Source organism: Puntigrus tetrazona, chromosome 12 (assembly GCF_018831695.1).
Source record: "Puntigrus tetrazona isolate hp1 chromosome 12, ASM1883169v1, whole genome shotgun sequence".
Classification (NCBI taxonomy): Eukaryota; Metazoa; Chordata; class Actinopteri; order Cypriniformes; family Cyprinidae; genus Puntigrus; species Puntigrus tetrazona.
In genome coordinates, this window is record NC_056710.1 from 8,577,730 (window position 1) to 9,153,499 (window position 575,770).

The following is a 575,770-nucleotide window of genomic DNA, read 5'->3' on the forward strand; positions in this document are numbered from 1 at the left end:
GATTTTATGTCATGGTTATGACTTTTATAGCATAATACAGCATTGTAATTATGTCATATGTGTTCATGAAAAACATAAACAATGGTAAAATATCCATTAGTCTCAGACATAAGTTTGACACACTAGACAAAAGCGAATGCTGTCCCAAAAAAACAGATCTGGTCATATCTTGCCATTTAAACAGCTGATCTAAAAAATTATTTTAGAACTTTTCATTCAAAAATTTCTGAACGAAATTATCTGACACTTGACCAATTCGTAGACTTCTGAAAATATAAATACGAAATGGATTGCTCTTCAGTAAGGTTTAACTGACTTGCACTCTCAGGAAAAAAAGGTACAAACGCTGTCACTGTGGTAGAAATGCTTTCAAGAGGTACATCTTTGTATCTTATGTAGGTGCGTATTAGTACCTTTAAGGTACACACATAACGTAGTTTATGAAAGGATACAAAAGCAGTGACAACTTTTTTAAAGTGTGTAAAGTATAGAAAATATTAGATTTGTCCTTGAAAGACTTGAATTGGACACTACCTTAGAGAATTATAAACATGCCTGTCATTGCCTAACATCATAGAGCCGTGAAAGAGCATGACTACTTTGTGGGACTGAAGGAATTGTATTTCACACCCAGACACAAGCAGTCTAACTAAATAGGTCACTACACTCTAGATTTTCTGTTTTTCTAACTTTACTATGTGGATTAAATAGTTTAAGCATTTTTTTTTTTTAAATGAAATGCTGACAGAGTCTAAATCCTTGGCAGGCTTTGTAACCTATGTGAAAGTAATTTCCTGAGGAGACATCCTTTTTCACCGGGAAAAAATTATCCTGTTTTACTGGCCCCCTTTCTCCAGCCTCAATCTCCTTTCCTCTACCCCCACTACTTTAAAGTGCTCTTGATCCTTATCCCTTACACTGCATTATCCACCTGTTTCTTGAAACCTGAAACATCTGCTTTCTAGTGATAGCACCGTCTGTCTTGTCTTTCAAAAGCATATTTACATGTAGGATTTAGCCAAAGCCCTGTCACACTGATCCAGCACGATAACATTATTGGCCTAATGGTATTTTGCCGTAAGCAAGAAACACAGTCCCAGTCACACTGACAAAACACTGGGCAAGATGATCCATCCGTGTGAGAACAGAAATGTGTCTATCTAAAGGAATAGTTCACTCAAAATGTACTCACCCTCAGGTCATCAAAGATGTAGATAAGGTTGTTTCTTCATCAGAACAGATAGCGTTACATCATTTGCTCACCAGCGGTTCCTCTCCAGTGAATGGGTGCCGTCAGAATGCGAATCCTAAGAGCTGATTAAAACATTACAATGATCCACAGCATGACTCAACATGAACTTTTTCACTGCAGGAAGCATTAATGTGGATTAATTATGGACGCATAATTTGTTTCTTAAATGCACACATTTAATTTCACAAAACAGTAAGTGATTGACTGGTGTCGTGTTGTGGATTATTATTCTGAGTTTAGCAGCTCCTTGGACTCTCGTTTTGACGGCACCCATTCACTGCAGAGGAGTAACTGATGGTAATTTTCTTAATCAGCACTAAGGCGTTTATGGAAACCACGCCTCCTTTCTTTGCCGAACCATTTGGATGGCTTGACGCAAATATTTACACATCGTGACGCAGACACGTGGGGGCGTGTTTTTCATTAAACACTTTTAGCCCGGTCTGGATCAGAATTCTCTTTTTCACAGAATAATATAAGAGACATAGGAGACTTTGTAACTCTGCAGATCCTATACATGCACAAACAGCTACATACCACACAAGAAAAGAAAAGCAAGAAATCACATCATATGACCCCTTTAAAGACATGCCCTGCAGCATCTCTGTGGATTGGGGTAATTAGTCTCTCATCAGGCTCTCATCATGGAAAATACAGGATGATCAGTATCTCTACGCAGAGATGATGGCCCCTAGACTAAACAAAGAAGAGTCATATTGTTAAAAGAGCGGATGCAAGAAGGCACACTTTTAAAACAGTGGAACTCAAGAACAGGATGGGACTGAAGTGAGTTTTGAGTACAAACATGTCTGAAGTCATAAACTAAAAAAGGCCAAAGCAGAAAATTATTTTACATATAGGAGGGCGGAAACTCTGTTAACATTAGACTTATAACAATGCACTGTATTTAAGGTGAAAAACTGGCAGATGTGGTTGCGGGAATTCTAAAGTAAAAATACAGTAACAAGATTTCTGGTTTTACAGTTTTAAGTTAAATTTACAGTTAAATACCGTAATTTTATATACCAGCCTATTAACGTGCTGAAATCTATTTTGTACTTTTGAAATACACTTATAACCACCAAAAGAGGGTGGTGATGAGAAAGTCACACGATGAACCAAAGCCCAGAGCAAGCAGCTTTTAAATTTGAACACATATATAAAACAAGCACTAAACACCATCATGGTAAAACTCATTAAAATGAAATATGCAATAAACATGAATTCAACAACATTAGATGTAACAACCCTAATAAACATAACTGATATGAAACACTAAATAGAATAAACATCAAATTCAAACGAAATGCAATGCAGGGAATTCTGGGAACATCAATTTATGCTTTTCCCTATACATTTTACGGGAATTCACCATTAAACATTCATCAGGTTTTTACTTCACAATTTTTCTGTTAAAATCACTGTCGTTTTTGCAGTGTGTGTACACTAGACTCAATTACAAGCTTATCTTACATTTCTTAATAATCACCTCACTATCAAGATTAAGCATCAAGTGTGGGAAAGAAAGAATCACGTTGTTTTCTCAAAGGCATTTGTCATCATCAGATCATGTGTGAGCGCATGTTTAAATGCTTTTGTGGACTGTTTGAAGCTTTTGAAGCGAAACATGATATAACAAACTTCAACGCTCGCTGTTTGTTAACCCAGAGTTCATTACGAGGTAGCGTACATAGAGGAAAGCCAGCCCCAGGACATCGCTCAAATCTGAGCTCCGTAAACATTGCCACGATAAGCTAAGAATTCTCCACTGGATCCGTTCCCTTTTTGGCACTGATCTCAAGAAAGGAATCACAGTTAACGGGTTTCTACACAATCATGGGAGACTGCAGAAAGAATGCAGGAAGACAAAACACATGGATATGGCAGACACATAGTATAACTACTCATAGCTACGTTTTTCATTTGATTTTATTTTTTAAGGGTACAGATTTATAAGCCAGTACAGACAAAAAGTTTAAAGACATCGGACAGGATCGATGCAATGAGGAATGCTTTATGCACTTTACAATTAGTTAATACATTAACAATGAGCAAAACATTTTTACTGTATTCATTTTTGTTAAAAAAATACAACCACTTATTGTTAAAGTAAGCTTATATTTACAGCATTTTATTTTTAATTATGTGTTAACTTAATAAGTGTTAAAATATATACTTTTTGAGTATTTAAATGTTATTTAGCAAATGTATTTTTATTTAGTATTTTTATATATATATATATATATATATATATATATATATATATATATATATATATATATATATATATATAATAATAATAATAAAAGTTGAGAAACCTTCAGAGTTTAAGGAAACCAGCTTTAGGATTATTTTTTTTCTTAACTTTTGTATAAACTGAATTTGAGTTTTTGAGTTTGAGATTTGAACGTGAATTAAAAAATCTCCAAGAGCTGGTTGCCTTTAACAGGGATTTAAATTAAGTTGCCAATGCACTTTCTTATTTATTTAATGTCTTATTATTAATTACTTTAGATAAAGGAACACTAATACTGTAATGTTTATATTATATAAAATGCTTTAATAGTTTTTGGTATCTTGAAATATTATATTAAATATTTTGTGTGTTTTGCTTTATTATTGCTTTTGTATTATACAAAATAATAAGAAGAAAGTGTATTGACTTTTGCGAAAGGAAGAGGAGGAACTGGGGGAAACAGATTGAGAGAGAGACTTGGGTAGACAAAGGAAAAAAAGGAAAAGAAGTCAGAAAGGAGAGAGAAAAACCTAAAATTATATCCCTGCCTCCCTTTTGGGACCAGCATCTGAAAAGTATCCAAAAGCTACATGTTATTCACAGCAAATAGCTGGCATGCTTGAGGAGAGGGGATTGTTTACTCTAGGAAGAGCGAGATAGAGCAGCTGATGGGACAATGAAGGAGCAGAGAGAAAAACAGAGAATAAAGATGAAAAGATAGAACAGATCAGACAATTACACAGACAAAAACACACCATCAAACTTCTAAGCTGTTGATATTAAATGCAATTGGAGTTATATCTCTGAAAGGCTTTACAATTCATGATGAATTTAGAAAACTGGCCTTTTTTCACAGTCCATCTTTCATTTCTAACAGCAGCAACAGTGTTTTTGAATGGATCAGTGTGTTTTTCCAGGCTATTTTTCCCCTGCAATAGAGGGACTGTTCTGAATCACAATCAATTTCCAACTGATGTTCATGCATAGCTCTTGGATACAAACAGCAGGCCTTTCATTGATCTACTGATCTGCTTACATCAACAACATTGCTCTGGGTTATGAATTATTTTGACCCAATGGTGACACCAACACTAAAGCCATCCCGACTTTGATCACAGGCCTTTTTGTAGTTTATGCAATCCCTGCTGAAAGCAGACATCCTCAAACAGGGATGCATATTAACATTTGAAAACTGAAGACTTTATAATTGCAATTCCTGAGCACAGCACATGCTTTGATTAAAAAAAAAAAAAGAATGATGAGACTTTAAAAAATCTTGTAATCTTGTTGTCATCAACGCAGCAAACTAAATTAATCAGAAGAAGGCCAGATCAGATAGCACCTGGAAATACATCCATTATCAAAAATGTTTGGGGTGAAAAGATGACATAAACATCAATGTCATTCTGTACTAAGCAAATGCTAGCATGTTTGGTTAGTTCGACCTGCTTGAGCCCTGTTGCATAACTTTCATGGATTCAAATGCTGTATAATTATGCAATTACCACGTTTTTGGGGTGTAATAGAAAAGTAATGTGACTTGTAGTGCAACTATACTGTTGGATGGGAGTGTAATAATATTACTTTTGAAAGAAGCACCTTGTATGAGTAATATATTACATGTTTTGAGTAACTAGTCCAAACACTGATTATGACTATTATAAATTTAAAAACAGAGCTGGTCATGTGATTTCAACATGGCTGCACCCATGAGGGGTTAACCTGCTTAATAAAAAGCTTTTTCTGCAAGATATGTTCTAAGTTTTATTCAAGTGCACGGCATTGTAATCCATATAGTGAAAAATACTTTAAATATCTTGCATTTAAAGACTTCACATATTTAAAGACTTCTCAGTTCTCATCAATAGTGATATTTAACACACACACACACACACACACACACACACACACACACATTTTAGGCTTAATATTAAGAAATGTGCATTGTGCACAAGTAGCCTACTCCAAAGTTTAATTTGCCTATAAATAAGTCAAGTGATATGTCAGGCAACATGTTATAATAGATTTTAACTTTACTTAGTATGAACTAAATGTAGCTTAAACATATTATTCTTGCATGTCTGCCAATTGCTATTCAGAAAATACAAATAGGCCTTAGCAAACACAGCTTTAAACGTCAGACATGCAACATTTCAGCACTTAACAAGCGGTAAGCGAAGTTTAAATGTCGGAAAAGTGAAAACTACTGGAGAGAGATAGGCTACACAGACTCGTGGCACTGAACACACTGGGAACATGGAACTTGTCCAGAAGAGTTGGAAATGCCCGCCCCCGATTCTCCCCAGACCAGACCAAACGCGTTTCACTGACACGGAGCTTCACACTGACCGCTGCCTCTCAAACGGGAGACCGTACAAAAGAGAAAAGTTTGATGGTGGACTGCGGGATCCTAACATACGTGGAGATAAATCCCATTCATCGCTTTCTGGGGCGTGATACGCTTCTATTCATCAACCCACGAGGTGAGTCGTGCTTGGTTTACTCAGTTGTAAAATTAACGGCAGATTATTTTTGTCTCAACATTTTGAATGGTCTGTGTCGACTTATTTAAGAGCACGTGAAGTATACTAAATTCGCGTTTTGTTTAGTGCGTACTGTTAACGGCGTAACTGCTGTTCATTTAGTCAGCGAGACGGACTAGTCGTGTGTTATTGTGTGCGTGACGGAGGAAACCTAATCTGTGCTGCTGTAAAATTAGTACGCGCGCTCCACTGCAGCCCGTGCCCGTTATGAGCGTCGATTTTGATTCAATTTATTCTTTATGATACAACAACTCAATTACATGTTGAAATTTAAGGTTTACATACTAGTTAACAAGCTCTATCAAAATTTGGCTTTGGTAACTGATTAGGAAAACATGCGCTTTCTTGCAAATCTATCTTTTGTATGTTAGACTGTACCTTTAAAAAGTGACACTACAAAACTAGGATGACAGTTCAATGAAGCAATGAAATCCAAAGTTCACAAATGACTAGATCAATGGACCGTAGTGAAACATTCGGATCAGCAGCATTGATCTATCCTTGTCCTATATATTTAGTTACTCTGATATGTCGGTGTATTTTGCTTTAACCGAAAATAAAATGTACTTTGCATTACGGGGTGTTGGAGGCTCGTAATCTAGTCTTCATCGGGCCACTGTGCTTTTTTCATTTAGGTTAGGTAGTTGTTTGGTTGAAAGCAATTAGATTGCTAATCAAACCTATAAAAGTGTATATAAGATGATAAAGGGAGTAAAGGCAAGAGTAAAGCAGAAAGAGCCAGCCGCTGTATATTTTCACACAAAACCACTGAGATTGTGTTTGCATTGGTGGTATTTTCCATAAAGGACTCACTCTGCCAGACGGTCATGCTGAGTGCTTTGAGTAAAAATAGGCTATGTTCAGATGATGAAATGAGTATATTTGTAATCATGATTTACGCCTTGGCAGCCCCTTTTTTTCTTTAGACCGCATAAGATGAGAGAAAAAAGTGGAGGTCATTGGGTGAAAAGGAAAAATGAGGCCTTATCTTGAATGTTTGTTCACCTACTTAGTTAAGTTATACAGTAGTTTCGTCTAGCCGATCAAAATGTAGTTTCAGGGGAATGAGAGAAATATTTTAAGAAACACCTTTGGAACCATTTTTTAGTTTAAAAGAGCAAATGTTCAAATCACTTATTTTAATGACATTGTTAATGAATCTGCCTTGGATGGCTGCAAAGACCAAGCGCTATTAAGATCAGACAGATCAACTTTTCTGCCCACATGAAGGAAAGCCGACAGTCCCACAGAGGGAAAGAAGAGAAAAACCCCAAACATGTTTCCAATCTGGGATGTGGGTACAGAACTGGATGTCTGTAATAGACAGAGATGTCTCCCCCAGGAATGCATTCACACATACGGGATCTATTAGACTGCGGTTTATGAGGTGACGTGCGCATCTACTCTCAAACAATGCGCAGACATAATTGCATTGTTTGCATCAACTAAAAACAGCTGCAAGAATTATGAGACAGTGCGTTTGGTTTATTGCTGTTTGTCATGTCAAGAGGCGGCAGCAGCCCTGCTAAATGTCAGCATATTAGTTGGTTATGTTGTGTTTAGCACATTACACAACATATGCCACCAACCATTCCTATTTCTCAGAAGATGTTGGAAAAGATGGTGATGAATGAGGACAGTGTTCCCAAAATAGATTTTGGGCCATAGATCTTGATATGGACACATGTGATTCTATTTTAGACCAATGCTTATTAAATATACCAAATATGAACTTTCAAAAAATTATTAATATTATTTTAGATTTAAAACAATGTTATGTAATACTTTGCACCACCAGTCAAAGGATTGAAATAATTAGGGTGTATTATGTTTTGGAGTTATTTTATGCTTACCGAAGCTGAATTTATTTGACTTAAAATATTATACAAATATAATATAGTATTTTTTTTATCAAATAAAAGCAGCCTTGGTAAGCATAAGATAGTTCTTTCAATAACATAAACCCTAATTGAATAATAAATTAATAAATCTTAATTATCCCAATATGTTAATATTGTATATTACATAAAGCAAAGGCAAAGAATCTTAAATAGGAAAACGATCATAAATATAAGATTCTATACAATATTTTTAGGTCACTAAAAACCGTCACGTGAACTTCTTCACTCCCACCTGTTTCCCTCTTATACAGGACCTTTGTTGATTTTACAAGAACCCTTTCAATCTGGGACGCCTGAGTGGAATAAACCAGCAGAGGGGGATTCCGGGTGAAGAAGGAGAAGAGGGATTAGGGGCTTATCCTGGACATGAACAATCCTTAAGGAGCCTCCGTCTAGCTGTACTATTGCCCAGATTATTACATTTAAGTTATTGCCTTTTAAAGACCCTTTATCTTTCCCGGGGGATTCCTGGCGAGCGGGCCGCTGGATTTGAGTATCTTTAAAATCAGAGGATCAGGAGCAGAAGCCGGTGGGAGTGGAGGAGCATGAGAAGATACAAGCAGGGATAAAGCAACAAGCCTCCCTGTCACCTTACACTTCAGCAGGGTGCAGGTCAAGGGTCACTGAATGAACTTGGATTGGGAAAGAATGCGATCACATTGATTACACAAATTTGATTAAGGTATGTGGCTTCTATACATTTTCAACAGTATAATATTAAATGCTATAGTGTTTTTTTCTAGGCGCAAACAGCACAATGTATTTGATTTATGAGCTGAGAAGTATTCAAGTAAAGGGTTTGGCTAAATAAATTATGCTTATCACACATGGTAAGTCTTAACTTGGTAATTTTGCATGAAGTGTGTTGTGGCAAAGTGCGTTGTGGTTTGAAGAAACGAGACATGAGACTTCACTCCTTTTAAAGTGATTCTCATTACTGTAACTACAGTCAAGCACAAATTAAAAGTCCCAAGATGAAATAAACTACTAATAAAGTCAGACTATGTGTTGTTATGCACATTTTTTGTTAGCTTAAATGTTAGTTACTAATAGTTTACCACATTTTTTTTCTTTTAATCAAATGATTTTGATATGTAAAATATAAAAAATATGTAAAAAGTATTAAGAAAAGTTGCTTTAATAAAAAATATAGCTACGTTTTTCAAATTTGCTGTCATTGTAGTCTAAAATGTAGTCTTAGTGCTTTACATTTACAGTCTGACAGTGGAAACATTCTCTGGTAAACGCACATAACAGGATTTGGTAACAGGATACCCTTAAAGTGAACGACCAAAATACTGTTAGTGCAAGTGAATGTCTGAGGAGTCAGAGCTGAATTTGGGCATTTAAAGGGAACGACACTCAAAAATACAACAATACATTAAAATTTATAAATCTTTACATTCATTTTTACAGCAAAAGTTAGTCCATGTCATCATTTTCTTTTGCCAGCTGAATTGTTTACAGATATTTTGTTAATATTTGCATCTTCCAGAGCATGTAGCAGCAGACTCTCTGGACCTTACTAAAGAAGGAGCACATGGTTTCAGTCCTAAACCACAAAGATATCTGCAGCCCGAGCTGAATTTATTTCTGAGCTGATTTTTTTTCAGAAGCACAAACCCAGAACAACTGTGAAGCCCAGAATCTTTGACCGCATATGCAGCAGAGGTTTTCAGGAATTGGAGTCATGCATATTTTCAGCTCGCATTTATCTTCACAGAATCTTTCTGGATATGAACAAAGACCTATGGCCAAAATGGGACATAGCTGAATGCTTCTGCCTTTTGAGAAACTTCTTAGCAAAAGAAACTTTCCACTCAACTGCAGTTGTCATTTTGCCGGGATATTTTAAAGCTGGAAGGTTGATACGTGTATAGTTAGCTTTTTTACAGTCTTCTCACAATTTTTTAAAACAATTTTTGTGGATATTTTCTTACTGACTCTGGAAATTTGCAGTCCGTACCCAGAGAAGCCATGAACTTGGGCAAGCTCGCTGGCCTGAAGGGCCTGGTTTCCCACTCCTCAGGAAAGCGCAAATTTAAAGGTGACCTCACCCCAGACATGATCAGCCCTCCATTGGGTGACTTCCGCCACACCATGCATGTGGGCCGTGGAGGGGACGTGTTTGGGGACACCTCGTTCCTCAGCAACCATGGTGGAGCAGGAAATAACGCAGATGGAGACTCCTCCTCCACTTCAGAGAAGAATGAGGGATTCTTCTCCCGCACGCTTCGCCATGTCCGCAAGACCCCCGACAGGCCCCGTGGCGGTTCCAAGGATCTTTCGCCTCCACCTCCACCCATTTCTCCAATCATTAAGAATGCCATTTCCCTCCCCCGGCTGGACGTGGACTCACCCAACGGCTGTCCTGTGAAAGTGCTTTTCCCTAGTCCACCCAAAACACCAGACAACTCCACTTACCTCTATGGTAAGTCCGGGATTGTTCATTTTTGCCAGATTTACATTCAGTTGTGGAAACTGAAGTTATGGGCTGTCTGTGTGTGTAGAGAAGTCACTCCAGAAGATACCTAGATGAGATATCTAGAGTTTGAAATCATGAAAATTAATGAAATCCTTATAGAGATTTCTCGTGAGATATTCTGTTCACAAAAATATCCTGAAAAAAGTATTAATAACAGTTTTTACAAAAGAAAATCAGTATACCATTATTATTAATCACTAAGTGTTTTAATAAAATTTTACTTCAGCATGAAATTAGCATATTCGACAGATTTCACAAACAAGAGTGGAGTAATGCTGCTGAAAAGTCAGTTTTGTCGTCACAAAATAAAGAATATTTTATGAAAGAAAAATATTTTTGAAATGTATTTAAATATTGTTCTAATATTATTGTATTATTGGTCAAACTTGATAAGCATAAAAAAAAATTAACAGTAGTTTAAGTAGCGACTCTTTGTTACGCATGTTTTGTCTGGATTAAATATGTTTGTTTGATAGTTTCTGTCATTCGGGGAATCATGAGGAAGATCAAACATAAATTGTTTGATAATCCATCTAAACACCTGTGGCAATCCCAGACTCCTTAGAGCCAGACATTACAGTTCAGCAATCAGCGTCTGCCTCACCCATTCAAATACCTCAAACATGCCTCAATGGCTGCTCTACAGAAGAGCCTGCTCAAATTACCCCCCAAACATACCAAATGCAAAGCCAAACAGTCCGATTAGGTTAATTATCAATGTACGGAAAGTTTTAGTAAGCGAATCTCAGTGTTTAATTCAGCTGACTGAATGACTCACTGAAGTCTGAAGGCTATAATGCTGTTCTGACCGGGAGCTATGAATGAGATGTTTTAGTGTTGAGCACACATCCCGTTTTAAGAGCCCTGTTTTCAATCATGTGAAGAGTTTCTGTATCCACAATTTTCCTGTAATTTGTAATCTCTGCCAAGTGCACACTGTTACAGAGCTCTTTGTGCTCAGAAACACAAATCTTAAAAGGACAGTTCACCTAAAATGAAAATTCTGTTTTTCCAAACCTATATGACATTCTTTCTTCAGTGTAACACAAAAGAAGATATTCTGAAGATATTTTCATCTGTATTCATCCATTTAAAGGGGTCCAAAATCGGACCCCATGACTTTTATTATATGGACACATACACTGAGACATGTGAGTAAATGATGACAAAATCTTATTTTTGGGGCGAACTATCCCTCTAAGGCAGAAATGATTTGTTGTTTATGCTGTAGTCCAGGAAGTGTTAAATGCAATGTACTGGTTCTCACTGCCCTCTGTTGGTCAAACTTACAAGCAATAACAATTTGTTCTTTGTTTTGCAGGTTTGGAGTCTGGCTTTGTAACCTTGCCGAGACTGTCCCGCACTGAGCGTCCAGCCCAGGGCAGTTCTTCCTCAGCCTGCCCGCCTGAAATCCACAGAGGCTCTCTCACAGACACTGGTATCCCGTCCTTCCCCTGCTCAGACTCCATCAGTCCCTCTGACTCCATGAACTCCTTCACACTTGATCTGGGCCCTTCCCTCATGTCTGAAGTCTTTGCCATGATTGACAGCCCTGTGTGTGAAAAGGCCGATCCCATCAGTGAAAAAACACAGTCCACCGATGATAACTCCGAAGTGGACTCGGACGCAACCACGTCCTTGGTGGACTCTCTCCTGAGAGAAGACGACGACGGTAGGACACGCTTGTATGGAGGAGAGTGGAAGCATTCAGACTTTGTAAATGGTGAGTCACCCAAAAAACCCATGCTGGGGGACCGGATGCGCTCCTTCTCCATTGAGGATCACGGCATGGAGCCGGAACGTTTCCAGAGGGCTGCTGATGTGCTGGCACGTCACTACGGGAGTGGAGGACTCAGGAATACAAACACCAACAACTCTCATAGGAGAGGACCATACAGCTATCCTGATGAAGAAGAAGAAATCAAAGTCTAACACTATGAGATGCCTCAGGTCTAAATCGCAGAGCACATTTAAATGGATAGTTCAGCCAAAAACGTCTTAATTTCTTCAGCCTCATGTTGTTCCAAACCTGATTCTTTCCTTTGTGATATAATTAAAAGTAGTTTCAAAGAATGCCACTTTTTCATTTTAATGTAATTGAATGAGGACTGGGCCTATTAAGCTCCATAACTTTAAAAACACCAAGAAAGTATCATAGATGCAGTTCAGAGTTTTCTGAAAGCATTTTAGAGTACAGTGAGGATCAAACCAAAATTCCAAGAAGTTATTATTGAAGTGATTATGTTCTTTTCTTCTGGGCTGTGAACTGAATTACCGAGTCATTCGAGCAGCAAATCAGTTCTGGTTCAATTTCGAACGAATCATCCAGACTGGTTTTCTGTATTGGATAAGCATAATGATAATAAAGATAATGGTGACAATTTTTTCAGAAATATGACATTATAACTACTAGAACAGATGTCAATGAAAAACAAAAATAAATAATAATGTAAATGGATGTTCCATCTAAAAATAAAAAACAATTGTAAATTCACCCGCATGTCAATCCAAAAACTGACTTTCGTTCTTCTGTAGAACACTAGAAGATCATTTCATGTAAAAAGTACAACATACAGTAAAAGTCAGTGGAGTTCAAATTGTTGTTTGGTTTCTAATGTTCATCAAAATCCCTTAGTCCTGCAGAAGACAGAAATGCTTGGAGAGTTGAGAATGACATGATGGGTAGAGTGTCCCTTGAAAAGCAATTAAATAATAAATTAGAAATGTAACGTCATAATGAAATCTGCTCTGTTTCTCACAGAAAGCTATTGCATGATTCCAGAGGACTACCTACAACCCTCAAGTCAATTGGATCGCTTTTATAAAACTTTTGGTGCTTTTTTTTATTAAAGTTTTTGAAATGGCAGCCCAGGTTCTTATTAAAATTAATTTCATGAAAAAAGCACCAACATTAAACGTCTAAAATGTTTGTTACACAAAGGAGGCTCATAATGACATGAGAGTGATGACTGAATTATAATTTTTGGATGAACTATTCCTTTAAAACTATTTCTAAATTTTGCAATGGGGAAAATGAAGGTGAATTAACTATTATTTACGCCTATGCCGATGGTGTTTTATAGAAAGTATTACAAACAAAAAGAATTACCTGCCATATGAGTGAATCTACATTTTGCAAATATTAAGCAAGAACATTCTCTAGTATTGGCATCTTGAATTTTCTCCTATGTTTGATCCTACCATCTCATCCTTACCCAAACATTAGCTTTTATCCAGGGAAATAAAACCTGCCACGGTTGCTCTGTAATGCACAGTAAACACAGCTAGCTATACAATGGTAACAATATGCCATTAAAATATGCAATATTTTAGTTTACAATATTTAGATTTCAAGTAAACCTATGCAATGTACAGTGGTGATACCATGTAAAATACAGACATATACCTGCTAGCAATCTTGTATCTACTACTCAAAACACTTTACATTTTGCATTCATGTAGTTTTAATAGCTCATTGTTGCAGTAGAATTATTTTCTGAGAAACCGGCGAACAAGAAATATTGGTCACTGCGATGCACGAAACTGTGATGTGCTTTATGTTTTCACATCAGTACAAAACAACAGCAGCCATACTGTCATTTATCTTTTCTTTATTACATGATAAATACCTTAAGATCAACACAGTATACAGTAATATTATATGATGTCCACCAGCTTTTATCAATGTATTATGGAATTATGATTAAATATTAATATGAATTTTATTTGAATTTGTTTCTGACAGAGGAGTTGACCTCTCCGTTCCCTTAATCACAATATAATATGTACATACTGTACGTATGTGCGGCTTTGCACAAGAAAGTTGCAAAATAGCAATGTATGTTACCTGCAATGTTTTCATTAAAATAAGCTATGAACAACATCAGCCTTAAAATGCTTTAACAAGAGTGAGCATGGCGTTTCAAATGTCATGCTTTAGAATAAGCTTATATATAAATAGCTAATGTGAAGCGTGTCAGTACGCCCAAACTAAAACCAAAGGAAGTCAGATTATATTGTGTTTAGCAGTTCTCAAACCCGTATTCTCTAGAGCAGACATACACTTTCGTTCAGAGGTTTGGACAATTTTTAAAGAAATGAATCCTTCATATTCAGGATGCATTAATCTGATCAAAAGTAAAGTAAAACAAATAAAAACAAATGCTGTTTTTCTGATCTATGTATCACCAAAAAAATATTAAACAGCACAAAATTCATAATAAAAATGTTTCTTGAGCACCAAATCAGATATTAAAACTATTTCTGTGGTATCATTTGACACTGAAGACCGAAATAATGCCTGCTGAGAAGTCATTCCAGGAATAAATTACATTTTGAGACATATTAAAAATGTAAAAGTCATTTTAAATTGTAATACTATTTATAACATTACTGTTTTTACTGTATTTTGTTCGAATTAATGTAGTCTTGGTAAGCATAAGACACTTAATATTTGTAAAAATCTTACAGACCTCAAACTTTTGAACACTAGTGTATTAAAACACTGCTTAAAAGCTTAACCAAAAGATACTGCACTCGAGGAAGTGATATAAACTATTAGATGTCAAAACAAACCAGTGCTTTTTCCCAGTCAACTCACTGAGCTGGAGTGGAGAGCTGCTTGTTCAGTGCTTGGGGTGGTTGTGGAGGAGGAACTTTAGGTCTTCTGCCTTGGGGCTTCTTTTGTCCCCCTTCAGGCAATGTGGGCAATGGCGCTTGGGTGGTTTCGGGCTTGGGTAGAGGTGGTGGTTTCATTTCAGAGCCTCTCGGCAGAGGAACAGGGAATGCTCTCGTCTGGGCTGCTGGGAAAGAGCCTGCCTGGCTCAGAAGAGGGCCTTTGGGAAGGTTTGGCGCCTTGTGCTGGATGAAAGACCTCCTTGCTGCAGAAAACAAGTGGAAATGCAGTTTCTACCACAGTAAGACAGTACAAAAAGCATCTGTGATCACCAACATACGTTTGTAAGGAGCAGTGATCTTCAGCGTTGGCTCCTGGGAGGGCGGGTCCTGAGTTGGCTCTGATTGGATGGAGCATGGCGTCTTAGCCTGTGATTGGCTGTGAGCTTGTACAGGAGTGTAACGAGGAAGTGACGAAGGCATTTGATTCTGTGTAGGCGGTTGAGCAGATGGATTAGAATCAATGTTGTCCCACACAACAGCATCGCGGTTCACCTGAGATTTCACAATGACTGTCACCCCAAGGTCCTCAGATGATGCTGAGCTGAAATAAGAGGGAAAAAAAATGACTTAATTAGTCTCATTAGTAGAAAGACTCAAGCATAAAAATCACAAAGGCGGTGAACTACCTGTCAGTTTTTGATAGGGATGGTCGACCAGAAGAGAAAGGGGGAGAGAGTGAGATGCTGTCAGAAAGAGGTCTCTGGGATGTTTTTGGGACTGGGCTTTCGAGAGGTTCTGGCACCTCAAAATCAGCATCTAAGAAATTAAGGACGTTTGTGTTTAAATATTTTTATTAGAAATTTCACAAAATAAAATTCTTTGCACTTTTCACTTTCAATTGTAAACATGCAAACCTGTCATTAAAATATCTAAACAGGAGGTACTTCAAGCAAGTATTTTCTGTCTAAGAGGTTTGGCTGACAAAAGAAGTTTGAGAATCTCAGCATTAAAGAATGAGCAGAAATGAAATCCTGTATGTAATAAGGTCATTTATTGTTTTTTTTTTACCTCATTAAAAACAACAGTGAACCATTAATTACGGTTACCTTCGGGGAAGAGGCTCTTGGAATGCTGTATAAGCGGCTCTATGACTGTCACAACTTGCACCGAAGAGGCAGATGCCATGTCCAGCAATGACGTCTCTCTGAAAAAAACGGAAAGTTAAATTCTAAGAGATTACGTTTTAAATGCATAATTTAGTCTGGATTAGTGTTTGTGTGTGCTATACTGACTCCTCACAGCGAGGCCACAGTAGATTAGGCCCGAGCACTATGGCAATATTACTAGGGGTCATCTTGTTCACAGCTTGCTGCTCTGACAGATGTGACAGGAACTGGACAAGGTATCTGATGGAGAGAGAGGTAAGTCAAAGATAGACAGAGACTGAATGTGAGACGTGAAAATGTTTGAGGTGGATATAAATCATTCAATGTTGAAACAACATACCTGAGGTTGTTATAATTTTCTGTAGGAAGTTTTTGCAACGCTGTCCGCAACTGCTTTAATTTTTCATCTGTTTCCTTTTCTCTAACAAATATATTAAAGGCAATTTAAATGATTTTCACACCATCCATACAGAAATAAACAAACTACATGTACAGACTTACGCTGCAGCTTTGAACCAGTCATTATATAACTCAAACGTCATGAGCGGTTCAGGCAACTCTCTCAAATAACACTTAAGAGCCCCTGCGAAGACAGTACAAACAAAACAGCGTTGATGCTTAAGCATGCTTAAGCTGCATTTAATAATTTTTAGACAATCCCCATTTATTATTAGTGTAGAAAAAGAACAGCTTGGACAATCTGCGGAAGTTCTTTTTTCGTTTTCTATGCAAGTTTGAAACAACGTGAAAATATGATGGCTGAAATGTTCCTGTAATAGACAACGAGGTCATAGCAACACATCTAGGGTTTTTTAGACACTGCAGTTTGTGACCTTAACCACATATCGCAAACTTATTCAGGGTGACACAAAGCATTTATCCCATAATTGTCAACTAACACTAAACTCATACAAACAAAATTACTGTCGCATAAAACACACAAATAAGTTACTATGGCTCACCTGCCACAGCATGTGGGTCATAGCTGAACTCATTTTGGTCAACAGTACCAGAATCCAGGCAGCTTTTCAGTTTCTTTACAACAGATGCAGCAGCTGCTAGCCTGAACAAACCCTGATGTAAAGATAGATAGTGAGAGATTGTTAAGATGAGAGTGGAGAAGTGAAACACTATAATGATGATACTGGGTATGCAGTTATGTGGGTGTGCAATTATATGTGTGTAAGTGCAGATGTGGCTTTTAAAAAAGCACATTTGAGTTCTCACCTCTTCCTTGAGTCCTGTACGTATCAGCATGCTCACACACTCCTCAATAGGGACAGCGATTTTTCTTCCACAGCTCTCGAGGTGAGACAGCAGAGGCTCTCCAAAAACCTTTTTCTCTAATGAACTCACTTGGGGCTCTTCAAACAGACAAATATACATTTCAAAGATGCGATAATGCTGCTGTCTGATTAGACATTTTAATCACTGTTCATCACCCTTTTCACCTCTGCTCACCTGTGTGGCTGTGACTCTCTTTGAGCTCTGTTATGTTTCTCTCCAGGAATTCATATGAAGCCTTGTGATATTCAGCTTGTAGCTCTAGAAGCTGTCAGAACGGCAAAAAAACTTAAAGCTTAAACATATTTTTTCCCTCCTTGACTGGCTGAAAACTATCCAAGGAGTCATCCCATGTCAACTGAATGGGAAAATTTTTACACATAGATATAATAGAAAAAACATTAAATGTCATATATATAAAAAGTAAAAAGTCCATACACACTTAGTTTTTATATGCATTGTTTATTAGTTTTTTTTATCCTCCTTTCCTATCAAAATGCTTGCTATGGATGTGAAAGTGCAGAAAATTTAACCACATCCAAATTTTTCACAGTGTGTGAACATGATTAACACAACGTAAAGTGGTATTTATTTTTTATTATTTGTTTTTTGCTGATGGGCCTTTGGGGCCGCAAATGGTTGGGAAACACTGAGTAAGGACATAGGTACTCACACGGATGAAGTAGCTGGCGTACTCATCTTCTTTAGTGGCAAAATGATAGAGGTCTGCAGAGTACTGATCCTGAGAAAAGAAAAATGCATTGTTTTATTGATTTCCATGTATTCCTCGAATGCACCTAGATCTCTTCTGAGGAAATCACACGTTTCATGTTGACTCAGCAACCCAAACATGTTTACTGACTTTTTCCACAATACATAGTAACACGTATTTAAGCATCCCATGTTAGAACAATCTAAAAGACATCGTCTTTGGTTTTGGTTTGAGATCAGCTAGCAGGAAGCATTAGGTTATAAAATGAGAATGACAAAATCTAGTCCAACTATGAGAGCTCTCAGAATAGTTTTAGCACATTATATAAATATGTATTTGCTAAAGTATTGTTCAAGTATGGGCTTGCTACAGCCAGTAGATACACAAACATGCTACTGTGAACATGTAAGAAATGCTGCTACTGTGGCTGCATGCATAGGCATACATAAATCTCGCAGCAGATCTAGACAGGTGGAGCTGGGGGAGGTGGAGGGTTCATAGGAAACACTGAACCAGATTATTTAAATGCTGAACTGAACTAATTAGGTGCACAAACAGGCAAGTCTACTTGTACCATGTAGTAAATCATGTTATTGGGACATCTAGAGTTTCATGACTGAACTAGATATTAAATCGGCCACAATGGTAAACATTTGTGTCTAATGAATAAGCAAACTTTATCTAAGCATAACCTTTATAGACTCCAGTCTTCTCCAGGCCTCTTCTACATCCTCTCTTAGTCCGTCTTGCTTGGCCTGTGGGCCTGTGCTGGCCTGAGATCTGAAATCATGACACAGATTGCAGAAATGTTCATAACACAATCTTCATAAAAGAGGATCATAAAGATATGAAGGTGTGACGTTTGACGTTTAAACATATTGTGGTCACCTGACTCGAGCATTACTCCAGTCTGTTGTAAGTTTAGCAAACTGTTTCTTGTTTTTTAAGATCTCTGGCAAGTCCTCCTGCATGGATAACATAGGTCATTAATACTGCCTGTTACAGTTCATATAGTTTGGAAGTAAGAAAAAAACTACCTCACTAAGCTTATTCAGAGGCACAAGAACTTCTTTTTCCAACTTCATCTCAAAGTCAGCCAGAGTCCGTGCCAGGAAATTTTGCATAAAGCAGCACATTTCCAGAACTTTTCTGCGGGAAAGATCAGGTGTGTAAAGGGTGTATATCCAAGGCAACTGTGCTATATTGTGCTATATTCACACAATGTTATATTAAAATATTCACCTTATGGAGGAATCACCATCAAAATCCTTAAAGCTCTCAGCCATACTGACAGACAGCATCATGAGGGGTAACTTTTTCTAAAAGTATGAATGAATAATGTAAGTGAGTAAATATTGAGGAAGTATTGCTGACTTAATTTTTGATAGTTCTGCTTTAGAACTATTGATTTACATTAGTTTGTAAATTAGTTTTGGGTTTCACAATACAAGGAAGAAAAAATGGCAAAACTGAGCAGCCTGGGTAGGTTTTTCACACAGAATCTTGTTTTTCAAAGAAAAAAAAAAAGGAATAATGTTCTCGAGGGGAAAAATGAAGGCTTGTATTTAGCACTTATGAACAGCTGCCACACATTCAAAGCATATCCAATGCTTTTTTGTCCAGACATAATCCTCCACATATACAGACAAAACGAAAACCTCTGAAGACCGATTCAGGGACTCTCCATCAGCAATTTGGGATTAGGTTTCTTAACAAAATGGTTGGCCAAGACTATTGGAAGAAATCCCACCTCCATCCAGTGTGATGGTGGTCCATGTAGATGAACTTCACAGCCACAGCATTTGATCATATGACCATTACATTTGTCTTTTTGAACGTTACTTACTTTTCATATACAGCAACAGCTTAATCGGCTTCAAAATCTCGTTCCAACACATTTAAAAACCACATGATTAAATAGGAGGTCAGCTTACCATCCTTCTCTCTGAGTCCAGTCCCTGCTGACTCTGCAGGCAGCCTACCAGCTTCTTGTAGATGATCTGGGCAGCTTTCTTTGCTGGCTCCACACGCTGTTCAACCTTAAAGCAACCAGATGGAGCATTCATTAACGGGGCCCTGTATTCTTATTTTGTTAGCACAGCTCGTGTGTATGTAGGCATCTCAAAAACTGTGCCAAGTGCAGATTTATTAGCTAAGGTTTAATACTGGTGCAAATGCCTCACCAAAACAAGATCCTCTGTGAGAAGATCAGTTGCATCCTGCGACCTGCAGTAAATCAAGAATTACCTTAGACATTACATACATAAGACAGAGGGCAAGCTCCATGATGCTGCAGCTGTGTCGATATTTTGACCAACAGCACAACTGTAATTGTAATATGTAATGATTTAATGACTGACTCGTTTGAAAAAATTACTGATTCATATGCATACTAATATTTAATAAGTGAAAAATATTATTTCAGGATAGAATGTCCAAATTTTCAGAGTTCATAAAATAGTAGACAAGAACTACATAGACAACCAGCAACTTCCAGCAAAATGCATCTACTTTACTATTCCCTAAGGCCCTGGGAGAGTAGTGAATGGCAGTGGCGCTGACGTTGTGGTTATATGATGATAACAACATGACTATGTGCTGTATTGAGATTTAATTCCTGCTACACACATTCACATACAGACTTCATTTTATTTATCTTTTTTAATGAAAGCATTTTGCGATTTTTGATGCAGCTAGTGTTTCTGAACAAATCAGCGTGTATAACCAAATGCATAATCATTTGATGACTAATTCACAAAGATAGACACTTTTAGACTGATGCAAATAGTGTATCCTCTTGAAATGCTACTTAGCGATCACATTAAAGGTCGTTTAAATGCATTTGACTCATAAAGAGAATGCTTAAGTAATCAAATAAAAAATTACAAAAGAGGGTCAGCGGAAGTATCAGTAGCTATTTTAAAACTAGCTAGCTTGTATCAAAACAGCAAAAAAAAAAAATATAATATATATATATATATATATATATATATATATATATATAAAAAATCTTGATTAAGGACTGCATCCTTCACTTTTCCTTACTTCCTCCTTATTCTACCTTGTACTTTTCTGAACGATGTCAGAAACATTGTATTGCTAGCACTTCTTGTGTGTATTGCAATGCTAAATAAATCAATTTTAATAATAAACGTAATTTTTCTAGCAAAAGCCGTGACTGAAAGCAGCTTAAACTAAACTTGGAGAGCCAAGGCTGTTGTAGAAAACAGGCCAAAGTGGGTAGAGGGGAAGTGGACTGAAGGCCATTTTACTCTCTCGCTTTTAACCACAACCTGCATGTATAATATAGCGCTAGATTCACAGATACTAGATACTAGATACACAGATCATAATTTCTAGCCTGAAATGGTAACACTTCACAATAAGGTACATAGTTAACAACATTAGTTAACATGCACTAAAAACGAACAATACGTCTACAGCATTTATTAATCTTAGTCAATGCTAATTTCAGCATTTACTAATGCATTATTAAAATCACACGTTGTGTTCGTTAACATCCGTTACCACGCTGTGAGCAAACATAAACTATGAAATATTATTAACTAACATTACCATTAAGATTAATAATAATAAATATATTGTTCATTGTTTGTTTTTGCTAGTTAACCCATTAACAAATTTTAACAACTGACACCTTATTGTAAGTGTTACCCCTGAAATATCATCGCAGAGGCAGATGAACAAGAGATGTCATTTGCTACATTTGCAAGACGTCCAAAAAAAAAAAACCCACTGAGAAGCAATTTTGAAGCAGTGACCAGGTTACACTACGATTGCATCAGATTTTCTTATTATTTCTGTATTTTAACGTCTTATTAGTCTGTGAAAAGGATATGACGTTAATCGTTACAGCTTAGAAATCTTGTGTAACATTATAAATTTGCCACCACAAAAGTATTATTCCTTCAAAATAATAACATCACTTTACTGGCACCCAACTTTTGAACTCTATAGTGTACATTTTATACATAAATTGCAAAATACTTGCCGTTTGATCGCTGGCTTTATTTTATTGTGGATTGTATAGGCTGTTCAATAGGACCAAAACAAGCGCATGCAGTACGTGGTATACATTTTCAACTTCAAAGGTCACAAAAACAATTTTATCAGCGTGGTATTGTCTCTGCTTTGAGTCTAGGGTTAAGAAGTTTATTAATATCCTGTTAACGTCACGTCATAGCGCAGGCTGCAAGACTAGCATCTTGTTTGCAACCTGCACCTCCACCCTCACAAACTGACACCTTTTACCGTGACCTCTTTCGAGACAATCACCTAATCACTGACATGTTAACTAGACTCTACACAATAATAAATATATGGGGAGCATGTGTCAAATTATATATTAAGCTAGGCGCAGAGAGCGGAAATATAAATGAAATCTAAAATCTAATATTGGTACACGTTGTTTAAAGGAGATTTTATTTTTAGGCCTAAACGAAGGTCGAACAGAAAATACATTTCCTGGTTAATGCAGAAAAGAAGTTCTACAGTTATATACATATCGGTTAATTAACAATTATACTGCTATCGAATTAATGTTTTCACCACAACAGAAATATGAAACTAATCACCTTCTTCATTTCAGACTAAGTGACACCACAAAAGCTTATCAATAATAATATTTTGTTTTGTTACAAAAGATGCATAAAAACAGTCACTTGGTCACATGTAGTGTCATTCCAGTAACACAGTCACATAAAACGCCACAAACATAGTCTGAAAGCAACAAATGAAAGTACTTACTTCCCCCCATTTCCAAATTGTTTTAAGATGTTAAACTGCTTTAGCATGATTGTGAAGAATCTGTCGCCTTTAAGTCCTTGTTTCGTACATGCAAGGTCAAGAGTATATTAGTTTCATTTGATAAAAAATGTTGCTCTCTGAAGTCAGTAAACAAGCATGTCATTCGGACTTGTGTCAGCAAGAGTCTCGGCTTGACTGTTTCACATTTTGTGCACACACCTCACCGACTCAGAGAAAGAGGAAGTTACCAAATGCATAAGAGGAAAGACATTTTCATATCATGCTGTGAAAGTCATGCAGTCCAATCTGGCCATAGAAAACGCTGAAGTAGATTTGCACGACACAGAGCTCTCATTTGCTATGTACTATATATATATAACTGCCAGGAGTGTGGTGGATGGAATTAAAGTTAATTTACAAAAAAAAAAATTACATTTTTATATACATCTGTGTTAATCATAAACCGGTTATAGTTGTTCACCATAGTTAACTTTGTGGCATTTATAAACATTAACTTCATTACCTTACCTTTGGTAATCAAGTAGCCATAAGTTTGTATGAGCAAACAGCAGAATGTGAAAGATAGGTTAAAAGGGGAAGGTTTATATATATATATATATATATATATATATATATATATATATATATATATATATATATATATATAAAATTTATGGTGGACTGTCATCACAAATGATCAGCTTGGGAAACACTGTGGTTAAGACAAAGAACTGAAACCAGTGGAATGTCCCAAGCAAAAATGCTATAGGTGAAATGGAGACTCCTACAGGAGGCCGCTGCAACAGAAAAGAAAAATACCGTTTCTAATACTGGCTCGTTCAAACTATGGTTATTGATCTAAGGTTTTGATTCACCACTCAACAGACCACATATTATATATATATATATATATATATATATATATATATATATATATATATATATATATATATATATATAAGCCCTGACTTATATTTACAAAAAAAAAAAGCTATCGATTCATTTTAGAACAATAAAGCTCAAATATTACACACAATATTGAAACCTGGAAAGCACCTATTCGTGTACCCACACGCGCCAATAATCGGTCTTGTCATAAGACGTTGAAGTTGAAAACACAACGGGAGCACGTGACTTTCGATGTTCTTTTTCCTCTCGCTGTTCGTCTTCAGGATATGAGGTAACCGGGGCAGCGCACACTTTTTTTTTTTTACTATTATACGATGTCTAAGAACATGTAAATAATAAATTTTAAAAACGCGCGGTTGTAACCCTCTAAACAATTTTTACAGCTTCTGTATTCGTATAGATGTATCACAACGTAAAAAAAACATGCTACCTAAAATTCAGTGAATGCAAAAGGAAAGCAAAATATTACTAATGAATTAATATTCGATTTTTTTATTTTTTGGGGGTATTTTAAATCTCAACTCTCTCTACATCAGTAATGTGAATTCAGTAGCCCTGTGCTGAAACGTACCTATTGACTGACCAAAAAAAAAACCAAAACACTTTAATTCGTTTATCTATTTATTTATTTGTATACAAGTTTGAAATAAGGAATTCCACTGATTTTATATCAATACCCCACGTAAATACTTACTTCAGTACTGGTGAATGCTTTACAAATGTTAAAATACTTTGTAAATAATTGTGTTTAAGAACTGGAAAAAATGTTGCACCATAAGCATCATCTATGTAATATTGCTTTCCTTAAATGGTCAAGGCAAGTCAGGTACCAGTAACGGGCTAAAGCATAAAAACTCTTCAAAATACTATGAAGACACACACCAGTGAGTCTGGTAGTGACAGAAACAATGGTCCCACCTCAAGAGAAATGGAAAACCCCTGAGCAGAGGGGCATTATAGAAGATGATGTGGTGACAGCAGACATGCAACAGCTCCACCAGCTACTTTAATACAGTCCTGATGATAGTGATGCCTTTTTCTGTGAAATTGCATTATATTGTGTTTAAGTACTTAAAAACAATAACATTTTAAATGATGTAACCTGCAGCATTAGGTTCCAGCATGCCCTGATTTCAAGAGGTAACAACCAAAATAACCTTCTATTAACCTTTGACTACAGATGCATTTTGCACTTAAACAGAATGAGGCCACAAAGATTGACAGAACAGTACAGTAGAAGGGCTGATGTTGTTCTTTACATAAAAAGACGAAACGTCTAGTTAGTGTTTTCCACTCTACAACCTGCTTCATTCTTCCCCGTCAGCTCATGTGAGCACACCTGCAACCCTACCTCACTCTTCCATAACATCCCAGTCTAATGTAATGGTGATAACATAGAAATGTAGAAATTGAGAGTAAACTCCAGCAGCTTTAGAGTCTGAGCACAGTGAATGTGTCAGGAGAGGGATAAGGTGAGTGAAGTTTGGTGGTATTAAAAATAAAAACCCAACAAACTCCAACACCATAAACCACCTCCCATTTGACTTCCTATAAATGTCCAAATCCTCCAACCTTGGCTGGCTGGAAGAATGACATGTATAGATTCCCCTGAGCTGTCTCCTCTAAATAACTAGTCCCCTTCCCTCCCTCCCCAGAAAAGCCCCGTCCTGTGTACTGATGCTTGGACTAGCGTTTCGACTTCGCCTCTTCTGCTTCTTTATCTGAAAAAAAAAAAAAAAAAAAAAAAAAAAAGAGGAGACAAGATTATTACAAGTTATTAAAGAAAAAGGCGATGAATAAATAGCATAAATGCATTTTATCTAATTTTATTACATTAAATAAAAATAAATATTGAACACTGAATGTAAATACTAAAATAAGCATACTTTTTTTTTTTTTAAATTGCTAAATTTAACACTTAACTGTGTCAGATACATTTTTAACCAATAAGAAAGCATGCACATGAACTACAATAGAAACATTTAAATACATTTTTTGATGCACACGACAAAGTAATGTTACCACGAGACAGCATAACTGATCCAATCACCATCTCACTGGATTAAAACAACTTCAGATGGAAACATAGCTTTTTGTTGATCTATCATTGGAAAACAATGCTATCAGCCCACCTTTCCTCAGCTCTTCTCTCTTTCTTGCTGCCTCCTCCCTCTGCTTTTTTATAATGGCCAGCCTGGCAAGGTCTGCCCTGGCCTGCTCCGTCTTCCCCTCTAGATGCAGCTTCATGTATCGCTCTTTAGCTTTCTGCTTTTCGATCTCCTCCCTTCACAGGGAAACATAAATAATAAATGTAAAAAAATGTATTTGACTGTGAGGTTCTAAAATGTTGTCCCACATACCTTTCCCGGCGTGAGAGCTCTTTAGGTTCATTGACATCTATTTCTACAACCTTCTTACTCTTTTGGGAGACCCTGTTGGGATTCTCAATTTCAATCAGTCCTTCCACACCTTTCCTTTTTGGCTGTTTAGAGAGAGGAAAAGAAATCATTAAGAAAAAAAACAGCCTCTGCAACGCTATAACCAGCTTTCCCTAATAACAGTAATCATAATATTGTAGGGTTACTTTACTCAATTACTGATCCTCATGCCATATTCTTACTTGGAACACACATTAACATTTTTAATACTTGATAGATTTTTTCATATTTGATGTGCTGTATGTATCAGGGTTGATCAATGTTTATAGGTGAATAAAAAAAATGTTATCTGTTCATTTTAAAGCTACTGTGACTCTACTTGAATTAAAACTTGTTTATGAAATCCCTTTATTTATGTATTGCTTTTGACTAAAGAGTTTAGATACTTTTCCAATCGTGTATTAAGTTTCGACAGAAAATTAAGTTGTTTTCTAGGCCGATACGCTAGGAACTATATTCTCATTCTGCCATAAGGATCAAGGAGCTTTGCTGCCATACCATGGGTGCAGCAGGCAGAACATGCAGTGTAATATCATTGTGCCTGCTGCACCTATGGTATGGCAGCAAAGTTTCTTGATGGGGGACAATTTTCAGGCCCTGCATAATTTTCTATTAATAGCTCAGAGCCATATTGACCTGGAAATTCAAAATTTCCCATGTTCCGTCGTTCCGAGTACCCAATGTAGCTATACAAGAGTCAAGTTTTAAAATGGGAAAAATATCTGAACTGGCAATTTTTCTGTGAGATGCTATTGATCTAATCAGTTTCAATGATCAATGCTAAGCTATGCTAAAAGTGCCACATCCACACACAGAGATGGGCTGAATAAATTTGAAAACGGTAAAACTCAACCGTTTAACTCTAGGGGAGTTGGAAAATCAGCATATTTCCAATAATAGCGGAGTGTTCCTTTAACAATACAGACTGTGTCAAAGCACCTTTACGGCATTAAACAGGAAAATAATGTGTCTAATGCAAAACGACAATAGTACCCACTCAATTTTCAGTATATGATATATATATATATATATATATATATATATATATATATATGTGTGTGTGTGTGTGTGTGTGCGTAGAAATTTAGTGGAGGAACAGAAATCTCCCAAGTTCATTTAAAAATAGTCTGGCTTTGTGTTTTTAAAGATTAGCCAAAATCTTATGAGTCTGAAACAATGAATGGTAAATAAAAAAAAGACATTCCTTTCAGGTTGAGCAATTTATGTGAATGTAACTAAAATCTCATACTTCATCATCACTGCTGCTCTCCTCTTCAGATTCTGATGAACTTCCACGTTCAGCCCCCTCATTTGCTTCCTAGGTCCAAATGAATCAGAGTTTCCATTACACAAATTAATGCTCAGCAAACACTCTTTCACTTTCAGAAGCCTGTGCATGACAGAAGATGAGCATTAGTACACTCACCATTTCCCTCTGAGCTCTCATCTGCCGATCAATCTCCTCGGGGTTGCTGAACTGCTTCCCACGGCCCTTATGGCCCTTTTTGCCTAAGGTGGTGGGCAAGGTAAAAATAAAAAAATAAACATTTAAAATATTTTAAAAAAGAGAATATAACAATACAGGTAGCTCTGTACTACTATAACTTAGGCTAAGCATGAAAAAGAATCGTCGAAGCTGTAAAACTTCTCCATCCATGTGGCTGTACTGGTCCAGCATGGCCTGGGGTTTGTTGTACTAGGGAACATACACCGTGATTTACCCGTTATAGAAAAGCTCCAACCATTAGGAGTATCTTCTTGGGCCGTACATTTATCTTCACTTCCAATTCCCCATCATATGTTTTTTAAACTACAATACCGACTCTGGATAATCGAAAACGTTAGAAAACCATGAAGCAAGCACGCGACACTCACCTCCTCTCGGCATTGTTGAAACACTCTTTGACGATGAAAACCCTCAGGGGGGAAAAAAATTATGTTTGGTCCTTAATTTAAATATACCCGGAAGCACTGAATATCTTTATTGTGTTCTGTGAGCCTTAAAATTAGCTCTTTGAAAGTTAAATATGACGCGACCTCGCCGACTCAACGCTGAAAGCACTATTTTGCCGCTTCCTGAGAGTGACGTCAAGCGGCCGTGCTGTCGATGATTGACTGCTGGGCTGACCAATCAAAATTACACACAGTTACTACGACAGAGGAAGTTAGCCAATGCAATGGCATACTCTATTCGTATATTGTATTACATTTTCGTTATAAGTAGTGTTGTTTTAATATTTTATAGATAATTCTATAATTAAAAAGCATTATTTAATTATATAATGATATAGTATATATTATAAAATATTATAGTATACATATAAAATCTTATAGGATATCTTATATCATATTTGCATTTATCTTTTTTAAGTTTCAGTTTTACTAGATTAAGTAGATTTAAACTTATTTCATTATGTTGTCAATACCACCCCCCACCACTACCAAACAAAAGTAGTTTCAGTTCACAACACTGGTGCTTTGTAGATTCAATTAAAATGTAAACATCTGTGTACATATAGGCCTACAGCACATAAAACCAGCATGAATATAAAATAACATTTCTATCACTCAAAATCATTTTTATTGTCTCAGACGTGTTTAGTCCTTATTCACCCACATTATGATTGTGGAATTCTTTATGTTATTTATATGAAATTAGAAACATTTAAACAGACACACCATATACACAATATAAGACACTAATATCAATAATGTACATGTATACAAAATTAATTGAACTTAAATGTCCCACATTTCAACTTTCTCCACTGTTTATTTTTTTAGGATTGATTGCCACATCACCATGATGTTTCTGCTGTGTGTCTTTGTGTTTCTTTCGGCCAATAATGAAGAATGATGCAAGGGCAAGAAATATTCCTGCAGCGATTAACTCTCCTCCAGCCATGTAAAAAATCAGTTCATAGTTTTTGTACTTATCCACCAAATAACCTGTGGAAAAAAAAAACACATAAAAGAAAACATTATTTATTAAATTTACTAATTTAGCATAAAAATTACTATTTTATAATGGATGATTCAATCTAATACATGTTTTCATCATAACTCACCAGCAGAGGGAGGTCCGATCAGCACAGCCACTGCCTCGATAAGGAGCACTAGGCCAAGTGCACTGGAAAAACCGCTTTTTCCCACAATACCCATCAGCACTTCAAACTGCAGAGCACCCACCATGCCATAAGAGAGACCGAAGAACACACAGAAGATAACTAGCCCTTTGTAGTCTGTGTTTGTAGCTGAACATACATCTGTTAGGCCATTGAAGAGCAAAGCCAAGCTAAAGAAATAAGACATTTTGGGTCGGATCCATTTTAAACCGGCCACTATGCCACAAGTGGGACGTGCGAAGATGTCAATAAATCCTATAATAGACAACAAAAAAGCAGCATCCTGGTCAAGCACTCCCTGGTCCTTAGCGTAGTTGACTAGTAGAATAGTTGGAACAAATAGGCCAAGGACAACTATAAATTTTGCAATAATATAGATAATAAGCCCTTTGTCAGCAAGTACACTGAAGTCCAAAAGTTTCTTTTTACTGGGCTTTTTATCATTATTGTTTTCGTAAACGATATTCTCTTGTCCAGCCTCAGGAGGCAGCATTTCCTTGAGCTCTTGGGAATAGGCTGTCGCTTTTCTTTCTTTGCATTTCAAGGGTCTCATGATTGCTCCACAGGTGCAACAGTTGAGCAGAAGACCAGCAGTTATGAGAAAGCCTCCTCTCCATCCATAGTGGTCGAGCAGCAGTTGTCCTAATGGAGAAAGAGCTGACAGAAATACAGGGCTTCCAGCTGCTGCCAATCCATTGGCAAGTGGTCTGCGTTTGTCAAAATAAGACCCCAGCATAATCAGTGATGGTTGGAAGTTCAAAGCCAGTCCAAGACCTTTAAAGAGACAAAGGTACTATTCATTAAAAAAAAAGGAATTTAGTTCTGCGTTGTTTATCGCAATATCAATACCCTCAGAGTTTGAATATCCCTTTGAAAAATGTAAATTATGTCATTTTGTTATCACGTTGTTATGCCAGTATGTGGTTACTTTCTTGACATGTGGTTCCAAGTTCTTTTTTTCTTACATAGAACATAAAATAAGTTATTATGAGGAACATCTCTGAAACCTAAACTTTCTGATTAAGAGAATTCACAATTAAATACACTATAGTACTTACTATAAATTACTATAGTATTTTTTCATGTGGGTAGTTCCTGAATGAATCTCCGTTTGAACGAATTGGATGAACTAATATTCAATGACTCGCTCATAAAGATGTAAAAATGTACCATGCTGTCACTAAAAACTCTCCACATTTTATAGCAAGACTGAAACTAGTCTTTCAGGAATGCACAAATGAAGATAGTAATATAAGCAATGTAAACAGTGAAAAGTCAGTTTGAGCAAAGAAAATAACCGCTTACAGATCATACGTTTTTGTTATCAAATATTTTTTTTAGTTACCTGTAATTACACCTGCAGTGAGATAAAGGTGGATTATGTTAGTAGCGAAAGATGCAATTATCATCCCTCCTGAGGCCAGTAATCCTCCAACCAGCATCACTGGCCGGCATCCAAATCTATTGACCATGATGCTGGAGATCGGACCTGGATTAAACGAACATATGTATATTGAGCATTAAGAAGGAGAATAAAAAAGATTTTTCTACAAACATGAAAAGGTTCTATAATTACATTTATAGTATCTTACCTGAACCATATAGCATTGCTAGTATTATAGATGAAATCCAGGCGGTTTCACTGTATCCACAGTTAAATTCCTTCATCAGTTCTTTGAAATACACGCTTATAGCTTTCGGGAAGGCATATGAGAAGCCGGTGATGACAAAACATCCAAGCAGAACGATCCAGCCCCAGCCACCATCTGGAGCACCTACCATCTCTCGATCCTCGACAATAATTCCCATAGCTGATCAGGCCTCCAAAAAAGAAGACATAAAAGGCTTTTATGTGATATACTTATATGCAGAATCAAAAAAATCTGTTCAGATATAACAATTTCTGTTCCGTTGACGCTGTACTGAACATGTGCTGCTGCTCAAGAACCTGCATCACATTCGTAAAGGAAGTTGAGTTGAGCACAAGGCACATGTTTTTTTATTCAGTTTCAGGAAGTATAGGCCAACCTACTCAATACTTAAGTGATACTTTTTTTTTTTATCTAGTGAAGTCCCTGGGTAAAAACCACACGTTTGACAGTAAACTTCAGATATTCTCATAACTATTCTCATAACGTCAACTACACGTCGACTAATTTTCAGAACTGTTTTAGGGTTTAGGATTGGTACAATAAGATATATACAATAAATATAATAGAGTAAAAGTAATAGAAACTAGTAATAGAAGAAAGTTTCTCACAGTCAGTATATTGTATGTTGTGTACACTTCAAAATAAAATAAATATTTAGCAGAATACTGTCTGCTATTTGACATGTAGTTGGAAAGTTACTTACTGTTAATAGAATGTCTAAAGTGGACTTTCCTTGCATGGATGTTGCATCATAAATTGCATGCAAATGGTATTAATTTCACAGCATGCATAATTTGTACTAAGATTATGGAATGCATTCAAGGTTGGATACTTTTACTCTACTTTTGTGCATTACTGTAATATAATCTGATTTAAAATGTCTGGCTTTTGAAGTAACCAGACATCTGACAGATTATAACCGGGACCTTTTTAGTTTTAAATAACCTTAAAATTTTACAATACTGCAATTCATCAATATCCTGTTTCGATTAGTATCTAGACATAAACCTAATATAATAGTTTCACTCCACTTCTTTGTATCGAGCAAATAATATCACATTTAAAATCCTTTCTATTCATTTTCTATTAGTGTCCATAACACTACATTGTTTTACAGAGGCTATAGAATTAGTTTGGAAATTTTTAGTTTTGCATAACCATATAGACTCTAAATATGCCATATGTATATCACAATTAACAAAGCCGACTGGATACGAACAATGAAATCCAGATGCTTTTTTACCTGGAAGATTTAAAATCGTCACAGATAAACATAAATATTATCTTGAGAACGATTATTTGATTGTTTTTAAGATACTTGAAACACAAGTAATTGTCTTACCTGGCTTTTGAAACAGCAGAAAATGTCTTCAAGTAGCTGTATGATCTACCTGGCCTTCTTAATAGACATAATGTATATTATCTAGACACATAAGGCACTAAGTCTTGTCATCAGCCAAGCCCCATTGCACTGTACACACAAATTATTTTAAAGCATAATCTGCTAAATAAACCTCCTGGTGCACCTCCTTCCTTGCCTTGTACTCCCTGCTAATAATCTGTAATTAATCTGCTCACAAAGTCTCTTATTTATAGGTAATGAGGTGAAATTCCCGGACAGTACAAGTGTATTACGAAATTATTGTTTGGTTGTTTACTTGTTTTGTCAGTATGACAACTTGCACAATGCACTTTCATTCTAAAAACAACACAGAGCCATCACACTGATGTAATTAGTTTGGTTCTGTATTGAAAACCATTATTTGTTCTTTTATTGTTTTGGAGATTAAATGAAATGGTTTGACAGGTCCACTTGTGAAAAGTCAAATTACATAGTAGAAACACTTTGCCATAAAACTGGTACAATTATTATAATTAAAAATTTATTTGGTTTATTTTATTATTATTATTATTATTATTATAAAAACAAAAAAAGAGTAACAATAATAATAATAATAATAAGAACAAGAACAAGAAAAATGCCAGATCAGAGTTTTCTACCTTAGGCGTGTAATACGTGACTCACACTCCATATGAAAATCCTCTTAAATCAGCATGTACATGTTTTACAGCTCTTGGCTAATCTTACTGTTGAACCAAAGAAAGAGGGTAATTGTTTTCTGTTATTTGAATGCACATTCAGATCACACACATGCAAAAAGATTTTGGGGCTGTCATGTAAGAGCACTTACTGAGGCCAAAGGAATGTGGATTTGGTATAACTGGCCATAAGACAAGTTATTGTATTGTAAACACAGCTGATTTTACGTAATCGGAAAATTTTGTTGAATTCAGCAATTTTTTTTATAGGTGGTGAACGTATTTCAAATGCAAAACGAACAGAAAATGCAAAAATGATATTAACTTAAATTATTAATTGAAACTGGGGGGGAAAAAATCTACCTATTTTTCACATAAATGGCAAAATGGAAAAAAAAAAAACCTGTAAAAAGATAAAAAAAGAAGAAAATTTCCTTTTATCATTTCTTTCTTCGAGAATTACTCCTCACATCTTCAAGTTCCTTCTGTATGAGATGTGTTTCTGCTGTTGACTCTGAAAGCTTTAAGCAAAAAACGTTCAATCACTTTGCAATTTGCGCAGTGTAATTTATAATTGTATATACATTTAGCCTGCATATTTTCCATGCTATCGTGGCTTTGAACATTATATAAATTCAACACTCACCATATCAAGAAGAACCTCAATCTTTAGCCTGAGGAGATTATTCTCCTCTTCTAACTGTAGATTCCTTTTCTTCAGTCGATGTACCTCTTTTCCTGATACATTACCTCCCGACTCTGTGATTGAGAAAGACATTCATTACATTCCTTAAACAAGTGAACTATACTCAAATTGAACTGGTCTTTTTTTAATAGTAGGAGGTCACACCTGAAATCCACTGGCCATCTTCAAATTTCAAGCTCTGACCGCCAATATTCATCACCGGAGATCCATATTCCAGACCTAATTCAATCTCCCGTGTTGACCGATCCAGCTGAAAAACAAAACAAAACAACAACTGATGACTTGGCATCTAAACACATATTTTTGGCTTTAAAATGCATCTTACTAACAGAACATTGTACTTACTGTATGTAGATTGGAAAGAGATGCAGATTTCCGAGGTGGTGTTTTTTTGGGACTGAAAATGTTGCCAAACAAGGGCATTTTTGAGGTAAACAGTCAGACCTCCCAACCTGCATCAACATAACATGTATTTCAATACATGGTATTTTTGGTAGTAATCGCTGTAGCCGACATATAATGACAGACAACATCCACAACAGACGAATTAGTTGTACAACTCAGGAAACCAAGAGGCAACTAATCTTAATTTCAAAAAGGCAATTAAATAAGGTGATGCAAAAGACAAAACAAGATAACATAATAATAAGGTGACTACCGTTATCTGCGAGAGACTAGTTACTGTAAGCAAATAAGGCAAAGCAGCTAGTTATAAGTAAGTTACATCTTCTTCAAAACATCGATCGAGCACAACAGAATTTGCATGTATATGTAAATGCATGTATAACGTAAAAAAACTTACGCTGCTTTAGTTTTTCCTAACGACCGCTTCAACGATGTTCCTAAAAGCCAAAGAAATGTGTAAACAAACGGCTAATTCCGGGGGAGCCTAGCAACGCCGGAAGTTCAATTTTATAGATTAAAGGTTCCTTTCCAAGTAATAGACAACATTTAAGTATGAGGCATTTCTTAGTCTAATTTAATTTGGTGGTGAATTTTCGAGAGAAAATGCACAGATTGCACCACTGTTTAAGTATATTATGCTTTGTCTTGCTTGATAAGCCTTCCAAGTTAACCATAAAGCATCAGAATTAAATTTCAAATTCATTTAGCAGTTATTTGGGCTTTTTTATTTAGAATCTATACCGTTTTTAAAGACTGTATAGATTCTAAATAAAATAAAATCTTGACATGTTCATATTATGACAGCTCTCTGACACTTTAACTCTCTAATATTGCAAGTAATAATAATAATAATAATAATAATAATAATAATAATAATAATAAGAAGAAGAAGAAGAAGAAGAAGAAGAAGAAGAAGAAGAAGAAAGAATCTTGTGGCATCCCTCGGACATCTCAGCGCCTCTTGCATTTTTACTTCAGAAGACAAATCATTTTGGAGATCGAATCATTTTTATTTACTAAACAAATACTTGTAAATACTTGATGTGATTTAGCCTCTGTAACTGTTAATTCTAATTTTACATTTTTTTTAAATCAAAAACAATATTTAATTAATGTATGCTTTGCTATAAATTAAAAGCTAAACATGATATAAATATAATTTTGCTACAATATCTATACATACAGTCGACCTATAAACCAGAGACTGCCATTTGTACCTGGATTTAAGGACCAGGCAGATATTTTTTTATTTTTTTATAATGCGAGATTTTTGGCCATTGCTTTATGAAAGACTTGCCAAGCTTTTCTAAAGAAAATCACCCATGCCCCTAGCGGCTGAATGCCCCACTTTGAACAAAAAAGGATCCATCTCTCTGCCTTTAGGACCTCACAGCCTGGACGGTTTAGTTAAACTTGGGCGCAACTTGGGGAAACGACTCAAGACGCACATGTTCTGTCCGTTGATTTTGGGCAGGCGAATGAATTAAAAGTATGCTTTTGAAGGAATGAAACACCCAAACCTTTTGCCTGATAGTTAAAGGGATTTATTGCGTTATCAAACAGTTCCTGGTGGAAGAGAAGATCCAAAGTCTTAGGTGGGTCGAATGTCCTACTAATAGGGTTCTGTTTTAGCTTGCTACATAGCTGATTTTTGCAATGTAGACGAATTTGCATATAACATTTTAATAATCAACCCGCTCTGGTGTTTTCTTTATCCTCTGGTGTTTATGGCAGTTATTATTACGGTGCAAAAAATCTTTAAACGCGTCCTCGCTGCGGTAGTTCGCGAAATGTAGCTTGCTAATTGGCTACCAGGACAATTTTATAGAGATTTTATACGATGCTGTGTATCAAAGGACAGTCAAAATGTAATTATAAAATATTAGAGTCTAAGAAAATATTTTGGTTGTTTGTTGGAACTATTTTGCGTCGGCATATAAAAGTCATCATTGATATTAATTGGTGTAAACAAACCTGAAGTTGACAGCATTAGCGGGCTAGCCGAGCTCCAGCTAGCATAGAAGCTAATGCTAACCCGAAGCCCGTGCAAGTTAACTTTCTCATTAGTGTCCACTGACACTGCCTTTTGACGTTAAGTCGGCAAAATATGTTATATATTCTAAATTATGTTGAAGGGCGTTTCAAGTACGACTACAGAATTGCCGTTTTTTGTTTGTGATTTCTGAAGTCCGGCGAGAGTTACCTTAGTGGGTGTTTTTCCTAGGCAAGTCCGAGGATGTGCTCCGAGTTGCTCACCATGAATTTTAGGCCTTAGAGATTATATATCTGTAAAATCTATTTGTGCATATAATTGTGTGTTAAATTACTAAATTTGGCTCAGTTATGTCTAGACAAGCTTGAATCATCAATATTTTCCTGATTAATTAATTAAACTACAATTTTGCGCCGGCGTGTCAGTTTTGATGTTTGCAAGAATATAAAAAACGCATAACTGTAATGTTTTAAGAAACATTTTGTGCTTTTACCACTTGCAGTAATTGTATGTATGTGTCAATACAAGGTGTATTTTTGGTTTATTTTTTGCACCATACCTAAGGGTTTGTAAAAAATGTTTGCTTATTGGTTGTGATATGTTACAGCTATGGATCTAGAACGACAGAAGCGTAAAGAAGAAATTCAGAAAGCCTTGGGATTCATTCAGTAAGTAGCATTATCTCCATAATGCAGTTATACCATTACCTGTTTCCCCTCTACTGCTTGATAAGATTTTGCTAAATGTATTTTTCTTTTTGCCAGGTCATCTTTGCCTTTCCCTGAACCTGAAGGTTATGAGGTATGATTTATATGTAAAATCGAAAAAAAGAAAAGTGGCCCCACCTAATCTGTAGTTATTGTGTTTCAGAACTTATTTCAAATAGAAGCTCTCTTGCTTTCTTTTCTCAGGCATTCCTGACTCAGCTAGTATGTAATTTGCTGGATGAAGGTAACGCAGTCTATCGCGATGGAGAGTGGAGACAGGCAGCAGTCCATTACAGCGAGGGTGTGAATGTAGCTCGCTATGCTCAGTCTGAAGCACTGGTCATTCCCCCTGAGCTGTTAGAGAGCCTTTATGTGAACCGGGCAGCTGCACATTATAGTCTGGTAAGTTAGATTTTTATTGGACAATTAGTTGACATTTAAATCCGTCAGCTGTGGATTTAATGGAATTTAATATGTGCAAATGACGTAGTAATTCAATAGTGTTGCAAAGACAATTTCTGCAAGTCCGCCTTCTCTTGGATTTTCTGTTTAGGGGGAGTACGAACGGGGCGTGCAGGACTGCGATAGCGCACTGTGTGTGTCGGAGGGCAGTCGCAGGGCACTCTACAGGAAAGCACTTTGTCTGAGGGAGCTGGGCAGACTCAGAGAGGCTTATGAGTGTGGCACCGGATGCCTGTTAACTGCCCCTCACGTATGTTTGTATATGTAGAATAAATAGTATATTCATTCAGAATGTTGTTTTATTGCTTTTATTGAGCAAATTATATCTTATGTAAAAATATTATTGCCTATATTGTCAGTTTGATTAATTTAATGCATAAAGTAAACAAGTGACAGTATAGGCATATACATAATTTCATTTCATCAAATAAATACCTTTATGTATATCTTTCTATTCAGAGAATGCTTAAGAAATGTTTTGAAAAAAATAGTTTTTTCATCAACATAAAATTATTTCTGAAGGATAAAAAAAAAAGTGGGGTAATGGCTGCTGGAAATTCAGCTTTATCATCACAGGAATAAATAGCATTTTAAAAACTTGATTTTTTTTTAATACAATATTTCTGTATTTTTTTTTTTTTTATCAGTTAAATATAGCTTTACTGAGCATAAGAGACCTCTCATAAACAAAACAAAATAGTAACAAGCCCAGTCTTTTAGTATGATCACATATTATTATATTCATTTAGAGATTAGTTTGACTTGTCTTGCCACTTAATTTAATGCTTAACTAATAAAACATTATTTGCTTGCTTTATTTTACCCAGGACCGACAAGTCAGTGAGCTTGCTCAGGATCTAGCTAACAAACTTGGTTTGAAAATCCGCAAAGCATACGTCAGTCCTCAGGTTTGTTTTTTTTTTTTTGTTTTTTTTATTTATTTATTTTTTTGCTAGGTTAAAATATTGATCACTTGCAACTAATAATTTTACTCATTCCAACATGTCTCACCTTTTTATTCCAGCTTGATTCTTCAACATCTGCGACCGACGGCAGTGGAGAAACTAATTCTCCTACAGGGGAGGCAAGTTGTACAAAAAAAAAAAGTTCTGTTAAAAGCTGTTATGTAAATTGAGAATTGCATAGTTTTGATTACTTTAACAAACCTCCTTGTTTTTTTGTTTTTTTTTCCCCAGACCTCCTCAAATGGTCTTGAGTCTTTGACTGATATTGGATCAGGTATGTTATATAAATATTCGCACATCAGTATAAATCTAATTGAATTATGAGTATGCATCCTCATTTAAGCAAAAATGCATTAGACGGTTCGGCATTCTCTTTATCCCACAGATTTAACAAGTGCCCAGTGCATCCCTGCTCCTCTGGCTACACCAATTCCAGTAAGTGATGACCCACAGATGCCCTCACTGAGCCCAGTTGTGCCCCAAGATATGCCAGAAAGCCCAAGCCAGGAGCCACCAGGGCGAGTGCCGTACTCTGTGCCTGTATCTGAACACATGGATGAATGTGTGATGAATGAGGACACCTCATGTCTGGACACCTTGCTGGAAAGTATTCCCAAAGGAGCTGAAGTCAGCGTGGTGAGTCAAATAGAGCTGCAGAGAGGGACAGTGGGACATAGTTGCTTAATACTGGATAGATCAGTAATGATTTTATTTTATCTGTCCATTAGAACCCAGTTCAAGGCGCCATTCCCACTAACCTACCAAACACTGCAGTGGGTTTGAGACCTCCTTACTCTCCAGGTCTCCCAGCATCCTCCGCTCAGCTCACGACTCAGTATTTCAATTCTGCCGTCAGTCCGCTGCCCCCACTGGAGTCCTCCTCAGTTCTAGGTCAAAGCGAAGCCTCTTCCCAGACGATGGACTCCCTTGGCTCCTTTAGCTCAGGAGCTGGAGATGCTGCTGGGAAGGGGGGGTCTGGATCGCTAATCTCAGGAGGACTGGATTCCCTTTCTGAGTACACACTTCCTGGTCAGTGTTTTAACTTGAAATCTGATACATTAACATTTAAACATTTGGAGTTTGGGAAAGAAATTGGTTTGAGTTTATATGTAAATAAATAAATGTTTCCGTTTCCACAAAAATATTAAACACCACATCTGTATTCAACATTGATAAGGATTCATTTTTATAGGACGCTTTCTGAAGGGTCATGTGACACTGAAGAATAGTGGAGTAAAATATACAAAAAATAATTAGAGGAAATTAAATTATTCAAATTGAAAATGTTGATATTTTTCAGTATTACTGTGTTTTGATCAAATAAATGTAGAGACTGCTTTGAAAAACAATACAATCTTACTGACTATATATCTGTAATTAAATTATATAATAATAATAATTAAACTTTATACCTGATAGTAGTAAAGTAGATGATAAATTAAGTATTTTTATGCCATTCTTCATTCCTGTTTAACTTTCTTTATTAATCTTAGGTGGACGAATCTCTCACAGTTTCATCCCCAGTTTGCGGAATCATAATGCCTCCAATGCAGTGAGTTTAAACTGTTCTGTATTTGTAAAACGCTAAGTTTTTGCTCCTAGTCTTACTCTGTATCTCTTCTTGGCATTCAACTTTAAATGCGTGTAAAAAAAAAATGGTTTGCTATCAATCACCTACTCAGAATTGTTCTTGCTTCCAACAGAACGGACCGGTTGGTACTAATCTTTCTCTGCTGTCACGAAACCCTCTGGCTGCCACACATGAGTTCAGACAGGCCTGCAATGCTTGCTACAGTCGCATAGGTATTGTACCTCTCAAATGTGTGATGTGAAATATAAGACGAAAATCAGAGCTATTCTTAAACGCGCAAATCTTTTCTGAATTAGGACCACGGGTCATGGATTACCATTATCAACCTGATGCAGCGCATCGCTGTAAGAGAGATGTGCTGCTCTGTCGTCTCAAGTCCTCAGATGACCCCACCTGGAAGAGGGTGCGACCCCGTCCTGCTCGTAATAACTTCCTTGGGGCCTTTGTTCTCTGCAAAGGTATAGATCAGTGTTTATTGAGGAACTGTGGAAATTATGTACTGAATAGATGTTTGTAATGGGTTTAAGTCGCCTAGTGATATGATTGAAAGCATTTATGATGAATCCTGTTGATGCATATGCTTTTATCTTGAAACATGAATTTTTGAATTTTGCATTGTTACACCAAATCGGTGTAACCACAGTTGCATTGAATTTTGCATTGTCAATAACGTTTATTTTTAGAGCACATTTAAACACAATGGAGGTTTACCACAGTGCTTTGCAAAGAATACAACGCAAATAAAATAAGAGGGAATCAACAGACAAATAAGATCAACAGTGCATTTAAAAAAAAAAAAAAACATGAAATGTACTAAGCAGTGTTCTATGGCAGGTTGAAAAAAAAACCCCATAATGGATTGTGCTCACTTTTCGTTGCATCTGTAACTCTCATTGACTCATTTTCTGAGCACTTTTTGTGTGATGTTTCCTCAGGCCTTGTTACTTGCAGTCACATGTGCAAATAACGTCTCTCTGACAATAGTGATGTGTTCTTGAGTCAAATGTTCACAACCCATTGATAAAAGCTACCCGTTCGCTGCATGGTCACTGTTTCTAAAATAGAAAATGGTTTTATATTATAAAAGTCTTATTGCTGTCTTCTGTAAGATAAAATACTGTTGTTTTACTGGTATGATTGATTACATGGGAGAGAAGAAGACACTGAGGAGTCTTAGGATATAGAGAGAACCTGGAAAATAGCTTGGGATTTCTGGCATATCTTGGAATTTAAAAATGGTCACATTCGGTCCAAAAACTCATGGACAGGACGGAAAATATTTAAGGAAATATGTTTTTCCTAGGTCTGTTCAGCTTTAAAATACACATTGTTTGCGTAATATGCTTTTGCGTAAACTTATGAATGCACAAAAAAAAGTCAAATCTATAGTAGAATTTAATTAATTGTAAAATCCATAGAATTGAATTATTACTATTAATAAGTTTGTAAAATCAAAATTTTGCTTGTTAAAAATGTGTGAATTGTGGATTGAATCAATTTGCTGTTTGCCCAATGCTTAACACTTCTAAAATGTATTAATGCTGGAAACGGATATCAAGTTCTTTTGTGTTTATTTATAATATCATAATGAAATATAATAATTAAGCTCATTGATCCTTCTCTCTTTTCAGAGGTTCAAGAGCGTCAGGAGTGCCAGTATGGTGAAAACTGCACTTTTGCCTATTGCCAAGAGGAGATAGATGTTTGGACACAAGAAAGGAAGGGAGCTCTAAGTCGTGAGCTTCTTTTTGACCCTCTGGGCACCAACGAACGACGGGCCCTCAGTGTCACCCGTCTACTTCAGCTCCATATGGGCATGTTTATGTTCCTCTGTGAGGTAATGTGTACTTTCAAATGTAATGCCTGTCTCACTGCTAGATGTTTTACATTCTTGCATGAAATGTCGTCTTAGTGATTATTCTGACTTTTGCTTTCTGTAGGAATGTTTTGACAGTAAGCCTCGTATCATTAGCAAAAGAAGCAAGGAGAATCTCGCAGTGTGTTCCAACCTCACTGCACGACATCCATTTGATGATAACAAGTGAGTTTTTTTTATTTTATTTTTTTTATCCTTTAATGCATTGAGTTCACTAATATGATTTTGCAGCACTTAAACAGCCATTGCATCATATACCCTCTCATATGTTTGTCTTATGATGCTGCCTAACAGGTGCCTGGTGCACGTTGTTCGCTCAGCAAACGTGCGCTACAGTAAAGTACGCCCTCTTCACCCGCTCTGCCAATTTGACGTGTGCCGCCACGAGGTGCGATATGGCTGCCAGCGGGAGGACAGTTGCTCCTTTGCACATTCAGTCATAGAACTCAAGTGTTGGGTGCTTCAGCAGGACACAGGTACATAAAAGCTATGTTTGTATGCATGCAGAGTTGAATCAGCTGTTTTGATTTGTAACCCATAAGCTTTTGACAACCTAAGATTTTTTTCTTGTCCATACAATGGGAAAGTCATTGATTGCCAAAATAGCTTAGTTACCCGCCGTCTTCAAAATACCTTAATACTGAACGGTATTCACAATTGACTAAATTAATTAAAAAAGTTGTCGTTGTTATTAGTTTTTGCTATTAGTTTAGTAGTTTTTATTATTAATTAAAAGGTTAAATTATACTCTAAATATGCCGGAAGGTAGTGGTAAATGTCTTTTTAGAACTCATTCATTCAAACGATTCATTCAGTAAAAAGGCTAATTTTATGAATGACTCTTTGAATCATCATGTCATTCTTTTTCGTTCAAACAGAATATTGTAAATGACTCTTTATGAATCACATTTGAATCATTGATTCATTGTAAATGCTAATTCATTTAGAAACTAAACAACACTGCACAGTTTTGCAATGTCTTTAATATGTTGTCTGCAAAATTGAGCAAAAAAATGATATTGTATTGAAAATAACTATTACTGAACTGTTGTATGAAATAAAATTTGCACTAATGATATTCAGGACAAACAGCACTCGTCTGATATTGCTCTCCCTGCTCATGTGATATGGCTTATTGTATCATGAGAACAATTTAACAAACACATATAGGGGCATTTTATGAAGTGGTTGCTATGATTCATATTTGTCAATAGTCAACTGTATCAAATTTAAGATGACGTACAGGTCTAGGGGTGAGGCCAGTGCATTAACTGCGTTAAAATACATTTATCACATTTTTTACATAAGTACAAAGGTTAACATGTTAAACTGACAGCCTTAGTTAGAATGTTACTATTTTACTGTATTTTTGAGCAAATAAATTCAGATTTTATGAACAGAAGACACCGGTTTGATGTTAAAATAACATGCTCTGGTTCATTACTGTGTTTGGCAGAGTACTATTGAAAGCAACTGATGGTTTTTGTTTGTGCCTATGTGTTTGGTCAGGTATTACCCATGAGGAGATGGTGCAAGAGTCTAAGAGACACTGGCACAGATTGGAACAGAATGCACAGAGACAGAAGGTGGGCCTTCTTTTTTTTTTTTTTTTTTTTTTTTTTTTTTTTTTTTGATTTCTTCTGCAGCAGATTTGATTATATGTAAATTGTTGATTCAAGTCTCATCTTTCTTTCTTTTTTTTTCCCCTGCCATCTTTAGCCCATGCTCGGGCCCCACCAGCCCAGCGGGAGCAGCAGTAACAGCAGCGCCGTCAGCGGTAGTGCTGTGGTCTCCGGGGGTGTTGTCAGCGGAGGAGGAGACGGCATCGGGGGCGGAAGCACAGGAGGAGGTGGAGGAGGACTTGTAGGATGCGGTCGAGGGCGCGGCTTGAATCTGAAGATGAAGTTTGTTTGTGGACAGTGTTGGAGGGAGGGCCAGGTCAATGAGCCAGACAAGTCCCTGAAGTACTGCACTGCCAAAGCCAGGCACAGGTTGGTTTCCCTTATTCAAGCAGGTATCGTCTTACCACCAGGATTCACATTATGTGCTCATTAAAAATGTATGTACCTTTTAATGTTTACTGGAACAGATGTAATATGACTGCTTTTATTGGACACAGTAGGCAGCAGCTTTGCCTCAGGTCAATGCCAATGGTATTTGATGTAATATCTGGTGTAATTATGATATAACGCTTCTTTCTGCTTTGTCTATTCTTTTTTCCAGCTGGACAAAAGAGCGCAGGGTGTTGCTAGTGAAATCATTTGAGAAGAAAAAGTGGGTGGTAGTGCGACCGTTGCCTTTTTCCCGTACCTACCCCCAACAATATGATGTAAGTCAGTCCTTTGTTGATTTAATTGTGACGGCAAACAGAAACGCTTCTTCAGACAAACAGGCTTTGGCGTTGACACTGAACTGCGGCGCTGTTTCCATGATCTGTTAAGCCTCATACAATGTAAACATTTTTGGTATTGGAAGGTAATTATTGAGTAATGGTTAGTTGTTATTAAGTTAGGTTTCTTTCAACAGGAATTCCTTATCAGTCTTTTCAGATAAATGACAGGTTGAATACATAGTAAATATCTTAATACTATTGTAATTATTAGGCTTTGGTATTTGCATCTACTGTGTTTCTACTATTTGAGCACATCATGCAGTCACCTGCACAAACGTAATAATTATTACTTATTGAGTAACTGAATTACTTTACAAAGTAATTTTAATACAATATTGATGAAGCAGTTAGTGATTGTAATTTCTTTTTTGAAAGTAACTTGTAACTGTCAAAAACTAAACAAGTAATGTCTACTGTTTGTTTTTATTCATGCTTGAATAGGAAATAGCGAAAAACTAAAATCTTCCTTTGTTATATTGGCTATATCTGTTTTGTTAAATCATGGCATTTTCAACTCAGCCCTCTGAATTAACATTATATATTATCTTGAGTCTATCAAGAACCACCAAAAGGCCACATTAAGTGTTGTGGAAATATATACATTTTAGTCCCCCCACACAGCCCTTTTTGTTAATTTTTAGCTGGATTTCAATGAAGCACAGATCGTAAACAGATCTTTGATGGATTTGAACCAGAAAGAGTTGGCAAAAAAAAACATAGCTCAAACTAAACTTGTAAAAAAAAAAAAAAGTATGACTTTATAATGTGTGTGTGTGTGTGTGTATATATAGGATGGTTTTCCATTGAATATGTCTTTCACATAAATTGGAAATTGACTATTGATACATAATCTCTGAATTTTTGGCTCATAAGTTTTTGTCTATCCGTTTGTGTTTGCAGATGTGTGTTCATGTCATGAAACAGAAGAAGTGCCACTATATTGGGAACTGTTCTTTTGCACACAGTTTGGAGGAGCGGGATGTGTGGACCTATATGAAAAACAACAGCTGTGAGAATCCATTTCTTTTAACTAAATGATTTATAGCTTTTTTTTTTTTGCTTCAGTTATCCATTAATGCAATTTAATACAAGCTGTCTATGTTCTCTTAAGTGAGAGACATGCAGCAGATGTACGAGATGTGGCTTTCACTGACCAATCAGAACCGACGTGCAGATGGCAACTTAATGACTCCACCCCCAGAGGAAAAACAGATCGCCATGCCAACTGACTATTCTGAGTCAATGGTGGGTGGTTGCAGAAGAAAGTGGTTTGTTTGCGTCAAAGTGGTCAACTCTTAGTTTCTAAAACTGCGTTATCAAATCGGTGCTCTTTTTTGACAGGTTGGGCGCCGGATGTCTGGTGGTGGAGGGGATCTGTGACCTGGGCCCGGAAGTGTGTGGTTCCAGGCAGTCTGGATGAGTCTTCCTGTTCAGATGTCAGCTTCTAAGGCCCTTTCCCACTCTTTCAGTGCCACTCTGGGAAGTACCAGGCTCTGATGCCCCCAGGGCAGAGAGCCTGATTATAGGACTGAAAAAACACAGTGATTGTTGCTACACACACACACACACACACACACACACCTGACATGCTTTTTCACCCATTATCAAACACATTTGCCCATTCACTGACATGACACTTGACAAGCTCGTAGGGTGTCATGTGAGTGCACACTGGTACTTTCACAGCTAACTCAAATAAGGGCAGTTTGTTTTTATGTTCCCTAAACACATTTCTGAGCATTTAAAGATCTATTCCCACAGTGCTTTTTAAACTCAAAACCAAAACAGACTGGTTCTCCCTGTATTAAATCAAAGCACCTGGCATGAAGGCCACTCATATTTCAGTCAAGTATTTGGCATCAGATTGAAGTTATGAAGTGGTGCTTAACTCTGTGTTCCTGCCATATTGGTAGAAGAGTTTGAATGTACAGCCATAAGTGGCCATTTAAAAGAAATTTGAGATTTGTTTGGATGTCGAATGTATTTGATAAACCAAGGCAATTAATAATGGACTAAGTAAAAACCATCCCAAACTTGCAAAATGCCAGTCACAGATCTTGCACTGACATGCACACATTTCCTCATTCTTTCCATTTGCACTGAGGGACAGTTTGGCAGTGCTTGATAAAGAAGATGAAAGAGTGCACACAAGGGCTGTTTGTAGTCTTGAGTGATCTGACTAATTTAGATTGAAAATACACTTTTGTATTTTTTTTTCTTTGAGTGATTGGAGGTTGGAAGATGCTTCTGTGTTTGTTCATTCAAGCTATTAGATGGGTTTTTGAAGTGCGTAATCTGTAACACCCATAAACATGCTACTAGGAGACTCATAGTTCAGCGCGGGCCAGTAGCTCATTAGTTCTCCATATTTACGATCTATTGGTTTCATATTAAGAGCATGAACGGAGACGCATTACAAGAATATAGGCAAAAGAGCTGTACTTGCCCTGCCTATGTGTAGTTAATTCATAATATACTGTCAAGACATGCAGTGCTACCCTTAGTATGCCTTGTCCTTACTTTGAGTGGACATAACTATATATATAACTATATATATATATATATATATAAATATATACAAAAACACACACATGCACACACAAATATATCTACTATATTGGCATACTACTAATGATTATTGATAACTTAGCAGTTAAGCTTAATTAAGTATAACCTTACCTTGTATTGATTACATAGAACTTCTTGTTATTGAGCTATGCTATATGACATGTATTGCTGATTAGATGGTTAGTGATTTTTTTTTTTTTTTAATTTTATTTTTTCTTATGAGTCATTCCAGAAGTGTCCGGTTTGTGAGATCTATGAGAATTTGCTGCCTCAAACTGCCTATAAAGGCTATAGAATGGTAATCGAAGCACCCTGAGATTGGTTTGTTATAGAAAATAGAATTGAGTTTGTACTTTGCATTGAATTCCAGGGTTTTAATGACATGTGAAGGAGCAGGTTTTGGCCTGGTAACAGATTGCAGTGTGGAGATTGAGAGGGACGTTCTGGAGTGACCTAGTACGCTTTACCGAGGGATCATATTATTACTACTGCTATTATTATGATGATGACAGTGATGATAATGATTGCCATTATGACTACTTCTATCTTCCTATATGCTATTGATATATGTATATGTTAATTGCTATGTATAACACTTTAAATATATGTATCCATGTATGAATATAATACTTAACAGTGAATTATGCCTATGTATGCTTAGTGAGCTGTCCAGAATAGAGGAATTGAGATCCTAGGGTAGTTATCTGTCTTGTTTCCTTTCAATTTAATCAATGAAAAGCAAGTGACGCTGTTAACATTTAGGGTGTCATGCTTTTGTGATGTGTTTTAGTTCCCGTCATTCTTCTGAAACCCAGGATCTCTTTTAAGAGGGTTTATAGAGTGGTTGTAGTGAAAAGACATCAGCAATTTTATTGCCTTAGCAACTTTCATCTGCACCACGTTCTTGATTGATTTGATTCGATCCTCACAGCGCTATACTGGGACGGGACACAAAGCATACATGGATATTTATGTTTGTCTGCATAGCGCCTTATACGATACATTTATATACGATTATAAATACCTTAACAAATAATCCTACTCTTTCAGTATAATGATATATACACACCGTTAGACAACTTGTTTAAAGAAATAGGGGAGGGAAGTGTATCGTTAATGTTCTCTAGATTTGCAACAGAGACTGGTTTTGCACATGACTCTAATCTGAATTTTCTGAGGCACGTGATCATGCTGAGATGGTAGATCTGAAGTAGTGTGCAGAGCCGGCGAGAGAAAAAAACAACCTCAGTTAACAGTCTCTGTTGTTCAAACATGGGATGGAATTTGCAATCATTCATATTCATATCAAAGGGTTAGTACTGCTGGCCATTGACTGCCTGGAGGCTGCAGTAATGGTCATTAACTCATCCTCATTCTCCATTTGAGTTTATTTTATCACAGAACTGGAATGTTCTGGGCTCTCTAGACCTCAAAACTAAGGAAGGTTGTTCATTTTTAAAATGATCTTTGTGTTGCGCACTTTCTAGAAGTGTAAAGCAGAAATATGTTCATAATAATTCATGTTCTGCCTGAAAAGACAATGTGGGGTTTAGCAAATGTTGGATTATATCGGTTGAGATGTTTCGGTTGGCTTTATTTTTCACCTGCTTAAATAACCAGTAAAAATCAGGGTTTTGAAAAAAAAAAAAATGAAAAGGAAAAACAACAATGCCTCTTTTTGTACTGTATTTTTACATTTGTTTGTTTTGTTTCTCCTTTTTTCTCCCTGGTTGGAAGTGAAATATTGATCACAGTGGACCAAAATCTCATGAAAGTGTTTAACAATAAATAGACTGTTTTAGACAATGTGTGTGGTTTTTTTTGGAACCGTGGATTTGTTAAAGTTAGCACTGAGGTCATATACATATTTCCCAAAAAATAACAAAATGCATTTTAAGGAATGCAGAAATTTAGTGTGTGTGTCTTATGCACACTTCCTTTGACTTTATCCAGTCAAATATAACCTTCCCCAAAACCTGACTAGCATGTAGACTTCTAAAAATATGCAAAAAGCAGCATTCTAATAATCTGTTATCTTAGGCTGTATTCGTGATAAAACAGTGGGTAAATAATGCATGGATAGCCTTTTAACCACATTTTTTGCCCCTTTAGTAAGTCGTAGGTCAAAGAATAGAAATAGTCGATGAAGTACGCTTGTAAACATACTGATAACACATACCTGCGTACATGAAGACTGCAGTTTATTATTAGTCAGTTAATACCTGAATACATTTAAAACCCAGTTTTTGTTTAATATTTTATCTCATTGCGCTACTGCAGAGATGGAAAATTATCACATTTTACCAAATACGACATAAAGCTCTGAAAGCGAATGACACTGATAACGCCGCTGAACTGAATTTTTGCCCTCACTTTCATAACACTGACACGCAGATGTTTTAGACTTAGATAACTTGTCTTAATTCTTATTGGCTCACTGGTGAATACATACAACTAGAAGGACCAATAAACGACCGTGCCTTATTAACTATTAAACAACAGACGCCTTGAAACGATGTTCATTGGTCAAAATCCTCATCCCTATTGAAATAAGGCGATTTGAGGCGGGACTAGTTAAGTAACTTTGTGGGTACGACAGACCTTGTGAGCGCAATAAAAAAGTTTGAGAATTTTTAGTGGCAAGCGGGTCAAACTACTCTTTATGTGAGAGAGAGTTGGAGTAAGTCGAAGCGTCTCCTGCATTCAAGCTTTTCCCAGGTGTTGAGAAACTGATACCGGTTTGAGATGTCTTCAGAAATTCCGGAAATATTTAAATCCCTGCTCGAGTATCCCTTCTCTGTCCCTTCGATTGATGACAACGGTAAGAATTTTCACTATTGGCTCAATAAAGGGAAATTGGAACACGTCGATTTGCCCGAATTCCCACTATAAAGTGTGCGACTGAAAGAGCCGTTATACTGCAGTATTGTACTTGTGACACTAGAAACTACGTCATTCATTAAGTAGGTACATACGCAGTGCTACATAAATAGGATGTAAATTAACTATACTTCTAGATTCATAGCACTAATAAGCAATGCATTGTTTTAGACGAACGTGAACGTTTTTTCATGATCAATAAGTATACGCAGCAAATATTGTGTATTGAGAAATAATTTTCTTAACGCAAGGTTCTGGATACATTACCGACGGTGGCAAAATAGACTGTATTTGCAATTAAACTATTAATATTATAAAAAAAAATACGTCATACGTTGTTTATGTTGTAATTTATGCATTTATTAGATAACATTATCCGATATAATTATTTTATGCATTGAATATTGCCAGCATGCGCACAGTCTTGCAGAGACATGCAAACTGGGACTGATATTTTAAATGTGTTTTTTTTTTTTTATGTTATAACTATACAACCGTAAATTAAATTTAAATAATACTGTGGGGTACATCCTCCAATTGCTAATTGTTTATTTGTAATGCATCGTATGCAATATATAACAGAAAGAGGAAAACATTAAATAATGCAAGAAAGCATATCACCAGTACTAAACGCAAGGGCAAGACGTTTGCGATCTCATTTTACGCGTGAAACGTGCGATATATTTTTACTATACATTTGCTGCTTCGTGATTGGTCCCTAAGCACACTGCGTGTCATGGCTGCACGTGCGAGGCCATGTGCCAAAAACCCGCCGTAGACTGGAGAAGATGTGGGTAAACACAGTTCTCCCGCGAGACACGAGCTAATTAGGTGCGATGACGAAGCATATTATTGTTTTAAACACTGACACCAATGTGTTAATAAATGCTGAATAAGTTTAACGTCTTAATAAAAAGTGGTCAGTCGTACTACGGAATGGAGTTTATTTGGAAGTGGTAAAACATGTATATGGTATGGTATGCCCACATTTACATCCAACTGTGTCAGTGTATCTATACTGGTCTCGTGATACATTTTTTGAACACATTAGTAAAAATGCATGTAGCCTAGCCGTTTTGACTGACCAATGAGGAGTAGCTTTTGATGTCAACGACCCTTCACTTTACGAGCTGACACACCTCGCATTTAATTATTTATTAATGAGGTGAATGCGTAACCAGCCTATCCACATCCAGAAAACAGCATCGGGGGCGTGGTTTATATGCATATTAAAACACTTTTCTGTAAGCAGACTGGAAATTCGGGTCAAACGCACCAGTAGAGTCTGAATGGAAACGTGTTAACCCGCGAGCTGATTTCAGATTTGATTTTTAATACTCAAGGCACTGAGTATATTAATATAATTTGCCTGATTAAACTAACTTAGGAGTTTCAAGTTACGTTAAAGTTAGGCTATTCTTACGCGCGGCACGTTAGCGTCTGTCAATATGGACGTGGACCCTGTTTCCGTTAGGATGGACGCAGGCTCTGATACTCCTTCTCCTGCCTTTCCAGTAGTTTTAAAGAAAATCATGGAGATTCCGCCGCCGAATCTTCTCGAAGGCGACGACGGTAAGTGGCTCTGCACCAGTCGGCGCTTGTGGCTGCGCAGAGGCTTGTGATCTGCGTTCCCTCTATCGCCCAATTATTGCCGGATGCATCGTTTATGTCAATATGCAAAAAGCCCAGGACACTTTTCTCGTAATGTCAATGCAAAACGTGCTTGTATTTGTCATCAACTACATGGTTCGCAGGACTTGCATTCTCGAAAAACTGGATCGAACTAGCGAGGTCCGCTTTGTGAACGAATCATTCTTTAGCTTAGCGATTGACAACAACGATTCGTTATTTTAGCAGTGTTTAATGAACATGCATATTATATGTTGGTAACACGTTGGTGGCTATATATATATATATATATATATATATATATATATATATATATATATATATATATATATATATATATATATTTGTTTATAAAATCTAAACATTGCCTGTCACATACCGAACTGGGAAATATGAAACAACAACATGCGCGTTTAATAATACCTTTTGCCGGGTTATTTGAAGTAAACATTTTGCAAGGAGCGATCACTTCAGTGACAAACTGAAATACAACTGATAAAGTTTGTTTATCTGTTAATAAAACGTATCAGTCGTCATGCATTGCTAACTTAATTTTCTCAGGTAAATTTATTTTGTTGACCCCACTAGATGCAGTTTTTTAGTTGCATCCCTCTGTGTCTGTGCCAGTCTGTGCGATGTAAATTACATATAGATTAATGTGTGCGTTTTTGTATCGCAGAAAGTGATAAAGAGAAAGTCTTCGAGGATGTGGACACTGGAGGGGTCAGCGGAATGGGACCGTCGGCTGCCTTAACGCCTGCCATCTGGGAAAAGACCATTCCCTATGATGGCGAGACCTTCCATCTGGAATACATGGATCTGGAGGAGTTTCTGATGGAGAATGGGATTCCTGTCGCAGAGGATGAGGGTCAGCAAAAAAATGTTGAGAAGGAAACCTTGCAGCTGCCAAATGAAAAACCATCCACAACTTCTACAAGCAAGACGGCCCCAGCGATCTCTCTTATGCCAGTCATGGAACTGGATCAGTGCGAGGAGGAAGTGGTCACAATCATGGCATCCAGCTCTAGCTCAACAGACACCAAATCAGGTCAGGCCGAAAAAACAGAACATGGTGTACTTTCTGTCACCACACACTTAAATCCATTACACAGTCAGGCTGTTTATCATAAAGATCTTTAAGCATATTCAATCGAAATGGGGAAAAATGTAATGAAACCGCAGTATACGTTAAATCACTTTTTATATATATATGACGTATCCCATCAGTCCAGATGATATCGAGGTAGAGATCCCCTATGAACCGGACCCCACAGTATATCGTTAAATTTTTCTCAGAGGAGGAGCTGAAGCCTCAGCCTATGATCAAGAAAGCAAAGAAAGTGTTTGTGCCTGAGGAACAGAAGGTAAACTTACAGTCGCACCCTCATCAGGTTATCATACTTACTTTTTGAATTTTATTTTTTTTTTTTACACAGATGAGGAAAAAATGACAAAACACAATCAAATGCGTGTGTTGTGGGTTGACGTTTCTTCATTTAGAGTTTGTTTCATTCAGTCTCATTCAGCCATTTGTTTATACTGAGTCATCCCATCAGTCTTTTGCCCTACATGTTAGGATGATATCGTGCCGCAAAATATAGAACTGAGGTAGAGATCCCCTATAGTGCGTGTGTATACACAAGTTATTTATGAACCATGGACCCCACAGACCTCGTGCTGTCCAGCATACCCGGAGGTGAACTGTTTTGGACAACCCAGATAGCGCTCCAGATCACCGCGAGGTCTGGGGTTCCTCTGGCTGCGTTGGAGAGGAGGGCTGCAGGAGGCCTCCAGCCTCGTATCACAGTTCAAAAAGAAAGAAAGTGTTTGTGCTGCTCAGGAGGAACAGGCCAGTTTTTTCTGTAAACTTACAGTCGCACAGGCCTCATCAGGTTATCATATTTGTGTGTGTGTGTGTGGCTACAAATAAAATCACTAAACTTTTTCAAAAAATTTGTCATAGTGTTATTTTTACACAAAAATCACATTACAGTATACATTTATGTGTGTGTTGATTAAAACTCAATGTAACTAAACCTGAGTCATTTTCCCTTTCTGGGGGTAACTGAATCCAATTTGATATAGTGGTGGGAATATATTTGATTATAGTATTACTGTTTAATTCAAAAAGTTAATCTATTTCAATCTCTTTCAATGGAATTAAATTCTGTTTATTTTCTTCTACTTCAAGTCTAATTCTAAAAATATATAATCAAACTAAAATATATATATATATATATATATATATATATATATATATATATATATATATATATATATATATATATATATTTTATACACCATCTCTATAAGTTTATATATATATGCTGCTCCTTACTAAGCCATTATAAAAGGAGGTAAAACATATATATATATATATACTAAATATGTAATAAAATATATATAATACAAAAAAAGTTTTGTATATATATATATATATATATATATATATATATATATATATATATATATATATATATACACACACACACCTACAGTTTATATTTGGAAATATTTACATATACATTTATATTCTTATATTTTATATATAAATATGCTTTATATATTAACATAACATGTTAACTATATACATGCTTGTTCTTTTTCTTTACATATTTATAATGTGTGAGAAGAAAAACGCACAATTAATAATTCGACAGCACTAATAAAAACTATATTAGTATCTCATAAAATACCACTAAAATATTAAAATACCATTGCCTGAAATATATCCTTAATATGGTGTAACATTAAGCATTTGTGCCTGAGGCCAGAACTTAATGATACAGTAACACCCCAAAAGTCACAGTGAGATGTATTTGTTGACAGTGATCTCAGAACCTATGTTACGTAAAAATAACACGGTGTCGTTATCAAAATGGAGAAGAAAAAAAAATCTCATTCCTTAACCTTTTTTTTTTTTTGTGCGCTACAGGACGAAAAATACTGGCAGCGGAGGAAGAAGAATAATATTGCGGCCAAACGTTCACGAGATGCCAGGCGTCTAAAAGAGAACCAGATCACAGTACGAGCAGCCTTTCTGGAGCGGGAGAACTCTGCACTGAGGCAGGAAGTGGCAGAGTTACGCAAGGACTTTGGGCGCTGCAAGAACGTTGTTGCACGCTATGAAGCCAAATACGGCCCGCTGTAAGAGACAAACGTGCACACACAAAGTTTCCATACAAACCCGTAACAACAGCCCCCGCTCATTTAAAATACAGCAAGTAGAACTGTTACTAACGTGGTGATTAACAACCTTTTCTCTTCTTTTTCAAGTGCACCGGCTGAAGACCTTTAAACAGTTATTGATTTATTTGCATTTTTAAAAGGCAATAAATTAATAATGGTGTGGAATGAAGAGGAGAAAACGGGAGATAAGTGAATGAATGGTTCAAACTGTAGAGCTTAAGTAATATTCATACTCTTGAAAAATCAACCACTCTTATCAACATACCCCCTTCAGTGCAAAAGCACACACATGTATATCCAATAGTGCTTTTTTTTTGTACTCCGCCAGGGTAAAAGAGATCTTCCCTCACTTGTTGTTGTTTCATGACAGGTTTTATAATATGTAGATAGTTTTTAGGAAATAGCGTACATTGAAAGTCACTGGTTTTTATTTGTTTATGAATGACTGCCGTTGACTTCATTATACTTTCTTATGTATCTTCAGTATCTTTGACTTCTCGCAGAAATTTTATTAAAAAATATATATATATATATTTCCTTTTGGCAAACTTGGTACGATGTGCCACTAAGTGGTGCAATTCGTCTTCAAAGTAGAAATAAAACGCTTATTATTATTATTATTATTATTATTGAAATACGGGGAGTATGTATCGCATATTTTATGTGTCATTACAGATAACTAAAAAACTGGAGGAGAAAAAACTGTAAACGCAGAAATTGTGAATTTGTTTTTGTGCTTCAAGAAATGTAAATGTTTTGGAATTCAGCTGAAAATGTACTGAAAATATGTGCTCTGTATAGCTGCAAAACTTATTTACATAGTGTCTCTGTTAATAACTCAGTAGATCTTCTATTATCGTATCTTGTTTACTTCACCATGGTAGTTTGCCCTTTCTGGGAGCCATGGAGGTCAGTTTAAGTACAGAAATATCACTGTATGTGTGACAGGTCTTATATCTGCTTAGGACTTTTTTCATATGTATCATATGATATATATTTTTTCAGACAATTAAATACTTTAAAAAAAGGCTTTGCCGTGTGAACCACACCCTTCAAAGCTCAGAGTCGATATGAATCCGTAAGTGTCTTCAGAGCGCCCCTTTATAAAAGTGCGCTAGTTACATATCAGAAACTCCAAACTTCTCGTGAGGGCTTCAGCCCCCTGCTTGCCGCTTTCTTGCTGCATTTCAGTCTCATATTTTGTGCCGTTTGTCATTTTGAAACCTATATCACCAGGAAAGAAAACACATAAAGGGTCAATTTACAAGGTTTACAAACAGTCAGTACTCTCCATTCATAGTGTGAAGTGGAATTAAGATGTTTTAATTTTGCGAAATTCACACGTGAACATATTTGTCGTTTTTCAGGTGTTTTGTTGAAAGGGAATCTGATATGTAATGCAATCTTGACCAAAGCGAACTCTGAAAAACATATTTTCTTTAGCTAGTACGGAAAGACTCCACTTAAATCAGGTGTTTAAACTTTGAATATTTGTGTTATGTCTGCACTTTTTTTTTTTATAAGTGCACCTACGGTCTGTCATTTCTCCTTGAGCTTCCTTTCTGATAAGTGTGAAATGTGAGACGAGGGACAAGACAATGGAATAGAGTTGGATGGCTGTTCTAGTTGCGAAGCATTTCTTCTGTTGAACTAAAAGAAAACTCTCTTGCATGTATGAGATGGCAACCTTGTTGGGAGTAACAAATCTTAGTTTTTGTCAGATTTGAATGTTTTTATAATTATTGTTTCTCTTTGTAAGTCTTGTAAACTTTTTTCGACTTGTAAATGTTGTCTCAGCGTCTTGTCGTCAGATGTTTCGTGTTGTACATATTATTAAAGAATTCAAAAATGTGCCCTGCCTGCATGTCGCTTATAACACGCAACTGGATTTGATAAAAAAAAAAATGATTTGATGCCTCGGAGAATTATGACTACATAGATCTCGAATTTCAGATGTGGAGCGTTGTGTAACAGACTGATGCAAAAAAAAAAAAAAAAAAAAAAGTTGCATAACACAAAGTGGGCGGGGCTAAAGGCAGCAGTGTGATATGCAGATATACTAAGCTGAACGAAACAAAATCCTGTCTGAGGAAGAATGCTGCCATTCATGGCGGTTTTCATACTGTAGGTTTTCTTTACCCGCGATCACATTTCAATCAAGATTGCCTAACACTGAATTCCAAATCCCTCAAGGTTCTGACCAGCATATGCCTAGCGAGCCTATACAATCTCAAATAACAAATCAGATTCCTTTACCTAAATGGGCCAGAGAACACATTTTAAAGCGAATCAGGGAAAATGCAGGGTAAAGAATTTAATGAGATTATTCAAAGGTGGTTATACTATTAAGCTCTATATATCGGCATTTCCTTCATGAGATGTTGCTCCCTGAGAGAAGCCACAAGAGTTGCGTCAAATTTAATATTGGACACATAATAGCCAAAACACCAACAACACCTAGAAAGATGTGATACATTAAAGCTGTTTTTTAATTACAAATAAGTCCGAAATACATCATTTTGAAACCTCTATACTTCCAGCTGCTAAAGTACAAAAGTTGATAGAGAAAATTAGAGCCATCTGATAATGAAAAATATAAGTGTTGTCAACAGCTAGGTTAATACTAGAAGGCTGCAGATTATGAAGTATGAAATCAATCGAAATAATCATCACAACATTAAAACAATTTTATTGTAACATGTCCGATAACAAAATGGTAAAAATGACTGTGACAAAGAAAATCCCTCCGCTTCTTCACCTCTTCTTGAAGCCGTATTTTTTTCTCTCATAGAAAAGGTCGGTCTTCGAGCTGCCGAGGTTCACGATCTTGGGGCAGCCATCCCTCTGTGTAACGAAGAAACATTGATATTTTATTCAATTTGAGATTAAACAGCAACCCAAGTGCTTGAAAAAATTGTTTAAATATAGTAACATCACTGATACTGGGCAATATCAGTCAAACAGTATTCAGAAGAGCAGAGCAGATGTACTCACGTCCTTCTCCTGGATGGTGCACTCTTTGCAGTAGTAGGCATCAGATACTCCAGGACCTCCACAAATGACACAGCGTCCTTGGTAAGACCCATAGTTGCATTCATCACAAATACGAACCAGTGTACAAGGCCTGACGTAAGAGTCACATATAACGCATTTGCCATCACCTTAAAAAGAAAAGAAACAGCCATTTGAGTTAAAGAGAGCAACAATGAAGAATCACAAAGAACTGTGGCATATACAGTATATTGCTAACACCCCTTCCAATAAACAGGTTTGACTATTTTAATAATATCCATGAGTACAAATCTTAATGTTAAAGCATATAATGATATTCTAGGGATTTGTGTGCTTCTAATTTTATGTCAACAGTTTGGCAATGCATCTGTATAAGGCAAGATTAATAAGAAATTATTGTTTGACTTGACTGGTCTGCATAAAGCCAACTTCTAATCCCAGCTAAACACCTCTGGTGTGACTTTAATGCAGCCCTTAAGCCAAAAACAATATAAAGATTTGTATATTTCTATAGTCAAACCTTCTCATTAGAAGGGGGTGACCCAATACTTTTGGCAATATAATGTATATATGATACTTGAAGCTCATGACAAACAATTACTCATGATTAATCGCATCCAACATAAGTTGTTGTTTTTGTTTGGTTTTTTTTACATAATGTGTGTGTGTGTGTGTGTGTGTGTGTGTGCATGTATATATTTATTTTCATATTCTCTCACACACACAGTATATATTTTGAACCTTCAAGTTACTATTTCTATTCATATATTTTATACTATATATAAATGTTGAATCCATAAACGTTTTTTTGAAATACATGCATAGGTGTATTTACATATACACAATAAATATGCAATACACATTATGTAAAACTACTGTTAATGCATTTTTATATGGAAAAATATAAATGGAATTATTGTTGGACAAGATTAAAACAACAGAATGATTAATTTTCCTTCAATATACATATAAATAAAACTCAGACATGAGATGTCTTAGTAATAATAATAATAATAAAAATTATCACGCTTCAAATCAATAATCAAAAACTTACATTTTTCACATAGTCTTCCAATGGCTGCAAAGAAAGTAAAGATCAAATTAGATTCAACGTGACTCGTACATGAAGAAACTGAAAATGCAAATTAATAAACACCTAAAGGTTAAAAAAAAAACTATGACAATACTGCCCTCCAACTACTGAGGCGCTGTAAACAAACGACACAGGCACGTTTCCATCGGTTTCCACAATACCAACTTTATCTTCAAAATAAATGCGGTTAAACAGTTCTCTGTTACCTAAAGCAATAAATTAACCTCCAATTTTATTTAATTCCTTCACTATTCATCAATCACCTTTTAGCGCTAGCAAACATTCTCACTGCTTTGTTAGCTTTTAAATGTGTTCGTTAAACAAATATATTAAATAGTCATTAAACACGGGTATTCAACTCTAAATATAGATCTAATAAACAATAACCTTACCAACGCCAGCCTGTTTCCTGCAAAAAATCAAATCTGGATGATGTTTGGCCATTGTAAAAGAACAACCGCAGACTGCTAGCCACACACTAGCGGCGATGCAGCGATGACCTCCGAACTTTCTTCTTCCGATGTTTTGAATTGAAGGCTCTGCAGCGTCTTACTGCCGCCTACTGGACTCAATAATACATGAACATAAGCGTTTTGTTTTGTTTTTTATAGTCGACGAAAAATCAAAGGAAAGTGTATATTAGACCCATTCCTATCACGAATAGGAAATACTTCTGTTTACATTTACGGTAATCATTAACGTGAACTAATATCACAATGATGAGCAATGCATTTGTCACAGTTTTTTCAGTTACTTTTGTACTTAGAACTAATTTCATTATTAACAGATGGAACCCTACTGTAGAGTGTTATTTAATATATCATGAATGTTTGATTGGGGTTATATATTTTTAACCTTTTTAATAATTGTTTTTATATACCATTAAATGTTTGTATATTGTATTAAAATGTGTAACCTACTGCCATCAACTATTGTACAGCTTTTATGATTATTTTAAGTAACTATATAAGTAATATAACTATATAAATATATCCAACAAGCTGGCACATACATATATCACAGGTTTAGAAAATATCGTTAGAAATGTTTATACTTTTTAAGGTCCTAAAAATAGGAAACAAAGACCAGTGTGCATCTTTTATTGTATCAAGTCTGATAACAAAGTAAAAAACCCTCTAAAATGGTGATCCCTCCGCTTCTTCATCTCTTCTTGAAGCCGTATTTTTTTCTCTCATAGAAAAGGTCGGTCTTCGAGCTGCCGAGGTTCACGATCTTGGGGCAGCCATCCCTCTGTGTAACGAAGAAACAGAAAGTTCTTCATGTAAAAAGTCATAATTACCGAAACGTTAAATCCAAGGATTTAGGAAAATTCCCTTATACTGGGAAAAAGACTGAGCATCAGTCAATTAAACATGATTCAGAAGAGTTAAATGCAGAGCAGATGTACTCACGTCCTTCTCCTGGATGGTGCACTCTTTGCAGTAGTAGGCATCAGATATTCCAGGACCTCCACAGGTCACACAGCGTCCTTGGTAAGACCCATAGTTGCATTCATCACAAATACGAACCAGTGTACAAGGCCTGACGTAAGAGTCACATATAACACATCGGCCATCACCTTAAAAAGAAAAGAGACATTTGAAAGATTTAACATGTAGTAATTGTCACTAGTTTAAGCTTTCCAGTTGAAGATTTAGTTTAAACATTGTATGTTTTGAGGCAAAGCACATGCATCTTTTGCAAGTCACTGTGGATAAGTATCTGCTAAACGCATGTAAAGGAGTTATAGAGCACAAAATTGTAGCAATAACATTTTGATCACACAGAATTTTGACATATATTAATTACTTAACAGCCTAGGAGTTTTGTTACCTCTAAAAATGTATTTTCTCTCTCTCTCTATATATATATAAAAAATAAAAATTTAATTTCTTTCTGTATTTATCATGCACATGAAAGAGTGATTAACTTTTCCTTTAATTGAACATCTGTGAACAAAATTGTCAAGATCTGTGCAAATTTATTAAACAAAAAAAATAAATTGTTGAAAATAAATATTTTTTTATTTCAAAATGATTGTTTTAACTGTATTACTGGTAAAGCATCAAAATAACACACAAAAAATCCAAAGCTTACATTTTTCACACTGTCTTCCAACGGCTGCAAAAAAAAAGAAAGATAAACACAACAACACAATTCAACACAATTTACATTGATCAAACTGAACCAGTGATACATTATATTTTACTTTAATACATGGCCCGGTTTCATAGACAGGGTTTAGCCGAGACATTTGCGTAATTTTTTATAAATAATTAAAAAAAAATGCTAATTACTGCATTATGGTGTGCATTTTAAGACACAACAAAGGCACTGAAATGTTTTAAGACTAGTCAGGTTTTTTTTCAGTTGAAACAGCTCGGATTTACATTTAATCTCAACTCAAACCATGTCTGTGAAACTGTGAGAGAAAGTCTTACCAACTCCAGCCTGTTTCCTGCAAAAAATCAGATCTGGATGATGCTTTGCCATTATGAATGAACGAATGCAGCCAGTTAGTGAAACACTGGACAAATTCCAAACAAACACAGTCATAAAGAAGTCATGCATGTCATAAAGAAGATGTTTATAACATAATGGGTAACTAGAGTAGTCAAAGACAACGCATGGCAAGTCATTTTAACATTTAATCTATAAACCACTAGTATCTGTTTTCATGCTACCAGTACTTATTTTGTAGATACTAGTATCTTTTCCATTAAATAATAGTTCTTATTAATTTAGACGGTGGCCGGGAGGGGTCGTTTTCTGTTCACTTAGTTTTGTCATGACCACGACATATTAAATCGTGTGAACATGATAATGTGACGTGGCCACGAGATATTTATTTGTAGGAATGTGATATTATGCTGTGATCGTTGGGTGGAGCGACACTTGTTGACACTACGCCCCAATTACAGAGAATCAGATGGTGATGTTTTATTGGTTAAAATGATGCTAACATCATAGAAATATGTGTTTGATTTAGTTGGGCTCTTGGCCCTGACTTTTGTGTTAGATAGATAGAGAGAGAGAGAGAGATAGAGAGAGAGAGAGAGAGAGAGAGAGAGAGAGAGAGAGAGAGAGAGAGAGAGAGAGAGAGAGAGAGAATATAAGCAGATCTGCTACTTAAAAGTTTGGTTTAGCAACACACAAATGCTTGCTGTGAAATAACATTGTAATAGCCTAAAAACATATTATTTTAAATTAGTAAAAGGGTCAAGATCCCAACTAAAGCAAATGCTTATCTCCATATCTAATTTTCTTTAACTCTTTAAAAGTCCTCGACACAGGACTCGGATGCTGGACTTGGATACAGCATGCATATATATATATATATATATATATATATATATATATATATATATATATATATATATATATATATATATATATATATATATATATATATGTGTGTGTGTGTGTGTGTGTGTGTGTGTGTTGATGTTATTTGATGTTATTTATGTATATAAATGGTGCTTTGCATATAATATCACCTCTTTGTATGTAAAGGTTTTTTGTTTTGTTTTATTTAGTTTAGTTTTTTTTTATACTTTGACCTTGGCATAAATACTAAAATAAAAAAAGAACCAAACCGGTTCGTGAAAATTAATCGGACTTTAACATGTATGGGCAGTTTGTATTTTACTGATAATCGTATTATTTCACATTTTTGACCAAAGCTTTAGCGATGACCTCCGAACTTTCTTCTTCTGGTGTTTTGGATTGAATGCGCTGCATTTTACTGCCACCTACTGGGCACAATACAACATTACCTTAAGAGATAAGGATACCTTGAATTAATGTTTTGGATGCACGATAAAAAAAATAATTTACAAGGCTAGTATATTTTAGACCAACTCTGTTCATTATGATGAATTAATGCTTTAGAAGTGCATGTTAATTACCTTAGTTATTCTATCAAATGTTAACAAATTGACCCTTACTGTAGTGTCAGTTAACTTAACATGTTGTGAAATTATGTTAAACGTTATTTGTAATAATTACATAAATGTATATTGTGTAAAGACGATGTTGCCTGTTATTATATTGCTTCTATGGTTTGCTAAATAAACAAACAAGTTGGAACAAAATATTAATATAAATTTAGAAATGTTCGTGTAATTTTAAACAAGGTCCTAAAAGCAAGAGATGAACACCTGGACAATATATTACTAGAATTTACCACTGATGTTATTCTCCTCGTTCGTCGACATATTTTCTGTTAAAAAATCCTGAAGGAAAAAAATAAAAATTTTAAATAGCTGGTCTTTTAAAACGAGACAAAATTGAATCTAAATATTTCAACATCCTTCCAAGACAATGAGTTCTTATACCCGCACGTCATCTTCTAGCGTCACATCTTTGTCAGTGAACAAAATGGCAACCTACTGCATAACCGTCGCCCGGCTTCAGGTACATAAAAACTGACATTTTAAATTGCAAACACGCATTGTTTGCATGTGCTAATTCGTTAATTAATGTATTTCATAACCGTGCTTGACAGATTGAGGCGCACAGATTGAGTAAACTGATTGTTTTCGTGCTGAATCTGTACGCGAAGTGTTCTCAGGTCATTGGTGGCCAAGGATGTTATAGCAGCCGCTGCGCCTCGCGGATGGCGTATAAACGTTATTTCCAGATGCTTAATACAGGACAGCCAAAGCACGAAACCAGAAATACTTAGAGCAGTTTTATCGATTGAGCAATTGTGGATTTTTCGTTTCTAGCTGGTTGGTTTTAGTCGCAAGGTGAACACAAGGTTAAAACAGTGCAGAGAGGATAAAGGCGCTGGCGATGTAGATTAACAACAACTCTGCTTAGACGACAACGCAGTGTATAAAACACATGTTTATTTTTTACCTATATCGCATTATTATTTGTGTTTCCGACTTACAGCTTCACACCTAAGGTTTAATCCTATTGAGCGAAGTGAGCAGCTGTGATTTCACATTATGTATGACACTTGTAATCCATATTTGATGCCATTTTTATATGTTACGTATGAAGGCAGTACGAACAGTTCTGTATATAACAACTGATATTAAGAAAATGTTTAAAATAGCCTTTTTATCTGTCATGGTTTATATCTTGGCCAGGATTGACTACATGTGTGTATAAATATCTTTGTATATAAACTCAAATGTATTTAAAGAATTCTCATAATATACAGTGCTCTCACTGTCACATGGAAATTCCTAAAATATTAGGAATATATATATATATATATATATATATATATATATATATATATATATATATATATATATATATTAGGGAAGAAACTCACCAGAAGTCATAAACTGCTTTCCAGAAAATACTGATTATTATAATCATGCTTTAATCCAATGTAGTTTAAAAAACACACAAAATAAACCAATGAATGGAAATTGGGTTAAAGATATTGGAACCCTGCTTATAGTAGTTGTTCACTGTTTGATTTCCCACTTTGCGTTCCAGTTATTTATGTAATGATTCCCTGTTTGTTTGTTTCAGCTCGCTCTGGGTCAGGGTGCTCGACGTTTTCATGTGGCGGCAGCTCTCAACGCAAAGGCCAAGGTGGCCATGAGCCGCTTTGAGCCAAACTCTTACGTCAACTATGACAAGCTTCGCTCAAATATTGACATTGTGCGCAAAAGGTCAGGGAGCATCACAGTATTTTACACTCAATATTATTTGCTTCTGCCCTTCTCATCTTTTGTAGGGGTCTCAGTTGATATTTGTTTTATTCTTAAAGAGAAAATATACTCATAACTTTTTTTCCCCCCACTCGGTTAGTTAAAAAAAAAAAAAAAAAGTCTTGTGAGTTTTTCCTAAGTCTTTACATGTGAAATCGCATCCTCCAGACTCAACCGGCCACTCACTCTGTCAGAAAAGATTGTCTATGGCCATCTGGATGACCCGGCTGGACAGGAAATTGTTCGAGGGCGCACATACTTGCGTCTGCGACCCGATCGCGTTGCCATGCAGGATGCAACAGCACAGATGGCCATGCTGCAGTTCATCAGCAGCGGACTCCCAAGAGTGGCAGTGCCGTCCACCATCCACTGTGACCATCTTATCGAGGCCCAGATCGGAGGAGCCCAGGATCTACAGAAGGCAAAGGTGAATAGTGTTAAATAGTCATGTAGAAAGGGACATGAAATGCACATGTGATTGTTCTGGATATGTGTCACTGGGCTCAAATGTAACTTGAGCAAAAGACACTTATTTTTCACTGATGCATTATTGAATGTCTTGCCCCTGCTGTGAACCAGGAAGTGAATCAAGAGGTTTACAACTTCTTGGCTAGTGCTGGTGCTAAATATGGTGTCGGCTTTTGGAAACCTGGCTCTGGGATCATCCATCAGGTACTGAACATCAGTTGTCAACCAATATGGTTTTTGTTTCGAATGCTTGGTCCGTTTTATAATGTATTATATTGTATTGCACTATTACATTGTATTATAATACAGGGATGTTATTGCAGTGGTAATATTTGTTTTATATAATTTATATATAACACAGTAAGGACAGTCATATTACATTGTGGAAAATAGATTTTCTCGTTTTTTGTTCTTAGCTGACCACAATATGCCGTCTGTATTTGTTACAGGCTATATGATTTATTTATCTTTTTTTCAGATTATCTTGGAGAACTATGCGTACCCTGGAGTCATGTTGATCGGTACAGACTCTCACACCCCTAATGGTGGTGGTCTGGGCTGCATCTGCATTGGAGTTGGTGGAGCTGATGCTGTTGATGTCATGGCAGGAATCCCCTGGGAGCTGAAGTGTCCAAACGTGAGTTGCCACTTCATTTTTTTATGAATATGTTTTTTTTTGTTTTTTTTTTAATTCCCAAATAAATCACACATTTTTCTGAAATTAAAGTTTCTAAATACAGGTAAACACTTACAGCTATATAAAAGTTATTGATTTCCTCTTTTTCTTTTATTCATGATGAACAGACATGAACTCGGATTTGACTCGTATCATATTTTCTCTTTATTTTATTTTTTCTTAAGCTCTTTTCAGTCTGTACTAATGAACTGTTGAGTTGAATCATTTGTGTTAGATGTGGGCGACGGTGCTGGGATGCTCCAGGACACCATTTCAGAGGCAGTCTTAATGTAACTCATGTATAACGTATTACATGCACGCACAGTTTTAAGGCAGCTTTGATCACCTTTTTGGTAACTTCATGCCGCAGCTAACCACAACATTGTATGTGTGTACTTTCTTTTGCAATTTGATATGAAATGATATAGGATACAGTGTGTCTGCGTTAACGCTCTAATTTTGACAGCACTATTATTTATTTTTTTAAACACAAAAATCTTCATGTTATATCCTCTATTCCAGGTCATCGGTGTGAAATTGACAGGCACGTTATCTGGCTGGAGCTCACCAAAGGATGTCATCCTTAAAGTGGCTGGTATTTTGACTGTGAAGGGTGGTACTGGTGCCATTGTGGAGTACCATGGCCCTGGTGTGGACTCTATCTCCTGCACAGGTGAAAACTTGACTGGTTTAATTTTCTACAGTCATCATATAATTTAACACATCATTATTCATATCAGCATTGTGAAACCCACTGATGTAAACAAATTGTGATGTGATTTTTTTTTTTTTTTTTTTTTTTTTTTTTTTTGAAGTTACTTAAGGATTACACCTGTAGCTGCTACTGCGATGCCTGTTTTGAGCTATTTTGGAATTGAAATTTCCTTCTTTATTTTGGTCAATGGTAGCAGTACAGAACTACCAACTGTGACTTTAAATTTAAAAGTCTACATCCATAATGAAAGGTCTAAGTACATAATTACAGTGCACCAGGGCGTGCAATGATAAATTTAGCTTTAGCTATGGTATTCAGAGAAGGTCATAATGAATGAGTTTTCCAACATTATTGCCTAGATAGGGTTGTAGTTAGCTGACAGTACACAATTTGCCTCATTTTTAGTGAGGTAATTCAGCCATGTAGAAAATAGATGGGATTAATCTGTGAAACACACGTGCAAAGTCTAGTTGAATAGTTAAAGTGTGACTATATAGAGCTGTTCTTTTAACGCTGCACTGTTGTTATGGACGTCAGTTTCAGTCAAAATACATTTCACCTAACATGACTTGAAATGAAGAAGTTTAGACATTTAATCTGCTTAATATCTTTTGGCATTGCCACTTCTCTCTGATCATTTGTCTTAGATAATGCAAACATAGCATTACCTCTCATGAACATCATTATCTCGTGGAGGGTATGGAGGGTCCCTTTTTATGCAGTCAAGACATGGGTGTGTTATGTCAAAACTGAAAGTTCCTTTGATTTTTCTAATCAGGAATGGCCACCATCTGTAATATGGGTGCTGAAATTGGAGCCACCACTTCTGTATTCCCTTTCAACCACCGTATGAAGACATACTTGGAGAAGACGGGTCGTGGAGGTAAGAGGCAGTGATAGGCTCCCGTCATTTGATAATTTTTTAGCTCATGCTAAAAATGGTCAGCCTTATTTAATTTATCCCTCACAGAAATCGCTGCTTCAGCAAATGAGAACCAAGATCTGCTGGTACCTGACTCAGGATGTCATTATGACCAGATAATTGAGATTAATCTAAGTGAGGTGAGAGCAGGTCAATTAGGGTTAATGTATCTTACAGTTACTATAAAGTGTTAATAATTTAAAAAACTCTCTTGCAGCTGAAGCCTCACATCAATGGCCCATTTACTCCTGATCTGGCTCACCCCGTTTCAGACATCGGCTCTGTTGCGGAGAAGAATGGCTGGCCCCTGGACGTTAAAGTTGGTCAGTGATTTAGCATCTACTTCATTTTAATGGTCACATAATAGATATTAAAATTACCCCCTTTTTATGAACACACTTGATCTACCTGAACATTACAGGGCTAATTGGAAGCTGCACCAACTCCAGTTATGAGGACATGGGCAGAGCTGCCTCCTTGGCCAAACAAGCACTTGACAAAGGACTCAAATGCAAAGCCCAGTTCACAGTCACCCCTGGGTCTGAGCAGATTCGTGCCACAATTGAGCGAGATGGTTATGTGAGTCTAAGATACATAGCCCTGTAATTTTATTATTCAAGATTCAGTGTTAAGGTCCAAATGTTTTGTGTGTTCTGCATTGAATCATTGAATGTGTTTCTTTACCTGCAGGCTAAAGTGTTGAGGGATGTTGGTGGGGTTGTCCTGGCTAATGCCTGTGGACCCTGCATCGGTCAATGGGACAGGTAAAGTATTTATCATTGTGTAGGGTTTTAATTTAACATTACAGATTTTCTTTCAAATATTTTATGCACACCAAGACTGCAACTGTTTTGTCAAAATGCAATAAAAGCAGTTAAATTGTAAAGCATTATTGCTACTTAAAATAACCTTTTGTACGTGGTGGCAAATCAGGTCTTTTTTTTCTAGCATCATTACTCTAGTCTTCAGTGTCATCTGATCCTTTAGAAATCATTGTAATATGCTGATATGTTGCTTGATAAACATTTCTTATTATGATCATCGATAGATGGTGTGTTGGTTATATTTCTGTAAGAACCGTAATGCTTTAATTTCTTTAAATATTGAAAATTCAAAAGAACAGCAATTCTTTAAAATTCAATTTAACATCTGTACTGTCTCTCTTATACATCAAGAATGTTGAATTTCTTAATTATGAATTTTTACAAATTTACTGACTCATGTTTTTGTAATGTGTAAGGAAATATACAGTCTAAAATATACAGCTGACATTTAAGCCGATAAAGGGTTAATTGGGTTAAAAATGTTTTTTTTTCCAAGAGCAAGAGGGTGCCGAGTCATACAAGAGATATGAAACTAGCTAAATCAGAGGACTGGGACAACGGTAGTATAGTTATATGCAAAAGTATTTGACCTCAATTACAGGATTGACCAATCAGAAGCAAACAACTATGTAATAAAGCTATGCAATAAAGCCGTATCATAAACTAATAAAATCTTTCTTGCAGGCGTGATGTTAAAAAGGGAGAAAAGAACACCATTGTTACATCATTCAACAGAAACTTTACAGCCAGAAATGATGCTAACCCTGCCACTCATGCTTTTGTTACTTCTCCAGAGGTACTTTGAACTGTTTTTTAAATGCACTGCACTCTGAATGTTTTTTTTTCTTTTTTTTTTTCTCTAAAGACCTTTCCTTTTTACCGTCTTGATTTCCTTTTTACCAAATTGATTCTATGACTTTTTGATACAACTTTTACCTTGTAGATCGTCACAGCCCTTGCCATCGCAGGCACCCTGAAGTTCAACCCTGAGACTGACTTCCTCACAGCCCCCAACGGAGAGAAGTTTAAACTGGTGCCGCCCACAGGAGATGAGCTTCCTTCCCGGGACTTTGACCCAGGTCAGGACACTTACCAGCACCCACCAGCTGATGGGACTGGCCTGAAAGTAGATGTCAACCCTCAGAGCAACCGACTACAGCTGCTTGAGCCCTTCGACAAATGGAGTGGAAATGACCTTGAAGACCTCCAAGTGCTCATCAAGGTAGGTTTTAGTCATAGTCATAGATGTTTAAAAATTTGAGATGTCAACATAACTCTGAATAATACAACTTTATTTGTCAGGTGAAAGGAAAGTGCACCACTGACCACATCAGCGCTGCCGGACCTTGGCTTAAGTTCCGTGGCCACCTTGATAACATTTCCAATAACCTGCTCATTGGTGCCGTTAACATTGAAAACGATGCCGTCAATAAAATTCGCAACCTCCTGACTGGAGAGTTTGGTGGTGTTCCTGATGTTGCTCGCCATTACAAAGTAAGCTGTTTTAGCACTCCTTCTATTCTTTGTTTGTGCACTGTATCATAGAGCTGCATAATAAATCACAATGAAATCAAATTACGATTACGCTAAATCCCTATAGCAGCAGCTGACTGAACAGGAGATTTGACTGCTTTCATTGATTAAGACAAGACTAGGACAATAAGTTTATTTATCTGCTTTCTTATTATAATTATTATAATTAGAATTTTCATTATAAAGTATAAAATAACGCTATGCTAATCGAAATGGCCTAAATGCTTAGAATACTATTAAATATGTGACCTTGGACCACAAAACCATAAAAGTAAATTGAGATTTATACATAATCTGAAAGCTGAATGAGTAAGTTTTCCATTAATGTATATATGATTTATCATGATAGGACAATATTTGGCCAAGATACAACCATTTAAATACCTAGAATCTGAGGGTGCAAAAAAATCTAAATACTGAGAAAATCACCTTGTATAGTTATTTAAATTAAGTTCTTACCAATGCATGTTACTGATACAAAATTAGGTTTTAATATATTTATGGTAAGACCGTTAGAAAATCTCTTTTTTTCTTAAACAATTAAATTTTTGCTATAAAAGCAAAATCAATCATTTTGACCCATACAATGTATTTTTGTCTAGTCCAGGTTCACATATGTTTTATAGATGCACATGATAATCGCATGCAGCTCTGGCATATCATGATTTGTTCTGCCTACTGTAAGCATTTATTCTCAATGTCCCGTACTATCCCACTTGCAGAAGCACAGTGTTTCGTGGGTAGTTGTGGGAGATGAGAACTACGGTGAAGGTTCCAGCAGAGAGCATGCTGCTCTGGAGCCCAGACATTTAGGAGGAAGGGCCATTATTGTGAAGAGCTTTGCTAGAATCCACGGTAAGTGTGTAACATTCCTCCGCCTTGAAAGCTAATTATTATTTAGCAATTTATTTTAATTCTTCTGTCTGGTCTGTCAACAGAAACTAATTTGAAGAAACAGGGCCTGTTGCCCCTCACCTTCTCCAACCCTGCTGATTACGACAAAATCCGCCCAGATGATAAAATCAATATTGTAGGGCTTAAGAGTTTTGCCCCTGGAAAGGTAAGAATAATTCTGTTAATTGATGATTCTAGTTGGTATACCTTTTGCTGGTTTGTGTTAGTCAGGGATTTCTTTTTTGAGCAAAAAATATTATGCAGAAAAAAAATGGTAATAGTAATAAATAGTAATAGTTTATTTAATCTTATACAAAAGACTGCCCAACCTGAAAAAATATGCAGTTTAGTACAGTTGCTGATATTTATATAAAAAAATAAGTAAAACACAATGCAGTGAAACACAATTGAAGACTGAGATATGTGCAAATAAATGCTAAAAGAAAATTTATCTATGTGTCTCCTTGAAGTTTTAATTTTTATTTTATTGTTCCATTAGTCCCTACAGGCCGTCATCAAGCACAGTGATGGGAGCTCAGAAACCATTGAGTTAAACCACACCTTCAACGAAACCCAGATCGAATGGTTCCAGGCTGGCTCCGCCCTCAACAGAATGAAGGAGCTGCAGAAATGAGCTTGTTAGGGTATAAATATACATATTTGGGAGGGGAAAGGGTTATGCATCAAACAGGAGGATATGGTATGTGTATGAAAGGTTTAAATACTCATGTAATTGTAAACTGAATTATACACAATGCATAAAATACATTTTAAAACTGTGTTGCATAGACAAGTCATGTCAATACTGTTCAAAGCTATATAACACATTGCAGAGCAGATAAAAGATAAGTTGAGCAACAGTATGCTTATAAATTACAAGCTGGGTCAGTGTGTATTACAAAATGATTAATTAATTAATTTAAAAAAAAAAAAAGTTAGCCTACAAAAATGGTAGGCGCATGCTTGTTAGTGGGAGAAACCAGAGTTTAATTCATAAAATCATCCAAATGTATGTTGTCAGGCAACTGTTGATTATTAATTTCTGCTGTTTGTAATATTACACTGAACTGTAATGAGAGCTGCTTGTGAATTATCTGTCCTGTAATCCGCTTTATTAATGGATTATCTTTTACTTCACACGATTCTATCAGCAGAGGTGATCAACCATTCATAATTGTTTATATTCATGCAAGCTTGAAACTTGACCGGTTATTCTTTATGTATTCTTACTGTGAGTCAGAGTGACTTGTCTATGCCTACTCTTCAAATCCCTGGCAGATCTCGTCATCACACCACCATTATGAAATGTGTCTGGTACTGAGTGCACCACAGGTCAAGTTCATAAACGTTTTAAACTGAATGCTTATTTATAAACGTGCAAAGAATCTCCAATGTGCATTATCTTAAGTGTTTTGGATGAGTTATTGAGTAATGGATCAGTAAGCGGACCTCCAATCTCTTGAGCACTTTTCCTGTATATTTGAGTGCCCTTTTTTGTAGGGTTGTATTTTGTTTCTCTTTCAAACAGAGCCATACCCATGTCAAAGCAGTGACGTCAGTCACTCTGATCAGCAGAATATAGCGGCTGCTTTTAAGATACCAAGCAGTAAATCACTAGCTTCGCCTGACTCAACACGTTCATCCTCCACAGAGAAACTGTTGCTGTTGAAAGAATTCTAGCTAGTGCAGTAAAGGTAAAGAATACTGTCTTGGATGTATTTTCAGCTCTGTGAAAGGAATAATGGGTTTTGTGCTGCTTGCAACACCCCACAAACACATCCTATTGATTATAACTCCATTATTTTCTTTTTTTTTCGTTCTTGGGGAAAGGAATGCTGATTGGTCACAGTGGATTATAAAATAAAAGTCATTTAAAATAATTATGTCATTTTTTTTTTGCGTTTGTCTAAATATTAAATGCATAATGTGAAACTGGGGGAGGGAGAGAAAAAAATATATATATATGTGTAAAAGATTATTTGGAAAATATTTAGTTTGTGTTGCGTTACACTGTTTTCTATTAACCTATAGTACTGAACTGTTTGAATTATTTAAATAATTTTAATTTCATTATATTATTTATTTTCATTTGTGAATGCTTGGTGGTCCCTTGACACCTCAGTTCGAAAAAGCTCTGAGGTACACTACGTTTTATTTATGTGTGTATAATGCAGTATTTTAAAAAGGTCGCGTCGCGTTAAAACCTTGAACTCGCCTGTATTACATTAGGGGCGCTCTGATTGGTCAACTGTAGACTGACGTCAGGATCCTGTCGCTTGCAGTGTAGTGTCGTTGATTATAATTGGAGCGTTTTTGTTTTCTTGCGTCGCGTCGCGTCTCTCGCGTTCAATTTTGATGGGGCGTCCCTCCCTCTCCACCCGTAACCTCATTTATTGTGCGTTACGTAGGGGTCCCTCGAACTGAATATGTGGACCACGAATGGTAGTACTCAGGCTTTTAATACCGGATTCTAATGTAGCTATGTAGAAAAATTTGTATCCGCAGCGCAAGAGATATCAACCGACAGATTGGTATCCACTATATCGTACAGTACGGTAAGAATTCCATCGTTGTCCTATGATATTTTCTTGTCCGTATATATTACCGTTGATTGAATACGCCTTTACTGTTATGGTGTCGCATACTGTGGACTACGTTTGTCAACAACCTTCATTGTTGAGCGCAGGTTGATAATACGATAATAAAACACACTACGTCGTAGTCAATGTCGATAAGGCTTTCTTAGGCTACAGGGAAGAAACCCTCGGCGCACTGGAAAACAATGAAAGGGAAACAATATGAAGGAGGAAAACAGTCGCCCCTAGTAAGACGATCCGATGTGGTCCTGATGCGGCTGCTGCATCCACATTTGAGTGCAGAGATACAACAACATAAAAAAAACGTCTCTTCAGTAAAAGTAGATAAAGTCAGGCAGGATAGATATTTCAAAGCAACTGTTTAATGTTTTTTTATCGAATGCAATTCAGGTGTTTTTGTTTGTGTTTTTCAAAACCATTTTTCCAAACCACAGAGGCCTCATCTCATCTCCAGGGAACTTCACACCAATGGCTGATTCAGACGGCACGTCTACATCTGACCGCAAGCCGCGCTGCCCACATACACCTGTCTCACTTTCATTGCCTTTCCTGAGAGAGGGCAGTAATGTTTTGGAGAGGAAACCGCCCCAAACAGGGGAACCACCTAGTCCACTGCCAACCAAACGCACACGCACGTATTCAGCGTGAGTACAAGCAGTACATGTGCAGTGCTTTGTGTAAACGTAATACAAGAATTTGGACTTGTTTATTATAGCTGATATTTATATTGATACAGTATTGGAGATACCTATAAGTGCCAAAGAGAGTTAAAAAAAATAAATAATGGAAAAACAGAAGAAAATTGACATTGAATAATTTGTGTCCGAGAAAGTAATTGCAGACAAATTTATGACATGATTATTTTTATACATATTATATAATATTGTGCACGTTATATTATCAACATTTGAAGTGGATTAAAACCACTTTGAATGAAGTTGTTCTAAAGCCTAAAACTAAAATGCTTTCTTGTCTTAGCGCAACTTTGATGAACTTTTTAAATCACTTCAGATGTTGAATACTATATAAATATGCATAATGTTTGCATATTTTGAAACGATGAACCACAAATTGTTGTGTTAATTGCAATGAAACATAAAGAGAGGTTTTTGCACTTCGTATTACCAAAAATAAGTGTTATAAATTGATCTGGAGCCCTTTTATCATGGTGTTTTGTCAGATCCGTAAGAGCCAAATCTGGACCCGTCTTCAAGGGCATTTGCAAGAACTTTTCAAGGTCACAAGGTCATGGATTCATTCGCCCCTCCCATGGAGGAGAAGACATATTTGTTCACATCTCAGAGTAAGTGTAGAAAATAAAGAAATAGTTTCTAAAATGTTATCAAATATAATCTATAGATCATTTTTATTATGTTTTAAGTTATTATATTATATTGCTTTTAGTATTGAGGGTGAATACGTGCCAATGGAGGGGGATGAGGTGACCTACAAAGTGTGTCCTGTTCCTCCCAAGAACATAAAGTTCCAAGCCGTTGAGGTGGTCATCACCAACCTGTCTTCCGGGAGGAAGCATGAGACCTGGTCTGGGCAAGTTATCAGCTCCTAGCTCACACATTCAGAGCTCAACAGAAGAATAAAGGCAGAGAGGGAGAGATAAAGGCAGGATTTTAACTTGAGGTGCTCATGTTGGCGTAAAATGGTGTTGTGTGTAAGTAGGATAGGGATGGAATAGCAATTAGGGTTATGCAACTGTTGTTTTCTCCGGTCTGGCAAATAAGCAACAGGAAGTTGGTGAGGAGTCTGTTCGGAAAATGTTTTGAGATGCAAGTCAGCTGAGCTTTAATATAGCACTGGCAGAACATAACATAACTGTGAAACAAAAAGCAGCAGTGTTTCCCTTGTTTGAAATTTTGTCATTTATATGTAATTAATTATGTATTTATTTTCACTTTATGTACAGAGGCATTTGAGTTCATTGTGGTGTGTATGTTCCACTCATTTATGTAAAACCGATTTCCTAAAATAAATTAATGCACATCAATGGGAACTTCCATTTTCTTTACTTGTGATTGATAGGACTGATATTAGTTTTCTGGAAGAAAGCTACAAATCTCAAAATCACAGTAGCTCATTTTGTCAAGAACAATGCTTCTTATGAAAGTTCTAATAAAAGTGAAACAACACCGTGCCATGTTTTTTTTCTTGCTTATCTCTTATCCGTTAAAACAAAAATTTAAGTGGCTCTATCCTACTTTCAGGTTTTTAAAAATCTTTGCTTTTTTTACTTTATATAGGTTATGTAAAGAAGTTCTCATAAAGATGAGGAAATATGGAGACTGCTAAAGTAAAAGCGTAATCAGGAATTAAAGTAAACATTAAAGTATGATGTATTGAATATATATATATATTATGCAGAATTAAGCAAAAACTAATGTCAAAGCATAGGTTGAGATGTTGGAAGCGAGCAGTTTAGTGACCCTTAGAGGGAGCAGTACATCAAAAAAAAAACTAGACATAGAAAGCAATACAAAAACACTTCAAAGGGATAATACATTTTTTTTATGTACACTTTTTACCGTTTTATAATATATTTTATATTGCACAAAACATTGAGTTTGGCACATTCAAGTACATTTAACAATACAAAGATTATAATAAAGTGTGCTTTTATCTTTAGCCATTTATTTACTTTTATAAAGCTCATAAACCAGCAACTAGTTATTGGGCAATTCTACAATGAAACAGCTACTTTTCTTTATCAGCTTATAAAATCACACATTTATTTATGTCCCTGTTAGGTAGACGAGAACAGCCGGTTATTATTATATATAGATAGATAGATATATAGGCTATGACTTATTATGTCTGCTGACGTCTTATGGCCCAGATTACAATAAGATTTACTTTACAGATCTTTCTCAGAAGTCATAAATGAAACAGATCATAAATATCTGAACTGTCAAGATTATTGTTTGATGTGATAAATCATTATTGAGGGAAAGCACCAGGTACATGAACTTGCATAAAAGTTTAAGAGTGTGGCACATTCAAGTACATTCAAATAAAAAAATGATAAAGTATGCAAAAAGTGCTTTTATTTTTATGCATTTATTTACTTTTTTAAAAATTGTTTTAGTAGAAAAGCAACAGATTTTAGTATATTTTATACAACCAACAAATATATTAAAATATATATAATAATATATAAAATATAGACATGCAAATAATAACAAATCATAACATACGTCAGAGAAATTTATGTATTTCCTGCTCTCAGCTGGGAACACAAACACGACAGGTGCTTCGTGATTGCTTTTATGATGCATCCGTTTATCACAGGACGAGGGTTTTATGACTCAACCTTTGTCCTTCACTCCTTCTCACCATCCTCTGTTCAATAGACCCTGATAGCTTCAGTTGCTTTAACATAAATGTGAGTATTAACATATAGATTTATATACGCATATAACAGCTTCTCTACGAGACTATTAATGAGTCCTAAACTTTCACTCTTACTGACAGTGTCTATATAGCTATACAGACAGCTATATAGACAGCACAAAAAAACTACAAAAAAACAAGAAGCATTCTGGCTGGAAATGTGCCATAAATGCTGTCTATGTAGGCAGCACATTAGGATTTGAGACACGACTACTGACTGTGTTGTTCATTAACACGCTCAGGTGAGAGCAGAGTGAAAGCGTGTCTGTGTAGGACAAAAGACTAGCTTGGATAAAAGTATTTCTGTTTTTCCTCTGCATTTCCATAGAAGAAGTCTTCTGGATTTATCTCAGAAAAATGCTGGACAACTACCAACACGTTGCGATAAAAATTAATTTGAAGTAAACATTTTTATGACCTCAAAGGCCTAAAGACTTTTTTATTTTTTGTCTTTTTGTCATTTGAATATGGATTACCGTATCTGGTTGTTTGCATGTCTATCATGGATACTCCTAAAGCCAAGTCACTTGATGAAACAGTCTTGCTTCAATGGAACACTTCTGATGAATGTTATTTTACTGGATGACGATGTGTCGCCCTGGAGTATCAATTTTGTGAAGCCTGCAGTGCTGAGCGCTGCTGGAAATGATTCTGAGATCTCTGAAGACGGTAAGCCACGATCCCAAGAAGAAAGACTTTAAATTACTATGACAGTCATTTTAGCTTAATAATATTCCCAGTGTTACTGGTTGTAATTGCATTTTTACTAGTAACAATTCAATTACATTGCTCTCTAAATCACTTTTTACTAGTTACGATTAAAAATTATGAATTAAAGGGCTCTGCAGTTGCATTCTTACTAGTAAGAACTGAATTAGAGAGCTCTACAATTCAGCTCTTACTAGTAAAAATGATCATTAGAGAGCTTGCTATAGTAACAGCTGAATTCTGGAATTCCCAAATTGAACGAGAAAGCTCTGCGATTGCATTCTTGTTAGTAACAATTCGGTTAGAGAGCTCTCTAATTTAAATTTTATTAGTGAGAATTACAGTTAGAGAGCACTTTAATCCAATTTCTACCAGTAACAACTGAATGAACCAAATTAGAGAGCTTTGAAATAGCATTCTTACTAGTAACAATATTCTTACTAGTAAGAACTCAATCACAGAGCTCCGCAATTAGATATATTTCTACTGTATTTTACTAGTAAAAATTTAATTACAGGGCTCTGTAATTCCATTTTTATTAGTAAGAAAAGCTCTCTTTTCAGAATTGTTACTTGTAAAAAGTTTATTAAAGACATAGATTTAGAGAGCTTTCTAATTGGATTAGTTACTAGTAAGAATTAAACTGTAATTGATAGTACTAAAAATTAACTTGTAGATCAATTAAAAATGAATGAAAGTCAATGGAGATGTATGGCAAGCCGTTTTAGCTTAAAATACTCCCAGCGTTACTCGTCATAATTGCCTTTGTACTTGCAACAATTCAGTTAGAAAGCTCTACTGTTAAATTCTCACTAATAACAATGCCAATTCCAGAGCTAGTAACATTTCTAGTAATAAATTCTAGTAACAATTATAATTAGGCTCTTTAATTATTACCAGTGAAAAGTCCAATTGCAGAGCTCCCTAATTCAATTCTAACAATGCCAATTAAAGAGCTCTACAAATTAATTTGTCTCCATTGTCTTCCATTCATTTGTAATCGCAGAGCTCTACAACAGAATTTTTACTAGTAAGAATTACAATTAGACGGCTCTTTAAGTAATTATTTACTAGTAAGAATTCTGTTTAGAGAGATTTCTATTTCAATTGTTAATAGTAACATGTTTTATAATAGTAAGCGCTTTATTGTTTTTAATTTTTTTACTGAGCTCTGTATTTGCATTTTTACTAGTAAAAATTAAGTTAGAGACGTCTATAATTGGAATTGTTATTAGTAAGAATTTAATTATAGAGCTCTTTTATTAAATTGTTACTAGTAAAATTTATTATGTTACATTAAATTAAACTTTATATTGACAGTCAATTGTTATGTTAAACAAAAGAAATTTTATGACAACTACCACTATTTAAATATGAAATGTAGTTCTGAAATAACCATGCAAATTTTAAGTTGATATTATAGTTTTAATAATTTGTTTTTGTTTTTTCTAGAGGTGAATCCTCAATTAGATGTCAAATTCAGAGGGTTTAATACCATTTACTACTTGCAAAAAGGCTGTACCAGTAGTGCCTGTGAAGGGATTGAAATTTTAAAAGATCTTGCGGTCAGTTCTGGTCTTTTTAATTCCTTTGACATACTTCATTGAAACTGCACGATATACAAAATATCTTCCGACTTTTGGATTGTTGTGATTTCTTTCTAGAATGCAGGGGAGGAGGGATGTGCTCTGCTGGGACCAACCTGTACTTATGCCACTTTCCAAATGGCTGAGTATGTAAAATTGAACTTTTACTGATCTTTGTCTGTATTTCTATGTTTTCTTGCTTTAGATCATGCTCTAGATCCTCTGAAGATCCTCAGGTCTACCTAGCCTTAGATCTTTAGAAATCCATTTCAAATCAATTATTAATACTGAAAAAGAGCATCTAATTGTATTAAATTTGCATTTGTTAGTATTTTGAATCTTAAAAAAATAAATTGATTCAAAGACCTATTTTGATATCTTGATTAACATACAATAAGATCATAATATTAACTGTGTTTTATTGAATATCACATAAGTTATTAACTCAAATCTTTTGAAGTAGTGGATACGGTGTATGTTTGTTTACTTTTGACCAGATACTTTTGACCAACTAAATCAAAAAATAAAATATATGCTGAAAATATGCTAAATTTAATGGCTGAAAGTTGGGAAAGTTAGTGTAAGATTAGAAAAATAGTCATAAAGCAATCTTTGTGCCATCTGAAACTGAATTTACTGCTGATAGAACGTGATATGTGAGTGAAAACTTTTGTAGCCTGGAGATCGGTCTGAACCTCAACATGCCCATCATCTCAGCCGGAAGCTTTGGACTGTCTTGCGACTACAAGAGAGATCTGACTCGACTTCTGCCTCCAGCAAGAAAAATCTCCAGCTTCTTTATTAACTTTTGGACTTTCAATGATGATATTAAGTCTGAATGGAAAACAGCATATTTATACAAGAAACAGAATAACACAGAGGACTGTTTCTGGTGAGTATTTTAGTTTTCAACAACTGAAGAGATATTCTCATACGGTATGGTACCTTTGTATGATTTTGGGTCTTGTCTGTAGGTACATAAATGCTCTTGAGGTGGCTCCAGGCAACTTTTCCTCTAATTTAGAGAAAATTGTGGTTCTGCGAAAAGAGGATGAACTCAGTGAAGCTCTGGGAAGCCAAAGCCGGGAGAGTAACTGTGAGTCCTTATTTTATTCGAGTACTAAAGAAAAACAACTTTTAGTTTGTAAATGCATACATTTTGCTTATGCAAATGTATGGCTTTAATGTGCGCCTCTGCTCTAAAATCTTTCAAAGTCTGATAAGTTTCAGTGCAATATTGTTATTTATTTATTTATTGTTGACTTGATTTCTGTTTTACAGTGGTCATTTTATGTGGAACACCCGATGACATCATTGATCTGAAGAACGGCACTATGGACTCTGATCATGAAATCGCTTTTCTTCTGATTGACCTTTACAAGTCAGTCACCTCTTGCTTCCTTTAATCTATATAGCTAGTAATGTGTTTCATATGTATTTTCATAAATACGCATTAATCACTGTGCTGATCTCAAAAAGCCTGATTTAAAAAGTCTAAAACCCTGAAACAATACCAACTTTTTCTCACAGCGACAGATATTATTATGAGACATCTAATGATGCTATGAAAAATGTCCTGGTGCTAACAATGTCCAACACGAGACAATACACCATTGACACTTCTGGTAACAACACGGTGGGTAAAGTTTTTATTTATCTCCTATTTCCATAATCGCCATAATGGTCACAATCTCGGCATTCATTCTGTCCCAGAAGTCACATTATATTTCTACACTACATACACTATATGAACAAAAGTGTTAGTCTGTTCATTATACTCACATTGCATTCTTAATACAGATAATATGGAGTTGGCCTCCTTTTTTGGCGCTAACATCTTCTACTTTTCTGGGAAAGCTTTCCACAAGATTTTGAGCCAACAAATGAAGATAGAATAAAATATTTTTTTGGGTTTAAAAGCAGAGGCTTGGTTCTTGACTTTTATATATAATATGTTCATGCATACATAGCAGAAAGCCGTCAAATGAATGTCAAAATCATCAAAAATGCAAACTTTTAAAAGACGTTGGCGGGGAAAGAGTTAAAGTACTGAAATCTGCTTTGTACCTTGGAAATACACTGATAACCACCAAATGCAGGTGATGAAAAAGTCACATGATGAACCAAAGCCCATCACAAACAGCTTTTAAATATGAACACATATATAGAAGGTGCTCAGTGTCATTCACACATCACGGTGAGTTACACTGAAACATGCAATAAAAATTAATTTAACAACCTTGCATGTATAGCATACAACCCTAATAAACAACTGTGATAAGAGAAAACTAAGGAGAAACATAATTATTTCAAAGAAAAAACGATCAAATTCAAACTAAATTTGAAATGGAATGCAGGACATTCTGGGAATGTCAGTTTATGGGTTTTACAGGAATTTACTGTTAACCATTTAACATCTTTTTACTGTAACATTTTCACTGTTTCTTTAAAATAAGTCATGTTTTACAGTGTAAAATGGACCCTTCAGGTACAAACCTATACCTTTTAAAATATGTACCGCCTCCAGTGACAGCTTTTGTACCTGTATATCTGAGAGTGCATTTACAGTTGGCTAGTGAATATCTAGCAGAAATTACATTTCATGAACTGTCTTTTTTTTTTTTTTTTTACAATTGTTTGGAAATGCAGACTGCATGGCTCTGTGCTTAATTTTATGTGCTTGTAGCAATGAGTCTGATTTTCTGCTGTTTTTAATTAATACCTTTAAGCAAGGATCTATTACATGTGTGTATGAATGTGATAATAAAGACATTTACAAGGTTAAAAAGATTTTTATTTAAAATAAATGTACCACTGCTGTTTTAAAGCATTCTCCATTGAATAAATAGAGTACACAATTTTACGATGATTAAAAACCTCGCAAACTTAAATTTACAATAATTTTGTATTTTCACACTTACTACTTTTCACATGCATAATTTTGTCATTTTTCACACAATAAATATAGACTCCTCTTTGTTTAGGTAGTCATGGTTTTCAAATGAAATAATTTTTATGATAGACTTTATAATGTTATGTAATATAAAAACATCTATAAATAGGGCAGATTTAAACGCTGTGTTCTCGCGTGTTAGTTTGGTCATTTTCTAGAGCGCAACTGCACATTTTGCACATTCGCATAATTGACGTTCCCCTGTTACGGATCTAGAATGACTAATTCTCATCTTCTCGCTGTTTTGTGCGCAGATGAATGATTATATTGCAGCATATCATGATGCGGTGCTGCTGTTCAAACAGGTGATGAGGGCCGTCTGGAAGAAGCCGTCCTCAGAATTTCAGGATATGGACTCAGTCAGCATGAACTACTTCAGAAATGTGTCTTTCAAAGGTAAAAAGCTTCAGTCGTTTCTTATAATATTGGACAGGATAATACAAACCTGAAAAACCCATCCCACAGGTATAGCAGGAGATTATCAGCTGGATGAATACGGGGACAGGGATCTCATATTTTCCTTGATCTACACTAACAACAACAATAAGGTACGTCACAGATTTGCGACGTATTACTTTATCTGTGGAGCTGTTGAGTGATTATTCATTAAAACCGACTTCTTTTGTACTTTAGTACAAGATTCTTTATGAGTTCAACACATCCACCAATGACACACATCTCAGGGACAGCAATCCTTCCTTCATTTGGCCTAATCTCCATCTGCCTGAAGACCAACCAGATCCCAAAAGTATAGAAGATTCCATCAAGTTAAATCATCAAGCTTTATTGTACGATACGAAATAAATGCGCTATTGTTTATTTAAAAACATTCATTTTTGCAGACTTTCAAGGCGACATCATTGTCATAGTATTGTGTACTGCTGTTGTGGTGATCATGGGTACACTTGCCTTCATCTTTTACTGGTAATACATATATATTTTTTTATTATAATTTTTTGTTCTATTAAATGTAGCAAGATATTTACTATTCTTTGTATATATTTTACAGGCAAAACAGGCATTACCGTCACATGCAAAAAAGATGGTCTCACATTTCCTGCGAGCTCATTATGCCTTTAGAGTCGTATGAGTGGAATATGATCAGTCTGAAGGTGATGCGCTGACATCAGTGTTTGTTATTTACTTTTATACTAAAATGTAGCATTTTTTAAGTATTTCTTGTGATTTAGATCGAAGAAGACTCTACACAAAATAGTAGCTACTACCTACGCCGTGCACGTTATGATAAAAAGGTACTGTAAAAATTCAAATTTTACTATCTTACAAATGATTTAATTACTCTTGGTTTTTGTGATAAGGTTTTTTGTTTATAGATAGTCATCCTTAAGGAATTAGGGCTTTCAGATGAAAACCTCACTGAAAGACAGAGGATAGAGCTCAATGCGGTACTGAGACTTCATTCTGATATCGAATCGTTTTAATCACTGGCATTGAATCATTTTATTGCACTGAACCGATTGTTCACAACCGATATCATAACGCCACTTCCATTTCAGCTATTGAACATTGATTATTACAACCTGACCAAATTTTATGGGACAGTCAAATTCGATAACGAGTATTTTGGCGTGTTTGAATATGGAGAGAGGGGATCCCTTAGAGTGAGTATTAAAATAAACTTCATATAATGAATTAAAGGTATCTTCAATTAGTGCAAACACTATAATAAGTTTTCATTCATTCTTTTAGCATGCGCTCAATGATAAGATTTCCTACCCAGAAGAGACCTTCATGGACTGGCAGTTTAAGATCTCGGTCATGTATGACATTGCAAAGGTAATGGAATGATACAGGTGTTTATAACCTCATTTAGAATGATTTATTGGGTGATTTATTGCATATAGCTGTGCATAGAGAAACCGAGCAATAGTTCACCAAAAAATTAAATTGTCCAAGATTTATACATGTTCGTTTCTTTATCAGACATGAGAATAGGTGCCTTCAGAATTAGAGCTTAAACAACTGATAAAAACATCACAATAATCCACAAGTACTCTATCTATAATATCTCTCCAGTGAAAAATCATCTATCGGACCTTTTCACTGTAGAAAGCGTTGTTATGGATTATAAATGGTTTAAAGGTAATGATTATTTCAATGGTTTTTTTTTCCTTTTTGCTTCATGAAACATTAACTGATGGGCTTGAGTCATGCTGACTGTGTATCATTTTCAGAAAATGTAAATTTTTCGGTGAACTATTTCATTCCATTTAAAGTGTATTTACATATGTGCCTGTATGGTTTAAGATATGTTATACATTTATAGTTATGTATACTGTACTAATCTAGTTTGTCACATGAACTCTTTGCCCTCCTGCAGGGCATGTCTTATCTCCACGCAAGCAACATTGCAGTCCACGGACGTCTTAAATCGACTAACTGCGTGGTTGACAATCGTATGGTAGTGAAGATTGCAGACTTTGGCTTCAATACAATTCTCCCTCCCAGTAAAGGTGAAAGGGTGGTTTATTTTTGTCACAGAAAAGAATCTCAGATATTTCTACACCGTTGTATTAAGCAGTAGTTATTTGGTAAACCATTTCCTTAATTTCCCCACGTTTGTGTTTCCTCTTGTCTCAGATCTGTGGACAGCCCCTGAACACCTGAGGAAGCAGGGAATCTCTCAGAAAGGAGACGTGTATAGTTTTGCTATTATTTCCCAGGAGATCATGATGAGAAATTGCACGTTCTATACAAGCGCCTGCTCTGATCGTACTGGTGAGACAAAGATTTATGTAAAGCTGCATAAAAATACACATTCACCACTGACACCTACTGGTGATTTCCCATCATGCATAACCTCAAAAGGATAGTTAAGCCAAAAATAAAAATTCTAAACTCAATCATTTCTTCACCCAAAAATCAAATATTATTAGCAAATATCAATGCTAAAGTGTTTTGTAATACAATATAAACACAATAAGTACATAGTGCTTGTTTTTGATGTAAACACAAGTTAAGGCCACCTAATATAAAGTGTTGACCATGCTCTGCTAATAATGCAACAGATGGATCTGAGATCCAAATATGATATAGGAAATATCAATACCAATAATCTCTATTTTTCTCTTGAAATGCACCGCATTATGTTACATACTTAATAATATATTACTGACACAGTGTATTGTAGAATTCCTATTACCAGCAGCGATTACATCAAAGAATTGTTTATTTGACTCTGCTCTTTTCAATGAAGCGCTTGACTTGGTTCATATAACCTTTCTGACTCATGAAACCGAGAATCATTTTCTGAGCCTGAGAGCTAATAGGATACTGAATGACGCAATCGGAACTTTAGCTACATGTCGTACGCATGGTGTTTTGTTTAATAATTAAGTTGATTTTGTCATTAATTTACCTTTTGACTAATAGTGCATGTTTAATAGGACAGATTTGGAAAATGTGTTTTCGGTTTAGGCGAACAATTCCTTTAATTAATTGCACTTTTTTATTTATTTCTTCTTTTTTTTTTTTCACCAGAGAAACTGGCCAGAGTGCAATTCCCAAGTATGACCTCCTCTTTCTTCAGACCTGACCTAAACTTTGAGAACACTAGCGAAAGAGAACAAGAGGTATGTATGCGTGTATCTAAGCGTAGGCCTATTTGTTTGACTCATACACAAATTGTTATTTGTAGTAATGGCACGCAGCCAAATAATCATTCAAAGCAAGAAAAACATACACTAGACTGCAGTTGGAAATGTGCTAAAAGCATTCAGTTTTTATGATCTTGCATTATATGAATATGTATTTGTGCATTCGGAATTTATTATAGTTTTAACTATTGGTCCCATATTACTTTTACTTGTTTCTCCAGGTGTGCATGCTGATCAGAAATTGTTGGGATGAAGACCCAGACAGAAGACCAGACTTCAAAAAGATAGAAAATACTCTATGGAAGATTGTCAGGTCACCTTTACATGCTTTTGTCCAACCAGTGAAAAATCCTACAGAGATTGTAACCACGCAGAACATTCAATGAACACATTAGACCATTAGAATATATTAGGACCATCCAAAACTCACAATAGATAATGATTCCTGGTTTGATTTTGAATAGTCTGGACAACCAGGAACACCAGAGCTACATGGAGAACCTGATCCACCGGCTGCAGATGTATTCCGTAACCTGGAGCGGCTGGTTGAGGAACGAACAGCTCTGTACAAGGCTGAGAGAGACAGAGCGGACTGCCTGAACTTCATGCTTCTGCCAGGGTCTGAACACAACATACAGAAAAACAATGCAGAAACTTAGTAGATTCTTATTATGCACAATATATCAGTAACATATTGGTTATTGGCCAGTATATTTTAAAATTTTTACATTTTAGTTTACCATTGCTATCACCTAAAGCTTAATTTTCTTGATCTCATAAAAAATACGTACCTCTGTGGCCTTTTTGTGCAACGCCATTTTATGTACCTTACTGCACGAACACCAGAAATACATGGAGAACCAGGTTCAATACATGACTGCACATATTTTTATTATGTGGTATTGCTGTGTTTTTATTACATTGCTTTAGTTAAATATTACAAGGTTCAGAATTCCAAATATCCGGGGACTGTCTGAAAAGTTAAGGCTCTATCATTTGCCAATATGCCTGAATCCAACCCTACACCTGCCTGATAGTGTTTACAAATGCAAAACTCATATAAAAACACAATTGTTGAAGCAACCGTTGCCATTTCAACTGTCTTTTCACGAAGATTTGAACAGTTTTGTGGAAGAGGTTTCAACCGAGCTCCTCATCTCTTTAGTATTTCTGTACTTCGTGAGCTACACAGGATGCGTGATGCTAACGTTCAAAGGCAACACATTTTCAAAATTCCCAGCTTTTTAATATCGTTATGAAGTCATAACATGATATTCTTCGTGTAATTGTGCGAAAATTACGATTTAATAATCACAGCTCTGTCACCTTTTATTCCTTTTCACACTAATGCACAGTTTTGCTGTCTCTAGTGTTCATTTCTTTTGCAAACTGTCCGATGTACCTATCGATTCGTATTTCGCTGCTCGCTAAAAATGCACTGTCTTCAATTAATGCCACGTAGAACACAGGTAGCTCAGTTTAGTTCAATTTAGTCTAGTTTAACAACTGCATTCAAATTCTGTATCCCAGATGCATTTTTAAAAAAATTGCTTTATTGTTATTTAGACAAAATTGTATTGAATTAATGAAACCATCACCGCCCAATGTTTTAGGCCAGTTGTGCGCTCTCTAAAGGAAACAGGAAAAGTGGAACCTGAGCTCTTTGACGAGGTTACCATTTACTTCAGTGACATTGTGGGTTTTACCACACTCTGCCACTTCAGCACACCCATGGAAGTGGTGGACATGCTCAATGACATCTACAAAAACTTCGACAGCATCCTTGACAATCATGATGTCTATAAGGTATTTCAGACACAGTGGGTTTGGTTCATTTTAGTACTAGTAATCCAGTAATTCCAAAGCCACATGTCTGTGTATCTCTTTCAGGTGGAGACGATTGGTGATGCATACATGGTGGTGTCTGGTCTTCCTCGACGCAATGGGAACAGGCACGCGAAGGATATCAGTTGCATGGCACTGGATATCCTGTCCTTCATGGGCACATTTCAGTTACAGCATCTTCCCGGGATACCCATGTGGATCCGCATCGGAGTGCATTCAGGTAATGGCCAGCCATTCATTGTACCTCCTCTCAATAGTGAGTTCTTATAAACTAACAGTTTACCAAGCTTTACAGTATTGCAGAGGGCATTTCTTAAAGACACAGAAGTAAAAAAAATGTTTAATTAAAAGGGGTTAGTGTACGAAAAAATATGATGTTTAAGATCCACAACAAAAACAAAAATGTTATTCTAAAACTTTTTTGTGTTGAAAACAAAAGAGGATATTTTGAAGAATGTTGCTGATAGCCACTGATTTCTACAGCGGGCATAATACATATTCAGCATTAAATTAACACATAAAATTGACATTACATTTTCACCAGATGTCAGTAACAACACAAGTAAAGAAAACAGAACAAATAAGTTCAGAAATTAGGTTTTGTGTAATGAAATGGAGTGACACATGCTTGCAGAAATGTATCTAATACTTCATACAAAAGCCTGTGTTGGTAATGACAGCTTCAAGTGCTATACAATGATGTTTTAGGGTGATGTGGAGTGCTATTTGACCTCCAAACATGGTGTATTATTGCAAGTTTTGTCTTATCTGACCAGATTATATTCTCCTAGTACTTCACAGGCTTGTCTAAATGTTGTGTAGCAAACTTTAAATGAGCTTTCTTCAGCAACAGAGCCTTGCGTGGTGAGCGTGCGTATAAGCTATACGGCCGTTTAGTACTCAATCTTGAGTGCAGTAATATTAATATTTTCTTTGAAACAATTGTATATGCTAATTCCAGGTCTGTGTCATTCCACTTTAGTACACAGAGCTTGAATTCTAAACTAGTTTGTTTTGCTTTCTTTGTACATATGAATTACTTGGATTGTTTCTGACATCTGGTGAAAATTTTATGTAAACAGGACCTTTAGAAATATATTTACAGAGAAAAATGTCAATCTGTTCAATACTTATTTCACTCCCCGTATATTATTTTTTAAGTTTTAGGCTACCAGCAAGTGTTCGGTTATCCAACATTCTTCAACTATATTTGTTCTCCACAAGAAAGACACTCATACGCGCTGTGGCAGAGTAAATGAGGACCAAATTTTATTTTACAGAATGAGCTTATTCTAACACCCGCTTCGGAGTGGAGTCAGGGCTGTGTTTAGTTTCTTTCACCAGAGAGAGAGAGAGAGTGGAAAATAGTTCTGAAAAGTTAATTAATTCTTTTGGTGGAAGATCTCCAGAAAATTATAAAAAAACACGGTTTGTCATATGTCTGTCAAATACGCACAGGGCCCTGTGCTGCTGGTGTAGTGGGAATTAAAATGCCCAGATACTGCCTGTTTGGAGACACAGTGAACACAGCATCTCGTATGGAGTCCACAGGTCTACGTGAGTAGTGCTGCAGTTATTTTGACCTTTCTATATTTATCAAAGAAGCCTGATTTCCACAAATAGGTTAAGCAGCACGACTGTTTTAGCACTGATAATTGGGATAAACTCTTTAACGAATTAGAAAAATTCATGAAGGACTGGAGTAATGGCCGTTGAAAATCCAGCTTTGCCGTCACAATATTGCACTTTTAAAATATATTGAAATAGAAAATCTTACTTCGAATTGCATTACAGTTTTTCTCAATTGCTTTGGTTTATTTTGTGAAACAGTCCTAAGAGTCTCTAAACTGCACGTGCTATTGTTAAACTGTTCGCTGAAACATCAGAACCCTGTTGCATGTCTGCAGAAATTAAAAACTCACCTAAAACATTTAATTCATGCTACAGTGTCAGTCACTTTGCACCAAAATAAAAAAGGTTTTTCGTCAAGCTGTCAGCCAAACTGGTAAAAAAAAAATTATTTTAGATATTTTTTTTTTTACATTTCTAGGGGTACCATCATGTAACCTATATATATATATATATATATATATATATATATATATATATATATATATATATATATATATATATATTGACCTGCGACTGAGACCAAGCTTTCGACACTGTGTTACATTTCTCTCTAGAATTCCTTGATAGTCTTGAGATTTCAGTGTACCTGCAGATTCAAGACACCTGTACCAGGCATGCAAAGCAGCTCTGTGAGAAATCCCTGCTATTCAGTATTTTATTCTACATTGATCTTTTTACCCCAGCACTCCGAATTCATGTGAGTCAGTCAACTATCAACATTCTCCAGCGCACAGATTGCAAGTTTCAGTATGAAAAGAGGGGAGAAACTTACTTAAAGGTGTGTTTACTGCCTCTCACTTTTGTAAAACTGGGTCCAACTTTATATTACAGCAGGTGGAGTTAACTACTGTGTACTTACATTTAAAATAATCATTTGGTACAATGCACTTTTTTTGTACATGCTTGTTTTTACATTGCACTTATATTGTCTAAAAAAACCTTGTAATTTCATCTGTAATTAATGTCTGTAATTGCATTTCTAATTACCCTGTAACCCTTAAACCCACCCTTAAACCTACCCATACCACTAAACCTGTCCCCAACCTTAATAATCGCACCTTAGAAGTGTTTTTTAGTACAATATTAAGACAATAAGTACTTATTTTTTACATAGTAGTTAAGGCCCTCTACTATAAAGTAGGCACAATGATTGTTTCCATCCATGTGATATTTATTGTGACACATAATATCACATATTGTGACATTTATTAATAGCTTGAATTAGGTTTTTATATTTTCAGTTTAAATAAAAAATTTTACATTTTAAATGAAATAGTTTTTTCAATAACACCACTGGTCCTCATATACACTACAGGGTAAAGGAAAAGAAACAACATACTGGTTGACGGGAGTTAAAGGTCAAAATTACAATCTGCCAGTACCTCCAACAGCGTGAGTTTAACATTTTGCGATCTGTATCGATCCTCGTAACTTGACTGTAAATTCATACTTAGATTTCTCCCCCTGGCAGGGAAAACTTCCAGAATCTGCAGCAGGACCTTTCTCAAATGATCAAGATGTGTCTAGAGAAGCGGCCCTCCAGCTTGTGGAAGAGAAAGACCCTTTCAGCACGTCACAGGAAGCTCAGTGTGGAAGTGGAAATGGATTGCACAGAGCAGCCAGAGTATCTCCACCTGGCCACCGGGGACAGTTGCAGCACATACCTGTAAATACACTACTGAACATTAAACACGCTGCCACGTCTGGAGCAGAGCTGGATTTTAGTGTAAATCTCTACAAAATGTAAATACTGTACATTTGGATTTATTATTACAGAGTTATAAAAGTCGTTAACTAGTGCTTTTAAAAAACGATCTGAAACAGCAGTAAGCTAAACGTAATGTAAACGTCATAAATACGTTTAACCATGCAGTGATATTAAACATTCTGCAACAAAGCGCAGCATGTCTAATGTTATTCACCGACTGTTCATAGAGCACGTGAGTGTAACAGTGTGTTTTATACAGGAGATATTTCATTTTCATGTAAATATTATAATAAACACTTCAGACACAGCAGAGTATTTTTTTTAAAAAGAAACTCTAAACTTTATTGAAATCATTTTGATAACTATATACACAACGACGCTGCTTGGACATCTAATTAACGACTGTTTTCCGTGCTAAAAGATATTCTCTCAGCTGAACAGACATTATTCTAATTTTCTTTGGCATACATACACTACTAAGAGACTGTGCCCCGTTGCAACAAAACCCTTTTAATAATTATTACTACATTTTTTTATTAACTTGAGGGGTTTGTTTCAACAGGCAGATGTGCTTTCAGTGCTAATCAAAAATGAAGAATTATGCAGTATGAATTAATGTACAGAATTCTACATCTAAAGGACGTTTATAAAAGGAAAAAAGTCACTTTTAACACAAAAAAAATAAAATAAAAATAAGCCAATACACATCCCATATTTCATAAATAAATATAATGCGAGAGCAGTGAAAAAATGGTATAAACAATGCACATAAATATAACATTTGTCAAAAATAAAGGGGGGTCATTTTGATGACAATGACAATGTTTTTGACTAGAAAACATAACATACATGTAACAAAGGCATAAAAAAAATAAAATTAACATTGTGTGTCTGCAGAATAAAATTCAATATAAACCATAATATTACCTGTGCCTTGACAGGTAACATAACCTGACATTTATTAGACTAAAATAAATAGATAAATGGCACAGTATGATTATAAAAAAGGCCATATAAAAAGGTTGCTATTAACACAAACAAGATAAACATTAAAACTAAAACATACCTTTATAATGAAATTTAATGCAGTGATAAAATTTGTTCAACACACCAGTACAAACTGAAAGATTTTACTATAGTGTACAGCACTAACACACTAATAAGATATGTGTTGTATCAAAACTTTTCCTTCTTCTATACATCAGTCTACACAGTTAAGAGTTTGATATCTCTTTCTGTGATATCTATTCTGTGTCTAGAAACAATTATGCTCACAGTTCTGGAACATAGTGGTAGCTAATGAGGACAGAATAAGAATTGATTGACCCAGTAACACAGAGCTATAAAATAGTGTTTGCAAACGCCTCTTTCCTCTGTAAAAATGCAGTTATAATAATAGGTCAGATGTTTACAAAAAGACAATGATAATGTTGTCATCAAAGATGATGACACAAAATCCTTTTACCCATCCAAATATAGGTTCTAAACACTTATGTCACATTTCAAAAATTGAATTTGACTGCATTCAGTGGGAAATACAAACCAAGTGGCATCTGCAAACAAATAAAACATGAGCTTTTCTCAGAACAAAGCATTTTTTTTTATTTTTATGTATGTACTGTATATACAGGCCTCCAGGTTGCAACCAAAAATATGAATTTGTGAGTGAAATTCTTACTGAGATTGCCACTAAATTTACATGCTATGATTTAAAGGGGTCATATGACATTGCTAAAAAAACTGTATTTTGTGTATTAAGTGTGACAAAATACTTTTAGTTTTAGCTTAAAAAAAAATATCAAATTGTTTTCCACATACCATACATTATAGTTGTTCTTATCTGCCCCGCCTTTTTGAAATGCATTGTTTTTCACAGATTATTAGCAATATTATTACCGATTATAATCAGTACTACTACTTCTCAAAATCTTTAGTCTACATGCTGTGTTCTGTAGATGGGTGAACTTCATAATATTCGTAGTGCACTTGCTGTCCAATAATCGCAATAAGCTTTGTGCTCTGTTACATTTTAGTAAGTATCAGCTTTAAAATTCTGCTTAATTCTTAACGACATTCAAAAAACAATATTTGGCGCTCTTTAATGCAGCATAAGTGACTGATTTAGTGCCTCGGTTCAACCAGCACATGAACCCATTATATCTTTCTCTTTGCTACTACAGTCCAAAATTAAAAAGGTAGGCTATTTTATAAGATAGCTTATAAAACAAATAGTTTCGGCCCTTGGTTCTGATTGGTTGAGCCACATTCATTGTAAATTGCTCTACATATGCCTCTGCGTGTTGCTCAGCAGCCTCAACCGTTTCTGAGGAACTATATTACGTGGCTGATGAATATTTGTATTAATATTGTATTTTATTTGTTTTGTGACATCTTGTTAGGTATATGGAATAACCGTTTTATAAAAGCAGTAATCCCTGTAAAGCTGTGGTATACAGTAAATTTATAACAGCTAAGAAGATTTTAGGCACTAATATGCCCCTTGGCTGTTATAAATTCACTGTAAACCATGGCTCCTTAGGGTTTATTGCTTTATTACAGTACAACGTCAATGGCTCCTTTAAAATTGGTGTCCTGTTAAAGTAGCTATAAAATCCTAATAAACATCCTTTGAAGAACCGTTTTGCTTCAAAAGTGTGCTTGTGCTATCAGCCACTTGGTTTGTAACATAACGCAATCACATTCATCCATGTTTAACTACGGCTCAAGTGTCCAAACATGTTTTGGGGGCACTGTATCTTCGCGAATGTGCAAAATTGTTAAGCATATTTAATAATAAACAAGCTTAGGCATGCAAACCAGCCCACAGCACATAAATATCCCAAAGAATGCTAATTTGCACAGCTGTAGGCTAAAGGGAGCAAAAAGTACTTGATCATTTGTTGAATCGAGGCATGTTGATTTGAAAGATTTCGACTGCCAGGCTTTGTTCCTTTGAAAGAAATCTAGCCTTCACACAAAACACATTAGCAAGTGACACGGTATCATATTCCAGCACATTATCTGAACTTCACTTTAAGTAAACTGAGCCTAAAACCTATTAGAAATCCATATACGGTATACGAACATAACCAGAACTACAGTATCCCAGTGACCTCTAATGACACCCTGACCTTCTAGCTGGCGCCAACGACTATCAAAATGAACTGCCAGAGACTGTAAATGGGGCTAAAGTGCACTGCTGGTGGTCTGCCAGGGTGACACTGCTGGCACTTTACCCACAGCCAATGCTAAATGGAACAGGACGTGACCTGTTCATGTAGCAGAGCTGCCCTTCTTCTGCAATAGTAAATGTGTAAAACCTAAACTCTAACCTAAACACTAAATAACGGATTACGGCCTCAAATCCACACAGTCTTTCCATCCTTGATGACAATGTATTTCCTGACTAAACCAGACTAACTTTTTTAAATGCATTTTTATGTTCTTGAGTAGTGTCCCATAACTAGGTTGCACTCTTTGGTAGCTGGTCATGTACTAAGACTGAAACTGTGTTCTTCTTTAATACCTTAGGTGACTTTTGTTTTCAGGAACATTTCAATTTAAAACAATGACATTTTTTGCTGCTGGATGTGAAGTTCTTGCCTCCCGCTAATACCCGTTGTTCAAGTCAACAAATCTAAAAAAGTATGGCTATAAAAACAGCATCATGAGCACATGATAAAATGGATGTCTAGAAAAATAAAACTCTTTGTATCCTACATCCGGGACCCATGGATCTGGAAAAGCTGCAAGAGAATTGAAAAAAGGCATTATAGACAAAAGAAATGCAGTACCGTTCAAGTGTGTGTGGTATTCAAGTCATCTTCTGGCTACTGCTGAAAACTTTAGTATTTTCCATACGTTGAAATTGATGTTGAAGTCCTCTATTTTAACTCACAGTTAAGCGTTTTAAGCCACAAAAGATGAGTCACAATCAAGATGATTTGTATGAGCTGTTACTAGTTTTACCGGTTGTTATCTCAGAATAACAAACCTTGTGGCTACTGACCAATCAAAATTGAGTATTCCACAAAGCAGTGTAATAACTTGTATTTCGTGAAATAACTCTTTTTGCTGTATTTTTATCAAATAAATGCAGCCTTGGATGAGCATAAGAGAATTCAAAAACACAACACTAAAATATTAGACCCCAATCTTTTGAACAGCAGTGTATGTCTATAGAAATATATAATTACTAATAACTTCTGTTTGGAAAAGTGTGAAATACGTCTCCTTGTATATTTCATGTAATACAAAAATAATTTAGCTGAAGATGTGGATATGGGTGGAGATGGCAGTGACTCAATGGCAATTTATGGAACAAACGCTGTGCTAAAATTAAAGAGTCATTCAGTTGAGTCATTCGGTCATCGTTTCTGGTCTGATGACCTGTGCTAAAAACCCCATTTTAAAGCTATATTTATTCAAGGTGCACAATAGTTTATCTGTGCACTTATGAATTACTTTAAAGGGAAAATCATGCTTCGGAGTTGCTAGGAGGTGAAGGGCATTTCATTTCAGTGCACTGTTTTATAAAAGACAAGTAATACGTGCATAAGAAGGCTTCTATTTTTAGTTTTATTGTTGTTTAATTGTGATCTTTTAATTTGGTGCACTGAAATGCAATTCACCGAAACCCTCCGACTACTAAAAATCTGTACATCTACTACTAATACAACCAACATGACAGGATTTCCTCACCAATTCCTTTGATACAAGTTTCTGCTAATCTCTAATCCACTCATTGGGGGTGGCATTTCTCTCTCCCACTTCCTCCTCCTCATCCTCCTCCTCCTCTTCCTCCCTCGCTCCATCTTCCTCCTGTGTGTCCGAGGTCTAGTTGTGTTATGAGTGGACAACAGGGTGAACAGAAACCGGAGGGGTCGCGGCACAACAGATGATGGCATAGCAAAAAAAAAAAAATGAAAAAGATTTATGAATATGTGAAGAGTAGAAGTGTGAATGGATATCAAGGCTATTGATGTTAAATGAGATGAAGAGATGTAGATTTTGTGGGTTGTACGCATGTTTTTGAGGAATGAGTCACTGTGCTTTACAGTGTTCGTGAGATGGCACAGAGAGCATAAAATTAGATTATTTGTCTGTAGATGCTCCAACCTTAGTCTTGTGGCTCTGCTCTGTCCCCAAACCTCCACCCGATGTATGCAGCTCTTTCGACACCACACAGAGAAATTCAGCCTGGTCCTCTGTTCCATAGCTGTAAGATGAGCCAATGTTCACCATCTTGAAAAGCAAGGAACAGCCAAAAAGAGAGAGAGAGAGAGAGAGAGAGAGAGAGAGAGAAGTCTTTCATTATGACACATACTTAAGATTAGAGGAAAGGGGTAAGGAAATAAAGGAAAACATCAAGATGGATCCAATGCCTGGTCAGCTGTACCAAAAACATCTTTATTCTTTCACTAGAGGTCTATTGATGAGGTTTACCTAATTGAGTGTGATTTATCTCCAAAGTTTTTTTATGGCTGTTCTTTAAAGTATTAGTAATTAGTAGACAACTTCTCAGAGGAGTATAGTGTGTTAATAGCGCTGATAGCATGGTCACTCACGAAATTCAGATGTTTGTTATACCATGATATCAACTGTTTAAAGCTAACACAGGCTCATCCAGGTAACTGCAGTCAGCACCATTCACTTTGTGGTGGAGCTTTGCGTTTGGTTAACTAATAAAATACTGAAACCCAATTCAATATTATGCTTATAATTCTTATTACGTAATTAAGGCCTGGTATTAAGGACTCGGTCTCTCATTTCATACAAACAAGGTTGCTGCCATTTTGCGACGACTTTTGTATATGGAAATAAATGAAAAGATAACTAACAAGGTGGTAAAATTTTAAACCACTATAGTCTTAAATCAATATCTTTTATCACCTTATTTATGTCGTGAAACGTTGTGCAATAAGTGGTATGATAGCACTGTATCCTTGACACTTGCTAGCAACTGCTTTCTTCACAGAAGCTTTGCACTTGATTATTTCAACTTAAATTAACATTTCGGGTCTAATTATTTACTTATGTGGGAAGTAACTGTATAATAAGCAGGATAATGTACATCAAAGCCGGCTATTCGTGCAAAATACTGCCAACTGGATGTAAATTATCACTTACTTATCATTGATGTTTAAAAGTTAAACATATCACATAAGTGAAATGCATACTGGATTGGAACGACATGTCACAGAATAAGAAACGCATCAGATTGGAACATGGTGGATGATAAATCAGCCTTATTACTTCAAACTTATCTTCACAATATCAGTGGGGCTATGCCCAACTACATAGTGATAAGCTAGAATATTATATAATTTGTCATTTCACCAAAAAAGAAGGTTTGGTGCAACTGACCATGTAAAATCCTGTTGAATGCTAATGTCAAATAGTTTAGTTTCACACTTTAGCTACATTACTGGACTCTGAATCTGAGGGGAGAATTGGACACTGGGAGCATTAGGATCAGGGGAAGGGAAATCGACTCAGTGTCAGTCCAACCCACAGTCCAGAGCAGTCCGGGGCGGGGTTTTCGGCAGGCGCGCACGCTGACCTGCTCAAACTTCCAGCCGTCCGACATGGTGGACACCATCTGGGTCAGCTCCTCTTCCTGACACTGCAACACTCGGTACACGTGTTTTGGTGGTACCTGCTGTATAAGAGACAGAGAGAGAGGGTGAAGACTGGTGTAGTGTAAAAAAAGGAATGTGGTGGGAAGTAGAGGATGATGCCAAAAGGCAAGTACGGAAAGAAAAGCAAGAGTGGGCGGGAAACTGACAGCTGTTGCATAAGCACACAAATACCGTCATTAATGTACAGTAGAAACTGAAATGGACAGAAATACAGTACAGAGAAAATGAAGAAGCTGCAAAAATCAAAACATGCTATTTCTTTTAGAAAATGAAGCTACATGGAGACATGAAAAAGGCCCTGGTCATTTACCTGTGTGGCCTTGGAGTCTCGCTCAAGAATCCTCTCTTTGATTAATTTAATCAGCGGTGTGATGTTGTAGAATTCTGCCTCCTCCAAGACACCTTAAGGCACAGACACACTTTGCTTTTAAAAACTGAACTTGAATTTAGTTACAGTTATATGTTGTTTTGACTAGATATACAAATAAAACACTAAAAACTAAAATAATATGCTGTAAAGTGAATTTAGGCATCACTATATTATAATGTACAGTATGAAAACTTTGATATTTGCTAAATATTAGATTCAGCTGTGTTTTTTAAATTATTAGTGTTTTTAGAGTGAGCATTAGATGAAGGCAAAGGAAATCTAAACGTAAAAAGTAACGTACAATGAAATCTAATAGTGCGGTTCGCTAAAAGTACTAAAACATTTTCTTGCTTGAAATAAAACAAATAAAATTAAACATCACTAATGGATGATAACCCTTCAACAAAAATGTGAAATTAAACTAACTGAAAGTACTAAGATGACAAAAACAAAAATATATAAAAATAAAAGCTAATTTAAAATAGTAATACATACTATAACAGTATATAAATGCTAATAAAGTAACAGTATATAAATAGAAAAAAAAAAAAATAATATATATATATATATATATATATATATATATATATATATATATATATATATATATATATATATATATATATACACACCAGGAGTGGCGCTAGGGTGGACTAAGAGGGCTAAAGCCCAGAATGTTTTTATTATCTTTTTATTATCATGAGCAAAAAAATCTTGTTACTAGGAATGGACTGAAATTTCTGCCACTGATAATGATCGTCCGAAAATGGCATTTTTTGTTTTCGGCAGAAAAAGAAAAATTATCTAAAAATACAAGCCGAAAATTTGTTAAATGTTAGTTAATGTGTTAACTAACATGAACGAACAATGAACAAGACATTATAGTACAAATCTGTCTTAATTTTAGTTAATGATAATATAGTTACTGTTAGTTCATGTTCATTCAGAATTAACTGCTAACAAGCACAACTGTTGATTTTAATAATGCATTAGTAAATGTTGCAAAGGAAGAGCCCTTGAAGTGTGTTCTTTTAGGTATTGTAGGGCATTTCTGTCTCATATAAGCGTCAGGAACTGCCTTGATGAAGGGTGTGACGGACCAAACGTTACCATGACAACGCTGCGCGTGCACGTAGCATTCAGCTCTCCAACAGTTGTTGCAGATAAATATTACTTCTCATTATTATAATTTTATTAGCCGATGTGACTTTTAAATCTATTTTATTTCAAGTGTATTCTGACAGGTTTGGATGTCTCTGGGCTAAGCCCCTGATATCCACTCACCCTAGAACCGCCCCTGCTGACAACGGTTAAGAAAATAAATTAACAGACCTTCTTCTGCCAACTCCTTGTTATAAACCAGCTTCCCATGTCGCAGATAGTTGAGTATGGGACCAAAATAGGTAGGGTCTCGGTCAATCACGTAAGCACCAGTTTCATCCTACACAAACAGATCACAGCTGATGATTAGACATTTTATTATGTGCCATATAAATATGCAAATCAAATATGTAAGCCTAATATTATTGTTTAATCCTAATGTGCTTTTTACGAAAAAGGTCAAATTAATATTTAATAATGTGGTGGCTGTTAGGAAAATCCCTATGTAAATGTAGCACTGACTCAGAGCTGTTTAACAGTGGTACAGGATGCTCTGAACAGTACATAACCCCAGGGGATCAAAATGTGACTTGGCACAAGAGAGGAAAGAACATTAAAGGACGGGGCATGCGGAAAGTGGCAGTGAGCGCAGGACAGGTCACATTAGCATGGCTGCAGTATTTGTCCCAGAATGGCTGAGGGTCTCCTCTCTGCAATGAATTAACCTTAAGAGCTCGGCACAGCTCTAGCAAGAGAAGGACATCATGTAGGCTACAACATGCCCTACAGAGAACATTACACAACTGAGCCCAGGGCATGAGCACTCAAATCCCACAAAGAGCAGCGAGAGAAAAAGGGAGTGCAGAGAAGCACACGAGGGTGATAAAGGTAAAAAGAAAGACAAAGATGTTGGCAAGACTGAAGACAGGCACTGCAATGTTATAAAACCACTATAATAGACAAAGAAGAAAGCATAAATGAGATAACTCACTGCATATTCACAACATGAACAATATACCTACACCAAAATACACTAAAACCAATAATATTTTAATGACATTATTTTTAAATAATAGCATTTTTAATGCATTTATAAGTCAATATATTAACATTATGGTTAAGCTGAATTAAGATAAGTCACGTGATCCTTCAGAAATCATTGTGATATACTGATTAGTGCTTCAGAAATAATTCTTGTTATTATCAACAACTGAAAACAGTGCAGTAAGTAGATATTTAATATTTCTTTAATAAATAGAAAGTTTAAAAGAACAGAAGTATTTGAAATAGATTTTTTTTTTAATTATAAATGTCTTTTTGATTATCGCAATATTTTCTGGGATTTTATAAATAATGATAATTAGACGATATTTTGCTGAGTGTGTTATTGTGCTGGTACCTTAAGGACCGCTATGGACAGATAACTCCTAAAGTTTTTGGTATTCTTCTACATTCTGTGTGGTCAGTTCACACTAATCCAAATTAGTATTTTTCAATAAATTTAAAATTGATTTTATGGACATTTTTACCTTTATAAATCCTTTTTGTTTTCTCAGAGTGTCCATTATCCTTTGAGTCAGACTTATACATTTAATCAGTGTATTATATTACTATATTAATATGAACTAAATCCATATTTGCAATGCAGAGGAAACATGTCTGGGCTTCATTGATTTAAATAATAAAAAGATATTTTAAATGTGAAACACCTTCATGTTGGTCAGAGACGCAAAAGCAGGAAATATGGTGTCTAAATCATCATAAGTCTCTTAATTCAATTCTTGCTTATTAAACTGTTGTAAAAATGTTTTTTATTGTGACCTTCCTAATAGGGGTGTCTTCAGACTTCACTCAAAGGGTTAGTTCACCCCAAAAAGATAATTCTTTCATTAATTACCCGTAAGACCTTCATTCATCTTCAGAACACAAATTAGATACAAAATAAATATATTTTTGATGAAAATGGAGAGCTATCTGACAGCAATAGACAGCCACACAACTAAAATGTTTCCATGTCCATAAACATAATAAATACTTCAGTAAAACAGTCCAGTCCAGTAGCTCTCCTTTAATGTATATGCGTGCACTTTGTTGGGGTGTTTTGAATGTTTTTTGCTACATTATCAATACTGTCAAATCGCACATTGTTAAAACAATTAGCCTACAATATTATTATTGACCAGTATTGTATAGTTTAAAATAAAACATGTAAAACATAGTATTATGGCCCATATGAAATATTTCTGTCTGGTAAAAATTTTCTTATCTTACCTTCCATTAATTTTGGACCCTGCATGTGACTCACTCTAGTTCACCACATGGACACAAACAGCATACATAGCATACACCGAACAAATTATCGGATGCACAGTTCGAAAGAAGCATCAAAATGCTTCCATTAGCTCCATAAAATCTCACAGAGGAAAAAAAAGCAGCATTTGCACATGCACACACGCACACAAAATCCCATTTTCGAAACAGCAAGTGCAGCAGACAGCCTCACATTAGACATGACTAGACTTGATAGCAGGCATGACAACACCTGCGCATGACTCCTGCAATGAGTCAGAAGAGACAAGCTGTCCCCCCGCTCGGGATTTCACAAGAACAAGAGAACGCACAAGGGATTTTACACATAATACTACTGTTTATGCCTTAAATGCTCAGAATTCAGCCTTCTAATTTCACATTCATCTGTCCGTGCTTATATTGTGTTAACATTTAACTCTGCAGTTGCACAAGGAAGTATAAGAACCAAGTCCCGATGGGGAACTAGCTGCATCCCATGGGAAATACCTGGTAGGCAAACAAAGAGCTTATTAATTTCAAAACAGAACTGCATAATAACCCGTGCCGCGTAAATCCCTTACAGCATCTGAACTTCATCTATTCTAGCTTAAGTTAAAAACACATTTTCATTTAACAAGTAATGAAAGCACCTAATAAAACTCACAATAGTCCATACCTCCTCATGACAAAAAAGTAAGACATGTCTCAAAGGGGTTGTCCACACAGAAATGAAAAATCTGTCATCATTTATTCACCCTTTCACCAAGTCAAAAGGTCAATTTCTCAAAATTAAGATTTATGCATGACCTGAAAACTGAATAAATCAGCTTTCCATTGACATATGGTTTGTTAGGATAGGACAATATTTGGCTACAACTATTTGAAGGTCTGGATTCTGAGGGTGCAAAAACATTCAAATATTGACAAATTGCCTTTAAAGTCGTCCAAATAATGTTCTTAGCAATGCATATTGTTTTGTTTTTATATTTTTAGTAGGAAATTTACTAAATATCTTCGTGGAGCATGATCTTTACTTAATATCCTACCAATCTTGGCATAAAAGAATCATAATTTTGCCCCATGCACTGTATTTTTGGCTACTGCTATAAATATACCTCAGCGACTTAACACTGGCTTTGTGGTCTAGGTTCACATTTCATTCCAAAATCATGAGATTCTTTCTTTTGTGGAACATAAAAAGATATTTTGAAGAATGTATTAACCAAACAGTTTCTTTCTTTATATTAACTTCAACTCTTTAAATGCACGTGAACTACCAATGAAGAACAGACCAGGCCAGAAATAGAACAGAGAAGCCTCCATAGATATTTTTGTGCAGAGGGCTGGGAGTCTTCAAGGTGCCGTGACTCTAATCTTATTAGAAGAGTGACATGAGCAGTGAGAGAGCACAAAACACCACAGAGGCCAGTAATAACGGAGCTGTGATGGGAGATTGTCTGTGCCTCGTCACTTACTGTGGGGATGGAGGCACTTTGAATGTGGAAGAAGAGGAAATATAAGAGGATAGCTTGGGAGGGGGTGGATACCGTGAAGGCAGAGTACCATCTGTTAAGAAAAAAATACTTTTTGTGTGCTTTACGATTAAGAGTAATTGGAAGCTAAAAAAAAAAAAAAAATACTGTGCATGCATAAAGCTCACGTTTCACCCCACAATCAAACAATGTAAAACATATATAGGTAGCTTATTTCACATTATAGGTGTTGGAAAGATAAGAATTAAAATTAGAATTACATCCAGGGTTAGATTTGTGCCTTCCAAGCAGACACATGAAGCCATCTGCCAACATGAAATTATGTAATATATTAACTTTTGCTGCTAGAAGAAAACATTTTATTGCAGTGGATGAGTGATAAGACCCCCTTCACACAAGGGTTGGCGTATAGCGATATTTTTTTGGTCCCACTGGAACTCCTGGCATGTGCTCTACATTCTGACAGATCAGTTCTATAAGATAGGGAAGCTTTATTTGGATTATCATAGGCCTCATTTCACTTTGGTCGTTTAACAAGTATCCTAACATTAAAAAGATACTCCAACCGAAAATACAGTTCTTTCATTATTTACATACCCTCACGTCTTTCCAAACCTGTATGAGTTACTTTTTCTTCCGTGGAACATTAAAAAGAAGATATTCGAGGATGGACATCAAAGGGCTGGCTCCAGAGTTCTTTAAAATAATCTTCTTTTGTGCTCCAGAGAAGAAAGAAATGCATACAGGTTTGAAATGACGCGAGGGTGAGTAAATAATGGCAGATTGTTAATTTAAAAGTATATGGGTAGTTGACGAATAGAAATTGGGCTGTGTCTTATGGTGTGACAGCAAAAAAAAAAAACAAGTAACATGAGAAAGAGTTTTTTTTTCTGTTACATCAAAGGACACATTAAAGCGTCAACTACCTATATATAGAATTTTATTTCAATTTTTATTCCTTATTTACATTTAACTGACTGTTTTGTTGTGATCATTTTTTAAATTATCTGATTAATAATGCATTCATAAAATGTAAATGTTAAACATTACATCGTCATTATTATTGAATCTTAAACAGATTATTATTAAATATTAAACTAAATATTAAAAATATATAGATAATAATAATTATATCATTATTTTATAATGTTTTATAATGTGTAATTTATATCATTTTATTATTTTTATAATATCATTATTTTTTTAAATACGCTATTCGTGACATTCAGACCGGCGATGATGTGCTGATAATCTAGGAACTTCGCTCGGTTCAAAATCAGCTTCAGGCGGGCCACGTTGTCTGAACGATTCATCGTGGAGTAAAATATGTACATTTCTGTCAAATAACTGCGACGCAGCTCAGCTGCACAAGCACTGGGGGTCCGCATTATTAAGCGGCGCAGCACGTGTGCATCCATCTGACTGAAGACCCCCGCTGCATCATTAATACACAGTCATACACTAACACCACTCACTGCTGTCTTACCGTGTCAGAATGCAAGTCCTGCTGCTGACACAGTCGGTACAGAAATGAAGTCTGCTCCTTTAGCAGCGTTTGTCGTGTCGTTAGAAACACCGTCCCGCCGACGTTGAGACGGACCCATTTGCCGTTATTACCTCCGGCAGTATTAACCGCTGAACCGTTTCCTATGATATTTTCTGCCCCTCCGGATTCAACAGCAGTAGATGTGCCTGTTGTGGCTCCTTCGCTTCCCTCGTTGTCTTTGTTATTATTATTGTTGTTGTTATTATTGTTCAGGTTGCTGTTCGTTCTTGAGAGGGATCCCGTTTCCGGTAAAGCCTGAGGCGCCGCCGTTTTTCCTTTGTCCTCCGTTGCCATTAGGGAACTACACTGAGGCTGGCGGGCGGTATATAAGCGGGCTGTCGGTGCGGCTCGGATGCTGTTCTGATGCCGTTCTGTGTCCCGCGGTGAAGCGGCGTGCTACCGGTTTCGTCCGTATCATAGAAGTAGAATAAGCGCGGCGGTTGATTGGCTCGTATTCTGCGATGTGTAAGCCCCGCCCACTTGCCCGTTGATGCACTTTTGACGCAGAAACCTGCGCAGAGTCTGGGATGCTGGATGTATTTATGTATTAGCAACAGCAATTGATGTTTAAGATTCTCCACTAGGTCTAGGGCATTAATCGACTTGCTTTTTGGTACATTCTCAAATTATTCTGATAAAAGGATTGTCAGGTTTGACACAAACCTAAGTAGGCTTGTGGATGCGGATCGAGTGCTGCTGTTAAAGCAAAAGTGGAACAAGTCAAGTAAATATTCAAGATTGAGGAAAAGGTAAATGCTGTTAAAGTGACCTTGCGTACCAATGCCATCAACCACTAGTCTGAATATCAAGATGGATTAGAATATTAACTTTAATCAGTTTTAGCCTTTTTACTAACGGTTTCATACGTTTGACCCCTTAATATGAACAACACAATGAAATTAAACATCAATTTATGGTGTAAATTCAGTAAATGTTTATTCAGTCTGTAGTTACAAATTATTAAGCTTGCAAAAAGAGAAAACAGATTTCTAAAATAACATAAAATATAATATAAAATAAAATATTTTAACATATGCCTAATTTATCTCTGTGCTTTTAATAAACTAATCTATCTGTCTCTTAGGACATTTTTACATTAACAGACCCTGTTGCTTTCTCCAGTGGAAAAGTAAGAACACCGCAGAGTCTCACATCGTTCAGATCAGCTTATCTTAATCTTAAATGTCAACATTGATTTTATTGATAATTTGTAAATATCCACGAGCGTGAACTTTGTCATTAACACAAGTTAGGGCAAATATTTTTTACTTCATTGCATATACATGCCCAGCACTAATTGGAAGTATTATGGATTCAGTTGCACACACACAAAAAAAAATAAATAATTATGGGGCAAAAATGTACCCAGTGACTTTACGAAGCTGCTTGTAAATATCTGATGCTAAGTCGATTAAATCCGTTCCAAGTCTTTCATCTGTATCCTTTAGACTGCTGTTCATATGCTGTACTAGGCCTATCAGTCCTGGCTTGGTCTCTGGAACCAAAGAGCAAAGGCTGCATGCTGATGAAAGTAAAGTTGTACATCTGTGGGAGCCCATGATGAGCTGTCCGATTAAAACGACTCCAAGAGAAGAGTGGAAGACCATTCTGAGTAGTGGGTCCGTTCACAGCTTCAGCTGAAAACATCTGGGCCATGTGATAATCTGTAACCTAAATCAATCAATCAATCAATCAATCAATCATTTTTATTTATATAGCGTAAATGCATGCAGCCTCCATTAGAATCGCACTATATCCTTACTAGTTTTTATGTAATAATAAAACATAGACCAAAATGACCCATTTCTGTACCTTAGTATCATAACAACCCCCTGGATGAGGTCGTCGGAGCCTCAGGTCATTTCGGCAGCAGATGGATTTACAAGGATGCTTCTTTGAATATGGGTCCTTTCTGTAATCTAATATGACAAAGAGCTGCTGTTCATCAAAAAGTGAGATTAACAAGATGCTAGATCTCTTTGATCAAAACAGTTTAAGTCATTTCCAAGAAGAAAACCTAAACTCACCATTGTACCTCATAATATATTTCAAAGTGTCCAGATTAGTGACTTTTCCCTGGTCCCTGCGGAAAATTTTAGCACGTGGACAGAGGTCATATGAGAAGTCTTCTCCGTACTTTTTCCACATCACGCCATAACCACTCATTCGGTAAATGTCTGAGTGGAAAGGTATGTTGTAGGATCCCCAGTAACCTATTGAAATGACGTTTTCCCTTTAGTGCAATTTTACTCTCCAATTAATTTCCAATGGACTGATCATACTACTTTTCTTGTTCTGAAAATACTCCTCACCGTGACGCAGAGCTTGTGACTGATCAGAATACAACACCAAACCAGGAATCTGCTCCGTAACAGTCAGACTCCAATCCTCAATCTGCTTTCCAAGTGAAACTCTTTTCAGATCCACCACCATATACTGGTTATTGTAGGTCCCTGAAAAAACCCATTCAGAAAATAATTGAAAATAAAAAGGCCATATATACAGTACATATAAGAGGTGCATCTTAAAAATGACAATATTGTGAAAAAGTTTGAATTTTTTTTTCAAGATGTGAAATGTTCCTATATTCTAGATTCATTGCATGTAAAGATTTCAAAAGTTTTTTTGTGTGTGTGGTTTGTTTTAATTTTGATGATTAGAGCTTACATTTGAAAATATGAGAAAATGCTTCTTAAAAGACCATTCCTACAGTTTAAATTCCAGATATCTCTTGTGTTTTAATACCACAATAATAGTGAAGACTTGGCAGTGGTCAAGAAGACAGTCATTGACACACTCCACAAAGTGGGTAAGTCACAGAAGGTCATTACTGAAAGGGGTGGCTGTTCTCAAGAGTGCTGTATTGCGGCATAATAAATGTTGAGTTTACTAGAAGGTAGAAATTGGGTAGGAAAATGATCACAAGCTTGAGAATACTATCAAACAAAGCCTATTCAAACACTTGGGAGAATGTCACAAGGAGTAGACTGATGCTGGAATCAGTGCATCAATAGTTTTCTTTACATGCTATATGTATGTGTGCTATTAATACACACATATGAAAATACACATAAATGTTTTCAAAACATATGCATGCATGCATGTGTGTGACTTTATACACAAAAGAGGATATTTTAAAAAATGTCCTCGTGTTGGACCCAGTTGACCTCAATTATGAAGAAACATCCAACCAAGTATCTTATTTTGTGTTCAGCTGAAAAATATAACGCATGCTTTTTTTTTTAAAGCATAAGAGTGGGACTAAGGGTGAGAAATTTAATGCTACAGCATGCAGTCACATTCTAGAGAACTGCATGCTTTCAGCTTAGTAGTAATGAAAGGCGACACCGCACTGCAAATACAGAACACATTTTTTGCATATTATCATCTACATTTGCCTTGTGCATCTCTGTCTCACCCGAATTGTGTTTGGAAAATATTTGGGCCCATTGCTTCCCCGTGCAGGCCAGAGCATTTGCTACGCGCACCCTTTGCCAGGCAAGCAAAGCCTCTGGGGTCACCAGAGAGAACAGGGAGGAGTTGAACAGGTTAATGGTGGTTTGAGTTACAAACAATCCTGTTCCCAGCAAATAAAAGTCATCCAGAGATGACAAGATCCCTGGAAATGATACAAGAAACCGTTTTATTGTTCTAAAATATTGTTAGTTTGAATACAGAAGACAATATTCCTCTACATACCAGGGTAGCTGCTAAAGGACAGTCTGCTTGTTCCATTATGTTTATTTTTCAAATCCCAATGTTTGTAGATCCTCATGCTTGCAGCATAGGTGTACCAGCTGGAGTGACCAAGCAACAGATTCTCATATCCAGGTAACATCTGCAGATAAAATGTGCAAAAAAACAAATGACTAAAGCACACCGAAACAAAGCCATTTCCAAAACAGACAGCCCCGTAAATTCAGATTAGTGCTATTGAAAACCTCTGTCATGGGGTCCGAAATCAGAATGCGTGATTATAGTCATGAGGTGAAGGCATCATTTTACCTCTAACCTTGATGAGAGCAGAGCAGTGACTCATGCCGGGCATTCTGAAGGAGTCAGAAGAAGAGTTGGAACGCCTTTTAAGAACAGGGATTAAATCTAGCAAATCCCCAATACCATTGAGGAACTGAACCGCAAACATGGAAAGAGGCTGGGAATCAAATTGCAAGAGTGGAGTTTTCCTCATTAACACAACATTATAAACATTTAGGCATCACTGTCAATGAACGAATACACATTTTTAAAAAGTTGACCTGAAGTGTTTATTTCAGAACGAGATGTCCGGCACATCTAAACGGATGTGTGCACATTTCAGGTTTCCTGACCTTTTCCTGTCTGCTTTTGGCCCAGTACTCTGCTCCAGCATGCAGTCCGTCCATCTGAGCCACTAGAAGACCCACATGATGCCACAAAGGATCAGTCTTCGCATGTAATTTCACTTGTGTTCTTGTCCATGAGTCCTGCTCACTATTTTAAAGAATGGAAGTAAACACACATAATCTTATATTAGTAATACAGGTGTTTATGCAATACAAAATTCTAAGATTTTGAAAGTCTTTGAAACCTCTAGATGTAAATACACTGCAAGTGTCTTTGATCATACCTGACATCATTTTAAATGTGGAATAGTGCAATCAATTAAAAAATAAAAAATAAATAACTTACCTTATAAAGAGTTTCAGGCGTTTCAAAACACTATTATCCTTTATCATCTGAGGATACATATTATGGTAATGGTTTATCATCTGTCTGTGAATAAAAAGTTATTGAGATAATAATAATATGAAATGTTGTATACTTTGGTTATTATTGCTGTAGTTAACACCCATGACAAAATATTTTAGTATACTAAAAAACTTAGACCTACTTTCTAGCTGAAAAAGTGTGTTTAATTATATTAAATGTGCACTTAAAAAATGTGTTAGTGTAGGCCACTTCAGCTCTTGAAAACATATATTTTTAAAAAAAATTTAAAATCTTTCTTAACATTCTTTTTAAGTGCACTTTGTAACAATAGCGAATTAAATTTTTTCCTTTCAATACATTTTAAATACTGTCTTTTTATAATCTTGCGTCATGCTTTAAAGAAGTTCATTTACAAAAACAGACTAAATTAAGCCTGCCCTGACCCATCTCAGGTCCAAAAAAATATTTATTTTAATATTTGTGAATTGATTATCCCAACAGCATTCAAAATACCACATTTGGTGTCAATCTGTTTTTGTTTTCTTTTTTCTTTTTGTTTTTTATTAGAAGTCTAAGGCTTAGTCAGTGTATTGAACTTACGGGGCTGTAAGGTATCCTTCAAGGTATCCAGCCAAGAAATATGTAATTTCATCGTTCTCCTGGAATTGTCCATAACCAGCCTGTACTTCCAGCACTCCCCATCCAGAAACATACAAACTATCGTTGAAATAACCAAAAGCATCTCCTTCCTCTTCCATTGCGTCCTCTTTCAGCACCACAGATCTCTGCACAGCATCCCAATATACGGTGGCTCTCTGAACATCTAGCGCGAACAGAAATCACAAAAAAATTATAAGCTGCATAGGGTTTCGGTAGCGCCTCTTTTGATAACCAATTTCCGAATGAATTTAACACGTTGTTCTAATGTTATGCAAACATGCAAAAAGACACGCGGCTAAAACGTACTGAAAGAGTAAAGTTTATTTAGGACACTTACGCTGAACCTTCACGATGGCCGCCGTTACGACGCACAAAATAACCCCCCCGGCAAAACGATGCATGTTTTACTTCAAATCACACCATTAAGGAGTTTACGTTATGAATCTCATTAGCGCTATTCAATCCATATACAAACCTTCAGTCAAATATAGACTACATACGGTGGCAGGTAAGCGCTACGACGAATTTCTACCTTAAAGGCTAAACTTCGCATAACATTCTTGTCTCTCTAGGCCTACAGTTAGCTTTCTGTCACCTGTTGGATCGCTAAGCGTTTAAAAGATTTCCACCCCAGATGGGACTCGAACCCACAATCCCTGGCTTAGGAGGCCAGTGCCTTATCCATTAGGCCACTGGGGCTTGCGTCATATATTCTCTGACTCGTGACTTAGAAAACTGCAAAGCAAATAAAAGTACGTCAGATATTAGATTATTTTATTTTTTAAAGTTAGGTGTTTTATTAAATACATCCTATATAAAAAAGATGCTGTATATAATCAATAAATAATTATAACTTGCTATTCAGATACACGTTTTCGTATTAAGTGATTAATAACTAATTATTATTTCTGTTTCAGTACATTACCAGTTGTAAAACATTACATAATAAATAGTGTATTCAGAACGAGTAGTAATGTCATAACAAATAACAAAATCAGAACAGGACGTATGGTGCTTTTATTCTAAAAGACTGTGACACCGGCACTTTCAAAGAACTGCCGCCTCCATGTGCCTCCTGTTGTGATGGTTTTTCTCTAGTCAGGCTAGTTATCGGCTGGCTTCTTTTAATATCTGCGCCGGTAACATTGTAAGTTGATATTCGTATGTTTAAAATATCAATAACAATAGCATTTTAGATTTACTAATGTTGATAGGATGGAAGGACTAGTGTAAAGTACTGGTTGAGAGTAAAGTTTTAGTAGCTAATTCTTTGAGCTAGCCTGAGCGGTGTGTATCAGCCATTGTACCAATGATGCAATGATTAGCATGCTAGCTGTGCGAGACAACGTAACTCAGTAACGTCTATTTCGAGCTGCAAGGTGCAACTGCTTGTTTTAAGGAACACTTTTCAACGCCAGTCTTTTATTTACATGTATAGTGACAGCCTAGCACATCGAGCTAATATTACAGTCCTGATAGTAATGAATTAAAAATCGTGGATGTAAAGAACGTTACTCATGTACGATAGAGTGAGATATAATTTATATATGAGTAAATTAATGTGTATCCGCGATCTATCTGTTTTTTAAGGTCTAGTGTGCTAGATTTTTGTGATTCCTGTTAATGTTTTATTAACTTCACTAATACAGAAAGCAAAGGGAAAGCAATGGCCTCTGGAGATATTGCTCAGATTACAGAGGCGCTGGCCAAGACTCATGTCGGAGAAGTGGAATTAAATTATAAGGGACGAGGGCTGAAGTTGGACAATGCAGAGTCAGGTGAGTTAAACAATCTGTTAGCAGATGTGTACATTTTTTCTTTGTCAATGCATATACCTCAACACTCAGAATTTTCCCTCCTTTTCTGTGATGTTGCAGTGAAAGAGATGGTGCAGGAGATCGAACAGTGTCAGGGTCTGCAGTCTCTCAGATTAGAGGGAAACACGTTGGGGGTTGAAGCAGCACAGGCAATTTCAAAATCTCTTGAAGCGAAAAGGGAATTGGAGGTAGTTTTTAAATTGCCAGTGGAAAATGTTCACTCTTTGACTTTGCCTTTTTTAATTTTGCTTTTGTTTGGGGTTTTTTACTAAGCAATGCCACTGGAGTGACTTGTTCACAGGTCGCCTTCGTTCTGAAATTCCACCTGCTCTGGTAAGACAATATCCATCTCAAAAAGCTCTGTTAAATGTATTTGCTGTGATTTAATGCATTTCCAACATTTTCTAGAAATCATTGGGCAGTGCTTTGATGACATCAGGGGCCAGACTGACTCATCTGGACTTAAGCGACAATGCCTTCGGTCCTGATGGTGTAAAGGGAATTGAAAGCCTGCTAAAGAGCTCTGCCTGCTATACCTTATGTGAGCTCAGGCTTAATAATTGTGGCATGGGCATTGGAGGGGGTATGGTAAGTTTAGGCCGAGATCAACAAAAATGTTTCTTGAAACAGATGGACTTTGTTATTTGTTGTTTAAATTATTATTATTGTTATTATTTTTTAAAAGGTCCTTGCTTCTGCTTTGACTGAATGTCACAAGCAGTCCAGTGCAGCTGGCTCCCCCCTGAGGTTAAAAGTCTTCATAGCTGGACGCAATCGGCTGGAGAATGATGGTGCAACTGCACTTGCCAAAGCATTTAAGGTACTAAGCTGTATATGTGTGTGTATATATATATATATATATATATATATATATATATATATATATATATATATATATATATATATATATATATATATATATAAATAGAAATGAGTGCTGTCAAACATGCATTTCCATTCAAAAGTTTTTATGTAATGTGTGCATGCTGTGTTTATTTATCATGTATATATGAATACACATGCGTGTGTGTAAACAAAACCTTTTATTTTGGATGTGATTCATTGTGGTTAATCATTTGACAGCACTAATATATTTACATAATTTATATTATATTTACATATATTTACACTATTGTTTGAAAGTTTGAGGGCAACTTTTTTTAATTAATACTTTTATGTGGCATACATGAATTTACATTGATCAAATGTTAGTGATTTTTACAAAGGATTTTTAAATAAATGTTGCTCCTTTGAAGTTTGTTTGTGACTTCTTAAAAAGAAATAAAAAACAAAATTACATATTCCACTGCCATAAAATGTAATTATTCTACTGTATATTTCGCTTTCTTTGACTTTTTTGTTGGAAGTTGTTGGGCAGTCTTGAGGAGGTCCATATGCCACAGAATGGAATCAACCATTCTGGTATCACTGCTTTAGCCACAGCCGTAAAGCACAACCCGAACCTTCAGGTCCTCAACCTCAACGACAACACTTTTACTAAGAGAGGATCGATAGCCATGGCGGAGGTATGTTGCGCAACTCTGTATCATGCTACAAAATACATTATAAAAGAGATGTTTATTAATGCCTGTCTTTGTGATTTAATCAATGTTTAGGCTATTAGGCACCTCCAGTGTCTTAAAGTCATCAATTTTGGAGACTGTTTGGTTCGCTCGGAAGGTGCAATTGCTATAGCAGGGGCCCTTCGAGAGGGACTGCCATTTCTCAGGGTTAGCTGATGCATGATACCAACATTGGGTCTAGCTAACGCACACAAACACTTCTATTCAATGTTTGTAGATACTGTGAGCAGTCTAAAAATATTTGTTTTGCTTAGGAGCTGAATTTATCATTTGGAGAAATTTGTGAGGCTGCAGCTGTGGTAGTTGCAAAGGCTGTTCGGGACAAAGCTAATCTGGAGAAACTGGACCTTAATGGTAAAATGCAATCGTGTATTACTTCATTTTATTACTTCTAAGTATGCCTACCTTCCCACTTTAATCTACTACTGGTGCCCTGTCTTTTAAAAAAAGCCTTATACTGTATCGAAACATTCCGCAAAAAATATTAGACTAAAACAACAGTAATTGTAAATGTGTTAGACTAGAGAATTAATTTGTTTTCTTTCTGACTAATGGGCCTCTTGTTGTCGGTCACAATATTTAAAGGCTCACAACATAAGGTTTTAAGCATTTCTGTCGCAATTATGACAGGCTGCATGCTTTCAAACTTCTCATTAACAGAAATTGTTAGCTTTGGTTAAAAAGCTGTTTATATAATTCTGTGGTAATTTGATATTTTCTGGTTGCTTGTTTAGGAAATAGCTTTGGAGAGGAAGGCTGTGAGGCTCTCAGGGAAGTGATGGAGAGCATGAACATGGAAGATCTGCTGGGCTCACTGAGGTATTACTCTGGGTTGTATAGGATTTGTTTGTATGAATAAATTGAAGGGGAATTCATATAATTGTATTTTAAATACTTTTACAATTACAATAACGAAAGATGTGCTTAATGCAGTGATGATGAAGGACAGCCTGATGATGATGATGATGATGATGAGGAAGATGAGGAAGAGGAAGAGAAGGAAGATGAAGAGGATGCAGAGGAAAATGGTGTCAATGGAACAAAAGATGTCATTGAAGAAAAGGTGATCTGCATGCCTGAATGGACTGTGAAACATGATGTTTCTATTTTACATCAGATGATCAATTTGGAGTTTACCTGCATTGTCCTCTCCACAGGAGGAGCCTCACTGCTTTTCTGAACTTACGTCCTTCCTCATCTCCCCATCAGCTGAGAAACTAATCTCTCTTGGATCCAAAAGGATCCCGCTCATTGAGCAGCAGGTACAGCCTTGATTCATAAGGTCCAGTTGTACATCTGGATGGTTTAACTTGTTTTCCAATCCCATTAAATAATTTCCTCTCCTTCTTAGGTCGACGTTTTAGATGCTAGCAAGGTGTCTGAAGTTTTTCTCAAGATTTCATCAGTATACGAAGACGAACCAGAAGTAAAGCAAGCTATTTTTGAGAGCACTGGTAATGTAGCAATGTAATCATTGGCATTTAAGTGAACATTTAAACAGACATTGACTTGAATTATCATCATTTACTCACCCTCATGTTGTTCCAAAATGTGTGACTAATCATCTGTTCATCTTTTTGCACAGATGCCCTGTTGAGGAAAGCCTTTTCCAACTCCCACTCTCAATCTTATAGTTTTATCTCCTCACTAATAGTGAACCTGGGTCTTTTAAAGGTGCTATACTCATTGATGATCAGATATTTTATTTCCCCCCCATTTTGTCAGTTTTGTTCATTATTGCTGCTCGCTTTTTCAGAGTGAAGATAAAAAGATAAAGAAGGTATCTGTAATGCCTGGACACTTGCTTGCTTTGGAGCATGCAGCTGCACAAGAGTTTTTCCCAGCAGATCAGGCTGGAGTTCTGGAAGAATTTGTGTCACGGTTAGTTTGTGTTCAAAATATAATGTTTGTCTAGTTTGTCTGCACTCAATAAAAGTTAGGAAGCTACAGTATTACTGCTACTTTAAGGTTACCTTAAGGTACAATCGCTAACATATTTGTACCTCTTTTACCCTTAAATGTTAGTACTTAAAATCTTACATACCATTGGAAAAGGTTACCACTCTAGTGACAGTTTTGTACCTTTTTTTTGTTTCTGTGTACTTTAATAATCTTAAGACATTACATATATGTACATGTTTGTTTTCCAGAAATGGCAAAGTCTTAGAATCCTGCTGCAATGCCAGAGATGCTCTCAGGACCACATTGGTGAAAAGGACCACTGCTTAATTCTTATTAATCTTAACCCTGATTATAGAGCCACTGAAATTAATACGGGTCAAAAAAAAACACACACGCTCTGTAAACTATTGATTTAGTTTATCTATGTTCAGTGATTTCTGGATCCATTTTGGCATGCAGATCTCAGACTGCAATGGTTGGCAAAGTATAGTGATGACTAGTGCCTCATGACAATTAACCCCAAATGAATTTCCTTACAGCTCAACTGTAGACAGTTAGCTTTGAATGAGAGTGTTGTGTTCTTTCATCTCTTTTTAGAAATATTGCTTCTATTTTTTTATACATGGAAAGGGAAAAAGGGGGGGCGCGGGGCACTGGATGATAATTAGACTTAATTATCGCTTAAACCTTAAATGATTGTAATGTTATAACTGATATTTCTGAACAATTGTCATTACTTAAACTGTCACATTGACATGGAGCTGCGAGCATGTTCACTCTCTCATGCCTTTTATTAGATACGTGCCATATTGTGAGCTATTGGTGGTGCAGTTAAAACCAAAATCAAGTAGTATAAAAATCTTTGGATTGAAATGAAGAAGGGAGTGAAAGTGAAGGGGAAAAAATGTTTGGACATAGTATATTTAATACTAACCTACAACTGGTATGCACTGAATATTGTTATATTTGCAACATTCCGTTTTGTTTTTATTAAAGTTTTCTTTTCTTGGGAGAAAAGTCATGATGTCTGTGTTTTATTGTAATATCATCACTTATAATGTTCTGTAGTTTGGCTCTCACTCCACTGGTGTTTAACCAAACGCATGCCCCAAGTTCACTGAGCCTTGCACTGAGTCCAGCAAACCTGTCTGGCGATTTTTCTCCGTATCTCGACTGTGAAAAGAGTATAGGTGCTGAACTACTCGCAGGGAACCTTCTCTCTTCCAGTAGTTTTTTTTTCTTATGAGGGACTGATGGCCAGACTGAGAACAGTGCGCGTCTTTGTGTGCCGCAGAGCCGCGGTCTGAAGTCTCATGGGACTCAACGAACATATTTCGCATTCGGAAAATCATTTTCCCCTGCTGCTTCGGTTTCGCTGTCCGTAAGAACTAGGGTTTTAATGGCATGATTTTGTTCTAAACCTTATTTTGTAAGTGTTTTGTTCATGACGGAGCGATTTCTTAGGCTGAACTTCATTTGACGGAGATTATTGAAAACCGTGGGGGAGTCATATATATTTCTTCAGAAGGTGAGGGACATTTGAAGAATTTTATTGTGTTTTTTAAAGTGAGCTACTAAATGTTTTATTCCTTTTTGTAAATTGAGTGCGTTGTGACTTCAGATGCCGAGTCTAACGGCAGAAGCATGTTTCACAAATTATAAAATAAACTTAATAGCAGGGCGTATACTCACGCTGAGAATATTTCATTCGACAGTCTACTAAAAGGTTTCCTCAACACTGATTGGGCAACAAAATACATTGATTTAATCGACAACGTACAACGTACCCTTTTCCACAGCTTACCTGGTTAGATCTATCTTAATAACGAAGCAAGCTGCCACTTTATTTACTGTATCCCAGTGTTACTGACAACTTATTTACAATGAATAAATGTAAAAATATAGCTGTTATAAGAGGATTTCATTGTCAGATTTCCCATTGGAGTCTGCTCCTGAAGTGCCTGTTTTGACATTCGGTTGTGAAGCAGTGAAGGAGTTGCATTCAACCATAAATTATGTGAATGCCTTCAATTCAGCCAGTTCAAACATACCAGCAGAGCTCAACACTAAATCCTCAAATCATGCAGCGTTGGCAAGTTTTAATTAAGCTTGCTGATTTTTTTCCCCCTTACACAGTAGCCTGAATAAGGTTAATTAAGATACTTGGTGTTACCTTTTGTTTTACGCAGAAAGACCAAAATGTTTAGCCTTCCCACATTGTCGGTTATGATGTTACTTGCCCTGAAGTTCCATACTGTGCAGTCAGGCAAATGCCCAAAGTTCTGCATCTGTGACAACATCCAGCTCACGGTTGCTTGTGTCAACAAGAATCTCACCGAGGTGCCGCCTACCATTGATGAGGTAATCTGTGCAACACTCTGACCACTATGTCCTTATTTTTTACAGAATTTTTGCATTGCTTTTATGCTGTACTCTGTATATCTCCAAGATAACAGTGAAACTCGACCTGAGAGGAAATGACATGCAGGAGCTTCCTACAGGGGCGTTCACACGCACCCCTTACCTCACCCACCTGTCGCTGCAGAACAGCAACATCCGAAGGGTGCGGGAAGGAGCTTTCCGCAGACTAGGCCGGCTGGTCTTGCTCAATCTGGCCAACAACAAGATTGAGATCCTGTACCAGGTGAGAAATGCAAGACAAAATGGAATTGTCTTTATGGTTGTAATCCTGAACATTTATTGCATGCATCTCATAATTTTCTCTTCTAACAACCTAGGAGTCATTTGATGGGCTTTCATCGCTGAAGCAGCTAATTATTGAGCGAAACAGAGTGGAGGAGATCCAGCCTGGAGCTTTTTCACAGCTTGGCCTTCTCAACCTCCTCTCACTCACACATAACCAATTGGTGTTCATACCTAACATGGCGTTTCAGGGTTTGCAGAACATCAAATGGCTACGTCTCAGTCACAACTCTCTCAATTATCTAGCAACAGAAGCATTTGCTGGCCTCTTCACTCTTACACGTTTGAGTCTGGATAACAATGAACTGCAATTTTTTCCCACTGAGACGATGACAAGGTGAGCTTAAATAAACATTCTAGGTTAAAGTTATTGACTTAGATGCCATGAACAGTGGAAATTATGAATTAAAGAAAATCTTTTTAAAAAGTTCACCCAAAAACGAATATTTGGTCATCATTTAATTCACCCTCAAGCAGTTCCAAAACCGTATGAATTTATTTGTTCTGCTGGACACAAAAGAAGATATTTTGACTGTTTGTACCCAGGCTACAGGCTGATTGACTTCCATAGTATATATTTTTTTATTACTCTGGTTGCAGACTTTCTTCAAAATATCTTGCTTTGTCTTTGACAAAACTAAGAAATGCTTACAGAATTGGAACTACTTGAGGGTGTGTTAAATGATAGCAGAATTTAAATGTTTTGGGTGATCTATTTCTTTAACTTTAACCTTGATCAGTGAATCCAGAGAACACCAAATTAAAAATCTTATTTTTAACTGAACTTTTCACTTTTTTTTTGAAGAACCAGTTCAAATCTCTTAAATTTTTAAGTCTCTTAAAAACAGTGATACCCTAAATTGCTAGAACACCAGAGAGATATGGAAATAATGACATTTTTTGCAATAATTTAAAGCTATGTTGTTCTAAAAACAGAATAATCAATTAAATATTATCAAATTTCTTTTCACTCATCCTTTTCTCTCCAGACTTCCAGAAGTAACTCGTTTAGAGCTCAGCTACAACCCCATGATCTACTTTGGAGAGGAGTCTATATCTATGCCCAAACTCACTCACCTCTTCCTGGATCATAACTCCCTGCAGGATTTTTCAAATGCAGCTATCCTGCTTTCCCCTCGTCTCGTTCATCTGGACCTAAGCCATAACCAGCTGCGAGTCCTGCAGGCAATGGCCCCCGGCTCTCCCAAACTGACTCGCCTCAATCTGGCAGGCAACCCCATCTACTGCAGCTGCTACATGCGGCCTGTGCGTGAGTGGGCGATGCAGGAGCGTGTCCGCTTGGGTGGTACGTGCGGAGGCCCTGCACATCTGTCCGGTGAGAATCTGGAGGCGGTGCTGCCCGTTGATTTGCGCTGTCAGAGCCATGAGGCCATGCTGAAGGCCGAGCTGGAGGAGCTGAGCAGACTGCCCACACTCCCGACAACCCCACCTCCAGATATAGTCAATTGCCCAGCCAACTGTCAGTGTGAGGTGAGTGAAAACTTAGTGGGGTTGATGCAAAATAAGAGTGACTTGCAAAGTCTTTACATTGGTCAGTGACAAGACATTTTTAAACAATATCTTGTTTAAAAATGACAGAAAGGTAAAAAAAAAAAAATATATATATATATATATATATATATATATATATATATATATATATATATATATATATATACACAAATACATTTTAATGCAAATAATTTACCTTAATTTTAATGCTAAAAAACACTATTGTCATTGACCCAAACATATTTTGCAGGCTGAGAACAACCACTCATCTTGTGAAAACAAAGGCCTCACCAAGATCCCCCGTGGTTTTTCACCAGACACACGCTTGTTGGACCTGCGAGGCAACCATTTCCACTACATCCCTGCAAATAGTTTTCCAGGCACTGCGGAAGTGGTTTCTCTTCACCTGCAGCGCTGCAAGATCCATGAAGTAGAAGATGGGGCTTTCAGTAGTATGAAGAGTCTGGTCTACCTCTACCTCTCAGAAAATGACCTCACTTCATTGAGTCCTGAGGCATTCAAGGGGTTGTCCCATCTTACTTACCTCCATCTAGAGAAGAATCGTTTCACCCAGTTCCCCAAAGGAGCATTCAAGCTATTGCCTGGTCTGCTGGCTCTGCACATGGAGAATAATGCTATCACTAAACTACAAGCAGGAATACTGACAGGTGCTGAGAAACTGAGGGGCCTCTATCTCACTTCCAATGCCATCACAGCGGTTGCTTCCAGGGCCTTTGATCCTGCACCTGACTTGGATACTCTTCATTTAGGCAGCAACAAACTGAAGGAAGTTCCAAGTGAGGGCCTTTCTAAAGCCAGCAGCCTTGCAGAGCTTAATCTCTCCCGTAACCCTATTCGCTGGATCGGAACTGGGGTTTTTCAACCAGTTGCTGCTACACTTAAGCATCTTTATCTTAACCATATGGGTTTAGAAAAGGTAAGGACAGAACATTTTCTAATGCTGCAAGAGGAATGCCAAACTTAAATCTCTCTTCTATCTCTTACCTTTTGAAGGTCTCTAAAGATTCACTAGCAGGACTGGGGTCTGGCCTGAGGAGTCTGTTTCTTGAAGGAAACCAACTTGAGGAGCTGCCAGACTTGGGTCTGCTCACAGGACTCGAGGTCATAAACTTGGCAGAGAATCCGCTGTTCTGCGATTGTCCACTGTTGCCTCTTCGCAAGTGAGTTTTCTTTATTATTATAATAAAAAAAAAAAAATTATATATATATATATATATATATATATATATATTTATATATTTTTATATTTTACAATATAGATGTTTTAACTAGATTTTTGGTTGAGCTTAGGTTGACCTAACAGATCTTTTCAACAGTGATGTATATTTAAAGTGATTTATCATATACAATTTTGCATGTCAATCTTCAGTATGTTTGTTTTGTCCTCATCTTTTACTTATTGATCCGAATTGAAAATATCTTAACTTCTCATATGCCATTGTTATTAGTAATATACTAATGGCAACCTCCCTGTGCTGATTTGTGTCAGTAATAGCTAGAGATAAGCATCAAATGCAAGTTTTGTTATGGGGCTATAGCCCTGTCAAGCCCCACCACCGATAAGTATATAGTGTACAAATGTATAGTGCATTATTGGGGATGCAGCAAGTATAGTACAAGAAACTTCAGGTCAAAAGATTGAGGAAATTTTGATTGTGAATTGAGCTTTAGCTGTAATACCAATTACTACTGTTCTGGTTGAAACAAGTTTGTTCTGGTCTTAAGGATCATTCATGATAGTGGCTTGAACTGACCTCCAGCATTGCTGATACTTGTTGTTTTTGACCATTTTATTTTTCCTTCTGCCACTAGGTGGATCGAGCAGGTAAATCTGAAGGTCAGAGCCACCTGTGGCCACCCACCAGAACTCAGAGGTCAAAGGGTCAAAGACGTCCATGTTTTTAAGAGCTGCCCAGGGGAAAAGCCTCCTACTGTTCAGCACGTAAAACAAACCAAGCCCACAAAGACTGAATCTGCTCTAATCAGTCCTCCAAAAGTCATCAAGATAGTCAAGGCCAAAGGCAAACCAAGCAAAAGTGCAAAACCTATTAGAATGCAGAAAAATACCACAAAGAAAAGGAAGTTGGTGTGATTCTGTTGTATTTACATCACAGTAACTGATTCACTTTAAATCATTTTTCATTGTGCTTGTTTTAAATGTGACTGTTAAGAGTGTTAAATTAACCTGCTTGATTTTCAAAACCTTGTGTTATTGCCAATTAAAAAAAACAAAACAAAACACACACACACAAAAAAAAGACACTTCTTGTAATATACTTTGAAATCACCAAGATCGTCTAGGCTTAATTCTGTTTCAAAAAAGGAAAAAAGTGCCTTAACACAAATGAAGTAATTTAAATAGGAGATTGCAAGTTTTCAGTAATGTGAAAAAATGAGTATGTATGAAAATAAAGTAATAATATAATCACTTAATTGTTCCTATAGTTTACACTTAACAGCTTGGTTGAGTTAAATATCTAGCAGTGTTATTTCAGGAAAAAAAAAAAGGTTAATAAACAGACTACCCTTTTTTATTAATAAAACCCACAAAGTAGACTTTCTGCTTCTCGCTTTTACTTGCACGCGTATACATATATAATTTTTTTTTGATAAGCAGAGTAAGGTTAAACCGAGTCCTCCTGTTTGAAGGTTGTGAAGGGTTCGGGGTTGTCACTTTCTTTGGTTTGTGCACTGGATAACAAAGGGGTTTCCATTTCCTCCACCTTCACTTTTACTGCAATAACTGTGGAGACATATACAAATCATGTAAAAATTAAGTATATACAAATTTTTTGAATATACTTTTTTTTTTTAAATGAAGGGATTGCTACATACTTTCTTCCTCAGGTTCAGTCTTTATTTGTAAGGTAAGTGGAGTGACAGAAGGGTCCGATGCCTCTTGCGATCGATTCTTCTCGGGATTCTCAGTGGGTTGGGCGCCTTGGGTTTTAGATGTAAATTTACCCATGTTTTTCTTTACAAATCTTCGCTCTAAAGTGACAAATACAGAATCATATGACAATAAAGGAAGCTACTAAAACACAATATAAAATGTAACCCTCATGTGCTTTAAATAGTTTAAGAATCAACAAGTAACCAAAAATGAAACATACTCCTCCTTCCCATAAAAGGTTTTGCCTTTTTACTTGAGCGTTCCTGACCCTGAGGTGGTTCTACACAAGAGAGCAAATATACAACATGTAACAATCAAATTTTAGACAGCATATGCATACTATTGACAATTATTTTACCTGGGCCGATGGGTGGCTGCAGCTGATAGCCAGTGATTTCACACCAGCCCACAGGATAAACCTCGGGAGACTGACAGTCTACCCACTGATCAAACTCAGGCTCCCAGCCATCAAAGTGGAGGAGGAGAAGCCGACCTATGCAGCGCCTAACAGTGGCCACACAGACCAACCGTGGCTCCATGAGGTCCACCGCCTCTAGCTTCATACCTGAGGTAAAGCCATGGCCTACATCATCCTGAGAAAGACCACAAGATGGGCTTAAAACATACAAACTCACATATTCATTGACATTGTATATGGCTCAACAATCAAAAAGTTTACCGTGTTGAAAAGTCTTCGTGGAGCAGCTACGGTTTCTGTTTCTTCTAAATATTTAGTCCATGAGAATGTGGCATGATCGTAACCTGATGAAAAAGGAGGCAATTTTTAACATTCAACAATTTCGTTTGCTTTAAAAATGTATTTTAGATGCTGAAGACATTACCAGGAGGTAGGGTAAGAGGTATGTTGTTGTTCTCACAGTATCCAACAGGTAAAATGGCATGTGAGCTGGCATGATAACAAAACCAGTCAGAGCCATCACCGATCTCGACACCGTCAATGCCTACCATGATGTATCCATCCAACAACACCTGAGTGATGAGATAAGACAGGTCAATGCAAATACTTTTAACAAAGTAATAAAATGATCACTCGAAGTCTGTATCGTACCTTACGGACTGATGCAACACAGATGTTCCCAAGGTTCAGAGGATCAATGGCTTCAAGTTTCATGCCTTCCTCAAAAAATGTGTCTCCCATGTAAACGGTCCTCAACTGTTTGAATAGAGTATGGAATTATACATAGTTTAAAAATATTGGTATTTAATTATTTACTAACAAAAAGTAAAAAAAGGAAATTGTGAAAATATGCTAGGTAAATGTTAAACTTCTTGAACTTGCCTTCTTGAACTGATCTGGCACACTTTTTTGAAGGACTTTGCGAAATGCTGGATGGCTACTCATGTTGACACTTGTATCTGTGTGAGACATATGCATGATATTTTCTACAAATAACATAAAAAAAGTAAACAATCTCTGACAAAATGGTATAAATCAAGAATTATGAATACATTAAGAATTTGTACCCAAGATTAACTTTTTATCAAACCACTCCCTCGTTTCAGTTATACCCTTCCAACGACTGGCTATTCATTAAAACAAGTCAACAAATAAGTCATGGGAACAAATTCTTCTTATATAACCATATCTTTATTGGTCAATTATGAATAAGTGAATAAATGTGTGATGTGTTGGAATCAAGTGTTTTTCAGTTTGCTCACGTCAACATTTTATTAATCTTTGTATCTCTGGGTTTCTTCTCACCTGTTTCTTTGATTGAGTGGCCCACACTTTCAGACCAGCCTACAGGGTGTAATAGAGGACTCTGCATGTGACACCAGAAATCTGAGAGCACTTCACCCGAGGGTCCCAGTCCCCCATCCTCATACAGCAGTCTGAGTCGGCCTCCTATGACAGCATCCACCACTGCCAAACGAGTACGGCTCACCTGCGAGCGATCGACCACCTCTACCCGAACCCCCTGCCTGAACGGACCCCTCAAACTGTCTGCCATCTGAAACACAGACAGATGGGAAACAGACGATAACGGTTACAGAAATAAAAGAAAAACAGATGGCATCAATGGAATAGTAATTTCCCAGAGCTGTCACCTTGACATGAAAGTCAACAGGAAGTGTGTGCGAGCCAACCAGTCTCTCCATCAGGTATGATTTCCAGTTTTTAATATGCTGGTGGACCTCTGTAGGGAAAACATATATCAAGATTTATCTTAATTATTAAAATTATTTGTATTATGGTGTAAGCACTCACCTAGAGGGGGCACAAGAAGCTTGCTGTTCACTGCACACCAGCCTATAGGATGAACATCAGCTGTGCCTAAATTGCACCACAGGTCATGGCTGTCATCATCCTCAAAGCCCTCATAACGCAGAAGAGCCATATAGCCTGAGACAAACACAAGAAATTTAATTAAAACACAATATCACGTAATGGTACCCATAGTTACATTTAACTGCACACTAAAAATGTACAATCTTTTAATTAAATGCTGTCAAATAAATAATTGTAATAAAATCACATCCAAAATAAAAGTTTGTGTTTATATGTGTACTGTTTTTATTATGTATATATAAGTGTGCACACATACAGTATATATTTACATGTATATATATATATATATTATTATTATTATTATTATTATTACTATTATATATAATTATATTTAATATATACAAGATTTTTCTAAAATATACACATGTATATTTGTGTTTGCATATATATATATATATATATATATATATATATATATATATATATATATATATATATATATATATACCCAGTACATGCTCATATATTATGTAAACAAAAACTTTTATATTAAATGTAATTAATCATTCAACACTAGTTTTAATAAAATACCATTTATTGTTTTTGTGTGCAGACAGTTAATTAGTATTGTTTTTTTATTGTCATTTTGTGTTAATATGTTGTTACAGGTTTAAGTAATTCTATACAACAAGTCAAAATTAAAATGACTTGATAAAATATAAATATAAAACACACTTAAGTTTGAGATCAGTAAATTAACTTAACATAAAATAATATGTTTATTCAACAAGACTACATTAAAAACTGATTGGAAGGTGACAGTAAAGACATTAATAATCTCATTCCATTTCAAATATATGTATTCACCAAATAAATTTGTCGAGCACCAAATCAACAAGACTGAAGTAATGTTTTTAATAATTCACATTGCACTTTAAAATATAATAATAAAATAGCAAACGGTTATTTTAGATTGCTATGATATTTCATTTACAGCGTTTTCATTTATCAATAAATGCAGTTTTGGAAAGAGACACACACACCAACCCCAAACTTCTGAATAATACCAATCATTCAAAATAATTTTCTATTTTATGACAAATATCAGTAATACAGAGCTATATACCTGTCAGCTGTACAACAGTGGCGATCCAGTACACCTTACTTGGCAAGGCTGCTTGAGTGTTGAGAACCTCCACTTTTAACCCCACGTAGACGTCGTCCCATTGAGCGCAGAGTGGCACCTGTGAGGTACAGAGTAACGGATTGACCACCAGAACGCAACAGCAACCACTGTTATAACGTTCAGCACATTTATTTTTCACGGGAACATTTTATTAAGCAGTTTTCTACAGTACATAGAAATCACTCACATGTCTAAAGCAGGATACTGGGGCAGCGAGAAGGCCATTTTTCTCAAGGTAATTACCCCAGTCAAACCCAGCCAAAGTAGCTTGGAAACAGACAGTACCGTATCAACATTTAGATATCTGTATAGCTCACTGTAGTGAAAGTTAAGAGTGAAGAGTTTTCTTACCATCTTGTACAAATGATCTGCTCTCCTGATGCTGCTGCTCACTGACTTTTGAGTGTGAAGCTTCGGTCTTTGATTTCAGAGACAGTTTGTGTGATGATTTCCTGCTGGGGGGCCTTCCCTGAGCACGAAGACACACAAAAACTCAATCACTGTCCGAATAAATGTGGGTATGTATACTTTACCAGACATTTCTACCTGGAGCCGCGCAAGAATTGAGGATTTCTTTGAGTTGGATGAGTATGAACGGGAGCACGACACACTACAGAAGCGCTTGGACCTGGAGAAAAAGGTTTCCGTGGTGCCTTTGGTTCCACACATTTCACATGTAACTGCAGACACATAAAATTAAGCTGGGTTTGCACATACTTATCCATGGAATGCACATGTTTATTAATATAAGCGTTCCTGATTTTACCTATTCCATCACTTTCTGCACAGGGAGAAAATGTCATAGAATTATTAACGTCTTCATCAGTGGAATTCTGCTGATTGTGGTGTTCTCCATCAAATATTCTTTCTTCTCCGTCATTCCATGTCAATTCCTGTTCCCCCTTTTTAGGAAAAGCAAAGTTATTTATTAATTAATCAAAACAATGGTTAAAAAAAAGCTTGGAGTATGTATGTTTTTTTTGCTTGTCAAGGCTGCAATTTAAAGTAATGGTTTAAGGTTGTATATATATATATATATATATATATATATATATATATATTTATATATATATATATATATATATATTTTTTTCATATGATTTATTCCTTGGTTGGCAAAATAACTTTAGTCTTCCTCAAGAAATCATGCTTTGTTGCCCAAGATACATATTATTATCATTAATGCTAACCACAATTGTTTTGAAAAAGTTTTATGTAATGCAGTATAAGTGTGTTCTGAATATATTTATTAGGTATATTCAAACAAAAACACATTTTGTGTATATATTTTTAAATAAATATATATATATATATATGCATGTATTTTTGTAATATAATGTATATATTAATATATTTAATATATATATATATATATAAAAACATTTTTCTTAAATATATACATGCATGTGTATTTATATATTCACAGTATATTATGTGAACAAATGAACAGAATATAAAAGTCTGTCATTTTCGATCAGTCAAATCTGACAATGCATAATAAAAGTATTAAATTCTTATACATACACATTTATTTTTTCTGCAGGTTTGGGCCTCCATACCTAGCCTAGGGCTTTTTTCAAGAGTACACTGAAAGAGTCCTGATGGGATACTCACCGATGCGAGCCGTTGAGGCTCAGCGGTCGCTCCGCGTCTCCTCTTCGTACAAAATGAACAGGAGACACCGCATCCTTCGCAGTTACTGCAGGGTGGTCGAATGAAAATCGTCGGGACAGCTCCATCCTTCAGTTTCAGCCCTTTAAATCCCATCGTCTTTGCAGCGGCATACGATTTCGGATCAAAGCAATCCTTGCTGAAGTGCTCAGAGCATAGATGGGAGTACGTCTTGCCGACCCATTTCTTTCGGGTCTTCTTGACCTGCTTCTCCCATTTGCGGAACTCTTCGGGGTCTTTGGGAAATCTGAACATTGCGACATTTTGCCCGCTGAATTTCCCACAGCCGTAAGCAACACATCGGTTAGGCATTGTGATTTATAATGTAGATTAGGGATCAAATCAAGGTCCGTAGGTATATAGTTTGCATCTGGTTCCGAATGTTGTCTGCGAATTAAGTTCAAGATGCATTAAAACACTTAAATATTTCAGATTACCACGTTACTAGCAACCTTTCAGTCGTGCACGCATATAAACAAAGCTTTGGGGAACACCTTATGAGTGGTAAACACTGAACAAAACGCTAAGCAAAAACATGCACGTTGTTGCTTGCAAAACAGAACTCAACAACAAAACACTCCTCACCTGCTTTACCACTTAGAAACACCAACGTGGTGTGGTTTGCTCCTCATCGCGGACAGCGCCATCATCCGGACTGGAGAACCAGACTAAAGTTACTTTTCAAAACGATTTTATTAACCAGTATGAATTTATACAATGGTCGATTATAATACGATACAATTTTAAAAGCCTCAATTGAACAGAACACTATGCACATTTATACAGTACACGGCAACAGTAATCATATATGTATTGAGATAGTCATATATGTATGCCATCACGCAGTGTGGTTCCATGGTGTAATGGTTAGCACTCTGGACTCTGAATCCAGCGATCCGAGTTCAAATCTCGGTGGAACCTGGCTTTTGTTTTCTTTAAGGTAACTAAAGACAAATACGCTGCATTTTATATTTTTGCCATAGAGTTGGCTTTACGTTGGACGCTCGATATTCGTAAAGTTAGGGACAAGTTACATGCGATATTGGCACGTTTATGTATGTAATTTCTAAATGCTTTGGAATACAGACCTGAGGTTGGTTTCTTTTTAAAGAAAACACATAGCAGACTATTACTGAAGTGAAGTATTAGACGTTTTACGTTTGCAGTACAAATAATAACTTTATATTTTATATAAAATATATTGCACTTTAAATGGCTGTAAAATTCATGTCTAATCACGTTTTGTTCCCAATTTGAAGCTGAAATGATTTCTGTGAGATGTTTTTGTGGGGACAGCATACCAAAAACACAAACTTCACAGAATTTTTGTTTTATTATTTATCTTTTGACAATCACCAAATGTGTAACTTGTTATGTAATATGACTGTCAGACATTTCCTACAATACGTTTTGTCAAGATTAAAAAAAGATTTGATTTAAACCACAAAATCTACATGTTTTTCTATCTTCATTTATACCCTTAAAGGATGACGTAGCCCTGAGATACATTTAGACAGATTATAAAAAACGTAAAGATTTAATTCATAAAATTTCATTGTAAACCTAATAAGATAATGCTGAACAACAGTTTTTTTTAAATGCTAGATAAACAACTAGATCAACTTTTATTGGAGGGTGAGAAGCTTTTCCACCAATGCGATTTTAAATGTATGAAAAAAGTCAATATATAAATATCTAAACATTCACAACAAACACCCTTTCCCTCCCTCTCAATATGTTAGGATTAAGCTCTTCCTTAAATTAGTGTAAATTAATGACAATTGTAATTACTCTGAACTGCTTATTTGCTACACTTTACCAAATTAGCACTGCTTACAAAAAACCTTTCTATACTTTGTTAAAGAAAGAAGAATTGAAAAAATACAATGAGGATAAAATAAGATTATTTTAATCGCTATAGTCGATGAGAAATCAAAAATCTATAAGTTATATCTAATAAGTTATTTTATAGTAACTTGACACTAAAATAGATACTAATTTACTAGTGTAAAACACAATTTTCTGTATATAAACGGTTTAACAAAATGTAGGTGTCATACAGCTGTAATGCAACAGAAATTTAGTAGGCCGCCAGCATATTAATTATTTAATATTCTGTATATTAATTTCTAGTGTAATGAATAAAAAAGATCGCACTGACAGTTATATAGATGTAGTTGACAACTGTAATTCATATTCCATCTCAAATAATTTCTTAACTGTATTAAGAAATTTTATTTTTATGTTTTTACTAAATTTAATAGCCTAATTCTGCGCTAACATTGTCAAACATTTAAATTCCATCTCAATATTTAAAGAAAACGCTCATATTTTGGCTCAACGTGAACTTTTGATACTATTTTGATACTAACGTGACCGTACGACACGGTCTACAAAACACACCTATGCTCCGAGCAGATATGGCAGACAAGCAAAATGATTTCAAACATATCATCGTTCAATTCTCCAGCTCTTGACGGGACTGGATGAGTTGTAGAGCCGATGCGAGCGTCTTTTTTCTCCTTTCTTGCCGAGCCGACTCCCCCTACCTCCTCCTCCGCTTGCAGAATTGTATAAAGAACAAAAATCTGGCTGGGGAGGGGGGTTGATACGCCGAAGCTGAAATCGAGAGGCGAACCCAGGAAAGAGGAGTATTTTGTACACGGGACTTTCCCCCCCTTCGTCCCTAAAAAGGAGGGGGAAATGTCATATTTTTAAAAGCGATATTTTTAAAATCGAGGATTGCGAATAGGCTCAGGCGCCTATCTCTGAGGATATATATTTTAATTCGTTAAAAAATATGGCCGAGAACGTTCTGGAGTCTGGCCCGCCTTCAGCCAAGAGGCCTAAACTGTCCTCCCCGGCGCTATCTGCCTCAGCCAGCGATGGAAACGGTAAATATTTATTTCGTTTAATTTTTACGATACTGAGATATTTGAATCATTGGTTGCTTGTTTGCCGTGCACCCGCGCATTCTGAATTCTTTAAGCGGGCAATTGGCTTTTCTTTTTAGTTTTGTTGTCAGGCTAGCAAGCTCAGGCTAGTTTGGGAAGCTAACGACGTATCCGCACGAGATAGCTTTAGCTTGTCATTCCAGCTAGGTTAGCATTAGCGCTTGTCTATCGATGTTGGGATTCACTCACAGCGGCTGCACGCTGCTTTACCTCGGCGAGGGTCTGTGCTTGGTGTCAGCTGGTGTAAATGCAACACTGGCTGGTGCAATGAAAAATATATCGGCTCTATATTGGCAATAGCACTAGTGGGATTTATTTTTTGTTCTGCGAAACGCCAGTTTCGGTTTGGTTCCCACTTGCAAAGAGTTTGGATCACTTCTTCAGATAATAAATATAATGTACGAATAAATAAAAAAATGCATTAATAATTAAACTTCTACGAGTAGCCTGTGAAAGCCCAGTCTCCATATTTCATCAGCACTCTTTCATTTACTAATAATCGACAGTGATTAACATAAATTAGCCTGCTAAACTGTGAGTCAATCAACTTCAAAACTTTCTGACTGCACTTGAACGCCGTTTGTTTTTTCAGACTGCCCATGTGCAGCGAGCACGAGCGTTAGCCGCGATTACTTGCGTTTTACTCAATATATTTTCCTGTTCTTTTTAATGTTAATAAATCTGATTAATATTGGTAAGCTAGCTGGTCAGCTAATAACAGACTGATGCTGAAGGCCCGCACAACAACTCTCTGCCATTGTTAGCTACGTGCATATCAATCAATTCCTTATTGTTTTGAGGTCCGGTGGATTTTTGTACTGGTTTAGATGCATTTATTCGCTCGTTTACGGAGCTTGAATGGAATAGGGTTAATGTTCGTTTGGTTCGGAGGATAGCAGCGCACTTATGTTGTGTTTTGAGTGAGTGAGTTAGCTTGCTGGCTCAAATAGCCTTTTAGTGCGTCGGTCATTTTTTTCGGATCTTGATTTCCATTGTTCAGCCATAATACAACTGACGAGCCTGTCTCTTAAAAACAAACCATAAAACACATGTAATGCTTAACGATACGAACCATCACCACACAAGTGTCCAGTTGTTTCTTATTAAGCGTTAAAGGTTCAAGTTATTATACTTGAACGCATCTTCAATAGCGGAGTACGTTTCTTTGTTGATGTCACTGTTTTCAACCTTTTGTTCAAATTCAAGTTTGATCCGGTTCTGATACTAAAGGGAGGTTATTGCGTTGCATAAATGTAAATGCATCGGAGTCTTGCGTTTTTTCTTTTATAACAAAACATGCTCAGCATCCAATTGTTTTGTCTGTGGAGTGAATGTGTGGTCCCCAGCACAGCTGCTTCACTTCATTTCTAAGTTTCTGGAGCAAATTTCCACCTGTTTTACTAAAAGCTGATTTTTATTTTTTTAGATGGGAAGGTGCTATAAAAATTAGGCTACATACTTTTTTGACTTTAAACTTCTGAATATAATCAAATCGTAGTGTAAACGATTGCAATAATTAAATTTTCCTTTAGACATAATGATATTTATTTATTTAAAATGAGCATGTATCACCAGCAGATAATATTTATTCCAGAATCTAAGTAGCGACTACCTAAAACCTTTACATTCTAATTCAACGACATACACTCATTTGTGTTTGACTTCCTGTCAAACCACAGTCAGCCATTTCAGACAGTCAGTCATTAATGAACACGGCTGTCGGTTATCTAGCAAAGTGACTGTGGAAATGTTTGGCACATCATTTTGGATCGAATGACAGCTTTACGTAGCGATGACAGGACGTGCCCATTTCATTACACTCAGTTTTGAGATGCACTTCTAAAGTACAAATGAATAAATCAGAAACCGTGTTCATAATGTGTTGATAGAAAGTGGTCATGGTGGTCTCTTCAGTCTCATACCGATGTCTCTCTTTCTGATGGAAAAATCTTTGGAGGCCATTAAGCTTTATGTGCAATATTATATGAATGGCCGCTCAGTAACTAACTATAATGATAACTAAAATGCATCCACACCAATGACAAATGCACAGTAACTTAGTTTATGAGTGCACGCTGCAGTTATGTCTAGCCCTTTTTATTTCTTTCTTCAGCTATATTCTTTGAAGTATTTTTCTATTTATGTCGTTATTGTTAGAGCTATTCTGTGGATTTCTCACAGCATTAGAATGATTATTAAAACTATATTTTCATCATCCATGCCGTGAACTTGGCTTTCTTGTAATTTTTTCATGAGTATATGAAGCACTGATTTAGGGGCCGTTGACGTAAATCCGTTTGTATCTTGTGTAAAAAACGCAAGGCGTAGGTCAGTGAAATGGAAAACTAGAGATGTGTTTTTGCAATGCAATTTTGGCAGAAGTGTTTAGTATATAACTGAATCTATTCCAAGACCAGAATATATGTCATTTTGTAATTTTAACTTTTAAATTCTCATTTCCTGTTGTAGATTTTGGTTCGCTTTTTGACCTGGAGCATGACCTTCCGGATGAGCTGATCAGTTCCTCCGAGCTGAATCTAGCAAATGGAGGGGACCTCGGCCAGTTGCATGGCAATTTGGGTAGTGGGGGCCGGGCCATTGGAGGAGTTGTGTCTAGTGGCCAAGATGCAGCGGCCAAACACAAACAGCTCTCAGAACTCCTCCGGCATGGATCCGCATCTGCAGCACAGCAGCAGGGTGCAATGGGCAGTCCAGCAGGAGCCTCAATGGGGCTATTTGGGAATATGAAGGCTTCTCCGGGTACTCAGGGCATGGGCCCGCAAGGGCAGCAGCATCTTTCCCCGCAACAGGCCACGCTTATGCAACAGCAGATGCAGGGGATGGTGGGCAACATGAACAGGAATATGCTTGGACCTCAGAAAGGCAATGGACAGCAGCAGCCAGTAGGACCTGCGTCTCAGCAGCAAAACATGCTGGGAGCGCAGATGTTGAATGGATCTCCCCGAATAGGACATCATAACCCGGGCATGGGCAGCAGCAGTAACCTTTTAGCAGAGGCTCTTCAGCAGCAGCAGACAGTAGGAGGTCAGGGTGGACTGAGGGCACAGCAGCCTGGAGCAATGAACAAGGTAATGGCAGCATTATCAATGTTGTTCTGAGGGACTTTTAGAAATGCTTTATGTTGGCTGTATTGGAATTATTCTGTGTATTCCTCATTAGAGATGCTTGATATATCGGTAAATTTCGGTATTGGACCACTACATTCAAGATGATTAAATTATAACTTTTTGGGGCAATAATCCTTTGGGTTTTTTTTTCCCCAGTGACCTGCTACTCTCATAGCAATTTAGCAAATGACAAAAAATCCAATCAATTCCAGATGGACAAAATCAAGTTTCCTGCATTTATTTCCTGTTTATGTTTTACCCTGGCATACATTGCAATAGAGAAGAAAGTCTATCACATATGTTTAATGCCAACTTTAATTGTAAAATAATAACTGTAGAAAACTTGATCAAGTTAATAAATCTTAATCACTTAAGTTATTTAAACAGTAAACCTATTGTACAGGACTTTGGAATTTTTTTTTCAATTTTTCAAAGTGCTATACAACAGGTTCACTGTTTTTCAGTCACCCCTGTTTTTGAATATAGATGTGAAAGTGTTATAATTCATGATTTAATAAATTTTGTAATATGATTTTGAAGTACCATTTCTATGGTAATGCAATGTCTGACATTGAATTGATGTATAATTTATGAAGATTTTTAAATCGTGTTGGGGAACAAGTTTGTGGTGCACACTTGTCACAAAGGATACAAATCTGTTGCAGTTCCTACATAATTTGTAACAAAAACAGTGGAAAACATCTATTTAGATTTCTTAGACCTTTCTTATGATGTGTAGTTTGCCATTAGGATTATTATTTATTATAATATAATTCCTCTGAGGGGAACTGGTGGCATTTAAGAGGTTAAAGTAAAGAATGAAATCATGGATGAGAATTTGTGATGTTCCTCAAGTAATATTTTAATAAGCTATATTATATCTTTAATATATATTACAGTATAATACAGTAATATATTTGTCAATTATTTTTTATTTTGGGGGTTTCTAGGAAAGATCTTTGAGTTGCTATGCGTAACTGAGAATAGTTCTATCGGATGAAATGTTGAAATGCTCACAAAGTGAATTTGCGGAGCAGCTGTACACCACTAACATCACGCATGCTTAGGTGTGTAGACTAAACACAGACTCTAGCCCATATTACAGTGTGATTAAATGTCCTTCCTTTGATGTATTCATCCAAATCTTGACATTGATGTGCAGTAAATTCCCTTTTTATGTCTGGATTCCAAGCTTTGTCTACATCGTGGAACTAATAGGCCCTTACTATCATCTTTTTTTGTTTGCCGAGGCGTTCTCATCACTCTTTGTTTGTTGCAGATGGGGATGAATGCAGGTTCAGGCCCCTATGGAGGCCCTTATGGTCAGCCTGCCAGTCAGGGTCTGGGTGTTGCGGGGCTGGCCCCTCAGCTCCAGAACAAACCAGGTCTCCCCAACAGTCCGGCTCAGTTTAACCTAGAAAAGAAGCCTGTGCAGGGCTTACCTGGCATGGTTTGTATTCAGTCATATAGACTTTAGACTCATTAAAAAACAAAAATAAAAAAAATGTAACTATCTTTTGTTTTTTGACTTTTCTCAGCAGGCTTCCCAGCCTTCCCCAGTTGGTGCTGCCGGAAGTGCAGGAGTTGGAGGTATGGTGCCTAACGCCCAAGGAACTCTAGGGCCAGGATCAGCTCCATCAGCCGTGTCCGCTACAGCGGTGGGAGGAGTTCCTCCAGCAGCCGACCCAGAAAAGCGCAAACTCATACAACAGCAGCTGGTGCTTTTGCTCCATGCCCACAAGTGCCAGCGGAGGGAGCAGGCCAATGGGGAAGTACGGCAGTGTAACCTGCCCCACTGTCGCACCATGAAGAACGTCCTTAACCACATGACGCACTGCCAGGCTGGCAAATCTTGCCAAGGTGAGTTTATTATACTCTACAGAACTAAAACAACAACATTGCACTTTTTGGTTTTGTTGTTTGTTGTTCTGCCTGTTTCCTTAACATGGCGCTATTACTAATATTAGGTTTGTATTTTTATTGCTTTCTAGTGGCGCACTGTGCCTCATCCAGACAGATAATCTCTCACTGGAAGAACTGCACGCGGCATGACTGTCCTGTATGTCTGCCACTGAAAAACGCCGGGGACAAGAGGAATCAACAGAGTGAGTGTGTGTATTAATACAAAACTTGCTGTTTCACACATCTAAATTTGTAACCTCATAATGTTTTTGCAGTTAGTCTTTTCATTGTTTTAGTGTTGCGAAATTGGACATTTCAACAACTGCATTCCTATTTTTAGTCATTTATTTTGATTCCTTTTCCCCCAAATGATTTTAGCCCTCCTAGGCGCTGGGGGTGTGGGATTAGGTTCTTCTTTGGGTAATGTAACTGGTGGCCCACCCAGTACCCCCCATCTCAATACCCCAGGGCAGATAGACCCCAGCTCGATTGAGAGGGCTTACGCAGCATTGGGCCTTACATACCAGGGAAACCAGGCTTCCCCTCAGCCTGTCCAGCAAACACAACGGGCAATGAACACAATGGGTAATTACAAACAGAGCAATTTTTTATTTATTTGAACAATACTTTCCATTGTTTTTATGTACTTGTACGCTGCCATTTAGAAGTCTGGGATTAATAAGGTGTTTATTTTTATTTAATTATTTATTTTTTAATTTAAAGAAATGAATACTAAGAAATTAAGACATTTATAAATAAAAAAACAACATCTCAGTTTTATAGCTTTCACAGAAATATTTAATTTTTAAATAGCATTTTAAAAAAGAAATCTGTTTTAAGTTGTAATATTTTAAAATATAACTTCTCTAAACTGTATTTTTGATCAAATAAATTACATTTACAGGATTTCTTTAAAAACGTCTTATTGACTCCTTATCTTCGTTAGACTTGGAAATTAAGTTTTGCAGTGGTACCTCTTCTTATGACATTGTTTGTTACAGGAGCAAATCCCATGGGAGTAAACGGAGCAGTGGGTGCTCAGTCTCAGAATCAGCAAGCTAACCTTCTCCAGGATACAATGTTGCATCTGAACGTGAACTCGCAGAGGTAAACGACCTATTCACTTCTCTGCATTCACGTGCTCTTAAAATCTAAGGCGTTATTGCCCTGTTATTTTACCTCAGGGCCGCACATATATTCAAATGAGGCTTCTTCTCATTGGAATTTTATTTATTTATTGTTAAACAAGCTCTAAAACTAAGCCCACATCAAAGTTGAATTGAAGCATGATAAACCTATATTTACAAATTATATCAAGAGTGCTAAAAGAGGCATCTTTTAGGCATCTTTTCTTTAACAGCTAAGAATAAAAATGGCAAAACTGCATTGTCACCAGCATTTAGTTTTCTTTACAGCACATTAGCAAAAAACATCGGTGCTTATTCTTCATCATTGTTATAATAAAAAATATGCAGTTAATAAGTTATCAGTCTAAAACAGGGCAAATACTGAAAATACTTTTATCTTAAACATCTTCAAGTTCAATATTTAGTGTTAAACTGTTTGTCTTTAAAATAAATCTACTTTTCACCTTGACTGATTTTTAAACTGCTAACTTTTATGCCGATGCGGTAAACTTGTCACGATGGTCCTAATAGCAATTTATGACTGCTGTATCCAAAATGATATTTATATTTTATTGTATATATACTGTATATATACTATTTTATATTTAACATGTTAGTTTTTTAGAATGTTCGAAAGTATATTGTTTCAGTTATTTCTTTCTCTCTCTCTCTCTCTCTCTCTCTATCTATCTATCTGTCTATCTATCTATCTATACGTTTTTTTTTTTTTTTTTTTTCCCTCCCCTTTCTCTAGTCTAATGAATGACAGTGGTGTGGGGTCAATGCCTGTGGCCAACCCAGCTGCTAGTGGTAGCATGAGGAAGAACTGGCACGAGGACATCACCCAGGATCTACGCAACCACCTTGTGCACAAACTGTAAGTTGTGAAATATCAGGATTTTTTTTTTCACTTTCATTTTGTAGCAGAAGATCATTATCTAATAATGAAAATGAAAATATTATAATTTACTCGCCCTCGAAAAGTTTTTGTTCTGCAGAACACAAAGGAAGATATTTTGTCAATTATTTCATTGCTACAGCATTATTAATATTATTATTATTTATTTTAAAATGCATTGCATTGATCTTGCCATGAAAATAGCCATTGATGGTGGTATGGCACTAAAAATAAATCATAGTCTAAGATCAAATACTTATAACAAATCCAATAAATAACCAGTCAAAACCAATGCTTTTAATATTAACTTCTGTGCCCCTTGCTGCTGTTCTATTTTTTTTCAGAGTCCAGGCCATTTTTCCCACTCCAGACCCAGCTGCACTGAAGGACCGGCGGATGGAGAATCTAGTGGCCTATGCGCGTAAAGTTGAGGGGGATATGTATGAGTCTGCTAACAGCAGGGTGAGTGTATTGTCTTTTTGGCTGTTTATTTATTTTTTTATCATTGTAATCGCTGATTTATGCCGCTATTTATACATCACACTTTCAGGCGGAGTATTATCACCTGCTGGCAGAGAAGATTTATAAGATCCAGAAGGAATTGGAAGAGAAGCGAAGGACGAGGTTACAGAAGCAGGGCATGATGCCTACTCAGCCTGGTATGCCCCCCACTGGCCTGCAGCAAGGCCCCACTGGGATTGGTCAGACAGGGCCACCCGCAGGACTGCCTTCTAGTGAGTATTCATCCTTCAAAATTGCTTACTGGCTTTTAAAAATGTCTGAGCCTTTAAATGTGTCTTACCAATTTAATAAGGTCTTTTTATTTTTTTGTTTTTCCCCTCTACCTGTAGATGGCCCTCTCTCTGATCCTTCAGCGGTGCGGCCTGCTGGTCCAAACCAGATGATAAACAGGATGCAGAATGCTGCCGGTGTGTTTACTCTCACTCAATCTTTCTCTCTCTCACTCATTCTCTCCCTGTCTCTGTCTCTCTTACACACACACACACACACACACACACACACAAAATACTTTTGGTACGCAGTTTTTATTTATTTATTTTTTTTATTATAGATCCTAAGGCCTCATTTATAAAATCTTGTCTAGAATGATCTCAAATGTGAGCGTTCAACATTTTCTGTAATGTTCCTATAAACAATTTATAAAATGCCCATACACACAAAAAGTTCCTAAATGTATTTCACTATAAATTGCAGTTTATTTTAAATTCAAGTGCAGTAACAAAGTCGTCAAATGGCTACAAATTTTCCCTTTTATAGTTCAGGAGTATAGCATCCATTATCAAGCTCAAATGTGAAAACCTAAAGTACTTAATTATTTATCAGAAAATCATAAGATAATTAATGATTTAATTTCAGTGATGTTTTAACTTGTGACCTCAATTTTGAATCTGTTGAATCAGAATTTTCAATTTTGAAGACTGAAGACTGATGTGATGGCTGCTAAGTCTGCTATGCCATAACCAGAATAAATTACCTTTTAAAATATATATTCTAAAAAAACTTTATCTGTAATATTTAAAAATGTTACTGTGCATATGTATATGTTTATTAATTCTTTCTTTTTCTCTGTGCATTGTAGGCATGAATCCCTTTGGGAACCATATGGGAATGCAGTCCATGGGCCAGAGATCTACACCACCTCTTCCACACAGCACACCTCTTAACCAGGTCATTACGGTGACTGGAAGTGACACTTACTGTAGTTTTACGGTTAAAGTTTGTTTTACATGTGTGCACAAAATATAATTTTTTTTAAATGCTGAATGTTTTGGCTGTTTCAGGGAAGCATGGGCAGTGTGAGGATGCCGCAGCCAAATGTTGCACAGATGCAAAATCAGTACATGCAAACTGGACCTTTTCAAGGTTCTAGTCCTGTTCTCGGTGCTGGATCTGTTGACATGGCACACCCTGGAAATGACAGCACTGTCGCTCAAGTAAGAGAGCATAGGTGTTTTCTAAAATGTATCGCATTCTTAATGTTCAGTCCAATTATGAGTTCCTGTATTTCACTGTGCATGTGATTCTTGTTCAAAACTGAATTATGAATGAATTGTCATGTTTGCTCTTTTTTTTTTTTTTTTTTTTTATCAGCAGGGACAAATGCCTACTTTATCATCTTTACCAATCGGCAGTCCTTTAGCACAGCCTGGGTCTGCTGGGGGGTCCAGCAGCGGGTCATCGGTGGGTTCTCTGGGTCCCAACAGTATGAGTGGAGTACCTCCATCGTCCACCCCAACACAGTCCATCAACCTCCCCCACTGCCCACCCGTCCACCAGAATTCTCCTTCCCCAGCTCACAGCCGAACGCCCACTCCCACGCCAGGCTCCCAGACACCCCAGCCTCACACACCCAGCCTTCCCCAGTTAGCAACGAGTGGCAGTCAGCAGCAGTTGCCTCCGTCCGCCAGTTCTGACAATGCCATGCAGCCTCAGCAGCAACCATTAGGAGGAACTCCTCCCGCTGTGTCTCATAGTGGCCTCTCTACGCCAAATGCCAGCCAGCATCCCCGCACTCCAGTGAGTACTGCTGTTTGGTATGCAGTAAAAATCCTAGTGCCTTGTTTATTAAGTCTTGCTCGTTCAACAATTTCTGAAATGTGTCTATGAACGGTTTCTAAAATGTTCATACGGACATAAATGTTCCTAAATGCATTCGCAGTCTGTCTTACCGTTTTTTTTTTTGTTTTTTTTTTTTAAGTTGTCTCATAAGGGTTCTCTACCAGTGGATGGCCAGGCTGCTACTCCTGCCTCTGTCAGCAGTGCAGACACATCATTTCAGCAGGGTCCTTCAGACTCCACAACTACCCTTGAGCCTAAGGTGAAGGTCAAGCAGAAAGTAGAAGAGGATGAGGATGAGGAAGAAGAAGGCATGTCAGGAGGAAAAACTGGAAAAAAAGAAGACATCAAAGCTGAGGAAAAGCCTGAGGTAGCAAATAAAAGTTTTATTTTCATTAACCAAGTATCAAAGTCTGAAGAATATTAATTCTTTCACGTGGATTGATTGCTTTCTTTGTGATTTATCAGATAAAAAAAGAGGAGCCGAGTGATGGTGTGCCAATGGAGACTTCTTCAGCTGCAGCTGGGGAGGACAAAAAGCCAGAGATAAAGACTGAGCCTAAGGAAGAGGAGGAAGGTTCAGGGTCTGCAGCAACCCACAATTCACCCTCTGGAGTCCCTAACAAAAAGAAAAGTATGATCAAAAACCCACCTTTTGTATTTTATCTTCCGTATAAAACCAACCAATGGTAGCTTGGTATTGATGCTCTTTACATAAAATGTTTAACAATTAAATACACATGCAACATAATTCACAAATCTCACAATTGAACAAATACGTGTTACTACTTGACCACAGATGTGTTAGCAATGTCATGCTTTAGGCTTGCTTTAATTGAATCTCACCATCAGTAAGGACAATAGTGTTGATTTAATTTTGTTTTTATGCAACAGGTTAACTGTTTCTAATTTACAGCGTATACCTAATAGTTTACTGTTGCATCAGAGATTTTAAGAACTGATTTTGTAGTAATCCTGTATCTTTTACTTGCGTTGTCACTAGTTTTTAAACCAGAGGAGCTGAGGCAGGCCCTGATGCCCACACTGGAGTCTCTTTACCGTCAGGACCCTGAGTCGCTGCCCTTCCGCCAGCCTGTGGACCCTTCACTGCTGGGAATACCAGTACGTCCTCTGTTTAGTTACAGCCTCCTTAATCCTGTGATGTTTTCTTTCACATAACCATACTACTAAAGGGATAATTGGTTGATTTTTTTTTATTTTTTTATTTTTTAATGTTAATTACCAAGGTGTACTCTGTCTCTGTATTGCCTGCAACGAAACATGCCTATACCAGCAAAAGTCAGACTGATGTGCCAATTTGTGTCATTTAGGAGACTGATGCCTTTAAAACTACAGATTTGAACTTCCGGTTTTTTTGTATTCTAACCATGACATTGAGGGGTGTTGGCAAAATCAAGAATATATTATGAAAGTTGGAAGTTTTTTTTTTTATCTAAAAGAAATGCCACAACCCCTTTTTCTGTTGTCTATAATCATGTAGCACAGATTTCAAAATTGGCTTTTGGCAATCGGGATGACCTGTGGGATTTCAAAAACATTTTTTAAATGCTGAAAATTACCGTTAAGGTATTCAGTCAATTCTCTCCCTTGGCATGTAGATAGGTATTTGTAGTAATATTGAGCATTGTTGCTTTGATAAATTGCAGGACTATTTTGACATTGTGAAGAATCCCATGGACTTGTCTACTATCAAACGGAAGCTCGACACGGGACAGTACCAAGAACCATGGCAATATGTGGATGACATCTGGCTCATGTTCAACAACGCCTGGCTGTACAATCGCAAGACGTCACGGGTCTACAAGTACTGCTCCAAGCTGGCGGAAGTGTTTGAGCAGGAGATCGACCCGGTCATGCAGAGTCTTGGCTACTGTTGTGGGAGAAAGGTAAAATGGAGAGAACCTCCACACATTTTGAGGTTCTTCTTGTTCTATAAATCAATGCTTTGCTCTTTGTTTGTAGACAGATTGAATAAGAGGTTGGGCCTGATGCAGTAATAGGTGTTATGGTGTAGGGATTGTGTGTGCTAACCAAATTAGTTTTCTTGTCTGTAGAGTTAGTGTCATAGCATAGATTCAAGTATATATCAAACTAAAATGATGCCTGAAATTGATTTGTATTTACAAATATTTAAACAGACATTTATCATGGTTTTCCCTAACATGACACTGGCTAATGCTTTTTTGTTCTCTTTCGCAGTTTGAGTTTTCTCCCCAAACTCTGTGCTGCTATGGGAAGCAGCTATGCACTATACCGCGAGATGCTGCTTACTTTAGTTATCAGAACAGGTAAGGAATTTAAAACTGAGGCTTATATCCGCGAACACACAAGCATACATTTGCCTGAATGACCCATGTTATGATTATTTATTGCATATGCATGCAAAATATGTTAAATGGCTTTTTTCCACTGTACCTGGCCACATAAAGTGAACTGACAGTTGCACCACAGTTGATAAGAGTGTTGTTTTCCCACCTTTTCCACCAATCAGTCCCTTGTTAAATCCTATGTTTGTGAAAAGACCTGGCATTTTAAAGTGTGCTCCTTTTATGCTACATCTAATTTATTAAAATCATTGATTTTTTTTTTACTTGCGTATTTAAACTTCCTAAAGTCTGCCTGTATTTTAATGTTGTTGTTTTTTTTTTAATTAATTTATTTTTTACCATTTACGCCAATGTCTTATGTTTTGAAATTAAAATGTACAACATTGTTTAATGCAAAATTTAATTTTTTTTTTTTTTTTAAGTGACACCTTTAAAATGCCTGTTTGCTTGTGGCTGCGGTCTTTTTGTTCATGTTTAATGTGCTCATGTTGTCCATAAGTCTCAACACCCTCCGCAATTGATTCTGCTCCTGTTTTGCTGTAATGGTTTTTCCTCATTATACATGTAAATGCTAATCTGTGCTTTGCTTTGGCTCTCTGCTTGTCTTTGTTGTCTCCCTCCTTATTCATCCATTTCTGTCTTGTCTAATGTTTTTCTTTGTCGACCCTTTTCTTCTCCCCTGTACTTTGACGTTTGTCGTGTCTGCTATCGCCTGCTTTCATCTGCACCTAAACCCCTCCCTGCTCAAAACCCCTGCTCAAAAATCCTGCATCATGACTGGCTCCTCTGGCGACGACCCTGTCCTGCGCTTCCCCTTTGGCCTGTCTGCCCTGCCCTGCCCTGTCCTGCACTGATTGGTGGCTACCTCCTCGTTACCTCTCTGTGATTGGCTGTGGTGTTGGCGCGTGGTGTAGTTCACCAAAATATGGGCTTCTTGCTGACAGGTATCACTTCTGTGAGAAGTGTTTCAATGAGATCCAGGGTGAGAGTGTGTCCTTGGGAGATGACCCATCCCAACCTCAAACGTAAGCGACTTCTCTCTTCCACTATTTTTAATCAGTGTCGTATTACAGTGTGGTCTTTTTCTGCATCAAAAAACAAGTTTGTCTTTTTTTTTTTTTGTCATAACAGTTAAAACAGTTTACTGATTATCGGTTTTCTATGTGTCAGACCATAAGTAATATGAACAAGCATTTACTCCATTGACTGTGGTCATAATCTGTCCCTGACCACCTCTGAAAGTGATCCAAACACAAACATCAAGAGTAAATGCACCCACAATTCATTGTCAAGTGCCATCTATTTTCTGAACATAGAAAATGCATAGTAATTGCCATGTAAACGAGTTGATTTGATTTTTTAAAAAAAAAAAAAAGGAAAAAAAAGAACCTCAGTAAATTTTGGTTTGCCTTTCTGATTTTGAATCAACATTTTTATATTACAGAATAATTTTGTTTTAATAGCGCTACAATTTGCATGTATTTTCAGATCAATCAACAAGGATCAGTTTGAAAAGAAGAAAAATGATACACTCGACCCTGAGCTGTAAGTTCATGTAACTTTAAGTTTTTTTCTCTAATCAAAATTCGCAGGCATAACTTTTTTTTTTTTTTTTTTTTTTTTTTTTAATCCCCATTTTCTCTGTAGATTTGTGGAATGTATGGATTGTGGTCGTAAGATGCATCAGATCTGCGTTTTGCACAATGACACTATATGGCCATCAGGGTGAGTTTGTTGCAAAGAAATTAAATGCAACTGTCAACTGACTGTGCTCTTTGTTTCTAACTCCAAGATTCTTGTTTTTGTCCTTATGTAGCTTTGTGTGTGATGGCTGTTTGAAGAAGTCCAACAAGACCCGTAAAGAGAATAAATATGCTGCTAAAAGTATGTAATTCCATTTTGTGTTTTCTTCCCAAAGATAATGAAATTAGTAATGCCATTTTAAATAATAAATTTTAAATAATGACTTTTTTTTGTTTTGTTTTGTTTTGACCTTCAGGGCTTCCACAGACCAAACTAGGCAACTACTTGGAAACGAGGATTAATGACTTTGTGAAGCGACATAATCATCCAGAATCTGGTGAAGTCACTATTCGTGTTGTTCATGTCTCAGACAAAGTGGTGGAAGTCAAACCAGGCATGAAGTCTAGGTGAGACAGCATAATTAAAACCAGACACTCAAGTGTAATACAACGCATTTATCTGCTGGGTGTTTCAAGAGTAGTTCCTAAAAAAACAGGCTGCCATTTATATTCTTGCTGTGAAGCTACGGTTGTTTACTCTGATGTATAGTGTAAAGCTATGAAACCAAGGAAGGCCTATAATTTGTAATAATTCATCATGGCTTGTTTGTCTGCTTGGACTTTAATGACATCCTTTTCACAGGTTTGTGGATAGTGGAGAGATGGCAGAGTCTTTCCCATATAGAACGAAAGCTTTATTTGCATTTGAGGATGTCGAGGGTGTTGATGTGTGTTTTTTTGGGATGCACGTGCAAGAGTATGGCTCAGATTGTCCACCGCCTAATCAAAGGTCAGGTATCTGTAACTGCTTTTTATAATTTGATGGGCCAGTTTTGGTTTCCTTCTAAACTTCCCCCACCCTCCTTCCATCCTTTAGACGGGTTTACATATCCTACCTGGATAGTGTCCACTTCTTTCAGCCACGTTGTTTGAGAACAAGCGTGTACCATGAGATTCTTTTAGGATATCTGGACTATGCCAAAAAACAAGGGTAAGATGATACTCCCTTTATTACTGTTTAAGCAGATGTCAACCACTTGTGATTTAATGCCTTGTGAATCTTAGTTAGATCTTTTTGATTGTTGTTTTTTTCCCTTTTAGGTTTACCACAGGACACATCTGGGCCTGCCCTCCTAGTGAAGGAGATGATTACATTTTCCACTGTCACCCTCCAGACCAGAAGATACCCAAGCCAAAGCGGTTGCAGGAGTGGTATAAGAAAATGCTTGATAAAGCTGTAGCAGAGCGCATTGTGCATGACTACAAGGTACAATCTGGACATTTTATGTTATTGTATACTGAAGAAAAAAAAATTATAATATATATATATTTTTTTTACAAGAACTGTGTTGAAGTCTTGTTTTTTTACAGGACATCTTCAAACAGGCAACAGAGGATCGCCTTACCAGCGCCAAAGAATTGCCCTATTTTGAGGGTGATTTCTGGCCCAATGTGCTTGAAGAGAGTATCAAAGAACTAGAGCAAGAAGAGGAGGAAAGGAAGAGGGAGGAGAACAGCACATCCAATGAGAGTGTTGATGTAAGTCCTCAAGCTCTCGCTTATCTCAGGTTTTGTTCCCCTATTAAAACAGCTGTGAAAATTTATTTATTTTTTTTCTTCAGACAACAAAAGGTGACAGCAAAAATGCCAAGAAAAAGAACAACAAGAAGACGAGCAAGAACAAGAGCAGTTTAAGCCGAGCCAACAAAAAGAAGCCGGGCATGCCAAATGTGTCCAATGACCTTTCACAGAAACTCTATGCCACAATGGAAAAGCACAAAGAGGTATGAAGAAGTCTAAAGCCTGATTCAGTGTCTGTGCTATGATTGTCTAATTAAGAAACTAATGTGACTTTGTTTGTCAAGTTTAGTGTCATCCTAATCAATCATTTTTGTACAATGTATATGCCCTGGCATTATATATTTTAAGTTTGAATTTTTTTTTTTTTCCCTTATTTTGCTAGGTCTTCTTTGTTATACGACTGATTGCGGCACCCAATTCCAATTCTCTCCTGCCCATTGTTGATTCGGATCCTTTGATGGCGTGTGACTTGATGGATGGTCGTGATGCCTTCTTAACACTTGCACGGGATAAGCACCTGGAGTTTTCTTCAATGCGGCGCTCCAAATGGAGCACAATGTGCATGTTGGTGGAACTGCATAACCAGAGCCAGGACCGTTTTGTCTATACCTGCAATGAGTGCAAGCACCATGTTGAAACTCGCTTCCATTGCACTGTTTGTGAGGTGAGTACTATAGAATGGGAGGTGTAGAAAGGTGATGCATTCTCATTTTTACAAATAAAAAGCTGATATGAAAAACCTTAAGCAAAAGACAGAACCGACTTAAGACCCTTTTTGCTGTGTTCTTAATAATTCAAAATTTGCCAGGAAAATGTTGCACACCCACGCTATACTTGCATTATTTACCAGCATTAAGTATGACTGTCTTTTCAACAAGTTCACTATGTAATGATTGTTCTGTCTTCTTCACAGGACTATGATCTCTGCATCACTTGCTATAATACAAAAGGTCATGAGCACAAGATGGAAAAACTGGGCTTGGGGTTGGATGACGAAAGCAACAACCAGACTCCTTCCTCAACACAGAATCCTGGAGATTCACGGCGTCTTAGTATTCAGAGGTGCATCCAGTCTCTGGTGCATGCCTGCCAGTGCCGCAATGCCAACTGCTCGCTTCCATCTTGCCAGAAAATGAAACGTGTAATTCAACATACCAAAGGCTGCAAGCGTAAAACCAATGGTGGTTGTCCTATCTGCAAGCAGCTCATCGCACTCTGTTGTTACCATGCAAAACACTGCCAAGAGAACAAGTGCCCTGTGCCATTCTGCCTCAACATCAAGCAGAAACTGCGGCAACAACAACTCCAGCACAGGCTACAGCAGGCCCAGATGGTGCGTAGAAGAATGGCCAGCATGCAGAGGACAGGCCAGCAGCTTCCAGGAGGCAATGGTGGACTGCCATCTCCTGGAAACAATAGTACTACTGGTCCGAGCACACCGACACCAAGCACTCAGCCCCCTACCCCACAGACGCCCACTCAACAATGTCAGACTCCAGTGACTCAACCTGGCATTGGAGGTGTTCAATCACAACAGCAGTTGGCAGGGATGCCCCATCAGTATCAGCAAATGACTGGAAGTGGTGGCATGATCAACTCCCCACAGCAGCCCCTCATCCCACAGCAGCAGCAACAGCCAACATCAGTTCAGCATCTTCAGCATGCCAACAACCTTCCTCCATACGTGCAAAGACCTCCAGGCTCCTCTCCACTTCCTCAGTCAATGGGAAAGCCAGGCATGGTGCCAGGAGGCTTCCCTCAACAGCAACAGTCCAACCTAGGGCAGAATGTGATGACTCAACATCAGCCACCTGGCCCCCCACCTGCTGCTGTAGAAATTGCCATGAAGATTCAGCGAGTTGCAGAAACTCAAAGGCAAATGGCTCAGCAAAAGATCTTGCAAAGAAATCAGCCTCCTGGAATGATGCCTCAACATCAGGGTCTTCATCAGGGTCCCCAGGCTCAAAACCAAATGGGCATGAACCTTCCTGGAGCTGCAATGGGAGGGCCTCAGGGAATGCCACCCCAGACACAAGCAGCAGTTGCCCGAACTCACATGGATCAACAGCAGGGAATGATTACAGCAGGCATGCAGCAGCAGCAGACAGGACCTCAGGCTCAGCTCCCCCAAGTCCAGTTACAGCAGGGCCAGCAAGGAGCACCACAACAGCAATGGAATGGTCCCGGGATGCCTCCTCAGCAGCGACCTGGAGTTATGAACCAGATGGGTCTGCAAGGAATGGTTGCACCTCAACAACAGCAACAGCAGCAGCCAGTTGGTCAGCAGCAGCAAGGGCTTTCTGGTGTAATGGGTATGCTGGGCCAAGGAGGGGCTGCACCTGCAGGTACTGGCCCTGGAAATCACCCTCAGGCTGCCATACAGGACCTTCTAAGAACCTTAAGGTTACCTAGCTCTCCTCATCAACAACGGCAAGTCCTGAATATACTACGTTCTAACCCTCAGCTTATGGCAACCTTTATCAGGCAAAGGGTTCCTAGGTACCTTGGTCGAGGCGGGCCTGGAGCAGGAGGTACAGGTGTTCCAGGAGGACCGGGTGGAGGTCCAGGAATCATTGATGGCCAGCAAATGAATGTAAATCCTGGGACAAATCAAGGAGGTATGCATATGGCACAAGGAAATACAATGCCAATGAATCAACTTCAGCAGCAGCAGCAGCAACAACAACAACAACAACAACAACAACAACAACAACAGCAACAGCAGCAGCAGCAACTTCAACAGCGGTCAATGATGGGAGGGAATTTGCAGCAACAACAGCAACTGGCAGTATTGCAGCAGCAGCAACAACAACAACAGCAGCAGCAGCATCAAGGTGTTATGCCCAATCAAGGTGCCAACATGTCTAACATCACCCCCCAGTTTAGAGAAATGATGAGGCGGCATTTGCAGCAACAACAACAGCAGCAGCAGCAGCAGCAACAACAGCAACAACAACAGCAGCAGCAACAACAACAGCAACATATGGAAAACCATGCTCAGTTCCAGCATCCTCAACCACCCCAGCAGCAGGGTTATCTTGGGCAATCTGGACTGCCCCCACAGCAGTCTGGTCAACCTCAGCCTGGTGGTCTCCAGCAGCAACAGGGAGGTACCCAGCCTGGCCCCCAACAAAGCTACTCTGGGACTATGTCCCATCAGCAGGTTGCAGCAGCTCTGCAACAAAGGTTGCAACACCAGCAACTTCAGATGCAGCAGCAGCAACAACAACAACAACAACAACAGCAGCAGCAGGGTGCTCTGGCAGGACTCCAGAGTGCTGATGGAGGTCCTGGAGGTGGTGGTCCCCTCCAGCAGCAACAGATGCAGTCTGCTTCAATTGGTTCCCAACCTCAAGTCATGCTTCAGCAAGCTTTGCAGCAGCGGCTCCTCCAGCAACAACAGTCACACTTAGGAGGAGGATCTCCTGCTCAACACAATCCCATGAGCCCTCAGCAGCCCCAGCAACAAATGTCCCAGTCTCCTCATTTGCAGGGCCAGCAGTTGCCCAATTCTCTAAGCAACCAAGTCCGCTCACCCCAGCAGTCGCCTCGGCCCCAGTCCCAGCCACCAAACTCTAGTCCATCTCCTCGCTTGCAGCCCCAGCCTTCACCTCATCGCATCTCGCCGCAGACCCAGATGGGCTCCCCTCACCCAGGTCATCTTCCTCAGCATCACGGTGGCATGGTTGCACCCCCACCTCCACAGCAACAGCTGCAGACATCTCAACAGCAGCAACAGGCTAATGCGATGGACCAGGGCCCATTTGGAGGAGACCAGAGTGCCATGCTTTCACAGCTAGGTGGGATGGGAGCCTTGCATGGGCAAGGGACAAATGACATGCTGACAAATAACCAAGATATGGGGTCGAATATGAATCACTCGTTAGATTTGATGTAATATTGCAGTGCTCAAACAACTGTCCTGATTGCCAGGGTTTGGTAGCAATCCTAGGATTTACAAAGGCTGTCATCGATAGTATTATTATTACTATTACTATTATTATTATTTAATATTTTCTTATGTAATTGAAAAGAACTGAACTTCCTATGGGAGATACTACATGTGCAAGTCAACAAATTAAGTTAAATGAATGGTAAGTTATTGCTGTTAATATATAAATATATATATAAATATATTTTTTGCCAATTGTGTTCAAAGGGTTTTGGGTTATGGGATGGGAAATATTTCCTCTTGGTATATGACCAGAAATATTTTTGGGGTTAAGAAGTCTGCCTTTTTTATAGATATTTTTTAAGATTTTAAAAGTGGCATGAAATTAAAAAGCAAAATGCGTAAACAAAATGGACTATTTTGTTTTCTTTTTCCTTAAAGCAGTCAAGAATGTCATCAGTCTCGGAGAGTATTAGATTTTTTCTCAGCAGTGTAATGATTATGAAAATGATGGCATTGGTAATAACTGTTATTTATTACTCGGCTCTTTTGGTTGGCTAATAGATATTTTCTTGTTCTTTTGTTTTGGACAGTGTATGGCATATGCTATTTGAACCTACAATTTTTGAAGAGTATATTTTTGTTATTGATAGAACCTCACTATAAAAGGATGAATTTATATTCTTATTCTACTTTATTTTTCCTTTTTTAATTTTATTTCTCTCCTTTTTTGTGAGGGGTGGATGGGGCTTAAATTAAGTTTTGATAGTGTTTGGGAAACGAGTATGTGTTTTCTGATGGCTTGTTGCATGGGAAATATTTGTCCTATGCATGTCGCAGTTTTCCCACCCTCATACACCTCTGTCCCATGAATGTGTTTTCACTATGCCCTTCTCTGTAATGGAACCTGCTGACACTACAGAGCAGGGAACTCTTGAGACAAAATGTTGATGCGGGATTTTGGATTTTGCAAATAATCACCTGGAACTACATCCCTGATTCCAAGTCCGTCTCTTTCCTCTCACGTGTCCCCAGCAAGGAATCTATCTGTCTCTACACACGCATCTCTAGTGTTCTGAACTTTTGGGATTTAAGTGATCTTCTTAATGTATAAACAAAAACTGAAAATAAATTACTGAAAATGAGTTGTCTGTACAAAAAAACAATTATACTATACTATAATTATATATATATGTGTGTGTGTGAGTGAATGGAGATAAATGGACAGATGTTTCCTCTTGATTTAAGATCCTTTGAGTTAAAGAACTATGGGCAGCTTAGACTTAAAGGGAGGTTTTTATATATAAATGGAGTGCAAGTCAGACAAGCACCAATGCGCCTTTGTATGTGTACTTCATTACAAGGATTTCATTAGTGTGTAATAAACCAACACTGACTGTCATTATCTCCATCCTGTTCACAAATACAGTGGGGAATAGAGAGACTTGAAAAGCGGATGGTGTTTTTCATGATATGACAATAACCTATAAATTAATTGTTTTCCTTGGTTAAAGGGGTGCTGGATGAATACAAAAAAGAGGCAATATGGCTTTAGACATTTTATAAATAACGAGAACAATATTTGTTATATATATATATAGATATTTAATTTTATTTTTGAGGAAAAAAAAAACTTGAAGCTAATTCAAGAGTTGATATTGAATTACACTTTTTCAAATATGTATTGATGCAACATGACACTGCTGTCATAACATAAACGTCCCACTTTGGGAATAATGAGAAATATGGCATTTTAAGGAAATGTCTTATGGGCGCATATAGAGGTATATAGATTATGATTCACTGTACAAACCATGGCAATTTGCTTTGTAAATTTCTTTCTTTTTGTTTTCTAAAATGGACTGGAGAACCAACCATACAGTTTTATGGTTACTAGTTTTGACCACTGTTCTCTTGCTAACACTTTGGTGCTTGCTGAGAGGAGCAAAAACTGTTGCTCTGATATCAGTAGTTTTACTGTTCGTTTGGTTGGTTGTCTGTTCTTTTTTTTTTTAAAAGTTATTATGGTGGTCAGACTCTTTTTTTTTTTCTTTTTGTTTTTGCCAATTATTTAATTGTACATTAAAATATGTTTGTACCATTCAAAAATAATTGGCTTCTAGTGTGGTGTACTTCCTACAGTGTAGATGTGGAGCTGGAACAATATCAACCCAAGGTGGTTTGAGACTAAATTAGTCCACACAGTGCTGTGCAATGCTGATTAAATATAAAAAAGTAATGGATAATGATAGAGTTACACCGAGGTTTTATTAATGGCATCATAATACCAAGTTTTCCATTTTAAAGTGCAAATACTCTGAATAGCAAAAGCAACCACAGACATTTGGCACAGACATAAGTCTATCAAATATATACAGGTCACATGAAGTCAAATATTCAACAGTTGAGCCCCCAGAGATGGATGTTCCTAGAGGCTAAATATACATTCACCTCGATATAGATTGTTTTTTTATCTTCATGTCTCAGTTTTCATCTCGGACTAAAATAACACAGAAAATAGTCAAGTTAAATCTACAACATAGACTACTGTGCAAGGTGGTGCAAGTCACAAAAAAATGCGCAAACACTGCAAATAGATGAGATACTAGCAAGTCATAGTGTTGACAAAAAATAAAATGCAACTTTATTCCATACACATAATTATGCTCAAAGGTTAGAACATAACTGTGCAAGGAGTGCAGGATATTTTGTTTCACACTATAATATTTTGCTTATGAAGTGTCAAGGACAGCAAAGTGTTGAAAAGCTATTTTCCAAAGTTGTATTTCACATATTTTGAGTATCAAGAGGCCACTAATTCTGTGAGAGGTGTGCAATTTAAAGTGATTATGATTAGATTATGTTCACCGAGTATATATATGTGTGTGTGTGTATATATATACCTGTATATATATATATACACACACACACACATATACATGTAATGTGAATATGTTTAGACATATGTGACATATTGGCTTTTAGGAATACTTCACTGTGCTACTCTGAACTAGAATTATGTATATTTCATGCAAATATATGACCCCACCAAATTACATTTATCCCAGTTAGCCAAATCTGTAAACTAAAAACACTATTAAAACCAGTGTCGGAGAACTGGCTTGATTTTTTTGTTTTCATGATCAAATACTATCAGTTACTGCCATTAAATGACCTGTTACTGTTAATTTGATTGTAATCTCTGAAACAACATTTCGGAAGGTTTTAACTCAACTAGAACTAATAGTGCAAATTAACGTAGTCCGAAACGTTGGCGGAAGTTGTGCAAGCACATAATCAACAATGCAAAACAAGAATGTACCAATTCTCTTTCCCGGCTCTGACCATCCTCAGTCTCTGTGATGTCAGATCTCCATCTCCCAGCTCCTGAAGAACCCCCTTGCTACCAAGGCCTCTCTAAAAGTCACAGTCAGTGAGTTGATGGTGATATCTGTCACAATGACCTCCTCTGGGCCCATAACTGGACTCCAGTCTTCAGGTAAGGGAGAAATAGTCATTGCGTCTGATCCAGTGGATTGAGTCCAGCAACCTCTCCTGACACGCTCTGAGACACAGAGTACATTTTGTACATATTTACACATTTAACATGTTACAAGTATTATATAGGGTACTGTTTTAGATGCTTTTAGACACTTAAGTTCAGATCTAAAACAAAAATAATTTAATACAACTGTAGATGTTTCCCAAATTAACAACTGTCCTAAAGTAGGCACACACACACACACACACACACACACACACACACATATATATATAATATTTTGTGAAAATAGTAAAACGGTTTAAGGATTTACTGATGGATGAAAATTTCAAAAGAACTGCATTTATGAGAAATGCAAATTAAACTTTACTGTAAATTTGATCAGTTTTAATGTGTTGTGTAAAATTCAGTTTGCCATTACAGGAACAAAACACATATTAAAAATAAAAAAATAAAAAAATATATATATATATATATATATATATATATATATATATATATATATATATATATATATATATATATATATATATATATATATATTGTCATTATAAATAAATAACTTGCAGAATTTAAATCTTGATTTTACTTTTTAAAATTTAAAACAAACACTAACACATTTTGCTTATATAATGCTAATAATTAAAAAAACAGTAGAGGTTTGCTAGATGTTTACTTTGTGTTGTGATTTATTTTCAAGATCTCAATAAGACTGATAAAGAGCACTGCAGTCTTGATATCAATTTAGGTCAAAGTGACAACTATGTCTGCCCTCTGACCAACTAACATACTTACTGTTTAAAGTGTTGCTGCCAGTTTTAGTTCCTCCTTGTCTTGTGTCCTCTTCTTCTTCTTCCTCCTCCTCTTCCATAACCCCCTCATCATCATCGTCGTAATCATCATCATCATCATCGTCGTCGTCATCATCATCTTCTCTTCTGTCCCATTCTTCCTCAGAGGTCTCTCTGGATGCTTTCTTCTTTTTCTTGTGGTGGGTTAATTGTCGATATATACAAGCCCCTGTGGACTGGAACCTTGGGTCAAGCGATAGCGGCAGATGTGCCGAAGTGTTCCCCGTATCTTTGTGTGCGCTGCGTAGATCCATTGCGTAAATGTTTCTCTGTAAAAGAGAGCAATATGTGGATAGGAGGATTATAATGAATAACTTATTATTGCTATATTACTAACTTACTATATTTTTTAATTCATGTGAATAAACCTGGAAAACCAACGTTTTGATTTTCATTTAGTTTTATTGGGAAATAAAAAAAAATTACAACTGTGCTAAAATTAAAACTGAAATGAAAATAAATTATATAAATAAATAAAATAATAATAAATAAAATAATAAAAATGGCAAAAGTGCATTTTTGACCAACAGAAAAATGACCAAATATTTAACTAAAATTAAAATGAATAAATCAATCAATAAATAAAGGTTCATAAAATAAGTGGATTGACTTTTGCATAACAGTTTAGCAGGGAAGCAATTAAAGCAATTAAGATGCTGAAGTGGTCATTACCTGCATGAAGAGTCTTTTCGGTTTTGGGCCTCTTTTACGCCACCTCACCGACCTTTCTCTCTGTTCTCTGTTTGCAATTAGAAATAATGGGAAAATGCAGTGCGGATGATCTCATATACTGGTGACTGAAAGTGAAATAAAGAATGTTTCATTTTTATAACTAGTATAACTCACTTTTCCTCGTATGCTAAAACCAGTCGAGGGTCAAGAATGTGCTCCTCTGGCTCCCATGTGCTGTACCTTTCAAGTCATTCAAATACAACACGTATATATTTATCGACAAGACTTGCAAATAAATAAACAACAGATCCCAACCACTACAGAAATAACTGCAAAACTGAGAAATGTATAAACGAAGCTTATTCTCCATAATAATAATACTTACTTGGGAGGCCACCCCTTCCACTTCAATAAATATTCGACATGACCCTTAAACATTAGAACAAAGAAAAAAAATATATATAACGTTACACAAAGCAATACTTCCATTATATTTTAAGTAGGAAATACACATTTCTTCTGAATGTTTTGTTTTCGTCTCGTACGTGTGCGATGACGTAATGACAAGGTTTCGTAATAAAGAATTAAGGAGGTACGACCCCTTAGCACCTCCTCCTTTTTATTTCAATCCCGACATTTCGCACGAGACCAAAAGTAACGGTCATTTACCGAGCGTTATTTTAAGACGACCGCGTGTTTTAATTTTACTTAAAAGTAACTGGGAGCCACGTCCGCTCGCGCCAGTAAACCTCAAATGCCGTTTTGAGATAAAAATTCGACCCCGGCCGCTGAGTGTAAATGGCCAAACTTTACGTTACTTATTAGCTTCCACCGGAAAATAAAACTGCGTAGTCTCCATGACTACGAACGGGATCGCCACCCTATTCCAAAAGCGTGCTGTGCGACGTGCGTCGTCATCGAAGTTATTAGACTACAAACACACTTCCACGCTGTTGTTGTGAGGAGGAAGCGTGTGTCCTCGCCCCTCTAACATGTTGTATGTGTGCAGCGGGACCGCACAGATTGAACTGTCAGTAAACACGCAGCTACACGCGCGTGCCACTTACCTTTCTAACTCTTTTCTTTATGATTGATTCCACGGCGAACACTTGCTCGCCGATTGCCGACAGTTCCATCAGTTAAGTTGTCCCCCTAAAAATAATGAAGTAGCTGTCAACGTGTCTCTGCGCTTTTCCTTCTGGTCGTTAAAGTAACTATGAATTGCAAATCCCGTGCGCTGTTACAATGGCTGCACGCGTTCCCGCTCTTCCGCTGCCTTGTTGACAATTCAGTATTTTATGCTTTGCACCGCTCCATTTCCTTGTACTAGATGAGTACAGTGACTTTTTAAATCTGCGACACATCTGCAGCGTGCAGCGCGCCCCCGTGCGCCACACAGAGGATCGACTTGCGCCACTGTTGGTCGGATTACCCACTAGCAGCTACCATATTAGTTTTGTTTTCATCAGAATTGATGTGGTTTGTGTTGCTTACCTTTCAAATTAGATTTTTGCAATCAAAAATATTACACGAACGATTAAATTAAATAACTTGCTCGCCTGCAGCATCGCAACGCTAGCCCGTCTATGGGAAACGCATATAAAAGCTCTCACACAAAGATGCACACTTGTTTTCTGAAAGAAGTATTTTGTGTCCGCGATTTCAATTTATTTTAAATTTAAAAAACGGACTAAAATAGCACAGCGTGAAATAGGAACACGGCCTCAAATCACTCTTGCATTTCAATATTTTTTTTTTATGTGTCATTTATTTCTATGATGACGACGCTGAATTTTCAGCAGCCATTACTTGATTCTTTAGCGTCACATGATCTTTGAGGCATTATTATAATATGCTAATTTGGTGATTGAGAATCATTTCTGAAATCGGTTGGGCTGCTTGACATTTTTGTGGAAAACTGGATGAATAAAAGTTATAGGTTACAAAAAAGGGATTGCTACACATAGGAAAAATCGGTTCTAAAAATTATACAAAAAATAAGAAATACTATAAAGACAAAATATTATGTATATTGTATTGATGTAAATATAATTTAAATATTTTCCAAATAATATTTTTACACACATATATACACAAAAATATACATCTGCCATTTAATTTAGGATGGGGTACCTTCCTTCGTGTAGATAATCATTATTGGAGGTCCACAGCATCTAGATTAAATAATAATAAACCTGGTGTGAACTACATGAAAAGAATCACCACACTGTATACATATAAAGACATTTTTAATGATGTCACAGCACATTTTACATCATACATAAAGTGCCATCATAAGCATTTTATTTGAATGAAAAACAATGGCATGAGCACATGTTGTCCCCATCCCCCTGAAAAACGGGTTGTGGGGATTTAGATTGTCATGGCAAAGGAATCTATTCATCTCTACAGAATTACAAAGCACCCTGTGTATGGACATGTGGAATGTTCCTTTTAAGCTGTAGTATCTGATTCGAGTGTCTATAATCTATTTGAAGTGTTATCTATCATATGTTGAAGATCGGTGTTTAACAAGTGAACTTTAATCAAGTTGGATCGGAAGATAACCTGAGATGCATTATTAGACTTCCCTTTGTGTAAATCTGCTCCCTCTGTAAACAGTTTAAGGCCGTGTTAATCCAATATCAATCAAAGATGAATAAACTTTGCACAATTTCAGAGACCTCAACCTTTCTAACTCTTACATACAACCATTTCAATTAACAACACAGTTTTTGGCAGTTTAACTTTTTTTTTTTTACTACCAACACTTACCTGTTTATTGTCCTACATGTAGTCTAGGATTTAACAAGTCTAACTGTTTAACAAGAAAAGGGTGTCCAGAGCAACAGTTTAAGGTAAGAGATTAACAAGTGACCGTTTTGGTAACATATGTTATAGGAAACTAACACAAAACATCCAATTACTGTGGTGCCATGCTGTACTGTGATACACAGGAAACATCTCATCTGTCACTAAGCCATTAAATATGTAAGAAACGGTTAAGCAGGGGCTACTGGTGTTCCTTCTCTAAATCTTCAAGTACATGCACTAAATAAGTACATATGCACCCCTGTGTTAAAATCCAGTTGGTCAAATGAATAGCTTTTTTGGTGACCTTTAATGTGTGGCGGACAGTTTAGACGATCACATGGATGCACTGGGGAGAATAAAAAAAAAAACATATGGAAAGAGAGAAGTGTCGAGGATGACAGGTGATGCACGAGGAGAACACATCACTAATAATTCCATAACCTCTCACTTTCAAGTCAGAAAACAGTACAAAATAAAAGAAATAATCAATGTATAAAAAAATGCATCAGAATCCCAAATACCAAACAAAATTCTCTGTGTAGTGTTTTGTTGTCTTGTGATATCCCTGTGTGTGTCCTTTGCTGCTTCAGTCTCCATGGAAAGAGTCCAGCGGTGTGTGTGTGTGTGTGTGTGTGTGTGTGTGTGTGTGTAAACAAGTCTGAGCAGTGTGCTTTCATGACTAGTTGAGTGCAACTCCATTTGCTCTTTAAATGGGTCCCTGATTGAACCTCACATTTCCCTCCTGAGCATGAATTTGAGAAACCTCCAAAACAAAAACAAAATAACAACAACAACAACAACAAAAAATGATCCAAAACATTCATCAGTTATCAGACCTCCACGTCTGGTGGACTTCCACCTCCTCTGACACAACCAATAGGAGTTCACAGTTCTTCCCTCGAAGCTGGTGACGCAAAAACTTCCTGTGAAACAATCAGAATAATAGCTAGAGAAAAAAAAAAAGAGCTTGGCACTGAAACCGATTGCTAATTTTCCCTATAGCTTTTCACACTTACCTCAGTTCATCAGCTGTTCCGATAGCATGAGGACTGCGGAGTTTGGAGTCTAGGTTATAATAGACTCCTCCCACTTCTCGAACTCCAATCCAGTGTTGGCGCTTGAGGGGCAGTCGCAGCGGCCCCCAGCGCAGATTGGATGGCACATTCAAGATGAATCCTGTGACGTTCGGCAGTGCAATGCAGCCAACATCCCTATTGCATGACAAACACAAAGGGAAAAATATTTAAAAACATGTATTTGTATTCGTTCATTATTCATTTATGCTATTCATACATACAATGCTCTAATACACCTCTTCTATGTTTTTTACTTTTAGGGCATTACAAGGACAGCCCATCCAAAAACTTTAATCCTGTCATCATTTACTCACACTCGTCAAGCTTGCAGAAGAATGTTTGACTGTCTTGACTTTGACAATTTCTTTTCTATACATTGGAAATGAATGGGAACCAAAATGGTTTGCTTACCAAAATGTTACAAATATCTTAATTTGGGTTCTGCAGATGACAGAAATGCAAACAGTTTGGAATGACCTGTATGCTTTTCATGTTAGAGTGGACCATCCCTCCATTCTCCTATATTTGTGTTTTGTGTGATACAGTCTTGGTATCATAATGCAAAAAAGCGCTTCACTGCTTTAACATCTTAAAACTTTCTGTTTGCTTCAGACTAGTCACGTCGTGCATAAAACAGGAAATTATATCATAAAGAGGAACCTGGCAGACCCTCATGACTTGGTGTAAAGGTCAATATGTCTCTCAAAATATCAAATAACATGATATAAGGCAGGCCATAGAATATTAGGCCATAAAATGTGTGCTGTGACCAAAAATGCATGATGCTTCCAGATATTTAATAAACTAATTATGGAAAAACTATTCCTAAAACAATTTGTAAAACATTTTTAAAAGTGACAAAGTCACCTCAAACCCAAATATTTCTGTTTACTATGAATGATGCATCCATGTTTTTATTATTATTATTCATGTGCCCTTGTTCCATCAAAAAGGAAAAACTTTCGCTCTCCCTTGCAAAGCCATCTCATCTCTCATGACTTGTGCACCAGTGTGAGGATGGGACAATAATCCATCCCATCCAGTGCCCTGCACCTCACATGAAACTGAAGCAGTTTGCAAACAAAAAGGATCAAACGAGCCAATCAGCTTCCATTGGACAAAATCAAATCCCACCATTCAGTTCACACTTTTACTTGGCAAAACTTAACAATATAAAATTAAGTCATATGAAACGAACACAAATTAAAAAAAAAAGACTTGCCAAATATTTCTAAAAGCTTTCAAACTATAACGGCAAAAAAATACCTTCTCTTGTCCCACCAAACAGCCTCAAACCCACGTGTCTGCAATGCAGCCATGATGACGTTCACATCGTAGTTGCCATTTCCCAGCATGTTTTTCTTGTGGGGCGTTACCAAAGTGCTAGGGGACAGCCTGAAAAAAAAAAAGAGGAAGCAGAAGTGTGCCCAATAAAAACTCCAAAATTAGATCACCTCAGTAACAATACACAATCTTAGCACTGACCTCTGGTAGATGTCCTGAAGTGCATCACGACTGAAGGCCGCTCCGTCCTGGAAGACATTGTTTAGGGCGTGCAGAGCGCACAGCTCCCGATGCTGCTTTTCGTGATAAATGGCGGTAGGTTGTGACGAGGTGGGGGGCGTTCCAGCATACGGCCTGTCCTCCAGCTCGGACCCCCGTCCAACGACGGTTTCTCCTTTCTGCTTGCTGACCTTCCATGGCATACAGCCCAGCTCCTGAAACCCCCCGACCCCCCTCCCCTTACCAGAACATGGAGTACTCCCCATTCCTGCTGCTATGTCACCACTATCATCTCCACAGCAACCGCTCAGCTGCTCGGGATGAGTGGCAAGGGGAGGGGAGGTAGCTACTGGAGTGAAAGGTGAGCCAGCGCACCTTGCAGCGAATCAGTGAAAAAAAAAAAACCAAACAAAAAAAACAAGTGGAAACGATGTATCTTCTCAGAAGCAGACTTGATTGTGTCTTCTTTCTGCGCTCTTCATGTTGTTATTGCACACAGACTTGCCAAGCACCATAGTAACCACTAGGGCAGAGCAGTTCTTTCCATTTTGGCCGACATCAGGGTGGAAAAGACTTACAGCATGACTTGTACAGCTGACTGGGACTAAATGGGTCAGCAGTGCAGGACCCTGGCAACTGCCATAGCGGACCACCGTGAGAACGGCAGAGATAACCTTGGCTTTAGAGACGAAAACAAACACAAGAGGGTGACTATAAATCAGATAATTAAAACAAAACAGCAAATGCTTCAATCCCGCAAATTAATGTAGCGTTTAATCGAGTGGCAAGTCTAAACACGAACCCTTTTGACACCTATAAGGCTAATGTGCAATTGTGCCTAAGGATGACTGCATTGGGAATGGCTGTACAAAACTTCCTGCCAGCTGACTGGATGGGTGTTTGTGACTTATTCACGGACTGAAACGATATTTTACACTTCGCACACAAGTTTAACAAGACAACTTAAGGCATGCCGTATTTTTGTTTGGGCTGCTGAACTACTGCGTTCAGACCAATTTGACACTCTGGCTACGTGCTACTCGTTTGATAGCAACGGACAAAATGACACCTTTTAAATTGTCAGCGTACTCCTTCCCAGCACTCACCTCTGTCTGCATACGATATGTTACAGGCTGGGCTGCTTTCGCTCCTTTAACTTCTTGTTTTCGCGTCCGCTCCTTGAGTTGTTTATTCCTTTGTCTCTTGTACTTTTTCCTTGCAGCTCTCTGGCTCAACGTGAGCATGCGCAAAACGTCATTGGCTTTCCGCTGGCTTGCGTCACGAGCAGGTTGCATCCCATGGGACTGTCAAACACGGCTCGGTCGCCCACATGCCCCACATTAAGAAATTAATAAGAGACTTCCTATTTCTTTTTGGAGACATTCATTTTCCAAATATTTTCCCCTGATAATTTTTTTATCTCGGTTTGTGTAAGGTCTGTTCTGGGCTGTATAAACAGCCCTCTAGCTCCGTGCCCTATTAGTTTAGCAGAAAAAAATAAATTGCAGACATCTGCATTTAGGTCCGCTGTCATTTCAAACATCTGTGACAAATGAGTAATTACGCTTCTGTTTGTTTTCATCTCTTGCTAATGAGGATACAAATGACGATACCTGATTACTTTATTCCAGGTGTTACGGTAAACCACGACCTAGTAAAGTTTATTTGCTGTGTAACAGTGTCAGATATTCTTTTTTCATGCCTAGGGTGGAGACAGAATCCGTAGTTTTGTTCCCAGTATTTTTTTTTACGCTGATTATGAAGTAAAAATCAGTGGAATTAATTAGAGTATTAGAGACTAGGTGCTTAATCCAAATGTATCAGGCATACATATTTTGTAATCTATATAACTAATGTTCAAAGTATCAATGGACAACATTAAAGAAAATGTGTATACTAATTCAGTTAAACCAAAGTTTTTTTGAAGTGTTTGAGGTGAAATAAGGACATTAAATGCAACTGTCAAAACTACAAGATTCAAGCTTTTATTACATCCATTATGACAAGTCACAATGCTGAAATTTTGCTGTAGACAGGAAAGTCATTTAGAATGTAAAGAAATACAAATATTTTGTATTAATTGTATGTACAAGTATGTAATCAAGGTGTCAAGGTTTTTTTTTTCTCCCAAAATATGGGCAAGGACATTTTATTTAGAGAGATGCATGGTCAGGGCGTCTATAAGCTCCTGTTTTTTGGTTCCTGTTGTACGTATTGCAAACTGCTTGCATGCATCTTTTAGCACAGGCACTGTGAGTTTTCCCAAGGTGCCCTTTGCCACATGGTTTTTCAGCTCTTCATCTGACATCTCCACTTTTGGCTTCTTTTCAGCACCACCACCAGATTCAGCTGGTCAAAAAGAAAAAGGCACATCAAATCAAGAGTATGTTAATATCAGCTTTTCCCAATGTAGTGGCAATGTAACTAAAATAGGATCTTTGACAGTTAGAAGTATTTTCCAATGCACAGTGAACCATGCTATGTCTCTAATTAAAAATAAATCAAATACATTACATTTGCAAAAGTACTAAAATAAGTGAGCATTGTGATACATGTATTTGATATTTCATGATCATTTTTATTTTATGCACCGGTAAAATTACAAAACAGGTTTTTTAATTGAGAGATTTATAAATGATTTTCAATAGAAAATTTGGAAATATGGCTGGCACAGGCTGGACCATGCACATTATAAGTGGCCCAGCAGTAACAGAATTCATGTGCAGTGTCTCAGAGACTCTAGATCACTGGATCATGGGCTGCTTGCGTGTAAGTGAACACAGTGCCACACTTCATTTTGAAACACACAGTGGCCAGCTGGCAACTATCAACAATTAATTTGCTTGCTAGCATTTAATTTGTGGACCAAGGGATTTAGAGGGCGTTCTGCACGGAGCAGTTTGATGGTGCCTTGTGCAGTGCTGTTGGAAACTATACATGCAATAAACGAATGTATTTGAAAATGCATTGTTTTTTAAATCATATTAAAAACAGAGACCATCTGCAATCTCACCAGTTTTGCGTTTAGCCGCAGGCTTCCCTTCTGGGTTATAATCAGAAGGATAGACTAAATCTTTGAACTGTTGAGCCAGTGAACCAAGACGAGTATCCATCATTTGTACCTTGGGCACTGAGGGAACACATAAGAGTGTGAGACAGTAACACAATTGAAAATAAAACAATTATCCATTAAAAGCATTTCAGATCTCAAGAAATACGTGTTAAATCCTCGATGGGCTCGGGTTCAAGCATATTCAGAGCCAAAGCCTCCAGGTTCCTGTAGTGCTGTTGTAGCACTGGGTTTTCGAACGAATCGCTCCTACAAAAATATAAGATTTACAGCAAATTTAAATCCATGACTGAAGAATGCATTGGCCACAACTTGCAGAAAACCACACACACTTGTATTTAAAGCGGAGCTTGTGCACAATCTCTTTCATCTTGTCCACCTGCTCATCAGAGGCTGTGGGACCCACGTGAGCATCCACTGTGCGTATGTCATCAGCAAAGGGAAGAAATATCACGTGGAAGCCTAAAATATAGCATCCCATCATTTAATATTACTATTTGACATATATAAAAAGATCAATTAGCCAACAGTTAATGGAAAGTTCAGCATAAATTGTTCAGTCTTGATTGCCGTTACCTGGAGGTGTTGCTTGGGTTTGACTCTGGTCCAGTTCTTCTCTCTGGGGAACTAGTGCCACAAACCGAGGAGGGGTGTTACGACGAGGAATGTATCTGCACAACGCAAATACATTTTTTTCACTGCACTTCAAAAGCAGAGCTGTAAACATACAGGAGCTTCCTACGGTAAACAAAAGAAAAAATAAAGAACTGCGCGTCAGCTTTGCAAAACGAGACAAAAACTGTTAATAAAAGAACTGCATTTAACTGAAAGAGGTAAAGACATCAGCAAATGAAGACCTGCCTGAAATCTGCTCTTCCTCGGGGTATATGAAGAGGGCAGGCCGTATATGATGGTGCAGTTTGAGACGGTCCATGGGCTTAAACCCCATCAGAATCAAACTTGGATCATCAAACTTTTTAATCTCATCCACTTCATCCTTTTCCATCACAATCTGTTTCTTCCCATAAACCTTCACAGAAAGTGGTACATTTTGTATGATGAGAAAATATGGTACATTTTTATTTACTATTGCAATGTAGCTTGATGATAGTTTTGATTCCAACTTTACCTGCGCCCTCTTCATATCATTTGGCAAAAGTATCCCCCCATTATGGGCATGGAAGTAACGGGTTTTAGTGCGCACTGGTTCGTTAGTATCTCTGTGAAGCTTGACAGCAGAAGGTTTGGTGGCAGTCCTGGCCAACACGTACACGCCAACTGCCAGATTGACTCCTTCTCCGAGAGAGAATGTTAACCTTGAACACAATGAAAAAGTATATGCATATTTCTAAGAATTGCATTTTGAAACTATTTTGATTCAAAAACTGTATTTAGCTATTTTTACACATGATCAAGTAAAGTTAAACTTTGCAGAAATATTGCAAAAAAACCCTCTGTTTAATAAGGATGCACTGATGCGTTGGCTGAATGTTTAAAAACAGCCAAAAATCATTGCTGATAATTTCTTGTAAATCGAAAGGGGTGGAAAATATTTCAATCAGTGTTAGAACCAGACAAAAACATCAAAAATAGCTTATGAACAGGTCATTTTAAGGAATAGTCTACTCAAAAATTCAAATTATGGCATAATCTACTCACCCCGAAGCCATCCTAGGTAAGATGATTTCTTTCAGACGAACACAGTTGTTTTTTTTGTTTTTTTTAATGTATCCTAGCTCTTCCAAGTTGCTTGTGGATGATGGCCATGATTTTGAAGCTCCAAAAGCTTACGTCATATGTAATGCGCTAGTTTTCTGATGCACCATCCACCAGAATTACCAAGTTTGGATAAGTCAGGATAAATTTTTAACAAACTCTGACTGTTCTGAAAAGAAATCTGAAAGTAGAAAGTCACATACACCTAGAATGGCTTGGCGGTGAGTAGATTATGCCGTAATTTTCATTTTTGGGTGAACTATTCCTTTAACACTACATTTAACTCAGGAACTTTATAAAGTGTTCCTAGTGTCAGGTTCTTGATGGACAAGCCCGCACTTTATTTTTCCTTGTTTGGATTTACATCACAATAGGAAAAAAAGAAACTGATGACCATAGGGACTTCTTAGTCTAATTACAAACACTACAGAAAAGAATTACCTGCCGCATACATCCAGCATCCCCTTGACGCTACATAGGGCAAGCAAACTGGTGAATGATTTGACATGTGCTGTGCATTTACCTGCTTTGAGATCTTTTCTTTAACTCTTTAGCTCTGACTCTCTTCTGTAAGTCCTCTAGTTTCCTGCATGGCTCAATCTGGAGGCCGAGCTCGCTTTCATCTTCTGGAGGGCTTACAATGTCACAGAAGAATATGGAAACATCAAAACCTCCTGGCTTTGTAAGGTGCATCAAGTCTATGACCACACCTGAGGAGCAACAAAACATATGGCGTAAATTGTCCAACAGTAAGACATCTTCCCCATTCTATTCAGCCTACCCGTTTCTTTAAGATCAGCAGCCTTTGTCCGAGCCTGTCTGTCTTTAGCACCGTCTCCTCTGTGAGGATCATCCCTACAAGTGAAGATCATCAGGCGCTTGTGTGACAGTCGCAATTTGATATCACTGTAAAGGTTGGAGCAGCACCACAGAGCCTCTCCGAGGGACGTTTCTCCACTGCCCAAGGTTTTTTCAGCGAACTGTGCTCCTTTCTCACCCAGCAGTCTATCTATATCCAGCACAAGCTGAGATCCTGAAAAGTGAATATAGAGATAAATTCACCGTCATATACGCAATCTTATAATCACAAAGAGTTAGTTACCCACCAGGTGAATCCAAGTCGTGGTAGACGTAGACATGCTTGAAGGAATTTCTTGGATTCTTACTCTGCTCAGTCCCATAGAACACCAAAGCAACCAGGTCTCTGTCACTGCTTATGATCTTACTAGTGTACACACTACGTACACACTAGATACAACAGAAAATAAAGTCTATTAGATATGTTCTGAAGAAAAAGCACAAGAATATTTGGTGAAAATAAAAGATAATGAATAAATAAAAAGGTACAGTTCGACTCACCTGCATAGTCATGTCAAAATTTGATGGCTCTCCATGCTCACCTTTGATGAACATCTCTTTGGATGCATCAACCAAAAACACCAGACTGTCGCGGCCACTGATCTTGTAATCACCTAATAATTTAAAAGTAATTAAGATTTTCTTAATTATTAACATCTTAATTTTATATAACCAATTTACGTTTAATGAAGTACAAAGCGTGCAACTTATATCACAGAGGACAAGTTATGCAGTTAGCTTTGCTAACCTCCAGAATCCTCTTCGTCCTCCTCAACCTCATCGTCTTCGTTTTGATAGTACTCTCTCCACTCCGCCATTACTCTAAGAACCGTTTCAGGGTTGTTTTCAATTGAAGTTGGGAAACAACAAAGCAAGTTTTCTTAAGTGTAAGATTAGTCACTTTTTTATTTTTCAGCAATAGAACTTCGTATTCCCTTACACCCGCGCATGCATGCATCCAGTCAGTGCGCCACAATTTGAGTGACAGCTCTAATAGCGTATCAGAGACGACCATTGAAAGGTAAGAACCAATGGCGAGACAAGAGCGGAGTGACTGGTTAATCCATGCACGAGGAAGTAAACAAATGTTTCTGTGACCTGCGTAACGTTAAACAGTTTACCATTTTTTTTTAACATTTGTAGTGGAAAAATAAGAATTTTCACCATTAAAACATTTTAACCTCGTTAGTCATGTTCTTGAACTAATCTTTCATTTCACTCGTTTTTTTTCTTTGAACAGATTGACTCGGTTCCCAACTAGAAATCTTGTCTACAAATCGAACTGGCTCATTGCGATTCTCGAGTGAACAGAACATTTGAGAATTAGTAACAGCTTTTTGAAATATTAACGTTGTTGTAAACATGTATGGGTCCATATATGGATATAAAAGCTTTAAAGCATATTTATTTAACGCTGAGTTGTCAAAGACAACGTAATGCGGTAGAAGTCACTAAATCGGTGTTTTGAACTGGCTTACTATTCAAACGAACCGAATCTCAAAAATAACTTCCGCTTACTAGTGCGGTGGAAATGAACACGAGAAAGTTTGTTTATAAAACACGCCATCTAGCGTTTTGGAGGAAATTACAGCTGTTTGACATATGTATCTTTGCTGCCATTGGTCGAGTCCCCAATGAATAAGCACATTTGTCATAACCGGTATCAAAATATCCCTGTGTCACTGTGACGGGGAGGACGTGAACGCTGCGTTGGATTTGTCAACAACCCGTGGTTTATTATTTTTCCGAAATCATTTAAAACGACAACGAATGCGTTCCTTGTACTAATATTTACTGCGATGATGGAAATGTGATCCGCCAATACACCGAAGTCTTGTTTTCCGAGTTCAGTCAGAGCCAGAAGCTCAAGCTAAGTTTCAGTTTGCTAGCTGTAGAGTTGCGTTTTTGTTTGTAAACACGCGTTCGTCTAAAGCCGTAGCGATGGCTGATGGAAGTTCTTTCAACGTGAAGTTGCACATTTATGACCTGTCAAAAGGACTGGCCCGTCAGCTGAGTCCCTTGATGTTAGGTGAGTTCTGCAGCTATCCGGCTAAAGTTGTATTTCATTTTTCATAAAGTCAAAGAGAAATAAGATATTTTAATCACATTCTGGAGAAAAATCGAACTTTGAAAGTATGTGAAGAAATAACTGATTGCAAATCTGTATCTACATTCACAGGAAAGCAGGTCGAGGGAATATGGTGAGTACCTTTTTACTTATTTTTACTTAACTCTCAGGCAATATAATCCAATTTTGAGACCGCTAGTAAAAATGCTTATGTTTTGTATTTGTTTAAATGCAATAAACGGTTGAATTTAGCAGGTCTTTATTTAAGTGTATTATTTTTGAATTACTTGATGAAGGCACACCTCTGTAGTGGTTTATGGGGAAGAGTTTTTCTTTGGAGGAGGAGGCATTATGAGCTGCTTTCCGGTAAGACGCATTTGTTTATTCAAGATACCTGAAAAGTAAAAGGCGTTCTTAGACCGTAACCCATCATAATCGTGAAATGCTGTCCTGTTTCAGGGTTGTACTATTCTAGGTATGCCTGATTCCACAGTGGACCTTGGAAACTCAGAAGTTCCTCGGGACCTTTTTCTGGAATATCTGTCTTCGCTCAGGGAGTCTACTTACAGGTCGGTATAACTTTCTTTTTTGCATTTAACTGGAAACGGCATATTGTCGTAGTTTAGTATGCGAGGACAAAGTATGGCATATGCCTTCGTCTCTTATTACAATTCAAATGAGCAAACCTTTTTTCCACAGACCTGAAAAATACCACCTCTTTGAACACAACTGTAACACCTTTAGCTCTGAGATCGCACAGTTTTTAACAGGAACTAGGATTCCTTCATACATCACTGACCTCCCATCTGAGGTGCTCTCTACGTAAGTTTGCCCTTACAGCTTTACAATCCAATTTTTGTTGTTTGTCGTTGACAGTAGTTGTGGTATTAGTTATTACTTTCCTTTTCCGTAGACCTTTTGGACAAGCACTCCGTCCTTTACTCGAATCGGTCACCATCGCTCCATCGGGGAACAATGGCATGAATGGATATGGCCAAAGGTAGATCTGGCTGCTTATAAAAATGTATTATTACAGCAGTCATGAAGCTTGTGTAACAGATAATAGTTTACTTAAATTTCACCTATTGTGCCTATAAAAATAGCATTCATATAAAAGCAGGTCTTCCAGATTTTCTGCTCCGTGTACTCAGTTTTTCAGTCTCTTGAACCTTCCTTTAATGAACTGCGACGTCAACAGACCGGTTTGTCTGTATGGTTGAGTACAGGATTTATAATTCCAGCGGTGCAAACTATCAGTGGCAACCAAAACGTTAGCTGTAAAAACCCCCATGGATGTTTAAAAATGTCAAATGTATTTTATAAAGCACAAAGTAGCACAATAATTACTAGGCAACTATTTGCACTAATCTTTACAAACTTTTTTTAATCAATTAAATGTACCAAAGCAAATTGTATCAGGATTCCCCTCGACAGTCTGTAGGTGTCTCTGTTCTACCTCCACATGTTACATGCTACGCTTTAAGAGGAACGGAGGCTAAGAATTAGGTTGCTAATTATTAAAAAATAAGCTATGGTGATTTAATACTGATTTGAGTAGTAACATTTAGAGTCTTTTGTTTATGTGTAAATTAATTAAGACAATTAGACCTTTACTGACTACTGTGTTTTCAGATATCTAACTCTGTCGCTCTTTCTTTAATCAGTCACTTCCTTTTATTGGCTCTTTTAGTGTTGCAAGTTAACTAAACTTTACCTTTACTCATTTATATCAATCCTAGAGTGCCATGAATATATATATATATATATATATATAATATATATATATATATGTAGGGTTTAAGGGGATCAGTGACGTCATAGGAAGCACAGCGTCACACATGAATGTTTTATAAAATGTGCAGGTGTCACCAGCAATGAACCCCGTAGGAAAGTTGTTGTATTTTTCAATTATTCAATCGTCTTTTTACATGTGTTACTCTGGTTAAGGTAAGATAGGAATATAGTAATATAATGTATAATGTGGCTTTGGTGACAATAAGTAATTATTAAACTCGCAGTATTTAATTCATAGCTCATTATAATTCATATAATTCATTGATGGTAAATGGTGTAAACGCTCTAAAGTCTATAGGACCAGTGTAATCGTAACAAACACATTAGCAATGAGACCGTGCATATATTTTTAACCGGTTCATAAGAATGCATGAAAGATTTGTAACATGATATTTTATGTATCAAAAACATTCCTTGTAATACTCTCACAGTAAGATTTATTTTAGGTTGAGGTTATGCTGCCTGATTTATCTGTGCTACTGTTTTTCAGTAAGTACTATTTAGAGCTCTTAATTTCCTGCCTCAAATAAACCTCATTTCTGTGTAAATGTGTGTTAAACATCATTGTCTAAACAAATAAAGACGTTCTGAAAGTATAAAGATGTGGGGGTTTTGTTCTCAGTTGTCTGGTTGCATGGTTATAGTAGTGTTATTTTAGTATTACTGGGATAATTAATTATATTTTTAAATTCATTTATTTATTTTAATTGTAACATTTTTTGTATGTATTTTTGTTTAAATTATAATTTTTTGGTGTCTGTTTAATAGCGTATTTAATGCTGAAAGGCCACCAATATATGCATATTTAGTTTTGCATCTAAATTAAGCTTGTATGATTGAATTATAAATCCATTTAGATAACCTCAGCTCTGTTTCCATAATATATCTAATTAGTTCCAATTATTCTGTGACGACCAATTTCAAAGATGTCACCCATGAAAAAGTTTCCAGTTACAAGTCACTTAAATAAGTTCACGCGCAGAAACATGTGCAACTGCAAAATTCTGCACTTTTAAAGTTGCGTTTGAATTGCATCATCACACTCACATCTTCTATCATCATCTTAGCGTTTCTTTATACAAACTGAAAATACGCTGATCACAGGTTAACTAAGGCAGTCTTTAAAAAGACAAGAAAGAGAGCTTTCGTTTTATTTGTACACTATATCTGCTGATAATCCGAAAAATGATTTTCTTAACGTCTCTCAGCTTTTTCATCTTACATTTGTGACTTGTAAATCCACCAAATCAGATACAGACTCTCATTTCTACATCATTTATGGCTGGCATCCACATGGCAGTTTCTTCTTTCGCAGCTGTCCACTCACACAGCCCCTGACATTCATACGATTTCATGGCTATGTGCCACTAATTAACCACAACCATCATTTCAGGGAGTGATCCTCTCATCCAATATTACTGTCGCAAGCAGATAAAAAGATTTTACATCCAATCGTGTCCATTCCAGCACCGTTTAAATTAGAGGGCAAAGGGGAGTAAGAGAGCCGCACCACGCTGAGGAGATGAGCAGAGACATTTCAGAACATGCATGTTTTAAATAGCATACAAAAAATATAACATAAAATGAAGCTGTATAAAGCATACTCTGTCTGTTGACGTCCTCGTTGCGCTTTACATTGAAGAAGCAATCCGTTGTGCGAGAAAGTGTTTTCATTTAAATCAAAGACAAAGCAAAATTAAAATAGGTAAAGTAATAATAACGATCCTAATAATTATCATCCTTTGAAGCTACAAGTGTCTGAATTGTCTAAAGCCTGAGTTAATCAAGAGCTTTCTACCATTTTGGTAGAACGCTATTCATAGCATTTTTGTCTGAACAAGGCTGAAGGGAAAAAAGAGCTGTGCTGGAGGGATCGCTCTCAGCTTTTCTTTTCTAAATCAGAATTTTATTCCCCATGACTGGGAATTCGACATTATACTATGCCTATGAGGTATCGATCTTAAAGGAATAGTTCACCCCAAAATGACAATTTGCTGAAAATGCATTTGCCCTCAGGCCATCCATGATGCGGGTCAGCTTGAAACTGATTTTGAGAAACGTAGCATTACATCATTTGCATTACATAATTGCAATGAATGGGTGCCGTTAAAATGAGACGTCGAACTGCTAATTTTTTCAAAATGCAAAACTACACAAATAATCCACACTTCTCCACTTCATTAATTACCAACTTGTTAGATGAAAACCTCTTTATATAAGACACAAATACATATTTAAGGGACTCATTTTGATAATTTGATCAGTTCATAAGATTATTAGTTTGTTTATTAAAAATATGCATATTTGTTTTACATATTTTTTACTGGAATCAGGTTGTATGTTATTGGGTTGTTTTTATCAGCTGTTTGGTATATTCAGATGACATCTATTCACTGCAAAGGATTCATTGGTAAGCAAGCAATGTAATGTTAAAGTTATGCAAATGCATTCTGATAAACTATTTTTAAATAGTCATTATTATTTGTCCCGAGAGAGTTTATTTCTCACTTTGTTTCCCACCCTGAAGACCACTGCAACAAATCTCTAGGTGATGAATCAGGCAGAGAAACTTTTTCACAGGTTCAGATGAGACAATGGGGATAGACAAGAACATTGAGAAACTATATTTATACACATTATTATACTATTTTTGCTCCACTATCAAAAATAGTTCAAAACTAATCCAAAATCATGTCGTGCATGATTCAGAGCAACACACAATGGGTTCGCAATCAATCAGTGTTTTTGAACAAATTGATTAAATGAATGATTCAGTAACTAAGAACAGCTACTTTGAACTATGATCTAATGCACCTGACAACTAAAAATGTGATGCTACATGATATTCGGTACATGCTGTGCAAAGATATACAGCTGCACTTTCAATCTGAAAACACCGCATATGTATAATAGGAGTAATTCTTTCCGATTTTTTGAAACGCATTTAATGCTTCAACAAATTTTCCATCAGACTTCAGAAATCTAAAAATGCACTTAATCCTTCTACTACCCAAGATAAACGTTCTTCAGATATAGACATGTACACAGATATTTTATATTATTATTGTAATTGATATTATTATCATTTGTTTGTTTTTTGCAAAGGCAATTACTTTTTTTTATTTGTACTGGCTGAGGAAGTAAAAAAACGTCTGGGGAATTAGAGAGGATGAAAAATTAAAAAAAAAAAGAGAAAAAAAGTTCAAGATCTCACGTCTCTAAAATGATGAGCCGGTGTAAAGCTGAATTTCCAGAGATGACGAAATAGACAATTCAATCAAATTCCCCACCACCCCCTGTCTAATGCGCTTAAGATGTACATATTCCAGACTGGGAGATAAAAATGACTCAATATTTTTCTTTAAAAGTTTGAAAACCTTTAAACCTTTGTGCTGCTTTAATCTGGTTCTTAAACCGCGGGGGGAAAAAAAAGAAGAGTCCCCTAGCATAGAGATCCCACGTGTCTTCAATATATTCATTCCACTGGATATTTTTTAAAACACATTATCTGCTTTCAGGCCAGGGCTAAAATAAACTTGCTGATGCAAGTGCATCAATTGTGAAACTAATCCCGTAGTTTGCTATAATCATCCTGCTTGTGAACCGATACTAAGATTTTAGATCCATCAAAAGTGTAGGTTAAAAGAAACCTGGGAAGTTGGAAGGAGCGGGTAAATCGTGTCATTGAAATTCTGAGATGAGTGGCAGGTTTTCTCAATGGATCCAGGTGCTTCTAAACCAATTTGCAATAATAAAGAAGTCAGCACAGTGGAGCGACTGGCTATTTGCATCTCTTTTCTCTTGGTAAAGGTCAAGTTTGACAGAGAGTCTACAGAGACCTCAAACAGACCTGACTGTTTATGAGATATTAAAATACACATAATTCACCAGAGGTTTTATAGTCACGAAAGGGCATATGGCTGGTTTAATCATCCAAAATATTTGCACAGAAATGCCTTTCTTTCTTTCTTTTACTCTGCCTGGAACAAAGGCACTACAAAACACCCATCTAACGCAACTGTGTTATTCTATATCAACATTTTCATATTCATACCAAACATAAAAGACTTTTAGGCATTGCCGTATTTTTTATTTTTAATTAGGTAGAACTTGTCATCTGAAGACGTTTTGCTGCAAGGCCTGGCAGTCTCATGACCGATTATACTCTGTGTGGGTAGTTAGGTTTCTGTTCTATGTTGCTAACATTGTTTTCCCTTATTCCTTTTGCCTTTGAAGCGTCAGTGCATGTGTATTGAATGGCAGAGCAGGGACGGCTCCACGGTTCACGTGCAGCATGCGTCCGGTGATACAGCTTGTGATTGGATATAGAGCACTGATCGATAGTCAATACTGTACATTAGCGGTTGGCCCAGGAGCAGTGAGTGTTGTGCTAATTTGGGAAAAAAGGGAAATTCTCTTTGTCTAATCTATATGACATTGCATAGGCCTGTATTTTGCTCTTAGCTCTGTTAAACGTTATCTACCGACCCGCCGTTGAGACACCATTCTTGATAGAGCTCAGCACGTTTTGTTCTGGAATGCACATGATTGGATGTACCCTCAAAAAAATGAAAAAAAAAAAATTACCTTTAGGGTACAACAGTTTTTAACTGGGGCAGTACCCTCACTTTCTCATCTGCTAAATGGGTTTATAATAATAGTGAAAGAATACATATTATTACCTTAAAGGAACATATTACCACTCCAAGATTCATGCAATCTTTAGAGGTAAAGAAGGTACATTTTATATCCAAGCCACATTTTTATTCACCTTTTATTTAGCCAATATTAATGTCAATTCAATATAGGATATAAAAAAAACATCTATATAACGTGCATGGCAGAATAATACATTTATATATTCATTAATAATTGTATGTAAAAAAGATCGTACAAACTATTATAATTTAATCATTTGTTATTGTTGTTGTTATGATTATTAAATCTACGGTTTTACTATTCGAAAGTTAATTTACTATTCATTCTTTTTTTTCCCCTTAGAATTCTATACATTTATATATTGCTTTGGTACACTATGTTTATTACAGTGTAATTACACTGAGTAATATAAAGTTAACAACAATACTTGGTTAGCTGCGTGTTATGTATAAATAATTATTACTAAATCTATGTACAGTTAATGTGTAAGGACACTGTAAAGTATTATTATAATTTAAATATAAAATGTCATTACCAATTAGGAATATATGCGTAATAAATATATTAAACATAAAATAAATCAGTGATTAAATCAAGCTGTTTTATCTTAGGCAAAAAAAATAGCATGTAAGGTTGTAATTTGCTTTATTATGCAAAGGGATTTAGAAAACCTTTTCTTCCGAAATGTCATAATGCCCTTTGGGACTCTTAAGAACAGCCAAAAATAAATAAACACCTTATTATAATTACATTGCTAAATTTTAAGTTTGCCCATTACATGGTGCAGCAATTTAAGGTAATGTTATGTGCACTGTATAGTAATAACAATGGATTATGCATAATTACAAGCAACTATACCTTGTACACAAAGAATATGTAGTTAGTTAATATGACTTGTGTAGTTACATTGTAATAACCACACCTTAAAATACAACGTTTCCGTAAAGTAATGCCAAAAACGTTTAAATTAAATACTGTCTTGTTTGTAAATAATAAAACTACACAGTCGCTTCCTTTCTTTTAACACATCCACTTCTGCATTGCTTCAGTTCCTCATCATATTCTTTTCTTCTGTTAGCCTGATCTCATATTCCTTTCATTTAATGCAGCAGAGAGACTGAATTATATATTCTCAATCTTATAACTAAATATATAGAGAGGAGAATGCTGTATATCTGTTAATACCTCTCCATATCAGAACTGTCAAGGCTATATTTCACGCTTCAGCAAATCCATCCAAGACCTTGCATTTGACAGCATTCATTTCAAGCAAAGAAAAACTGCACTGCAGTCTTTCATACTTTCACAAAAAAAGGGGGAGAGAATGACACGTCGGCAATGACAAAGGAATAAATAACGAAAAAATACTGAGAATGTTTCGAAATAAAAAAGGAGACCCTGATGCGAGTTGATCAGTCCATTGATCACAGGCTTTATCTGTTGACAAAGAATAATTCATCTCTGACGAAAAAGCTGTGTAACATGTGACAACAAAACAAGAGCAACCACGAAAAAATTTACAAGTAAAATGACGACCTTGTTACAGAGAAAAATGAGGTTCAAAGAAACCCTAAAGTGAGTGTAGAAAGGCCATGTTAAAACACACACACACACACACACACACACAGAGATGCACACAGTTCAATGCATTCTGATAGAGGACACATTTATCTTCCATACTGAGAGCCAAAGGCACTACATCTACAGATTCTGACTCAGGATACATATTAAATTGTGTGTGTTGAGGGGGGAGTGGGGGGATTATTCAGATTCACAATAATCACCCTCGTATTCATTCCTACAAATGAAGCAAGCTCCCAAAGCAAGTCAGAGTAAACACAACTGACTTTCACACAGGTCATCTTATCTCTTTTTGTCCGTTCACATCTCTCATGATCTACCCCAAAATGAAAATTCTGTCACATACTTATCCTCATGACTTACTTTCTTCTGTCAAACACAAAAGAAAATGCTTTGAACTCTATACCCTCTTTCCCATGCATTTACAACGAATACGGACTAACAATGTGTCCAAGTGTGTCAAAAGTAGTGTGAGTACTTGGAGACCAGCACAAATATAAGCACGATCACACTAATATTAACGGGTTCTATTGTCTTCTGAAAACCCCTTTTAAAATTAACCATCAGTCAAAAAAAAATCGCTTCAAATAAGCACCATCAAAGTATCATAAATTGGTGCACATGACTCATGTGCTGTATTTTGACTCTCCCGAGTCTTCATACGCCCCTTGTGTTCATTTATTAAACACTTTGATTAATCTGAAAAGGCCTTTGGCTGTCAGTAAGTGTGTAGTCAGTCCCCTGAGCCTAATTTAAAACGTTTTTGATACGTGTTTGCTAATTCTACAGAAGTACTGATAAAAATCAGAGCAGAAAAAAATCCATGCGGACCTGTAGTGATGAGGCAAAAAGGTGGTCACAAAGAATGTTTGCGATCATTAAGAAGAAAGTAGGACAACGTGAAATGTATACGTTTAAAGTATTTCGACTTTCAAGATGCTTTGTGTTCTTAAAAAAAGGGCAGAGCAGATATAGATCGAAAAGATAGAAAAGGGAGCAGGAAATATTTTGAGACGACCAAAGAGTTCTGTGAGATGCCTTATTCATCCTGCCCTCCTTCCTCTCTTCAGAACTCCAGGTTATGTTTGTCACATCTTAACCCTGTGTAGTGAGCTGATCAAAGACACGAGTCCCCTCAGAGCCCGTCTCAACTGCACTGTACGTGAAGAACTGCAGAAAACGGCCTTGTAAAAATTCTAATAATTGGTTTAATCATTGATAGTTTGGACATTTTTTGTTTCCGGGGGAAAATCCGTTTAGTTCATACAACACTGCAGAGGAATGGTTATAAGACATGGTGAATACTGGTGTGCTGATGGACAGGACACTGGCATCAAAACACGTCGAACGAAAATTCATGTTCCAGGTCTATTTGATGTTCACATAGTTTTCAGGTGTGAGAGACAGTATACATTAAAGCAACCTAAACTAGATGTTTCTATTTGAAACTCTTAAATGATCAAACAGAAAGCAAGTTACTGACTAATCCAAAAAAACAATAACTAATCCAATAACTACATTAATATAAAAAAAAGATTTTATTCGCATAATTCATGTACTGTTCGAAAGTTTGAAGTTTGTGAGATTTAACTTTTCTAAAAAGATAAATAAATAAATCTTATGCTCACCAAGACTGCATTCATTCATTAATTCATTCAACTATGAATAAAGTAAAAACTGCAATATTGTTAAATATTTTTAACATTTAAAGATTTTCCTGCATTTTCTAATATAATATCCTGTTTTAATATCCTGTTTTGCTGCTCATGAAATGCTTCTTAATAATATAATAGTAAAAGGTGTGTTATTTAAAATGAAAACCTTAATACAGTTTTTGGGAATTCTTTACTGTCACTTTTTTTTATCTAGTTAAGAAATAATCATTTTAATCTGCATAAACACTTATTGAGCATTGATTTCTTAAAATGACCCCAAACTTGAATAGTAGTATCTTATATAGTATGATGAACAGTTTTTAGGCTCTTTGCTTTTGGAGCTGTGGTGTGCCAACTTGTTCCTCCTGTATCTTGTTTCTCTCTAAATATGTAGAATTAAAAACATTAATCAAATTTTAATTAACAAACACTTAGTCGTGAAAAAGACCTGACAACCATAATCTAGTCTCTGCTGATGAACATTATTAATTATACATAATCACCAACTGGCACAAAAAATAATAATGCACAACGCAAAGTCATCATAGAGATGGATGGCAAAAAAAAGAAAAATAAAATGCATTTTTGCATGTTAATTAACTGGATATGCAAACAAAAGAATTTTATTATGTATATTATTCATTATCTATAACAATCTGTAATCTAATCTCTTCAGTTACGTAGAGTCTCCTCCCCTTTCACATTATAACCAGCAGCTGGGTGGAAAATATGCCCCCCACCTCAATCCCTCTCTCTTTTCTCTCTCTCTCGCTCTCTCTCTCCGATATGCTGAGAACAGAAGGGAGGAGTTTTAATTTGAATCCTGAACTGTTGCCCTTCACAAGGCTCAGAGACAGCAGTCTGAGTGGATCGCTGTGGATTAAAACACCTGTCTGTGGGTTCACTCGCTCCTCAGGAAAGGATTTTTAATGGCAAATTACTGTGACTGGTTGTTTACCGAAGTTTTACTACTGGTGCGCACCGAGAACAAGTGCTGAGCAGTGATTGGAAACATAAAATGAGATGCATATCTGGAAAGGACCAGAGCAAGCAACATAGCAAATGTCCAAGTATTTATTTTCTCTCTCAAAGTGCAAAGGTAATGTTGTTATAATTGAAAAATAATTGCAATTGTTAATTGTAAGTTTTTATTTTCTCAAGAAACAAAAAAGTACTTAAACAGTGCTATATTTAGTAACAAAATTGGCAAAAAAAGTTCAAATGAACGCATTTATTTCTCTATAAAAAAACAACACATGCATATTTAAAATTAATTATAAAAATAAATAATTAGTTTTTATATATTTCTTTTTAAATAGAATATTTTAAAATCCATGAATTAATCTTTTAAACAATTTTTGACCATAGCTGTAATTGTGTTATTTGTGTAATTCAGTGCTTCTTCTTTTAATATTTATGCAAGATATCTTCTCTCTCAAAGTGAGCTAAATCATTGGGTGCAGTGTGTCGGGTGAAGCATGGCTGGAAATAGTTTTTTACTACATCTACTTCTCACGGCCGTCGTGGGACGGGCTGCTAAAGCACAGGACGAGACTTCTACTGATATGGACATCCAAACAGCCAATCAGACTATCGATCCTCTATTGATTTCTGTGACATCTGAGGGGCCTCCAACTTTGACCACACCTGCAGAGGTGGAGGAGGACACTGTGCCGTCCACTGGCACCCGCTGCCGGGGTTACTACGATGTCATGGGCCAGTGGGACCCTCCCTTTAATTGTAACGCAGGTATCTTCTTGTACTGCTGCGGCACCTGTTTCTACCGGTTCTGCTGTCAGTTCCGTCAGCAGCGACTGGATCAGACCTCCTGCTCCAACTATGATACTCCAATTTGGGCCAACACTGGAAAACCTGTGGCCACCAACACCGAGGTGCAGCCGGATCACGAGCGGGACCGGACTCATATGATTGTGTATATCATCTGCGGTGTGGTGGCCATCATGGTCCTGGTGGGAATCTTCACTAAACTGGGTCTGGAGAAGAGTCGTGGAGGCCAGAACGACCTCAGTAACTCCAGGTGAGTAGAATCGAGCGGTACAAAAATCTAGTGAGCTGCCACAATGGAATAGAGATGGGGGACATGGATTACAAGTAACGCGAGTACTGCAATCACATTTTTTGTTTTTCAAGCAACTAGTAATGCATGCTGTTTACAATGAAATGCATTTAATTTAAACAGATTCAGTATTTTTTCAAAATAAATTAACAGTAAAACCTGCAAATATTACTTGAGAAACTCGTTTCTTCCAATCTTTTTTATGCAAGATCAGTCCAAATGAGAAATAGTAACGTAACACATTACTTTCTGTAACTGTAACACAATTTGTAACTTTCCCCAACATTCGCCATAACTATCACTTTGTTCGGCTGCCTTCTTTGATATTTTCACAGTACATTCTGGGACTCCCTTGTGAAAAGGGATTACACTTTAGCATTCTCACAAAAAAGTACTTATTGCAGAAATATTGCGCAATAAAAATTTTTTGTAGCTTCATTACAGTTGGACCACCGTTTCACATGGACTATTTTACCAATGACCTGGACATTGAATGTGGTAGGTCCATTGCTGTCTATGGCGGGTCATGAGGATTCGATGTAATTAATGAGTAATGAGTAATTAATGACAGAATTTTTGGATAAATTATCCCTTTTAATTTAAAAGTGCTTTTAATAGAAAAGCCTTCGCACCAGCAGAAGACCAGAAGATTTTTTTTACGTTAAAGATGTTAATAGAGTGTGTTGTCTACTTTGCTCAAGGATATTTTGTAACCAGCCTTAACATCTGTATCATATAGTACTGTAGTAAACCAAAGACCAAGTAACAAGATCCAGCCAAAACTAAACCCCATTCATATGTATGCTGCTCTTCTGAATTTAGCAATCATCTGTACTAGAGACATAAAAAGAGTGTTGTCCTAAGGTTATTTTAATATTCATGGAATCGCTGCATTAAAAAGCTAACCCCATCCAACCTGAATATTTCTTTCTTATGTCTCAGTTCCCAGTTCTCCTTCTCTGTTCCTTTCTCTCCAAACGTCAAATCGAACCTTTGTTCTCATCGTTCTAAATATTCAAAAACCCTTTATGAATAGCAAATTACCTGTCATGAGCAATATAACAAAATACAGAGAATTTATAATTCTCCCAGAGTTTTGCCGTAACCCCATTTTAGACAAGAAATGACCTAATAATGCAAACAGCCCTATCGAGATGAACACATTTGGAGGACAAAATTACTCATCCGAAGATTAGCACTTTTCCGAGGTTAACACCTCTCCAAAAGCATTTCCCACACGCTGAACACTGCACACCAGATTAACTCTTCTTACAAGATTAAGAGTTCTGGTAAGATTAACACTCTGCTTTAAGATTAAACCAACATCTCTACAGATTTACTCTTTTTAAGGCTACTGCTAGACTTCGCAGCTCTAGAGAACTAATTTATACACTTCCATTCACACCTTTAAAAAGAAGAGCAAACATTTTGCCCACGTGTCAAATGGCTGTTCATTTGGGTTCCTAAATAATTTCCCGCCTCCATTTCCAGTCATGTCTTATTTACCGGTGTATCATATTTCTCGAAACACAGTCAAACTGACACGGCTTAACTTATACACTCTATCTATACATTGTAGTCAAAGTTTTGTCATGTAGGCACAGAAATGGCCTATATTCATTTAAATGTGTGTCGCTGCTAAACAATAAAGGACATAAAACAGGGGAGGCATAATATAGACAATACACGGAATGTGAGTCATTATTATCCGAGACATGATTCACTGTGGATTCCAGCAGTGATAACTGCAATCTATGATTCAGATCACATCTTAAACAGCAAGCTGAGGCCGAAGGCAAGATTCTATGCCATGCAATATCCCATCTACAGTTAAAGAAAACTATTCTCATGCTGGGCAGGGGACATATGGGTGTCCTGAGGGGCAGAAATCTTTGAGATATCACATTTATATAATGCGAGACCTTCTGGATCCGGCACAGATTTGTTTTTAGCCAACTGGATTTTGAATGCGACTTACCCCCGAAAACTGTTATACTGATAATTAGGTTGCATGGATGCAACAATACATTTTCACATCCCAGTCAAGTCTAACCTTCTGCTTAACACTCTTCTTTCTATTCATACGAGTAGTTATCAAAACATCAAAGCCCAAATGTCTTTTCCCATTGATCACAGGCCGTCATGTACAGTTGCGTTTTTTAATTGAACCTTGAACACTTCTGGAGTTTCCAGAGGCTGTGGAAATTTGAGGGAAAAAAAGATCAAAAATTTGCAACTGTCATTTTTACTGTTTGGCATTGTTTTCTTTTAAGGAATGGTATTATGAAAAATGCTACACTACAACACTACAACATCAATCTGTTATTTTCATATCTGCCTTTCATACATAGTTTAAAAGTGCCTGTATACATAAAAGTATATAATTGTCTAAATCATATCTCATGTTTGGGTGTCCTTGGCATGAAACGGTTTGAAAACCCCTGGCACTGTCTTAGAGGTCACTCTACTTAATACATCAGAACAGAAAAAGATGAAAAGCATTCAAGGCTATAAAAGAAAGGAAAATCACTGACAGGACTCTGGATGTATAAGAAGCCCTTTATATTTCTAAAGGCATTAATTGAATGTGAGTCTCTGTAAAAGCCTCCAGATACACCTAAATTGAGGTTTACTTTTTGAAAGAAAGATAAACTAAGGAAGGACTATATTGTTAAGCTTACTAGTTCCCCTGCCCTCATACTCCTGAGCTTGTTTGTCATATTTTAACCTGTGTCTTTCCTGTGGCTCCAAACTGTCTGAACTCATTTGACATGAATGAGATGCGGCTGCTCATGGCTGTGCGCTGTGTGTTTGTGTGTTAATGTGTATGTACAAGTGTGTCTTTGCGTCTCTCAGATTCTGGAGACGTCTCTCCCGCATGGTTGAGTCTTAGTGGGTGTGCACTGACATTTGCGTCCTGCTGGCCCCCCGCCTCTCTCTCATCTCCATCGTGACTTCAAGGCCCTCCTGTTCCTCTAAGGTTAACGTGAGGGGCTGTGTTCTCTGACAGAACTACTCATTACCTCTCTCTTTGGGCTTTTCTCTAGCTGTGTATTTGCCCTCTGGCTGAGGAGGATTTGTGCACGCTGCTGTACTTGACACGATGATCTAATACAAAACTTTTACAATATATGCAGAAATAACAGACGAGTTATAAGAGAGTTGTGAAAACACACTAGTTTAGAATAGGAGGTCAGGACAAAATACACAATACTTGTAGTCATTTAATTTTTTTTATTAAAATGAAATGAAATTATATTTCTTTTAATTAATAATACAATTAATGATTAACAGACACACACACTATATGAATAAAGTTTTTAGTGCTTTGGCAGCATAAAAAATTAACCATGCCCTCAAAAAAATTTCTTTAAACACAAAGCAAAAATGTTTTTTTTTACCATGGAAATAATTATTTAATTTTACTTTTGCTGAAATTGAAATTTGGGTCTACTTCTACTGTAAGTATGTAAATACTGTGCAAATTATGTGAATCTGTGCACGTTAAGTAAATGACGTGAGAGCTTATTAGGATGGCATAATGTGAATTTGACTAATTGGTTATCTGTGGGTTACACATTACAAAAGTAATTCAGTTGTACATAGCATTAACGGAGGCGAAGCTATTCCCCTTGCAATATAATTCGATACGGCACCCTGCGAATAATTGCTGATAAAACCGCTCAGCACAGATCCAAAGATCCGGAATCCTGTTCCAGACAAACTGCAAGCGCACAGAGGAAATGTGACAGGGTCGCCTGTACGAGCTCTCATTGGGACGACTGCGCTACAACCGGTTATATTACGCAATAAATGATGCCGTAATGATCATTACAATTAAATGAGACAATCGTACTAATTATACCTAATTATACCAAACATAGCTCTGTAATTTGTGTTAGTGTAGCTATTAGATCTTTTTTTAAAAGGGTAAACCTCATTATGCTGTTTTATCGATATCTACTGTGTGCATGCAAATAACAAATCTGAATTCTCACAAATTGTGTAGTATGATACATAAATATTATTTGCCTTACCACCAATATCTGCCCTTCAAATAGAATAGTAAGGTCATAAAACACATTGTCTTGCTTACACATCAGCTAGTTGTTTGCTTCTTAAGTAAGAAAAAGCAATAGGAAATAGGAAAATGAGGATGATTTAGTGACAAAGAGACTATACAAATTGTCCCTATTGTGATTGAACAATCGTGTCAGATAGCATTGCTTCTGACCCAGCACTGCTGGCTGCCAGGACACTGTATATCTAAAGCCCTTAGGAAGGACTATCCCAGGATGCCCTTGTTTTCAGATCTCACTGTCTCCTAGACCCTGGACTGTATTTCCTGTTGTAGGCAAAATGAATGTGTGTCACTGTGTACAACTCATACCCAGTGTCTGTGAGTAAGACATCAGGGCAGCGGGAGTCAGAAAACGAGTCTGTATGAACTGAGGCAAAGGGTGAACGCACGGCAGGACATCTAGCAAAGCTGGAATCAGTGACTTCATCCGTCTGAGAGTAAGCACGGCACATCCTCAAAGTCGCCCTCAATTACGAGGACAATCATGTCAACATGACTGGAAACAGCCATCTAGAGAAGGGTTCCTCAAATCTTACCCTGGAGGTCCAATGCACTGTAGCTCCAACCCTGATAAAACTCACCTACCTGTGATCTTCTAATGATCCTGAAGACACTGATTGGCACGCTCAGGTGTCTTTGATTAGGGTTAAAGCGAAACTCTGTAGCAAAATGGATCTCGAGGTGCAGATTTGAGGAACACTGATCTAGAGATTATCAGTTGCTATCCCTATACAAGACGGAAGTGCTATAGGTGAACACACAGCTGGAAACGGGAGACAGACGTTAAAAAAAATATCAAAGGAAGCCTTAAACATTGATTAACAGCTAAACTAGCGTCAGGTCTCTTCAAAATGTATCAAGTCACTTGACAGCCACCAAGTAAGCAATTTACAAAAACAGTTACAGCACCTAGTTTTACTTTCTATTTTCTATTTAAACATTAATAATTTTCAGTAATTTTAATATTTTATCAGCAAACAAATAAACAATTCATTTTTCATTTTAAGCAAAAATTACTTGTTAGAACTAAGTAAACAATCATGAAATTCTTTTATAATGCAAGTTCACTGAAAGCTTTGAAAATAACTATAAAACCACTATAAATCAATCACTGTTTTTTTTCTCTTCTTTTTCAGATGCAGGTATAATCTTGGCCTTTCATTTGTAGATTTAACATTTGTAAATGGTCTAAAGCAAGAAAGTTAAAACAATTATTTAAATCTTTTAGATGGCCTTGTATTTAAGTTTTCATAATCCATTAGAAGAACATATATGTTACATTTAATACATACTGACATTTTAATAAACATGATTTTATGACATAAATGACTATTTTATGTAATTAGAAACACAATGATTACACTTTTTAACATGATTAGTGTAGTTTAATTTTATTACAAGTATCCATACAGAGCCTCCTAAGTAAATAACAGAAGGAAAGCATACTTCAATTGTTTTGCATTTCCTCAAAAAAGTCTTGATTCTGAATGTTTTGAGAGCAAATGCAATTCATCAGGAAAATGTATAATCTTTGCAAGAGAATGACAAATTTATTGATGAAACCTTTGTAAGCGAAAGCAAAGTTGAAAAAATAATCTAAATAAATATAAATCTTCCTCATCTTAAATAACAAATAAAATATCTAACAACAATAGTGTCATACATTGATCTATAGCAATGGTGTCACAAATGTGCTGATTTTGCTCAAATAACCACACCTTTTAGGCTGGTTGAGTAAACAAACATGTAATGACACCATTTTATTTCATAAGTCTACTCTGTCTTGCCTAAAAATATGCTCAGGCACCCATATCATGGACATATTGGGAGAAGAGGACAGCTGTTCAGGATCGTCCAGCCCAATGACCAATAGGTGTGAGCTCCCCAGAGAGATCTAGAACAAACAGATGATGTTTATCCTCTAGTTTGAGTTTTACTTTCCTCAAGAGAATTCTCAAAGCAGTAAGATGGGATGCCATCCGATTTTATTTTTCTGCATTTCACTGCAGATGCCTTTTCTCTCCTCATCACCGGGGTAAATATATTCTCATGCCTTTCTGATGTGTTGTTTTTCTTAGGCCACGGTGGCCTACTGCCATTGGCATCGGCCGGCCAAGGGCCAGTGCGCTTGTGCTTGACAATCACATTAGATCTCATCACAGTCCCTTGTTGGTTAAAGGGTGTTGGACAGAATTAGAGACCTCACCAGGGATACGAGCGGAGGCCGTAGGAAATAGAGCAATAATGGAGTGTCAAGGATGTAAAGAACACAGCACCCAGGAGGACCCAGAGATGCAGGAATGGGTTTGTGAACTCTAGGACAAGAGTAAGCAGCACATCCCTTGAAATCAGGCGGTCCGGTGGACGCCAAGAGTTGGTAGCTGCTTAAACGCATCTATTTATTTTTTTAACATGACCAGTGTAATGGATATGAAGCACATCTTGTGTACACTCAGAGAACATATTGAGTGTGAATTCATTGACCATCTCTTACACAAACAGTCTGTTGAATGCCAGCTGAAGCTAAATGAATGTATTGATAAAATATTACAATATGTTGATATTCAGCCTCTGGGCTCACAGTTCCACTTTATAATATACTGATATACACAACCATACAAATCCAGTAAACTGCTCTGATGAAGTGCTTTATGATAACATGTCAGCATCCTGAAATCAAATCCAATTAGTGTCATTTTCTGATCTAACCTATTAGAACATAAAACATGCTTCAAAATGTAATATTTCTCTCAGACTGAGTGATGTCCATGACATAAATTTGAACCCACCCTGGGTCATGTCCTCATCTTCTTCTACTCCTATTTCTCTCCTCTAATTTCCTATTACACTACACTGTCTTATAAGAAACAATGGTTACACTTTATTTAAATGGCCCTTTTAACACATTCTGTTGACTATAAGCAGTGTTGGGGAAAGTTAATTTTAAAATTAATGCATTACAATATTGCATAACCCCCTAAACATACTTTTTATGCAAAGTAATGCATTACATTTGCACTACTTTTTAAGTATGAGCAGGGCTTAATTGTTTGTTTTTAATATAAGTAGTTATATTTATAGCATACGTAAAAGGCCTTTCACACCAAAAAGTTTAATGAATAAACCTTAGGCTGAAGGAAAAGTAAATTCATGTCTATACAGTAGAATACAGGAGAAGAAGGTTCAATACTGTTCAGCAATTAAAAAACAAAAAGCACAATTGTTAGTTTATCTAAAGTCACATTTATTAGTATGGTTAAACTGGAGCATCAAAGGTCAGCAGCAAAGACACTGGTAAATAAAATGTGATTAGAATTAGAATTTTAATGAATGCTTTTTAATGAATGCTAAAATGCTAAAAGTTTTTTTTCCAAGTGAGATGAATTAATGCAGGGCTACACTGTATTCACACACAATGCCCCTGACCTTCTGATTTCTCTCAATATGGGGACAGGAAACCTCAGCCAATCATTGGGAAAACAAAGTAACTATCTTTAAAAAAAAAAAAAAAAAAAAATTAACTCAAATATTTTCTATATTAAATAAAAAAATGAATGTGTTACTGTACTAGTTACTTAAAAAAAGGAATTTGACTACATAACTTGCATTATTTGTAATGTGTTGCCCCCGACACTGGCTATAATTAATTTTGCACCTACGTATCTACTAACTCTGTTAATACAATATTATTAGACTGGTAGGGTTAGTTGTAGAAGAAGTTGACATACTAGCAAACTTATATTCAGTGTCTGTTGGGACTCATCGCTCAGGCAGATATTAATCAGATACTCTATGTATACTCATAATGAGAGTTTGTTGACATAAATGTGGAAAGTTACTCATTACCAACAAGGAATATTATTCTCAAAAAGGACTATCAAAAAAAAAAAAAGTGTTATTGAAACAATACAATTGCAATAAAATAAAATTATTCAATGTATTTATGATCATATTTATGCAATTGATGACTTGAGTTTTAGACACTTGACTTAAAAACAAAAAATACTGTAACAACTCAAACTTCTGAATTATGCATTTATAAATTTTTAAATTGTACTTCCTCAAATTCATTCAGTTCTTCAATCATAACACAGAATTTGTCAGACAAACAAACCAGAGAGGGGAATAGATTAACATCGGTGGTGTAATGAGTCAGAGACGGTCAGATCCATTTGCTAGCTCTTTAATAAGAATAGTCAGACAGGCAGGAGATCAGCAATAAAGACAGGAATATCAGATGCAATGGTAGAAGCGTGAACAGGGTCAAGCGAGGGTCGAGGTACACAGGCGAGGGGTCAGAAGGCAGGCAGCAAACAATCAGAAAGACGATAAACAGTCTAAGATCAACACAGGGAGTGAACGGAAAAGTAAAAACGCCCAGAATTACCAGCTGGGGCAAGGATAAGACTTCTGGAGTCTATTTATGAAGGGGTTTAATGGGTTACACCTGGGCAGGTAATCAGTCCTAGGTATGGGGCATGATGGGAAATGTAGTCTGAGACTGTTAGTACTCAAGAGAGGGTTTCCTCCTGTGGCCGTCGGAGAGAGCCACAGAGATGCGGTTCATGACTGGTGTTGTTAAACAATTAATCGCATCCAAAATAAACATTTTTGTTTCCATAATATATGTATGAATATATTATGTATATATGAATACAATATATTTAAGAAAAATGTTATGTGTATATATTAAACATATTTATATACAATGTAAAATATAAGAATATAAATACCTAAATGTAAAAACTTAAATATTTTCAATATATACTGTATATGTGTGCATTTATATATACATAATGAATATAGACAGTACATATACATATAATGTAAATGAAAACTTTCATTATGGATGTGATTTATCGCGATTAATCGTTTCACTAGTCACAACACATTAAAAAGCCTTTCTTACCTAAAATAGCTGTTCTGTCTTTCTGTTGGCGCCTTTCAGTTTACTCTTTGCTCCACAATGTATTTTACAATGAGTGAGGGCATCATGGCTTGTCAGACAGCAAATAGTAATAAAGGGTCAAAGGGTCGATTTAAATCATACATTGAGAAGCGTTCTTGATTTAATTTAAAACGACGTCCCTACTGGATATAGCAGTGAGTTAAATGATTACTCTTGTCTGCTCGCAGGACTCTGCAGGAGTTGCTGAAGCAGCCAGGTGGGGAGGTGAATCCTGTGAATGGACCTCTGAGCAGCACCACATCTATAGGAGCGAACGGTATCTCTGCCAGGATGCTTCGCAGCCGCAGCGGTGAGATCACTTACTCAGCTGTTTTCCTCTTATACATATAAACAAACAAACCAAAAAAAGACAAATCGCTATAGATTCTACATTTATAGATGCATCCCGATGTACATGTCTGCTCACACAGCTTCCCAAAGGGCTCACTTCCCAAGAGTACTGCACGACAACATTCACTGTGATTTACTGACTCACAGCTGCTCACTTTTCTCTATTGTTGTTAATAGCAAAAAACAACTAAATAGACAAATGCAGGTTCTGTCATCATTCATTCCCCATTATGTCATTTTAACCTGTTGTTTCCTCTGTAGAAAATAACAGAAGACAGCGAACAAAATTAAATAAGACACCTTTTTCTACACCTCCCTCTTTATCTTTGGTTTTCTCCCCCATAATTTCCATTTCTCCTCAAGAGCCAGAGAAAAATACATCTGCAACCTCCTTTTCTTATTCATCTATAAACGCAAGCGAGGTCGTCTCATCTGTGATTCCACTCGGTGGATTTACACAGGCGTGAGATGCAGCGGGCTTCAGACCGACAGTTGATGTGGGGTTTATGCTGATAACCAGCGTCTCTGCCAGGCTTAAGCAGCACACTTTCCTCTCCTCTTTATGAGGAGGATTTAAGTTTCGCTCCACAGTGCTTAGAGGCTTTAGCGATGTGACTGTACACATCTCTCTGCGTCCCCAGTAATGGTGTGAAGATTATAGCTGCTTGTGCAGTTCTAGGTCTTGCACTGGGAAGGTGCCGTTTATTGCCAGGGTTCAAAAGACATGTCTTCATGTTGGCTTTTATCTGTGCAGGGTTAAATTGGGAATTTTAAACTGCCACACTGCCTGAAAAAAGCGTGATGAGCATTAGATGGTTAAAGGGTCTGAGGCTGTGTGATCACAAGAAGCATGGAAAGATGTTATATATATGGCACCAATAACAGTATGTTGTAAATCAGGCTGAAGTGGGTATATGCAATATTTTTGTAAGCTGAAATTTCCTGTTATTCCATTCAGGATCCACTTTTACCAACTCCTGCCCCATATTTTTACTTATGGAATATCCTGATTCAAATGAAAATGCATTATATAATAGAGTAAAAAAGCTTGCATGAATTCACCATGCAACTCAAGTTTTGAATGAATGTTGCTTCGCAGTGCTTTATCTGTGATGTTGATTTGTTCTTGTTATAAAATTGCTAGCAGATTCCTATGCATGCAACAGATATTCTCATAAGCGGGAACGTGTTCAGTTGCCCTTAACTTCTACTTAGATTTCAAATAGCTCTTAAACTCACTTGGTGAAATCCAATTAAAAGCAATATTACACTTACTGTTTAACTGTTAAACCCTTTTTTTTTGTCTTTCAACTCATGTGCATCCTTTTGCACTAAGCATCCATGCAATTAACTCTCTTTTAGGCAGAGTCTTAACATAAAGGTTCTTTTTTATTTATGATTCTATTATGAACCTTTATTGAACTCACTGAACTTTATAGTGTGATTTAGTGTATTAAAATGTTCTTCATGATAGGACAAAAAAAACGAAAAAAAAAAAAAAAAAACTGAAAATGTTCTATTGAGAAAAACTTTTTATTAAAAAAAACATTTTGGAACCTTTATTTTTTAGTGTCAGAAAATATCTTAACAGAGACCAGTCAAAAACCTTTTATATGGGGTAATATCAGGTATACGAACTTGTAAAGCAGCATGTGTGTTTATGTGAGCACATGGGCTATGGCATGACATCGTCACGCACAAAGAAGAACCGTCCAATTTTAGACTTCCGCTTATGCAGTCCGCTCTTTAATTTTCTCCCTCCAGCATTTCAGGCTTTGTTTTTATGTGCCACTACACACACACACACCTCTCACACTATAGCATCACAGACATCTCTACTGCTTCAGGGCTAAAAACATACACAACAGTCCCTCATAGTGGGAGATGGTGGCACTCCAATGAAGAGCGTGAACAATGACGCACAAATACACAGATGCCACCCCGTCCCATATTAGTGCTTCTCTGCTGCACATTCTCAATCCCTCATTCAATTCACATCGCCATTCCCAAATATGACTGTCAGGATGTTTACCTTTGAGCTTATATGGACAAGAGACTTCACTTTTGGACACTTTTGGGCACTCTTTTTTTTAGTTATACATCAGTCTGTCCCTAAAGCCAAACCTCAGTTAAATGGTAATTCACTTAAAACCCATCAGCAGTTCACTACATAATATTACCACAGTCATAACAGATGCTTTTGGAAAAATGTGACATAGTTATGAAGGGATAGAGTGGCTATAGGTCACACTGAAACTTTTGGATTGTTTAAGTTATTGATACATTATTAATATAATTACATTACATATATTATAAAGCATATTTTACTGTATATTTGGAATATTATATGAATTGTTTTTATGAACCTCTTACTGTTGACTAAAATGCACGTTCAGTGTTGTCCCAATCATTTTTGATTTCCATTATTTCAAATATGTTCTTTCCTATATATTTCAAATATCCAATTTGTTCTATTTTATTATCAATACTTACAGCAATATTGAAGCTATTAGAGAATTCAGATATTAAAGAAAAATAATTCAATAGAATATCACGCATGAAGTGTAAACGTTCTCACTGTTCTTGCAAGTAATGGAGAGTTTGGGAAGGTTGGAGAGATTGGAAAGCGCACAGCACAGAGAGACAGGTGAGTATCCAGGTAAGTTGAGAATACACAGGGGGAGAGAGCCAATGAGGAACACAAATCACACAGATAAGCAGGAGGGAACACAGGAGACATGGAAGAAACCCAGTCATACTGGAGAACTGGTAAGCAGCCCAAAACTCAATTTGAGATCAGATGATGAGTGTGAGGTATGCACTTATGTATGGTACGTGACTACGGCACTGGTGTGGGTGATTAGTAATCTGGTTAGGGTGAACATTGGATATAAGTTGTGAGAGAGCCTGGCACTTCCGTTGCAGTTTCCCGCCCTCCACAGTCTGCTACAAAGGACCAAGGCACCTTGATGTTGTGGCGTTATAATCGATTATGATCTATTTCATCTTCGATGCAGAATCATCTATGTCCGCATTGCGATGCATTGATGCAACAAATAATTTTGACACCCCTAATCCAAGGTCCATTAAATTGAGCTGACTATTATTTTTTTAAAGAATGATGGTCACAGGAGACGAGAAGTCTTTTTCAGAAACATAGAGACGGGATTGAGCATTCTGCTCTAAGATTCTTTGAATCAGGTCGATAGGAGATTGTGAAGAGAGCCCATCAAGCCTTTTTTTGAGTAAGCCTTTTTAATTCACTGAGGTACTAGAGGCTCTTATGGTCCATGAGCATTGTGAATGGATGCTGAGATACCTCAACTTTAATGTAGAGTAACTACATGTCCCCAATTTCATAATCAAAGTCTGCGGGAAAAGAAGGCTCAAATGTAGAGGGGTCCCCACGCACCAACACCAGTGGTTGTAGCATCAACTTAGCCTATGGAAAGCTTCGTAGGATCAGGATGGGCAAGGAGTGGTGTGGTGGTAAATGTCTCTTTGAGCTCACTGAATGCTCACTGCTGGTAACCAGAGGCTTTTATAGGAGCTACCAGTGGTGTAAGTGTACGCTGACTGGCCAAACACATAGGAAACACCGGTTATCCTGTATTTTTAAAAAGCGGTATAAAGATATGAACTTCACAAACATGGAAAATAGCGATAATGGTATTTACCTGTTGGGTGCATCATTGCTTTCTTTTTTCAACCTCGATGGTATGTAGCACTGGAAGCTGTCAGAGAAGATTAAGATTTTTGTGTGTCACGAAACCAACAAGACGCAACAAAACCACTCTGATCACAGTATCCTCAATTCAGAGATTGTTGATGTTTGTAAAAGCCACAAATAAACATGGTGCTGGTACGAATGCAATACGGAAAATGACAGAGAGAAATTGGTTCTCAAGGATCCACCCTGCTGGTTAGTTCCTTGAACTATGCAGTGCCTCGGGAGAGAGAGTTGGACCTACCCCTAAGAAAACTGGAGAGCAGATAAAGAATGTAACTGAAGTTATTGACATGGTGATATAAGTTTATAAATCCAAGGAATTGTTGGAACCTTTTGATTGTGGTAAGAGTTGGCCAGTTATGGATTGCATCAACCTGAGGTGGAGACCTTGGAGTTGTTCCAGAGCTGCTGGGACAAGGTAGACAGAGTAGATAATGGAATTTTGCAGTCATCTGGTTGAATGCTCGATAGTCCATGCAATGCCTCAAGCCTCCATCCCTCTTAACCACAAAAAAGAAGCTAGAAGCAGCTGGGGACTTTGAGGGATGGATATAACCTTGTTGTAATGCCTCTACAATATACTCCTCCATGGCCTTTTGTTCTGGAATGGAGAATGGATAAATCCTGCCATGGGGCACTTGCTCATCCGGAATGAGGTCGATGGTACAGTACCAGGGCCGATGTAAAGGCAACTGGGTTGTTCTTTTGGGACAGAAAACAACACTAAAGGGGGATGTAACAGGGTGGTATGTTGACTAATTGTTTCTTCATAGGACTTCAATGTTGCCTGGACAGCCAACACAGGGGTGGAAGGATGACAGAGAAGAAGAACTTGTATAAAACAAGGAACTTCTGAAAAACTGTTGTTGCTGTGGTGGATTGCTCTAGAACCAAGTGAAATGAATTTCTCATGACATATTCTGACTTGAATGAGACTCACAGTGAACTGGATAATACATCTACTGAGAGGTTTACCGATTACTGACTTTGAAGTATAGGCTCCTTTTAATACAGACACAGAAAAACCTGGGACCATAAGGTTCACAATAGTGGTCAAAGGCTAAAATTCTATGGAGGGATCTTGAAGGGTCAAAATATACATGTGTTCCTTAAATGCCCTTCACCACCACAATACAGATACAGCCCCTGGGTCAGTTGCCTTTGGGACTGGTAAGAGCAAGTGGAGAAGAAGAGTGAGAGAAATGTGATGTGAAAGAGGAGGAACTGTTTGAACGAATTCACTAGTTCCTGGAAAGGATCCGGTGCACTCATGATAATTTCATGGTCTGGTGTTCTGTAGCAGACAGATTCAAATGGATTATGGTAAATATTGCAGTTTATTAAAACAAGTTAGAATTCAACAGAATATCAGGCATAAATAGCAAACAGTCTCATCGTTGTTGCAGGTAATGGAGAGTTTGTGAATGTTGGAGCAATTGGAGAGCACACACCTCAGGAAGACAGATAAGTAGAGAATTCACAGGGGAAAAGATCCTATGAGGAACAGAGAGAAAACAAGGAGGGAACAAAAGGAGTTGTACTGCAGTCCAAAACTCAATGAGAAACTAGACGATGACCAAGTTTGAGGCAGGCGCTTATTTATGGTACATAACGGCAGATCAGTCCAGTACATGTGTGGGTGATTAGTACTCTGGTGAGGGTTAACAGTGGGAATGAGTAGTGAGAGAGCCTGGCACTTCCCTGTACTACCAGTCAAAAGTTTTTGAACAGTAAGATTTTTTTGTGTTTTTAAAAGGAGTCATCTTCTCGCCAGTCCTGCATTTATAAGATTGAAAGTACAGCAAAACAGTAACATTTAAAATTATTTTTACTATTTAGTAAATTATTTCCTTCAGAAATGATTCTAATTCTGATTTTCTTTAAAAAAAAAACCAAATTTGATATTATTATTATTATTAGTAGTAGATTTTTCTCACGTTTCTTTGAATAATACAAAGTTCACAAGCATTTATCTGAAATAGAAATCTTTATAAATGGAACAATTAGAAATGTCTTCATCATCAATTGTGATCACTTCTGATGGTGTTGAACTCCTGAAGAAACACAGCCCTTCAGAGTTTAGTTCTAACCTTGCTCAAACACACATACCTTGCATTTTCCAAACAAGTCTAAATGTCTTGATTAGCTGTATCAGGTGTGTTTAATTAGGGTTGCATCTAAACTCTGGAGGGCTTCAGTCTGACACCCGTTATTTAGAGCATCTTTGCCAAGCAATTCATCTTAATTTAGGATGAAGTCAGGTAGTGTCAAAAGATATGAGTTTTTCAGCTGTTTGAAGATTGACAGGTATCCAACATTCTGGATAGGGGTGAGAAGATCATTCCACCAACCGGGAATGGTGATGTTCCGGAGAATGACTTTGATTCTCTCTGTGATGGTACCACAATCATGCACAGATCTAAGGCTTCTGGAGGGGATGTAGATTCATAATAGTGAGTGGAAGTAGGCTGTTCTATAAGCAAGCATCAATGTGTTGAATTTGATGCAAGCTGCAACCAGAAGCCAGTGCAAGGAGATAAAGAGAGGTGAAACATGAGCTCTTGTTAAAGACCAGGCATGTTGCTGCTTACTGGTCCATTAGTAGAGGTTTGATTTTGCTTGCAGGAAGTCCAGCCTAGAAATGACAAGGGCCTGGACAAGAAGTTGCTTGCTGTATTAGGAAGGACCTGATCTTACTGATGTTGTGTAATGCAACGTGGTCTTTGAAGGTCAGCTAGTCATCAAAGATTACACCAAGATTTCTGACCGAAGTTGATTGAGGTAATTGTGGACGAGCATGCCGAGATGTCTGCTAGGCAGCCTAAAATCAGTGCTACTACCGTTTGATCATCTGGTTGACAACAGAGGTAGAGCTTTGTGTCATCAGCATAGCAGTGGTAGGAGAAGCCATGTGCCTGTATGAGGCGACCCAGTGATGTAGTGTATGTGGAGAAGAGAAGGGGTACAAAAACTAGACCCTGAGAAACTCAAGTGACCAGTTGATGTGTTTTGGATACCTCTCCACCGCAGGCTACAATGCAAGACCTACAAGTGAGCTCCAAACCAGCGAAGTGGAATATCAGTGATGCCCAGAGATGAGAGGGTGGACAGGGGGATCTGATGATTGACAGTGTCAAAAGCAGCAGATAGATCCAGTAGAATGAGACTTGACAATTTGGAAGCATTAGCATTTGCAGTCCGCAAGGTTTCAGTGGGGTTAGCCGAGCCTGCTTGAATGCAGTGGGGAAAGTGCCTGTAAGGAGAGATGTGTTGATGATGTGTGTGAGTGCTGGTAAGAGTGTGGGAGAGACAGCTTGAAGAAGGTGTAATGGGATTGGGTCCAGAGGACATGTTGTAGTATGGATGAAGAGCTATTTCTAAAAAAAAAAAAATTATATATATATATATATATATATATATATATATATATATATATATATATATATAATATATATATATATATATATATATATATATATATATATATATATATATATATATATATATATATATATATATATATATATATATATATATATATATATATATATATACATATAAAAATTGTAAAGTGTATGATGTTTCAGATAAACACTGATCTTTAGATCTTTCTAATCCTTCGGTTCATCAAATAGTCCTAAAAAAAAATAAACTTTCTGGTACAGCAAATTGGCGTATTAGAGTAAATGTCAAAACTCATCTGAATTAAAAACTGCTCAGCAACTGCTTTGGAAAAATGCATTACTTCATTAATATCTAGCAAAAATTCTCAGTACGCAATTACACACAGCCCTAAAAAAAATTACATAATGCATCAAAAGCTATTACCCCTCTGGACTTCCTGGCATAGATTTTGACTTCAAAGGTCTAGTCAGGAATACCTAATGAAGACATTAACGTGCAAAGAGGACATCACCCTCTCTTTTCTACTATTCTACCAATTACATCACATACACTTAATCTTCCGAACAATCTGGTTTGATTTCTCTTTGAGATGCTAAGTCTTGCACCCTTAGAGATGCTTTACCCTGACATTAGTTTCATTCGTTTCTTCCTTTACTTTTCATCATTATCAAACACAGCAGAGAGTATCAAGAGGGCACACGGATAGTAAATGGTGGTTAATGCAGGCACTGCTGATGTTGTGTTAAAGCTAATGTCCTCAGGGCACCACTCAGTTGATCAAGAGATCTAGTGAAAAGCATAATACTTCCCTTAACAATATAAAAGACTAATCTACACCTGAAGAAACTAAAAGGAAAAAGGACTGATGATCATGAGCAAGCTTAGTTCAACCAATGTAAACTGCATGGAAATAAACATCAGAATTACCCAGACATGCCTTTGATGCACCATAATGACAACAGAACAGTCCCAGACAGGGTTTTTGGGTACTCTGGGTCTAAGCGTACTTGTGCAAATGAACGCACTGAAGGGTATGCTCTTGGCTTTCATGCAACATTCATTTAAAGCATTAAAAACATGGTTTACCGCTACAAGGAAATGCCAGGGTGATTTTAGAATGTGTAACACATGTTCACCCTAAATAATGGCTGTCCACATCTCTCAACACACCGCTCATGTTAAATGAAATGTGAATAATGAGTAATGGAACAAACAGGAAAGAAGGAAAGCAACATCTAACGTTCATTAATTGCATCAATGTCCATCGTGTGCTGTCACCCATAGCTTACAAGGAAAATTAGGTCATTCAGGCTGAACCACATCTCAGTGGTCAATATAGGGTCATTGCATATAGAGCGGATTTAAATAGGTCTCTACTGCAATTCTACAAAGTAGATTTAACCACAGACACAACATGTTTTTCTGCATTGTAACATTGTAGTTAGTGTTAGTGTCTGATAGTAAAATGGCATATATATTGTATACACACATCATTTTGATTAAGCTTTGTAAAGTTACTCATGCTCACTAGGAATGCATTTAACTGATCAAAAATACAGAAAAAAGCTAATATTGTGAAATGTTATTACATTTTGGAAATAACTGTTTTATTTTAATTTTATTTTTGTACCTGTGATGGACAGCTGAATTTTCAGCAGTCGTTACACCATTTTTCAGTGTCACATGGTCTCTCAAAAATAATGCAATATGCTGATTTGGTGGAAACTGTGATACATTTTTGATGAGCATTTATTTGAAATAGAAGCCCGAATGTCTTTACTAGGTTATTTATGAAATACTCACATGTTTATACATGAAATGCTGATGAGACTGCATGAGACTTTTTTTAACGTTGTTCTACTGTTCTTCTGCATTCCAGAACAGTACCATCTAAACAACGCTGGCTTCTCTTTTGGTACATCGTCCGGACTCTCTCATCCTCAAAGCAACCTCAGTATACCAGGCCTGGCACTGAATAAGTACAACTCTCTGAAAGCAGTTGGTAATTTTACTATGCGCACAAGCACACTTCATTCACAGATGTTGAATTATTTCATGCTCTGCTGGATGCCATAAACAACAGTCCCTAAGTTTGACTGACAGAATCAGGGAAGCCCTCTGGTGTGGTGAGGACCACAGTTGGGGCACTACAAGGTTACTCTGTGTCATCCCCGGTACTCAACATCGAAGGGGTTGCTGACTACACATAGACAGAGTTGCATATTCAAGAGTTTTGTCAGATTTGCACACATAATCCTCACTAGACAAAAGATGTTGCGTATTATTTTCTCATCAGACCTTTAAAATGGCAAAGGTCTGTGTTTAGTCTAAGCTGCATTTTAATGTCTTTTAAACTGAAACATAATATTATGTTTACTGTTGTTAATCAGTGGCCAGCTGTACACAAAACCTATTGCATATTCCAATAAATCACCACACCTGCACTTTAAACACGCAACAGCTAACATTTGAAAAATTTCTAGTAATGTGCTAAAAAATAACCTTTATATAGACCCTTAATCTGCAGACTAATTTCTTCATCCGCTCTCATGGAGAAAATCTCTTTTCTTTCAAGTTCTGTCTAATCTGATTCATTTTTCCCACAATGTAGATAACCAAAATGTTTTACTGCAAAATGGTGTGGAGAGAAGGGCTTTTCTCACCAAGTACAATAACTATAAAGATAACTATAAGTATATTTTAATGATTTCTATGGGAATAGTGAAGTCCAGACTATTAACGATAGGAACACAGAGGAACAATATTGATGGAATCGCTTCCAGAGCAATTTTTTAACAGCTGATCAAGGAAAAAACATTAACCCAATCAAAAATCCATCTGACTTTGAAGAGCTGAAGCATGTAAGTTGGCTGAAAACTGCAGCGCATGAACTTTATCATCTGTTGTTGTGAACACTGATGGAAAAGTTATAAATAGCTGTTTATAGTCGTTCTTGGTGTGAACAGGCTTCTTTAAAACTTTGTGATACTTTCAAAACTTTTGTTTTTACTTGTGGACTTAAATCTTATTTATCTTATGTCACTTGTTCACACATATGAATGCATGTTATTTGAAGCAGTGTTATAATGCTTTAGCCAGCAAATTAGTGGAGCACTTATTTGCTGCGTTTCAACAATGGGTGTTGGTGTGTTGTTCACACATGACCTCCAAACGTGAAATGGTGTTAAATTCACAAGAATAGGCTGTTTGTGTGAAAGTGCCTAATTTCTGTTCTAGTTTTCTCAAGTTTCATAAACAAATGAAAAACAGATCTTATTGCATTTCGCCAAATAATGACTCGTTTTAAAAAGAGAGCTGTGGGCTTGAGAGGTGCTTCTTGTAGTCCATTTACTTTCAGGCAGCCTTTTTAGCCTGCCCTACATTCTGGGAACGTGTTTGTCACATTATTAACTACTTACACAAATGAACACTTCTGTATCTGACTGTTACCAAACAAATATATGATTCCAGGTTGGTCTGCAATCAGCACACCATGATGATGATGATGATGATGATGATGATTATGTGCGCTGACAATACAGCCTTTGAAGTAATCTGGAGGCTGTTCAGATGTCATCTGTTTAAATCACCTTGTGGCAAAAAGAAAGAAATGAATGAGAAAAGAGAAAAAAAAGACTTGATGACTATGTTACTTGAAAGAACACCATCTGACATCAGTTTATAATTTTGATATTGGATTTGATGAGGCTAAGACCAAAAGAACATTCACCGGAAGTGTACTCAATCCTTTTTTTCCTTTTTAATTCAGGCATGTAGGACCACATCCAATATATCCCCTGATTTAAGCACATGTACACACCATCTAAATCCTCATTATTTAGTGCGATGCAAGAACAAAAAGAACAAGAGCAGCTAGCAGACATTAATGAGATGAGACAGAGCGAGCAGCTCGCAGGTAAATACCGTGAGAAGAAAGATAACTCATGTCCAAGGCTTGACCTTTAAACATTTCAGGCAGCATAAAGTCATTGTTTAATAAAAATGGACAAGCTCTCAGTGGACATCGCAATGAGAATAAAGACACTGCTGTTTCATATGCTTCATCAGAACTTGACTGGAAGGTGATACGTTTAAAAGTACTGGCACTTGAAACTGCCAATACGCTGATATGGTGTTGTGAGTATTCAAGACATACTGCTGATGCACGAATAGCATACACGTTATAATAGCCCTTTTCCCCTTGCGAAAATATTTGTGCTTCTCATGTAAATCTTTTGCGTTCCCTTAAAAAAATACAAAATTTGTTTGCAAAACTTGTATTCGCTCAAAGTAAACCCAAATATTCTCAGGGAAATGCAAAACTTAAAAAAAAAAAAGAAGAACACAAAAGATTTTCCCCCCTTTCAATGTATGTTTACATGCAAAGTAGCCACATGAAAACTGTAGCTTAACAAAAATTTTGTCCTTCTTTTTTTATTTCTTCTTTTCCCTTACAGCCGATACTGCGAGCAGGGGCTACTACAAAAGTTATCCACTAATGGATTTCTCTCAGCATCATTCCCCTCCTGCACCTTTCCAACCAATACCGATGCACCAGAAAGACAAGTCCTACCTCCACCAAGTCATCCCTTCCCATGACATCCATTCCCCCCTTTCAATCTCAATCCCAACCAACCAGCTGGAGAGGACCCGCATCCCAAAAACCATCACTCACCCTCAGCTTTCCAGCTCAGCCTTCAAAGCTTGGGATTCCGGACAAAGACATGTCCACCGGCAGACTTCGCATCCAGGCCATTCCGCTCGCCGCCAGACCTACAGCAGCAGGAGACAGTACAGCATAGAAACCCTCCCGGAGTTCCTCTCCCAGCCCACAGGCTATGCGGGACAACTAGTGTATCAGCCACATCCCAAACTTAAGGCCTACCAGACCAACAGCAAGACGGAGGTCACGGTCTGAGGAAATGGGACAGAAAGAAACAACACTCCTGACTGTTAACAGACTGAATGCACAAATTTTAAAATGTCAGGACTATGAAGTCATTCCTATATTCATTGTTAAAGCCCTCTTTATATAGTTTCTTATGCGTCCCACTTTTCTGAGTTCATCTCTGGCCTCTGTGTCACTGACAACGAGGTGAGTGTTCACATCAGAACACAGGAATGGCGCCCGAAGCCACATTAGCTCAACGGGGACAATGCCATCATCACGTCAGCCTAAATCTAAGTCATTAAGGGACAAGATCCTGCCCATCTTTAAGTAAACACAACCTCAGGACTCCTTATATGAAAAAAGACACAAAGCAAACTCATTCTCCTGCCCAGAAAGAGGAAAGGAGCAACACCCAGATGCCTGGTCTCACACTAGGAATTAAGTATAAGCTTTGCAGAGTGAGTTGAGGATTTTGTGCTCATGAAGAAAGGTTTTTTGAGCTTGAGCAAATTTCACGGTCTTCCTCTCCGGCTTGGGCAGTCTCACTGTTAAAAAGTCACTCATAATTACTAATTACTCATTTGTTTTAGGTGATGCTGAAAAAAAAAATTAAAGTAAGGTATACCCATTTGGTTCCTGTGGGTTACAATCACCTTTGTACAAAAGAATGAAGTCGATCGGACAGTGAATATAACACAAACTTGACAAGTCGGATAAAAAAAATCTTAAAGCTGAAAATTGCATTTTCATTTTTCTTTTTTTTTCTTAATATAGATATTATTTTTTGGTTTTATTTTGCTCATCTTCGGCTCTTTTTGTGGACATAACTTAAAGGGATAGTTCATCCGGTAAGATCTTTGTCCATAGTAAGAATACAAATGAAAAAATGTATATATTTTTGATGAAATCAAACCTTCTGACCCTGCATAGACATCAACGCAACTGACACATTTAAGGCTCAGAAAGATAGTATGTGACATCTGAGGTTCAACCGTTATTTAATAAAGCTATGAGAACTTTAATCAACTTTTTTTTCTCTTTTTCCTGGATAAGCTGTGGCTCATTGCAAGCAGAGGAATGCACGTGCATGGGTCGTGGTACTCTTGTTGTTAGTTGCTGAATAAAGTCGTTCTTTTTTGTTTTCTCTGCATGCGAAAAAGCATTCCTGTAGCTTCATAAAATTGCCATTACATCAATGGACTGTTTTAATGATGTTCTTATTAACTTTCTGTGCCTTGAATGTGGTAGTTCCGTTGCGTTCTATATAGGGGTTACAAATTTAATCCAAAATATCTTAATTTGTGTTCTGAATCTGAATGAAAGCTTAAAGGGTTTTGGAACAACTTTGGGGCGAGTAATTTTTTCATTTTTGCATGAATTTTAATTTTTGCATGAACTATCACTTTAACAAGAAGCAAAGTTGGAATAAAATAGGGGGGGGGTTTGAGAAAGGACTCCAAAACCCTGGTCAGATTATGAACTACATGGCAGAATACTGCCCTCAAGGCTATTGGCTCTCTCCAGGATGAATTTTCTGTGGAATCAAAGAAAATCTTCATTATAATATTATATTCCAATCACTGAAATCATGGAGTGAATACATTATAAAACATCTAACTTCAACAGTTATTTCTTGTTTGCTTAAAAAAAGAGTCTGATCTTCACTATCTCCTCTGTTGCACAAGACCGCCTGACTAAAAGGGTCCAGTCCTCACTGTAATGCTGAGTAGCTCACTTTACAGATTGTTGACCAAGAAGGATTGCCTCATGGTGTGAGGCTGAAGAAGTGATGCCAGCAGCAGCCAGCAGATGCCAGCAGCAGCAATATTCTGGACCTTTGAACTAAGAAAGAACTAAGAATGAAAAACATCATTCTGGTAAAAAAAAAGCTATGCAATGGCGAAAATATCAGCTCTAGTGAATTAACCATCTTTGAACTCAAGATCTCACAAGCACTAGCTCTCTTGTAGCCTTGCACTGTTTACCTTATACTTGTGTGTCCTTCCTTTCACTTGGATCACTGGTGAGAGTTACCAGAACTTTTACCTCAGAAACAACGTATCCAAATACAAAAAAAGATCTACTTCAATGCTACATAGCAAGACTGATGAGGAAAAGTCTGACACCTCTGACTAATCCAAGCTAATTGTGTCAGATGATAATCTGCAGTATAACCTGGAGATTCAATAATTCATATTCTGGTATATGACTAAAATCCCCGCTAGTGGGATTGGGAACTGTAAAGCGGCACAGTGACTAGAGAGCTCTTTGAGCAAGAAAGGGAAATCATTGTTACTCCACACTGTTACTTGTCAAACTGTATAAAAGTGATATATCACACTCACTGTCTGAATATTAGCACAGTTTATTATTCAGATTAACAACACTCTTGCTAGTGTGATATTCCTTAAAAGGTTGTAGTATTGAAATATATGTATTTAAAAGTGCTTCCTATACTGTACTGCTTGTGTTTTGCTTTTCTGCAACCATCCTGTGAACAGGGCACTTCTGCTTTTTCTGTTTCGAAATTTATATTAAGCATATTAAATATATTTCTGTAAATGTATATTTCTGTACAAGAATTGTATTATTTAATAAGAGAATATTTAGGAACTACACAGACGCTTTGTAACGTTTAAAGATAACTGAAATTCGAGTGTTAGTAAAAATACTGTTATTTGTTACGTTGGTAATGCCTGCAGTATTGTGTTAAAACTGTGTTAGATTAATTTAATAGTCATATAAGGGCTTTTAACAACGACTGAAGAAACAAAACGAGAAAGGCTATTTTGAAAGGAAATTTACGGTTTTATATTCACATTTTGAGTAAAAACGAGTAAACACTAACTAATAAACCCTAAAAAGTCATGCTTGAAATTATGAATCAGATTTCAAATGTGGATTTGTACCTCAAACAATGTCTTTACAAAATAAAACTTTTGAAACGTCGTGAATATTTTGGCAGAGTGTGTTTGGTTACTGCTTTATTTTCCACGCGTTGTAATTCTGAACTCACCCAGAAAATCAGGCAGGTACAATTCGTTCATGGTTATCATGGCAGAAAACAGCATCATGTTCGAAATATTTTGAACTCGTTGGTCTCACACACACACACAGAACCACAAGCCTTTGCTTGTCATATGATAATCTGGGCTATAGATCTCTTGCGCTCTCTTTTGGTCACCGATGATACCATGTAACGAGGGTAACGTCAATATCACGATAAAATAGGGAAAAAAAATAATTTTAATATATATTCTAATTAAAAAATTAAGAATTAAAGGATTAAAAAATTCTATTTAATTGCATGGAGAAAAACATTAAGTTTGGAAAAATATCAGTTTTACTAATATCAACCTCCAGCATTTTTTTCAATCTCCAGTATTTATTTATATATATATAAGAAACTGAATATAATTTAATATTGTAATAATTATTTAACATTATAATAATGCTATTTGAAATTATTACAGCATATCTCATGCAAGTAATTACTTCAGATCAAATAAACTGCCAGATGTAAATTAATGTAAATCTTTTTAATGACATGCTTTGCTTAAATGCATCTTTATTCCCTTTTTCCAAACATCACAGTACATTTTAAAAACCTGTTTGCTTATTTGCTACACAAAGAATGTCCACTAAGGACAAACACTAATCTAAATACTTTACTGTAATATTATCCAGTCTAGCCTCTACAGGAGCAGAGCAATAAAATATTGCATTCGTTTCAATAGCAGAACAAAACGATCATTGTGTATAAATGAATTGTGTATATGCAATTACAGGTAAAAAAAAAACAAAACACACTCCACACTGCATTTTTTTCTTTTATTTATTTTTTTTCTTTTTTAAAAAACAAGAAGTTCCAAATACTCTGAAACCTGAACCCCAGCATTGACCTCCACCAGCTAATCGCTACAATCAGAGGAAAAGGAACAAAGGTTTCATCAATACATGATCCTAAAGTACAGCAATGCATAGAGATCTGGTGACCGTCACCAAACCTGGTTCCCTGCAAAGACCATTACACTGGGTCGTGTAGACCAGAGCACCAGTCGGGTCGGCTTAAGTGCAATGTTGGAAGAAGTAGCCAAAAGCACGGATGACTTTTATCTCTCATATTTTACCTCTATTTAGTTTGTTGACGGAAGGAAAAAGTGTGGAGCAGAAATAGCCTCATATAATGTTTATGAGGTCATAGCTTTATTAAAATGGGTAGAAATAACACTATATATGGTGCCAAAGACAGGTAGTGGAGTATAGTAACTGGTGTGCTTGAAGTGAAAAATGATCCTAACCACCAGCATAGACAACTTGTCTAAAAGCTAGAGCAAACTATGGATTTTAGTTGAGCTGATGATGGTGTGAAAAGTTGGTGGCGGTGTCCAGATTGGTCTCTCTGTTGGCAAAGGCATCAACGCCATGTGATGAAAACATTTGGGTATGAAGAAGCAAATGACAGCTTCAAATTCAGTGCTTAAGAGAACCTTTCAGACGCAGGAACTGTTTAAATACCACTCGGCATTGGAATATGAAGAAAGCTTGAAGCTTTTCAGCATAAGAAACAGCATGTGCGTCTGGAGTGTTTTGTGTACAGCCTATACACAGTAAGGTTGAAGGTGCTAAATTGTGTGTGTCGTCAAGCAATTAAGACCAAAAGCTACAAACATGAGTCCCAGTGGAGCTGCAGATCCGAACTGTCCAAAAAGTCTGCGGAAAATACACTGGGTGGGGTGTGTGAGTTCAGAGGGGCAAGAACCATACCCCCACCGTTAGAATTACTGCCCCCTCCTACCACGGGTATGTCCAGCCAATCCATGCCATCCAAGGTGGGGTCTTCAAAGTCCAGGCTGGCGGGGTGGGGTGAGAAGCTCAGGTCACTGGTGTCCATTGGAGATGGGGGGTGGTCCAGAATACTGGAAGTGCTCAGCATTTGATTGTGGAGGTCATCAATTAATGTCAATGGGCCGTCCGGCTCCACGCCAAGAAGAGGAGCACCGGTGGTGCTCTCCAGGAAGTCCTCCAGGCGGCCGGTTCCAGAGCAAGGCCTGTCCTGGGTGTCTGGGAGCTGCTGGGAAGGGGCGGGGTGGGGTGATGTGTGGGTGGTGAGAGGTGGAGCGGAGAAGGTGGTGGAGATGGAGTTGGTGGACTGGAGTGGAGGTCAGACAGGGAGGGGTCTTGACTGGCTTTAAATCCAGATGAAATTTCTAAGAGAAGAAGAGAGAGATTTATTATTATTTAATATATATGCAAACACTACAATTCAAAAGTTTAAGGTGGATAAGAGTTGTTGTTTTTTTGACCGTCTCTATGCATTTTACTTGACCAAAACAAAGTAAACACTGCAAATCTGTTAAATATCATTACTTAAAATAGCCGTTTTCTATTTTGAAATATTTTAACATTTAATTTCTAATTTTCAGAAATCATGTCATCCTTCAAAAATCCTTCTAATATGCTGATTTGGTCCCAAAGAAACATTTCTTATCAATAATGAAAACAGTTTTGCTGCTTAATAAGAAATTCTCCTCTATACACAGAAAATTATAAAAAACAGCATTTTTTTCAAATACATTTAAGTAAAAAGATTTTACCTCCACTCTTGATCAGGATTTCAAACAGATCATCTATTTGCTGGTTGTTTGAGATATTATCCTGAAAACAGACAATTCCATCAATGATACAATAAGAAAAAAACAGTTTGAACAAAAAAAGAAGGTGAAAGAATTGAAAGAGCAACAAAAAGAAGAAAGAAAGAATGAGTAAAAGGCATACTTTGAAACGCTGAGGAGGGTGAGGGTTCAGCTTTGGGGAGGAAGGGGTAAATAAAGTGTGTCGATCAAAACTTGGGCAAATGTCCTCCTAGAATTGATGGAGATGATAGGTAGAGGAAGATGGGAAAAGAAAAACTAGCTTTAGCTTGAAAACAAAGCAAGGGGAGGACAAAGACAGAAGGAAAAAGGGGTAATGATGTTATTAATGCATGTGAAATACCTTAAATGAAGGAGGTGAGGAGGGTTTACTCAGTGGGTTGGATTCCTCACAGAAGAAGGGCTCAAAGCTAGGTGGTGCAGACACTGGTTGGCTTGACTCTTTAACACTGGTAGTTTCCAAGTGGAGGCCTACTTTCTGAACCTGAAAATGGGAGATTTTAACATGAGTCAGTTAGGGAGAGGATGGAAAGAACAACTATCTGCAGCACAGTCTCATATATTCCAGTAATTACTATAACACGTATACACAATTTTGTTAGCTCTCAATAATCTTGTTTTTTCAATAATTTAATGCACAACTGTAATTATGTGCACACACTGAACCATGACATTGCTTATGAACGGCTGAAAAAACTTCCTAAAAATCTTATGAATAATACTGAGAAAGTGTTAAAATCAGGTGTGAATCAAGCACATCTAATTTAAATTCACGTGAAAAAATCCTCAAATAGCAAATTATGGCTCAGAGCTTAAAAATAACATATGCTTATTGTCTTTCATCATACATCATCACAAATATGCTATACATTAGTATTCCATGTACCTTTAAAGAGAGAAACTGTAACAAGTCTAAATAAAGCACATCCACATGTTATAAGCACATACTTTAGTGATGGGTTCTTTGACAGTCTGTGATTGGTTGGCAGAACTAGCCATATCAGTAGACGACTGGCTAGGGAGCTTAGTAGGAGTTGACTGCAATCTCTGAAACACAACAAACAAACCATTATGACCCATATTAAATAGTTAAAGAAAAAAAATTGACTGAAGAAGACTGAAGACTGCATACTGGCTGCAAAAAAAATGTCTTTGCAATTCAATAAATTATTTTAAAACATAAAAATGGATACAAGGTAAGTCCCACTCCATATTAAGTGTCTCTAATACCTGTGTACTTACATCGTAATTTGATGTGTACGTAGTATGTAATCACACATTGGTACATAGTATCTACAGCTTGTTTGTGTATTGATTATATATAGAAAAACTGTTGTTTAGTCACCTGTAGAGTGATGCGTCCATTGGATTTGCTCTGAGGTGACTTTCCAATAAGGCTATCAACACTATTACTGGTGAGTGCAATCAGATAACGGTTGCCATTGCTGTCGGTGACCAAGGTGGGTGTTGGATGAGCTTTCAGGAGATCCAGTGGGAAAGACGTAGTAATCTGAGTGCTAGACTGTTGGTTGACAAATACCTGTGAAACCTGTAAAAAATAAATAAATAAGTAAAACATTGGCAAGTGAACAAACAAAATACAATGCCATCCGAATTAGTATCTAAGGTATTTGCCAAGATGGAAATATTTCTGACCTGTGGAGTCTGCAACTGCTGCTGTGGCTGATTTTGAGGCTTCTGCTGCTTTTTCTGATTGTTTTGTAGCTGTTTTTGCTGCCTCTGCTGGATGATGAGCTGCTGCAACTTTTGCTGCTGCTGCTGCTGCTGTAGTAACTGTGTCTTCTTTTGCTGCTGCAACTGGGTTTTCTGCTGCTGTTGTAGTTGCTGTTGTAGCAACTGTACCTTCTGCTGCTGCAGCAGCTGAGCCTTCTGCTGCTGCAGTGATTGGGCTTTCTGCTGCTGTTGCAGTAGCTGCGTCTTCTGCTGCTGCAACAGCAACACCTGTGTTTTTCCTTGTTCTTGCTGCAGTTTCGCTGGGTCAGCTTGGAGCTGTTGTTTTTGCGGTTGCAGTAACTGTGTCTTCTGTTGCTGTACATTTGGTAGGTCTACCAGCATCTGCTGCTGCACCTGCAGCCGATGAATCTGCTGCAGTTTGAGCAGAGTCTGCTGAGAACACTGCGTCTGGATCTTCTTCTGGGGCCGGACTTGCTTCTGCAGGTCCTCCGTTGTGTCCATTTCATCCTTAATCTCTTCCTTTACCTTCACTTCCACTCCGTTAGACAGCAGTGGCATTTCAGCATTACCTGTGGTGTCGGTAACTTCTGCGGCTGCTCCACGCTTACCCTGCTCCAGCTGAGAGCGCAGGGTCTCCACCAGCCTCTGCTTCTGCCTTAGCATGCGTGTCAACTCCTCGATCTGCTTGTCCTTCTCTTGAAGCATTTGGTCTTTGTCCAGAGGAGACACAGCAGATCCTGATGCTGCCAAGGGACTTGGATCGTGAGGCTGTGCGGATAGCAATGGACCCTGTTGAGAAAGGCTACAGGAGGCCTGCATCTGCCCATGAGACTCCTCTTTAATTGGGGATGGGTGGTCTGGAGATGGGTGCAGGCTGAGCTGGGTGAGAGGTGAGGTAACCTGTTAATGGAAAAAACATTAAAATGAAGTAAACAAGGCCGATATTTGCGCACCCTTATTTTCTTTTCACAATTTCTGCTCTGCATCTTCAAACCCACAGACCTACCATTTCTCCAAACACATCCCCATTGCAGCTGGTTTCATCCGGACTCAATCCAGCCAGAGAGCGGTCGGAAGGGGTAGGAGACACCGGAGGAGAGGAGCTAGTGCTGCCGAGGCGCATGATTTGAGGTGGAGTTGTACTGTGGACCCTTGTGGTAGCCGCGACAGGAAAAGCTGACATCGAAACAACCGTATCCTTCGGAGCTTGATGTGGGGCGGCACCCGACGACTGTACTGACACCTGTGGTAAATGAGCAGGGACTGTTTTCGTAGCTGCAGCACCTGTGGATGATGCACCACTGTTCTGCTCCTGGTAGTTCTTCAGTCGTTCGATGAGATCATTCTTGGTGCCTGATACTGTCAGCCCCCTCAATTTGAGCTCATGTTTAAGTTCAGCAACCTGGAAGAGAGAATGAAATAGTAGGGATTTGGAAGTATTCCCATCATTTTCTCTAAATGTTGTAATAGTGTGATTTATTTCAGAGCTGCTTGTTTTGGTTCATGGCTTTGTCTTAATGAAAAGTGGGAAAAATATTGGAATTTAAAGCTGCAGTCCATAACTTTTTTGTGTTCAAAATGTACAAAATTAATATAATAGATGAGTATGTCATGAATACATTTTTCGCTGCGGAGTAACCCAGTTCCTATGTGATTCGTCATAGACAAAAACAGAGAGAAGCAGATCCAGCAACAATGTTCTTCTGCAAGACGCACACAGTTTTGTTTATTAACCACTAGAGAGCCAAAGGTTACAGACTGCAGCTTTAAGAAAATAAACTGTTACCCACTTTGAATTCATCCAGGTTTGCAGGCAAAGTGCTGGGCTTAGCTCCTCCCACTGTAGGCTGACTCTGACGATTGGGCCCATTCTGATTGGAGGAGAATGTAGAGCATGTGGAAATAGTCTGGGAAGGAGAGGGGCCTGGATTGGTGGATGGTTGCTGCTTTTCAGCAGGAAGTCTGGATTTAAACAGATTTTTTGATTTATAAATTAGTAAGCAGTATTTATACTTCTCTAGAACAGTGGCTCTTAAGAGTTTTTCTTTTGAAGTTTAGTTTATGTAATTTGCATTATTATAGGTCATATGTTTTATTTTGTATTGTTTTATTTTGCTTTTTTAAAGAAATGTATACTTTTATTTAGCAAGGATGCATTGCATTGATTGAAAGTGACAATTATAATAGATTTCTATTTCAAATGGAAGCTGTTCTTTTGAACGTTTGAATAAAAGCATTATGGTTTTCACAAAAAAAAAAAACAACACCACACAAATGTTTTCAACATTGAAGATAAACAAGGAATGTTTTTGAACAAAATCATTATATTGGTATGATTTCTGAATGATCATGTGACACAGAAGACTGATATAAGGGCTACTGAAAATTCAGCTTTGCATCAGCTGGAATAAATTATATTTTAAGTAGGGGCGCGATAATATCATAATGTTTTAACAATGTGCAATTGACCATTTTTGAGTATTTTGCAAAAAACTTTTAAACACCTCTACAGAGTGCACATATTCTTTGGGTCAAGTTTATTGTGTTCTTTGCATGATTAGTCTAATGAAATGGCTCTAAACTGATTCCAAATTCAAGACATGGGTGCAATCACTTCATATAGCCTAGTTAATAAATTTCACACAAAAAGTGATTACAAATATGATAGACTCACGATAAAAAAAATCATATTTCCTTTTGTGCTATTATGACAACAAAAAAATATTATAAACACAACAACAGCATTATTTTGCGTCTCTAAGCATGACGTTTAGCGCCTAAATGAATCGTCTTGTTTAAATAATTCGTTTTAATCTCAACGACTCACTTATTTACAGTGACTTTATGTACTCACTTTGGAGGTGCGGGTAAGATAGTGTGGTAGTTGTAGTGCTGCTGTTGCTGATTGATGATCTGAAGCTGAAGAAAAAGCTGCTGTTGGTGTAGAATTTTAGCGTACGAGGAGTCCAGTTGAGGAGGAGGCTCCCGGTCATTCTTCTGGTCAGGTGGGATATACTGGTGATATTTAAGTTTCTTTACTTTGGGCTTGTTATCTTTGGGTTTCTTGGATCGTTGAGATATCCGATCTGTGCTGGACTTGGACTGCTGATATAGTGAAAGCAAAGCAAAAAAATATAAAAAGAAAAATTAGTAATGAAATCACATTTTTATTGGTTTAGACAGAAAAATTAATGGTTTGATGGCTTTCACTTTACCTTTGCATGTCCCGTTGGTGGACGGGAAGAGTTTGTCATGTTTGTTTCACTGGTTAGATTCTGTGGTGAGGCGTCAGAGGCAATAAGAGGAGGAGGTGGGGCCTGAGTGAGGAACTACAAAAAATACACTGATTAAATACAGTATGTGGTTTTAAATGCATTTCTTTCCATATTCACCTTTCTGGCTTATAATAGTGAGGTCGTTTAAAATACAAACCAATTTAAAATGACAGTTCATTAAAAGATTAAAATACGAAATGAAAAAAGCAGCTTGGACATTCTGCTAAACGTATATTTTTGTGTACTAGTGAAATTGTAAGTTTAAAACAACATATTAACATGTTGGGTGTGTCTGGATGAACGGCCTGTTTAAGTGTAGAGCAGTGCTGCCCTCTAGCTTACTTAAAGCACAAAAGCAATATTTCATTTATCTCATACTAACCAACTGAAACGGCAATATACCTGGGTGGGTGAGTGATCTCTGTTCAGTTTCATCATATCAGTGGGGGAGTGTTGAGGGGCAAGTCCCAACGGAGAGTCCTGACTGCACGGGGGATCTGGTGACAGTGCATCACTACTGTCCTCGTCCAATGAGGAGCTCTCACCCTTTGGAGACTCTGTACCTGAAAATACACATAAAAAATTGTTGTTCGATCATCTAAATATTGTGATTATGTCACTGATTACTCATTGTGGTATCGTTCCAAATCTATAAGACTAATACATTTAATTTTTTATAAAACCTGCGATGTCTCCGTTTCTACACCGAAAGCCCAACATTTTGATGATCCGAAAAGACTATTAAGGCATTATACAATTATTCCATATAAATCAAGTTATTTAGTTTAAGTCTAAATCTAAAATTAAATGATGGCAGGATTTTCATTATGGGTAACTATCCTCATAAAGGAATAGTTCACACAAAAATGAGAATTCTGTCATTAATTACTCACTTTTTTATTTTCATTCACTTTCGGGACATAAGAGTAGTAATTAATGACAGAACTGTATTTTTGGGCGAATCACTCCTTTAAGACACTGACGTAAAACTTAACTTACATTTAACAGCATATGAATTGTCAATCTTTCAATTATTTCATTTTGAAAACTTTTTTTCGTTTACTAAACGGCTATGCAAATAAAATGACAATAAGTGTAGGTAAAGCTTCCTCTTTTGTGTCAACTTTGCAAATAATAGATCTGCATTGTTGTCATTTGTGGAGAAAATGCTTACGGTGTTTAAACAGTAACACTGACAAAGCGATAACATAAGTGCTGTTTTTGACAGTGGTTACAGACTAACCAATGAGCGTGTGCACAGGGAGGATGTTCTTGTGGACGAGCTCAATGGGACCAGGGCGGTGGGAGATTTTATCGTTGAGATCATCTGCTAATCGGGCTCTCTTCAGCTTCAGCTGCTTGGCCTGCAGTGAGGGCTCGGCTGAGGTCTCTGTGGGTGAAACAAACATGATTATTAACAGCTCAATCTCTTGCTTTGATGTAAATGCATCTAAATTCCCCTCTAAAAGTGTACTGACTCAATTAGTACTTTTGCATGTTGATCAACTACCTTTTTTTTGCTGTAACAGAAATGGAAAAAAAAATACAAAGATAATAGAAACATATAAACAGCTCCTTCACTTTTGAACAGGAACAGGTGAGGGTAAGGTTATGTCAATACTACTGTGTTCATTAAACCTTTCTCCATTTTCATATTTTAAAAAGAATGATGTGACACTCACCTTCGAGGATGTGCATCCTGACCAGTTCGGATCTCTCTGGCCGACTCCTGATCTTCCTCTTCAGGTAATCCTCAGTCTGCACCAGTAAAAGAGTGCAATTGATGATGACAAGAATGTAATTTTTTTCTTTTAATAAAAAAAAAAAAAAACATTTTCACTCACGCGTGCTCTCTCCAGACTTCTCCTCTGTTCGTGAAAGGCAGCAGGACTCTTCAGTGCTGTGTACAGAATAGAGACAAGAGAGTTTTACTTTATACTCTGTCACAGGGATGTGCATGTTGGTCATTTTGGCTGCCAGGTACTCAACAGATTAATTAAGCGAGCATTCAAGTTTGTGAGCAAGACAACTCCAAAATGTTTCCTGTGTGAACTAACCACTCCAGACTGTCCCAGTGCATATTGTGCTTTCACTCGATCACTGCCATGACTTCTAATTTTTCAAATAGTCATGCATCTGTGCCCACCTGTTTCCTTTAATGAACCGTACTTAATATTGAGGAACTATATAAGAAGAACAAAAAACTCATCATTAAAGGCCATGCTAAAGGTCATGTGTGAAAAAACAGGAGGTCCTCTTATATCAGATTGGCTCAAATCACCAGCCGAAAGAACAAAGGGGGTTCAGTTTAAGAAAAGCAGGTGTGTATGGTGATCCTTCTTGTAATTACACCTGGATAATCAAAATCAAATGTATTTTTATATATATATATATATATATATATATATATATATATATATATTCTATACATTTTAAAAAAGTTTTTATTTTGCTACTTGTCATCTTAGGGTATACCAAACCATATATTCTTAAATTGCTAGTAAACTGTACTGGCACAGTGTATGTACAATATATTTTTCTGAAAGAGAGGATAGTAAACTGCACATGTGATTGAGCTGTAATATGAAAGGGATAACAGAGTAAGAATGTGATGTAACAGCCATGATTGGGTAACTAACTTGAAATTTCTGAAACCGCAAGGTAGGGTCAGCAATGATCTGCCTAGTCTCTGCAGCACAGGCTCACAGAAAGTTTTCTTTTCAGTAATGTTTTATCAGCATATTAGAATAATTTCTGGACTGCTGAAGTCTGGAGTAATAGCTGATGAAAGTTAAGCTTTGCCTTCACACGAATAAATGAAACAAATATTAAAATAGCAAGCGTTTTTTTCCACAATGTTACCGTTTGCCCTCAGTTTTCGATCAAATAAATGTAGCCTTGCTAGCTTAGAGAGCATAATTTCTTTAAAATATATGAAAAAAAAAATAGATACATTCTGAAGCTTATACTATAGAGTTGTGGATACATTACATTAAAAACACTAAGTTGACATAACCTGCATTGTAAGGCAAAAAGATGAATTTAAAAAAACCTAATATCAACTTTCCCTTACAATGTAAATTTAAATCTAAAATCTTTGATGAAAAGGTCAGTTGAAATGTGTCAACTACCCTCATGCAGTTACACTAAACTGTTATGAAATCTTAATGTAATCCTGCAGTTGTCAATTAATATTGTGCAGTCGGCAAGTGCAGTTGTCAATTAATATTGTAACAGAAGCATTTAGTAAAGCTAACAAAAGTAATTTTTGGGTGTCGCATTTAAAGAGCAAAGCTAAATCTGCTTGAGCACTTCCTCCTTCCCACAGAGGCCACACAGACAGAACAGTGTGAAGACTGCAAATCTTCTCGCCTGATGAGCAGAACATAGAATAAGGAAGTGGAAACAATAGGGGAAGTAGATCCACCTGATAACACAACAACAGTCCCTTTCACAATGACAGTGTGTTGGCAATCAAGAGTCAAGAGTCAGTCTTCTCTTTCAGACCACATCTAGAAAGCAGTCGCTTCTATTAATACTGGAACCTATAAGCAATATGCAACGATATGCAGCATAATGCATAATGCATAAACCTAGATAGCTCACTATTATTGCTTTTGAATGCTGTTTTTTTCTACATACCAATATGTTGGAATATTTCATTTCATTTCATGCGGAGTGATCGGCTGTGAATGTTGCAATATCCGAATAGTAACATGAAATACTTGCGGCCATCGCTACGCCACAACTTATTGACATATCAACAAATAGTTCCATATACAGGGTCTGCATGCCATTGTGGCTAAATTACATAACAAATTGCATCTTAATTTAATTCAAACACCCAAAGTGACCTAAAAGGTGGACATTTTTACAATTATTTTACTTGCTAAAAAAAAAAAAAAAATTTTTAAAATTTAATTAAAATTTTGATTTCATAATTTTACAAAACATATTGTTTTTATAATTTAAAGTGTTGTGTTGTATTACTATAAATCTCATTAGCTTGCAATTGTTATATATATTTTGCCAAGACATTTATAAATTGACTTGAGTGCAATATATTGACTATGCATATATTCACAAAGTTAGCCAAAATTAACCTATTAATTCTTTTAAAGTCTGCTTTTGCTGCAAGAAAAATACGCAAAAGTGTTATGAAATATGAGATGCTTAGTAACTAGAAGAGTAAAATCTAACTTACGAGGCATGATTCCTTGGCTGACCAGCTCCTCTCGCGTCCTTCTCTGTTGTAGTTTGAGCTGAAGAACTGCATGGGGAAAGAGGACAAGGGTTCAGATTCAGAGAATGACAGATTCGATATTAACATCAGGACAGCTGCAGCCAGATGACTACAGTCAGGATAAGAGCTCGAAAGAGCCCTCTTTCAGTTTCTTTCAGAGTCGATGCTGAGGGGAGGGACTGTGAACGTTTAGATTGTTTGGGTGGTTTTTCATACTTCTCGTTTCACCACCCTCAACTACTTTTCTGAATATAAAAAAAAATTCTAAAGTGCAACTGAGAGGCAATAGGCGTTCTTCAAATCAGGAACTTAGGTGCTGGCACAACACACAGAGTAAATTGCTCAATGATTATAAAAAGGGTGGCGTGTAGGCAGCACGAGAAATTTGTTATTACTGCTTTGTTTTAATGAAAAAAAGCCGTTACGGTTACCATTATGTCAAATATGTGAGTATTGTTGGCGTCCCAGGACGCTTTTGAGGCAAGCTTGCACCTGTCGGTCCTGACACAGTGACATCATCACCCACATGGCATTACTTTGTGCGCACTAGTCAGCTGTTCTGACCTTCACAGTCACAACGTCTGGGGATAAAGACACCAGAACATCGGCTAAGCATGCCAAGACCATTGTTATACAAATCATAGTAAATTAACAAATAATTTTTTTCATTGGTATCAGTAAATGTCGTTCCAAAACTCATATTTAGAATACAAATTAACCACAAGGACATCAATAAAATCAGCGGTTCAAGGTTAATTTTACCAAGCTACGAGAAGCTACTTTTTTTGTGCACAAAGAAAATAATAACAACATAATTTATTAAAAAGTTCAATTCAACATTGTTTAATTTTAGAAAGCAAGGTAAACAATGCGGATTACAATGATTACATTACATAGACAATAACTTAGGGAGAAGTATTGTTGAATAAATTTCATAATTTTGAACCCCTGATATCACTTCCCTATTCCAATGTCCTTGCTATATTCCTGTGCCTTGATCATGGTATTTTCTGTGCTGTCTATATAGTGTCAGAGATTTCATCAAAAACATCCTAATTTGTGTCCTGGGTATGAAAGTCGTACGGGTTTGGTACGACATGAGGGTGAATAATTAATGACAGAATGTTTATTTCTGTGTGAACTGTTCCACTGTACAAAAGGTTCTTGATGGTGTAAAAGGATCTAGTTCTTTTGAGAACTGTTCAATGAAAGTTTCCTTGGGGAACACAACTTTGTTCTTCTATAGCATTACTGCGAAAACCACTTTTGGAAGTGCGTAAGGTGACAAAATTAATAGCTGTTGCTTTGTTGACCAGCATGAGGATGTGAATCCTGCAGTTTTAAATCAGAGCCCCTTTTCGTCACAAGTTCCTGTAAAATCCCAGAACACCCACTCTGGTTCTCACTTGCAAATTAAATTTGAAAAGTTTCGCTATTTGTTCTAAATTCTTCCTATTCCCACTTCATTTTTACCAGCTGTTTTTGACCACCCACTCCTTAGAGCTGCTGGGCACTATTTTTGTACCGCTGAAGAAGAAACACAAGCCCTCTCGCACCTCTCTGAGAACCTGGCCTGATAGTGTAAATCAATCAGACACTTTTAAATGCCAACACTCTCTCCATCTTCTCTTCGCCAGCCTGGAAAATTCCGAGGGAGACCTGGAAAGTGTGGCGTCAACATCCAGGTCTTGAAACAAAAGGAAAAAAGAAAACGAATCATGCAGACAACTGGGTTAATCCAACAGCCTGTGTGTCTGGGGTCTTAATTAAACACGCCTCTTGCTGCCTGTCCTCAAAGCCCCTGGGCCTGGCACGGTTTACAGGTCAACCGGTGCTTGCTCTTGGCTCCATTCGAGCAGCTGGGGTGATCTCACCACTAAGACACTGGAATAATCGAGTATGACGCGCTAAGACTCGGGATAAACGCTAATGAAGCTAAATTCAATCTATTAAGTTGGATGCACACCTGGAGTGTGCTTTATTTATACTCTATAAAAGCATAAAAATAACAATGCCCACCTTCTTTGAGGCTATGATATGCATGTCTGTCACAGTCCAGACTCACACATAGCTTATCTTCACCATTTCGGACTGGTTGATCCTCAAAAGAGGAAGCATCAATGTGAAGGCAGTGGTTTGTGTCCAGCATGCTTGGATCCAGTGTTGAAAGTCTCAGGAAATCTTAAAGTCAAATGTTATATTCCATTAATGGTCCAAAGGGAGGAAAACGGACTGCAGGGCGCACGATAGTCCACAATGACAATATTTACAGCGTTTTAAAATCACCGAATTGGAGAACAGACAGCTTCCACTTTGCTGCTTCTTCATCCAAAATCTGATCCTCGGTGTTGTCCTTTTTTGTTTTCAAAGGTGGATGCAGAGGCTCTGCAGCTACGTCACACAAGAGGCAGAAAATGAAGCTAAAGCACATAGGTGAAGACGGCAGAGCACAGAGCCTGCTCTGCACTCAGCAGAAGACATTCACAGAACAGCGTGTCTCTCACCCTCAAACACAGAGGAGGGTCTGCCGAGTGCCAATGACTGCTCGCTTTAGCTCAGCTGTTGCCTCTCATTTACGCTCTACAATCTGGCAGCCCTCTCATTCACCCTCTCAGCTCTTTTCACTGGTTTATTAGGGTAGAATAGGAATATTCTTTATTTTAGGAATAGGAAAATTATTTATGTATTTATTATGTATGAATAAATACAAAGACAGGCATGTATATATTAACATTCAATTCATTTAGATGTAAATGCTCAGAATATATACTGTATGTGTGTGTGTGTTTTAATATATACATAATAAATAAACAGTACACAAAATAAGCACATTTTATGTAATGAAAAACATTTATTTTGGATGCAACTATTAATCGTTTGACAGTACTATACATATATACATATATATATATATATTTATTTATTTTTTCTCAATTTAGTTGTTTTTGTTTTCAATATACTTTTAAGTAAAATTTTTTATTGTGATTCCAAAGCTGAATTGCATCCATCAGTATTCATCACACTTCTATCTTGAGTGGGGCCCTATGATTTCTAAACGTCAACAGAATTGCGGAATCCAATCATAAAAAGATAATTTACTGTTCGCCACAGAATCTTACAGATGAATATATCAAAAGAAGGTCAGTACACTTAGATCAAAATGCAACATGGATTGGTGTTTGTGAATATTAAGCAAAAAAAAAATGTATATGAATTTCTGTTTTGCGTGTCTCTGTGTGAATGAATAGAGCAGACACGCTGTATCGTTTACTAAACACAAACTGAAGCACGCTCACTTCAGCCTCTGCCACATGAATATATGAGGACATGGATACATGAATATAACGTCTACAACTGCTACGAGTCACTTCATGAGCATTTCATGCTTGAAAAGTAACACTAACAATTGGAAAAATCTAAGAAAAAGTTAATTTCACTGTATGAAAATAATGTAGCACTCATAGTATCTTTCAATTATATTAAAAAAAAAATTCTACAGTTGTTCTAACTATAAGTTAATTGTGTTTCTCACATGCACGACAATTAAAAAAAAAAAATCAACAGCAAAAAAAATGTTTAATAAAATAAAATGTGGAATTCAAAACAGTTCAAATTTCACAAGGTATTTAATACAGATATCTCTCACTTCACTAAAATGGTGTCATCCAGGGCTCTCGGGAGTACCGTTGACATGAGCAGAGAGAGTGGAAGGAAGGAGGTCACAAGAAGAATGTAGGTCTCCTTTGACCTTTCCTTTCTCACTGGCAGATAAAGCACAGGAGTTTGCCTGTCAGGACTTGACAAGCTCACATACATCGCACATACTGGACTGTTAGCGAACCCCCTCATCCCCCCACCCGGGTCCTCTCTCAGTTTTAAATAGTAAGGCCAGCTGGCCAAAAGGCTCTATATTCAGCTCAGTATCACCTGTGCAGGCACTGGATAGGGTTACCCACTGCTATCCCCGCGCTACAGTTCTTGCAAACATGACGCACACACATTTTCGAACAAACACACACAAAACCAGAATTCCAGAAAGCAAAACACCAAAGAATGGCTATTCACAACATCGATAAAGCATATATTAATCACTTAAAGGGACAGCTCACCCTAAGAAAATGACCATCCTGTCATTAATTACTCGCATACATGTTGTTCTGCACTTCATCACTTTCTTCTGAAAACGAAAGAAAATATTTGGTACAATTAAAGAGCGGTTTTAAAGCAGTCAATACAACTCTGGGCCCAAAAAATGAAAAATCTAAATCTAAAAACGACATTTAGGTAACTGCATGTTAACAATGCAATTTTTCAAGAATTCCTGCATGTCTCATTTAATCAAGTTCACAAATTACTAAAAGTTTTGGCCACTGCATATTACGTTCTTATAATCTTTTCTGTATTATAGGGAAATGAAGACCGCTATGCACAGACTCCCCAGAGACAAAAACATTACCGTGATCTGCTTTTAGCCCACAAGCTCATTGCTGTCATCATCACTCAGTGAGAATTCACAGCAGTTGACACTCATGCTGACCACAAGGGCCCAGCACTGCAAAGTGCCCACTGACCACAGAGGAAGTCTACTGCCAGCCTACGCTACGCCCATAAGCTTTTATCAAATAAAGCGCCACAGATAGTGGAGTCAAAGTTCACCAGGCAGCCAGACAAACCAAAACCCCCCCCAATTAGTAATGCCATTTATTGTTTTCGTTACAAGCCTTATGACTGTCGGAATCATTGCTGGCTGATCTTTATTGGTTAACTTAGGGTGTAGCACCGAACTGCGTTTTTGCAGCTGCCACATCCGCCATTATTTTAGGATTTACTTAACATGAGCTTCTTCCGTAACAACCACTGATTATTTTGAAATGTATATTTAAAGTCATGAAAAACATTTCAGCAGTCTCAAAAAGAAGCAGTCGATTTTCTATTGCGTTCTGTTTATTTTTTTGAAAATCAGCTTCTGCCTTCTTTTTTTAGCGTTTATACCACAATAAAACGCTCTTCTGCTGCTTTTCCTTTCTCCTTTCAATCACCCACTGAAAAAAAAAAACCAAAAAAAAAAAACATAGCTGTTGCTTAATTTCCAGCATTAGAAAAATAGGCCCTGGCGGACCACTATTCATGCACTCACATTTCTACGATGACGCAAAGGATCGCGCTGCCATCAAGTCATCAAAACAGGATTATACAACTAATCTCTTCGGTTTGATTCAAACTGGTCCCCACTAACAAGTTTTTAAAGAGCGAAAAAGTGAAGAAATGAGAAACGGAGTGTATGGAAATTAGGCCAGCTGCCTGACTCCAGTAATACAAGCTGCTAAAGTGCAGAAGCGAAGTTAGATTGGGCTCAGCAAATGAGGTTATGGGAGGAACCAGAGAGAGGTTCGAGTCCAAGCTCTCCTGTTTTTGTGAGCCTGTTACATAACATCCTTCTGAACTCATTTCATCCAAACCACTCTACCTCCTGCCCTAGTTTCCAGCATCTCTGCAAATCATGACTCTTGTTTTCATTGTGTTTGACATTCTCACATAATGTTTCATCCCCCTGTTACAGATGAAACGAACTGAATTTTGTTCCATTACACAGAGTTTCCTTAAACATGCCTTAACCCTATAAAGCCTACTGTATTATGCTTAATACGCAAATTTCACAGGTCTTTTCCGATTGATGGTTTAGGCCTACGTTTTGGGGTTGTTTTTTTTTTTAGAAAGTAAAACATAATGCTTTCAGTAATTCTAAAAATTCTAAAAACATGTCCCTTCAGGTCATGGTCGCATCTTTTCTGCTGTGAAATTTGTAATTTATTAAAGTGAATGTACGATAATGTTAAGACGTGACTGTCAAAAATGATGAGTCATCACTGGGTTGCACTGCATTACGTGTTTTGAGCTGTGATAGTCTGCTATATGGTTATAAAAAAAAATTACTGATTCAAACTAAAAGAATTTTATTAAATTTCTTAGCCATAGAAAAATTTGCAACTGCGTTAAATTGCATATTTCTGTTCAATTTGGGCTTCTGGGGAAAAAAGCTGTTTTTTTAACCTCAGGTATGAGCTCCATATTTTGCTGTATCATATTATGTGATCTATAACTGCATTCAAAATTATTTCGTGATATGCTTTACAGGGTTGAAATGTGCACCTATTTCTAACCAGATGTGACAATAAAGCAACAACTCAACAACTTGTTCAAAATAAATTGAACAAATAACGATAATAAAATAAGGCATAAAAGTAATATTACATTAACTAAAAAGCATATATTTTAAAAACGTTCTGAATATTATTAGACAAATAAAATATCGAGGCACATTGCATAGGAGTTTCACAGTTAGTGTGGAGAAATCGTTTTGCTGCTGTAAATTCTGCTTAAGACAGTTGTTTTGTTGATCTGTACTGATGACATTTAGTAATTGCCATGAAACAATGCACATTCTTTTAAACTTGAAAAATCACTTCAGCAACGCCTGAGTATTTAAACCGGGCCTGTCTCGACTTGTTAACATGTTAAGGGAGAGTCACATTGATTATTAACTTTTTTTCTACTTTCTAAATGTCACTTTATCCGATCACGATCTGACTTTATGCAACGCTTTTACAGTTTTCGTTTCTTCGGCAGGAAATGAACGAGAATTAAATCACATATTCACCAAATTCCGATAACAATATTAGTTGAAAATTCCATGGAATGGTTTTACCCAGACACAAATTTTGTCTGTGACAAAAGGTCTCTATTTATATAATCATGTGCAATCAGTTTACAACCGCTGATACGTGAATGAGTCAGTGGATGCTATCAATGCAGTCATAAAGCTGGAATTGCAAGAACAGACAATTCAAAGCAACTGACAGGAGTGGTTCCATTGTGTTCCTGTGTTTATGTCCAGAAGCTCCAACATAAACATTAAAACAAAATTATATGCATTTGTAGAATCAATATCACTTAAGGTAACAGCACAAGCAAATATTTGTAAAATCCATATTTTCAACACTCAAAAGTACAAATGTAATATTGTTAAATATTATTATAATTTTAAATGATTAAATATTTCAATTTTAAAATGTAGAATAAAATAAACAAATAAAGAGGAAAAAATAAAAATAGTCAAATCTGAATTCAGCATCATTTCTCAAATTTTCTGTTTGACACGAGCCTTCAGAAATAATACCAATAAGCTGATTTGTTAGTTAGATTTGTTAATATTTATTATTATTAACAATGCTGTATTACATTTTTTTATTTGAATAAATATGTTTTAAATAAATAGTTCTAACTGACTAACTCTCTCTATACATATACATAGCTTACAGCTACTTGCATCATGTTATATTGAAATTATTTATACATATATTTGTTTAAAGATAGACCGAGTCTGGTTTTGGTTTGCTATGTAGATGTGGTGCAGTGGAATAAGCAAACAGCACTGTGGATGTCTAGCTGACGAAGCACTTTTAACAGCTGAGGGACATGAGCGTATTATTGGTTCTGGCATACTGCACTTGAGCAAATCAAATAAATCAAAGCATCTAAACTGATGTAATCTTATAAAGCCCACTTTATTATAAGGTTCTATCTGTGCCTGAAAGTACATACTTCTTTTTTTAACAACTAAGCCAGAGAATTCTAGGAAGCATGCTTGTTCCTGGAATACTCATTCATCCTCATGTCAGCCTTGTTATTTTATCATTATCACCACAATAAGCAAAGATGTGTTTTCCAGTGTTATGATTCACCTGACCTGTTAGTACGCAAGAAGTCTCGATAAACCAAGAGCCTGCTGGGGGATTAAGGGCAGCTGCGGGTCGTGTCTCTTTAATGCAAAAGAAATGGCTCTCTTTTCCTCCCCTCCATCCTGTTATGTTCAGGGCCTGTGTAAGCACGCTGAAGTCAAACTTGGCAAGCAATCCGAAAATGTTACATAACATTGAAAACCACAGTGCAACCCAGAGACAGTCAGCGCAAAACCCAGGGCAGAGTAACTGCGCTCTGGAAAGCAATAATGATGCCAGACGACAAGTAAAAGATACATTTTCACAGGATTAACTGTTTAAATCTTGACCATTTGTACACAAACATTACTGGTATCCAATATTAACTCTAGCAGCGGGACTGAAAATGACCTGAGAGCTTCGATCGATCCATCAGGTTAAAAATCAATGTTAGGATCTCACGGCGACTGGTACCGAAGCCACAAAAAGTCCACATAATTGGTCTTTTATCTAATATCTCGCTTCAAGCCACCTCCATCTGGAGGAGTGGGCTTTCGCAGATAATCAATCACTCGTTTGCCAGGACTCTGTCAAACCTCCTTGTCCAGAATCTGATTTATAACACGGTATGGTAACTCTGTACGTTTCCTTGCCTTGTTGACTCAGACGTTCTGTCCCAAAAGGAGTCTGTTCTTTTCTTCAAGGCTCTGAGCTCCACTGCCAGACCTCAGGGAGAAAGCAGCTGGTTTTAACAACAGAGATCTATCATTGACACATCCCTCCCCTTTCAGCTGGAGCAGTTCCAGGGTGGGCTCTCCGCATATTTGTTTCTATACTGTATCATTCTGGAGATTTTCACGTAAAAGTATGAAAGCAATAAAAAAAAAAGAGGGCGAGTACAAGTAAGTGTGCTTTGACACTCAGTGTTTAGGAGGCGTGTCACAAGTGAATGAATGTTTTTTAGGTTATATATTCAGTTCTTTCAGGGGGGTTTCCTGCAAGTTTTATGCACAAAAGAAGTTCCTAATAACGTTGTTGTGATGCGCAGGATATTTGAGTTTGTTCTGGGTCACGTCCTGTTGGCATTCCCTCTCTCTCACCTACGCCAAGACTAAAGCTAATAACACTAACAAAAATGTTAATAAAAGAATAATAACTAAATCATTTTCAATAATTTAGTTTATATTATTTTATTGCTTTTGTTAATTGAAATAAAGCTGAAAAATAAGCAAAAATGTGTATATGCCTTGCTAACTGAACTAACTGAAATAAAATAAGGCGAATTATTAAAACGTAAATAAAGATTAAAAAGGAAAAAAGAAACTAACAAAAAAATGACATTATTCCATAACATTATTCAATTTAAAACTAATTAACAAACTGAAAACACTAATGATAGATTAATCGTAGGTAGACAGATAGATGCCTCCTCAAAAAATACATATACACAAATATATAAACACAAGCTGAATGAAGTTGCCAATACAAAACTTAAGTTGTCAAGATCGTGGATCAAGTTAAAATGAAATGTACAATGAATATTCACTGGGAATAATTAAGCCGCATTCCACAACTGTTTGATTACTCCAGTATTTAACTGCAAACCTAAGCCCAGTTATTTTTTCCATCCACACAAAAATGTTGAGCATCTTTAATATCTACAAACCCTAAACAGTCAACTGCATGAGCTCAGGATTAAGTAAATGTTGTGGTTAAGGAAGACCTCAGTTCAAACAGCAATAAATCCTGTGCAGGACTAGCTATTAAACAAAGTTATCGAACCTCAACCACCGTTACCACACCTCAGCATGACTTCATTCACATCAGCAAACAAAAAAAATACAAAGTTCACACTACCGTACCTGAATGTATGGCCATATCCTTCCAGTGCAGAAGGATACGGATACAATCACGGCCGCTCTTTATTAATCCATTTCAAGACCGGACAACACAGCAAGCTGTGAATGAAGTTGAATGATTGAACTCCAGGCTGCTCTGCTGAGAGATCCGAGAACTGCAGGGTGTGTCCGCGCGCCCCTCACCTTCCTCCGCTCCGCGCTGGCGTGTGTGTGCACGTCCGACAGATGTGGGTGTGTTAGCACAAGTGTTTGTGTCTGCGCGAGCCGGTTTCTTCCTTATTACTGCTTAAGTGCTGCTTTCAGGCTCCGCTTTCAGCTGTGCTGTTGAGCAACTCCTAGTTTTCCTGCTCCTTGAAGCCATTTTTTTTTTTCATTCCAGGAGAGAGGGGAGGAGTGATCAGGAACTTTGTGTCCTGATTTGAGGTCACTCGTTTACTATAGAAGTAAACGTGTGTGAGCTACAAGCCAGAAACCGAAGCCAAAACACATTCCAGATCACCTTTAGCCCTTTGTCATTCTCCTGACCGCCTGCTTTCTGAGAGGCAGGATTTCGGCTCTGTGCACAAAAGTTATGCAATCAAGTGTTTAGGAGGGCTGCCCAACACACATCCTTCCTCGGGCTTCTGTTCCCTCATCCAAACTTCTTCAAATGGGTCTTAGTAGATGGGTTTCCATTCAGATATGTTTATGCGCATTTTGGAATACTGCATAAAATAAGCGCTGCTTAGAAAAACCAAAATGCGTGTTAAAAAAAATGCGCACATTTGAGTAGGATCAATTTTTTTTCTGATAAACTAGAATGAAAACACTTTAACCGAATCAATTCCTCTATGCGCATTTTTAAAAAGTCATGTGACTTTGCTCTAAGAGTGAAGATAACGACTAGCACACATTTAGCACACGCACGATCTTGTCACAACAGCTACATTTTAAACAACATGCTATTTGAGCAGCATTTGTGGGACAGGTAATATAGGAGTTAAATGTGAGATTTTAAGATTTGAGGATTTCCCCATTCCATCAGAAAGGACTTGGGCTTGGGATTCCTGAAATAGCTTTCCAGAGGCACTGCAAATGTAGCTGCAGAGTGAACAGACTTTCCTTGAAAGAGTTCTGTTCGAATCAGCTGTAAACTGGAGTTTGTCGTTTCTATGGTTATTTTTTGCCTGTGCGTCCCCAATTTTGCTAACAATCAAATGCATGCAAACTTCTGTTTTGTGCAAGAGAAGAGAGAAGTCTTGCAATAACATGTCTGCTACTACCATCTAACCCTCAATGAAGTGCAGCTCGGGGGGCTGAAGACCAAAAGAAGGGAGTGGTGACTGCAGGCCATGAGCTTCTGAGCTGCCATTACATGTGAGTTTAACTCTTTAAGGGCATCCCTGCAGTTCTAGGGAGAAAAAAAAGCAACAACATCCCACCAGTCACCTGCCTACCACAGCAGACCTTACATAAGAACATCCCACAGATTTTTCAGAATGAAAATGTAACCGTCTGGAGCGAAACCACAGCATGCTGCAGAGTCTGTGCTTCTTCCTACCTCACTTCTTCAAATCATCCTTTTCTCAAAGCTTTCTGAAGTCTTACCGAGTGCCTGCTGCGCATCAGAGAGCTGAACGGACAAGCTTCGAAGTGTCCTTCTACATGTCACACAGATTTAACAAGCCATTCACTTTTAATAATGTAAAGAATGCTCCGTTACATAATGAATGAGCGTTGCACGATGTTGATGTATGGCCACATTTAGCACACGTACGATTACAAATCAGCAACGCAAATAAATAAATAACATCACCCTCTTTCCTTCCTTCCTTTTCACGGCACCCAATGTCTCTTAGTGTAAAGAGCAGCTGAAATAAAGATGACTGCATGAGAAGTTCTCTGTTTCCCGCTTTAACGCTGTTGAGACTTCTGTGCATACAAAACTGCATCAACGCAACTGATCTAATTACCTCATTATTGTGAGGTAAATCTAATTAGAAGAGAAACCGTTGTTCATGTAGTTACCTAGTGGCTAATGAAACGCAGTCTACCCCTACAAAGAAAAGAAGCATAACCTATTACATTGTACTTATTTTGCAATGTACAAGTATAATGTAAACACCACAGCATTTGACCATTAGGGCTTAGTATCAATGAAGATTGGCTCATTTAATTTGATTCACAAGCTATTGATTGGATTAGATTTTGAACATTGATTAAATGAACATTGTAAATCTGCCCTAATGTATATGATAATATGGTAATAACTAAACAGGAAATGTAAAATGTGTTCAAAATTAAGGTCAGATAGAGTAATAATTTTTTTTTTATTATCCTATGCTTTCCAAGTCGGTATTTATTTGTATAAAGTATGGTAAATATTTATTATTTTTTAAACATTTTACACAATTTATTGCTGTGAGAAAAAAGGCTAAATTTCCAGTTTCCAGAAATGATTCTAATATGCCGATTTATTGCTGAAGAAAGAATTCTTCTTATCAAACGCCGATTTATTTTATAGTGGAAACCATGATACTTTTTTATTCTTTGATAAATAAAGTTTAAAAGAACTGCATTTATTTGAAATATCTTTTCTCTCCTTTTACATCAAATGTATCCTTGCTGAAAAAATAAAACCCTTACTGGCCCCAAACGGTGGTCACAAACTGATATTTATTTTCACCCTTTTACACAAACACACATATTGCATGATACTGAATGGACATATTGTTTGGATAACTCAGGACTCAAAGGGACTTTCACTAACGGATTAGCACTAGTGTGCCGCAACTCACCATTCTTGCGTTCTTTCAGGGGCAGTAAGCTTGGTACAGACTGCAGAGAGAGTTCCTGCAGCTCACTGGTCACCGCCTCGCTCTGAGGACTGGGCACAGAGCCGGTCCCCACGGCAGACACCATGCTGCCAGGGCTTAGCTCCTCCCCAAGCTTGGCTTCCTGTGCTGCCAGGGTGACAGGTGGGTGAAGCAGTCAGACCTGTGACAGGTTAATTACAGAGACATGGCTGAATTAGAAACTGTAAAACACAGATAAAAAGGGCATCCGCATCTTTATATTTTGGACTTCACACGCCATATATAAATGACCTTTCTGAGTAAACTGAGCAAAAATGTTTCATGCTTCAAAATTGTGCCTTGCATGTCCCAATAACCTATATTAATCCATTCGCTTACTTAAACCAGTGAAACCACTGTGGGTGAGTTGCATGTTCCATAAAGGCACAAAAACTACAAGCTCAGACATGAAGTATTGTGCAACCCACATTGGAACTCACTCGTACTCGGTGTTGTCCAATATGTCTGGAGGCAGCGATTTACACAAGCATGTAAAATAACATCAGGTACAGAACTCAAAGCCTCCAGCGGTACGTGATTACGGAGATTTCCAGAAAGTTTGTCTGGGCTTCTTTTTCGACAGAACAAATAGCGACTGTATGCCCATCTAATCTGAGAAGGAGAATAATTCACACTTCTACACATCTGCTGCCCTCTGTATATTAAATGTTTTGGCTAAGAAACCTGCAAGAAAAGCTGCAAACCATAGTCCTTACTCGCTGAATGAAATTGAGCAGCGGGCACATTGTGCAAAATAATTCTTTAGCGCGTTCACAATATTTCGTTTTTATTTTGGAGGGTGCACACACATACAAATTATGGATTAATGGATTCATTTGAATTATCCACCTATCTGTCCTAATCTCTATGTTGATGATTTTGTCATTTATTTAGCTTTCGTCAGCTGGGCAGAACGCATTAAGCAGAAAAGGTCTGGCATAAGCCCTGAAAAGAAGTATAGGACAATCCCTGTAGCTTTAAAATCTCCACGTGGAGCATTGGACGCAGTTTCCAACGAGACATTAAAAACAACTTGAAGTATCATCTGACTAGGAGCGCAGGGATGGCAATGGTCATTCTGAGTATTAAAACTGGATGTGGCATTCACAAATGCAGATTATGCAATTCATTTGTGAAGTAATGTAGCACATCTACTGACATTAAAAGGACTGTCCACTCAAAAATGAAAATGGTCATCGTTTACCAAAGAAGGTATTTTGAAGAACTCTGGTAACAGTTGTGGTTTCCTTTGACTTCCATTGAATATTTGTCTATATTGTATGTTGTGAACGACATGGGGGCGAGTAAAAATTTTCATTTGATTTAATGGAAATAGATCTGAATACAGAAGTGTTCCTGAACGCTGTTTTTAAAGAGCAAGCAAATGAATGTCTAACTGTATAACTGAGTTACTGCACCGAGTAAGCGTTGTCCATCTTGTTAGCTAATGCATTCTTCATTATGATCTCATCAGCATCCAGAGTCTATCAATACGCCAAAATCCCACCCTCCAGTCCCAAGAGAAGAGAGGTGGGGTGGAAAAAAGAAATCATTTTCTTTTAAGCAGTTACCAAATATTTGACAAGTCTCTTGGGACTATTTAAAAGTTTCCTATTGCTGCAGGCCTAACCATTACAGCAGTTTCAAGTCCCATGGCAAGTTGTGCCCTTGTGTTCCTTGAGATGTAGTATTAGATTACGGTACACTCTCCTGCCAGCTAAAAATACGAAAATGTAAAAAAAAAAATAAAAAAATCAATAATACATATTAATATTAAAACCTGGCTGGCTTATCACATGGCTCTCTAGAACACTTGCTTCTGATATAAGTGGTAAATATAGTTTATGATTATACATTTCACAATTACTCATGGAAACATACTAGTTCTGCTTTTGTATCATTCCGATGTAAATCATAATAGCAGACACTGTGCAACTTAGTATCTTCAATATAGCTGTTCAGTTTTACTTTTAAGGCTAGCATAAATTGATGATTGAACTCTTTTTAACACAGAAATGCAAAGAATTGTTTTTTTACAAATAACCGAATCACAAAATTAACCCAATAAAACAACTGGCTTGTTCAACACATCAACACTTCCAATTTTTTATAACAAAAAAAAAGCTTTTTTCTTTACAGGATCTTTAAATTAATATACAAGGAAGAAAAAATAACTCAGTATTACATATTACTGTATGAATTTATTGGACAAGCATCTATACAAAAAACCTGGATAATGTATAGCGAGCAGGTTATCGTGACAAAACTAATCCTTCAGGATGATACAAGACTGATGAGACTGACATGTGGGTCCCGTTTACGCTGCAGGACTGTATTTTGTAGCAACGACAGACTGGCTGCACACTATTCATCATATTTCTATGAAAGAGATTATCTTACAAGAACATTCCAACTTTACAGGAGAAACAGTGTTCAGACATGCAGTGTTCAGGTCTAGTACACTGACAAGGGGAAAGATATAAGGCTCTTTAACATTCCTCACTGCGCAGGTCCATGCCTGTCTTTAACCATCTGCCCCAAAAATTAAGCTAAAAACAAATAAACCGGTAACACCATACCCCACTAACCAGACAGAATTACATAACACGAATAGGCACGGTCTTGCACAGTAGATTGGGAATTCTGAATTTGTCATGCCAGTAGAGATGACTTCTTAATCAAATCAATATTAAATTGCACGATACCTTAAATATGAGATCCACAGTAACAGATTTCAGCCTCATTTCCATTCACAGTTTGAGAGCATCTCGAAGGCCCTGTGGAAAAAGAGAGGATCGGCATTTGTAAAGAAGCTTTGCATATACACAAATACATCACTGCTCAATATCCCAAAGCCAAACATCTAAATTACGCCATGAGTTACAGATACGTGTTGGCATAGCAGCAGCCAATGCAGATGCTTATGTAATAGTCAGCAGTGCCTCCTTTATACCGGTTCATGAGCATAAAGAATGAAGAACCGAGCTAAATAATCCAGATTTTATTCATTTATAAGAGCTCCCTTGATAGCCAGTCTGTGTCCATCAAGTGGAAAAGGGACAGATCTGCATGTGTTGTTGATTAGTAGGTGTGTCCCAGCACTAACTCATCAAATGCTTCATATATTCCAGTATGAGCAGTGTAATCATACAGCATGCGGCGTTATGACAGTGATTTGGCTCAGAAAATAAACAAACCACGACACGCGAATCTTTAAACAATTGTTACCGCTTGTTGTTACACAGTCATCACTAATGCGACATGGCAGGAAACGAGAAGCGTGTGTCGTTACGAAGCTCATACATTTGAAAAATCATCACGTTAAACGAGACTAAACAGGCCAGATATAGCAGGCCAGATCCTCGCGACAGCTGCATGTATGTAGTAACAGACACTACTGGATCAAGTGAAATGTGCGCTGAGCAACAATACATGAGAAGCAGACAAATTGTCACATACCGCTAGTTGTTGTTACTATTTTTACACTTTCATCGTTTAAAGGGGGGGTCACATGCGAACCTGTTTGATCTGAACGACTTACCGATTCGCAAAGTGAAATGAAACAACAGTTCGGCTTTACAAAGGTGTTCATGTACTCAAAAAAAACTGTACTGAGGCATCCGGCTACTCTCTGCTATTCCGCAGAGTGCTGTGAAGCCAGTCAACACGGGCACGACATTTCCGGAAAATAAAAGTCCCTTTAAAATAAAAACATCACGATCTGCAGATGAAGATTTATGACTTTGCAAAAAGTGTCTTCCGAATATTGATAAACATATGCATATGGTTGCATGTTATAATGCATAATATAACAATAAAAATAATAATAAAATAAAAAACATTCTGTAATAAATAATAAAAAAATATAAAAAAATAAAGCTAGATATACAGCTAGATATATACTGGATGCTATATATACAGCACGTACCACCTGCACATCAGAACAATTAACTTGAATGATTTATTGAGGCACTTACACAATTTAAACATGAGTCATGAACAAATTCACATTCTGAAGTGAACTGTAAACATTTTAAAGGTTATACATTCAGACAGCAAATGTGTATCCACATTCCTTTTCACTGCCTTACTAGATTTACTTCTATGAAAATAACATTTCTTAAAGCAATTCACATTTATGCATGTTTTGCAGCTATATAAAACAGTGAACGAGCCAAGTACAAAATCTTTTGTCCGCACCACTAAACAAACTGATGATAAACAAAAAAAAATCTCTTAAAATAAGGCCCCTTCAGTCATAAAAGTACAGTGACATCAGAATACGAATTTGTGTATATAAAACCAACATTTAAACATATTATAACCAGATCATTGGCTACAATAACATGTAGGCACTACCTAATAGCTATCAAAAATAACAGACAGGTCAATTAGAGATGAGGTTACTTCATACATTACTACCACAGCCTTCTCGGGTTGTAAGACAGAATATTTATGACACAAGTATTGGTTCAGTGTATTTCCTTCCTCTCTTCTGACTCGTCTATGACTCTTCTATCCAGCTCCATCTTGCTTGGTGACAGTTTCCCACGGACAAATGATTTCTTTCACGCCTCCTCTTGCTGTATCAGGACTGTCATCCTCCTCATCTTCTGAATCAATGGGGTAGATGCGGCACTCGGGTGGGATGTCAACTTTGATTTGAAAAAAACTGTAAAAAGCAGTTTAGTTATTTTTCAGATTTTGGTAAATCACATCAAAATAAGGCCTAAAAGTGCATGCACTAACTTTGCGATTCTTCTGGGCTGAGGTTGAGCAAGCGGCTCCACTCCGAGCGGCTGTACTTTGCCTCCTCCGGATGCCACAGCACATTTTGGGGACAGACTGGCGAAGACAGATGGGGCATTGCATCCTCTGCGGAGGAGTCTGCTCAGCGACAGAGCCACACGAGACTTTGTGGCAGGTGGCTGGTTCTCTTCCTCTGATACTGATGCCTCTGCAATTGATGGGAAATGGGAGGAGGAAGGCCCTCCGTTACCGTCAAACCTCCTTTCTGAGGCTGGAGTGCTGTCGATGGCGACGCTGATGGGAGACGGGCAGGCAGCGCTGTTGGGCAGTGTCATGAGCCCAGGGGAAGCGGTGGACTGCGCTTCACAAATACCTGTATACACGGCTAGGTGAGGCACAGGTGCTGTGAACCGGCAGAGCTGTTGGACAAAGTATGTATTAGTGCAAAATACCGTTTTTGCTGAGTAACCTGTGCATTTCTGGCAAAAGTCCGTCCAATGAATCAATTACAATGGCCTCCAAAAGTTTGGAAGCTAGAAAAGTGGGGTTTTGGACAATACTGGCATTAATTGATAATGTCAAGTTACTTTAATGTACAGCGTTTGCACCAGAAAATGATAAGGATTTATGCCATCCAAAACCAGACTGCGCCAGGGGTGTTTCCAAAGTCTTGAAGGACAGTGTAAATGTGTATGATATGTTTAAAAATTTGATGGTCAGGGTAAATTGTACTGATTTTGTCTTCTGTGAAACATGTAAGTACGTTCTGTAGCTTCTGAAGGGTGTTGTTACATTTAAAAATATAATATTTAAACAAAATAAGAAAAAATGCACTCTGTTCAAAAGTTTTCACCCCCATCCTCTTTATGCATCTTCTTTCCTTCTGGAGCATCAATGAACGTTTGAACTATTGTAAAAGTTGCACACAGTATACAGTATATAGTTCTATAACTGTGCTGGTCTGTGTGTATACCGCTTTATAACTGTCCATTCATAACAATTAATTAATGTTTTAGAATTATGAATTATGAAAAATTATGTTTTAAATATATGCAAATAAAATAACTGCATTTGTGTGAGAGCAACATGGCATCTAGTGATCACAATATAATGCACACAAAGATACAAATATTTTCAAGGCACTGTTTTTACCATAAATTTGCATCCTATATTTAAGGCAGTTGGTGTTACTTTTTCAGAAAAAAAAAATTACAAAAGCAGCCATTAGGACAGTGACTTTCATAAAAAGTCAAATTACAAAAAGAACACCACCCCAGTGACAGCTGTTGTACCTTTTTTATAGATTAGCTTAGTTATTAATTTCAATAGATTATTTAATATCTGTGCTTTGCAATCTTGCTGTAATATGTTGTCTTTTCATCTTATCCTATCATTCATGTTTAAATTAATTACAGATATATTTTTGACTACACACATTGATTAGAAATGAAATAGAATCAAGCTAAAATGTTAATAAATTTTCACCTAATTTAGCAATTTCATAAATCTTAGTATTTATATTTAGTATCCACAGTATTTTTCAGCAGCATACTAAACAGCAATATATTGGCGACACTTTTACCCACCCTCATGTTGCTCTAAACCCATTTCTTCTGAGGTATACTACAACAAAATGTTTAGCAGGATATTTATCTTCGATACAGTGAAAGATGCAATGACTCATGCTGCACTTATTCTTGTCTTGAAAGTCCTCTATTCTCTCCAAGGTCACCATTCACTTTCACTGTATAGAAAAAAGAACTTTTGTGCTAATGACAGTTAATGACACGAGGTCAAAGTTGTTTTAGACAAGACTATGCACAAACTGATGAGATACATATATACATTTCACTCAACAGCAACCACAAATGCCAAAGACAAATGATGTGACAACAGATGGCAAAAATGGTTTTAGTATGCATTTTAATAAATTCAGGATTTACAGCAACTTTTAAATGAAACAAACATGAGAAAAAACAATCTGTTGTAATGGGGAGGACAACATCTGATTATTTTTGGTTGTATGAAGTAAAAACGGAGATGTATGAAGTTTGACAAAACATAAGTATGACAAAGATTAAAAATTATTGTGAATGACAAGACAGCGAAAGAATGACATAATGAGCTAATAAAAAGGCTTAATGGAACTTTTTGATTCTATTTCTAAAATATATCAAGCAAACCTTCAAAAAATAGAAATATCTGTAATATTACAAGCACAGACCGTGTTCTCTATATAAATACATTGGCTTGCAAATCTGTTTATTGCTTTGACCAGAAAGGAGATTTTCCTTTCATAAATATTTGCTTATATCTATTTGTGTTCTAGCTCTCTAGGTTCAGTTTTTCTGTTTCTTTTCCAGTTTGCTCATGACCTGTGTGATGTCCACCGGGCCACTCGCTGCTAGTTTGGCCTTCTGTTCTTCCTCCTGCTGTCTGAGGATGATGGGACTCAGGCTGGGCCGCCTTCTCTTGGCATTCTGCTCCAACTGCGTTTCACTAGGAAACATTTAAAGAGAGTAAAGAACATTTTTAATGTCACTTATGCATTATAAAGTCGTCTTACGTATATTGGAACTAACAGAAAAGTGCATCTCACGTGAATCGGTGTGGTTCAGGAGCAATGGCCTTCTTTTGAGTCTCCTTAAAGACTGGGGACTTGAGATATCGCCCGTATGAGTCCTTAACGACAGATCATACCCAACATCAAATTCAAGTTTTTAAATGGCACAAGGCATTTGAGTTGCAAAATTTTACATGAGATCAGAGACCTTTTTCATGAGCATGTAAATGTGAGTCTGGGCAGCATCCAGTACATAACGATGAGGATGTGCCAGACCCTTCACTGTTATGTCCATTGTTTTGCCATCAATGTTGATCCAACGTGGAGCTCCACGGGCCAAAAAGGTCCTAGTCAAATAAGAATAAAAAATGCATTAATGAATTAAATGCTGATATTTATTGTTTATTATTCATTAGTTTCATTAATAATGATTAATGATTTAATATCTGAATATATATATATATATATATATATATATATATATATATATATATATATATATATATATATATTATTTACTGTGTATATAATCACAGTTCACATAATATATGTAAGTGTATTGTTTATTATTTATGTATACGCATACATTTTGAAAATATTTACATGTATTGGTATGTCTATATTTATATTCATATATTATATATTCTAAATAAATCTATTTCATATATAATTTTTTTCTGAAACATATACATGCATGTGTGTATTTATATGCATAATAAATATACACAGTACACATACATATATTATTAATTTTTGGATGTGATTAATCGTTTGACACCACTAATATATATATATATATATATATATATATATATATATATATATATATATATATATATATATATATATATATATATATATATATATAGAGAGAGAGAGAGAGAGAGAGAGAGAGAGAGAGATATTCAGCAAGGATTAAACTATTAAATAAATTCAATTATTGCATTACTGCTGCTGAAAAATGCTTTCCCTTACTGAAATAAATAGCCATAAATGTGTTCCTTACTTATATATTTGCTGGGCCTTTTCTTTCATTGTCTCTGCAGCACCCCATTTCAAATCCTCACATGCCTCCCAGAAGGCAAGATTCTCACCTATTCATCAATCAAATTCACAGTCTTCTCCAATAAATAATATCCATTGCATTTTTGAATATGAACATCAACAATTAAACTGCATTCTTAAAATAGAGCAGACGAAAAACCAACAAATCACCAAATAAGTCTAATGCCAACATGTTAGCATCTACTGGAGCAAGATTAGAAAAATGCATACCACTGAACTCTTTTTTAAGGAAAAGGCGGAAATCTGCCCTTCCCCGAGGGTCCATAAGCAGTTCTCCAAAGCTGAAAGTCCAGCGCTCCACCCTCATTTTAGTAGAGGTCTCAACACTGTATGAACCAAGCACGCAATATTTAATCAAATAGTATAACTAAGCAAAAACAAGTTTTTGCTGAGATAAAATGTTTGTATCCGGCTCACTTTGGCATGTTGAGGGTCCAATATGTAACATCATCTGTTAACCAGGGGTTGCTTGGGAGGCAGGCGTGGAGAAAAGGGTCATGCTCTTTGTATGTTGTTGTGTACTTAACAAGTCTGCAAAAAATTACAATAAAATGAAAAATTATATTCTTAAAATATTATTACAATGCATTACATATATGTAATATAACCGTATTAAAATATTTTGATATATTTACTATCTATTTTTTTACATACAGGATTCTACCCATAACATAAGTTATATCACAGTAACATACGCTCCAATTGACACCGACGACTTCACCCTTGGTCTCATGATACACTGCTGAGTGAACATAATCTGCAAGAAAACACAATCATTTATTGATCATAAACCAACAATTTATCATCACTTTTTGCATCTAAATATCTGTTCTAGTTAAAGTTCTTTGTTACTCACAATTCTTCTGAAGTAGTCAGATGTTTTTTTCTGTAAACAATTTTAGAAGCAATTTAAGTGCACAGAAAGAAAGTGGTGACTCATACTAAAGTACAGTTTTAAAAGCAAAAGATAGACATCTGAGCACGTTTGGGTTAAGAGTCTGAAGAGAGAGCGAACATGGTCTCTAGGTGGACTTGCAATGTCTTTTTAAAAAAACATGCACTCATATTTCTATTAAACCCAAGTCCAACCAATTTTAGGATCTTTTAAGTGTGTGCTTTCATTTTGTAGTCATCTGCTGTTTCTTGTTGTGTGTCTCCACAGATAAGTTTAGGAATCAAATCTGTAGGAAAGCAAGAGAGAAGCGGTATAAGACAAAGCTATTTTATTGAATACAGTCAGACCTTTGCAGTGGCAAGCAGTCAGATTATGTTCATTTAAATCCTATTGAATATAAGCTGACATACTAGAAATATCCTTGATAAGCCTAGCACAACAGCCTCTCGTCACAAACAGAATCTCAGCAGTAGTATCTGTTAATGTTTATATACAGCTCATGTTTTATTACACGATTATTTAACAGACCTAGTATACGTGTATTTAATCTCTTTAGAATTTCCGATCATTTTTCACACATACCTTTACCTCCTCAATATTGGGGTCCACCATCCTGTCGTGTCCATAGTCCATGGCACTAACTGTTCCCGGCTGTTGAGAGGAAATAGCACAAAGTCACTTTGCAAGAAAATATGTCGCTTTAATTGACCTTATATACTCAGCCTATAACTATAAAGATAACTCACCGGTGGCCGATGTACAACCCAGTAGGCCCGTTCCTGACAGTCAAAGACCACCCGGTCTGGCTTCTTCCTCTCCTTACCCGCCCTACACAAAAAGCAATGTGTCTTTTACAGGGTTGGCCAAAATTATTAGAACACCTGACAAATCTAAAAATATTGAGCTCTGTGCCTCCAAAATACGATTTCATAATGTTGGTTGCTCTGAGCACAACAAATAGCAGATGAAATGAATACAATTTTAGCTGTGTCTTGTGCAAGGTAGTGACGTTTGGTTGGCAAAATAAATGTTGTAAATTCAAATCAGAGTCTCCTCTGTGTCTGGAATGGATGTATTCTTGACAAGGTAACAATAACATAATACGATAACCTTGTTTGAAATGGGTTTGGCTAAAAGAAAATGTTGGTTTCGTCTATGCTACTAGGTGCTTCTAACCTCCTATAATAACTGGGTTAAATAGAACTGTATTGAGGAGCAGACTTCAGCCAGTCCATCATTTTTAATGTTCCAGTAGATTCCTTGCATTGCAGGTAATTCTGGCAATAGTTTGTTTTATGGATATTGTTACGCCCAATTCAACAAAAACTACTGAAACCTCTTAAAATTGTCAAGGGTTCTAATCATTTTGGCCACCACTGTATATGCCGAAATAAATAGCTATATACATAAAATACACACTGCCTGGCCAAAAACTTGTTGTTTTGATTTAAATAAGCAAATACAGAAGGGAGGTCTATTTTTTTTGCAGTGATTAATATATTTTCGGCAGCAATTCTTTTAACCCCAACTTATGCGGCGTGCAGCTTTTTTTGTTTGAAAAAGTACCTAGGATGACAACGACCAGATTCATTGGGCTCATTGTGACAGAGTGATTCAGAAAGCATGAGAAATCATTTTCACACATGAACTGGTCACCATAGAGTCCTGTGTCCAAAACCCTTCATCTTCGAGATGTGCTGGAGTCTGACTAGCCCATTGTTAATACAAAATCTCAGCCAAAAATTAATGCAGCTCTTGATGAAAATAAATGTGGTGTTGCATAAGGTTTTTGGAACAATGCCACTACAAATACACAAAGTCATCGAAGCTAAAAGCTGTCACACAAAGTATTAGAGTGTGCACTTTTGGCCAGGCGGTGTATGGCTGAGCAAGAAAAATATTCAATAACACTCACAAACTTGTGTATACACATATTGACAGAGCCATGATAAATAATAAACATTCTGCAATATTTAAAGTAAACCGTGACCCACCTGTACTGCTCTTTGGCCTGCATTACAATAAAATCCCACTTGTGATTCATCCATTTGTAAAGATTGTTGTACTGTTCCTGAATAGAGAAACATACGAATATTATACGTAGTTTTGTAATTTGTCATGCAATTACAGCGAGTTCCTCTTCATCTGCATTACCACACAGGATTTCAGAAAAACTGAAATGTGCTTAATGCATGACGATAAAGAATAAGACATTCGGTTACCTGTTCATACAGCTCCAACATCCCTTTCTTGCGTATATTTCTCTTTGCCAGGTAAATTGCTGGAAATACATGTATAAACATCTGACCTTGCCAATGAAAGCCAATTTAAAGATGTGATATGACTCAACATGAAAGCAATTTATCACATTCTTTATCTCAGACAGCTGTTTGAAGAATAATGAATAACCTCACTGTGAATTATTGCTATGACAACCCATCAGCGAGCATAAAACATGAAAGATGACTACACACCATAGTCTGTGTCTTCCACCGGCCACTGCTGCGCGGGCCAAAAATATGGGGTCTGGAAGGAGGAATGTATAGAGATAGGAATGGAAAAGCATAACATATGGAAGGAAGAACTCTTGTACGCTCAACCAGGCTGATCAATAGCAATAAAATAAGTAGCGTTACAAAATATTATCTCAGCTGCTTTCTACTGTAATATATTTTGAAATGTTTATAATTTCTGTAATAGGCAAAGCTACATTTTGGCAAACATTACTCCGGTCTTCACATGATCATTCAAAAATGATTTGATAAATGCTAATCAAAGCATAATAATATTATGAAAGCTCAAGAAAGCTTTCTGATTATTAAAAAAAAATGTAAACAGCTATGTTTTCGTTCAAACTGTAATATATGTTTGTGAGTTACCTGAAAGCGGTACAGGGATGTGTCTGGTTTAAGGATAAGTCTCTTATGATCTTGTAATGGATAGATGTACCCAAACGCTACCATCATGGTCCCCATAGCTCGGGCCTCTATGCATTTACAGTGAGAAAGTTATGCTAGACCCAAATGAACAGTACAGCATCTCACGCCATCAGATTGCATAGTTCTAGACGATCTGGAGTGGGATGTATTCTTTTCTGAATTATTTTATTACTTAAAAAAACTATTTACTTGACTTTCTGACTTACCTGTAGCATCTATTTTGAATCGATTAACGATCCATGCAACAATATCTTCCCCTGAAAGAAGAACGTATGGAATAAACATATTAACAGTTACAGTAAAACATTTCAGAGTAATAAAAGACTGCATCAGTGGGTGGGAAGGTTCAGATTGAACGTGCCCACCAGGAGTCATCAGCAAAAACACAGTTGTGTGTTATAGTTAACAAAACTACACAAAAATACATACAAATTAATAATTAAATGAATAAAAAAATATAATAAAAAGTCAAACAATTATTTCAGCTAGTTGCCTAAGATTTCTCGTTTTCATTTAACGATGCACTATACTAAAATAATGGAAAAAAAAATCTATGGAGACATAACTGAAAAAAAATGAAAACAGAAGACATACAAATAAAAACTATCTGAATAATAATAAAAACTATTATCTCAATGATACCAGAATGGAACTAGGAAAGCATCCTGGCAGCCAGTCAATACTAACATGAGCATTTATGAAATATAATAAACTGAAAAAAATTAAAGCCGAAGTGTGCAGTTTCTCTGCTATGAGTGTTACTTAGCAGAACAAAAAAAAATTAAACATGTTTTTTAAACAATCTTTGTAAATGTTTCTTTTACGTATCAGTCCTCCCAACATCCTAAAAAGAGCTCTAACAAAAGTGAAGGCATGTCTTAATAAAAGGTCCAACATATTAGGAATACTTTTAACCGGAAGTTTAACTTCAATAACAAACTCGCAGGTTTCTCATAATGATTTAAACACAAACTTTCCATCGAATTTAAAATCCATCTTTTTAAAAAAACAGCTAATGTTTACCCTCGCTGTACCGCAATGTGTGGTATTTTTATAGAACATTTAATTGTAGATTGATCAGTCTTCCAAGACACTTTCAACCAGTATATCAAAAAAATGTATAACTTATATAAGAGTACATGCAAAATAGAAACGCTGAATTGTAAGTAAAAATGGAGGAATGGAATAATAACAAAGTATATAATTTATAGGTCAATCATTTATATGTATTTATTTTTAAATGAGATATTCATAAAGAAAATTAAAGGAAAAACAACAGTTAGTATTGGACACGATACAAAGGTGCGTTCTCAAAATAGGTATCGCGCTATGACTCGGCGCACCACTGTGTGTCCTGCTGAGGCTCTCGTGATAGGAGACTAATGAGAAGATCTCTGCAGGGGTGAATCTGAGTGGCTTCATTAGTGTCTGCTAGCCCGAGGAGCAAACCAGATCATTTCAATGAATTTTTAACTAAAAACCTCAGGTGTCTTTCCACTATATGAATTAAATCAAAACTGCTGTGAATAATCTGAGGCTCCAATTAAGTTTAAGCAATGACAAATTTAACTTTAATCGTATGCCACGTAGCTGGCTGACAGCATTAAGACCGCCGGTGAAGATTACAAGAGCTCTCCTCCCCGAAACCATGCAGCCTAGAGGAGAGAGTCATTGCAGCCAGCTGCTCAGAGGTTGTCATGGCAATAGATTCTTCAGTCTCAGACCCACATAATGCATGGACCGCGTTGATGACTAGCACCCCCGAAGAGTAATCTAACTGCAGAAATCAATACAAATGAGTAGGTGAGCCTACTATTTTTAATTACAAATGCCGTGTCTTACGTCTCGTGGTTTTTATCAGCTCGAAACCTGCAAAGTTTGGCTCTTGAGTAATAGGCGCTGGCTAGCAGCTATTACCAAGAATCTCACCTGTTATAGCATGTGGGATGGTGGTGATTACAAGCCTCTGGGTCTGAGATTTCACTCCAGTTTTGGGGTCCTGCATCTCCAACACCACATTCTCCACCTATAATGGAACAAATGTGATATGTACAGTATAAAAAAACGTCTCTTTTCTACCTTGTGGCAGCCTGTGTGCACGTCTCACTAAACTATTCCACCGTGAAGTCAGCCCTGCTGGTTTACGGTCTGAAGGGGCTGCTGCTGACCTCTTTGAAATATGCTCTGTGATTGATTTGTGACTCAGCTGTTTGAAGTTTTCTTGCTTTGTCAGGGTCTCTGGCTTTTGAAGACTGTTTCTGCACCGTGGTCTGGATCACAGAAAGCTCTTGGCTGAGTTATTGGGTCATTACTATCTGTGCATTGGCAAAGAGCAAAGCAATGCGCTAATAAAACATATTCTAGTGGATAACACTGTGGGGGATCACTTCAAGCAGACAGTTTGAAGTATCATAGTGATAAAATAGGGACTGCATTATATGAGAGGCTCATGGCAAAGCCAGACTAATACCATTAGCACACAGTGTCCTTACTTGAGAGTAAGCTGCTGATAAACAGTTAACACTTACACTATTACACTGTTTTGATTCATGTCATAGCATTTTTACAGTTAATTTAAAATGTAACAATTTATTTAATTTCACAATTATGTAATGAGTTTACATTTGATTGAGTTTTTATCATTTTAAAGTGGTTGAAAAGTTTGACTTTGACACCAGTTTCATTTTTGTTATTTAGTGAAGCAATTAATTGAATTGAATTGAATATTTATCCAAATTATATATATATATATATATATATATATATATATATATATATATATATATGTGTGTGTGTGTGTGTGTGTGTGTGTGTGTGTGTGTTATTATTATTATTATTTTGGACAATGTTGGTGGTGAATCACCACTAAGTAATAATAAAAATGCATTTTGTAACTGAAAAAACAAAACAAAATATAGAAAGCGGTAAAAACTAAATCAATGTACATGGAGTGTTGAATCAAAAAATTCTGATCTGAAAACAATGTAGGAACAATTTATGTTATGTATGTAAATAAATAAATAAATAAAATAAATAAAATTAAAAACTAACAAAAAAGACAAACGCAATTTAATGTAAAATTTTAATTGATTTAATTGAAAAGTTCCTCTGTGACCAAAACAAGGGCAGTGTTCGCACACTCTTAAAATGATTTGTTTCTGTTCCAGGTAACAACAATTTTATTTATTTCTTTTTTTTTGGCATATGCGGGACTCCTTAATATTCTGAATGGATGGAATCACCGTTGAAAGTGAAATTGACAGCCCGCACCACTACATGATAATGAGGATTAAAGTAATAACACCGCTGCGCTCAAATACAGCAGAAATATCACTGGATATTAAAGCATGAATGATTACTTGTTAGATTACAGAAATCAAAGGTAACATTATTCTGATCTCATTCGCGAGAACGTAAATAACACAGATGGTGATGAGCTATGGATGATGCTCTCAACCCACCTTCTTCAGGCATGCCATACGCGGTCTGTATCGCTGCCCGTGGTCCCGTACATTTCTTATGGTCATGTTCGCTTCTTCAAGCCACAGTCCGTCGACGGTCGAAGACGAGAGAATGAAATGGGAGATACTCGGTAGGTAATCGTACTATCGTTTCGGCTGTGTCTAATCTATAATCATTACTGATGCACACAAAGACGATGGCTGTGTGCGCGCCAATCAGGTAACGGCTCTGCTCGTGTAGGTAAACCTGTATGCTGAGAGCAATAATTACAGTAACACGTCATGTCCGGTAGATGGCGCCGCGGTGTCATCGTTTTAACATGAAGGCACCTGGAGCAGACGACATGCTACACGGTAAAAAAAAACCTAACTCTGAGCTGGCTTTATGATCATTATGACCCATAAACCATTTCTTATTGTGGTTATAGTGTATAAAAAGATTTTACTGCGAAGAAAAATAAAAATGTTTACTTTATTATCATTCACAATATACAGGACTATTTAGGCACTGCTAAAAATAAAGAAAAAAGAAAAATTATATGCCTTGTAATTTGAGGAGGTATGTCAGTAAAACGACTTTGCAGACTTCTATAAATATGCTCTGGACACTGGAACTTTATTACAGCAATTATATCTCCATTATTATACAATGGCAATGGCAACTGAATAGGAAATAGATAAATAAACTGCACGAGTGTCAGAGTAACAATTTGAAATATATATATATATATATATATATATATATATATATATATATATATATATATATATATATACACACAAAAATATGTAAATTGTTAAGAGATTACAAAGGAAAAACAAGAGACACCTGTTGTTGTTGTTTACTCTGTCAGTAAAAGAGTACTGTTTTATCCGATTTATTACACGACGTAGACAAGAAAATGTAATGCTTAAAAGGAACTGTCCAACCCTAAAAATATAATTGCTTAAACAATAAATAGTTTTCAATGTACTTTTGATTTCCAGACATTAAACCACACCCGTGGTATCCGCCTATTTGTAAAGAACACGTGAACGCGCCTCGCGCGGCAGAACGAGTGATGTATCCATGAAGTCGTTACTACAAAGATGGCGGATTTCCTGCTCTCCCGGACTGCTATAGTTTGTGTTCCCAATTGTCTTCTCTCCAGCGGCGAAATTGACCAAATTAGAAAGTCTAGGGCGATCGATAAAAGCCTGTCTCGAGAGAAAACTTACGCGAAGAAGCTGGTGAAGATTTTGCTGTTAGGAGCAGGCGAAAGTGGCAAGTCAACTTTCCTCAAACAAATGCGCATAATTCATGGGCAGGACTTCGATCAGCGGGCCAAAGAGGAGATCCGGGCTACGATCTACAGCAATGTTATCAAAGGTACCACGCCAGCAGTTTGAAATCCAAAGAGACAAGTTCGTTATTAATTGAAAACTCTATTTTATTGTAGCTGCAGGTTGGGAGTGTTTTATCGACTTCTTTCACGAAACTCACCCAAACTTTCGATATCTCACCCAACCCATAGACGACTCGAAGGCCAGTGGGTTTAAATGTTGAGTTTGCCAACTCCACGTGTCAGAAAAAGTATTTGGACTTAGAAAAGGACGCGAATGTTTCGAAAACATTTCTATATGTAGCCTATGTCCAAATCACTTAAAACTTTCGGTAAACTTGGCGCCTCGAGAGAAAGAACACGGAGTACAGAAAGTACAGCGCCTACTTTGGTCTGTGTTAGTCATCTGCATGTGCGATTGTTTTATGGCATTATTCTGATATATGTATCTCAACTGATTCTTGAGACATACCTGACAAAACAGATAAAAATGCTACAAATGTTAGCAAGGAAAAGTATACATTTTAGTCAAGTTTGGGTTTGTTCTCCTGCTTACTTAAATACATGTATTTAATATTTATTACATATGCACTTACTTTGAGTGATTTTTACATAATACAATATTATTTTTAATACCATTAAATGTAAAATAATTTCTAGCATTCTTGTTGCTAAAATTAGTCACATGAAATTCAGGAAACTTGTTTTCTGAGCAATTTATCTAAACAGTTGTTTTCTAAACAGTTTATTTTGCCATTTGGATGCTGAAATTGACATGCAAATTATTTAATACAGTCACTTTTTACTTTTTACTATATATGTATAGTAACTTTTTGTATACTTCATAAAATACTTAGTTATAGAACTCACTGTATCCCACCTGACTTTGTTACCCTCAGAAAAAAGTGGAAATATAAAAATGATAATGATTGATGTTGACAAAAAACAAACTTATGATCTGGGGATGTATAATAAAATAATACCATTTCATCTTGTTTTTAAAGTTCATCATGTCAGCAGGCCGAGATGTTCGTTTATAGGAACTGGATTAATGTAATATTTCTGATATCTCTTTTTAGGTATCCGAGTGCTTGTGGATGCCCGTGAGAAGCTGCACATCCCTTGGGGAGATCCTGACAATCAGGCTCACGGGGAGGCAGTGATGGCCTTTGACACCCGCTCATCCTTGATGGCCAAAGGGATGATGGAGACTAAAGTCTTTCTCAACTACCTGCCCTCCATCCGTGCCCTGTGGCAAGACAGTGGCATTCAGAATGCTTATGACAGACGGAGAGAGTTTCAGCTGGTAAATATAAAAAGATCGCCGGTTAAGAAATTATTGTGCGTTGCTCAGCATAACCATTTCAGTTGTTCTCAGTTCTGTCAGTTCTGACGTTTTGGATCTAGAATTCACTGAACCTTTTTCAAAGGATTTGTGTAATTTTGGGGGCTGTGAACTTGAAGGAATGTTGATCTGTCGTTAAACAGCTTGGTATTATGAATCATGGCAGATAAGCAGAGTGTACTTTCATAATTACTCCTGTCAAGTTTATTCGGCAAAGCGTTAATCATGGTGAAATATATTTCATATATTTGGAATGTAATTAAGCAGACTTCTTCTTTTTTTTTTTTATTGGGTTGCTTATGCTCAAGAAATCATGTTTGTTGTGATCGTAGCGTGGACAATGGCTGAAACCTGATAGTAATGCACGGGTATGGGTTAAATGACTTTACTCATGACAATGAGGGCATTCTGTCTGTGCATGTGTAGTTTGCATTTCAGTTATGAAGATAAGATCATGCATGTTCAGGGGTAGAACCCTTGTGACTGAGATTAGGATTTAGCTCAAATTTTCCAACTAAAATCTCCATTGTTGTAGAAGTTGTGATTTTAAGTCGCGTTTATCCGTACTTATTTAACGATAAACATTTATTTTTGGTGACCAAGTCACTTTCTCTATTTGCCGCTGATTTGCATAACCCACAAAGAAAGCCAATGAGCGGCCATGCTGCAGAGTTTCGTTTTCCTGATTTTGTGTTGGGTTAACTTGCTTATGAATAAGTCCAGAGAAACCTAGTACATCATATCAGGGCCTGATCTGGTGGAAAATATTGTATTCTTATGTTGAATTGTTTGCATGCAAGTGTAAAAGAAAGAAAGGATAATAACTCACAATTCTTTTGATTTTAATTTTTGAATGTAGAGAGAATGTGGGATGTAGAGAGTAACAGGAAATGGATAAAATAAGGAAATTGGGACACAGGACAAATTCACCCACTGCACCACAGCTGGGGACCAAATAATGATCGTCTTTTTTTCTTCCTAGGGTGAATCTTTGAAGTATTTCCTGGACAATGTGGATAAACTTGGACAACTGGTAAAAAAAATAGCATTTTTATAAATGTTAATGTCTTTTTCAGGTATCTAGAACAAAAAGTAGTTGATAGTATGTACATGATGCAAACCTTAAATTCAAATTAGGAAGGGTATTGGTAAAGTTGTGGTTGTACGGACAATAGTAAATATATAATGATTGATGCATTGGTTACTGATGCTTATTTTGTTGCATTGCGTGTGCAAAACTATATATCACAATACATGTTTTTGCTTGGAAAAAGGCTGTGATGCCAAAATTCAAATCGTCTTTGAATAGTTTTTAATTCTCTATACAAATTTGGATCTCGCAGCAACATTTTAAACCAATACTAGCTGAACCTAATGAAAAATTTCAAGAGCAGCGAGTAATGTTTTTTCATTCTTTGATTAACATTAATGACATGGACTGCAGCAGATATATGCTGCTTTCACTTTAAGACCTAATGCACTGATCCAATGTATTGACATCTGCAATTTACAATGACATGAGTACTAGCCAAGACAGATGTTTTGACAGCACCTTCTGTGTATTTGACCGTTTAATCAACACAAGCTGCAAAAGAGAACTTGGCGTATTTGTATGGAAGCAAAAACGGTCACTCAGACAGTATTCAGGTACCTAATTGAGTCCTTATTGGGCTTAGAACCCTTTTAAATGGCTTGAATGTTTTAACTGGTGAGGCTTAACATGGAAATAATACACGTTTGTGACATGAGCTTAACCATGATAGAATTCACTCATTTCTGCTGGTTTGTGTATACGAGTATATCTCCCATCTCTAATACAGGTAATACATTTTTATCAATATGTACCATCTTGCAGCAGTATGCCCGTCAGATTTTTGTTCTGTATTTAATTTGCAGGACTACTTGCCCAGCCAAAAGGATATACTGCTGGCACGAAAGCCCACCAAGGGTATCCATGAGTACGAGTTTGAGATCAAGAATGTTCCTTTCAAGATGGTGGATGTGGGAGGGCAGCGGTCAGAGCGTAAGCGATGGTTCGAGTGCTTCGACTCTGTGACCTCCATCCTTTTCCTAGTCTCATCCAGCGAATACGATCAGGTGCTCATGGAAGACCGTTTGACCAATAGGCTCACGGAGTCTCTCAACATCTTCGAGACTATCGCCAACAACTGTGTCTTTGCCGACGTCTCCATCATTCTCTTCCTCAATAAGACAGACTTGCTGGAAGAAAAAGTTAACAATGTGAACATCAAGGACTACTTCCCCGAGTTCACGGGGGATCCCCACAATCTGCAGGATGTGCAGAAGTTCCTGGTGGAGTGCTTCCGTAACAAGCGTCGTGAACAGCAGCAGAAGCCCCTTTACCATCACTTCACCACCGCCATTAACACGGAGAACATTCGTATCGTCTTCCGTGATGTCAAAGACACCATCTTGCACGACAACCTTAGGAAGCTTATCTTACAATGAAAGGCACCGATCGTCCTTTAAGAACATTCCATTTTAATTAGGTTTATTTAATACGGAGTACAAGTGGTTCAATACATATTGTGGTGAAGAATTGAAGAAAAATAGTATAATTATGCAACTGAATTTTTTTTTTTCTTTTTTGCATATTATTAGTCATATGTATGCAAAGATTTTGATATCAAAGCAACCTTTTTAAGCTGCTTGTTGCCATATCAAATATGCCAAGGAATGGTCCTCAGTTATTAACCAAAATGCTGTAATTCTGATTGTTTACTGTATGTTTATTTTCATCTAATAGAACAGTTAACACTCCTGTAACCCATTGTCTTAACACCTGGCTTTGGTAAAGCTTTTCAGAAAGAAATAGTGAGAACTCAGGGCTTTAAATATTATAGAAGAGCTCTTCTGCTCCAGTCAGCAGATTATGGGCTTGATGTGTCTGGTTGTATAAGGCCCCAGTGTTTGGTTTTTTTTTGTTTTTTTTTAAATAGAATGTGGTTTCTCTGACTTTGTCTTCCCACATGCTATTACTCTATTACTTTTTGTTGCACTCACAACATGACATTTAATTAGTACAATTAAGGTACTTTATAGAAAAGTACTTATTTGTCATATTACATTTATTTTCCATATGTAAAGGGAAAGTGTCTCTTTGTTTGCCGTTCAAGCCTGTACAGAATGCCTGTACGATTTCTTTTCCTCTGACATTTCCCCACCCCAAGCTATTATAGTATATTTGACACACTAACGTAATAGCATACATTTATTGTATGTGTTCTAGAAGACCTGAAATTTAATGATTTTTTGTTTTGTTTCTTTTCTTTTGATGAATTCACTTTAAAAACAAAGTAGCCTTATGTCTTCGTTCCTGTGTAGGTTAAAGTGGACAGCTTTAGCTCAGGGTTTTATAAAGTGACTGTTAAAGCAGCCCAGGTGTGTTACTGTGTATTGTTAATACCGACGATGACTTTTTTTTTTTTTACAGGCAAAGCAAAGTCACCTTTGCCTTAAATGTCAATCAAAGCTGGTTTTAATGCAAGATCAATTAAAATGTGTTGATAGAGAGGCTAAGTCTTAATGTAATCTTGAATGAAACAAGCACTGTAATCTGACTTGGTAATAAATTGATATTAACTGATTGCCTGTATTAAGTTGATGTATAGAATCTTTATAAAAATGAAAATGAAAGAAAATTGCTCATGCAATGCTGTCTGTCTTTGTCATGGCCATAAACACTTGCTTTTTTTGTATAGTGTGTTTTATTACTGTTTTTTTGTTGATCACATTTTGTGTAATTCTATTAAATCTGATTATTTTATCAGAATGGTTGCGTTCATTTTACTGTTGTCCTCTCATTTTAGAATAGTAAAGTTAGGCTATATTGACCCATAATCACAACTTCTGAATCCCTACAGGCAGTATTTATTATTATCATCGCCGCCTAAGTACAGTCTGTAACGCAATTATGCACAGCTGTTTGTTACTGAATTATGAAATATCACAAATTTTAACCGGTGTTATCTTATCCATGTCAAATAGTGTCGCTTGTGTTATATAATATGCTTATTTGTATGTAGGTTCCCTATAAAACACACTTATTGGTTACAAACAAATAGAGTCACTGGGACTTTACGTTTGAAAACCACAATGGCTGCCAAAGTGATTCTCTAAATACGGCGTATGAAAGCCAGTCGAGGTTTGACGTCGTTAATGGGTTCTGTTTACAATTTTCAGCGTTTTATCTGAAACGCATCGACTGAGTCCGGTCTTCGACCATTACCTTAGAACACATTTAAAGGTAGCTTTGCTTTATTGGTATGTGTTGACATGTGCTTCCTCTTTCAGGGTAACCTAATCTTTTAGCACGAAACAATCTTATGCTAATATCAAGTCAAACTGTGTTGTCGTTCAGTCTGTTTATGAAGACGTGGCGCTAAATATAAAAAATGGGCTTTGCTAATAATAATAGCGTGACGTTATCGCGTGCATATATCGCCTGATACTGTAAACTGTCCTATAAGATAAATAATAATGCACTTTCACTAAGAGTTTACCAAAAACAGCGAAAGTGTTAAGGTGGACACGAAACATATAACACTTATTTTGTTCATTACTTGATTCATATTTTAATTTGTTACTTGATTAATGTTTTGATGTGTGTGTATTTTTATGGGCAGATGCAGGTTATTGAGCATCCTGTTGAGAAACTGCACACTGCTCTGTTGTCCACCCGGAAAGATCTAATAGAAACATACCAACAGTTTAGCAGACCAGAGAAGACACTTTTAGAAGAAGGACTCGTGCCCGGCAATTCACTTTTCAAGCCCATCACCATTAACTCAGATTCAGATTGGATTCCTGCACATCCAGAGGACCCTCAAGACTTCCAGAGTTTTTACGTCAACCCTTACCGCCGTTCTCCAAGCAGTGGCCACAATACCATCTACATTCAAACTATTGGTTAGAGAGCTTAGTATGTAGAACAGCTTTATGTGTCATTTGTTAGTAGTAGTATATTTACAGTTGTAATTTTATCACGTTGATCAATGCGCAGGCTCTTTTGGGGAAGGAGCGCTTGTGGCAGAGCAGTATGTTGAATGGCTGAAGGACTACTGCCAGGCATTTTATTATGGACTAGTGGTCAAGCTTTTGCCACCAGTAACGGTCGCTTCAACAGCCTGTTCATTTCGCGTCAATGCCAACACACACAACCTTCAGCTTCATGCTGGTTAGTACTGCTGCTGCTGGACACAACCAGAACCACTGGCTGAAGCTTTTTAGCAACATTTATGAAACATTTGTCAGCGTAAAATCTCGGTCTTATTTTGAACAAATACATGCATATCTTTATACACCTCAAAACTGGGGTCAGTAAGATGTATTTTCTTTAATGACTTAATTTTATTTTGCAGTAAATGCACAGTAAAGACATTTGTCGCAAAACTTTATAATTCAACAAAGATTTTTTTTATGTCTTTAACACAAAATCAGCATAATAAAAGTATTTCTGAAGGTTCATATGACACTGAAGACCGTAGAAATGGCTGCTGAAAATCAAGCTTTGCCATTTCAGGAATAAATTACGTTTTAAAATGTTATTTTAAATCTTAACAGGGTTTAACAATATTACTGTTTTTTATCAAATAAATATAAATGATGTTTTGGTAAGCATAAGAGCCTTTAAAAAACATACCATTACAAACCTTTAAACAAATGTCCAGTATATTTGTTATAAAAAAAATACATTGATAATCTTTCATTTTGATCAAAATATCTTGCTGGTCTTCTGAAGACTTTTCCGCTGAAATGACTTTTAGTAATTAGTAATAGTTATTTAGGCAAAGTTTTAGTAACGCTGAATAGTCCGTATCTAACACCTAATTCACCCAGTCAATTAACAAAATCTGTTTTACAAACTATATATTATGAAAATAAGATTGGTTGCAAACAGTAATTCACACTGACTTGTGAGTAAACTTAATGCTTTCTTTATGATTACAGGAGAGCTGTTGAACTTCTTAAAAAAGAAGAAGCCCAGAGATGCTTTTTGCATTGTGGGGATCACCATGATTGACTTGTACCCCAGAGATTCGTGGAATTTTGTTTTTGGTCAGGCTTCTCTCACTGAAGGTAATTTTTTACGTATTAGTCATTGTCCTGTAAATTCTGAAAATTTGATTGTAACTTGAGAGCAAAGTTGTTGATTTAAAGGGATAGTTCACCCAAAAATGAAAATTCTGTCTTTAATTACTGTATTCAATAAACCTTGTCCTTTTAGCTTTTCAGTGAAGTGTGAATCTTTTTGGTTTTTTTTAGGAATGGGAGTATTCAGTTTTGCCCGATATGATGATCATTTTTACCAGAGAAGCTATGCAGGACGACTGAAGAAGAAAATAAAACTGAAGCAAGGAGACTATTCAGTGTTTGAGGATTACTACACTCCTCCAGTCACTAGCACTCTCCTCCTCCGCTCCTGCAAGGTGAAGTGAGATGAACTGCTCGTACATAACAAAATGCATAAATAATTTTAACGATTTGTAGCATAATCAATATATTTAAAAAACACAAAACTATTGAAGCTTGTTTTCACCAAATTATAAAAAATACAAAACTTTATATTTAAAGTTATTAAAAAAAATTCAATTAATTACATCCCTGATTTCTTACAATTTTTGGAAAAATTAAGATGCAAACTCAAAACCAAAATTAAGCCAGAATTGTGAGATATTAACTGGAAGTTGCGTGAGTTCATTTCTTATAATTGTGAGATATAAACTACTAACTACGTAACCTGTCAGAATTGTGACATTGACTATAAGAGAAAGTCATAATTGTGAGATAAAGTTTTTTTTTTCATTATTTGGAGGAAATAAGTTTTCCTAAAAAACTTTGAATTGTACAGAATTTTTATTTGAACTCTCTGCGGTAGACCCTGACGCATGAGATTGGCCATATATTCGGTGTGAAGCACTGCCAGTGGCTAAACTGTGTCATGCAAGGCTCCAATCACTTAGAAGAGTCTGACCGTCGACCACTTGACCTCTGCCCCATCTGTTTACGTAAACTACAGTCTGCCATTGGGTTCAAAATAGCAGACAGATATAAGGTAAGACGACATCCTTCAATAACCGACTGTAGTTTGCAGCAGTTTAAAACACTCTAGTGAACTGATGTAACTAAACATTTGATTATCACTATCGTAAATAAATCGGTATATTATGTCACTGTACAGGCCTTGCTGCATTGGCTTGAAGATGGACAGCATTCGAAACCCACACAAGCCTTCCAAGACTATAAACACTGGTTGTATAAGTGCTTACGAATATTGGAGGGTGAAACATCATGAGCCAGCCAGCGTGATCTTTTGCTCCTTCCAGCAATGTGAAGGCAAGTGGAGACATGCTATGTGCACATTCTTGAGAAGTGCAGAAAGCTTCTGCTGAGAAGATACAAGTAAACATGTACGCAAATAGTCTTTTTGTTTGTGTATGGATCAAACAAAATAAAGTTTTACCTCTCTTTTGTTTGATATTTAAACCGTTAGAAAACAATTTTCAGCCTAAAATTGTTTATTTTTTCAATCTAATTCAAAGATTATTATAACAACTGTGTCTATTGTCCAGAAACAGGAGACCTTGCAAAAACCACATATTCACAGTCCACTGAACATACAGCCAATATAATTCCTTTCTTTTATAAAATTCAAGTCAATTGACACTATTTCAATAACAAATACAGTTTTAAGAGTTAAGTGATGAAGCAATTTTATAAGACACTTTCACATTCCATTTTGTCGTTGCACTACATTGGAAACCCCTGTCTTCATTTCACAGTAACATCACCCTGAGCTCTGAATTCACAGTTATCTCTATATAATAGAGATGTAAATCTAATACACAGCTGATAACACTGCATCATGAGCATCGGAAGACTAACACAATTTGCATTGATAAAGTTTTTTACCTGGTTTCTGTATCCAGCTAAAAGACACATTTTATAGTATGCTAGTCGAAAGTTGAAAGCTCTTAAAAAAGGTTCCTTTTAAAAATGTATAAAATACCTCTTTCTAACCCTTTTCTATAACATTTACATTGTTTAACCTTCGTTGCTGAATTCAGCATTATCTTTGGTCATTGCTTAACCCATCAGTGCCTAGTAATCACCCCTTGATCGAAAAAATGGTGTTCAACAGTGTGTGCTTCTTTTGCATCTAGGATTCTAATCAACAAAAGACTTAATGTTAAGAATTACAAACATTCATAAATGTGTTTTTCAAGTCTGATCATAGTTTTCATGACAGCTGCTGCTAATATTGTGTACTATCTCAGTGTATAAGCTATGTTTGCACGTTAAAAGGTTAGTTCACCCCAAAATATCAATTTTGCCATCATTTACACACTCATGCCATTCCAACTGATGTGAACCAATAAAACCTTCTTTTTCTCACATATTAACATCAACATACATATAAAGAGCATATGGTAAATGGAAACTCAACAGCACTTGCAAAAAAGTAAAAATTCATTTTTGGGTGAACTAACTCTTGAAATGTTATATTTAAGTACCAGTTGTAAAAGTTTTTCTATGTTATCAAGAGGTTTGAAAGTACCTACAGTTCCACTAAATTCACAAAGGAAGTCAAGACTTAATATCTTGATTATCCACTTCTACAGTTTCCTCCAGTTTGCTTTTGGACACTTGCTCCACCATGGTGTTAGTCTGTCCGTTGTCCCTTCTCAAGCACAGTTGACCTGTATTAGCTGGACGTACGAGCCCAAGGAAGACGGCACCTAGTCCCATTCCCACAGCACAGGAGTAGAATGCAGCCCTGTAATTTTGTGTAACATCCACAAGGACACCTAGAATATTTGAGAGGGAAATGCAGTAAGTTGCTTGTTCAGGGAGTTTTGAATTCCACTGTATATACACTGAATCCTGAAAAGTACAGCCTGGTACTGTATATTAAGCAATGTTTTCAACATTGATTATAATAAATGTTTCTTGTGCGCCAAAACATCATATTAGATTGATTTCTGACACTGAGTAATGGCTTCTGAAAATTCATCTTTGTCATCACTGAACTTTAGAAACACGGCTCCAAAAAATTAATAGAACACTTTTATGTTTAAGGTTCATGGGCCTTTTTCCAAATTCAGTGATCGTCCTTATCCCCTTGTTAGTGGGGACTTTACAATGAGCCATTATTTAGTTATTTGGAATGCAAAGGGAGTGATGTAATTTCCTTATTATCTTCAGCTGGGATGATCCCGTGGCAATGCAGCATGGTGTGTGTCAGCAGATGTCGCTGTTTTAAGGTCATAAATGTATTTTTATTGTTGTTAGCAGAACTGTTGCAAATAAAAATACATTTTATATTTTAAAATGTTTTTCAAATATGCTAATATGTAAAAACTTATATGTATAAAACAAAGTATAGGTCTCTGCAGCAAGGTAATGGGAGTTACCACATAAGAGTGTTTTTACATCATGTTACTTGATTGGCTAACGTCATAGTGAGGGTAGGGTTAAGTTGAGATTGAGGTCTCTGCATAGCAAAAGTGCTCGTTTCTCAATTTCTGGGCATTTTCAAACTGCTGGGCAATCAATCATGCAATCAGAACGATCCCCCTGACCTAACCCTACCCGTAAACCTACCCTCATTATGACCAATCAGGTAACATGTGTAAAAACGCCCTAAATTTGATAACTCCCAATACGTTGCCAGCAGAGACGCTCATGAGACTGTGCTGGGAGACGCATCAAACTTTGTTGTGATGGCACTTATGGATGTACCATCCTTGACTACCTATGCAACCAGGTGCAGGTCATGCCTCATGCTACAAGTAGTAAGATGAAGCCCAACAAAAAACAAAACTAAACACTCATCAGTCAGGAAGTATAATGAAACAACAACTATCTGTGGCTACCAACTGCAAAACCATTTGCTTTTCGGGGGTGGTCTTGTTTTTGCCTCCTCTGTTACCCCATTCATTTGCACCTAAGCAGGAGAAACTGATTCTCAATCACTTATGCTTCCTAACTGGACAGATTGATACCCTTCAAGTTTAAATGACTTAATGTTATGATAAAGTGTTCGATTTTTTAGCAGGGTATGTTACAGTAGGGTATTCTTCTTACCTCCTAATGGTGGACCAGCCAGTCCTGCAAAGCTCTGAATACAGACGTAGACGCCTACAGCCAAGGGCATCCTCTGGATCCCTACGACATCGTCCTCAGCCAACATTGGAATGTGTGTGGATGCAATGTTCCCAAGTAAGAAGCCGTAAAGCACACAGCACACTGCCAATCCCCAGAAGCCATTTACCACAGTAAAAAACACCAGCACCAGGCACATAAGTGACACGCATCCAAGAAGTACGAAGATCTTTCTGATACGCCCCCAGTTCAGGACCCATCCGATGGAGAGACGTCCAAAGATCTCAGCAATGGCCATTGTTGACAGCATATAGGCAGCCTTGTTCCTCTCTGTACCCAAACTGGCACTGAGCTCCACCACATACAACTGTGGGGCGAAAAAGCCCAGCGTTGCAAAAAGGCCAAACGCGGAATAGCATAAGAAACTGCCTTCTTTTAGTACAGTCAAATCTAGGAGCTTATTTTTGGTTGGGATGTTCTGTTGTTTCGGAGGGATCTGAAGTGGTTTTGCTTCTTTCTGTTCCTTCCCTGGTTTGATGGCCCGTTTCAGCTCATCAAGTGACTGTACACCTGAATCTCCAGAGCTAGAAGAACCATGCATTTGTTCTTCAGGTTGAGAGCATGTTATCTTCTGCTCTGTATCTGTTAGAGATATCTTTGGTTTGATGACTATGGGACGAAGCAGAGCCCCACAGATAATAATGATGCCCTGTAATGTTCCAATCACCACCATTGTGTACCTCCAGCCAATGAAGTTCTTAAGAGCTGTGAAGGCTACAGAAATGAGAAAGGAATAAGTTTGACTCCGTGTGTTACAACGAAACACATATTTTCACATAAAGACATGTAAAACGTGATGATATTGCATTGCAGATGAACAGGCCTTCCCTCACCTGGAGCAAAAGCAAATATAGCAAATGACTCTCCAGTGGAGGCCATGGCTGTGACCACAGAACGACGCCTGCTGAAGTACTGGGACAAGATTGTGACGGTTGGCAGAAATGTCAGACAGTAGCCCAGTCCTAGAGAAAGGAAAAGGCATCTAAAAATCATTAGATGCTTTGTTCATTTTGTATTTGCTTTTAGTTATTAGATCAAATTTCTTAATAGAACATATACATTACTAGTTTCTATTGTATAATGTATATACTTACGGACAATCCTGGAGCAGTTTAGTTTTAACATTAATATAATACATAATATATTTAATAATAATAATAATAATAAATAATAATAATTAAATAATTTGATGAAATTTCCTCTGCTTACATTTCTTTTCTTGTTGTCTTTACTGTGATCATTCATAAATTAAAATTATGATCAATAGGCTGCTCAAAAAACATTTTATCAAACAACTTGTCAATGTTTTTTGTGGAGACCAAGATATATGGTTTTTTCAAGAATCTTCGAAGGACATAAAGATCAAAATAATAGCATTCATGAAATACAATTTTTTTAAGAAGATTATAATTATATTTAATATACCTTTTCATTGATTTAAAAATATATTTCAGCAAAACTAAATTAAATTTTCTCACCCTCAAGCTATCCTAGGTGTATATGACTTTCTTCTTTTAAACTAATACAAGTTATTGAAAATATCCTAGGTCTTTCAAGTTTTTAATGGTAGTGAATAGGGGCTGAGATTTTGAAGCCCAAAAATAGCACATCCATCAAACATACATACTCTGTATGACTCCACGATGTGCTTTTGCAAGAATATTATCAATATTTAAAATTGAGAACCAGTGTGAAGAAAAAACAGTGTGGTCTAAGGGTACATCATGGGGTAAATTTCATTTTTGGGTGAACTATCCCTTTCAAGAATCCTTGATGAATGAAATATTGCTTTCTTTGAAAACTTCCTAAAAACGTATTAAATGTTTGGACAGTTGTATATGTACTAGGCCTTACCTACCTGTCACAATTCCTATAGTGAGGTACATCTGATTGATGGAGCTGGTGAATGCTGTTGAGATTGTACCCAGAGATATGAGAAATCCTCCAAACATCACAACTGGCTGGAAGCCAAATCGATTACTTAGCACTGTTGATAAAGGAGCTGAAAAAAACATGGATAGCAAAGTTACAGATATGAACTTTATTTAAAAAAAAGAACATACAGCTAAGAGTAGTCAAGCTAGAAAGTTATTGTTTAAAATTTCTAAATTTAAAGTAACAGCCATTTAAAGTGAACCTCACCTGTAAAAGTCATAACAAAGACACATATTGAAATGATCCAAGATACTCGACTGTTGCTCTCGCCAAAGTCACTCATTAAGTCCTTAAGAAAAATCCCAAAACTTTTGATAACCCCGTAAGTGAACACCTCCACCAGAAAAAAGGCCACAGCCACAATCCAACCCCAACCACCATCTGGGACTTCTGAATACTCTTTAGAGCCAAGGCAACCTTTTAGTCTGAAAATCCCCTGTGCCATTTTGACCTGTGAATGTGACAAATAAAAGGTAAATAAGTAAACTGTATTTGGGCACAACCGTGATCATTCCCATTTGCAAAGAGATAAAAAAGGGACCTGCAATATCAGCTTTTAAATGAGTTAATCCATTTCACGTATCAGGTTTTCAATTTCTTATGTGTGTTAGAGACTAGTGTTGTTGCAGTTAGCTAAAAGCAAGCTGAAATAAATGTATCATATTGATAATATACTATCACAATATATGCTAATACTGATATAAATCACTCAACTAAGGCAGCTAACTGAAATGAGCACTGAAACGACTAAAACCGAAATAATAACGCTTCAAATCAAAATAAACTGAATATGATGCGCCGCTGGTGGAAACAACAGCAAGTATTACAAAGAGGCGTTACCAGAGCGATGCTGCGTCATGATGGGGGCGGAGGGACGCGAGTGTCAACAAACTGATGAACAGAACAACGACCGAAATCTTTTCATTGATTGAAATCATCGCTCGGCATTAGGTGAGGAGTAATTAGTCTTATAGTATTACAAGTCATAACAGTGTTTATATGCATATCGAATCTGAAATTTCCGTCTCAGTCGCTCAGACAGCGACAGCTACCGTTATTTTAGAACAGCTTCATTTCTCTCACATTCAGACTAACTTAGAGAACGTAGTCAGAAACCGCTTTAAAACGGCCACTGCTTTAACTCCTCAACGCGGCGTGACTTAAACGTCACAAAGAAACATCCATAAAACTTATATTAAATTTATTTTAAAATGTTCATATTTTAACTTTGGTTTTGTTCTAGATCACTTTGTACGTTATCAAATCAACCGTCCTGCACCATCATGAACGTGTTTTCTTTGCTTCTTGCCACGTGGTCGGGAAAATCTATAGAAATATATAGAAACGTCTGACCTGCACACACATGCGTGGCGCGCGAGCTACCTCGTGTGAATTGTTTAACTCGTGTAGCGGTAGCAGCAAAGTCCCTTTCAATATATTGCTGTGGTCTTTGGTAGCACTTAACCATTGCTATGCTGTAACGTTGAACGGTAAGAACTGAAGAACTAGAAAATGCTTACCTTACCAGGAATGTGTTACTCCACCGCTGTACTATAGTCCATGTGGTGCTGCTTCCACTGTCTCAAGCTCTGTGCTCCTCTATGGTGGGAGGTTACAGCTGTTGAGTAAGTTGAGGATTGGTTTACAGTCAATGTTGAATGAAAGGCCACACCAGCAACCCCCCGTTTCCCTTGAGCTGGAACGTCAAAGGACGTGCTGTGTTTTCTCCCCCCACCATAGTGTTGAGTGGAAGCTGCAGGGGTGACTGTACTGAATGTTTAAAATGGACTGGTGCATTAAGTAGTGTGTTATATAACAGTACAGCATGGTTTGCTCAGATCTGACGGTGAAAAAGATCTCCTCGGAGACGTCAAAGGGCTTATGAAAAACGGCAATTGCAGATAGTGTTTGGTTCTTATGTGATTATGGCATAGTTAATTTGACCGATAATTACTGATCATGTCATTATTACATCCTACAATACATACTGCCCTTTTTCAGTAGTAAATTCATGCCATTCATGGGTCTTCGGTCTTCAAGACGAGAAATACTTGGTGGATAAAAGGATGAAGCAGGATCTATTACATATTCTATAAAATATCTGAAATATCATCCACATAAAACCATACATTTAAATTTGACTTAATATTTTTAAATGGATTAACTAAAGTGTTTACTATTTTTGATTGAAGTGAACCTGGTATTAAATTTGATTTAATGCATATTTAGTTTTTTTCCCCACAAAAAGTATTATTTGAAATAATAAAACAATATTTGTCCCTTCAATTTTATCCCCTACAATATTAGTTTTTATTCATATTAGTTAATTTATTATAGGTATTTTGTTTTTTATTTTTCCGATTTCATTTTAGTTACATTTTTGTAATTTTGTTGTGCATTTTCTCATTTTTTAAATGCCTACATATTTTTTTCATTTCAGTTTTAGTTTTTATTATTTTAGTACATCAAATTACAATAAAAATGAGACAGCCGAAATAAAATAATATGAGAAAATAAATAACATAAAATAATATTTTTTAAATACTAAATTTTAATTAGTGTTTATTTTATTTCAAGTAAAAAAAAAAAATAATCGTTTTATTTTAAGTGTACTGTAAAAATAACTTCCATTGATGATATCTGGTTGCCTGTTTTTATAGTTGTTCTATAGTTGTCTGAGAATGCTAAGTAGCAATCAATGTATTAGTGATTTTGTGTGAAATAGATCATAATTTAAATGCCGTTTTCTTTTTTAGATTCAGCATAAAATGGCACAGTTTGGATTATGTTTACTGCTTCTGTTCTCTGGACTGATTCCTCACATCAAAAGCCACATTAAAAAGCAAGACGGAAATAGTGAAAAGGAACGGCCCAATTTCATCATTATCCTTGCTGATGACATCGGATGGGGTGACCTCTGGGTGAACAGGCCTGACAACTCCACACCAACACCCTGGCTGGACTCATTAATGCTGATGGGCAAAAGGTATTGTTATCGTTACAGGCACAGTTTTGTGCATGATTATGTCTAATTGTCGGGGCTTGTGTCTGGTGATTTGCAGATTCACAGACTTCCACTCTCCTGCCTCCACATGCTCTCCGTCACGTGCTGCCCTCCTGACAGGCAGACATGGGCTACGCAATGGGGTCACTCATAACTTTGCAGTGGGATCTGTAGGAGGGCTGCCACTCAATGAGACAACATTTGCTGAGCTCCTGCGTGATGCAGGTTATTATACAGCCATTATCGGTAAGCGCAGAAACTCAAAGAACATGCAGAGAACGACACGATTAACGTCCTGAGAGAAATGAACTTTACACTGCGCTGCGATTAGCTCCTGATTAACAATTAAGCATTGTCGCCTTGGCAACAAATCAGACTCCAAAGCTAAACCTATTATATGTAATAATGTTTCAATTCCAGTTATCTTATATTGATTTTAAAACAGGAAAATGGCACCTTGGACACAATGGTTCCTACAATCCCGTTCATAGAGGTAAAATACTTTACTAATACTTATGTTTTTAATTAGTTTTCATTTGTAGATTGTATGTTCGTTTTAATGTTATGTTAAAGTTTTATTTTGTTGTGTTTTTTGTCATTATTATCATTTTAAACCAGTGCTAACGAGTGCTAAACCAGTGCTATCAAACGATAAATGATAAATAAATCATTTTTGTTTACATAATACATGTGTGTGTACTGTGTTTTATATATATAAACATACAGTATTTACATCTATATTTATATTCATATGATTCATATAAATATTACATATTTTTAAATATATACATGCATGTGTATGTATTTTTATATATATATATAATAATTATTCACAGTGCACACATTATGTGAAGAAAAACATTTATTTTGATTCCGATTAATCATCATAAATTTTTCTTGATGTGATAATTTTTTTGCCACATTAAATTATTTGCCACATTTTTATATATGAATTGTAATTATTGTATAACATTATGTATTTATTGTAAACCATGTCATGAGGAAATGCTCACTTTTTTGTGTGTTTACACTGCAGGTTTTGACTATTACTTCGGTGTTCCTTATAGTAATGACATGGGCTGCACTGACAAACCAGGTCTCGACCTTCCTAGCTGTCCTCCCTGTCTTAACAGTCAGTATACTACTAGGTTTGTGTTACTATTCAGGACATATAGGTCAAAACACACATTAGATGCAGCGTAGCTTGAGGTTTTGTATGCGTGTCAAACATTCCCCAACAGGAAGCATGAACAATGCTACACTAAAGTGGCATTGCCTCTATTTGAAAATGAGACAATAATTGAACAACCCTTGGACACATGGAGCCTTAAAGACAGATATGCCACAGCAGCTGTCAATCAGATATTCACAGCCAGGTTTGTTTACCACTTCTCTGTATGATTTTATAATTATATTCTGATTACAGCATAACATAAAACTGCTCTCTGGCCAAATTAATATTATTATTACTGTTATTAAAGCCTATTAAACCACTTGAACTTTCTGGTAAATAATTCAAATGGTTCAACGGGTGTTAGGCATTAAGCGTGAAACATTCTTGATTAAAAATGAATTATAAAAACTGTTTTGCAGCACACAGGGGACTTTGATCAGTCGATATAAGGTCTCTAGTCTGTAAACAAGTTTACTGGGCAGGCACAGTTGCAGTGTTGACTTTTGACACAGTCTAAGGATAGATCGTCATCTGTTGGGCTGCGTCATCCATTTCTCATTTCAGCAAAGCCAATATCACTGCAGTCCCCGCATAAATCGGTTTGAATCAATAGAGAATATATTGACATTAAAATTCAGTAAACTATTTTCATGTTAGTTCCATAGTGTATATTATTTTGTATTAAACAGTTTTAAATGCACAATGTGGAGGTCAAGAGGCCTTACTCTTTTATATTTCTATGTAGCAATAGCCAAAAATAGATTGCATGGGTCAAAATTATAGATTTTTCTTTCATGCAAAAATCAATAGGATAAGTAAAGATCCTATTCCATGAAGATATTTTGTGAATTTCCTCCCATAAGTATATTAAAACGTGCATTATTATTATTAATATGCATTGCTAAGAACTTAATTTGGACAACTTTAAAGGTGATTTTTGTTAGTATTTTCACCCTCAGATATTCAAAGGGTTGTATATCGGCCAAATATTGTCCTGTCCTAACAAACCATACACCAGTGCAAACCTTATTCATTCAGCTCATTTATAAAATGGTCATTGATGAATGGTTTTGTGGTCCAACTTTATTTTCTATATGATTGACAATTATTGTCTTAATTTATCGTCTCTGTAACAAACGTATCCTTCTGTCACTGTACAGTTTGGATGTAAAATGTTTTGTGTTAATGCATCTGTGTAGCATTTGGAAAAAGCAGCCGTTCCTGCTGTATGTGGCTCTTGCTCACATGCATGTCCCACTGTTTCACAACGCTTTCCTGAACATCACGACACAAGACGCTTACACGGCTAGCCTCAGTGACATGGACTCTTTGGTGGGCACAATCATGAAAGCGGTCAGCACAGAGCAGCTGGAAAACACATTGATATGGTTCACTGGTGAGATATTTTACACGTAATTCCCTTCTAAGGACTCAGCTGGGTTAGTTGTTTTATTAAAAACGTAGCTTATAATAGTAATGCAATGCAATCATTTCTAAGGTGACAATGGTCCGTGGGAGCAGAAATGCCAGTTTGCTGGGAATGTTGGGCCTTTTGTTGGAGAATGGCAGACGAGCAGAGGTAATAAAGTCATTTATTGAAAATAAATAGACTTTTTCTGTTTTTCTAATACTGTCATATCGTTAATCTGCCACAAATAAAAGATATTTAATGAATGAGCATCCAGGTTTTTTGTGAATGCAGGTTTCATGCTGCCTTGTGTTAGATTTTGCTGTATTTGACTGAACCGTAGTTTGGGTGGATCGACAATGTATTTAATTTCCCTAATAGATAAAATAAGTACGCTTGACCAAAGTTCTTGTAGGTAGAATCATTTATTGAAGGTAGCAGTGTAGCGATTTTAGAATGTCTCCCTCAAACAATCTTAACCCTTGTAAGAGTTCTAGTTTTTCCCTAGCATCTCTGAAGGTCTTTCATAGCTTAATCTCAGTTCTGTCTGTGAGACAGACGTTTTTATCTAAAGACAAACGGCTAAAAACAACCGATACTATCGGGACCTCCCGCTGGAGACCCTGCAGTCTGAAATAAGTTCCCAAGGAATACTGTTCTTTTGTTATTCTAAATGTGCGGACTATTTAGTTCACACCTTCTGTTGACTGCATCTGGGACGCAGTCACAATGTAAATGCATTTGACTAAAGATACACAATTCTTTCTCTTCAGTTGTTTTAGATTGAACACTAATTGAATTATCATGTAATAGTCTGTTTTGATTTTTCGGAGCAGGTGGCGGCTCAGCCAAGAGAACCACATGGGAAGGAGGTCATAGAGTTCCCACAGTGGTCGCATGGCCTAAGAAGATCAAACCCAACAGCACCAGCAGCGCCCTGCTGAGGTACTGGAAACTTATGAACATTGTGTAACACGATTGTTTTGTTTTCACTGTATGATGACTGGCTTTAACTCCTTAGTGGTCTGGATATCTTTCCAACTATTCTCTCCCTGGCTGGTGTAAAACCACCAGCAGATCGACGCTATGATGGCATTGATATGACTGACATTCTGCTCAACGACTCTGATTCAGGCCATAAGGTACAGTTTGTTTAGATGGCACAGCACTTTTACAGATCTAATTCAGAAGTATTTGTGAAATTTGCTCTGACTGCTTTCTGTAAATTCTCGTTTCCATCTCCAGAGTCTCATGCACCCTAACAGTGGTGCTGCAGGACGGTTCGGTGACCTTCAAACTGTCAGGCTGAAACATCACAAGGCATTTTACATCACAGGTTTCTGCTTTTTAAAGACTTCCACTTAAATAAAATGAAAGAATCAATGTATAAATTCAAGAACAAAATTAAACATTTTAAATTATTGTTTGGGTTTTTGAGGACTTAATTTACAGTTATAACAAAAAGAAAAATCAATGTATTAAGTACCATAAATATTTTTACATTCAAATGCATAGTTTTTAATTTATTTGTTTATTGTATATTATTTTAAATCGTTTATTTAATTCATTTAAATGTATGTTTTAATTCATGCAGTTAAATGTAACTGTAAAATAAAGTAAAAAAGTTATTTAGTCACAATTTTTTTTTACAGGAATAAAATCCAAAATACCACATATCAAAATACATACATTCTAAAAACAAAACAAAAATAGTATTTATTTATCTAAAAATACTGTTAAGTATTTATTTAAATGTTTAAAAATGTTCTTAAATATATAAATGTAACACTAAATAATACAATAATAAATAACATTTTTGATAGACAATTGGTAATATACTTTAAAATTTAAATGTTTACATTCATGATTAAAAATGTATTAGTCAAAACAATCAATAAATTCTGAAATATAATTTTCTATAAATTGACAAATAAATTAGCTAAATATTTCTTGTTTAAAAATGCAATGTAACAAAACAATAATGAATAAATAAATGACATTTTTGGTACTTGGGTATTTAGTTTAAATAGTGTATAAAACATTACTTTGAACAAACCATAAAATAATCCATTAATAACTTGTTTTGAAATGCAACTTTTAGTCTGAAGTTAACTGATTGCTTTCATGTATGAGCTGTACAGTGGCCTTTTTTCGGTTGGTATAACGGTTCTGATGTGCCCTCTTAGGTGGATCAGTGACATGCGGTGGAGGAAGTGGACAGCAGCAGTATCACGACCCCCCTCTGATTTTTGACCTCTCACTGGACGAGGCAGAGGAGAACCCTCTGGACCCTGAGAGCGAGGAATACAGATCTGTCCTGAAGGACGTGGAGAGAGAGAGGGAGGCTCTGTTATGGGACATCGCCACAGATAAGGTATCCTCTGTCGACTACAACGTGAATCCGTCTGCAGTCCCCTGCTGCCAGCCACACAACCCCGCCTGCCGCTGTCACAGTTTAAAATGAGGTCAGTCAGCTCAGCCTTGAACTCAGCAATGTTTGTCAATGGGCTAGATCACATCAACATATCAAAAGCACAGTTTTTCCTACACTAGGAAGAGCACAGTACAAATATTTAGCGCAAGAATGTCAAACTAGATTTTCAAGAAGATATGTTGAAGTGTGAAGAGATTCTAGATTCTTGGATTCTAAGATGCTGCAGTACATTTCTATTCTGCTTTTTTAAAATGGGGTAAAATTGATTTTTATATTTCTAAAGAAATCATGAGATCGATAACTTATTTTTTGACAGTTCTGTTTTTTAACAATATGAAACAATCTGTTACACTTTAAGGTCCAATTTTCCTGTTATTAACAAACAATGAACTATGTCTTTTGAAACTATGATGCTTATTAATACTTAGTAAAGTATTTGTTAGGATTAGGGATGCAGAATATTTGCTTTGTAAGCACTAATAAACAACCACTATGTAAATAATTAGTGTGGTACTAAGCAACTAGTTAATAGTGACAATTTGACTAAAGTGTTACCAAATAATAGTAATAATAATAATAATAATAATAATAATAATTAAAAAAGGATTTGTGTATCTTGCATTACCGTATGAAAATGATAAATTATAGGTGACTATATTTAGGAAGTATATATTTTAGACAATTCAGATATGAATGTATGAGATGCAAATAAAAATAGATGGTGAGATGGTTCAATTTGATCCAAGTTTTATATAAATGACAATCGTGTTACATTAAAAGTGTTATAACCACTGGTTTTCTTTTCCTTAGTTTGATACGATGTCTCCATCTTGTGGTAAAACTGTACTAAAACTACTAAGTGAATGCTCTCCACACATAGTATATAAATGCAAGACTCAAGCCACTGATAAGTAGCAGTACTTGTATAAAAACCTATACAAAGTAGCCAGAAAAAAATGCTAATTCTAAAGAAAAACATAACACTTAGTGGCTTTTGCATCTGAACTCTTCATATATATATATATATATATATATATATATATATATATATATATATATATATATATGTATATATATATATATATATATATATATATATATATATATATATATATATGTATATATATATATGTATATATATATATATATATATATATATATATATATATATATATATATATATATATATATATATATATATATATATATATATATATATATATATGTATATATATATATATATATATATATATATATATATATATATATATATATATGTGTGTGTGTGTGTGTGTGTGTGTATGCTGTGTGTTTGTGTATATATTTATATATATATAGAATTTAGTTTCATATCTATTTAACTATTTCTTGGTATGATTTTAAATCTGCATTTAACCTTCTCAAGTGAATAATAAGCGTTAAGGCTGATTTTGTGGTGGCTGTGCTTTAAATTAAATAATTGCATGGCTGTGTGAAATGCTTGATGCTATTAACAGCCTTCTTCATGCACGTAATGGGTTTAAAAAAGCTCATGTAATAGAGGGATAATGTACATCCAGCCAATTGTTATTGCAAAATAAAGATGAGCTTTATCTCTTATTACAATCTTAATTATAAGATGAAGATGATTTTGAAAGTTTGGTTTACAGTGATTAACAGTTCAAAATATTAGAAAGGTAATTAAAAGTAATTAAAAAGTTACACTATTATTACATTTTGAATAAGATGTAATATGTAATCTACACTTGTAATATGTAACCCATTACATTTCCAAACACTGTTGGTCGGTATAGTGAAGACACTCAAGGTGTGTTCTTTCAGGTAATTCAGCGGACACAGAGTTTAATTTCAACCTCTTATTCTTTATTGGATTGCTGTTAGTAAGCACACTGGTGAATCCAAACATACATACAGTAACAAACACCTGCTCTGGCACCCATGTACGATGTAGTATAGATCTATACGTGGCTCATTCGAATGAACATGAAAATGTCACATTAAGAGGTGGAGCCGACTGAGATGTTCTTATACCCTTTTTAAATCCATTAAAAACAAATAAAAAAATAACTTAGGATGCTTTGAATTTGTAATGCTACTATGCACTAATAATTATTACTGTGCTGATTTGGATAAAAAATAACATCTGTGCGTAATAAAAGATAAACATATCTCAGAAAATAAAAAAGTACCCTTGTCTGTCAATCAACAAACAATTCCCTTTTGAGCATGTTTCTGTTCCTATATTAGTATTACAAGCAGCTAGAGTAACATCATCACAGCAGAATATAGAAGTACGGTCCACGAGTAGCTCACCTGACCTAGTGCAACATGACGGGGGAAATAACGTATATTATTCCAAACAATGCGCACTGTTATTATGCATTTGGGTTATTTTTACTTAGAAATTAGTGTTCTGATCATAAATTAAGCAACAATGAAATTAGATATCAAAGACCTGAAGTATAAAAAAAAAAAAATTACTCTTAACAGCCACACTACCACTAAACATCCTGTCATCACTTACTCACCCTTGTGATTTTTGTACATTTATTAAAATACAAAAGAAGATACTTAGAATAATGTTTCAACTATACAGTGAAATTAAGCTGGGTCCAAAACAACACTGGACAGAAAAGACATCTTTCCGAATATCATCCTGTGCTCCACACAAGACACCCATTAGGGTATGGAAGAACACGGGGGTGAGAAAAGTTGACAGAATTTAAATTGGGACCAAACTATTCCTTAAAATTACCCAAAGTTCAAGTAGAGCTAACATGTGAGAGCAACATGTTTTTACAGTTGGGAGAAAAAAAAAGGAAGTGCCTTTAGAAAGTCGAAATCTGGTTTTGCTAAAATGGATCAGCGACATGTAATGAGGTAATCCCTGCTGCTAAAATTACACAAACAAGAGAAATATTTTGATTAAGAATGGTGAATATTAGAATAAGGGTGCCGTAGTGATATACGCTGCATTTTCACACTCGCTACTATGGATTCATAACTTTTCGTTGCTCGTGCAATTTGCTCACAATCCTGAATGGCACATTAGTTAGTGCATTATCTGTGTTTGTTCACATTGTTCGTAGGGGAAAAACTAAAGCCTGGTCTAATCATTCAGTGTATCTTCTGTAAACAGTCTGTAACTGAACACAACTCAACAGTGGATCAATGCAGAAAACAGTTACATGCACTCACTCACAAAGTAGAAAAACATCTTGGATGTTGACTGGGAAAGAGCTGAAAGGAGGACTTTGATAACTCTGTCCTATTCATGACTCATGGGAATTAGCATCTGGTTGGTGGGTAGCGATGATAGTTAGACTGTCTGTCTCGTGACACTGAATCGAATCCATCTCTATGGCTTGTAAAACAAGCTTGTTGACATCAGCAGTACTGTCACCGAGGTTACTGACAGTCTCTGTCACGGGGGCCGCTTGCGTGCTTACCGCTTCCTCAATTCCCTCAAGTATCAAAATGGCACTGTCAGGCTGAAGACACTTCGCATTGAGCTTGTTCACTTCCCCAACATGCACTTCATTTTCATTCATGGCCTCTTCCTGGGCAGGAAAATCTTCATCACCGAATCCGTTCTCTTGGACCACGTGTTCCTCTGTTATCTCAGCTTTATCTTGATCTTCAGTCTTTGGCGTGTTGTCTTCTACGGTTTCAAGTACGTTCTCAGCATCAACACTGAGATCAACAGTTACTTCATTTTGATGGATCCTCACTCCTGGATCTTCCTCATGAAGGACCTTGTCGGGGGTTTGTCTCACAGTGCTATCCTGTTCAAGTCCAAATTCCTGACTTCCCTTCTTCGCATTATTGATATCATCAAGAGTCTTCTTCTCAAAGACTTTGTCCACTGATGTAACCTCAGCAACATGAGTTTCTTGATCAAGATCTTCTTCATTGTGTGTATCTCCTTGCTGAAGTTTGTCTTCAATCAGTCTGTCTATCTGTGGAGCTACATATTCACAATCAGTGCTTTGTAGATATTTGGCGTCTTCGTCAAACTTATGCGTTTCTTTTGAGCCAGTGTTTCCATCCTCTTCCTCGGTTTCTACAGATACAACAAGATTTGGGTGGACTTCAACTACTAGTTTAATGTAACTCTCTCCCTCTTGAGTGCAGTCAAGTCTAGTCTGTTCTGCTTCACTCAGCCTCGACTCATGGTCTGAAACATCTGTACATTCATTTATCTGTTCATTTGGAGGTCCACTGGATGTGGCTCCTGGACTTTGTAATGAAGGGAGGTGAGGAGCAGGGCTGTAAAGAGATGCATATCATTAGGAGAAGGTAATCTCACTATTACATCAGCAAGTGTTTTATGTTGTAGCGGCTTTTTTACCTCTCTATAGATTCATATGGAACAGGGGTGGGCCATAATTCTTGGCCGCCATCCCCTTCGCCTTCCTCCTGCACCCAGCCACGGTTAGAGGAAGCATAAGTGAGAATGGCTTCTGTCACAGTGTAAGGGGTGTGACCCTGCACACAGTCCTCGATGTGCTTGACAGGAAGCTGAGTCTGAAGGAAAAGATGGAGCTGGCTATCTGACAGGCATACTGTCATGTGCAGCACTCTGTATAGGAAGACAAAAGCAAATGATTTCAGGAATACTGTGTCTTAAAATGAGCATCGCTGTACTATTTCACATGAAGTTTTTAAGTATCCCATTTTTAAAACGCTTTGTAAGCAGCAAACACTAGAGGATTTTATATAAAGAGCTAGAACTGACTTATCCAAGAAGCTCTGAAGACCTTTTCTCCTCCTTTCAATAAAGTCATCATTAATAAATGAGAAGAAAGATTTTTTCGGGAGATCAGGAACAGGTCTGTGGGAAATACAGCGAAGCATGGGTTACTATAAAGATAAAGCAATACAATGCAGAAAAAGTCCCTACTATAGCAAATCGTTAATATTGCTTGCAATAAATTTAAATAAAATTTAATTGGCATATTAAAAGTATATATAGATATATTTGGAATGGATGAGACATATATGCAGCTATACAGTAAATAATTTCTGCAAAGGAACTTACACCAGACCAGCGTTCTTTTGCAGTTTTTTCTTCAACCACACAAACTCGCTGTATCTCCGTCTCACACAGGATGTTTTGGCAGTGAACGCTTTGCTGTTTGTCTGGTGACAGAAACCAATGAACCAGATGAGATAACAAGCGCAGATTAAAGAGAAGTGTTGAACAACAGAAGAGTAAAAATGCCTATAGTGAAAGGCTGATATATATTTGGCTATTAAGATGGCATCTGTCCATCTGCATTTTGTGCATCTTTAAAATAATTTTTAAAAGCAGTTTTGTGTGCATTTCATTTGCTGTGCATTAAATTGCATCACAGGTGCTGGTCTTAAAATTAGAATATCATCAAAAAAATTATTTCACTAATTCCATTCAAAAAGTGAAACTTGTATATTATATTCATTCATTATACACAGACTGATATATTTCAAATGTTCATTTCTTTTAATTTTGATGATTACAACTGACAACTAATGAAAATCCCAAATTCAGTATCTCTGAAAATTAGAATATCACTTAAGACCAATACAGAGAAAAGATTTTTAGAAGTATTGGCCAACTGAAAAGTATGAACAAAGTATGAGCATGTACAGCACTCAATACATAGTTGGGGCTCTTTTTGAACCTTGAACCTTGAAATTTCTGGAGATACTAAATGTGGGGTTTTCATTAGTTGTCCGTTATAATCATCAAAATAAATAAACATTTGAAATATATCAGTCTGTGTGTAACGAATGAACATAATATACAAGTTTCACTTTTTGAATGGAATTAGCAAAATCAACTTTTTGATGATATTCTAATTATATGACCAGCACCTGTATGTACAATAAACTAGACAGACCCTGTTATGCCATTCAGATATTATTATACATATAAATCTGTGGCCTAGTCACCACCAAAATTGAAGAATTATTTAAATATGGGGGAAGGCTTATAAATTAATCGTAACATTTAAATCAGTTTTCGTGTCTAAAGAAGTATTTTAAAAAATGTTGGAAGCTGGATCGGTCACATTATTAGATTATAATGCTTTAATATTAGAAGTACATAAGGCATAAATACTCACATGAAGGAAAATTTTGAAGTCCACATATGAGTTCCACGACCCTTCATTTTGAACACGAGGATCCTGAACTCTCACAGCAATGAACTCCTTTTTTTAAAAAAAGTTAAAGAAACAATTTTAAGATCAAAAAATACAAATATCGAACATGACATTTTATACCTTTAAAAGGACAGCCCTGCGGCCCATTGTTGTGAACAGCAAAATCTCTCGTGTCAAATGAACTGTTTTGTAATCTGTCGTGTCTCAATATCTGACTTAAAACCATAAGACCTCATTGCTTCAGTGCAATGTTCAGACCTGTCTTAAATTAAAAAACTTAATTAAAAAAACTTACATCTTGCTCTTGACTTTTGATCATCCTACCAGAGGTAACACGACACAATGGACATCTGTGAAGAAGAAAAAAACAATCATTGCAACATTAGTCATCAACCACAACACAAACAAGTCTTACCGTGCATGTTTTGCTACGTTTTTTCCTTTTTTAACTTACACGATTGTGTCTTTTCTGTCTTTGTTTTTCCATAACTTGAGGAAAGCAAATATTTTCACAAATCCATAAAGGGAGAAATCAACAGATTCCTCAGACCTGGTACTATCTACTCTCCAAAACATCACTAATTGTTGACTATCCAGGGAACAAATATCTCCTGACTTGCTCTTTTAACCCTTGTGATGAATCACCCGCCCCTCCTCTTCCTCTAAACGGCCATTAATCATGACTACGGAGTAAAATGAATTGAAACTGGACGTACTTTTAGCAATCCTATGAAGAGGGATACCTCGGCGTTAGTGTTAGTGTAGCTTTTAGTTCGATAACTCGTCGTCTGCTGTCTGTCACGGCACTTTTTACTCAAAAGAACAACTAAAAGATACATTTATTGGTATGACACTTACTGTGCTCGTGCTCTATTTCCAGGTTGAATTCCAGGTTAACGTGCTCAAAAACACGAACGTCAAAAATAAAGTAAAATTCGTACCTTCATCCCAACAGTCCGCAATACATTGTGATTTTTCGTAAATGTCACTTAGACTGTATTACACATACAGATACAGATTGGAAGTACAAAAAAGCCAAACATTATTGACATTATACGGCAGTAACGTGATCGGTTTCGTTTTTCTTCAGCTGTGAATATATAAACAAGCTGAGGCGAGACACTGCCATCTAGGGTACGCTTATGATGCTAAAACGAGCAAACAAGGTCACTGGGTTTTCAGACTAGGTTTTCGATACGTATTGCTTATCTTTTCTCTGTAAAATACCTCAGGTGGATATGGTAAACATTTGAACTAATAGATAACGTCCTTTTACCATGTCAGTTAAAGCAGTTGTTTTGTAATTTTGTGTTTAAATGTGCAAATAAGTCATTTGCTAATAAAATATGTATTATTTCCAATTGTTTACTGAAATCTGGGGGCAGTTGACTGAACAACTAGCAGTTAGCCAAGGGTAATCAATCGTGTTCTTTGTATTTAACTTTCTATGTAACCGAATTAAAGTTTTAACCAGTCATAAAAGGACAAAAAGATGACTAACTTCTAAAAGCATTTTGCAACTGGCCTGAAAAGTGAATAAAAGGTCTAAATCCTTGTTTTAATTTATTACTGTATTAGATTTGAAAATTTTAAAGAAGGAATTTGGGATATCTCTTCATATTACTCTATTAATTCAATAGGGGGGAAAATACCTAAATAAATTAAACAAAAGTCTTGTCCCGTCAATAAAAGAATGGTACAATTACTTTAGAAATATTGTTCTTATGGAAAGATCATTGGCTATCATTCATAAAGCACAAAGTTCAACTTTAGATGTTTTGATAAATTTATTGCTGTGCTTTCGAAACCTGTTTTCCCTTAGAATTAGTACATGGTGTAAATGGGTCTCAACAACTGTATAAAGTATATATTTTCATTTGTATTTTCTTGATTCAAAGCTATGACAATTATTTATAGTTTGAATATATTTGCTTTGTATTTTTGTGTACACACACACACACACACACACACACACACATTATTAACAAACAACTATATTAACAACTATATATAAGCCTTAATATAAATAAGAGAAGGTTTGTGGTAAGTGCTGCTTAAGCTGATATTTCTTTAGTGCATGAGGAAAAAAATTAATTAGATAAAAACATTTTGAAGATAGCCTATGTATTATAATTGAAATTACAGACACAAATAGATACATATTAAGAAAATAAACATTGAAATGTGTATTTAGGAAGTATAAAAAGGGTGTCTCAAAAGAAAGCAAAATCTCAAAACAATGGTTAGTCTTGTATAAAAGATATTTTGAACGGAAGTTGCAGAAATACATATTAGTTTCTGATATTGGTTATACGACCAATATCTAAACACTGTGTCACTGGTGCTGTTTTCAGCTGTTATAGTGTCTGATGTCAGTAATGATGAAGGATCTTTTCTACATGACGTCTCAGTGGAGCGCTGCATGTAAGAACTTTATCCGCTGTAATCTTCTTTAGCTTCTGTTGCGTGCAGGTGGGGATGTCATATGGAGCTGCAGAGACACACGGGGACAATGAGACATCGGTTTGATAGCTGATAGCTGATTCGAGCTTGCATACTAGCTGGTGAGTACATGGCAATAAAATCATAGCGAATTATTTGTATACTCCCAAAATGTTGATATTTGTTTTTTCCAACGCAAGAAATGGAAGACACAGAAGTTCGACAACAGAAACTGGACAATCAGGTAAGCGTCTCAGAAATGAACTTCTTTTGGTTAGGTTTTTCTTTCATACTTTTGCGTTGCATATTTTAGCAGGAAGGTTTTTTTTCAATATTATTTTACCTGTGACATCATAGTCATAATTAAAAGCATCCTCCAGATTGTCTGCTTCATTAGGTTTTGAGGATATGCATTTATATTAATGCCATTACCGGGTAGTTATATCTGATGTTTAACGGCAGTCGTGTCAATTCTCACAGCGTTCGCTTTTAATCAAGAAGCAACAAAGAAGAAGGGCAGATGCCCGGATGATCACAGCGAATCATGACATCCGTCCCAAGACACGCAAACAGAAAGCTGAGTCTGACGATACAGCTTTATTGATAAGCCAGTCTCAGAGCAACATTTCCCTCAGTGGTTTGTAATCACTTGCTTTGTTTCATTGTTAACGCGTAATGTTGTTTATCAATCATTATATATTAACTCTGCAGGGTTTTACAGAAAATAACACCCTGCCTGTTTATTGCCAGACGCACAGCCTGAGCAGATTTATGAAAACACGGTGGAAGAGATTTGTTTAGGAGAGCTGAGCATTTCATCCAGAGCAGAAGAGGCTTCTGAAGAGCTTGCTCAATCTGTTCCGGTCATCACTAAGAAAATCGATCTAGAGATCAGCCCGCAGCACAGCGCTAAATGCACTTTAGACACAGAAGGCCAGGCAGATGGAAAGAAAACTAAGAAGAAGGGTGTTAAAAAAGGCCAAACAAAATGTAAGTGTTATTTTTTTGTGTGTGTGTATCTGCCTTTGTGTGATACGCCTTTACATTTTGTTGTATTGCACATCCTAGTACTCGAGGCCAAGCCTGCATTAGACGTGGAGGAAAATGAGGGGAAAGAGAAAAAAACCGTGAAGAAGAAGGATAAAGCGAACGAATCCAAGGAGAAAGCGAAGACAGAGGAACAGCCTCGTAAGTGTACCGGAGATGTGTCTCCATTGTTAGCCATGATACAAGTTAAAGGCCATTTCCTGTCGCACAGCCCAGTGCCTCATCCACATGTAGGAAGTAACCTGACATTGGCATTGTTAACATTCCAGCAATTCAGACTGAATCGGTGGTGGAAATCAACATTAACGAAGAGAAAATACCCGAATCGGAGAGCGAGGATGAAAGAAAAGACTGGGCGAAGAGCCCCGTTCCTCCAACACCAAAGAAAAAACAGCAGCCCAAACCAAGTATAAAACATCTCGATATAAAAATGATATGTGTTGTCTTTACGTTAACTCTTTTGTTTCGTGACGGTTTTTTTTGATGTGCCTTGATTAATGTTCGTTTTCTGCCATTGTAGTGAGATGTCACCTCAGTGACAGCGAGGAAGAAAAAGAGGATGAAAAGCAGGAGGACAAAAAGAGGGAAGTTAAAAACACATCAAAGAAGTCTAAAAAAGAAGCAAAAAATGATGACAGTATTGCTTCTTTGAACTCCAACTACAAGGAGCCTTCCTCTGATAGTGATTCTTTGGACATGGGAAAAGTAAGATTGTCTTAATTTATTATATATATATATATATATATATATATATATATATATATATATATATTTTTTTTTTTTTTTTTTTTTTTTTTTTTTCATGTTAATTTGAACGCTTATAAGTAATATGGTTTTAGGTTTAATTGATATTAATACAATAACCCTGTTTTTTTTTTTTTCTTGTCCAGTCCTCTCCGATATCTTTGGAGGATCTGGAACAGTTTGCCGTGCGTCCTGCTCCAAGAGATGTGACTATTCAGTGCAGGATCACCAGAGACAGGAGGGGAGTGGAGAAAGGCATCTTTCCCACATATTACCTCCACATGGAAAAGGAGGATGGGAAAAGGGTTAGCAGAAGCGTGTGAAAAGTGAAAAATAACTTTTTTATGTTTTTTTAAGTAACACGTCATTGTTCTCTTGTCCAACGTTTGGAACGGGCAGGTCTTTCTGATGGCTGGCAGAAAAAGAAAGAAGTGCAAAACGTCAAATTATTTGATATCAATCGATCCGACCGATTTGTCCAGAGATACTGAGAGCTACATAGGCAAGCTGAGGTCAGGATCGTTGCAGGGCCTTATCACAAATAGTGTTCGCATTTCCGCTCGTGGTAAAATGTATGATTTTTCTCCACAGATCAAATGTCTTGGGGACTAAATTCACTGTGTACGATAATGGCGAGAATCCAGAAAGGAAATCGTTCATTAAAGAGACGGATACGCTACGACAAGAGCTAGCAGCAATATGTTACGTAAGATAACTGTGCGCTGTTTTGTCTTTATGTATACAGTGTATATGTATGGATATATTTTCATGTATTATGTTTTAATTGCAAAAAAAGTTAGTTTTTTGTTCTGTCACACAGGAGAAAAATGTTTTGGGTTTTAAAGGACCTAGAAAAATGACCGTAATTATTCCTGGTATGCATGAGAATGATGAGAGAGTTGTTATTCGGCCAAAAACTGTGAGTATTATATTGTTCGTCCCTTTTTTTTTGACAATCAGTCGCAATATAAGGCTTCCTCCTTTAGATATATATTACTAAGTTTGGGGTCCAAATTTTTTTTTAATGTGTTTGAAAAAAGTCTCTTATTCTCACCAAGGCAGCATTTATTTGATCATAAATAGTGTGACATTTTATTACAATTCTAAATCACTGTTTTCGGTTGTAATATGTTTTAAAATGTATTAATGTCATGATTTTTCAGCAGCCAAATTCTCACATGATTTTTCAAAAATCATATCTTCCATATATTCATACATGCTGATTTGATGCTGAGAAAACATTTACTTTTATTATCAGTGTTGTGTCCAAACCTTTATATGGTGCTGTTTTTTGTCACATAAAAATGTTTTGTTCACTGATTAAATCAGCTGTTTTCTATGTACGTATGAATAATGTAAATGAGATCTCTTTTGCATGTCCCAGGAGCTGGAATCTCTGCTCACTCGATATGAGAATGGAAACAAAGAGAATCTCGTCACCCTTGTAAATAAATCACCCAGCTGGAATGAGCAAACTCAGTCATATGTGCTGAATTTTCATGGCCGAGTTACTCAGGCATCTGTGAAAAACTTTCAGATTGTCCATCCAGATAACGGTGAGTTAGTCTATCTTTTTCCTCATTTTGCATTTGTAGTTACTATATTATAAAAATAGTACGACTCCTAATTCTAATTCTAATTTGAACGAATCTCTCTCTCCAGTGGACTACATTGTGATGCAGTTTGGGCGGGTAGCTGAAGATGTGTTTTCCATGGACTACAGCTTTCCCATGTGTGCTCTTCAGGCATTTGCCATAACTCTGTCTTCGTTCGATGGCAAACTGGCCTGTGAATGAGCACCGTTCGTCTGTATTTTCTGTTCTTTCAAAAAGGGAAACTTAGCATTAATTTGAGCTTCGAATGTTCTCGCAGTCATTTTAATGAACTGTTGATTTATGATATTATGCACGAATTACACTGTACACTAGATCTGAGTTTTGAGTTTTTCTAATTACGAATCATTAGACATGTATCAATTTCTTTTGTATTTATTCTCTGTTTAATTGTTCATTTCAGTTGCCTGTTCTCCAAGCAAATAATTTTGCTAGATGTTTTAATTTCCTTTATTATTACGCGAAAAAAGATTGGCATACCTTGTTAAAATAAAAACCTACTGAATTTATATAAGGCTGTATTATACAGTTACTCTTCATACAGTTACGCACAACATCTTAAATGCCTTCATTACGCTGTTGCTTTCTTAGCGAGGTATTTCAGATCCGAGTGAAATATAAAATTTCTCCATAGTGAAACAACGTAAATATTAAACGTGTCTTTTACCGACGGGGGGCAGTAAAAGCCCTGCTCGCTTTTTCACGCCTCCGCCAACTAAAACAGAAGAAGAAAACGACAAATTCGTATGCGTCTACATCACCCCATTTTGATGTCAAAGTATAACTTAAGGTCATCCGCATGATCTTTATATCGCCGTTTATGCACCTCACGGCGTCCATCGACAGTCCGCTCTGAAAGTTATTTGTGGAAGTTGTCTGGCGTGAAATGTGACTTTGAATGGAAACTCCCTCTTTTCGGTTTTGAGTTTTGCGAGTTTGAGTCTGCAGACAGATGAGCTACGCCTCTTAAGACAGAAACTTTTAATCTGAGTTGGCTCTAAGATACATCGAAAATGCGGGACCGGACCAAAGAATTGGGCAATGTGAGTACAAAGTAGGGCAATGCACTCAGGAAACCGGCTAGCGTGCTAACAGGCTAACCCACGGATACTGTACCCACAACTGTAACTGCGATTTATTTACACTTCCACATGTTCTTACGGCTCGCGGTCTTCTGCTGTGCGACCGTATATTTATAGAGCGTTTATAGAGATTGTTAAACAAAAAGTCATGAGTCAAATCCCACATATTGGAAGCTAACTTGCTTCTACCGCTGTAGTATTGCAGTGTAGGTGGGGTGTCACTTTATTTAGTCCACAAACAAACTAGCAGCCATGATTTTTTTTTTTGTAGTTGATTTCGCCAAAGATTTATAAACGACTCGTGAAATTAAACTCATTTCATTCATATTTAGCAATGCAATTTAATTCATATTCAGTCATATTCAGCACTGCAATTGGATATTTCACAGCCTCTAAAAGAAAATATTAATATCCCTTCCATATCCCTGTTTCTTCCTTTAAAACGATGTGCTCTTAACTTTGCCTTTACGTTGTTTTCCTCCTGATTTGTAATAAAAGTGAATTAAACAGGTTGTACATTTTTAAAAAGTATAACAATTTCTTAATGTTAAATAAAAAAAAAAAAAAAAAAAAACACTTTTTTTTGTTGTCCTTACTAGACCGTCCACACGTCAGATGAAGATGAAGAAACCACAGCTCTCATGATAAAGCCCGGATCTGGGAGCTCCGCAAATGAAGAGAAAGAAAATGAAGCTTTCTTTAAAAAGGTTAACATAAATTATTAGGGGACTGTTTGTTATGTAAACAGATCCAGAAATCAGTCACTACCAAATACCAAAAACACTTGTGGCATAATTTGTTCATTATGAATAGCATTTTTTGTTACTTAAATTGTTTGGGTCGGGATTGCAGTGTTTTTGAATCAAACTTAAATTAATAATACCGTACTTTTTCTATATAGGTTCAGGAGATTCGAGAGGGACTTGAAACGATTAAAAAGAAGGTGTCGGAGTTGGAGAACAAACAGAAAACGGTGTTAGGAGTCGCACTTCCAGAAGAAAGTGAGTCGCTCGGCTTAGTTATGGGTATTTTTGTCTCAACCCATTCCTATGAAATAACAAAGTGGTTCTTCCCAGAGATGTTTTTTCTGTTTAATTTGTATGATGCGATAAATGATTAAATAAATAAAAAAAAAATCTCCTTGCTAATAGGTATGAAAAAGGAACTGCAGTCCCTCAGAGAAGACATCAAAGTCATGGCCAGCCAGATCCAAAGGAAGTTAAAAAGTGAGACTGATAAATAAACATAGGTGGTTGTTATTGAACGTTTTCCGCTGGATCTCCTGGATGTGAATATTTAAACAATAAATGTGTCGCAGGCATCGAACCTAAGAAAGCTGAAGGTGAAGACAAATATATTCCAATAAATATTAGAATGCGGAGAACCCAGGTCAGTAGCTTTTATTGCTCATATTATAAATATTTGTAAATATAACACATGAACAGTGTTGTTTTGTCTTAGAATAATCTGCTCCTCCCATTTTTCCCTCAACATCTTTTAAAAGCATGGTGTTTTGTCTCGTGAATTTCTGGAAGTGATGGGTCACTATAACACAATTCAAGCCCAATACAGAGACCGAAATGTGGAGAGGATACAAAGACAGCTCAAAATCAGTATGTGCTTTTTCTCTCTCGTTATATATTGATAATACTAGCATTATCGCACAAATGGCCCTTTTAAATGCGCGCCATGCAATTGCCCACCCCCCTAATTTTAGAGTTTCCATTTGTATGATCCACAGTGCTAGATGTCTTAGTATTAGTATTAGCCGGTGCAACTGTTGTGAATGTGGTTTCCTCTGCAGCTGGTAACAATGTGACGGATGAAGAGCTGGAATCCATGCTTGAGAGTGGACAAACCGATGTTTTCACGCAAAATGTGAGTTGTTTTGTGTAGCGTGCATGCATTTATTTCGGTGTATATTGTGCCTGAAGGTAGCTAAAGAACGGTCTACACTGGGGCTTTGTGATGACATGACTTTTGTGGTTGATTATAATGTCTCCGCGATCTGCTTATGAAGAGATATTGTAGTTTTGTTCTACAGCACACAATCTATCAGTTGCATTTCTGCTACGAATAACACATTCACATCAAATGTTGTCTCAGCAGTAGAGTTACACTCATGGGACACTGCACTTATTTGCAATCCAAAAAGAACATTATTTGTCTGTGCTTTGTAGTCTTGTGGGTTAAACAATTCATTAACTTGCTGTTCTGGCATGCACTTTTTTAAATTAAGCATACACCAGTAGAGGATGAACACTAAGCCTGCTTCTTTAGCATATGATTGCGCTATTATTGGCAAAAACGCACAAGATTTACCTATAAGTTGGTTATGTATGAAGTAAATAGTTGATAGAAAAGCAGATAAATGCCTGTACATTAGATGTGTGCAGGTCTTAAAGTTACAGCAGACTAATAGTACTAAACATGCTGATGATTGTCAATAAAGTGATAGTTCAGCCAAAAAAAAAAAAATATATATATATATATTTTTAAATTATTCACTCACTATCAAGCTGTCCCAAATCTGTATTAATTTCTTTCTTGTGGGAAACCAAGTTTCTGATCCCCATTGGTAGTTTGGTAGTAGGAAAAAATACTATAAAAGTCACTGGGTCAAGCAGATGTTTGGTTAATGGCATTTTTCAAAATAACTTCAACAGAAGAAGGATACTCGTTCAGGTTTAAAAGAGCTTGAAAGTGAGTACATTTTCTTTTTGGGTAAACTATCCCTTATATCTGAATAAAACAAAAAAAAAAACTTTAAAAGAGAAAAATCAAATGGCAGGTTTGATTTGTCTTCTGTTAGTCTTATGTCACATTGCTAGTTTTCTCTCTTGCTTTCTTTGGAAAGGAAGTGTTTCTTTGGTAAGATCCTTTTGGGAACTATTCCATCTAAAATGAAATTATTTCTTGTTTTTGATGAAGTTGATTAACCTCTCCGGATATTTAGTGATATAATCATTTGAATCAAATATGGACATTTTCCTGTTTTCTGCCCCTTTCTGATTTTCTAAGCGAAGACGTTAAAATGAGAATTGTGTTGGAATTAAGAATGCTCTGGGAAATTTTGGACAAAGTTAGTTAGTATATGTCCTTTTTATTACAGATAAAGGAAATCTGGGTTGTCAACTTCATTAAAAGCAATGCTAGAAGTAAATGCCTTTCATTTTCAGTACCTCCTTTATAGATTCTCACTTCTCTTTTAGACTTTTGATTTCTGTCATTCTCACCCTTCGGCTCACATTCAGAATCCTAACACCCCTCGAAATGAAGCATCACCACCATGAAACATTTCACCATAGTGTCCTAATATGTCACGTGATGTGATGGCACAAAATATCCTGCTCGGTGTCCTGAACCCTTGTTAAAAAAAATTGTCGTTGCAGATTTTAAATGATGCTAAAGCTACCAGACAGGCTCTGAATGAGATTGAGTCACGGCATGATGAGATCATCAAGCTAGAGAAAAGTATTAAAGAGCTACATGATATGTTTCAGTACCTTGCAATGGAGGTTGAAGCACAGGTGAGATGAACGCACTGATTGGTTGATTCCAGTTAAGAGAAACCATGATGTTTACCAATTAAAAAAACCTCAGTTTAATAAGTGTTATCTTGTCCATAAATACTGTGTGAAATGTACTTTTTTTCAGGGAGAAACGGTGGACCGGATTGAGGAGAATATTAAGAGTTCTCATAACTATGTGGAGAAGGCTGTTGCTGAAACATCTGCTGCTGTAGAAACTTCAAAGAAAGTGCGCAAGGTACGTTTTTTTTTTTTTTTTTTATACAATTTTTTATTTATTGACCTGATGATATTACATCACTGACCGGTGTGAATTGTCACATTTCTTCTTCACAGAAAAAAATAGGGATTGCCATATGCCTTGCTTGTGTAATTCTTATAATAGTCATTACACTGATTGCCACGTACAGTTGAGGTAAGTCCCTTCAATTCCATTCAAATCGAATGTCAGCTTTATGCAAGCTATTTTAAAGGATATTTCACCCAAAAATGAACATTTATTCACTCTCTGGACATCATAGATGTAGGTGACTCTCTTTTCTACAGTAGAACATAATTTTACCTGAAACCGTGGTCCTTGGTGGTTGATAAAAATGCAACTCAGTGGATGCCCATTTTTTTTCACCTGACAATACACTGAGCAAAACAATCATTCTGTACCAGAAAATGAACATTATTTTTAACATTATTACCTCTAATCCATAGCAAGAGGGAAATCACATTGTTTTTTTTTCTTGACAGTTTCATTCAACTGGTTCAATTTACTAGTTCTTTTACATAATCACACACACACACTTTATTAAATCACCCAATAGTAATGTGAAATGCGGATGTTTTACATGCCTAATGCATATACAGTGACTAGATATGTCTTCATCTGTTAAAACGTTGGAGTGACACGTCCAAATGTAAGTTGCAGTGTTTGGCATGTTACTTAAAAAAAACAAAAAAAAAACTTTTAAGTTACTGATTACTTCTCACAAATAGTTTTTTTTTAATGTCAAATAACTTTTTCCACATTAGTTCTGCCCACTACCAGAAAAACCTCACTCAGTATCTTTCTGTGCATGCGTGAAACAAAGTTCCTTGATATGCTTGATAAGCTCAGTGGCTTGCTTTTTTTTTTTTTCAGTAGAACAGTAAATGTCACCTATACATCTTGGTTGACCTGAGGCTTTTTGGGTATATTCCTTGTGCCCAAACGTTACAGTTCTATTATTTTTGTTCACATTTATTTGCCATTTAAATCATAAATCATCCATTTTCTTTACAGGGTTTTCTTTTTATTAGATGACTTTTTGCCCATCAAGCAGTGGGTTTTGTCTTCCTAAACCGTCTTCATGAAGTCTCTCTAACAAACAACACGGCCGTTTGCAAACATGACCGTTATTGGTGTCCCAGCTGTTTTGTTAGCTACATTCGTTGAAATTTTAAATAGTTGATCTGTTGTTTTAGCTGCTTTTTCGTACAAAGGACATGCATTCGATTTCCTGAAAAATGTCTCTGCTGCACCACTTGGACGTTTAAAAGTGACATGACAAAAATGGTTTGAATTTACTGGTTGCTTTCCTGACACTTTTTCCAAGACTTTATTTGCAACGCCAACACTAAAACATGGTCATATAATGTAGATGAAGGGAAAAAAAATGCTAACAAGATTTCTAATATATAATGCTTCCATTCGGAGAGACAAGCTCAAGAACTTGAGAGATGGGGTATTTGTCTTTGCCCTAATGTTTATAAGATGTCTTTTGTGTTATTTGTTGTGATGTATCTTTTTGTAATGCCATTTCAAAGCTTGAAATTGCTAAAATAGCATTTAAGGTCATCTGTATATAACAACTAATTTTATACTCGGCTTTGCATTATAGTAACTGCCTTTCAAATACTACTTCTCTTGAACTCACGATGACATGTTGCATATGTATATATATTTTAACTAATTTGTGCTCTGTCCCAAGTAAAGACATGCACTTTTAAGAACTGATTATGTACAGTTACTTGTTTAGTGCCTCAACCTTGTTGCCTTTTCTTGAGCAGTAATATATGGAGTGCCCACTGTGTGGCATTATAAATGTCAAGATCACCAAGAATACAATTGATTTGGTTTCAGTTTGCAGCCTTTAGACATGCTGCCGCACATTTTTTTTTCTTCATTATGATAAATTGTCATTTTTAAATAAAGTACATATTATATATTTGATTGTTTTGAAATGTTTTTCTTGTTTAATCCATCTTTTTAAACAATTTAGATTTCCCTTTTTACTGTTTAAATGCAACTGACTGAATGATGTACAATGCTGGAATAATCACGCATTTATTTGATTTAAACCATAGTAATATATCACTGTGTTTGAGTAACTGTCTTCCATTTTAATATATTTTAAAGAAGTTCAAGGTTCTCAACAGAGAAGAACCCTGTTAAAACTCTATTCAAAATATCTTTCTTTGTGTTTGGCAACTACCTGAGATTTTACTACTACTAAATGATTTTTCATTTTTGGGTGATCTGTTAGTTTAAGCAGCTATGGTTTCCTCTCGCATCAAAGATGTTACACTGTGGCTTGACGTTGTGCTGTGTTCAGACTCATCAAAGGGCGTTCTGATGCTTGAGCTCGCCGTGCCACAGCAAGAACGGATGGAGGAGGCCTTTGAACAGACTGCCAAAGAAAACGGTGGAGAGTGAAGTGGTGCGGGTTGCAGGCTTGTCCCTGTGCAGGGGCATACCTGGTATATGAAATCAAAGGAGAGTGATGGTTATCTATGTACACTACCGCAGACCTAGCTGAGAAACTGTCTTGGCTAGAAAGGCCTTGTATGTTGGTTTGCTGGTCCCTGAACCAAACCTGCTCGGGTCATCTGTGATATTACCCTAGCTTAGCATCATAAAGATGTTTCTGTAAGCCCTTTAATATTTAGGTTATTCGTGTGATGGCGAAGCTTTTTTTTAGCAGCCATTAATCTATTTCTGTGTCATTTCTAATATTGATTTGATTCTATTTGTGAAAACTGAAATTTCACGTTTGAGTTTTGATAATTACGTACTTTGAAGCGCGTTTTAGGATGGTCTTCATAACCCACAGCTCTGGGTGACATAATACACGGGAATCCCCAGTTTCAATAGCGCGCCGTTCTACTCAAAGAACTACATCTCCCAGATCGTGTTTACTATTTTGCTCCCATTTATAGCAACTGCAGCGTATCTGACCGCCTGTTCAACGCGGTCTGGACTGCGACAGAAGGAGGTTCAGGTAACATTTTATTTATGGAAGTTGTTTATTGTGAAAATATCAGCAAATTATACGAGTAAACACGCCGAAGCGTTGGTTTGTCCAATGTTTTAAACGAACTTTAAACTTGTCATTTTTAGGAATCGCAAGCCGTGTCGCGCTTAAGTTGCTTAAATACTTTTTCTTGGCTTTAAGCGGTGTTTTGAATTAATTGCACGCCCGTGTAACAAAATCAAACAAATCTATTGTGTTGTCAGTCGAGTAACTTTTGTTTGTCCTCGTTACGCCCTTACTTAAATGAAAGTGAAAGAATAACTCAACACTGGCAAAAACCAAGCACGAAGAAGCTTTTTACTGAAATGATCTTTTGGGGGCATTGAAGGGTATTGTGTTCCACATAAACACCGGGATGAACGACGGAACGGAGGAAGAGACGGCCCCAGTTATAATGGAGACCTCGTCGTACTCGCAGGTAGTTTTCAACGATGTTCCTCCATCATATCCGCCAAACACCGCAGTTACTTGCCGCTACACCCTGACCGGTGATGTGCTGCCCAACCCCAGGGACTGGATCGGTATCTATAAGGTGTGTGAGAAGTAACGGCACACGCTGTATTTACTGTTTTGTATTGCTCTAAAAAATGTATTAAATCCGTGACATGGCCCAGGTTGGTTGGAGTTCAGCACAGAAGTATTATACCTATGTATGGGTGGAACCTTGGCTGGACCAGGTCGGCCCTGAACCGCTTGTTCAGCAAGTGGTTTTCTCAGGTAGGAATCACAATCACTACATTTCTCTTTTACCTATCAAATCCAGCATATTGCAACCTGAGAAGCGTGGGGTTTACCACGTCTAATATGTTATTAAAAATGGTAATGCCGTTCAAATATGAAGTGCTGCTTGAAACTAAAAAAAGAGGACTTGTGTCCCCTTCTGGTTATGGCGTTATATCGTGTTTGTGGTGGTCCTGGCCCTGGCCTGGTGTAATTAATGTTGTGCTACTATTTTAGTAAAGGCTGAATCACTAACTTGAGTGGTCCACAACTACTCATCACGTTACTCGGGGGTCCTAAATCAAGGGATCTTGTGATGTGTCAGGTGTCTGAATAATTTGATTTCCTTCCCTGTGCCACTTCCTTGGCGATTCATTCGGTGTGGGAGGCACATGGTGAGGATTACTTAAAAACTGTGGGGTAGTTTTTTTTTTAAATGCCCAAACTCTTGGTTTTGAATTTGGCACATAAACCAGATAAACAGTAAATAAAATGTTTGTGCTGTTTCATCTAAATAAATCAAGCATACAACTACACTAAAATGACATCTATCTATCTATCTATCTATCTATCTATCTATCTATCTATCTATCTATCTATCTATCTCAAAAATTGCCAGCCATCCATTTATATTTTAATATAAACTAATAAACTTAATGTAATATATGTGCACACACACATATGTGAGATATACACAAAATAGGTAAGAAAAGTAAGATTTCTGTAGTACTGCCAAAAAGCAGTTACATTTTTATCACCAATAAATCCAGTTTAAATAATCAGTTTAAATATCACTCATAGTTTAACATTTTTATAACTTGTTTTTTTTTTAGTTTATAGATATATAATTGTATATTTAATGTGCATTACGTCATGTTTTTTAATGCTGAAATGGATGGAACCTTTATATGCAATTCAAATACATAAACCTTAAATTTAGGCATAAATAATTTTTGAGTTGAAAGTAGTTTTAAATGCTATTCAAATTAAAGTAGGCATCAGAAAAACATTAATTACTGTCAAATAACCAATATCAAACAGTACAGATGGGTTAAAAAAATCTTGACTTTATACGTCGGGCTTTATTCTGCGATTACAACATGTTGGATGTACATTATCTCGCTTAACAAAAGTAAATAGTTATACATAAAACCTTGATCTGAGCTGAAATATTTGAAAGCAAATCTTCAGTGAAGTAGCAGTTGCCAGGAAGCGGACTTTTAAGGGAGACGGTGCAGTCATAGCACGTATTACACAAAATTTCACCACAGAAAATAATTATGGCGTTAAAAATATTGATTTAAGACAAAACGGTTTCGCAATCTTTCCATTTTGTTAGTTATCATATAATCCAATACAGCCTACAAAACAATAATTGCAGTAGCTGCGTTTGCGGAAAAAAATGTTCCCAGCGAGAGAAGAGCGCCGCCTGCAGGCAGTTACCCGGATGAACCTGTGTTATTAGTTTTGGATGTTATCTGGGAAAAAACTAAGCCTAAAATAACAAACCTTGGAATGTGGCGACTGACCAATCAGAATCGAGTATTCCACGAAGTCACGTAATAAACATGATGTTTAACTTTAGCTCTAAATGTATCTTTTGCGCTCAATTACTAATTTACTTATTAATAATTTATTATTTAATACATCGTTGTAATTTTGTTTTGAGAACCACTGCCCTGTATTAAACTAATGATACTGATTTCTTTTAAATCAGAGAGCTACCTGCCCAAGGATGATGGGGAGTTTTACCAGTTCTGCTATGTGGACAGCTTCGGTCACGTCAAAGGAGCCAGCACCCCATTTTGCTTTCAAAACCCAGCGGAAGCAAGCCTTGGCAGCAGCTTGGAGAAGGACCTGTTGGTCATAACAACACAGGTACTTCTCTATCGGAAGTTAATGTTTGTAGTGCTTTTACTTTCTGCTAGCCATTTAAATATAATATTAATACTGGTCAAAAAACAGTTATCGAATGTCCTTGTGAGTAGGAGCAGGCAGAAAAGATGGAGAAGGAGAAAGAACGCTTTGTGAGAGAGATCGAGTTTTTAAAAGAAACAAATGTGATCTTGAAAAAAGAGTTGGGTGAAAGACTGCATGAGATCTGCCGTCTCAAGGTTAGTCAGACTCTCTTTTTTTATAACACGCATATATAAAAATGTAAGCACTTATTCTTTACAATATTTACACCAGGATTTGTGATTTCTGTAATGAAGGTCAACTGATTGTCTTTCGTCCAAAATAAAGGTTTTTGTTTATAATATCTAAATATTTTATAATTTATATATAATTTCTAAATATATGCTGTGTGTATTTACATACACATAAGAAATATATACAGTACACACACAAAAACATTTATTTTAGATGCAGTTAATGGCGATTAATCGTTTCACAGCACTAGTGATATACGTGTTATTTATGATATTATAGTATTTATAATAGGTATTCAATTATTTTTATATTGGAAATTTTTCACATCCAAAATAAATGCTTTTGTGTACATAATATATGCGTGCTGTGTATTTTTATTATGTATATATAAATAAACACACATTCATGTATATATTTCAGAAAAATATGTTTTAAATTAAATATATTTATATATAATATAAATTATATGAATATAAATATAGACATGTAAATATATGTAAATAATTTAAAAATATATATATATATGCACTGTGTGTGTATTTGTATATATCCTTTTATTAATACTTATAAACTATACTTTTTATGAATGCATAAATATACAAAGGACACACATATCATGGAAATGTAGTGTGTTTTTATATATTAGATAGTAAACACAATATTTTTTTGGAAGTGATTAATTAATTAACAGCCCTGGTTTTTATATTTCTGTAGCTTTAATTTATTTTCATTCCCTCATTCATTTACTAATCTTTCGGTTTCGGTTTTTAGAACTAAAACATAATCATTTCAGTTATTTTTTAATATCTATATTTTAGTTAATTACACAATATCTGAACAATAACAACACATGTACTACATTGCTGATCTGAGTAAAGAAATTTTAAATGTGCCTTTATACTAAAATACAGAGCTGCATAGAGGATACAAAGTCAAAGGATAAACCAGAATCTCTAAACCAGAAGCTGCCAGATGTGCCCAGTTTTAATTCCACCGAAGAGGTAAAACTGTACTAGCAAACACTGACACAGCTGAATATTTCAGATACAGTATCTCTATAATTTAATCTAATAAACACAATTATTCACAGTCACTGATATCTCTGCAAGAAAAGTATGACGGAGCTCTTCAGAAGATCCAATTCCTTAAGAAAGAAAGGACAGAGTTACAGAAAGAGCTTGAATTCAAGAATGGGGAAGTCCTCAGGTGAGTGTCCTCGGTATGGAAATCTCTTGTGTTTTATGTCCAAAAAGATCATATAAATATTTTTTTCCAGTCTAAACACCTTGCTAAAAGAAACAGAGCAAAGTTACAACAAAGTACAGGACCAAGTCAAGCTACTACAGGTTCGCCCATGTGTTCTTCATATGCCTTATTACTGTTAAAGATAATCAAAGAAAATAATAATATATTTTTTTGCAGTGCCTCTAAACAATCGTTGCATAAAAAATTTGAAATATGGAATACAAAGAAAGTCGCGGCAGAGCAAGTAAGCATTTCTTCGCATTCATTCTGATTTAGGTGGATGTGCAAAGCAGCAGGAAAGACTACGAGAAGTTGCAGACCGATATCCAGGAGCTCAGGAGGAAAAAGACTTTAGAAGACCGGAGGGCTGAAAACAAAGCATTACAAACATACTTGTCAGAGCACGAAGAACAAATGAAGGAAGAAAACAGTAAAGTAAGGCTTATCCATTTGGAAGTTTGAAGATGTTTGAAGAAAACCACTACACTGTCATGCAGTAATCTCTTTATGACCCAGACTGTACAGATTCAAGCCCTGCTCGGTCAGCTGACGGAGGCCAGAGGGCTGCTTCGCAGTGAGGTGCAAAGTTGCAAAGAAGCCTGTAAACGTGCAGAAACGGCTGAGCAGGAATCGAAGGAACTGAAAAGGAAGCTGGAGGAGATGACCTTGAAACGGACTGAGAATGAGGAAACCAATCAAATCCAGGTATTTACAGCGTCGCGTTCTTAATCTTTTACGTACTGTAGTCCGAGTACATTTAGGAAGAATAACCCGTATTTAGATCCTGATTCTACACTGTTTTGTTATTACAGGCTCAGCTTCAGCAGGCGCAACACAAAATTTATGAAATGGCCGAGACGTCGAGATTGGACAGAGAGAAGCTTGAGGAAAGGAATGAGGTGATCCGTTTTTGTTATGACACATTAAACATCGCTGTTTGCCAAATAGGAGTTTGGGGAGTCTGTATCACCAAATACAGTTAAAACAAGAGTGTGAAATATTATTACAATTCAGCTTTCTCTGTCGTAGTACATTTTAAGATGTCATTTATTTCCGTTTCCGTTTCAGCAGCCAATACTCTAGTCTTAAGTTTCACGCGATCGTGAAATATATTTACTGTCTTATTGTAATATAAAATAATTATTTAATAATTTACCCTTTTGAACAGTAGCCCGTTTTTGGTAATATTTACCAAAAATGAGTGCCTGTTGTGGCACTGAACGACGTTATTAAACAATAATACTAACAAGTTATATATTTTTTTATCTTTAGGAACTGCAAGCTGAAGTAAATAAGCTTAAAAGGGCACTGTTTGACTACCAGGTTGCATCTGTGGCTGCAGTTTCTAATCAAATATCCAACCCTCAAAGCCCACCGGCGTCCGTAGAGAAAACGAATTTCCTCGACTCTCATTTCTATGAGAACATTGATGACTTGACAGGTTGGTACAATGCCGGTCGACCAAAAAAGGAAATGGTAACAATTACTTAAGTGGAAAACGCCAGAACGTTTTCTCCCACGTTCTCCTAAAATGAGCGTATTACACTAAGCGTGCATTTCATTTCATTACAGCGAATCCTTCCGATCCAGAAGTACAGGTAATTACTTTCTTAACGAATGCAGTATTTGAAGATTGAGGTCAAAACGATCTAACTGTATGCATTTTTTTTTAATGTGTAGATCAGGGTGTGCCAACACTGTCAGGAGGTCTTTCCTGGAATCAGCGAGGATGAGCTGGCAGAACATGAGCTGGCTCACAAAGTGTGTCCGCTCTGCACTCTGATCTGTGATGATATGGGACAGCAGGAGTTTGAAGATCACGTCTACAGTCATGAGGATTAATCAGTTCTGCTTTCTTTATCTGACGTGCTGTCTTTGGGATATTAGTGGCACTGTTTAAAGTACTGAACAGTCCAGGATGTTGTAGGTATGCAGCGCTTTTGATTCTGATTAGCTGTTATCTAAAGGAGGGATTTTTTATTATCAGTATCTAATGATTGTAGTATCACTGAAAAAAATGGAATCGAATAGCCAATAATAACATAATAAAAAGAAATAAATTGCACTTATATAATAACAACAACAACAACTGGCATGGTCTTATTTACCCAAACTTTTTTCCTGCTTAAAAAGGCATTGGAATAATAAACATATTGTGAGAAATGTGACTAAATAGATGCTTTTTTTATTCTCTATCTTCAGCAATTTTCCTCTTCATTATTAGCTGTTATCTATCTAAAACAGGGACTTTATTATTATTATTATTATGCAGTGATTATAATATCGCTGAAGAAACTGGAACCAAATATGCATTTAGGTAATAAAAAGTGATTTAATACAGATGCTAGATAAATTCCACTTATATAATAACAACAACTGGCATGTTCTTATTTAACCCCGAACTATTTTCAGTACTATTCAAAAACTAAACAAAGTGAGAAATGTGACTAAATAGATGTTTTTATTTTCCATTTTGACTGTTTTTCCTGTCAAAACAGCTGGACATTCGCCTCTATCCGCCCTGATAATGTATTTACAAAATAATGTCTTCTTCTCAAGGAGTCATTTGGTTGGCCTCCTCGGGCGTAACGTCTCGTGATAACAGCTCCGAGAACAGAGCAGGAAGCCAGTACTGTGGCTCCCCTGCAGCTTGGGAGTCCAGCCACGCTAAGCCTTCTTTCAGCAGGTGATCCTGGAAAAACAGCGCAAAAGGTATAGGTATTACTGTATATTATACAGAACGCATTCAGAGTGGCGTTTCACTTTTCAGCGCACACTTACAAGGACGTGACAGGCCCGCTCTCTCTCCCACTTGAGGCCGTCTTTGATCTCGCTCACCGTCACGTAGCCCTTTTTCTGTGAAACATGGCCAATTATTGGATCTGACGTTACGGAAGTGTAAAAGCATATGGCCTTGTGTGCTATTGATTACCTCTGCTAGCTGAAGGACAACGGTGTGATCCATGTTGAGCTCTGCTGGGACCGACTGCACTAGATAAGAGCCTCCAACGGGAATCATCCCGAAGCCATTTCCCATAGCCTTGAGTTTCTTGATGGCCCGCACCAAGTCATCCCTGAGTGACAACATTAACGGTTGGTAAGAGGATTCATGTTTTCACAATTGCTAGAAAACACTAAATTTTCTAAATACAAATTTAAAGACACTCACTGGCTCACATCTTGAGCAAACTTCCCTCTTCCTTTCAAGACACGGTGGTGAAGTTCATCAAGTGTGATGAGACCTGCAAAAATAAACATTGTTTTAATGGGGGGGAAATAAAAATCTATACTAATGACTAATCAGAATGAAGTATACCAGAGAGCAGTGCATTATGTATTTCAGATATATGGAACAAGAGTTTGCAGTTTGTTTTGGGAAAAATGTAATATAAAAGAAAAAAGAGACCATCAATATAAACCCATAATTTTGATAATACGTATCTTGTAAAATGTAATACTTTTAAACAGGCAAAACTTACCACCATTTCTGTGTTTTAGAGCTAAACAGACTTCAATGATCTGTACGCCAAGCTCATAGTAGAAATCTCCAACTCCGAGCATCTCGGACCAAAATCCTTTTCCAGCTGCAAAAAAAGTTCATCCAGACATATAAAATTTTCTTTGAAATTAAAAATAAATATAATTGATCATAATTATTATGAAGAAAAATAATTAAACCGAACTTTATATTTACTAATTAGTAAATAAGAATCAACTGAAAAAAAAGTAAAAAAAAAAAAATAAATAATGAATTATAAATACAGTTTTAATAATGCACATTAGCTGATTAGTAATTATAATGTATTTTTTAACCCCGAATATTAAAATCATAAAAACTATGTATAATTAATTACAAATTCCGACAATTAATTATTGACAATAATTAAATTATGTTAACATAACAGAAAACTTCTAATAACAATTTGAAGTTATATAATAATTATATTGCATGCACACACTTTTCACATATGTTCAAATATGAAATACGGCTGTCAAGTATCAATCCACATAAACCCACAAAATCAGTTCCCAGTGTATTCCCAATTACGCATTTATTTATTTCTGTGCAAAAACAGGACATCTCGTCTTGACCCATGAACACATTTATCCAATATCCATTTCAGCTTTTATGATAGGAATTTATGAAAATCTTACATGCCAGTGGATCAACCCCTATAGTGGCACACATCTCCTGGAACTGCACCCTGAACTGTGAGCTCTTGCGGATTTCTTGTTTGTGTTTGCTGGCAAACTCTTCCAAATGGGTCTTAAAGGTTTCCAGTTGTTTTGACATCTGCAAAGAAAACGCATGCGATCTGATTACAACAGGGTCAGTGCCATCTACACCCGCGTGCTTTGCTCATCAAGCTACACGCACCTGTGCGATTTGATCCTCGGCGAGGACGGTGCCTCTTTCTTTATACTTGGCCTGTGACAGTAAATAAGTTAGCTGAATGAACACGCGGAACTATTTGCTCAACTCAAGTTACCAAATCTCGCAGAAGTGATGCCTTCATACCTCCGCGAGTTTCTTTTTGGCGATCGCTCCAGCTCCGACTCCTCTTCTGTGCATGATGTCTAAATAAAAACGCCTAGAATTGTACTAAATGAAACTCTTATTATTTCCCCGTTCTGACGCCCGTGGTGATTTCCTTCCCAGTCGGCTCACGAGCTACATAGTTCCAGAGACACGCGTCTAGACACAATCTGACAAAACGGGCTAACTACACTGAATACGTTACAATAAAACTACCGTACAGGGTTGCTCTCTTTCAATTATGCTTTCTATCTATAACGTCGCAAACAGTCCAGGAAGAAAACATCCACAGAAGTGTGTTATTTCTTCTGTACACGACTAAGATCTCGTCGGTAATGTTTTGGTAAATGTGTCCGGTAGCGCCACCCGTCGGTCTGGAGGTGTATTGGTCTGCAGGTGTTATATATCGCACTAGAATTGCTTTTTAAATTACGTGCAAACACTGCATAGCCCTGGCCAAATACATTAATAAAAACGAATACTAAAAAGATCCTGCGTGAGGTTTAGTTGAAAAAGAAAACTGCATCAAAGCTGTACCGTATTTAGCTTTAGCGCCTTTTTAATGATCTTTTTTCCGTTTTTAATTCTCTATCGAAAGACTATCAGAAGCCATTCTTTCCATTGATTCTTTCCATTCTTTCCACTATCAGAAGCTATTCTTTCCATTATTTCCAAAGCCTTAAAGCCAAGGATATTACGGATAATCGTTGTGTTATGTTGCATGAATTAATGCAATCAATGAGTAAATTCCATGTACTTTAACATAAATAAATAAACGTTGCCAAAGTTATATTATTGGCATTTTCGGGGTAAATGCTGTGTTAAGACTGTTAGGACTACTATATACAAGCTGTTTTATTGATGTTTTTCAAAACACTGATTGACTGATTGATTTACATGCTTACAGTGATGTCGGGCCCCATTAAAGAGTACTTGTTTTTGTTTCCTGTCAACTATAGTTTAGTTTAATCTATTTAGTCTTTGCGTGCTGCATTGAGACATGAGTTTGAAGACAACAACACAAGAATCATTTAGTTTCATCTCTGAATTTATTGCATTTAATGCATTCGTATGAACTTTAATGTGTATTTGATATCTATCTGCTCATAAATATGGTTTAACGGTGATTAACAATCATTACTAATGAAGAGCGGGGTCAGCAGGAGGGCAGGGTGGTTATTCTCTCTAAAATGAGATTTAATGGTTTATAGCAACAGTAGGAAATTAAACCGAATCTACCTGCATTTATAACAGTGTGTCTTTGACCAATTTAGTCTTGACCTTATCTCTACACCTAAGCCTTAGCCATGAACAACGCTTATTTAATGATAGATGAATGACACTGATGCTCAAGCGCCAAACACTGATTTTAAGTCTAAACTCCACAAAAACTAGAAACTGTTTTTTCAAATCTGATTGGCTAATTGCAATGTTGTTCCAGGGTCAACAAAGATGTTGATCCAGAAACATGTCTCACTCAGCAAAGCCAGGTTCTGCTGGGGGGCATCTGCCCGTGAAGCTGAGTGCAAACTTGTCAATCACCAGGTAAAGTACAGTGGAGTTACTAAACTACATAGAAACGTGTCAATAATCCCTCAAGGAGAACATGTACATTATCCACTGATCCTTAACTGTAAACTCAACCAACGAGAGGCAAGAGACATTCAGAACCCTTCTTACCAGGACTCTTTCTTTTAATGACGTCTTAGTAAGTCATTATGTTGATTTGATCATTATGTTCAGGTGTGTATTGTTAATTATCCTTATTTTACTTCTCTCAGTTGTTTTCTGTTCAGTAGTCTTGGTTCATCTCCTTGGTTCATCTCCTTCATCTTTGCTCATTCTTATCTCATCAGCCCATGAGACTAACATGTTTTTTTGTGCGTGGACCCGGGGCCAACTTGCTACACCACTGATCGTGTCACTTTATGAGTGACTCGGTCAATAAAAGCTGTCAGTATGTGCCCTTAGCTCAAAAGATGATTAATGTAAACTGAACTTTTATAAACAGAACAAACATTTCATTTGAAAGAGCAGAAGTACAGTACAGACAAGACATGGTATGGGCAACCTAGTAGCACATTCAGGAGGAGCCCATTCAGATCCATCCAGAAGATACAGAGATGGAGGAAAATAGAGGCTCTTAGGAATCTCTAGCCGAGCTGGAAATATTAGATTTCTTCACTGCGGTTGCTGATGATTTAGGAAGAGAAGTCTGAATACCAAAATATTTTCAAGTTCCTCAGCAGGAAAGCCATTGAGATAGCTCCTTAACACCCTCTAATGATTAAACACGGCCATTTTCTCTGCTGTAGCAGAACCATTGATGGTTGAGCATCTAAGAGAAGGAGCAGAAGGACAAAAAAGGAAAGAAAGACTGTGCTTGGATGGACATCAGCACTGCACAAGGATGAAGAGGATTTGCCTGAAAATCATAGGAGAGGGAGAAAAATGATTGTAGGGTTGAATCTGGTTGGACCCAAACAATACAAAAGCCTTGTTTGTAGACTGGCAAAGAAAGAAAAGATGAAAATCAGAAAAAAAGGAGAAAATGTACTGTACAGTATGTCAGTGATCCATCTATAAAACACCTGCTCATCAAAAAACACAATGGGTTCGACAGGTCATACAGTACAGATCCCTTTGAGCACTGAAAACACATACGAGTGGTGGAAGACAAGGATCACTTCCTTTTATTGTATATTTATTATGTGGCCTTTTCATCTGTAGCTTCTTATGTTCACCTCTAGATGTCCTACCATTCTAGTAATGATAATGATATCTGGATATCTGTGATAAAATGAGCAGTTTACTTCATCAGTTCTTCCACATCAAAGAAGTAGTGTGTACTCAAGGCCCAGAGAGTGTACACATGTCTACACCGTTTATGTTTTTTAAAATCCATTTGCATGGCGAGGTTTACACGTCAAGCCCCCTATGTTCCCCATGGTGCAAATATGTTTTGTGTTGAATATATTTCACATAATAGTGAGGACCGGGCTACATCCTTAATAACAATGGATGAGATGTTACTGATGAGTAAATCTGAGGTACCTCCGAGGAAGTCATTGATAACAGTTCTGTGAACTTTTCAACAAAGACGTATTTAGGAGGTCTGTAAATAACGATAAACTGAAAAAACAGATCAACCCTTCATCACATTCCGACAAGTACCGGCCAAATGACACTTGCTTGCATTGACAGACATCTTTAAATATAGCAGATACATCTCTACCTCTCCTAACAGTTCAGCAGACACTCGTGAAAGTAAAGTTGGGACGGGCTGTTGCATTGAGGACTGCAGCACTGATTTAGTTGTTTGTCATTGATCAAAAATTATTATTATAAAAGCAATATTAGATGGGTCAGCCACACGGCTTGAGAAGACCTCAGACTTTCTATCAATTAATAAAACAGAAATAGAGAAAGCTACAGGGTTCCCGCTTGTTCTATAAACATTTGTGAATGTTTACAGAATGTCAAAATTTTCTGCTAATAAAGTACAAACCACAATTTATAATTCTGAAAATCAATTTAATTGTAATTAAGACATTATAATTTAGATGACACTCAGTAGGCTACAATGATTATCTAAACATTTCAAATCAATTTTGAATCCGGTCTGTTCTTCAAGACGCTTTAGAGGCAGGTTATTGATTCCTGTTGGACAAGAAGAAAAATACAGGTTCATCTCAAAAAATATGGTGGAAAAGTTAATTGTAATTGTGAAAAAGTAAAACTTTCATATATTTTAGATTCATTACATGTAAAGAAAATCATTTTAAAGTTTTGCTTTAATTTTGATGATTAGAGCTCTCATGAAAGGCAAAAATCCAGTATCTCAAAATATTAGAGTATTTCCTAAGAAAGATCACCTAAAATTTTTGCAAAACAGAAACGTTTACATTCATTAAAGTATGTTCATTATGTCCTCAGGGCTCCTTTAGCACAAAAACTCAGTGAAGAGTGGCATGGAAGTGATCGGCCTGTGGCTCCTCTGAGACACTAGAGCCTTTAGCTCATCTGTATTGTTGGATTGGCTGTTTTTCATCTTTCTCTTGACAATATCCCATAGATTCCACGTGGGGTTGACGTCAGGCACACTGGTTGGAAAATCAAGCACAGAATTATCATGCTGGAAAATGAGATCAGCTTCACTTGTCAGCAGATGGAAGCATAAGGTGCTCCAAGATCTCCTGGCAGACTACATTGACTCTGGACTTGATGAAACACAATGGACCAACACCAGCGTACGTCACAATGGATCAACACCAGTGAATCACTGTTTAAACTTCACTCTGGACTTCAACAGTTTGGATTCTGCGCCTCTCCAGTCTTCCTCCAGACTCCTGACCATGATTTCCTAATCAAATGCAAAATTGACTTTTATCTGAAAAGAGGACCACAAAGCAACAGTCTAGTTATTTTTTTCCTTAGCTCAGGTAAGATGCTTCTGACAAGTGTCTTGGTAGACCTTTTCCCGAAGATGTCTGAGCGGGTGATTCTTGATGCGCTGAATCCAGTCTAGTCGTTGTGAAGCCCTCTCAAGTGTTTCAATCAGCTTTGCTGGAAAGTATTCTCAAACTTGTGGTCATCCCTGTTGCTTGTGCACCTTTTCCTGCGCAATCTCTACCTTCCAGTCAACTTTGCATTTAATATGCTTTGATACAGCACTCTGTGAACATCCACCCCTGTCAGTAATGAACTGTGATTACTGCCTTTGTGGAGGACGTCTATGATTGTCTTCTGGACCAATGCCAAGCCAGAAGTCTTCCACATTAAAGTGATGTCAAAGAGAAAGAGATATCTGGAATTTATACTGTAGGAATGGTCATTTAATGAACCTTAAATGCAAATATTGTAATATTTTTATACATTTTTGACTTTCATGAGCTGCACTCATCAAAATGAAAACAAACAAAAAAAGAACTCTTCAAATTGTTTTACCTTACATGCAATGTATGATAGAAAGAATACATGGTTCATCACAACTAGTCTCACTTGCAGAAGGCAGCTTACTTGAATGCATCGCCTTTTCTCTGAATCCACATCACAAACTCTTTTTTCAGCAGGTCATTGAAGATGCGGGTGTCTTCCATAGTTGGTCTGTAGAATCGAGAATCAGATGCCTGCCTGTTACTTTATAAAATCTGAATACAGTAACATACATGCTGCCCATTTCCCCAAACTTACTCGCTTTTCTTCTCCCTCTGATTGAGCAGAAAGTTAACAAAGTTCTTCTGAACCATCGAATCCACGATTTTGCTGATGTCACTCGCAATGGTTGATTCAGCGTAACGGCGATTAAACTTCTGGATCTCATTTGGTGAGCTGTTAGTGACATTTGCGAAACAAACAGAGCATCATCTTCTGTTGTTTACACATTTGGGTACTGCATTTTTGTATTGCATTTATCAGCTCTCAGTCCGACGGCACCCATTCACTGCAGAGGATTCATTGGTGAGCAAGTGATGCAATGCTAAATTTCTTCCCATGAGCTAACAAGTTTATCTCTTTCCGAAGGGGGAGTAATCGTTCAGCCAATTTTCGTTTTTGGGTCAACTATTACTTTAACTATTTCTGTTAGCAAATGGAACTTTATTGTAAAACGTAACCACATGTTCATATGCATAAAAAATGTACGTTTTTTTATTTGAAAATGATCTGATAATGCTTAATTATTTTCTCACCTGCTATCAAGAGGCTGGGATCCAGCGCATGACCACGCACTGCCCAGGCATATCAAAACCAGTGCAAATGCAACCTTCATTTCTCCTTTAATACTTCAAACCAGAAGAGAAAAATATATATTAAACATCAGCAATACTGACAATAAAACAGCTGAATGTCTATGGATTCAGACCTACCTTTTCTGGTTCTGTGATGGTTCTGCTTCTGGCCCGTATGTTGGCTAAAACTGATGCACAAATCTACAGCAAACCGCACTGGTCTTTTATACAGTACTTTGGCATTAACACAAGAACAACAACTTATTTCCGCATCATTAAAACGATTAATAACGGGGTTGATGCATAGACGTAAAAGCTGATAAGGCTACTTTTTCTTACAATCTAAGGTGTCAAATTTATTTACACTCTTTGTAGTTCGTACTAGACAAATAACATGTTTGTGCAGCTGAAAACAGATAAATGATCCTGTTAAACCATTAGTTTTTAAAGGCAAACATATTTTCATTATGCAAATCAGACAAGTATTGGCTGATGTAAGGAAATGTTCTGAGCTAATGACTCGAGTTGTACACTTTCAGGCATTTTAAGAAAAGTCAACAGATTATATTTTCCAAAGGTTTCCATGTTCTTGAGGCAATAATAGCAGTGATGGATATGCCATTATTAAAGGAATGGCTAGTGAAAATGTATTTTTAGACTTTTGGAAATAAATATTAACATTTCTACTTTAGAAATATTTTAAACAGGATTGCAGGATAAGGTAAAGGCAATAACTGAACATTTAAATATGTTCTTTAAATATTCCGTATCACATTCATTCATGTATGGATGATTCTGTAATTGCGGGTACATTTGCTGTTCAAATTAATTTTTTTTTTCAAATGATTTTATTTATTAATTTATTATTATTCTTTACTCATTTCTATGACTTACAAGATGTAACAGTCCATAACAATATAGGAATTTTTTTTAAAAGTGTCTTAAATAGCTAAAAACTCTGATTTCTTCTTGTCCAAGTTAGTCAGTTTATTTTTTCACGTATCAGTGTTTTTCTTTTCTTTTGCAACATTTTAGTTAACTATAAAAGCCCCAAATAGTTACTTTCTTAAATCTACAACATTAAATTATTATAAAAATAAAAAATCAACTCTGTAACCACATTTTGTCATCTCTCAGAAGTTACATGAAATGATGCCACTTTAACTCACTGATAAGATCTGAAGCACTGAAAAGTAACTGTACTGCCTCTGAAATATGTTAATCTAAAAACTTCTTAATATAACTTCTTAAAATAAAACTGTCAATTCTGTTACACTACTGTCAACATTGGCTACCTTTGACAATAACAAACTTCGGACACCAAAAGTACCCTCAAGTATAAAATCACCCATATGTATACTGAGAAGGCAGGCATGTTTTTGACATGCCTCATGCTTTTTTTTTTTTTTTTTTTTTTTTTTTTTTTTTGAAGATTTTTGTTTTTGGACTGCTTGTTTTCAAAGCTTTTATTTTGAAATAAGAACTTCCGCTCTGAGTAGCTCCAAAAAATCAGTGTAAAATTCTGCACGAACGTATCTGTGAGTCAGGTGTAGACAGAATTCGTGGCGGCCGCTTGTTGTTGAAGTATGCATTTATTAAAACGTGCGCGTCAGAAGACAATAAAACGCCAACGTCAGCGTTAGTTAATAATAAACGCACGCTAAGAAAGTTATTTCATAGATAAGATGGATGGAACCTCAGATTTATTTTTCCAGGCGATGCTGTTTACGTTTCTTGCAATCACAGTAGCAGCGGTGTTTCTGGGAAGAAATAAAACTCCCGCGCCGTCGAAGTGCTCCCATCAAACTAGCGCCGTTGTGGAGGAGAGAGCCGGTCCAGATCCTGGAGGTTCCTCACAGTGTCGTGAAAAACGACATAATGAAAGCAATCAACAGGACGTTCAGCCGCAATCTAATGCGAAGAGCCTCAAAGCCAAAGATGAAACTAAACTCGCAAAGGTAAGGATTCGTGCTGCTTTATGTGTGCCTTTGTGATTGTTTACAACCCAAATGAAAATGACAGACCGATGAAAAAAAAAAAATGGTTCTCCAACGAACCATTTGTTCTTTCCATGTTCTCTTTAGGATTCAAACTCGGATAATGTGGAAAAAGTTTCCCAGTCAGATTCTCCAGTTCCCACTTCCACTGGTCAGGAAGAGGATTCCTCGGAGTCTGGGATAAGGAATGCCCTGAGGGATTATGCTCACTCATCTGGTATAAAAATGATGATTATAGTATTAATAATAACAACATTTTTACTGCTTTTCTGTTAATCAGTCTTATTATTGTTTATTATCACAAATAGCAGAAAATGCTTTTTGGGTTATTGTTTCATAAGTACGTTATGTTAAAGTATTTATAAACCTCTGATTGTGAATATAAACATATTCACAGATGCTACTTCAATCAATATCTAAAGGAATTAAGCTTAAATCTTAATATTAACATTAAATCTTAAAATATTAAAAGGCTAATTTAAGAAAAGCCGCTTACGTGTATGTAAAGAAACACTTTTATGACTAGATTTTTAAACGTGTACACTTTGTAACAATGTCAAGCCAAAAGTACATTCTGAATGATTGTTTACATTTACATTAAGTCGTTTTGCAGATGGTTTTATGCAAAGCGTTATCATTTAATGATCTTTTGACATACTGTAAAAAGTACTGTGCTCTTTTTTTTGATTTGTCGACTAATATACTAAAGCACATGTAAAGTACGTGATTGCAGTTTAAACTGTAGTGTTATCTGATATTACATGTAAATATGTCAAATGTACTATTGGCCACTTCATCGTTACAAATGTGTCATTATAATTCATTTAAAAACAAGACAAGTTTCAGTGAAGTTACATTAAAGTATATTTTAGCATAAATGCTCGTCAGGACATTCAGCAACCGTATTTCAAAGACAATAGAAGCAATTATGAAATACTAATGAAAAATTACATGAGAAAAAAGGTACATTTGTATTTATTAAGCAGAAGTTTTTATCACAAGTCACTTACAAAGAGAAGAAAAATCAATTTTCAAATAAATAACCAGATAAGGAAAACAAGCTATAAAAGACAAATTAAACTGTTCATGTTTAATTTTTTTAAATTATACTTTATTTTATTAGTTGTATTTTATCATTTTATTTTAAAGTTTAATTATTTAATTTTATAATTGTTTTTAATGTTTGTGTAATTGGATTGGTTTAGGAGTAATTGCATTTAATATAAATTTGAACTATGGTACATTTTTATTTAATAGCAGTTAAGCATCCAAAACATTACAATCAGTTTGCCCTTATTTATATCACTTATTTAATTTCCATAAGTTCACCAAGGGGTGAAGAATCACACGACACGGAGAGCTCAAAAATAAAACCCCGGAGGGTGGTTTTATTACAATTAAATGTGATAATAGTGCTCGAGTCCAAACTGTGCTCTCGGTGTTCCCTTGTGGTGCTTCAACCGGTCACACGCTGCTGTCTGAAGAATAAGAGGAAGGACATTAGTTCCTATCCTCATGCAGTCTTCTGGTGTGCCTCGTGTGGCTTTTATAACCGAGGTGCAGGTGCGACCGATCAGCCTGTGATAGGTGCAGCCAGGTGCTCCTCGTCCGTTTCCAGGGCCACGCTGATTGTTCCTCAAGATGCTCGTCACAGTAGCTGCTGTTTTTAAAAGTATGCTAAAGTCTTCACAGGTCTCGTGATAGCACTCAATACGTATTGAGATATCATACATGCATCATGTCCTCTTGACTGCAATCATGTTTGGGGCACTACAAACTATGTTTCACAGTTAACCCCTGCCCGACGCACCTGTTCGTGTCACATAAGTGGGTCAGTGTTAAAAATGAAGATGTTAAAAAATGCCCTAGAACCATGCCAATGCTAATTTGTTGAGAAGGCTGATTTAATATGAAGATTCTTAAAAATTCAGCTACATTCAGAAGTAAGTTTGTCACGACCGCGCCTTCCATTTTGAAATAGATGCTGAGGAAAAGCCTTTGAGATACATGGCTGGGATGCTGAGGACCTGCCAGCTTGAGAAGATGATGACCAGAGAAGAACTGGAGGAAGAGCAGAGGTGATTTTTTTTCTCAACTTTGTAATTTTAGCGATCCTTGCTAAAGTGCTGTTGGATATAAAGAACTAATGCTGTCGAAACAGTAAATAAATAACCAAAAAAATATTTTTTGCATAATATACGTGTGTGTGCTGTGTAAATATGTGAATGCATGTGAATGTGTTTAAAGTATATGCTGTATGTGTCTCTTTATATATACACATGGTAAATTTGCACAGTACACATATACATTATGTAAACAATTTTTTTTATTTTGGATGGGATTAATTGAATGCATTAACCAGTATCAAGAGGATGCCTGGCTTTTTATTATTATTATTATATTTTTATATTAATTTTTAATTTTTTTAAAGAAGTCTCCAGATTTATTTTATTGAAAAAACAAAACAAAACAAAACAAAAACAGTACAGTAAGTAAGCATTATTAAAATTTAAATAACTATTTGTATTTTTTTATTATTTATACTCATTATATTCTATTATTATATTATGATGATTTGGTTCAAGAAACTTTTTGAAAGTGTTGAAAACGTTTCCGTTGCATTAAAGTAAAAAAAAAAAAATACGTTCGTCAAATAGAAGCGTTTCGTAGCATTAAACATCATTGCTGCCACGTTTTTTTTAAGTTTAATGCCTCACGTCTAAAAAGCAAGGTTCATTAATCTAGTCTTACCCTTGTTTGCTTTGTATTTTGCTTTTCTAGTTTGTTCTCAGAGAGGCACAGGATGTGTTGTAATATCTTGATGATACATTACCCTTACAAACAAAAACGTTTTCACTCCACCCATAACCAATATTTTAAAATAAATTGTCTTTAATAGTCTGCAAACAGTTGTTAGTCACGTTCACTTTAAGATTGTAGTTTCACATAGTTTTAAATGCGCTCCTATTTGCATTATCACATGCCATTTGTTGATTATTCAAATAGGTAAACAAAAGATATGTTCTGTTTGAACAGTATATGCTGTAACACTTCAGTGATCATGTTACGTAAACTCACTATTACACGAAGGTTTCGAGCTAGTCTCGTTTTCTGTTTGCCAACTGTTCCTTTAGACCCGGATAAGTACGTCATACCCCGCATGAATGTGAGTTTATTATTTGGATAAGATAATAAATAATTGGATAAGATAAATATTGCATTGTCCTCTCTTAACTTAACTGTGCACATTTTATTTATTATTTTATTTATACCGTTTTATCACTTTGCAAATATATATCGAGTCGTTTTAAGAAATAATAGCTTAAACAAACAGATAATTTACAAAATTGAAGTTCTACATTGTGTTTTATAGCAAAAGCAGATAGCTCCAGATTTCATGTTGTAGAGTAAAAAGAAACACTTGTTTAATCTTTGCAGTCTCCTCAGATGACAATGTAGATGCCTGACAGAGGCTGCTGTTGTCGTGATCTTAGAGTGTATGGATGATTGCATGCAATAGATCACGGGTTCATCTAGTTTGATGAAGTTTGACTTGTCACCCTGTGACCTGAATACAGTGCGCTGATTTGTTAAAATAGACTTTTCAAACAACAAGGGCGCTTGATGGCTTCTGCAGTAAAACGTCTTTCAACTTTCAAGCAGTCAGCTTCATACATATGTATGTATATATATATATATATATATATATATATATATATATATATATATATATATATATATATATATATATATGTATGTATGTTAGACATTAACAAAAATCTTAAGATTGATCTTGCAGAATCTGCAAAATGCTAATAATATGACGAATAATATGCTAAAAATCACGTTCCACAAGACAAAATAACAACTGGGTTTATAAAAAATGACCCCATTCAAAAATGTACAGTTTTTGACAAGTTTTTTACAAGTTGTCCAGGCCCTGCACATTCTGTGGTTTTCCAGTCTTTTTTTATATTTGATCCAGTAGTGACTAACTTTTCACGCTAAACTTGCAACCCCAACTGTAATGATTTTATGGCTGTCAGATGATTAATCACGATCAACCGCATGCAGGATAAAAGCTTTTGTTTACATAATGTTTGTACAGTAAATATTAATATTATATATATATTATATATATATATATATATATATATATATATATATATTATATACTTATGAATGTGTGCATATATACACGCACGCATAATAAATATACACAGTAAAAACGCATTATGTAAAGACAAACCTTTATTTTGGATGAGATTAATCGCAATGAATCTTTTGGCAGCGCTAAATAATTTACAGACTGAGCATCTGTGACACGTATTTAATAAAATATATGTGTTTTGTTTCAGGGTTCAGCGAGAGCAGTTAGCTGCCATCTTCCAGCTGCTCAGAGACAAACAAGACACGTTCGGTGAGGTGACAGAGAGTGATTTACAAGAACAGCTTAAACTTTACTCTATTTGACAGTGCGCTTATATGTAGATCATAGATGCAGAAAACCATTTTAAGGCGAGTCGAAATCAGTAACTTCAGTTTTTTACTCAGACGTGTATATATGTATTTATTCTTCATTGTTATGCACAATAGAAGCAGTCACGGGTTTAGTAGACAATTCAGTAGTAGCCTTTTTGCATTCTTTTTATTCTCTTGCTGTAATGATTATGGCGCATGTCAGTTCAAATTCCTTGTTAAATGCAGTATGAATTAAACTGAAATAAAATCCTAAATCAGCTAAAATGACTCTCACGTACTGACACTGACTCTTTAAGTTACTAGTATGATAAATAGACAAACGGTGCATGTTTTTGTTTTAATGAATAAAAAAAGACTTTTTCTTTACATTTGTAATATTTATGAGCCGTGTTTAAATGGCGCTTATAGATCTGTGCAGGTCATAGATCATTCGTAGCAATGGGCGGACTGTAATCCAGAAATAAACACCCGGTTGATGATGTAATAAATTTGAAGAGGCAGATTATAAAAGAGTCAATCTCTCGCATGATTGGGAGCAGACCGATGACACGAGCGAAAATTGGTCATGAAATATGCAGAAAGCCTGGGGTGTTATTAGTCTGATTCTGACTTGTTGCGCGGTGCTCTATCTAGTGCTATGGATGCATCTCTCTGAACAGTTTCACGGGTAAGAAAATGAGTGCATATTTTGCCAATATTTTAAATTTGTCTGTAGGTGCAAGTAGGATGTCCTATGACTGTTGTATACATTTATTATTACTGTTTTTTTATTATATATTGAGATATATGGATTGCCACAGAAAGTTGATTCCTGTCTTGTGCTGTACGTTTTCCTCCTAATTAGCAAAACTGTCATCATCTCTGCATTCATTTTATCACAACTTGGAACTACTAGTTTGTACAAAACTGAAAGATTCATTCACTCCACCGAGCGAGAAGTCGACGTAACACCTCTTCCGGTTCTTTATAAGAAAAATTTTACAAAACTTCCAGCGTGGGATTTTGAAGATCTTTATTTGCGAAGCAGTAAAGCGAGAAAACCTGTAAGTTTCTTCTTCTCTAATACCATTCTCTCTCTGTGAAGTTGTTCAGCCGGTTTGATCCTCTGAAAAAAAAAAAAAAAAACACCTTTTCCGTAGACCTGTCCAAAGTCCCTTCAAAACACAGAGGATCCCAAGTTCAAGGAGGCTTTTCTTCCTGACATTCAGCTGTGGCTGTACAAAGGTCTACTGAACATAACAGAATGGAATCGTTTAGCACACTTCAACAATCCCTTCGGCTTCATGGAATACAAGTACACTGGTGATAACCTAAAGCGAATGAAAGATTCGGTGTGATATGGGTGTGTGGGATCCTGCATGTGTTTGAGAAAGGGGAGCAGCAGGTCCTTTTCTTAATGTTACTATTAGCTTGATGTCATTGGAGTTTAGCACTGCAAACAATGGAAACTGGTGACTCTTTTTTGTTTGCTTAATGAAGCATTACGGCTTCGGAGCAAGCTTAAAGAAATAGTTCACCCAAAACAATGAAAATCCTGTAATCATTTACTCACCCTCAAGTAGTTTCAAAACCGTGTGAATTTCTTTGTTCCCGCCAAACACAGGAAGATATTTTGAAGAAAGTTTGTAAGCAGGCCGTTCTGGGTCAACATTGACCCCACTGACATCTAATACTTAAGGGTGAGTAAATGAGGACGGAATTTTTGGGTGAACTGTTCCTTTAAATCGATGGCGTTTGTGGCATAATGTTGATTTTTTTCCCTTTTTACTAATTACATTTTTTTAAAAATCGGATATTTCAGTGTTTATCATAAAGGATTTATTAATGCACGTCATATTTAAAAAATAAAAATAAATAAATAATAGAAGAAAATGATAGAACTTTTTTTTGATGATGTGCAGTGATCTGTCGCAACAGCGAACAATAATCCAATCAATTCCCACGGAACAAAATCAAGTCCAACTCTACATTTAGGGACAATAGGGAAGAATGCATGTTTTAAACTTCGTGTGTTGACTTTCTGCGCGTCCACGGACCGCGATAAGGAGAGTGACACGGCTTTTAGCAATTATTAAGGGAGTTGAGATAGATTTAATACAACATATCAGTCATTTTGTTCTATATCATTAACAAAAATTGTTCTAAATAAAGTAACAGCTCAGACGCGGCTCTTAATGCAAACACAGCAGAGTTTCATTCGCGTATAAAATGGGCGTTTTTGAACGAATCCAGTGATTCATTATTACTCATTCACAAAGACAGTCACTTGCTTCATTTCTGAATCAATCAGCTGTTCGAACGAATCAATTGAATGAATTCACTTACCGTTTCAGTTTCATTTTTAGAGTATAATTTCAGTTATTTAAATCTTAATATTTCTCTTTTAAAAACTGTATATTTAAAACATTAATTTCCACATGAATTTATTAATTTTAATTGCACTCGTGCCACATCTGAGTGTCATTAAACATCTAAAAACCTCAATTTCAAACCACATTATTTTCTTATTAACAGTATTGTAAACTTATTTGTCTTACTCTACTTATTATATTGTTATAAATAGAAATTTTGAAAAGATTAAAAACTAATGTTTGCATTTTTGACATGAAATAATGCAAAAAATACAGTCAAAAGATTATTTTTGTTATAATCCATGTAGCAAAGTGGTCCGTCGGTCAATAAACATATTAACTAATTTAATTATTCACTCTTTCAGTACTGCAGTTAAAAAACATTATATGTGTTAACATTAGTTTGAAAAAAAAAAGAAAAACTAAACTAAACAAAACACTGATTTACTCTTTTTTTTGTGAGTTTAAATGTAACTTACATAATTTTTGGTTATGACGTTGTAACCCCAAAACAATTTTTTTTTTTTTTTTTTTTGAAATATAAGCATTAGGCCACAAACACTGTTGATTGCACAAAACTGGCAATAAATAAATAATAATGAAAAAAAATTAAATAAATAAATAAATATATATATATATATATATATATATATATATATATATATATATATATATATATATATATATATATATATATGAAATTTTGTAAAACTTTACTCACCCTCAGACTATCCAAGAGTTTTTTTTTTCATTAAAACAGATTTGGATACTTTTGGACACTTTCTCAACAGTCCTCTGAAGTAAATGGGTGCCGTCAGAATGAGAGTTCAAACAGCTGTTAAAACATCACAATAATCCACTCAACTCCAGTCCATTAATTAACATGTTGTGAATGTAGCTGCATGTTTTAAATTTCCTGTACAAATTAACATTGCTTATTTACAAGCTTAGTCGGCTAGCAAAGGTTCTCAGCAAATAAGTCTAGATTTTGATGTTAGAGGACATCAGAGGTGGTGAAGAGTTATTACGAATTATAAAGCTGAATTATTTAGCAGACTGGAGCCATTTGGATTGCTTGTGATATTCTTATCAACCGTTTGATCTCTCATTCTGACGGCACCCATTCACTGCAGAGGATCCACGGGTGAATAAATGATCTAATGCTAAATTAAGTAACAAACTCGTCTACATCTTGGATGGCCTGAGGGATGAGAACATCTTCAGCTAATTTTATTTTTGGGTCAACTGTTTCTTTGCATGACGTATACTGTCCCCTACTATGCACTTTAAATTGTTTTTGTGCATTATTTTCTCGCACTGAAGAGGTCAAAAGTGCAGTGGATTTGATACCAAAGCCCGAGTCTTCGATATTACTGCCCGTGCCTGAGAGTTCAAAGGATGGCTGTATCCGCTGCGCTGTTGTGGGCTCTGGTGGCATTCTCAATAACTCAAAGATGGGCAAAGAGATAGATTCCCATGATTATGTTTTTCGGTAAGAGTTATAACAAGTCGAAGTTTTCAAATACAATTAGCTTTGTGAGAAATATAGCTGACAACTGAATGAAATGCTGAATGCCTATAACGCCGCTATCTGAGGACTTGTGTGTGATCTGAAACAGAGTGAACGGGGCTGTTACTCAAGGTTACGAGGAGGATGTTGGGAACAGAACATCGGTCTATGTGCATACAGCTTTTTCTTTATATACCAACATTCTGACGTTAAAAAAGTACGGATTTAACAGTATTCCGCAAGATGAGGTCAGTATATTCTACACTGGATTCTGTCTTAAAAAGAATACATTCTGTACTGTGCTGCTGGGCTCTTCTTTGAGAATTATTTATATTAATACGCTACACAACATACACTGTCATTCAACAATTTGAGGTTAAGTGATTTGTGATATTTATTTGATCAAAAAAACGATACATCTCTTTAATAGGGTATCAAATATGTAATGATCCCTGAAGGCCTGAGAGACTTTGAGTGGATCCAAGGCCTTCTGCAAGGAAAAGAAAGCAACGGGTCCTTCAAGGGCGTGAGGTACAGTCTCAAACCGTCCCGAACGATGAATGATGAGGGCTGGAAAATGTGTTACTATAATAGTCGTCGGTTTTAAAAATAAAACAGCTTATTTTTCCATAGGCCACTGAAATATTTCGAAGGGAAGTTTAACGAGAGTAGATTCTATGTTCTTCACCCCGACTTCCTTCGATACGTTCGCAACAGGTAATGTTTCAGTGACAACGTTGTCTAATCGTACAATGATCTTAAGTGTGATCGATCTCTTTTCAGTGACCTCTGTTAAAAAAAAACCCTCCAAAAAACAGATTCATGCCATCCAAACAAATGCAGGGCATTCACTGGGCAATGTACAGACCGACCAACGGAGCGTTTGCCTTGTTCTTGGCTCTTCACACATGTGATATCGTAAGTAAAAAACGAGTTATTTTCCTTTAAAATACTATTTTCATTGTCATTTGTAAATGTATTGGACGTATATTAATAATACATTATGAATATTACTTGGAAATGCTTTGTTGCTCAACCTCAGGTGGACGCCTATGGATTTATTACAGAAGACCACCATAAGTACTCCAACTATTATTATGAAAAGTTCAAAAAAACTAGCGTGATTTTCTTTATTAATCATGACTATGGCCTGGAGATAAAGACTTGGAAGAAACTGCATGACTCTGGAATCATTAGACTTTTCCAAAGAAACTGACACATCAAAAAACAGAAGGATATGTGATCCGTCAGCAGGTGTTACTTGAAAAGAGACAGTCTGTGGACTAAAACTCAATATGCTGCAAGTGAAAGGTTGTGCTTTTGTTGTTGCTGTTGCTTTTTTACGCGGAGAGGAAGGTGATATTTATTTTTTAAAATGGTCTTGGTTTGTGTGTTCAATCTTTGTACTTCATTACGTTACAAATTCCCAACGTGAATCTATTTTTATTTATTCTATATTATACTAATATTTATTTTCTCAATTTTCTTAAAGAATCCGCTGGTTTTTCTTCAAAAAGGCGAAATATGTATTTTTCCTAAACTTGGGCTGTAATAGCCATACACAAACATAACCGACGTTATTTGTTTTTAGCCGTATCTAAAGTATGCTTTTCATATCTCGTCTTAACGAATGTCCAGAACTGTTCAGAATCATCAAACGTCACAAATAAACACGAAGAGAAAAGAACAATCAAAAGGCTAATGCAAAGTTGTTTTCCCATTGGTTTTTCTGAAGTACTTCTCTGGAAGCTACAATTTAGGTTACATCTGGAGCATGTGTTTATTTTAGGACTGGGAGAGAACAGAAGGGAATATTGACATGGTGTCATAAAAACATATCATAAATATAGAAAAACTGAAAAAGATTTGTGGGGTTTAAAGTTGCTAAAAAGTCTTATGAAAGAGAATCTAGTATTTTCACCTTTCTTCACCCCGCATGTGAACGATTAATATGTATTCAATAAAAAAAATACACTGATCTGTGTTGTTCATATTGATTATTGTAACAAAAGACTGCATTTTATGAATAATCAATGCAGGAATGTAGATATTATTTAGGGGTTTACAAACTACTTCTTGCCACAGGCCTGGAAAACTAAAGACTTTGAAGAAACTGTGTGACTCTACAATCAACAGACTTTATCAAAGACACAAACACATCAAAGACAGAAATAGTCTTTGTGAAGTACAAACTGTCTCTGAGCATTAATCTTTTATGTGTAGCTATCCTTTTACAAGATTTTTTCCCCCCCAAAGCCAACCCTATTAGACAGCGATGTCATTAATCAGTGTTTTCATGGGAAAGACTTTCTCCTTGTCCAATTGCAAAAAAAAAAAAAAAAAAAGTACAACTAAATATTATGCGGCATGGTTTTACATTTACACTTATATATTGTGTATATTACTCATATATTACCGCTTGTCCTCTGTAAAGTACAACATCCTCCACCTCCGCCGTTGGCGCGAGCTCCTTCTTAGCGCGCGCTCCGCAGCACGCGCTTTATTCCAAATAAGGAAAAGAAGGCGGTGAATAAACTGCACACAACCCTGATTGGTTCTCGCACGGACCTTCTATTTAAATAAGCGAAAGTTAAAGAGAGCTATTTCCGCTTCAAACAGCTTAAATAATGCAAATGTCAAACAAACTTCACTTCTTCTGACTGTTTTTGTAACATTTTACAGACTAGGCAATGTCACTACACTACAGTCTATCGTCTTGGGACCACGAAGAACATTTACTAAACTGAAACAACGTGATTGATCGATTGATTTATGGGTGTATTTTTATATGCCCCTTTTGGCCATATGAATAACTAGTGCTGTCAAACGGTTAATCGCAATTGATTTAATCCGAAACATGTTGGCTAGGAAAGGAGATGGACTCTGATTATGTGTTCAGGTAAATATTAGATGTTCCAAATATTTGTTTGGCAGATTAAATCAGTCCACTATTTTGTGTAACCAGAACATCTTGTCAAAGCTATATTACAGTAGGCCATGAGGAGGATGCTGGGAAAAGAATGCACGCGACACATGTCTTAATTATCACACAGTATCAGCCAGAGATCAGATTATACATCAATTGTTAAATATTTAAACTCTCACTGGTTTATTATAATTAATGGCAAAATTAATGTTTGAAAATGTAAACTGATATTTCCTACTGAAACTACTCTTTAGCTAGTGAAAATACCCAGTGTTACAATAACTTTGGCCACCGCTGTATATTATATCTTCAGGAAAGCCTTTTCATTGGGTTTGTAAAAGCTGTTTTAATTTTTGCTTAATCTGGCATGAGTTTTTGTTGCATTTGTGCGGTTTAAACACCAGCCTGAAAATGAATCATTTTGTTAAGCAATTGGTTGAATTGATTCAAAGCTTTGAAAAGGTTTGTTTCTCCCGTCACTGAACTGAGTCAACTCAGGGTAGCCTTCAAGACCAACCAACATAACTGGAACAAACTGAAAAGTATGCTCTTATAAAAAAAATTTAACATACTTTAAAACTTTGAAAATTACGACAAAAAGTCAATCCAAGGCCTTTTGCAGAGGAAAGAAGCCAGGAAAGAAATATCATTGTGTTCTTGATTTGATTTACAAAAAAAACCCATGAGCATTTATTCTTCCATATAGGCCACTGAAATAATTTTAAAGAGAGTAGATTGGATGTTCTGATACATTTGTGACAGGTAACATTAAGTCAAGAGAGTCTATAGTGTGATCTATATCTTTTCAATGACCCACATGTCTGCTGTCCTATAATTTGTATTGTACATATATTAGTAATGGGTTATGAAAATTACTTGAAAATTGGACGCATACAAATTTATCACAAAAGACCACCGCAAGTGCTCCAACTGTTAAAAGTAAAAAAATAAAATAAATAATAATATTCTTTATTAACCGTTTCCCTGGAGATAAAGACTTGAAAGAAACTGCATGGGCCTGTAATCATTCGATTTTATCCAAAGATATTAACACATGAAAGACAGAAGGAGACTCTCTGTGAAAATCTTTCTTAAAAAGCTATGGACTAAAACTAAAGAAATGATCTATAATATGCTGCAAGTGAAAGCAGGTTGTAATACAGTTAAATTGTTTTTAAGGAGATAAAGGTGATATTTATACATTTCAATATTTACAGTAAAGTATCCAAGTTTGTGTATTTTTTTTAATCTTTATTATGAATTACACATTTCTACTTTCTACACCCTGGACTGCACTGTGAACAATTCATCAAAGCAGTATGAAAAATGCAACAATCTTAAGAAAGATTGATTAAGAAAGTTTGTTTGGCAATGCACAGAAAAAAAAAAGATGTCTTTAAAGGGTTCACAAACTTATTCTGTCCGTGGCCCTTGAGAATAAAGACTTTGAAGAGACTTGTGTGACTGGAATCATTAGACTCTTATTAAAACACAAATACATCAAAAGCAGAGGGAGTCTCGGTATTCTTTTCCGGTTTCTGTGAAGAACAGGCTGCGTTTAAACATTAATATTTTTTCGTGAAGAACAGACCGCGTTTAAACATTGATTAATACGTTTTACAGGAGGTGAGAGGACTATGACACACCTCGGCACACCTCTTCACTCCACATGAGGAAAAGAAGGAGGAGAAGGAAATAAGGGCGAACGTTATTAGCTCTGGCCTCTACTGCTTATTTAAATATGCTGATGTGAACGAGATGTGAGGGCGGCTCAAAATCCCCCCGGGGTACTTTGGATCTAGTTTTGAGTCCTGTGAAAAATTGGCATCCCTGCGTGAGAGCTAGGCAAGCGGCGTGTACTACTCAAGTTTACACAATGTAAACTACCAAGCGTAAGATTTTTTTGTATTTATTGTTAAGGTGCGTACACATCAGGGTGGACAGTCTAATGTCCATGTCCTAAAACATGTTGCCTAGATAGGCAGCTCAAGCTCACTTGAGTCTTCTGTAATAGGCCCAATCAAGCGGTAAACATACAGCTTCTCAACCCGTTTTTATCTGTCAGGTTTTGCAGGTTTGAAGGCACTTTGCGAAATTCCTCTAATCCCAAATTTAAGGAGAAGTTTATTCCAAACATCCAGCTGTTTTTACGAAGCGATCGTCTCAGCATGAGTGAGTGGAAGCGACTTTATCACTTCAACAACCCTTTCGGCTACATGGGACAATATTACGCAGGTTTGTTTAATCTGAAATCATAAATGCAATACGTTGCATGTTGGTTCATTAAGACATGGTTTTAGAATAATGCATTTTTATAGCCACAAAAGCAGCTGTTGACAGCATCAACCTGTTTCTACAAGTACCCACAAGATCGAAGGACGTCTGTGTTCGTTGCGCTGTTGTTGGGACCGGCGGCCTTCTCAATGACTCCTGACTGGGAAAAGAGATTGTGTTCAGGTAAACTGAAATGTTTGCTTGGCAGCTGAATTCAGTCAGAGTTATGTGTAAATTTTCTTGTCAAACCTCTTAAAGGCATAATGAAAATTGTCCTCATGCCATTAGATCTATACGGCTTTCTACTTTTAAACAAATGCGGTTGGAGTTGTATTAAAAAAATGTCCTGGCAGTGGCCTTTATAGTAGCAGGGAATAGGGGTTGACATTTTGAAGCCAAAAAATAGTACACCCATTCAACGCAAGGATAGTTTTAGGGGCAGTTTTACTAAACAGGGCGTGGAAATATCCGCGCGTTATATAATAATAACGAGCAAATTAAAGAACACGGACACAACGTGTAATTTACCTGTTGACAAACGCTAAATATCAAGCACGAGTGGATTTTATAGCATGGCTTGTGGGTGATTAAATCATTTGACAGTTTTCATTTTTGGGTGACCCTTTTATTTAATCACTTGTTTTTTTTCCCGCTGGGGTGAATGCTGAAGGATGTTGGGAAAAGGACGTGTGTTTATGTGCACACAGCACATCCCTCAATCCAGTCACTCATGGTTAATAAAAAGAGATTCCTGCTGACTAGGTGTGTCTAAACTATCACATGTTCCTATATGAGGGCTACTTTGGCTATTTTTTTTTAATGAAAGGACATTAAATATGTTCTAATCCCGAGGGTCCAAGAGACTACAACTTTCTTGAGTCTCTTATGAAGAATAGAAAAACACCTTCAGGAGCATATCGTGGACGAAAGTAAGTCATCCTAACAGAAAAGTAATTATTAATCAATATTGTACCAGTGGCGCAAAATATACAGCCCACCTGATGATTTGTTATGGCCCACAGACCAAGTAACTGAAAAATAGCCGAATTAATCACAGAGTTGCAGTTACCAAACGAGACGCTCCTCGCTTACTTTTTTTTTTTCTCTGGCAGCTCCAAAGGCTGCTCAGAATCCTAACGTGCTGCATTTTTACACAGGGTCTTTATCTTATTTTTAATTGAAATAAAATGCAGTTTCTTACCAGCCAGTGGTGATTCTGAAATAAAAATAAACATGCCAGGTTTCTGTTGTTTGGGATGAGCTAATAGGGAAACTACTGCTGTAACGAACGAAACTTTTATGCACATAATGTTTATCTGTCAATCTTATTTTTCCGGTGTTCATATTAATGTTGTGGTTATTTGAGCAGTTTGCTTCACGCATTCAGTTTAACCTCATGAAGGTAAAGACGGCAAACTTTAGCGTTGATTTTTAGACACTCGTGTTTTCTTGCTGCATCTTCCTAATAAATGCGCAACCTTCGATATTATGCAGAAGTCTTTCTTGTTGCAAAATCTGCCCTTTACATTTGTCACAACCTTCGCAGTTTAAATATACAGATAAGCTTTCTTTTGACTCCTGTGTCGTCTTTTTCTTTCCTCACATCATAAGGGTGGTGGAGAAACAAAGATGAGAACGATTAGTCTTTTTCACTTAATTATCTGCTTTGTGCTTGACTGTTGTGGTATAAGGATGCCCTCGTGTTCATTGAGTTATTATTTATTGTTTTGAAGGCCAAGCAATTAATACAGCGGCCATTTTAATGAAAGCTCTTACTACATCCTCCATCCAGACTTTCTCAGATATGTGAGTAACAGGTGAGAGATTTGTTGATGCCTGTGTCTTACATTTTTCATTTTAGGTTTCTTAGGGCAAAATTATTGAAAACAAAAAGATGGTGGCTGGTCAGGCCAACTAATGGAGCATTTACTCTTCTGCTGGCCATGCACACATGTTGTAAGGGTTATTGTTGTAATGATGATGATGATAATAATATCTCATGCTTACAGATGAACTGACCCCAGGGCTTATTGTTTTATAGCATGCCATAATTTTTTCCCTGCTCTCCTGCAGGTGAAAGTGTATGCCTTTAGCGCTGATGATTATCGCAAACATTACAACTGCTACTATGACACCAAACGCACTAAACTAGTGTTTTATGCTAATTATGATTATCGTTTGGAGATGAGAACCAGGAAGAAATTTCATGATGACAAATGTATCTGGATGTATTTGGGAAAATTTGACACCTAAACAAATCTCGGAAGAAATTTATTATTGCATTGCAACTCTAAAAAAAGAGATTTAATCCATTTTAGGAAGAAACAGATTATGTTGCACACTGACATTATGAGTGTCTCTTTGCAACTAATTTGAACATTAAGATCCTTTTCTTGTTTAAATAAAAAAAAAAAAAAAAAAAAAAAAGCCTTGTGTCTGCGTTAGGTATCACGCCCTCAACTTAACTTGTTCAGGGGTGTCGAACTCAACTCCTGAAGGGCCAGAGCCCTTGAAAGTTTTTGTTCCAAATAATTAATTTTCAAATAAGCCTGAAATACTTGATTACTTGGATCACATGTGTTTTAATTAGAGTGAAATCTCAAGCACGCAGGGCCCTCCCTCCAAGGATTTGAGTTTGACAGCCCTGAACTAGTTTATGCTCTCAGGACATTACAGCGTCTAGTCACTAGATGTCGCACTAACTTTAAAAACTACAACGAATCAACATCGGAGTCCCAGATGTTTTCCTTAACTGAATTACCGTCAACGAATACCCGGGCCGTTGTGAAATAACTGTTAAATTAGCGTCGAATTAACACTTACGGCATACATTCAAGCTGCACGACACGATATAGACGTATCTGGAGCATTGCGTCCTGCAATTTGAACACAGAGTATTTTATAGGAGTTGTTCGTCGTTTGTGGGATCCTTTTTCTGGAATATACAAGAGTCTTCACAGCGCACCTTTCAGGAAGAGCGAGCAGCAGGCGGGCGCGTGACTGATCCGTGCGCGTTCACGCACCGGCCACTTGCGTTGTGTCAAACACGTTCAAGTATGGCATTGCTCTTTTGCGATTTACCGAACAGAAACGGAAAACATAAACGGGATTACACTTATTGAACTTCGTCGGTTTCGTGGAAGAAGTGGCTCGAAGCCATTATATCGACCTGACTACGCGCCGGTGAGTATGTGATCCTAGACACGACAAGTGCATTACTTATTTAAAATTGGATTAAATAGCACCTATAGAGGTAACCGTTCACGAAAGTTGCCATTAATGCTTATGGTTCATTTTATATGTATTATTATCCGTCCTAGTGCACTTTCCCTAACGAAACGATCACAGAAGCGCTCAGGTTGCCTTGGAAGTGATTGGTTGCTTGTTTATTGTAATTAAAGATACAGACTCAAAATGCAATAACATTTCTTAAAACAACAGCAAAGTTGCGTTTTATGTACAAATATTATTTAAACGTGTGCGTGACTGTACAAACCGAGCCATGATAATAGAGCGTGCCTGTTTCTCCCTTAGGTTTGCTTGTGATGTTCTGGCTTTAAGGATGCAGTCATCTACTTCATGTTGCTTAGGACCATAAATTAAGTGGTCAGACCATATGTGTAAAAACAAAACAAAAAGCGGTAAGGTAAACCAAAAGCCACATCCAAAGTTCCATGAACAGAGAGAATCATGACATTGTGAATCCAGATTATAACACTTCTGGAAGCTGGACGAAAGCCATGGGAAAGGAGCAGGACCTTCTTCTGGCTGTGAAGAATGGAGACCTTCCTTTAGCTCACAAACTTCTGGCCAAGATTAAGACCAACCGAAATAGTAAGTAGGCTGCTTTTTCTTTTTTTTTTTTTTCATATATCTTCTTTTGGCAGCAGTCATTTGGAAACGTTATCAGATTATACGTCATTTAATTATCTTTCGAAAGTTTCTGTTTCACATTTAAAATACTTCAATGAGACCTGCTACCTTACGCCCTCTACACTCATTCTTGAAAATGCTGTTATTGTGTCCCAGAATACACTTGAGGTGAAGAATTCATTTTCAAGCCCATAAGTTGTTAATTTGACTTGCCTAGATAGAGCTGTGCCTAATATTAAGATTAACCATCAGGGACTCATTTATTTAACATCTGAGCTGCAACAGCAGTGGCAATAACGCTACACTAATTGCTGAATCAGCCCTGTATGACACCAAACAACAGCTGCATCCAAACCGAACATGAAAAGACCATTAGCTTCTCTTGACCATTCCAGTAATGTATGCGCTTCATGTAAACACTGGATGCAAATAAGTACCTTCAGACATCAACTGCAGTTGCAGTGTCACGTTAAATCCTTTTTGGGGATTAAATCCAGTAGACTGTCTACTCACTAGGCGAGGGTCAAGGGTCAGTTATTGGCCAAGTTGGTGCAAGTGCACCTGCAGAGGATGTTTTGAGGACGGTCTGTAAGTCTTCCCCAAGCAGATGGAGACTGCTTCGTCTGGAGGCCAAACAGGGTCAGTTCATGGCGGGTCAGACGGTCAGTGAACTCCTCTGCAAATCTGGAAGGTTACAGTACGATGATGGTCATATTCTGCTTCAGGATATGGATTGCAGTGTGAAGTCTTTGTATATTAACATTAAATGTGTTTCTTGTCACGCAATGCCATGTGAATCTTAATCACTTTCATGAAGAAGTGCCTTGGAGATTTTTGGGAGTGGGTTTGGTTTTACAAAACAAGGCAACGCCAAGAATTTCTCAGTAACCTTTGTGGGAAGATTTCTTAAAAAGTGCCTCATTTACTTTCATTTCCAGAGTAAAAAGAGTAATATATTAAAAATAAATGTATTTCATACTAAGCAGACATATGAATTGAGACTTAATGTTATAATTAGATAACTTTACTTGTATTTTTGCCTAAAATGTTTTAATGCCACTATTGATGGTGATCGTATGGTCTATGAATAATATCAGTTTTTAAATTCAAGATATTGTACCTGAAGCATACTTGCAACAGCTCAGTATATCTTTAGTTGGATTTCAGCACTACTTCTGCAAAATTAGTTGTTCCAATGTAAGCATACCAATTTAGGATACAAAAAGTACAATTTTTTTATTAAGTATATATAAATATGTTATATATATATATATATATATATATATATATATATATATATATATATATATATATATATATTTCATTAAGGTGGTGTAACTGCCTCACTTTAATTGTAACCTTATTTGTTAAAAATTCAGATGAAACGAAAGAAGAGACGTATCATCGGATCATCATTTTATTGTGACTTGCGTCTGATTGATATAGATAATCAGAAATAATTTAGAGAGGGGACTTGTTGTTTGGATGCATTCATATCCGAAAAGTCCAGCATACAAAAATCAACCCCAACAGCAATTCTATTAAAAATAGTATTATTTTTCATTATAATAATAACGTTATTATTAAAATAATGATTGTACCTCTAATTCTGTTGATTGAGCTTACTGCATCTTATATTGGCTTAAATGGAGCTTCGAGACCTGAAATTCTCAACAACCTCTTTCCTTTTTGCCAAAATCTGTAATCCGGTGTTCATCTCTACCCCCACCTGTCTTGTTACAAATCAGGGATAACCCATATGGCAAACTGACAGATTAACTTTAAAGAGAGCTGGATTTCAGCACACCGTCATAAGGGCTATTTTGCTTTCAGCCGCTTTTGTTGCCTAAAAATATTGCAGGCCTGTAAACCGCTGCGGTACAAATACCAGTTCCGTATGAGTTTTTCCACATAAAGAATGTTTTACACAAGCTTGTACACGTTTTAATTCTCTCTCCTCTTGTTCATGACAGATGGGTCAGGCTACTCAGGACTGTTTTGGAATCTGCTCAATGAGTTAATCCATGAGCGATGTTGTCAGTCATCGCTAGATCTAGTATAAACTCTGTAAGTCAGCCGTCCCTTCAACTTACGAACAGGTCCTGCATCTGACAGTCAGCTTTTAAATATTCATCGAAACTGGAGATTAATTAAAGGATGGACAGTATTATTAGCATTATGTGAGAGCTTGCATACATTTACTATTTTTAGGTTAATTAGTCTACAGAACACAAGGCTACTGTAGAAAACACCAACAGCGCACACAAACAACATCCTACATCTAGGTCCTCACATTTATTAGAAAAGACTGCATGAGAACGCGCTCTTCTGCTTTTGTTTTAATTGTCTTAAAGTGATTGTTGACTGTAGAAAAGATTTCATTTTTCACAAAAGTGCTATCGTGCCGACTTTGCTCACACGAGGTATACTAGCAACGTCCCAGGCCTACGTACAGTTTGTTCAAAAAGACGTATGCAATATCCGTACTAATTTGAAATAAGTTGACAGAATTATTTAGTTGAGGATTTGGTGATTATATAGCGTAATTGGAGATTAACAAGCAATTTTTAAAAGGCTGGTCATTTAGCAGCGACACTAAATTATGCCCAAAGTCCTCAAAGGTTAAGTTTTGCGTAAAGCCTGTTTTGCATTATTTCCACCCTGTGGGTAAACCAGGCAGAATGATAAAGGATGTCTCATGTAAATCTAACTGTGATGGCATATTGGTGAACATTTGGTTTGTTTCCGTGGCGGTGCACCGTGAAATCTCATTGGTCTGAATCCCACGGCACATAGCTGTACATTTAAATATCAAATATGTTCTGTTTCTTTGGGTGAAAAGAGACAAACCACTTGTTGTTGGAAACGCGGCGTCGCTTCTGGTTAGTACATGGCGTCGAAGGGAAAGCGATTGTTTGTAACTATAATAAATATGGGCGTGATTTTTGTTGTGTAGTTACTTAACTTTTCAGCTTTGATTTGACTCGCCTTTCCTGTTTCACTCCTGGTTTCATCGGTGATGCAAATGATAATGAATCTCTACGGGCTTCAAAATCCTCAACACATTCGCATCCTCACTGGCTTATGTAATAGGTAGAGCAAATAGTTAGAAAGCTAGAGTAATTTCATAAAAGTATTTGAATAAATATTGCGCTTACACATACATGCCCTTATTAGTTTCACTTTATTATAGTGAGACAATAGCCTGGATTATATTTGACCTCTGTGACCCAAATGTTCTGTATTGTAAAGCTGAATAATGACCCACATTGAGACTTAACATAATCTTTGGTATCACTATGGCCATTGGTCATATGATCCCCTGAGCTTCAGCTCATTCAGAACAGATATTCTTAAACAAGACGTTACTGGCCTAGTTATTTCCAGAGGCATTAATTTCACAAAAATGATTAATTGAAGCTTCCGTGATTTTTAAAAAGTCCTTTTTGGAGAAACGTCTTTATGCACAGACTAGCAGGGTAAACGTATGCTCAATTCAGGCTGGCTGGTTGTCTGCAGCTTTGTTTACAGTCATCAGCACCAAAACAGCTATACAAAAGCAGGTAAAGGAACCAGACTGTTTGAGAGATATGAAACTAGAACACCATGTCTGCTTTTGTCGTAATGATTTTATCTTCGTTCAAGTGAGTAACTAGGATCGGTCTGTAAAGATTATCTTAAATACATTCTTTCTAACGTCCTTGTACATGATTGGTTAAAGATTTAAAATTTTGAAAAGGAATAGAAAGATGGTAATCATGGATGCGCATGTAGTCTTTGTTAGTAGTATTTTTTTTTGTTGCAGAGTGTGTTATAGTATAGTTGTGAACAGAAATATTAAGACTTTGAATTTTAGAAAGCATGTATATCTCTTGATTTGGTGGTTTGATTTATTTATGGGTCATTCCACAAATCAGTGCCTTTTACATTCCTAAGAAATAATGAACGCATTTAATTTAACAACAAATAAACGTTGAACTTTACTTTAGATAGTAATTGTTTTCATCAATATTACATCAAATTAAACATTATTTTAAATAGCTTTTATGCTGGTAAGGTTTTTGGTCTAACCACACTCTAATTTTTTTTTTTCAGAAGGACTTTTAATTTGCAAAATGAAGGCACAATGATATAAAAATCACATTTGCATATTTTTTTGACGAGTATGCATTTTTTCAGTAAAATATAAATCATTTTATTGATGTCCGCTGACTTCATGTCAGCCCCGTTACCCTCATACAACCCTTGTAGAACAATGTACATTAAAGTGACATTATTTCTAGCAGGTTGCATCATCTGTCAACCAGGATTTCTACACTTAAAACCCAAGAATGTTCCTCTAACTCCTCCATAATGTTCTATTTTTGATGATTTTTGAGACTTAACTGAGGGGGGAATCAAGCAATATCAATCCTGTTACCATTTTTAAAATGTAAATTTAAACAAGAGTTTCTTGCATTAAATATAATACATTAAATGTAATCAATATTTACAAGTTAAATCCTGTCTAGTGTACAATATGTGCTTTTGAACTTGACTATTTGTAAGCAATTAGCAAATTTGTTTGGAATCGTCAAACCTGTTACTTTTTAGAGTAACAGGTTTTGACATGTGGCTAACAGGGATGACATTGATTAGGTTTAATGTCTATATAAAGTGGCATGTGAGTTCTAATAATATATTTTCTAGTAATGCTTGTATCGAAAACAGGTGTCTTCATTATTCATATTTTAAACTTACATTAAAACATTACAAGTAAAAAAAGGCCTTGATTTTTGTGGAATGTTCCTTATTTCATAATAATTGTTGAGGAGCAACTAGGTACATGTAACAGAAAAATGTAACTGCAATCTGTTACAGTTACTGAGGAAAAACGTGCAATTAAATTAGTTACTTTTTATTTTTAATTTTAATGATTGCAAAGGCGGTAACATTGAATATTTACATCGACTGCTCTAAAACACGAAACACCAATGCTGCAGGATTTTTAAGGGTATTGCTCCAGGGACGAGCTGTCGTACCCAAAAACAATTTTAAACCTTTAATGTGTTGAGTGCTGGTTAACCATGCCTGTTCTAATGTTTGAAAACGATTTAAAACATCCATTAGAAATTGAATAAAGCAATCAAATGTAATTAGTTACCTTTTAATAAAGAAACTGAAATAGTTACACATGCTACCTAAATATGGGTCACTTGTAATCTTTATTGCATTACATTTCTAAAGAAACCTTCCTAACATACTCCATGTTCATGGCCCAGCGTTGGTTTTGCATTTTGCAGAATGACAATCGGTGAAACTTTGCCTTTCAGACATAGGTTTGTTTGAGTCCTTTGCGAGATCATTTACATTATTTCAAATGTACACAGAGCCAGTAAGTCACCTTTGTGCACAGTCACGTTGTGTCTGTTACGTAACCAGGTCCTTCGTTTATCTCCGCTCATCCACTGACGGCGAGCTCAGACACCTTGACAACTTTCCAGTTGTTTTGTTCAGGGAGGCTTTCATCATGTGGCAGAACGTTGTTTGAGAAATGAGCCAAGATCCAGTGTTTTGGAAAGGTATTACAGTAAAACCTTTTTCCTATTTTGTCGCGGTAATTCCCTTTGAACAGACTGTCACAAAGGCTCATGGGATAACAGTAATGTGACTGCCAGGTCTTGTGCGCCACACATAAAGATGCTGAAATCTGTGTGGGTAAAGGGGTATAGCTGGGTGGTTCAATCAAGAGGTGGCTGATAATGTTACTAATAAGAGAAGTTGTTTAGCTTGTGTTTTGCTGTGCTGTTTACTGGAACAAACTGTAGGTAGGTCAGTCAACTCTGTTACCCCAAATTGCTTCTGGCAAGCCAAACCAAATCACTAGTGATCCATCTAATTAAAGTCATTATCTAATCTGTTGAGAGATTGACCTCTGACACTTGCTTCTGTTCCTGTAAATTAAAAAAAAAGTAGTAGTGTGTATTTTTCAGCCATGAATACCACAATGGTTTTCTTAGGGCTATTCTTTTCCATTTAAGAATTCAGAAACATGTATTTTGCTTATGTTAAAATGTGATTTTTAAAATCCTACATGGTCATGCTTTTTTTTTTGTCTCATGAAGACAAAATGGCAGGTTGGTGGCACAACTTCGATTATCAAAAGGTTTAAAAATGTATCTTGCATAATTATTTTTACTATAATTCCCAGACATTGCAATTTATCCCCTTTATAATTAACTGTTTTTTTTAATAAATTACACTTTTTGTATGAATTTAACCACATTTTTGACCTAACATGAAACCTTTCCTTTTTTGAGCCATAAGTTCTAAGATTTGGTTCACAATAATTTATTTACATTTTAATAACTTTTATTCTTTACTCTTAAAATCTGTTTATTTTCAGTTTTGAAAACGACTTAATGTTGTTGTGGAAACTATCCTATATTTTAGGAGGATTCTTGAATTTTAAAAGAACAGCTTTATTTAAAAAAAAAAAATCTTTGGTGGAAGATTTTTAATACATGCAATTTAATGCAGCCTTGCTGAACAGAAGTATTAATTCCTTTTGAAGAAAAGCTTGGCAATACCTTTAGAATGGTTGTGTACTTGAGAATGCCATTAAATCAGTTTATATTTCATACATATGTATGAAACATTGGAAGTATGTGCTTAACTGTGCTGCAAAATGTCCTTTCAGGTTTGTTTTGCATCTTAGAACTTGTTTGGTAAGGGCTTGGCATTAATTAAAGACTAAGAGCTGACATTAATTTGACATTTTCACAGATGCATTTTCAGTGACATTACTGTTAATATACACTGATTTCTAAAAAAGCTATTGTTGATTATACCTTAGACACTTTGCCTTCTCACCTGTTTACTTCCAGTCGTCAGATTCACTCAGTGCCTGTATGTTGTTTTGATTTTAAAAGGGGAGATTATATTTATAAAGGAAAGATACCTTCAAGCATTAAAAAAACTCTCAACAGGCTCAGTGACAATGAATGGCTCGATACAAGGTGTCCTTTAAATTGGCTCATTATGTTTATTGTGTGGGTTTAGGGAGTGGTTGAGTCCTGTGCGGTTACTGTGGCTCATTTCATTTGAGAGATGCCCACATTAGAAGCAGCTTTTCCATTCAGTGAGAAAAGACCACTGTTGACAGACACAAAGGGTGTTTGTGTTTGCGTGCACACTTTTGTGTGGATACTGTGAGCAAGGGAGAGAGAGGGGGACGTAGATGGAAATTGAGAGATTGGGTGGGTTAGCCATGTCTGGAATGTTGTCTCATGTTGAAACTCGACCTCCTCTTGAAAGACCCACAACATCAACTTTTTTTTTTTCTTCCCCTGCAGCGATATGTAAAGTTCATAGTTCCGTTGGCATCTTTCCCTCTGCCCGCTGGCCGTGGCGCGTAGTCCACAGTGGGGTGGTTCTGTTGGAGTACAACAGGGCCTGTGATTAGCCCAGCATGAGCCAAAGGCATGGCTTACAGACCTTGCAGATCCATAGGAAATCAGCGGTGGCAATGTGTGAAACATATGGGTGTTAGGCTTCTTGGATTGGCCAAAATAGGGTATAGCGGTTCTTGAAATTAAACCTTGACATGTCCTTGTCTTTAATAATTTTTGACTGCCTGATATTTGGCACACATGTAATCCATTCTGAAGCAATAATCTCATCATTGCATAATGAGGTCTTACTTTCAGATGTATTGAAGTATTTTTCTAACCTAACTAAATGCATGTGTTATCATTGGTCAAATTCTTAAATGTTATCAATACATTCGGTTAGAATAAGTAGACTGTATGGTTGTTACTGTTTAAATGAAATCAGTGTCCCCAAAATCCATTCCACTGCAGAGGAAACACTGAAGCTGCATCGATAGTGCCATTTAAATGTGTTTACTGACTGTTGCAGTAAATAATAAATGCATTTCCTCAGTAAAATTGCAAATGCAAATAAATTGCGTATGTGTGTGTATATATATATATATATTTTGTTTTCAAAGTCTTGGTGCTGCCCTAGTTATTGTTTGTAATTGATGTTTTAATCGGGTTACTTGTCTGGAAATTCTTTCACTTGCCCCTTCACTTGTCCACTTGTCCAGGACAAGCATTACTTTGCGGCATTTTAGACAGTGCATGAACCAAAATTGATTCCTTTTACGCTATGTCTTTGAGCTTGTTCAGGCAACATCATACAAAATTATCGAAATACTAGGGGTGTATCGATTTGCGTATCGTGTATCGAAATCAAAGTGAAGATAATGGGGAAATTACATTGCTCCCTTTGCCAAGTGCATTTCAAATGACTAAATATTGGCACACACGTGCTTTGTTCACTCTGAAGTCTTCACTAACAAGGCATAAGGATGATCGCTTTGATTTGGAAAATGACCGTGAACCACGTGATACGCGAATCATTACACCCCTACAAAATACATGTCTGGACAGTTTTTTTCAGAAACACATTTAGTTATGTCATATGTGAATGTAAACAGTGGAGAAATAAATTGCATGTGTATCATAATATTGGATCGGTGCAATTGGGGACCTCAACCTTTAAAAATCTGCTGCTGCCTATCATTTTTAATATAACAAAAGACAACTTTAAAAAAGATTGAGCTATATTCACTATGTTATTTTACCCTAATTACATTTTATGTACCCGAAAACCAAGTAGACCTTATTTCATTTGTAAAGCTTAAAGTGTTACTTATTTTATTGCTGTCTCTTCATTTGCGCATGAAAATGTTTTTATTCGTTTTTCATCCTCCTGATTTGTCCACAAGTGAAATTCAGTTGATTTCTTCATTTCAGTTAGGTAAATTAATTTCGGGCTACCGGGGATTTAGACTTTTTTCAATCCTGTACCATAATAGGCATTTTTTCATTGGCTCTTGGATTAATACAGAAAATAAGCACTGTGACTTGTGTTTTCTTCACAATTTTAAAGCTTTTAATAAGGCCAGATGTAATAAGCTACAAAAAACTACACATCAGTCCCATAACTTCACCATCACCCCACTAAGTTTACTGCAACTCTTTCATTTTATATTTGACAAGTTAGAATAACGTGATGAACATAATGAGACTGTGAAAGTTGAGTCAAATGTGTTTTTTGATTAATGTTTTAAAGACACATAGTGCATCTTTTCACATTCTGTACACATTTTAGTTTTTAACGTCTTGAAAAGTGAACCATGAAAGGCCTTTTCATGCTCTTAAATGCAGGAGTGAGTTATTATAGTTTAAGTGAGCTGAAAGTTGCTTCGCTTTAGATGCCTACAATCACAGAATAATAGATGCAGTTTTCACAATAAATAAAAGATTTTTTTCTGATTGGTTTTAATCCAGAAGATGTGGGGGGAAGAATTCATTGCATCGCTATGGCTCCCACTTTGCTGGAGAGAACAAATAGTTATAGATCCGTTTACTCGAGGTTTTCTCTAATTTTGGATCAGGAGAGAGGGTCTTTCGCGATGGTGATGGATTGAGATATATGAAATAGATGGAAAGGATTCTGAGCAGGTGAATGATTGACGAGTAGATGATTTAAGAAAACAAAAGTTTAAGGTTTGTGGCATTTTAAAGCCGAAATGGGACAGGCAGCTGTGTGTGCACTGACAGGTAAGAGAACACAGTTTTCATTTGCAGTTAAGACTCCTCCATGTTTGTTTCGAGATGAAAGCGGTCAGGATGCTGTGTAGCTCAGAGCCGGTTTTAAATGATGACACAGCTCTGTGTTGTTTAGAGGACAGATTTGTGTACTGTCACTGACAGTTGGGACAGTCTTACATTCATCGCTCTTCGCTTAGTGACCTAGATCACATTCTCCCTTTAGCGACAGGTGGAGCGAACAATGTTTTCACTGTTTGGTATTTTTTGATGTTTGCAATGCTTACAAAGCTGCACTTTTTTCCTTGAAATATTCTGTTTCAGTGTTTTCTCTTAATACTGCTAATTGCAGTTTTACAGCATTGGGACTTGTAGGGCCTTATGCCATTTTTATTATTTCCCAAATTCAGTGTTTAAAATTTTTCTGGGTTGTTGTTTTTTTGGTAAGTTTTAATGTTTAAATTAAAGTTTGATTCATCAAATGCATGTATTGTCCTTACAATATTCTTTACAGCAATTCATTAAACATTTAACACAGATTACTTGACGTCCCTATGTACGATGGCGTTTTAGTGCAACATAAAAAAATTAAAAATACTAATATTACGAGATTAAAGTCGAAATGTTCATAGAAATTAATTCTGATAATTTGAGAGTAATCTATAGCGCATACAAATAGCCCAGTTTGAACTGACTGATTTAATGTGTATAATAACTGTTCTCTACTTCTCTATATTTCTATATTTTAGACATCCATCAATTAGTGATGAAAAATTGCTGTGCTGCGCTGGCTGAAATAACAGCGTGCTACCACGGCCACATTTATTATTATAATGCAGGGTTAACGATTAACTTGAACTATTTTAGAATCTGTATAGATTTTATTTTAGGCAAGTTGCGATAACATAATTTGCCTCTAATTTGTTCATGCTTTATTTCAAGTTTACAGCAAAATATATAAGTGAAAGAACATCAGAAGGCATGGAAAAACAGTAGCTATAGCCTAATTTATAATAAAAATAGTGTCTAATTATTATATATAACGAAAAAAGCACATTAAACTGAAGCGATATGTCATGCCACATTTAAAGAGCGTGAAAAACATTATAATATAGTCTACATAATGTTTGTATTTCACCATAAAACTGACACATTCAAAAAAATGATACTTTGGAATATCCAGGCCAGTTGCATGCACGAATTGATGTATCAAAATATTATAACTTTAATCTTTATTCTCAAAACATATAGGCTTTATTTTTATAATATAACTTGTAGTATTTCAATTTTATTCTCCAAATATTTCAACTTTTTATTCTCGTAGTATTCAGACTTTATTCTCATCATTTCGACTTTATTGTCAAAATATTATGGCTTTAATATTATGGCTGTAATTTTACATTTTATTTATTTATTTATTTTTAAAGGTGGCACTAAAATGCTTTTGTATTTTTTTCCCCATACGTTTTCTTGGTTCCATTTTAATGGTTTCATTAAATATTAACAATCAAAAGCATCTCTCTTCAGTTTATTTAAATTTATAATTATGTTCATAACAATGGTCATGAAATGACTCTCATCTCAGAGCAGTTCTACAGATTGTTTGTGTTTATGTACTAATAGATTGAGCTGGCTGAGTATACAGTAAATTCCATTTTTCTGACTGGATCTCATGATTTCATCCATGGCTCTAGACCTTAGGGTTCATAGAGCTCTGAACTTTTCAGTGCTTCTATTACTTCACATGTTTGCGTTTACATTTTTCAAGTGAAAATGAAAATGTTTATTCAGAAGTCCTTCCTACTTTGGAATGTTAGGATACTGAATGGTCCTCAGGACAGTATACTTTTTTTTTTTTTTGAACCTAGTGGTCTTAAAGGGATAGTTTTAAAAAAAAAGTCATATTTTCCATAATGAACTGTCATTTTATGAGAAAGAGCTGTGTGAGGATTCTGATATTCATAGCATGCAGATTTGGGATGCCATGTGAGCAAATCATTTTTAGTGAACTATCCCTTTAAGACCACTCAGTTCTAATCAGAATTGTGGGTTTACATATAAATATTGTTCAGATAACAAAATATACTTATAATGAATGTTTTGTTACGCAAAGGAAAAAAAAAGTATGACATAACCATCAATCTACATTGTGTTTGATTACAAAATAGATTCCTGTTGAAAATTTAAAACAAGTGCTTTCATGCCATCATCATGCCTCATACCTCTCTAATGGAGGATCAGCAGCTGACTGATTTGTTGAAAACATCTCATCATGTCCTGACTTTTATTTCCATCTGTTTTCCTAGAGTTGCTGGGCTCCACAAAAAGGCTAAATGTGAACTACCAAGACCAAGATGGGTAAGTTCTCATTTTAAACATGGTTGGTCCAAATATGCATATAATTTGAAGATGGTAGTTAAATGTTAGCGCAATATAAATAAAGCATTTTATTATAAAGCGGAAGCATGCTTTAAAGCTCAGATCAACTTGGTTTGCCTAAAGAAAACAAGCTGGCAAAAAGGCTGAAGTTGTTGATAATATAATAAAATGTGAGATTTAACAGCTATTTTTAAACGTCTGGTCATTTTTGACCAAGATCACCAAATTAGGAAGGGTTTTCTGCAAAGCACAAGGGAAAAATATACAGAAATTATAACATTTTGATGGGTTGTTTTGTGAGTCATCCAAACCTGCCTCCTTTACAGTTAAATATTTATACTGTAAACTCGAAAATTTTGACTCAGATTCTCAAACGTATGAATTTTGCATGTTTATAACGTTTGAGAAGCAGACTGAGGCAAAACATTCACACCAGATAAAGCTTGAGTCACATTTATGCCACTCATCAGAACACTGTGTGCGTCTCCCACCTGTTTAAACACTGGAAATATGCTCATGTATCATGTTGTATCATCCTCCTTTCTTATTAGAAGGTGGTATATGCTTTCCTTTGCCATGACTTGTCAATCATTCAATACCTTCAATGCAATTTTCATGACCTTTAACAATCTTGTTGAAAATTATTTACAATGATTCACAAAAATGAGAACAAAAATGTCTATTAAAAATGTTTAGCAATATTAATAATTGAAAAATAATGAAATACCTGTCAAACCAGAATCAACACACGATTGAGAAAACATGCTATATCTATACATGTATATGCATAAGTATATACCAAAGCAAAACAATAAAAATAAAAATAATGCAAAAAACTAAAATGAAATCAAAAATCAATGCCATTCTTTATTTAAAATCGTTTCAAGTAATAAAATCATGAAAAACAGTAAACAAGTTTCACTCAAATTTAATTTGTCTTTTTAATTTAGGAAATTTAAAACAGATTTTTTAATTTTTTGGTAAATAAATGACATTTACCATTAAAATTAAAAAGAAATATTGTGTGGTTTATTTTGTATTTTGTTTTATTAATTTTTTAAACAATAGTGGTAGTAGTAGCATTTCATAATAGTAATATATTTCTGACACAGTATCATGAATACCTTACTCGTTTCTGTGTGTATATGATATGACGCTGGTTTTAGCCTAATAAAATGGGACAATTAATGTGGAGTTACATTTAGAGCAGTTCTGGAGGTGTTGTTTATGTATTTATGTCCTCAGTGAGATGGCAGATGCTGAAATCATGGCAAGTGTCACACGCTTCAGTGTATGTCGTAAACAAATGCAGCAAATCAGCTCATTAAAGGAAATGTATATAAATAATTACAATTGATTATGATTAATTGCAATTATTTATATCAGCTTCCAGTAGTAACTGTAGCTGAATTATATTGCATCAACTAATCTGTTTGTTCAGCGAACATTCGTATAAACTCTAAGAAAGGATATTTTTGTGGTACTTTCTTACAGTATCAATGCATTAGAGCATGAAACAAGTGTCAAAATCATAAAGAGAAGTTCATTTAAAAAAGTGAGTTAAACACCTGTAAACCGTCAGTGCCTTTTATAACTGGGTCTAGAACTAATACTAAACCTCTGTAGATGTATGAATGCATTGCCTCGTTGGTGAGGGTCCAGATGCAGCCTCGGATTAAAGTCTTGATGGTTCCAAGGTTTTGGACTTGCAATCACATTCATCTTTGTTTGAAGAGTGATGAATTCCAAAGATGTCCTGACTCCAGGACACCAGAAAACAAGAGGGTGATATATATATATATATATATATAAATTATATATATATATATATATATATATATATATATATATATCTTGCTGAGTTTAAATGGGTGTACAATAGTATAAAATCTAGTGAAACATTTTATTTACAAATAAGAGGTGGACTAAATCTAGTAAAATGTTACACAATTCTCTTTGTTTCAAATTGGGAAGGTATATCGATGAGTAGCGATGCTATATTGAGCATTTCTCTTGACAGCTTTGTCTCCTGTTGAGTGCTCTTTAAGAGCGTTTTGACTGTAGTAACAGTTTTGCATGCCGAATGGAGGATGACAGCCGAGAGAACAGTTTATGTGAATTTGAGTTTAATGACTTAAAATATTCTTCCGTACCTCACACTGAACTATGGAACAGCTTCAGAACACTTGAAATGTAGTGCACAAAAACGTTTTTTTTTTATGTTTTCATGCCTTTTGTGGGGCTTCACAATAACGCAGAGTAGAACACGGACGATATCAGATTTGAAATTGACAGAAAATGACCGTACCTGACCCGATACCAATCCTGAGTATCGGATCAATGCATCCCTAGTAAGGATATGATTAAAATGAGTCCATGTGACATCGGTGGCTACGAGTACTTTGTGTGCATAAAGAAAACTAAAATAATCACTTTGTTCAACAGTTTCTTCTCTTCCATGTCAAGTCTTCCATCAAGTACCGTGAGCATGCCCATGTATTACTTGTAAGAATCAAAAACATAACGCGTCCCAATAAATGTATTAACTTGCATATTTTCCTGCTTACTGTATGCCTGGAAGACTCATATTAAAGGCTCCATGCCATGACTTGTGTTTGTTTGCTGAGCCTAGCTGTGGTGTGTTTGATTCTATCCAAACATTGTACTGTAACACCTTCCTGTGCAGAGAAGGAAAAGAAAATGCATCAATGCTTGATTAAGAGGCAAACTTATAATTCTTCTTGTCATTTTTTTCAATATATACGGCATAAGCTACCAGCATTTTCCGTGGACTATATCTTAACGTTAGTTAAAAGGAACGTGACATGGTTTGACTGGTTTTCCCAAGACTCTTCCCATGATTCCTTTCTGCTTTGAGCTACCAGCACTGTTTGAAATCAAAGTAGAGACTATTAGAAAAAGCTACAGACCCAAAGCTTAACCCCTAAAATACTGGATAGACGCTATGGGAAATATTGTATGTGGTTCAAACTTCTACAATATGTTCATGTAGAGTTGAGGTCACAACCAATAAAGCAAGTTGACATGAAAAACTTTGCATTTGATAAAATTGATTGAATTTAGAGTCATATGCCACCATGCAATCAATAATTGGTGGTTGGAACCAAGTCCCAGCCCTACTTTTTTTTTCTTACAGTCAACAAATATCATTAAGTAAAAACATGAGTTTATCAGCACTGAACAAATACCCAGCAGTGATGATAAAAACAAAGTCAACAAACAGGAAAACAATAATCTGATAAAAATAATATCTGTGCGTTCATTCTGCAGTACATGCTGGGAGCTCATGTTCAGGGCAAACTGTTTGTTAAGACAACTCTCTTAGGCTATTTGGGACAGCATTTGTGGGAATATTACTAGTTAACATATGTTTTTATGCAATTCTCATTCTCTGGTTTCTGTGACTCACTGTATGTGACTCTGTATGCTGGGTAAAGTCTAATTGCTTTTGTGCAGTGTGTGCTGTTGTTGAATCTTGGGTCCCATTAGTCTTGAGAGACGAAAGTGGCAGAAAGTTGAAAGCACATCTCCATGAAGTTGAGGGCCTCACATTAGCATGAGCGCTAATTTGTGCTTTCATGAGCAGCAGGGGAAGAACTGAGAAACCGGCTCCTGAGGGACCTGCAGCTGAGGTGGAGGAAAAACATTTCATTATTCATCACTGCTACTGGCGCTGTTCACTTCACTTCACTTTCTTTCTTTCTTTCTTTCTTTCTTTCTTTCTTTCTTTCTTTCTTTCTTCCTCTCCTTCTTTTTTCATTTTTATTTAGTTTTTTTGCTTATTCTTTTTAATTTTATTTTGTTTGCCTTTTTTTTTCTTTATTCCGTTTCATTCGCTCATTCTTTTTTCTTTAATTTTTTTCATTCTTTTTTAAATTCTATTTCATTTGCTCATTTATTTCTTCTTTTGTGCATTTATTTTTTCCCCCCTCTTTCTTTACCTCTTTTTTTGGAATTTCTTTTCCTATTTTGCCTTCTATTACAATTTAATTTTCATTACTTTTTTTTTTTTCTATTTTGTTTGCTTATTTCTTTTTTTTTTTTTTTTTGCACATGTACTTGTTCATTCTGTTGTTCATTCACTCATTTTCTTTCTTTCTTTTACTGTTCATTCTTTTTCATTCACATTCTTTTTTCGCATATTCTTTTTTCATTCTATTTTGTCGTCTTGTTCTTTCGGACATTTATTTGTTTGCTCCTGTTTTTCCCTCTCATTCTTTTCTATCTTTCTGTTCCTTCCTGCCTTTTTATTATAGTATAAGGAACTTTAAATCATACTGCCATCTGTACTTTGGGAATAGTATATAACAGTTGAAATCCCGGTGGGATATTTTTAGCATGCGCAGTAGATGACATACTGATATGTTTAAGAAGTTTGGATCAGATAGTGTGTGCTGTACCATAGACTGAACACAGCATTCTTCAGATATGTCTCATATTAATCATCAGCGTTACTCACTCTCAACATCTGTGGCTTCTGAACAATAGCTGCAGGGTGCTTTTTTCCCATCTCTTATTTGTTAGTTTCACAAAATTCTCATATGGTTTTAAACCCTCATAAGATTTTAACCAAATCCCTGCTGAAGCTTCAGTATTGGGTGTTATTTTGGTGTATGGTCTCTTTGGGAGATGATATGTGTGAAGTTGTGCTCATATATGAGATAAAGGGGTCGGTTTGTCTTTGCTGCATGAAAGGGCTTGTAGGAGCACCGCAGCAATGCAGTGGATGAGACAACTGGAGGAGGTGTAAAATGGGTTCAGGGAACCTTACGTGTCCTAACCTGGAAAAACATTTAAAAGTCATTTGTCTGCCCATGCTGACTGCAAAATGTTGATGTTTAATGTAAAATTATAAGCAACATAATCTTATTCGCTTTTTGATATCGCGCACAATGGGAATTTTCTTCTTTATTTTAGGTTGAACTTTATATTAATCAAACAAAATCCCCAGTTTTTAACATAGTTAAATATTAAAACACCAAATTGCCATATTAGTATGGTATCTGAAGGATTGTGCTGATTGAGTAATGCCAACACAGGATTAAATAATAATAAATAATATGTAACAAAAATCACAGTTATTATTGATATTATGCGATTTCATTAATTCGTGATTTAAAACATTTTAAATGTCAATAAAATAATAACCGTTGAAGAAGTAATGTCCTTTGGTTGATTTCATCAATTTGCTCACTGTACTATGTGCACTTAGGCCTTGATTCTCCTCTATTTTAGGTGTTTTTTTGGTAAAATGAGGCTGTGACAAGTGCACTGTAAAATGCATGAATGCCTCATCCATCATTAAACTCAAGTCTGAGGGGTTTTATGGTGATGTTGTTCAGTTACACTTATGGCCCGGAAAGGATTTTTCTCTAAACTGATCCTTCAGCCTGTTAAATAAATACTGAGCAACTTGAATTGGAGCATCACTGAACCTGTCCGCGTTGACACCGAATGACAGTATAGTTCAAAGCTGAAGCTAGCTGCTAGTGAAAACAGGGACCACAGTTTCCTCTCTAAGACAAGTACGTCTAAAGAAATCTCGGTATTCTCTTCCTGTGATACATTTTTAATACAAATGATATATTTATCCGTCTCAGACAGAAGTGCTTTGTTGGGATTTGCACGGCTCCACCAGATTCAGTTTCAGACCCTGGAAACAATCTGAGACTGCAAGGAAAAGTCAGCTTAATCTAGGGAGCTAATTATATACTTATTAGCTGCCCTGACACATTTTAATAGCCGTTCCTAGAATTGAGCGTGAGGATGTTCAAAAGTTTGCCAACTACACGACCACATAGATTAGTAACTGCTAAGCGTACTTGTCATCAGATTTGAGAAATGATAATCCTGTAATTCAGCTCTTTAACTTACAATAACAATCCCTTCGATATATCATTTCTCTAGATCTGTCTCGAACAGCACACGGTTTATTACATTTAGGAACGTGACTTATTTGCATATGGAGAAGCATGTGGTTTTATTAAGGTTAATACACACTGGGTGAGTTCAGTCCTTTTAAATTATGTTAAGAATTGTTGTTTTATTTATTCTTCAGTCGCTCGTTCCCTCAAACACATTCATATTTTAGAAGCTGGACCGTCCCCAGTGATGTAGTGACTGTGAAAGCGGAGCGCTTCATGGAGATGTACCTTTTTGGCCTTTTCTGATATATTCATTTAATCATGGCATAAATGCACCATATTTTTCATGTTTAGAGTTTATTACTTAAACCAGAAAAGCTGCTGTTTTGCCAAATGCTTTGTGAATAGAAGCAATAGGCACTTAACAGGCCTGGGTAGCGTTTAATATTTTACAGGAGATTTTTCTGTTTCTCTGTTCTTCACAGTTTTTCAGCTCTTCATCATGCGGCTCTCACTGGCACCACTGACCTTTTGTCTCTGCTGTTGGAGGCACAAGCCTCCGTGGACATCAAAGACAGTAACGGTGAGACACTTTACCACTTTTATCCTCGAACCAATGAGTTTAGGATGTATTTCCTTACTTTACATTCCTTTGTATAATTAGAATTCAAAAAACATTTCATAGCCTTATTGTTTTCTGATATGTAATTCAATTAATATATAGAATATAATTACTGTGTGTGTGTATATATATATACAGACGTGGACAAAATTGTTGGTACCCTTTGGTCAATGAAAGAAAAACTCACAATGGTCACATATATACAAAAGTAATATAATTATAAATGTTAACCAATGAAAGTCAGACATTGTATTTCAACCATGCTTCAACAGAATTGAAACAGACCTGTGTGGTATATAATATTTTGTTGCGCATACCTATAATCATTCCTGTATGTCAATGAGACTTCTGCACCTCTCATGTATTTTTGGCCCATCCTCATAATTGTGTCCGTATGAAGGGTGTATATTTTCCAGACTGTGTTTCAGCTCCTTCCAAAGATGCTCAATAGGATTGAGGTCAGGGCTCATAGAAGGCCACTTTACAATAGTCCAATTTTTTCCTCTTAGCCATTCTGGGTGTTTTTAGCGGTGTGTTTTGGGTTCATTGTCCTGTTGCAAGACATGACCTGCGACTGAGACCAAGCTTTCTGACACTGGCTAGTACATTTCTCTCTAGAATTCCTTGAAGATTTCATTGTACCCTGCACAGATTCAAACACCCTGTGCCAGACGCAAAAAAAAAGCCCCAGAACATTTTGTTTCACAGTAGGGACAGTGTTCTTTTCTTGATATGCTTCATTTTTCGTCTGTGAACATACAGCTGATGTGCCTTGGCAAAAACTTCTGATTTTTGTCTCTCTGTCCACAGGACATTCTCCCAGAAGCTTTGTGGCTTGTCAACATGTATTTGGCATATTCAGTCTTGCTTTTTATGATTCGTTTTCAACAATGGTGTCCTCCTTGGTCGTCTCCCATGTAGTCCACTTTGGCTCAAACAACGACGGATGGTGCGATCTGACACTGATGTTCCTTGACATGAAGTTCACCTTGAATCTCTTTAGAAGTCTTTCTAGGCTCTTTTGTTACCATTCGGATTATCCGTCTCTTAGATTTGTCATCAATTTTCCTCCTGCGGCCACGTCCAGGAGGTTGGCTACAGTCCCATGGATCTTAAACTTCTGAATAATATGTGCAACTGTAGTCACAGGAACATCTAGTTGCTTGAGATGGTCTTATAGCTTTACCTTTAACATGCTTGTCTATAATTTTCTTTCTGATCTCTTGAGACAACTCTTTCCTTTGCTTCCTCTGGTCCATGTCAGTGTGGTACACACCATATCACCAAACAACACAGTGATTACCTGGTATATATAGGCCCAATGGCTGATTACAAGGTTGTAGACACCTGTGATGCTAATTAGTGGACACACCTTGAATTAACATGTCCCTTCACATTATTTTCAGTGTTTTCTAGGGGTACCATCATTTTTGTCCATGCCTGTTTCGTGAGTTTATTTTTTTAAATAATTCTGTTGAAGCATATATGTCTGACTTTCATTGGTTAACATTTATAGAATTTTTATTTATTATTACTTTTGTCAGATAACAGTTATTTCTGTGACCATTGTGACTTTTTCTTTCATTGACCGAAGGGTACCATAATTTTGTCCACGTCTGTATATATATATATATATATATATATATATATATATATAATGTATATGTGTGTTTTGTGTGGATACATATTTTCCAAATTATAAAAACATTTTTCTGAAGTATATGTATGTGTTTATATATACATGTATGCAATACGCACATCATGTAAACACAAACTTTTATTTTGATGCGATTAATCACGTTTCAGAGCATAAAAGCAGCAAAAATAGGCTTCTGTATTTTTTTCTTTATCATTTCAAAACATTATCGAAAAACATCAATTAATTAATTTAATTAATAAAGTTTTGCAGTTAATAATACTACATAAATAATAATAATAATAAATCAATAATATCAGATGATACGTGAAAACAGTGAGCATTATACTCCATGCGTCCTAATCTATGTCCGTGTTCTTTGCATGTAATATTGTGAGTTTTGTATGCTTTTAACGATTCACTCATCCATATGTCATTCCGAACTTATTCTATGAACAGTGACCACAAATGTTCTTGTCCTTTCAGTCTAGATTTCTTTAGTCTATGAACAAATTTATACAAATAGCAATTTATTCAAACTCCAAACTTGCGTTATAGATGGGCTAAATATAGACAAGCTTCGACAGAAAAATGACTGCACCACCAGAGAAAAAAAAACCCTGTTTTTCTTTTCAGTGTAAAGTGTCTGTGAAAATGATTTTCTACTCACTATTGTAGGTATGCGTCCACTGCACTACGCTGCCTGGCAGGGGAAGGCTGACTCTGTACTTATGCTGCTGAGAGCTGGAGCTTCTGTGAATGGAGCTTCACAAGACGGACAGATCCCTCTCCACCTGGCTGCACAGTACGGACACTATGAGGTGGTATGTAGCACGCTTCTTCTCCACTATTGATCAATTTGTGCCAGTTTACACTTACTAGAGGGAGAAATGTCAAAAAGGTATAAGACTTTCATCTGTATCGTGGTCCACTGTACCAAAGTAGCTGTGTTTGACAGGTATGGAGGGACCTGATGTACTGATTTAAGTCTGGGCTGCTTAAAGTGATTTCAATCCAAAGCATTTTTAATGTAAACTTTTTGTGTTATATAACTGTTTCTACTCCAATTCAACTTATTTAAAATTACATTAAATAATAAAAGCGAGGCACCAGGTTAAATAATATGATATATAATATAGTGCATATATATTCATGACAACGGCAGAATATACATTTTTGGGGATCTATTTCTTTATTATTTCTAGCTAACTAACAAACTGTCGGCACCAAATGGCTTTCCTGGCGTAAATATAAAGCCAAAATATGAATTAGTTTTACACAAGTTATTTTCAGTCGTTGAATTTTCAGTGCATCACTAGTTATGTCACTTACTAGTATGTTTAAAATAAATGAGCAAAAAGGCTGAACGCAGCACTTTGATAGTGACTCAGGAATGTGCTGTGACTCAAACTAAAATATAGCTTTTGAGGCTGTTTACAGATCTCTGGCAGCTAGATAAAAAGGATACGTACCGTTTTATGTTTTCTAAAGGAAAAAGAAGGAAAATGCAAGACGTGTCGTTGCACGCTCGAGGCAGAAAAGAGGTCCCCTGCAAAGATAGCATTACTTTGCAGGTCCAGGGCTTTGTTTCAAGACAATGCATTTTTTTTAGTTAACCTCGCTGCGTATGTGATACCTCTCAGAAGCGGGTTAGATTGACCAGTTGTTTGGCTTGAAATGCGGAGTATAATCTTTCCAAATGGCATTCCCTTCCTCACAAAACACGTCACGGGGGTATAACGTGAGCCGTATAACGCAAGAATTTACAGTATTTCTTTGGACTTTTCCTCTTAGTCCTTGACCTTTTTGGATGCTGTTTCAGTTTTTCATATATGGGTAGACTTAAACCGATATGGCTTTTGACGTTGTCTTCTGTTGTGGAATCTCGGAAACCTTATGTAGCCGGACATTTAGCTTCTCTGCCCTTTCGCAGCATCTCTGTGTGTCTGTGTCTCCCCTCAGTCTGAAATGCTACTACAACACCAGTCCAACCCCTGTACTGTCAACAAGGCCAAGAAGACCCCTCTGGACCTGGCCTGTGAGTTTGGCAGACTCAAGGTGAGTCACGAGAGTGTAGTCGCAGTACATTTGTTGTGATGATGTAACTTGACCTGTTGCTACACCTCCTCAGCGGGATTAATGTGTTTGAATTGTATTCGTCTCAAAGCATATTAGAGATGCCGATGTGGTGTAGTGAATAGAAAAAGATCCTGACTGCATCAAACAGAAGGAACTTTTTGTTAATGAGTTGAAGGCTCATTATCTAACTGTATTAACTGGATTAATAATTGCTGAGTGGAAATTCACGGATTTAATTACAGTTAAGAAGCAGAATATTTAGGAAAAAACCCACAATGACGCTGGCCAAACAAATAAATATATGTCGAAAAAGCTACTCAATCAGCTTATGCAACATAGCTGTATTTTCCTGCAGACATGAGATGAGATGAGTGTAGTGGAATTCTTCAGCTATTGGTATTTCTGCATCAATACAGTTAGGGCTTACAGATTTAAAATAGCTGTGCCCTTTATAACATTCATCTGAGTTATCCCAGCCTCATAGTGGTGAATCTATTTTGCACGCTGCGATCTCTATTATAATTATGAGCAGGAGTTCGTGACATAACAGAGCCTGAATGAGGTCTTGTTTATTTCGGCGAAGACTGTATTACATACGCATTCAGCGGCAAAAGATATCAGTAAGCTCATACAAAACTGCCTGCGCAAGCCCCAAGCCGGGGCGAATAGAGATGAAAGGCTTTAAAAGATGGCTTTCCTGATGACAGTTTCATTAATTCACCTTAAACTAGATTTGCCAGGGTGAACTACTTCTATTTAATCTTTCGCCCGAGTCATTTGGAATTATAGAATGCAAATGCTGCAGAGAGTAGGGCTGATGGAATGAGTCTAATTTAGCAGCACACCAGCGAGTCAGTTGCTGGGCTGCGGGAGGATTCTGCCCCAGCTGGAAACTGAATTCCATTTGACAGATTCTCAATGCCAGGGAGTACAAAGTCATATGCCTGTGCTGACAACTCAGGCTGGTTGCGTTCTTCTATTTTAAATTGGCAGTGACATCTTGTTTAGACATTAGTAGGCAAAACTGGAGCGCTTTCTGGCTGAAAGTGTTCTAGTTTTGGCTGGCTTCCTCACGGTGTCTTGATTCTTTCCTCCAGGTGACCCAGCTGTTGTTGAGCAGTAACATGGTGGTAGCTCTCTTAGAGGGGAACGGCAGGGATAACACCCCCCTGCATCTCGCTGCCCGCAATGGTCATAAGGACATCATCAGGTCTGCTCTTCACTAACCCCTTACTTTCACATCCTGTTGTGTTTTTCTACATCTTCCTTTCAGTCTAAATATTTGCTTTTCACAGGTACATAAAGCCTGTTTAAAAACCTACTACTGACATAGCCAGGTGTTTTTGGTAGTGCTGTCTAATCTATTCATTCAAAATAAACGTTTAATACTGTATATTTATATGTATATAGTATATAGTTTATAGTATATTTAATATATAGTGTATCTAATATATAGTTTTTGATTACACCAGTTTTATTCAATTTTCAGTATTCTAAATTTGTCATTTTCAGTGTTTTAGTGGAAAATAAGGGCATTTAAATTCTATTTTAGTGTAAATTAAATAATCACTACAGTTAAATTTTTAAAAATTTAAAAACAATTTACAGTTTTGGTAATTATATTCATTGTGCATGTGTATATATATATATATATATATATATATATATATATATATATATATATATATATATATATATATATATATATGTATGTATGTATGTATGTATGTGTGTGTGTGTTAAAATAATTATGGGTTCTTATAATAAAACATTGTGAATGTATAAAACCATAACTAAGAATATTGCTGTGCTAGGATTGCCTTATCCACATCAAATGCATACAGTTCCATCTTAATATTTAGCCAAAGGCTACATACATTGAAATACATTATCTATGTTTTCACCTGGTTTAGGAGCCTGCCTACTATGCCCTAACACCCAACTTCTATAGGCAGCAAAGAGAGTGAGCGAATTGTGTGTTTACACATGCATGCAAGCCTACCGGGGGAAAGGTTGTCTGTCTTTTTTTGCAAAGTAGTGTGGTGTCAAGCTGACGGTCAGGCAGACTTTGGCTAGGCGCTTTGTTGACATGTTTGTCGAGCAAGTGAGGTGAAGAGAAGAGGTTGTGGAATGAGTGTAGTGTGTTTGTGTGTGCATGTGTTGACCTGGGCTGCCCTCCCCTCTGAGTGTAATGAGAGGGCTGCGACTGCGCTGTGATGGTAACGTGCATAGGAATGAGGCCGAATAGGGTTACACCAGCCAGTCAGCTGCTCAACATGCTTCTCTAGCAGTAACCATATATGAAAGTTCACGCTGCAGCTCTCCCCTCCACTGCCTTTCTGGAATGCTGGAACTTGTAAACATGGGAAAGATGGACAGTGGTAACAGGAGATCGCTCTACGCTTCCTAATATAAAGCATTGGAACTGAATGAATGCAAGCAATGAATTACTACATTTGTTATGTTTTTTGCAGAGATTAGTAATTATTATTATTATTATTGTCAAATTCACTACTGACTAATGGGACACAAACGGAAAGGTTTTAAATAATGTATTGGTCCCTCATATCCACTTAATAGAAGGTAAAAATGGGTTGTAGCTTAAAAAAATTGGTCCATGCAACATATGCATATATTCTATTATTTATTGAAAATTTCTGAAATGGATTACAAAAATTATCAGTAGCATTCATCACAGGCTCCATGTATGACATATTTGATTCGAGCAGCAGGAAAGATTTTCCCTTTTAAAAAGTTATGTTAAAGGTGTATGAACTACTTTTTAATGTTACTTTAATTGTGATTCTTTTGTGTAACCCCAGTCTGTATTCTCTTTAACCTTAATCAAGGTCAGTAAATGATGACAGAAGTTTCATTTTTGGGGCGAACACTTCAGATGACCTTATTTAAAGAGGAAAGGCAGGCTTTTAATCCATTCAGTTGGCTGAATTAATCAATTACAGCTAAATGGAAAATGGAGCCTGCCCTGCTGCTTCAGATACTGAATCCTAAAGAGACGTTCACAATGTAAAACTAATTGATGCAGAGGCTGTTTTTGTTACTCAAAAGCTTTAAATTTCCATGACTTTTGACCCCTTGCTGGTGGTCTTGAACTCGCTATCATCATGTGGATTCAATGCTGCCCACTCACTTTGCCATTTCTCATGCTGATTTTGGTTTTGTAGTTGTATAGCTGGAGGCATCACACAAAATATTCCTACATAGCTGTGCTAGTTTCGTGTTTCTCATATTGTATCTTTTTACAGCCTGTTCCTTCTCACATATAATTTAGTCTGAAACCAATATCTTAAAAAAATCCATATCTGACATATCAGTATCTGAAATTTTGGTAAGTAGCCACTTAAAGTCACAAAAAGACCTGATCAACGTGCCAGTTGAATGTTGTGGTAATGAGCAGCTGACTGTACCATTGAGTGATTTCTTTGGTGTCTTGTGGACGGCATGGCTCATGTGTCACTCTGATCTATCACTCATTTTTAGACTGCTGCTAAAAGCTGGGATTGACATCAACAGGACCACTAAATCCGGAACGGCTCTACACGAGGCCGCCCTCTATGGGAAAACGGAAGTAGTAAAGTTATTGCTTGATGTAAGTAGATGGAAAATAAATATTAGGAAGAGTGTAGATTCATTATATTTCTTATATCAGATTTATTATCAATTTAAAATAGTGTGACTTGTAGAAAGAGTTTTGGGGGTTTTCCCACAGTGTAGCGCTTGAGTCTGTCATATCAGAGCACAATGATATTTATATATATAGTTTTTTTTTCGTTTTGTTTTTTCTCACCTGAACTAACCCTCACGTATCACTCCAACCATTCACCATCTGTCACTTAGGCTGGGATTGATGTGAACATCCGCAACACCTACAATCAAACAGCCCTGGACATTGTGAACCAGTTCACCACTTCACATGCCAGCAAAGAAATCAAACAACTCCTTAGAGGTGAGTCAGAAATCCGAACCTCCTGTTGTTTTCCTCTTACTCTTATTCTTCCTTCACCTTTTTATGTTTTGCATTCCTTTTTTTCATTTTTACCTTAGATTTGACCTTAGAATTATTTTTCTTTCCTTTCTTTCGTTTCCATACGTTTTCTTCATTTTCCTCTTCTTGTCATTTTTTCCCTCTTCTTCCCTCTCTCATCTTTCTTTCCTCCTTCTGTCGGTGTACAATATTTTATTTAATATCAGGCCTTGAGCCTTTGTTCATTGTTAGCTTAGACTGAAAGTAGACAGTAATTGCCTAGAGCAGTGGTTCTCAATCGGGGGTACTTGAGGTACACGAAGGGGGTATGCGAACAAAATGCTGACTTTTGTCAGTCATTAAATGGTACCCCAACTTAAAGTAACATTTAAACCAATCATTTATTGCTTACAAACAAAATGCCGCTTCTAGAAGAAAAATTGGAAAACTGGAGTGCTGTAAACAGTCAAATGACATAAAATGATCTCATCTTTTGCGGTCAAAACCGCCTGCATCCACACACGCAGCGTGCATGTGATTGTGAGTTTGCCGCTAAATATGCTAGTTTGTTTCATTTAATGGCATAAAGAACAAATATTGACAGGCTGTGGATATTAACTGACTGAAACCTTTGTTAATACAGAAGCATACCCTGTGCGATGTATTGTTTTTCATGTTCAAAATACAAGAATGCAATTTTCCATTAATATACAAACAACTGCAAATGTGACTTTGATTTTAAATAACAAGAAAAAAGATAATATTAAGTGTACATTCATTTATTTTTTATATTTTACAATGAAATAATAATAGTTCCAACAAAATCTGCAACTTCTCCAAGAACTGTTAGGCGTTTTTCGCAATTGGTAGCTTTGAATGTTTCATTGATTAATAACCATAACTACAGCCTCCTTACTGAATGAATGAATGACATGACGCCTCGCTCATTTAAATGTTGACTTACCACCATCTACCTGCGATTTTAGTTTTCAATCTAAATTTAAGTATCACTTCTTTTTGCCATCATTAATTGCTTTATTTATTACATTAATAATAAACTTAATGGAATGGTAAGAATATGACATAAAACATGACATTCAATTAATAAGGCTAAAAAATGCACCTTTTAAAAAGTTTAAGGTGAAAAATATTGTCACTTAATGGAAAATGTGTGACTGTGGTAAAAAGTTTGAGAACCACTGGTCTAGAGTGCCTTTAGTGTTGCGTCTTCGTTTCTGGGAACCTGCTTTCGTAGCTTTTGTTATAAAGCTATAACGTTGCATAACATTACTATCCTGGGGCAACAGCAATAGCAGCCATGCCTGGAGATTTAGCGAAAAGTTTTGTTTACGTGTTTGCGTGTCTGGGTCTAGGCCTACGTCTGAATGCGTTAAGTAGCTGTGCCCTTCTACTATCCCTCCTGTAATCCAGCTGCTTGTTGTCTTTGAAGTGTGCGCTTTGATTCGAGCACTAAAACGGCTGAAGGAGCTGTGTTTGAAGATGAGGGGTGTTTAGCATCCCTGTTCTGAGCTCAGCTCCTCATTAAATTTTCAGAAGATGTGCTAAGTGCTTTAGAGTATTTAAACACTACATTACTCCTCTTTAAATTCTGCTTATTACACATCTCATTTGCAACAAATCCCACCTGAGTTTTGAATTGTTAGGTTTTCAGGTAGCAATTTTGTCAGCCTCGGTCAATACGAAGACTTCTGAGATTACTCAAACCTATAGTGGATGACTTGATGACTATTTTCAGGGCAAACTGTTTTTCTTTCTCTCATTCTTTCATGCGTCCGTTTCCCTGGGTTGTGACACCAGAAGCTAGCGGAGCATTGCAGGTGAGAGCTTTGAAGGACTACTGGAATCTCCATGACCCAACTGCACTCAATATCCGGGCAGGAGATATAATCATGGTAGGCTTTTCAAGCTTTATTTCTCACAAGAGGTGTCCTAATTTAATACTGTATAATGCGCATTATGTAACAGGCCTATGTAATTGGCAATGTGCTCGAGCGTTGCCTTGATCTGCATTCTTACCAAATTACTAAACCGTATTCTGATGAATCACAAAGACAACAAAGTTGTTTAGGCTTGTGGAAAAATAGTAAAGCTGAAAGCGGTTTTCAGAATGCTTTAAATGTGGAAGACTACACACAGCGTTGCATATCATGTTTCTAACTGATATAATTATGTCCTGCGCATAAGACATAACAGTAACTTGAACAAGTGAGGACCGCAATTAGTTGTTCCCTACAGAGAATACTTTAGCATGCTACAACAAGTTCCCACCAGTCTGCTTTTGATGTCTCGAATGAATCAACTGTAGCTTGTTGTTTGTGCTATACTGTAGTAGCGTGTGTTCAGCCTAGTTTGCCTTCATTACAGCGTGCTTCACCCCTACTAAAAGACTTCGGTGTGTGTGCACTGTAGAGTGCAGCCTGAGGCTCAGTGCACACGTATGCTATGTCATTGTTCACACCTTGTCTGTCTGGATAGCTTTAGGCGGCCATTTCTGCTAGCATAAAAGACCGCTGAGTTTTTGTGACGGTGAGACATAACAGAGACTTCAGGGTTTTTAAAAGCTAGCAACGAAAGATACTTCCACTCAGACGTACCTCACCTTCTAAAATTTGGTTACTTTACAGTTTTATTAGAGAATTAGGGGGTTGATTTGGTGGTATTTTAACATCTTGTGTCAATGACTTATGCCATGAGGAAGGATGATGAGCAACATCATGCCTTTCTTGTAAAACTCCAATAACTTTATTGTAATGCATATTTTACAAATTATATTGAAATTGGCCTTTATGCTGACTGGTGTTAAATTGTTGTTAAAATAACATTTAAATAAATACAGATGTTGAGCTTTAAAGAACGGTTTTGAAAATAAAGCACTTCATTTTATTGCAAAACACTCTTAAGCCCCATTCATACTAAGGATGACAACTATAAAGATTATGATAAATATGTATATATACAGTAGTCAACATTTGAAATTTATTAAAAAAAACATTTTTGTTTTACATTTTAAGACAACTTTGACAGGTTTTAATCCACTTCAAATGTTGTCTACTGTAGTTTATTTTATTTTATTTTTCCAGCTGATGAGTGATACAAACATCCAATGATATGACACCCAATCAGAATCCATCCTGCAATCACACCCATCTAGAATTTAAAGCAGCAGACACATGTGCACTAATAAACAGATTATATTGTCCGCTGGTGAGGATGCTAATATCATTAACTGTTTTGTTGTGAGTGGTGCTTTATTCTATAATATCAGAAGTACTTAGAAGTACATCTTAACCAGGTTAAAATGCTGAAATGGCAGTTTCCTCACAAATACAGTTGTGCTCATAAGTTTACATGCCCTGGTAGAATTTGTGCTTGTGAGTTTACATAACCTGGTACAATTATATTATTATTATGACAATTCTTTTGCTTTCGCCATGACTCAGAATTCGGAAACGTCAGTGCAGCACGAAAGATGAAAGATGCAAGGGTTTGTCAGGAGTCCAGAAATTCACTGATCTTTTATACACACACACTAATTACAAGCAAACAGATCACAGGTGAGGATGGTTACCTTTTAATAGCCATTCAAACCCTTTTGTATCAACTTGTGTGCATGGCCAAAATCACCAAGGTGTGTACATTTTTGATCAGGGTCCTTTGGGTATTTTCTGTTGAGAGTAAACACAGTTGATTGATAATAAATGGCTTCAGCCAAACACTAACCATGAGGGAAAAAGGTTTTTGTGTAATCATTCATATTCTCTGAAAAATGTAAAATGTATGTAAACTTATGAGCACAACTGTATGTCCTCTTCCTATGTAAATTTGTATTAATAAATTATAGTAAATTGCACCTTCAGTTCACAGTTCAGTACAGTTCAGTTTGACTGTATAAAACTATTAAAAATTTATTAATTTAAGACATAAATATTAGACAATAGTATGTAATAAGTTTCAATCCAAATAAATGTTTCATATCTATTTATTTACTTAGTTTTACATTGGGCATGCAATCAAGTGAGGTACGTGTTTGCATGTTTCCTTTAATGAATAGACTCTTAAAACAGTTGCTACAAATAAACAGCAAATTTATTCTTAGTGTCTTTTTCCATGCCTGCTTAAAATTTCATGTCAGTCAAATGGATTGACTTTCATTGTTACACAGGTCCTCTCTGACATGTGTGGAATGTCAACTGACTTAATTTACCGCATTGTGCAGCCAAATGAGGAAACAATCACAGGCTAGGCCATGAGGTTAAAAAAAAGGTTAGAAGGCGTTATTTAAAACCAGATGACATAAAGGCCATTCAGCTTTGAATAGTATAGGGTACACAGAGGGCTACGATGAAATCATAGATTATTGATTCAATTCAACAATAAAAGGAAAAATTGTCAAAAGCTATTAAAGAAAGGACTGTTATGAGCATTATAAAATGTGGAAGCATTCAAAGAGCTGAATTTTCTGTGATCCTATTGGTCTGTTCCAGGTCTTAGAGCAGCACATGGATGGACGTTGGAAAGGACACATCCATGACAGTCAGAGAGGGACCGACCGAGTGGGGTTCTTCCCTCCCTCCATCGTGGAAGTCATTAGCCGCAGATCAGGTATATTGAATAATTCTATATACAGATTTTTTCAACGTGCACAAGCATTTACTATCAATATATGGTCCATTGTCAAGTTTTTTTTTTACATTTTTATTTAAATCTTAATTCTATCATCAGCATGCCAATTTGAGTGCAGATTTGAACTGAAAGATGTCACCCTTTTGCTTTAAAGATAGCAGCACAGATTTTTGACTTTTTGACTTTGAAACTTAATTTTTTAATAACTTTTGTTTTAAATCTTTCAAAGTCCTAAAACTATCTTTTTAGGCTTAAAATAGAATTTAATTCCCAGATTTTTAAATGCACTCCCTGACGTTTCTATCCCACATTATGCATATCAAAATAATGCATACTAAAGTAGTGCAGTCCTCATAAATTCTTGTAGACATGTGGACATGCAGTCCATTGATAAAGGCACACACCGACACACACTAATGGGATTAACAGGAACATATTGGGGGCAGGCGGATCAGCTTTAGAGTGCTGTGCCTCCATGAAAGGGGGAGCTGGCCTTAGATTGCTGGGTCCTGAGCAGAAAATCTTTTCCTGAAATGAGCCTGGTATTTTTTTTTTTTTCCTGTGTGTGAGAGCGAGCACAGCGGCAGACTCAGCACTCTGTCGTGTCACAGCGTCAACATCCTGCTGCTCACACGAAATTAGCCTCCGCTCTAAGCTTCTGCCTCAATACTGCTGAAGAGACATGATGGAGGCAAAACACTCAGATTAAGACCCAACCACTTAACTCATTGTGCTGGGGTGGTTCTCCAACCCACGTTATCTTATCAGGAGGTTAAAGCCTCTTCAGGTTCATCTTAGTTTTTGAAGTTAATACGTGGAAAGAAAAAAAGAGATTTGTCTTTTTATGTTAAAGTGAAAAAAAGTTGAAAATTTGTCATTTACTCACCCTCATGTCTAGTGGCCTAGTTTCTTTGTGGAGCACATTGTTTATTTTTTTATACAATGAAAGAGCATGTTTCTTTTTTGTACCCCATTGGAATTCATCGCATAGACAAAAACAGTTGAAAGAAAATATGAAATGAGTAAATGATGAGATGTCATGGTCTTGCTTCACCTTTTTGTTTATCTAATAAATAATACAATTTATTCATATATATATATATATATATATATATATATATATATATATATATATATATATATATATATATATATATACACTGCCATTCAAAAGTTTGGGCTTGGTAAGATTTATTTTTCACCATGATTCAGTGTGCATTAACACAGTAATACTGTCAAAAATTATTATGATTTAAAATATACACTACAACAAAACAAACAGCTAATGTAATTTATTCATGTTATGACAAAGTTTAATTTTCAGCAGCCATTACTTCAGTTTTCAGACATTCTGATATGTTTATTTGATGCTCAAAATATAAAATACAATAAATGTGCAAAATAAAATAAATATCATTGCTTAAAGCACTTTTGCTATATAATATTTTAGCGGACAATCTTTTCTAAAAATATTTTTTATTGACACAAATATTTTTACTGTCCTTTTTGATCAATTTAATAGTTCCTTGCTACATACAAGAGAAAAATGCACTGACTCCAAACTTTCATAAACCGCCATTAGTTTGTATTATTTAAAGCACGTCCCTAATAGAAACATCTTTCTTAAGGATGATGTTTCATTTGTGTCCGTGGTGCCTCATTTGTGTTTCCGTGTTGTGTCTTTAGGGGGCGTTCTCTCCCGGCAAGCCTCACTGCCCATCCAGAGACATCACATTCTGTCCAGAGCCCTGTCCTCACACAGTTCTCATCACACCTCTCACACTGACGACTCCTACACCTTATACTCATCCACCCGTCCTGTACTGAGTCACCTCAATGGGCTGGATCAGCACACAGGTAGCGTGAGAACTAGACTCGTAGGGATGAATTCAAAATATGTACCCCTACAAACTTACAATCTCGCCTCAAGAGCCCGTCCAAGCATCTGTGGAAGCAAAAAAAAACTCCTCTACCCCTCACCACACGAGCAACATATACAGTGCTTTAATCCACAGTAGCCACATTTAGAAGTTTTTCCATGTCCAAAGTCATGTAACTTAAGTTTATTTGGTCTGCATTAGCCTTAATGGCCATGATATACTCGCAACAAAGCACTTTTCTGTTTTTCACTTTGGGAGATAAAGTTTAAAATGCCTTAACAGCAGTTTACTGTAGTTTACCCATGCTGCTGAGAGTGCGGTTTGGATGAATATGTAAATTTAGCTTCCTCTCTACAAGTAAACAAATATGCAACTGAAATGAGAGGAATGAAAAAAAAAAAGAATTTCAGAAAGCACCAGATCATAGCCAAGTGGATATTATTTAACCATCTCTCGTAATTCTTTATACAATAAATTGGTTTAAAGCAAGCGGCTTTACGTTATTAAAGGATTAGTTCACTTCCAAAATATTTCCTGATAACTTACTCACCCCCATGTCATTCAAGATGTTCGTCTTTCTTTCTTCAGTCGAAAAGAAATTAGGGAAAACATTTTTCTCCATAGAGAGGACTTAAATGGCAGCCGTGTTTCTTTTTCAACCTTGGGCCGCAACAGTTATTATCAATAGAAATAATAATATTGCTAATGTACGTAAAAATGTGTAGTAATAATTAAATATCATTTTTCCAAAAATAATAATAAACTGAGGACAACCCACCGATTTAGGCTAAATGGCATTTAAATTTTTTTCAATTTTTTTGCAGTGGGCATGAAACATATGTTTTGGTGTGTGGGCTGTGAGTTAAAAAAAGGTTGGGAACCACTGCTCTACATCATTAAGTGGGTTTTATCTAGGGAAACAATTGTTCATAAATAATGAAAATATATATACTTTTTAACCACAAATGCTCATCTTGCACCAGCTCAACCACATGCATTATGGAATCACGTTGGAAAGGTCATGCGTGAGGTTGGCAAACGTACCGTCTCAGTGTTTACAAGACAAACGTGCAAAGATAGACAAACGCCAATTCCAAAAAAAAGTAAAACAATGGTGGTGAACGATTTTGAAGTTGGAGAAGAAAATGCCCTATCCTTTATATATTTTTTAGAATATCACTGATTATTTTACTAGATAAGACCCTTTTACTTGGGTGAGATTGTGTGGAGCCCTTTAAAGCTACATAAAAGCTTCAATTTGGACCTTAAAGTTCACTGACTAGCAATTTTACAGTCATAATCGAATGCAATTTGTGTGAGATTATGAACGCGATATTGCTTAGCTTGTCTGTGAATTGCCGCTGTGTGTAGTAAATGCAGGTGATGGTGATTTACCAATAACAATAATCGCATGCGAGTAATTGCCAAACTTAAAGCTACTATATAGAGGAAAATCCTGGGATGTTTTTCTCAAAAACCTGAATTTCTTTGCGACTGAAGAAAGGCATGAACGTCTTGCTATTAAGCAGCTCTCCAGTATACTTCTGCTTTCACACACGTCTGACCTTGACAGACCAAACAGAGGAAATGAACCTATCACAGTTCGTAACCGCCAAGGACGATTGGTATTTTGAAGGTGTTTACTAGCTGCAGCAAACTTTTCTAGAAAGTTCAGTTAGGCATGTTGTGTCGAGCTCCAAATGACGTCACATCAGTTCTTCTTCCTTCGATTCCACTTGAAGTTTATCTGGACTCCCAGAGACCCCCTGGCCCTTTTAAAGTGTTTGTGTTTGCTAGGTGCGATTCCCGAAAGTCCCAGTGCCCTGTGTAAGCCAGCTAGTCCCAAAGTGCCAGAGGATGTTTGGGTCCTCAGGACCTCTCTTAATGGTAAGAGCTGTCAGATTCCCCAGGCCCCTGTTTTCTAATCCCCACGGCTGTCCCAAAACCTGCACACCAGTGACTTTTGTCTCAAGTTGAGTTTTTTTTTTTTTCCAGCTGTTTCACAGGGTTCCTGTTCCCTTAGGCTATATTTGTCTTAGGTTTGTCAGCCTACCATCAGCTTGCCATTCACATTGCCTAATTTGCACTAGCCCCCCTCAATGTTCCCTTGTGCTCCATCACGTTCCCCTTGTCTACAGAGACCTTGCTGGAGTTAAGAGATCCTAGCTGCTAAAAACCTTTACCCCATTTGTTACCCAGTGTGTATTAGCAGTCATGTTTAACAGGCAGCATTTCACCAGCTGTTCGTTTTCTTTCTCCTGTTTTTGTTTATTCCCTCTTTTTTTCAGCAGGTGACAGGAACAGTGTGGGCAGTGCAGGCAGCATGGGCAGCAGCCGCAGTGCTGGCAGTGGACAGAGCACTGAGGGAAACTTTCCACACAATGGACCCAATCAGTCACCTTCTGCCGTCCAGGACAAGGTGGGCATCGGTCTCGCACATCCCATGTTAAGCTGAACTAGAAAAAAAGGGAGATTTTTATGATTCCGTCTGCATGTCTATTGAACTGAAGCTGTGAGAAAACTGTGTGGAGAAATATGCAGCACTGATTAATTCACAAGATAGCAACCCCATACTAGAACAGTACAGAGATTACATGGTTCATAGAGACACCAAAGGGAAAGAATAATTACTGTTAAATATAGATGTTCACTGAAGCCATGCATGATTACTTTTGCCTTGTTTTCTCCAAAACTTATTTTTCTTGTAATCTTGGTTATTTTGAAATTTAAAAACAGCAAGTCTAGAGCTCTAGAGATTGAACCTACCGGTGTTAAATGACTGTTATACTAGCGTTATAAGCCTAAGTGTTTGTAGTATGATACATATAGAATAAACAAATAATTAGATCGAAAATATTTTTTTATAAAAATTAAATACGTTAACTTTCCGACCACCAAATTTGGCTAAAGGGTCCGGTGCATAGAAAAGGATTTTGCTCAGCGGGAACATTAATTAGAGCTCATACAGCCATCATATTGCTATTACCTAATTACGTAACACAATAGACTCTGGATTTTTATACGCCGCTGAGCGTACGGTTACTCATACTGCAGCATTTATTTAAACTACCATAGAGAACCTAATGTTGATCTCATGCTGTGAGTTACCCCCAATACTCTCAATGATGGCGTCTGTGACAGAGACTCTTACATGTGAAATTAAAGAGATATTATGTTCTCGCTGATAATTATAATTAATATTCATATGTAGTAATTAGACTCCCTGTGTGAAGTCTTTCACATGCTGTAATTGTGTCTCTAAGCTATTTCTGCCAGACAGCTGTTGAGTCGAATGTGACAGTGTTGTGCTTTTCTCACGTGCAGCTGCCTCCCTCTGCTGGAGAACTTGTGGAACAGTGCAGCCAGGCCCCTGACCCCGCAAAGCAGACGGACACTCATTCAGGTCAGGACCTATGCTGCTGTATTTACTTTATTTTAATTTTTGAGTTTCTTGAAATTAAGCATTTTAATTATTTAATAATATCTCAAAAAAAAAGAGCAAAGGATGACATTATTTGATGGTACTTGGCTCAACATCATATATTAAACATCTAATGCAGTACTTAAGTGTGCCTTAAATATCCTAATACATTTTCAGGCCTCTGTATATTGAAGTATAAAAGCAGTCATTGAAAGTTTAATGCTCTCTGTTTAAAAAGAGACTCATGCACTGTCCTTCAGATAACTCATATAATTTTTTAATTATAAAATATAATTCTTGAGCATGTCTACTTGTCTTTTCCATGAACAGGACATTCAGAGACTCATTTTATGTAGATATCACCTCCGACTTGTGTATTCATTAGTTGTATTAATCTTAAAAAATGTTTTTTTGTGTTTTTTTAAATGAATCTAATACAATTTAAATTGAGAAAAGGGTTGCTTGCCACTTTAAAAACACGAGCAAGGCAGCTTAAAATGCCTGCTCATTTTTACTTAAAGACAGATACTGTGCGGTGTCAGATTTCACTAGAAGGGAAGGACACAATGACGGAGACAAAGTTGTATGTAAGTCAGAAATACCAAGGAAAAGAGAATTTGAGAAGGAGAGAAGATTATCAGTGACACGGACATTAGAGAGTGTTTTTGTAGTGCCTTTGACTCGACGAGGATCTAAAAATAAGCATGAGATCAAGAAACTCTCAGAAAATCAGCTTATTTTCTGAAGGTGAGTTAAACGAGGGTATATTTACATGCTATTACCACTGCATACATTTATAAAATCGTAATGCCTGGTTACGAGTTAACGGATTATCATTATACGGATTTTATTATTTAATAGCAGTACATTTTTGTTTCTCGCACTGGCACTGTTATCTGGAAAGAAACGTATATGTGCGTGTCTCTGAAATGAGCACGCACTTACACAATCACTCTTCAACAGCCTTAGGTCTTAAATCCTCTTCTCTAAGTGTCAGTGATTGCGCTATTCTGGTATGCTCTATTATTAATGAAGATGAAAAAACAGTGCCTCAGGTAACAGGAAAACATTTCTTTCTTCTGAAATGTACTCCATCAGCACACTAAAGTATAAACATGCAGGTGCAATAACATGTATGAAAGACTGCACTGATTCCACAGTCCACAGCCTAAGGCAATAGCAGAGTCCTTGACCGACGGTAATGTGTGTGTGTGTGTGTGTGTGTGTGCTTTAGGTGCTCTTGGGTGGAGGATTCCTCTGAGCAGCTCCAGACCTGGAGAACATGTCATACACCCACAGAAACTTCTGGATGGCAAGGCAAGACCAAGACAGAACCGCGCGCTATCATACTACTTATGCTATTGTTGCAGCGTAAATTATATTAAATTGTTTATGCAATGTGCCTGATGTGATCTTTCATGCAAAATAATACCAGTTTAGTTTTTATACAAAACTGGATAATACATGTAGGGTAATAATATTAATGATAATACTAGTGGTGATAAATTACTATTCAGTAACCCTAATAATTTACTAATATTGTTACATTTTACGTACTGGATGTGTTGCAAAATCTTTATCTATCCATCTGTCTATCTATTTTTTTTATATAATGCACAGTATTTACTATGTAATAAACTAGTATTTCTTTGGAATAGTAACCAAACACACAACATTGCACAGTCGTCGAAATCTTTTTAATAACATTTTTTAAGCGATTTTGAAGCTAGAGAATTGGATCTAAATGAACTGTGGATTTTACCATGACTGGCCCATTGGGCTTTTGTGCATAAAGCTCCGTCGTCTCTTTTTGTTATAGGATGCTGAGGCTATTTACCAGTGGCTCTGTGAGTTTCAGCTTGAGCAGTACACATCTAATTTCCTCACAGCTGGCTATGATGTGCCCACAATCAGCAGAATGACCCCTGAGGTGAGCCCTGTTTTTTGTGTATCAGCATTTACGTACACGGGCTTCCATTGCATCAGTTCATTGATATTCACTACTGCGTTCAATAATTCACTAACTGCATCAAAAGCTGAACATACGGACTGTTAATGTTTTAAGTGTACCAATCTGTTTTTTATGTTTTAGGATCTCACTGCTATTGGCGTTACAAAGCCTGGTCATCGCAAGAAGATCTCCATGGAGATCGGCAACATGAATATCCCAGAGTGGTTGCCGGATTACATTCCAGTAATTCAGTGCTATTTTTGAACGGTTTTAAACGTTTACACACAGTAAAACACACAGTGCTACGCAAGTTCAAGATTATCACACTATTGAGGGATTCAGGAGTTAATAAACATTTAATTCTAATAAGAATTTCTAGATTCATATCACAGACTTTGACTTTTATACGGCACTGAAGATGAAATTTGTATGTTTGTTGCAGTCTGATATTGGGAAATGGCTCAGCGCTATTGGGCTGCCACAATACCAGAAAAAGCTAGCAGAGAATGGATACGACTCCATCAGCATAGTGCAGGATATCACATGGGAAGATCTACAGGAAATTGGCATTACTAAACTGGGTAAGTGAATGGGTAGAGGCACTACTGTTGATTTTTGTTTTTTTTGGTTTGGCTGCATTTATTTGCTCAAAATGTGTGTGTACTGTTTATTTAGTTATTATGCATATATACATACACGTGTATGTATATATTCAAGAAATTTTTTTTGTATGTTAAATATATTTAGATATTTACATTGATATAATTTATATTATATCAATGTAAATATCTAGATGCAGATACATGTACATATTTTTTTAAATATATCCTGTATGAGTGTGTATGAAGTCAACCAGACATGAAACTTGAATATCCATATGCAAGCTTTATTCAAAGTCAAGGGTCAGGTAACACCTTCAAGCCAAAGAATATTCCTAGTCCAGACAAGGGGCTTCGATCAATAAATATCCAGAGGGTTTGACAAGAAGGGTAACCTGATAATATGAGAAATAATCCAGGCAGGGTGCAAACAGTCAAGAAGAGACAAAAGGGTATCCGAAAAACACAGGAAAACAGACTATGAATGAGGCTTAACTACATTTGAGAAACTAGACTGGTTCCATAATGTAGCTATCAAAAGGTGAATGATAAACTCTGAGGTATGAGAGTCAATGCAATTGAAGAGTGACCTCTGGTGGCAAGCAGATCGAAGTCCATGGGCAGGATTTGTGACAATACATGCTAGTGCTGTCAAATGATTAATCACATATATAAATTTATGTAATGTATGTGTGTGTGTACTGGGTATATTTATTCTGTATATATAAATATGACCGCATGCATGTATATATTGAAAAAAAACATATATAAAATATAAGAATATGAATATATAAATTTATAAACATGAAATAATTTCTAAATATATATTTTATGTCTATCTATTTGTATATAATAAATATACACAGACAATACACATACATATATAATGTTAAAAAAAATGATTGTGGATGCAGTTATTCACAATTAGTCGTTTGACAGCACTAATATATAGCACTAATAAATATACACTGTACACACGCACATTATGTAAACAAAAACTTAATTTAAAATTTAAACTCAACTAACTAGCACTAAAAACAACTATTTGTCTTCTTTAAAAAAAAAAAAAACTTTTCTATTTTGATGTTTTAAATGTAATTTATTTCTTGAATAAATTTCCAGCGGCAAGCACACAATAATTATCAATAATATTTTAGTGCCATTAATTTCTTCAAAAAAACGAAACAAAACAAAAACAACATTTGATTTGAATGGTACTTTAGATGGATAGATTGCACAAATGCGTTCAAATGGTACTGTGGATTAAAGCCAAATAATGTGCATCTGTTATATTGACATATTGTTTATCTACAGGCCATCAGAAGAAGCTGATGCTTGCTGTTAAGAAGCTCAGTGACGTCCAGAAGGCTCGTAAGAACCAGGCTGAGGGGCAGGCGTTGCTACAGCGCAGAAGAGCTCCTCCCACCCTCGAGCTTGTGGCCATCGAGCATCACGACAGCTCCGAATGCCCCTCGTCACCTCTATCACCAAAGATGCTTACCTTCCAGGACAGCGAGCTGAGCGTTGAGCTACAGAACGCCATGGCTCGCAGCGGACACGGTGGAGGCCAAGATGCTTTCGGAAACATGACTGGAACGTCCATGCGTCTTAGTCAAGAAAGCATCGGCACACGGTCAGGAGGTTCAGGACGGTCGCAAGAACGTCCAATGGCATCGGTAACCCCCAACAGCCGCTCACAAGAGAGCCTAGGCAGTATGGACAACAGTCCCAGCAAGGAATCTCAGGATAGAAACCAAATATCACCTGTAAAAATGGCGCCAGTGTTGCCGCTACAGCATCATCACTCCTCCTCTGGCAGTCCAGTGAGAACGCCACCCGTAACTACTAGTAAAATAGCACGCTTCGCATATCCTCCCATTCTTACCAAACCTAGACCGGTGGTTTCTCCCTCTCAGCCCCATCATGGATCACCTCATCAGAGGGGCTTCAACTACCTGCAGCATCAAAACTGCAACACGGGAAGCCCAAGTCCAATCAGAGCCCCGCAGCCAAATGACCCATCCCGCTCCAAAAAGCGCACTCAGAGTCTTTCACGTTATGCCATGTCGGATGGAGAGAACGAAGAAGATGACATCTCAACCCCTATGACGACAACCGCCAATGTGGCGTCTTATGCCACGCTCACTCGCAAGCCCGGCCGCAGCCAACCGTCTTACAGTTCCGGTGAGCGCCAAGTGGGCCGCAGTCATTCCTTCGCCATACGTGCCAAGAGGAAAGGTCCCCCTCCTCCCCCTCCAAAGCGACTAAGCTCTGCCCCAAGCAGGGTAACCACAAGTGGGGTCGAAATGGAGAGCGCAGGAAGTGTCCGAAGCATCGCAGCCAGGCTGGAGAGCAATACAGGAAGCCCGAATAAGACATGCAACAGCCCTGTTTTTAAAGCCATGTCCCCAGCCATCTCGCCAAAACATATGGAAAACCGTAGGAGGACCGCTAGTGAATCTTCAACGTACGAAACGAAGCACGGCGGAGAAACTCCTCTGAGGAACCAGCAAGGTTCAACGTCCTCACAGGAGAGCATACCTTTCGCAGAAGAGGGCAAAGTTACCATCAAACAAAGGACCAAAATAGCATCCGCTAAGATAGAGTCTGAGGCCGCTGTTGAAATTCTGAAGCCGGTGCAATCTATCAAATCATCCCTAGAGGTGCCAGAGTTTAACTTAAAGGAATCAGACACAGTCAAAAGAAGACACAAGCCAAAGGAACTGCAGATGAAAGGTCAGGGCACCATCACGCAAATAGGAAATGAGAGGGCCGCTGAGACAGAGATGGTCTCTCGGTGCATGCAGAATGGTGGATTGACAAAAAATCCTTATAAATCTGGCCTCTCTCCCAAACCAGGATCTCCACATAAACCTCCCACCCCTTCTAAGCCCACACGCCATTCTTCTGCAGCAAACTCAGGTACTGCAATGTGTTGAGGCTTTTATTTAAAATAAGAATAGGCACTATGTCTATTTTTTCATATGCGAGTTAAAGAATTGTATTAGAAAAGGTTTTTATTGGAAAAAACTTATTTATTTAATTAATGATAAATATGAGATTTTGAACAAATATTTAATACTTCTAGATTGAAAGAAAAATTAAGCTTTTTTAACATTATTAATAATTTCCTGATCAATGATGACTGGAGTAATACAGCTTTGCCATCATATTGATATTGATTTTATATTGATCTTTGGTGAACTTTTAAAAAAGAGACTTGAACAGTGGTCTAGTTATGAATGTGTAGGTCTTATAAGCTCATTTACAGCACAACTGTGTTAAAGCCTGAAAACAAGACGCTTTGACTGCATGTTAGACATTATATCTTTATATTTGTTAGTCTCAGCTTGACGTATTTATGAAGCATTTATTTCCAATTACCAATAAATCACATCAACACCCATGGATCTGAAAATTGGTCTTTATATGCATGATATAATTTTTATAATGTACAGGAGGTCTAATCACACATTAGAAGCGTTTAAAGATGTTCCGCTTAATTTTTCCATGCTTTTACGTAATCCCATTTGACTAATTAAATGGTAATTAGTGATTTTATGTGTTCAAAATTTATTATGTAGTCAAAAACAGAAATATATAGGGCAGAACTTAATTGTTTTATTAATTAGGACTGATTGGATACAGTGTTACTTTAATATTTTTATTAGTACTTTTACTTGTACCTTTTAGTATTTTTTTTAATAACTATGTATATGTATATGTACCTATATATGTATAATTATTATTATTATTATTATTATATGTATATTTATTTTTTTGTAATATTAGAACTTAAGCATTTATTTGCAACAGTTTCAAATATAAGCCTCTTAAGTTATGATACCACTGAATCAGAAAACTAGTCCTGGGATCCTGACATGGTTCTTACTCCTAACGTACGCTCTCACTAAATTCTTGTTCTATCTCCACCTTTTGGCTGTGGTCAATTTTCCTCAGGAGTGACAGTCAGCGTGGTCCAGAGCGTGGCCTTTGCCGTCTCACCTCCATGTAGTCCTCTGGCTCGCTGTCCACAAAACAAAGCAGCTCAAGGTCAGTGTGTGCTGGCAGGAAAGCCACAGGCTGTGACGGAAGGCCAGAACGTGCTGGTCCACAAACGACTTGAGCAAACCAGCACATCTCTCGAGGCAGCACTTAAAGTTGTGGAGAAGAAGTTGGCTCAGGAAGATCCAGCAGACAGGTAACACAAACGCACTTAGGTTTGTATTTTTGTAAATGTCCTTTTTGTCATGTAATGGGTCAGTCAAAGTATTAAACAGCTTGAAACATCCACTTTTTCCACACGGGAGAGGAAATTCTGTATTCTGTATTTCGATGAGACAGGTTTGCAGATGGTCCTATAATGACTGAATGACCGTTTGTCACGACAAGCCTGCTGGGAAATCTAGCAATAAGTGATCTCCCTAAAACTAGTGTGTGTTTTTCCTTTGACTCTTTGATCGTTTTGGCTGCGATGAAGACAGATTGTTGATGTCCTTATCTCACGGATGGAGACAGATGGTGTCTACAATTTGGACTTTCATTTGACTCCCCTCCTATTTTGTCACAACAAATCCACTCTCAGCAGTGTAGCTGGTCAATCTGTCTGTGTTGAACCACATTTTGCATTTTGAACAGATTTAGCTCATGGCGGAGCATATGCTAATCCAAGATAAACTCCCCCCGTCATAGTCTTTAAATATATAGATGTTGTGAATCTAATCCTGACGGTCCTGCTGGTACTGCTGTCATATAAAGTGTTGAAAACTATATATTGGGTTCCTTTTATTAAAAAAAAAAGTATAAATAAAATGAGTGAAACATGAAGCACTTTAAGCAACATTATGCTACTGTAAATTGACCACAATATATATATATATATATCTCATGCTATTAAATTTTTCAGCAGCCACTACTGCATTTATTGGAGCGCATTTTACAAGAAAATATTAAATTTCTTTCTGCTTAAAGGTTTCACATTTAAATGAATGTTTCTTGGCATATTTCATACTTTTTCATACAGTCCTTTACAAATCATTCTGATATGCTGATTTGGTGCTTTTTGTGCTGCTTAATATTTTTGTGGCAATGGTTGTACTTTTTTTTTATATTTTCTTTGGAGTATCCATCTTTTGTAAAATTATAAATACTGTATCAGTTTAATGTACGCTAAATTATTATTTTTTCAACTCGCAGATTCCAACCTTTACACTTTTGCATATTAATTAAACGTGCGTTCTTATCTGAAATAAAAAGTTATTTTCAAACTATTTAAGTTGAGATAAGTAGTGCATTGCATCGAAGGAAACTGCTCCCACAATGCCTCTCCAACAGTTGCTCGTGGTCCTGAAAATTGCTGTCATTGAAATTGAAAACGACTGCAGGTTGCTTTCAGAGTAAACACCTTTTTAAGAAGTCATACACTTACAATACTCCCATATTAAACCTCGTTCTTTCTCTTCTTTCCCTCAGGGGCATTAGCACAGTGAAGTCAGCTGGGAACATTCTTGATGATATAGGGAACATGTTCGATGATCTTGCTGACCAGCTGGAAGCCATGTTGGATTGACCTACTGTAATTTCTACAGGTATAACCTTTGTGCTGGGCCTTCATATGGGAGCTTCTGGATGTTTTAGACATCTCGCACTTTGTTTACACACTTCAGTGATCCTGCTTACAAGCGTTGGTTTTACAGTTGAATTACACGAGTTAATTTAATGGACCGCAGTGCATTTGTTGGCTGGATCGTGCCTCAGATTTCCAAAAGATCCACTTTAGAACTTCGACGTATCTTTTACTGTTGCTTTCTGCATCTTCGTCTCGCTCGGACAGGACGTATCTGAAGTGAAGATTGCCGAATGTAAGCACTTACTGTTCAGATCATCTGTGCTAAAGCTCTTTCGACAGAGGCTTTAATTTCCTGTTGTGCTCACAGTTGGCCTCTAGCAAATGGATATTCGGTGTAAAATCAAAGTGAGGTACAACCTGAACTTGGTTTCAAGTGTCTGAGATTCATCACTCTTAAAGATCCTGTTCCAAAGCAATAATACAGCTGATCAAAACATAACCAAGAAAGTGCTTGATTTATTAATGACCCAAATGTCATGGACCAAGTATGTTAGACTGTACTGTACAAAAAAAAAAAGGTCCATGCCAGCAGATTCAGTGTTGTACAGTATATTTTTTGTTTCACTGTACATTGTATGTTTCAATCTTTGCAGAAGAACTCAACCAGAGCTTAACATGTTAAGAAAATGACTTTTCTTAGCATATTAATAGTATATTTTGACAACCGTTGTGCTTGGGGGAAAGAGAAAGGTTATATGGATTACATCTATTATATATTTTTGTACCAAAATGATAATTTATTGGGTTTGTCAGGTTAAAAGGGAAAGTCCCTCTTTGTAAATTCTGAAATTGAGAAGCTTTAAAAATAGAAACTGTTGCAAAACGCTACGTTTTTAGGCTCGGCTGACCAAAAGGGAACTTTTATTTTAATAAAATGGGGCCCATGTGTTTAAAACACACAAAAACATCACCATCTGGTAGAATATACAGGATAAGAAGTGTTCATTTCTATTCACTTCTGTGGCACTTTTAGCGTCTTTATGTAGTGTATGCACTATGTATCTTTTATTGTAGATTTATTTCTGCATGTTCTGTACACTGGCAGGACGACCAGTACTTGTCTGAAAGAGACCTTTCTCTAACTGAAATGTTGAAAAAATTGTATACGTAGAAACTGCAAGAAAACCAGACCATCCTGTTTCAGCATGCTTTCTTTTTGTAAGCAACAATCTGGACTTGTTTTGTATTACGTGGCATAATGATATTTTAATGGACAACGGCACTGATGGTGCTGCAGTATCATTTAAATAAGCACTGTGTACTTTATTCCCCAAGTTCATTCCTTACTGCAGTGCTTTGTGCGGCACTGCACTGTTGCTTCGCCTGAGCGGGGCCACCAGTATCATACATTAAGTATAAATAGGCCTCTACTACTTGAAGTATTATGTTTAATAAAATGGTCAAGAGATCAATCCTCAGACTACTCATGTCAAAGTGGCTCTAACATTTGTTTTATTGTACATTACCAGGTCACTGAAACTGTCCTTTGAACACGTGGAAAAGAAATGATTTTTGGTTTTATTGTAAAGACAAACACCAGAAACAGTGGGAATAAAAATGAAAACGGGTTGATTTAAATCAGAAGCACCCGGGAGGGGAAAAAAAGTGCAGAAAAAGAAGAATGCGTTCAGCCGTTGATCCAGCTTTCCTGACATTTGGTGTAGTCAGAGATCTCTTCTGGTTTGAACCACAGGTTGATCTCGGCGTTGGCACTTTCGACAGAATCACTGCCGTGAATGATGTTCCTGAAGTGAAAGCAATTTAATATTAGAAAGAACTGATCGATGGATGCAGGTGATACCCAATCTGTGCGTGGCGAAAGTATTCATACAAGCAAAGCTTAAGACTCTAAAGACGCTTCAGCTAAATATTTAGTTAAGGGTATGAATACTTATGCAGTGGAATCATTTTAGTTTTTTATTTTTAACAAATTTGCAATTAAACCAGTGTTTTTTTTGCTGTGCAGTTATGGTGTATGGAGTGTATAAACTCATTTAAAGCAGTTTAACATAAGGGAGCAACATAAAAATGTGGAGGAAAATGAAGGGGTATGAATACTTTCACAAGGTGTTGTATATGTTTGTTATATTTTTTATAAGTATAATTTTTTTATTTTAAACAACGGGATAATAAGCTTTCTATTGATGTATGGTTAGTTAGGATGGGACAAAATGTCTGAGATTTGAATATCTGGAATCGGAGGGTGAAAAAAAAAAAAGTTGTCCAAATGAAGTCCTAAGCAATTCATATTACTAATAAAAAATTAGGTTTTGAGATATTCAAGTTAGGAAATTAACACACTATCTTTATGGAACATAAAGTTACTTAGTGCCCTTTTTATGGATTTTTTCGGTTCCTTTCATGCAGTGTCTAACACAAATATAAGTGAATGAAAACATCCTGCAAAGTTTTAAATCTGTAAGTTTAAATCTACGCCGTGTGTAAAGTTATTATCTCTCAAAAGAAAGAGTTGACTAAATCATCGAAACGAGTTTAAAGCAGTGTTGATGTCATAATCAAACGTTAGCATATTGCTGTTCATCTTTTTGTTGCTGCTTTTGGGGCGTTAAAAGCTCATGTTGATGTCATAATCAAACGGGTCTGGGTCTTTGTGATGATATTGCACCTGTTCATCTTTTTGTTGCTGCTTTTTCTTAGTCATATTAACGTTAAACTTATTTTCCGTCACAAAACACTGCTTAAATAAAAAATATAGAGACATATATTTTTAAACTCTTCTGGTTTTCAACGAGCTATGAGACAAGTAAAAAAAGACCCAGAGATCGGCTTGGATTCAAAAACTCAACTGTAATTTTTAAAATTGATCAATCGATCAAACGATTGGAAAAAGGAGTCGTTTACAAATAAGGTAAAAATAAATGTATGTTATAAAAAAGTAGTTTGGGACTCCCAAAACCAAAATATGAAACCATAATAGGGGCACTTTAATATATTAATGATTTTTGGCAAAACTGGCATTAAATAATTTTTTTTGTTTTTGATTCGTTTGCTGATCTGAGTGGGTGAATATTCAGCATCTAGCATTCAGACAGTAATTTTGCATTACATTTACATAAGAGATTAATTTTGCTCGTTTTACAAACCATCTGCTATTTAAAACGGTTATCAAAAATATTATTTACAATTACAATGTAAGTTCTTACCGGACAACCTGAACGCAAAAGTCACCTCGGATAGTCCCAGGCTTGGAGTCAATGGGATTAGTCTCGCCGAGCATTACTCTACCGGTTTTTATAACGTTAAAACCCTCCCACACCTAAAAATATATCACAGCAATAACATTAGTGCCCTTCATAAAATGAATGGAGAATATTTATTAGCAATAAGCAAGAAATATTAAGTTCAAAGTGCCCTACATTCGCTCTGTGGGGAAAATTGTATAAATAGGCTTACCATGGCAACCACAGGGCCAGAGGACATATAACTGACAAGACCTGGGAAGAAAGGCCGATCCTTCAGGTCACAGTAATGCTGTCTCAGAAGATCCTCATCGGCCTGCGGTGAAGACAGGCATACAAAACATGAGCAAAAAATGCCTACAAACCATTTTGTAAAATCATATTTTTAAGGCATTATTAAATGTAACTAGATGATCGCATCGAGATATATACAGCGATTGCAACTTTGCAGACCACAAGGACCTAGAATTAGTTCGTAATTGGTTTAACCCTTAGAAGACAAGCTCTAAATAGAGATTTCCGCGATGAGACTAAAAATCTATTAATCAGTTAAGTAATGCATATTAAGAAAATAAATGAAAATGCAGTTGCATGATGTTTTTAAACATTAGAAATCATTATTTAATATTAAAATATTTATATACAATACTGGCGTCTACATATTTTTTTTTTTTTAAGTGACATCTTAGGGTTTTCTAATCATATATCTAAATAACTAGATTTTCACAGGGGGTATAAATAGCAGGTACAGCCTTGAAGACCACAAGGAGCTATAGAATTAAAGTTAGTAATTGATTTAACCCTTAGAAGAAAAGTGTATCTAAGAGAGGGCTTAAGCTTCCTCACACCAAGAATAGAGCTTTTTACAATTCCAGAATAAGTGGATCATTTTTGTTCGTTTGCTAGAAGATGCTGAGGAAACAATGTTATTACAGCGAGAGCTGAGCAGTAATGTTTAACCGTGGTTAAACTAGTGTCAAAATCATGGGGTTAACGCGGTTTAACTGTATTAACCCTGATTTCCATGCTTGCTTTTTCTAAGGTAGGCTATACATGTTCTAAGGTAGGCTATACACAAATAAACGGTGAATGTAGGCTAACTGCCATCTAGCAAAGGCAAGTCCAATCAAAACAATTAAGATTAAAACTAATTCAATTTACCTGGATTAACTTCATAGCAACTAACTTGAAGCCCTTCTGTTCAAAACGCTTGATGATCTCTCCGACAAGTCCCCTCTGCACTCCATCGGGCTTGATGGCAATGAAAGTGCGCTCTTCATTTCCAGACATTGGGCTGAAAATGAAAACAAACGCCTGTAAAACGTGCACAAGAAAAACGTTTGCGACGACAAAAGTGCGTTCAAACTCACGCCGTCGAGCGTTTGGGACACCGGGGTGCAGGTGTGGAGGGGGGTTTGGCTGAGGAAGCCCCTGACCCCATCGCTAATTACATGTCAGTGACTGAGAGAGATCAAGCCCGTACTGACGGCTTAAACCGCGAATAGTGATCTGATCTCATAGCTGTCCTCGCGCATCCGGTCCCAGCACGTTATCTAATCACGTTTTCATTTTAATGAAACTTTATTTAGCCACGTACCTCTTTCAGAAAAAGACAGTGACGGCTATTTTTTTTTGTTTTACAATTTTCGTTTGAATGAGACTTTTCAACAACATTCAAGGTTATTAAAACCACACTTCTGGAAAACTGCTGGCTACTTATATTTGGTAACCTGTTGCGCTCACGTTTGTTTACCAAAGCGGTGGACGCGCTTAATTTGAAGTAGCGTAGATCTGCTCGTGTGCAGCATAGGCTGTTACCAACTTTACGTATCAAATTTACCTGGCTATTTACGTATTAACATATTTGTCAGGTTGACAGTAATAAGATAATAATAATAATAATAATAATAATAATAATAAAAACAATTGAAAATGTTTTTCTTACATTTTCTGACGACAGTCCACGAGTCAAGTTGATTCCTCACGCGTGTGCTTTCACTAATCCACGATCATCTGAGGTAAGTGTTTTATGGAGGTGGGCGGAGACATGGGTTCCAGTGCTGTGGCATTCGGTGGTTTTAATCTATTGCGATGGGATCCGAAGCTTAATACGTAAAACATATACATTTACTAAATGATTCATATATATATATATATATATATATATATATATATATATATATATATATATATATATATATATATATATATATATATATATATATATATATATATATATATATATATATATATATATATATATATATATATATATATATATATATATATATATATATATATATATATAGTATAAATAAGATAGGGCTTGTTGCAACACTCCATTCCAATTAAAATTTCTGAGAGTAAGTCAAATGTTTAGAGGCATTCTATTTAACATCCCATATTGATGATGATGATGAAAATAATAATAATAATAATAATAATAATAATAATAATAATAATAATGAAAATAATACTTTCCATTTTATTATTTTAAATTGTAGATTTTATTTTAAAATGATTAAATTTTCATTTTTAATTTAAAAAATGTTCTTGAAAAAATCAACTTGTGTATGCATCTCTATTTATAAATGCATTAATTATAATAAAAATTGTCTGTAGTGTAACTTGAGTATCTTGTCAACATTCTTTTAAACTGAGCTCTAATGAGTTATGGTGGTTGTAACCTGTAATAGCATATCAAAATTCATTACGTGATCATAGCATTATTGTGAAGTATATTAGAGAATGATAAAATATCTAATTCGTTAAGTGCACCCAAAGCAATTTATCCACAGGGCACTAATCTAGCAGCACAGGGGCAGCGAGGGACTGATCAGAGCTCCATTTAAGCCATGCATTGCATTCTGTACATTCATGGCCATTATCTGTAGAACATATTTCCCTGGTGTGAGATTTGGGACCCATTAGACCATCTGTACAGTTAAGAAATATGCAGCAAATCCCTCAGCATCATGTACTGAGTTAATCCTTAGGGAATCACTTCACTGCAGTCATGTCAGTTACTTATATGCACTTCCACACACTCTTTTCCGCAGTTCCGCATTAAATGTTTTATGCATCTGTCAGTTCAGTATCTAATGCATGCACAGTGTAGTGACACACTTGGCTCTTGTTCTTGTAACACTATTATTTGACCATTAGTGGAGTCTTTTGACAACTTGCAGTGAAGGCATGCGAGGCAGTTAAATTTCAGCCTGGGTATTTGGATGACAGTAGTTCCTGGCAATTAAATGTTACAATTTGGTGGCTTGTAAGTCCCAGTCCCCTTAAATAAAGTATTACACTGCACTGACAATAAAATGAAATGCAGGAGTGTGGAAAGAAGTTATCATTGCTCATACGAGTAAGTGCATTTATATATACATATACACATATACACACACTATATATATATATATATATATATATATATATATATATATATATATAGCCAAAGGTATTTGCTCATCTACCTTGACTTGCATATGAATTTAAGTGACATCCCATTCCTAATCCACAGGGTTCAATATGTTGTTCCACCCTTTGCAGTTTCAACTCTTCTGGGCAGGCTGTCCACAAGGTCTAGGAGTGTATTTATGGGATTTTTTGACCATTCTTCCAGAAGCGCATTTGTGAGGTCACACACTGATGTTGGATGAGAAGGCCTTGCTCTCAGTTTCCGCTCTAATTCATCCCAAAGGTGTTCTATCGGGGTGAGGTCAAGAGGCTGTGCAGGCCAGTTAAGTTCATCCACACCAGGCTTATTCATGTCTTTATGGACCTTGCTTTGTACACTGGAGCACAGTCATGTTGGAAGAGGAAGGGGCCAGCTCAAACTGTTCCCACAAAGTTGTCCAAAATGTCTTGGTATGCTGAATCATTCCTTTCGTTCCTTTCACTGGAACTAAAGGGCCAAGCCCAGCTCTTGAAAAACAACCCCACACCATAATCCCACCTCCACCAAACTTTACACTCGGCATAATGCAGTCAGACAAGTACCGTTCTCCTGGCAACCACCAAACCCAGACTCATCCATCAGATTGCCAGATGGAGAAGCGTGATTGGTCACTCCAGAGAATGTGTCTCCACTGCTCTAGAGTCCAGTCGCAGCATGCTTTACACCACTGCATCCGGCACTTTGCATTGTACTTGATGTATGGCTTGGATGCTGAGTTACTGTTGTTCCCAAACGTTTCTATGTTCTTATAATACAGCTGACAGTTGACTGTGGAATATTTAGGAGCGAGGAAATTTCAAGACCGGATTTGTTGCACATGTGGTATCCTATCACAGTTCCACACTGAAATTCACTGAGCTCCTGAGAGCGAGCTTTCTTTCACAAATATTTGTTAAAACAGTTGCATGGCTGTGTGCTTGATTTTATACACCTGTGGCCATGGAAGTGATTGGAACACCTGATTTTGATGGGTGAGCGAATAATTTTGGCAATATAGTGTTTGTGTTTGTGTGTGTATATATGTATATATATATATATATATATATATATATATATATATATATATATATATATATATATATATATATATATATAGCACACATCAAAATTGAAATCAGTTCATTGGTGGGTGAAAGTGTAAATGTATGCTTTGTTGTCTTGATTTCAATTTACTTCTTTCTATTTAATCTCTGTTTTAGTCACATTTATAAAACATCCCAACATTTCCAGAATTCAGGCGATATGTACATTTCGGCAGTCATACACACATGAAAAATTAATCATAGAAGTAAAAACACACATTAATGCAGTATGTGCAACTTTCCCATATTATACAGCCCTACCAAAGTTTATGTGTTCTCAGTCTATCCATTTCAAATATGACCCTGAAATGACAAGAATGACTGCCGATAAACTCTGTCCAGTTTTAGTAATAATTCATGTTTGTATTCTCAGCTCATCATTCCTATTTGCAGTCAATGCAGTTTTGGCAACAGAGGGATTTATGATGCTGACCCTGAGAAAAAGACAAGAAACAAACAAGTCAAATGCCCCCAGTAACCCAAACATTGACACTGTGCTACTGGGTGGTCATATTACTGGCCACATTTTTTTTTTAGCAAAAGTTGGACCTTCATAAGTGAGTGTCAATTCAACAGAACCTGACAGGAACAATAATGTGGTCCGAAAGTGCAGTCACATTTACTGTTCTGTGAATTTTCAAGAGTGTAATCCATGCGATATAAAGCCTGAGGGTGAAATATTTCCCCATTCTGCAAGTTGGACAAGAGAATTTGTTGAATTGTCCAAAAGACAAAGCTGCTTAGTTTAAAAGTGAGAGTTCTTCTGTTGCAACACGCTTGACAGGAAAAAAAATCCCTCATTTTTTTGAAATATGACCGCAACTTAAAAGAACAGTTCACCCCAAAACGACAATTTGCTGAATATTTTCTCACATACTGTCTATCCAATGTAAAGATGAGATTGTTTCTTCAGTAGAACAAATTTGGAGAACTTCAGCATTACAACAGTTGCTCACCAATAGATCCTCTAAAGTGAATGGTTGCCATCATAATAAGAGTTTGAGCAGCTGAGAAAAAATGTTGCAACACAAAAGCGATCCTCACAACTTTAGTTCATCATTTAATGCCTTGTGAAGTGATTGTAAAAGGTACTTGACCTGTGCATATTTCTCACCTGATTCAGCCATTCATTTTTCACTGGCAAAAGCAATAAAATTGAGAGAGGACTGACTGTGAAGTAAAAAATGTCAGTTTTTTCTACAGACACGCACTTTTTTTATATCAGAAGTTGTTTAATTGACAGACTGGAGTGGTGTGGATTACCTGTGGATTATTGTGATGTTTTATCCGCCGTTTGGACCGACGGCACCCATTCACTGCTGAGGATCTATTGACAAGCAAATAATGTAAATTTCTTTAAATCTCTTCTGATGAAGAATCAAACTCATCTATATCTTGGATGGCCTTAGGATGAGTGAATTTGGATGAACTATTCCTTAAACACCAATATAAATCTGCAGGCTAGTTTATCATGTAGATCCCAGCTATCAGATAAAGGGACGTGACTCTCAGGCCTTGTATTTCCACATCCTTCCTTCTAACATAATATGCACTTATCTGACTAAATGGATAAATAATCCTCTGCTAATCTCTCCAACAGTACTAGATGGTTCGTATTCCGTGCTCTATTTTTACCTGGGCTTAAAGTAAGGATTAAGTGAGGTAGCTGCCAAAAGGCTAGTGTGAAATACTGCCTCGTTCATAGTGACCTCAACTTCGATGTACTGTTAGTCACTACAAATCTTTTTTTTCTGTCCTCCTTTTTAAGTTTGAATACACATCTGTGAGTAAGTATTTTGCATACTTGGTATCAAACCCTGTTATTTGTCATACCTGATTAATGTGGCAGAATATCAATCAATCAGCACAAAAGCATTATGCAACGCTCATTGAGGTTTAACAGCTCTGGGGAAGTCTATTGTAAATTACACACTTTTCTCTTCTATCTGTTCCTTTTGCTTTTAATCACATTTGCACTCTAGCAGCTTTATTCAGGTCACCTCACGAAATTGTAAATCACTATGATTTTTTTTTTTTTTTTTGGAGGCTCTAATTTTCCGCATCATTTATTTGTCTGAGTTGCAGCAGGCAGCGCGCACAAAACCAATAATAAGCAGGTATTTTTAGCGTTTGATTTCCTTTCATTAGAGACTTCATTAAATTATTACAGTTCTCGGATGAAGTCTGCTCCGAAGTTAGAAGACGTAAAAGGTTGTTGCCCTTGCCGCCTGGAAACTTCAGTTATGAAGAGCAAAATGGAATTTTGTATTTGAAAGTAAAAAAAAGTAGGGCCTGTATATATATTAAAAAAAGGTTTACACGTTGACTTTAGCCTAGCTGTAAAAAGCGTGATAGCATAAACTTTCACGTTTTCTGATATCGCTACATTTCTTAAAGCTCCCCCTCAAAAAAAATCTGTAAATTTTCCAATTTTCTAGTGTAGAAATTTCCGCATGGTCCCGCAGGTAATCACGGACCCGTGTGCCGCCCCTTCCGCGGATGATTATACTCGAAGCCACATGAGGGCGGTGTAAAGGCGGCGCAGTCATTCCAGATGTCCTCTTTGCTTCCTCCTTGGCCTGCCAAACAGACGTTATCGACAGAGCAATCTAGCTGATGATAGATCCTCATTCAGCTGCCCTCCTGCATGGATGGATTCGGGAGAACTGTAAACGAGGACTAGCATATGGTGGGTAATTTGGTGTGATTTACATATAAATTGATATAGAAAGAGAATTCCCATCCGTTCACACTTAACTTTCCACTTGCACTCCTGGCTCGTTTTAGTTGGGTACAAGTTCAGAGCCGAGATGTTCAAAAACCCGTTGTTCAAAAAAATCCTGGCGCGTTCACGGTTACAATCAAAGTTATATTAAGTCATATAAGCGCTATAGGGCTGGGCGATTTTGCAAATAAATCAAATTTAGATTTTTTTCAGTACATCTGTGGATTGAAGATTTTAACTAGTGACTTAAAAAATGTAACTTACAACGTGACTCAAATAACGTTTTTCTTTATTATTCCTCTAAAGAAAATTCTATTCCAGGTGTACCACACACTTTCAACGTTAACTTCAATGCTAAACAAATCACTTGAATGTCTTCGAAGAAAAGATGCTTGAACTACAACTACGTCCTGTACAAATTTTGTCTTTGTACAGGTTTTATGTTCAGAAATAATGCTTTAATTCGAATTCAAAACTTTATACTTTCTTTATACGTAGAATGCAAAAATTGTACATTTGAAAACCGCTTGTCACACTTAAATATATCTGTACAATCTTAAACGTTTGCATTTCTCTATATTTTTACTCAATGCATTATTCACGTTATCTGTAAACATACTTGGTAAATAAGGTCTTTCTGACGGTATCAAACCAGGGGACTAAATAATAAACGTTGAACAGCGATGAACAGCGGTTTTAGTCTGTCACAATGATGCAAACATTAGATATCAGACATACAGTGGTGATCTCTCACAGGTTTTTATTCTATTGCGCTGCTTTTCCATAGTTTCCGCATGTCGCGCTCGCGCCTAGTGCAGCATGCAATGCAATGCACATCGTACATTAAAAGCGCATTTTAAAAAACGGGTCACTCGAGTTAAGTTCAACTCCCATTGTCTTGCATGTGTTTCTATTCCTCTGCCCGCTTCGCATCTTTATAAACACAAAAGCGCATTCTGTGCGAGCCTCGCAATACGAGCGCGTCAATCACGTGCGCCAACCGTGAGCGGTTAATCACGCGAGACCACACGCGGTCAGATCGTCGTGTTTTCTTTACCGTTATCACCGGAAACAGTATCACCGGTGAAGGTGTCTAAAAAAATTGATTTGATAAAATAGGAAAAATCTCCAAGCCTTTAAAGCACTCATAATAATATTAATAAAAACAACAACAACACTACTACTAAGAATAATTGTATAAATAATTGATTTACAGTATGACACATTTAGGTCACATTATTGTTATTCTGTTTTATGCCCAAAAAGGTGATTTTTTTTTCCCTAAATCGTTTTACTATAACTTTTTTTCCGCTTCTGTTCATGTAGCTTATAATAGGGTGAGACCGGAAACGGTTGTAACACTGGTTAGTTGTATCGTCCAAGTTACAAACTACCTAATTAATTCACACGTTAAGTTTAAGGCTTATTTCACACGTGAAGAAGTATAGTCGTATGGCAGGCATCGGATTTTAAAGTAGAAAAACTTATTTTGAGGTAAAAATTATTTTTGTGATGGTACACCCTGCTTTGTAACTCATAAATGTGACATTTTGTTCATTTTGTGTCTGTCTAGATATTTTTCATGCAAGTTGTTAGTGATGTTTTGGCTGTTCGCTCTAAGAGGAGGTAATTCTTGGCTTGGCTACAAAGCTTTTTGTACTGAAATGATTTATTTGTATTTCGGTATGCCTAGGTCCTGGAAGAGAAAGACAAACCAGTGGGTGTCTATATATTTTAACGCTCGGTTTTAATATGGCGATATTAATATTTCAATAAGCCTCCCAGATTTCATACAAAATATCTTAAATCGCGTTCCGAAGACGAATTTGGACGGGTTTGGAACGACGTGGGGGGTATTTCAGTGATGAATGAATAAAATTGAATTTCATAAGGCAAGCTTGTTATTGCAGCATGCGCTGACAGTTTTGCTGTGGTGTTTAGACAATCCATCTGCGCTGTGTCTGTCTGTATTTCCTGGTGTATTCCCGATAGTCAGAGAGCTGGATAAGGAAGGTGAGCAGTCATGTCAACAGCTTAATTTCGATCACAGCGGCCTACTTTATGCCCGGACTGATGCGAGGAAACAAGATTATATTTTTGAGCAACAGAGCTGAGATGAGGGTGACTGATGTGGCACTGTCACAAAACCTCCAACACAGCAGCAACGCTCTGATATTTTCATCACGTTGCGGCGCAGTTGTCATTTAAGTTGCGAGTTATCAATGAAGCTTATTGGCTTGGGCTCTTCATCACATATGGTTAGGTGCTGCAGAAATTGGATTGTGCGGGAGAGATTGTAAGTGAGCGTGGATGGTAAGCATTAAGAAGTAAATGTCATTTTATCACGATCATCAAATATATTTTTGGTACATAGTGAGATTTACATAGCGTTAAGTGGCTATGCAACTTGTCCAAATAGTAAATTAAATGATTGACATAAAGATTTATTTCAGTTTTAATGTTTTGATTCATCTTGGCAGGATAGAATCAATCAATCATTTTTTATGTAGTGCTTTTAACAACACAGGTTACGTCAAAGCACTGTACAGTATAAAGCAGAAGAATACAATGACAGGGATGTATAATGACGAGAGTGAACAATTTCTTATTAAATGCAGAGACGTTCTCTTTAATCAATTCAACGATAATCACTAGAAGTTAAGTGTCCCCAACAAAGCAAGCCAGAGGCGACAGCGACAAGGAACCAAAACCCCATCCATACAGAATGGAGAAAAACAAACCTTGGGAGAAACCAGACTCAGTTGGGGCCAGTTCTCCTCTGACCGGACGCCCAGCAATTAACTTCCAGTTCAATTTTAAACGCAGCTGTGTCAGATAGTGTAAATGACTGTGTGCGTGTATCAGGATCTGGTGATCTGTCCACGGGCGCATCTCGGTGTTCTGGTCTCTGATGAACATAATCTCTAGGTGCTGATCCACCATCTAGTCTGGATACAAACTGTGAAATATATTAAGAAAGAAACCAGACTAATATTAGCGTAGATACCATTCTATTTACGATGTCACAAGTACATCGTGTTTTAGGAGTAGTGTTCCCGGTTCCAGCGGATCTAAGTAATGCAGCCTAAAAATCCTTTAACGGATTTGAATAATAAAAGTGTGTTGGTGTGTTATGTGTAGGCTAAGTTAAAAAGATGTGTCTTTAATCTAGATTTAAATTGGCAGAGTGTGTCTGCTTCCCGAACAGAGTTAGGGAGATTGTTCCAGAGTTTAGGTGCTAGATAGGAAAAAGATCTGCCGCCCGCAGTCGATTTTGATATTCTAGGTATAATCAGTCTGGGCTTTCTAAATCTGGTTTTAAAGACTATCAGCAATAACCTCAAAATTAACCTGAAATGAATGTTTTGTAATTATTTATTATAACAATGCTGTGGAACACAGAAGAATCTTTGAAGAATTTTCATGCAGTTCTTTTTCACAAATATTAATTTGGGAACTGCTGCCGCTGGTTCACTAAAACAGTTCCCACCGGTTCTTAGAGAGAATAGTTCATGAATCAGAGTTCAGCTGTGGGACACAACGGTCTGTTTGGAAGTTAACAGCTCATTGAGAGTCAGCAGATCGTCAGTGAATTTGACTAAAATCTGTTAATCTCAAGATATATAACTTCAGAAAACTTCAAATGTAGAGCTCAAGTAGTTCAAAAGGCTGGGCTCTGTAGGATTGTTGAAAGAAATTAATGCTTTTATTCAGCTAGGATGCATCCAGTTGATACAGAGTCAGAAGTGAGTAAAATAATCAGTTTCAAATAACTGCTGTTCTTTTGAACCATCCCTTCATCAGATAATCCTGAAATACGGCATCACCAGTTATTTTCATGATTGACTAATATAAACGTTTCGGCATTTTAAAACGGTTTCTGAAGGATCATGGGAAACTGAAGACTAAAAGTTAATCTCTGCCATCACAGGAAAGAAAACATTAAAACACAATACTATTTAATCATCATAAAAGTTTACTATATTCCTTTTTATATTCGCTAAATATTTGAACGGTAGTTTAAATCAGTTTTCTGTTTTTATAGTTCAGTTCTGCGTTTCAAAAATAGATATTTTGATCATAAGGCAAAGTCACTCGGGTTTGGAACGACATCAGGGTGAGCAACTAAAGACAGAAAGTTTATTTTTGGGTGTGCTATCCTTTTAAAGCCTTTTCATGTTTCCTTTAGTATAAATTACAGTTTCTTTTACAGTTTGGCAGCGTGACTCCGAAGAGTCAGCTAATTATAGAAACCTAATTCTCAACTTTATTTGAACCTACTGTGGGAGGAATAAAAAATCTCCGGCTCCCATCTGTCTTGGGACTTTGGTTTGACAGCAGAACATCCTGAAAATTGGGCTGTTTTGGGATCTTGCTCCAAACACAGCTTTGGTGTCGGTGCGAATCTCAAACGCAAACACAGAGTCCCTGCTGAATAACTAAATACGCGAATTATACAGTGCGATTCACAAAGCAACTGACGCGCAGATACGGCCGCTTTGTAAAAAACGTAGTACGTGAGGGTAAAATAAACGTCTTAAAGCCAGCTCGAGCCTTTTTCCGTCTTGAAGTTAAAGTCTGGGAAAGGGTCACAGGGGCCACGTGATTTGTCAAGGACAGCGGAGGTCTCCATTAATATAACATTAACCTTTCCTCACCCACATCTTCCTTCTCCAAACCTCCGCTTTTGTCTTCATTAGATGCCGTGACGTGTTCTCCGAATAGCTCGCGGTGCCTGTTAGCAGACTCCCAGCATCGGGTACGCTGTGAAGACTTTGCGTCTGTGAAATGGCTATTCTGGTTGGGTGAGATGGAGAACGTTTTCATTGGAAAGGCGAGAAAAGCGGAGAAATCCGGCGAATACAGATATTTTCAGAAGGCGCGCTTTAGCTTTGTATCCGAGCAGATAGTTTCGCGGGAGTGGATCTTGCTTTTTTCAGGTGTGGGATTTGTTGTGCCTTGTCATCACAGAGCAGCGATGGGAAGTCAGCCATCACTGTTGTTCACCTCTCATGTCATTCTGGGGATGGATTGTACGGGGATGAAAAAGACAGCAGACAGGCTCGAGATAGAAGGCTCAGTTGAACTGTCAGATATTCTGAGCCTCTCCACATGAATAAGACTCCTTAATGTCGGTAACCTTGAGGTTTGTGTTTGCTCTCCATAGAAACAGACTGCTGAATCTTTGTTCCCCTGGTAACCTGCAACGTGAGGCAATCCGGCTGGTGAAAGCGGCGTGCTTATTGACAAATTCTTCCTATACCAATCGAGCAAATAATCTCACGACGATGAGGTGGCACGGCGGCGAGAACGTCTGAGGCGGAAGCTCTGGCACAGTCTTGCGTTACATAAAGCCTCGGCGTTGCTTAATATTCTCCGCACCTCCGTCCTTCTGGCTCTGGGACTCTGGCTTTATCTTATTTGAGGATCTTATATTCTTCAATACAATCTTGCAATACTTTTCTCTCCGGCTGCTTATATTCTCAAGCATTTTTTGACAGTGCAGGGATTTGACTGAGCAAAACTCAGCTGTCAGAGCAGGAACAATGAAGTCTGCATCTACTTCAGGTGCAGATATCGCACGAGCGATGCACACCGCTTTGACCTCGGGGCTTGGCATTAATGCGCTTCTCGCTTGTTTGTTTGAACAAAAGCGGTAATGTGCGTCAGATAAGTTCTCCTAGTGTCTTTTTGTAGTCTTTGAAGTGAAGCCGCGAGTCCGGAGTCCTCAGATGCCTTATCAAATAATGAAAGCGGTGGGGTTACAACATATTCAGGCTGTTTGGTGAAGACCGGTGCTGGCTGTAAACAGCAGAGGGCAGCGTTCTCTTTGCTTCACAGAGAGCTCCGGTTATCCAGCGTGTTAGTGGAGTCAGGTGCTGGCTTCGATTGAAGGTTTGATTCAGGTTTGTGAAAACGTTTTAGACATTACGGGCATTATCAGAAGCAATCGCGCTTTGTTTAGCACGTGTTTGCCGAAGAGCTAAAAAGATTGCTTTCAAACCAGTGCAATATTCAGTGACATTACATCAAGGATGTTACTGAATATTACAGGGAAGAGTGTTTTTTTTCTTTTTTTTTTCTTTTATTCAGCAAGGATGCATTAAATTGATCAAACATAACAGCAAAAAAAAAAAAAAAAAAAAAAGGTATTCATCAACGAATCCTGGAAAACTGTTATGGTTTTCAAATGTTTTTAAAATCGATAATAATAAGAAATGCTTTCCGTGCACCTAATCAGCATATTTGCTGATTATGTGTCACTGAAATGGAATAACGCCTTTCCATCATCTTAATAAATTACATTAAGACATATTACGGCAAATGTTTTTTCAACTGTTCGAATATTTCATGGTATTACCGTTTTATACTTTAATCAGCATAAGAGATTTCTTTTTAAAAACAGAAATAAATTACCCTCCACATGGCGTTGCGTGTGTGTGTGTATATTATTCACTGTAATAAATGCTTTTCTGACTGCTAATTGCTCTTTATTTATTTGTGCTTTAAACTGCGGATAAAGAATAATCCATCTGTATATTTCAAACACATTTGAGACTTATGTTTTGAGAGGTGCTTATTTTTTCCTAAAGTAAAAAGTCAGAAACGTTGCAAGTAAATTTTGGTTTGAAATGCCTCTCTTACTGTAAATGCGTCCATGGTGAATAGCAGATATTTTCTTTTCATGGAGAATTTTAAAACGCGTTGTGAATAAAGCCTTTGCTCTTCAACGCATGAATCATTTTCCATCAAGAAAATGGTGTTTTCTGGGAATCCGGCGAATTGCCTCTACCCTGAATCGCTTTGTGTTGTTGTCACTTTGTAGACTGATCCATTATCGGATTCATCCCGCTAGCTAGTACTGTTGATCACTTTGTTAATTCACTGTGACAGAAGGCTTCCTGTGGTCTCTGTCTCTCGAGACCCTGTAATTCATTTTTGTCCCCTGTAAGGGACTCAAGATCTGAATTCGGGGCATGGAATAGCTTCTGGCCTGAAACTGTGTTCTAATAAAGACTACGTACTGGGCTTTTCAGTCATATCCCATTTGTTTGATTAAATCTTGACAGTCATTTGTCCTGTCTTCTCAAATACCTACATGCCCAACTAAAGTCTCAGAGGTCTCACAGACTTAAAGAAAGGTATTCCTTTACATCATAAACAGGATTTACTAGTGAATTCTGTTCACGTGGTGTGCCATGTAAATTACCAATACATAAAGTCTGAAGGTATGCTCTATAACATTTAGTACTAGAGATTAATATTTAAGATCATGTTATACCAATCAAAGCACAGATGCTTTTAGTTTAAGGAATAGCTTACCCAAAAATGAAATGTATTTACAGGAAGTACGAGTTTGTTCGAGTTGATAGCTTCACAAAATACATGAAGTTCAACTGAATGTGGGATTTGTTTAACTCTCGTTGTTGCGGCACCCATCCGCTACACAGATCCGTTGGTGTACAAGTGACGTAATGCTAAAGTTCATAAAATATGTTTTGGATATAATTCTTAGTTCTAACTCTTTGATCTGATACCACTTTTTATTAAATGAAACATTTTTGTGATTTCTAAAGACATGGGTTATTAGACATTTAGCTTTATATAACGGACATTGTTACTATTAACATTATAAATCGCAAATTATGCTTTTTCTACCAAATGTCTATAATTGAGCAGCTTGTTATCCCCCCAGCCCCGTGTCTCACACATTTTTGTGCTGTAAGCAAGCACAAGTTTCATTATCATTGTTCTTGTTAAGACGAGCATCATCTTATTAGATGAGCAAATAATTGGGGAGTTACTGTGAAATGCTTGTGGGACGTAGACATGTCCTGTAGTCTTACATGCCAAACTAAAAATCAATTTAAAGTGTTTTCAGCTGAATTTATTGTGTGCAGTTAATTAAGAGACCAGGGGCCAGGTTTACTAACAGTTTGTGCCAGCGAAAACATCTTAAAATAGTACTGTCCAGAGTACAGTGAAGAATTAGTGCTGAAAAGGCATGGACGCAGTTATTTTTTCGGCTAACTTTATCGAATATGCATTCGTAGGAGTTTCCCTTTCATGCACAGAATTTATGGAAGGAGAGTAGTAAATGCAATTGACTAAGGCTAAAAAACATAAGTCTTAAAGCAGGCTAATGTGCTGTTTAAAGTGTGTATTGTCAGTAACTTACAGAATTTCCCCCTCCTATATGATTTTTTTATGGAATTTTGTTCTAACGCTAATTTGCTCTGTTTAGTAAACCTGGCCCTAAATATTTGGATATTTGGAATATTTGTACTTTGCAAAAAATACATAATTTGTTTCATCACACGACCACTTAAATTTAACCCATGAAGGCCAAAGTGTGTTTAAAAACAGTGTAATAGTCAACACACCATCAAATACATGTATGTTTTTTCAAGCCAAAAATGCATGAAAAAAATCATGTATGGTTTGAAATGTCAACAGTGCAGCTCCTGTTTTTTAATAATGTATATAATATAATGTATATTGGTTTTCAAAAAAATTTGTTTACAATTATTAAAAAAACAAAACAAAACACGAACATTTTGGTTGATAAGTTGATTAATATTTAATATTCAACCATCTTGAGTGTACCTGGTCAAAAGCATTATTAAAAAATCATCTGGAGTTTCATGAATGACATCTGAAGCCCTCTGCTCAAAATGACATTGTAAAATTGCAATGCTTTCCACTTGTCGATGTTTATAAATCAAAGTGAGGCTTTTTGGGAATGTGCTGCATGATTCCCAGGGCTCACGCTATAGACGGTACTTATTCATGTTGGGGCAGAAATATGGCTGTGGTGCTCTTTAGCTCCGCCAGAGCATGGCCTAGAGCGGCCCTCAGTTCTGCCTGAAATGAAACTGTCTCGAACACAGTTTAAGTCCACCTTTGAAATAAATCCTTATCATCAATTTGATGTCAAGGTAAAGTGTCTGACATCACATGACTCTCCTCATGTCTCCCACATTAATGGGTGTCTTTTTCAGGTTTCAGCTGCCAAAGCGTTTCAGCCTGCCTCTCTCCCTCTGTTTATAGACCAGCATGAATAAATGATGAAATGATAATACACAGCAGCAGAACCTTTTTTTTTTTTTTTTCCCTTTTTTTCTTTCTCCCAGAGACGACTCTGCAGGAGACCGGGGACTTGCCTGTATTAAAATGCATTAACAGTAAATCAGGTCAGGCCCCCACTGCCTGCTATAGGTTTTTTCCCCGCTTTCGAGGTGTGGGGTTGCAGGCAAACATGCCTACTAGTATACATGGCTGAGATTGGGATCGAATCAGGGGATGCTAAAAACTAGGATGGGGATCCGCAGAGAGATAAACGCAGCTGATAGAGGTCTAAGTGTAGAAGTAACAGACTCAAAATGGATTCTTAGCATCTGGGGACATTGATAGAGCTACTTTACAATAAAAGATGAAGAAAGATGTTACAGAGCAAATCTGGGTGGTATGATGCAGAGTTTATACCGTTTTGTTTAGTTCTTTATGTTTGCCAGGCAACATTGAGGTACGCTGCATGAGTACAGTTAAAAAGATATGAAAATAAGGATGTGCGTACATCTATATTGCTATTGTTTTATAATATTTATTTTACTGTGGCATCCTTTGTTTTAATTGCAGTGATACATAGTTTAATTCATTGGATTGACCAAAAACATACATTACTTAGTGGCTGTTTATTAATATATGAACTAAACCATATTCTGTATTATATTCTTTGAATATCTAGTGGAGAAGTACCGATATAAAATTTCTGGCCAATTGAGTTCGTTAAAAAAATATTATTTCCAATAACCCATAAATGTCAGCTTTTACATTTTATTTTACATTATTATTTTTCTAAGTCATAAATACAACTCAAAATCAGTGGTTTTAAATGATAAATTAATATTAATCTATTATAGGCACATTTAAGAATCACAACATTATAATTTACAGTATGAAAAATGATTTTAAAGATTAAATTAAGCATTAGATAATAGTAATCTAAATGTAATAATGTCAAGTGAGCATGCATAATTATATTTACAATATCAAAAACCTCACAAACCGATATATTGTGCATACATATTAAAATTATAATGCTGTAGATGGCTGTAGACTTGTGTGGCGTCACCTTTCAGAAGTCATACTAATATATACCATTTGAAGGCAAACAACTTATAAAGGTCACAGCTTTTGTAAAAATAAATAAATAAAAATTGTTACAAATTTTTTCAAACAATCATAAAAGATTTTACCATGCCGGCCCTTAGAAAGCAGCCATTAACTAGCCAGCACCTGCTGAGATGAGACATTCAGAATTGACAGCATTCATATAATTTTATATCCAAAAAAGTCATGGATGTGGGCCTGAATCTTAGTAGCTCTTTTTCTCAGACTAAAGTGTGCCTTTGGCTGCAGCCCAGCTGTGAATATTAAAAATATCACCGTCTTTTGGATGACTGGCTGTATAAAGATAAAGAACAGAGATTACTTTTCAATTAGCTGCCGGCGCAGATTCACAGTATGACCATGCATTCATAGCTATTCATTAGCAAACAACAGTGAAAACCCTTCTCTCCGCACATGGCTAATCCTAGAGGGCTGAGATAGGACCATCACTCCAAATCACGTCCGTTGTTCGTCTCCTTGTCCTCAAACAGCTGCTGTCATGCAATAATAATCTGACATTCAATTAAGCTTGAAATCATTTAGCGAGCTAATTAAGAAGGAGAGAGGTGGGGGTGTTAATCTGCCACTGAATCATTACCAGTTTATGGTGTAAAAACACTGCTGTAGCCGTATTAAACAACTGAATCAGGAGCGTGTGCAGCGCTCTTTTATTTGTTGAAGTGTCCCAGGAAACCACTTTTAACTCTGTGGCTTGTTCTTTTTCCAAACTGTTTTTTTTTTTTTTTTTGCTATTGAAGGTTGAATAATGTTACATTTCCTGATTTCAGAATCCGCTTAACGATTCCACGTTATCATGTCGAAAAATTACGCTGAATATTTGGATGTCAAAACGCGTTTATTCTGCCTCTCTGCAATCCTGCTGCAGCTGAATGCCATTAAAAAAAAATCAGCAACCTAAAGAACGAAACTACCACAAAAATACCGCTGCAAAAACAACTAGACTGATTAATATAGATTTTAAAATGATAAAAGACAAGTAAACGGTCAGCAATAAAATAAGAACAAATAAAAAAAATAGCAGTAGCACAAATAAGTACACCTAAATAAAGTTTTAGTACAGAAAGTAAAATCGAATGTAAAGGAACTATGTAGTTTAAAAGAAAATATGTCTTTTGTTTTTGTGTGAGTGACATTCTTTTGTTTTTTGATCAGTTTGCAGTGGGTATATGGTGTACGATTTATACCCACTTCTTTATCAGCCATCTTAACGTACACCCAATGGTGTAGTGGTGCCTGGAAAGTAGTTATAGCTACTCTTAATTTATGCCCCCATTTTTTTTTTTTAAAGCGACCCAGCTAAGGATGGACATCTTGTCTTAAAAACCGTAACATGTTAGACTAGTCTTGCATATTTAGTTCAGCCCCCACGTTCTGCTACTTGACTTCATGGAGTAAGCATCATTATGAAATGAATATTAGCCGCAGAAGAGATGCAGATTTTGCAATAAATAATTCAAATGTAAACAAATTATAGACTGCAGCGATTTAAAATTTTCCCTGAACCTCTAGTAAATCACAAGCTGTTTTGTTATCTGTTCAGAATCGGAAGAGAATCATGATTTGAAAAAAAATAAATAAATAAATAAATAAAATCCTGATCAGTTTGTACTAAATTGTGCAGCTATATCATGTGTTTGACTGACTGTTTCTCCCTTGTCATAGTGAGAAGAGATACAATTTATGTGTACTGCAAAAAAACCCATAAAAACGTTTAGAGCATTTTTGGTACAATTATGTTTCAGTCAAGCTGCAATATTAAACGGGACCACAGGGAAATGGCAAAAATTCACTAAACCTTAGGGACGCACTGAATGTTCGGCAACAAAATAGTTTGGCCGAAAATGGCAACAAATAGTTTGTCAGAATAACCGAAAAGAGCGAATAAATGATACTGAACAATGATGTGATGTATCTAATGCAGCAAACGGGACCGCAGTGTAAAAGCGGGAGACCCGTTTAGCACTACATCTCGTGTCTGAGAAGAGGAAGAGTGGATGTTGCTGGTTACTGTATGATGATTGAATTCGCCAAATGGCCTCAAGCGGTCGGTAAATAAACTCCAGACCATTATATTTTCCAATACAAGCAAGAATTGCATGTAGCCTATTCAAACATAATACTTCCAATAATTACATCAGCTCTATTAATTCATTTAGTATAATACTCACAGTGTTCAAACTGGGATCTGTAATATTTTCTAATGTTTAGAATTTTCGGACCTGGTTCTCAATATCCGACCCTGTCGGGTTTACATTTCCCTATAGCTAATTCATATAGTTGAAGTAAGAGGAAAAAATCGACATGTTTATGGTAGCGTAGGAATTTTTTTCTCCCATTGATGATCAATCTCTCACACAGTTTTGCATCTGTCTGTTTGAAGATATTGCCCATTTTGCACCTCATGGGGTTGAGAGCATTCTCTCAGATGTCGCCATGACGTCTCTCTGCACGCTTTGTTCTTGTAATCACCTTCTCCCACCATTCTTTGTTCTTGCAGTGCGTGATAACAAGATGCAGTCATGGTTTAGGAGCTGTGAGGAGATTTCAATACATTCATGGCATATTCATGTGTATTCAAAGCCCTGTATAACATTATCAAGGGATGTGGATCCATTTTCAGCACCGTCGGTGATGCTGTATTAGCAATGAGAGCCAGCCGCAAATGATCCGCAATGTCTTTTGCCCGTGAAACTATGACCCTCATTTTAAGAATGAATTGGCTTTGTAAAGCAAAATTTACTATTGCATTAAATATTCTGCTCTCTAAATGAAGGCCAATAAATGTCAACATGCATTATTCAAAATCCAGCAAAGGTATTATGAATATGGATTGCAGGTAGCGCAATTGTAGAAATTTTCTTTTTATACTTTTTGGTTCCAGTGAAACCGCAACATTTAATTGAAACAATTTTGTGAGCTGCAGCTGAAAAATGCACGTTGAAGCTGAATTCAGTCAAGAATGTGGAAGGATGAATGTCAGCCTGCTGCCCACAAGGCTGTGGGCTTTAACCAGAACCGAAATTTATTTAAGCAGCAAAAATAATGTTAACAGCAGGCAGAATCATTTGACAAAGCCTAATGGAGAACATAACTGACTTTGCATAATTGTAATGGTTCATTTGAACAGTTTTTTTTTAGGCAAAAGAGTAAACACTGTAAACTGGTACATTGCCAGAGTAGTAACAAGCAAAACAGTAAAAAATGGTTCAATTAGTTGCATCTTACCTATATGTTTTATGCTTAATTTTAAATTTTTAAAAAATTATTACTTGATGTTATTCATTTTATATACAAATCTTATTTATTTACAGTTGCTTTGTGTTGTATGGACTAAATGTTAAATTAAAAAGTAAAATAAACATAAATACATTAATTTTTACCGACATGGTTTGAGGCCAAGTAAACTTTATTTGGAGTACTGCTCGTGCACATTTTTTTTCAAATTAAACCTGAAATGTGTTTTAATGTTACTATTGATGATGATTGATTTAATATCAGTCATTAAAAAGGGATAATTCAGGCATAAATTATTGACATTCAAAACTCATAAGACCTCTTCGGAACACAATGAACACTACTGAGATCAAGAAACGTAGCAAGGACGTCAGTAAATAATCTATGTGACATCAGTAGTTCAACAATAATTTTATTAAGCTGCAAGAATACTTTTATGTGCAAAGGAAACAAAAATATAGATTTTATTCAACAATTCATCTCCCCTGCGTCACTCTGGCACCATTTCGGAGAGTATCCACTGAAAGTAAACAAAGTATTGTTGACTGCATACAATACATTGTTTACCTTCAGTGTATATGCTCCAAAATGTACTAACAATACATATTGTTGCAGGAGTCGCATCCAAATAATCAATGTTTTGTTAACAAGTAAATATGTCTATGTTGTATTTGAAACATTTCTATCAACCGTTCACCACTCTGTCCATTGTAAATGAAAGACCTGTTGCTGAAGGACCATGTAGCAATTTGGAGTCGGCAAACACTGATGGCTGGACTTAGATTTACCTAAAGAAACTCGTATATTTCTATATCTATCTCCACTCTGGTGAAGTTTGTCAAACTCAATAATGTAAAGAAAATGTGGCGCAAATCTTCCGTATTTGTAGGCTTATCTTTGAGTGAGGAACTAGGGCAATATTTCCCCTGCTGGTGGTGGCAGACCTAGTACCTGATGGTAATCATCAGTCTCTCTCTCTCTCTCTCTCTCTCTCTCTCTCTCTGTCTGTCTCTCTCTCTCTCTCTCTGTCTCTCTCTCTCTCTCTCTCTCTCTCTCTCTGTCTGCTCTCTCTCTGTCTGTCTCTCTCTCTCTCTCTCTCTCTCTCTCTCTCTCTCTCTCTCTCTCTCTCTCTCTCTCTCTCTCTCTCTGTCTCTCTCTCTGTCTCTCTGTCTCTCTCTCTCTCTCTGTCTCTCTCTCTCTCTGGAAATCCCCCAGAGGGTAACAGAGAAATCTATTTCTCTCTTCCACACCCACATTGACATTTCCAATATCCCCCACCAATACGGCAGCCACCAGTATTATTTGTTTATTTTTCATCCCTGTATTATCTCTCATTTTGGCTCATTGTTTCCCAGACCAATTTCCAAGTGGGTTATAGTCGCTCATTGCGAGTATCATTCATTAGTTTGCACCAAACGGCGGTGCCTTATTGAATTGTAGATCTATTCCGGTGACGGAAGAAATATTCCTGCTATACAGGCACTTGTCACTCATCTTTTTATTGCCTTCAATAAACCTCAGCCGTAACTTGTTTGCAGACTTCCTGGACCTTTTGGAGGGAGGTATGCGGTTTCTTTGCAGTAATGCCATTTTGTGTGATTGGAAGCTGTAGGAATCTGTCGTATAACCTCTAATTAGCTCAGCACTTGGGTGAAGGCGGTATTCTCACCTCAGAAGGTGCATTCAGACGACTGGTGATTAGCATCAGTGATGCTGCTCTTTTACCCAGAGTTCAGGAAACAAATGCAGCAGCCTTTCGTCTGTGGAAATTTGTTGTATTTATTGTGCAATTTATCGTACAAAATAAACCAAATTGTGTATAAAAACACAAGAGATTAAAGAAAAGCATGTGTGTATAAGACACAAAACACAATTATGGTAACACACTTGGCATTAAAACAATCCAATGAACATTATTAATGAAATATTGCAATAAACAACAGCAGGGATATATAACATAAAGCCCAAATGTACATGATTTGGAGGGAAACATAGAAAGAAACATTTATTTAAATAAAAAAAAGAAAAATCTGATGTAAAGCGTCACATTCAATAGTGTTTTACTGTAAAATAACATTAAATGTTGATTAAATGTATTACAGTTTTTCGTATATAGTAAATGGAATATACTTTTGGCTAAGCAACAGGTTTTTTATTACTTTGTTATACATTTTTTTAAAAGCATTTTACCATTGTGTGTTACACTATAAAAATATCTCCATAGAATAAAATCAAAACTGTATCTATCAAAGCCATTACAGAAGCTAACCACAACTGTACCAAAATATAAACAATTTCTTTCTTTTCCAAAATGTCAGTATTTTTGTTTTCATAGAGATCAAGTCATAGAGGTAAGGAATGGCACATCATGACTTCGCCGAGTTCAATGTGTTCCTAGTTCGTATTATATTGACCCTAGAACAGCATTTTTTAACCAAAGGTTTAGTGTTGACCATAACTCTACACCTCAACCTAACCTTATCAATGAGTAATGCCTAAAATCAGATGAAATGATAGATGAATGGCACTTATGTAAAAGCACCAAACACTGATTGGAAACCTAAACTTCACAAAAACTATAAACTGGTTTTTCAAATCTGATTGGCTAATTGCAACAAAGATGTTGATCCAGGAACATGTCGATCATGATCTGCGTCTGGAATGACATGATGTTGAGTAACAATTTTCAGGGGACCGAATTTTCATTTTTTGTGTGAACTGTCCATACAAAATTACAGTTCACATTTTGTGGTGAACGTACAGGGGTGGCTTCTCATGTTTGACCTCTTTGAAATACAGAAACCAGGAAATTTACATATCCAATCATCATGTGTTCCTAAGAGTTCACAGCCTTATGAAAGCATAGCACGTACAATACTGTCATATTTCCTCAACTCTGCTGCTTTAGAAGAGAAGTGAAATCAACAGTGCAGAAACATCATTAATTCATCTGCTGAGAAATATGAAAAACATAAGGTCTGCAATGTCAAGCGCTTTGAAAGCTGTGAACTCGCGTAAGGTCCTTGCATGTCTCTGGTTAGGGTAATGTAGGGAGTGTACAAAGAAAATCTGATGAAACTGGCTGTAAAGCGATAAAATATCAGTTGAGTTTAGCTACTTCAATTTTAAATCGTACAATATTCTATTTAATATTCACTTTCACCGCTTATATATTTTATTGCTCAGAAACGATCCATTGTATGCAATCAAATTTGTGAATGAATGAGGCAAAATGAAGTTGTCAAATCCTTTTTTGACGTTATGAAGGCAAATGCATTACTGACCTGAATCACGATTTCGCTGGAGATATCTCAAGTGCAATTACCACAGAAGTCCCATCTGGACTAGTTTTTCTGTAACTTTCTATTCAAGTAGATTATTCCCTGTGGCCTCCAGAGCTCATGGGGAGAGTTTGTTCATGGCAGACAGCCGTGACAAAAAAAATGGCAGAATTTTTGTTCCTGCTGAACATTTTTTATTTTTTTTATTTTGTATTTTTTTAAACAACCAAGCAGGCCCTTTAGTTCATGTAACAATGAACAATGCTAGAAACAAAACTTATGCAATTTAGGTTTCATCTTTCATACTTTTGATATTTATCATAACACTTAAAAATAAGGTGCAGTTAGGTTATGCATTAGGTATGGTAGAAGATGAATATTTGTGCAGCTTTATTAATCTAGGTTAATGGTAAATATTATATATTGTGAGTGACTGATTTCAGTTATTTGTTTTCTAAAGGGGTGGTACAAAATACTAAGTTAACAGTGGCAATAAATTAATTTATATTTTGTTAAATTAACTTAGTTTTTGATGTCCTTTCTAAGGTCATTTTAAGTTTATTCCACTCAGTCAGTTTGAGTTGATGTAACTAATTCTAACTAAGTCTTAACAACTATATAGCTACTTTAATCTTTCATCAGGATTAACTCTCTTATGTACAATTCTTAAGTAGTTTCTATAGTGTAAATGCTGGAATACTTTAGTGCAAAAAAGCACCAGAACACAGATCTGAGACTTGGCAGACATAATCTTCACATTCAATCATAACATCCAATGGGTTTAAAGACTAATAGCAAAGATGGTGACCGCTGCCTTCTGTACCTCGTCAGGCTCCATTTTTTACTAAATGCAGTACAACGGTTTGTTAGTGTATGTCACTAAATATCGTCAAATAATGTTTATATTTACACAAATGGCAATTAAGTTGTAAAAGACTGTGGAAAAGGTTGCAGTACTTTAAATTTTACATCATAACTTCCAGAGTTGTTCATTGTTAAAGTGTTCAGTTCACCCCAAAATTAAAATTATGGTAATTGTATAAATTTGTATATGTAGAAATAAACATCGACCTAAGTAACCTTACTGTAGCCTACATTTTCCCTATTGCAATCTTGGTTATGTGGAGTTTGAATTTGGGGTTAGGTTTTATGTTTAGTTTTGGGTTTTTGGTTTTAGTTCACCCCAACTAGCACACAAATGACCCATAATCTGTGGTTCTATACTCTTAAGGAAAAGTGTGCGTATGTGTTGTGATACTCCTTTAAAATGGTGGAAGACGTAAATCAGGGAGAAGATCAACAGTAGCTTACCTGAAGTTGATCTACAGATGTCACATCCTGTTTTACAGATATATTTACTACGTTTAAGGACCTGGATCGTTTCAGTTGCATTGCTGTCTATGGAGGGTCAGATTGTGGTATGAAGATGATCGAAGGACGACACGCGGGTGAGTAATTAATGACAAGCTGCAGTTTGTAAGTTTCGCCTCTTTGTTGCCATCTATGTTTGAAAACCTGCAATTGCAGCTCCTTGGGCAGTCTTGGAATATGTGACTCAGATAAGAATTTTTACAGTATATTGTCAGTAAGTAAGTAACAAGTCTCCCATGCTTTGCACTGGCTAACTGATGGAAAAAAGCATACCGCAAATCACTCTACCAATGGTGATTAAATCGAACGATCAGTTAGCTCATACCACATCACACCCTCCAAATTATTATTAACTTCATTGCCCAATTATTAATGTTAAAAACATCAGTTTTGCGTAACTATGAGTATAGTGTGTATTAGTGTGTAGATTTCAATATAAGTACAGTCTATTTGTCATATCATTCCAATTCCGTATATTGTTGTAATTTAAAAAGCATACTATGCTCCCTTCAGACTTGTATTTTTGTGTAATCCCAGACTATCTTTAATCAGAAATTAAAAACGCATTTAAAACTGGAATATAATTTAATTTCATTCACGCGCGCTTAACATAATCCTTTCTGAATTACAATCCGTCAAAATATTTTTTTGACATTTTATTATTCAAGCTGCTGTGAGAATAGGCTGTAATTAAACAATGCGCTTCCTGCAGGATCCTCGGGGGCGAATGAGGCGAGCCGGGACAGACGTGACGTAATAACGCAGTGCCGTGCTCAAAAATAGAAAACATTATAATAAGATGACCGTGGGTAAAGTAACGTGGTAGTTTTGAACACTGGCTGGTTATGTACTTGATTTTGGATCATTATTAACCAAAAAAAGTGCAGCTTTAAGAGCTCGTAATAAGAAAAAAAAATTTTGATTAACAAACAGTTTGTAACAGTGGATCTCTGCATCAAGAAGCGGAGCATTGTATCTAGCAGCGGCTAGATTACCATTAATTACAACCAAGCAGAATGAAATGATAGCCCTGCTGAGGAGACACAATAATAGAGTGTGGTGTCAGTGATTTCTCTCATGCTTGTTTATGCTTTATTTGTCCCTAGTTGTTTTTGCTTAATAATATCGGATGACAAGATGTACATTCAAAGTGCCAAGGCCAATAAGCAAAACAAAGAAAAACAGCTTCTGTCTAATTGACTCAGGGCCTATTCATTAGACCATTTCAATCCCACAACAAATTGCTTGGGGGATTCTTGAAATCCCTGAACAATCTCAAACACTGACTTAAGGAAGGAAAAAAAGTACATGAAACATCACAAGGAACAAATATGGTGTATGCAGAATATGTGGCACATAAAGGGCCCAAAACCAAAAGGAAGAGACACCCAAGAGACAGTCCATCAGGAAAAATAAGATAAAAGTGGAAAAACTGAAATAAACAAAGAAGAAAGCATGGACTGAATTTCAGCACAGGATTGAGCCTAAAAGCAACAATTCACTCACATTATATTCAAAATGTTTGTAACAGTTTAACAATAATTTACAGGAGGAAATATACACATCTTTGCTGATGTTTGAAGTGTTTATTTGTGAATGAGGTGTGAAGGTTGAAATTCAAAACGTGCGCTTCCCGGGATTTATTTAACGTAAAAGAAGCAGCGAGAGATCCTGTTGTGAAGTACATTCCGAACGGATTATCAAAAAAAGGTGATTTTATCATATGGTTGTTGATTGGATGGAGGCAGATTTGAATGCGAGTTTGCAGGCAGGTTTAAGCAGGCTGGATATTTGGAGAAGTCCTGCGTAGTTCGCTAGAGAGAATCTGTCTGGAATCAAAACACGTATGCATGGATGAATTATTCACAGTAAAAAGAAGATTAAAAAGATGCACCACCAATGCTTTACCGCAATTTCGAACAGTCTTTCAGTAAAACCGATCCAGGCAAACAGATCCTGCGTAGATTTCCATTCGAAAAATTCAGACGGCAGCACCATCATTTTAGAGGCGGGGCTTAGGTCAGTGGCTTCAGGACTTCTCGTGCAGCCCATCTACAGTATGAGCGGCTTCCAAGCGAAGACATTGTACGTAATATTTTTATTATTATTTTTGATTTTGTTCATTCGCAGTGCGCTGTAGTGCAGAAGACTACGGGCGTCGAAAATAGATCCGCAAATGAAACTTGAGAGGAAATGAGGCTGAGATGACTTCTTCAAATGTGATGCAATTAACTTCTTCAAAGCGGGCGAAATTTCTGTAAATGAATGCTGTTATGCATTTCAGAGGACTAATCATTTCATTTTTTTTCCAGCTTTGTGTGTAATCACCCTCATTAGTTTTCACAACAGCGAAGGAGATGTTTAAATTTCTGACATGTAATCTGTTGCTGTGGAGACAATCGAGAGTGAGTTTACATCTCTCACAGGAACCCGCAGATGTGTTATTATTTGCTATTATGTACAGGAACACTCCATCCACTTGATAGGCTTTATCTGTCTCCACTACACAAACATTTTATGATTGAACAAGCGAATATCCTTTGGGCACGAATCTTGTTGTTAAACGCATTCAAAACATTCATGAAACTCTGGAGAATAGCTCAATTATTTCAGGTTGTTTTCAAAGCTACAGCCGGATTCATTTCCCCAGTCCAATCAGTTTTGATCAAATAAACAGAGACATGGAAAAATGCGTCTGTTGATCGGAGCGTCGTTATTCTCAGCTCAAACAGAGAAGAGATCATCAATACAACAGTGGCATTCCACTCAGCTGTCCCATTTTCTCCTGTTTACCAGCGTGCTCCGTTCCGGATCGGTTGTCGGCGGACCATTTCTAGAATAATTCAGTCAGAAGTTGGATATATTCTCCCCGTTGTGCTGAACACCCTTTATGAACTAGGCCGTGTTGGCGAGGTGGGGATGTGAATGATAAATGGCTAAAGGTGGAGTGAGGGGGCGGGACTGTTGTAGCAGCAGAACACAGTGCTTTAAGGAGCTCGTTTGTCATCCAGAAGCCGGCGCGCAGCGCGAGGTGAAAAGGTCCCCAAGTCTCTTAAATGAGCTCTGAACTTTCCCGCTGTCCACCGGCTATACTACGTAGCAATCACCTCCACGTCCTGCTTTCCTAAGTTCCCCTTGAGCCGTGTCAGCTGAGAAAGGAAAGATTAAATGGCATATCTAAAACGCGCAGGTAGACGACCTCTAGTGTCCTGTATTCCTATCCCGGCTGGGTTTTGCTTCAAGGCTTTTCTCTTTGTTCATAAGAATTGGTCTCAATAAGTGCACTATATTGCCAAAAGCATTGGGTCATCCCTTTCCAATTAACCGGTTTAACTACTTTAGTAATATCCATGAGTGCAAACCTTAATGTCAAAGCATAAAATGATATTCTAGGGATTTGTTTGCTGCTAATTTTGTAGTGACCGTTCAGACAGGACCCTTTTCTGATTTAACGTGACAATAAATCTGTGTATAAGGCAAAGTTAAAAAAGAAATAATTGATTTTGTCGAAGAACTTGACCGGTCTGCTTAAAGTCAACTCCTAATCCCAGCTTGTGGCTTTAAATGCAGTCCTCGAACCAAAAACTCATTTAAACGCTAATGACTTGTACATTCACCATGTGGACAAAAGTATTGTGACACCCCCTTCTGTAGAACAGAAAAAGACACTTCCAAAACCGCAGCAGTATATTTATTAAACAAAAATGTATCTTTTTATTTTTCAAAATAAGCAGAAAAGATAGTTTTGAACATGTATTAACTTAGACATTATTTTAAAAAAAACGTTATTTTAGCTGAAGTATTTCTCTGGTAATTGGTCTAATTAAATGAAAGCAGTGTAACACCTGTTGGCAAAGAATGAAATTGCATTTTTCATTCAGAACCAATGCCGAAAATGAACAAGTGGGCAGGCAATATGCTAATGTTTCACTTTGACATCACCATGAACAGCTTGGGACTCGTCTTAAAAATGACTCAATTCAAAGATTCAGAGTCGACTCTTTCTTTTGAAAAACAGTAACTTTTTACACGGTGCAGGATGTTTTTATTTACATTAAGATAGGCCTTTACCCTATTTGTACCCTAATAATACATTACGGCATTACTGTTTTTTAATTGCATAAATGCAGCTTTGATGAATACATGAGACTTCTTTCAAAAACTTTATTCTGAATTTATGAACATTTTTTGACACTGTAAAACCCTACCAACTTGTTCTAGTGACTATGTTTTCCATCATTTCTCAATTGAATTTCTGCAAATTTAATTTCTTTTTCAATTGTGGCAACAGCCAATGGAAAATTTTGATGTTGGGGGTCTGAAATGGTTTGGTGTATGTATTTTTTATTTTTATTTTTTAAATGATTATATGTAGTGTATGTTTTATTCAGTTTATTCAGTCCATGTTTTATTCAGTTTAGAAAAGTTGAGTAAAAACTTATTGAAGAATCAAAACACTTCTGTTGTAAGATATTTATCCTTGGATGAATATTGGACTAAATATTTCTTAACATATGAACGCACACACACACACACACACACACACACACACACACACACACACACACACACACACACACACACATATATATATATATATATATATATATATATATATATATATATATATATATATATATATATATATATATAGTGTCTGCTGTAACATGATTATTTAATCAGTTTTTTTTATTACACTTTGATGTGTCTGGCATTACGTGTGCAGGAAGCGCAGCTGATACTGCATTCACAATGTCTTCTGTTGGATACGCTGATATGCTCGTCAAAGGGTCACGCTAGCTTCTCTTAGCTTCGGCGGTGAAACGAACACACCCAACTCTCTCTCAGTACAAACACAACTAATTTTAATCCTGACAAGAGTCTTGGTTTTTATTCTGGTATGCTTTCACTCCCTCCCTCCCTAACCTCTCTCTTTATCATTTAAAATTGATGCCAACTCCCCAATGGCCTTTCTTATGGAAGCAAAGAGACTTTGAAGTTTGGAGGACTCCTCTGAAAAGCCCTCAGGCATCTCCTTCATAAGGCTACTGCTACCATGCCCCCTCCTCCCCCCAATATATCTCGTTCTTTCTCTTTTTCTCGGCCACTCTAGTTCTTGGGAGAATTCACTGCTACTGCAGCACAATGAATAGCAAACAAAACTTGTGAAAGGGCATGTCAACAAATTCAGGCTTTGGAAGACGATGAGGAAAAAGTAATAAAAGGACATACAATTCACATACAATAAACCCCCGGTTTCAAAGCAATCTCTTAAATATTTACAAGCATATGCTTTTGTATACAACAGTGTAAAAACATATTGTAAATATTTTAGTGGCTGTGACAAATGCTGTTTTTTCCCCTGATGATCTCCCTTATTGTGTAAGGTGTAATGCAGTATCCTTGTATGCAAGCCCGTGATATGGTATAATTTCTGCATAAACGTCAACGTTTACTTTGAGAAATGCATATAGACAGAAGCAGAATCGCACAATTTTTTTTTTCTTAGTTTTGCCTTTAGCACACTGATGTTGTATTACTATCGAAATCTGTTAAACATTAGGAGGTTTTCATCTCTCTCTCTCTACGACCTTGAGTTTAAAAGATTGTTTTGCAGTTCATTATTGCCCATTAAAAATGATGATGGTTAAGAATATTTATTTAGTTTTAGAGAACTTTGCTAATAGTCAGTGGTTAGCTGCATAATTGATATAATTTTGCACTTTTAATTTAATTTAATTTAATGCCAATGTCTTTTCAGTGTAGTTTATTTGAATTGCTAGTTTCGTTTAATTGCAGGTTATAACGTTTTTCTATCATTTTAGGCTGCAAACAGTTATATTTCAATAGAACTAAATCTAAAGCCATGAAATATTACATGAAATAATAACATTTGACTAAATAAAATATATAAATCTACAATGAAAATAAGTAACTAAATGAATAAAAAAAACCCAAATTTTATCTAAAATTAAGTTGAAAAAAGCAAATCTAGAAACATAGACATTTTTTAATTGCAGTTCATATAAAGGGATGTACCAACTTATTTGTAATTGCAGTTCCATTCATATCTTGCATTTTCACAATTTCACTTCAGATGCAGATTCTGTGTTGATTTAATCTGCTTGATAAAAGTCCAAATGTTTTCTTATTACTTACTGATTAAATAGAAGAATTTGACTCAAAAATACAGGACACTTTTAGAGAAAATGGTTTTATAAAAGTAAAAAATGGCCATAAAATGTAAAAATCTGTGTACATAATACAAAACATAATATTCATGTGTAATCATTTTATACGCTTGATTTTACTGAAGGCCACAGGGATAATTATGACTTGAGTTTTCATAAAGCCCTGTTTATATAGTTTTTTTAGGCTGCCAAACAGAGTTATTATATTTAAATAAAATGAAATCTAAAACCATAAAACATTTTTGTTACATGAAATTGTCACGAATGAGGGGTCTGAGGCGTGCGGATCCATGTGCAGGCTTTTATTAAAGTTAGGCATGGTCAAAACAGGCAGGCGTCAAACAGGGCAAACAGGAGTATCAGAGATGAGGCAAACACAAAATCCAAGAACAGGCGAAGGTCAGGTCAGGCAGCAAACAATCAGAATATCCAAAGACAGGCAGGGTCAAAACCAGGGAAACAAGAACTCGGAAAACACAAGGAACTAGGAAAACAACAATAGACCAGGCAAACAATGCAACCTGCAGGTGAGGGGCCTGCTACTGAATTTATAGTCCTCAGACAGGAAGTTGTCGCAGAGGGAGTGAATGCAGATCACCCAGAGGTCAGGGCTCCCTCTGCTGGCTTGGTGACAGAAATAATAAAATAGAAATAAATGAAACCACACGAAAAACGAATTAACTAAATTAAAATATAAATGAAAATATGATTAAAACCTTATCTAAAATTCAAATGAAAACAGGAAGAATAAAAACAGAAACAAATTAAAAATATTAAAATGAGAAATGTCTTTTTTTTCTCAAATCAAAAGAGCTTTAAATTTAAAATGACAGCGTAATGTTATTTGTATGTTATGTTTAATCAGACATGCATGACACCAGTTAAAAACATCAGATCTGAAAAGCGCAATAATTTTCACTGGGTTGTCTTTTCTGAATCTTGGGGAAAGCATGCTAGCAGCTCTCTGCTTTATTGGCTGTCCTTATAGAATAAACAAGCAATGTTTCTTTGCTTGTCCTTGACCCTTCAGAGCACCAGGCAGGTAATGGCTCTTGATAAGTTGGAAATGGCTGCCGGAGATTGAAGCGAGTAGTTTGTAGAAGCCTTATTGGGGTGTTCCCACCCCGCTGAATTGAAGTCAGCTCGATGGGATGGGATATCCGTCTCATTACTCTGGTCTCTGGCCTTGCAGGAACAGAGGCAGAGGGCAACACAAACATGTTTAAGAGCTGACCTGCTATTGAAGGTGTCAGAGATGGAGATGCTGGAAGAAAGCAGCTGGTATCACTGAAGCACCTTTTTGTCTCTATTAGCGCCTGTTCTCAGTCCCTCCTCTCCCTTATACGTTATATTAAAATTAATTACAGTGTCTTTGTTTTTTTAATAAGATTAAGGGAAACATATAAATTATAGTGGTGAGCACGCATCAACAGAATAGAGCAGTTTTTGAGGTAAGAATACAAAGAGCCAATTATTAATATCAATTAGGCCCCACAGAAAGATTTTTTTTATTCTTGACAGGCTAATTTAAGTCACCTATCACGTTTGAGGCACCTGATATAGAACATCCCAAAGCCAAAATTGATAAATGTACACTCATAAATTGAATATACAAAGATAGTAGCTTCTCAAGAAGCATCTAAGAAATTACCACCGGAAATGTGATATCTAATGGTGAGTGCACTTCCAAGGCTTTTATGCTGGCATATGAATGCAGCCGGTGAGATTCATCATGTCTCAGGCAGATGAGGTTTTGATTTTTAATAAACCTTATTAAGTCTATTTTGAAAACCCATGGGTGATTTCATAATCAGCTTCTCAAATATCACACATTTCCTGAGATCACTGTTGCCAAGATCTCAGTCAGATCCATGACTAATTGTTTTTCACCCGGCTAAATTCCCGAAGGACCATGTCGCCCATACAGAATTTCACAGAAAATGCTAAGGATGAACCAAAAACGCTTTGAGTTTGACTCCCATTGGACCGAGACGTTGCAGTATTGTTCATAATAACGATAGAAACCATTCTGTTATGCAATCACGAAAACTCTTTCCTACAGAACATTATCACTTTTTCCTCTTGCTATGCTACATTGCCTGGGGTGTGCCGATCAAACCGAAGCGTTATGATATAGAAGTAAACTCTAAAGCGCTATAGTACAAGCTGTCTGTTGTCTTGTATGTCAGATGTGTGGTGATGTACTTTCTGAAAGTCCAGATGAGGAGGTGTAAATCTTTTGCTGGAACAGTTTGAGGCCGATTGAATTTTCACCCTGCGGACATTGGCCCCCTGTGTCTTGGATAATGAATGCCTATTGATTTTCGTGTTCTGTGATATACAGACATCTACTTTATAAGATGTAATTGTCCTTCTTTGGGGCAGACTTTAACTGAATCACCATAGTCGCAGTCTTTATGATTTGTTTCCCTGCAGCTTCAGTATGTTACAGTCTTTCTGTATTCATTATATATATTTACAATGCTGCCAAAGAAATGTTTTGTTTCTTTGCCTTTTAACTAGTAGAATCTTTAGTGGAACGGTTAGAATTCAAAGTGTTCAGCAGAGGGTACACGTCACGTTTTGGTAACAGAAGTAGTACGAAAAAAAAGTAACAGGTACTGTTCACAGTGGAATCCAGCAAGAATTCATGTCTGATCTTTCACAGATATTTTTCACATCACTTGTTCTAAAAAAATAAAAATTTTCTGAAACAACCTGGTGTGTCAATAAACGTGTTGCAATATGTTCATAATTCCTGTCACCAGGTGCGGATTCTTGTCTATTGGACTTTTTGTGTTGACTTTGTAAAAAATCTACTTATGCAAATAATTACATTTTGGTGTGCATACACCATTAATATGTGATCAAATTTCTGATACATTAAATATGTGTATATCAGTGGCTAGTATGTTACACAGGTATCGGATGATGTAATGTAATCACGACCTTCTCATGAAAAGTCTTCACTAAAACCAATGTAAACCAGTGTAACCTAGAATGTTAGATAAACATTATGAGCATTGTTTGACCTTACAGATGTCACCTGCACCATTGAGTTGACAACCGTATATGAGACTTTTGCTCATTTGACATCCCTCAGAAAGGAAAGTGACAGTTATGGTAGTGTACACTGAAGGGCTTCAGGTTCTTCCCAAACCTCAGCACTGTAATGAGGTTCCATATGGTTTAGAATTAATTGAATGTACTGTGGCTGACAGCCCAGGTCTGGAGGGTAATTCTGCAGCAGGGACACTGGTTCCGCCTCAATTGAGACCTGGCAGATTGGAGTCCTCGGAGAATTTGACCCTCAACCCTCAATCCAAAAGTATGTCATAATTTGGACATCACTGCCCAGCGGTACGTTTTTCTCCTTATTGCTTTGTTTTAAGATTTCAGAGCGTTTCTCCTTGTCAGGAACATAATTCAACCTTGTAATGTTGTTTCGGGATGGAGATGAGTGCTGTCCTTCAGTTTAAAGTTTCCGGTAATTGTTAGATATATGTAAATAGTGTTTTTCACGTATTGCAAGGCTATTAATTGATTGAAGCATTTAATTACGTTAAATGAGTCAATTTAATGCGGTTTAAATTTAAATGGCATTTAAAATAGCATGCATATTCAATTTTTCTTGTCTGCATCGAAACACAGTAATTGCAAATAATGAACTTGCCAATATACAACAATTAGCATAAAAAATCTTTCACACGTACATGTTTTTGCCACTTCAGTAGGTTGATTACCTTGTTTTTTTTTTTAACATATGTTTTGCTGATTGGTTATATTTCATACATGTTCATCTTCAATGATAATTAAGTGCTATAAGCGATACATACATCATCTCTGCTACCCGACGGATACGACTGAAATGGTTGTCATGAGAAATAACACTCTACGGCAGCCCAAGGCCATGTTTTGTTTTCCTGTCAGTGTGTCTGTTAGTGTTTGCTGATATCGGATTGGCTGACATTTTTTGGAGGGCAGGGTTTTGTGGTTGAAGATAGCAGAACGAAAATGCCAGCATACTAACACAATTAGCAAAAAAGATACTCACGGTTAACAAACGTAGCTGACCTCATATCCAGTTCATGCTGTGACCTGAGGTTTAGACGGTGTGCAAAAGCTTGTTTCTTTCGATTCGAAATTTTATTTTTGTAAAATAATAGAATGCCCCCGGGTCTTACAACAAAAAGAATGACTATTAAAAAGTTAAACACAGATGAGCAGGCTGTGTGAAAACTGGTATCCTCCTATTTTCGAGAGTTGGTAAAGCTGATCTTATTGGATTATTTCTCTTAAATGTGAAGGTGTACGCTTTGTCCCCAGGCTGACGCCAGAGTTAAAAGCAAACAGGACGTCAGGAGCGCAGACAAACCGGAGGCAAGTGCTGCATTTTAAACAGCCTGGCAGCCTCCTCACCTGCTGATCTTCAAAGAGTTTGATGATGAATGAGTCCTGCGAACAAAATATTCAAGGTGTGAGAGTAGCGTACCGATCTATACCACAGCTCTTTGAGAGGGACATGATATTTACCATTTGACTTTGATCTGCATAATTGCAGATGGTTTGTGTTTCTGTGGCACATTTTAAAATAGAGTGCTTCTTTTGAAAGGCAGTTTCAGAAGAACTCTAGAGAAAATGGTTTACCTCAGGCAGGTAGAATTCCTGTGAAATGCTATTGCTGCGTTCCATTCAAAGTCGGATGTGGATATTCCTTCTCGATATCTCCAACTTCTCATGATAAAGGCGTCTGCTTGCTGGAAGGTTACGTGTTAGGAAACACAACTGAATCACTACTGTTACCTTTGCAGAAGTGTGACTGTCTAGGAATAAATTGCATAGCAACTAAATTATAAAGGATACACAATGTTATGCATTACTAACATCTGTTCTGAAGGTGCATAAATATCAACAGAGGTAGTGTTTTACACACCTGCCTCTGCAAATGTTTTATTTTGGGGGATGCACTTATATTAAACTTGTAATGCGTCGGAAGTAGTGACAGATTGTTTTCGTGCAGACAGTATATTGACACGCTGATTATCCAAAATGGCGGTGAGGCTTGGTTCTATGCATCGATATAGGCATTTCTTAAAGGGATAGTTCAACCAAAAATGATAATTGAGTCACCTCATGAATTACTCGTCCATCAAACCTCCTTAGGTGTACAGTTGAAGTCAAAATTATTAGCCCCCTATAAAATATTTCATTGCTTTTTAAATTACTCCAAAGTGCTGTTTAATAGAGAGATTTTTAACAAAGCATTTCTAAACATAATAGTTTATTTGGGAAGCTTGGAATGTTCGTAATACAAACAGAAACAAAATTATATCCAGGAATTTAAAAAAATTCTACAGGTAAAAATTATTAGCCTTCTGATGTTAAAAGCCAGTGGTAAATCCTTTTGCTAGATAACAGCCTTTAGTTGTTTACTGTAGTTCTCAACAATTTTCAGGGTTGTCTCCTGATGAGTCGCAGCCCAATCCTCCTCAGTAAATCTCTCAAGCTCCTCCAGATTTGCTGGTGTCCTGGCATGGACTCTGGGCTTCTGTGTGCCCCACAGATTTTCTATTGTTTTCAAGTCTGGCCTTTGTGCAAGTCAGTCAAGTATGTTCACTTCGCTCATTTGGAGGTAGTTCTACACCAGAAATGAGGTGTGCTTGGTATCGCTAAAATGCTGGAAGACAAAAAGTTTATCCAAACCATTTTTTGCTGCAGATTGCCTGAGGTTGTCTTTTCAAAATCCTCTTGTAGTCCTCCATTTTCATGGTTCCTTTGACCCTCATGAGAAAGTCCAAATGCACTGAAATATCCCCACAAAATTATACTCTCTCCTCCTTCTGGAAACGGTTGAACACCTGTCCCTTCTTACTCCAAACATAGACAATTTCTCAATGGCCAAAGAGCTACTTTTGTCTCATCTGACCAAAAGACATTATTTCTAGTATGCATAAAAATAAAATAAAAAGTAGGATAAACTTTACTGAACCATTACATCTTTGGTGACATCAACTAGTAACCAGTGTAAAGTGAGAGGAGCTTGCTCTTTATGATGCAGCAAAAACATGTCAACAGTGTGGAAGGATTTAAAAGAAAAAAAAATCATTACAAGCATCAACTGCACAAGACTGTTTAGTTCAAGTGGAAGGGGTGGTTGTTGCTGGTTAATGTGTGAGGATCTAAATTGTGAAATGACCTTTAATTAATGGCCTAATTAGTAAATAAACTGTACAGTGTTCTGTTTTTAATACACGGGTGAACTGGCATATATTCTGGCATCACGAGAAACATTTGCGCTAAAACGGTGTTAATCATCAGTTGCATTTTAATTAATTTTTACATGTCGTGGATGTGACAATGTGATACGTGCAACAAACATCCCAAATTCGTAATAATTTGTTTCTGCTGCTGTCAATAAAATAAGCACTGATGCCTCCCTGCAGGTTTATGCCAAAATAAAAACTGAAATCTAGAACATCAAAAGTTTGTTTTGTAGTTTTACTGTTGCTCTGTAAAATAGAATAAAAATCAGATAATAATAATAATACATCAGCTCTATTAATGCATTTATTGAATATATTGGCATGCTGAAATTAGAATCTGTATTATTTTTATTGTTTTAAAAGAAGTCTTTTCTGCTCAGCAAAGCTGCTTTTACATGTACAGTAAAAAATACAAAAACAATCAAAGCTGATTTATTTTCAGCATAGTTATTCCAGTCTTCAGCATCACAGGATCTTTCAGAAATTGTTCTAATATGCTGATTTGCTGCTCAAAGTGTTCAGTTTTTCAGATTTTTTGTGTTTAGCCAATCACATACCTTTTGATCTCCTTCAAAAGGTGTTATTTTTGTTTGTTTTTTTATTTGACTAAAATTAATTTCTAGTTAAAGTGTGCTTTGTTGGTGTAATGTCAGATAGAATGTAAAAAAATCATCAGTCTTAAATATTTTTTCACTGTTGATTTTTAATTGTTGTCTATTTGAAAAGCAATACAAAAAAGTCAATATTTTGGCAATTAAATTTATGCAGTGGAGAAAAAAAACGGCCTTCGACATTTGCCCCAGTGTTTTGTTTGGTTTCGTAAAATGAATCTCACTCCGTCCATTTATTATATATTTGCTTGTGATTGTGGGGTTTTGGTTCGTTTGCTGGTGTAAACAGAACAAATGAATAAATAAAAACCAAAATCACTTGTCCCGGAAGTACTTTAACCACGCATTTCCCTTAAAACAATCGCACATCTTAAAACGTTCATCAGCCAATCAGACTCCAGCATTACGATCTGGTTTATACTACTCTGTTTTCCCATTCGAAAATGCATTACAGAGCACGGAGATAAGAACGTCAGCTCCGTGGATCCAATATGATTACAGCTTCTGTTTTCACAAAAAGTACATAAACAGCCTCTAGTATGTGTTGTTTTTTTAGAACAACATGGTTCCAGATTGCTTATTGAAGAGCCACATTGTGACATTACATTTGTGCCAAATAGCTCTGGAGAAATTTCCGACTAATGCGGCACTCACCCAGACGCGCAGACTCCCAAAAGCAGAAGAGCAACATCAGCTCAGTCTAGCATATCGTTTATATATTAACAGCCAGCATATATAACATCAGCAGACTGCAGTGAAGCGCTTGACTAGGCACTGTATTGTGAGTCACTTGGAGAGGCTGTTAGCTGTTGCTCGCTATATTGACTTTTGAGATCTATTCTCTTGCTGAATGCAGCGCAATCTCCTGCACAAATGTAATATTGATAAAGGCCGTGGCCTTCCTCTCATCCTGCCAACCCTGAGATCGGAACCCAAAACTCGTGAATAGATCTGAATGGAAATTTGTGCCAAGGGAAAGAGAAAGAAATGTGTTTATGGACGGGGAGAAGTGATGTAGCGAACAGAAATGGAGCAGGTTTATGTGTGGGCTGGGGGCCGGATGTCTTGATCTCGTAGCCTGCCGACTTTATTAGAACCCGCATTTAGCCTCAAAGATGGCAGTCGCTCGCGACCCTTGAGTGGGAGTGTTAATTGTACGTTAGCGCTTCTATGCTAATGTTAATTGGAGCGGATCGATAAAATGCTCGCGGGGCAGCCATGGGCTTTTGCACACAGGTCATCGGTCTCTGAAAGTACGCTGCGGAAGCCTGTTTTAGCCGGATTGCCATCTGAAATTTGGGACGTTTTAATGTTTTTGTGTGAGGAAAGTTACTTTTGAAAGTAATGCATTACAGTATTGTGCTACTTTTTTCGTTCGCCTGCCTCGAGTCGATAAGGCGAGGGCCGTGATTCCAGCGCTTGTTACAACAGACTTCATATTCACGTAAATGCCTCTTTGTTTGCAATAAAATTGAAAACAAGAATTAAAAACTTGATGTAATGCTTTCTGAACGAGTGCAAGCAATTACAGGGTAACCCATATTGTTGTGGAGTTTGTGTGTGTGTGTGTGTGCTTTCATGGCATTTCAAATTAAAACACAAAGCCTGCGCATTTTCAATTTCCTCATTACCGTAATGAGCAAATAACACAAATATCTATGTTGTTTGCTTGAGTTTTTTCATCTCTGCGTCTCAAGTAATGAATTCATCACTTTCAATGCCCCGCATAAACCATTACTTTTAACTTCTGAACCATGACAGAGAGGCTACCATTTAGACTAATGGAAAGAAGACTTTGATGTGCTTTGGCAGAAGTGACAGGCGGAGTAAAAACTGAGAAAATGTCCTCTGAGAAAAGAGAGCTGGCATCTGCATGCAGAAAACACACATAAAAGGATTGCAGGAAGGTGAATTGTAATGGTAGTCTTGGTTTGCGGAGGTCTAATAATGCCAAAGCACGCCTGCAGCATTATCTTGTGGGACTTGGATATATTTCAAATACTTCAGATTGTTTAGATACGCACTGAGAGTTAACTGCTGAAATCCTTTCCATACAATGTTATATAAACTGAAGATTATTCTGTTGGCTTGCTAAATTTAACAAGAGAACAAATCTGACTGCATTTTGGAAATCTCAAAAAGGGTATAAGCGGGATTTAACATTTTTTGTTTTGAATTATTTGAGATTTCTGCGGAAGCCTGTTTTGACCATGGAATGATAATGGGGGTGTTTTATCTCACAGCTGACTTGTTTCTGACAACTTCTTGCAATTTAGAATTGAATTCAAAATGGCAAGATATGAGATTTTTTTTTTGTATATATAAGATGTGAGATGAAATGGAAAAAAGCTGAGATTTTGTTATTCTGACTTTTGGAGTTCTGATTTAACATCTCACTATTTTGTTTTACCACAGAATAAAAAAGGAATTTTTTGATGATTTTTTTGATGATTTTTTTGAATGACTTTTTCTTTCAAGATATTTTTTTTCTTGCATTTGCTACTTCATATTCTGAACTCAGAATTGTGGTGAAAAAAGTCAGAATTTACCCCTGCCTTTGCATTTACTTATGGGAATTGGAAAAAGGTTTTCATGGCAACCCATCAAAATAAAGTTTGGTTTAGATATTGTACTAGAAATATATTATTTAGAATAGACTATTTAGATAATAGATATTATTTAGGCTTTTATTTAGAATAATGTATGTGATAGGCTACTACCACTACTGTTTTATAAATTAATAACTTTATTTTTTCAGGATATACATATAAATAAAGAGAATTTACTATTAATTTTATTTAATTAATTAAAAGACACATTAAATTTGGGTGAAACTTGTTTTTCACACTTTAAAAAAAAACTTGAGAAACTATTTTAAATAGGAAAGAAAGCCATTGATTTTTGTACATTTTGTTTTGCTTTGAAACTGGATTTTCACTGATATCGGTACCGATACAGAAATATTAGTTCAGTAAGAACACTTAAAGGAGATTTTTTTTTAGTTATTTTTTTTATCTCTTTTCAAGAACTACAACAAATGGCTCATTTTGACTGCAGCGCTGTCACAAAGCAGTCTATTAAAATAATTCCTGCTTACAGAAATGTCAAATGCGGGTGTTTTTATATCCCTGTATTTCTGAAGTAAACAGACTGTCTTCAGAAAATTTTGTATGTCATCGTCATTTCATCCTGCATGTAATGCCTGATAAAGCAGTATTTGTGTACAGCGTTACCAGGGGAACCTTAATCTTTACCACTCCACTTTACCAGCGCCTCCTTTTGGCAGAGAATGAATTTGCTTTTAGTCATTATACCTCGCCAATCACAATGCACTGGGACAGCTAACCAATCACAAACACGATTAGTTTTTCGGGAAGGCGGGCCTTCATCAGTCCAGGTTCTAATGAAGTCTTCAGTATCAAGCTGGCAAGAAAGGTATTGTAATAATGTAAATTATGTGAAAAATAATGCGTTTTCGAACCACCAAGCATGAGAGCGTGTTCTAGTACACCCCCAAAATGAAATCATTGTAATCGAGACATGGCTCATTTTAACATTTAATTGTTCATTTTCTGCATTTTGTGATTAAAAAGCTGCATTAGAAAAAAAATAGAAGCACTTTTGAATCCCATTGTATACGGCAAAACCAGTCTTTACAGCACAGTGAGTGACAAGCTTACATTGTATGTACACAACCAAGAGTTGTTTTTTCTTTCTTCAGCAGTGTTTTGGTTGGTTTGGTTTTTCTCTGTACATCCTCCTGTAGTTCCCTCGCACTTCCCTTGTCCTTTTCAAATGAAGCCAGGAGCCTAATGTAGAACAGCAGTATTGAAAGAGCTGAAGTGAGCGAACCGTTCAGAAGAGAGGAAATGTACTGTCTACTTCACAATAACACCTCGATGTACTTTATCTACTCTGAATCACAGGAAGGATTACTGTCCAGATGAACCTGACCACTCCATGATCACGTCTGCGGCGCTTCATGATGTGTCTTTCCAAGCGTGTGATTTTTCTCTTTACTCCGGTACCCGCCTTCAGAGCTGCCATTTGCTCCCACTCATCCACAACCAATTAATATTTCACAGTCTCGACAGCCCAGGCACAAATTCAAATGGCCTTGAGAAGCGAGCTGCTTCTATCCCACTTCACTCCACTTTACAGTCTATACCAATTAAGTTCAAGTCCTTTTTTTTTTTTGTTGAGATTTTGAGATGCTTTCTCTTTCTTCCAACTCACCGTCCCAGAAGTCTTCATTAACAAACTGGGAGAACATATTCTGAATAGAAATGGTGTCATCCATTTGCCATCAGACAATGCCGTAGCAAGTGGCACAGCGCTCCCATCGCCCCTACACTTGGCGGAATCCTTCATGCCTCTCTCTGTCAGCGATCAGAAGATTGCTGGCACTCCAGGTAATGTTTTTGTGCCGCTAGACAGCAGGGTGACATCTACACATATGGATCAGTCCTCATCTTTTGAGAGTTCACTCGTGGGCTAATTTTCACTTTATCAGTTTCTTCCTGGCAGTCAATATTCTTTCAATTGAAATTCTTTCTCGAATTTAGTGACGCGGTTGTGTGAGCGGTTGTTGCAGGAGCGCAGTGAGGAGGCGGTGGAAATATAGAGACTTTCTGTTTATTAAACTCATTCATTATATCAAATTCCTGTTTCACTTGTGAAACTGATTTGATTTATGACTTGTGTTTTCAATAGAGGCATTTTTAAAAAATATTGTATTTGAATATTTGGGCTATGTTTTTTTTAAGTGACGTTTAACAAGAAAGATGCTGTTTTTTTCATTATTGCATTTCTGTCACCATTTCTGAACCAGCTTATGAATAGGAATTATTCACTGCAATATTTTACAACAACATTAGGTTATATATCTAAGTGTCTTAGACAGACAGATAGATAGATAGATAGATAGATAGATAGATAGATAATTACACTACAGGGCTCTTGAATGCTTGAATCCGATTGGCTGAGAACACACAGAGAACGTACTTGTCCATATCAGTTCACCAAACGATTTGTTATTTCAGAGGTCTTACAACAGCAAAATAACACTGGCCAAACAAATAAATGTAGTAAGCCATATGAAACTCTCTAATAATTTAGTTTATTACCTGCATTAATCTGCTATCCAAACTCAAGCCTCGTTACTAGGTCTAAAATTATATTTTGTATTATATTACATTATATGTAATTATATTACATTAGCAACAGAAGTGATGGATGAGATGCAGAAGAAATAATCCCACTCACAATAATGTTTTAAGTACAAAAACCAGACAAATACCTTGAAATTAATATTCTGTAAGATCATTTTGATCAAAGTAATTCCAAACGAAGCAGACAAAGACATTTTGCGATGAAATACACTGAACTTGAACACGTTACACAGCGCCACCCATTGCATTTGGTTCTAATTGACTTTTACTTTGCTTGCTTACGGCCAACAACAAGAAAAAATTTAGATGTTAGAATTTTTTTATAATAATTACAGGTCGAATAGTACACTATTTATGTACACCGCTAATTTTCAGCAATCTGTGTTAGACCGTACTATATAAGTTTTATTTTACTTAACAATAATAACACTGCACAAAACCGTATTTTAAAAAAATGATGGTTTCCAAACATGTTTTCTAAATACTCTTGGTCACCTAAACTGATGGCTGGTCAGTGATGCATTGAAAACAATGACGTTTGTTCACAGATTTAGGAGAAACCCAGTGTATAAACGGCGTATTCAGATTTAAAAGAGAAAGCACATCGACAGAATCAATTTCAGGTTTTAACTCACAGGCTTACTTGCCCTTCAGCTAACCCTTAAACTATTCTGGGGCCAAACAATTTCTACTATAGAACATTTAAGAATAAGCAAAATGCCTCTTTGGGCTGGTTTCATTTAAATGCCTTTTAATTGAAAACAGGAATGACTTGTATATTTGCAATTATCCATTTATCAGAAGCAATACAAATAAGGAATATAACTAGCAATTTGTCAAAAAAAGGAAATGGCTCATTAGAAAGTTTCATCAGGGAACAAGCTATTTTGTTTCCTGCAAGTTTTGGAGTTGGACATTTTTGGTTGGTGCAATGTGTGCTTTGGTTTTATTTTTGGAATTCAGTAGAGGATCAAGAAGGTACACTTATATAACATGCTTTTTTCCCATCTTCTTTTTTCTTTAATGAGAACAAAGCTTGAAATTGAACTGTGATTGGTGATTTGTTTGTGTATGATAATGGCTGTTATCACTTTTGATGAGAATATGATGCCTTGGCTTTTAATGTGCTAAAATATTCTTGTAGCTTATGTCAAATAAAACAGCATAGAGTTGCAAAGTGACAAATCTACCATCTCTATAAGGCCACAAGAATGCAAATAGTTACAGAGGCTAAACAATAAACAAATGGCCTTTAGAGCCATTTAGAGTAGAAATGAAATGTTCAGACAGACTAGATGTTTATTTATAATGTGGTTTGTTTTTTGTTTTTTTTTTAATGAAAAAGAAAATGCAGGCCACAGTGGCATATTTCTCATGATGGAAAAATCCTGCAAATTTTTAATGGATTTTCCATTTCCAAGAACTGACTGAAAATCTCGAAACTTTCCAGAAAGCCTTTAATTCATATAGACCTTGAACTTGAGCAGTTCAGTGGATCTCAAAGACTACAGTAATCAATAACTGCACTTATGGTTTTTATGCTTTCTTGAAAAGATTGCTGAAGGAGTTTTTAAAATAATTATTATATATATATATATATATATATATATATATATATATATATATACATATATATATATATATATATTGTGATTTTGTTATTGTGATTTGCAGTGGTAATAGAAAGTTTTTGATTAAAATACAATACTTTCCTACTAATAGCATCCTTAACCATCATGCCATTCCAAAAATGTCAGTAAGTGTGTGTGTGTGTGTGTGTCGTATGTGTGAGTGTCTCCATGCAGTGCATGTCAGTGGAGTTCATTTGTTGTGTGGAACCCAAGGACCCCCAAAAAAAAAAAAAAAAAAAATATATATAATAAAAAAAAATAAATATAATATAAAAAAAAAAAAATACAAAAATGAAAATTGTAGGGTGAGTAATTATGATATGTTTTTAATTTCTAGGTGAATTATCCCTGTTTAAAGCACAAGATGCTATCTGTAAAATCAAGTTGGGGCAGCAGGGTTCATTAGGTTGTTCACAACTATATAAGTAAAGCCAAAATGGTATTCAGAATGCTCAGGATTACAGTGCAAAGCCTAATGTAACCTGTAACTTCTGGCAGCTTTCCATTCGCTTGGTTAATCTGACTGTTAATTAGTACACTCATAATTAATTTGCTGGCCGGTAATGAATGTGATACCAATGCCCAGGCTTTTTAAAAATTATTTATTTATTTATTTTGTTGTTATTCTGCCAAAAAGTGACATTGTCTTGTTTTTAATTATCCAAGGGCGTCATTGCGTATTTAAGCAAATTGCTTGCAAATGGAACAGAAAATTGAATCCGTATATCTGAGAAAAATCTTAATATACTGTATCATAGATGCTAGTAGAGGGCAAAACCACATCAATTCATGAATATTTTAAGCTTATTCCAAAATTTGTATACATGTATCAACTCCTTGGCAATTGGCGGCACTTAGTTTAGTGTAGCTGCATCATACGCATCAAACAAAGTGTTTGTACAGTGAATGTTTGTGATTGGAAGTCTTGGAAGTGAACGGGGGCATAACTACACCAGATTGTTTTCTGAAGAGCCCTAAATATTTTATTATCATTACATTTTTGCTCACCGGTGGATACTCGCAGTGCATGGGTGGCGTCAGAATGAGAGTTCTGTTCATGTCTTGTGGATGAAAACCTGCGTTTTTTCAAGAAGCAAATCCATCAGTGATGTTTTTTATCAGTTCAATCTGACGGCGTCCAGTCACTGCAGAAGTTCCATTGGTGAAATTTACAGCAATAAGTAAACTTTTTCTTTAACTTTTACACTTATTTTAGTAGCTAAAGCGCATTTTAGTGTGCAAAACCTGCCTCTACTCATCTGCCGTGTCATTTTCCATACCGTGTCCAGTTAAACCCTGCCCAAGTTTTTCTCAGAAGGCCACCGTCGGTGCCAGGGGTAACCGTATTTCATTCAGCTCCCTGACAGAAAATCTGGGCCATGTGTGCAGCCTTGATGTTGCACAACAAAGCCCATTATGGATGTTTCTGAGAAGCGTGCATACATACTTGTGGGAGAATAACTTGTGGGAGAATGAACGATGTTCTAAAGGAGGCTATAAAAATTACGCCAGACACTCAAGCCTATTACACCGGTCAGGGTGTGTAGGAGGAGACAATGAATGTTTCAATCTGCGTTGCAGGAAAATATCAATTTAATGAAGGTCGTTTTAAAGCTGGTGCCAGCGCGAGGAGCTTTGATAAATGGAGCGGCAGAGAATTTTTTGCCATGTCAGGGAAGAGGAACACGGCAGCCATAAGTCTGTATTACACTTTGCACATTCACCTGAGAGAGAGACAGCAACAAATCACTCGTGCATTCAGAAAAAGAGCTAGGAAATATAACACCATTTAGCAAGTTAGACAGTGGAACATGGGCGAGATGGGTGGGCAGAGGACACAAATCAACTGAGGCGGCTGTTCATCCTTAGTGATTTGCTGAGGAATTGTATTGCTATGGTGGCTGAGAGCTTTGATGAACTGGATCTTATAGCCCAGAGTAAGAAAAGCCATCACGTAACAAACGTAGTGCCAGTAGATGTCCTCAGCACACTGAGAAAATGCACAATGTAGATGTACTAGCTTCAAACAAATATATCAAGGTTCTTTTCTTGTTTCCGCTTCCATATTCAAGCAGCGCAGTCTATCACTAAGGGAGATTTTTCCTGACAACCCTGATCATGTGGCACAGTGCTGTTGGAGGTTTGTCCTCTGAGTGTTTTTAACTGTACTGCGGTGTTTTCACGCTCATATTTTACCACGTTTGCCAGATATCTCTTTTGAATCCATTCATTTCCTCTTCTTTTAGAATCACTGTGTGCCATTTTGATGGTAAGCGAACCTGGATGTTGCTTGCCGGTTTTGAATCTTCGCGGCCACCTGATCAATATTCTTCTGCGGGGACCAGATGGGTTATTTGGGTTCCTTTGATGCCAAACAAATGAAACTTACAATACCGGATCGATGCAGGATCAGATGATGATTGCTGTGATCTTCCCGGATTCAGTATTTTTCTGGGTCATCTATTGTGGCATCCACAGAGAATACCCTCTGTCCTGCTGAGTTCAATCATTTCTGCTTGCACAGGTTCATGTGAGGGTAATAGAGCAAGTTATTGCTTCAGTGCAGGGTTAAAAGACAATGTTACTGAGAGCAGCACTCACTATATTTAATTTGGGCCCATGCGATAATCTGATTTGTATTTGGAAACTCTTTAATAGTTTTTCATTAGAACAAAGTTCCATACACTCCAGCTCCTCTCCACTTTGCTGGCTTGTTGATAGTTTTACCAAGGATGCTGATGTTCAAGAAACACTTCAAAGCAAGTCTTAATTTACTCGCACTCATGTCATTCCAAACCTGTATCTTCTGTAGAACACATAAGAAGATATTTGCAAAGATTTAGAAGTTTTTTGGCCAGACGTTTAAAGTCGGTGGGATTTTTTGTGGGATCTTACGTTTTAATTAAGAAAGAACGTTATTATCGACATGAAGGCGAGTCGGTTCATTTTCATCTTTGTAAATAAAAAAAAACATGGCCACTAATAACAACTTCTGAAATGCGTCTTTGATTTGCAAAAGTGATAAATGCCATGCATTGTTCTCCGCATGAAGCATGATCTGAACCCTAAACGCGTTTTGTCAGCCAGCATTGTCCACTTTCAAGGCAAGCTTAGAGGAGTTTTGTCAAAGCTGACTAAAAGTGATGGAGGATGGATAATTTCCTCAAACTTGATGAATCTGTATTATATCCTTCAGGGCTTAGGAAGAAAAAGCTGAAACGTTTTCATGGAAACTTAACAAAAGCAGCTCGTTACAATGGTGAGGGAAAAGCTCTGTGTATTGCACGTAATCATCCATACAGTCTATGATCACAACAACAACAACCTTTGTCAGGCATCTACATTGTCATTTGAGGAGATTACAAAGATTAAATCATGACATTTGGAGCTATCCGATTTTTTTTATCCTCCAAAAAACACTTTAAAATAGCTTCTTTTTCTTTAAAACCAGCTTTTAAAAAAACTAAACTTTAATGTTGTGAATTACCTACGTTAAGTTATTATTACGTAATCAAAGCAAATGAAATCACTGAAATGTTTATGCCAAGAAGATATTCCATAATAACCTAAAATGGTTCACTAGTAGTCTGAGAATTTGTATAATATATTAAAATACACTTTCACTCACGTTTGTATTATAATTTCTATAATAATTTCTAATGCGTCCCACTTCATATTAGGTGGCCTTAACTACTGTGTACTTGCATTGAAATGAGTCATTTGAAACAATGCATTTGTTTTGTACATAAATGTTTTTACATTGTACTAAAATGCCTATATGTAATTACATCTGTAATTAATTTCTGTAATTACTTTTATAATTACACTGTAGATCCATCCCTTACAACTTAACCCACCCTTAAAACCAAAACTGTCCCTAACCTTACCCATCCCCCTTTAATAGCAGCAAAAGTGTTTTGCAATAAAATATGACCAAAAAAAGTAACTTGTACTTATTGTTTTATGCAGTATTACGTTTTTATGCATAGTTATGGCCAATATAAAGTGTGACGTAAAAAAATGTTAAATTTAAATGAAAGAAGCGTTCTCTAGAGCTTTTAGAATTTTGGAGCCCAAAAACAAAATTAATTTTCATTTTTGGTATCACTTTAACGTTAAGTTGATTGATTTTATGCTAAATAACCCATAAATGGATAATATTGCATTTTTATTAGTGCTGTCAAATGATTAATCTCGATTAATCACATTCAAAATAAATTTTTTGTTTTATAAATAAATAAAATGTTTTTGCTACATATATATAAATACACAAACATATATTATGTTATATATTTAGAAAATATTTATATGTATATACATTTATATATTCGTAAATTTTATATTTTATATAAATATACACACATTATGCAAACAAACTTTTATTTTGGATGTGATTAATCACAATTAATCATTTGACAGCACAAATTGTTTTGTATAAAAAAGAAAAAGCAGCTTAAAAAAAAAGGTTTAAATACTACACAAACTATGGAAGATTGTTAATTGAAAAGTATTAATATTGTTAAGTAAGAGTTGACTTTTGGTGATTGCAAAATAAAGTAATTTAAATGTAAATTCAGTTACTAATTCAGACTAGAAGACATAATTACATGTCTTTGTTTTGGGGGAAATATATAATAAATACAAACACTAATATTGGCCACCGACTGATATGGTACTGATATACTGTGCATGCACCAAAATGAAAATTCTTGGCCGAAGCCGAACTAAATGAAACGTTTTTCCACAATTTCCCCATATGTTTGGCCCATTTTATCACCAATGAATAAATTAAATAGCCAAAATGTGCTTTTTATTGTTTAAAAAAAAACAATTTCAAAACAATATTAAAAATATACTTAAATATACCTATAACTATACCATTAAAGCACAATTTAACTTAAAGTTAAACAATGTTGTGGCAATTTTCTGAAACCCCAGAAATCAGGTGTTATATCAATGTTTTTGTTTTTTTACTGTACAAATAAATTCAGCGAAAGTGAATTGTGTTCTCAATTTGAACACAATGTATGAGTGTTATAGTATATGTATTAATAGAGCTGTTGTAATCATTATTGTTATTATTATTATAACAAGTTTTATTATCTTACTTTTCTTATTTTATTTTAAAAATGCATGAAAATGTTACCTAGCAGCAGATGAATAACAACGTTTCAGCTCAGATTTGGACATTGGACGCAGATACACCGCGTTCTCATGCAGCACTGTTTCGATAGGCTTTTAAACGCTTTCACGCTGCCGACACGTTTGCGTTAGCGCAGCGCTTGTACTCGATCACATTTTGCTATTTTCGGTTGCCGTACATTTGGTGCATCCCTATTACGTATGATTTATGCCACGGCATTCAAATTGCGCTGGAGAGGAAGACTTCACGTGAGGGGAAATAAACACTTCGGCTCCTTCTGCAGTCATTTTTGCAGATAAGTTGTAACGGCGCTAATTGCATTCTCTCTCATTTTGCCAGTGCAATCTTTTTAGCGATCGTGTGAGAAATGTAATAACCAATCCATTACATTTTTCCCTCTAATAGATTATTGGATTCACGCGTGATTTAAAATGCGCCGTTTGGCTTTTCTTCAGATGCATGGGTAAAAAGGGTCTGAGGATGTAATGCACAGCTCTGTTTTCGACTGCATCGTCTAGAACACAATCCCTGTAGTAGGAGTCCGCTGCGATCATCCCAGTGATGAAGGTCAGAGGACTTCTTTACCTCATTATTGTTCATCTCCCCCTGGATGTTTCAGTCCAGAGGAATCCGCAGCATCCTCCACTACACTTAAGACCGCTATGCCCCCTTCTGTGTGCTAACACTGTTGAACATATAGAGGAAAGTGGTATCATTTGTCTTCTGCTTACAGGCAGTGGCTCCGCAGACAGGGCTGCCAGAGTTAGAGCTGATGGAAGTGCACTTCTCTAAAGTTTTGCCATGTAGGTCTCTCCGCAGCGTGCTGCTTTTAAAATATTAATAGTAATGTCCACTGGTTATTTTTTAAATTTCTATGTCTGTCGATAAAACATTTTATTAGGGAACATCAGTGCATCAGGCTCTCTCCGTTGGCCTAATACACAGTGTTACTTTCGAATAAAAGGCAGAGTCTCTTAAAAAAAAAAAAAAAACAGAGCTTGGTTTCTCAAAGCCTTAAGTTAGCAGCAAGTGCAGTGAGCTTCAAAGGTCCACATTCGAAATCACATTTAAGCCTGGAAATTTCTGCGCTATTTCTCGGCCGCTCGGCCGATCAAAATGGTCAGGATTTTCAGATACATTTTTCACGTACGTGTTTATGGCAGAAGGATATTTTCCATTTTAAATTAGTGGTCTTCGCTTTACATTTTTATGCAAAAAATTTAGATTTGCGTGCAAGATAGAAGCATCCACTGGTGGTCATAGATTTGAACTTATATTTTATTCAGAAATTATAATTTATAATAGAAAAAAAAATGTTTAATTAAAAGGATCCTCTAGTGGTCTTGCATTTTTCTGCCGAAATGTACATATGTGTGCAGACTAGAAGCATTCACTTGTGGTTTTGGCTTCTTTTTACTTATAAAAATACATTTTTGCTCACATTTTTATGCAGAAAGGATCACTTATAATGAAAAACGTTAAATTAAATAAGAAAAAGGAGCATTCTCTAGCTCTCTCAGAATTTTGGAACCCACTTTAAGTAGTAACTAATCTCTATGGCACATTTCCCGAGAGCTTTGTGTGAAATGTAAAGACAATGTGTGAACACCTGTAAAATCGTTGCATGGATAATTCTCTGTTATTCTCGAGTTTATCAGACACAAAACATCGTAATTCAAAGTCAGTGTAGGCCTGCAGTCAAAAGAAACGAGTTGGTGAAACAAAACAGTTGGTGAATGTCGTGCAACAGGCTTGAATTTACCAATCAAATGAATACATTTGAACTGAATCAGAATCAGAATCACTTTATTGCCAGGTATGTTTACACATACGAGGAATTTGTTTTAGTGACAGAAACTCCACAGTGCAACACGATAACAAGACAAGACAGATAATAAAGAGAATTATATACAATATACAAAATATAAAATGTGCAAAACAGCTAAATAAAAAATATATACTATAAACATTCAAGTGTAATGTAAAGAACTGCTTAGTTCCGCTTAGTTCTTTACAGTTGAGGTATGTTATTTACTAAGAATTAATTGAATATTTTAAATGCAATATGTATTTTTGAGTATTCTGTGCATGTGCTATGTTCCTAACCAAAGGAGCACAACTTTAAGCTGCTGAGACACTTATAAAGAGCCACAATGCATGTAATCACATTTGTCTTGCCACTTTTATTCATTTCTTTGTTATTAAACCTTTAAACCCTTTCCAAAGGCCAAATTATTATTATTTACTTATTTATTTTAAATAATGTTGTAAACATAGTTCAGTTTCTTGCACACGTTTTTTATTTAGGGAGCTGGGAGTTAACTGAACTGAATCATTTAAAGACCACGGGCTCATCTAAAAATCATCTTTATAATTCTACTCAATGAAGAATACCGATGTTAAGCCCCAACACTCGTCCACCTTGACGAGGTCCTGCAGAGTTGGTTTGATTTTTTATTAATAATAAAAAAATCATTTAGTACGGTGAGAAAACAGACAGATAAAAGTGAACGTGGCTGCTCAGTGCAGCGCTTCAGTCGGGCACAGATCAGATTCGTTCATCAAGTGAAGAGCGAGTCTGACTGACAAGAAGAATGATGAGAAGAAAAAACAAGATGATGACGGAAAAGTTTTAAAACCAAATGCAATCTGTTAAAATATACATGAAGTGATATATTAAGTGATAATGGAAATGTAATGTTTCTCATTTATTTTGGCTCCACGGTTTTTGCTGTTTTTTTTTTCATCATTTAAATTGCACTTTTATTATTTTTTTAAAACGAGGTGTATGCCGTCAGTGCCTTATTCTCTTTTTCATTTTGCTAATAAATGTTATACGTTTCATAATTAATTTTTCCTCATTCTTTAATAATTTTTAGATTTGTATAGATACCCATTTAAACTTGGCGTAAGTTATTTATTTTATTTTGTTAGGTATAGGCTATAGCATGGTGTACTTTTATTCATTTCGTAAATTTTTATGTTCTGCGCTGTTGCTAATGTTGTTGCTTTTTTTTAAACAAGACTGGTGGAAACAGGGAAAACTTGCAGAATTGCATGTGGCGCATTCATATAAAACCTGCGATTATTTGCACGGGGAAATGATGTGATTCGCAATACAATCAAAACATTGGTAAATGTGAAAACACCATATTTTAACACTTCGACCGTCTCCATAAAGCTGCATAAAACACTGGCCTGCAGACCGTCTTACAAAAGGCTATTTGCAGTTCTTAATGGCTGTAGTCATTGATTTCTGATTGACTGAAAACCTAATACATCTCCACGGGATGGTTCCTCATAAATTTTCAAACAAAGGAGTCTTCATTCCTGCATAAGCCATGCATTTAAAACCTTCATGCCTCCTTCATGGCTGAGCCATTTCCCTTTGACACCATCCCACAAATGTGCCGTATTGATCATCGCATCACATTCAGACTGTTTCAGCTATGATAGCAAAGACCTAAATTGATCCATAGAACTGCCTTAAATTTCAACCATTTTAGCTTTTAGATGTGCACTTTTTTCTTTTTCGCTTTATATCTGAAACGGTTTTGTATTGCACCGTGTCATATTATACTTTATGGAAGGCAGTTAACAAAGACAAATTACCCCAGAAGTTGTGAGCTTATACCTCCATTGCATCAGATGTCTCTGCAAAGATTGTGTGTTAATATAGAAATAGAGGCTGCTGAGTAACTTAAGTAAGGTATCTTGGTGTTATAAAGTTTGGTGTGTTTTGTGATTGCTGGCAGGTGATGTTTGTTTTCCCATTTTGTCTGTAATGGTTTTTATGACTTGCTACGCAGAATAAAATGAGTATGAAACAAGTCTTATCATCTGTATCATCTTGCCTTGTCTCGTAAATTTTCGAACACCAGTAATTGTTTATTGCATTGCATAAAAATGTATGAAAGGCTCCGTAATGCGCTCGTTCAAAGTAAAATGACTGTTGTGAAAAACAAAACAAACATCAAATTAAAGGCTGATGTCCAAGAATGTCCGAAAGCTTTTTACGAATGTGCCAAGTTAGTAAGTTAAATTAAAACCTGTGTGTTTTAGGTTAGTTTTAGGCGTTTTGTAATTGCACTTAATTCAATGACATTTTTTCATGTAATATATTGCATGAACATCAAACAAATAGACTGTCACAGTCAAGTAAAAGACTGAAAGGTATTAGCACAGGAAGCCTCCAGCACATACAGTACAGTACACGCAGCTAACCAACATGGCAAAGTAGCTTTTCTGCCCTTTTATTTGGGTTCATAATATTTTCCTAGTGCAAGGATTGGTGCCAAAAAACATTTCTTGTAATACTGCTGGGTGTTCCATTTCCAGAGCACCATCTACCAATTTTCATTTTCTAGAATTTAGTATTTTTTTAAACAGAGATGAATATTTTTTATGAACATTTATTTGCCTTAATTTTTATTCTTCATTTGCCAATTGAAACTAATAGGCTTAAACATGCATTGCATTACTAATAATAATAAAAATATCGAGCCTTATTTATACAACAGCCTATTTCAGATGCCAAAACTGAATCAAATTTAACGTGAATCACTGTTGAGAATGTTAAAAAAAAGGTCTAGTTATAATAAGCTAACAGGATTGTGGGGGTGGGTGGGTTTTAATTTATTTATTTTTATTCTTTGAAAATTTACACTGCATGAAATGCGCTCTTTTTTCATACAGTAACACAATTTATACAGTTTGTACAATAATGTTCCCATTGCACCTCGCACCTGTAAATGCAGAGCAACGTAAGCAATGCCAAAGACCCGCTTTTCTTTAAGCTGTCTGTCTCATGTTTGTTGGAACGCAAAATTAGTTGTTGCTGATTGGGGAAAAAGGCTGTAAGACATGACTATGTCTGGCGTCTAGCTTAAGGAATCTGTGTTAATGCAAATTCCGAGGCTATGTTGAAGGATAAGAAGGCTAGCTGACGGTTCTGTCAGGATCAAAATGTACTTCAGCAGAACCTGCTGCCTCGTGGATTGCATTAAAAATATAAAGTCTTATGAGAAACCTGAGGCGACTGTGAGCGGATTTATGGCACTGACTTGACAAATCTGAGATGGCCATTTTGACGTGAGAAGTTGTCTATTTTCCAGCGGCGCAGTCGCGCTATCAGCTCCTTTGTGTCTGTGACAGGCTCTGAAGAACACTGAGAAGAAAAGTCCCATCATCATAGGAATAGAGAGCGGGCACATTTGCTGCCATCGAAATAACATTTTGCTCTCAGATATCTGTTACACGGTGTGACACTGAAATTAATCCAGAAAAATGTGATGATGTGTGGAAAAAAAGGGCTGACTCATATTTCTGTGTTTGATAAAAGAAGCCTAACCGGATTAGGAGGACAGATATACATAGCCCTATGTTTGGGTGAAGTGAAGGGAAATTTCGTGATTTATGCTTTCATGGGTCTGTACCTAAGCTAAAAACAAGCGCAAAAACCAAATCCTGCTTTCGAAGCATGATTCACGTGTTTTCAATGCAAATTTATATAAAATAAAGAGCGCGATTAAACAGACAGCCAATGCGACGCGCAACAATGTAGCTATTTTTGATTTCGATTACAATACATCCATGGGTTCCTTTATTGATGACTTTAAGAGGTACCCATAATCCCCATATATTCTGAATGGCAGATTGACAGATTGACTATTTTGACTCTCTTTTAAAATCAGTAGTGCTTTATCAGACCGAGTCAGAGAGCTTTGTTGGATTATTCTTCGTTGCAGGAATGGATTTATGTCTCGCATTCGAGGAGTCTGATGTCTTACAGCTTCAGCACTTAAATTGTGATTGTTTTATTGATCTTTGGTTGAACTATTCATGCTGAAAGATGTACATTTATTTCTTCTGAATATAGTTTTGGAGGTTAAAACATCCATATGATAAAATGAGTAACTGTCAGGAATTGAAGCTCTATGTACTGCTACTGACTCTCACTGGATACAAGTGTGTGTGAACCATGTGCCATGGAGAAATTATTGTTAATAAAATAAAAAGATAACCACCTATAAGGCAGATATAATTTTTTTGTGACTTTTTTTTTAAATACTTGTTAATACCTCATTCCAACTAATAATTGAGCATTTAGGTTTAGCGGTTAGGGACGCAACAATACAGTTATATGGATCTGTGATAATAACAGTATTATTTGTGTTCAGATAACAGTGGAAGTTATTTAAACCAGATAAAAAGCCAATATTTGTAGATATAATATGTAGCTGTAATATTTTTTACAGTTGAATTTCTTAGAGTTGCTTGATATATCAATAATTATTTTTCTGCCTATTTTATGTTTGGATTACAATAAAAATATTAGCAATTTAATGAAGAAAAAAAAAAAAAAAATATATATATATATATATATATATATATATATATATATATATATATATATATATATATATATTTTTAAATATATAGATTTTTTTGTATATACTGTAGTTATCTGTTACCAGCCATAATATGAAAATTGCTATTTATATAATAACTATAATAATTGGTATATACACAACAATACGGGCCTTTCTGCGAAACATTGGTAGAATATAAAAAATATACCAATACATACAAATCAGTGCAGTTTCCAGTTGAAATGAACACTAGATGCTGTATAATTTCAACAACTTTTATTCTTTATCACACAAAGTTTGATTTGTAGATCCAGAGTTTTGATTAATAATGCCTAATTTTCACATACTGTAATTGTTTAAGGAATGCTATGAAGTCAATTTTAAAGTGCTGCCTGATTTGAAAACTGAAACTTTTGATCGTGGAATCACATATCCAGCTACGTATACGAATTTCCTTACTCAGTTGGTTTCCCTGGTGTGTCACTAGATAGGGCATTGCATTTAAAGTAATTTCGAAATTACTAATTATGTCATTACTTACTCTCCTTCATGTTATTATAAGATTTAAGGTTTTGTAGAGTACCACAGAACGCTGTTGTAATATGCATTGTCTACATCCAGTAGGAAGCGTGCACGTGTTGAATGTAGCTAATATTTGAATTTAAACCATCACAATACATACCTGAAGCGAAGTAATACAAGCACAGCGATACGTGGCAGTATCACCATCACGAAAACATGCAAGGGCCACAAATTTAATTTACAATAACAATGTTGCAGAAATGAATTTTGAGGCGTGCATTATAAATGAGCCTGGGTTGGGCATATGGTAGATATAAAAAAATTGGTGCATCCCTAGTATACCTTATTCAATTCATCTATGTTAAAGTTAAACAAATAGTAAGCTACTTATTAGTACTGGTGCGTGTAATCGTGCTGATTATGCAAATGATTTCCTCTGCGCGCCTATAGTGCTTTTACACAAATATTACAGTTGAAAGCCCTTTAGCCTGTGCACCTGACTATAAAATGATCCAGATATTACTGCGTTCCCTCTTACTAACAGAATCACTGGTAGCTGCAGCGGATTGCTCTCCCTCACTGACCTCAATATCCTCAGATTCTAACAGATACACAGGTGACAAGAGATGAATGGTGGAAGTGAGAAAGTGAGGGTACAAAATATGAGCGCTGTTGTGCTTAGACTGACTTGCATTCATCACATGACAGTTATGAGTTAGTTTGGCTCCACTCACAGCCAAAACCCGTAGCCCTGCCCCACATCATACATTTATTTAGCTCTGTGCAGTGAACCGGCACCAAAGGTAGTTGAGAAACGCCGGTTTGGAACATGGAGGATATAACTTATGCAGGATATAGTATGTCAGTTTTTATGTCACTCTCGACAACTTTTCGAGGCGTAAATAATGAAGGAGACTGCGAGAGTGAAATGGGATACTGCGTTTATTTTTTTCAGGGATATTTACAAAAAACTGCGGTTTTATTTTTAGATGTTGATTAAAAATGTAGCTGTTGGAAGTGTTCTAAATGTATAAAAACGACCGTAAGGCCACACGTCTTGGACTGAGAATGAAAAAAAAAAATGTGTAATTTCCAGTGCTCTGTGTGTAAAACCGAACGGTACACTGTAAACAAAAAAAAAAAAAAATCACAATTTTAGGTAGAAAAACTGTTAATTGGATAATGCTAATGTGTGTGGTGAAATACTGTAATAGACATTTAAAAAAAAAAAAAGTTACAGTAAAATACTGTTTTCGGAAGGGTAAAAGATGTAAATGAGTTGCATTTTAAAACTAGCTTTTTTCATTGAAATAACTGTTACTTTTTTTCTTTTCAGGTATGTTTATTAGGGTTGTGTGTTACATCTAATGTTGTTAAATTAATGTTTATTGCATATATTATTGTTTAGTGTTTGTGTGAATGACATTGTGCACCTTCTAACCTTCTACACACATACACAACTGTTATAGATACAAATGACCTAAATAAACTATTTTACTTTTTTCACTAAATACATTGACACAATTACCTATTAAAAAAGAACTTACGCTTATTGATTCTCATGTTTTTCATGATTCCCAGATTTTTTTACCGTACATTTTACAGGATTAAGCGTAGGCTAATACAGAAAACAAATGAATTGTACACCTGACTTTCCTCAGCTTGTGTGTCTCTCCCGGGGCCTTACCTTTCCGATGCCCTGCCAGTCAGTGATTAGAGCAATTCAGAGGAAGTGACTTTTTGAAGCACCCTCCACATGTGGTCTGTACACAGGCCGCCTACAACCTTTTTGTCCATTCACGCTGCTTGGTTTGGGGTTTTTTTTTCAGTGAAATAAGTTCAAAGCATCATTCTGTGTTTTCAATTAATCCGAGTTTGTCGATGGTCATGTCTGTTCGTGAACAATTACGAGTGACGTGATGAAAAAAGATACAAACAGCCAACATCTGACAAACCATACTATGCTACAGTAATAATTTTCACGACAGGATTTCATGATGCCTTCATTCTCTGATTTGTGCACTCGGATGTCCTTTGCATGAACTCAACCAGAACTTCTGTTGTTGATTTTTGATTGTTCCCCGCAGCCTTTTTTACAAAACTTGCATCATTCCATCAAGATTCAGCAACTGAAAGAATATTTTAGCATGTCAAACTAACCTAACCTAAAAATTTGGGGTTTGTAGGATTTGATATTATTATTATTATTTCTTATTTAAATATCAAGGCAGCATTTATTTGAACAAATACATGGTACAAATATTTTTTTTTGTCCTTTTAAATTAATACATGAATTATCACTAAAATTATTGTCAAGGTTTAAAACAGATGTCCTGCTTAATATTTTTGTACTATTATTGTGAAAATAGTGATACATTTTTTCTGTATTCTTTGATAAATATCAAAATATTACATATCAATATAAATGTATTTAATGTGACATATAATCAGTTTACTGCATCCTTGCTGAAAACGATGTAAGTCTAAACAATATTTCTATTCATAAATTTCTGAATAATAGTGTACATAGTCTACATGGATAATTTTATCTTAAACAACAAACAAACAAAAAGCAGCAACAATGAACATCATGAATATAATGTGTATATCTACTTTTTAATTTTATAATTTAAATTAATAAGTTTTCATTTTGTTAATTCATATTACACATTTGGAAAAGCAGTTTTTGCACTTTTGTTTTTAACAAGGACGGTTAACATCACTTTCAGTCTTTGACGTTTTGTTCTCCAAAACGAATGATCTCAGTCGGGTATATTTTTTGAAACCAAGATGTGCTTTGAAATGTTGAAATACTCTCTCTTATTTAGCAACTTGTTAGCGACTTAGTAGCTTCAAAATTCGCGTTTGAGGTGCGAGTAATTCATGTTTACACAAGCCAAAATACGCCGTTCATTGATTTCCAAGGGTACACGTGATACCAAAAGAAAAAGCTTTTTTCTCTAATCGGTTTTAGGCTAAAAACGGGAACTCTCTGAGGAAAAAAGTGAAATCACTGAGCTACCACATACGTACATCTGACAGGGTGCAAAGTTTTAGTTTATGGGATGAGAGTGGGCCTAGAGCAAATAGGAAGAATAGAATGTGGTGTTGTTGGTATGAAGTGTCACTAAGAGGACAGGAAACAAGAATCAGGCTGACAGAATAATCCTGTCACCCATCACACACATGGCTAATAAGCAAGACAATGTCACATCAACCATTCACTCTCAGACATACAGTACAGAGCCTATTATATTCACATCATTTCCCCCCGCCCACAACACTGTGCTTGTTACATGTGAGAAGACAGCAAAGTCAACTGGATTTCTCTCTCTGATATGATTAATTCATTTCTGCGTGTTCTCACCTCTAATGAGAGTCAGCATCTGCTTCATATGGATGTTTGATACCATTGCATAAGGGGCTGTTACTAGTCAGTACTCAGGACGTAATGAGAATGCTGGAGGTGATCAGAGACCACCATTCTCCCTGGAGACACCTTGCTTCAGCATGCTTGTCATAGCCTTTCTTTTTGTCCAGCCTTCCTACACATTATTACAGCTCTTCGGGTCGGACATAACAGGCAGAATGCTGCGAATCGTGTCCTATTTGCTCACTCCTTGATTTGTCTTTGTTGCTTTTATTTTAGAAGAGTCGCCGCACAGGGCGGGTTAAATGACTCGCTAAGCCTTCTCGCCAGTCAGCGAGATTCAGAACTTGGCATCAGGCTGATCTTTGAGCCGCTGTGCTGGTGTGATACAGCGTGCTTGTAGAATCGACAGGGAAAGGCGATGTGCAAGCCCAAGGCATGACAGATAGGACTCAAAGTGAATAGATGGTGTGCCAGTCATGTAACCTGTCCCTGGGCGCAAACCTTTGTCCGGCTGAGATTTCCCACAATCCTAAGCCTCAGGTTAAAAAAATAATACACACACACACACGCGCACGCGCACACACGTATCTGGATTACTGAGTTGACGGGATTTAATTGTTTAGGATTTCACGCAATCTTGGGTTGTTACATTCTTTGAAGCTCATTTTAGACATGTTGTTGTAGCAACAGGTCCGTAAGCTCAAACCTGCTTAGGATCAGGGTGAACTGAAAATGGAATGAGATCGCAATGACTTAGCAGCACACTATTGAAGCAAAAAATATGGGGTTGGTTAGATAAAATACATTTTTCGAAACGAGGTTCTCATGCTCACCTAGGCAGCATTCATTTGCTAAAAAATACAGTAATGTACAGTAAATGGCAAAGCTATGATTTATTTCTGTGATGCAAAGACAATTTTTTTGCAGAATTTTATATCAGTGCTGTCAATAAATTTACATTTGTAATCTGATTAATTGCACCCTTTTTGTGAGATTAATAGCGATTAATCACACACTTATCATGAAATTAAGCATGTAGCGTTTATCTTGTTTAATGTGTTATTTTGTCATTATTTGCAATATCCAGCAAAGTAAACGAAAAGATTAAAGATTGATTTCTACAATACCGTTCATCTTAGACATCCTTTATGCAAGCTTATTTAAAGAAACACTCCAGTTTTTTTTGTAAAAAAGCACATCATGAGTTTGACCATTTTGGAAACTATTCAGCACTTTTAGCATAGCTTAGCTCAGGAATGACCAATGAGTTTCAATATTTTTATTAAAAACTTGACATATCTGTAGTTATATCTTGTACTATGACTGACGGAAAATGAAAAGTAGCGAATTCCCAGGCTGATATGATTAGGAAATATACTCCCATCCCAGTGGAATAATCAAGGATGTTTACTGCCATACTTTTTGCTTTTTGGTTTTGTTTTGTTGTGCACTAATGGGCCACCGTAATAAAGAGTCCCAATGCATCCCAAGCGAGCCAAAACGCACTATCAACAATGTGTTCTTTGTTTGCTTTCATCTTCTTGGTCATGGTAAAGAAACCAAGTGATACATGTTTGTATAATTGATACATTTGTGTGCACTAATTGTACATTTGTACTAAATTTACATTTTAGACAAAAACATTTTTCTTTTACATTTATTTCTTTTTACCAACCAAAATATGTCTAATCGCAGTCACGGCAGAATTGACAACTGTGTGTCTGTGTGTGTTATCCAAAGCAGAAACACAATTACCTAGTCCAGTTATTATAATTTCATGTGTTAAATTAGAACTAAATTATTCAGAGAGAGATTAAAATATTTGGCATGTGTCATATTAGCCCAAACCCTGATGTGAATTGATATTCATTTGAAAACCTTTCAACAAAGAAATGCTATTAGAAATGCAGTGAAAACACAGGAAATGAGGTGTGTCCTTGAGTTATATATGGCTTAAACAATCTGCCATGTGACTGGACTTGAGGTGTTGTTAATGGTCTGCAGTCATATTAAGCTAATTAGAAGTGTTTAACCCCTCTTGGGTTTTCACGTTTTATGTTATCGCATTGAACCCGGTGCTTCATTAAGAACATTTGCTGCTCGTGACAAAACCCGTGTTCATTACATGTTTCACATGGTTTCACTATAAATACAACATTGTCCGGCAGCACACCCACACATTTCCAAGGAAACAGCGCAATAAAGAACAGGGAACAATCGACTCTAATCTGAGACAAGGTCCTTTAAAAAAAAAAACACCAGTCAGCAAAAGGTTCTAAGAAACAAGGAAAATACCTTGAAGCACAGGGAAGTCCTAAGTCATTAAAAACAGAGAAAATATGGAACAAAATGTGTTCATCCATCAAATCTGAGTGTCCAAGTAGGAAGGGCTACAGTAAAGCGGGCCACCAAGAGGCCTGAGGCAGCTGTATGGAGTTATGGACTTCCATAACTGAAATGAAAGAAAGTGTGCATGAGACAACAATAGCTCACACCCTCCATAAATCTGGCTTGTGTGATGGGGAAAAAATTTCATATCATGACTGGAGTTCATCCAAAGACATGTGAGAGATTCTATTTAGGGGAACATTCGATGGTGAGACCAAAATGAAAGTCTGAGAAGTTCTGCAGTAGAGACCTCTAGACAAAAATAAAACTGGTGATATAAATGTGTTTTATAAGAAAAACATTGCATTGTCATACACAGATCCCCCATTAAACGGTTCACTAAAAAACTGAAAAAAGGTAATAATGATAATTCTGAGAAAATGTATAGCATTGGCTGAAATGTATAGATACTTTGTGGGGCAACTGTAAAAACCTTGTCAACTTTAAAGACTGTTTGTCTTTCTACAGGACTGCAATCCATATTTCAGGTCACAGATGAATGGTTTAAAACCAAAGACAAATCAATGTCATGCTGCAGCACAGAAAAACCCAGAGATCCGTCCAATTGGGCATTTGTGGAATGACCAAAAACGTCAGTTTTAAATAGTTGGAGCTTGAGCAGTCGTGCCAAGTACAATGAGCAAATATGCCAGTATCAAGTGTAGCAGTCATAATTACTTAAATCATCATTGTTCCCAGCTGTAATACACGTCCAGCGCATTGACTGCAGTGTTATTTGAATACAAAAGCTATAAATAAAAACATACACGAGAAGATGTTACTTTTAATGGTCTCATCTTGTCTCTTTAGCGTAAGCCTCCAGATATTTTAAGCTCCAACTGTTTTTTTCTCTTTCTCCATCACTCACCACAGCCGTGGTGAAAACACCAGTATGTATTGTTGAGAATATGTCTGCATAGATGTGCTTGTGTGTTTTACAAAGTATATGTGTGCATGTTATTAGTGGAGCTGCGGGGTTTTTTCGGGGGCGGGGGGTTGTTTTTGCCTTCCTTAGGTTTTTTTGTAGCCATCTCGGCCTCGCTCAAACCAGCATTGTGGAGCGATGTGAGGGGAAAGCTTAACAGAGGGAGCTGCTGTCTGCTGTGTGTTTCACATACCAAATAATCTGCCTGGAGTCACAGATAAAAGAGACTTTCCAAACTCTCACGTATATATGTTTGTATCTGGGTAAAAACGCAACAGCAATCCTCTACCCTCATCTCACACACTTCAGCTTCACTTTTTATGTTTTCATGTCTTAAATAATCTAAAATAACTATGTTGCCATATAGAGTTGTGAGGTGCATGAGCAAGTGCTATTGTACAAAAATTTGCAGTGAAACTGAGATTTAAAAACACTGAGCATTTTAAGCATTCTAAAAAATGGAACATATATGGAAAACAGTTCAGTTCAAAAGGTTATATTTTACTTTATTGATTAGATTTTTTTTTATCCTGTAAAAACGTAGATCTAAAAAAATACTTTTGCTTAATAATATAATATAATTAGAGCTGTCAAACGTTCCATTGCATCCAAAATAGAAGTTTTTGTTTACAGAATATATGTGTGTCTAATGCGTATATTTATTATGTGTATATAAATACAGACATATGTATGTATATATTTAAGAAAAGTGTTGACTTTATAATAAATGCACACCATGAATCATTAGAAAAAGCATTAATAAATTGTCAGATCATCCTTTATGAACTATTGTTCCAACATTGATAGGCAATAGTATGCAAATACAGATATAAATGTTTTGTTTTTAGGGATTGGTGAAATTGTGACCATGATCCACGGCCATACAAATCACGTTCCGGTGGTTTCCCCACGGTAGAAACCCCTTCCATTGTCAGGCCCTTAGAATCATCCTAACTAAAGATATCGTCCTAACTTTTATATACGGCACAGACTGTACCTTGCTTTAGTTTCATACAATTACTACCCAGAGAATTTTCATTTTCGATTTTAATTCATACATTAGATACAGTAGACATTTATACACTCTGTAGATATTTCTAATGCCTATAGATATATTTCGAGATTCAGTAAATTTTAGTCTTATCTGTATTGTTTCTCTGTGAATCAGGAAAAAGTGAATGCGCCGACACACAGAGGGTTAAAGATGCTGCATTCAATTTTATCTTTAAGATTTAAAATTTTATTTTGATTGTAGAACTATTGAAATGATTTACTTTATGTAATGCACATACTTTATAAGCAATTGTTTAATGGATAAGATTAGTAATACTTTTATATGGATAAGATTAGTAATGTATATATATACATATGAATATATATATATATATATATATATATATATATATATATATATATATATATATATATATATATATATATATATATATATATATATATATATATATATATATATATATATATATATATATATATATATATATATATATATATATATATATATATATATATATATATATATATATATATATATATATATATATATATATATATAAATAAAGTATATATATATATATATATATATAGGTAGGCCGTGTTCCATATATATATATATATATATATATATATATATATATATATATATATATATATATATATATATATATAGGCTCCAGCGGTCGGAGTATCCGGCAACTCTCCTGCACCGGGACAGAGAAACCGGGAATTAGTCGACATGCTCATAGCCACCGGGTATACATAAACGCAAAGCGCCACTTACCCTTCCTGGTGGCTGGGAGCGAAGTCTCCGTTGTTCCTCCGTCCCGGCATGGGTACCAGCGAGAGGGGATGACGTCATCAGATGTTGCCCATATATGTATATAGGCCTCGGAGGCTTTTTATTAAACAATAAATACAAAATAAAGTGTCCAAAGGGGGAAAGTGTCCAAATAAAATATGTTGATGTTCCATCCATGTATTCTTCTGGTCCGGGGCGCGAGGGGCGGCTATATATGGGATGAGCTCTGTGTTCACGGATGGCGGGGTGAGGTCCATGTACCCACGAGGGACACCAGCGTGCATGTATAGGTATTTATGGCGACGGTGACAAGGCTAACCCCCTTCAGGTAACAAAGACCTGACCGATACACGTCCTCTCGAACACACCCACTCCCGTCGGGAGCCTGGTGAAGGGCGGCGAATAAAGGACGGGTGTGATGGTGACGATAAAGAGGAGGGGCAGCCGACTCACACAATATATATATATATGTGTATATATATATATATATATATATATATATATATATATATATATATATATATATATATATATATATGTATACATAATAAATGTATACATAATAAATGTAAACAGTACACACACAGTTAACAAAAACTGTGATTAATCATTTGACAGCACTAAATATAATAATATGTGATGCAATATGTTCTATTCTATAATATAATGTAGAAGTGTTAAAGCAGTGTAACATTACAAAAATAGCTGCTTTCAGATAATGATACAGTGATCCCACTGAAACATAATCAAATGCATTCATATTATCTTTCATTTCATTAAATCATTTTTGGCCTCATAATCATGGGGAACCTTTGACGGAAGCCATTTTACAACCACATATATTCCCAGCAAGACCCGTCTAATAAATGGCCCGGTTAGGAAAAAACTGCTTTGCTGACATGGCGTTACAGAAGATGGTTAAGAATGCATGTTTTTGCTGAGGCTTTGGCTCCTTATCTTAGGCTCACACTGAGCACTGATGTGCAATATGTTACTGTTGATAGCAGAGAACTACTGCTTTCGGTCAGATCATTTGTTCAACTCAAATTATCTTTGAGCAGTGGTGAATTTTCTCTTTGTGAAGGTGTATGTCACGAATGAATATTTCATGGATAAACTACAAACCTGGATTGGGGGAAAACCAATCAAGGAGGTTTATAATACCTGGAGAGAGCTGTTAGCTTTTCCATTGGCTGCTTGGTTGATTTATTCGCGAGGAACAAACCTTGAAAGCAGTGGCGCAGCTTTATGTTTAAGCATCTCCAATATTGAAACAGAGCGATTGTGCTGTTGTAAAAACATTTGGATGAACAAAGTACTAGATCACCGGAGAAAGCAAGCAGAAACTGAAGCACACTGACGTTTTCTACACAAATCCTCTTCTCTTGTCTTCCCTTGTGAAGCTGAAGAAATATTGCCAGATCTGATTATGTGGTCATGACAGCCCGGAGGGAGTTGTTAAGTCAACCAATCAAAATAACTTTTGATGAGTGAGGATGCGGCTGAGTATGTTGAAGAGAGAGAGAAAGATGAGAAGCAGCGAGTGGCGGTGGGAAGAAGAGGGGGTGGGTATGACATTGAACTGATCATCTGCCATTTATCAAGTAACCAGGGACTCAATATAAGTTTTCCTCTCTCGACAGAGTGGAAAGATGAATTGTGTAGGCCAGGCCAGACTCGCTGGTGCTGAATAATAAACACTGCCTCAGGTAACCTAGCCGGCCCTCCTGCTGAGAGCATCAGTGCCTTGAGCAGAGTGACCGGGGGTCTTTGTTTGAATAACTCATGCCCTTCTGCCATCTGGTTTCACCCTATCTGCAGATCACTCTTTCTTAACCAACTTATTCCTTGCTGTCGGTTTTCTCTTGCTGGAATACTTACAGCATCAGAAAGTGACCGGAGCTCGAGCATGAAGCTCTGCATCTTGGGGTTCGATTAATAAAAATGCAGCAGCTTCTAGTTGAAGAACAAGCTGTTTTTCATGTTATTTGGCTGATGGAATCAGATCTCTCAGTGGCTTTTGTAATCCTATTGTTTGCCATCTGAACGCCAAGACTTTTATCTTTACAAACGTCATGCAATCATGCAGTTTTTAAGTACAATATGACTCTCCAAAGAAAAAGTACATTAGTCATATTGATGTTGCATTTCTTTTACAGTGTTTCTGTTCTCTAATCATAAATGCTCTGTTTTCCCTGACTGCCATTTTCTATGATTGTTCCTTTTTATAGCTCCCATCTTCTGCTTCTCCAGTTGGCACAAGGCAAACCTGCGCACAACACTTTGTTTTCTCTTCCATTTGGTGCTATTTAGGACTCTAAGCTGGATAAACTTAGCAGTAGTTCACCCAAATATGAAAATTCTGTCATCATTTACTTATTTAAATTCTGCTTCTCACAGAAATCTATCGCATATGGCTTCAAATGACTCGGAAGACAGTGCACAAGGAATATGAACTGTGTTGTTTCAAAACACTTTGAATAATTTTTGAAGCCGGAAAGCTTTGTAATAGCATGGAAAACAACATTTCCTCTTTTGTGTTCTGAACAACGGAAGGACGGGCAAATGAAGACGGAATTTTCATTATTTTGGGCAAACTTTGGTAGAAGTTTCAGAAAGTTTCACCGAGCATTTGCCCTTGGTTCCGTGAGAAGATGTGTCCAAATCAATCGGCCAATGTAACATGTGGGATTTAGACAAGTAATCTCACAAGAAACTGTATCATTTCTGGATTCTCAATTTAATCTACTTTTACAGGAATCTGATTTGTTTTGCAGTGACATTGAAGAATGCCTCAGCCTGGTCAAGAGAACCAACCTAAGCTTTATGTCATTCACAGAGTCTGGCTTCTTATCAACCGCTACTTCTGCTGACCAGTTATGAGTTGATAAAGCTCTATTTTTAGACCGTCGTAAGTCTTTGGATCCCAAAGAGTTAATCAAGGCTTCAACTATAGGATGTACTTAGAAACTAATCGATAGAACATGCTGCTGAGTTTTCATTGTGTAGCATTCACGTTAAGCTCTCTGCCCCCAAAAAACTATTTCTTTTCCCTGTTTTTCCTGCTTTTGTAGGATATCACCGCAAAGCTGCCTGGCTTGTTTTTGAAAAAGGTGGTGGCTTTGTGTTCCCCGTGTGGCTTTCTTGGCTCCGTGTACCACATTTTCAGGTGCTTTAAATGATTGGAAAGTGACCGTGGCTGTTTCATTGAGAAAGTGAGGCATTTGTCCAACCATCTCAATGCAGAAAAACAAATTGTTGACGAAAAATGCTTCTGAATTAGCTTCAGCGAGGGACTGAACTTCCTCTAAATATGCATTGACAGTCTGTTTATGATCAACCAGTAGCTTCATTCAAAGACCATTTATAATATTCAGTTCTATAATAAAGCTGTTCTTGCCGTCTTTCCTAATGAACTGGCTCTGCCAATGCATGAGGGATTTTACAAATCAGAGGGGTAACAATGCAGATATGTTTTCATATGAACACGTTTTATGGAATTCATTTAACAGTAGTGCCTGCGTGAATGCAAATGCTGACCTCCTTAGCAAAACCTGATTAAAGTGTCACATAATGAATGCACTCCTAAATTTACACCAATTGAGTTGCCTTTTACATCAAATGAGCCATCATGTTCCAGATGCAATGTTCAGGCCCTTACAGATTTATCAAAAATAGGGAATATAGACATTCATACCATAGGCAAATGACAAGGTTACGGTTGCTGGAGCATTCAATCACAGCCCCGAAATAAAACCCTGATGCTATTTTTCTTCATCCCTCAAATGTAAATAAAACGCATCCATCACCGTTCTGACAGCCATCAGCGGATAACTAACGGCCAGCATGATAATTTGCCAGGCAATCCCACTCTGAGACCGGTAGAGTGGATTTAGGTCGGGCTTTGCAGCTGGTAGTTTGGCGGCTAAGTGTTTGGTTTCATTACACTTCAGAGTGCAACTGCAAGTGAGGCACTGGAGAGGGAATTTTCTATAAAACACTTCTCATATTTTCAAAAGCTTCAAAATTAAAGTCTCCTGCCAGAGCCTGATCTAGCCTAGACATGCTGACGATAATACAGAAGCATATAAGGTTTGCGTGGGTGGAAATGTAAGTGAACGCAGATTATAAAACAGATTATATCATTATAAAACAGATAATATAAAGCAAAAAAAAAGAAGAATGGCTTGCATCACTGGATATTTTTTTATTTTTTTATGTTATAGAAGGGGAACGTTTTAGCGCACAAGCCCTTATTTCAGTTATCTGTTTTGTTTACTTTCGTTTTTCTTTTTTACAAGCTTTTAACTGAACTGTATAACCTACATGCATTTTAGCTGCGTATCTTGTCTTCTCCGTGCAATTAATGGATGTTACTGAATGAACATTAATTCAACTGCTCAGGTAATTCCAGCGGTAGGCTATGATACATATTCATGTATTAAACTCCTCTTAACTCCTCTGATAAAAATATTTCTGCCTGTTTTTTTCTTTTTGTCAGTTTCTGCTTTTCTGCAATAGACGTAAGCTCCATTTGGATTCAGCGCATCTCGCTTTCAGCTAATAAATGTAAAAATAAGCAATTTTCTAGCGTTATTTTATTATTGTTGGTGCAGTTTCCAGCTATATCTGAAACTTCTCAAAATACAATCAGCTTGTGATTAGTTTTAATCACCGCACAAAAAAAGTGAAATATTATATTGGTATATGAGAGAAAACAAAATGGAATCGCATTTTAGTAGAGTTAAATTGCAGGCAAAATCTATATTTTAACCTGCCAAAAACAAAACAAACAAAAAAAACCACACACCCACACAAAAACTTGATTTCAAGATCTAAGGCAAAAAATAAAATGGTCTGACTTTATGAAGAACATAAGAAAAACAGCAAATGGACTGAAAGAACATGCAGGTTCACTCTCTGACAGCAGATGGCTCTCATGGAACATTCTCAATATAGCGCTTTCATTTCATTACCGCTGTAAACAAAACTGCTCTGCCCTGTCCTTGTACAAAGGTAAGAAAAAAATGCCATCTAAACTTTTCTGAAGACAATTTCCTTCAGAGATTCATTCATATTAACCCATTGTCCCTATTTAATATTTATATTTTTCTTCCTATATTTGGAGCATTGTGAACAGTGATCTTATGCTGCCTGCTACAGTATTTTCCCTCTTTTTGTCCGTCGAAGACCTGTGTTAACAACCCTTTACAGATTTACTAATATTTCCACACAATTTATTATAATGCAGTTTGCGTGTAGTTCCGGAATATATATCTGCAAGAATAAATTTAAAAGTCTATTGTGTGAGCAAAAATCATCCCTTTCTCTACCGCGGAGGGATAATATTTTTGTCTGTCCGTCCAATGAAATCCCTGAATGTGTAACGGTATCCACGGTAAAGCAAAATCCATATCACGACACAACATAATACCGGTAGTCGCGTTAATACCGCTGTGGCGCTGGTATAGCCCTAGCATTTTATCTAATGTGTTGTAGGGAATGTTTGGATATAGGTGTCCTTGTTTGTCTGTGATTATTTGTGCGATTCATTCAACCGATTCATTCACTCACTTTTCAAAACCGCAGTACTTAAGCCCCTTCTGAAAAAGCTTGATAGAAGTCTTGATAACGCCATGTTGAGCAACTATAGGCCAATATCTAATCTTCCTTTCATAGGTAAGATTATTGAAAAGGTCGTTTGTAATCAGCTGAACAATTACTTAAACTCATATGGATACCTCGGGTCAATCCAGCTTGAAACAGCTTGTAACACTCAAATTTGAAATGGCCCATATGACACCTTTAAGATTTAATTTTAATAGGTCCACAACATACAACATACTGACTGAGAAACTTAATCAAGTATATGTCAACTTATTCTACTAACCCTAAGCGACCTACTAAACATGCAGTTGCAAATAAGTAAGAATTAGTTGACATGTAGTTGATACAATACAGCTACTTATAGTTAGTAGAATGTCAAAAAGTGGACTAAAAAAATAGTGTAAACTGAAATACTTCATGCTGCCTTTAAAATCACATAATTTGAAACCTTATGCTCTAAATCAGGGGTGTCAAACTCAATTCCTGGAGGGCCGGAGCCCTGCAGAGTTTAGATGCAACCCTAATTAAACACACACGATCCAGCTAATCAAGTACTTCAGACATACATGGTATATGTGTTTTAGCAGGGTTGAATGTAAACTCTGCAGGGATCCGGCCCTCCAGGAATTGAGCTTGACACCCCTGCTCTAAATGACGAGGTTAACCACTGTTAATACTATAAACAAATTCAACAATGACCTTTGTGTGTCCCGCGTTGTTTTTGAATACCTCGGAAAATGATGAGCAAATGTCATTAGGCACATTCAGGATGTAATTCTCACCCACTGATTAGCACAAGAAGGAAGCGAAAACTAAGGAAGGTGGGAATAGAGAGAAAGGATGAATAAGCCGGAAAGCTTGCTTGTACCACCCCCTCACACTCCCACAACCTCATCATCTTGCTCGAGGCTATTCCCCATCCTTTAGCAATATTAGTAGGTTTACAGAGAAGGAATCGAGGACTTTCTTAGCACTTCTTCATCTCGATGGGAAATCTCTGAGGGACCAATCAACTCTTCAGTAATCCCACAGTTTGATATCAGAGGCTCCCGCTATGAACGTGTCGATCACTCAATCGTACGCCCCTACAAGTAGCCAGTCAAAGTCTAAATAATTATTTCTGCTAATGAAATACTGTCCTGTGTTGACCTCAGAATATGATTTTGTTCTGACGCCAAAAAATATCCTAATGTTTAATTGAAGCATGTTTAAAGGTCATATGACTTGGTTTCTTGGCACATTAAGATGAGGATAGCATCATTTCTGTTTACTCGGGTGACTCAGGAGAATTGCTTTGTTTGTTTTTATATTAAGTGTAATTAATATAATCTTTGGCATTAGTTGCGTGTGCCTGCGTGTCCCTGTTGAAAACCAGATGGGATGATGAGGCCTTGCAACTACTGCCTACTCGCTGCGATTTATTGATTACACTGGATGTTTTGTCTTGAATAAAACAAAGGCTTAGGCATGCTTTAGTTGTAGTACGCTAAAGAACTGATTGGTGCAAGTGACAATTGCTTAGTTTACTGCTGTTAAATCAACTGGGATTTGGCCTGAAATGCTCTCAAAACTCCGAACTCCGCAGACAGCATAATTCCACAACAAAGACTCTTGATGCAAAATCAAGATTATTGTTGCCTAGTGCTCCCTGTGCTGAAAGGGGAAATATCAAAGAGACCTGGGTTCAAGATCTAATAGCTGTTTTGGTAAAGTAGGGTTCACTGGAAAAAAGATTTTGTTTAACAAAATCCCCTAGTAATGATTTGAGAGATTATTTCAGAGAAAATGGTAGACAGTGCTCAGGTTCACATTCGCGTGGGGCTTAAAATAGAATGGCAGACAGATGTATGTCGGCAACAAACAGCTAACAGGCTTTCATTGTATGAAGATGAGACGCAATTATATAGTAGGAGAATATTGGGTAAGCTGTGTCAGCGCCTAATATAGTGAACGTGCATGTTTTTGTCATATGACTCAATATATAGAAATGGTTCATCATATACGGCTAATTATTATTGAGAAATGCACACCTTTTACCTTTAATCAAGCCATATTTTTACAATTATGGAGAGAGTTGAAAGTTGCATGTGTGAATTACTTGCATCTGTGCATTAATTCTGACCTGGAAAATTTATATGTGTGGATTTATTTGATCAAAAATGCTGTAAAAATAGTAATATTGTGAAATATTATAAAAAACTTTTTTTTTTATTATTTTTCTGTTTTAATATATATTAATATAAAATGCATAAAGTAATACATGAAGTAACGCATGACAAAATTAATCGTCAAATGTGCTGATTTGGTGCTTAAAAAGCATTTTTTTTATTTATTAATATTCTTTGTTACTAAAAAAAGAACATTATTTTGTGTATTCATTGTAATGCAATGAGTTTACGTGGTTTAAGTAAAAAAAAAACAACAACATTGTTTTCCACATACTGTACATAATTGTTTCTCCTCTAAGCCAGTTTGACTTGACAGTTTGATTTGTACAAAGCTCTAGAAAAGCGAGGTGTGCTCTGATTGGCCAGCTATCCAGTGCTTTGTGATTGGCCGAATATCGCAAGAATCTGATGGAAAGCTACAACCTTTTCCATAACTTGTCACACCATAACACCACGTCTGCATTTGTGAATGGAAAAATGACAAACAACGAGCACTAACATTACACTTCACTTCTCAAAACTTGTGCTTGAATAGTAAGCAGCAGGTTATTTTAATAAGAAAACATAACTTATATGTTGTGAGTCAGAAGCCAGACTGTTCTCGCAGAGTTAGAATTGTCTTACTTTTTAGTCTCTGTGCACAGATGGCATAGGTTGCTCTGCAGGTTTTAGGAATCTCTATAAATGCCCTGAACACACTCTAATATTTGGGTTGAACTACAGCGAGAATAGTTTTTTCTTTGCGTATACATTTGTGTTTGAAAATAAACCCACTCTGTGACATAGAAATATTGGTCTGTGTTTAAATGAGCTGTTTTAGAGGAGTTTGCTCGTAACTTTTATAAAGAATATCTCTTTAATCTCTTTTAAACTTTACTCTTTGCAACTTCAGGGATCTTATCTATGCACTAGCAGCTTGTAATACTCCAAAGACAAAGGAAAACCTGAAATCACATCTTACGACCCCTTTAAAAGAATAACATTTGAAATGCGAGGTCTTTGTAAGAAAGTAAGTGTCTTTGTTGTCTCTTAATCAATTTAAGGATTATATATAAATATTTCTCTCTCTCTAAAAAAAGGTGGAAAATCTGACATTTTCAGATATAAGACCTTTAGTATATACAGTGTATTTGATTAGACTAGCTAGAAATATTAAAAGATGTCTGCATATTTAGAAAATAAAGTAATTTTATGAATTGCAAAATAAAGTTGTTAAATATCCTAAAAATGGCATTGTGCATTAATATTTTTTTTGTCCTTTTTTGTTAATTATTTGAATATTATACTAAAATAAACATATTCGTCACTGACTCAGCTTGCCGCTTACAAAACAAGCTATGCTTTTCTGTTAAAATGTTGACCTTTTGGAAGCCTTTTTTCTAATTTCCTGCTGATTTTGAAACGAGACGTTACGGCATTTATGAACCTGTTTAGCAATTACTCTACTAGCCAAAAATCGTATCAAAAGTTTAGAAACACTTTGGAATCCATGTGTACTTCTCTAATGAAGAGAATCTTTTTTGTGTGCCAATGTGGCCTCAGGCTTGCTGGTAGCAAGCTTTGGGCATAAGCTTTGAAGCAACCTGTCAAACATTTCATGACTTTTGACATCAAAAAAAGGCCCAGGCTGCAGTACAAGTGCAGTTCTCATCACATGTTTGTAGCCTAGTAAACATCAGTACTGTCAATGCTCCCCAGATACGATCGGCAAATGCTGGGCAAAGTGACAAGGGCTCTAACTCAGCATGTTGTATGAAAGTACATCTGGACGTTAGGAATTCGGTAAATACACTTTTACAGTTGCCAGTGAGGCTGTCATCGGATGTTTATTTGAACAACAAACAATTATCTCAAATGTCAAAATTTCAATTGAATTAAAATTGACGGTAATGCAGTTCTTATAGTTTTATATCAAGTCGAGCTTCCTGTGAGTTTCGACTTTTACAGTAAAGCTGACGTCCTTGGGAGCACCCCGTGGAAAGTGTTATCAGGACTGTGAAGTGGAGTAGCAAGGATAAAGACAAAGCGCTTGAGTCTTTTAAAGAGATTTGTGGTTAACCAAGCACCCGCCTGAGATGGTGATCTAAGGGCCATTTTTCCTGCTTATCAACCTGCCTTAGCTTCATGTATGGCAGTCTGCTACTCGAGCAGCTGGTCGTTACCGTACATCTCTGCTTAAATAGTAATCAAATTCAACAAAATGCTTGTCTGCTTGTCTGAATGAAATGCATAACGCATAAACTACGCTTATGAAAACGATCCAAAAAGGTGACGTTTCTCCTCGAGTGAAAAGATGTGTTCAAATTGTCCAAAAATACAACCCTCCCCGATGTGTTAATGGCTATTTATAGTAAATGCTTTGAATATACAAACCAAAGCTTTGCAGCAGAGGACACGGATTAGTTCAACAAAGATGCCAATTGCTATGGTAACCAGTTCATTCATTCCAGGTTATTCTCGACGTATACTATAAAACTCACGCACAAGACCGTATGTTTATCCATATTTTTTGACGCAATGTCCTGAAACGTATAACTAAATAACTGAACAAAAAAGCAAAAATGATTCCTTTGAATGTTATCTGTTTATATACTCGGTCGTTGTTTTTGAACACGTATCCTTGGTTTTCATCATATTTGGTTTGTTTAATTATTCATTTGATGCATTATTAAACAAAGCTATATTTATACCTTGCAGAGGTTTTAATATTTGTTGGCACCTCCTTTGTTTCAATATGGATGAAAAGCCTTTTGCTAAGTCAGTTTACAGTGTCAGGCATATTGCCTGAAACATTATTATAAAGCAAACATGCTCTTCAGGATATTTTAGTTGAATAGTATAGCTGGAAATCATTTTATGCCATTTCTTTAGGATATCAACATCTGATTATAATGAAACAAGCAACCATTGCTTTTGTATTATCTATTTCTGTTTTCTATATATTGATCATGTCCTGCATGAGAAATATTATGCTACATGTGGCTAAAATCTTGGAAGAAATGTTTTTAGATACACAAAACATTCGTACGCCTCTAATATCATCATGTGAATGATTGTGCGTTGATAAATGTGGCAAAAAACAATCGTTATTTGAATATCACACCCCTAAAAACACCCAGTTTAGAAGCTTCGTCCCTAGAGTTTACGACCCGGCCAAAAAGAGTAAGTAATCTCATGGCAGAGAAATTGATCTTACTCCAAAAACACACGTTAACCTTGTCATTGCAAACAATTAGGCTACATTCATTTGTGTATAATAAAATATTAGTAAATATAAATATTTACTAATTGGGCACAAATTGGGCTTTTGGCATTCATTACAGTATAAACAGCAAGGCTTTACTTCACTCATGTTCCTATATCCGTGTAAAAACCTTCACGTGTGCAAATAATGTTTGTTTGGGCACTACATGCTAAATTTACAGCAGACCTTTTAAAATAAACAGTGTTTAGTTGATTGCATTATAGTTTTATGATGAATAGATGAAATGTCAGGCAGTGCTAGAACTGCTGTTTGTGTGTGTGTGTGTGTGTGTGTGTGTGTGTGAAGACTAAATGTGAGATTCGGTCATAGCCACTGCTCATGTCCATATTGATAAATTCCAAGCTTTGCGTAGAAATTTTTTTATTAGTTTGGTAAATGATGCCAACGGTTTGATTAAACAAATGCAGCTTTGGTAAGTAAGAGGCTTTAAAAACATTAAAAGAATATTACCTCTAAAATTGTAGTGTATCTATTTATAATAAATATTTAGCTTCTGTGGTATTTGTTGGGCAATAGGCCACATGCCAATAATTCTTAATGAAAGGATTCTTCTTTTGCAACTCTTCTTCATGTAAAGCCTGGATGGCTCTTTAACATTCATTCGCATTCACACTGAAAGGCATCAAACGACTTTGGTCTCCATTTTTCTATTTGCATGTGGCACAGAGCGTTAAACACAGGCACACATTATACAACGTGCTGTTTTGCGAACGGCAGCAAACACAGATGGATAAAAGAAGGGAATAAAAAAAGGAATAGGTTTTGGCAGAGGCACCTCACTCAGAGGCGCTTCCAGGGGACCAGCACACAATGGGCTCATCTCCTTCATTGGCACTTATTTCATATTACTGCCATCATCTGTGCAATTGACTGTGTAATGATAGCTGTGGTTGTGCTGGTGGATGAATCAAATGAAGCCTAATTGAACTGTAATGACTCTGCCATCCATCAGCCGGTGGCCGCGTGGAGGGACTTGCTCTTTTGCCCTGGGGATTGCTTGCCCCCAGGTTTCCCACGGCAACTGTGCCCTCAAGACAGCACAGTCAAGGTCCTCGGCAGCTCCAAACATCCTGGAGGAGCCCCAGCGTGAGTTACGTTTTTCAAAAAGGGCTGTTTTCTCAAATTCTTGTGGGCAATAATGAAAAAAAAATGTTTGCAAAATTCCCTCACCCACTATTTTTCCCTTTTTATTTTTAAGTGCTGGAATTTGAGTTTTATGACTTCATACAAATGTATTTATCAACAAAAAATGGTATCCAATTAAACATATAATTATAAACATGATAAATAAATATATTAATTAATAAAATTATCATTTAATATAATTAATCTTTTAATTCTTCACACAAATTACAATTAATAAATATTACAGTTAGTTTAAAATAACAAATGTTTTTGTCAAATGGGATGCTGCACAACATCTCTGAAGTTATCCTAACTGGAGTAGAAGGGCAGTTTTAATATTGTATTCTGAAGCACATTATAAAAAAAACTAAATTAGATATTTGAAAAGAGAAGACTGATCAAAATTAGTGAACAATTACACATACCTCCCAGTTATTGGTGTTAATCTTGCTCCTGGTGCTAATTTCCATAATTATATAATAAGCCCTATTTATCTGGAAGAATTCCTCCAATTATTACTGAAATTGCAAGATGGCAGGCTGCTCTAAGGTTATAAACCCGTCAACAGGAATTTGTCCAGATAAAGATTAATGGGATGACCCTTTTAGCCAATGTAAGAGGAAGTCTGTAATTCCAGATCTGTGATTTCTTGAGAGAGGAGAACTGCTTTCAAGTTTACATTAGTGATGAAAGTGATTCATTTATTTGGGTCTGAGGAAATATTGAACTGTGTAAAGAAGTCAATGAAAGGTGAAGGAGGCAGTGCCAAGGTTTGGGGGATGTTTTCTGCCAAAGGTGTTGGACCTCTTATACAGCTACAGGGTAGGGTGAATGTAAATGTTCATTAGACCCTTTTTGAGCAACATGCAGTTCCTTCCTTGCAAGCATTTTCTAATCAGTCTGCAAATTTCATGCAAGGCAATATCCCCGTTACTCTGCAAAATGGGTAAAGCAGTTCCTTGAAGCTAAGAACACTAAAATAATGAAATGATAGGGTCAGAGTCCAGATCTTACAAAGTTGCAGCTAAGAAATCCACTACAGTTACCGAACTATGAAAGAGAGCAGTAGAAGAGTAGATCAAGATCACACCAGAGCAGTTTGTGTGATGTCCTGCGACTGCAGATAGGCCTCTAGGATTCGAGATAGGATTTCCTACTCTTGTTATTACAGCTGTAACCCCTTCTGTTTTTATATGTATTCTTCTTGTATGCTACAATGGTTACTCTTCTCTATTTTTGATCATTGTGTTTTCCATGAAATACAGTTTTTTTTGTTATGTGGTGGCCAGGAAGAGGAATAGTCCCCCACTAAGCAGCCTGAACACCTTCAGCTCCATGGAGAACCCCATCAGAACAAGCAACAAGGGCTGGGCCACCAAGTATGAGGGACTAGGACCAGGCATAGCTCCCACACAGGTGTTTACCCTTTCTCCTCTAACAGGGAGTCTCAGCTGCAGGCTGTTAGGTAAAATCAACGGAGGCTGAATGCTGGATAACTGTAAAACCCACACATGGGACAGGTTTTTGAAAAAAGAAGCTCAGCGTGGTAGGGTATAGCCTGGATTCCTTCAAGTAACCCTCCCTCTCTTCTGTCTTCCCTTCAGAGAGATAGATCAGCTGCCACTAGAGCCAACTGGTCTGGTGTTCAAGGGCTTACATGTGGTTTAGAATGCGGGCATAGAAGCTTGTTATTCAGACCTTGCACTAGGTGGACCGTGCTAGAAATCCATCTATCCTTTGCTGTAACTTATGCGTCTGCAAAACATATTGATTAGCAATAGCAGACGTAATGGGAGCGTGACCAGGTGTTTAGAACGATGATAACCCAGGGTTGAGCACAGTGTGAAAAACCCTTCTCATTATTCTCACTCCCACCACACAAACTGTTGCATTTCACCCTGGACTGCATTTCCCATTATCCACTGCAGTGATATCACACACACACACACACACACACACACACACACACACACACAACAGTACTCAATCACACACTCATCTGCATTCGATTAAACACACACCATAAGTAACCATTTGAACCTCTGTTCCACGCCGAGTATTCTCTGCGTTTATCACTCTCCTAGAGATAGCAACATTACGGAGCCATTCTGTGTTTTCTGAGTCTAAGTCTAGTTTATAGTTTGTTTCATTTGTGTCTCGATCCCTGCCTGGTTTGTCTCGTCTCATCCATCAGCAACCTGCCCTGGATTTTGCATGTGTCATGTGTTTGAATCAGTGTAGTTAGACTAGAGGCATGCACTTATTGTTATTGTATTTATGTCTGATGTGTGTGATAAATTGTTACATTAATCCACGAGTAAAAAAGTCCAGCGCTTAACAATGTTAGGGACAGAATTTTTATCGCAATCTCTGTATAATATTGTTTATCGTCCAGCCCTAGGGTTGAGGTTTTAGTACATTTTTAAGTGAAGCTAGAGATGAAGCAAAGGACTTAAAGTTGGATCTGACACCTCCTTGTATGCAACTCTGACACATAATTTATGACTTTGCTTTTATATTTGAAAGTGGAATGGCAAAACACATCACTGAAAGGGAAATTCATCAGATAAGGCATGGCAGAAAATTCATCTTCAGATCTCGTTTTGCGTGTCATGTCCCCAGAGGCACAAAATAATGTGAGCAAGATGTACAGGTCTACAATCAATAGACGGCTGTGCGATAAATTCTTCAGCAGTCTATTTCACACATAAAAAGATATTTTTGAAGAACCGGTGTAGCTCATGTAACCTTTGCTGAACTGCCGAACTAATTGCTCGGATGAGTACATGTACAAACATCACAAAATGTTGTTTTTCCATCATTTTGTTTGAGAGTGAATCACTGTCATCATGTGTATGGTGCATTACTGTGCCTATTTCCATTCTTTTAACTTCCGTTGACCCGACCGCACATGTTGATAGCGCATGGTTATTTGTCCAACATTAGTAGCTATCAAAAATTGGGGTTTCATTTGCTTGGGTTTCATACTTAGGGCTATCAGCATCTCGTTTATGTTCAAAGAGAGAAAGGCCGATCGTAAAGTATGGTTGGTTTTAATGCTCGAGGTTTGATTTATCTTTGACTGCCACCGCTCACCCTGCACACTCACCCCAGTCTGTCAGACTGTATTGTGAGGGTCTTGTGTGTGTCACTTCGGCTCAAGGTCTTGAAAGAAATGAAGACTGATTATTCTGGCACCTGAGCTGAGTTCTTGTTTTTTTTTTTGTAATAAAGGACAGGAAGGAAAACGCAAGCTCAGCGTCAGCTGGCAAGCAATCCACTGAGCCTGCCGTATCTTAATGGGCATTGTGGGAAAAGAAAAGAGTGTCTCTTTCGACACCTCTCGGGTCATTGTCCTGTCTTTTGAGTAGTGCAATCTGTTATGGATTCGTGCCACAGACGATTGTATGCTTCGTAAACGGCACAGATGTTGAAATCACGAAATGCCTGTTCCCGGAATGTGGATGAATTAGGTCAAGATGATGTTATCTGGATTTTACTTTGTTCTTTGGCAATGAGTCAAAGCAAAGCCTCAATGTACTTGTGGTGAGGAACAATGTTGAGTACAATCCGGGTATTCCATCTCTGCCTCTGAGAGCGCAAGATAAGGAGTAATTGCCTATTTACTCATCAGAACCCTGAATGAAAAGGACAGCGGTATCTGTCTGAGGCCTTTGCCACAGCTGGTCTCCCAGAGAGCTCTGAAGTTCGAAAAGAAATGACATGTGGGAGGATCTGTGATTATTAAAAAAATGCCAAAACACTCTGTGTGCATGTAATTTACAAAGTGTGTCATTAAGTAGCACAATCATGAAAACTTTAAAGTGTAGAAGATATAATATGCATGGGTTTAACAGCCACAGAAAATCAAAATACAATAAAAATAACAACAAAACAGAACAGAAGTTTTTGTTTTAAAGTGTGCCGTGACAGTGAGGGATTTCCTTGTATTTTGTTGTTTTATTAACATTTAAAAACATGAAGACAAAGCACGGATCCAGTACATTAATACAAAATCTTTGTGTGAATTTGTCCAGTCAAGCACAAGTTCTGTTAGGAGAACTTAATATCTGCGTGCAGGGTTGCGTGATTTGGATGAGTGACAAAGAGTGACTTGACGTTTTTTTGTTCATCACTGCATTGATAGGAACCTACGTCAGCCGAAAATAGCCCATGTGACATTAGTGGTTTAACCATAATGCTACGAGGCTACGAGGATACTTTTTATGAGTGAAGAACGCAAAATAATGACTTTATTCAACGATTTCTTCTTTTCTGGGACAGTTGGCTGCCATTCACGACTTAATGACAGAATTGTTGTTGTTTTTTTGTTTTTTTTTTCCTGTTAAATATTCTAAATCATCAAGAGTCTGGAACATTTTTATTGTGAATTCGGTCAACAGCAGAGTTCAGCACCTGCTGTAATTACTCAGGTTGAAAAGAGTTGTGTAATGACATTGGGAGAAGTCTAAGCTGAAAGCAAGCAAGCCAGAGATATTACAAATCTGCAATTACATGTTTACATTTGAGGAGGAGCGCTGATATAGATATTAATATATAATTACCTATCTGAGGCTTGAACACGGCTTCGTTTCATTCTGCTGGTCTCATTAATTTTGAAGGTTAGGAAGTCGTTTAATGACCTGGAAAATTTCTGAAGACTTTATCTCGGTTTGTTCCACTGGTCCTTGCAGTTCAATTTGTGCCCTATTCGGCTGCCTTAATTATATTTATAGGATGCTCTTGTTGTTGGCACTAAGCTGAGATATGGGCTTTCTGTGACAAGCCACATACTGTAGTCATTACGGTGTGTAGGATTGTTTGGGAAAACACGACAAGGGCAACATTTAATAATTTTAAAGCATTTGAACTCGCATTAGTATTCAGTGGACTCTGCATTACATTGAACCCAGCAAACAGGAGAACTTATCAGTACGGGATGCATTTATTTGAATATTAAATCGTATATTGCATTTAAAGCTTCAAATGATGAGCATTTATCTAGATTCATTTAACATTGATTGTTCTCACTCTAAATGCTGTGGTAAAATCACTGACGGACCCATGGACCCAAGTGGATTATTACTTTATTCATTCTCATGCATTTATTCTTGCACAATCAGTTCTGTACCCAGAGACCCCTGTAATTTAAAGCAGACAGGGTGATCTAATACATCTTTTTATACTTACATACATATCAGCAGAAACGGACATCGCTATTGCATCATCTCTTGTTCGTGAATGAAACCTAATATGAGACTTTCAGATGAAAGTGCCGGAGGGCTTTTTGTCATTAAATAAAATTTTACAGTAATAATTATTGTGTATATGACTGTCATCGCACACTTTCTATGCATTTCTTACAAATAGAGGATATGCTAATTATAAATAGAATCCACATAAAAGCTTGATTTATCACAGTGCAAAATTGCTTTAATTGGCATAAAACACAAACTACTCTTGCATAATTAAAATGTCAACAGTAGTTTTATTCTATTTCAACCCAATGTACCGAAATAGTCACAACACATCAGCATCGCCGGCCTCCTTCATTAGGATTTCAGTCTTGCTTTCTGATATAACACTGAAGGTGTGAATAAGTTATTGGATAATAATCAGTCATGTGTAGTGATTTCTCACCCAGAGATCATGTGGTGTTATTGACCCATGTCCGTGTCCCTTCTTCAGTGCTGTCAGTCACACCAGTCCAAACCTTGCTACCTACAATAACTTTTGCAATGCATAAACCAAAAAAACACATGCATAGTTTATTGACTTGCTGAATAGAATATACAGTGGTGTCCGCACTGAAAATGAATGATATACGATCTCACTATAATGTTGTATTATAAACGAAAAAAGAGAAAATGTTATGTTCAAGTGAAGTTCAGTTCAAACAGTTGCTAAAACATTACAGTAATCCACATGACGCCAGTCCATGAGTTACAACAATAGAAGAACCTAATACATCATTTAAATGTTTAGATTTCAAACTGTCTGATTTAGGAGAGAAACATGCATAGTCGGGCAATGTTTACAAGTGCTAACATGCTAAAACAGAAGGAATGGATTATGGACCAATGTCAGCATGATGGATTTGTTTGTTACAAACACAATTTTTTACAAAATGTTAATTGATGAATTAATGTGAATTACTTTTGGATTACTGTAATGTTTTAATGTTGACTGGACTGTCATTCTGACGGCACCCATTCACCGCTAAGGATCCATTGGCTAAATTCAACATGTTCCTGGATCAACATCTTTGTTGACCTTGAAACAACATTGTGATTAACCAATCGGATTTGAAGAACCATTTAATAGTTTTTTGAAGTTTAGGCTTACAATTAGTGTTTGTTGCTTGTACATCAGTGTCATTCATCTATCATTTCCTCTGATTTTAGGCATCACTCGTGGGTAAGGTTAGGTGTAGGTGTAGAGAGATGGCCAAAATTTCAATTTGGGGTTAAAATGTTGTTCTAGGGTCAACAAAATATGTTGACTCAGGAACACGAGGAACTCAGCAATACTAGGATGTGCGATGTAATGCTAAACAAACTACATCTCGGATGGCCTGAGAGTGAGGAAATGTCCAGTTTTCATTTTTGAATCAATTATTCCTATAAGATGCTATTGCATGTAAATTTTGTAAAGACACATGCACATCATTATTAAATAACTTAAATATACATTACAAAAATGTAGTGGTCCCACACTGTACATCTGTACTGTATTAGCATAGCATATTTCCTCCTCTTTACTCATCTTCATTCATATTCCTTTAGCAGCTTTCAGGCAAGTAATGAAGGCTGTTTCAATGAGGTCAAAATATTTTAAACCGTGTCAGTGTAAAAACGTATCAGACTGTGTCTGTGCAAGAGCACATAACGACTCTGCTAATGCCGAGTCACGCATTTATAATTTTTGTGGGCTAGCAGAAGAATCGTTGCAATGTGAAATCCGCCGAATGTAAATTATTTAGTTTTTCTACCATTTTGAACACTTAAATTATTCCATGTTTATCCTCTGTGTGTATCCGGATTAGGAATGTTCATCTGTGAGAGAAGAAAAACAAACAATACAGATCTCCATCTTTAAAAGCGACTGGAGTATATGTTGTTTATAAATTTTGCACTTCATATCGCAGTCTTTATTTCAACTCACTTAATATTCCAGTTTTTATGAGTAACTGGTAAACTTGAGACTGCACTAGAGTCAGCACTAAGAGGAATAAGCTTGGGCTGAATAGCTTAAAATTGTATTTAAAAAGTTAAATAAAAATGTTGAATCTATACATAGCAAGGGGGAACATTTTATTTTGTGATTTGCTTATTTTGACCTGCGCCTCTGCTGCACTCAATCATCATTCTTTCCCTATGTTTGGCTTTTAGCAGGTAAAGAGACTTTTTATGGACAGACCACTTATTCTATTTCTGTTGTGCAGACAGATAACAGCCAGAGTGAGAGGGGGGCGGCACAGGGAGCTGCTTGGAAAAAAGTTAGCCCACTTAATTCATTTTCAATGAGAGAGAAAAAGAGCGAGTGGGTGGAATCCTGTGAAACTGGAGAGGGCGTCTCAGAGATGTCTCTGCTCACAGCACAAGCTCATGCTCCAGAAAACGCTAATGTTCGAGATGACTAGATCCACCACTGCTCAAAGTAAATAGTTTCTTTTTTTTTTAACAGAATCAAGCAGTGCGGCAGCATGTGAAATATTAAGGTTTGGTCAAATATAACATCTTGTCTAGGGGTACGCAGTGATATTTACAAAACATTTTAATATATAATATTTGTATTAAATGTTTTAGTATTTTTTAAAAATCTTAAAATATTAGCTAAAATAATTTTTTGCATTATATTCGCAAGCTAAGAACACAAAGTACTTTCATAAACAAGATATTTTAGTGCTGCCAAATGATGAATTGCCATTAATTGCATCCAAATAAAAGTTTTTGTTTGCATGATATTTGTGTGTGTTCTGTATGTATATTATGTATATGTAAATGTAAATAAATATACATGCATATATTCATATATTAAATATATTATAAATATATAAATTATATAAATATATATATAAATTATATATATATATATATATATATATATATATATATATATAATATATATATATATATAAATATATACACACACACGTGTGGTATGTAAACAAGTTTTGTATTTTGTGATTAATACTAAAATATTTTATATATTTACTGAAAATATTATTTACAGTGTAATTCTCACTATATATATATAAACACTATATATAATATATATATCACTATATAAAATTTACTATATAAAATCTATATATATAATGAAATGACACATTTCTGCCCTAGTGTTGAGACTACATCAGTATATTTCGATAAATTTTCATCCGCAGGATGGGTATACTGTACGTGCTACTGTACAAGTGTACTCTAACCCAGCATTTAGTGCACAAAGCTACATTTAGTAAATGCATAATGTTTATGATGACAGCCGTATGACAACTGTCATTATGAAAAATAATGATAATGGAATGTGTTTGCTCCCTGTAAGGCTAGCATTAGTCTTAAAAGCATTGCATTAAGAGCACTATCCCTTGCTGCGTTAATAGTTCAGTACACAGTGCTTCAAGATATACGTTAAATAACAGTTAAATCTGTGAAAGAAAACCACGCTGCAGTATAGGTGCTTTGAGATACTACATCTAACTCCATTATAAGAACGCACAACGGCCATCACATTTTTTATGGCTTTGACTATACACAGCGATTGACAATTTCTGGCAGCAAATAGAAGTTGTCGTTTCTTGTATCCCTCACATAAAATGTAACTTTAAGGTTGTAATATCAGGTTCTAATGTAAGGTGACCCTTACAGACAATCCGTTTAAACTTTCACGGCACCTCTGCAATAACGTACAGCAGTTATAAAATATTATATTCGCACCGAAGAATTGGGCGATAGCTATAATAGGAATATGAGAACACCTGGGTCCATTCTTGTCTCGGTACTTAAAACATCTTGAATCCGATCTTCGCCGTGTCATACCTCATTTCTCATTTTAAGGGCTGCACTTAAAACCCCGTGATAGCACCTTAAGCAGTGAAAATGACTTCCTCCATCATCGCCCGCCTAAAATAGGACACGCCATCAGAAACGTTGAGCTTTAATGTTAGCGCCGAGCGAAGACGTATGACAAGCCTTCTCAGGGGGACCACACATCATCATTGTTTGGCTAATGGTCTTCGTTTGAGCTGCACAAAACCCCAGGAAGATTAATGATCAAATCAAATGTTCAAATTAAAAGTAATTAAGAGAGGGCATAAAAGTGGAAGCAATTAACTCCCGTAGTTGGATTCTCTTGTTGGCATTCAGCATTTCTGTTTGCACTCTCTGCGCAGTCACTCCAGCGGAGTCCGCGCGGGCCTCAGCGTCCTTCCTCTTTCAGTCCCCCGCTGCGTGCAGCTTCCCAGAGCCCAGAGGCCATTTGTCAGAGGTTGGCATGGGTTGCAGAGACAAAGTGTGGGGCATCCCAGGGCACGGTCTATGAGATCTGCTCCCTGGAAATGCTGTAATACCCCCGCAGTGGGACGAAAATGTGTCTGAGTCTTAGAGAAGTGTGCAGACACCCGCTGGGTGCACTTACTGTACTTATAGTATATATATATATAAAAAACTGTCGTTGGTCTTGAGGTGAAGATATCGTCGTAACACTTCAGAAGCAGATTCAGACTGAGCCTGAGCATCTTTTGCTGACCACTATGTAAATGAAAGACACGCTTCACAAGGCTAAGAAGCCGCCGTCCATTCAAATAAAATACTTTTTAGTTATAGAACCACTGATTCTTTTGAAAGGTTAGCAATAGCACTTTTAGCATAGCTTAGCATAGATCATTAGATCCAATTAGACCATTAGCGTTGCGTTAAAACTCAACGTATTGATTTCCAAAAAAAGAGGAATGTTTATTTGATAAATAGTTTGTTTATATATTAAAGTTATTTTGTTTAGAATATACAGTATAAAATTATTTATTATTTAGTTGTCATTGCATTAATGTTGATTTTATTTGTGCCATAATGAATATCACTTTGTCACTCTGAATACTCTTACTTCTTACTTTTTTTTTTGTAGAAAACATGTAGAATTGACCTTATAGTCAATTTAACCTCAATATTGTACTCAGCATAAAATGTCTGATGTTGTTTGTTTATATAACAGTATGAGGACATCATTTTAGTGAATTTCTCTGAGGCTATACATGCCACAGTTTTAAGTCTGGATGCCCTGTACAGAGCGCAGTCAGGGATTTTCAGAGATAATAAATGTTTGGATGGTTCACCATGACTACTCTCTCTCCTTGGTCTTCAAAAATGACACTCTTATGGAAATGTGATAATATTTGCAATTATCATTTACAAAAATCATATTTATTGAGCATTTTGGGAGACACATAAATTATATTTCAACATTCTATTTTAAATTCTATATTATTATAAAACTCTTGTCAATTATTACTTACTTTATTACACTTTTTCAAGATGCATTGTATATAATGAGTAAACCCATTTTACACACATTTTGCAGAAAAATGCTGAAAAATCGATTTTAAAAAGATTTTTAAAAATCTTGTTTTTGCCTTTGTCTTTTTATTTTTATTTTACAGTCCTGACAGAAATATAGGATCATAACTTATTACTGAAATAGCATAAAGACATAGCATAACTTATGAAATATCAGGAAAAAAAACTATTTTGGAATGACAAAAAAAGAATGTAATAACTCTAAAAAGTTTTAATAATGATTTGTTGTAAAGACCTGAAAAATCGGCGGTGTGGCTCAATCTGAAGCAAAGGTTTGTCTCATTTGTTTCATTAATGTTTAATATGTTTTTCATTTCTTTTTAATAGATTTAATTTCTTCTAAAAGTTTTACAACTCTTGCTTACATCTACAAATGTTAAAATTTAAAACAAAATGTATGACATATCAGATATCTGCAAAAATCTAAAGGTGTGGTCATATTAGCAAAATCAAAAAGTATATATGAGGCACAGCTCACAATAATCTTTTTAAAACAGCACGTGACCAATCAAACAAAATGATATCTGATAATTAATGGTGGGATTTTTACATTGTTTCCATGTAGTGACTATTTTAATCACCGTTAAACATCTTTATAATTGTTTGCTACCATGTGACCAATTTAGTGGCCATTTGAACATTACTGTACATTATCTTAATTTCCCATTCTACAATAGGTCACTTTTTAAATGTGTTTACCACCCTAGAAGTGAGGAGACACGCTGCTGTCAACCTTTCTTTGTGTTTATTGTAGTAAATGTGATATATAATTTAGTTTGTCCTGAAACAGGCATATAGTGACAGACTTGTTTACACTATTAATACTGTATTAGCTAGTTCATGTTTCCAGGCTATCATGTTATTGTTAAATCTTTCTTTCTTTCTTCTCCATAGGGTTCTCATTTTGGTCGGATAGATGGTCATTTATCATCAGAGTGTACGGGTGAAGTGTTTGCTGACCTGGGAAAAAAATTAAACCATAACTGATTTAATGTGCACGCCTCTGGAAATCCATTGTATGAAGCTGAAGTAACCTTGCACGTTTAGTGTTAAAATAGTTGCTGTAATTTAGAATGGAGCTTTAGACCGTAAGATCTTGGTACCAGTTTTGCATAGTCTCCAGCAGCTCACTTTGCATTTCTTTGTTAGTTATGATCTTCCATCACCGAACACAAACCGTGAGTTATTTAAATTCAACAATACATGTCAATATACATGATTTATGTTCATGCCCAGTGTGTCAGTATTTAATTTTTCATTAGAGGAGCCTTTTCATGCAGATGCCTTGCAAGGATTACTTTCATTTCATAAATAGAAATAGTCAACATATTTTACCTTTTGAATCTTTTAATTTCTTCTGGAAATATAATGTCTGAAGCACATGGTTTAAGTTGCATATAAACACAGCGTGTGCCAGAAACCTGTTGTTTTTGCCATGGTTTTCTTTTTCTTTTTCTTCTTATTCATGTTTGCCCTAAAATGTACCAAAATTGGAGCTATGATCATGAATTCCCTCACATATCTTATTTTCTAAATTGATCATTATAAATGACGGGTAATGTTGTTCGCTAAATAAATAATTTTATCTCAGCTTCTCATGTAATAAAAATGTATCAAAATTAATATAAAAAATGTATAGAAATGAATTTTAATTAAAATAAATTAATATTTAAAAAATAATAATATTTACGATATTAAACCCAATTTAATGACACGATTTAATAAATTTTAGTGTACAAAAATACAGTAATAGCAATTCTGTAAAAACCTAAACTCTCTTAAAAACAGATATTGCGGTTTTAGCCCTGTGTGCTGTTTGGACCTTAAGGATTGTCATTTCCAGCTAGATTTGTGACCCTGGACCGTAAAACCAATCAATTTAAATTCTATTTAAATGATAGGGTAGGACAATATTTGGCCTAGATACAAACAAATATCTACTGTATTAAATGTACAAAATATCTTCATGGAACATGATTTTACTTAATATCCTAATGATTTAAATCAGAAAAAAAACGTTAATTTTGCCCCATACAATGCATATTTGGCTATTACTACAAATATAGCCCAGCGGCTTAAGATTGGTTTTGTGGTCCAGGGTCACATTTGAGTTTGTCACATTATAGTAAAATATAAAAAAAGAGAGAAAATTGTAACACGGACAAAGGTGACAGGGTGGCTTGTGATGACGGTCTAAGGGAAGGCAAAGGTAAACATTGATCTTTTCCCAGCCCTATAATCACAGATCGACTAAAACCCTTGGCAGTGACTTCCCTTGAGCTGGAATCCGAAGGACCCAATTTCTGGAAATAAAGCTGCTGATGGGAAGTGCTCAGTGCATTCCCAAGAGCACGCGCTATGATTCAATACTGTAGCATTAGAAGCTGCCGCAGTGGCAGTGTGGAAACGCTGGTGGCGGGTTTGCAGTGCTAATGGACCCAAGGCATAGGTGCACGGGGTAATCACGACACTGAAAGCATGTCACCTTTCACAGACGTTAAGTAACTTGATATAGCTTTTATTGACTTTTGACTTTTGACTCTAATAGGCCTCCTCCGTCACAGGCTCACTATGTTTCTCGCGAGCAGTGACAGGTGACATCACGGTATTTAACGGGAGAGAAATCTATGCAGTGCAAGGTGAGTCATCAGTATTTATGATGCCTTCTACCAGATATTAAATACTGCGCGTTTTATGTGCGTGATTAATCAGGGTGACTTTTATGTCCGGATGACTTCAAAGCTAAGATATAAAACAAAAGTCCACTTTTGATTTCATGAGGTGTTGAATGTTTTTTCAAACTATAGACTGAAAAAAAATAAATACGTAATTTGCCTCTGGCACCGTTTTAATCAGCAGGCACAATAGATCAGGTAAGCTGTGTATATTTTAGCAGTTATTACAAGATCTGTGTAGAGCACACAGATGTAATTGGCACATCATTTAATTGCAGACTTGCTGGAGGGAGAAATCCGTGTTTTTCTACAGCACTATATATAATATTGACTGCTTCTGTAGGATCAGTCCACTCTCTGTATTTATGAAGACACTGTTGTGCCCTGACATTAGCTTTCTTCTAGATTCCTTCTATGGTGGACATGATCGCTGTCGTAGGAGGAATGAGTGAATGCACTGCCATGAATTATTCAGTATGGCAGAGCAAACACTTGCTTTTTATGAGCTGGTCTTGGCAAGATTTCATTTGGATGCTCCACTGTGAGATTCTGACTAAATAAAGGGCAGCTTTGTTTTAGGCTAAAATAGTGTAGTGGCCTAATTATGCATATGATGGCGTTGTTACCGTTGGAGCTAAAGCCCATATGACTACATGTCATCCTGTCATGTACTGGTTCTAGTTCTTTTTCCTCACAGCAACTTTTAGACAGAATCAGCATTTTTTGAACTTTTCTGCAGGGGCAGTGGGAAGCATGTCAACAAGTTTGACTTTAGTGAGCCGTCTTCTTCAGCACTCTCAAATTCAGGGTCAGTTTTTTTTATATATATATTTTAAGGTCTATGTATTTTATATGGCACAATGCTACTGATATTATCAAATGCTTTTTATTTAATAGTAGTACTGGTCAATGATTAAATGCATTCAAAATTAAAATAAAAGTTTTTGTGTACACACATATATATATATATATATATATATATATATATATATATATATATAAATACACACATATGCATTAATAAACTTTAAGAAAATGTTTTATTCATATATTAAATATATTTTATATAATAGAAATTATATAATTATATATTATATAATGTAAATTATAATGTAAAATATACCCCCACCCCACTTAAAAAATAAAAAAAAAAATTAAGCAGCAAGAATATTTTTACATTTTATAATAATAATAAAAAAGTATTATTGAGTAATGAATCAGCATATCGAATGCTTGACATTGAAGACTGAAGTTCAGCATTTCTATCTCAGGAATACATTTTACATTACATTTTAAAATATATTACAATATGCATTTTAATTATTTAATCATTAATCATTATTTTAAATAACATTTCACAGTATTACTGGAATATATTTTAAAATAAATTCAACCTTAATGAGCATAAGTGACTAAATTTTTAATGTGTATACGATTTATAATTTTTCTAATTTTACAAACAAAATTGAAGCATAAATAATATACTTAAAAAACGTTCCTAATACTCTTTGTGATCCAGGACCCCACTTTGAAAACCTCCATTTTTGTATGAAATATGACAAGTTCAGAGTTTGTGGACTAACCCTACTGGCTAGACTAGTCTAGAACCACTCCTGCCTTTCTAAAAATTCACATTTGTATTTAAACGTATTGTAGATTAGCCTTTCTTTTGGTCACATTTTCAGATTTTGGAGAAAGATCACTTCTAGCTTTGCCCGCACTTTGCAAGAAAGCCTCATAAAAGGCTTTTTTATGACACTATATTTCTGTGTAGCTTTCAGACAGCTGCCTAGCACAGTGGGTGGAAAAACATCCACACCCTTCAGCCATTATTGCTCTCTGATTTCCCTGACAGGGAAATTACCTTCACACCCCCGATTAACATATACAACCATTAACTCCTCTGCTGTCGTGGCCTTGAAACTGTTAAATCCATACCTAGGAATTGTGGCTGTCACGACCCCGCGTCTCTGTCCATGCCCTAAACATTACAGTCGAGTACGTAATGGATTGCCACATTGTAAGTCTACAGCATTAGTTTGACATCTGCAAAAGGTCGCCACAGTGCATTCTGTGTATTTTAGTGTCAGTGTGTGTGATCCGAATCACCTGCATGCATAGATTTTACCTCACGGACAGTTACCATGTTGCATGGTGCCCGCAGTTTTGTCATTTTGGTGACAAGAGTCTTCGCCTCGTTTCTTTGTTGAAATAAGTTCACGCTAAGCATTCTCATTGCATGAGATTTAACGTTAACAGAATAGTAACAACTGTTGTTGGTTTTATTTCTTCTGTGGAACACGGGTTTCAGTTTTTGGGGGTGAAGGTGCGGTTTAAAGCTCAAATCTTACGAAGATCCGTTTTATTTACCGTTTTAGTTACAAGCGTCTTAAAACTCAGCGTTGGTCGAAAAGTGGCGAGTGCGTGAATTTCAACCTATGTTAGATCAATTTAGCCTTTTCAAATCATCACAACTGGCCTAAAATAAAATATATAGAGATACAAAAAACAGTGTGTTTAATCGTTAAACCTACGCTATAATAATAACTGTGCGATATGAAGGTTTATCCAGTTTTGTGGAGAGAGTAAGCTAAAGCGCTCTGCAGGGACAAGGAGGCACCTGCGCAATAACTTTTTTTTTTTTTTAGTGGAAACTAAATAGCCTACGCCGCAGTTTTCTCCGAAAAAGATGAGAGTAACACATCATTCGGAACTGTAAAGGGTCTGCTTTTATTTGTGTGCACTCAACAATATCAAGAAAACTTTGTCATATTATAAAATAAAGGAAACAAACTTGATGCGCTTTCCGCCTTCTCGTCTTGAACAGCAGCGCTCCAGAAAAAAATGAACCGAAAAAAAGACTTTTCTCTAAAGGCAAGTCTGAGGAGATGGCGAGTCGGGTTCGTCACAAACTGACAAAATAGTTTATTAGTAAATAATTAGTAATTACTTTTGCTGGTGCTTTGCGACAAGCTTTAGCCTATTGCTTGTTTCTGAATGCAGAACTCTTCAGCTGCTCGGACGCCAGCTCTGCTTCTGCAGATTGTTACCAAATCTATTTTGTAATGCTATTATTACGAAGAAAACAGATCATAGACCGGGGGTTACGTGCAGCTTTTCCATCTAAAACAATTAGACTATTTTACACAATGCTTTAGACTACCATACGCGTGAAAGAGAATGTTTTAAAGCGAATACAGGCCACTTTTAGTTAGTCGGTTGAGCTTCTGAGCATAACTAATTTATTATTGCTAAGGGGATAAACAATCTAATAAATCACAACAAACACAAAGAAAAAAGAGAGTGAATTTCTTGAAACCGTAACATCACTCAGACTGAGATCAGAGGTCGCTAGTGCTGCATCGAGATAATCAATCCTTACGTGAAGTGGTTAGTTTTAATGATTCATTGTAGAAACTAGTGCAGAAAATAAACTAAATAATGTGTATTACCCTGACCGCGGCCATGATAGAGACCGTCTGACGTTAATGAGACCGGACAAGCTAATGCTGAGTAGAATCTAACTTATAAAGGGGATGTAATGACACACACCTGATGAGCAGGAGAGAGAAACTAGGTCACACACAGAGCACATGGGGAACGAAAACAACAACAGAAATGTGCTAAACGCTCATTACATGCAGTGTATGTTTCAGGGCGCACTTGCCTAATTTATAGGAAATTCCTAATATGGGCAAATGCTTCCAGTTATTGCTGCATGAGAACAAGCGTTTTTACAGAAAAATAACAACAACAACAAAAAAAGACATGTTTTTTAAGGTTTTTTATGAAGTCTCTTCTACTCAGCAAGCCTGCATTCATTTGATCCGAAGAAGACCTATAGCAAAACAGTACCATTTTTAAATATTTTCATTATTTAAAAGAATGGTTTTGTATTTTAAAATGTATTTTGTGTTCTGATTGCAAAACTGTATTTTTTCAATATATTCCAAAAAGAAAGCAGTTGTTTTTTAAATCACATTTCTGTATTTTAAATCAAACCTGTCCAGGCTTGGAAGAGACTTCTTTAAAATAATTTATTTAAAAAAAACATTTATAATAACAATGATAATAATAATATATATATATATATATATATATATATATATATATATTACTGTCACTAATATATTGCTAATTATTTAACATAGATATTCAGCTCGATAATTTCAGATGTAAGGGTGTTTAATAAAATGTATACTTTTCAATGATTTAGATAAAAACCACAATGACGTTCAGTAAATGAAAAAAATGAAGTAATTGTGTACTCTGCGGACAGAAACTTAATCATTTGCGTGCTATGCATACATATTTGACTAAAAGAAAACAAAACGAGTATGTTTAAACTGCGCTGTGAATTAAAATACGAGTCTCGCAATCTGTAACTGCTAGCTTGCAGCTTTTTGGTAATAATAAATCATTTCATGTTCATTAAAGGTCCAACATCATAAATCATCATTAGCGCTATCAGTGCTGGAAAAATACTCAGTGAAAACTGTCATCATCCATTACGTAGTTTAATTACTTCATATGGGATGTCTGAAAGTTGCAAATTCAGGCTGTGGTGTGTTACGGCCCGCGGAAACCTGCAGCTTGCGTCGCCGACGTGTTGCTCAGACTCTCTTAAGGGCTTGGTAGCTTTTTTTGTTCTTTTTCCTTTACTTGTTTTGTCTTTGCTCTTTGTTGCACACTATTTTTACTTCTTGTTTCTTGCAATACCTGCACATTCTACTGTGGCATTCCGTATATATTAATCTTGCTGCATATTCCGTGCTTACCTGTTAGTTTTATGCGTCTGGGTTGCAGAAATTGCTCTGTTCTCTTGTGACTGACTTTCTAATATGGATTTGGAATTTTGGAGTTTTGCATTCAAAATCCTTTGTTTGCGTTTTTGAAAAATTCAAAAATGGAATTGCTTTTAAATAATTTGGAATGGTTCATATCATCAGAAAGAAACTAAGATTTAACCTCACATTTAATGGTTTTCTTTTTTTTTTGCCCTTGTGAGCTTGGACCACCTTATTAAACCATACAATAACAGCAGCTACATTACATTATATTTATATGTAGGCGGATCATTTATATTCTGCGTGGTGTCGTTAAAATTAGCATGTTAATACAGGCAATTAATTTGTCCATTGTAAATTAATTTCCTGTCCTGTCAGCTGTTACCCTGTTCTTGTAGCCTGTATCATTTCGCTTTAAATGTACATGTACATGTCAGGTCAGTGTCATGTTCATGTTACTTTTAAAGTAACAGCAGCCAAATGACCTAATAACCCAGCTGGATGTGAAGTCTGTTAATCAAAGAAGAACAAAAGAATACAAAGCAAATCAATAACTTTTGTAGTTTTAAGGATTCGTCTGTGTTTAATTTAGAATTTAGCATTTGATAGTTATATTCAGTTCGTACTTGCTGAAGGGCACAGGTAAATACGCCATTTATTATAATGCGTTTATGTGAAGATTGTTTTAAGCTCACTTAAAAGCATCAGTAATATTGCTATCGTTCATATTCGCTTTCAGTCAGAAAAAAGATGCCATTAAACAAATATTAAATGTTTATAGATTCGTATTAAATGTTAAATTATTACAATATAAAAGTAAATAAAAAAAAAAAACGAGTGGTGTTGTGAAAGAGTGACATAAAGACAATTACTGAAGTTGATGTTACATTAAAACCAAAGTAAATCATCCAAAATATTATCTGGAAAATCCTTTCTTTTGTGTGTGTCTTATTTCCTCCTATAGAGTAATGTTAAATTGTTAGAACAATACGTATTGTTAGAGTTCAATTTTCTTTTATAGCTAAATCTCTTTACAGAACCCTTTGAAAGCCTCTTATGGCCCCTTAGTGGTCCTGGACTCCGGCTGGAAAATCCCTTCCGTACTGTAAATCAGTATGAGTAAAATCTACGTGGCATTAATGCAGTATGCCAGTAAATGTGAAGTCAGAACTTCTGACTATAGCAATTATTGATCCTAATTGCATTTCCCCACATTATAGTCTATCCGTATAGAGAGTGCTAGGCTGTTACTGCTTTTTATAACCATCACCCGTTATTATACTACATCTAAGGCTTGACCGAATCTGAACTAAATTTATGGTTTATGTAACAAACACTACTTTTTGCATTTGGACTTTTAAATAGAATAACAGATAAACTTGGCTTGTTCATTTGAAAAAAAAAACTTTCTTCCCTGGAAAGCCCACCTCTACAAAGCTGAGCCGTTTCGTTTTATTCATGTTTGTAGTTTTGCCCAGTCATGTCGCCACAGGGCGCTCTTCCTGTAAGCATTCAGAGTTTTTACAACATTTGGACACCCTCCAATTTATCCCCAGCATCCACTAAGTGCACCTGAAATGTTGTTCTGTCTCTGAATGATAAATATTAAAAGACCACGTGAGTCATCTATCTCTGGTCTCAGTCATGGAAAATACCACAGCGGGGCTTTGGTGTGTTGTGACCCTGGAATGTCTTAAACCGATTTCATTTACATGACACGGCGCAGCGGTCTCCCAGATGAATGAAATAACACACATTGCACGTCGCCTCTGTTTGTTTCTGTTCAGATTTATCCCACCATTCCATTACTGACACCCTAAATATAATGGGCCGATCAAAATGACCTTTTACATATGTATAAGCATTTACCTCTGTTACCTCCTGTTCTCTGCTAAGCTTTAGGGGGATTTGTGAATGTGTTTGTAGAATCTATTACTGACAGATGATGAAAAAGAGCAATTTCATTGTGCCCAAAAAGGCTGAAACACCGGCTCTGTGAAAGTAAAGTTTTAAGATCAATTTTATACAATCCTGAATGACATTAAACAGACATGTCCGTATATAAGGTATGGTTGAGAACTTTAAAGCAGTTCTTAAAAGGATAGTTCACCAAAAAATGCTAATTCTGTCATTAGTCAAATTACGATATTTTTGATGAAGTTCGAGAGCTTTCTGCATGGACTGCAACGCAACTACCACGTTTAAGGCCCAGAAAGGTAGTAAGTATGTTTGTTAAAATTGTCCATGTAACATCAGTGATTCAACTGTAATGTTATTAAGCTGCACGGATAACTTTTGTGCTTAAAAAAACAAAAATAACAACTTTATTCAGCAATTTCCTCAATCGCGTCAGAATTCTAAATGCATTCCATAAATATGCTGACAGTTTCCTTCACTACTTATTCAACAGAGCTACATTGTGACTAAATCTATTAAACAATGCAAAATATAGTCTGATTCCCAAAGAAATGATTCTCATGAATCTGTATAGATTCAGTGACTGTGAGCCAGTTTTTTTTACTAATTCTCACACATACAGCGCAATCAGTGTAGTCTCTAGACATTTTAAAACTTTGATTATGGACTTAGTTATTGGGATGCTGTAGATGGCTACGATGTGCTAAAAAAGAGAAACAATTTCCAGACTTACAAAATATAAATGGTTCTTGATTTTTTTATTTCAGCTTGTACTTCTGATTCTATTTTTTCTCAGTTTTCAGTGGAAACAACAGCTGATTTCTCCTTGTCGTTCACCTGGGGTTAAGAACCTGGAACCATGTTTATTCTCAACTGGTTCCATTAATTAAAACAAAACATTTAATGCTTTTTAATGTGGAAGCAAATGCTCCTGACAGTTTCCTACTTATCAAACAGCGCCAACACATTCCAACTGAATCTACTATAAACTGAACAACCATTGTAGTTTGATTCGTTCACTAACAAATGACTCTTATGAAGCATGTTTTTTGAATTGCATTTTTTGATGAATCAAACACATGAACATATAGCCCAGCCAGTGTAGACCAACAACTGACTGAATGACTAATTGAGTCAGTTCTTTTAATTAACCACTAAAAGGCTATCGGCACAGACCTGCTTTTTCATTTCAGGTATATTTTTGTCAGCCTTCAAAGAAAACAACAGCTAGGCGTTATTTCTCCCTGTAGGTTACCTTAAGGAGAATTACCTTAAGGGGATGCAATTAACAAAATTGTTTCCATTAGGATAAAATAGTTATTAATACTGCTTTCAGATAAATTACTGGTATGATTTAGTCATGATTAGTCAGGCCAGTGAGTTTTTCTCATCTGACCTGACCTAATATCCTTTACCACTGTAGCCACACTAATAAAAATGACTTTAAAATTGACAGTATTTATATTGACAGTATATACATGAATATAGCATTAATATACACATATATATAGCATTAAATTTAAAAGATCCATTAGACCTATGTGCTTCATTATGTGGGTTTCATTATGAAAAAATGCGTGTGGAGGCTGGCAAACTTCCAAATATGCATCCTGTAGCAAATTTAAATATTTACCAGATTAGTCTCCTGTGTGTTTAAACATTTTAAGGACAATTCAGCTGCATTCCCAATACAGCAAAATTTGAATATTAAAGTGTTTGCTATACAGGACAGTACAGAGACTATAAATTCAACATTCAGTTGATGAATTAGCTTTGAATTTATGCCAAATCCCCAGCACTGCGCTGATGGTATGGTGTTGTTTACTCTTGAAAGTTTAGTAAGGGTAAAGAACATAAAAAAATCAAGGAATATTAACAAAATATGAAGCAATTATCAGTCAGCAATTATGTCAGAAGTGGACATTTTGGACCACTCAAACGAACGGAGCGATGCAGTCAAAGTATCACAGTGTTTGCGCTCTTTGGAAAGTCAAACTATTACTTAACTAATTTTGACTAGTTATCTCAGTGCATGGGCTGTTTTAATGCCAACAATTACACACTTCACCTTTCCAGACCCTCCTCTTCACACCGGTGTACCTTTCGACTTCTGTTGCGGACAGCTTTCTGAACGTTAGATTAGACTTTTTATAAAGAACAGCCAGATTTTTCCTCCCACTGGCCAACACAGCTTTTAACTACTTTGCAAGTGGAGACGGTGAAGAAAGAAGGGCCCAGATTACAATCTGCTCATTAAGAAGAGAAAAAAGTAAAATCTCAGACACGCTTTGTTCTCCCAGAGGGGTAGACAATAACAGAAACATCCGCATTCTGAGTTTCAAGCTGTAAAAGTAGCAGTAGGAGACATTAACAGAAACACCTGCAACAAGGTTATACCCTCGTCAAAAGACCTTCCCTCCAAGGTTTCTTCAGCTGTGTGTTCCAGACTGTTAAGGACTTTCTGCACCAGCGGTCAGTGGCTGACTCTTACAGCTCCTTCAACTGTGTGATTCAGACTGTAAAGACTTTCTCAATGCTTCAGGAGTTCCGAATTTTCCTGCATGTTATGTTCAAGGCTGTTTAAATGGAATCCGGCTCTTTTACATTTGTGATGCATCCCGGTGTTACCTGTGAAATCACCTACTCTCCGAAATGTACACATCAAATGCTAAACTTCTTCCCAGAGACCTTGATATTAATCCATGTTTTCAATACCTGACATGCTTTAGATTATGTAATATAAAAACATTATTGAATCAATTATACATTATATTATCTATTGGTAGCTTATATTCTGTTCATGTAAGACCTCTGTTCATCTTTGGAACACATATTAAGATTTTTCAGAAATAGCTTTCTGACCTTGCATAGACAGTAATGGAAAACCACATTCAAGGTCCAGAAAGGACATTGATAAAATAGCCCCTGTGTCACGTCTTTGGACTCTTTGTTTTGTGTGTCCATGTTCCACGTGCTCTGCATGCCCTCCTTTTCAGTTCAGTTAATTGTATCATTGTCTTCAGGTGTGTCTCGTTAATTTAGTAATTTACTTTGTACTTAAGTCCAGTTTGTTTCCGTCCAGTTTGTCCGATCATCGTCGTTAATACGTGTGGTTTTATTCCCTATACCTATATTGTTTATTTCGTATTTGGAAGATTAAAAGACTCATTTATGTTCTGTTTTCATCTAACGCTCCTTCTCTTAAACCACACCGTCGCACCATGTGACATCAGTGGTTTAATTGCAATTTTACGAAACTATGAGAAATCATTACATTTAATAATAATCATTTTATTTGATTTCTTCCCTTCCCTGTTAGCAATCTGATGTGCAATCCGGATGCTCTGCGACTTGTTTGTAAGCTGAGAAATGCAAACTGATAGGTAGTTTTACTATCATGAATATGTAAACATATATGTATATGAATATGAATACATATATGAATATGTAATCAAGGTGCAGCACATCAGGGTTCTACATTAGAATTCTGGCTCTTTCGTCAGCAACAGAACGCACACTCTTGGTACTGTTGTGAATATAGTACTATTTTGCGATTGGTACGGTTAAAGAATATAATACTATTTTGTAAATATATACATGCTTGGTAATCCCAATATCTAATAGCCAGTTATCAGACAGAGCTAATAAAAATTGTATTTTCCAAGCAGTCACATATGATACATAAATACGATGAAAACAGACTTTGGCCATAAAATAATTGTAGGTTTCAGGTGTGGTTTGAGTATTTCAAGAAACAATGATCTCCTGGGATTTACACAACACAGCAGTGAAAACATCCAGTGAGCAGCAGTTCTGGTTAATGAGAAAGGTCAGAGAAGAACGAACAGACATGTTCAAGCTGACGAATAATGACAGTAGCACCTTGTTTACACCTGACAGTACGATCCATTTCAGGTAACCTGATCCCAAGAGGACAGAGTTAAATACAGATGAAAACAGTGTGATTCAGTCACTCAAACAACAAGCAAATACAATTGACCACCGTTTTTTAATCCGACCCAATGTGTTCCAACCAACAGTGAAGGATAACCTACTCACCTGTCAGCCAACCCAAAGATTGTTAAAAATGCATGCTGCCTATATACATGCACAAGACAAAAAAAAAAAAAAAAAAAACATTGCCTGGTCTGATAAATTCCATTCCTGCAGCATCGTAAATATAGGGAGGCTAGACGGTGGTGTAAATAACAAATCTATGGGTTCATGCAGCCTTCTATTATCAGGCCAGGCTGGTGGATAATGCGCATTGTGACAAACCATCACATCCCAAGCTGGATCCAAGAAGATGAAAATGCGTTCAGTGTACTTCAGTGGCTTCCTCAGTCACCGGATCTCAATCCAATAAGAGCATTTTTTAGATGTGGTGGACAGGCAGATTTGCAGCAGTATTGTGTGATGCTATCATGCCGATATGGACCAGAATCCTTAATATTATTAGCTCCTTGACATATTCGGGCTGTTTAGAGGGCAAAATGTTGAATATTTGAAGGATTTAATTAACAAAGTGGTGTAACATTTTAGTACAGGAACCAATTCCCACTATTAACAAGCTGCTTATTAGCATATATATATATATATATATATATATATATATATATATATATATATATAAAAATATGAAATATAAATTATGAAATGTTATAAAGGTGTGAAATAAATATTGTTCACTTAATTGTTCGTCACTGAATCTTGAAAAATAATGCTATTCACATAGAAACGAACAATAGAACATTTTAAATTATATACAGAAATATTATATATCACGGTTTTTCTGTATTTTGGATCGAATAAATAAAGCCATTGTGATTATAGAGACTTCTTTTATAAAAACAAACAAACAAAAGAACTTAACATGTACAACAGTGAACATAAAAAAAATATGCTGTCATATCTGTGGAAACTATTAACAAAGGAAAATATGATTAAGGAAAATGTATTCCACTATAAGGCACAATGTATTTGCCTTTGAAATATTCTGTCTCTGTGGAAAGGAACTTTCCGTAAGATGCTTAATTTTCATTTAATTTGTGCAATCATCAAGAAGGATCTTACCCTTTCTTTAGAATATGCATGCTTAAATTTTGATTATCTTGACTCTATAATTTATGTGCTGGTGCATTTAATATTTTATGATAAAGAAAAATAAATTGTTACAGAAAACAAATTAAAAACAGCTTTGCACTAACCGTGTGGAATCTCATCTCCAAGGTTATAAAACCTTTATGTTGCCACTGAAAATCGGTTAGACACAAAAAAACACTATGGCCTTTGCAGAACATGCAATTTAACGTTTAATTTTTTAATAGTGAAGTTGATTAAAAATAAGTGTAAAGGTCAATTGTTTATTTATTTAATTGCGACTAAAAATCTTGCTAGTGCATGAAAAAAAAAAGTATGTGTCGGTTGAGCATTAAAAATTAAATCAATAAATCAATGCAAAACAAGAATGTACCGTGCCGTGCCATGTTTTATGTTTCACATTGAGGATTCAAGATTCTTTTATGTTTGATGTCAAGAGGAAACAAATTGTGATTGTTTTAGGCAGGGTTTTTTAGAGTGGAAGACCAGCAGGCATCACAAGGTAATCAAGGAGTATGTAATCAGTGCTGTAACCATGGCAACCTGTCAAAAAAGCATTAGGAAGAGCAACATTTAGATAATAGCAACAGGATGACAGGATGAAAATTGTCTTATGCCGCTAAATATGGATGTAGAAAACCAAATGGTGTGTGTGTGTGTGTTTGTACTATGAAAGTGGTCAGCGGATCTCATGCTCATCATGTTAAAATATAAATCAGCAGTCCCTTTGAAGTACTCTATTTCAGAGTATAGGATGTGTTCAAAACATCCTTGTTTGGTCTATATTTTTGGCTAGTTGCATTTTCATTACAGGTTAGTCAAGCAAAAACAAGTGATCAAAACCTATGGCCCTGTTCACAGCGGATATAAACTTTAATCTTGAGTGACCCAATAACAAGCGGTCTGGTGAAGCCGGTCGCCGGTGGTCTCATTCGCCTCTTGCAACCACAATTTAAAAAGCAAGATTCTATATGGGCTTATACTGTAAATTTGAATCTCAATTCAGATGTGATGTTTCAAGATCTACAGCTGACAAGCAGGACAGCTTGAATCATTATGGAAGTTGTAGTCTTTAACAAATAACATTTACAGCAGCTGTAAAAATTCGCTCAGCTGTTATGTACAAAACGTGACGGTCTCTTTCAACTCAACACTTATAACACTCATAATTAAAGTAATTAATGTTTACGATATTATATTGCTACAGTAGCGTTCTTGTTCTTATCAGACTCTCCGTGTACTTTCTACTGTCTTCGTTCGACAATTTTATTTTACATATATTATCATCATAAAAAAATTAACACATTTTTACATGGTGACATCACCTAGGAGTAATGTTTAAGGGTGAATGTCTCAAATGAAAAATGTTCTCATCGTTTAGTCTAACTTTATAATTAGCTCAATTAAGCAATACACTCGAATTGTATGGAATTTTTTAGTCATTTTTGTTCCTCAGGAGGTAAAAAAAAGTCCCAGTTCAGAATCAAATCACAGAGAGTGCTTTGGAAATGACAGAGATAATTTTTGTCTGTCCATTATTACTATGCCATTGTTAATATGCAAAAAACGCTCCCATTTTAATCACGAAAAAGCTTATTTACAATCAATGAATCTCTCGATGCTGCACAATTATATTTTATGTATTTTATATTTTATTTACAATTGTATTTTACATATTGTCTACACCATGTCCGTTAAAATGAGAGCATTCACAAGCTTGCTTAATTCAACATTAATCAAAACAACAGCGTTTTGAGCGCTGAGTGCATTTTCACTAACTTAAAAACTATTGATTGGCCATTGCAAGAAATCAACCGGTATGTGTGATTGGCTGTTCAAAAACATGCCGTGCCTTTTAAGCTCGCCTGTGTTTTTCCAATATACTTTTTACAGCCCAAAGGGTGCTCTTGCTTTAATTTAAGCACCCCTGTAGAACAGAGCCTGTTTTTATAGAGTGACCTAAATTCAAATGATAATGCACGTCGATTTTGCAGTTGTTTAGTTGCACTGTAGACACAATTAATCTCTTTCGGTCGGATGGATGTTTTCTTTTGAAGTAAATTCAGAAGGCCTTAATTTACCGCAATGGATGTTTGACGGGTGAGTGGACGGTCATTTTATGCTGGGGACCCATCCACACCGGTTAGCATTTACAATGCGGTCACATTCTGTTTCTGATATGTGGATTGAGTGATTCAGTCGTGAAATATTTTGTACCCCAGTACACCAGTCGTGTATAGAGCTGTAAACACTGGATAGCTCAAAACATATGTTGGATGTCAAAATATATGCAAAATATCGCATAGGAAGAAAACAAATTAGATATCACAATAGCAGGTGATGAATGACAAGCGCTATTCCGAGAACATGTGAACGCTGGGTGTTATGCGTTTCTTACTTTTGAACTTGAGTCTTAACAAGCAACCTGCCCGCCATCGTAAAGAATCACTCACACTCCTTCAGATGAATGACACTTGCGGGCATAACAAGAAAACACATCTATCATTCAATTGAAAGTGCTGGGAAATTTTTGTAGATCGAAAAAGATGTACGTTTTTTATGAGGAACAGCTGGTACGGATATAGAAACTGTTAAGTGTGATTTAAACGTATCCATGGAAGGGATAAAGTGAATCACTTTAAGAGATTTATTTAGGCACATACTCAGTCACACGCTTTTGCAGCTGTACGGTAAGGTAGTCACACATCAGAAGACACAAATACAAAAAACAAAAAAGCTATATTATGTATACTTTTAGACTGACTGATTGATGGCACCGTGCCAATATTTTCAGACCAGTTAAATACATTTTAGGTCATAATTTTCAGTGCCGTATTGAATTTTATGTCTCATTTTCTCACTTTTTTACATCATTATTATAACAGTAAAATACTGTTTTGGGAAGATTTTTATATCAATAAAATACTTTGTATGATCCTTAATGTTTAATTTTTTTTTTTTTACTTTTTTAGACAGTGGCGTGCACAAGGCGTATTATTGTTTATTATAATTAACACCAATTAAAAATGTTGTTTTTGGTGGACGTATTTAAGCGGAGGTGGAGTGAAGGCATTCGTCCTATTATAATTCCATTGTAAACTTAACGGATGCGAGTTATGCTTAATTATAACATGATTATCATGATACTGACATCATGCCATTTGTTTTATCCAAGGCCATTAAAGGTGCTAGCTAGATTTAGCATGCTTTCATGTCATCAGCTCGAGAAATTAAATGAAATTAAATCCCACGTCCAACTCTAACTTGGAAGACTTTCATGTCTTTGATGAAATGATACCTAACACTTTCATGCATGTAATACAAACATAACGTTTGCAGTATCAACAAAAGCTAAACATGAATTCAACATGATTAACTTTGATTTGTTTAAAAGTTAATAATATTTAGTAATATCATCGCCATCTCCTTATGTTTGGTTGAGGAAGTCATTCAAATGTTTTAAAAGATGGCAAAAAAGACGAATACTGATTTAAATGCAAGTCATTTATTTTGGTAATTATGCTTAAAATCTATACAAAAATACATTTGATTATGTTAGATGTTTTTTTTTGTGCCCTTTTTGGTCCCTTCACCCCTGCCCCACAGGCATGTTTGGGATTTGAGATATGAGAGCTTTCACAGCTTTCTTATGCAGTATTATTTATGCACTATTACGGCATTTATCAACGTTTTTACTCACAGTCTGCTTTCAACTTAATTTCAGTTGTTTTGATATTTTGTCTTTTATCAAATATTTCAGCTTTATTTTGAATAATGAAAACGAGTTTTAATACATTTTTAGTTTTAATTAATAGCAAGAGCGTTTCGCAGTGCCGCGTAACCAAACTTGACCTTTACGGTTTGCAGCGTGTGGCATCATACCCCGCAGATGATGCTGTGCGATTACACAGCTATATATTTCCATATTTCAAAAAACCAATAACTTTTGTCACGTCAACTCTTCCGCCAGTTTATAATACTGGCTTTGACAGTATTTCCACATTGGTGAGATTTATAAAGGTGTGAAGCATTGATAAGAACTCTGCTGGGCATGTATGATTGACTTCTTGCCAATGAATTTGATCTTTCTTGAGAGACTATGTAAGAGTTTATGAGGCCATTTCAGTTCATTTTAAGGCTGATCCACCATGTACCATAGGTGCTGTCTGGGAATTAATCCAACATTATAACGCCAAGCCGAAGCGGTGATGCAACCAGAAAGCAACATTTTAATGCAAAATTTCCTAACCTAGAAACATCCCCCTCTCTCTCTGTAGTATTCAAAATATTGTTGTTGGTGTTATACACAATAACTGCTTATGATGCAAAGACATTCCTCTCTTCTGCATATACTTTCCTGTTTTACAGAATTGGAATTCTGTGATAATTACATCAGTTGCACCAAATGAACTTGCTTGTCCATTGATTTTGTATATATATATATTTTTTTTTCCTCCGAAATCAAATATTCTTTGACCTCTGAATGAAATGGGCATGGTTTGCATAATGGATTTTAAATCGTGACACCATCGCGAACCGAATGTTGCGTTTTGTTAGACAGACAGTTGAGAGCTCAGGAGGAAAGAGAGCAGTAGAGTAGTCTGGACTCTGAGATCAAAGCTGCATTTCTCTGGCTCCTCTCCAGTTCTGCTTCCCTCTTTATGTCTCGGCCTGGATAAGCAGACAGATCTGCAGGCACCGCAAACTACTGTTCTGCGTTCTCAAGCAAGATGTTGGCATGAAACAACACCGCATTTAATCAGGTTCTTTTTACGGCGACATCGTGTTTTGGCAGAAGACCAAAACCAGGAAATGAAACCAAAAGTATAATTAAGGCTTATTAGAGTGGAAAAAAGGTCATCAAGGCTGATTAGGGTAATATGGCTTTGAACAGATTTCGGTGTGTGTGAAAGCGAATGATAATATTCTTCAGCATCTACCGGTTCTGTTTCAGGTTTATTTTTCTAACGAAACCTAAAAACCTAAAATGGATGCTAAATGAGAGGTCAGTGACAGATGACCTGTACCGTTCTCGTCCATATCTTATCATCAAATACTGAAACACAGACAGAGACGCTTTGAATTTATTATTACGATAATCCCCTCAATCCCACTGCGTTCAATTACAAAACTCTGCTTTAGTCAAAAGGTAAACAAAATGAGCGCGATATTATTTATTATCGTCATTATTCAATTTAAATACAAGAGCCTGTTAATTTTGAAGGCTGAAATGTCTCCATATCTATTACATTAAATGGCTCTCATTTTAAAAAAATAAAATAAAAAAACAAAGGCTTGCATATACAGCTGCTCTTCGAACTGTGGTCTCTAGCGGTTAGAAACTATTCTAACAATTCTCCTATGATCAGCAAGACTTCATTTGTTTGCTCAAGTAAAATGGCAAAAAAAAAAAAAAAAAAAAATTATCCTGAAGAGCAAATAACATGACATGGTTCCAAAATTGGTCAGAAACGAACGAGCTTGTAGCAGCAGAGATGTAGGTCAGACGCTGTGATAAAACAGAAAGTCAATAATAGTGTTTTTGTAGAGGTCAAGTGTGTGCAACAGTTGAAAGTCAGTTGCTCACAGAGGAGATGTGTCTATCTGTGTTTTTTGAACGCTGTTCTGATCAAAGGTGTAATGTACTTGAGTAAATGTAACTAATTATTGTACTTAATTACTTTTTTCTGGATTTTGTAGTTTTACTGAGTGTCAAAGGCATTAGCAACTTTTACTGTCCATTTCCCTACATTTCTGAATGTGTTCTGTGCTCTTTACTGCACTACATTCGAAATGAGTGTTGCAGTTACACATTACATTTTGCACGGCACCTAGCTGTTCTACGGCAGTTAATATCTGCTACAAAAGATTTAATATCGCCAACTACAGGGCACTGAAAGTACTATATCACCCAAACTTGTCAATAGATTACTTTATGTAAATAAAGTTTACTCAGTCAGTAGTTGCCAGTTCCGTGAATCGCAGGTGTTTTATATCAGATGAGGACATGACTGTATGCTGGCAATGAGGCCCAAACTGTCACATCAGTGCAATTTTATTTTTTTTTACTTAACAATATTTTTTTCCTGTTATACCGATGAGACCTTTTTGAAGGAGATATATATATATATTGTTTTGTTTTTGTATTTTTTTGCAAAGCGTGATTGCTCTCCTCACACATGAGCTCTTTGCTGTTTTTGTTGCATTTGCATTGGATTTTTATGTCACTTCCTGTCTCTCGTGGCATTTGTACTGTAGTGAGTTGTAGTCATCTAATCTTGTTCAGCTTTGTTAGCCTCCTATATATATATATACAGCCCTACTGTTTCTTTAGTTCTTGTGAGTTGTTGAATGTAATGGTTGTCTGTTTGCCCGTCATTCTGTTCTTTGTTCCCTGTGGTTTTTTGCATTTGTTTAAGCTTTTCCATGAAATATTTGCACACAGATCCTTTCCTCTTCCTATTTTTCCCAGCTTCTCCCCAACGTTACAATTCTTGTCTCTTTGACTAGTCTCTTTTGAGCCTCCATCTAAGTAAAATACTTAAGTACTGTTAAAATCAGATACAGATAATTTTACTCAAGTTGTTTTGGATTTGGTGACTTGTAACTTGTAGTTCAGGTACTCTTTACACCACTGGTTCTGATACAGTTTATTCCACAATTGAGAGACATTCGAAGGATGCACTGTGCCACGAAGTAATGATACACAAGGTACAGAGCACGCCAAGAAAATTCTGCTGTTGTATTTGTTGCACGTTATTTGCAGATGATGTGTGCCGGTCAGCGTAACTCAAACACTGTCAGATGATAATGTAACAGTCATTGGTTTGCTCACAGATGGTGAGGAGGCTGCGTACAGGAAGGAGGTTAAGACCCTGGCAGCATGGTGCCAGGAAAACAACATCTCTCTGAACAAGACCAAGGAGATGATCACAGATTACAAGAAACATCAGGGAGGAGCCAACACACCTATTTTCATCAATAGGACTTTAAGATAGCAGTAAAAAATTGGCAGAGACTACTGCAGCTGTTCCATTTTATCTAACACCTGTACCATTTTTGGAGTTCACAACAACCGCATATTGGAATGATTTCTGAAGGATTAAGTGAAACTGATAAACGGCGTAATAGTGTAATAATATTTGGTGAGTTGTTGAGGCTTATTTCAAAAACATAAAAATATACATATAAACTTTTAAGCTTTGATGTATTTTAGAGAATGAATGTTTATATATATATATATATATATATGTATATATATATATGAATGTTTAAATGTGTCGAAGAATTCCTGTTTTTACAGTTTATATGCTTGAAATCGTACTTCTTTGTGCATTTGTACATGCATGTATTAATATCTGGTAAATTCTCTGTGGCTTATCTCATTTTCCATGAACCTAGAGGCTGTTGAAAAATCTATGGGGTTGATATGGACATTTGCTTAGTCAGTAACCTCTTCACCTCATCTTTATCCTCTGCTTTGGGCACTAAAACTGCTAGTAGACCCTGAAGCTAGACCTCCTCTTGTGGAGAACACTGTGGAGGAGGAAGCGGGTTCCTACAGTGCAGCTCAGATTAAGGTGTTATGCGTGCTAAAGACGAATCCCTTACCCTTTCCTCAAAGGGAAGTGTGAAGTAAAAATCATGATAAATTCTTTGCCTTCCAAAATCGAGATGCTACGGGCTTCTTTCAACCAGCTGGGCAACATGCCATGAAACAGCTTGGCAAGAGATGCTTGCATTTACTTGAATGATTTTTCAGATGTTCCGTTTTTAAAGTGGACTGCCCATGAAATGGCTTTATTTGTGGGTTCAGCAGTGGCTGCATGGTTGATGTTGTCCTGTGACCCTGAGATCAATTGTATGGGTGCTCCTGCACCACACTTCAGATAAATCAATGCGTATTTATATAAGACCTGTATTTACTGCACTCCTTACCAACTGACTGTTGTTTAAAGCTTTTGTAAAACTGCTTGATGAATTAGTAGTTAACTAAAAGGGTCATGAACTGCATTTGGTTTTAATTTTATAATGTTCTCTGTGGTCCACTAATAATTTTAGCAAAACAGTTTTTTGAAAGAAGCTTTTTAAGCATTTCATTTTGCTACCCACTGCTATGACTTTGTATCAGTTATGCATGCTGCAATAATAGATGGATGCTGCTGTTCATATACTGATATAAATGAGTCATTTTGGTTAAAAAAAGTGCTTAAACAACTTTACACAATCTGTAACAGTAGGGCTGGGTGAAATTACCAAAATTTCACGTAATTTAGGAAATACTACATACATTGTATAAAATCATCAAATGTATAAAAATTGAATTGAGAGATTTTTGTCTTATCTTGATTAGCATAAACGACAGACAAAAGAGATATTAAACTTCTGTCACTTTAAGAGCTGCCGGGATTAAATTTACTGCTACGCACATTTTCTTAAGACACTTAAGACCTAAATTACTGTGTTTAAGTGGATACTAAAAAAGATGGACATTTTGATGCATACAAGTGTGTTTATTTAATCATTAGGTGGCTCCTGGTTCTCTTTGATTAATTAATTGATAATTAGTTTTCTTTTACTGCCGATTACGCCTCAACAGTTTAAAATCACTTGCTTTTATGTTGCAATGCTTAAAAACATGTGCAAACATGTAGCCATGTGACCATGTAGCCTGCACTGGTCTGTGTCTTGTTTAAAACAAATCAAGCGAACAATTAAAACTTCTTGAAACTTTATGAACAACGTTTATTCACTATTTCTTCACATTACACCATCTTCTTATTAGACATGGTGGTGTGATGAGCCAACAGAACCCTTTATAATCATTCAACATAGACAATAAAGTTTGACTTGAAGATGTTCCAGATATGCCTTGTTTCATTACTACTTCCATATACCTGTATATTTGTCATTTTTAAGTTATTGTTTAATACTTCCAGTCATTTCAGGAATCTCCTTGGTTGCTAGTGGAAGAGTCACATGGGGAAAATTCCTCCAGAGCTTGGTCAAAAATAGTTTTTAGCTGCATGGTTTCCCACTTACATTGACTGAATGAATAGGAAAACAAGGCTCATAACTGAAAGCATTGCAGTAAGTAAATGTTCCAAATTCCAAACCCTTTCAGCAATAAAGAGAAAAAGAGAAAATTAATAATAACAATAATACAACGGTAGAACATATTGTCACTGAGTGGTGCGGGAAGAGGCGCACAAAGATGACGTATGATAATAATCAATAGTTAATCCGCAGAAGGGTAATACAAACACAGATGATTGAGACATATGTATACATAAATGAGACTGGACGAAGAAATGCTGAACTGAAGGCAACTCATAAAGGGTAGATGATGACGATAACAAATGACACACACCTGAGCATAATAATAATCATTAAAGAAACAGAAACTAGGTCAAACATGGCACATGAGGACCACACAAAAAAGGAGGAGGAGGATTCCAGACAGATTCCAGGTTAAGACAGATGGAGGATGGAGCAGCAGGACCCAGGCGGGAACTGACGGAGGGAGGAGCCATTGTGGAGAAATGGCTGCTGACTCCAGAGGGGCGACCTCGTCGGCAGAGCAGGTGGAGGAGGAGCCCGAGTTGGAGAAGGAAGCCGATGGGCCAGGGCAACAGGGAGGAGATGGGGATCCTAAAGGCCACAGTGGAACTGGAGAGGGCTGAGGATGAGCAGTGGGGCTGACAGGAGCTAGCGGTGGAGGAGACAGGAACTGGTGGGAGGGCGGTTATTTGTGAGACTCCTTTAGGCTGAACTCAGGAGGACGTTTTTGAGAGAAGCGGACCCTGGAGGGCCTATGAGATGCGGGCACTGGAATATCAGGAGCCCCTTCTGGGCTAGACTGGACCAGCGGAGATGAAGGAGGGAGGAAATGGGCCAGATCAAACTTCGGTTCAGTTTCCCAGTCAATGAGAATGTTTTTTGCAGCCCCAGACGCATCATTAGCTCACCCTCAGCCATGGTGCGGTGGGAAAAGCTCCACTCTGCGAGCTCATGTTGCCGGCTCTCACACCTGGTCTGATGTCAGGGCTACGGCTACTAGGCGATCCTCAGCTCTGTCACTCTCCTTTACGATGGCTCATCGCTTACATTATTCTGGGCGGTAGAGGGGATCCAGAGGAGAACACAACGGAAAAAAAAAACACTGAGTAAAAAACAAGACACAAAACAAAGTGGAAGCACCCAGCTTACTTTTCATTATTAGTCCGGTCTTCAGTCTCGGTGTGGTGCAGGAAAGAGCACACGAAGATGACTGATGATAATAAACAGATAATAAACTTTAATAATGCACAGCAGGGTAATACACGGATGATAGAGACCACACATATACATAGACGAGACCTGATAAAGAAACACTGAACTGAAGGCAACTTATCAAAGGGAGATTTTTGAACATAATGATAATCAACGAGGAACAGAAACTACTGTCCAAAGGTGTGACAAATATTGCTATTGTTTAATAATGCTATGTTTTTTTTTACAATATCAGCCAATGCTTCTTCAGCAGCTGGTTCAACAAATGGGTTACTGGTTTCAGCTCAGGTCAGTACAGGTTTTAATATTCGTAATTAATTAAATGAACAAGTTGTTATGTTCCCATCAGCCTTAAGGCATGGCACACGTTTAGTAATGAAGTGTCATTGCCATATGAACATACAAAGAGTTTTGTTTTAAAAAAAATTATATAGAAAAATAATAAAACGTTTATTTTTGTAGTTAAGATTTCTGCAGGAAAATATCGAAAGGGTAAAAGAAGGCACTTGAGGCTTCAAAGTTGTCTGATCTGGAGTTAAAATGGGATGGTTGTTTCTGATTTGAGATCAGCAGTGTCTTCTGGGGGAAAAACAAAGTGTTTAACAAATTAAACGTTTTAAAGGGCAGCAAATTACATCACATCAAAAACAAATGGTGTGGGAAAACACAGAGAATAAGTGAAACATTTATTGCAAACATTTTGCAATGATTGCAGTGATTTGGGAATTTTAATTATTATTAAGTGTAACCGTAAATGAATAACAAGTTATACAATGTTAAAATTCTTAACCAGTCAACCCCTTAGGCTATTATATCTAAGCTAATCAGCCAGCATTTACAAAAAAGAGCTTTTCAAAATGGAATTTAGTCCAAAGAATAGTGTCTTATAGTTTTCGTGTTAATTAACAGCTAAATATTTACAAAACTCATCTGGGAATTGTGCATATGGACACCCGCAGAACCTGATTTTGCGGAGCTCGACGTGTTCCTGGATCAACATCTTGTGTTGACCTTGGAACGACATTGAGATTTGAAGAATCAGTTTATAGTTTTTGTGGAGTTTGGGCTTATAATCAGTGTTTGGTGCTTGTATAGCATTCATCTATCATTTCCTCTGATTTTAGGCATTACTCATGGGTAAGGTTTAGGTGCAAAGATATGGTCAAAACGTAATTTTTGTATTTTTTGGAACACGTCGAAACCTGCAAAAACAGGACGGGCCCTTTTACCCTGTAGAAGCCGAAACCTAGAGATAATTATTATGATAATTATTACTTTAAAACATATAGCTTAGTATGCACAGTCTATTGAAGCAGTAGCACCATTCAAATATAAACAGACAAAACAACTTAACAGCCACCAGAATAAACTACAGTAAAAATTGACATTTAAAATAAAATGATCTATGTTGGTTTAAAATATATTTTTTTCTATACATATTATATAGAAAAGATATATTACAAAATATATATTTTTTACTTTCATTAATTTGAAGTTCATTATTATTTGATTTATCTAACCTGTAAATCTGTTCAAAATGCTATTTACAAAAAGGGGAATCAAGAGGATCAGCAAAAAGATCATTTAATTCATTAGTCACGTCTAAAAGGATTTTGTCTTTTAAACATGTGATTTTGTCACCAAGCAGTGTGATAAAATTAAATATTCTTGAATAAAAAGAGAGTTTATCTATGTGTACTTTAAGCATGACTAGTCTTAAGATGGTCTTTAAATGATGATCATTTATCGGCTGCTGCAAACATTGGAAACATGAAAAGATTATGGGGCTTCTGCTTAGACTGGACAGTATATCAGAGTTTCTCTTATATATTTCTCACTCTGTTATGACCAGTTAGTGCATAACAACCAAGCACAACCCGTAACCAGGCCTTGTGGGCAAAATCCAGTATTCCCTTTGAACTCTGTGTCCTGAATAAGATGGCTGCATGATAAAGCATGCGCATCTATGACCTTATATGTTTTGTGTGTGTATGTGCATTGTTGTATGAATGAGTGCAGAGCCTCTAATAAGATTACTACTCTAGTATTTCACAAAAACGCACATCAGTCAAAGGTTACGATGACACGCAGTGTAAACACCCAGAGATAAGTTAGGTTGGGTGGGAGGTTATGACAGTTTGCCATTTTAAAATGCACACTAAATTTTCATGTGAGCGTTTATGAAGTGATTTCAATCATAACCACAAGATAGTAGCCATATTTTGTGCCTAAGCGTGATGCATTTGTTTTAAAGCTGTTGAACAGAGTTATTAAGATAAATTCCCTGTGCCTGTAAATCAGGGTAATTAAGATGCACCAAAATCAGTTCTTTCCTTTAATCTCTTTCTTTGTTTCCCTATGGAAAATGCAGAAATGGGATTTTCTTTTTTGGTTTTTAAAAGCTGATGCTATCTTCTTTCTAGAGGCCATGTTTAATAATTAAAGGATTTAGAAAATGACCAAATACGCTTCGTTCAGCTGTCAGAAAGTCTCTTGCTCTTGGTAGCTCCTTTGAGACTTCACATTTTAATCACTTAAGAAATGGCATGTGGCTTCCTTGGACAATTGTGTTTATGTTAAACCTGAGAGGAAAGAAATTACCATTTTTATTGTAAAAGTGACGCTGGTTTGCGTAGCCCTCAACATGAAATCAAGTTTGCGTACTTAAAACATTTTATTTTTCATATTTTGGGACATTCATTGGTGCAAGAAACAAACAAAAAAAACAAATTGGCTTTGTATAGCTATTCAATAATTTGTAATAGCAAAATTGGACAACTTTGGATTTATTTTATCCAACCTGTTATGTACCGCCCACTTAAATTAATCAATAAATTCCCATTGGAATTGATCCCATTCCCATTTATCGCCGAACACCCTTTCTCACTACAAAAATGCGTCATACTTTAAACTGGCAATTTATCTATACAAATTCTCTCTAAGAGAGATAAACACAAATACATAATATTTCAATTATGCATAAAAAGATTAAACTGCATCCAGTCTCTGAACAGTCAAAGCTATAGAATCAAATCGCTGTAGGGTTGCAAGAGCTTGTGTAAGCTCCTTTTTGTTGATTTAAAGCTCTAGAAAGAAGATAGATATAATATCGGAGCTTGTGGCATACGTCATATTGTTTTGTGTCCGTGTTGTGAAGAGGGATTTGAGAGGCTGAATCCACAGAGACAGATTCTAGATGCACCGTGACTGATGACATCAGAGAGGACGTCAGAACGGCACGAGTGTATTTATGGGAGCAGATTTTGGCTGTGCAGACAGAGTATGAGCTGCGGCAAAAAAGAAACAGTAGGTAGTAGGTCAATGAACTCATTTGTAGTGGAGAAGTAATTACGTCAGATGACATATTAACTCTAATTGTGCATTGACAGGGAGGTGTGAGGTGCTTGTCGGGTTTTTAAAATACAGGCAGGAGTGGAGCCAAAAAACAGGTTTAAGCTGAAGTGTATAATTTCTGTACCTCTCTTATCACCAAGCTGAATAAATATGCATATATTATCATTTTAGTATTGTTATTGTTATATATTTTATAGCATATCCACCTGTCACTGGTCTGTTTACACTAAAAGTATTAAATATCTATTGGCTGTTAAGTCTCTATGATGTAGGTTTCAAGTCATTTTTCTTATTTTCAACTACCAACTGTGAAACCAACTGTGCCTATCCTGCTATTAGTACCACTTTGTTTTAAGGATAAATTTTCTTATTAGCTAGTTGCTCATTAGCTTGCATATTGGCTTATAAAACACATATTATTGCTTTAATCTGAATGATCATAATCTAGAGTGCTTAATCCTACCCAATACCTAAATTTAACCACTAACTTACTAACTATTAGTAAACTGCAGTAGGAGTTTGTTTACAGAAAACTTAGTTAATAGTGTTAGTGTTACCATGAGAAAAGCATCTTGCTACTTTGACACTATTTTATCATTTCTTAAACTTTCATGCTATTTCAGTCTATTAAGTCCCAAAAGTTGAGGCAATTGCGCACAGAGTCAGAAATTTTTGTCTATAGTATTACCTCACATTACACACTGCATGCAAAACGTTTGTCAGTCATAAAAAAATTCAGATCTTCAATTGCCTGCATTCGGAAAAGGTTCAATTGTCTGCATTTTCACATCCGTAGCATGATGAAAAACAAAAAGAATGACGAATGTGGTTAAATACCCAAAAAACGCATGTGAAAATTTTGGAGTGTGCAGTGGCCTTTAGTCGAAGCAAATTTGCAAGTTCTATTGTTAGCAGTGTAGTTTAACTGGTACACCGATGAAAAGGGGAAGTTATGACTAAAGCAAACACTGTACATAAAGATTAACAATGAAGAACAAAAACTCAGATCTTGAAGCTATTAATTAACAGAAGATGGAACAAGAGGGATCTCCACCAGTTGTGTGGTACCATTAATGTTGAACCATCTGGCCTAATGAGGGATCTACGTGTATATATCAATATCAAAACAAGGTTGTTGTTGAGTGACACATGCATGTTTCATATAATGTTTCAAAGTTGTGTCCCCACTTTTTGTCAACACCATCAAGACAAAATCTCTGTCACTCTAAAGGACCAACTTGTCACAGTACCTCTGCAGAGTGCATCACTGTCAAACTGGCTCTGCTAAGTTTTAGAATATTTTAAATAGTAATGTTAATATCTCCTGTGTCACACCCATGATATATGTCAATGCCATCTTCCAATTTCTGAGGAAATGATTTGAAATATTTAGATCATTTTATTCTCCTGAAGCAGGTTTGTCAAATTTATCAATAGATGTCACCTTTAGATTTTGTGTTCCAATGATATTTAAAAATACTCTTGAATAAAAGCTTTATAAACAATAACATACTCACTGTTTGTTGTATATTTTAACAGTCATTGATTGATTTGATGTATTTGATAGTTAAATTACTAAATTCAGGTTTTCATCACCACCGCCAGATGTGTCAACTCCATCAAACTAATATTTTGATAAAATGTAATTTTGATATTTTCTATTTGTTGTGGAATTGTTAGTCACATGGGAAAGTGTAATCTGTCTGCTAACATGATAATATGTTTTGAAAATCAGTTAAAGTTGAAACTATATTGCAAAGTCCAATGTAAAAAGCACATTTTGTAAAAAAAAAAAAAAAAAAAATGGAAAAAGAAAAATTGGGAGGTTGAACCAAAACATATCTCAAAATGTATATTATATTTACATCTAAATGAAATTTCTTTGTTCAGTACAAGGTTACATTTTTTTAAATTTTGCATACTTCTCAAAAATGCAAAGTCATTTTATATATATATATATATATATATATATATATATATATATAAATACATACATTATATATATATATATATATACATACATTTTATATATATATATATACACATTTTATATATATATATATATACATACATTTATATATATATACATATAATATATATATATATATATATATATATATATATATATATGTATGTATGTATGTATGTATATGTATATATGTATGTATATATAATACTTAATATTATAGAGTCTACATATTAGTCTGCTATAGTATAAAGTGATTTTATATCCAGCTTTAAATGTTGGAGAGGGATCAGTGTGTCAATTGCAATCTGAATCTGTAATTTTAACTTGCAATACAACTGAACAATGAGTCAAGAGACGCAGATTCAGTATAGCCCATTATGAATGATCCATCTCACATCTTTTCGTTATGAGTGGACTCACTGCTTTCAAGATATCTAAAGGGAATTGTCAGTATATTCTCTCGTTCAATAACACCACTCAGCCCTGAGCCCCTAGTCTGCCTTATCAACACATAAAAGTTAATAGAGAGTTTTCTTAGTGGTCGTCATGACGACCAGTGTTAATCTGCACAAATGCAGGACTGTCAGTGGCACTCTGCAGGACACTACAGGGGGCACAAAGTCACATGCCGTCCTGTCTGGTACTGTCACTGCGTGTGGTTTGAATTCACTGTGTACAATCAAGATGTGTTACCTACAGAACACTAGACTGTGACTTCTTGAACATTGCATTGCAGCATTGCTTATTTTTAGGCTGCACTGGATAAAAGCATCTACTGTTTAGACATATCTTGTAGAGCCCTGCATTTCAGTCCGTCCGAATTACGATGTGAAATTAGCTCGGAATTCCCGTAGGGTCTGTTTTGGGCTGTTTATTGTCACGCAGAAGCAGCAGTAGCATGTATGGTGCATACCGTCAGTGCAGCAGAGTTCTGCGTTCAAATGCCCGCAATAGGATAAGGCTTGCCGCAAAGTCCTAGCAAAAGTAATTACCATGAATTTTTTTGGGGGGGAAATAGTAAAAGAGATATTTTAATTATTTAAGATACAAATAAACTAGTGTTTTCATAGTCTGTGTTGCAAAGATGAATATGAAGAAGCTGATTCACCATCTTGCCATAGATGCACTTTAGAGAGAAGTCATCATTATGGATTATGAAAGTATTTTTATATTTTGTTAAGTGGTAATTTAAAGCTTTCTGTAGATCTTTTACAGTTCCAAATGATGTATTACTTTCATCTTTATCAAAAAAAAAAAAAAAAAAACTGCATAAGCTGAGCTGAAAAAAATGCAAGTGATTGCGCCGGTGCCTCCATGTTCTGCAGAGCGCATTTTAGCTTCCACTGGAGAAGGCACTATAGTGACATGCACTGTAAAAAAGGGCCAGGATTTTACCAGAAAAAAATTGTGAAATACAGTAAATTCCTGTAAAATGTACAGGGAAAAAACGTAAATTGACATTCCCAAAATTCCCTGCATTGCATTTAACATTTAAAATCAATATGTTTCTTCTTACTTTTTCTAATCAGTTGTTTATTAGTGTTGTATGTTACATATAATGTTGTTAAATTAATGTTTATTGCATATTTCAGTTTAATGAGAACCGTGATCGTGTTTAGTGCTTGTGTCATGAGCACCTTCTATATATGTTCATATTTAATAGCTGCTTTTGATGGAATTTGATTCATCGCATGACTTTTTCATCACCGCCTGCATTTGGTGGTTATTAGTGTATTTTAAAGCTACAAAAGAGATTTCAGTACTATAATAGGTTTATAGTATATTAACATTATGTCAGTAAATGAAATTAATGATAAATTTAACTTAAAACCTAACAAACCTTAAGACGACAATAGGTCAAATTAAGGCAACCAGTGAGCCTTCACACTATTTACGGTACATCAAATACAGGTACGTCACACTGCACATCCGTTCAGATGAATGTAAAACTTCCCTTTAAAACTTTTGTTTAACATTTTGTATTGGTTTTATTGACAGTAGCTAATATGATGTGGTATGAATATTGAGCATGTGGTGAAAAATCCTTAAATAAGTATTTATTTTGCATCCACAAAGAAAAATGCTGCTTTTCTTTCTGGGTAATCCTCCATTCTAGCCTGTAATTAACATGATGTAATGTAGTCCAATTAACTCTCAATATGTTTCCTGCTGCTCCTTAATTTGCTAACAATGGTCCTGTTTTTCTCAAAACATTCTGAGCTCCACACATTTCCATTTGCAAGTGTAGTGTAAATAATTTTGTATTGTATATTACCTTTTGTCTTTTTTAATTAAATTGACTTGCGTTATCATAAGTTTTTATGCTGGCTGGTTTGACCAAAAACCGGTGTCACTTTTTTTTTTTTTATAATTCTGACAGTTTATTGGATATTTTTCTTCCTGACTGTGCATTTTGTGAATCAGAATGCATGAAACAGTTGCACAACAAATGCTACCTGTTTTTGATGTAAATTAGATTATATTATTTCAAAATCTGCATTGCGAATATACATTATAAGGTGGTAGGAAGGAAAGATTTCCCCTCAGAGAAATTTAGTATTTGGGTGTTTCTTCCAATATTTTGCGCATAGTGAAATGAGTTTGATCTGCCTGCTACTGCTACCGTTTGTGTAAAGCGTCTCTGGCTTCTGTTAACAGCCAATTACAGTTGCTTTATTTGTCCGGTTAAAAAATGAGTTGTGTGTTATTATTAGTTCTAAAAGTGCTCCAACCACTTGTCAGAAGTGTATGCAGTTAACAGGGATTCACGCCACTGGTATAATTTTATTTCTTTATTTTTTTCAGAATGGTTTACCATTTCAACAGGTATATCGTCCAGCACTAGTTTTTATTATTTTTTGATTGCCAGTGGATATATAGTAGTCAACATTTGAAGTGGATGAAAAAAGTTAGATTTTGCCACATTTTGATAAATTTTGCCCTTTTGTCTAAGAACGCTTTAGATTTTAGGACAACTTTGATAAAATGTTTTGATCCACTTCAAATGTTGAATACTGTATTCCTTAGAAAAATATCCAAATAACGTATCTGTAATTTTATTGTTTTTTTGCAAATGTCTTTTTCAGTAAAATGCAGCGCACAATCAAATGAATACGTAAACTGAGCCCAGTGAATTATTACAATATACTGACTGGTTGGATTGATGAGAATGGCGAGAGCAAAGCGGCGTGAGTAAAAGTGGAAATGATATCTCAATGATATGACTGCACTTTCTCATTAATGAGGGGATGTGTAAGACTGCAGCCAAGGGCTGCTGTCCTTGAGAAAATTAACTCTGCCCCAACAATTATGGAAATAAATGGCTACAGCGTTAACCTCTGCACATGGGGGGGGCTAGAGGAAGCAGTTAGCATGTTAGGATGGCATCGTATTTGTTTACAGCCAACTGTAATTTTGATTAACGATGCCATTAAAAACTGTTTCCTGTTGGAATATGACTTTCAGTGTTTTAGTTTTCTGTACAAATTCGCATTTTATCTAGCCATTGGTGATTTTTTTTCTATATGTGTTTTTGAATTCAAACAGCTTAAAAGATGATTGAATAACTTGACTGACTGACTCCAGCATAACACGTGAAGTCAGAGTGCTACTCTATTCCGAGATTTCGACACTGTGCAATCAAACATAAAGTGACTATCAGCCCACAACTTTGCAGGATAATAGCATTGCTGCCATTCGACTGAAGCTATCTGCTGAAGTGAAGAATTAGAGCAATTTTGTTGGATGTGATAGAGGGGTTATAGTCCATAAGAGTTATCAGATGCTTCTGCCAAAAGAATTGTTTTTTTTTTTTTTTTTTCCACTCAGGCTTTCTGAGGTTCCGTCAGGTGCAAGAGCGCACGGCGGAGGTCACAAATTAATTTAGGACAAACTTCATGATTCATGACTCGGGTCAGATCTCAAGGCATCCCGTCGGCCTCATCTCATCTCAAAGTACCCGTGTTGAACTCGTTTAACTTTCAAAATTCCAATTAGGCTGTGATAGCATAATCTTTGATTTGCTATCATGCATCAGCAGAATCAAAGGGGAAGCCGTATTATATCCCTGAGTGTATCCACAGTCTGCTTTGCCTACTCGACTATTAAAATACCCATGCCTGCAGATGAGAGCGCTGTGTAATCTTGCACTGCTGTTTGTCATTCACTATCAATTATGTCATCATACACATCAGTTAGTAAACACTTTTCCGTATCTAGAGGAGCACTATGAAGAAAGCAGTGCGACTGTTGCAAATACTTCCCTTGAGAAATGATTTGCATCTAGCTACGCCGATACAGTGTTGATTTAGTCTGCGCAGGAAACATGAATGAGTTATTACCATGTCTGAAAAGGGTATTAAAGGCTTAGCTGGAGCTGATATGTGAAGGTTTAGGAAATGTACACATACGTTATGGGTTAAACAGTAATAGGTTTGTGTATGCATCCCTCAACTACCACATTTCTTTAGCTATTTTATTGGGCCTTTTATAGACTGGCTCACACTGACACTGAAGTCTGAGAATCACTTTCTTACGATTTATCGAACCGTGTGCTTTCCTTTTACTGTTATTATACCCAGAAGGCTTAAATAGTTCGAGAACTAGCAATATCTCAGAACCTATGTCTGTCTGTCCGTCTGCCTGTCAATTAAAATAGTTTTATTGGCATGAGAGTAAACGAACAAACAAACAATGAATGAAACTGTCAAAAAAATTTTAAAATGTATAACAAATCAGAATATTTATAAACAGCTTTTTTTTTATCCTAAAAAAACACTAATCATGTTATGTCAATTTATGCAAATATATTTAATATGCACTAAAATATACAGTATGTATATAAATTCACTAAGAAAACTGAAAAAGATTCATTTTAGTTTTTGTAATTTAGTATTTATATTATGAAATTATCCATAAAGATGAGTCTTTTTATGGTTAAACTGACATTCATTTACCATTTAAAATATATATATTTTATTTTAATAAAATAGTTAATACAAGCCATTTATTGTTTATTAGCCACAACATGAAATAAATAATTGGTTTATCAGGCAAAATTTTTATATCTGTGCAATTTTTATTTTTAGGTTCATTTCAGATGTTTCCGCTACATTTATTCTGACAAGTGTTTGTTTAAAATCCCCAAAGTGATGTCATGGTGAAACCGAGAAGAACAATTTAATGACTGTTTACAGCAACCTCATCAGTAGGCAAAAATGTAACTGTCATTTACGCTCAGCAGCAGTGATAAAGTCATCACTGTGCATTGTTTAACCTATTATTATAAAGCAATTGGCAAGACTGCAGCGAAACACTGTCTAAATCATGACAATGAGACACCAGTGGCACAGCATAAAAGAGTATGTAAGTGTTCACAGACAGGGTACAGCAACGTAAGCTGTGCTGAGAGAGTCTCTGTGGTCATAAGAGTAACTTATATGCAGACTGGAAGGCAAAAAAAGCCTTATTTTACCAGAAGAACAGTGCTAGACATGAGCCTGGGGTATCTGGTGTAATGATATCTTTGCAAGAATAATGAAACAGGAGTTATTTGAGAGCTGCTAAACAACATCTGATAAAGGCTGTGAATATTTCTAACAAGGGGGTCGACAACTCAATTAGTGTAGTAAACATTTGTTCAGATTGCTCCTATAAGCAGCTCTGATAAGAATAATGCAACAATAGCAGTTCAAACACGCTGGGGACGACCTGCAACTGGAAATAGAGATAGCCGAGTGTTTTAGTGTGCGCTGTGCACATCATGGGCAGACCAGTCACAGATTCACTGTGCACCACCGTCACCTTTCAAATGTGCAACCGATCACTAATGAGATGGAGGGGAAAACGGTTTAAATGATTAGAGGTTATCAAATACATTACATGACAACAAACGTATGATTATTTGCATTATATGATTTAAATTGATCTTAAACTCAATCTAAACGATGTGTTGTGTAAATCTAATTACATAGCAGAACATTTGTGAACAGCTTTTTTCCGTCCATCCATCCTTTTATCCATGTCTATCTCATCTATCCATCAAGTCCCATCCATCCATCCTGTCCCATCTAATCCCATCCATCTCTATCCAATTCCATCCATCCATTCATCCATCCACTGATTCTTCCTTCCCTATTTCTATGGTCAGATTACCATCATATAACACTAATTTAAAGTTCATCTCATCTTATCTGATCTCACCCATCCATCCATCCATCCACCCATCCATCCATCCACCCATGTCTATCCCGCCTATCCTACTCTATCCAAGCCCATCTCTATCCAGTCCGTTCCTGTTCATTTGTCTTATCCATCCATCCTATCCCTTCTCATCCCATCCATTCATCTTTTTCCAATCCCATCCATCCATTCATCCACCCACTGATTTTTATGGTCAGATTACATCATATAACACAAATTTAAAGTTCATCTCATCTTATCTGATCTCAATCCATCCAATTGCATCCATCCATCCATCCATCCATCCATATCTATCCCATCAACCCCACTCTATCCAAGCCCATCTCTATCCAGTCCCATCCTGTTCATTCGTCCCATCCATCCATCGTGTTCCATCTCATCCCATCCACCCATCTCCATCCAATCCCATCCACTGATCCTTCCATCCCTGTTTTTATGGTCAAATTATCATCATAAAACACCAATTTAAAGCTCATCTCACCTCATCCACCTATTTGATCATCATATAAGTTAATTTTTAAAAAAGGCTAAATTAAAAACATGGCTAAATGCCATTTCGAGCAAATATATTATAATGTTGTGATGCCTAAATTGAGAGCTGTAGGGAAAAAAACTGTTTAAATGATTAGCGGTTATCAAATACATTACATGACTCATTCACGGAGTTTAATGCACCATAGAAATTGATATAAAATCCAAAAATACAGCAGAATGCGCTGCCCATGCCACTGTTATTGTGTACGAGACTGCCAAGGTAGCATTATTTCCTCACACTAATGATCTTGTAATTAAACCAAGAGGAAAACATATCTACATTAATTATCGTAAGCATTGTCGCAGCATTTTTTCGGTCTAAGCAGATAAATTGCTAGCCTGAAGGGGCTGTCTTACATTGCATTTGGCAGACTTTCGGAAGGTGTTCTGAGCCTAAGAGTTCACGTTATCCTGCTGAAACACTGCCATTCCTCCCTGTCTTTATTCTCTGATCACACAAATGTGATCTGAAGCAAAAGGTTAGTGAGAAGACTAGATGAGCTATGACAATATCCTGGCACAGAATGTAACGGTGTGACAGCCTTTGACACTCTATACTCTTTAGCTGTGCGCCTCAGCTCGCTTGCTCGTTCCAGATTTGTCATTCTCTGTCTGATCACAGCCATTGCAAATGTTTCAGACCACTTTTATTGTTTACTGTGGGAATAATTTTGGGTACATTTAGTGAAATGCGTTTGAATAAACACTGCCATATTGACTTGTCATAGTCAACTGAAGCTCCTAATTGTTTTAATTCGCTGCGCGAACGTCAGGCTGAATATAGGAAAACATCACATTCTATTCTTGTTCTTAATTAGTGCATCAAGCCAAAAATCGTAACTGACGTTAAGTATAAAATTAGATCATTTAAAACTGGAGTCAGAACCGAATGCTGACGCTGTTAAATTATCGCATATTTGAGGCTGGAGCTGAAAAGAAAGAACTATTTCAAGGCTTTAACTTCTGTACCTGTAAGTATCAACAGAATCTTAAATTGCTTTGTTGCTAGGATTTTTTATGTTGCAATTTTTTAAAACATCTTTTATGTTCACTATGGCTGAATATATTTACAATTTAAAAAAAACCCTTTTTGTATTATATTTCAAAACAAGAATATATTTGTGTGATGGCAAAGCTGAAGTTTTAGCAGCTATTAATCCAGTCTTCAATATTTTTTTTCTTAGACAAATAGAACGTTTTAAAGCGCTCATTTGAAATTGAAATGCATTTACTGTCACTTCTGATCAACTGAATGCATATTATAAATAACTGAATCCATATAATAAATAAAATAAAAATCTTTAATGTTTAAAAGGTAGTGCATTTGTTATATCCATATTTGTATATGTATAAAATGAGAATAGTGGCATTAGGTTTTGTCAGTATACTGTCTGATACTATCTTAACCGCAAAAGCTGCTGTTGCTCAAGCAGCTGTTGGCAAAAATGACAAAATCCACCTTTAACTTTTATAATAACATTTCTCTCTCAATGTTCTGTACCCACTGATCTCCTCTGAGCCGCATTGCTCTACAAACAGACTGTTCTTAAACCTTCCTGCTGGATTGAACTGTAATAGGAATGCTAATTTTTAGATTAGTCTAAATGAAACTACTCAGAAAACTTAATAAGAAGTGAAAAGTAGATATTTCTTTGAACTGACTCAAAGCGGAAGTAAATTAGCCCAACACCATGTTTATTAGGAAACAGTTCATCACAGACAAGCTTCGTTGATGAGATTTTAAGCAATAATTATTTGCTTTGAGCTGTCTCCTCTGAGACACGCGAGCACAGCAACTGTTGCCCAAATACATTAAATGCAGCTGAGTTTATGATTATCTGCTGTGTTTGTGATTATTCTGAATGTGACTCATTGTGAATACAATAAACATAATTGCGCAATATGTAGCGTTACACTGTAACAACCTAAATTTTGTTAAATAGCTTTTTAGATAATATATTATTGACAGTGGTAATATTAATAATATATTTATTACAGCGGTAAAACAGTCCACGTGACACCAGTGGCTCAACTTCGGTTTTGTGATGCTACGAGAATACTTTTGCACAAAGAAAACAAAAATAACACAATTTACTCAATCATTACTCTCTTCCGAGTTACGATTTCCTCCATTTCAGAGAATATGACCATTGTTTCCCCGTGAACAATTAATGTTTAACCAGTGGTTAGTCATAGTAAATTGACTGCTATTCTGATGTCTAGCCAAGCTTAATGATGCTCCTTGACTGTGATTAAACTCCAGTGGAAAATTGTGTTTGTTTGGGGGGTTTTTAGTTTAGTATAGTTTAGTGTTCACTTGACAGATATTTGACAGAACACACAATTCAGTATAAACAGAAAAATGAATAACGGGCAGTCCACTCGAGGCGAGATTAAGAAGTGATTTAAAATCCAAACATAATTCAAAAGAGACTCACTCACTCACAACAAGTTATAACATCAATACACAACATAAAACAGTGGCAACATGATGGCTACTTATAGCAAACAATACAGGTCATGTGACAAGAACCAACCAAACAGAAACTGAAAGTACCATTACTACCAATGAGAACATGACGCAATAAACAAAGGAACCAATAGCAGGTATACACAAACAGGGACCATAACTGAACTCCAAAATAAAGGATATGAAACCATGAACATAAAACAAAACCTGTGTTACAGCATGAATAAATTAATGAATAAACAACTGAGATAAAGAATTTTGAATTAGGTAGGTAGTAAAGATATTGAACTATATTTAGTTAATTGTTTAATTTTTGCTCTGCCAACTAAAAAAGTTCCAGAAGTAAAATCAGAAGAAACTCTTGCATTGTTTTTATGAACGATGAATGATTCACTCATAGCTTTTTTCCTATACCATTTAAAAGCAATTGGAATGAACTGTTTGAGTAATTGATTCAATGAATTGCTCATAAAGACAACCACTTTCCGCTTATTAGTGCATCAATGCAGTCTGCAGAAAGAGTCACTGGTCTGTTTGTAATGCAAAAACACAGACCAATCAAATTTGAGGACAAAAAGAGGCAATAAATAGTAGGCAGTGAATTCTGTTATGGACAGTGACAGATACAGTACAGTACATAGCAGCAGTAAATACACAAAAAATAGTAAAAATGAGTAAGCAACAAGACAGAAAAGTAAAAAAGAAATAGGAATAGGAAGGAAAGAGTGGGTTAGTGGCTGTTCTGTAGCTTTGTTAACTATGAAAAACATCAAAACAATTGAGAATTCATAGTACCGTACAGATATTTCGTGATTTTGAGCTTATATCTGAGGGGAAAGTTAGTATAAAAATATTACATGTGCTTTGTCCGGTTCACAGATTTGGTTACATTGGCTATAGAAGAAATAAAAGCTTCTTGGCGAAGAGAATCCTCATTGCCAGCTCTTAATATTGATTGTTCATGCTGCATCACAGCTGCAAATGTGCTTAATTTTAACCATTCACCCTATTTTTTCCCCCCCGTTCTGTAAACAAGACATCGATCCAGGAGAAGAGGTTTGAAAGTAAATGATTCTGATATTGACTGAAGAGCCGCCGGTAGACAGAAAGATTATTCACACAGTCATTTAGATTTCAGTTCCTTGTCCTCATCTGAAACCCGCTATTGAAAGCTCTTAATTAAATTATTTATCGAACATTTCACACTGCAGTGTCAAACCTTCTGATTTCTCAAGAATCCAGGAAACCTCTTACCTGACTGCGTTGTGTTTGGCAGGAGAAAAGGGATTGGGGTCGGCAAAGGAAAGGAAAGTACTCGTAAAGCTTTTGAAACATTCTTTTATCAGAAATCTTTAATGTGGTGTGGGGCTACGGAGAAAAGATATTCATATGCAGTAGTAAAATTGAATTGAATATGCCATGTCTGTCTGCCTTCAAGATAATCAATGCCTCAGCCAGTCTCTCTCAAAAGCTTCATTACCTTATTAATGACTCGCCTCGTGCTGTTGATCAGGCCCAGAAAAGTGCCTTTATATTTATAACACGGCTCGCTCTGGTAACGCTTTTTGTCTAAGCCCGCGGTGCAATAACAAGGCTTAAGGGGGAGGAGAAAACTTTAATGGAAGAGCGGATTGAAAAAAACTTCTTAAAAGGGTCTTGGAAGAGATCGTGTCCAAGGAAAGGGTTGTGAAAGGATGCATATCCCTGTCTTTGATGCTTGAGTTATTCATGCGGTCTGTTGTTCATGTGTGCCTGACTGAAGTGCCGAAGACGGGGCGGTTTGTCTCAAATGGCAAGGTTCCTGCACTCTGTCCTCTGCGGTTAAACCTTGCAGCATCAGACATATTCAAGGATATGAGTTACCTTCAGAACCACACCAGAAAAGAGGATCAGTTGTGCATGTCAGCTAATCCTGTGGATATGGCATCAGCCAATTCTCCTGTTTACCGGAGACCAGCTATGGTTCCTATGAATGGATAAGAGTGGCTAATTTTAAAATCTGGGACTATGTAATGTCCTTTAAAAATGCTTCTAATACGCTGATTTGGTGGTCAAGAAACATTTGAAAACAGCTGCGCTTCTTAAATGTATTTATTTATTTTTATTTTGTTAAAACGGTGATACGATTTAGTGTAAAAAAAAAAAAAAAGAATTCGGTGAGGATGCATTAACCTAATAAAACGTAGCAAAAGATTTATATTTCAAATAAATGTTGTTCTTTCTGTTGATCAAAGAATTTGTAAAAAATGTATCATGGTTTCCACAAATAATGTTCAGCAAAATGTGTTAATAATAATAATAATAATAATAATAATAATTATTATTATGATTATTATAATAAGAAAATTAATAATTGTGCACTAATAATAATCATTAGTAATTGAAATAATAATAATAAAATAATCATGAAAAAATTGAGAACTAAATAAAATTTTGTAACAATTTGAAAGTCTTTACTGTTGATTGTGATAGATTTATTTCCTTCTTGCTAAATAAAATCATTTATTTAAAAAAAAAATCTTACTGAAACCAAACTTTCAAATGGTAGTACATCTATATTTTTTATAAAGAATGCTTAACAGACTATGTTTACGTTCAGTAATAAAAGGTTATTAGTTACTGAATGCATTCATTTTTAAAAATGTCAATGTTACATCGTTTGTCATATTCTTTTCATATATTTTCATAGAATCCCAGTTGAAAGAAAAGTCTCTAGTTAACAAGTTCCAAATTTTTCTTTAGAAAAGTTATTTCTTCACAAAAAATCTTTTTAAAAAACATCTGTAGATCTGTAGAATTCTAGATGCCTCCCCTGATTCATGAGTATTCTTCCTGACTCATCTGTTCAGCCATTTAGGAATGCTCATGCTGTCATAAGAGGATAAGCATGAGCCATTTTGGAAATGCTCGTACATTGTCTGTGTTCCCACAGCTTACATGCCCCAGAGGAAAAAAGGGATGAAAAAAAAAAATCACTCTCTGAGCTTCTTCACTATTCATCTTCACTTAGCGAAAGGCTCTGTTTTGACTGCAGTGCCTCTGTTCCTCCAAACAAGCCTAATACTTCTGCTCCGTAAGTTGTGACCGAAAACATGCTGACTGTTGCCATCAAGCTGAACAAATTGACAAAGCTTTGTAAACAACACACTCGGCGCGCATTCGTTTCAAAGCATGCGGTTCCACGTTTCCACGTCTCAATAATACATCGGGCCACACGCAAACGCTATGCAGTTTTGCTTCGTACCCAAAGCAATTTTACACTTCATGGTTCAATTTCAAAGCCACTCAAGTGCAGCAAAAGCACGGCCCTACATCTACAGGAAATTGGAGAACATATAAGCAGCTTGGTTACAGTTGACACATTTTCTGCAATATTCCTCTTTTCAAAGTGAAAAGATATAGACCAGTGAAGATGTACAGTAATATATATGTTGACCAGTCGCTGCAATTTAGCTAGAGTTTTAAAATGGTAACAATAAGGTTTGTTTAGTTGACATTATATAACGTCAAGAAGTAAAAGCAATTTATTAATCTTGTTATTAATCTTGTTTCTACGGACGCAGGCTATTTTTACATTTCATATATTTCATTTGACACTGATAAATACATTGTAATATCAAGTATAATATATATTTGTAAATTAACATAAACACGCATTACTAAATTCTGTAAAAATGTTGTTTTGAGAACTAATGCAATAACTAATAAATTAAACCTCCGTGGTTATGACAATAGGTGTAAAACATAAATAAAGGTATAAACAGTATTTGAGAAATAATAGCACACAGATAAAGCTGTCCCTGCACAAATATATAAATAAAGTAAGTTAAACATTTTAAAAACAATTTTACAACTATTGCCATGACGCACATAACCCCCAATAAACCATAAAAATAAACAAAATATATTTTATAACATTATTTTCTTCATATTTGTGCATTGTTTTATTTAGTTTTGTGTTTTTAAAGGAAATAGTGGACAAGTTGAAATTGTTTTAACTTTATGCAAAGTCAATTAAAATATTCATTTGCATAAAGTACTAATCTAAAAATATTCTTTAGATGTAAATGTGATGCTATAGCTTGCCTTCCAGTCAGTTTTTGTTTTTTTTTCGCCTGACTTAAAAAAAAAAAGAGTCTATTGCCAGGTGACAGAATTCCAGGCATCACATAGGAAGTGGCCTGGAAAATGACCCGCGTAGTCTATGACAACACACCTTTTAGGCAGGGATCAAGAGATGGGATTTGTTAGACCGCCGCACTGAAGGGCTGCCGGTATTAAAGCGAGCGGCAGAGATTTCAAATGACTTTCTCCAACTCATTTGAAATGCTGAAAAAAACCGCACATGCCATCGAGCAGACACTGCAGCCAGGTCCCATTTTTCTTCCTTTCAAAATATGTCGGCGTCGTATTAAATAGGATAGAAATAAATATGGACATTTAGAAGGTAGCAAGGGAAACAGGCTTCCTTCAGCCATCCATCCACTCTGTCAAGTTCAAACTGCGTGTATATCGCTACAAAGCTTATGCGGTTCGCTTTTGGAGCTGGAAGTGGTGACAGCAATCCATAATTGGACTGAGTAGCTATATGCCACTCTACCCCACATACGCTGCTGAATCTGCAGCTCGCAAAGTGCTTTGTGACATGACCAATTTGCGAAGTTAGTCAACCGGAATTATTTTAGTCATAATCTCTTATAAGGTCATATTAGCCTTCGCCAGGGAACGAGTCGAAAAAAAAAAAAATATCGTCGAAATATGAGAGTATATATATAATATAATATATATATACGTTTTATATAATATATATATATATATATATATATATATATATATACATATATATATATATATATAATATCCAAGACAGCATATTTGAAATATACATGTCTTATAAATCACACCCATTAATTGTCTTGTTAGCGATGGAGGTAAAACCCAGTGAAGCACGTTTGCCACAGCAGAAATAGATCTGCAGAGAGAGAAAGAAACATTAGTGTATTAGTATTATTACTGTTGTTAACTGATTCAGTTAACTGTCATTTACTAACATCTAGATTCAGTGGAATAATTACAGTATATATCTATCTATATCTATATATATATATATATATATATATATATATATATTTGTACTTATGTTACCTAAATTATTGTACTTGTGTAGGATCAAACAACATTTTTGTACTTGTGTAGGATCAGTTTAACAATTGTTGTAATTGTTCATTTTTACTTTTTTTTAAGTGTTTTATATATATAGTTTAGTATTACGTAGGATGAAATGCATGAAAAACATGTTAACAGCTTTTATATATACCCACACACACATACATTGTTACAAAGAAGAAATAAAAATCATACTTTAAATGAAATGATGGAGAATAAATAATACTGACATATTTATGTATTTGCCATTTATTTATTTATTTATTTTTTAAATGAACTCCACTGTTGAATCCATCTTTTGAAAGGTCTTAGTGTGAGACCTACCTTTACATTTTAAAAGTTCACCCAAAGTTCACTTACAATAAAGTTCACCTGACATCATTTAGTTGCACATATTCCATATGGGAATGGATTTCTTAAATGAGGTTGTGGTAAGAAATTTACTCCTAGCGTAACGCAAGACATAATGTTTGGTTAATAATTACCTTTTTTTTGAGTTTTCATTCATTTAATCGACCTGCTGAACTTCTCCATTTGTGTTTCACAGCAGAAAAAAGCCCCACAAAAACACGAAGTTAAGTGAATTTTGAGTGAAATATTCTTTCAAATCAAACATTCTTAAAAGCCTCTATTCACCGTTTACACTTAAAATAATAAAGCTTTTGTCAGTGAAACAAAAGGCGAAAGGATGTAAGATTAAAATGTACCGGTTCTTCAGCTGCATGACAAACAGTCTCATCAAGTAGTTCAATTCTGATGGTGTATGTACCCAAAGCGTTCATCTCATTCATCAGTGCCAACTATTTTCATCATACTCGTGCGCTATTTTGAGGCATAAAGATATACGCTGTGCCAAGTAGCTTGTTTACATGTGTTTTTCTGCTCTCGTGTAGTATAAGCTCCGGAGCATGACATTATGGTGTTGCTTGCTTAGTGGAAAAAAAAAAAACTTAGAGTCAAAAAGAAAAAAGAAAAAGATTTTCAGAGGGATGCGAGGTGTGAAATTCCATACCTACAGTTACCATGAATCAAAACACCAGGGGTGACTTCTTTTCATGGTCCTCGAGCAAGAAAATACATACATACTGCACACGCATGCATATATTTATTCAAGGATCCAGTAGTATTATATTTTTGAAAATATTTTCTCCTTATTTGATATGGTAGGGTTACCCAAATGTTATAACTGGAATAACCCAATTAGGTCCGAAACAAAGCTTAGGTTTTTGGGTAAAAATCAGACACGTTGCATTTCACAAAATATTTACTATTTTGTTAATTAATGAATAAATTCATGCTGTGCAGTTGTGCAAACCAACCACGGCACCAAGATGGTTGGCAAGTAGATGGGGTTGTTTGGCACAGCTTTAAAAGACTATGTTTTTAAGCGGTAAACAAGATGTTTATTTTAAACCACATTTACAGCTACTCAACACACATTTCAGTATTAATAACAGACAGTATTGAACATGTTTAGAAGAAGTGCATTGCATTATTTTTTTTTTTTTCGTCTGCCCAGTAATAAATAAAATAAAGTCTGAGTGCCTGCTGAATACCTGCGGTTTAGGCTGATATACTAACATCTCATGGCATGGAGCTCAGATATTGCCTTCCTCAGGTCAATAAAATGAGTTTTTGCTTGGCTTTTCTCATTTCTTTGAGCTCCAAAGTATATAGAATGTTGCACAGAGAGTGTCTACATCCCACATGTCTTAAAATCCTGTGGGCTATAGTTGATCTACAAATATACTATGTAAGGAACCCGAAAAAGAATTCCTTGGATGGTCATCCTGTTATTCTGACTGATTTTAAAATAAGCCACATGCTCAAAAAATCAAGACGTCAGCACATTTCACATTTCAGTATTCATGCTGTATCCTCAGCAATGTGTTCGGTGTATCAGCGTACCACTGGCATCCCGCCTGTGGTTATTGCTTTATATATTCTCTTTGAGATGAAAGCACAACCGGGTTACAGAAGTTTGAACTGCTAAAAATCTAGGAACTCCATGTTTTTCGAACTTACTTGTCAACAAGCTCTCATAAGAAAACGCAACCCTACCAACATTTATTTTGCGCCACCAAAACATCATCCTGGTGGTTGTATCAGCTGCTCTTAAAGCTACGCAAATGACATAAATCCCTAAAAATAGTGCTCGGAGTGTTTTTATTTGAAAATTCAAACCAACCACCTCTCAGTTTGACACGTCAGTGTTAGTCACCTTCATACAACAGAGATCATCAGAAAACAGCTTCACTGCCAGCTTCAAAAAATCCAAATGAAAAAGCAAGACAATAGTGTCATTATTCAGCTTCAGTCAGTTCAGTGTTGGTTCGGTTTAGTTCAGTAAATGTAAAGGTGATTTATTATGAAACAAGGTCAGTTCTAAGCAGGTCTACAGAAAACATTCAGTGTTGATTCAGTTCAGTTCAATAACAGTGTTGATGCTGCAAAATTCATGAACTTTGAACAAATTCAAGTCAGCTATAAAGCTGAATACAACGGTGAAATTATTCAACACAGTTAGGGCAAGGAATTCAGGTGACAGTAATCCGGGTTTAACAAATGAACACAGTGTAAAATTGGGATTCGTTGGGATCTGTTTGCATCACCTTTAAAAATGGATCCATACCTGCTTGATGTGCAAGAACAGATCTCATTGATTCTTGCAGAGGCTTAAACGTCTTTGAATACATTTGTTAGAACTATGTTCGTATGAATTTACAACGTCTTTTAGAGTGTTCAGTCGCTGAAGTTTCATTAAAAACACATTTCATTAAAATCTTTTTTTGGATGGCCAATCCCTTAAAATATTTCTCAATTCCTTAAACCAAACCAAACTGATTTAGAGCAGCTTTTTCTTCTGTAGTGCTTTTTGCAGTAGTCAACCTCTTTTCGTATATTTATTAGTGATGCGCAGATGGCAGTTTTTCGCGGGTCGGAATGCATTTTATTACCTGACCCATGGATTATCTGCAGGGTTTGGGGAGTGCGTCACAAGTGGATAAGATAAGTCTTGAATGATGCAAATATTAACAAAATTTTCTAAAATATGAACATGTTTTAAATAGGCTACAGAATGATTTTCTGTCTTTTGTTTTTGATTGACATTAATGACAGATGGGCACAGGATTTTTAGGTTGCTGTCTCAAGACTTATTGCATGGATCTGATATTAATATACATGTGTTTTCCTTCGCAACTGTTTACATTAGCTTAGGAGTAACTTAACATTAGAACCTTTGGAGTATGCTAGAACCAAATGGCTTAAATATGTGCACATTATACGTTTTTGTGACAAGGCAACGATGACCAATTAGGCAAGTGACAATTCTGTTAACTCTCCTAAAACGTGAGCTAAATTCTTTACTGGAAAAAATAATGCGAAATCTACGATAATTTACTGTGTTTGAGCACAGGAAATGACTGTATACTGGTTCACGATAGAATACTGTAGTTTTAGTCAAAATGACATTAACGTAAGAAGTAGAGTGAGTGTCACAGTAACCAGCAGTGTCTTTGTAGAAAAACACAGTAATTTATTGTAGATTGTAATGTATTGTAGAAAACAGAATAACTAATTATGTACTGTAGAAAATCACAGTAATTACGAATATATTGTAGAAAACACAATTTTGTCTTCTGGTGTCTTTCGCGTTCAGTTATTTTACCTGTATAAAAACAGCCCATTATACTGCTTCATACAAACTTTGAATCATTTTACCAAATTATTTTAACCTTAGTATCATAGTCATAAATACACCCCCAGAAACTCACTGTACTGCCATACACTTGGGTTTTCTGAAAAAAAAAAAAAATAGAGAAGTAAAACACAGTACTCTGGTAGCTGGGTTTCCAGCCAATGACTGCCTTTAATTTGACCCCTTTTAAATCAGTTCCATTTTAAGGTTGAATAGAGAATAAAGGTAGCGAATGTATTCTTTAACAATAAAAAAAGACCTGACGCTCATCAAGATTTTATTGTTTTCAACACATCTAGCGCAATAAGTAACTAATGATTAATGAAGCTTGATATAATGATAAGCAGTCAGCTGTGACTGTTGATAAATTAATATTTATTTATTTATTTAAGCCGAATCGATATAATTAAACAGCAATGGAGCATGTTGGTACAGACAGTCTAGTGGTTAGCACACTGACATCACGACGTCTCTGGAGACCCGTTTTCCTAGTTTATGGTTGTTTGCCAATCACATTCCCCTCAATCCACCCCACACCGATCGCTGGCCTGTCCTTTGTAATAAGCACAAAAAGGCAGAAAAAAAGTTGCACTTGCAAAGTAGTGAGTTTTTCCTTTACAGTTACAGGTTGCCACTGTAAATGAAAACAGTGAATATGGTTGTTTCCTCGATACAGTAAGTTACTTGCCACTCGCTGTCAGTTAATTACAGTCAGTTTTTTTTACAGTGTTGTATTGCAGCACGCAACACCTCCAGATGGCCTGATGTGAAAAGAAGGTCAAACGGAGAAGCTGAATCACTCACGCCATTTTCAAATGACTGATTTGATCTGATGGTTTGTGTGGATTTATGTACTCGTCTAACCTACACACTCTATTGATTAAATGTTTTGCAGCAATTTCCCTCATTTTAAAGTCAAGAATGAGTGATTTGATATGTGCGCAATCCTGCAATTCAGAACCCGATTAAACATGATTCTGTTATACAGAGAACTGTGAAATAGATTTCCACGACTATTCCAAAACTTTGATTTATTTTTCCAAAACTTTCCAGGTCTGGAAACGCGTGTCCACTGGAGGCAAGCGTAGTCAGAACCCAAGCTCAGTTTACAGAACACAAGTGAAATCCATGATAGAAACCAACGACTTGACTTGAACAGACTTAACATGAATAGACTTGGCTTAACATGAAACGGACCCGACTCACTGACAGCGGCAATATATAATCAATACACAACAAGATACAATGGACAAACGGAGCTGAGAACCACATGACTAGACAATAAACCAATCAGAACATCACACTCCGGGCAGAGATGCACGAGGGCAAGGGAAGCGTGAAACAAACGGGAATTGTGACAAAACTTTAAAATAAAACCGAAATGAAACGGAACACAAACAGAGGCGTGACACTATTTTAAAATTCCACGACTTTTCCCTGAATGTGATGACCGGGTGCAGTTATTTAATCCGACAAAAATACAGGTGCAGGTGGGTGGCTGGTGGATGATTTATTTGAAGCTGCCATTTTAGATGACAGTAAAGCTCACTCACGCATAACTAGCTCATGTGCATGTTACACAATTAGAAGAATTCCTTCCTCCAGAAGAAAAAATCATGCATTAAGAGCAGAATGAAGAAATTAATATTATTTTGCCTAAACATCACATTTTTTTATTTGCACTTCAGAGGCTACAGAAAATAGTTACATATTTCTCATGAGATAAGATAAGTCACATTTATCCCCGATCTTCAAATTCAAAAGTTTTGCCCCAGACTGGATGTTATTTCCTTTTGCAGTGTTTGAATTTTCTCTCATACTTGCATATATGTCACTCAGTTGTCCTGAATTTGAAAAGAGGGCTCTCAGGATCAAACAGTCATTGTTGAAAAGGATTCAAATACACAGCAATGCTGGAAAACCAATGAATTTGTGGGACCTGAAGGATTTTTCCTTTTAAAATGCAAAAGATAGTAATATTTTTTTGTAGTTGTTCAAACATTAAGAACATTTTCTTCACATAAATGCATATAAAACTTTGAAAATAAGTGATGATTGATTAATCAGCTGTAGGCTTAAAAAATGCCATGTGGTGTCACCGTGATTTATATTACAATTAATTAACTTCCTTAAAATGTTTATTTAGATGTTTTTTCATTTATTCAGTTTATTGCTGTTATTGCATTTCTTTTGAGTTTTTATAATTAGTAGTTAGCTGAAATAACAGAAAGACCTTATATCATTAAAAATCTATTTTGAAGAAATGCGTTAAAGCATACTGTAGCAGTGATTCATATTTCACCCACATTATTTGAATAATGTATTTTTCATTTAATTCAGCTTAATCTTGGCTGCTCAAATCACACTTTTCTGGTTGTTCCAACAGCGAAAAGACCAATATCATTAAATCTACTATTTCTGTCCAACGAACAAACCAGACGGGCAGAGTATTAATAAGTAGTATATTTTTAGACAACTTTTTATTTCTAAATTTTGCTTAATCTTGGCTGCTCAAATCACACTTTATTCTGGGAGTTTAACAGGAGAAACTAGTAGATAAATGTATATTTATTAACCAGCCATACAGGTAAACTATGTCATTACAAATTTTTTTAATCACAAAATGTCTCCAATTTAGCTTTTTGCTTTTCGTTTTTCTCATTGTAACATTAAATTATATACTAATTGTTATATAAAAAAGAAATAAGTAAATAATAGTAATATTACAAATTTGCATGGTAATTTATTTACTAGTAATAATATTTAGCACCAAAAAAATTTATATATATATATATATGGAGACTCCATCAAGATCAAAGAAACATGTTGCAACTCTGTAACTGATAACTCTACTATAAATTACACCATATTAAATGCAGATAGTTGAAAGTGTTATTTAAAATGTTCTTCTGTGGAATGTGTGCAGTTCTGTTTTATGTTTATTACCCGCTAGAGCACCAAACCTTGCAAAGTGCTGCTTTAAAGTCAATATTCTCTCATTTTACATGCAAGAATAGCCGAAATCCCAGCTCAGCTATGCTCTTTATGTATCAACAAAACGTATCAATGAAAGCTGTTTTATTGAGAATTTAGCTGCATCAAAACACGGTATGGCCACAAAGAGGCGAACTAACGTAATAATAAATTATTAATATACATTTTGCATCTTCAGAAGTAATGAGCTGCCCTGTAGTGTAAAAATATAAACAAGCTTTATAAACAAGTCAATTGCTCTGTGCAAATAATGCGAAGTAGCTAATGGGAACCTGGTACTGTATTTCTATGTTCTTTTTTATGTGTACATGAACAAGTTCTTTGAAAAGTTACAGCAGTTAAGATATATAAATAATTTGTCAAAACAAGCAAGCACAAATTAGCTTGGATGGTTATGCAGTGTCATGCAAACAAGATCTGTTGCTGTGATTTGGTTGCAAGTAATGAACTCAACAAACTAATTCATAGCACTGAATATTCAGTTCGAATAGAGTCTTCATATTTTAAGTTCACAGTGCTTGCACACATTCACAACACCATCACGATCCATAGCCAGAGGTCCCTGCAACTCTCTCATCTCCCATTTTAAACTCGCACTGTAAGGCTGATAATCAAATTACTTTTTGACGCCGGAGGATGATGCCTTCTTGACATCCCGTTTCTGCTCTGTGTCAGAACTTCTCTGGGCATCCGTCTAAATGAATCTGTAGAGATTCTCTGCTTGTGTCAGGGAGAAATGTCAAGGTTAAATAATCCCTCATGAAATAAGCATTTATTATAGGGGCCATGACACGGCAGTGTAGTTTTGGGGTCGGCTCCTCTATATGTAAGCATATGAACAGTATCACTGCTCCCTTCACGGCTCACAGCCCATGAAAAATGTCAGCGGCTCCCCTCAGACTAGACTCATTGCCATTATTGACGCTTTTAATGCTCTTTAAATCCTACTGTGCCACTAAAACGTCGGGAAAGAATGGCACACATATTCTAATATACCTCATAAACAGCACCATACTGCTTTTTATTATTGCTCAGACTCCCAGACAATGACAGGGGCTTATTTTGGGGGGGATTTTGAAGCTGTGTTTTTAACGCGACTCTCGAGCAATCTTTGAGGACTTCATCCAAAGCAGAAAAAAAAAAAACAGATTGATGCTGTTAAACAAAGAGGGCTGATTATGTGAAACTGTGTAGATGACTAAAAACCTCCCCGTTTATTCCTCAAACACCTTCATTAAAATTCCACACCTGCTCTCTGATGCTCGCGGCAAAGACTGAGGGAGAGCAGCGGACCCCTAGAGGAGTCATTTTTATTCTGGAGCACAAGTGCCTCAGCCAAGGTGTCACCTAATCGGGAAAAAACAGAGAAAACAACTGGCGGAGAATTTGGACACTTCCGTGGACCGAGCATTCCAATTAATCCCATAATGTCTGGTGTAACGCATCCCTCAGTCCCCTTCTCATTAATGCCAAACGTGTTTAAGACTATCCTATCAGGAAATGTTTATATTAAAAGACCTTCCTATATTCGAGTTCCTCTAGTCTTTAATCTGCGCTGATGTGATATCTTGATATGGTACGTCAGCAGTCCCGTCTCCGCAGTCACTCATTTTGATCCGGGTCATATTATGGCAAAGTTTCTCTCTCGTCTCTTTTAACGCCGCTCTTTCTTCTTTTTCATTATTCTTCTTGATCTCTTTCTGCTTTTGAAAGTGTGCCGGACTCTTGATGATATGAGCTCCCTCGCTGTCTTTGTGGACACAGCTTCTGAGGATTCTTTCATTGACAGTTATTTAACTTCAGGGATTGACGTGTGATTGTAGTCATACTTGTCTGTGTGTTTTGCTTAATGCCTCAAGCACATGACGTTATGGGACGACTGGAACATACACAAACGCAACTTCATATGACGCTTCAACCCTGAGCTGAGAATTCGTGTTTAGAAGTAGATCCTGAGATTTCCCACTTTAAGAATCGAACTGGCTTCTCTTTTGTTTCGCGAGGTTCTGAATACCTTCGCCCGGCTGTATTTGATTGTTTATGCAAATACCAGAATGCGTTTTAATTTGTCTGCTGATTTCATTGAAACCTGACCTGAATGAACGGCTGTCTTTTCCACAATGGAGAGACAGGCATTGTCCTACTAGTTCTGAGCCTCTGGCAATGCCCCTGGTACTGCCACTGCGAGTGTTTAAACACTTCAAGCGCTGACAAATATTGGTGATGAAGTGTTTATGCAGTGAGTTTGTGGTCTAATCAAACAGACACGCACACATTTGTTTTTCTGTCATTTTCCATTGATGTTTTGAAAGGTTAGGTACTAAAAATCTAACCCTCACGGATATTTTTTAAGACATTATTTTTTTGGAAGTTTACTGCATATCAATCTTGAATTTGAACTGAATTGTTTGATTGTACAACAGTATAATTGGAATGAATTGAGGTTCAAAAGCATTCCCATGACTGTAATACTTTAGCTATATGGTTTGCACACGTGTTCTCGAAGCACATGGGCTATTTTAAGGATGTCCATACTATCTTTCTGGGCGTTCTTGAATGTGCCAGTTCCGTTGCTGTCTATGCAGGGTGAGAAAGCTCTTGGATTTGAGAAAAATATCTTAATTTGTGTTACAAAGATGACTCAATGCCTTACCGGTCTAGAATTACATGAGGGTGAATGATTAATGACAGAATTTTAAGTGAACTGTCCCTTTAATTTTCCAGAATGCATTGTTGAATTTCTTTGATTTGTACTTCTACCTGTCATTCCATGATGAATTACATTTTCTCAAGTCTGAATTTTGCACGATCCTACACATTTTCTACATACTCTAAATAAACGAATCCTTTCTGTTTGAAATAAATACAAGGCCTGGTGAAAATAAAGTGTATAGTGTATAGTATAGCAGAAAAGAGCTTTTAAACTCTTCATATTGAGAGAACAAAGCCCAGAGCTGAGATCAAATACCCTCTAAACCCTCTAATGAGGACTCCCTTTACTCCATTGAGTCAGACTGCAACAACACCTGCAAAGCAATTATGGCAAGTGTGCTTTGCTGTTAGACATTATGCAACTAACCTGCGAAACCGAGCATTTAGCGGATGTTCCTTTAAAACCAGGTGAATTCTTTTTGACCTTCTAACGCACTTTTAAGATATCTAAATGTCTAAAGTGTGGAAGTATTGAAGTTGATATCGATTAACTGAACATTTGAGCCCCTGATACTGCTGGTCAAATGAGCAAAACACAATTAAGTCTCCATGATGGGAGCTATATAATTTAGACATCTTATTTGTATTATTTGTATGTGGTAATCTTTAGATAATACTGTTAATAATGACGCAATGTTAAAAATTTTAAGGACATTTACCCAACATCTAATTTTTAGAGTTGGTCAAATATTGATTTCATAGTACATTTACACATTATTAATAAAAAGTAGGATGTTAGGATGTTGCTCCATATAATAGGTACCTCCATATAAGGACATTGAGCTCATTCGTAAAGGACAAACCATCAGAACATTTTTTAAAAGCATTTTATTGGTATTCTCTGGTCAAGGTGTGAAGTTTAACATTCTTAACTGTAACTGGCCCCTTATCTGACCCGGACAGAGTTAAGTATTTCTTGCATGGTTGCCCCATGAAGATCAGAAGATACTGCCTCTGAGATTTTGCTCCAAAAGGTACGAGCCATGTGCTAGCTTTCTGAACTCAACAGGGCAATATGTCTTTTCCTCCCTGAGCACAGCTGGAAGTCATCCTCCTCCTCATTACTTAAACTGTCAGGATCGGCCCCAAAAAATTCTGCACTGCATCTATGAGCAAAGAACAAAATTCAATCACACCACAATGGCACTGGCCTCATTTCTTTTGGGAAAGTGCATCATCATGTAGTAAAACTACAGACGGTGAAACTACAGTTTTACTGCAAAGTCAGTTTTTACTGACCTGATTCCTAATGCCTTGATGCAGCTCTTTTCCATGAAAAACCTTATTTAACAATGTTTCACTGTAAATGTTTCCAAACTACCCTTTTTTACAAAGCCTATATTGAATTAAATGACTGATATTGGGTAGCTGGTTGTGTTGCCAGGATAAAGATTTTCCTCTCTTAATTTGCTCTCTTACATCAATAGCATGTATTGATAGTTTATGTCATCATGTTTCATTATGTCATGTTGTCATTTCAGTCATCCATGAATAACTAGCATTTGTATTTTCACAACAAAGAGAGTATCACTAATTATAACAACTGAATTTCAAATTTAGAACATAATGTATTAGCTTTTTTTGTTGGGTTTTGTTTATCAGCCTACATGACTTTGAAAAAAATAATAAAATCAAATCAAATAGAATATAAGCAATTCTTAATAAATTAAACACTGAATACTTAATGTAACTGATTTGTTCAATCCAGCTGATTCATTCATGAAGAAATAATGATACATCCCTGTGTGCTGCCCCGAGACTTTTTTTGAAAGAAAAAACTATATTGGGTTTAAAAATAGTCACTTGATATTAATGTATTGTTGTATAATGTGAAAATCTCATCACATTTGTACTGATATTCAGGAAACAGCACACTTATGTGTGTGATATCACCTGACTATAATTATTGTGAACTGATATACATTTTTGGAGCTTGTTGTTAAGCTTAATGTAGGACCGTTATTAGGCTGGCTATATTGAGATTTGAATTGATATTGAAGAAGAAAGCACAAAGCCTCATGCATTCCTAGGATTAACTTAAATGCATGCTTAATTGAAAATTGATGCCATGAATTTGAATGAAAACTAAACTATAAAAAACTACTGTTTTTGTCTATAAAGTAGACAAAAACAGTATGTGAAGAGGGTAGTATTTCCAAATGCACAGTATACAAAAAAGGAATCTCAGATGACCTACTATTTCTGGAGAGATCCTGAAGTGCACATTCAGTGGACACTTTACTATCCCATGAGGCCATGGGAGAGGATTTGTGAATGGCAGTGAAGTGACGCAATTAATGCTGGTGGGTCATATGACGACAACAACATGACGAATGTAGTACGTCCAGATTACAATCATACTACTCAGATCAGACACAATTTTGGAAACAGCCATGCCTTTTTATAGAGTAGCTAGTGCACTTTTTGTAGTGCACTTTCAGATAGTATACTACAACTGCCATGAATTGTATTGGCATTGACACATTTGGCTCAGGAAGTTTGAGCTGTTCATTGAATACTTCTGAGTGTTTATACATATTACTGCATTTCAGGAAATGGCTTTCTGGAATGTCAACTCTGGCTCTTGTTCACACTTGACCCGAAACATTGAGGTGCGAAAAGGGCTCTCATGTTAAAAGGGAAGTTAAAAAAGAGCTCAAAGTGGTGACATCTGAGTCATTTTTAACAGCAAGGTCTACGTTAATGCTGTATCAAGACCTGTAAGCTGCCTATTTGCTTTTAGGGCAAATATTTGTCACCTGGACAGCACAACAAAAGGGTAACCATTGGGGCTCTATTTCATCAGGAGATCCTCCTCTGCCAGAATCTCCATCTATGACTCAGATGTCACCTCTGATTGATGGCGTGCACTTAGCGTTCCCACAAGGGGCCCATGAGCACCTGAGAGCAGTGATGTGGCTAGACAAGACTGATGCCTCATCCGAACGGATGGATTGACCGCTCTTCTTCAACAGCATTGGCAAAAGGGCAGGGGGCTTGATTTCACAGAGAGAGTAAAGTAAATATGCCCCCCTTGACATTCCAGCGGTTTCCATCGGGGCTATCAAACTCCTTTCTGTCAGCGGTAAGATAACACTTTGCGATGGCTCTGATTTAGTGGGGACTGTTGATGCATTGATTTACATCTCATCTCTTGTCTGTAAACCATCCATTAATGCATGAGAGGTGCATTATCTCTATGCGTGTTTGCACCACAGACAAGAGCAGGAAATAAGATGTCTTCACGCCTTTTCCGCCTGCTCGTTTTTTCCACCTCTGAATTTAATCTCTAAAAACTCCTGGGCCGAAGAAGGCTGTCTGGCATATCAACAAGAAACTTCCTAACCTTTCGATGACCCATCCGTAATGAGTTTTAACTCGCATCTGTCATAGAATGTGTTGACAATGACAAATCTGAGTGCCACATGCTGAGAGGAATTCTAAATAGCCTGGAGAACCGGCAAACATCCATGTATAACACATCGCATGGAGTATCTATTATGATTTTGATGCTTTGGGAAACTCTGGTTATGGTTTTGTGGTTGCATTCTTGGGCTCACGAGAAATGTTTTTTTTGACACTTCTTGTGTGAAGGAAGCGGAGCGGTCGTGGCTGGGGGTGCCACGTATTAGAGTCGGTGGTGAGTCTGCAGTGCGTTCCAAGTCATGCCTTTGACAGATGCCACATTAGCATGATCAGACTGGTCTGGCCAGATCGTCCGTCCTGTCATACTGGGCACTGGCTGTCTTGACTGAATACATAAGTGTGTTATAAGGCCAGAAAACAGCCTGGAGAACTGAAGGCTGGGGCAGCCTCTTGCTTTGGAGCCAAAGCAGTGAAGATCTGGAGAACATGGAGCCACAACTTGGGCAATTACTGAAAAGTAATTTATTTATATGCAATATCAAACCAGTTTAGTAAAAATATGCAACACTTTTGTGCAACACTGTTTTTCGACATGTCTTACAATACGTTTTACAGCAGTTTCAAAGAGAAATGTCCACTGAGTGGTGCTAAAACAGGAACCCTTGCACTTTTTTATTACATTGCTTCGGATATGTTCTGTATTGTGGTAGTTCAGAATTCAAAAATCTGTGGACTGTTACTGAAAATGTAATGCTCTATCGTGTTGGCCTAATATGCCCTAAACCAAATCCAACCCTAAACCTACCTGATAGTGTTAACAAGTTTTTGGGATTGACAGCTGCATTTACGTACAGGTGTCTCGTTCACACGGCAGTTTACAGTTGTGGCAATACTGTCTGTATGAACGTGCAACGGGAGTCAAGCCCGTATTCTTTACTAGTAACCATAGCGACAGTGATCAAATTAAAATCAAACATAGCAACTTCTGTAATACTGAAAGTTTTATCACTTCTGACATGAAAGAGTTTTTTCATGAAATTATCACTTACCGACAGCAGCTTTTGGTGAAACATTTGAACAACACTGACGGTGGAAAACTGACAGGATCTAAAACTTTCAGATGGCATGCAGCTCATTTCTCCGTCACTGTATATTAATGAAAACTTTCTACACATGGTAGAAGTGCGTATGACATGACTGTCCTGTTCCCATCAAACAATGCGTGTCTGCTGAGAATGCAGCTGTGACTCCTGAAAATTTACAGGTGTGAGTTTGGTTGCAGAATGCGGTTGTCACACCGGTAAATAACCAGTGCTCAAATATTGTAGTCACACTGTATCCTCATTTATCTCCTTACACTAGCGAACAAACCTGCAATCTATGAAAATTCATAGATATGAAGCTGGATATATAGTTAACGTTTAGAAGTATCGTTAAATTTGGGATACTTCTAAACGGGAAATAATGAGCTTTATTAATCGAAACTGTAAATTTGTGCTAAATGGGATAAAAGTCAGTTAATAGTCAGTCTAGTTATTTTTGTCTCGCACTACCAAACTGAAATACCCATTTCAGCTCATTTCAGAGAATTATCATGTTTAAATGATGCAGAATTTAAAAGTTTAAAAGTTTGGGGAAACTGGTAATATTGTGATATACAGTATATGTAATGTAGTATTAAAACAAAGCTGAATTTTCAGCAGCCAGTGTTCAGTGTCACATGATCTTTCAGAAATCATTCTAATGCTGATTCCGAGCTCAAGAAACATTTCTTATTATTATCATTGGCTTAAAACAGCTTATTATTTGCTTAATATTTTTGTTGAAACCACAATACCTTCATTTATTAGAATTCTTTGATTAAAATAAAGGTAAAAAAAAGCATTTATTTTTTTGATGTTATAAAAGTAAATGTCTTCACTTTTGACCAATTTAATGTCATTATGATAGCAAATAAAAAAAAATCTGATCCAAATTTTTGTATAGTGTTGTACATATTGTAGATCTTTTCACATAAATTAAATTATATTATAATATATATAAAAAGTGTGTAATCTATCAAATAGATTTTTTTTTACACCAACACATCAATCAAAAAAAGATATATCCAAACTTTGGTATGTTGCAATCAGTGATAAGAGATGTGAGTGGCTCAGTGATGCTAGGCTTGATATATTGCTTCAAAAGGCAACTTTTGAAGGTTTAAATGAGTGTGAGATTAATGTAATGGTAGAGGGAATGATCAGTCATGACTTAAATGATGTTCTGTTCCCCACACAGTGCTTTTACACTGTTGGCTTCAGAAGACATTGAATATACCTCACAAATTGAATGAACTACTTTTATTATACTTTTATGGTGTTTTTGTCATTTTTAAAGCCACAACTTGGACAAAAACACCTTCCGTGTAGCACAGAAAATAAAAAATAAATGAGCAATAATCACTTGGCCTTGGGTAAAGTAATAAAATCCTCTAAATCTAGTTGAATACGACACCAGAGCCCAGTTTGAAAAATTGAACTAGAGTGGCCCAAGCATTATGTCAGCATAGTTTGAAACCAGGAACCATCATGATTATCTCAAAATGAAAGTTAACTTAGAATACAGTAAGTATTCTACTGGAAAAGCTAAGCTGTCATTGTTTATAGGGGTCTGCATGTTTTGCTTCATTGTCTTTCATCTTACATCAGTGCCAAAGGCCATTTTCACTCATGATGCTTTTGGCTCTCATTGATGGTCTTGATTTTGTGCACTTGTTTTCTTTGAGTCTCTTGAGAATCTATTTCCACTTAAATTCACAGGGAAGATACCAATCTGCAATGTTCCAAGGTGTTAACCCCAGCACCTCTGTTACAACACAAGTACCTGTGCTACAGTCACTTACAGTGTTTATCTAAAATGCAATCACACTCCTCTCATAAATACAGACAATGCCACAGAGTTTCAATAAATGGGCTATTGTTGCTTAAAATCAATAACAACTTATAAGCCTGTGGGAGGCCTTGGGGCTGGCGGAAGGCTAACAGGGCAGGCAGTATATGTTTGTGAGAAAAGTTCTGAAAATGAAAACTTTGTGTGCATGTGGGTTAGTAATCAAGTGATTATTAAAATATAAAGGTTAAATGCTAGGTTTTTTACACAAAGCAGAATGTCTGTATAGAAATGCAGACTGACAAGAACATGGGGAAAAGTAGAGACATTAATAAAGATGCCTCTTCTTTGTAAAGCTGCTTTGGAACATTTATTGTCACAGGCACTATACAAATGAATTGATTTGAAATGCATAGTATTCATATTGCATTTAAAGTTTGATCATGTATAACTTTTCTTTTATAAATCTATAACAACCAAAATGGTTATCCTTTACGTATACATCGCAAATTCTCGAACTATTAGGTTTGCTTTCTTGTATATATTTTAGTGTTGAAAATAGATTCTGTCATTTCTAAGTAAACTGGAACAGTTCTTATGTTATGTAACAGTGTGAGTAACAAAATGATTTTGTATTCTTATTAAAATGCTTTATTTCTTCAGAAATGTGTGCTTAACCCAATGTACAATTTAACATTTAAGAATATAAGTTAACATTTTGTTTTGTTTGTGTTTTTATTGAGTGAATGCTAAAAGGAAAAGAGGGCAAAAGGTGACGTTTAATTATATTTAAAAAATCTTTAATCAATACAATGCTCAAAACAGAGTAATATTTCTTTCTTTTTTTAACAATTCTTTTTTAAATAATTCACTGTGGTTAATTCACCTGTATCAATGTTAAATATATACACAATATTTAACAATTTTATAAAATAATTGGATACTGGTTGGACAGCGGGGTGCCTTTGAGTCCCAGAACAGCTTGTTTGATTCTAAGGTTCAAAGACAGGGTGGAAAATGGTCATGTACTACCGGTCACATGCAATGTGAACAAAATGCAATATAGGTGGACTTCAGGGAAAAGAAATGCTAAAAAATGTATGATGTGGCCCTTTTAATCTATACAGGGGGTTGACTTCATGTTCCATCATATGATATGATCTGTATCAAGTGCTTTGTCTAAACCATATTTAACATCATAAAATCGGGCTGTACTGGAAATGAGTGATCAAAGTAAAACTTGAATGAGCAAAATCACCAGTGTAAGATTCGAGCGTATCATTTGTTGCATAAAAGCTATTTCTTTAAAGACAAATGAAAGGAAAAAGTGATCAAAGATGCGAACGATTCACTTAAGTAAGAGGTTAAGTCAGAAATTAGTACATTTAGGCAGATAAGTTATGCATAATGATATATCAAAGACCAAAATCACAACCAGCAATGTTGTCTTTGATCTCAATGTAAGGTGCACTGCATCAGTAATCCTTCTCCTAATTAAACACAATGCGAATTTAACTGGGTAAACTGTTCAAGTTTTCCAACAACCTTAAGATCTTCCTCGCAATAATCACCAACCGGTGCCAGATAATCACAGACCCCCTCAGCTCCCACTGAAATTGTATTTCTTTCTTCTTTTTCCCTTAATAGCCCAAGCTTGCTCGGTTGTGACTGCTAGAAACCGACCCATGCTGTTATACAACATTGCCTTGAACCAGTTTGGTGCTCTTTGTGCCTCCTTTTTTCTGTCTAATAATTACAGTTTGGTATTTAATCATGTCAGGCGTTCTCTCACACACGCACCCAAGGATTAGCCAGAGGTTTCTGGCCCTAAACACAGGAAAAAAAATAGATAATGTTGAAGTGCTCTGCTCTTCAGAAAAGCAGTTCTGTGACAGGGACTTCTGCGATTTTATTACATATTCCTAGGATACAACACTAAACATTTCCATAATCTTCACCTCAGAGCAGCACAGTAAACAGACTCATTTTCAATCATTTCTCATGGCTCTATGCAAAACAGGCTGTTATGAATAAATGCATTTTGAAATTGGGGTAAAACACATACCGCACAGACGATGATGGGATCGACGGAGCTCTCAAGGAGGCAAAGAGCATGGTGTGTGTTCAGTGTTGCTACTACGGAACAGGTATACGGCATAAATAGGGTCAAAAGAGCATGAAAAAAAAAAAGAGAAAATGATTGAAACAGAGCGACATTAAAACATTATTTGATTCTATATGTTCTGATATACTTTGTGTATAAGTTTGATGATCTATAAAGGCTCTTTCCCATTGCTAATACAATATTATCCCTGCCAGCTCCCCGAAGCTGCGTATGATTTCACATGATTACATATGATTTGAGATTTGCTGCATATATTTGCAGTGAGATATGACATATGTGACACTGAATTTATATTACTCGTGTCTTCAGAAGATCATTGCTGGTAGCGCTCGGTGTCAGGAAACAAACACACGCTGGTTATCTCCCCTCCCCATTCTTTCTCTTTACATTGTAACTCTTGGATGACAGTAAGCCTTGTTTTCCAGCATTATCACACAGGGGAAATGCTGCGAGCACAGGCCCCATGGTTTGGAGTGACAGAGTCGCCTGCCACTCAAGATTACAGCTCAATAAAAGTGACATGCACGATCGCTGTCAACAAAACAGCTTCCTCAATACAGCCAGGACACGCCTCTAAAGGATCGCAGCCTGCTGGAAAAATACATTTCTCACTGGAGAGAAAATAAAAAAAGACTCCTAACTCTGAAGTCACAAAAAAAAAACTGTCAGAGGAGGCTAAGAATAGTTTGCAATATCCAACACAGAGCAGAGCAGGGGCCCAGAGCAGTTACTTGAACAGGGGCCCGGACACCCTGAACACACAACTCTAAGAGACACTGCTTTATGCTTCAGTTTCAGTAGTAATAAGTTCTCACAAATCGGGTTAATTCACATTATATGTATGTAATGAAAACATCTAAAATGTACCAGTAACTAACTGCTTCATTCAATATTCCATTCATGAAAAGCTCATAGAACACTATAAATCATTATTGTGATTTTTAGAATAATAATCAATCATTAAGCATTTTTTAATTATTGATAAAGTAATTATTTTTGGTAATTCAAATTAAAAATAAATAAAATATCAGCAAGATAGAAAATTTCTTTAAGATGAAGTATTAAAATGATAAAAACTATAACTGAAATGAAAATATAGTTAAACAGAAATATTTAAATAAAAAGGAAAGTATCAAATATTAACATGATATACAATCATTTAAGTAATACTAACAATTCTGTTTTGTGTAAATTATGATGCCATGTCAGAATTTGTATTACTTTATCTAAGCCAAAAATAATCATGTATACATGTTCTGGTGTTCCAGGATGAGCACAGCCCCCCCTATCATGTGCACCAAAAAAAAGAGTAAAAGTTAATGTTTATTAATTAGTAGAGTGTTGTTTTACTACCTGCCAGTCACTGCGGTTTCATTTGCATCCATTTTTATATCAGTATCAATAACCTCGCTGCCGCCAGGCGCCATATCGCCATCTGCATGTGGGCTGTGTCTCCCACACAGACTCACAGGTCAGACAGTTTCGGCATATGATAAAATCTCCATATCTACGAAAAAAACGATAATTTATTTTGGTTGATTCTTATTTTATTCAATTAGTTTTTGATTTATAAAAAGCTTTTTTTAATTAACACTGACATGAAGATTACAGATGGGATTGTGTATTTATAGAAGATGTCTAGGGCCCTTGTGCAGTTTGTGCTCCTGAGCCCCATGGTGCTTAGATTATTATTTTTTTGCTTCAGAGGTCAGGAGAGCAAATAACAAAAGGCCAAATGGCAGAAACTTCTGCAGCTGCCCCCAAAGAATGCAGCATTTAAATAGTCTCTGTGAACTACTTACTGAAATAGATATGATAATCAGTGTGAGGGACTGTCTGCGGATAGATGTGAATGAGAATCAGCGTCTTGTGTTGTCAAGAGACGCGTGTGACAATCATGCGGATAGAAGCAGTGAGAAACACAGCGAGGTCCCTAAACATCCCCACAGTCTTTTAACCTGTCACACTTCATCTGCTCACTACGTTCATTCATGAATATTGCAGCTAAGAAATGGAATATGACTAGGAAGTGCGCTGTGGAAGGTCTGAACTGTGTCCCTCAGGTGTTACACCCACTCCTGTCACCAGTTGCCCAATTTAAACCTCAAATTTCATTTGTCCTCATGGACACGACGGTCAAATGAGGGCATGTCATAGCCTCTGTGATGGTGTTTTTTTTCTTCTTCTGCTTCTTCTGTTGAAATCACACTTTGCTGTAATGGATTAAATATCACTGTTCCTAATACTTTCAGGAATATCCAAACAGGACCATAGATATTCCGGTGAGTGGCAGCTAAAGTGATGTAATCAACAAGGTTAAATCAGGCATGACAGACCTCAACGTGATGGAAAAAGTGTTTTTATACCTAGAACAGATAGTTCACCCCCATTCTGTCATCATATATTCACTCATTCCTTTTGCATACAGGGATCACAGGGGCGGCCAAGTTCTAAAAATGACATATGTTTCTCTGAAGTAGATAACTCTGAGATATAGTCGTTTTTTGTGAAGAACTTAAAGGGTTAATTCACCCCAGAAAAGCTCTTAAAATATCTTCAATGTGGATTTGTACGGATTTTTGGAAATTACCTTTAAAGCAGCAAAACTAAAAACGTTCCTGTAAAGCATTAAATCTGAAAGTGCTTGTTGTATGAAGTTATAGTCTCTCAAAAAAAAGTGTTGACTCAAATGTTGATATCAGTGTTTTGCCCACCCACTTGTTGGTCTTTTGGCTTTGGTCTGAATGAAAATGCGAGTTAATTCTTTGCCAATAAGTGCTGGGATGAAAGAAACTGTTTTCCCGCTAACGCTGTACACAGAGCAGCACTGCGCTCACAAAAACAGCTTTATCAGGCATTGCAAGCATGATCAAATTAAACCAATTTGAACAATTACAGCAGATTTGGAAAAAAATCATCATTGAATGAATCTCTTGTGGGTCGTTAAGCTAGTAAGGTAAAAAATAAATGCATATTATAAGACAATGAAAGTGTTTTTTAACCTTGCATGCATGTCAACCTTTTGTTGGGGACTCACAAAACCAAAATACGAACCTATCGTCACTCATAGTAGGGGCACTGTTAAATCGACAAGAGGATTGGAAAAACATGAGGGTGAGTAAATGATGACAGAAGTTTAATTTTTATGGTGAACTATCTCTTTAATGTGATCAAATTTATTGGTACACAATCAATTATTTAAGAATGTGATGGTTTTCAATGGTTATTCCTAGTAACTTGTCTTAGCAAAATGTTTTTCTGATGCTTTTGGTGTTCATATTGACAGCCTGATCATTAGACACTGCTGTATTGAAAAGAGCAGCATGAACATTATGTCTAACATTCTACTTTTGTGTTCTGCAAAATAAAAAAAAAATGTTTCAGGTATGGAATGACATGATGGTGAGTAAATAATGACAGAATTTAATATTTCACTCCCAAAAATGATCTCTAAATTAAAAAAATATCCCTTAATTGCCAATTAACAACAACAACACACATATATTAAAGAAAGTTATGTATGCGGAATATGTGGAAGGTGTTATTTATATATTTTAGGAAGACTACAAACATATAGCGTTCTTCATTTGATTTTTTGGGATATTGTGTTCTCAGAGGTGATTCGTTTTTTAAAAAGCGACAATTTAAAAAGCCTGAGAGTGATTTGTATTGCTGTGTTGCCAATTTGTACACAGAAAATGTATTCAGGATTTACCGCAAAGACATTTACACACAAACACCACTCACGTATTATAAAAGGGGATCCTCGTTCACTTAAAACAGGGAAAGCTGTTAGAGAGGATAAGGATCTCATCCAGCATTAATCCCAACCACTCAGCCCCGTCAGGAAAACAGAAAGCTTTGCCAATGTATTTTGCTATTGTTACTTTTGATTTCATGCTCCGGAAATATTACACTTTATGTTACGTTTTGAATAGCAATGATATAAATCTACAGGTGTAATATCAAATTCCTCAGTCTTACTCATAAAACAAGAACGAAAGTGCTCTTTGGCCCCGAAAGACGGCCCATAGCATACTAATAGAATAACGTTACAGCAAAAGTAAGGCCAAATCATTCAATTTCCTCGACTATACAGGGATTTAATAATTGACAGTTGAGATGATAAGACGGTGACTGCAGAGGCCTGACCCGAGGTCGAGAAATTAATAAAGCAAAGACATTGAATAAAGTATTTCGTTTCTCCAGTGCGATAAGCTTTTAGTATAAAGCTTGTAATTGTATAATCACCTCAGCTTCTTTTCCTCTCGTAGGACTCTAGAACTCAGGTTTGCTTGTAAATGACTATTGATTTGTTTGTTTCACACTTTATCTGATTAACATAAATATTTTTGCTCTGGGATCCACATTACATGTTAAGAATGTTTCATTATATTGGTGCCTGGGGTCTGTGAATGGAAGTTCCAACATCAAAATGGAATTCTTGATCTTAAAAAACAAAAGCTAATGGCTTCATTTTAGTGTTTGATTATGTGGTTAACTAGACACGAATCCCTTGACAGTTAACTTATTCTTGTGTTTAGCCCTGTGTCCATTTGGTGGCAGTGGATGGCATGTCATGAGAATGGATGTTTCATGGCCAGGTGCCTGCTTGGATTGGCATCTTTCCCTTTGTAGGCACAGGTGTGATTGCTCAACATTTAAATTACACCTGTCGAGGTGTGCTGGGGTTGTTTCACAGAATGCTTTTAAATCACAGTTAAACTCCAGAATTTGAACTGAACGATTGCATGATTGCAACTTTAATTTAAATTAAAGGAAGTAGAAGTAAAATAAAAAAAAAAAAAGAGTTGTTGCAAAATACAAAAAAAGAACACCCTAAAAAAGCATGACGAAGATATGTGTTTAATATAGCCTATGTATTAAAATAAAGTATTTTTACATTGCTAGGCTTCCTATTTGCCTGGATGTGGATTTTTTGTATATAATATTTTGTTCCCTCTCTGGAGTTTCGCCTGTGAGTACCTGATGCACCCCTGGTCGAGATTGTTTCTTAGAATGAAAATAAATGTAAAATCCAAAGACATTGACAATAAATGTAAGCTAGCTTTTCATTGGGGAAAATAAATCAGTAAAAAGCATTTTCAGGCAAGTCCATGGATATTTCCATTTATTTTATTTTATTAAATGTAATCAACTCTTTGGTATACTGTATTCGAAGAGGCTATACACATTATACACTGCAAAAAATGACCATGATTTTCACAAATAAAAAAAACTCAAAATGCTACAGTAAAAATCTGTTAAATGGTTAACAACAAATTTCTGTAAAAATGTAAATTGACATTCTCAGAATTCTCTGTTAATGAAATTACAGTATTTAACTGTAAATTTAACTTAAAACCGTAAAACCAAAAACATTGTTACCGTATTTTTATCGGTAGAATTCCAGCGACCGCAGCTGCCAGGCTTTTTTTACAGTGTAGACTATACCTATTTTGAAGAATCTAGGCTTACGTATTTGTTTTCAATGTGTAGGTTATGTTCTTTAATTTAACATTGAAGTCTCTCAGCCAGACAGGGAGTCTACTAGACTGTATGTATTTCAGTCATCAAGTTAAGCCTTGTTCATGCAGAGGCTTTAAAATATTAAGAGTCCGGACAGTCCACATTAATAATTAAAGTATGGTATTCCAAGACAAAGTGTCTGATGTGTGCTAGAGAGAAAATTTGAGCAGGCAGTGTACTACCATTGTACTCCTATAGAAAGAAATGCGAGGCATCCAGAATTATAAGAATATTATCAACTAAAAACGCAAGTCGCTTAGCCAATTACCTCCCACAGCTACCTTTTAAGCCTACATAGGCTATTATAAACTTCCCAAAACTTGTGTTTTTAAAGATTTTCTTGATTGAATTTGAAAATTGTACACTGTTGTGAAAAAAGCAAATGTTGCAGACTAGTCAATGATTTTTTTGTAGATTCATTGCTTAATCAAACTAGATAATTGACTGGATTTCCACTCATCTGAAACCAAAGCACAAGATGGTGTTTTCGCCTACATGTTTAATTTCATTTCCCAGTTCACTGAGAGCAAATTAACAATGTGTTTTTACAAAATGAAACAGAAGTATGTTCAAAACATACTTGAATAGAAGCATTGGGGAAATATTAAAGAATCACTAGCAGTTCAAGTCAAACAAAAAGTCATTTTGAATCTTGTTAGTCTACAACACACTGCAGCCTTTAGCTGCTGGTATAATTGAAGGAAACAATTAACTGATTATGCCAAAGGCAGGACACAATTAGTCAGGATATAATAATAACAATATAGAAAAACAAATATGTTCAATTTCCATTTCGCTCCTAGCAAATAATTACAGTAATGAGATTTTCTCTTGTAGAAGTCTTGTAAGGTGGAACTGGGACTAAAACGGATTGAGCAGAGAAAATTGAGCGAAATCAATTACAGAGTATAGCTAGAAGCTGAATCTTTGGTGGTCAAAATGCTTTGGTTGTAGTATTGGGTGTTTAGTCTAAATGATATAGTACATTCTTATTCTTTCTCTATGTGGTGGAACAGGTTTCCAGCCTACATCCGATGTCACATGAAAGTCTCACTGGCGCGTGCTCTTACGGATTCATTGTGCTTTTCACAGCATAAACTGCTGTGCTGCTTTTCCATCAGATCTTTAGTCTGCGCTGAGGTCAGACACCAGATCTAATGGCCCACCGGCGCTCTTGGCTGACCTGACAGTGTGGAAGTTGCACGTTCTTTTTTAGAATCACACCTCTTCCTTTCACACCCTCTCATTTCCTCTGCGTTAATCAGGCGACTGACAGAGCTGGAGATAGTGACTAATGAAATGTCACCGTGACTCTGATAGAGACGCAGACCTGCAGAAAACCGAGAGGGTGAGACGGACGAGGACTGCATCCCAGTATGGTGGGTCTCGCCGTGGTGAGTCCATCTGTTTTTCACATGCGATCCATATATGGAGCCAAGTGGATATCATCTGCCTATGATAAATGGTAAATATTCTAGTTTGTGCCATAAGTAGGTCAGGACAGTCATAGTCTTTGGTAAAAATGAACTGGGTATATCTGCATTTAGGAAAAAGACTAATTTTCCAACCTAGATACTGTAGGGCATATAAATCAGCTTATACAAGTAATTTCTACATTATAAATAAATAATTCTTCACAGTGATTCCACAAATAACTATTCAGTCAAAGGATCACTTTCTTAAGTTTTTTTATAATCTGAAGATCCTTCTTTCACTACAAAGAACCTCTTGTGTAACAAAAGCATTTTGCATATAATAAAGGATCTGTATGGAACCATTTAGACAAAAAAAGACAGACTAAAATAGAATTTTTTTTTTTAGTATTTAAAAAAAAATATCTTTAACAGTGTAGATTTCATTTATGTTTCATATTTTCAAATATGGAAGCAGAATTAAATGTGCATTTCTATTATCAATGGGGTTATAAATGTAACAGAAAATGAAAGGATTTCATATTAATGAAAAGAATTCAAGCTACCACGAGAAAAATTGTCGGTCGGTTGAGATGGTCCGGTGGCTGCTTGCTCCATTTCGTTAAAAGTCGTCTGTCTCTAATTTCTTAAAAGCAGGCATTGAACCCACATACAAGATCTCTACGTGTCTCTTTAAAAAAATGTTATAAGTTGCTTCGTTGGATGCCGAGTGATATAAGAACATGCAGCTAAAGCACATTATCTAAATGTAGGCCACAGCACTGGTGCCATCCATTTGCTGATTAATTAAGATGACATTGCGTAATGGCATAGCAAAGGTTCAGCGGTTTGGACACTTAATTGTAAAAGGAGAGCAAACAACGCGGATATTAAACAGACCGCACTTAGGAATCACTGCCTAGAATGTTTGTTCTTACACGATTTTGAATTGTAAAGATGGATCGACTCTGCTCTATCTTCTCTATCTCCGCTCTAGACAACAAGCGTTTTTTCTCCACAAAGACCTCAAAAGTGCATATTCAGAAAATATGTAGGTCTGTTTATTTTAGAGCAGAGACAATAAATTAGACATGCACCACCTGTCATGGCAACTCTTTAGATGCACTGAGCGCTGATTGTATTTATAACTCAGATTTCGGTAAGTCAACTCGTGACAAGCTCATGGGTTTCCGCTGTTCTTGTGGTAGCTGCTAGGTGTGTGTTCCCTAGAGGAAACCGCGTATTCGCTGTGCAAATACAAACACCGATTGTGAAACCGCTTCCCGAATGTGTGCTGAAGAACACGGCACAACACTGAAAACACATCCAGCCCCTGATATGTGCTGATGGAGCTTGTTTCTTCACTCTCAAGATTACTAAACACATTTCAACACAAATTCCCTTTACGCTCAACCTAGACGAGAGATTTGTCTTTTTTTGTACTTTCTGTGATACGTTTTCCTGTGAGATCTCTTAATCACATGTGAAGGGTGCTACAATTAATCTTAATTACATAACAGACATTGTGCTACACATATTACAAATCCTCTTTTGGGACACACTGTAAAACAATAGAGGAGAAATTAGATGGGGGATTACTGTTCAATAATCCCATTAACGTGTGAAAGCAGCAGCAGGACTTCTCACCCCAGTTGTTTAATTCATGGGAATATTTTGGATGCTACAGTGGCTTAGAAATCTATAAAGAAATGGAAATGAATGCATGATGCGTGCGGAAGGCAAGTGAACTATTCTACCTGCCTTAGGAAATTGCTGTTGTGTACTTTCACTGGTAGGCTACTGGAATGGTCATTTTCTCCAAACAGACAAGAAAGGAAGTTAAATAAATGGAATAAAATACATTGTAAAAATATACAATAAAATAGTATCTAAAGCATTGACTTTTGAATTTTTTTAATTAATCATTTTAGTATTTAGTATGGATTCATGTGTAGCATATCTATACATTTTCTTCACTATACACACTGAAACACACGTAAAGGTAGTTTTACATGTATTCACAATATTCATAAAGTCTTTTATATTATAAATGTTTTTATTACAATAACATATTGTCTTCACCTTCATAACTCTGCATGGATTTTTTTTAGGATACATTATTTTACAGATGTTTTATGAACAGTTTCAGTGACACACATTTAAAAATGTGCAAACAGTAAATGATTTCAGATCAAATCGGTCATAATATGCAACATGTGTATTGTATCCCACAAATTTGTTCTATTTTTTTTTTCTTAATTTGAAGACTTGTCAGCTGCCACTGTGGCCTAGAGAACTCTTCTCAGAAAAGTTAATTGAGCCAGTCAGTCAGGAGATTGTAATAATAAATTTATAATGTTGTTTCTCCAAGGAAAACATTACAGCCAGGCATTGTGCAGATGACACTCTTGGTTTGGTCAATAAACAACAAACCGTCTGTAAGGGTGCATTATAATTCGAACTAACTTGAAAATGTAATGGGTGTTCCTGTTTCATTCTTTTGTAATATAGTGAATAGTATAGATTAATACTGCGAAAATATATCTTTGCTAAATCTCTTGAGCCTTTCTGAGAAATTTTCCTGCTTTTGAATATCTCAGCGGTCTGATCAATTTCTGATATGTTCTGTCTGTGGCGCCCAGGCAATGGAGAGAAATGGGTTTGTGTTTCCTCTCAAATGACTCCCGGTTGAATTACAGTACTACTGTAACACTATTTCTGTGAAGTCACATTAGTAATATATACAACTCTCCCTAATGAGAATATTGGCCTACTTTTGACATCCAATTTACAGGAATACGACTCAATACGAAACAATTTCTACATAAATTTAACAAATTGCTTGTAATTGCTCTAGTTCAGATTTGTTGTTGTTGTTTTTTTTTTACTTTTTTATAATAACAAATTGATGATGAATGATAAATTGATGGTGATAAATGTAACATCAATCTGCTTTTCCCATATGCTCACTGCATGACAATGGTGTTGCATAGGTTAACATAATAAATGAGTTAAAACCATTCTTACTGTAAACTTTATTGCAGTGCATGTGGTATTCACATCTGAAATGACAAATATAATTTCTCTCAATCTGTAGATGAATGAATATGTGTCTCTGATGCAGGTAGTTTGTTGAGAAATGGCAGACACACTTCCACTTGCTGACATTAGGATCATTCAGAGAGAGTTAAATGAACCCAACGGTCTGGATATGATTAACAAGTTGTATCAAATTGTTCCAGGGTTGTATCTGGAACAATTTACTTTCGGTTGGTATTTATCTGCAGTGATATCAGAATAATCGTGTGTCTTGGTTCCTCCATTATCTTCGGACTTCTTTTTGTCTGAGAGTGACAGAATCAAATCCCAGAAGTCATCTATATTCCATGTGATGGGCTTGTTTTGAATTACATACAGAGTCAGAGTGTTTTTGCTGCGCAGTGGGTAAACCACGATCTGTTTTCAGACCTGAAGCATCAGGCCAATTCATACTTTGAGAAAAACAGTAAATTATCTGTCTGTATGTCTGTCTGTTTTTCCTCCTGTCTGTCCGGTCGTCCCTATGTCAGGGACGTGTAGTAAGGGGTGTAGCAACACACGTGCCAAAAAAAAAAAATCGGAGTATCACTGTAAATCATGCTATCATGTTATCGTGTTTTAAGCATGGAAAGATGTCAATATAATAACTTGGTTGGTTGCTAGAGTAATTAAGTATAGAGACATTTCGTGAAATAGACTATATACTCATTATATATTACTTTACCTATTACTGTTAGTGATATCTTAACATAAAAGTATATATACATACAGTAGGTTATGAAGCAGATTATGACAGCCACTGTGTAAATGAATGCATTTAAACAGCATATAATAATAAAGAGATTAAAATTTAGAAGTTAATTTTAATTTTAAATATTGCACTATGCAGTTTTCATGATTCATTTAAATGTTGAATATTTAAAAACAAATGCTTAAATGTAAGTTTAGGACATAAGATGAGCTATCTATCTATCTATCTATCTATCTATCTATCTATCTATCTATCTATCTATCTATCTATCTATCTATCTATCTATCTATCTATCTATCTATCTATCTTTCTATCTATCTATCTATCTATCTATCTATCTATCTATCTATCTATCTATCTATCTATCTATCTATACCTGTCTATCTATCTATCTATCTATCTATCTATCTATCTATCTATCTATCTATCTATCTATCTATCTATCTATCTATCTATCTATCTATCTATCTCTGCCTGTCTATTTTTTTGTGTGAAATCTTTAGAAGTTTGGTTTGTATTCTGTGTCCAAAGTATATAATGAAGTCTTGCTGTCTTGAGTTTTCCTATTGATCTAGAAAACCAGAGCTGATCCCCTTATTCTTTTAAACACTTACCACCAAGTTTAGATTAAAGGGCTGTTTTATCCCTTCGGGAGGCTTTGTCAGCCATGGAGGGCTGTCTCATGGAGGGAGCGTGCTTCAGCAGGATTGGTAAACTGCCTGATTCCCATTGTTCCTATTCTTGAGATAATCTCTCTTTTATGCTTTTGAAAATTGTTCTGAAATATGCTGACAGTCACGAGAGAGGCAAAAGTGTCCAGGCCACCAGGTAATGCCTTCGCATTGAGGGTTCGCATTGAAGATAATCCTCAGCTTGTGTTCTGTTCTGTAAAAAGTTAGTAAACACCGTTTTTTTCCCTGCTTGCTAAAATCCAGTCCCATGGGTAAGAAAATCTTTCTGTCTCTCCTGTTGGGCTCATGGGAGCTGTGATGTTGAATTCATTGCTCCTGCGGAGAGGCATTGCCAAAGATAATCCCAGACTTCTAACAAAACGTGGTTCGGTGAGAAAAGGGGGTGACTAAATTCCCTGTGTTTATTGTAAAGAGACTAACAGAGGAAATGTCTGATGCATAATGAGTCTGTCTGATGAGGTTGGCGTGACATAACACATTATGAAACAATGGCTTGGGGGTAGAAAAGTATCCTTGTGTGAAGATCAGAAATTGCATCTGATTATTTATTTATTTGTTTGTTTGTTATTCAGGGAGCCTCTAAGCATATTTCTTTGCTCTTGTTAAATAAGATAAAATAAGGTACCTTTGACGGACCCCCACAGCTAAAACCTGCTAAATACTGCAGTGTAATTATCACTCATTTGTCTATGATGTGTCATTACAATGCCAGAGTCACCATTCTAATATGTTTTAAAGGACAGGATGTAATAATGCGGCCTTCAAGAGGAGTAAGAAATATTGAATGAATCACATAAATAATTGACCAGTTGTAAAAGTCATATTTACTGTACTCTGAATTCTAGTTCAGGGATTATCAAACGTCTTGATGCAATGTGAACTTGAATCCTTGACCGTTGTAGTACCCTTTGGATTTCATCAGAAATGTCTTAGTAATTTGGATTTCATCAGAAATATCTGAATAATTAGTATTCTGAACATCAACAAAGGTTTACAGATTTGGAATGTCATGAGGGTAATTATTGACGTAATTTTCATTTTTGCATGAACTAATAATATTTTAAAGGGTTACTACACCCCAAAATGATAGTTTTTTTCATGAATCACTTACCCTTTCACATGTAACTCTTACACCAACTAAATTGACAGGCCTAATTGCAGTAAAACTACAAACTGAAAGAACGCGTGTTTTACTGTCTTTCAGAATTGAATGTGTAAAGTCATAATACTAAGGAATTAAAAGTTGGAATTTCTCAGGTGCACTTGAAATGTACTATCCAAATTAAAGATAGAGTCTAATCAGCCAGCAAATGTTTTTAATGTGTATCGAGCAGACAGCTTCAAAGATCTGTAGACGACGCGTTGCTTTGGGCTAAAGGTATTATGTGCAGCACGAGGATCTTCTTTGGATAATTAACGAAATGACAAATATAGCTAAGAGAGAATTATAGAGAAAAATCCTTCATTTACCTAGCCTCCATTGTATCTCATTGCCTCATTGAACAATGTTTGCAGTGTGCGACTTTATATTGGTTCATAAAGTAATTAAGACAGAGAGCTATGTGGGATGGGAGGAAGTGGGGTGTCGAATACAACACTGGAGTCTCCTCGCAGAACAGACCGAGTCCATTAAATGCGTACATCTGCTCCATTGTAAGCGATTTCCATTACCACATCCATGTATTAGAGATGCTCTGATACATCTTGCATTGAACAAACCGTATCCATTAGTGAGCTTGAAAGACTTGTTAATGGACAACACTTTATTCAGAGCATGTCTTTCTTATTTTATTGTAAATGGCATCGACTGACACCAGATTACATAACCCTGTATCACTTCCAGCACACAGAAATGTTAGTCAGCAGTGACAACAAATCAGACGGAGCTGTGAGAAAAGGAAGTAGCACCACGGAGACTGTCATGCTCGCATTACTTCCAAGCACCAACTCCAAAACATTTACAGCGGCTGGATCAATGTAGTGCTGATACAAAAGTTTCAGAGATTTATGGGCCGCGGCATAACAGCATCCTCAGACGAAGAGCGAGAGCTAATGCAGAGATGGGAGGAAGTGTCCATCTAACACAATCAGCCTCCCTGTTATTTCTGACACTATACCGCAGACTAAAAGGCTACATTAGGCGGCCCTCACCTGCTTCGGGAGTCCAGACTGTGCCAGCTTTAATCAATAGACACAGACCTGCCCACTGGCTTTTGCTAGCAGACATGCCTCATAAGCTTTTCTGCCAGAAAGGCCGGCCTGAAATGCAAGTTGATAGAATAGAAAAGGAAGAGAGTGTCAAGCAGAGCAGCAGCGTGGAGATAATTATAAAGGATAACAAGATTTCGGTCGAAAAGCTTGTTGTGATTAAAAAACTAAAACGAAAGAAGAAAACGGTAGCAGCGTTTAAGTTTTAGGTTTTAACTAATAATATCTGATATAATGTTAATATACCAACCTACTGAAATTATTTTTTACAATATATTAAAACATAAAATAGTTGTTTTAAATTTTACAAATATTATTACACAGTATTGCTGTGATATTGCTGTAATATTTACCCTCTCTGAAATCCAAGTCACAAAAAGATAACAAGCAACAATGTTTCATTTAAGTTATACATTTTACTATGATTCAGATCTTTGACATGGCCTTACTCAGTCAATACTGAAGGTATCATTGTTACATTTTCAAAGAAAGTTTTTTACCTTATGAGGCATGATTTTATGTAGAAAACAGTAAAGCGCTGAAAAATGATTTTTTCACAGCCAGGACATAATAGACTAATTTTAAACATTTTTTCGAAATCAGAAAATCATTTAAAAACCTAACCCAAACCTTTGAAATGGTAGTGTATGCAGAGTAAAATAATCCATCTATTTTATTAATATTTTTTAGTATGGAATGACATGTAAGTTTGTTTATAATTAACGTTTTTCTCACCTTTCCTGATTTGCCTTTCACAGAGCTCAAGCATTCTGCGATTTCTTTTTTATGTGATTCATGAGAAAATGCCTTGAAGGTGCTATAAGGTGGTGTGATAGTAACACTCAGGGCTGGATGGTAACCAGAAGGTTGCTGGTTTGAACCCTGATTCAGAAGAAAGCCGTGAGCTATCACAGCTGTGCCTTTGAGCGAGGCACTTAACCCCAGGTTACTCCAGAGGGACTTTACATACTGAACTGTAAGTCGTTTTAGATAAAAGTGTTAGATAAATGACTGCTTACTTACCAGACACTAGTAAGATCTAAAATATTAACAGCCACGTGATAGGCCATTCCTCATCTACAACAACACAACAAAACTTGTGCAACAGGGAGCCAAGGGAAAGTCCGGTTAGCCTACGCAACTGCCTGTTTTATGTAGAAGTGGATCTGAATAAATACACTTACATTTTTGTGAATTCTATGAATGAAACATCAATGGTACCATATTTTTTCTATCTCTTGGGAATAATCCTAGCATATATTTATGTAAATGGGTCAGTTGCAGATACATTTTCACAAAAAGTTTGAACTTTTAGTGCGTTGTGGGGCAAGTTGTCACATGTGTTGCATAAAATGGTATCAAAGACATTAGAATACCCAAGACATGTCACTCGTCATGTCACTAAATCACAGGAAGCCCTGCCTTCTGAATAACATACCCAATCATTGTAAAGTCAGGTAGAAGTTCCGGTGGCTATAGAAACAGTGTCTGATCTCGTCTGAGAAATAACCTTTTTTTAAACTATATTTGAGCAAGAAAAACAACATTCATTACACATTGTTGTCAGATTTCTTTGGCAATTTCATGTACAAGAATAACATGCAACATGAGTTTGTACTATTTAAATATCAATACACAATTTTATTCATAAATATGAAGTTTACATAAAAGCTTGCCGTTACAAAACCAATTAATATGCGAAAAATATAAAACGCACATCAGCTGTTTTTTAAAGATCACAATGCATATTTAAAAAATGCGTGCGAAAAAAATATACAATCAATAATAGTTAACAAAAAAGGGCTATAGATGTAAAGATATAAATGCGGAATTTAAAGCTGCATAATTTTTCTTTGGTAAAAAAATATCCAAAGTTAATATTTGCAAGCACAAGCAAGTACTTAACCAGCCAGTGTTCAAAACTGTCCCCTTACTTTAGCCCGATTCACAATGCTTAGCTTGTAATATTATTTTCTAATTCATGGTATGGTTTGTTTTTGGCGGAAATTCGAGCATGGCATCGTGTCATTTTGTCCCGTCTGTAAACATAAAGAAGCTGTCCCGTCAAGGAGGATCCTGCAGGAGGCGCATCGTTTAATTACAGCCTGCTCTCACAGCAGCTGGAATAATTAAATGTCCACAAATTATTCTGATAGCGGATTGTAATCCATGAAACACGTGTGCATGAAATGAAAATATATTCCATATATATTTGTATTTTGTTATTGCAGAACAACTGCACTTGCATGTAAATATACAGAGAATTTAAACAGTGCTCACTTACGATATTAACAGCAAAAACTGATATAAATTATCCAGGGAATAAACCAAAATAATAAGTGAAAAGGTCTTTAGGTAGGCTATATATTTTGTGTTGAGATGTACATGTTGTCATACACATATAAAGGCAAATCTATAACATTGCTGCAGGGAGCTTCCCAACGATCTAAAGCAAAGACGTAGAATAATGTTCGTAAAAGAACCCAACTGTAAGTACATCAATTATTATTATTGTCTTTATATTTCAAGTTTTTCCTGCATATTCCCTAGAAGTCTCCGGTGTTAAGGTATAACGGGAGTACAGATATATTGCTTTGCAGAAAAAAAGTCATTTTGAAAAGGGCCTATTGTCATAAGGTCATCACGTCTAGTTAATAATGGCGGAGACGTTAAATACTCAAAAATAAACCTAGACATATTCGCTTGAATAAAAAGTCTGATAATTAGCACCGTCTCCCTTATATAGACCATCTCGTTTATATTTTCCTGAGACTAATGTAACAGATTGACTGCATTATGCACATCAGTGTTAATAGCATTCATTTAACAATAAACATTCAGATGTGTTTTCAAAACTGTTTTTATGACTGCTCATAATTTGTTGCGTGGAGTTGGTAGTAATCTTCTCTGGGTTCATTGTGTTCACTGGAACGGAAGATAATCTGTACTCATTGTTTAATCAGTCAAAATGTTTAGTATTACGACAGGTGTCCTGGCTTAGAGCCGCTCTGTGTGAATTGTCAGCTAGATATGGGACAGTCCGCGCTGGCCACATAACCCAAAACAAAGCCATTTTTTTCTGATACGACTGAAAATCTGTCGTTTTGAAAAGGATTACTGAAAATGAGCCAAGTCTGCAAAAAAAGTCCTTCTTTTGAATTAAAATAATATGCATAAAGTGCTCTTGAGCAATCATTCATTTACATTTGAGCCATTTGTGTTGGTGTATTTAGTCCATAAATAATGTGGACCGATGTACATCACACTTTAATGGAGATATTATACATAGACTATTGTGCTTCTTGTTTTTCCCGAGACCAAATGGTGTGTGGGTGAAGCACATTTTAGTTTGTAGGTGTTGTATTTCTCTAAAAAGCAATGAGCGTCAGGAGTCCAACAGAGTTAAGTAACTTATTTGTGCAAGGAAGTTGAAATATAGTTTCCATGGAGTCTATATTGCTAACGGCTAATCTGCAAGCTTTTAGGAAGTAATTTTATAAAAATAAGTGCATGCTATAAACATACTATTCAGAGTTGATCTTTTGAGAAGGAAGAACTTCGTGCACTTTGGAAAATATACTATAACTTCCTTTTAGAGCATCCTGTTAGGTCAAAGAACATATAAATAAGCAGAAAAAACTACTGCAACTAGTTAAAGGAATAGTTCACCCAAAAATGAAAATTACCGCATATTTCGCTCACCCCCAACCATCCTTTTTTCAGACGAACACAGTCTGAGTTTTTTAAAAAGGAACCCTTCCAAGCTTGGTAGTGCTTGTGGATAGTGGCCATTATTTTGAAGCTTCGTAAATCAGATGGCTTGGGGGGTGAGTGAAATATGCTGTAATTTTCATTTTTGGGTGAAGTATTCCTTTTAAGTCTGGTTCAAATGTTAAAATGGCATTTTTGTAGTTACCGCAGAAACAAGACCCTTTAGTTTTACAAAGGACTGTTTCTTAAAATTCAAATAAAAAACGTTCAGTGCAGTAAATTAAATTAAATTAAATTAAATATAATTAAATGAAATATATTAAACATAAAAACGCAGTCACACTTTATTTTAAAGTCCAAGGTAACTAAGCATTAACTATGACTTTTGCCTTAATAAAGCCTCATTTGCTGCTTATTAATACTTGGGATGTAGAATATGGTCTTGCAGAATATGTGATGTATAAGTACTGATAAACAATTAGCAGTGAGCAGGGTCCTTACACTTAAATGTAGCCAAAAAATATTTATTTATTTATGTTTGAAAAAGAAATTGATGCTTTTATTTAGTGAAGGATTACCTTTATCAAATAATGTCAGTAAAGATATTTATAATGTTCAAAAGATTTCAAATGAATGCTGTTTCTTTCTGTTAATTAAAGAACTGCACGAATTAAAGAATGGATTGATGAAATGGATTAATAAAAAACTAAATTGAAAAGAAAATGGATCTATGGACCGCGATACGCTAGGATCTGCGTCTATATCTATGTGTATATATCTATGTGCCAGAGCAGCTTGACGTGTCACGTGCCAGATTCTATAAAAAATTCTATAACTACTATTTTTGCACCGACCCATTGTTTCATATCTTTACACCTCAATGTATAATCATGAGTCGCAGGGTTAATTCGATTTCATCCGTGTGTGTTTTTTTTTTTTTTTTTTTTTGGTAGGGTTGGGGTGGCGTTTGGGGCGATTAAAAGCAACTAGCTATAGCCATAGCTGTGATTAAAGACAATCAACATCTGAACATCAGCCAACCGTATAATTGAGTACCACATGCTTTACCTCTCGTTAGCGTCAACTAGCACTAAAACAAAAATCACATAAAACAAATGAGCCATTTGTGTGGATGAAACAATTCCCATTAGTGCTGTTAATCTGATGGGTATTAGGGCCACAAGAGGTATTTTTAAACACATTGCAATTTGTTGATTGTTGGAAGAGTCATGATTTATTAAAAGCTTTTTCATAAACGCTACAAACACAGCTACTCCAGAGAGGGCAAACAAACAGACTGGCCGTCGCTTTAAAGACCCGCAATGCAGTGTATTCAAAAGTTTGAGGAGAATTATGATTTTGCAATGTGAAAATAGTAAAGTTTATCTAGAGTACAAGTCAATGGGGTCGAGGAGCGCAATCAAGAATATAAACTTCTTGTGCCTTGAGATTAATTTTGCCACTCTCTCTTCAGAGGAAGAAAAATTACTTTCATTATATCATTTAATTCTTAATACCTGTCAACCCAAGAGAGCTGTCCCTACAAATTCAACCTGCACTTTTAGTATTGAAAGCATAACAAATAGTAACAGTGCACTATATATGTATATGTATATATATATATTTTTTTCTTCTTTTTTTTCATTTTCAGTCTGGTCACGTAAGTCTTGTTTATAACTTCCTCTCCGGCAAATAGGCATGGTCAAATGAATGCAAATACATCCCATTATTGTGAGTAACATGGGAGATGGGGAGCTAAGAGTGAGTGACACATAAGGTCTTGGGTTTGCCGAGAAAATATTAAACAAAATGAAACATGATGGAGTCATTTTGGAGACTTGTAAAGTAAGTTTAAATAAACATGAAAAACTAATTGCGTTTAACCTGTTCCCTTGATGCAGGCACCCGGTAATGAAAAGAAGATATTTTGAAGAATATTTTAACTGTTTTCGTCCGTGCAATGAAAGTAAATTCAGTTATTTTATGGACTGAGACCTTTTTTTACAAAATTATGTTCTTTTGGAATAACATGAGGGTGAGTAAATGGGGACAGAACAGAGTTTACTGAATTTTTAACGGGAATAAAAACAAGGCTGCGAGGGATAGTCTGTTCGTTGGATTGTGTTTATTGTAAGTATTGTATTCGCTGTTGCTGATGAAACTCTTTGCATGAAAAAAAACCAAAAACTTTCAATTCAGACAAAAGCTAAAGTAAAACGATTTGGAAAGTTGTTATTTGGCAACGTGGGACACATGTTCTAGGACTTTTATACAAAGAGTGCCAGTAGGTCTGTCCCTCACAGCTTCGTGTTCATCTCCATTGAATTTATTATAATGTGCAACCTGGACCATTTTCGCTGTGATGAAGCGTTTCAGCAGTCACCAGCATCATAAATCAAGCATTTCATATTTTAAATCTATACTTTATATTGCATGATCTTTGAAATAAATTTAACATTGTTCTTTCCTTTTGACTTCTCTCTCTCTCTCTCTCTCTCTATTTATTTCTCTCCCATTCATCGAAATTGATAGTAGAAGAAGTAATAATATAGTAAAACTTATGATGTATATGTTGTGCAAGCAAAAAAAATTAACCCACAATATAAACGCAATGGTTTCCCACAGAAAACAGTTAGTGTAATAAACGCTAATATCCTGGCCTTGTGCTGCTTGCCTATGTAAATTATGCATTATTAATATGCTGAATACTTAGTTTTATCTTTTATTATTACCGGCTGCAAAACATATGGAAAACTGACACGCTTCTGCTGCAGTTCTATCAATGTTTCCACCTGGTCTCATGGCATAAACGTACCTTGGTGCACTTTTTAGCGAGACACGAAATACGTACCAACAAGTACATATCACTGCAGTTTCCGAAAAGAAATGAACACTAGAGGCAGTAAAGATCTGACACCTTTTATTACCTTTAATGCAAATTTACAGAGTTTCAATGAATGAAGCGTAATTTTCGCAAAAAACGGGATATTTGAAAAGTGATGCTTTTGAACGTTAGCATCACACATGTCCAGCTTCATATCTATGGCTTTTCGTAGACAGTAGGTTTGTTCTGTGTTGAACGGAGATGTACTCAAGAGAAGAGCAGCTCAGGTTTCCATTCCTGTGTAACTACGGTTCGACGAAACAGTTCAAACCTGTGTAAAAGGTTTTGCATTGGTTTACACTATCGGGCAGAATTTGATTTCCAACATGATAAATGCAGCAATAACTATTAAATTAATAAAAACGTGCCAGGATTCAGGGTTGAACCTGTGTTTTAGTGCCACTCAGTGGACATTTTTCTTTGAAACTGCGGCAAAGGCACGTGAAAACAGGTACATATTTTTATTCAAACAGTTTTTAACTTCTGGAGTTTTTCTCATATTTATTTTTCGCTACAGAATTTCTAACTTAAGTTTTTAAGTTCTAACCCGACTATGCTGACTTCAATTTCTGAGAAAACCCTGCAATGCGAAAAGCCAGGATATATATATATATATATATATATATATATATATATATATATATATATATATATATATATAATATTGACTGCCAGGTTTACATGAAAAAGCTCTTACTTTATTTTTTAACCTCCTTTTAATTTAATGAATCATTTATGTGAGTCATATTGTGGGTGTTGATCCATCACTCATAAATGCTGTGTTGAACCAATAAGGCTGCCAAATGTATACACAAACTCTGTCTCGGCTCATTTCCTGCAAGCCTTTTTGAGAAGTCTCGTTCGAACGTAACCATATTGGATGGGTTTTGGTTGTGTGGATTGGTTGGTTCTCCTACCGCTGGCATGCAATGTCCATTTGCATGAGAGTGGCTGAAGTAGAAATCAAATCATTTGGCAGTCCTAATGTGTTTTGATTTTTCCATTAGCAGGCCAGTCGTTCTGGCGTTCACGCTGGCATGATCATAATTAGTGTCTTCCATTTGCATTATTGCAGTCAATTGAACTGGTAGAGCATTGATCCCATGCTGATTGGCACTACCTGCGCCGCTTTACAACACTGATCTGAGTTACAAGCCAGAGTTGGTTTCTGAACCCTGACTGCATTAAACCTGCTTGTGTATGTCGCTTTCCATTTGCAGGGCTAATGTGTCCCGGCTTTGGAACAACCTCCCAACATGAGGCCCTTGATGGTGATGGGCGAATTAAGGTTGACTTCCAATCGATCAGGGCCTGGCCTGGCCCGCAGCGAAGAGAGATATTCGCGCGCTAGGATTATAACCCCAGCAACCCCCTGCAGCCAAACAGCTGTTGACCTCCGAACGGATGCATGAACCACTTCCTATTTTACAATCCACAATACCCTGATGACAACTCTTCAAATGATACTCTGCCTTTTTTCAGCCACTCTTGATACTTTGTAGGTCATCTGGTGTGGGCTTAACTGTGCTTGATGTATCTGACATTTCATTTTCCTTTGAGACACACAAAAATAGAAGGATGTAGCTGGCTGGTAATCTAAATACTGAAATTTCGTCTGGTTAACACTGAACCGATAAGTTTCACGCAGTGTAGCGACATATAACATATCTAGAATACAGATGCACTCCTCGACATCCCTGCCGTTTGACAAGTGACTGACCTTGATAAAGGAAAAATCATGACTTAACAGGGAGGGTCTGACAAAACATTCTTTGCGAAGGCTGCATTTCGAATATTTCCGAGAATCGAATTTGTTAATCTTCATGTTTTTTAATAAAAAATACTTTTGTGTTTAGATGTTTTGCATTGTCAATTATAATTCTTGAAATTCCAGACCACAAATGACATGAGTTCAGTCTGTCTGATTATTGCCGTGGCTTTTTTTAATGCAGATAATCTTCCTTATAAAAGTAAAACTCTACAGTCTTGCTTTTTATCCCTCTCTGCCGTATCCAGTATTGTTGTGAATAAGCCGAAAAGGAAGCAATGAGTCAGCATGAGCGACTGCATTGTGACAATGTTCTTAGGAATTAGAGAGAAAATCAAAGGATATTGTTTTCATGATATCATAAAGACATAAACATATAAACTAACATCGGAATACATTTAATAAACACTGACGGATAATGATAAGAGTTTTCAAATTTAAATGTTAATGTGCTCCAAAATCTTACACTCTCAGAAATAAAGGTACAAAAGCTTTCACTGGAGCTGTACCTTTTTGAAAGGTACATGTTTGTACCTAAAGGGTCCATTTTGTTATTTACAGTGTACATATTTGAACTTAATAGGTACAAAAGCGCACCTTTTGAAAAGGTGCCAACCCAGTGACAGCTTTTGTACCTTTATTTCTGAGAGTGTATCGTCATAAAACAAGACTCACTTACAGTATATTAGACCAAAATGACTCCATCACGTTTCATAAGCAGTATATATTAAATGAGAACTGCTAGATTATATAATTATATATATATATATATAAAAATAAAATATATTATATAAAGAAAAAGATTATATAAAGGTCTCAGATAACATCCTAAACATAAATCTATAAATGCCATCAATGAGAAATCAAAACCAAAAGAAGGATTGATTGATTGATTGATTGATTGATTGATTGAAGACTAGCAACTGAGGGGATTTTGCTGCTCAAATGGAATTTTAATGTAGGCCAGAATTACCATTTGGATAGGTATCCACTGAAATTTTAGATTTATAAAATAAGAGCATTCTTCAGTAGCATTCCTAACAATCAAAATCACTGACATACAATAAGTGACCATAAAGCAGTGAATACAGCTACAGATATGCTTCAGCATACTCAATTCATACAGTAAGTCCTACTGAGCCTACACATTGGCTATCCATATTATATACATGCATACATGTGCGTACAACGCAATTCTTTCAGCTTTTGTGGTGACGGTCTGAAAGTTTTTGAAAACATAAGCTACTAATTATTGAGAAATGCACGCACCCAATTTGGTTAAACGCAGGGTCTTGTTTCTTGGCAACCTGCGTTTCTCTGCTGTCTCCGCCCATCTCTCTCTCTCTCTCTCTCTCTCTCTCTCTCTCTCTCTCTCCCTCCCCCATCCACCTGTGCCTAGGTAACGTGATCACGCAATTAATAGCGGGAGCGCGCACTCTGCTTTAGCGGTCCGCGCACCCGCAGCGCTCGTGGAAGTCAGGAAATCTGAATAGCTGTTTTTCAAAAACGTGTCGGGATACATTTGCCGTTGTTTTTCAGGTTTCTAAACTGTCGCAGGATATCAAAAGTAACAGGTAAGCGCAAACTGCCTCGCCTCTAGTGTTATTTCGTTTTTGTCTTATTGACGTTTCCGCTGCAGTATTTCATAAATCGCCGTTAAACTTGTTTGTGAGATACTTTGCGCTTTCACAGGAGCCGCCAACGCCGTAAGTGTTTTAAACACCGCAGGTTAACTTTCCCTTCATTAATGACACTTTACGAAAGCGGGTGGAAAAAAAACACGAATCCGCGCTCGTGTTAGCTGTTAAGTGCAACGGCACGTCGTGAACGAGGGAAGCACGCCCCCTTACAGCAAGTGCGCGGTCCCGTGACTTTCCCGTTAAACCTGGATGAGTTAAAACTGTTACTCTCGCGCAGAGCTCCGAGGACACGTCAAATCACAGTTGTGCTCTCTTTTCGCAGGGTCAGATCGGCGGAGTCCAGTATCTTCGTGGCATAACGGGAGCGCTTTTGGAACGGGGAAAGAACGCCTAAGTCATTTTATGGAGGCTTGCGGGACACAGCGAAAAATTTCTTAAAGTGTTTGGCACCGCGGATATCAGTCCAGATCCCCCCCCTTCAGTTCGGAGCATAGTCTCGTTTGGATTTCAGCCTGTTTGAAATGTGGCGTTATGTGATCGAGATAAATGTGCTATGTGTGTGATTTGGAGAGGATCTTGTGGAAGGTGTCCAGTGGGAAAGAGACTGGGTGGACTCATCTGCAACTGATCCCCGTTTTCTGAGCGCAATGGACTTGGAATGAAGACAAAACATGGATATAATCTGGGAAATATTTATTATCCTTCAAGCCAATCTCATCGTTTGCACTTCAGGTAAGACATTGTGAATCTTTCGAAAGTAAGTCTTTGATGTTCGAATACCTTAAGTTGTGTTAAAATCATAAAAAAATATGATTTACTTACTTTGCCCCCGTTATTAAAATCATATCATTTAAAATAGTTCGGAAGGCGCAGAATCCAGTTTTTTATTATAAGCTATTAAAATAATCGCTTATTTTTTGCAGCCTACAACGTCTCGCGTCATTTTATGGTTACTGCTCCTTTTTATTATTTCGAACAATTTCTTAAAATTGATGTATTTTGCTGCATATTTGCTTAAAATAGTATTTTATTGACGGTTTGCCCAAAAATACTAGCAAACTCAGTCGGGTATATCCTGTGTCGTAAACGGGCTAGGCGTACAGTAGCCTAAGTTATGCCTAAATTAAATTGCATTAAAATTAAATTATCATAGTAAGCCCGTGGTCATTAAATTTTCCTCCAGTGCTAATATAAACGCAAATGGTGATTTTTGGAGATGGTCCTCGCCGGACAGACCGAATGCAGAAGCGGTGGAATTACAGCACGGATCTCACACTGGTCTTCTCGGTCTCCATCAACGCTTGCTATCGCTTCAGTCGATCGAACGCCGAGCCTACCGATCGCGTAATGTCGAATTTAGGTCGTTTTCTCAGACATTAAAGTGTTAAAAAAAACCCACAATAGCCACGGAAATAACTTATTGAGTGGGTAGAAGTCTGAACGACTGCCAGAAGCTGGCCAAATAAGATTATTAAATGACTAAACAAATCAAGTCCGTTCTGGTTTAACTTTAAAGCTCCTCGTGAGAGGTTTATGGAACGCGTCCAGCCGCGTCGCCCACGCGAGAACCGGACATCGATGGCAACGCAGCGCGCAACACATCCTTCTTTCTCACGATGCGTGGGACAGCCAACGTAAACGTCCTTGACCAGTGTTTATAGCCTCCGAGAGCTTCCCTCTTTAGTAGCTTCATGTGAATGTTCACCAGCATTTTGCGCATGGTAATGTGGGAAGTCAGGTTGCTTTGGAATATTAATTTTTACTTGTGGATTTTAAAAGACGTCTTTTTTAAGTGACGTTAGGGATTGAGCACAATTTAGTACGTGTGACTGGTTTAACTTGAAGTGCTAGTCAGGGTTTACGTTGTGTGATTCAGAATACTAATCAAGGATCAAATGATTCATTCAAACTTGATTCAGGTCCCTATGAAACGCCATCTCGAAAGATGATCTCGACATCAGGTGCAATAAGCATGATGATTGTTTAGTAGGGCCTTTACGTCTGTAAGATTAGGGCCATTTTTATTGACAAAGTCAGAAAGACTGGCGTTTTTCAGAAATGTTATCTATTGGAAATTGATTGGATTATGAAAGTGGGAATTGCATAAGAAAGCAGAGCCACACTGAATGTGGGTTTGCTTTTGGCATTCGGTTAACGTCGCCCAGTAGCACACAGCCTAAGTGACGTCAACGGAAAAGGTGTTTGAGGAAGAGCAAGTTTTTATTACATTTTTTTTTTATTAATGATGTGATTTTTACGTTCAGAATGACATGCACAATGAATCCTTCAAAATAAGAACATTTAAAAATGAATGTGCATTTAAGTAAACTGGATAAATATAGCCATTTGCTTTTATTTATTTATTTTTTTACATTGACTTTTAGTTACTACCTGGTGTCGCTATGGTGAATGTATGCTTCATTTTCGAGCACAACATTTCCAATTTTCCATGACTCCCCAAATAGCAAAGGCCTCTAATGTACTTTCAACTCTGTTTTCCCCAGCAGTTTTCTTGATGACGTGTCTTTTGTCAGCAATTGCATTGTTTTATGACAGATGGAAAACGCTCAATTTTGCTTTTTAATCAAATTTGAGTTTAAAGGTCAGATTTATCTCTGTCTTTGGCATATAACAAGGAAGCTCTCGGCGATGCTGTTGTTTGTTGGGACCACATGTTCACAAAGATCAAAGATTCTATTTTGTCCCCACTTCAGTCATAATTGGACCATAACAAGTGCCATCTTCTTTAGCTCTTTGGTTCTTACCGGAACATCATAGATTTTAGCTGACATTTGCAGAGCATGAGCATTTGTTTAGTTATGGCAGTTAACATTTGCTTTGATGCCGCTCTCTGGATCCAGCAGAACGGCGATCGCCTCATGAGTCCCGATTCTCAATAAGCGAGGAGCATCTTCTTGTGTCAGTGTGCACAAATGCTGCATTTTTAGATGGACTGCATTCACTGAATGATTGTTCTGATTGGTATGTAGAGTGAGGTGCAAAACTCTGTTTATAAATGCATCTTGTAATGTATCAATAATCAAAGGTTGTTACATTGCTCAGAAATCATGCTTGAGAACATGATCATTAGGTTCAGAAAAGACCATTTAAAGCGTTTTTAAATTATGCTGCAAATAGTAATTTCTATGAGGGATTTTAAACCTTATTGTATTGATATTATGTGTATTATTTAGTCCTATTAGACTCATTAATTAGTTCTTCATTAAGCTCTGACATATTCCAAATTGGTGAGAAATGCTGCAAGTTGTTTATTTTTTTCTGGAAGTCAGGAAAAATAACAAAGTGCAGTAAACCTGTAAAACGGTTTGCACTATAAACCAGTGTGTTTATAATTAAGATTATACGTTAAAGTAACACAAGACATAACACCAATTTTCAATATCAAATTAAAGCGTTTTGCACAGCTAAAAATAGCTGGATGCGGATGAGACCGGAAGCTAGACCCATCGAATTTACAAATGGCGGCGCCCATTTTGACGCCAGGAAAAAGGTGGATGGTAAAGTTTCCATATCAGAGCAGCAAGGGCCCGCTGTTTTTGGCAAATTTCTCAGTCCAGTCAATCAGTTTGGTGCACACAAGAACATTGTGCCACCCTTATGATAAGCAGATTTGATCATGTTTTCAGGTTTGTTTGAATAGGACCGAGAATCCAAATAATCTCAATTTCAAAACACCAGAGGTTACAGTTCTGCTTTGATGCACTCGGTCTTTGCTTATGACAACACAACAGTCTACATTCATCCAGGTAATTGAAAGTGTGTGTGTCTGTCTAGTCAAAAGCATCTGGACTTTTTAAAATCTAATTCACTGATAGCAGCATATACAAATGTTGTGCATTTGTAGCTCTTTGTCATCATTCACGTACATTTCAACCCTTTTGAAAATGAGAAGTTAGGTATTTATTATTCACTAAATGGAGCTGAATACTGTGTCCAATTCTTTTAAAGAGCACCTCCTGTTTATTGAGAGTGAGGCATTTACGGTGGCATTAATAAGAAGTTGTATGCACTTTCATCTATGGCGGCTAAATGTTGTAATTTATCAATTCCTAATTTGCATGGTTCTTGTTGTTGTGGGCATAATATAGTGCTTGATTTTCAAATTGATGCATAAAATTAATCATTTTTGTCCCTTGTGGAAAATTTATTTTCTAGATTCAGTTAGAGAAAATGTGATAAAACAGATAGCGATTAAGATAAGATTGAAAATAGCCGTGCATGTAATGTTTTTAACACCATGCTCTCTACAAAATTACCCCCACCCTCCCCGAACGCTGACAACTTTAGTGTGAATATTTAATTAACCTGAAGAAACACGTCATTTAATAAAGCATTTGAATCATTAAAAACTAGACACGAGCCATAACGAAAAGGCTGGGAAACGTTCTAAAACGAGCACGGGTCAGGAGCAGCTGTGTTTAGCTAGGTCTTCCCTGATGGGCGGATGTAGCTAACGCTATTGACTGCCACATGCAACGGCCGTAGCCATTTGTAAAAACCCAGCCATGAATCTTGTCACAAACCCACAGCAGCGAGACACCGTGACATGTTTTCACTAGCTCTCAGGTGCCCCGTGGCACATCATCCACAATGTGCACCTGGCCACTCTTAGCTCAACAAGCGACGCTCGCCACAGCCTGACAGCAATCTTGGCTCTCTTTTTACGAGGGAGGCCTTGCTGCCGCCGCCACCGCCACGCGTGTGACACAGAGAAGGTGTTTTTAATGTTTGGGCAATGCCACGGCTGAAGGCTGGAACATTAAGCAATGATATCTGTAGCACAGAGGCTTTTGCTGTGGCTGGGTGATCCTGCACGCCCACACTGGGCAACAGTGTCTCAGCCGACTAATCTGATAATCCCATGCAGATGTGTCTGTGAGTGAGTTTGCATCTGTGCATGTGGACCGAGAGAGAGAGAGAGAGAGAGAGAGAGAGGAGAGAACGAGAACTGCAAGACTATCAGCATCCTCCTTGCGCGATTCGGTTGTTTATCCGTTTCCCTTCCGGGATGAGGGGTTTGTGTCACAGTTCAAAACGTTTCGACATTATGGAGATCGCCAAATGAATTGTTCCAAGCGAACCCGAATGCATGATACAGATGCAGATTGCGCTCTTGTCGATAAGAGCTTGTGATTTTTCTCCGAGGAGAAACGCTGCAAAGGCTCCCGTAATACTGAGAAAGTTTATATCTGGTAGTTAAACGTCCATTCTCACATTTGCCTCGATGCGTTTCTCGAGGGAAGTGCTGAGTTCTTCATGTTGTTTTGCTGGTCAAGGCAGTGGGTGTGTGTTTCATACCATGCCATCTGTCATATAATTTATTTATAGTAGAATAACTTTTTAAGGCTGTGGTGCTGCTTGGGTCACGGTAAGGCCATCAGAACTAACAACACCCTCCAGTATTAAATCTTTTGTTACAGACCATTAAGGACTCAATGTACTCATTGAAAAGGTTTTTTTTTTCTTTAAACAGAAGTAAAAAGAAGTCCAGAATACTGTATGCTGTTAGCAAACTCGGTGGTGTCAGGATGAAGCCAATGCCGCTAGAAGCTGTGTTCAGATGAACAGGCTTAGATGGCCTGCACGCTGCGCAAATGAGAAAAAAGCGGTTAAGAAAGCATCAGATCATAGTGATGGGGATATTATTGCACCAGCTGTGCAATTCAGCACTCTAGTCAAGTCATGTTACACGTGTTTGTGTTAAAGCATTTAGCTTTACAATATGAAACATGGAAAAACAATGTCATTATCTCTTTCAATTAGGATTACAACTTTCTATAAAGCGGCTCTACAGTGTATTTATATTTTCACTCATGGATGTCTTGAAAACTGAACTGAATGGGAAAAAATGAGCCAGAGCAGATTTTCAGAGAAGGGGGTGGAGCTCCAGAGCACACCTTTTGCGACTAAATTGTCTGGATATGTTAAATTTGGAAATGAACTAATTCTTTGGAGATTGCATGCAATTTTCATCCATGGTGGCTAAATGTTGTGTTTTTGTAATGTATTGCTTCATATATGATATATGTACAGTATTGTGTGTGTGTGTGATTGTATACAGCATTCAAATAGTTGTTTTTTTGTTTTTTTTTTGGACGCGTTTTGAAAGTAGTCCAGTTATGCTTTTTCGCTTTTTCAACATTATTATGCAGCGTTGCTGTTTGGATATTTCTGCAAAAATCTGCAAGGTTCCCAAGCTCAAATGCAGATACTCTGTTTAACAGAGAAGTAGCTTATTCGGTATACAGATATTGTGACATCACAAAGTTACTCATTTTTAAAAAATGATTTCCACCCATGGAGCACAGGACGAAGCCTGATTGAGCTGCGCTGAAGAAGATGAAAGAGAAGAGCTGATTTAACAGTGCTGTTATGGTAAGGGCTTTTGGAAACATGCTCTAAGTGGTTCACCAATCACAACGTACTGGGCCAGCTAACCAATCAGAGCACTTTTTATAATTTGGAAAGAGGGGCTTTATTGAAATGTTTTTGGAATAATCAACCATGAAAACCTGTTCTGGTATCAAAATCATGCTTTATAAAAGGGCATAATAGGACCCCTTTATTATTATAGATGCAATTAGAGAAAATATTGTAAAGTTGATAATTAGAAGTTAAAATAACCATGCTTGTAATGATTCTAATGTTATGCTCTTTATAAAATTCCCACTTTCCCTCAATCCTGACAATTTTAGTGTGAATTTTTAATTAGCCTGAACAAGCATGTTATTTAATTAAGCATGTAATTCATTAAAGCCAGACATAAGGCGTATTTTAAAAATCTGAAATACTGCAAACTGCCTGAACTTCTAAATTAACTGTGGATCAAGCAGCTGTTATCTCCAGTCCCTTTTCATATCTCATACAAAACAAGATCGCTTGATTCTCCCAAATGCTAACGGATAGTATGGCAACATTGCTTAATACAGTCCCGTTCATAAAGGGTTTTGTTCCCACACTGGGCTAGTGGTCTGCCATGTTAACAAATGAACAAAATTCAAGTGTTTTTTTCCATTGAATATTTGTAAAGTAAGTATTTTTATGAGAAAACTTTTGAAAAATTAATGGGAGACGCTAGGGTTATTTATTTATTTGTATTAATTTATTTATTAATTTAATTGAACTAATGGAATTGACTAATCAGAAAATAATAGATAGATTAACTTTAAAAACATCCATAGATAAATCATGAAAATATTCTTTAGTCGCAGCCCTAATTCTAATGTCCAATATGTCATTGCTGCTGATAATTCCTTAAATTATTTCTAAAACGATTACGCCGCGGCTTTGAAGAAGCTGGTTCAGAGGTCCGTTCAGTGGCACAGAGGAATGATGAAACGTATCAAGGGTGATTACACATACAGCATATCGCCTGGCCTTTTTATATTGATAAACGGTTCAGGATGCTTGGGCTTGATTGAAAGAGTCCACCGGGGATGAGCCCTGCAACATTACACTGGTGCAGCTGGATCCATAATGCGGTGCCACAAACGGGCCGGGTGAAAGACAATTATCTCATAAGTCAGTAAGCACAGCTGTCGGCAAGGTCAAGTTTCATTTATGGGCGGCATTTGCGCCTCTTTTTCTTTTCACTCTGCATGGATGAGCCCCGGGACTGCCTCGGTTCCATGATGAATACTAATGGTCGCCTCTGACAATTAGTTTCTGATGAAATGTTTATTTACAGCATCACCTAGTTTCTCGGAGACTTCTGGAAGTGCCATGTGTAGGTAGTTTATCACTTGGGTTTGAAAGGCTCTTTAGATGGATCAGGGATATGAATGTATGCGGTGGTAGAGTACCAATTCTCTTTTGTTGTTCTGTACTTCCATTGAGGAAAAACAGTTCGAGTTGTGTACCTTTTTATATAATTTATTTTTTAAACCTGTAATACGGACAGTGAAAGATACAAAAGTGTTAGATGGTGTGACTCTATAAAAACGATTCTGATTCTGCTAAGTTAACATTATTGTAATCATTTAGTTCTCTTACATGTTGTAACATTTTGGAAATATTTACATGCATATGCATTCATATATTTCTATTATATATAAATATATTTAATGTATGAACCTATTTTAACATTATTATAACATATTATATTTTTCCTACATATGTACATTTGAGTTTGGATTTATATACATAATAAATATACACTGCACACTGCACATTTTTTTTTTAGAAATTTACTCTGAAGCAAATGATTTGGGATGTGACAGGAACAGAAACGGCAGTGGGAAGAGAACTGGCATCAGTAAGCTGTTCCAGTTCATTAAATGACGATCTTATATATTCATGATTGAAAAGTTACATTAAAATCGGCTTCACCTCTTGCCATCTCATCTGTCACGATGTTTAATATTCAGTTTCAACTCATCAAGCGCATAGCACGACCATAGCTGCGTTGCTAGTGCATTATGATCAATAGTTCTAGGCTGTAGTCAGTGGAGTGCATAGGAAACTTTGTTACATATAACAGTGACGTAGACATCATGCCATAATATTTTTGGGATATGCGAGGGTCTGTAGTACATATCTTGGATCATGGCACCTCAGCCAGTCATACTGTAGTGGCTTCTGGTCTCCTTTCCTGTGTACCGTCAAAGCACAAGTGTTAGCATTAGCCATTAGGCTTTTTTTGCATAAAGGTTGCATGCTTGGTTTCCAGGGGCTTTGGTCGTGCATTTCTTTGGCGGGAGGCGAAATTTCCACGATGGTTCCAGCTTGTCATTCGATTTAAAAAGAATTTTCTGTCCTGGAGTGCCACTGTGCAGACTTTCAGCTCCATATTGCCTCGACACACCTGCCTGGAAGTTTCTACTGGCAAGACCTTGATTAGTTGGTTCAGGTGGGTTGGTGTTGCAGCTAAATTCTGCAGGACAGAGTCTTTCCAGGATTGGACACCACTGGCTTGTGGATCCACTGCTGTGTTTGTAGAAGGATAATATTCCAAGCACACGTTAGTTGCAATGTACGTATACAGAAGAGATGAAATGTGAGATTACAGTAGCTTTCATGTTTATTTACTTATTATTATTATTATTATTATTATTATGAACATTGCCATTTTTAAATGTAGTAATTTCATTACCTGATATAATACTAATAATCCAATCACCTATATATCACTCACATAAACACTAAACCTCATCATGGAAACTGAAATAATGCAATAAACATTAATTTAACAACACTAAGAACTAAGATTAAACAGTTATTTCAATAGAGACAACAACATCAAATTTGTAATATAATGCAGGGATTTCTTGGAATTATAATTTATGGTTATTGTAAATTGTTCTTTTTCCCCTTCCAAAACCAGTATATTAGCGTAAAATTACATGTAATGTCGTTTTTTTTCACCGTATATAGTAGAGGAACTTACCGTTAATAATTTAACAGGGTTTTACTGTAGTATTTTTACAGTACTTTTTTATTTCGTAATTTTTTTACAATATCTTCAGTGAAACACAAAAGGAAATATTTAGAGAAATGTCGTTCTAAAAAAAACGTAGTACTCAAATTTGTTTTTCTCCCTGCTTGAGGTGCACTACTGTGCCCTTATCGGTTTGAATCAGTTTTTAGTTTTAGTGAGTAGCCTGGCTTTTTTATTTTATTTATGGATGTAATGTCAATAATATAGGCTTACCGTAGTGATTTGAGTTAAAGCAAAAAAACAGTTTGGGTGATGGACTTGTATGAAAGCTATGCTATGTAACATTTCACTTGAAATAGCCTAATTTTCTTACTAAGAAGTAAAGATCAACATAACAGCTGCCTACAATCATCTTAAATACAGTACAGATGTCCATTTTACACTCCGAGTAAAGCATCATTTAGTCAAGAAACATTAAACAGCAGGGTAAACTGGTAAAAAACAAAACAAACTGTAAATTAAACTCAGGGGCATCCTTATGGTGCCCTTATTAAACTGTATTTTAAGACTTGGATGTCTGTCAGATTGTGCTTCTAAATATGCTGTAAGTAAGGGAAATTTAATGTGGCAGGAAAAATGCAAACCTTGCGTTCAAATGGTGGTGCCTTATTTTCATGTGCATCAGGGGCACAATTGCATGCGCTCCCATAGGTCCCGTTCTCTCTGCAGCTGTGTGAGTGTTATAGTTTCTGTGGTCTCTAATATACACATTAAAGAGTCCCTAATGCCAGATAGATGCTAATAATAATGAGCATTACTTGTATTTTAACATAAACAGAACTTCTCCAACACCAAATAGGTGCTAAAAAACCATTTGGTTGAATAATGTCGCTTCTCATCCCATCTCTCTACTGTAGATTGGTATTTTGAGCAGTTTTATTGGTCTGTACTCTAACACACAAAAGATGAAGTGATTACATTGCTCGATACTTATTATTCTTGTACTCCGTAAGCTCCTCTGGTCATATCACAGGACTTACGCAGAAACCAAATACACCCAGTAATTAAAATTTGAAAATGGCATTTTCCTAATGTTGCTCGTCCACACTGACATGTCTGAAAACACTTATATCACCTCGCTTTACAAGCTTAAAGCATTATAAATTCTCACTCTATTCTTCTTGCGTAAAATACTACACTACTCACTTGTGCATCCAGGCGGACCTCAGAATGAACATTCAGTGTATGGTCTTAAAAGCGTCTGTCGTGGAATAAATATTCTGACATCTTTGCAGAATGTAATATGAAGATTGTATAAAGTAACCTACATCTTAACAACATTATTAAAGTGAATAGCAGGCACAGCAGTGCCGCTGCAACCATAGATATACAGTATATTGTCGCATTACCAAAGTGTCATCGTTTCACAATATCTCGTTTGCAAACTGATGTACTGTCCTACTGAAAAGAGGCCATTTTAAATATTTACCCAGATTAATGTGGACATTAATGCGGACTGTGAGATCTAGGCAAGAGATTCAAACTGATCTCAATGATGCCTATACAGCAGGCGAATGTGTAAAGAAAAAACCCATTCGTTTAAACCGTGTTAGTGAACTACAGTAGTTAGCACAGAACGAGTACTCTCCTACCTAATTACTCACGCACGTCTCTAATCTCTAGTAGTGACAAATGTAGACAAATTTGCCTCTGTGCCTTTTATGTTTAGCTGTTGTGAAGTGCCTCTTTGAAAATCCTTTACCATGCAGGGGGGTCCCTCCATTGGGAACGGGGATCAGAAAATTAGTGTTAATTACTTTTTGATCTATTGACACTAACTCTGCAGACATTCAATAGGTTTGTTACCTCTGTGCTGCAACCGCCCTCATCTATTCATTTGATTACCCAACTTTGAATAATGCATGAGCAAGTCAGCTGCTGGGAAGCGGCACCATTTGTAAAATGCTGAAAAGGCAACGCCAGCAGCATTCAATCATTTGAATGATATTATTAAGCCAATCATTTGAATGCCATTATTAAAGCGTAAAGCGTAAACCCAGTTGGATCTGAGTCCCTTAGAGGCAGTTCAAATTTAATCTGCCGATTATATATCGTCTTCCATTGAACATGAGGTCATTGTCTATTTAGTAATTATTGTCCTTTCCTTTTGATTTAGTTTTGACAAGAAGCAAAGCAATGCAGCTGTCGCCGCACACATCCTGACTTTGGACCTTCAGCACGCCGTCAATTACTTTACCTTGTGAAATTAACCGCTTTAGATGTCTGTGACCTCTGACTCCGTTTTCGCTTTATAGATTTGAAGCAGTTTTTTTTTTATGCTGAAGCCAGTAAATATGTTATTGGGGCATCGCCAAGCTGTGTGGGAAATGGAATAGAACTTAGCTGCTTTGCTCAAACTGCTGTCATAATGAAATATGTGATGTCTCATTTTCATGCAGCCCTGCACATTCAACTGGGACACACATAAGATCTGAGTGCAACGAATTACATTCAATCACAACAGTTCTTTGGTCCCTGTAAGCCTACATCTGTATGCACACTTACATAAAAGCCATCAGAACTCTCATTTTAATCACAATAGGCATAAAAACACTACACTTGGATGTTCTATGGAAAGCTTTTGTCGCATAAAGTCTGGAGTGCTTGAGTCTTATGCTTTCAGAAATGATCAATTGGTGTTATGTTTTCCTATCCTGTCTCTGTCCCGCTAATGACGGCAGCTTTGAGCTGCAGGGATGGGAGCTTTGTTTTCCCCACTGAGAGGGAGAGAGATGGTGTGATGCAGTGTCTGATGCTTGTCCTGGAGCTTCCACTAAAGCTCTCCTGTATTATTACGCCAGTGTCCCTCAGGAGAACATGGCTGATGAATTGTTATTGCCTCTCACTCCATACTAACTTCTGCTTGAAGATAGATCCTGACAGGATACCTGAGACAAAAAGAGGGAGAAAGATTTGTGATGTTCATCAGCTGGCAATGAGATACATAGTTCTATAGGTTTGACAAGTATTCAAACCGTTATTAATGTAAACATGATTCCTTTTAACTTTTATTTGAACTTTGGTTTATAGTCAGTGTGTGTGGGGGGGGGGACAAAGCAAAATGTCTGTGTCTTTATAGCGGAAGAAAGGTTAAGTTTCAAGTGAAGTATCACTTTAATGACTGCAATACATATTAAAAGTACTTTTACAGTTTTCTTTCCCAAAAAGCAATACAAGATGAGTGAAAAATTCTGAATTTTACCCTACTTCTATGATGCTGGATCCACTCCAGTAGGTGTCACTGTGAATCTAATCACTTTTATTTATGTGTGTCTGTGTGGAAGACCTTTTTTAAAAAAATAGGCCCAAATTAATTCAAAATCACTATTCAGAATTATTATTACTGTATTAGAGGTATGTCAACATCCAGAAGTGGTCCTCATTAATATAGGGGTCTTCATTCGAGCACCTTTAGCACTGTGGTCAACTTCAGTTTTAGGGTTTCAAAAGCATTATGTTCCAATAAAGTAGTACTCAGTGAAATCGTTAGCTTCACTGTGGTGTTTGATTTTTCCAGTAGAGCCTCTAAGAGGAGGAAGCATTTTCACCTCTCCAGCCACCTCCTCTTTTTGTGAAATTGAACCACTCTCCTGCATTAGTTCTTGTCCTTGATGGAAGGATTAACCCTCCTCCAGTTCCATTAAAAGGCAGCCTTGCCACCTCTGGCCTCATAGTCATGTTTTCCAGTGGCAGTAAGGACGAGAAAGTTTAGGTGTAAAAATGCAATATCCTAAAATCTTGCCTTGTAATTTCAGGCCGTGACCTCCTTTTAGCAGCGGAATCTTTACTTGGTCAGTTCAATTATAAACTACAGACCTGGTTCAATCGGATCTCTTGTTGGGTTCACACAAAATGCATCTCCATTCTAATGTTTGAAGAACAAAAGTGGAGGCTTTTAATTCCAGTTTTATTTGTTTTGTGCTTCCCTTGCAGGGCTGTTTGCCAGAAATAATTTTTGAATGGAAAATGACAGAAAAAAACAATGAATGGTCATTCAATATATATATTTTTTTTCTATAATTAATGCTAAATCACTCCAATTTTCCTCTTCTTTCCTCACAGCTCAGCCAAATCCACCCAAAATCCACGAGGGATGGTGGGCTTACAAAGAAGTTGTTCAGGGGAGCTTTGTTCCAGGTAATCATTTTACAACAGCTTTTTATCAGTGTTTACGAGTGGCGTTCCCGACGCTAATGTTACACGCATGATTTCTACATTAGTTCTAATTAGAGAACACTTATTGCTTTGTGACGTAAAATCACCTTTTATCAGCCATTTGGGTCCTATTAAATATGTGTTATTAACTAAACATTTTATTTTAAGTAATAGTTTGCCCAAATTAAAAATGATGAACCTTTAATCCACCTCAGGACATCCAAGATGTAGATGAGATTCTTCAGGACAGATTTGGAGATCACTTGCTCAGCAATGAAACCTTTCCAGTAAATGGGTGCCAAACAGCTAATAAAAGCATTAGTAAATTCTTAATCCGCATAACTCCGGTCCATCAATTAAAGGATCATTGAATGTGATTTATCTGTAATGTTTCATAGACTACAATCTCAAAATGAAAGAGAGATTCATTATAAAAGTTATGACTTGTACACACCCCCTAGAACTGCCTGTTTGAGGGAGCGTTTTTCGTAACCCCTACTAATTGTTCTTTGTGCTTCCAAAAGAGGACACAACTAGAAATCGGTGGTTAGGTTACATTTACAACACAAATATTGAAGTGTGTTCAGCGCATTTACGGAGGACTATTTCTTGAACCTTGGAGCAGCCCATGCTAGCTGTGCACGAAGGCTATGGGGCAATTCTAACTGTACGGCGCTTCTGACTCACAACCTTTAAGTTTTCTTATGAAAATAATCTGCTTCTTACTAATCAGTACTTACTATGCTACTTACGTACGTTTTGAGCAGTGAACGGTAGTGCTGTTGTCGCTTGTCATTTCTCCAATCACAAATTACATGGTGGTATTTTTACACAGCGCGATGCAACTCGGAGCGTAAAAAGACTGTATAAAATCATAATAATCATTAATTATGTCTCCTCTGGATTATATGTTATAGCACTAGGAAACGGCATTGTGTTATAGTAAGGGGCGTAACATTTCTGCAAAATGTATTTGGCCAATCACAATGCGTTGGATAGCTGGCCAATCAGACCACACTTCGCTCTTTTAGAACAATGAGCTTTGTACAAATAGACCCGTTTCAGGAGGCGGGCCTTAAAGGAGAAACAATAATGTACAGTATGTGGAAAATGTGTAGTTTTTTCTAAACTTAAAGTACATAAACACATTGCATTACACCAAATACACAAAATAATGTTCTCTTTAGCAACATCATATGACCCCATTGAAGGGTTGCTTCACCCAAAAATGAAAATGTCATTAATTACTCAACCATGTGTTGTTCCAAACTCATAGGACCTTTGTTTGTCTGCGGAATGCAAATTAACACATTTTTGAAGAAATCCAAGAGATCTCTGACCTTTCATAGACTACAACACAACTACCATGTTGGAGGTCCAGAAAGATAATAGACATTAAAATATTTAATGTGACTTTTGTTGTTCAACTGCAGTGTTATAAATCTATGAGAATGCTTTTTGTGTGCAAAGATAACAAAAATAGAGATTTTATTCAACAATTTCAACTTATTCAACTTTTTTTCCATGTCATCGCCACGTTTATGAGAGTACCACAATGCACGTATTATGCTGCTGATGCAGGAGTTGATGTTTACAAGCAGAGGAATTGTTAAATACATTTTTTTTTATTTTTTTTTGCGTAAAAAGTACTTGTTTCTTTATAACATAATCTTTGAACCACTGATGTCACATGGGTTATTTTAATGATGTCCTTACTAATTTGGCAGTTGTGTTGCTGTCTATGCGGGGTCAGAAAGCTTTCAAATTTTATCAAAAGTATTTTAATTTGCCTTAAGAAGATGAACAAAGCTTTTACGGGTTTGGAAAGACATGAGGGTGAGTAATCAATGACAGGATTTACTATTTTTGTCATTTTGCTTTTTACTACGATAAGAAAGTGTAGACTAGATGGGAAGCAAAGTGGGAGAGAGAGCGTGGGGGTTGAGATCAGGATCAAGGTCCTCGAGTTGAGATTTATACTCGGGATGGTCATAACAAAACACTGTTATTTTGGTGCACTACCCACAAGCACCATTTATAGCATCCAAAAGAGTTCTTTATTACTGTATTTTTATTAATTTTTTTTTTTTTTTTTGGACTTTAAAGTGAAAGGACAGTAAATGTTTTTTTATTCAAGTGAAGTCAAGTGGCTTTGTCTTGTCATTTCAGCTACATATATCTGTGCAGTACCTAGTGAAATGAGACAATGTTTCTCCTGGACCTGGTGCTACATAAAGCCACGCACAATACAAAAAAAAAACTCACATACTGAGCTAAGACAGTGTCTTAGCCACATAAAGTGTGAAGTGTGCAGACTAGTGCAAACAGCAAGGGAGCAGAGTGCAAAACACAGCGTGCAAACTAGTGCAATCAGTGCAAGAACACAAAATACGAACAACAATAAATATGAAATGCAAGAATGACCATACAGACCATTCAGGTGTGATTATTGAGGAGTCTGATGGCTTGTGGAAAGAAACTGTTCAGCAGTCTGGTTGTGACGGCCCAAATGCTCCGGTACCTCTTTCCAGATGGCAGGAGGGTGAATAATGTGTGTGAAGGATGTGTGGGGTCCTGTGGTTATTATGGGTTATGAAGAAAGCTCTAATATATAAATAAATAATATAAATAACAACAATAAATTTGATAGCCAAAATGGAAGGGTGTCTCCGTTTTAAGCAAATGTTATTTTTTTGAATGAACTATTCCTTTCATTTCAAAAGTGTTCTAATTAATGGAATTTTTTTTTCTTTCAATCTGTCCATTTTAAGAAACCACAGGGAGCCAATTCACTAGAATGATTATGGACTTCATAAAGGTTTACAAACTCAGGAATCTCTCCAAGTAATTCCTGATGCTTGAGCACAAATCAAATTTCATTGTAAATGGTTCTGCTAATGAAGATGTTCTGACTTCATAAGGATGTGAGGATGGTCTTTCTCCTTGTCTTCAGTGGGTTGGTGTTTCTTTCTGGAGCCAATTTACTAGAATGATTCTGACACTTGCGGAGATAGTTGGAAATTGATTATTCCCTTTGCTTATTGCTTACCTGAAAGTAAAACTGCATGGAAACATGACATTAAAAATCAGTGTTTTGATCAGGCTGCTACTGGTACTTATAAGCATGATGCATGCTTTAGAGTTCTCAGAACTAAGAGGGTGAGTTAACAGCAGATATTAAAATGCCAGACAGGTTTTTATTTTCATTTAGGAATCCTATGGCTTTTGATCTATTTTTCGTAAATTCAGATTCTTCATAAAGTAATTTCTGATGCTTGAGCACAAATCTTGAATAGAAAGTAGCATTCATTTGGAATAAAAATAATTTGGAACATTCTAAATGCTTTACCTTTGCTTTCGGACAGTTTAATGCAGTAATGTAGCTATGTGTGTACGCACAGTTAGTGAATAGGACCCATTATCTGCAGATGAAATGTATTTTTCACCGATTGCTCTCTTTGTCCATCTCTATAAACCTCTTTGTGTAATAGTGGCGTGATGAGGATCCGTTAGGGTCAGCAAAAGGCCATCAACCTACATAACATGAGCAAGCCAGACGTCCAAGCTTATAGTTTATGATACCTTATTTATGTTTATGGTTTTATGTGCTTTTTGATCCTTTTTTTTTTTTTTTTTTTATAGAGGATTACACCGTTCAACGGTATGAGGGAAGGATTTTAAAAGAGATAAAACTGGAGAAACGTTTTAAACCTTTTGTGTTTCTGAGTCAGAGTCACATCCTGTGGAATATCACGCTGGTCTTAGATGCACACCATCTTGAGCTGCTGCGAGGGGTGTTGGATTGGCAATCTGGTTCCTGTTTATTCACCAGAGGTGTGGGAAGGACTTCGTGTTAGAGAAGGGGCAGCTGTATTTTGATGATTGTTTAATGCTCTGTGCCCGGAACACTAAAGTGCCTGTTATCTATGAGCCCCAGCATTCGTGTTTCTGAGAAGCTGTACTGTATGTTGCATCAGTGTGATCTGAGTGTGCCTGTGGGGCAGTGGAATGGATGGTGCCCCTGACCGCTGCTGGCTGATGAGCTACAACACGCTCCGCTCTCACCAGTGTTCTTAGCGTGGCTTTGATATTGCACATGCGGCTGGTTTCGTTGTTAAAAAGAAATTCTATCGATTTACATCCTGCCATACATCCATATCCAATTGCGAGTAGAAGTGGGTGAGTAAAAATGGCACAAAAAGGCAGCACAAATTTTTTTTCCAACATGGATAATAATGATAAATGGTACCTGAGCATCAAATCAGCATTAGTAAGATTTCTGTAGGATCATGTGACACTGATGCTTTATTGATGCTTTATGTCTGCTGAAAATTGAGCACATCTTGAAAACATTTTACAATGTATTTTTAAAACGGTAAAATAGAAATCTGACCTCTTAATTTATTGAATTGAATGTCATTTTATAAAAAAAAAAATTTGGATGGGGGCGGTCACCAATAGCTTTCATTTAAGATGCGGTTAAGCTACATAAAATCAATGAAGGATGCTAATAGGTAGATCCTGCATGTCAAGCACTTACAAGCGGTTTACGGATTGACACCCACTGGTCGAAAAGTAATTAAGGACAGAGAAAAATGACCTTTGGAGCTCCAGTTGAGCTGGGTCTGAAACAGTGGATGTATAGCTGTTTTAAATATGTTGGACTGCTGACAACTTTTTGATTTCTGTTCATGTGCTTTGAAATTTATTACATGTCGTGAAATTGTTTTATGCATTGTTTATCATAAATGATTATGTGCGTCTCACAGTGCTTTTGAACCCTCTCTTGCATCACGTATCGTGCACGTGGCCTGTGTCAAATCTGCAATTGTCACAACTTTCAAGGCAGCCAAAACAAATTCTGTGCATTGCCAGGAAAATGGGGGGTGCAGATGGAGGAAGGCGTGCTAAGCATCTTTCTGTGTGAATTACTGAAGAATCTCTGCACATTTTCATATAAATCTGTCTGAGTCAGTCCTGATCAACACAGATTTTATAGCTGATACAGTGTTTCATTGGTGAATGTTGACACCACAGGAAAACGACGATGATGTACGTCTGATAAGAGAACCTATGTGCACCATTGGTTGGAAAACCCAATGTTTCTGTCATTTCAAGGTACAGAGCTTGTGGACTTTTAAGAACAAAGACATTTGCTTTTTTTCTGACAGAGTAGTTGTAGTAGACCGTTTTGATGTACTGATGTCAGATAGGTACACAGACATGGATTATCTCCACATCACTGGGTACTAAATGGCCCATTCTCCATTCACTTTTGACTGGATTTGTCATCAAAATATGAATACTTGGTACACATCATTACCTCTGTTGTACTTCTCTTTGATATTATACTACATATTCATATAACAAGGTTTTAGAGCTAAAGTCAAAGATCAAGGTCAAACACCATTTGAATAGGTATAATAGGGATACAAATCAGCAAGGGTCAGGTCAAATAAGATATAAACGAGAATTCTGAATTTTTGAAATAAGTTTCTTGTGCTTATATACCAAGGCTACATTTTATTTGATCACAAATACAAAAATAACATTATTTTGAAATAATAATTGAATGCTCATTTCTTCCGTTGTCATTGTTATTATGGGTTTAATTCAATATTTTCCATTTTTTTTAATTATCTTTTTTTTTTATGATGGAAGTCTGGGACAAACGTAAAACAATTTTAGTTTGACCTTCATCTAACATGTAGTTAGTTTCAGCCATTTGAAAACGTGTTAATAACCTACAATCCCATCACAATGCCACAAAACATCGTCTGAGATATATGTGATCATTATGTAGCAGGAACTGCTTTCAAAGGGTAATGGTGTTGCCCCAGCTTTCCTGGCCCCATTTTTACTGTGGTCTGTTTGATGATGGCCTCCTAATAATCCCCATGTATGAATAAATGAGCAGCGTATCCGCTCCTCTGACTGGTGAATGGGTGTTCTTGCACACATTAAGTGCTGCAGTGAGTAAAGGAGATTCAGAACATTAAATAAGCTTGTTTAATGTACAATGCTTTTGATGTTTGTTAAAAAGCTTGAGCTTTTACAGTATTTCTTAGTTGATCAAAAAAAAGTGCATTATTCAAAGAACAAGGATAAAGATATCTTTTTAGACCGAAAATTATGCATATTCACATGAGATGACAATTCCAGTCATTTTTGTGTCCTAGAAAACGCTGTTGAGCAAAATGTTTTGCTCTACATGAGGTGGAATCCCCTCATGGTCTCTGCTAAAGTATATGGAAAACACCTCATCAGCTGAATATACTACTTGCTTTGTCTTGGTCAATTATTGGAAAAGGCATTGTAGAATGGATTAATCATGTGACAAAATATGTCTGTGAATATGGTCCGGTAGCATAAATAAGCAAAATGTTTTATTTGTCATCCATACCAGCAGGTGTCGCTGCTAATCCAAACCATCATTAAGTTAGCTGTTTTAGAAGACATAATAGAGTCCCCAAAGCCATTCATAACCAAGTGGTGGTAACTGGTTTATGCTAGTATTTGCTACCATATATTTTGCAAATACTGTAAATGACTGGTAGTTTTGTCAAAAAAGTTGAGTGATTTTTACTTTTTTATGCCCATGTGGTGAAAATGAGCTCATTGTTTTTATTTACAAATGAAACTACATAAATTATTTATTCCTCTATTAAACACTATAGTATTAATACTTATAATGTATTATTATATAATAATATAATGTAATTTTAATTTCAACCTTTAAACTGCATTCCAGTAAAAATTCCAGTCAGCATAATCTAGGCATGCGGAGACGTTATAGTAGTCTATTTACCAACTATTCAGAACTTCAAGTAAAAAAATTGGGGAAAAACTAATATATAAATATAAATAATAATAATAATAATAATAATAATAATAATAATAATAATAATAATAATAATAATAATAATATATTTTCTTTAACAGAAAAATATCAATGAATTGGATGAAAATATTTTCTTGTAGGCCTATTTTAAGTACTTTATGTAATATTCATGTAAACTTCAAATGTTGTCTGCGGTTAATATAATAATTTAATAATGTATATAATAATTGTTACAATAATGTTACATAAATGTTATGATTTAATTCAAATTAAAATATTGATAATCCCAGGTTACTATGGTTACACAAGTTTGTTTCTGCCTTAAACTTGTGGTCACAAGAAAAATATGTAGCTAGCTCCCTCAGCATAGCATCTTGAGGCCATGACTTCACATCACTAGCCACGACATAAGGATGAAATCTACCATGAATGACAAAATACCACAACAAAACTAAGAGAGCCAATCATGTCACCTCATGGTCACCATAATGTTTTTAGCGTTTCTGAATTTTGGTGAAAGAAATTTGGCGACTTAACTCTGTTAACATCATCTTCATATTGGTCTCCACAACTTCAAATGATCCAAGATATTCATTTACCCGACCATCAAACAGGACACAGTATAGTAATTAAAGAAAACACACAAGCATATTCCTTGCCTTTTGTTTGCGAGTGAACCGTAGCGAAAACGCATTATGCTGCCGCCTTAATCTCTAGGTGCAAGAGACCCGACAACAAAATCCCTACCACAGCTGAATGGTAATTCATCTCATTGACAGTCATCCCCGCTTTTTCCTGAAGGCACACAGGAATGCTAAGTTTAGGCAGCAAAACATATCCAGAGCAGCTAATTTTCTCCACGGTGGTGAAATACATCACACGGCAGTTCCTCTCAGAATGGGTGACAGCTGTAGGTATTAAGAGACTGGCTGATGGATGGGGTGCAGGGAGGAAGACTCTCATAACCTGCTCTTTATTTACTGCCACTTGAGTGACAGGGACGAGTACGAGCACGATAGGGTCTGGAGGAGAGGATGGGGACTGTTTGGAAATGTGCGAGACTGCTTTGGACGCCTTGGGAGCGAGACTGTAGGCACTCCTTTCTGTCACTCAACCTTGAATGCTCCGTTATCACCCATCAGTCAGAACACCGGCGGGAAGCCAAAGGGCTCCTGGTGTGGCAAGAAACCTGAAAGAGTGAAATGGCATTATATTGTACGTTGTTTGAAATCTCTGATAAGCATTGTGGATCATCCAAAATTCGCAAAACGTACGTAAGCCATTTGCATATGAGAGCTGCTGCCGAATGAGCCCTCGTTAGAGAAGATAAATGTGCTATTCGTTACAGTTTCTTGGAAGTTATCACCGTCGCTTTAACCGAACTTTCATGTCTGGTTCACAGGTGGTAGATTTTACTCTTAATACGGTGCATTTACTATTCAGCATGTACGTCAGCACTGTCTGCTGCAGATCAAACCAATTTCACTTCAGGGGGTGAAGGAAGATGTAAGTGATTTTTGACACCACCCTCATTTAAGAGAAATACAGAGAGGTTGAAGTCTCTGGGGTATGCTGGGGAGTCTTGCAGATTATTTTAAAATGCTGCCGTTCCATATTTTTACATGTGCGGTTCAAACAAGACTCTTTTAGAGATGCTCTAAAAGCAATAGAGGGGCTAATGTTATGGCTTCTATAAAGGTTTTATGTACATCTATTTATAAATTATTCGGTAAAAAGGCCGGGGCATTTTAATGAAAGTGAACCAAGATGTTTCAGGTTTGGATGGTGAACAAGATCTGTTCACAGTGTGATTTGTTTTAAATGGGAACGTGATGCAATTTTGAATTGGACATCATCAGGTGGATGCTCTTCACGTACGCAATTCTCTGTTAGACTCTATGGAAAGATACGCTGTATGTGTATCAGTGCTTTGTTTTGTACAAACAAGACGTAGCTTTTCATTGCGTCTAATACAGAACTGCGTACATGAAGTGTCCACCTATAAAATGGCGCTACGGAGACTTTACTTCATTTTGTTTTTGGTTTTGTTTCCGTACTAAAAGCGTTCTCGTAGCTTCTTAATAATATGGTTGAACCTTTCATACTTTTCTGAACTTTGGCGGTCGTAATTGTTTGGCAGTCCATGGGACAGTCACAAGTTTTCATCCTTAATATCATAAATTGCGTTCTGAGAACGAACTTTTACGGGTTTGGAACATCACGGGGTAAGTGAGTAATGACAAAATTTTAGTAACCCTTTAAAAGTATAGTTAAAAAAAATTACATTTGCTTGTCATTTATGAAAGTTAATGAGGTCTAGTGTTGTTTTGTAATTGTAAGGATGTAATTGTAATTGTATCTCAATTTTGTTTTATGTTCTACAAAAGAAAGTCTTGTTTTTTGAGTGACATTAGAGTGAGTAATTGATGAGTTTTAATTTTTGAACTATCCCTTTAATTCTCATCCATATCATGACTTCTTGAGTTTACATGAAGGAATGTAATGTCCCAAATGTCTTGCTTTTTGCGAATTTCTGTTATTTGGTGCTTAATTTGGCTCAAAGGTTGCTTGATGTTGAGAACCTCTTAACTACATTTAACTACAGCTACATATACACTACAGAAAGTAAAATCAGGAGAGGATTGTTAAATGTCTGAACTGGACTGACCAACTTTACAATGGTACAAATGTATTTTTAATTGCTGTCTGAATGTGTGTATCGCAGAGGAGCCATGAAATGTACTTTGGCAGGCGTTACCTAAGAAACATTTACCCTGAAAAAAATTGTAAGAAAAAAAAAAAAAAAAAAGGCATTGTATAAAAAGAAAAATCACTACATACCTGAAAGCCATGAAGCCTGCCTTGCAAATTCCTGACTGTCGTTTATATTCTTTTTATGCCAAGATCAATTTATCAAATAATAGGTACCATTTTGTATAATACAAAATAGCACTGAGAAGGCCATTTTAAAGGTGCTGTACCATGCATAAAATGCCGTTACCACCTGACAGATATCACTGAAATTGGTGTCTTGTGAAATCACACCCGTCTCTGTGACAGACCAAGGCCCCGTAAATGGCAAAAAAATAAAAATAAATAAAAGGGGAGTCAGGGGAGACTACCTTTTTTTTTTTTTTTTTTTCAGAAATATATAATATCAGAAATGTTCTCTGTCTGTTAGTCATTGTGCACAGGGTTTTTCTGGAGGACGCAGCTCACTTGGTGTTCTCTACAAGATGAGATAAATCCTAAATATTCCTTAAAAAAAAAAAAAGAAGATAAAAAAGCAAAGTTAACTCGACAGCTAGTGATTACCATGCATTTTCTTTGAATGAAAAAGAGCAACTTTGACATTTTGATGAACTCCTTTAGTGTTCAATTAGGGGAATAGTTGAGTTTTAAATGTGAGAACTGGGACTTTTATCAGTTTAACGATAAATGGTGTTTTTTATATATATTTATTAATATATACGTGACCTTGTGTGGTTTGTTACGATAGGTGCAAAAAAAAATCTAAATATTGAGAAAATCACCTTTTAAAATTATTCAAATGAAGTTCTTAGTCATGTACATTTATTAATCACAAGTTACATTTTATCATATATTTATGTGAGGGAATGTACAAAATATCTAAGATAATTTTGACCCATATATTGTTGGCTATTGCTTCAAATATGCCCATGCTATGTATGACTGGTTTTGATCCAGGGTCACATATTTTAGTCAAGTTAATTAATATAATTCAATAATAATGCAATTCTAAATGTTGGCCTACATTGTAGTTCTGATAAGCTAAATGTAGTTTATTAATGCAAGTCTTCAGTGTCACATGATCCTTCAGAAAAAACGGCTACTTTAGTGTTTAAGAAACATTTTGTATGCTGCTGAAAGAGTTTCATGTATAATATAATAAATATCTTTTCCCCCCAGGATTCATCATTTAACAGACATCTCAAAAGAATATACATATATTTTTTAACAACGTAAAATTCTTCACTGTCACTTTTGATCATTTTTTTATGCGTCTTTTGAGTATTAATTCTTTAAAAAATCCTTTTGAACACTGGTGTAATTATCAAAAGTACTTTTTCTTTCTTTTCTTCTTGGAAATTTAAAATCACAGTCAAAGTTGAGTTGAATATTTCATAATATACATTAATAAATGTAACATTGTTGTTAATGTTTGACTTATCTCATGCTATACTTTCATCTCTAAGGCAGCTTTCAGGAACACCTTCTCATCTCGCCTTGTCTGTAGTGCCCTTGTCTAACATTGAGCCTTAACCCCAGGTAGATATAACCGAATGATTACATATAGTAGAGGACTATAGAAGTTCTATTAATGCAGTTAAAGCTCGCTTTCTATAAGCTGCTCTGCTGGGATCGGGAAGTGAATGTTCCTCTCCAGTTAGACATGAATGCTAAAAAGCTAGGAGTCTTATTATGAGGAATGACCCCTACTGCTCAGGAAATCTTCCTGGAACATCTTAGAAAGACAAGATGATAGCTTTGTATGAATAAAGTTATTGGCTTTGACTCGCCATGGTGATAATGGCAATTGAATTCAGTTGTTTTGTACTGCTCGATGGCGGTCATGCCTAGCTGGGTAATACATGGGGATGACACACAGGGAAGGTGTGTATAAATAGAAAGTCTTGGGAATGTGAATTGGAAGTGGGTTTACTGTGGAGATGAGTAAATCACAGAGAGCGAGATGTTTGTGTTAGCTAGCTTCGGTACAATATTTTTTTCTTTTTGTTTGTGAGGCGGCCTTTGCCTGACCTTTTCTTTCCTCTGCACCGCCAAGCGGGATGGAACATTTCAATCCCATATAACGAAAAATGGATCTTTCTAAAAGATGACAAATGGATGAAGATCATGACACGCTTTTAACAAGTTGTTTAGCGATTTGAATGCAACTCACTTAGATTATGAAGGATTATAAAGGCCAAACGGATATCTGATTCATGGTGTGAAAGATCAAAACCTTTCATTTTAATTTTTCTGAAATTACACAAAGGTTGCCTTTAAAAATGTAGTTGGCCATAAATATCAATTTACTGAATATCAGTTGGGCCCAAAGTTTTGTCTTTTTAATTGTATGGACACTTTTGAGGCATTTTTCAGTGTATCAACTTAAACATAAACTTGTGTAAATGATGGCAGAGACCGACCTGGAAAAAGTAATTTTTTTATTATTATTTTCTTTGGACACGAAACTTATTCTTGTATAGGGATGCAATGTTACTTTCAATATCGTGATAACCAAACTCTCTCAATATAATCATGGTCACATGACAAAATGAGACGACAGGTCTTCAGGGCAAAAAAGTATAGTTTTCAAAATATTTGTTTTGGGCTGTTACGCTTCGGCACAGCATCTTTCAAACAAACTAAAACCAAAAGCTTTATATGACTTAATCCCTTCAAGTCTGTTTTTGAGGTGTATTTTAAAGCGCACACATTGTTGAGGCGATCAGCTCATGATCCAGTGTCTTCCGTGCCTCAGAATGGCTCTGTTCACAGTAAATGAATGCAGTAAACTCTTTTATTTCATATGCTGTGAGTTTAGTGCGCGTTTGGGAATGCAACGGCCACTACTTGGGCTTTATCTTTGCGGCAGATGATTACAATATTTCACTAGGTTTGTAGTGAGGTGCATTTTTGTAAGCCTTTTCTTCAGCTGGAATTTTCCTCAAAATGAAAATTCTATATAAAATCCTGCTCTTTCCGTCAAACTAAAAGTGCTGTGTGAGTTGCTGACAACTAGCGGTTTGAATGCTGTCCAAATATCTCTTTCAAGTATAGAAATTAAGTAAAAAGTTTCATAATTTCACTACTAAATAAAGCAAAAGTAACAGAACTATGAAATTATTCATTTTCATTGACTTTACACTTCATATCGCAGTAATATCATGATATTGTGGTATTTTCCATACCTATTCCAGTGACTTTATATCATGGTTATTTAACAGTGTCCTTACTACATTTCTGCCTGTGCAAGGCATCATCAAAAATATCTTAATTTGACTCCTGAAAGTAAAAGAAGGTCTTAAGGGTTTGGAAAGATATGAGTGCAAAGAATTGGTGCGTCTGTCCCTTTAAATTCTGTGAACTGTTGTGTAAATTAGTGAGAAAATAAGGATTCTGTGATCTGGATTTAAGGAAGAATGCAAAGATTGCATAGATGTGTGCTATTTAATTAAAGGGTGTGAAGATATCTTAAAGGTGTGAAAAGCAACAGCATGTAAATTGTCTCTTATGACAAAACTGTAAATTCTGATAAATTATGAAAGGGAAAAAATTTAATGCGTGGGAATTAGGTGACCCAAAGACCACAACATAAAATAATCAAGCCATTATTTAATTTACCATTATTCCAATACAGTGATGGGTCAGGTTACTACATAGCCCACCTCAATCAAACTAATGCTAAGAATAATTACAGAGACAAATGGTGTCATGACTGTAACTGGGACAGGGGACATGGACCGTAAAAGTAAAACCGTCCCAATTTTATTGGACCGTCTGGTCAGCTTAGTCTTGTGTAGCCAAAGTTTTGACTATCAACACAGTATGGTCCAGTTTTCATGTTATTCTGTCCAAGAAAGAAACTGATTGGCATTAAAGGAAACCAAGTCTTTTATGTGCCGTTTAAATATGGATTCATCTTAAATTTCTCTCTGTCCTGCATATGATTGTTGTCATCCTGTGATTTTGAAAAGCAACAATGGGCCTCAAAAATATATTCAATCTAAAAATCAGCTTGAAGCATTGTTGCAAAAACTTAGATTAATCTAAGGTAGATCAATGTAATTTGAAGTTAATTATCTTGTTCAGATGAGAAACGAGGGTGTCAAAGTCAGATAGTTGTTAATATTGAGTAGGACAAGTTTCTAGGTGTTTTAGAGGCTTGAGAATTGGTTGTATGCAGTGAAAAGCCAGTTCAAGCGCAACAACTTTGTGAGCATCAGCAACTACTGATTATTGTGTTTAGCTTGTGCTTTTGTCATATACAGCATATTTTTGAGTTACACATCGCCATGGACTCTGCCCCGTGTTGCTGTGTTGCTCACTGTCAGATTGAAATGGCTGATCTGCTTCACAACTGTTTCACTATGCAGCTTTTCGACTAAGATAACATTTTCAGGTCCCCGTATGATAGTCAACCAAAAAGGTCATCGTTATCATACAATAAGTACAATAAAGCTTCCCAAATCTACTGAAATAAGCAAAGCCTGATGGGAAAGGAGAAAAATCTAAACCCACACTCAGTAACACTGCTGGAGGAAATATGCTCTAGTTTTTTTTTTTTTTTGTCCGTTTTCTGAGTTCTCTTTTAAATGGTAATACATGAGAGAGACACGGAATGCTATCAGAACATGTCTTTTAACTGCATACCAGCAGTGTTTGATTCTCTTTGGGCTTTATCTTCCCTTTTAACTGCTGCCAAACAACCAGAAAGCCCAAGAGAGGGCCAGGCACGTCTGCCTCTGGCTCCAGATTTGGATACACACACTCCACATTCTAATAAGCTGTGGGTTGCTTCCCAGATATTAATGCATATAGCACCATAAATATCTGATATATTCTTTTTAGGGGTTGGAGTAAATTAATTAAAATAATTACATGATAGTCTGATTTATTAATCAATTTAATCTGCAATTTAGAATGGCACGAATGCCTACATAAACTGTGGAACATAAAATTGTCATGAAAGTCACCGGTAACCAAAACCGCTTTGTTACTGGCCATTTTCAAATTATCTTTTTGGCTATGTTCCACCAAAAGAAAGTAAGTCATTCAGGTTTGAGTAAAGGATGACAAAATCAAATTTTTGGAAGCGAGCTATTTATTTGAAAGTGCCTCTTTTTATGAATGGGTTTTTAAGTCATTGGTTCACACAATTTGTTCAAACCAGGGATTCATTCAGAAACTAAACATCGTTGTGTTTCTTAAAGACGTCCAACAGTCCTGCTGTGGCATCAAATGTAATTATGTTCTCTCCATAAATAAAACAATGCGCTGAAATACTGGGAAGGGGAAAAAAATAGACACGGGGGAGAAAATCAGTAATTAAACACTACATCGTCAGCGTTGGTAGGCTATTGCATCTGACATTTATATGAAAATCAAGCTCAAATGGAGGTAACAAGGTTTTTGATCAGTGAATGACAGAAATGGAGTGTTTTGTCTGTCATTGGAATCTGTGGCAGCAAGTGCATCGTATTATAGGCTTTCATCAACTTTTACAGGCATAACCTTTATTTATTTAAAATGTACAAAAGTACATTTGAAATAAATCATACATTTAAATAAATCTAACCCATTTTAAATAAACAACCATTCTTCTCTGCTCTAAAAGACAGAAAAAAATTACTCTATACACTATATATGCCTGTAAAAGCTAAAGAAAATGCTGTGACAAGCTCTTTTTTTTATTGACTATCATTGGTTAAACATTTAAAAAACCTTTGATTTAAAATATTAATGATGAATTACTGGGCTAGGGTATGGCGACTGCCATACGAAAATGTAAGTGCCCCCTGAGCATATTAGAATGACCACTGGAGACTGGCTGCTGGGAATTCAGCTAATTACTTAATAAAAAATAAAATAAAATAAATACCACTTTTATATTAATGAATCCTTGGTTAGTATATGAGACTTTATTACCAACCCCCAACATCTGAACCTTGCTCCGTTTTGTTTTGGGGGTTTTTGTAGCTCATGTCTATAAGTTCACTTTAATAAAGGCATAATCTATCATGCTGTCACCTTTCACTCCTATCTTACACCTTGCAACACTTTTTTTTCAGAAAGGCAGATGCAGCAGCAGCATAGAGTTATTGGACCATCTTGTTATTTTTTTTATTTTTTTTTTTCACACCTGACTTGTCAGTGCAAATACCAAGCCACTGTTCTTTGCAGCTGAATGCTAAATGCTTTGTTCTTTTATAGTTTTAGTTATGGTTCACAATAGGCCATTTTGTATTTTTCTGTCATCTGCTGTGCGCAAGTGTTCAAGCTTTTATTTGGCATACACTTTAAATCTGAAGTGTGTAATTTTTTCGATGTTAAAGTACTTCCTCCTATCCTGGCGTGATATGCAGAGACAACCATTTGTTGACTGCTAGTACAAACACGGTGTCTCTCTTTTTTTTTTTTTCCTTCTTTTAGCATCCCAATCAGCCCGACATGGAATAAATCAACTAATAGCATGAGTCGGGCTATCCATTTGGCTGACTAATGAAAGATAAGGAGATGAATTTGGTTTTGTTTGGTTTCGCTATGGTGCAGAAATTTCATATCTAACATCTAGGGATGCATTCTTAGATGTTGCCTTCCAAGAACACCACAGCTTGACCAATCAAAGACAACCCCGACCACCTACATAGTCATGTAACATATGCTTCACCCGGTCCGTTTCGGTCTCTCAGAGCATGACTCGCTGATCTCAAAACTGATCCATTTGCCACCGTGGGCCTGCCAGTCTCCTCCACAATTACAGCTCTGCTCTCTGACAGTCGCTGCATACCACCCTCCAGGCATCTGACAACCTGCTTCCTCCCACACATACATTTATAGCCCTGTCACCAAAGAACGCCGTGTAATGAGGAATATGCTTTTCCTCGTTGCAGCACAGATTCCTGCCCTGTGTTACGCCATATTTCTTTGTTCTACAGACTCGTTGCGTACTTGAGAGATTAGGCCGGTAGAAGACGGTCACTCGGTTGATGCTGCTGCACTTGTAAATCATGCAAATCTTGCACTAGCTTTAGCCGTTTGCTGTGTCCACAAGATGAATCTTTTATGTGCTCATCAGATGTCAGTCCTCTGTTGCTTGATGTGTTTTTGTGGAGGCTGGAGGTTTCAAACTTCTAAAATTCTGTACAGAAAACTTGGCTTGTTAAAGGAAGAAACAAGAGAAGAGATGCAACACTAAACATAATCCACTGAAAATTTGGCAAGACTGATTTATTTTATCCTGGAAAAGATTTATGTCATTGAACACACAGACAGAGAGAGAGAGAGGTCATCTAGTTATATGCATTTGTATGATATCTGTCCAGACTGAAAAGCGGATATTATACATTTCCTGTTTATCTCTCGGTCTAAAAGTAAATATATGAGATTCTATGGTGTTTATGGGTCATAATCAAATTAGTTTCATTGTTGGGGGACACCAATGTATTAACGGTTCAGGGTCAATAAGACTCTTTTACAATTGTTTTTGAAAGAAACCTCATATGCTCATCATTTGCTCAATTACATATTTAAAAAATATATACAGTAGAAACAGTAGAAATGCGAAATATAATCGCAATTTAAAATTAAAATACAGGTGATTTAGCAAATCTGAATTCTCAGAAGCCATTATTCCAGTCTTTAGTATCAAATGATTCTTCGGAAAACAGTATGCCGTTTGGGTTCTGAAGAAGCCTTTCCTTTTATCATCATAGTTGAAAATGATTGTACTGCTAACACTTTTTAACTCAATATTACCTTATTGAAAAGTATTCGTTTGTTTAAAAAAAAAATTGTTACTGACTTCATACTTCTGAACAGTAGTGTATTCAAGTAATTCCTCAAGTCAACCTGACACTATTTTATGCATAGCATTATAACTTATTTTAGCCAAACAGAAACTTGAGAAGTGAGGTTGTGAAGTTCCTGATAAGCAGCAGTATTTGACGGGGCTCTGCAAGGCTCTGGGTGTGCAGTCAGTTGGATCTGGTGATAGCAGCCTGCAGTGCAATAAATTTACTACAGTAGATAGAGGATTACTTCCACAAAGCCTTAGCCAATCACTGGCCTGTGTTGCTGAGTGTCTGTTACCTTTTGCCACTGATTTGGAACCAGTTTTTCTGCTCTTTTGATTATATTTAAGGTTAAAATGACATTGGGAACGGGCTGTGTGACTGCAGGTTAAATGAAGAATGAATCGCTTGTACTCTTGAATGACTCCCTGATTGTAAAAGTGCATCTTCGGGGTCTTCTTTCATTTTCCATTTCCTCTGGGGCACTGAAAGGCCATTACATTAGAGTTCACGTTCACCTAATTCTCTAGAATAGTAAACACACATCGCTGTATAGAATAGAAAACCTGAAAAACGTAAAAATTAACCTGGGTTCTACGTTCGCCCAAAAAAAGAAAATTGTGTTTTACTCACCCTCAAGCCATTCTGGGTGTCTATGACTGACTGCTTTCAGGCAAATCCAATCGGAGTTGCATTAAAATCGTCCTGGCACTTCTAAACGGTTTCTCTTTAACAGTCCAAACACGTTAAATAAAGCGTGTGCTTATGTATTAAAATGTGCCTCACACAGCTCCAGGGGGGTGAATAAAGGCTTCCTGTAGCAAATCAATGCCTTTTTGTAAGATAAATATCTTTAACACATGCTAATTTTTATTTTTAAGTCAACAAACACTTTTTAATAAAGATTTGATATTAGAGGTATTCAAAATTGGACTGTCAGTTGATTATATGATATTTAATCTGCGTTGTTTTTTTCTAAGAAAAAAAACGTACTTTGCATGGATGACATTTACAACAGTCTATATATGAGTATATTCAGAGATACAGTAGTGCTCTTAAAGCTCACAATCTGTGTTCTTCTCACTTTAAAATGCAAATAACAGCTTTAAACATAAGTTTGTAAAGTGCACACTTTATGAACTTGTGTTTAAAGCAGTTTTTTGCTGTTGGACTGCTGTCCTCTGATGGTCTTTTGACTGTGAGTTTCACACGCTGTTGATTATTTTATTCTTGAGCTTTGATGATAATTGAATTCCACCATACAAAGAGTACAAATGTATTCAGTGACATGTCCCATCCATCCATTATTTATTAATAAATCACAGTAATAGTTAGATCTGGTTTCCATTTATGGATAAATAGTAATATAATTTTTTTTAATTATTAAATGACATTGACCCTATTTAATAAACCATGCGTGTTAACTTTGACAGCCCTAATTAGAAATAAACATATTAAGGGTGGTGCCTTTTGCTCTGTATTTACATAAGATTTTTTATTTAATGAATCTAAGACTATTCTAACTAGGTCGCAATGGAATCCTTAAATATTCCATATCATGTATCCAGCAAGGAGGATCAGAGGATTTCCATGTCGGTTATGAATTAAATTAGTGAAATAAGTGAAACATTTCTTTAAGCTTCTTTAAAATATGTCTTTGAGTATCGGACTGCTGCTGGGCTCAGAAAAGTGAAACTCTTTCATTTGCTTTTGTAACAATGATCGGTTAAAACCAATCAAGGTGTTGGACAAGAATAATTCTGCACGATTTCAGTTTAGCGAAGCACATTAAGCTGGGTAAGGTGGGCTGGGTAATAGAATGAAATGATCTTCAATCAGAGCTTATTAGTATAATGGATTATTACAGTGTCACATCTTAGGATGTTCTTACATCACACTGACAAGTACTATTTTTCCCATATTTTCTGTAATAAAAAGACACCTTTTTAATCATCTCAAATGTGCTGCAACTTAAGCCCAAAGTATACTTTGGCAATTTTTTTGTTTCTGTGCGGACAGCAGTACATTAACAAGCAGTACAAAAAAAACGTAGTGTCTTTTGTTTTAGCTTCCCTCAAAGTCTCTGCAGGGTTTTTTTGAAACCCATTCTCACAGAATTGTGCTCCATTCACTACAGTGATGTAAATGCTTATGTAAATGTCTTGTTTATAAATAAGATTTGTATTCAATCAAAAATACATATTGATGAATGCAAGTCAGGGCTGTCAGTGGAAAAAGCAAACAAGTCTTACCACTGTAATCTTTTTAGATTTTTTTCTTTTATTTGTATTACTCTTTCAGTTCCGTTCACATTTATTCAGAATGAATCAGACATGACATTACCTTACTACTCAAAATAGTAAGAAAGCAGTACAGGGATTTTATAATGCATTAAAAAAACAATCAGAAAGGGAGAAAATTTGGTGTGGATTAAAATGATTTTAACGATTATAAGCACCATGACCACATCTGCAACATGAGGTAAGTTTTTGATTAAAAAAAAAAAAAAAAGCTAAATTTGAGAACAAATGCAACTGGAAGTTTCACAGGGATTTTGTTAATAATAATGAATAAAACTATTTCAAGATATTAAAGAGAGAGAGGTTACTCAAAAATGAATAAAAATAAATAAATCTGTCATCTTTTATTTGCTATCATGTCTTTCAAAGCTTACTGAAATCTAATAGATATTTTGAAGAATGTTTCTTAAAATATCTTTTTATGTCCCACAGCAGGTTTCAAATTGATGACAGTTTTCATTTTTGGATCCACTGATCCTTTAACTCAAGTTAAAAGTCTAGTGGTGCTTGTGAGTCAGTTATCAATGAGTTTTTTGATCCTGCCAGCGTTAACCTTTATTTTTTTAATTATATATTTTTTCCACTCTTGTTGGTTTGTATATATTTTAGGGAAATATCTTAGAACAATGCTGTAAAATATGAGGTTAAAAAAAACTACTTTTGAAAAACCTATAGAGAGAGGCCTCACCTTCTAAAGATGTATGCCGTTCGTGAACAAATTATTATATTTTGAGCTCAATCTTTTTATTGAATCCAAATGACCCAGTTCATAAAACCCTTTTAAATCATTCATGAATCTCACTGACTCCGATTTGGTCACTGTGGTTTTCAGTTATTACTTGGATTCATCTGAACTCTTTTTTTTTTTTTTTTTTTTTCCCTTTGATATATTAATGCACTATATTAGTCTTTGTTGATGGGAAGGATCATTTGAATGAACTTTGAACTTAAAGTTATCTTGTATCTTGTTTCTATTTTAGCACCTGAATTATTGTACTGGTTATCAGCCACAAAACGTTTTGTTTTGTTTTGTTGGTACTACATCATACATTTTTGT

At 36.4% G+C, this 575,770-nt stretch overlaps 41 protein-coding genes and 2 non-coding genes across 78 annotated transcripts in view; 23 read left to right on the forward strand and 20 right to left on the reverse strand.

The window, feature by feature from the left end:
• The first annotated feature begins 5,788 nt into the window (after positions 1-5,788).
• On the forward strand, positions 5,789-14,300 carry cdc42ep1a (CDC42 effector protein (Rho GTPase binding) 1a). Its single transcript, XM_043253683.1, has 4 exons — positions 5,789-5,971; positions 8,184-8,614; positions 9,428-10,363; positions 11,739-14,300. The coding sequence occupies exons 3-4, from the start codon at positions 9,910-9,912 to the stop codon at positions 12,347-12,349; spliced, it is 1,065 nt and encodes a 354-aa protein (XP_043109618.1). The 5' UTR covers positions 5,789-5,971; positions 8,184-8,614; positions 9,428-9,909; the 3' UTR covers positions 12,350-14,300.
• sh3bp1 (SH3-domain binding protein 1) lies at positions 14,012-23,185 on the reverse strand. The gene is made up of 18 exons (XM_043253682.1): positions 22,964-23,185; positions 20,380-20,422; positions 20,131-20,235; positions 19,439-19,515; positions 19,234-19,345; positions 19,085-19,161; positions 18,889-18,976; positions 18,158-18,226; positions 17,662-17,752; positions 17,428-17,564; positions 17,163-17,274; positions 16,702-16,783; positions 16,541-16,621; positions 16,327-16,440; positions 16,141-16,238; positions 15,721-15,850; positions 15,373-15,635; positions 14,012-15,297 (listed from the first exon to the last, which is right to left on the reverse strand). Exons 1-18 carry the CDS (start codon positions 23,008-23,010, stop codon positions 15,014-15,016), a joined length of 2,010 nt encoding a protein of 669 aa, XP_043109617.1. The 5' UTR covers positions 23,011-23,185; the 3' UTR covers positions 14,012-15,013.
• Positions 23,186-24,480: 1,295 nt separating this feature from the next.
• Positions 24,481-28,409, reverse strand: pdap1a (pdgfa associated protein 1a). Its single transcript, XM_043254384.1, has 6 exons — positions 28,186-28,409; positions 27,737-27,819; positions 27,560-27,628; positions 26,233-26,354; positions 26,005-26,156; positions 24,481-25,593 (listed from the first exon to the last, which is right to left on the reverse strand). The coding sequence occupies exons 1-6, from the start codon at positions 28,196-28,198 to the stop codon at positions 25,559-25,561; spliced, it is 474 nt and encodes a 157-aa protein (XP_043110319.1). The 5' UTR covers positions 28,199-28,409; the 3' UTR covers positions 24,481-25,558.
• A 498-nt stretch (positions 28,410-28,907) lies between these two features.
• slc16a8 (solute carrier family 16 member 8) lies at positions 28,908-33,495 on the reverse strand. Its single transcript, XM_043254453.1, has 4 exons — positions 31,028-33,495; positions 30,781-30,924; positions 29,379-30,209; positions 28,908-29,259 (listed from the first exon to the last, which is right to left on the reverse strand). The coding sequence occupies exons 1-4, from the start codon at positions 31,242-31,244 to the stop codon at positions 29,066-29,068; spliced, it is 1,386 nt and encodes a 461-aa protein (XP_043110388.1). The 5' UTR covers positions 31,245-33,495; the 3' UTR covers positions 28,908-29,065.
• Positions 33,496-33,519: 24 nt separating this feature from the next.
• On the reverse strand, positions 33,520-34,732 carry cby1 (chibby homolog 1 (Drosophila)). The gene is made up of 5 exons (XM_043254454.1): positions 34,636-34,732; positions 34,179-34,285; positions 33,978-34,083; positions 33,774-33,886; positions 33,520-33,648 (listed from the first exon to the last, which is right to left on the reverse strand). The coding sequence occupies exons 2-5, from the start codon at positions 34,254-34,256 to the stop codon at positions 33,568-33,570; spliced, it is 378 nt and encodes a 125-aa protein (XP_043110389.1). The 5' UTR covers positions 34,257-34,285; positions 34,636-34,732; the 3' UTR covers positions 33,520-33,567.
• An 877-nt stretch (positions 34,733-35,609) lies between these two features.
• On the forward strand, positions 35,610-48,598 carry zc3h7bb (zinc finger CCCH-type containing 7Bb). Its single transcript, XM_043254239.1, has 22 exons — positions 35,610-35,833; positions 36,839-36,899; positions 36,996-37,032; positions 37,143-37,340; positions 37,492-37,650; positions 38,228-38,308; positions 38,425-38,484; positions 38,597-38,639; positions 38,751-39,001; positions 39,094-39,394; positions 39,859-39,917; positions 40,069-40,168; positions 40,253-40,414; positions 41,588-41,793; positions 41,897-41,997; positions 42,127-42,308; positions 43,342-43,418; positions 43,552-43,823; positions 44,056-44,161; positions 45,125-45,233; positions 45,336-45,469; positions 45,566-48,598. Exons 2-22 carry the CDS (start codon positions 36,841-36,843, stop codon positions 45,602-45,604), a joined length of 2,736 nt encoding a protein of 911 aa, XP_043110174.1. The 5' UTR covers positions 35,610-35,833; positions 36,839-36,840; the 3' UTR covers positions 45,605-48,598.
• Positions 48,599-50,897: 2,299 nt separating this feature from the next.
• Positions 50,898-56,341, forward strand: tefa (TEF transcription factor, PAR bZIP family member a). The gene is given in 6 exon segments (XM_043254242.1): positions 50,898-51,244; positions 51,981-52,370; positions 52,519-52,573; positions 52,575-52,665; positions 54,237-54,448; positions 54,578-56,341. Coding segments are annotated over 6 exon segments (894 nt in total). The 5' UTR covers positions 50,898-51,120; the 3' UTR covers positions 54,600-56,341.
• Positions 56,342-57,162: 821 nt separating this feature from the next.
• Positions 57,163-59,183, reverse strand: LOC122355698 (PHD finger-like domain-containing protein 5A). The gene is made up of 4 exons (XM_043254241.1): positions 58,988-59,183; positions 58,557-58,580; positions 57,485-57,651; positions 57,163-57,334 (listed from the first exon to the last, which is right to left on the reverse strand). The coding sequence occupies exons 1-4, from the start codon at positions 59,037-59,039 to the stop codon at positions 57,245-57,247; spliced, it is 333 nt and encodes a 110-aa protein (XP_043110176.1). The 5' UTR covers positions 59,040-59,183; the 3' UTR covers positions 57,163-57,244.
• A 498-nt stretch (positions 59,184-59,681) lies between these two features.
• LOC122355697 (PHD finger-like domain-containing protein 5A) lies at positions 59,682-61,154 on the reverse strand. The gene is made up of 4 exons (XM_043254240.1): positions 61,037-61,154; positions 60,693-60,716; positions 60,008-60,174; positions 59,682-59,846 (listed from the first exon to the last, which is right to left on the reverse strand). Exons 1-4 carry the CDS (start codon positions 61,149-61,151, stop codon positions 59,757-59,759), a joined length of 396 nt encoding a protein of 131 aa, XP_043110175.1. The 5' UTR covers positions 61,152-61,154; the 3' UTR covers positions 59,682-59,756.
• A 1,766-nt stretch (positions 61,155-62,920) lies between these two features.
• On the forward strand, positions 62,921-72,185 carry aco2 (aconitase 2, mitochondrial). The gene is made up of 17 exons (XM_043254244.1): positions 62,921-63,011; positions 64,092-64,234; positions 64,442-64,700; positions 64,853-64,945; positions 65,220-65,378; positions 65,940-66,090; positions 66,911-67,015; positions 67,103-67,194; positions 67,272-67,377; positions 67,476-67,633; positions 67,745-67,818; positions 68,563-68,674; positions 68,822-69,100; positions 69,181-69,372; positions 70,134-70,266; positions 70,350-70,471; positions 70,805-72,185. The coding sequence occupies exons 1-17, from the start codon at positions 62,976-62,978 to the stop codon at positions 70,937-70,939; spliced, it is 2,349 nt and encodes a 782-aa protein (XP_043110179.1). The 5' UTR covers positions 62,921-62,975; the 3' UTR covers positions 70,940-72,185.
• A 416-nt stretch (positions 72,186-72,601) lies between these two features.
• Positions 72,602-75,051, forward strand: csdc2a (cold shock domain containing C2, RNA binding a). Of its 2 annotated transcripts, none has more exons than XM_043254249.1 (4): positions 72,602-72,860; positions 73,337-73,546; positions 74,083-74,205; positions 74,307-75,051. In XM_043254249.1, exons 2-4 carry the CDS (start codon positions 73,371-73,373, stop codon positions 74,467-74,469), a joined length of 462 nt encoding a protein of 153 aa, XP_043110184.1. In that variant the 5' UTR covers positions 72,602-72,860; positions 73,337-73,370; the 3' UTR covers positions 74,470-75,051. The 2 variants fall into 2 exon arrangements, with proteins under 2 accessions (XP_043110184.1, XP_043110185.1); XM_043254250.1 differs by lacking the exon at positions 72,602-72,860 and adding an exon at positions 72,901-73,129.
• Positions 75,052-76,271: 1,220 nt separating this feature from the next.
• Positions 76,272-90,660, forward strand: gucy2cb (guanylate cyclase 2Cb). Its single transcript, XM_043254243.1, is given in 28 exon segments — positions 76,272-76,973; positions 78,465-78,577; positions 78,677-78,744; positions 79,275-79,490; positions 79,573-79,694; positions 79,880-79,979; positions 80,129-80,234; positions 81,806-81,947; positions 82,017-82,099; positions 82,185-82,299; positions 82,394-82,475; positions 82,561-82,663; positions 82,742-82,804; positions 82,886-82,957; positions 83,069-83,173; positions 83,262-83,348; positions 83,893-84,025; positions 84,153-84,290; positions 85,053-85,144; positions 85,390-85,481; positions 85,633-85,691; positions 85,694-85,787; positions 86,782-86,974; positions 87,059-87,233; positions 88,472-88,570; positions 89,329-89,423; positions 89,961-90,037; positions 90,117-90,660. Coding segments are annotated over 28 exon segments (3,225 nt in total). The 5' UTR covers positions 76,272-76,771; the 3' UTR covers positions 90,316-90,660.
• Positions 90,661-90,666: 6 nt separating this feature from the next.
• On the reverse strand, positions 90,667-104,256 carry kctd17 (potassium channel tetramerization domain containing 17). Of its 3 annotated transcripts, none has more exons than XM_043254245.1 (7): positions 103,734-104,256; positions 98,697-98,805; positions 97,305-97,396; positions 96,868-97,014; positions 95,472-95,597; positions 95,055-95,189; positions 90,667-94,099 (listed from the first exon to the last, which is right to left on the reverse strand). In XM_043254245.1, the coding sequence occupies exons 1-6, from the start codon at positions 104,085-104,087 to the stop codon at positions 95,079-95,081; spliced, it is 939 nt and encodes a 312-aa protein (XP_043110180.1). In that variant the 5' UTR covers positions 104,088-104,256; the 3' UTR covers positions 90,667-94,099; positions 95,055-95,078. The 3 variants fall into 3 exon arrangements, with proteins under 3 accessions (XP_043110180.1, XP_043110182.1, XP_043110183.1); XM_043254247.1 differs by having other exon boundaries at positions 96,916-97,014; positions 103,734-104,252; XM_043254248.1 differs by lacking the exon at positions 95,055-95,189 and having other exon boundaries at positions 103,734-104,253.
• Positions 104,257-104,713: 457 nt separating this feature from the next.
• On the reverse strand, positions 104,714-109,819 carry plbd1b (phospholipase B domain containing 1b). 4 transcript variants are annotated; one of them, XM_043254276.1, is made up of 12 exons: positions 109,618-109,819; positions 109,480-109,486; positions 109,083-109,305; positions 108,462-108,545; positions 108,122-108,263; positions 107,806-107,946; positions 107,493-107,631; positions 107,212-107,412; positions 106,106-106,246; positions 105,821-106,006; positions 105,606-105,712; positions 104,714-105,464 (listed from the first exon to the last, which is right to left on the reverse strand). In XM_043254276.1, exons 3-12 carry the CDS (start codon positions 109,238-109,240, stop codon positions 105,225-105,227), a joined length of 1,539 nt encoding a protein of 512 aa, XP_043110211.1. In that variant the 5' UTR covers positions 109,241-109,305; positions 109,480-109,486; positions 109,618-109,819; the 3' UTR covers positions 104,714-105,224. The 4 variants fall into 4 exon arrangements, 3 of the variants coding, with proteins under 3 accessions (XP_043110211.1, XP_043110210.1, XP_043110212.1); XM_043254275.1 differs by having other exon boundaries at positions 109,480-109,819; XR_006252240.1 differs by having other exon boundaries at positions 105,323-105,464; positions 105,829-106,006; positions 109,480-109,819.
• Positions 109,769-109,841, reverse strand: trnar-ccu. Its single transcript has one exon. It is a non-coding gene; the product is annotated as a tRNA-Arg (tRNA).
• A 340-nt stretch (positions 109,842-110,181) lies between these two features.
• Positions 110,182-115,461, forward strand: rangap1b (Ran GTPase activating protein 1b). The gene is made up of 16 exons (XM_043254273.1): positions 110,182-110,289; positions 110,792-110,920; positions 111,020-111,147; positions 111,233-111,292; positions 111,368-111,547; positions 111,645-111,779; positions 112,327-112,485; positions 112,576-112,689; positions 112,797-112,896; positions 113,277-113,361; positions 113,476-113,605; positions 113,700-113,804; positions 113,894-113,996; positions 114,128-114,216; positions 114,299-114,423; positions 114,693-115,461. The coding sequence occupies exons 2-16, from the start codon at positions 110,809-110,811 to the stop codon at positions 114,769-114,771; spliced, it is 1,704 nt and encodes a 567-aa protein (XP_043110208.1). The 5' UTR covers positions 110,182-110,289; positions 110,792-110,808; the 3' UTR covers positions 114,772-115,461.
• Positions 115,462-115,682: 221 nt separating this feature from the next.
• Positions 115,683-120,772, forward strand: chadlb (chondroadherin-like b). The gene is made up of 8 exons (XM_043254477.1): positions 115,683-115,972; positions 116,634-116,805; positions 116,894-117,088; positions 117,183-117,484; positions 118,137-118,638; positions 118,910-119,596; positions 119,674-119,840; positions 120,493-120,772. The coding sequence occupies exons 2-8, from the start codon at positions 116,644-116,646 to the stop codon at positions 120,770-120,772; spliced, it is 2,295 nt and encodes a 764-aa protein (XP_043110412.1). The 5' UTR covers positions 115,683-115,972; positions 116,634-116,643.
• Positions 120,764-127,355, reverse strand: l3mbtl2 (L3MBTL histone methyl-lysine binding protein 2). 3 transcript variants are annotated; one of them, XM_043254475.1, is made up of 18 exons: positions 127,267-127,355; positions 126,625-127,068; positions 125,777-125,912; positions 125,557-125,690; positions 125,362-125,479; positions 125,198-125,277; positions 124,951-125,068; positions 123,804-123,938; positions 123,644-123,732; positions 123,297-123,546; positions 122,874-122,950; positions 122,643-122,747; positions 122,416-122,563; positions 122,253-122,335; positions 121,932-122,166; positions 121,794-121,853; positions 121,516-121,671; positions 120,764-121,423 (listed from the first exon to the last, which is right to left on the reverse strand). In XM_043254475.1, exons 2-18 carry the CDS (start codon positions 126,991-126,993, stop codon positions 121,305-121,307), a joined length of 2,412 nt encoding a protein of 803 aa, XP_043110410.1. In that variant the 5' UTR covers positions 126,994-127,068; positions 127,267-127,355; the 3' UTR covers positions 120,764-121,304. The 3 variants fall into 3 exon arrangements, with proteins under 3 accessions (XP_043110410.1, XP_043110409.1, XP_043110411.1); XM_043254474.1 differs by lacking the exon at positions 127,267-127,355 and having other exon boundaries at positions 126,625-127,260; XM_043254476.1 differs by lacking the exons at positions 120,764-121,423; positions 127,267-127,355 and having other exon boundaries at positions 121,522-121,671; positions 121,804-121,853; positions 126,625-127,260.
• Positions 127,356-127,530: 175 nt separating this feature from the next.
• On the forward strand, positions 127,531-127,602 carry trnaq-cug. The gene has a single exon. It is a non-coding gene; the product is annotated as a tRNA-Gln (tRNA).
• Positions 127,603-129,015: 1,413 nt separating this feature from the next.
• Positions 129,016-149,975, forward strand: ep300a (E1A binding protein p300 a). Of its 7 annotated transcripts, none has more exons than XM_043253289.1 (31): positions 129,016-129,575; positions 132,105-132,724; positions 134,043-134,213; positions 134,305-134,623; positions 134,755-134,874; positions 135,044-135,250; positions 135,667-135,772; positions 136,547-136,669; positions 137,035-137,152; positions 137,241-137,424; positions 137,542-137,619; positions 138,291-138,379; positions 138,493-138,645; positions 138,803-139,228; positions 139,410-139,637; positions 139,736-139,901; positions 140,271-140,389; positions 140,935-141,174; positions 141,488-141,576; positions 142,530-142,640; positions 143,104-143,160; positions 143,263-143,340; positions 143,432-143,499; positions 143,615-143,765; positions 144,001-144,147; positions 144,235-144,348; positions 144,459-144,624; positions 144,729-144,896; positions 144,980-145,141; positions 145,321-145,602; positions 145,852-149,975. In XM_043253289.1, exons 1-31 carry the CDS (start codon positions 129,482-129,484, stop codon positions 148,834-148,836), a joined length of 8,139 nt encoding a protein of 2,712 aa, XP_043109224.1. In that variant the 5' UTR covers positions 129,016-129,481; the 3' UTR covers positions 148,837-149,975. The 7 variants fall into 7 exon arrangements, with proteins under 7 accessions (XP_043109224.1, XP_043109223.1, XP_043109226.1 ...); XM_043253288.1 differs by having other exon boundaries at positions 129,017-129,575; positions 134,302-134,623; XM_043253291.1 differs by having other exon boundaries at positions 129,017-129,575; positions 134,755-134,868.
• A 1,104-nt stretch (positions 149,976-151,079) lies between these two features.
• cbx7b (chromobox homolog 7b) lies at positions 151,080-155,260 on the reverse strand. 2 transcript variants are annotated; one of them, XM_043253374.1, is made up of 7 exons: positions 154,923-155,260; positions 154,241-154,284; positions 154,030-154,095; positions 153,856-153,922; positions 153,128-153,452; positions 152,153-152,395; positions 151,080-151,330 (listed from the first exon to the last, which is right to left on the reverse strand). In XM_043253374.1, exons 1-6 carry the CDS (start codon positions 154,989-154,991, stop codon positions 152,196-152,198), a joined length of 771 nt encoding a protein of 256 aa, XP_043109309.1. In that variant the 5' UTR covers positions 154,992-155,260; the 3' UTR covers positions 151,080-151,330; positions 152,153-152,195. The 2 variants fall into 2 exon arrangements, with proteins under 2 accessions (XP_043109309.1, XP_043109308.1); XM_043253373.1 differs by having other exon boundaries at positions 151,080-152,395; positions 154,923-155,259.
• An 827-nt stretch (positions 155,261-156,087) lies between these two features.
• On the reverse strand, positions 156,088-160,519 carry josd1 (Josephin domain containing 1). Of its 2 annotated transcripts, none has more exons than XM_043253370.1 (5): positions 160,355-160,519; positions 159,231-159,927; positions 159,012-159,140; positions 157,686-157,880; positions 156,088-157,573 (listed from the first exon to the last, which is right to left on the reverse strand). In XM_043253370.1, exons 2-5 carry the CDS (start codon positions 159,512-159,514, stop codon positions 157,399-157,401), a joined length of 783 nt encoding a protein of 260 aa, XP_043109305.1. In that variant the 5' UTR covers positions 159,515-159,927; positions 160,355-160,519; the 3' UTR covers positions 156,088-157,398. The 2 variants fall into 2 exon arrangements, with proteins under 2 accessions (XP_043109305.1, XP_043109306.1); XM_043253371.1 differs by having other exon boundaries at positions 156,088-157,592; positions 160,355-160,514.
• A 693-nt stretch (positions 160,520-161,212) lies between these two features.
• On the reverse strand, positions 161,213-165,877 carry xrcc6 (X-ray repair complementing defective repair in Chinese hamster cells 6). Its single transcript, XM_043253322.1, has 12 exons — positions 165,641-165,877; positions 165,394-165,506; positions 165,141-165,282; positions 164,816-165,067; positions 164,558-164,744; positions 163,448-163,634; positions 163,180-163,348; positions 162,895-163,056; positions 162,651-162,780; positions 162,467-162,567; positions 162,262-162,378; positions 161,213-161,597 (listed from the first exon to the last, which is right to left on the reverse strand). The coding sequence occupies exons 1-12, from the start codon at positions 165,708-165,710 to the stop codon at positions 161,398-161,400; spliced, it is 1,830 nt and encodes a 609-aa protein (XP_043109257.1). The 5' UTR covers positions 165,711-165,877; the 3' UTR covers positions 161,213-161,397.
• A 654-nt stretch (positions 165,878-166,531) lies between these two features.
• On the forward strand, positions 166,532-169,350 carry desi1b (desumoylating isopeptidase 1b). The gene is made up of 6 exons (XM_043253382.1): positions 166,532-166,921; positions 167,072-167,093; positions 167,257-167,326; positions 167,420-167,529; positions 167,660-167,782; positions 167,874-169,350. Exons 1-6 carry the CDS (start codon positions 166,834-166,836, stop codon positions 167,962-167,964), a joined length of 504 nt encoding a protein of 167 aa, XP_043109317.1. The 5' UTR covers positions 166,532-166,833; the 3' UTR covers positions 167,965-169,350.
• Positions 169,351-177,510: 8,160 nt separating this feature from the next.
• On the forward strand, positions 177,511-203,075 carry shisa8b (shisa family member 8b). Of its 2 annotated transcripts, XM_043253348.1 has the most exons (5): positions 177,511-177,748; positions 178,091-178,687; positions 187,944-188,065; positions 197,121-197,243; positions 199,699-203,075. In XM_043253348.1, exons 2-5 carry the CDS (start codon positions 178,128-178,130, stop codon positions 200,157-200,159), a joined length of 1,266 nt encoding a protein of 421 aa, XP_043109283.1. In that variant the 5' UTR covers positions 177,511-177,748; positions 178,091-178,127; the 3' UTR covers positions 200,160-203,075. The 2 variants fall into 2 exon arrangements, with proteins under 2 accessions (XP_043109283.1, XP_043109285.1); XM_043253350.1 differs by lacking the exon at positions 177,511-177,748 and having other exon boundaries at positions 178,052-178,687.
• An 874-nt stretch (positions 203,076-203,949) lies between these two features.
• On the reverse strand, positions 203,950-230,911 carry mrtfab (myocardin related transcription factor Ab). Its single transcript, XM_043253311.1, is given in 20 exon segments — positions 203,950-205,184; positions 205,187-205,342; positions 205,730-205,790; positions 205,911-205,997; positions 206,130-206,270; positions 206,735-206,833; positions 207,132-207,335; positions 207,443-208,381; positions 208,488-208,883; positions 209,272-209,443; positions 210,336-210,586; positions 210,697-210,810; positions 211,159-211,319; positions 212,000-212,146; positions 212,439-212,514; positions 212,601-212,656; positions 214,961-215,026; positions 227,354-227,552; positions 230,116-230,187; positions 230,870-230,911. Coding segments are annotated over 18 exon segments (3,639 nt in total). The 5' UTR covers positions 227,478-227,552; positions 230,116-230,187; positions 230,870-230,911; the 3' UTR covers positions 203,950-204,795.
• A 441-nt stretch (positions 230,912-231,352) lies between these two features.
• rgs9b (regulator of G protein signaling 9b) lies at positions 231,353-243,333 on the reverse strand. 2 transcript variants are annotated; one of them, XM_043253320.1, is made up of 19 exons: positions 243,083-243,332; positions 241,551-241,647; positions 239,828-239,878; positions 239,562-239,668; positions 239,157-239,208; positions 238,905-238,963; positions 238,677-238,753; positions 237,429-237,510; positions 237,271-237,333; positions 236,644-236,673; positions 236,483-236,544; positions 236,205-236,318; positions 235,998-236,113; positions 235,729-235,816; positions 234,931-235,069; positions 234,759-234,841; positions 234,535-234,658; positions 232,160-232,578; positions 231,353-232,082 (listed from the first exon to the last, which is right to left on the reverse strand). In XM_043253320.1, the coding sequence occupies exons 1-19, from the start codon at positions 243,146-243,148 to the stop codon at positions 231,926-231,928; spliced, it is 1,986 nt and encodes a 661-aa protein (XP_043109255.1). In that variant the 5' UTR covers positions 243,149-243,332; the 3' UTR covers positions 231,353-231,925. The 2 variants fall into 2 exon arrangements, with proteins under 2 accessions (XP_043109255.1, XP_043109256.1); XM_043253321.1 differs by lacking the exon at positions 231,353-232,082 and having other exon boundaries at positions 232,439-234,658; positions 243,083-243,333.
• A 794-nt stretch (positions 243,334-244,127) lies between these two features.
• gna13a (guanine nucleotide binding protein (G protein), alpha 13a) lies at positions 244,128-249,542 on the forward strand. The gene is made up of 4 exons (XM_043253357.1): positions 244,128-244,451; positions 245,484-245,710; positions 246,732-246,782; positions 247,646-249,542. Exons 1-4 carry the CDS (start codon positions 244,172-244,174, stop codon positions 248,216-248,218), a joined length of 1,131 nt encoding a protein of 376 aa, XP_043109292.1. The 5' UTR covers positions 244,128-244,171; the 3' UTR covers positions 248,219-249,542.
• A 305-nt stretch (positions 249,543-249,847) lies between these two features.
• Positions 249,848-253,092, forward strand: LOC122355269 (archaemetzincin-2). Of its 3 annotated transcripts, none has more exons than XM_043253361.1 (7): positions 249,848-250,033; positions 250,396-250,678; positions 250,773-250,946; positions 251,720-251,848; positions 252,035-252,198; positions 252,648-252,824; positions 252,951-253,092. In XM_043253361.1, the coding sequence occupies exons 2-7, from the start codon at positions 250,396-250,398 to the stop codon at positions 253,062-253,064; spliced, it is 1,041 nt and encodes a 346-aa protein (XP_043109296.1). In that variant the 5' UTR covers positions 249,848-250,033; the 3' UTR covers positions 253,065-253,092. The 3 variants fall into 3 exon arrangements, with proteins under 3 accessions (XP_043109296.1, XP_043109295.1, XP_043109297.1); XM_043253360.1 differs by having other exon boundaries at positions 249,848-250,016; XM_043253362.1 differs by lacking the exon at positions 250,773-250,946 and having other exon boundaries at positions 249,848-250,016.
• Positions 253,093-254,352: 1,260 nt separating this feature from the next.
• On the reverse strand, positions 254,353-259,528 carry LOC122355256 (monocarboxylate transporter 7). 2 transcript variants are annotated; one of them, XM_043253341.1, is made up of 6 exons: positions 259,390-259,528; positions 258,077-258,320; positions 257,793-257,936; positions 256,768-256,896; positions 255,857-256,648; positions 254,353-254,577 (listed from the first exon to the last, which is right to left on the reverse strand). In XM_043253341.1, the coding sequence occupies exons 2-6, from the start codon at positions 258,312-258,314 to the stop codon at positions 254,357-254,359; spliced, it is 1,524 nt and encodes a 507-aa protein (XP_043109276.1). In that variant the 5' UTR covers positions 258,315-258,320; positions 259,390-259,528; the 3' UTR covers positions 254,353-254,356. The 2 variants fall into 2 exon arrangements, with proteins under 2 accessions (XP_043109276.1, XP_043109277.1); XM_043253342.1 differs by having other exon boundaries at positions 259,395-259,491.
• arsg (arylsulfatase G) lies at positions 258,719-274,720 on the forward strand. Of its 3 annotated transcripts, XR_006252198.1 has the most exons (14): positions 258,719-258,820; positions 260,626-260,855; positions 260,932-261,119; positions 261,319-261,366; positions 261,910-262,021; positions 262,115-262,249; positions 263,247-263,443; positions 263,546-263,626; positions 264,292-264,400; positions 264,477-264,597; positions 264,701-264,791; positions 265,642-265,920; positions 274,508-274,599; positions 274,678-274,720. XR_006252198.1 is itself a non-coding variant. In XM_043253332.1 (13 exons), the coding sequence occupies exons 2-12, from the start codon at positions 260,638-260,640 to the stop codon at positions 265,917-265,919; spliced, it is 1,578 nt and encodes a 525-aa protein (XP_043109267.1). In that variant the 5' UTR covers positions 258,719-258,820; positions 260,626-260,637; the 3' UTR covers position 265,920; positions 274,492-274,589. The 3 variants fall into 3 exon arrangements, 2 of the variants coding, with proteins under 2 accessions (XP_043109267.1, XP_043109266.1); XM_043253332.1 differs by lacking the exon at positions 274,678-274,720 and having other exon boundaries at positions 274,492-274,589; XM_043253331.1 differs by lacking the exons at positions 274,508-274,599; positions 274,678-274,720 and adding an exon at positions 266,700-266,860.
• Positions 265,871-278,390, forward strand: si:dkey-220f10.4 (tubby protein homolog). The gene is made up of 14 exons (XM_043253328.1): positions 265,871-265,920; positions 274,508-274,599; positions 274,678-274,721; positions 274,958-275,114; positions 275,228-275,467; positions 275,546-275,665; positions 275,794-275,931; positions 276,045-276,229; positions 276,415-276,573; positions 276,668-276,780; positions 276,860-276,974; positions 277,089-277,187; positions 277,653-277,824; positions 277,931-278,390. The coding sequence occupies exons 3-14, from the start codon at positions 274,680-274,682 to the stop codon at positions 278,062-278,064; spliced, it is 1,674 nt and encodes a 557-aa protein (XP_043109263.1). The 5' UTR covers positions 265,871-265,920; positions 274,508-274,599; positions 274,678-274,679; the 3' UTR covers positions 278,065-278,390.
• Positions 267,382-274,505, reverse strand: snx11 (sorting nexin 11). Of its 3 annotated transcripts, none has more exons than XM_043253323.1 (7): positions 272,490-272,868; positions 272,331-272,385; positions 271,997-272,083; positions 270,931-271,031; positions 270,628-270,723; positions 270,241-270,471; positions 267,382-270,158 (listed from the first exon to the last, which is right to left on the reverse strand). In XM_043253323.1, exons 1-7 carry the CDS (start codon positions 272,609-272,611, stop codon positions 269,162-269,164), a joined length of 1,689 nt encoding a protein of 562 aa, XP_043109258.1. In that variant the 5' UTR covers positions 272,612-272,868; the 3' UTR covers positions 267,382-269,161. The 3 variants fall into 3 exon arrangements, with proteins under 3 accessions (XP_043109258.1, XP_043109260.1, XP_043109259.1); XM_043253325.1 differs by lacking the exon at positions 272,490-272,868 and adding an exon at positions 272,977-274,505 and having other exon boundaries at positions 267,385-270,158; XM_043253324.1 differs by lacking the exon at positions 272,490-272,868 and adding an exon at positions 272,894-274,505 and having other exon boundaries at positions 267,386-270,158.
• A 213-nt stretch (positions 278,391-278,603) lies between the features above and the next one.
• stx4 (syntaxin 4) lies at positions 278,604-284,691 on the forward strand. The gene is made up of 11 exons (XM_043253368.1): positions 278,604-278,924; positions 279,563-279,670; positions 279,865-279,964; positions 280,115-280,189; positions 280,282-280,352; positions 280,468-280,576; positions 280,768-280,841; positions 282,356-282,493; positions 282,621-282,731; positions 282,830-282,908; positions 283,767-284,691. Exons 1-10 carry the CDS (start codon positions 278,895-278,897, stop codon positions 282,905-282,907), a joined length of 894 nt encoding a protein of 297 aa, XP_043109303.1. The 5' UTR covers positions 278,604-278,894; the 3' UTR covers position 282,908; positions 283,767-284,691.
• An 899-nt stretch (positions 284,692-285,590) lies between these two features.
• calcoco2 (calcium binding and coiled-coil domain 2) lies at positions 285,591-292,061 on the forward strand. The gene is made up of 14 exons (XM_043253330.1): positions 285,591-285,744; positions 286,106-286,309; positions 286,392-286,494; positions 288,215-288,375; positions 288,486-288,611; positions 289,560-289,649; positions 289,739-289,854; positions 289,925-289,994; positions 290,170-290,328; positions 290,410-290,598; positions 290,706-290,792; positions 291,166-291,334; positions 291,466-291,491; positions 291,574-292,061. Exons 2-14 carry the CDS (start codon positions 286,133-286,135, stop codon positions 291,733-291,735), a joined length of 1,635 nt encoding a protein of 544 aa, XP_043109265.1. The 5' UTR covers positions 285,591-285,744; positions 286,106-286,132; the 3' UTR covers positions 291,736-292,061.
• Positions 292,062-292,335: 274 nt separating this feature from the next.
• snf8 (SNF8 subunit of ESCRT-II) lies at positions 292,336-294,810 on the reverse strand. The gene is made up of 8 exons (XM_043253372.1): positions 294,413-294,810; positions 294,272-294,322; positions 294,049-294,187; positions 293,373-293,477; positions 293,063-293,135; positions 292,826-292,967; positions 292,675-292,749; positions 292,336-292,585 (listed from the first exon to the last, which is right to left on the reverse strand). The coding sequence occupies exons 1-8, from the start codon at positions 294,464-294,466 to the stop codon at positions 292,448-292,450; spliced, it is 777 nt and encodes a 258-aa protein (XP_043109307.1). The 5' UTR covers positions 294,467-294,810; the 3' UTR covers positions 292,336-292,447.
• Positions 294,811-297,943: 3,133 nt separating this feature from the next.
• On the reverse strand, positions 297,944-300,402 carry LOC122355288 (gastric inhibitory polypeptide). The gene is made up of 5 exons (XM_043253391.1): positions 300,298-300,402; positions 300,121-300,213; positions 299,624-299,761; positions 299,450-299,536; positions 297,944-298,090 (listed from the first exon to the last, which is right to left on the reverse strand). The coding sequence occupies exons 2-5, from the start codon at positions 300,198-300,200 to the stop codon at positions 298,081-298,083; spliced, it is 315 nt and encodes a 104-aa protein (XP_043109326.1). The 5' UTR covers positions 300,201-300,213; positions 300,298-300,402; the 3' UTR covers positions 297,944-298,080.
• A 1,238-nt stretch (positions 300,403-301,640) lies between these two features.
• Positions 301,641-306,905, forward strand: LOC122355280 (matrix-remodeling-associated protein 7-like). The gene is made up of 4 exons (XM_043253378.1): positions 301,641-302,117; positions 302,244-302,373; positions 304,138-304,234; positions 306,515-306,905. Exons 1-4 carry the CDS (start codon positions 301,845-301,847, stop codon positions 306,627-306,629), a joined length of 615 nt encoding a protein of 204 aa, XP_043109313.1. The 5' UTR covers positions 301,641-301,844; the 3' UTR covers positions 306,630-306,905.
• A 145-nt stretch (positions 306,906-307,050) lies between these two features.
• st6galnac1.1 (ST6 (alpha-N-acetyl-neuraminyl-2,3-beta-galactosyl-1,3)-N-acetylgalactosaminide alpha-2,6-sialyltransferase 1, tandem duplicate 1) lies at positions 307,051-312,477 on the forward strand. Its single transcript, XM_043253355.1, has 9 exons — positions 307,051-307,305; positions 307,483-307,681; positions 307,778-307,940; positions 310,313-310,481; positions 310,609-310,747; positions 310,930-311,030; positions 311,133-311,216; positions 311,318-311,417; positions 311,542-312,477. The coding sequence occupies exons 1-9, from the start codon at positions 307,211-307,213 to the stop codon at positions 311,713-311,715; spliced, it is 1,224 nt and encodes a 407-aa protein (XP_043109290.1). The 5' UTR covers positions 307,051-307,210; the 3' UTR covers positions 311,716-312,477.
• An 898-nt stretch (positions 312,478-313,375) lies between these two features.
• st6galnac1.2 (ST6 (alpha-N-acetyl-neuraminyl-2,3-beta-galactosyl-1,3)-N-acetylgalactosaminide alpha-2,6-sialyltransferase 1, tandem duplicate 2) lies at positions 313,376-317,952 on the forward strand. Its single transcript, XM_043254354.1, is given in 9 exon segments — positions 313,376-313,398; positions 315,440-315,660; positions 315,744-315,811; positions 316,370-316,465; positions 316,526-316,541; positions 316,544-316,628; positions 317,433-317,516; positions 317,561-317,661; positions 317,780-317,952. Coding segments are annotated over 9 exon segments (867 nt in total).
• A 535-nt stretch (positions 317,953-318,487) lies between these two features.
• caskin2 (CASK interacting protein 2) lies at positions 318,488-365,304 on the forward strand. Of its 10 annotated transcripts, XM_043253305.1 has the most exons (23): positions 318,488-318,882; positions 319,234-319,533; positions 331,478-331,529; positions 337,921-338,018; positions 340,372-340,517; positions 341,656-341,751; positions 342,870-342,982; positions 345,274-345,382; positions 345,631-345,739; positions 347,576-347,670; positions 350,263-350,380; positions 352,088-352,258; positions 354,079-354,168; positions 354,570-354,700; positions 355,606-355,684; positions 356,937-357,019; positions 357,522-357,632; positions 357,795-357,896; positions 358,096-358,234; positions 359,567-360,988; positions 361,112-361,174; positions 362,213-362,453; positions 363,725-365,304. In XM_043253305.1, exons 2-23 carry the CDS (start codon positions 319,374-319,376, stop codon positions 363,819-363,821), a joined length of 3,825 nt encoding a protein of 1,274 aa, XP_043109240.1. In that variant the 5' UTR covers positions 318,488-318,882; positions 319,234-319,373; the 3' UTR covers positions 363,822-365,304. The 10 variants fall into 10 exon arrangements, with proteins under 10 accessions (XP_043109240.1, XP_043109237.1, XP_043109235.1 ...); XM_043253302.1 differs by having other exon boundaries at positions 318,491-318,882; positions 347,579-347,670; positions 359,567-361,174; XM_043253300.1 differs by having other exon boundaries at positions 318,492-318,886; positions 359,567-361,174.
• A 77-nt stretch (positions 365,305-365,381) lies between these two features.
• On the reverse strand, positions 365,382-369,089 carry nme2a (NME/NM23 nucleoside diphosphate kinase 2a). 2 transcript variants are annotated; one of them, XM_043253380.1, is made up of 5 exons: positions 369,027-369,089; positions 368,243-368,375; positions 367,296-367,397; positions 367,046-367,158; positions 365,382-365,626 (listed from the first exon to the last, which is right to left on the reverse strand). In XM_043253380.1, the coding sequence occupies exons 2-5, from the start codon at positions 368,369-368,371 to the stop codon at positions 365,509-365,511; spliced, it is 462 nt and encodes a 153-aa protein (XP_043109315.1). In that variant the 5' UTR covers positions 368,372-368,375; positions 369,027-369,089; the 3' UTR covers positions 365,382-365,508. The 2 variants fall into 2 exon arrangements, with proteins under 2 accessions (XP_043109315.1, XP_043109314.1); XM_043253379.1 differs by lacking the exon at positions 369,027-369,089 and adding an exon at positions 368,452-368,591.
• Positions 369,090-541,199: 172,110 nt separating this feature from the next.
• ca10a (carbonic anhydrase Xa) overlaps positions 541,200-575,770 on the forward strand; it is a 122,564-nt gene continuing 87,993 nt past the window's right edge. The window contains exons 1-3 of the mRNA XM_043253365.1: positions 541,200-541,353; positions 541,742-542,151; positions 554,939-555,013. Of these exons, the coding sequence (XP_043109300.1) occupies positions 542,091-542,151; positions 554,939-555,013 (136 nt within the window). The 5' untranslated portion in view covers positions 541,200-541,353; positions 541,742-542,090. The remainder of the gene's footprint in view (positions 541,354-541,741; positions 542,152-554,938; positions 555,014-575,770) is intronic.

What these genes read in the sequence shown, in the direction of transcription:
- cdc42ep1a (XM_043253683.1), top strand. Translation starts at nt 9,910, where the DNA reads ATGAACTTGGGCAAGCTCGCTGGCCTGAAGGGCCTGGTTTCCCACTCC. An exon ending in CAACTCCACTTACCTCTATG is followed by an intron (nt 10,364 to 11,738) that starts GTAAGTCCGGGA and finishes TTTGTTTTGCAG; the next exon opens with GTTTGGAGTCTGGCTTTGTA.
- sh3bp1 (XM_043253682.1), bottom strand. Translation starts at nt 23,010, where the DNA reads ATGCTAAAGCAGTTTAACATCTTAAAACAATTTGGAAATGGGGGGAA. An exon ending in TCACAGAGGATCTTGTTTTG is followed by an intron (nt 20,236 to 20,379) that starts GTGAGGCATTTG and finishes GGTTGCTTTAAG; the next exon opens with GTTGAACAGCGTGTGGAGCC. An exon ending in GAAAATTATAACAACCTCAG is followed by an intron (nt 16,441 to 16,540) that starts GTATGTTGTTTC and finishes TCTCTCCATCAG; the next exon opens with ATACCTTGTCCAGTTCCTGT.
- pdap1a (XM_043254384.1), bottom strand. An exon ending in AGAGCAGCAGTGATGATGAA is followed by an intron (nt 26,355 to 27,559) that starts GTATGAGATTTT and finishes CTCTCTAAACAG; the next exon opens with CCAAAAAGGAAAGGTGTGGA. An exon ending in GAGAGAAGAGCTGAGGAAAG is followed by an intron (nt 25,594 to 26,004) that starts GTGGGCTGATAG and finishes TTTTTTTTTCAG; the next exon opens with ATAAAGAAGCAGAAGAGGCG.
- slc16a8 (XM_043254453.1), bottom strand. Translation starts at nt 31,244, where the DNA reads ATGGGAATTATTGTCGAGGATCGAGAGATGGTAGGTGCTCCAGATGGT. An exon ending in CACTGCAGGTGTAATTACAG is followed by an intron (nt 30,210 to 30,780) that starts GTAACTAAAAAA and finishes GTCTCTTTAAAG; the next exon opens with GTCTTGGACTGGCTTTGAAC. An exon ending in GATCGGACCTCCCTCTGCTG is followed by an intron (nt 29,260 to 29,378) that starts GTGAGTTATGAT and finishes TTTTTTCCACAG; the next exon opens with GTTATTTGGTGGATAAGTAC.
- cby1 (XM_043254454.1), bottom strand. Translation starts at nt 34,256, where the DNA reads ATGCCCTTGTTTGGCAACATTTTCAGTCCCAAAAAAACACCACCTCGG. An exon ending in CTCTTTCCAATCTACATACA is followed by an intron (nt 34,084 to 34,178) that starts GTAAGTACAATG and finishes TTTGTTTTTCAG; the next exon opens with CTGGATCGGTCAACACGGGA. An exon ending in TTGAGGTTCTTCTTGATATG is followed by an intron (nt 33,649 to 33,773) that starts GTGAGTGTTGAA and finishes TTTTGCTTAAAG; the next exon opens with CTTTCAGAGTCAACAGCAGA.
- zc3h7bb (XM_043254239.1), top strand. Translation starts at nt 36,841, where the DNA reads ATGGATCTAGAACGACAGAAGCGTAAAGAAGAAATTCAGAAAGCCTTG. An exon ending in TTTGACTGATATTGGATCAG is followed by an intron (nt 38,640 to 38,750) that starts GTATGTTATATA and finishes TTTATCCCACAG; the next exon opens with ATTTAACAAGTGCCCAGTGC. An exon ending in TGTTTATGTTCCTCTGTGAG is followed by an intron (nt 41,794 to 41,896) that starts GTAATGTGTACT and finishes TGCTTTCTGTAG; the next exon opens with GAATGTTTTGACAGTAAGCC.
- LOC122355698 (XM_043254241.1), bottom strand. Translation starts at nt 59,039, where the DNA reads ATGGCCAAACATCATCCAGATTTGATTTTTTGCAGGAAACAGGCTGGC. An exon ending in CAGGAAACAGGCTGGCGTTG is followed by an intron (nt 58,581 to 58,987) that starts GTAAGGTTATTG and finishes CTTTCTTTGCAG; the next exon opens with CCATTGGAAGACTATGTGAA. An exon ending in TGGAAGACTATGTGAAAAAT is followed by an intron (nt 57,652 to 58,556) that starts GTAAGTTTTTGA and finishes TTTCTTTTTAAG; the next exon opens with GTGATGGCAAATGCGTTATA.
- LOC122355697 (XM_043254240.1), bottom strand. Translation starts at nt 61,151, where the DNA reads ATGACTGTGTTTGTTTGGAATTTGTCCAGTGTTTCACTAACTGGCTGC. An exon ending in CAGGAAACAGGCTGGAGTTG is followed by an intron (nt 60,717 to 61,036) that starts GTAAGACTTTCT and finishes TTTTTTTTGCAG; the next exon opens with CCGTTGGAAGACAGTGTGAA. An exon ending in GCACCATCCAGGAGAAGGAC is followed by an intron (nt 59,847 to 60,007) that starts GTGAGTACATCT and finishes TTCGTTACACAG; the next exon opens with AGGGATGGCTGCCCCAAGAT.
- aco2 (XM_043254244.1), top strand. Translation starts at nt 62,976, where the DNA reads ATGGCAACCTACTGCATAACCGTCGCCCGGCTTCAG. An exon ending in TTGAGATTAATCTAAGTGAG is followed by an intron (nt 67,195 to 67,271) that starts GTGAGAGCAGGT and finishes ACTCTCTTGCAG; the next exon opens with CTGAAGCCTCACATCAATGG. An exon ending in GAGCTTTGCTAGAATCCACG is followed by an intron (nt 70,267 to 70,349) that starts GTAAGTGTGTAA and finishes GTCTGTCAACAG; the next exon opens with AAACTAATTTGAAGAAACAG.
- csdc2a (XM_043254249.1), top strand. Translation starts at nt 73,371, where the DNA reads ATGGCTGATTCAGACGGCACGTCTACATCTGACCGCAAGCCGCGCTGC. An exon ending in CGCACACGCACGTATTCAGC is followed by an intron (nt 73,547 to 74,082) that starts GTGAGTACAAGC and finishes GTGTTTTGTCAG; the next exon opens with ATCCGTAAGAGCCAAATCTG. An exon ending in ATATTTGTTCACATCTCAGA is followed by an intron (nt 74,206 to 74,306) that starts GTAAGTGTAGAA and finishes TATTGCTTTTAG; the next exon opens with TATTGAGGGTGAATACGTGC.
- kctd17 (XM_043254245.1), bottom strand. Translation starts at nt 104,087, where the DNA reads ATGGCAACGGAGGACAAAGGAAAAACGGCGGCGCCTCAGGCTTTACCG. An exon ending in AGGACTTGCATTCTGACACG is followed by an intron (nt 98,806 to 103,733) that starts GTAAGACAGCAG and finishes CTGTTTGTGTAG; the next exon opens with GATGAAACTGGTGCTTACGT. An exon ending in GCCCCGGACTGCTCTGGACT is followed by an intron (nt 95,598 to 96,867) that starts GTGGGTTGGACT and finishes TTGCTTTTCAAG; the next exon opens with ATGGTGAACATTGGCTCATC.
- plbd1b (XM_043254275.1), bottom strand. Translation starts at nt 109,543, where the DNA reads ATGCATCGTTTTGCCGGGGGGGTTATTTTGTGCGTCGTAACGGCGGCC. An exon ending in ATTTTCCAAACACAATTCGG is followed by an intron (nt 106,247 to 107,211) that starts GTGAGACAGAGA and finishes GGGTTTTTTCAG; the next exon opens with GGACCTACAATAACCAGTAT. An exon ending in GGGGTTGTTATGATACTAAG is followed by an intron (nt 105,465 to 105,605) that starts GTACAGAAATGG and finishes TGATTGATTTAG; the next exon opens with GTTACAGATTATCACATGGC.
- rangap1b (XM_043254273.1), top strand. Translation starts at nt 110,809, where the DNA reads ATGGCCTCTGGAGATATTGCTCAGATTACAGAGGCGCTGGCCAAGACT. An exon ending in AAGCGAAAAGGGAATTGGAG is followed by an intron (nt 111,148 to 111,232) that starts GTAGTTTTTAAA and finishes TTTTTTACTAAG; the next exon opens with CAATGCCACTGGAGTGACTT. An exon ending in TGAACCTGGGTCTTTTAAAG is followed by an intron (nt 114,217 to 114,298) that starts GTGCTATACTCA and finishes TCGCTTTTTCAG; the next exon opens with AGTGAAGATAAAAAGATAAA.
- chadlb (XM_043254477.1), top strand. Translation starts at nt 116,644, where the DNA reads ATGTTTAGCCTTCCCACATTGTCGGTTATGATGTTACTTGCCCTGAAG. An exon ending in CCCACTGAGACGATGACAAG is followed by an intron (nt 117,485 to 118,136) that starts GTGAGCTTAAAT and finishes TTTTCTCTCCAG; the next exon opens with ACTTCCAGAAGTAACTCGTT. An exon ending in CAGCCAACTGTCAGTGTGAG is followed by an intron (nt 118,639 to 118,909) that starts GTGAGTGAAAAC and finishes CATATTTTGCAG; the next exon opens with GCTGAGAACAACCACTCATC.
- l3mbtl2 (XM_043254475.1), bottom strand. Translation starts at nt 126,993, where the DNA reads ATGCCTAACCGATGTGTTGCTTACGGCTGTGGGAAATTCAGCGGGCAA. An exon ending in CAGTATCCTGCTTTAGACAT is followed by an intron (nt 125,069 to 125,197) that starts GTGAGTGATTTC and finishes TGTACCTCACAG; the next exon opens with GTGCCACTCTGCGCTCAATG. An exon ending in GCTTCTTGTGCCCCCTCTAG is followed by an intron (nt 123,733 to 123,803) that starts GTGAGTGCTTAC and finishes TTTTCCCTACAG; the next exon opens with AGGTCCACCAGCATATTAAA.
- ep300a (XM_043253288.1), top strand. Translation starts at nt 129,482, where the DNA reads ATGGCCGAGAACGTTCTGGAGTCTGGCCCGCCTTCAGCCAAGAGGCCT. An exon ending in GACCCATCCCAACCTCAAAC is followed by an intron (nt 142,641 to 143,103) that starts GTAAGCGACTTC and finishes ATGTATTTTCAG; the next exon opens with ATCAATCAACAAGGATCAGT. An exon ending in TGTCCACCGCCTAATCAAAG is followed by an intron (nt 144,148 to 144,234) that starts GTCAGGTATCTG and finishes TCCATCCTTTAG; the next exon opens with ACGGGTTTACATATCCTACC.
- cbx7b (XM_043253374.1), bottom strand. Translation starts at nt 154,991, where the DNA reads ATGGAACTGTCGGCAATCGGCGAGCAAGTGTTCGCCGTGGAATCAATC. An exon ending in TAAAGAAAAGAGTTAGAAAG is followed by an intron (nt 154,285 to 154,922) that starts GTAAGTGGCACG and finishes CTAATGTTTAAG; the next exon opens with GGTCATGTCGAATATTTATT. An exon ending in TGGAAGGGGTGGCCTCCCAA is followed by an intron (nt 154,096 to 154,240) that starts GTAAGTATTATT and finishes ATGACTTGAAAG; the next exon opens with GTACAGCACATGGGAGCCAG.
- josd1 (XM_043253370.1), bottom strand. Translation starts at nt 159,514, where the DNA reads ATGGGGAGTACTCCATGTTCTGGTAAGGGGAGGGGGGTCGGGGGGTTT. An exon ending in GTTTGGTGGGACAAGAGAAG is followed by an intron (nt 157,881 to 159,011) that starts GTATTTTTTTGC and finishes GTCATGCAATAG; the next exon opens with GGATGTTGGCTGCATTGCAC. An exon ending in GGAACAGCTGATGAACTGAG is followed by an intron (nt 157,574 to 157,685) that starts GTAAGTGTGAAA and finishes TTGCGTCACCAG; the next exon opens with CTTCGAGGGAAGAACTGTGA.
- xrcc6 (XM_043253322.1), bottom strand. Translation starts at nt 165,710, where the DNA reads ATGGCGGAGTGGAGAGAGTACTATCAAAACGAAGACGATGAGGTTGAG. An exon ending in ATTTTGACATGACTATGCAG is followed by an intron (nt 165,283 to 165,393) that starts GTGAGTCGAACT and finishes TGTTGTATCTAG; the next exon opens with TGTGTACGTAGTGTGTACAC. An exon ending in AACCCAAGCAACACCTCCAG is followed by an intron (nt 162,781 to 162,894) that starts GTAACGGCAATC and finishes GCTATATTTTAG; the next exon opens with GCTTCCACGTGATATTTCTT.
- desi1b (XM_043253382.1), top strand. Translation starts at nt 166,834, where the DNA reads ATGGCTGATGGAAGTTCTTTCAACGTGAAGTTGCACATTTATGACCTG. An exon ending in GCTGAGTCCCTTGATGTTAG is followed by an intron (nt 166,922 to 167,071) that starts GTGAGTTCTGCA and finishes CTACATTCACAG; the next exon opens with GAAAGCAGGTCGAGGGAATA. An exon ending in AAGCAGGTCGAGGGAATATG is followed by an intron (nt 167,094 to 167,256) that starts GTGAGTACCTTT and finishes TACTTGATGAAG; the next exon opens with GCACACCTCTGTAGTGGTTT.
- shisa8b (XM_043253348.1), top strand. Translation starts at nt 178,128, where the DNA reads ATGGCTGGAAATAGTTTTTTACTACATCTACTTCTCACGGCCGTCGTG. An exon ending in AACGACCTCAGTAACTCCAG is followed by an intron (nt 178,688 to 187,943) that starts GTGAGTAGAATC and finishes GTCTGCTCGCAG; the next exon opens with GACTCTGCAGGAGTTGCTGA. An exon ending in CAACTCTCTGAAAGCAGTTG is followed by an intron (nt 197,244 to 199,698) that starts GTAATTTTACTA and finishes TTTCCCTTACAG; the next exon opens with CCGATACTGCGAGCAGGGGC.
- rgs9b (XM_043253320.1), bottom strand. Translation starts at nt 243,148, where the DNA reads ATGACCATAAGAAATGTACGGGACCACGGGCAGCGATACAGACCGCGT. An exon ending in CATCCCTGTACCGCTTTCAG is followed by an intron (nt 239,209 to 239,561) that starts GTAACTCACAAA and finishes TCCTCCTTCCAG; the next exon opens with ACCCCATATTTTTGGCCCGC. An exon ending in GGTGGAAGACACAGACTATG is followed by an intron (nt 238,964 to 239,156) that starts GTGTGTAGTCAT and finishes ATGTATTTCCAG; the next exon opens with CAATTTACCTGGCAAAGAGA.
- gna13a (XM_043253357.1), top strand. Translation starts at nt 244,172, where the DNA reads ATGGCGGATTTCCTGCTCTCCCGGACTGCTATAGTTTGTGTTCCCAAT. An exon ending in CTACAGCAATGTTATCAAAG is followed by an intron (nt 244,452 to 245,483) that starts GTACCACGCCAG and finishes ATCTCTTTTTAG; the next exon opens with GTATCCGAGTGCTTGTGGAT. An exon ending in GACGGAGAGAGTTTCAGCTG is followed by an intron (nt 245,711 to 246,731) that starts GTAAATATAAAA and finishes TTTTCTTCCTAG; the next exon opens with GGTGAATCTTTGAAGTATTT.
- LOC122355269 (XM_043253361.1), top strand. Translation starts at nt 250,396, where the DNA reads ATGCAGGTTATTGAGCATCCTGTTGAGAAACTGCACACTGCTCTGTTG. An exon ending in CATCTACATTCAAACTATTG is followed by an intron (nt 250,679 to 250,772) that starts GTTAGAGAGCTT and finishes ATCAATGCGCAG; the next exon opens with GCTCTTTTGGGGAAGGAGCG. An exon ending in AAATAGCAGACAGATATAAG is followed by an intron (nt 252,825 to 252,950) that starts GTAAGACGACAT and finishes GTCACTGTACAG; the next exon opens with GCCTTGCTGCATTGGCTTGA.
- LOC122355256 (XM_043253341.1), bottom strand. Translation starts at nt 258,314, where the DNA reads ATGGCACAGGGGATTTTCAGACTAAAAGGTTGCCTTGGCTCTAAAGAG. An exon ending in CTTTGTTATGACTTTTACAG is followed by an intron (nt 257,937 to 258,076) that starts GTGAGGTTCACT and finishes TGTTTTTTTCAG; the next exon opens with CTCCTTTATCAACAGTGCTA. An exon ending in TATATTTGCTTTTGCTCCAG is followed by an intron (nt 256,649 to 256,767) that starts GTGAGGGAAGGC and finishes TCATTTCTGTAG; the next exon opens with CCTTCACAGCTCTTAAGAAC.
- arsg (XM_043253332.1), top strand. Translation starts at nt 260,638, where the DNA reads ATGGCACAGTTTGGATTATGTTTACTGCTTCTGTTCTCTGGACTGATT. An exon ending in CTACAATCCCGTTCATAGAG is followed by an intron (nt 261,367 to 261,909) that starts GTAAAATACTTT and finishes TTTACACTGCAG; the next exon opens with GTTTTGACTATTACTTCGGT. An exon ending in CAAGGCATTTTACATCACAG is followed by an intron (nt 264,792 to 265,641) that starts GTTTCTGCTTTT and finishes GTGCCCTCTTAG; the next exon opens with GTGGATCAGTGACATGCGGT.
- snx11 (XM_043253323.1), bottom strand. Translation starts at nt 272,611, where the DNA reads ATGTTTTGGAGAGTAGATAGTACCAGGTCTGAGGAATCTGTTGATTTC. An exon ending in TCAAAAGTCAAGAGCAAGAT is followed by an intron (nt 272,084 to 272,330) that starts GTAAGTTTTTTT and finishes TTTTAAAAAAAG; the next exon opens with GAGTTCATTGCTGTGAGAGT. An exon ending in CTTCAGAGCTTCTTGGATAA is followed by an intron (nt 270,472 to 270,627) that starts GTCAGTTCTAGC and finishes CTTCCTATACAG; the next exon opens with AGTGCTGCACATGACAGTAT.
- si:dkey-220f10.4 (XM_043253328.1), top strand. Translation starts at nt 274,680, where the DNA reads ATGGAAGACACAGAAGTTCGACAACAGAAACTGGACAATCAG. An exon ending in AAAACAGCAGCCCAAACCAA is followed by an intron (nt 275,932 to 276,044) that starts GTATAAAACATC and finishes CTGCCATTGTAG; the next exon opens with TGAGATGTCACCTCAGTGAC. An exon ending in GATTGTCCATCCAGATAACG is followed by an intron (nt 277,825 to 277,930) that starts GTGAGTTAGTCT and finishes CTCTCTCTCCAG; the next exon opens with TGGACTACATTGTGATGCAG.
- stx4 (XM_043253368.1), top strand. Translation starts at nt 278,895, where the DNA reads ATGCGGGACCGGACCAAAGAATTGGGCAAT. An exon ending in TTAGAATGCGGAGAACCCAG is followed by an intron (nt 280,353 to 280,467) that starts GTCAGTAGCTTT and finishes ATCTTTTAAAAG; the next exon opens with CATGGTGTTTTGTCTCGTGA. An exon ending in CAATGGAGGTTGAAGCACAG is followed by an intron (nt 282,494 to 282,620) that starts GTGAGATGAACG and finishes ACTTTTTTTCAG; the next exon opens with GGAGAAACGGTGGACCGGAT.
- calcoco2 (XM_043253330.1), top strand. Translation starts at nt 286,133, where the DNA reads ATGAACGACGGAACGGAGGAAGAGACGGCCCCAGTTATAATGGAGACC. An exon ending in ACTGGATCGGTATCTATAAG is followed by an intron (nt 286,310 to 286,391) that starts GTGTGTGAGAAG and finishes GACATGGCCCAG; the next exon opens with GTTGGTTGGAGTTCAGCACA. An exon ending in TGTTGGTCATAACAACACAG is followed by an intron (nt 288,376 to 288,485) that starts GTACTTCTCTAT and finishes CCTTGTGAGTAG; the next exon opens with GAGCAGGCAGAAAAGATGGA.
- snf8 (XM_043253372.1), bottom strand. Translation starts at nt 294,466, where the DNA reads ATGCACAGAAGAGGAGTCGGAGCTGGAGCGATCGCCAAAAAGAAACTC. An exon ending in TCTAAAACACAGAAATGGTG is followed by an intron (nt 293,136 to 293,372) that starts GTAAGTTTTGCC and finishes TTATTTTTGCAG; the next exon opens with GTCTCATCACACTTGATGAA. An exon ending in TTGTCCTTCAGCTAGCAGAG is followed by an intron (nt 292,750 to 292,825) that starts GTAATCAATAGC and finishes CATGTTTCACAG; the next exon opens with AAAAAGGGCTACGTGACGGT.
- LOC122355288 (XM_043253391.1), bottom strand. Translation starts at nt 300,200, where the DNA reads ATGAAGGTTGCATTTGCACTGGTTTTGATATGCCTGGGCAGTGCGTGG. An exon ending in TCCCAGCCTCTTGATAGCAG is followed by an intron (nt 299,762 to 300,120) that starts GTGAGAAAATAA and finishes TGTCACTAACAG; the next exon opens with CTCACCAAATGAGATCCAGA. An exon ending in CAGAGGGAGAAGAAAAGCGA is followed by an intron (nt 299,537 to 299,623) that starts GTAAGTTTGGGG and finishes TCGATTCTACAG; the next exon opens with ACCAACTATGGAAGACACCC.
- LOC122355280 (XM_043253378.1), top strand. Translation starts at nt 301,845, where the DNA reads ATGGATGGAACCTCAGATTTATTTTTCCAGGCGATGCTGTTTACGTTT. An exon ending in GGATTATGCTCACTCATCTG is followed by an intron (nt 302,374 to 304,137) that starts GTATAAAAATGA and finishes ATTTTGAAATAG; the next exon opens with ATGCTGAGGAAAAGCCTTTG. An exon ending in GAACTGGAGGAAGAGCAGAG is followed by an intron (nt 304,235 to 306,514) that starts GTGATTTTTTTT and finishes GTTTTGTTTCAG; the next exon opens with GGTTCAGCGAGAGCAGTTAG.
- st6galnac1.1 (XM_043253355.1), top strand. Translation starts at nt 307,211, where the DNA reads ATGCAGAAAGCCTGGGGTGTTATTAGTCTGATTCTGACTTGTTGCGCG. An exon ending in CATGGAATACAAGTACACTG is followed by an intron (nt 307,941 to 310,312) that starts GTGATAACCTAA and finishes CTCGCACTGAAG; the next exon opens with AGGTCAAAAGTGCAGTGGAT. An exon ending in ACAGTATTCCGCAAGATGAG is followed by an intron (nt 310,748 to 310,929) that starts GTCAGTATATTC and finishes TCTCTTTAATAG; the next exon opens with GGTATCAAATATGTAATGAT.
- caskin2 (XM_043253300.1), top strand. Translation starts at nt 319,374, where the DNA reads ATGAACAGAGAGAATCATGACATTGTGAATCCAGATTATAACACTTCT. An exon ending in TAGTAAAGTTATTGCTTGAT is followed by an intron (nt 345,383 to 345,630) that starts GTAAGTAGATGG and finishes TCTGTCACTTAG; the next exon opens with GCTGGGATTGATGTGAACAT. An exon ending in CTTCTGCCGTCCAGGACAAG is followed by an intron (nt 354,701 to 355,605) that starts GTGGGCATCGGT and finishes TCTCACGTGCAG; the next exon opens with CTGCCTCCCTCTGCTGGAGA.
- nme2a (XM_043253379.1), bottom strand. Translation starts at nt 368,522, where the DNA reads ATGGGGTCAGGGGCTTCCTCAGCCAAACCCCCCTCCACACCTGCACCC. An exon ending in TTGCTATGAAGTTAATCCAG is followed by an intron (nt 367,398 to 368,242) that starts GTAAATTGAATT and finishes TCTTCACCGCAG; the next exon opens with GCCGATGAGGATCTTCTGAG. An exon ending in TTTTGCGTTCAGGTTGTCCG is followed by an intron (nt 365,627 to 367,045) that starts GTAAGAACTTAC and finishes CTTTCACTTCAG; the next exon opens with GAACATCATTCACGGCAGTG.